Source organism: Prionailurus viverrinus, chromosome C2 (assembly GCF_022837055.1).
Source record: "Prionailurus viverrinus isolate Anna chromosome C2, UM_Priviv_1.0, whole genome shotgun sequence".
NCBI classification, from domain to species: Eukaryota; Metazoa; Chordata; class Mammalia; order Carnivora; family Felidae; genus Prionailurus; species Prionailurus viverrinus.
The window spans coordinates 100735961-101312676 of record NC_062569.1 but is presented as its reverse complement, the minus strand read 5'-3'; the positions used below and the strand labels follow the sequence as shown (position 1 = coordinate 101312676).

The following is a 576716-nucleotide window of genomic DNA, read 5'->3' as shown; positions in this document are numbered from 1 at the left end:
GTATTTATGGTGCCTACTGTGGAGCAGTAGCTATTGGGCCGTTACATACTCCATATAATACCTGAGAAACTCCAGCTTACAATTCTTACCCTCATGATTTCAAGGTACTCAAAGTGAATGTATTCTCTATTTAAATAGTTCAAAAATTCACCATTTAGGGGCATTTATTGTACTCTCTTTAGCAGGCTATGCTATCAGAATGTCTTTAGAGAATAGCTAATGTCAAATCAGATGGTCCTTAGAAGTGAAAGATTCTTCTTTCTCTTTGGGCACTTTTTTTGCAGTTGGGTTTCAAGGCTGGAAGTGAGGACTCTCTCCACTCTGTCATCCACAGACTCTCTTCCTGACTTTGTATGGTGTGTGATGTGGCCCAGCACCTGCCACAGATTAGAGCACTTTCAAAGCGGAACTGCGATGCTCAGTTTGCTTCTATAGATTTCCAAAGACATGGCTGGTGGCCTGGGTTGACTCTGAGTTTCTCTCCCTTGTTCTCTGGAGCTCTGCTCTGACCTTGCCATTTCCCTTCTGGTCCACCTTGCCTCGGGGAAGACAGAACCCCTCCCCCCATGGGAGAAAACAGAGACATTCTACAGCCACAGCCAGAAAGAAAGGACCACCCCAGGGTAGAACCACTGGCAGCCCACCCAGGCTATTCTTGGGTGGATCCAGCCTTCTTGCATATTTCTCTAAAATAAAACATCAAGTTGAAGATACACCAAATACTTTTTCTACAGTTTTTAAAACAAACATAGATTTTGTAGGCCCCCAAAATAAGCCTTTGAGAATAAAGCAGTAAATTTTTCAATAAATATATTAAAAATAGATGGTAAGGAACTCTGTAATCCAGCAAAGACTGGAATGGGAGCATGAATGGGAAATGGGCCAAGATTCCTAGTCACAAATAGGTTCCTCACTTTAACTAGTATGATCACCTCGTGCATTCTGAACCGAGGGGGTCATTAGTTTCCAGGAAGAGAGTCGATAGAACATTCCAGACTTAAATGTGGTTAAAGGACAAGAGAAAGGAATTAAGGCAAAGGAACTAGCAAGTGGAGAGAACCATTACACATTTTCCTTTTTAATTTCAAAGTACTAATTTAGATAGGTGTCTTTTTGTGTCTTATGAATGACACAGGATTCATCTGCATGGTTACCCTCCTCTGACTAAAAACTAAGACTGACATAGTGATAGACTCAGTCCTGATCAGAAGTAGAACCTGGAAATTGTGGCCATCAGTCCTGCTATTTAATGTCGAGGCCTTTAGACTCTAATGGTAGAAAAGGCCTGGAAGAGAAAGAATATGCCAATATCATCTTAAATGACACTAATTTGAGGGCGCCTGGGTGGCTCAGTTGGTTAAGTGTCCAACTTCGGCTCAGGTCATGATCTCGCCGTTCTTGAGTTGGGCTCCATGCTGACAGCTCAGGGCCCGGAGCCAGCTTCAGATTCTGTGTCTCCCTTTCTCTCTGCCCCTCCTCTGCTCATGCTCTGTCTCTCTGTCTCAAAAATAAACATTAAAAAACATTTTTTTAATGACATTAATTTGACACTCCCTAAATGGAAAGGCTCCTATAACACTTCCTTTTTTTGTGTGGGTAGTTAATGATTTTTTAATATATTGTTGGATTTGGTTTGCCAGTATTTTTTTTGAGTGTGTGTGTGTGTGTGTGTGTGTGTATTTATTTATATTGAAATCCAAGTTAGCATATAGTGTAAGAATGGTTTCAGGAGTAGAATTTAGTGATTCACCACTTACATATAACACCCAGTGCTCATCCCAGCAAGTGCCCTTTGACCCTTCTCTTATTTCTCTAACTGATCTACCTTTTATTTTTCTCTCTGAAGACAGACTGAGATGTGGTGGCAAAATTGAAACGAATAGAACTACCACATAAGGATACTTTAAATATTAAAGGATAACTTATGGGAAAGAGCCCATCATAGACTAACCCCTTCTTCTTCCCTTGTTGGCAGAGCAAACACATTACAAGATGTGGGCACAGAAGTGTCATTATAAGCACTCCATTAGGTTCTGCCCCTCGTGGGAGTTAAATTGGTAAGAAAGAAACCAAGGTCACACATCAAATCCCTTTGTGACTCTTTTGCAAACTGAGATTTATTCTCTCTGGTTATCACTTCAGGCTTTAGAACAAAGCACTGGACAAAGAAGTGCTCCTCACAGTCAAGGAAGGTACTACTAAACAACAAATTATGCCTGTAGTTGAAGCTTCTATCAGATTCCTGGCATCAGATTAGGATTTCCTTTGAAGGAAAGATTGTTGTCTTCGATAGAACTCCTTATTAGTCCTCTTTCTTAGAAGGTATAATAATATACTTTCTATGGGAACCAGGTAGTTACTTGGTCAACCAACAATTAAAGAAATACCATTCATATTTGCTTATACAATATGGGTGATTTCAGAAGCTATAAGAACAAAATAGTTTTGCTGTAAATACTTATAAGTACATTTCCCATTAAAAAAAGAGAAATAATGAAATGCTCTGCCATATACACATGGGAAGCCATGTGAATGAGAGTACAGTTTTGGGTTCAGTTGGTCCTGAGTTCAAATTTCTTTACTAGGTTTGTGGACTTGGGAAAACTATTTAACCTTCATGGAATGCAGTTTTCTCCTCTGTAAATGTCAATGGTAATAGCCTACCTTGTAGGGTTGTTAAGAATTACATGAGGGGTGCCTGGGTGGCTCAGTCAGTTAAGCGTCCGACTTAGGCTCAGGTCATGAGCTCATAGTTGGTGAGTTTGAGCCCCACATCAGGCTCACTGCTGTCAGCACAGAGCTCTCTTTGGATCCTCTGTCTCCCTCTCTCTTTCTGCCCTTCCCCTGCTCACTTTGTCTCTTAAAAATGAATAAATATTTTTAAATATGCCTTAAAAAAAAGAATTGCATGAGAAAATGTGTATTATGCACTTAGTTCATATAGTTTCTGACCCTATAGGGAATGGATCAATAAACAGTGGTTAATATAGTGGTAATGACAGTAACTGCCAGAATCAACCAAGCTACCATCACTGGGGGGCTATGTGCCTTGTGCATTTTTGTTTGACCCTTATCTTCAGCCAAATGAACAATGCAAGACAGACTTCCTAAAAAATCTTGGAAGCAATAACCTCTCTGATTCTCACCAACACCATATGTGAAGTCCATGTTCTAGTCAGTCAGAGTCTGTCCAGACAAAACCACCTTAGAACTTTTGAAAGGAGTTCATCGTCACCATATCTGCTATAGTGTCTTATGAGCTTGAGTAGCTTAACTGGGGTGAAGGGGGTACAGAAAGCTTCAAACAAAATCTATTTTCCAGATTTTCAATATTGTAAAAATACTTTGATGAGTAAATAACATTGTAGGTAAATGGATCTTACCATCACCTCAGAGGTGTTTCAGGTCAGTCAGCTACCAGGAAGTGGAAGCCTAGCTTCTTAATGTTTGTTTCTAGTCAGAAAAAGGCTAGGGTTTTCATAATTCTGAAGAGCTCACAGCATGGCCCTGAATATTCAGCCTCCCCTATCATAAATAAAGGCCATTCTCCACTTAGAGACTGGCTAAGAGAGAGGCTCCTGCTATTGGAGCGCTACAGGGACTCACTCGATTGGCCTTTAACTCCACGCAGGCTCCAAGTGCCTCCTTTCTGTCCACTAAAGCAGATTAATTCAAACTCCTCAGGTAAATGTCTCCTCTGATAAGGAACCAAGGTCCAAAGTCCTTGAAGATTTTTCGATTTACCTTCTAGAAGTTTCTAATCCACATAATTAAGAGCCTGTCTCTTCACGCTCTTTTCATAACACTTAAGGCATCAGGACTGTCTCATTAGGTTGATAAGGGATTTCAGTTAAGGAGCCAGACGATGACAGTGAACGAACTAACTTGTGTTTGTGGCCACCCAGGCAGGGTTTGACCAAGGAAGATAACCTCGTTTCACGGATGCAGTACAAACTTTTGTTTGGTGAGGTGAGCATAGTGTAAGGAAGGCTGCCTACCACTCTGGACAGATTTTAGCCCAAATCATGCTCTGGTATGATAAGATTTGTTTTCCATTTGGTTTGCTTCCTTTTACAGGTACTTTAAAAAATGTGTGGGGCGCCTGGGTGGCTTGGTCAGTTAAGCATCCGACTTTGGCTCAGGTCATGATCTCACGGTCCGTGAGTTCGAGCCCCGCGTCAGGCTCTGTGCTGACAGCTCAGAGCCTGGAGCCTGCTTCACATTCTGTGTCTCCCTCTCTCTCTGCCCCTCCCCTGTTCATGCTCTGTCTCTCTGTGTCTCAAAAATAGATAAACGTTAAAAAAAATTTTTTTTAATGTATGATTATTAAAAGGAAGCATAATAATATAGAGGTAAAAATTTTAAAAAATTAAATGTTTTCTGGAAATCCACCAATAACTGCTATTAAGGTATAGCTATTAAGGCTATAAAATGCATCCTCTTAATCTATTTTTAATGTACATATTCATTTTTAAGTGGTGTCGTGTTGAGCAAACTGATTTGTAATACGCTTTCCCCTTAACATATTATAAACATTCTTCATTCTTCATTCCTCTGTAATATGGTTTTAACTTACTGCCCAATAATCCACGTTATGAATGTACCACAATCATTTAACCAAGACTGAATTGTCGCTCTTTGAATAGTTTCCAGATTTTCAGTATTACAGAAATACTTTGATGAATAACATTGCAAATAAACGTTTGCCTTAGTATCATTTCCTAGTACCAACTCCTAGATACAGCCTTTGCTAAGTGAAAGGCTATGTACAGGATTTTGCTCACGTGAAGAAGGGTTCTCTGAGCATTTCTACACAGACTCCTACAGAGCAGACGCAGTGGTTTCTCTCATGGGAGTAGACTTTCTGGGTTTTAGATAAATGATCATATGGCTTGGTTTCCCCGTGGCAGTCCCAGTTAATTCCTGCTGACCCAGGGATGCACCCTACATGTGTCCTTTTTTATTTTCAAAGGTGTCTTGGATTCGGCAATATATAGTCATCCCAGCCATAGGGTAGATGAATGCTCTCCTTTAGGAGATAATGCAAAGCTGTTTTTCAAAGCTATTGCACCAACTCAGACTCTCCCAATAACATGTACAAGATGCTGAGGCTCTATAGCCTCTCTGACACCTGGTACTGGTTATCAATCAATGGGTTCTCCAATGCTATTTTATTATAATCATGATTTACATTTCCTGGTTTCTGCTGATGTTAAATATCATCTCATATTTTTGTTAGTTATATATTTCCTATTTTTAGAAATTTCCGTTGATACCTTTTGGTTATTTTCCATTAGTGTGTTTGGATTAAGTCAGTAAAATCTGAACAAAACCCAGATGCCCATCAAAAGAAGGCGTGAATGAGCTGTGCCATATAAAAAGTAAAATCATTCTGCAGCCAAAAGGAGTGAATCAAAGTAACATGCAGCACTATGGGTATCTTACCAATATATTATTAAATGAAAAAAATTGCCCATAAAAACTAAAAACACGTGCTCACACACGTATGTATGTGCATAACAAAATAAAATTTTAGAAATACAAATGTTACCAAAAAAATCTACATCAAAACCAAGGCATGGGGTGATGAATATGAGATTCAGATGACTTCAGATAGGAGGGAAGCAGAAGGATGAAATGCATAGAACTTACAGTTAGATGTCAGTTATCATCAAGATCTGAGCATTTGGGGGTGCCTGGGTGGTTCAGTCAGTTAAATGTCTGACTTCGGCCCAGGTCATGATCCCGCACTTTGTGGGTTCCAGCCCCACCTCAGGCTCTGTGCTGACAGCTCTGAGCTAGGAGCGTGGAGCCTGCTTCAGATTCTGTGGCTCCCTCTCTCTCTGCCCCTCGCCTGCTTACACTCTGTCTCCCAAAACTAAATATTAAAAAAAAATTTTTTTTAAAGATCTGAGCATTTGTTTTGAGTGGTACATTCTAAGAATTTATCACAAATAAATAAGCTAGTGAGTAAACAAATAAACAAAATAAGGCCATGTGTGTGCAATTAGCCAAGATTGTGATTAATTCATTTGCAATGAGGAGAATGGAGGAAATGCACATTTGGAGGCTATTTATAGATATCTCCAGATCCGGCCTCAAGAAAAATTAAACAATGTATATTCCCACCAAAAATGTACAAGTCCCTGTTTCACTTCATCCTGAATTACTTTGTAAAGGGAAAGTGGTTGAATTGGATCCATGTGGGCCCTAGCATGAAGAATGAGACTGGAACCCCTGTCCCTGATCCATGAATGGCAAGCCATTTGATCAACCCTTACCTTGTTCATCTTTGCTGAAGGCTTCCGATTTTGGTCTTGTGTTGGAAGATGGGACACGAAGGAGAGGCTAGGTAGCACTTGACTGAGGAGTGGAACCATATGGAAGGCCTCTCTTACCATTGTTTTCAAAGGCTCTCAGATGTGTAGAGAACCACATACGCTCCAGCTGTTTCCATTTTTGTTTCAGCCACAACCCGGTTTTCAGTAACGTTTTTTAAAATTTATTTGCCAATACTAGTCTATAAACTGCCTGCTGTCCACCGCTATCATCATTAAAGGTAACAACTAATGTGTGGTTTTTGTTTAAGGTGCTGCGTCAGGTATATAGATAAGAATAGCTCTTCTACAATCAGATATACTTGTATTTATTTATTTATTTATTTATTTATTTTTAATCAGATAAATATGCTTAGGTCTCTGCCCTCTAGTCATAGGAAACTGCATCTCAGCAATATTTAAGAGCTCCTTCCCCTTGCAAAGATGATATGCGAATAGAAATGGATGAGAAGATGATGGTGCCCTAACTAGAAAATTTAGTTCATCACCAAAGTGCATACGGCCCAAGTCCATTTGAACATGGTTACCTCTATTCTCTCTGTGGAAGGCTGGAGCTGGGGACTTTTTTCTTTTCTTTTCTTTTCTTTTCTTTTCTTTTCTTTTCTTTTCTTTTTTCTTTTTTTGTGAGAGAAAGTGTGTGTGTGTGCACGCACGAGCAGGGGAGGGAGAGGGAGAGAGAGAACCTTAAGCAGGCTCTATGCCCAGTGCTGAGCCAGATGCAGACTCTATCTCATGAGATTGTGAGAGCATGACCTGAGCTGAAATCAAGAGTCAGACGTGTAACCGACAGCCACCCAGGCGTCCCTGGGGACCTTTCATCAAGGTCCTCCACACTAGCCTCCACAATGGCTTCCATTAAAGATCTATCCATCCCCAGTGAGCTTCATGGGAGCAGAACTAGCCCCGACCATATTTATTTGAAAGTAAATACACATTTAATAAGACCACCCACTTCCACACATCTTCAAGTCTCGAAAACTCCTGCTCTCTTTCCCACCCATGCTGCTTCCTCTAACCTCTGCAGCTCATACCCCTGTTGGATAATCCCTCAGGGTGTCTCAGTCCCTAACTTTCATAAATAAAGTCCTTTTTTCTTGAGGGGAAATGGAAAAATACTTCTCCATCTTTATAGAGTCTGCTAGAGTAGTGAAAACAAAGTAAGCTAATATCTCTTAAAAACATTCCAGAGGTGTTAAAACATTGTCCTTGTGGTTCTACTTTCCAAATATGTCAAAGAGCCACCCAATTCTCTCCAGCTCCTTTGCTGTCATCTAATTCAAGCCACCATCATCCCTGTGTGTACTCTTACATCAAATATAAACAAATCTCCTTGAACCCATGCCTGCTCACTTCTAAGGGATTCTTTATAGAAGAGCCATTGGGAGATTTTAAACGTACAAATCTGATTGTGCTCCATCCCTAATTGGTATGATATAAAACAATAAGAATAACAATACAATTAAATTAAGATCCTTATCAAGTTCTACAAGGCCTACAAGCCTTCTTGCCTTATTCTCTGCAGCTCTTCTCTAGGTACTAGACACAACCAGTTTTGTTTGTTTGTTTGTCTTTATTTTTTATTTTTAAAAAAATGTTTAATGTTTATTTATTTTTGAGAGAGAGAGGGAGAGAGAGAGAGTGAGCAGGGGAGGGTCAGAGAGAGAGGGAGACACAGAATCCGAAGCAGGCTGAGGGCTCTGAGCTGTCAGCACAGAGCCCGATGCGGGGCTCAAACCCATGAACCGTGAGATCATGACCTAAGCTGAAATCCATATGCCCAACTGACTGAGCACCCAGGCACCCTTTAAACTCTCCCTAGCTCTTCACTACCTCAGGCTTAATCTATTCCTCTGCCCGAAATCTTTTCCTGCCTACCTCTCACTCATGTCTCATGTCTTACCTATATACTATTTCCTCAGAGATGTCTTTCATTGATTCCAGAATCTAAATGAATAACCCTGTTTAAGTTTGTCATTATATCCTTTATTGTCCTTCTCAGCATTATCACAATTCATTATTATCTATGTGCTAGTGTAGTTAGTTATTCAATATCTGTTTCCCCTACTGACCGCATAACACCAGTGATGAACAAATAGTCGACACTCAAGATATTAATGAAAAAAAGACAACGATATGGAATCTTCAATGGCTTAAATTCTATTTAGGAGGATGAACGCTCGTGCACACACATACACACACACGCTAATCTCATGGGTCATTGAACAGCCCCACCCTTTCTTAATTCTCTGCTCAGACACTGGATAAGTAACTACAAGGCTCAGCCATTGCCACAGCATTTCTGTTTCTTTTTTTTTTTAACGTTTGTTTATTATTGAGAGACAGAGACACAGAGCCTGAGCAGGGGAGGGGTAGAGAGAGGGGGAGACACAGAATGTGAAACAGGCTCCAGGCTCTGAGCTGTCAGCACAGAACCCGACGCGGGGCCTGAAATCACAAACTGCAAGATCATGACCTGAGCCGAAGTCGGTTGCCGAACCAACTGAGCCACCCAGGCGCCCCAAGCATTTCTGTTTCTTATTGTTGACTACCATACTTGAAAGCAATTCAATCCATGTGTAAGGATTCCACAACACAGTCTGTCATGAGACAAAGGCCAAAATACCTTGGTTCTATATTTGCTACAAGCTGTGCCTTTTAAAATCCATCCTATATGTGGCATTCTTGATGCCTGGGAGACCTCTGTCAATCTACCAAAAATGTTTACAGGCTGAAACACTAGGAAGCTGTATCAAAAAATAAATATCGAATTATCTCCCAAGCACAAACTGAGAAATATTTGTCCTTGCATTTAATCAACATTAAGAAGAGTCAGCCTCCTGAGGCACACCCCACAACCTTTCCCCTTTCACTGTGTCTCCTCCCCAACACCTCTCCACCCTCCCCCCACTTCTCCCTTGGAGTCATACGCTTTTAGAACTAGAGTGAACATGCAGGATCCTCTTAGTTTTACATAAGGCAGAAAGCAAGGCTCAGCAAGATGAAGTGACTTGCCCAAGGCCACTCAGTCATGATTACACAATAGTTAAGGAATGGAAAACACAGTGTAACAAGGTGAGCTTTTAAAAGCAGAGTCCCAATAACTGACAGGCAAATTTTCAACTTAAAAAAAAAGAAGCAAGTAACATTCAGAGAGAGAGTTCTAAGTTTTCAAAGGACATTTTAAAAGTTATTATTACCATCAAACTAGAGAAAAAAAGGACATAAGACCTAAGAATACTTTTTTAAATTTTTTTTTTACATTTATTCATTTTTGAGACAGAGAGAGACAGAGCACGAACGGGGGAGGGTCAGAGAGAGAGGGAGACACAGAATCTGAAACAGGCTCCAGGCTCTGAGCTGTCAGCACAGAGCCCGACGTGGGGCTCGAACTCACGGACCATGAGATCATGACCTGAGCCAAAGTCAGACGCCCAACTGACTGAGCTAGCCAGGCGCCCCTGACCTAAGAATATTTTAAAATCAAATCATTTGGTACAGGAATATCTTCACATGATCTAGGCTTGTTTGCATTTACTTTTTTTTTAATTTGTTTTATGAATTTTTTAATCAAGTAAGATTATGTAAAAATTATCTGGACCACAACTCTGCAATGGAATTATTAAAACATTAATTTAAAATGTTGACTTTTCTTTAATCTGAACAATTCTAGGATCCGGCATTTTTTATGTTCACAATATAAATGATCAATTACAACACATTTACTGGATTCTTATTCTGCAAAGGACAGTATTCTGAACCCCCTGAGGGCCAGGAGGATGAGCTTGAGTTGGGAGTGGCCTGGAAGAACTCGCACTTAGTTGTGGGGACAGAAAACCCACAGCCAAACACTCACACCCAAATTGACCATGGTATCAACACAGTTTGAAAAAGAACTTGTATAAATATAAGAGCAATACCAAAAGTCTCCAAATTGACTTTTGGGAAAAAGAAGCATTAGAAAGGAAAACTACCCATACTTTGATTCTTCACATTGATGAAGCAGAACGTTTTGGTTGGTCTGTAAAAGTATAGCTCGATTGTTTAGAAATTGTTTTTTTGAAAGCCAGGAGTTACTCTGAAAAAAAAATTTCATACCAGATAGAAAATATTTCTTTTCTTTTTGTCTTCTTTTAATATTTATTTATTTTTGAGACAGAGAGAGAGAGACAGAGTATGATCGAGGGAGGAACAGAGAGAGAGGGAGACATGGAATCTGAAGCAGGCTCCAGGCTCTAAGTTGTCAGCACAGAGCCAGACGTGGGGCTTGAACTCATGAACCACAAGTTCACAAGCTGAGATGAAGTTGTTTACTACTGAGCCACCCAGGAGCCCCAATTAGAAAATATTCCTAAAGGTAGTTGGAAGACAAGAATAAAGAAGTATTTGATGTCTCTAAGTCATTGATTACTGAATTAGTTTCTCCTTCACATCAACTTGTAGAGACTTCAAGCAGTTTCACTGCTGGGAATTTATCCTGTGGATACATTCCCTATGTGAAGATCTTCATTGTGATTTTATATAACTTCTCCAAATTGAAACAACATAAACGTTCATCAGAAGGGATTGATTTAATCTGTGGTGTTCGACCTATGTGGTAGAATACTATACACTTCTGAGAAAGAATAAGGGGGCATCTACAGGTTGCAATAAGGGAGAATGTCTAAGAAATATTACTACATGAAAAGGCAAAGAACAAACTATGTATAAAGAGGATCCTATTTGTGAAGAAACAACATTATATAAATATACTATTCATAAAGCATTTCCAGAAGGATACTCGTGAAACTCATATCTTTAGGAAATAAAAGTATGGGTTGGGGTGAAGAGAACTTGACTTGCTAATTCTATGCTCTTCTGTACCTTTTGATTAATTTTTCTTAAGTTTATTTAATTTGAGAGACAGAGAGAGGGGAGGGGGCAGAGAGAGAGGGAGAGAGAATATCCCAAACAGGTTCTACATTGTCAGCACGGAGCCCTACTCAGAGTTCAATCTCACAAACCATGAGATCATGACCTGAGTTGAAATCAAGAGTATGACACTTAACCAACTGACATGCCCAGGCACCCCTTGATTAATTTGAATCATGGATAGGTATTACTTTTTATTAGATTTTACACTATTATATCACAGTTACTTGCGAAGCTGTCCTAACTGCTTTTCTTGTTGTCCGCCTTTAGTTTCTATAGCCCAGCGACCCTGCCATGGCCAAAACATACGCCTTAGCTTTTCCCATCTCCAATAACAGCAAGCCCTGGCAAATGTGAATTTTCATTTCCCTTACTGAACTCTTTCATCTTGCTTTTTTTGAGAAGTACTTTCCAGTTTCTTCACAAAAATCTATTCACACAGTGCATTTTAAAGTTCCTGCTATAATTAAGTTAAAAATTTTAAATCTTATGGGTTCCTTAGTTTTTCAACGAACTGTTCACTCAACCTATCTTTAGGGAGTTTTGAGCGCATAGCATTTTACAAGTTACAAGTTGATGAAGACAAAGTAACTGACTTTAGGGAGTATAAAATGCAGTGAGAGAGAGAGAAATTAGTTTTACTCTATATAACATAGTTGAAAAAAGCCTCTTACAACACCAAGAGGGTGTGGGGACACAGATGGAAAGTTACTAAATTACACCGGATCCAGGATGATTTCCAGGGAAACTTAACAATTAAGATGAATCTTGAAAAAGAAGAGATAGTTGGCATCACTACACAGCCTTCACTAGAACATTTTCCATGACCTAAAATTAGAGAATTTTAGACCTAGAGGTGAGTTTACAGAATAAGTCTAATCCTCTAGTTTTAAAATAAAGAAACATTACCTTTTAAAATAGCAAGGGCTGTGGGGTTAGATTAAGTGGCCAGCTCAGAATGGATGCTTAACAAACGTTCATTTCCTCCAGGATCAGCTATATCACTTACAAGGCCTCTTGTTTGAAAATTATTAAGAATCTCCAGACAGCTCCAGTGAAATGTTACACTAAGATTGGGCCCTTCTGAGCACTGAGCCCTATGCACTTGCCCATGTATCACTCGGGCTCCCGAGATAGGGCTCCCTGCCTCCACTTACCCACCTTTCCCAGAAGCCCCTCAAGGCAGAATCTGAACAAGAACCCCGCATTCTCAGGTTCTGTTTCATGCCCTGTGCTCTTCAGATTTAGAACAAAAATCCAACAATAATTGGCAATGCCAATGCCATGTATAGAGGCTAATGTTCTAAGCCTTGTCCTTTTTCATTTTTGCATATTATAAAAAGCAAATGAATGTTTAATGCCATTTTGAAAAATGACTAGAACAAGAAAAATCCCTACCGAATATAGGAAAGCATTCTTCTAGCAAGGCTGGTGGTAATACTCAACCTTTTACCTAGATGGACAAAGACTTCTCAAAATTTAAAAATTCATAAATAATTCATTAACCTAAACTTTTTTTAACTAAGGGGCATACAAAGGTCTCATAATTATTTGTATATATTAAGTAACAAAAGTGTGCCTTCATTTATTCACATAACAGATACAAATCAATGTGTCCCAAGAGTCTAGGACATGGCCGGCTCATGGTGGGTGTTCAGTGAAAGATGAGTGACAACAGATTATTGAATAAATGAGTAAAGAACCACAATGGAGTGTTACTGGCCACAAAAAGGGATGAAATATTGATACATGTTGCAACATAGATGAACCTTGAGAACATTACGGGAAGCGAAAGAAGCCAAACACAAAAGAAGGCCACATATTCTATGATTCCATTTATATGCAATGTCCAGAACAGGCAAGCCCGCAGAGACGGAAAGCAGATGAGTAGTTGCCAGGGTCTGGGAAGAGGGAGGAATAAGAAGTTATTGCTAATGGGTACAAGCATTTGGGGTTTTTTGGGGGGTGTGATTAAAAGTTTCTAGAATTAGGGACGCCTGGGTGGCTCAGTCAGTTAAGCGTCTGACTTCGGCTCGGGTCATGATCTCACAGCTCATGGGTTTTAGCCCCGCGTGGGACTCTGTGCTCTGACAGCTCAGAGCCTGGAGCCTGCTTCGGATTCGGTGTCTCCCTTTCTCTCTGCCCCTCTCCCACTCACACTCTGTCTCTCTCTCCTTCCAAATAAATAAATAAATAAATAAACAAATAAATAAATATAAAAAAGGTTCTGAAATGAGAAAGCATTGATGGTTGCACAGCTTGTGAATATACCCAAAACCATTGACTTGTACACTTTAAAGAGTGTGGATATTATAGTACACGACTTATAACTCAATTTTAAAACTTCTTTAAAATAAATAAGCCAAGATTAGATATTTAAATTACTTGCTAAAGATCAAATATCGAGTAAGTGCAATTCTGAGACTACCACAAAGACTTTGGGCTTTAAGGAAGGCTTTCAGTCTACCAAGCTACTACCCCTGCAGAAGTCTGCAGGGCCCCACCAGCTCTCCGTACGGCTGGTAGAGCACTGTGCTTACATACAGGAAACCACCTGGACTAAAGCGTTAACACAGCGGTAACTACACCCTGATTCCGGAGGCTCTGGCCTGTGAAGATTGTAGCATAAAGCAGAGGAAAGAGAGAGCAGTGGCAGAGCACCTTCCTAGAGGTTCCTCATTTTCTGTCTTCCTAGATGCCACTCAAGTAGGCCTTGTGCCTCAGGTCTTGCTTGAGAATCCAGAATAACTAGCCAAATACCCCTATGGTGCCTCTGCTGTGTTCCATGATCCCTTAGAACATTTATTTCCTGTTTTCCAAGCCTGATTTATTTCCAGGCTAGCATAGAGTAAGATGACCCATAACCTCTTGTGAAATGCTCGGTATTTGTCCTTCCGGACAGATGTTAGGTCTATTAATTTGGTTAATAATAAAATAACAACAATAACACCTTCTCCTGGCTTGTGGGTGACATAAAAAGTTTCTTAAAGTCCCTTTTATTTTGTACATATGTTCATTTGTCACAGCAGAATGAGGCAATAATCGTGCATAATGTCTCTCTTGGAAAAAATGGAATAGAGGTGCCTGGACTGGTCAGTCAGTTAAGCATCTGACTCTTGGTTTCTGCTCAGGTCATGATCTCATGGTTTATGAGTTTGACCCCCATATCAAGCTCTGTGCTGCCAATGTACAGCCTGCTTGGGATTCTCTCTCCCTCTCTCTCTGCCCCTCTCCTGCTCATGCTCTTGCTCTCTCTCTCTCTATTAAATAAATAAACTTTCAAAAATAAATTTAAAAAGAGAATGAACATAGGGTTAAAACCTTCATCTTCTGCCTCTGAGTTTATTATCCTTGCTTCTTCCCTGCCAAGGGAATCAAGCAGTCTTTCTTGCACTTAATTTTTATTTTGCCGAGATGATGGGGTGAGGTATAAGGGACGTAGGTGATGGGGACATGTGGTTTTTGTCCTCCGAAGAAACGTTAAAGGCCAAGGTACTGTTCCCAAAGGATAGAATTAATCATAGTTAAAATGGCAACCTGTCACTGGAAAAGGAAAGGAAAAGCAGAAATATAAAATAAAGCAGATATATAACATCAGGTAGCACCAAAGAGATGAAAGATTTCACTCTAAATGTGTGTAGGAGATTTTATGCGAAAAGTTTATACTAATCAGTAGGCACAAAAGAAAAAGCAGACTTGTCCACATTTTCATTATGATTATTTGGCCATTGCTCTAATTTTGAAATCAGGGATTATTCCTTGATGTGTGTGGTACTTGGGAGTGCGGTAATGGGAGAACACAGAGAACAAAAGCTCCGCTTTTTTGCTGTGAAGCCGGGAGAACAGGCATCTCGCCAACACTCATGTGGTTCTTCAACTTTTGGCCTGGATCCGAATGTCTCTCCCTCACCAACCAATAAGGAATGTAATGTAAGATGGTGACTAATGGGTTCTCTGCAACCCTGAGATCGGTTCTGTTCAAGCTCTTGGATGCCTGTTAGCTCCAGTCCTTTGAGTCTCCCCGAAGACTGCCCCCTCCATAGAGTGGGCACCCCCTCCACCACCCACAGCCACACAGGACTCCTGGCATACCTCAGTGACAGTTCCACCCTGACCGCTAGTCATCCTTGGAATTTGAACTATAAGAACCCATCAATTCCTGACTCAGGCACTTGAATCAATTTTCAGTGCATGAAGGATAATTGAATGGGACACCATCCCACCAACCAGCAAGCATGAGGCCTAGAAAAACCTGGGCTTTGAAATCAAACAAACCCAGAACTTTATCTCAACTCTGCCCTGTATTCTTTGTAGAACTTGAAAGTGTTCATCTCACTGAGCCTTTATTTCCTCCTATATTAAAAAAAAAAAAAAAAAAAAAAGGAGATGTCAATATTTTTCTTGCAAGTGTCACTTTAAAAGAAAATGAGGTAAAGAATAAAAAAATTTTAATTTACAAGTATTTCTTAACAAATCTTAGGTTTCTTCCTTCCTGTTTCAAAGCTAATGACTTCAGGCCAAGCAGTATCTTGAGAGGGATCAATCCCAGACCAAAAGCCAGTAGTCATTAGACGACATTTGACTTAATCAGTCCCCTGAAACTGTTTACATGTCCTTTCTTGTCCTCTCTGTATTCCAGTATCTCTAAACCTTTTGTTTATTGCCACACTCCCATAGAGCCTTTTGGACATTTTTTCCTAATCGTCCTCTCCGTCATGAAATTTAATTCCACAGAGATACTATTAGATCTGATTATGTACTGCTGTGTATATATGTGCTTTATACATAAAAAGAGTAAAATTCTTTTACCCCTTCCCGTGCCCAGAACCAATTTCTGCCCCTCTTGGGGATGCGATGGCTGCCATTGAAAATGCGTGATCTATCTGTAAAAGTTTAGAGGAATTTATGAAGAGAGTTTTTTTGAAGCCTGCGGAGGAAGACATTATTGGAATCCACTTCAGAACACTCTTCCTATCATCATCTCATTACTCTCCAAGGTAGAAAAGAGTTAGGCTAGTTTTAACAAATTTTTTATTTCCTATGATTAGCTGCTCAAGGCCCAGGTGAATATGTCAAACATATAGGAAGAAGCTTAGGCACAAAAACTAAGTGACGTGAGTCTCTTACCTTCTGATGTGTTTCTCTCAACTCGGAGGACATCATGACGTGCCATCTGTAGCACGAGGGCACAGATAATGGGTCCCAACTTCCAAAAACCAGTCCCACGTCAACTGTTTAATTGGTTTCTACTTTGCTCTTTGAAGATATCCACATTTTGCTCGATTAAACTTTTATTCTTAAAAAAACCAAAAAACTTTTATTCCTGATTTAAAATGACAGCTTGTCCCACTTTCATCTTAGTGTACACGACTGAAATTTTTATGAGAACATTGCTAAACTGCAGTGTTTGTTTAAATTTTTAAATGACTCCGATGACAACCAGTAAGATTTAATTTGCACTCTGAGCTTCTGAAAAGTCTGGTCATCGTTCTAATTGTTTTCAGGAAATCTCGAAATTTTGTGAGAACAAATTTCGTTTAAAAAATGGTGTTGATATAAATAATATGCCAGTATAAACTTTGAGTCAAATTAAAAGCAAAAATATAAAAAATATAACAACAATAGAGTAATACTTAACTGTCAGGAAGGTTGTAGAACCACAGAAACTCTCATGTACTGTTGGTGGAAATCAAATTGAGAGACAGCCGCTCCAGAAAACAGGTGTTTTCTTAACAAGTTAAATATATACTTGCATGTTACAACTCCACTCCTAGATGTGAGCATTTGCCCAAGAGAAATGAAAATACAAGTCCAGGGGTGCCTGGGTGACTCAATCAGCTAAGGGACCGACTCTTGATTTCTTGATTTCTAATAATTCGTGAGACTGAGCCCTGAGTTGGGCTCTGCACTGGCAGCACGGAGCCTACTTGGAATTCTCTCTCCTTCTCTCTCAATCCCTCCCCACCCCTCAAAATAAATAAACATTAAAAAAATAAGAAAATACAAGTCCACAAATGATTTGAATATAAATGTGTATGGTGGCTTTTTTCATAATAGCCAAGAACCAATTGTGATACATCCACTGAGTGTGATACTACTCAGCAATAAAAAAAAACTAATTACTGATAAGTGCAACAACCTAGATGAATCTCAGAAACAATATGTTCAGTGAAAGAAGCCAGACACAAAAGGGTACATACTGATTCCAAATTTATGGAACGCTGGTGAAGACAAATCTAATCTATAATGACAGAAAGCAGGTCTTGGTGACTAGGGCCAGGAGCCGTGGGAAGGGGTTGGCTGAGAACGACACAAGGGAACTTTTTGGGGTGATGGAAATGTTCTGTATCTTGATTACAGAGATGGTTGCATAAATGTATACATTTGTCACGAGTTCCCAACTTCAAACGTGTGCATAAAAAAGGGAGGCCAAACAGACCAAGAAATAGACTCTTGACTATAGAATAAACTGTTACCAGAGAGGCGGGGGGGGGGGGGGGTGAAATAGGTGAAGGGGATTAAGGAAGGCACTTGTGATGAGCACTGGGTGATATATGGAATTATTGAATCCCTATAGTGTATACCTGAAACTAATATTACGCTGTATTTTAAGTAACTGGAATTTAAATAAAAACTTTTTAAAACAAGTAGGCCAAAATGTTGTTAAAGATGCAGCATTTCCTGAAAGTTACTTGTCATGGAAATGCCATAAATAGTATTTATAGAATTATTATAGGGGCCATCTTGTAGTACAAGCCTCGGTACCATTTTTTACAGCTTAATTGAGATGTAATTCACACACCATGAACTTCTCCTGTTGCAAATGTATAGTTAGATGACTTTTAGTAAGTGGCTACAGTTATACAGACATCCCCACATTCAGTTGAAACCCCCCTCTCATCACCCCAAAAAGTTCCCTGGCACCTCCTTCCCAGTTGGTCCCCATCCCAACCCTCAGCCTCAGGCAACTACCAAACTACTCTCTGTCTCCATGCTTTTGCCTTTTTTAGAAATTTCATATAAACAAAATTTTATATAACACAAAATGCAGCCCGTGACTGGTTTATTTTTCATGTTCTCTTATTAGTTTATTAGTTTTCTCCTCCTTTTTTTTTTTCTTAAGATGATGAAATTCAAGTCCAGTTGGGAATAGGACTCGTCTGAGTTCACACATTGGTAGCAGATCCAGGACAAGAGCCCACATTTGCTACTCCTCAGCCCGGGACTTTTCCACGAGAGCATGCTCTTGTTGGGATGCAGGATGTCAGAATAGAAAACCATGTGGTTCAGGGGATCTACTCTGCTGTCACTTTAGCCGGTGTGGGCTAGGCAACCAACACAACTTTCTGAAGTCAAGTTCTCCCTTAATAAGATGAGGATGATAATACCGAATGCATAGCTCTGTTTGAGGAATAAATGAAGTACACAAAATGCTTAAGACAGGGCTAGACAAACATCAGGAACTTGGTAAATGACAGTTATTGTTGCCTGGAAAATCACTTAAAGGACATTCCATCTTGAGACAGAGGACATAAGGAGGGAAAGCAATACACGTTAGTAATTGAAGACTGGGGTTTAAACATTGACTTACTTAAATTTTAAAAGAAAAACTAATCTCACAGACCAAAGACAGTGCCAGCAAAATTGGGGTAATTTGCTAAATGTAGTTAACTGAAACATTGCTTTATCTCCTTCATAGTAAGAACATTTTATGATTAATCTCTCTCTCTCTCTCTTTTTTTTTTTTTTTTTGGCCTGAGTTTATGCCTAACTCGATAGTTCCCAGTCCTGACTGCACATTAGAGTCACCTGGGGAGTATTAAAAATTACCAGTGCCTGGACCCCAGCCCAGAAATCCTGACTTCATTGCTCTGAGGCACTGTCTGGGCATTGAGGATTATAAAGGTTCCCCTGGCAATGTTAATGTATAGCCAGAGTGGAAAAGTCATGGCCAAGTTAAATTTGATTCATTCCCTGGGCTTTAGGAAACGGGTGCAAAATTGTGGATTAAACTATTTTTAGAGTGTACCACTTCTGACACCTTTGGACGAGGCAAACCACAGAGCGTGCCGGTCCCCACTCAGAGGTTCCATCCACAGATGATCTTTTCTCATTTTCTAAGCAGCATGGGGTAAGTTTGTGTAATCAAGCGTGAAGGCTTTGTATGAATGACATCCTCTACTTCTGTTTGGAAAGAGGAGGCCATCCTCCCCCCTCCACATCCTATACTGCCATCTTCTCTCCTCCTCAGAACTGGGTATTTAAAGACCTATTCACAAGTGACAAGTGCATCTCACATGAGTAACACTATCAAGGAGACAAAATCTGCCTGGACTGCTGCACTAACATAAAAGCTCTGAAAGACCCAGGAGGCTTGAACAAGCCTTCTACCTTCTCTGGTCCTCAAATATTTAATTTCTAAAACTAATGGAATTTATTCGAAGAACCCTAAGGTATTTTCCAGTTACTATGATCTGATGGTTGTAATTCGCATGACTAATATAACAGTGAGCAAATTATTTACTTAGGGTCCAATTTACAATTCAATTACCAACACCAAACAACTTGGAAATGAGGGTGTAGATCTCTGTTGAAGCCGTCGGCATGTACACATAAATGATATATTTGATCTTTGAGCAGTATATTTAAATTGCATCTCCCAAGATAGGCAATGGTTCAGTTTATAATTCTCAGAAGGAATTGACAGCTACAATCAAGGAAAAGCTACATTAATGAATTATCATTCTTTACAGATAAGGTAATAACAGGACCCCGACTGATCTCCTAACTGGTCCCCTTCGGTGTTGCAGAGGTGACAACCGTTACCTGGTAATATGACGAGGACTGTTCTCGTGATGCTTCTGCTTCCTGGGAAAATCACTAACAAACCCACATTAATCAGAAGCGCCAGGAGAAATCTCCTGCTATGGAATTGAAGGAGACTTTGCTTAAAGAAAGGAAAACAACTCTAAATAGTAAAATAAATATTTTCCGCTGCCTTTGGTGACCTTATACTCAACCTCTTCCCTTAAGAGAATGCCGTCTCCAAGCCTGTGGTTTTGTGGCATGTTAGTAATTCCTGAGATCCTACCCGTAGTCTGGCAATGGGCCACTTCCTACCCACACAAACCTTATTTCTTCCTCTTTTCTCCACAGAAACCTATGTACTCACCAGCTCCCTCATTTCTTAAGGTAGATTCTTTCTTTAACGCCAATTTATAACTATATGTCAGGTCTTTGTCCCAGAAATCAGGACTTCTTTCCTCATTTCTAAGGCATGGTCTGGCAGGTCTACCAACCAGATAGCATCTCTGCTTTCCGACGGTACTAATGTTGGAAGACAAGTAAGTCAACAAAATAACTTAGCTGAAGAGTCACTTTTTAAATTAAGTTCATTGGTGGGGCACCTGGGTGGCTCATTCGGTCAAGCGTCCAACTTCGGCTCAGTCATGATCTTGCAGTTCGTGAGTTCGAGCCCCACATCGTGCTCTGTGCTGACAGCTTGGAGCCTGGAGCCTGCTTCAGATTCTGTGTCTCCCTTTCTCTCTGCCCCTCCCCCATTTACTCACGCATGTGCGTGCGCGCGCACGCGCTCTCTCTCTCTCTCTCTCAAAAAAAATAAACATTAAAAAATTAAATTAAGCTCAATGGTTTAGTAACTGTAAAAGGGTTAAGGACAATGGCCCTGATGTAATCCAAGAGAGTATACAAGCCCTAGAGGTCAGATACTGCCTTCAGAATATAATAAGGTATAAAGTTTTAGTTATGCAAGATGATTAAGTTCTAGAGATCTGTTGCACAACATTGTGCTTACGGTTAACAACATTTTATTGCACCCTTAAAAATTTTGTTAAGAAGGCCTTAAGAAAAGAATATAGGGGTTCCTGGGTGGTTCAGTTGGTTAAGCATCCAACTCCTGATTTCAGCTCAGGTTATGATCACACAGTTCGTGAGTTCGAGCCCCACGTCAGGCCCTGTGCTGACCACGAAGAGCTTGCTTGGGATTCTCTCTCACCCGCTCTCTCTCTGACTCTGTCTCTCAAAATAAACTAATAAACTAAAAAATATGTTTAAAGAAGAATATAATAAGGCAGGACTCACTGCATCGTGTCACTGCTGACAATCGCAAGTGAGGCCTCATTGTCACAAGTGCCCTGGAGCTGTCTGACAGAAGCTGGAAGCTAACAAGCCAAACGAAAACTTCCTCACACAGAGGGCATACACACCAACCAGAGGGAACCGGAGCCTGGAAATACGTGTTGCAGGGCCAGACTACCACATGTTCCTGCGCTTTCTAAAACCAGGCCTTCTCTTCACAACTCTCTCAGTCTGCTTGTGCTACAGTAATGCAATACCACAGACGGGGCGGCTCACACAACAGAAATTTATTTCTCACAGCTCCAGAAGCCGGGAAGTCTGATATTGGGGTGCCCACATGGCCAGTTTCTCATGAAAGCCCTCTTTCTGCCTTCCAGACAGCCACCTTCTTGCCGTGTGCTCGATACTGCCTGCCCTCAGTGTGTGTGCATGGGAGGGGTGGTCGATCTTCCTCTTATAAGGCCACCAATCCTATCAGATCAAGACTCCTCCAGTATGGCCTCATTTAACCTTAATTACCTCTAAAAGCCTCGGCACTAAATACAGTCAGATTGGAGGTTAAGTCTTCAACATATGAATCTGGGGGGACACAATTCAGTCCATTGCAATGACCCAGCAACCCACCCAGAAAATCCCCAAACACAGAAGTCACTTTTACTCTTTAAAACAACATTTTACAAGCGTAAAATAGAACACTTGGTACAAAATAAATTTTACTAAGATATCCCATATACAGTATAAAAATAAATGAGAATTGGGGCCCCTGGGTGGGGCAGTTGGTTAAGCGTCCAAGTTCGGCTTGGATCATGATCTCAAAGTTCATGAGTTCGAGCCCCGCATCTGGCTTTCTGCTGTCAGCTCAGAGCCTGCTGCGGATCCTCTTACCTCCCTCTCTCTCTGCCCCTCCCCGCCTGATGTGCTTGCGCACTCTCACTCTCTCTCAAAAATAAATAAACCTTAAAAAAATAACAGTGATAAATGAAAGACTAAATAAATAAACTGGAAGATGGGGTTGGAAAATGTGTTCAATCTGTGTGGGAGTGGATGGCTGCTTCCACATTAAGCCAGTTCTATGAGAAAACACAGAGGAGATTTCGAGGAGCTGTCTTCCTGTGCAAAAGGCTCAAACACATGAGGAAACCCCCAGGGAAAACATCATCTGTGTTATCACACAGGAGAATCTGTAAGAGCAGCTGCACCTCATGGTTACCATGGAACAGAGTGGAACCAAATATGACCCTGGCTACATGAAGAGACTCAACCAGAGGGTGTCTCATCTTGAGTCATCAGGTTATTTCTCAGGGGGATGGAAGCAACTGGTCATGCAAGTTAAAGCCTCTTGAAAGAATGTACACCCTTTAGCATCTTGCTGATAAAATCCAAGTACCTGCCAAACGGGAAGCTTTGCAAACAGGATGTAATCACTGCTCTAGGAAAGTTCCTATTTCCTCATCAAATCAGGAAGAAAATGCATTGGACTGGGGTCAGGAGCACCCTGCTCTCACCCATGTTTTGCTATCAGCTAGCCTTGCTGGAGAAATGACCCAGTGTCCTCATCAGTAGATGGAGGCTGGAGTAGCCCAGTGTCTCCAAGTTCACTGTGTTTTCTGACTTGTAGTTCCCCCCAAATTCTGCTTTGGTTGCTCTGTGGCAAGACCCAGGAATTTTGTTTACTGGCAGCCTGCTGATTGTGATGCAAGAGATTCCAGCCTACACACACAGACACGCACGCCCACATGTGCACACACACACACACACACACACACACAACGCACACACATTAAGAAACACTGATAATTAAAGTCCTTCTACCTTTCAGAGTCTATAATTCCATGTTCGTCAGCTTCATCTGAGAGGTGTGATATCAGGCCTACACTCTTGACTTTCAAAATGTGGCAGAATTATTAAAAACAAATATCTTTTGCTCACTTTAAGCACATTGGACTATGCCATTGTGATAAAGTCCAGGGGGGAGAGAGAAAATAATGATGCCTGAGTAGTGTTTATGTTTGCGACCTTCATCCTAGGTAAGCTAGTGATTTTCCACTTTCAGTTTGTTCAAAACAAAGCCCCAAGTGAGAGGCTTGGAATATTCCTTTAGCACTCTCCACTCTTACTTCTCCCCTGCTACCAACAATGTCCCTGGGAGCTCTCAGAACCTGAATTCCGGTACTCGAAAGAGAAACCAGTGCCTCCTTGCTGTCTTTAATGTCCAATTCCATCTCCAAGGTCACTAATGTGTTTGAGGCCAGATAGATTTTTTTGTAAGCATTGTATCCTTTTTGAGGATATTCCCAGTCATTTAGAACCTCCAGGGCATCTTTCTGTGATCACTATTTGTTTTCAGTTGGTATGAATGGAACTTGAGACAGTTGCAGAAGAGAGGGATACCATACATGGATTGTGTCTTTATGAAAAGTGACAGTGAACATGAAAGCCAGTACTTTGGAAGAACAGTACTCTGGAAGGGAAATGGGGGAGGACAGCACAAACACATGGCATCTGAGTCATCTAACGAAACCCAAATTTATTTGGCAATACAGTGGAAGGGCCAGGGAATTAATTTTTTCATAATCCAAGATTTAATAATGTCTCTGCTTAATGTTGGAAGGGACCAATGAAGGAGGAGGGATAATGACATCATTAGGACATTGTCACTTGGTGTCTTTGATTCTATGAGGCCATGTCCAGGCTTAGGATAAGAGTTCACTTACTGTGAGTCATCCTGGGACAGTTGCTTCCTGCCTGGTTTCACCTGCACTGTTTCAAGCAACCTTCACGGAAGGTTTTTGAGGGAAGGATTCAGACTGGGACTCCCATCAAATACTTGCCTTTGATCCTCTGGAGAGAAAGTCAAAGAATATAGTTCAGAGTCAGACAAATTAGTTTTTTACATTTTCTGTTTACTTTTAAATCTTGTTCCAAAAGCTTAGAGAGAAGAGAACAGTTGGGCAGGCTTCACGGCCATGGCTCAGAGTGAAGTTCTGTGACCCCGAAAAGGAGATTTAGCCGAGAAGATACTACAAAGACTTACAGGATGCTTCTCCAATAGCCTTAGCACGTTGCTTGTGCTGCTGATTTATGTAACTATCAGTCATCGGACTGAGAGAGCTTCTCTAAAGGAGACGCCAAGTATTCCATCCCCTTAAATCTAGCAGAGTGCTTTAGCGTATAATAGTGGTTTGTAGCTGATCTGAGAGAAAGAACTAAGTGCTGACTAGAAACTTTCCATTCAAGTCTTTCAAAAGTGTATAATACTTTCTTTGGTGTTTGAGCAGCCCAGAAGTTTTTGAAAGGGGGAAAATGAAGTGGCATTTTCAATATGTTTGGGTTTCCCCTCCTTTTGGTCTTTAGTTAATCCATAACGAATGTAAAATAATTAAGTGAGAGGGAAAAACTTTATGATGTAAGGCTCAAGCAAACCTATCAGGCTTTGTGCTTTTATGTTTTTCCTTCTACACGAATGTAAACATTTTGATTGAAAGTCTGAAACATAGAATGGTACACACAATTGGAAATTGTACAAAGATGTGGAAAGAACAACTAAAGGAAAGGAAGGTGGAAAAGTGCCAGAAATTGTTAATAACTGCAGAGCAATTGGAAAAACTATAAAGCATATCTGAGGCCTGAGCCTGGTTTAGACTTTCTTTTCTTTGCCATCAGCTTTTGAGCTGAATAAAGAGGTAATATATTCTGAAGCCCACGATTCATGACGTGAGTGTGATATTTTAAGCCAGTTAATTAGGGTGAATGTATAATTAGGGTGAATATATAACTTATCATCTGGGACACCATTGCAAGTAAAAAGGGGCACTAAACCAGGTCTGTCTCTGGTAACCCAACGCACGTGCCTGTTCTTCTCTCCATCCTCTTAAGGGACTTCTTTTTATTCCGTGTATTTTGTTCAAAATGTTCCATATTTTAAACAGAAACAGACTCGTAAACACAGAGAACAAACTGGTGGTTGCCAGAGGGCAGAGAGTGGGGGGATGGGTAAAATAGGTCAGGTAGATTAAGAGGTATCAAATTCTGGTTATAAAACAAAGAAGTCACAGGGATGAAAAGTACATCATAGGAAATGCAGACAATAGTGTGGTAATAACAAAGTATGGTGACGGTGACATGGTGACTACACTTATCATGATGATCACAATGTAATGTATAGAACTGTCAAATCACTGTGTTGTGCACCTGAAACTAATCTAACATTGCGACCTTCATCCTAGGTAAGCTAGTGATTTTCCACTTTCAGTTTGTTCAAAACAAAGCCCCAACAAAGCCTCAACTATACTTGTATAACAAAATTTTTTAAATGTTCCATATTTTTCTCAAAGGGAAATCTTAATTAGATTCCCACCATGAGCCAGCCTAAAGCAAACATAAGTTTGCTGATTGCAGCTCAGTTGTGAGAACATGGCCCAGATCAGTGTTTCCCAAAAGGTGGAAGGCACAGCCACATGAGGATCTGATTTGGAGTCACAAAGGACAAGGAACGCTGCACAAAATAACATCACAGCAAGCAGGAAGCTGGATCTATATGCTATATTATCACCTCTCTAAAAGTTATTAGTCTCCCATTATAACACATCACAGAACTCTAGCTCAGTCAGGTTTTAATGTACTGACATCAATAACATTGCTTTGCTTTTACTGTATTCATTCCAGATGATCAATTTATTGCAAGTGATACTAGTTTTTCATTTATAATAATGCCATTTTCTTTAAAAATAAATTAAGCAGAACAAAGAACCAACTAAATTACAGGTGATATGCTGACACTGACAAAAGGAATCTTGAAAAAAATCTTCAAGACAGAACCACTAGACGAAGTGATGAAAGAATTAGGAGTTCTGACCTAACGTGTTCCTTTCTGATCCATGGAATTGGCCTGTTTTGCCCTTTGAAACCCTAATGCAAAAATTGGTACCTAGCCAAGTCTAACTGCAGTAATTTGTGATGAGTTTATAGCTTAAATAACCAATTCTCCAAGTTAATAGGTTATAGGCTCACCTCAGTGATTCCCAAAATGTAAAGTACTTTCACTTGACAACAGGAGAGATGGCTTTAAATGGAACACTCATTCAGCCTAAGATAATCACCCATAAAGCGAGGGCTTTTTCAATTTCCTTTCTATCTTTCTGATTACATCAAGGAGTAAGTCCAGTGGTGCTGTGTCTTCTACACCTTGATAACACTTCCCAATCTGCTTCTTTTGTTTTTTTAACATTTATTCATAGTTGAGAGAGACAGTGCATGAGCAGGGGAGAAGCGGAGAGAGATGGAGACACAAAATCCTAAGCAGGCTGGACGTGGGGCTGGAACTCACAAATCGCGAGATCATGACCTGAGACGAAGTCGGATGCTCAGCTGACTGAGTCACCCAGACACCCAGTCAATTTTTTTTTTAATAAAGAGAGAGTAGGTTTTGGGCTACAGCTTTCTTAAGAAGCAATATTTAACTAGAGTGGAATAAGTTGTATAATTTTCTGTGTATTTCTTTTTACGCCTTTCTTCTATTTATTTTATAGTAGTGATACAAAATTTGCTTTTATGAATTTAAGTATTAAAATGTGAGTTGACTCAAAGAAAAAAATAATGGTCTGGTAAATATACAGCATGGTAAAAATCATAAAGGGTGCAAATGAATGACTAAGGTTTTGGAAAAGTTGCCTAACAGATAAAGAGCCATGGGCAGGTTAGAGCAGTCCTTAGAATAAGATTAGAAAACAGGTTTTCATATTGTAACCCATGACATTATTGAACATTTATGTCTCATGTTACTTTATGCAAAAGAAGAGCAGCTCATTTAACATTTCTTGCATACAAGATAAGATATATAGGTATATCTTATATAGGTATAAGGGGGTAAGGTGTGGGAGACAAAATCCACCTTTTCTTTCTATGGACCATATGCAAAACAACAAAACCCAAGAGTTGCTTATTGGTTGAGGGTATGGTCTGTTTTTACCACTTATACAGTAATATCAGTATTTACCACATGTTACATATGTATTTAGTAAGTACATACATCTATACATACAAAAATATTTATATTTAAATATATGTATATTTAGAAACTAAGCACGATGCCCAACATATAGAAGGTGCATAGTACAGGCTTCTTATTCCATTGTTATTCCATAGCTGCTACTCTTCATCATTTTTTAGGAATAGAAGTAAATCATTTTGTAGACCATTCAGCCTTTATCTCTTCTCTGAGGCACTATGGCTCCTTATTTTTATCAGTAATGTTTTTCTCATTCCTTTATATAGTAATGTTTATTTCTGAGATTGATTTCTGACGTGAAAGCCTTTGGTAGAAGGTTGTGGTTTCTGTTATATATAAGCTGAATCATAGAAATGGGTTTTGGGAAGCTGGCCTTTCTTGAAAAGAAAGAAAAAATTAACTGCATGTGTGTTTGTGTTTTTAGTCGGTAAAGTATCAGAGAGAAATTTAGTGGTCTTGTAAATGGAGCTATAATGGTGACTCCCTCTTGGAGGCTGTATGCTGAATAAATGATACAATCTGCTTCCTAAACTTAGTTCAAGCACAGGAAACTATGGAGCTACTACTGTTCCGGTCCAAGATCATTGCATTAAAGCAAATATTGCAACAAAGCAAGTCAAATGAATTTTGGGGTTTTCCAGTACATATAAATGTTATGTTTATACTATATTGCAGTAAATTAAGTGTGCAATAGCACTATGTCTAAAAAAATGTAAAAACCTTAATTTAAAAGTATTTTATTGCTAAAAAACGCCATCAACTGAGCTTTCAGTGAGTCGCAATCACTGATCGCAGGTCATCATAACAAATATAATAATGATGAAAAAGTTTGAAATATCCTGAGAATTACCAAAATGTGACACAGAGACACAAAGTGAACACACACCATTGGAAAAAAATGACACCAGTAGACTTGCTGAATCCAGGGTTGCCACAAATGCTCAATTTGTATAAAATGTAATATCTATGGGGGGGGCCTGCGTGGCTCTGTCCGTTGGGCGTCCGACTTCAGCTCAGGTCATGATCTCGCGGTTTGTGAGTTCGGAGCCTCGCGTTGGGCTCTGTGCTGACGACTCAGAGCCTGGAGCCTGCTTCGGATTCTGTGTCTCCCCATCTCTCAGCCCCTCCCCTGCTCATGCTCTGTCTCTCTCTGTCTCTCAATAATAAATAAATGTTTAAAAAAAAATTTTTTTAATGTAATATCTATAAGGCACAACAAAATGAGGTATGCCTGTGTGTTCACCAAATATGATCACACAGGTTGTTGTTGCTGTTGTTACTTAGTTTACCATCTCCCCCGACATGGACTAGTCCTACTGAGCCCGGTTTCCCCCAGCGAGATCTACTCTCAAGTCTCCTACTTAACCCCATTATCCAAGAACTCCAGGAACTGACTTTACCCCAAGTGAACTAGTCCTACTTCCACTCTCCAGGTGAAGGGTCCACGGTTGGACCACGGTTGCCATGTTTTCTTAATATCAGATACTGTCACTGTTGAAGATGGGTCCTACAGGGTCAAACCTCTCGTAGCGGTAATGCTTTGCTACTTAGAGTCTTGTTAGCGTTGTCGTAGGACCCAACAGTGAGGCCTCAAGGCTGCAGCTCTCTCATATCATTTTCCACACGGGTGACACCAGTCCAGACTGGGTGAATCCTGAGGAAATTCTGTCATTCACAACACGCTGTACCATAATCATTCCTATACATCTTGAACTCTGGTCACCAGACTAGGTGTTTCCTTTCTCTGAAGTTAGGTTTATTTCACAGACCTTGTTGCTTTTCCCTTTCAATGTGTCTTCCCAATGGCCACATCCATCCTAGTTCACAATGACAAATCTTCTTAACTTCAAAGATACAGAATTCTGACAAATTTTTTTGTATGAGAATCTAAGCAAAAAAGAGCAAAACGGGGCCGCCTGAGTAGCTCAATCAGTTAAGCATCTGACTCTTGACTTTGGCTCAGGTCGTGACCTCACATTTTGTGAGTTCAAGCCTCGCCTTGGACTCTGTGCTGACAGCATAGAGTCTGCTTATGATTCTCTCTCTCTTTCTCTCACTCTCTCTCTGCGTGTCTCTATGCCCCTCTCCTGCTCGCTCACAATAAATAAATAAAGAAATAAAATAAACAAATAAACATAAATAAATAAAATAAAATAAACAGTAATAATAAATATTTAACAATAAATATCTAAACAAAACAAAAACAAAAAACAGGGTAGATAACCCACCCAAATTCAAGGTCACTTAGTCTCATTCATGTCTAATCACATGATGTGGAAAGCCTGTCTACATCTTTAACACATGACATAGCCCAAGATATCCCAATACACTCTGACTGCTTCCCACCTGGGGGACACTGAGTACAGGAGAGCTTCATTTCAAATTCTAGTTTGTTTACTTGTTTGTTTCTTTTCTGGAGAATTTACATAACAGGGAATTTTGAGAAGCTGCTTGAAATGTCCAAAAAACCAAAGTGGGTGTCCTAGAAATATAATTAGTATATTCTCTATGGGTATACTATACTTCCTTTGAGGAAACAAACCCCTTATTTTCTCAACCCTGATGTTGTTTATCCTTTAGGAGATATCCCCCTATCACATCATGACCCATTCTGGTTTTCTTTTATCTGTGTACCCCAAAGACAAACAAACCCCAATAGGGTTTGTGAATTTAAATCTCAAGATACATCCGTGTTTATCAAATAAATTCTTGGGCTGGAAACCAAGCAAGGTTGGTGAGAGCTGTCAGACCTCATTTACAAACCACACATGGCATGGAATGAAATGTCTCTCAGGCTTTAGTGGTCATAGTGGCATGGTATGAAATGTCTCAGGCTTTGAAGTAAAGCAGTATCCAAGTGGAAGTTTCAACCAAAGGAAACTTGGACTAAGGTCAAACCATCCTTGCCCTAGTGGCTTGAGGTTGTTTCTCTTTGTTTTTCTTGAGCTCTCTAGAGAGAATCTGACAGCATTCTTCTCCCTCTAATTACCACATGTAGCATCAGAGTTGGCAAGGGACTTGGTGGTCAGCTAGTCTGACTCTTATCTGAGTCACAAATTCCTTCACTGCTGTAATGACTGACATAGATGATCAAGAGTACAAATGAATACTCTATGTCTAAATGTTTAAAAGTTTAAAAAAGCTAGAAATGGTTAAATAAATATGTTTTATCAGTCTTAATAAAAAATACCTTCATAACCACCTGAAAAACAAGGTTCAAATATAGGATTCCAAAGCTCGTAGAATTCCACTGTAAAACATAGCAATGCAGGGAAAGCCTAACCCTGGCCCTGAGACCCTTCTCTTTTTGATCCCAGATCCATTTAACACTGTGTTGCATTTTACACTAGCTCACACCTATTAATTCAATCCACATTATCTGTGAGCTGTTGCCCCACGGCCCCTCTCAGACTAGGATAGTAAGTATCTTTGCAAGACAGATCTACACAGGCTATAAACAGAGACTTTGGGCATGGGATTCCCAGGTCTGGATTATTCACTTTGCGGTCAAGAAGGAGAGGGAAGAAGAAGAAGAAATCCAGAAAGGCAGGCCCAGAGGAGCACGACCAGAATGGGGTCTTTAAAGTATGGGACCCGTTGAAGGGCTCTATTTGCTCAAGTACAAGAGCAGTATTGTAGTTTACTAATACCAAGAGTTGTCAGGAGGTTAACTCCCTTTTGAATTAAGATAGCAGCATAACGCTAGAACAAATTGCAGAGTCAGACACAATTCTGCCTTCAAACCTCAGCAGCTATAATGTGCTAGTTGAAAGAGTGCAATTGCAGAACCAGAGTTAGTTCTAAGACAGTGTCTGAAGTTCTCCCTCCCTAGAGAGCTCAAGGAAATTCTCCTTTTAGGTCTTACATGGGTCCTATGCTAGGATTCCCGAAGATTCTGGATTTCTAGTATGACTCTGAGATGAATCAAGTCTGCCTTGAGAAACTCTCTCAAGAGAGGACCCAAAGAAACAGATGTCCTACCACCTTGGTGATTTCACATTCCTTTTCTGGGCCAGATGAGACTCTGTTCTTCTAAAACTCAAGACACTGCGTCAGAAAGCCCAAGAGATTGGCTCTTCCATGGTTCTAAGAGATGAAGGTATAAAGACCTTGTGCCAGTGTGATGGATGTCCATCCATATCATCGGCTAAATGGGCAGAGGACCACAAAGGAACAGCCATGGCCTCAAGGGAGAGCTCAGGGCTGGCTGGTGGGTCCTCATGGAGGGCTTGGCTTAAATACAGATGACTTACTTTAACATAAAATGAATAAATAAGCATGATTCATTTTTAAGGAATTGGTGCATGTGATTACGGAGGCTGGCAAGTTCAAAATCTGCAGGGTGAATTTGCAGGCTGCAGACTTGGGAAGAACTGATGTTACAGCTCTAGTTCAAAGGCAGTCTGCAGGCAGAATTCCTTCTTTTCGGTGGGGCAAGTCTCCTTTTTCTCTCTTACCCACTCACATCATGGAGGGTAAGCTGCTTTACTCAAAGTGTATTCATTTAAATGTGAATCTCATCTTAGAAAACACTCTCACATCAACATCCAGACCAGTGTTTGACCAAATCTCCAGATTCCAAGGCCTAGCCAAGGCCACACAAAATTAACTGTCACAGGCTACGTGACCATGAATCTGTTCTTAGGTACAATGACAGTGATGATACTAAAAATAGGCCCTCGTGTGCCAAGTGCGATTACATTTTTTAAAGTTGTAATTAAACATATCCATCTACTGCTCTATGGAGGAAAACGTCAGCAACCTAAGGGCTGCCCAGTGGGCTGCCTGATGGTCAGAAACGGTAGGTCTCATTTCCATTCCAGACTGCTGGCAGGCAAAAAGTCAGTGCTGAGAAGACATATAACTTACATGGGCTAACAGCTTTACTGGGCATGATCACATTCCACAGAACGAGTTTTGAGTTTCGGTTGCCAGGAAATCCTGTATTTGGCAAATAGGACTGATATGTCAAGCCCCATAAATAAAAGCAGGCCAGGTTACTTATAACCATACTGATTACCTTTACAGTCCATTTTTTGAAGCCAGGGACCTTAGGTTGTAAAGTTGGGTGGTAGTGTCTCATGTGGTATTTTTCTCCACTTCTTTTGCACTTTGCACCGGGGCAGGTGGGCACAGGGAAGGACTCTCCCCCATTTTATATATAAAACTGGTTAAACTTATAGTTTTGATTTACATGGCTTAAATTAAAAGTTTTTAAATATAAAGCTTCTTTATATATATAAAATGAAAGAGATACTTGTTTTCTATCTATAAAAATAAGCTGAACTCACTAAAGGATTTTAAGAATCCAAATAAAATGTCCTATGCTTTACTGACACCAAATTAGAAGTCACGGGGGCTCTGTCATCCGTTCAATATAAACGAACCAAAGAGGAAAAGGGAAAGAAATTTGCAGGATGCTAAGTAGGAATATTAAATATAATAATAATAATAGTATGGATTAAATACCAATTATATACGCCAAACACTGCCAGGCATATTATGTATACATTATTTCTAGTTCTAGATATAAGATGGTGTCATTTCTCCCAATTTTTAAGGTAAGAGAAGACTCAGAAAGTTTAAACGACCTGCCTAGGTTCACTGAATACAACTTGCTGGGCTAGCATTCAAGCAGCCGTTTCCTCTCTGACTCCTCTCGACCTCAGGAGTATCCAGAAAACTCTCAGACTTTCAGTGGTCGTAGAAAATAGCCCTGACTCCCAGAACTGAAAATCCCTTTGTGCGGTCTCCAGACCACCTCAGGTTTCTGGAATTTTCTCCCTCCCTCTTAAAGAGGGAGAATTTATTCCATTGCCGTGAAATTTCAACGAAAAGGACCCAAGAGTCAAGATACACAATCTTTTTCCTATGAGCTCCAGGCAAGATTGGCAAATTGCAGAAGAGAAAGCCTGAGGGATTACGTTGACGAGTTTGAGTTCTCTTCTTGCCCCGTCCCTCCTTGGGCCAAATCAGTGACAGAGAACATTACCAAAGGTCACCAAAACTTTTCTTCCTTCATTTATTCTCTCCTTTATTTATTGATCACATAATACCAGACATAGCACCACACATGAGGACATGAAAGGCCCGGTCTCTGCCCTTGAGGAAGTCACTCCCTGGCCCTGGAGGAAAACAAACATACACATAATTATAATATATCTGCTTAAGTAAAGTGACACATTATGTAATGGATAGTCTGGGAGCAAAGAAAGGGTCTTAAGGCACCAAACATTTGCTTTCCTGGAGGAGACTCAGACATGATGACTGGGTCAGGTGACTGAAGCAGCAGCTTCAGCGGTATTGGCGGCACATGGGATCACCTGTGACACTAGGGTGCTCAACCAGCGGGACTTCCAGAGTCACCTGCAGCCAGGAGACCTCAGGGGCCAGGAGGAAGATGAAATGTTGGATCCTCTCTTTTGCTTCCGACCAGGATTCTTGATTTGACTAGAGCTGCAAGGCCAACCGTGCTACGGCTGCGAGCTGAGATATGGAATAGATGTTCTGCAATTTGAGCCCGTTTGTACCCGGGGCTAGTCTGCCTGAGAAAATGCTTTTATCATGTTCGCAGAGACTTCCCAATAATATGTCGTTTGAATCAACTCCATCCAGAAATTTCGAACACAGCAGCAGCATCACATCACAACGGTTGGAAAAGGTGGTATTGTTGAAGGAGTTGTGGAATCGTGTGTCTGTAGATAACAGGAAGTTAAGGCAAACAGTCGCTGATCTCCAGTCCTCTGTCAGGTAGACACTTGCTCTGCCATTTAGAACTGTGGGTTAGGACTGAGCATAAAGTTCTTTAACTAGCCCTTGGGCCCACACTGACCCGTGTCCACCAGGCTTTCATAAACCTACCAAAGGCCTGTTTACACCTGCATGGAGACAGATACATTCACAGCAAACTTAAATTGGAGACAAATTTTAATAAGTTATAGTTTTCCTTTTTTTTTTCTTTTTTACTTTTTTTTTAGGTTCAATTATTTTTAGAGAGAGAGAGCACAAGCAGGGGAGGGGTAGAGAGACAGGGAGAGAGGGAATCCCAAGCAGGTTCCATGCTGTCAGCCCGATGCAGGGCTCAATCTCACGGACCATGAAATACGACCTGAGCCAAAAGTGGACACTTAACCAGCTAAGACACCAGGTGACCCGAGGAGACAAATTTTCAATCACGATCAGTATGCACTAATATCTTTTGGATCTTTAGAATGACCTGGTCATGACGAAATGGAGAATGTATGCTGGGTTCACTTTACCATTAAGGGATGTAGAAAAAAAAAATGTGTCTTCTTGATTTCTCTGTGATTAGCCTGATGTTCTTCACCAGCCTGATTTCTTCAGGTAGCAGTGTGTGTGTGTGTGTGTGTGTGTAAGGGGTGGAGAGGCATGGTGTGGACATTTAGTCCAACCCAGTAGTCTTACCTGTCTCTTGAGGTAACTTGGTCTTAGCTTGGATTAATGACAAAAATGTTCAGTCTTTCAGAGCCCCATTTCCTCTGCCTATTAAGGGATGGACATGTAGCTCTGGGTCATGGAGATGAGGTATGGTTCTAGGACCTATGCAGTGCTGCCTGGAACTTTGTTGGTCCCTTCTGGGGAGCGGCTGATCCCAGCTGCTCCCTGGGCTGATGATTCTGTTGGCATCTGCTGCCGAAAGCCACAGCTGGTGTACTTCATAATTTATGGTCTATTCTTTCAGCTCATCTGGGCCCAGGAATTTCTCCTGATGACTCCTCAGCGGTACTGTGCATCCCACCTGAGGTCTGACTGCTCTTCCCTAATGGGTCCCAGCTCAGGTGTTTGGGATTGCAACTCACAACTCCAGAACCACTTTGCCCCCACTTGATGACTTTCAGCAAACCTTCCCACCCCTCCTGGGGCAAGTGGGAATTTTTGACTCTGTCTATGCCATGTGGAAGCTAAGCTAAATTCCAGGCCTGTCTAAGCTATACCACTTTTACTTTCATAGGACAACTTTTTTTTTAAATTTTTTTTTTCAACGTTTATTTATTTTTGGGACAGAGAGAGACAGAGCGTGAATGGGGGAGGGGCAGAGAGAGAGGGAGACACAGAATCGGAAACAGGCTCCAGGCTCTGAGCCATCAGCCCAGAGCCTGACGCGGGGCTCGAACTCACGGACCGCAAGATCGTGACCTGGCTGAAGTTGGACGCCTAACCGACTGCGCCACCCAGGCGCCCCCATAGGACAACTTCTTAAGGGTTGAATCGTGTCCCCCAAAACATATTTGAAGTTCTAACCCCCAGTAACTCCCCAGAATGTGATCTGGTCTGGAAATAAGGTCATGGCAGATATCACGTAGTTAAGATGAGGTCACATAGGAATAGGGAGAGCCCTTGATCCGATATGACTCATGTGCTTATAAGAAGAGAAGAGACAGGGGTACAGACACAGCAGGTGAGAATATCATGTGACTACAGAGGTGGAACGACTTCAGCCGCAAGCCCGAACCGTCAAGGGCTGCCCAAAATCACCGTGAGAGAGGAAGGGTTCCCAGCAGGGTTTCAGAGCAAGTGTGGCCCTACCAACACCTTGATTTCAGACTTCTAGCCTCCAGAACCGCGAGACAATCAATTCCTGTTGATTTACGCCATCCAGTTTGCAGCACTGTGTTAGAGCAGCCCCAGGAAATATCACAACCAGCCCAGCAGAGAGGTGGGATCTCTTGGGTCCTATGAGGGGACCTCTTTCCAATATCCCAAACAGAAGCAAGACAGACACTGTGGGTTCTCCTCGGTCTGACATGGCCCTGCCCCACCACCACCCCCACCCGGACCACCTCGCAGCCCTGGAGGTCTGGGCACATTGCTGACTGCCTGTCTCCTGACAATGCAGCAGAACCCAAGTGGTCAAGCTTCCCTAGCTAGCTTCCTTTTCCTATCTGACTCAGACACCTGTTTTCTAAAGCTCTACAATTACATCCCCTCAGCCTTACTTTTTGGTATTTCTAAAAATTTATTTAATTTGTTTCAAAGAAAGTTATGAATTTAATTCTTTTATGATACATTTACCAATTAGTCCCCCCAAAACTTTGCCTTAAAAAAAATGAGTCTGAAGTTTTGTGTTAAGTTTCCCTTAAGTTATTATTTTTGTCAAGTTGGCTAACACGCAATGTATACAGTGTGCTCTTGGTTTCAAGGGATTATTCCCGTGATTCATTGCTTACATACAACACCCAGTGCTCATCCCAACAAGTGCCCTCCTCATTGCCCATCAGCCATTTTCCCCTCTCCCCACCCACCCCCATCAATCCTCAGTTTGTTCTCTGTATTTAAGAGTCTCTTATGGGTTTGCCTCCTTCTCTGTTTGAAACTATTTTCCCCCTTCCTTTTCCCCAAGGTCTTCTGTTAAATTTCTCAAATTCCACATATGAGTGAAAACATATGATATCTGTCTTTCTCTGACTGACTTATTTCACTTAGCATAGTATCCTCCAGTTCTATCCACGTTGTTGCAAAGGGCAGGATTTCATTCTTTCTTATTGCCAAGTAGTATTCTATTGTGTATATAAACCACATCTTCTTTATCCATTCATCAGTTGGATGGACATTTAGGCTCTTTCCATAATTTGGCTACTGTTGAAAGCGCTGCTATAAACATTGGGGTACAAGTGCTCCTTCGAAACAGCACACCCGTATCCCTTGGATAAATTCCTAGCAGTGCTATTGCTGGGTTGTAGGGTAGTTCTATTTGTAATTTTTTGAGGAACCTCCACACTGTTTTCCAGAGCAGCAGCACCAGTTTGCATTCCCACCAACAGTGCAAGAGGGTTCCCATTCCTCATGTCATTGCCAACATCTGTTGTTTCCTGAGTTGTTCATTTTAGCCACTCTGAAAGGTGTGAGGTGGTATCTCAATGTGGTTTTGATTTGTACTTCCCTGATGATGAGTGACGCTGAGTATCTCTTGGTATTTTAAAGAACCCCCGCCAATCAAGACAGAAATTTAAAATACACTTTCCTCCCTCCCATCCCAAATCTGGCTTTTGAGTCTCTTGCTTTGCTGCAGACTCAAATATGCCACTTGGGATGTCAGCAGCTGGCTATGGCTGTCTCATTGTCTTTACAAGTCTAAGGCTCATGCACATGGAAGGATCATCACATGTACCCATGATGCAAAAGCTCAGACACAAATGATACTTGAGAACAGAGCCGTCAGGTGCAGGATCATTGCTCTGTTCACTTCCCCATGTGCAGACAACTTGTAACCATGCTCTTTCCTCTCCATGAGAAGTGAAGAGATCCTAGCCGTATGCTTTCATCCTTCAACCCATTTATTGGTCTGCGCATTTGCCTCTGGCAGCCAGAACCAGAAAGAGTCTGCCAGGCACACTGTCAGCCATGGGGTTCCTCAGGAGTCAGGGTCAGGTTCTTATAAATAGATCTTTTATCTGACCCATTTGATAGCTTCAAATGCCCAGTCTTACTATGTGTTAATGGTCATGGTGGTTTTTCTACTTACTGCATAGCCATGTCCTCTCAGGATCTCTGGAGTGAACATTACTGGTGACCTTCAGCCTTTGCTGTTCTTTCTTCCATTCCAATAGAACTGTGATATTGTTTAGGTGTCCATCCCTTTCTGACATAGCCCATGTCCCTCAGGTGAAAAGGTTATCCCATAACTTCCTCCTTTGATTGGTTCATGAGTGGGCATGTGACCCAAATCTACCTATGGGGCTCAAAGAGCTTCTGCTGGAGACTTCCAGGGAAAAAGCTTCCTTGTCTTTAAGGGCCCTTCAAAAAACCAGTCTCCTTTACACTGAAAGTGGAGGAAAAAGCATGTGACCCTGATTGAAGCTGGCAGCTATCTTGTAATTAGGAGGAAAACTGTCCTTAGGATGAAGCTTGTGTTCAGCACAGCTCAGCAATGAAACACCTCTGGTCCCCCTACTGAAACCCAGTGAATCCTTAATGTCCAGTTACATGAGTCAATGACCTCCCATACTGTTTAAACTAATTTGATGGACATGTTATTGAAAGTATCGTAATATGTATAAACTATACTGGACATTTTAGAGTAGGTACAATGTGGGGGAAAAGCCACAAATCAGTTTAGCTTGTCAGTTGAACATGCATGAATAATTCCGCCTGGGTGTTCTTGAAACCATGCGGATTTGTGCCTTATATCTCTACTTGTAGACGCTTTGCCTTTTTATGCCATCTCTGGATAGCCCCGTCTCACTTAACATTTAACCTATAAATTCAATGAATGGCTGATTCCATAGTGTGCCTCTGAGAAGTGGGCTTTTTTAGCTTTAAGAGTTTCCAGTATTACATAGGTGAGAAAACAGGAATACCAAAAAGAAAAACACTTGCTTAAGCCCACAAATTTCCATAATCTAGGTAATTGTCACAGACACAAATCAGTGTAGAACAATTCAGCAAACGTACAAAAGGCTGAGATTTTCTTTAAAGAGCTGCATCCAGCTTCCTAGCTTTGTGTCAATCAATATTCTTCTGTTTTGGTGATATATGAAGATTCTTACACCATCAAAAGGAGAGATCTGTAGGGAGAGATTAAGGTATTAGTTTCAAAAGAATCTCATGTTTTTGAACTCTTAATAAAGCCAAGGGTACTGGGAAATGTTTGGAGTAAAATAAGACAAATAGACATTTTCCATTGAAAGAACCCACTAAATCACACTTCTTTTTAAATAACCCTTTAAGCACTAAATTATTATTATTAAGGTTTTTCATTTAAATGTTCTCAATTTTTGGCTCACTTGAATCATTAGCCTATAAGGGAGCTGAAGAAAGGAAAGAAAGATTGAAATACAATCAATTAATTTCCCTTTGGTTGTCTTAAGAAGCTTAATTTAGCAAATAATTATCTGGAATAAAACTTGAATTATCTTTAAATTAATCTTTGTCATCCATTTCTAGTATGTTTGTTACAATTAATATTAATATAATATAAAATTAAATATTGGATTGTCTTGTCAAATAGTTTTTCAAATAAAGCCTCAAAAATATAACAGAGTGCAGCCACTCTGGAGAATAGTATAGATGTTCCTCAAGAAACTGAAAATAGAACGACTCTATGGTCCAGCAATTGCATTATTAAGTATTTACCCAAAGGATTAAAAAATACAGATTTGAAAGAATACATGTACCCCAATATTTATAGCAGCATTGTCAACAATAGCCAAACTATGGAGAGAGGCCAAATGTCCATCAATTGATGAATGGATAAAGAAGACATACACACACACACACACACACACACACACACACACACACACACACACAATGGAATATTACTCAGTCTTCAAAAAGAATGAAACCTTGGCATTTGCAATGATGTGGATGGAGCTAGAATGTATTATGCTAAGAGAAGTCAATCAGACAAAGACAAATACCATATGATTTCACTCATATGTGTAATTTAAGAAACAAAACAGGTGAACATATGGGAAGGGAGGGTGAGAGAAGAGAGGGAAACAAACCACAAGAGACTCTTAATGATAGAGAACAAACTTTGGGTTGACAGAGGGAGGTGGGTGGGAGGAGGGCTAGATGGCTGATGGGTACTAAGGAGGGCACTTGTGATGAGCACTGGATGTTGTGTGTAAGTGATGAATCACTGAATTCTACTCCTGAAACCAATATTGCACTGTATGTTAACCAACTGAAATCCAAATTTAAAAAAAGGAGAAAAAAGTATACCAATCAGATAATACTTTTTCAATATGGTATTTGCTGGAATTATCCAGTTATTCAAAAGGATAAACCTGGCACATTGGGGATAAATTTACCAACATGCTCCTTACTCATGTCTAGAAAGTGTAGTTTTCTGAGGTCTATGGATAATATTAAACACTTGTGCCATTTTTCCTTACTTTGCCCAAGCACTGAGGAATCTTGGCAGCCTAAACAAGAATTGGACCCTACATTTTCTCTCAAATAGGTAGAGTCAGAAACCAAGAAAACATGATAACACTAGAACAAGGAGGAAATCCTTAAAGCCTAACAGTGGTGCCATAATTTGGGCCCATTAGCCAAGGAAGGAAGCCAGGAACTCTGCCATCCCACATTCCTTTAGCAATTCTGCCCAGGGAGGTGTGGTCATATGGTGAGGAGGTGAGAGTAGGGGCAGGGCGTGAAGCTCCATGAATCAGAACCCTCTGGGAGAGGCAGCCTATCTCTGGCAGCAAACCAGGGCTACATATCTGTAATTTCTCAGTGTAGGATTGATTCCAGCTAGGACTTGCTGGGTGGCTTGGAATCACATTCATCAGTAATTCCTTCACTTGTAACAAGAACAAGTCCATTCACTGAGAATGACAAGTTGTTCATTATGGCACTTTGGGGTTTCTAGTTAAACCTACAATGTTTGGAATAAGTAATGCTAACACAAACGTTGAAGCATTCACAACCCTAGATAAACAAATCTCTATCTTATTTATGTAAACGAACATAAAGGAACTCAGCCATCTCTACCGTATTAACATGGATGGGAATACAAATCTAATCTAAAGATTTCCAAGAAATAAAACCAGTAAATTTAAAGTACTATAATGATTTGATTAACTTAACTGAATTAATTGGATGCTTTGACCTGTACAATGCCCTCCTTTGCTTTCTTTGTTCTGAAAGCAAATACTGAGGACCTCTGGATAATGATGCTAAGTTAGGCTTATATGATAGAGCAAACCTAATGAAATTAGTGGCTATTATCTTCCCCATGCTTAAAAGAAATTGTGCATAACACACGTTAGGTGCTTAGTCAGTAGTTGTTGAAAACTGAATGAATAATCTATAGCAACAAAACAAAACAAAACAAAACAACAAAACCAGAAATCAGTTCTCCCAGCATATTTTAATTATATTTTATAGAATATTTATATTTAAAGCTGACTGTAAAATTCATTCAGTATATATGTTTGATGGAAGATGAAGGCATCTTTATTTGACTATTAAAACTTAGCCAAGAAGTCATTAAATTGACTATGTACAAATAATGAGCAATATAGTTCATGATTTAAAATACATCACAAACTTTTTTCACGAGCATGTGATTCTATTAAATGAAAATAAATCACTCTCTTTAGAGTGAATTTAAAGTTGACCCAAGGATCTGGATAAAGCTCTAGTGAGATGCTGTGTAAGAAAGCACTTGGTAAAGTGCTATGAAGCTTCTTATAAAGAACAGAGTCATCAGGGGGCGCCTGGGTGGCTCAGTCAGTTAAACATCCGTGACAGCTTAGGTCATGATCTCATGGTTCATGAGTTCAAGCCCCACATCCGGCTCTGTGCTGACAGTTGCTTCGGATTCTGTGTCTCCCTCTCTCCCTGCCCCTCCCCTGCTGTCATACTATCTCTGTCTCAAAAATAAATAAACACTTAAAAAAAAAGACAAAACAGACTCATCAGAATGGAAGATGAACTCAGGCTCTAGTTTAAGTACCAGGTCTGCTCCTTGCTGGCTGTGCACCCTTGGGAAAGTTATTTTAACCTTGTAAACTTTACTTTTCTCGTGTGTAAAATGGAAAAAAAAATAATACTATCTATCTCATGCATTTTTCGTGACTATTAAGTGAGCTAGTACACAAAAGCATTTTAGCCTAGTGGCCCTTTATAACAAGAACTCAATTAACATTGGCCATCATGATCTGCTTTTTCTTCATCATCATCATCATCATCATCATCAGAGGTGGGATTTCCTGACTGCTCATCCTACAAAATGTCAAGATTTTAACCTCCAAGGGTAAAAAAAAAAAAAAAGGAAAGGGAAAACAAAAATAAGCAGAGATTCTACTAAATCACATTCGTATAATTTCATACCTGGTCTCTTCAGGCTTGTCTTCCTCAGATCAGTCCTCCAAGCTATCAAAGTGACCTATTCAGAACAGAAACCTGACCATATCACTCCTCTAATATCTAACACAGTTGTTTGGTACCTAGGAGGCAGTCCAGGGCCTTTGCTGTGGTGTCTGAGGAGGGTCTCTCAGAACTAAGCACCTGTTTGCCCCTTGAGCTCCAGTTCTGATCAGGCAGACCAGATCAGATCTAGCACATCAGGGAGATCTGGCTACCTCCTGGCCAAATCCTACTCGAATTGTGTCTCAGTTAAGAAAACAAACAAAACTGAGCAACTCAACTCAGACTTCGTTACCTCCTGGGAAGCTATGTGCTCACCCACTTGTCAAATTGCTTTATAAGAACACTACACTGTAAGCTCTGTATGGGTAGGGTCCCAGGGCTTACTATTATACTTGGCATTTTCTAAGGGCTCACTAACTATTTCCAAAACAATGGCAGGATGAATAAATGAGTGACTATGCATCAGATAACCAGATGCAAAGTGTATAGATGCATAGAATTTCCGGAGCCAAGTACCCTTGTAGGGCTTGAAGAGGACAAGAACATAACATTCTTTTCCCAATCAAGTTTGAAAATGATGGAAAGGTGGACACGGGAAAGTCTGGCAGGGGATAAAATGTCATCTTCGTTTACTGATAAAGCCGTTAAAGAAGGGTGTGGCTTAGGAACACAACAACAGCAGACTTCTAAAACTCCACTCCATAATTAGACTTACCCACCGGTCACCACACAGCTCCCCATTAGAGGACTTGCCTCTGCACAATGTAGAATATGAAGAGGCAGACCAGAATGTGTAATTCTTAAGGTCAGCTGGCTTCCAACTACTATGCAGAGCCAGGTTATTTCCTGAACGCACCGCTGGGAGAGTTGCTCCTTCTCCTCCGAGTCAGTGAGTCAAGTAGGAGAGAGAGGCCTACAGGGTGACAGCAGCTCACATAACTTGGACTGGGAAACGTGGGACTGGTAAACATAGGGCTCTGCTCTGTTCCTGGACAGCCTCCTGGGCACTGATTGATTTATGTGCTGGCGATATTTTCCCACAAGTGATAGGAAAAGTGCATCACAAAGATACCCCTAAATTCACATCTGTCAGTAGATTATCTGCTGACTTCCCTAATTCCTCTTTTTCAGTTGACCTGTGAACACAGACGGAATGACGTACTTAGATGAACTTCTTATCAAGATTTAAAAATTGTTTTGGCTTCTAAAAGATTATGACTCCTCTCTGACTCAATCATTTGAAATCTAGCAAATAGTCATTGAGACCCCACCAAGTGCCAAGTGCCACGAATATAAAGACGAATGCACCAGGGCGATCCTGTGGAATTTACAATGCAGGCAGCATCTACTGGGTCTCTTCTCTTAGGGAGAAAAAAGGGAGTTCAGTCATTTATGAGCTCAAAATGAACAGAGACAAATATTGGCAGGTTTTTTTTCTAATGTTCAAATGTTTTTCTGAGTGGTCAAATGACTGTTCACCCAGAATTTAAGACATTTCTCTTCTCCTATCACCAGCATTAATTAGAGCCAAGATATTCATGATAAAGATCATGGAAAGCCACTGGAGAGTCATTTATCTTCTCTCACTCTGTCCCTATTGCACCATCTCACCAAGGCCTACAATCGGCAAAGAGAGGAACAGAGTGAAAGCATGTAGATGGTTTGTTCCTATTCATCACAACTGAAAAATAACTCATATGAGTGGGTGGATGCTTCTATCTCCCTAAATGAAGATATCATACTTACTCCTTTCTTATCCTGGATTTCTGTGTCTTTCATTATTCTCTTGTTTAGAGAAAGAAAACACCTTGATGTCTTACATTCCTAAGAATCTCTATTTTATTTAACTAGAGTCTGGAAGACTACCCACATTATTTCACTGGGCCTTAAACTTGCACTTTGGTCTGGTTTTTTTTTTTTTTTTTAAATTTTTTTTTTCAATGTTTTTATTTATTTTTGGGACAGAGAGAGACAGAGCATGAATGGGGGAGGGGCAGAGAGAGAGGGAGACACAGCATCGGAAACAGGCTCCAGGCTCTGAGCCATCAGCCCAGAGCCTGACGCGGGGCTCGAACTCACGGACCGCAAGATCGTGACCTGGCTGAAGTCGGACGCTTAACCGACTGCGCCACCCAGGCGCCCCTGGTCTGGTTTGTTTTTACCTCATTTTGTCTTTCTCATCACCAGACCAACAGAACCATTCAAAAGAAATGGGGATTAGGTATGATTCCAGTTCCTAACAGATTCAGATTCAGAGTCTATTCCCACCTACAACTTTTTCAAACCATCATGGAGCCAAACTGTCATGGAACATTGGTAATTTTGTTCCCCCCAGCGGTAGTAAAGGATGCACAGAAAGCTACTAAAGTTTGGCAGAGGCCTCCACATCCGAGCATTGTTCCTGGTTTCAGAAAAGAAGCTTCTCTTCTTCCTCTGGTTCCTGTATGCCTACTAGATAGCAGGAAGTAATGATTTTCATTTTGGAATAGCTTGGCAGGGTATACTGCGGGAGGACAGCAGGGAAACCAAGTCTGGCATTTCTGTTTGGGAGAGAAAGAAACTGACAAAGTTAAAGCAATCTAAATTCTTTGCTTGAAATGTTGTACTTTTTCTATTAATTTACAAGGTAGCAAATACATTCATAGCAGTGATTTAAAATATACACATATATTTTATACAAATACATACACACTTCTTAGGTAAGTATTAGTCACTTGTTTCTAAATGTCATGAGTAAAGAGAATAGCAAAAAACGTGAACACAGCCCAGAGTCTAAGAATATCATTGTCAGCATGAAGGGCAGTGAGATTTTAGGCAACTCATATACTCCCATGCCTTTCTTCTTGCTTTGTAAATAAAAAAGGAAAAGAAAAGAAAGGCATCATGACACGGCTTTTTGTTATCCCTATATCTGTTCAGAACCTACAGGAGACAGGATACATAAAAGGAAACTGACAACAGTAGAATTACAAATATTTGGGGGACTTCGGCTGAGAACTTTGCATATGCATTTCTAAAATTTCAAATATATTATTTAATACTTCTCCAAGGCAATGTGTATTATATATTGAACAGACTTTAAAGGAGGCTTTTCATGTATTAAAAAAATTCATCAGTGTGCTTTGAGGATAATATTCACTTAATAAAATACACAATGTTTCTTTTGCCCAAAGTATTTTGAAGCCATGAAGGGAAATGAGATCTTCCCAGGAGCTATGATAAGCACATTTCTAGGGTCAGTAGGCTAGAAGGCGCCTTTTTGCAAAAATTTTCTTACAGTCATCAATTTAAATCCATCTGGAGAAGCAGTCAGTAATCCTGTAATAAAACCCTGGTTCTACAACATACTGCTATAATACCTTGTGTGGAATCCATTCTTATAATATATTTACCCTACATTTAATACGTCCTAATACCTTGTATTGGTCAGGGCTAAATTTGAATAAATGCTGATTATTTTATATGAGAATGTGCAGGCAGCATATTTATTTCTGTTCATATATCTAGACAAATATACAGATAATATAGATGCTATGAATATAGATTTAAACATAGATATGAATATAGCTATAGATATATTCCAGGTTAAAAATGTAAATAAGTTCATGGTGGGGATAGATAAATTTATGAAGACGACTTTTACCTGTAGGAAGTTGTCCTACCTCCCAACTTTCATATTAGGTTGGAAGGTCCAGAGTTAATTATTATGGAATCACATAAATGGCATGAGAATAAACAGGCTTTTGGGTAAACAGGCTGTGTCAAAAAGACTTATTCCTTCCAGTGCTGGGACAGGCAGAAGTCCCAGTCCCTCTCTTGCTCTCAGCTTCAAGCCCCACCTGATCGTCCACATCTCCTGACTGGCCCTACCAGAACCATATTCTAGAAGGCCTGGCCCATGCACACCTTCGACGCTGCCAACGATCACAACTCCAACCATGATTCAGCCCTTTATGCCAAAAACACATTAATCCACATTGAATCATCATCGATGCCCTGAACCTAATAGTCTTTTCAGACTTTACTGTTTATGTGAATGATACTCTTTGCTCGTAATGGTATCAGATTTGTGAACCTAAAATGTGTTTTTCATGTTTTGATTAAAGAAAAAAAAAAGCAAGGAACAACAAAAAATCAAATTATACAAAGTTTTCAAAGTATCTATTTTAAGACCACTTCACTCCCACACCCTTCCAAAATTCCCAGTTTCCAGAGGAAAATAGCATTAATTTTAATGTTTTTTTCTTTCTGACACTTAGGCTTTTCTTCTGCTTTTAACAAAAATCAGATAGTATACATATATATAATATACATATATGTATATCTGTTTACAACATGCCCCTTTCACTTAAAGCTTATTCAGATCAGTTTATTCAGAGTTACTTCTTTCTCACATTATTCCGTTGTATAGACATACCATACTTAACCATTACCTGGCTGATGGTTATATTTAAGTACTTTTGCTGTCATTTCTTAATAAGGCATATTTTCAGAAGTGAGATTGCTGAATCATACATCGCCTATCCTATGTGAATAATTTTTAATAAATTCTGCCAAATTATTGGGATCCATTTTGGACTTCTTTTTCTTTATACTAATCTTCTCCTTTATAGGCTCCAACTCAAAATCTATAGAAACATCCTTGGTAATATCATCCTCCCATTTAATCCTGGCCTGACATTCTCCTGGCTACATTTTTTAGGTACTGTTTAGATACTAACATGCTTGGACACTGACTTCACTTCCTCACCGGTTTTTGCTTACCTGGTCTCCCATTCCATGCCTTGCAGCCATATTAATCTTCTCAAAAAGTTGCCTTATGCCTATCACATCTCTATAATCTTCCATGAGTCCCCATTACCTAAAAAAAAAAAAAAAAAAAGAATCTTAACCGTGCATTCAAGATCCTTTGCAATCAGGCTTCAGTCTTTCTCATTTTGTCTTTATCTCTCTTATTTAAAAATTAGAACTGTGGCATCTAGAACTTTGACTTAAAATTTAGTATAGCTGACAGCAAAATGTATGTTCTTACTATCACATCATGCTTCAATTCAATTCAATAAGTATTTATTTGGCATATACTCCATGCCACACACTCTATTAGGTGCTATAGAGGATTAACATTTAAAAACTAATGACGCACGATTGACATTTAATCCTGGTGCTTGCCTCCTTGGCAGCAACTGTGCTCTGCGCTATGTGACCTCACCTCTGGCAACATATAGGAGGTTAAAACAAATGTAGGCACCTATCCTGCCTATCTGTTGCTACCTAACAAGCCATCCCAAAACTCAACGGCTTAAAACAATGACAACACTTATGTGGCTCACACATCGGCAATTTATGTAAAGCTCAGAGGAGATAACTTGTTTCTGCTCTGCTCTGCTCAGCATCAGCTATGGTAGCTTAAAGGCCAGGACTGCGAATCATCTGAAATCTTGTCCACCCACCAGTCTGGAGGTTGGTACTGGCTGTTGGCTGGGTCCTCGGTGGGGACCATAACCTGGGACACTTTCACATAGCAACTCTGTGAGGTCTTTCCCCTTCCTTGGTTTCCAAGCATAAGCACCCCCAAAGGGCCAAGCAGTTGTTTTGCCTGTTAGGACATAGCCTCTGAAAGCACATAATATCACTTCCACTGCAGATACAAGCCCACCTAGATCCAAAGGGAGGAGGTATAGACCCCATCTCATGAAGGACTGTCAATGTCACATTGCAAGAAGGTGTCACGTTGCATGTTTGGTGGTGTCGCCATCCTTAGAATACAATCTGACACACCACCTATAGATGTGCCTGTGACCTGTCATGGGAAAATAATTCAGGAAAACCAAACTCCCTTTCAAGTAAATATAGCTTTCGAACAATTTAGACAATGAATATAGCTGCTGGAGATTAATCTGGAAGAACATAACAAAGAGGAGGAGGGCATGATGAAGCATGTGTTCACTGAAGTTATGGGGCCATAGAAACCGAGAGTAAGAACCCAGGTTCTGTTCATTTGTATACATACATATCCCTACCAGGGCATAGTACCAAACACATAATAGATGCTCAGATATGTCGTAGGCAGAAATACATGAATGACTGGAACGGGAGAACACAAAAGGAGGGGTAAATTTGGAGGGGGAAAGATGAGATTCTATTAGAATTATATTGACTTTGAGGTTCCAGTGATAGCTCCCCACTGAGATGTCTGGCAAGCAGTTAGTGAGTGGGTCTGTGGCCCAGAAGAGAGAACAAGAGTTGGGGAAAGGGTTTAGTAAGGCGTGGACAAGGTGAAGCTTCGACTAGATGAGACTGCCAAGAAGGAGCGTGGAGAAGCAGAGGAAGTAGAGGAAGAGCAATGACTAATGCTAAACAAAATAAGACTGGTTAATACTATCAACTCAGAGTCCGAACACCTGGATTCAATGTCTGTAATACCTGATTCACCACCTAGTAACTGTGTGTTTTCTTAGGTTTAGCTACTTAATCTCTCTTTACATCGATATCCTGTCATAACATTGTTATAATAATAAAACCTACTCCATAGGGCTATGGATTAATGATATAGGGCCCGAAAAGTACTTTGAACAGAGCCTAGCATTCAGGAAGTAATCAATGCATACCAATTCTATAACTACTTTTATTTTTTTTAACATCTAAGGTTTAGGAATGAGCAGAGGATGAGACAGAGACTAGTATTGAGAACAAAGGCCCTATGAAACCTTGTATAATAGTCCTGATAAGTGGCTGCAAGTTGTATGCATTAGTGAATTGACAAACATCAGAGGTGCTGATTTTGTTAATAAAAAAGGGGATGACACGGTGAGTTGTATTTTCTCTCCCAACATTTCATAAAGCTTGTGCTTTTTGGGATGGTATAGTAATGTGCTGTGTCAAAAAAAAAAAAAAAAGTGTGTTCTATAGTGAAATAAGTTTGAGAAATGTTGCAGTAAACAAAATTAAGTAGATGTTTCCTTAAATGCATATGCTAATATGAGCCACAGTGTGCTAAGAAGGGGCTAGGGAGAGTATTATTTCCCAGACTCTTGTAAGTTTTTTTAGGGATCATTCTGCAAAACGTGTGTGTAAAACACAACTTCTCAATGCTAGTCAAGGAAGAATCTCTTGAGAAATTTCTTTAAAAAATATGTATTACTGGATTTATTCCACAGATTGTGATTCAAAAGTCTGGACTGGTAATAAGGAATCTGTATTTTTTAATCTTCCCTGGTGTGGTCTTGTCTCTAGGCAACCAGAAAGTGGAATTTTGCCCCTCCCATAATCCATCTCTTTCCAACCTTTTCTGAGATAATACGGCTCCTACAAAGAATGGTAGGGGAAAAAAAAAAAAAAGGTGTGTGTGGTGGGGGGTTATTCTGCCACCAAGGAGATAGGAAAATAGAACATCAACATTCAAGAATACTTCCGCTGAGTTAGCCTCAAGAAGCATGGATCCCAGGCACTAAAAGAAATCTAGAATTTGCCACAAAAACCTGGCAACTCTCCATGTGATCATTCACACTGGCTCCAGAAACCTGTCTGGACTCCAGAAATAAGGTGCTCTGTCTCTCCCCCACTCATTTTCTTTCTCTTTTTCTCTTTCTCTCTCTCTCTCTCTCTCTCTCTCTCTCTCTCTCTCTCTCTCTCTCAAAATGAATAAACATTAAAAAGAAAAAAACAGAAATAAGGAAATCCAATAATGTATCTGGGTAGGTTAATGAGCACAAAGATTCATCAAACACACATAGCATGATGGTTACCTATGTATCTGTTATACTTTTAAAAGCCTTCAGATAATTGAATGAAAGCTAATGATATGATACCAGAAAAAATATAATTATGGAAAAGTAGTTGTAGGCTCTACATGTAAAGAAATTTGAACTATCATTCCATGAAATTAGTGGTAACCGAACAGATTTCCAAAAATTCCCAACAGAACTTCGAAGCAAATTCAGACTAGAATTTTTTTTTTTTTTTAGCTTGCTTAGAACCCATATTTAACACAATGGGGACAGTTGTATTCTTTGTGTGCTTGTATAACATTTAATCTAAGAACAGGCTCCTTACCTGAGATTTACTTGGAGATCAGACCTGAGAATATACAACCTAAGAGACGTTGTCTTAGAACCATTTGGAAAGAAGACATTTTTTTCCCGTGAATATTCTATCTAGGAAGAATTCAGCAAAGAGTGAATGATTTAACATATTTCCACATTCATATTCTATTTCAAAACTTTTATAGTAAAAATAAGAGAAGATAAAAGGCATGGCATCATTTCCAAGCTTCTCTCTACACATTCAAGCAATTATTCATTTTCTATGTCTGGCAGGATGAGTTTGGGCTGTGGTCAGTCTTGGCCTTTTCTGATACCCCTGGTGTAGAGGGGCGGGAGTGAGGGTAAATTAAGAAAGGCCACCCATGCTACACTTTTACAGGGTGGAAAAAAGACTAAAGAGATACAACCACTAAGTGCAGTACATGATCCTAGATTAGCTCCTATAAAGGATATTGTTGGGGGTGCCTGGGTGGCTCAGTCGGTTAAGCATCTGACTCCAGCTCAGGTCATGATCTCACAGTTCATGAGCTCAAGCCCGGCTTCTCTCTCTCTGCTCCTCATGAGATTCTCTCTCTCTGCGCCCTCACTCACTTGCGCCCCCTCTGTCTCTCAGAAAAAAAAAAAAAGATACTGTTGGGACAATTAATTAAACTTAAAAGAAGTTAGTGAATTCAATGGTAGTGTCAATGATGATTTCCTGATTTTGATCCTTATATTGTGAGTTTCTGGAGAATATCCTTGTTTGATGAGTTACGTCACTAAACTATTCAGTAATGACGGGCACCATATTCAAAACTTACTTCCAAATGGTTCCAGGAAAAATATTTGTTGTGTTATTCTTGCAACTTTTTAAAAAAATTTATTTTATTTTATTACTTTATAAAATTTCATTTAAATCCAAGTTAGTTAACATATAGTGTAAAAATAGTTTCAGGAATAGAATGTAGTGATTCATCGCTTACATATGACACCCAGTGCTCATCCCAACAAGTCCCCTCCTCAATGCGCATCACCCATTTAGCCCATCCCCCCACCCAACACCCCTCCAGCAACCCCTCAGTTTGTTCTCTATATTTAAGAGAATGGTTTGCCTCCCTCTCTCTTTTTATCTTATTTTTCCTTCCTTTCCCTTATATTCATCTGTTTTGTTTCTTAAATTCCACATAAGAGTGAAATCATCTGATATTTATCTTTCTCTGACTGACTTCTTTTAGCATAATACATTCTAGTTCCATCCACATTGTTGCAAATGGCAACACTTTTTGATCACTGAGTAATATTCCATTGTGTGTATGTATATATATGTATATATATACATATATATATATATATATATATGTATATATATATATATATACACCACATCTTCTTTATCTATTGTCAGTTGATGGACATTTGGGCTCTTTGCGTACTTTGGCTATTGTTGATAGTGCTGCTATAAACATTGGGGTGCGTGTGCCCCTTCAAATCAGCACTTTTGTATCCTCTGGATAAATACCTAGTAGTGCAATTGCTGGGTTGTAGGGGAGTTCTATTTTTAATTTTTTGAGGAACTTCCATACTGTTCCAGAGTAGTTGCACCAGTTTGCATTCCCGTTTTGCAGCTTTTCTGAAGGTTGAAGTTATTCTAACTATAACAAAACTAAAATTTGCCCTAGTAAATTAGCATTAATTTTATTGTTTGTGTTAGTTTATTGTTGATTTCCTCAGGTTCTCTGAGTAAGCTGTCATATCATTGGAAAACAGTTTTAGCTCTTTTCCAATTCCTGTGTCTCTTATTGTTCTGCCCTTTTACATTGTATTGGCTAATGCCTCTAGAACAATATGCAACAGTAGTAGAGATGGTAAGCATTCTTGACTCTTTCCTAATCTTAATGGAACTATCTCTAGTATTTCTCATTAAGCACAATGCTGATTTTAGGACCAAGATATTCTTTTTAGGAAATACGCATCGATTCTTATTTTCTTGAGTGTTTTTATCAGGAATCTTTTGTCAAAAGCTTTTTTTTTCCCTATAGGGGATAATCACATAATTATTCCACTTACAACTACTGATGTGGAATTTTATATTACTAGATTTCTTAATTCCCAATCATCCTTGCATTCCTGAAATAAATCCCACTTGATCATGGTATATTTTCTTAATGTGGTATTGGATTTTGTTTTCTAATATTTAATCAGTATTTTTGCATTGATATTGGATGATTGCTTCTGAATATATCTAGATATTTATAATCATGTTTCTCCTTACTGCTTCTAGGAGAGCAATCTCCATGAAAAGGAGCTTGGTGACAACAGAAAGGATGTGGGAGGTGGGGTAATGGAGAGATGGAGAGACTTCAGAGTCACCTGCTTTTGAAGGTTGCTGGTCCCCTCTGCAAACTGACTTGGTGACCTTGGAAAAGTTATTCCTTCTCTTCTTCCTTTTATTTTCTCATCCGTCACATAGGAGAATCCACCATAAGAAGTTAGGTGATGACGAAATGTTGTCTATAAAAACTTCAGTACGATGTCTGGCACAATGGAAGCCCACATAAGCATTGGGATATTTTATTACAAATAAATATTTTTCCTCTGCTGATCCTCACATTATTTTTAAAAAAGTGGTATTGTTGAACAGATGCCATATTTCCTCAGGAGGTACTTAGTGTGTCAGTTTAAATGGTCCCCAGAATTTTGCTAGGATTACTGAGCACAGAGGAGATTAAGCAGACCAGTTTCAGTGAACCAGGTTTGTATTTTGTCTCTGCTTTCACAGTTCCCCCTTTCTGCTCTGGAGGTCTGTATGTGAGTAATTAGCACTTGATGAGTGCCAAGTGGGGACAAGAGGGAGGACAGTGAAAGGAATGGAGAAAGAAGATAAAATTTCTTGAACCCCTACTCCACTGCAAAGGCCATTGTAGGTATATGTGCAGTTAAATAGGTGAGGAAAGCTGAACGGTAGCATCAAGACCTCAAAACCTGAGAGGAACCATCTTGAGAAGCAACTTGGTAGGAGCATTGCTTCTCTAAGAGTTAAGATTAGCCTCTGTTCTTTTCTTCTCATTCACAATTTCTCTGGATAGAGGAGAATGAAGAGACACATTCTCTCTGGGTGGAGCTCTTGGCTACTTTATCTCTTAATCAGTGTCCTGAACAGCAGGAAATCGCTCTGTACGAGGTAGCAGTCCTGCTTCTAAGGCCCCTGGGTGCGAAGGAGGTAAAGAGAGTGCTAATTTATTGAGGTATGTATTCTGTAACTCTTTATTAGTGTTGCATTTATTTTACAACCCTTACTTGGGATGGCAGAAACGAAGACACTCTGAACTACTCTAAGATTGGTAGAGTGCTCCCATAAAATGTCGTGGCTGGGCCAGCGAAAAGAGGCTGGCCTAAAGACATTGGCATTTGTGCTAAACCCAGAAAGTTGAAGCTAAATGGGACAGCAAAATTTGTGGGAAGTAGCGTAGTGCAGGTATTTAAGAAACAGGCTCCTCCTGTTGGGATGAGCACTGGGTGTTGTGTGGAAACCAATATGACAAGAAATTTCATATGACAAAAAAAAAAAAAAAAGAAAGAAATAGGCTCCAGGTGGACACAGACACAGGTCTATATATCTTGTCTCTGTCTCTTTCTTGTTATTAACCTTGAACAAGTTCCTTACATTTTCTGAAATTTATTGTCTGCACGATAAGGAAAAAGTACCTAATATACATGTGTTTGTGGCAAAGATTAAAGGAGATAATGTAGGTAAAACACTTAGCACAGTGCCCAGCTTGTGAATCCTCAAACATAATGGCTATTATTATCATTATTATCTGGTCTTCAACAGTGTTCTTTCATCCATGCCTCTGTCTATAGTCTTTTCCTTAGACTTCAAGCTTCATTTTTGAAAACAACTTACTGAGATGTAATTCCCATACCAGAGTATACATCCATTTGAAGCACAGATACCAATGGTTTTTAATGTATCTGCAGAATTTTCCACAACCCAATTTTAGAACATCTCCATCAACCCCAGAAGGAAACCCCATACCCATTAGCGGTCATGTCCTATCGCTCCTCCACCTCTCCCCCACGCCCAGATCTAGGCAACTGCCAATCTACTTTTTGTCTTTATAGACTTGTTTCTTCAGGACACTTTATATAAATAGAATCATATAAGATGTGATGTGACTTGCTTTTCTCACTTGGCATAATATTTTCAAGGGTTGTCTACATTGGAGCATCCTTTCCTTTTTGCTGCCAAATAATATCCCATTACACAGATATACCACATTTTCTTTATCCATTCACCCATTGAAGGACATAAGGGTTGTTTCCGCTTTTTGGCTCTTAGGAAAAATGAAGATATGAACATTGGTATTCAAGTTATATGTGAATGTACGTTTTCATTTCTTTTGGGTATATACCTATGAGTGGAACCCTGGATCTTGTGGTAAGTCTATGGTTAACCGTTTGAGGAATCACCACATTGTTTTCCAAAGTGGCAATTTCCATTCCCCCAAGCCCTTACAAGTATCCTCTCCAACAACTTGTTATCTGTCTCTTTCATCATAGACTCCCCAGGGGGTATGAAGTGATATCACATTGTGGTATTAATGTGATTTTCCCTGAGGATTAATGATGTTCAGCATCTTTTCACCTGCTTATTGGCATTTGTATATATTCAAATCCTGTGACCGTTTTGAATTTTAAGAGTCATTTCATATTCCAGATACAGGTCCTTTATCAGATGTATGATTTGCAAATATTTTCTCCCATTCTGTGGGCTGTCTTTTCCCTTTCTTGATGGTATTACTTGTGGCACAAATGCTTTTCAAGCTTCTTTTTAATACAACTTATGGAAGACTATATTTCTGCATTTATCTCCTACAAAATGTTCAAGCTGGTGGACTTTCTTTTTTTTTTAAGTTTTTAACAAAATTATTTTTCAAAGTTTATTATTGAGAGACAGAGAGAGACAGACCTTGAGCAGGGGAGGGGCAGAGAGAGGGAGACACAGAATCAGAACCAGGCTCCAGGCTCTGAGTTGTCAGCACAGAACCCCACGCGGGGCTCGAACTCACGAACTGCGGGATCATGACCTGAGCCAAAGTCGGACGCTCAACCAACTGAGCCACCCAGGCACCCCAAAGCTGGTGGACTTTCAGTGGGAGAGTTGACCTTGTCCTTCACTGACAACCATGAGGCACTCAGCCTGTAAAAATCCACTACTCTTACTGCTTCCTGACACACAGTCATTGATCCATGTAGGCATCTATCCTCATCACCTTTCCCCTATTTGGTCTTTTGAAAGGAGGAGCACTTCTAGCCAAGGCCAAACCTCCAACTGGGCTCTTGACCCAATTCTCACCCTTTCTCCTATGACCCCGATCCATCACTTAATTCTTCTCTTCTAGATCTTCACCATTTCCCTCTCTATCTTCCCTCAGCTTCTGAACCAGCTTAGCTTGCTCCCTCCTGTTTTGAGAAAAAGCAAAACCTCTCATGACCTGACCCTTCCAATTTCCAACTCCAACCATGATCTCTACCTCACACTTTATTTGGATGCTCTGCTGACATATTCCAAATCAACATATCCAAAATTGAATTCCCTTCCTTGCTTTCCATCTGTTCCACTTCCTGTATTTCCATTCTTGGATAATGGCACATTATCTATCGGCTACCAAATCACACCAGACTCTCCCCTTACCCACCTGTCAGTACTGGTAACTTATCTTGAGTTATCTTGGGCTGATGAGTTATCTATCTCTATCTCTGTCCTTGTGCCTATGCCTATTTCTGTATCTACAAATATATCACAGTTTGAACCTTATTATCTTAAACAAATGCTCTACTTTATTTTCTTAACATGTCTCCCTGGAAATATTGTATAGACCTCTAACTGTCTTTCTGCTTCTAGTTCTACCACCATTAAAATCCATCCTCCTTAATAGATTAAGAACAATTTAAACAAAACCTGATACTTTTTTTGGCATCTGAATGGTAGATGAGGATTGTTACCTTAAAAGGTAGCATGCGTTACTGGTTATGTGATTTTGATAACTCTCTTCTTCTTCCTGAGCCTTAGGTCTCTCGTCTGTAAAATGGGAATGGTAATACTTAGTCTTAGAGTCATTGCAAAAATTAGATGAGGAATATTTGGCATAGTAGATGCACAACAGATGAGATCCCTCATATGGCCGTGGGACCACATCATCTCCTGGGGCATCCCTGAGTCTGCAGAGAAATCTAGACACATACGAGAGCTGAGAAAGGCCTGACTTAGTCAGGAGCTCTTTGGAAAGCTCTTAAGAACAAAGATACTGGCTTCCTTTTCTATAATATGAGATTTTATAAAAAGTAAAAGAAATAATAAAGACAAAGGATCTAACAGGATGACTGACAGAGCATGGGATGAAAAATATAATATAAAGTAACATCAAACCCCAGGTCGAAACAACAATGTTGAGAAACTGCTTCTTCTGTCCAAGTATTGACCCTTACTTGTTTGCTGGCATCTGTTTTTTTTTTTTTTGTATTTGTTTTTGTTTTTTAATATGTAACAATTCTACCAAAAATGTACTTTTGTTGGTAGTGGTTAGTGGCGATGGTGTTGAAATTTGTCATTCTAAAGGATAGTCAGCAGTGGGATTAATAGGATGATCCAAGATGTCTGTTTTTCAAATTCAACAGCAGTTAGTGTTCCCCGAGTGTTAGCTCTGTTGACCTTCAGTTCTCCAAGGTCACCTTGGCTTCCCAGTCATGGTACTTTTCTTTTCTCAGTTTCTCCTTTGAGATTTAGAAGAAGATCCTGATGGAGGAGGATTATACCCAGAGAGAGGAGCCCAAGCAAGAGGGAACTGGTGACGTGCGAATCGGTAAGAAGTCTCGGTGTGCACTTTATTCTCAGAGATTTTCAGTAAATATTTACCAGTACCTATTCTCTGTCATACCTACTGGGAATGATCTGGCATTTTTTAGTGTAAATGCAGAAGTCCAGCAAGCACCAGAAAAAATAGCCGGAGGCTGGCCATCCTTGCCTAGAGCTTTGATCATGTGCTCGCTTACCTCACTGAAGACATGTTGAGGTTTGTTTAGACCAGAGGTTGAAGACAAGCAGTCCAAAGCGGCTGGTGTGGAGACGTCTTTTTCAGTGACTCATCAGTCATTCAAAAATCAAAGCCCACACAAAAAAGGGTGAAATGGGACCACAGAGAAAGGCACCCCATTTCTAGGCTCTCTTGAAGAGCAGTTGATTTTGTGCCTCCTTCCAGGAGGGCTGAGGCCCCACCCCGCTGTTCTTCCCTCCAGCACTGATATTGCTTGTGTTGAAATCTTTGTGACATGTTTCCATGTTTCCCTGCATCCAAAAACAGAATGAGTGGACTCATAAAATGTATATTTTCCTCATTATTTTTTATTATGCCTCAGATGATCAAGTCACCGGGGGGCAAGGGAGGGGCTGTTCAGGGATGTGCTGGAGACCAGGTTAACTCACTAGTATTTCCCTGACACGAGCTGATTATCTCTGCACTGCAAAGTCCTCTTCTACTGGGGGGGAGGGGGGTGATTTCATGCTAGACTTAACTTTTCATTTATTCATCTGCTAAGTTCTAGACATAGGAGGAGTTAAAATAGAAAGCTCCTGTATTAGTATAGGTTCTCCAGAGAAACACAATCTCTGTATAAGGGGGGATGGGTGCTGAGCTGAGCTGAGAGAGAGAGAGAGAGAGACTGATTGATGGATTGATTGATATTACACAATTGTCTCCTGTGGTTGTGGAGCCTACCAGTCTGAGGGCTGTGGAGCATGACCAGTCTGAGGGCTGGTCATGAGCTGGAAATTCAGGCAGCGTTTCTGTGTTGCAGTCTTCAGGAGATTTCCTTCTTCTTTGGGAAACCTCAGTCTTTCCCTTTAAGTTCTCCACTGTTGGATGAGGCCTGATCATGTTAGGGAGGGCAATTTGCTTTATTCAGTCTACCGACTTAAATGTTAATCATATCTGTGGGAGCCTGGGTGGCTCAGTTGGTTAAGCACCCAATTCTCCATCACAGCTCGGGTCTTAATCTCAGACTTCTGTGTTCAAGCTTCGTGTTGGGCTCCATGCTGGACATGAAGCCTACTTAAAAAAAATTTTTTTTAACGTTAATCATATCTAACGAAAAAAATTTTCATAGCGACATTAGAATGGCACTTGACCAAACAACTGGCCACCATAGCTTAGCTAAGTTGGCACAAAATTAACCATCACTGCCTTCTTACTTTACCAAGGCCAGAGATAAAGTTGGGAAAAGCTTTTTGGAGAGCGTGTTTCCTGAACTGTCCCTGCTTATTAAGAAAGAAGTGAATGAATATGACACATGCGAAAAGCCACAAGTAGTGTATTATGATCAAAACTGCCCCTTCCTGCAGGGAGAAGAGGGAGGAAATGTTAAGCTACTAGGTGGGAAAATAACCTGAACTAACCAAATGGCTTATTTTTTATTTGTTTAAAGCTAAGCTGAAGACTCTGGGTTTATTTTACCCTAAACGCTTGATGGAGTCACTGAAGAATTCTTAAGCATTGAAGTGATAAGATTAGATTTTCAGTATTCAAGACCAATTCATATAGTTATTCAACAAATATTTCATTTTTTGCTTTTTTAAAAAATGTTTATTTTTGAGAGTGGGCGTAAAAGGGGGATAGAGGATCCGAAGCGGACTGACAGCAGCAAGCCAGATGTGGCGCTCCAATTCCCAAACCAAAACTATGGAGCATAACCTGAGCTGAAGTCGGGAGCTCAACTGATTGAGCCACCCAGGAACCCCTCATCAAATATTTGACAGTGTTGATCATGCCTGAAGTACTGTGGGAGGCACTGGGCATATGATGGTGACACACATAGAGGGTCCTTGACTTCAAAGCTTAGATTTTAGTGGGGAGATGAGAACAGAAAAGGAAAATTAAATAATTATGAATTTTAGTTAGTACTATTGAGACAAGAGCCTTGGTTTAGAAGCTTACAGTTCCGATGTCTGTCTACTCCTGTTCCACTAGACCATCACATTCCTGCCCATAAGTGCCAACTTCAAACGCAGAGTAATCACTCAGCAACTGCCATTTAACCCCATCCCTTCTCCCACTCAAACACACAGGGTCTTAGATTTGATACTTCCTGACTCTCTCCCCAGAATGTGGATCTTAGCTGTCCCTTTAGACTCTTCCATCTTCCATTGCCTTGGGCGAGGCTTGCCAGCCACACACCCATTGTCCCTCTAGCTCCAAGTCCAATGAAACTCTATCTCCCCTGGGCCCTGGGCTTGCTCCTGGCCTTCTCTGGGAGTGAAGTTAAGAATACCAGGTGATCAATGAAGGCAAACGGGATGGAGAAAAGAGTACTATTTAAGATATTTAAGAGGTAAAAATGGTATGGTTTGGCAATGGATTGGTAATAGGGGTTGGTGAACACGGGAGACTGAAAAAGTTTTCCAGACTGGCAGGATTGGATAACTGAATTAAGGGGGTGACTTTTATTTAATTATAGACTCTAACAAAGAAGGAGGGTTGAGGGATGCACACGGGATAAGGACAGGATGATTTGGGCATGCTGGGTCTGCTGTGCCCAAGGGACTCCCTGTACAGTATGTGATGACCACCTTCCTTCTTGTGCACCCCTCAACCCTCCTCTTCCTTGTTCTAAGGATTGTGACAGTTAGAATGGAAAACAAGGAGTTGATATTTCCAGCAAGAGCAAAGCATTCAACTATTTACGAAGTCCTAGAGAATTTAACATGAAATGCTAATAGCCCATGAGAGATGAAACTTCCTTTTGAGAACTAATTATCAGTGAGTTATTTATTAGCGGTAATGTTGCTCTCCATCCATATGGCTCCTTCAAAATTGACTGTGTAAGGAATTTTCCACCTGGATAGTCACTTTGATGAACTTCAGGAGCCAGATGGGATGAGAGACAAAACTAGCGTGTGCAATAGGAAAACAATAAACCACATTAGGGCTTGTCTTAATTACATTGCCTATTGATGTTAACAGACGAGAGGAATCGAGAGCGCTTAGGTGATTTCTCCCCACCAGCACTCCTGCTGTTGGAGATCCTCAGACTTTATCTGGGCTTTTGTTGAAGAGGAGAGCAGGGGATAGGAGGAGAAAAATGCCCCCCTTTAAATGTATCCATATTTGCCTTCTTGACTAGCAAATTCATCTCAATGTATGTAACTTTTCTCTTGTACTTTGTTGGGTTGATAAGCCTTTTACAGAGCTAACTTTAATATTAATATTAAAGGTATAGTACATTCATCCACCCATGTTTACATACTGGAGTTTCCTATGTCAGTCTTATAAATACAATACCAGTACGTCAAGAATCAGCCTCTTGAAATGAACAATAAGAGAAGGACCTTTTAAATAGAGTTTCTTTTTGTTCCTGTTTGAGAAACAGTAAATAAATTTCGATCATCTTCTTTTGGCATAATTGTAACTCATAAAAACTTGGTTCTTGACAATAGCCAGAAACTCAAATGAGTCTAAAAGAACTGTGCTAGCTATAACCATCACCGTCTGTATCTCAGAAATAAGAGCTTCAAACAACCATTTATAACTTACTGAATACTGACACTAAATCTCTAATCAGAGCTGGGTTCTATACATAAATGTTTTTATTAGCTGTCTTAACAACTCCCCCAAGAGAAACAATGCAATTATCCCCATAATGTGAAACATTATAAAAAGTAAGTGGCCCCAAGCCCCTGGTGACACAACCAGTTCATTGGAATTTCCAGTCCAACACTCGGCCCAAAAGCTAACAGGTACCTGTTTCGTGCTTATTTTGTATGAGAATCTTAAGATCTGTAACTATGGGATCATCATAACATGAAACAAAGAAAGGCAGTTAGGAGTGGGCAGAAGGAGTCAGTGTTTTAAGTGGGCCCTTAATGATTAGTCAACTGAGCAGCCTTGACTTGGATTGACAGCTTTGTTTAACATATTAGGAAACAGAATCCTATTGCTTTATTGGAGTCTTTAAACCCTGTGGCTGGAGCTCATCTCTCTCTTTCATCCTAGCCCCATATAATCAGTTTCTACTTCCTACACAGCCACCGGCTCTTCCTGTATTTGTCCGGTGAGAAGGAGCCAGTGCAAGTTTAGAGCAAGGAAATGACCTAATTAAAACGGCATTCGACATGAAATCTAAAATTCAAAGACCTATTCTTCCCCTCCCCAAATCTGGCCCCAACCCCCCCCGTCTTATCTCTCATGCCTCCATCCATGTCCCATGGGCTCAGGCAGCCAGTGTTACTCACCACTTCCCTAATCAGCCTTGGCTTTACTGTCTCCTTGCTTTCTTAATGCTCTCTCTTCTGTCTAAAAGGTCCCTTTTTTCCCTAGGAAGTTTACATACAAGTAGCTTTCTTGATAGATTCATTGGGCAGAGATATCCCCTTCTCTGAACTTATTTGCTTTACTTTTTTACAGTATGTTTTATAGTACATTACCACGTTACAGTTATATGCTAGGCAGTAAATTCCTTATATAGAGACACATAACAGATGTCTTGTTTTGTCTCCATCTTCCACTCCTCTGGGCACATTGTGTGGAACAGAGTAGATGCTTAATAAATTTGCCTTTGTGTTTAGCATTCCTCATGTTCTGAATCCTGGCTCCTGCTTTGAGTTGTCAGAAGTCTCTAGAACAGTGAGGTCTGTATATATCTGACACATCAATTCAAACACTTATCCCTGACTAACGTGGCTCCATAGAATTGTATTATAGCATAGCATAGCATCAGGGAGTTTGAAATCAAGGAATGGGATAACTGGAGAGAGATGAAAGTCAGATGAAAGAAAAAATGAAGAGGAGAGACAGAGAAGCTGAGTTTCCTGTGGTATTGAGGAGTGGTGCTCACAGAGTATTGCTTTTTTCTGTGATGAGCAGATAAGCTACAAAGAAAACTCCTTGTTTTAAGTCTGCTATACTGGAAAAGTAAATCAATTCAGGCTCTTCAAGTGATTAGAAAAGAAAAATGGGCCTGATAAACACTGCTGGGATAGGTTGATTAAAGTTTGCGCGCGCGCACACACACACACACACGCACACACAAAGCGTCCTTTTCCTACCTGATTCCAATACAAACTCACAGAAAAGGTTGGGGGCAGGGGAGAAAGATAACATTTGATGCAGAAATTAATCAGATGTTTCAAATGTATTTAGATATTCTCATAATTAGAGAAACAATCTTAATAGTTCAAACATAAAGCTGTACAGGGGGGAAAATGTCCACTTTAACTTTGGTTAATATTATGGTGTTAATTTGAAGAGCTAAGGTATTTTGTATACTTCATATGTTTAAATATACATTTGAGAACACAGAGTAAAATCCAAATATCCAATAAGGTTGTTGAAATAAAAAACACATTAAAGATGTTTAAAAAAAATGGTAGGAAGCAAAATCTTTATTTCCATAGTACAATCATTTAATGACTTTGAGCTTCCTGGCAACCAGGATACAAAGGGAAACATGGGTTTACACAGTTCTCCTTAACAACAATGGCAAATCCACTGTGAAAGTAGACAAAATACCTTTTGTAAGAAATGAAGGAACATCGATTTTTTAAGAAAGAGAAACTTTATTTTAGTACTAAATTCTAAAATGAGTTTATGACGTGGAACTCAACATAGGATAATCCAAACAAAATGGTTGATGTCATTGACAACAGTTCCACAAGAGAAGACAAGTGTGGTTGGAAACGACTCTTTCAGTGAGGACTTTAAGTATGTCAGACATGGAAAGAAAAGAACTGCATGATCTCACTTATATGTGGAATCTAAGGGTCGATTACATAGAAGCAGAGAGCAGAAAGGTGATAACTGGGGGCAGAGAGATGGGGAAAATGGGTGGGGAAAGTGGGGAGATGCTGGTCAAAGAGTATAGAGTTGAAGTTAAAAGTATAAATAAGTCTAGAGATCTAATGTACATGATGACTATAGTTAATAATATTGTATTGAATACTGGAAAATTGATAAGAGGGTAGATTTCAGGTGTCCTTACCACCCACACAAATAAGGTAACTATGTGAGAAGATATGTTAGACTTAGTAAACCTTTTACTATTTGTAAGTCCATGAAATCATCATGTTGCCTTAAATATATACCATTTTTATTTTTTAAAAAAGGAAAAAAAAACCTACACTTTCGTGTGTTCCCTGGGTGCTACCTATCTCCTGTGGAAAGCATGGTGCCTTATCACATTCATTCATTAAAATACGAGTCAGGTATTATCAGTCTCATTTTTCAGAAAAGAAGCTTGTTTCTCAATGAAAGTAAGTAACACATTCAAATGGGGCTGAGTCAGGGTTTAAACCGAGGGCTGTCTGACTCCACGACCAGTGATCTTTCCATTGCACTCTGCAAATAAAAAATTCTCGATTCTTTATACAGGCTTGGGGCACCTAGGTGGCTCAGCCGTTTAAGCTTCTGACTTCGGCTCAGGTCATGATCTTGCAGCTTGGGGGTTGGAGTCCCGTGTAAGTGCTCTGTGTTGACAGTTCAGAGCCTGGAGCCTGCTTTGGATTCTATCTTCTTCTCTCTCTGCCTCTCCCCCACTCATGCTCTGTCTCTCTCACTCTCTCAAAAGTAGGAATAAACGTAAAAAAATTAAAAAAAAACAACTTGATTCTTTATATAGGATTAATATCAAAGAGAACATCAGTACAAGTAGCTGTTCCACAAGTTGGACTGGGGTTGAGAATGGCCCAAGTTACTAGCTACAAAGATGTGTTAGGCTATCACTGCAGAGAGAGGAAGAGATGTTCAGGTTCAGGACATGAGTTAATCAGGTCCAACTGGTGTTTGCTGATGAGAGGGCACAATAGCAAAATTAATTCCAAATGCAATAACTCATAAGTAATTTACAATATCACTTTGTGCAACATTTCTCCGCTTCCTACTTCAGGGGAGGAAACAGCAAAGTAAAATCAGGTATTGCAACCACTCCAGATCCTAGAGAGGGGGACAGGGAAGGAAGTTCGATTGTTTACAACACCAAATCCTACTGGACAATAGAGAAGGGCAGATAGAGTGAGGTGTGGCTCTGGTCTGGGATTACTTAGGGGACTTCATTGTAAAGAACCCAGGAAATGGAAAAAGTAGAAGGAAAGAGCTCATTTTTTTTTATATTTTTAAAAATATCATAATTAAAAGAAATTCTGATAATAAGAATTATTACATAATAGCTGGTGTTACATTTTGAGTGTCTTCTCCACATTTTAAGATGCTTGGGGTCTGCATTTCACATTTAGTTTAAGCTTTGCACCTTTCGGGGGACCGTTTCATCTCAGGCACCCGTGGAATAATGAAAGCTATTGAAAACCACATGAACGCAAGCAGGAGTGAGACGTACCACTGGCTTTAGTCACTTTAAACAGTCACCTGTTGGGATGAGCCCTGGGTGTTGTACAGAAACCAATTTGACAGTAAACTATATTTAATATAAAAAAATAAAAATAGGATAAAAATTTTAAAATAATAAAATAAAATATTAGAAAAAAAAAGCCACAGTGAATAAATACTCTTTGAGCCCCTCCCATGTATGTGTCTTAGAGTATCATTGCCACAAATATGAATCAAATGATCCCTCTAGCCTTGAAGGAGGTTGGCTACAGTAAAAGAGAGATGGCAACAAATAAAACAAGGCAGTGAGAGGGGGCCAATGAGGATCAAGTTTTTTGCTTTGTGATTTACAAATTAATCTTTATAAAGAAATTTCCCCTGATACATCATTCTTACTTAAAGAGGTAGAGCAGAGTATTTAAGAGCATAGTCTAGAACCATCTGGCCCGTGTTAAAATTCTGATTCTACCAGCTTATTAACTGAGTGACCATTAACTCTTCTGTGCCTCATTTTTTTTTTTTTTTCGGTTTTAAAATGGGAGTAATAGCACTTACCTTGGAGGGTTGTTATAGGATTCAACTCATTAATACTCTAATATATTTGGAAGAGTGCTTGGTATAGACAGTAACCGTTGCTCTGAATGAATGTTAGCTACCTTCTCTCAGATATGAATGCTGTCAACTTAATTGTGGTCATTAATTATGGTAGAGTATGTCCACCAACACAGACATTCTGATAATAAGAATTATCACATAATAGCTGGTATTACATTGAGTGTCTTCTCCACATTTTAAGATGCTTGGGGTCTGCATTTCACATTTAGTTTAAGCTTTGCACCTTTCGGGGGACTGCTTCATCTCAGGTGCCCGTGGAATAATGAAAGCTATTGAAAACCACACGAACGCAAGCAGGAGTGAGACGTACCACTGGCTTTAGTCACTTTAAAAAGTCACCTGTTGGGATGAGCCCTGGGTGTTGTACGGAAACCAATTTGACAGTAAATTATATTTAATATAAAAAAATAAAAATAGTGGGGCGCCTGGGTGGCGCAGTCGGTTGAGCGTCCGACTTCAGCCAGGTCACGATCTCACGGCCCGGGAGTTCGAGCCCCGAGTCAGGCTCTGGGTTGATGGCTGGGAGCCTGGAGCCTGTTTCCGATTCTGTGTCTCCCTCTCTCTCTGCCCCTCCCCCATTCATGCTCTGTCTCTCTCTGTCCCAAAAATAAATAAACGTTGAAAAAATAAATAAATAAACAAACAAACAAACAAATAAATAAATAAATAAAAATAGAATAAAAATTTTAAAATAATAAAATAAAATATTAGAAAAAAAAGTCACAGTGAATAAATACTCTTTGAGCCCCTCTCATGTATGTGTTGGTAAACATACTCCTCAGACCCTTTGGGGGAGCACAACCATCTCGAAAATGTCTATCTGGTCAACTGGCATCATTCTGGGCAAGGAAATATGTGCTCTGGCCCAAAGCTACCATGCATACTAAATGCCAGCCATCATTCTAGGGGCATCGGGGATCTATCACTGGAGAGAACAGACAAAAATCCCTGCCTGCCCAGAACTCCTATTCTAGTGAGGAGAGTTAGACAAGAAATACAACTTTTAGGGGCGCCTGGGTGGCGCAGTCAGTTAAGCGTCCGACTTCAGCCAGGTCACGATCTCGCGGCCCGTGAGTTCGAGCCCCGCGTCAGGCTCTGGGCTGATGGCTCAGAGCCTGGAGCCTGTTTCCGATTCTGTGTCTCCCTCTCTCTCTGCCCCTCCCCCATTCATGCTCTGTCTCTCTCTGTCCCAAAAATAAATAAATGTTGAAAAAAAAAATTAAAAAAAAAAAAAAGAAATACAACTTTTAAAGGATATTTTATAATATTATAGAAGGTAAAAAAATTCTGTCAATAAAACACTAAAGAAAGCTTACTGTATGAAGAATGCATTTTTAATTTTAAATACTGAGGGTAGGCCTGAGGAACATGGTGACAATTGATCAGGGTCTTGAAGGAAGTGAGGAAGCAAAACAGCTGGGGAGAGGACAAGTCCAGACAGAGAGGCCAGCTAGCATAAAAGCCCTGAGATGGAAGCATACCTGTCCAGGGATCTAGTCCAGGAATACCGAGGAGGCCACTGTGGCAGGAGCTAAGTAAGTGAAGTGAGAGAAGTAGGAGCTGAGGCTAGAGAAAGGCAGATCATGTATTGTCCTTCCGGGCTATTGTATGGACTTTTGCTTTTGTTCTGATTGAGATGGGGTTCATCGCAGGGTTTTGAGCAGAAGAGGGATATGAGCTTCCTGTTGAAAGGGATTGCTCTGGCTGCTGTGTTGAGAAGAGCCCAGAGGGGGGCAAAAATTGAAACAGGGTTAGGGCAATCAAAGTGAAGACATGATGGTAGGTTAGACCTGGGTGGTAAGAACAGTGGTGGTGCTAAGCAGTTGAATTCTCGGACTTCTTTTGAAGTAGAGCTAAAAGGATTTCCTGATGGATTGGATTGGAAATGCAAGAGAAATAGAAAATCAAAGATGAGACCAAGGTTTTAGGCCTGATAGGAGTGAGACTTGAGTTTGGACAGGTTGGGTGGGGGACAGAGGGAGGACTCTCAAGATGTCAGCGTTGGAAATGTTCAGTGGGAGAAGCCCTATAGGCATCCAAGTGAGCAACTGCCTGAAGCCTGCAGTTCAGGGGAGAACGCCCGGCTGGAGGTGAGATTTGGGAGTCGTTACCACATAGGTGGTATTTAGTGCCATGAAACAGGATGAGATCACCATGGGAGAGAGTGTGGATAGACAAGAGATCCAAAGTCTGAACCCTGGGCACTCCACAGCTCAGCGGCTGGGAGAAAAGAAGGGACGGGCAAAGGTTAGGAATAAAGCCATGAAAACATGGTGGTGTGGAAGTCAAAACCGTTTCCAGGAGGAGAAAGTGATCAACTGTTAATTGCTGCTGACTGTCCAAGTGAGGTAAAGACTGAAACACCTTTTGATTTGAGAGTTTGATCTCGGTAAGAAGAATTTGAGGGACGTGGTCAAAGCAAAAGCCTGACTGGAGTAAATGGAGGACAGCACATGGAGGCAGCTTTTGTTAACAATTCTTTGTTTTGTTTTTGAAGTTTATTTGTTTATTTTGAGAGAGTGCAAGCTGGGTAGGGGCAGAGAGAGGAAGAAAGAATCCCTAGCAGGCTATCAGTACAAAGCCTGATGTGGGGCTTGAACTCATGAACCATGAGACCTGAGTGGAGGTCAGATGTGTGAGCCATTGAACCGCCCAGGTGCCCCTTGTTAAAATTCTTTACAGGCATTTTGCTATAGCAGAGCAGAAGAGGGGCAAGTGGCTGGTGGGGGAAGGGGATTCAAGAGTTTTTTTGTTTTTAAGATGGGAGAAGTAGCATGATTTTATGTAGATGGAGATGATCCAATAAAGGGAGAAAATTAATGAGGTAGGAGAAGAGAGGACTGCAGGAGCACTTAACCTTTGGATTGGCCTCTGTATGTTTCTGTGGGGCAAAGAGCCAGGACCAGGTGGGGGTGGGGTAGTTCTATAAAACACCAAGCAGTTCATAGATGAGTCTCTCCCTGAAATTAGAAATCAGGCTTTTTCTTGCACAAACGAAAAGTGCATTAAATAAGCCATTTGTTGGGTGACTACTAGGGCCACTCATGGTGTCAGGTACTTTGCCTACATTATGCAAAACCTTATTAACCGACTTCCAGCATCAGTATCATTACTACACTGTAGACCAAGAAACTGTTACTAGGAGCTAAAACAACTCCCCCCAAACCATACAGAGCATAAGTTAAATAGCTTGCATTTCATGGTGCTCTCTTCCTTGCTTCTGCGGGTTCCTCGAGGGCCGGCGGCCTTTATCTTTGTAACCCCAGAGAAGGGCTCCCGACTTGGCAGAGGCTCACATTACAGCGTGCCCAGATGGACCGCGGATTGCCCTGGGTCCATTTCGGTGCCTTCGTCCGAGGCACTCGATGGAGGCCATTCACCACCAGCATTGTTCTCATTGGTTGCAGCAACTGAGAAAAAAAAAAAAAAAAGTTGGAAAACAGAAACTTTCAAAAGAAATTACCGAAAGGAAATCAGAATTAGTTCCAATCATCAGCCCTTAGCTGAGGCCATTTCCCAAGGAGCTCGCAAAGCTGCTCTTCTGACGCATCAGGTACCTGCCCGCGGGCGAACTGTCGGGAGCAGGTGAGGTGTGGTCACCTGGAGTTTCCCAGTTGAAACTTCACGTCGGGCGAGGAAATCATCACCCGAGGACGTGTACCCTCCCGCCCTTCTTCCAGCTCGTAAAAAAAAAAAAAAAAGAAAGAAAGAAAGAAAGAAAAGAAAAGAAAGGAAAGAAAAAGCCTGCCACAAACGTCTCTAGCGCGGGACTGTAAAGGCACTAGAGGCGGCTTTGAGAACTGGCGCCGGGAGCCGGGGCGAGCAGCCAGGCTCCTCCAGCAGCCGTGAAAAGCCCGACTGCACACCGCCCGCGAGCTGGGCGGCTCACCGCCTTACCGCCTCGAGTCCCAGGGTGCCCGCCGTGGTGGCTGCGAAGGGGCCGGGGCCCGGGAGCGCGGCGCGCGGAGCCCACCACCGCGGCCCGAGGGGGAGCGCACGGCGTGGCGTGGCTCACCGAGCGCGCCTTCCCGCCCTGGCCGCCGGGACCCCGTCGCGCCGCAGCGCCAGGTGAGGAGGGGGGGGCGGCGGCCGGCGGGCAGGAGGGGGCGGCGCCGGCTCCCGGTGTCCGGGCCGCGCCCCTGGGGGGCGCTGCCTCCCCCGCGCCGAGTTGGTCGCCGCCGGTTGCGCGGCGGAGGGCTGGGGGCGGAGAGGAGGCAGTGGCCGCCGGGGCCGAGGAGGGGCGCGCTGACTGCGCACCGCTAGCCCGGAGTGGCCGGACGGCGGCGGCTGGAGCTGCGGCGGGGCCCGGCCTGGGGGGCCGGGGCCGGAGGGAGGGCGGGGGCCGGGGCCAGGCGAGAGGGCGGCGGGGCCGGTGGAGAGCCGCGGCTCGAGGAAAGATGAGACGGTGAGTGGGAGCCGGGGACGCGGAGTTGCTTTGCTTCTCTTGCAGGCTGTAGGGACAAAAGCCCGGGCTGGGGTTAGCGGAACCCTGGCCGCGCAGTTTGGGGGGCCCTGGACCCCGGTGGATGGCTGGACCCTGCAGGAGAGTGTCGGCGTAGGGGAGACTCTCACTGAGTGATTGCAGGGAACGGGCGGGATTTGGGGGGGGGGGGGGGCACCGGAGGCAACTTTTGCCCAGAACTCTGGAATGACCAAGGGGAGAGGTATGGGGATCTTCGGTGGAGAGCTGCTTTGTCGCGATGGGCGGAGGAAAGAGAAGGTCTGCTGAAGGATGGTGTGGGGCGCGGGATTCAGAAAAAGACTCCCCTCCGCCCCCAAATATCTGACTGGCTGCGCTTCTGATTCCACTGTTTCAAAAGTGGGTCTCGCAAGTTTGAACCGTGCAGAACCTCAGATTCCGATCTCCAAAAGTTTGTGGTCTGGCGGTCTCCGCAGCCCTGGAGACAGCGGCTGGAGGAAGCATTGGGGAATGTCCTGAACCCCTGTTTCACCCGCGTCGGGCAGGGCGGAGGCGCGGCTGAAATGTTTGCTGGTGCATTCAATAACTTAGCTCCAGCAGTCATCACTTTAAAGTGTCCAGGAGCTGGCTAACTCCCGCCACCGCCAGGCAATTAAAAGGCTGACAGGCTGTCCCTTCCAGGGTGGAGGTGTTCTGTTTGAAAGAGCTTCGGAAGTCCAACCTGCTTCCAGAGCCTGCCCATCTACCTTTCTTATGTGGAAGAGGGAACTGTGCCCGCAGCCTTTTAAATTAGTAGACTGGCCTGGGGCTGGAAATACTCTGGGCAGGCCCTGCCCTCATCCCTGGAAGTCTTCCTCCGGCAGCTCTGAAGTAGCTCTCACGAGTTCTAGAATGCACAGCTCATCACTGCCAAGCGCGGCTGGGAGTGGAACTAGAAGAAGCAGCGTACGAATGTGGATTCCTTTTAGGAGAAGTATTTGTCAGCCATATTTCCCTTCATTCTATAAATGTGTAAGTTGCGGACACTTCTTTTCAAGTACTGGAGTGTAACTTCGAGCTTCCTCGTTCGGTCTAATTTAGGTGTTTGACATACGTCCCTGAGATTCTGACTTTGTCTGAATTCAGCTGGGAGCGATCTAAATGAAGTTCAGTTTCAGAGGGTTAAACTTTTGCCCTGAGAGCACTTGAATTCTTGCTTCCCGGTAGGATAGCAACAGAGTAGTTGGATTTGGGATAAATAAACCTTTAGAGTTGCCCAGTATTTTAACAGAATGGCTATATCCCTGGTACCGTTGCCGTCAATTATGTAAATATTTGTTTGATTAAAGAGCTGAGTTCTTTGAAAAGTAACAGTTGTGTCTATTCAAGATTCCCTTTTCATATCCTGGACTTAGTTCTTTAAAAGCGTTTTTTTTTTTTTTCTTTTCACCTTACATTTTTAATGTGGAAATGTAAACATTATATGTACTTTAGAAACTCTGTAAAGTTCTCAAAACGTGTATAACTGGCATTTCCTTTAAAACCAAGGAGAGTTGAGTTTTTGCTCTTAGTTGACTGGTGTAGCCTTCACCTCCTGAGACCCAGAGGTTTGCAAATCTCAGCCTTTCTCACCAATGGGAAAATGAGATGTTTGGTTAAGAGTAGTAATCATTTCAGTTTGCAGCCTTCAGTCTCTTTCATGCAGCTGGCAACTGCTGTTCCTTTGGGCTGAGGACTGAAGGACTGTAGGGAGGGGGTGTCTCTTGGATGCCGGTTTAAAGTGGTGGAGGAAAAAGATACTTGGGGCATTGAGCTAAGAGTTTGCTAAGCCCTATCTTAAAGGATATAGACCAAAGCCAGAACTTATTAGCATCCTTTGCAGAAACACTTTTTATTTACTGGCTTTGCACAAGAGAAGGAAGAAACAGCCAAAGTGCTTAAACCAACCATTGGTTTTCCTTATTCTCGTCAAAGCCCTATCGTGAAGTCTCTAAGCAAGGACTGATTCTAAAGTGTACTCGGGAAGTTACTGTGAAAAACGTGATTCCTTTGGGATACTTTTAAAGAGCAGCTGAGGTTATGACTTTGTGTGCTAATTTTCAACCCTTAGCAGGGAAGCGTGCTATGAACGATTTGTAAAGGCTGTGCTTTGTACTTCTTCCAAGTGGAATACATGTGCTTTATAAACCTGACTGTTAGGTCTTGGTGTACTTTACTTATTAATAGTGTAAATGTCACCCATTTGAAACTAACAACAACAACAAAAATACTTCTAAGTGATGTGCATTATTTTAAAGCCCTGATATCCAGTATAGCAGTGGTCCTCAATTGGAAGTGGGGGTAGCTTTTGCTCCCCAAGGGATATTGGCTAACGTATGGAGACATTTTTGGTTGTCCATCTGGAGGTAGAGAACAGCCCACCCCCTGCCAACTGGGCTGACATCTATGGTGGGTAGAGGCCTCAGCTACTATGTAATATCCTACAGTGCACAGAACAGGCACAAAGAATTCTCTAGCCCCCAAAATCTAGAATACTGCTCCAGAATAATACACTAAAATACCAGAGTATTACCTCGTGGGCATCTGTTAATAAGATTAGGGATCTTAATCTAACTTGGATCCTCAAGAAACCAACTGTGTTCTTGTTAAACACAAGAGACCATGTCATAGAAGCCTTTTTGTCAGCACCAGATTCTTTTGCCATTGGCATTAAGAGTCTTAATATACCAAAGATGTGAAAGAACTTGTGTTCATCGACAACTTTGTTCACTTAAAAATCACAGAATTTGGGAGTATTAGACTACAGGGGAGCCTCAGAGATCACCAAGTTCCACCTTCTTATTTTATAGATGTAAAAACAAAGATGCCTGGAGATTAGTGACTCATAAGATCACACATGAGTTTGTGGCAGACTTAGTCCTGGGTACAACCCAGAATTAGGGAGTTTGGCAATTGATGTTCAAGCAACTGTAATTTTTTTTTATTAGTGGACCTGACCCTTTGTGAGCATTTAGAGGTACCATTCTTCATGAGGAAATAAATAAACCCTTTGGGGAAGAGTAACATTAGCCATGGTGACTGTGGAGCATATGCCTGGGTGTGTCAGCCCTAAGAAGGAGATAATTCCATTGTGTGATCTGTGACACTCTACGTCTGATGCCTACACTACCCTTCCCATGGCAGAGTGGGCAACAGATGGTTCCACAAGGCTAGCAGATGCTGCTTTTGAATCCAGGTACAAAATAGAAACATTTGAGATTTTCCATCCCTCCCTGCCTCATGGCTTAAGAGTAGAGTACATGAATGGATAGGAGGGAAATGAGAGAGGCCTCCTGAGTATGAGGTTTGGAAAGCCACCTGGCATATAAGGAAATGAGCAGTTGTGGGGGCAATTCATAAGCTGATGAATGGCTGTCTACAATAAGTAGGATTGCAAAGAACTTGGGTTAGGAATCTGAAGACCATTCAAGTTTAGCTATCCTTTGGGCGAGTAAGACAAAATAATCCTGAGAATAAAAGGAAATCCTCTTATCTGACTCCTTTGCCTCCAATGCACTCACTTGACTGGATAGTGCGGGGCCTGCAAGTCACATCTAACTCCTATGCCACTGTTACTTTCTTATACCCCAGTCTCTACCATTCCATCCATTTCCGTGATGGGGAAGAATATGACAATAGTGTAAAGCTATTGTTAATTTTCTGGGAGAGTTTAAAAAAGCGTGGTGTTTGTGAATGGCTCTGTTTATAGAAGGTTATCTCCATGAGTTTTGAAAGATCAAAAAATCTGCCCATATTGCCCGATCAATTACAAACATGTACTCGCACATTTACATTTCTATGAGTAGCCATTAAGCCTGTGATTAGGAATTCTAGGTCTGTGTGCTAAGTGTTGCTGCCAGGGTAGTTATAATCAATCCAAGTCTGGGAGGTTCTGGCGTTAGAGGAGACTGTTTTAGTATGCCTTTCTTGGGAGAGGTCAGAACTCTGAACTGTGCTGAGGTAAGTTCTTATCATTTTGATGACTAGCCAATGGGTGCACCTCAAAGCCAAATATGTGGTAGTATATTTAGAAATGATTTGAAAGTGGTGACTTTTTTAAGGGGTCTGCACCCTGCAGGTACTACAATAAAGAAGGGGGCAGCCTTCCCATGATCACCTTCCTTGTAGTTATTGTTGTTACTTTTGTTTCAGATGATGGGAGAGAAGACATGAGTTGGCTTTGTTTTGTTTTGTTTTTTAAATAACTGTTGGCTGGAAATATTTATTGGCATCTGAGTAATGTGACTCTTGTCTTTTGAAAATGAATAAGACCAAAAATGGTAGCTCAAGGTGTCTCATCCCTTCAAGATAAACAGATAAGAACTTGTCTTTGCCACACAGGATTTGAATCCTCTAGGGGTTAATTTCAGTTGTTTTCGTGATATTTAGGGATGTTTCTTACATGCTGAAAAGAAGCTTTGTGCTTTATGTGCTTTAAAGGCAAGATTTTATCTATAGCAGCTAGTGGTCAATAATAGAAACCCAGGTTTAAAACTCATTTTATTGAGGTGTTGGTGGGAAAGTCAGTGTTTGGAGAAGCTTGCTGTACAAAGAAACAGATAAGTAAGACCTAGAATAGCAAGCAAAGTTACATGGAAACGTTTTGGAGAGTTTTTTACAAGAGCTATTTTTTTTTTCTTTAGAGTGTGAAAGTTGATTTATTACACAAACTGCTGCTTTTTTCTTACTTTGCAAATGAAGGGGAAGGAAAAGTTTGTGCATGCCAATATTTAATATCGTTACCTCAAGCAGGGTCAGCCTTTCTGAGACTTGCTGCTAAATCTGGAGTTCAGCAGAAATTAGTGTTGATCAGCTCAGAATATTTGGTTTACACATTGTGTGTGACTTCTCCAGATGGTAGTATGCTTGTGGAATTAACATATGGAATGGCAAAAAGCTAAAGGTTACAAGATTTTTCCTAGGTGTGTTTCTTGACCAGTGTACTGCTAAAACAAGGGCAGGTAAAAAAGCAGAGGAAAGCCTGCTCCTGCATTCTTTTGGCCAGTTCAGACCCAGTGTGAATAGTGCTTCATAGCCAAGAGATACTCAGAGGAGACTGGGAAGGATGTCTGGCTGCCACACTGCTTACGTCATTGCAGAAGGTTTTCGAAAACAGCTTAAGATTTATTAAGGAAATTGCAAGCCATGGGAATGCAGAACACATATTTCTTATACATCATGCTGAATCAAATACCCGTATTACATTGCATTAATGTAACTCTGACCAGGCCTTTGTCCCACTCTGTTATGCTGAAACAATTTACCACGCCCTTGGAATGTCATGGGCAACGGCACCGGTGCAAGCTTTTCCCAATTAGGTAGCTGCTACCTTATCACTAAAACATGTTTCTGTCCTTTGGTCATTTCCATGTCCTGCGTTGTATAACTGGCACTCCTATGTTATTTAACCAGTATCTATCTGTTGCTCCAGAAAGTTGGAGCAGAAAGAACACCCACTTCACCCTTACCATTTTAAATGTGGGAAACCTCAGCTAACACAAGGTGAAGACAGGAGTGACTTGCTCCCGCTTTAACTTCTGTTGGTGATTTTGGCAGAACCAGGACTAGGACGGGTCTCCTGACTCATGTTCCTGGCAGTCTGTCCAGTGTTCTTTCTACTATTTTGGCCATTACAATAAAAATAACACCCTAAGGAAACCATTTCCTTTATTAGGTCTTTTGGCCAGAGCTATAAACAACTGCATTGATTAAATTTAATTTAGTTAGTTGATTATAGATCTCTGCTGGTTCAAGTCCTTTCTCTTATCCTTTTGAGCAATGTATGGTCCAAAGGTAGGCATCAGGAGAGGGGAAAATTAAATGTCTTATAATACCCATTCCCTGTAATCAATCATTAAGTAATGAAGGCATGGTATCATTACTGTTTTGTTTACTTTATGGTATTTTTAAAATCCATCGGCTCAATTTTTGAGTTGAAGGGAAAAACACAACTATGGAAGATGTGGTCCCCTTGTGTTCCATCTCTCCTGAGCCTACATGCTCCGACTATTCTCAGTTCGTAAGTTTTGGGTAAGAGAATGGGAAATGTAGTGTTTTGGGTTTTGGCGAGTGTTACTTCGGAAGATTACAAAATGACTCTTAAGAGAGTGTATTTTTTTTTTTATTATTTAAAAAAAAAAATTTTTTTTTCAACGTTTATTTATTTTTGGGACAGAGAGAGACAGAGCATGAACGGGGGAGGGGCAGAGAGAGAGGGAGACACAGAATCGGAAACAGGCTCCAGGCCCTGAGCCATCAGCCCAGAGCCTGACGCGGGGCTCGAACTCCTGGACCGAGAGATCGTGACCTGGCTGAAGTCGGACGCTTAACCGACTGCACCACCCAGGCGCCCCAAGAGAGTATATTTTGATCAGACACTGGAATGGGGGGACAGGGTGGTGGAAAGATCAGAGTTTGGTCCCATAGACTCTCAGCTTCCAATTCAAGTCCCTAGGGGTGGTTTCAGGGCCAAGAGAGAGCATCTTTATTCCCTTGTGATCCTAGGGTCAATATTGTTCTTGTTGGAAATTGGATACTGGAGTACCCCTCTGCTTCAGGAAGTGGACCTGAAGGAGGGTGTACACACAGTCATGACCTCCAGTGTAGCTATTTTGTGACACCCCCCCCCCCACACCTCTCTGGCTTTATCTTCACTGTAGTGATCATATAATAGGAGGATTCTTCTAGGTCTATAGTCAGAGTCACCTCAACCCAGGGATGAATTATCCCAATGATCAGAAGTAAGAAACATCTGGAAACATTGGATTTATTTGGGAAAATTTCAGGAATCTTCATGTTGACCAGAAACTGCTTTAGGATTCTATAAAGAACCCTAAAAATATGGGTCTATACTTTCCTTTAACGCTCTCACTTTCAAAGAGGAAGTCACCTAATTTAAGAATCTACAAAGCATGTCAGTCTCTCTTAGCATAGATCTATAAAGTGTGAGTATTTAAGTTTTTTGAGGTTCACATTCCTCATTATATAGCAAGGTTGGCAGTTTTTGTGAATACTTTTACATTTTAACTGTCTGAAGAGATGGTTTTTCTTTGGGCACACATAGTGGTAAAATTTAGTTACTGCACCTAGCATTATCATGCAAGCATTCCGAATATAACAAATGGCCTGACACTTGCAATCTGAACAGTGCATTTTTTCTTTCAAATTTCTCCCACATACTTAAAAGACTCAGGTTTTAGGAGCTTAATTCACTATGATAGAGGGTTAACATCATACTTAAAAAAAAATAAGCTAGGAGCCACCGATATGACCCTATCACGTTTTGTAAGTGAGCCACTATAATTTTTAAGTCAGTATATGTTCATGTATTTTTATTCATATTGATTTGAAAAATGTATACATCTCACTTTTTAACTATTGTATTATGAGAAACTTTAAACATACCCAAAAGTTAACAGAATAATACAGTGAAATCTCATGTATCTTTCATATGTAATGCTAATCTTTGTTTCATGTGCAAACCTTACTTCTTCCCCCAAAATATGGATTGTTATAAACCAAATTTTAAACACTGTACTATTTCATTCATAAATAAATATATAACTCTAAAATATGTAACTCTTAAAATATAACTCTAAGAGATTAGGATTTTTTTTTTTTTTAAGTTTATTTTGAGAGGGCAAGGGCGGGGAGGAGCAGAGAGAATCCCAAGCAGGCTCCTCGCTGTCCGAGCAGAGCCTGATGAGGGATTTGAACTCACAAATCCTGAGATCAGGACCTGAGCTGAAATCAAGAGTCAGAAGCTTAACCAACTGAGCCACCCAGGTGCCCCAGAAAAGTTAGGGATTTTTTTTTTTAATGTAACTATATCATCAGCACACCTGAAAAAAATAGCAGTACTTATAATATCATCTGTGTTATTGTCAATGTTCAGAAACTCTCCTTAGTCTCTTTTAATCTAGTACAGTTCCCTCTCTGTCTTGTTCCTTTTTTCCCCTTGCCATATGCTGGTTGAAGACATTGGTTTGTTGTTGTTTTTTTTTTTTCTGTAGCCTTTCTCATATTCTAGATGTAAGTGATAGCATCTCAGTGGTGCTGTTTCGTATATTCCTTCGTGTCTCTTATTTTATATAATTGGAGACAGCATGCTTTGAGACCTTTCCTAGCATGTCACCGTGTTCAACTTAATTTATTATAAATGTATGTAGTATATATATTATATATATACACATGCTTCTTGGATTATTATTGTCTCTCTTTTTAAATATTGCTAAAGCTCCCTTAATAATGGTGTAAACATACATGTGAGTCTAACTGAGAAAAGTCACATCTTGGGATTTAGGTAAAAGTCAGGAATTTTGTTGGTGGGAAGGGAATATGAATGGCCCATAGGTGTTTTGAGATTGTTTCTGCTTTGCCTCCTCCCTCTCGCCTTCCTCACTGGCTGGAGAGAGCTATCACAGGAAATCTATTGCCAAATTCCTTGGGGAGTCTAAAGAATATTTTAAAGTTCATACAAACAAGTCTTATTCAAGGAACTAGCACAAAATTTTTTTAAGGCCCATAACTGATGTTTTACCCTCTTCACTAAGAGTCCTCAAAGATTTTTAGGGACGCCTTGGGTGGCTCAGTTGTTTAAGTGTCCAATTCTCGATTTCGGCTCAGGTCATGATCTCATGGTTAGTGAGTTCAAGCCCCGAGTTGGACTCTACCCTGACAGTGTGGAGCCTGCTTGGGATTCTCCCTCTGCCCCTCCCCTGCTTTCTCTCTCTCTCTCTCTCTCTCTCTCAAAATAAATAAACATTAAAAAAAGAGTCCTCTAAGATTTTTATTCCTATAAACACTCTAGACTTATTTAAAGGTAGCCTCTGATCATAGGAGATAAAGATCCCCATTTGAAGTATGGTTATTGCTGTTGATGGTGATTACTTTTAGGAAACTTTGGATACCATCTGGAGTTCTCTTTTGGACAGAGCTTAGACTTCAGGACAGCAAGGGATGACAGAAGGGAATGGGAGCATGAGGTTCGACTCCTTTATTGTGATAGGAAGAAACTGGAACTCTTTTTAACTTTCTGTCCTCACGTCTTCCATCTGTGTTAAATGTTCTTATTATCCCCAGTGGCTCACCACTGCTGGCTGTGCTCTTTCCTCCCTGCAGCCCCGTTTCAGGCTTTTGTTCTTTCTTTAATGGTTTCCCTGACCTCTTTGTTTAGGTGATTTCAGAATATAATAGAATAAAACTTCAAAAGCAAAAACAAAAGCAAACCTAGAGAGAAACTGTGTGATCAGTGTCCTTTGAGACCTGTCAGCCATTCCAGTGGTCCTCACCTTTCTTCCCAGCCCGGCTGTGGGCCACCCTGACACCTGGCCAATTCTGAGGATGCCGCAAGTTGCTTGGGTTCTGGAGAGCCTGTTCTGGCAGTCACGAAAAGCCTTCATGCGTTTTAGGCTGCCCTGGGCATGTGGGCAGCATGCGTCTGTCTCTGCGTGTCTGTGAGGGTGTGTGTGCGTGTCTGCACACAGTAAGATTTACAGCCGCCTGTGAATAGGTTCAGTCTGCAAGGACAAAACAGCCTCCTTATTCTGCCATTAAAATACATGTATTCCTGTGGAACTGCTTTTTTTGTTTGGGATCTTTCTGAGAGATGAAAATACCCTCCTTGGAGATTATCAACCTATCAAACATGTGTCTAGTGGATAATAATTATTTTGTTCAAAGAGGCAGATCTTTAAATATTAAGTTTATTTATTTCTTTTGAGAGGAGGGGAGAGGGGCAGAGAGGGAGACAGAGAATTCCAAGCAGGCTCTGAGCTGGCAGCACAGAGCCCGATGCCGGGCTCCATCTCACTGAACTCAGGAACTGCAAGATCATGACCTGAGCTGAAATCAAGAGTTGGATGCTAAACCAACTGAGCCACCCCGGTGCCCCCTAGGAAGATCTTTAAATGGCAAACATGGAGCAAGGGAAGAGTGGGAATTCATTTGCAAAAAGAACAAGAAGGGTACTATGCCCCCCTACAGAAGTGTTTTTCTTCTTTGTGCTAGGATATAAAATCTTGAGTGAAGAAGAAGTGTTGAACAAAGTTTAAGAAGTGGGATGAGTGAGTGGGAGATGAGGATAGGTTGAGACCATGACTTGGGGATGCTTGCAGAAACTGTATGGGAGGCGTCTACGAAGGAGACAGGATCTGGGGATATTTGCCAGCAGGAGGTGTTTGCCAGTGGGTGTGGGGCTGAGCAGAGAGGTGAGGCTTCTTTGCACAAGATGGACAAGGACGAGGAGGATTTAGTGATGGAAGGAAATATTTGTGCAAAAGGAGGGTATGTTTGCGGAAGGGAGAGCTGAGAGGATTGAAGATTTAAGTGACGATGATGTTTGGATTAACAGAGGGTAGGGGGAATGGCTGCTTTGGGAGTTCTGAAATGAGAATATTGCTAGAGAAGGAAATGGTTCTTCCTGAAGCTTCTAATTAGCCCCCTCCCCCCCCCCCACCCTTCATCATGTTTTCTTGTTGGGATTAGTGGAAAAAGAGGGAGGTTTTGTATCCATTGTTCTCCATTCTTAAGCTTCCAGTTTGGGGCTGAAATGAATTCCCCAGGTTTCCCTTTTCGTCCTCTAAAAGTTCCCTTCAGGGAAAAAAAAAAAAAAAGCTCCCCCTCAGGCCCCATCTGCTGCCACAGGAATACCCCTCCTCCCCAGAATTCATGTAAAGAATGGCACTACTTCTGAGGGACTGCTCCAAGCTGGTGTCTGAATTCAATTACATGTCATCAGCACGTGCTTTATTTATAACATCACCATATTGTAAACATTAGCACTGAAAGAGACCAGCCTGTGGACCACCAGTGTTCTGGGAGAGCTTTGAAACCAGTGTCAGCCACTGTCTGTGACAACATATGTTCCCAGAGCCAGTGCCTCTGCTTGGAGGGCCCGAGTAGGACACAGTAGAGACTCAAACTTTTTTATTAAGTGGAAATTTTAACGTGTACCCTCCCGATTTTAGGGGGTATTCTTTTTTCTGAATTTGCTTCTGTAATCTACATCCTCACCTTTTCCCAGCCACTCTACAGTTCACCTGTTCTGCTCGGGCAGGACTGCTCTGATTAATCCCCACTGTTCTGGGTGACCCTACGAAGTGTCTGTGCATGGCAACGTCAAATGACAAGTAACGTGTCATATACAGTGGGACTCCTGCAAAATCTTTTGGGTTTCTGGATAACTGCATTTATATGGACCGGACTGTAAATCCCGCTCCCTTAACACAAGCCAATGCAGCAGGGTGCAAGAAACACAACACACGCTTTGCTTTGATTTGCCTTTTTTTTTTTTTTTAACCCTTTGATCACTGGGTGTGTTTCCAACCTCTTGACACCAAGATCCTGTAGCTCTGGCAATCACAATGCTGTCAATTCACTGTAGGCGACACAGTTTGAATGAGATCAGCTCACTGTATTGAGTGTAAATGGCGCTGGAGAATTCTGTTTTAAAACAGATACCACAGCCATGTGTCAGAGAGAAAAGGAGCTACCAAGACACTTAAACCAACATGATCCTTGAGATTAGTTTTGCAAGTCATTTTCTTCTCTAGGGAAAACATACTGTGAGTTGCCGTGGTGTCATCCAGAGATCTCTTCATGTCTTCTGGCATTTTCTAATTGACGATGAGCTGAAGTACATTTCAGGTGATAAAATAACCAGAGCTCTTGGGGGGAGGGGGGATTAAATGTATGGATTGGAAAGTAAACCGAAACATTTCAACACACATTAACTTCTTTCCTGTTTAGACTTCTCGGTGTTGTCTTTTCTCTCAGATGGGCACCAGATGCCTTCTCCCTTCTCCACGCCCATTCTGTGGATCCGCGTGTAATATATGTACTTGTGAAAGCCCTCAGGACTCTTTTGCTTCTACAACAACAATGCAGTGATTTTTATAATTTCCCTGAGACTTCTTTTTTGTTGACATAAAATGTACAAGAAACCCAAAATAAACACGCAGAAGCCAGGCTGGAAACCGGGTCCTCCTCGCCTGCCTCCCCTCTTACACGTGTTAACACAGATCTCTCCCCTCTGCTGCCCTCTCTCTTGCTCACCGCTTTGGCACACCTCTCTCGCGGTGCTTCCTAGTCCTTCCTCGTCCCGACCTCAGCAGCAGTCTCTGATGCATCCGTCTGCAGTGTTCCCATGTCCCACCACTCCTTCCCCTCATCGCCAGGGAATTCATCAAACCCAAACTCTTCCAGTGTGTTCTCCACCTTCCTGCCTCCCCCCTCCTGGCTCCCCCTCCTTCAAAGCACATATTGGCTCAACGGGTCTCCATTCCCCTGTGCTTTCCCCATCTCTAGGCCTCCACTAACGTGATCTCACCTGCAATGAAAAGCATACTCTGGAAGTAGGGAAGGGGAAGCGTATCACAGCCATATTGTCATGCCTGGGGTCAGGAAGGGCACCGGCTTATCCTTTACCTTTTGAGTTGAGTGGGTTGGCGGCATTAAGAGATAACCAAACTGAGACAAGTATACATATTCACTCAACTCTGGCACGTGGACGAAGCTTTGGGAAAACGAGTAAGTTCCATATTTGTGTTTGATGATGTATTTTTATATGCACAGCCTTTCACATATCCTTAATAGACCTAGTGAGGTTGAACAGAAAAACTGGCGTGTCAAACATGAATATCCTTTCAGATATTCTCTGGAATGTGCGTACATCCAAATCATGTTTAACTTTCCCCTACAAGCATGTATGGGGGAGAAATGTTGCATGTTTCTCAATTGTGGCTTCTTATTTGCAAATGTCCTGCTTGTCTCTTCCCTGGAGTCTGTAAAGCTGATCTTCCTTCAGCAAGTGCTGCTTTGCAGTACTTTGGTGTTGCATTTTGTTTGGTCAACCAAACTGTTTCAGTAATTACACTTCTTGATTTTTAAAAAAGCGTGTGTGAGGAGGAGAAGGGTATCAAGTATGCAACCCTGCAAGTTAGGAAGTTTCATATTCTACAGTTTTATTTGCCCAGATAAAGAGGGAAAAGAATTTGTGAATATTTCATTTGGGTGATTAAGTAGCATTCGCAGCTGCAAACAGGCTCAAATAGAGTAATATATTTTATAGTCTAAAATGACATCAGGGGCGCCTGGGTGGCTCAGTCAGTTAAGCGTCCGACTTCAGCTCAGCTCGTGATCTTGCGGTTTGTGGGTTTGAGCCCCACGTCAGGTTCTGTGCTGACAGCTCAGAGCCTGGAGCCTGCTTTAGTTTCTGTGTCTCCCTCTCTTTCTGCCCCTCCCCCACTCACACTCTATGTCTCTTTCTCTCAAAAATAAGTAAACATTAAAAAAAAATTTTTAAAAGCAAATAAGTAAAATCACATCATTATCTTATATGGCTGAGTCAAAAAATAAACTTTTATTCATACCAAAATAGAATTTATTCGTTTTATACATACTGGCCTGACTAATTTTATTAGGAGAAAACAGAAAAACTATACTCTTTTAAAAAATTAAACTTTTGGGGCGCCTGGGTGGCGCAGTCGGTTAAGCGTCCGACTTCAGCCAGGTCACGATCTCGCGGTCCGTGAGTTCGAGCCCCGCGTCGGGCTCTGGGCTGATGGCTCAGAGCCTGGAGCCTGTTTCCGATTCTGTGTCTCCCTCTCTCTCTGCCCCTCCCCCGTTCATGCTCTGTCTCTCTCTGTCCCAAAATAAATAAAAAACGTTGAAAAAAAAAATTAAAAAAAAAAAAAATTAAACTTTTAAGGATCTATTTTGATATTAAGCGTTAAGCCCTTCGGCTCTGTGCTGTTAACAGAGTAAATGTTTAAAATGCAGCGTTTGGGCTCACTGTTTAATTTTTGACTTCTATTTAATCACATGTGCCCTGGCTTGCTTTCCAGATTGCTGTGTCCGCACATTGTGGGAATTCCTCTTCTAACTTAGCTCTGTTTCCTATTTTGTATACATTATCTTTAAACCAAAGTCACCCCACTGACTTTCATTCTTTTCTTGTCTATTCTAACATCTCACTTAGAGATTTCCTTTTGTAGCCTTGTCTAAAATATCCTAAATGGTTGGAGGATTGCTTTCCAGTTTAACCTACTTCTAGGGTAGGCAAATGGCTTGGACCCTTGAGGGCATATCTTACATGGTGGTAGAGATGAGAAAGAATTTTGATCACTATGAGAGAGAAATGCATGGTTATTAAACAGAGTTCATCCCAGAAGAGGTACATGCTAGAAATTTTCAAAAAGGACCATGCCATCAAAAATAGCTCTTTTTCCTTACATGATTTTTGCTATTAATTCTGTCAGAGACAGGGCATTTGCTGCATGTACCAGTGGTCTAATCTCTAATGGCTTGAGATTTTGCTTATGCCCTTAAATCACAGAATTTTAGGGGCATCTGAGTGGCTCAGTCGGTTAAGTGTCCGACTTTAGCTCAGGTCATGATCTCGCAGTTCACAAGTTCAAGCCCTGCATGGGGCTCTGTGCTGACAGCTCAGAGCCTGGAGCCTGCTTCAAGATTCTGTGTGTCTTTCTCTCTGCCCCTCCCCTACTCGTTCTCTCTCTTTCTCTCTCTCTCTCTATCTCTCAAAAATAAATAAAAACATAATTTTTGTTTTTAAAGTCACAGAATCTTAAGTGCAGAAGTGGCCTTATGCTACCTTTGGGTAGTCCTCACCAGATTCCCTTTCCTTCAATGGGACATGAGCTTTTTGTCATTCCTTTCCACCATAATTTCCACAGGCTGCCACTCTCACTGAGCTAATCCCCTCCACGCTCCTTTACCAGTGTGTCAATCAGTTCTTTATTAAGGCATGTGTCTTAAGAGCAATCATTTGTTCATATGAGTGTCTCTCCCCTTGGACTATAAGCCCTGTAAGGCAGGAAGTGGTGTCTGACCACATACTTCCCAGTACTCAGCTTGAGAGCCTAGTTTATGGTAAGAACTTAAGGAAGATTAACACCTTCCTAGTAGCAAACAACTCCCAAATCTCAGTGGCTTAAGACCATCTTGGGTTGGCAGGGGTCCTGTTCCACGGTGTCCTCACTGAGGGGTACAGACTTGGATGCATGCTAGCCGTCTCAGCAGAGGGATGGAAAGAGTGAATCATGCCCCAGCTCTTAATGTTTCAGCTTGGAACTGACGTCTCCCTTTCTCTCCTAGTTCCTTGATCAAAGCCAGAGACACAGCGTATCCCAATGTTACGGGGTGTAGAAGAGCAATACTGCTTTGTTTCTGACAGGAGGAGAACAGGACCGAATCAATATCTGACACACGATGGGCACCTAAGAGCCACCTAAGGAATGAAGTACCTAAAGCCTTCTGTTGGGATTTTAATTTCTTTCTGTACAATAAGCAGAACCACTTCAAGTATGTATCCTGTCAACTACAGTTTTTAGAAGATGAGGATACTAATGTTATTGTCCCAGCTGTGTTCAGCAAACCTGTGGGACTTTTTCAGTAACCACTCTGTCCACTGTACTCATATCAGGAAGACTGTTGTGTTGTTCAGATTAAGAGAGTACGGAATGGGTAAATTTGCACAATTAACATTTTGCCTGAGTCATTTAGAACAGAACCTTTATTTTTACAACAGTTACGATCTCGCTCGACAGCTCGACAAGAACTTAGGAAGAATGAGGACCTAATCAATTTAAACATGAAGTATTTCTGACAACGTTTTAAGTTCTACTTAGCAAATTTCAATTACATAATAATGTTTTCAACTGTAATATAGTCACCATGTTTTGCATTACATCCCCAGACATCCAACTTAAGGCCGAAAGTTTGCACCCTTTTACCAAGTCATTTACAACTTGAATGTTCACACACACATACGTGTGAGGTGGTGGGTGTGTTAACTAACCAGATGGTGAATCCTTTCACAACATATATGTACATCACATCACCACAGTGTGCCTTTTAAATATCTTACAATTTTATTTGTCATTTGCACCTCAAAGATCTGAAATAAAATAAAGTAAAATACATGCAAATTTTAAAAAGAGCAGTATTGCCACAGATTATATATACTCTAGTATTTTACATTAAGTATTTTTTCCCTCCTTAATTGTCAAAACAACTCAGGTTGTATGAAATGTGGAAAGTACAAACTAGTATGAGAGGTGAATTAAAAATCACTAGTAGGTATGCCTGGGTGGCTCGGTCAGTTGAATGGCCCAACTCTTGATTTCGACTCTTGATTGATCGTAGGTTGTGGGATTGACCCACTGTCAGCATGGAGCCTTCTTGAGATCCTCTCTGTCTCTCCCTCTGCCCCTCTCCCCTGCTCATGCACTCCCTCTGTCTCTAAAATAATAATAATAATAATAATAATAATAATAATAATAATAATATCACTGGTAATACCACTACCCAGGTAAAACCACTACTAACTTTTTGGCATGATCTCTTCCATTCTGTTGTTCTTGTTGTTCTTGGCATATAGACAAAGCAAGAGAAGATACTGGCTCATAATGGGGGGTGGCAGTGGAAATGGGAAGAAATGATTAGATTGAGACTGCTGTTTTAGGGACAATGTTGATGAGATTTATTGATGGACAAAAGGAGGAAGGACATGATAGGCCAGGGATAGAATTGATGGAGAAGACACTGATTGGGGATATCAATGATGACTCCCAGAATTTTGGCCCGAGCATTTGTCTGTAATCTGTGTGTATGGGTGGGCGTACCTATAAGAAAACTGAGCTCATTTATATATAGCTTTTAAAATTTACTGAATATTGTATGAATGTACTTTTTATGCTATAAATTACACTTCAGGGCCACCTGGGTGGCTCAGTCAGTTGAGCATCCAACTCTTGATTTTGGCTCAGGTCATGATCTTATGCTTCGTGGGTTCGAGCTCCAAGTTGGGGTCTGTGCTGACAGCACCGAGCCTGCTTGGGATTCTCTCTCTCCCTCTGCCTCTCTCTGCCCCTCTCCCATCCCTTCTCTCTCTGTTTGTCTCTCAAAATAAATAAATGAAATTTAAAAAGTACCTCAAAATAATTACTTTGAATAGTTGTGTAATATTCACTCATACGAAGTATGGTAGCTTATTTAACTTTCTCCCTGTTGTTAGGCATTTAGGGTATTTCCCCCCACCCACCATAATATATTAACACCGCAGTGTCCTCAGGACCCCCTTATTTCCTTGTTTCTTCCATTCAAAACTATTTAACCTGAGAGAATTGGCCAAGGTTTGCTGGATTTTCAGCATGGCAAACCAGCCGGAGATGAAGTAGGTTGAGAACAGAGAGGATCATGACTGCAGGTCATCTTGGTTTCAGTCCTCCAAGGGGGCAGAGTGAGGTATGTCCCAAACTGGACTCGTGTGGCTTTCAAGGTCATAGCTGGTGGTCACAGACAGTTGCTCAGAGGGACATTTGTCCTGGGGGCAGAGATGGTGCTGTCCCTGAAGAATGAAAGACATGATCAAAGCCAGATGGCATGACCACATTCCAACCGGGAGGCAGTTTTAAAGGAGACTCTCAGTTTTGTTTTATTTTGTTTTGAGGTCTACTTCAAAAGATAATCATGCTTTTGGGGCGCCTAGGTAGCTCAGTTGGTTGAGTATCTGACTTCAGCTCAGGTCATGATCTCGCGTTTTGGGTTCAAGCCCCGGGTCAGGCTCTGTGCTGACAGCTCAGAGCCTGGAGCCTGCTTTGGATTCTGTGTCTCCCTCTCTCTTTGCCCCTCCCTCACTCTTTCTGCCTCTCTCTCTCTCTCTCTCTCTCTCTCAAAAATAAGTTAAAACATTAAAAAATTTTTTAAAGATAATCCTGCTTTTAATCCATCAGGGTGGGATTCGGGTTGGAGGAAAGGGAACCCAAGGCAGAGCTTGTTGGGGAAGCTGAACTTTCAAGATGTTGTGTACCTAGCTCATCAATAGGATAAAAGCACCTAGACTGTTTCTTGGCCCCCGGTCTGGATAAGAAGCAATTCCCTACTATACTGCCTGGATCTTTCTGGGAAGTTCGCACAGCTGAGCAACCAAGGCAAAATCCTCAATCTCTGGCTAGGAGGCAGGGGGGAAGTCTGTAACTGAAACTGAAAACTTGTGTTCATTGAGTATCTCACCAACGGGTCGGTGTGAATCAAGAGAGGTTGGAAATGAGATAGGAACACTAGAAATACCCCTCTTTTTTAAACTTGTGGCCTGGGTACAGAAACAAGCACATTATTAAAATTGATTACTAACCATAAGCAACACTGTTCACATAGAGACAAGGGATGTAATAACTAGTGTGTGAGGAGCCTGACACATCGGACAGTGTCAGAAGTGCGTGAATTCAATGAAGATGTGTAAATGGTATTTTTGCTTTGGCGGTAATCTAAAAAATACATATCTTTCTTTATGAGTTACAAATGCCAGCCTTCTATTTGCAGTGATCATTTGTATTTATTTTCATAAACTAAAACTTTATTTTCTTAAGTTGTTACTCACACTAGAGTCCAAAATACTCTTATGGGTACATAGGTTTTTTAAAAAATGGTAAGCATGGAATATAGAATCCTAATCTGAGCCTTGAAGAATGGGGGTGTTCAGATAAGTGCAAAGGACAGAGAAAAGCATTTCCACAAGAGGAGAGAGTGTGAGATCAAGGATGAGCATGATTCATTAGGGTACCAAGAACTTGAAAGGATACTCCCATTTTCACATTTTAAATACTGCCTCCTGACCCTAATATGGCAGTAGTTTCAGGAGCACTCTTACCTCTGTTTCCTTAATTACCTGCCTTTTTCTGATGGGTGCAGGAGCATTATGACATCTTTTTTCAGAAGGTAACTCTCATAGCCCCTTTTAAAGAGTCATCTGCTGTCTTATTTTTTTTTATTTTTTATTTTCCATTTTATTTATTTTAGAGAGAGAGCACATGCAGGGGAGAGGGGCAGAGGAAGAGAGAGAGGGGGTAGGGAGGGAATCAATCTTAAGCAGGCTCCATGCCCGGCACGAAGCCCGACTTGGGGCTCAGTCCCACAACCTTGGGATTATGACCTGAGCCAAAATCAACAGTTGGACGCTCAACCCACTGAGCCACCTAGGTGCCCAAGAGTCATCTTTTGACCCTCATATTACTGATCAGTGTCTAGCATGAAACTTTCTTTGTGTGCCAGAATGTGAATTTTGTCTCTGCAGGGCTTGACTTCTGAACAGTTAATGATTCTAGCAGAGACATCCAAAGGAGGGTCCATTGCGTCACCTCTTTGGGTGTTTGCCTGGTACTCAGGAAGCAGGTGGTCCACCAAGGACTGGAACGCTAGTGGGAAATTGTCTTTTTTATGGACCAGCCTCATCCTGCACCTGTACTTTGTTAAAGATTTGTTCTCGAATGTCATTGATGGCCTCTTGAGTTATTTTTCTTTTGCACAAAAATCATCCCAGATCAATGTTTATTATGCTTCTTCATTTTAGTAATAAACCTAGGTTTATTACTAAACCAGAGTTTGTGTTTGTTAATTACATCAGGCCAGAATGTAAGGCTGTTTTTGTTCAGATGTAGGCTGACAAATACTTGGTCTTTTTCAGTCTTCTTTGTTAAGTAAAACTTTTTTTTCTTTTTCCTTGACAGATTCCAGCAAGATCATGGCAGAGCATAGCCACGTGCAAAAGCAGCTTGATTTACAAAATGGTAGCTTAGAGGCAGGCTTTGTGACAAATTCCCTGGAAGACGATTCCCAAAACGTGATGGAGAGCCTGAGCCCCAAGAAATACTCTTCCAGTCTGAGATTTAAAGCCAATGGAGACTATTCTGGCTCTTATTTAACCCTCTCACAGCCTGTGCCTACTAAGAGAAGCCCTTCCCCTCTGGGAACGAGTGTCAGGAGTAGCCCCTCCCTGGCCAAAATCCAAGGAAGCAAGCAGTTCTCCTGTGATGCAACTGACAAAAGCCTTTCCCTGAAACCACCTACCCCTCTACTCAGCACCTCCCCGTCCCTGAGCGGGTATCCACTTGGGAGAGCGGACTTTGATCATTATACCAGCAGGGACAGTGAAAGGTCCTTGAGGCTCGCAGAGAAGCCTCCCTATTCCAAATATAGCTCAAGGAATAAATCCCATGACAATGTCTACTTTCTCGGGGGGCTAGAAGGCCGAAAGGCGTCCGGTTCACTCCTGGCCATGTGGAATGGAAGTCCCCTGAGCGACACCGGCTTCTCTCCCATCAGCAGATCGGGGGCGGCAAGCATGCCTTCAAGCCCAAAGCAAGCCAGGAAAATGAGCAGCCAGGACAACCTGACACTTCAGCCCAAGTTGACCCGACACAAGGAGCCGGCATCTGAAAGCATGGGTTTAAGAACTAGGAAGTATTCGGGCAGCAGCCTGAGTCACATGGGGGCCTACAGCCGCTCTCTCCCCAGGTTACACAGGGCCACAGACAACCAGCTGACACCCCTCACTTTGCCTCCCAGAAACTCCCTGGGCAATTCCAAACGAGCGAAACTGGGGGAAAAGGATCTACCTCACAGCATCGTAGACAATGACAATTACCTGAATTTCTCTTCTTTGAGCTCAGGGGCTTTACCCTATAAACCCTCGGCTTCTGAGGGCAACCCTTATGTAAGTTCCACCCTCAGCGTCCCTGCCAGTCCTCGAGTGGCTCGGAAGATGCTTCTGGCCTCCACCTCCTCCTGTACCTCCGATGACCTTGACAGGGCTTCCTATCCGGGGCCCGGCCCTGGTCATCTGTTTCCTCCTGGAGAGCCGGACAGAGTCTTTGCCACCAGGAGGAACTTCTCTTGTGGATCTGTCGAGTTCGATGATGCGGATCTGGACAGCCTCAGACAGGCCTCAGGAACCCCCCAGCCTGTCCTTCGGGAAAGGAAAAGCAGCATCAGCTCCATTTCAGGCCGAGAAGACCTGATGGATTATCACCGGCGGCAGAGGGAGGAGAGACTCAGGGAGCAGGAAATGGAGCGACTGGTAATCTTCTTCATCTGGCTTGACCTCACTGTTCCCTTGAGCGGCTTCTTGGAGACACGCTCCAAGGATATGTGTGGGCCTGGAGGATGTCCAAGTGCAGCAGCCGCGGCTGTGCCTTTCTAGAATTCTGCTGTCCTTCCTTCTCTCAGTCACTCTTAGTGGCCACGTGCGGGTATTTGAAGGCCTCCCTGTCCCTAGTGTTGAATTAAGTTGCTCGGCAGAGTCCTCTCAAGCGTAGATTCTTGATCAATGTAACAAGGTAGTTGTGCCTTTTACTGAATTTCTTCTAAGTCTTACAAACATGAACACTGTGAGTAAACCCTGACTTATATCCTTGATGTCATCAAATTCCCATGTGCATGGTCTGATAGAAGTAAGCAGTGAAATCATGACTCACTGGGAATTAGGCAATACATTTTTCTAAATAGCATGTTGTCTGGAAGGTCGAAAGGTTGGCTAAGTGTTGCTCAACCTTTTTTCTGTCCTGGACACACACACACCACCCCCATCCTCCCTTCAGCAGTGCCTCCTAGTACATACACTGACCCCCAACTACACTACGGGAACATTTTTTGAGTCTTTTTCTACTTAAAGTGGATTTATGCTTATTGTGGAAAATATTGAAAAGAGAGAGAAAAGAGAAAACATCCCTTGAGAGTCCCGTTAATGAATGAGGACAAACTAACTGCATTATCATTATTTTTTCCTTTAAGCATAGACCTTTTTGTTTATTTGTTTTTCAGGATGAACAGGGTCAGAGATTATTTTAACTCATTAATGATGAGTTGTTCCTTAATGAGGGATGCAGCAGGACGATAAAGCTGAGTTTACAAAAGTGTCAGAGTATCAAGCTTTAGTTGCTGGAAGAAAGTATGCTGGAATAGGATTTCTGAACCACAGACCAAACTCGAGAATGTCCTACAGGACAACAAAATTGTAACGTTTGGATTGTAGTGGACAGAAGCCATTTCCATCCATACGAAACAAGATTCATTTGGAATTTTAGAAAAAGAATCGTTTGCATCGCTTGTAGTTTTTGGTAGGTTAATATCTATCCTCACAGATATCCTGATCAGTAATTGGGAATGAAAACAAATGTGAGTACCTTTACAGAATTCTAAGTTCCTTGGGTGGGTCTGTGAGATGGCACTCCAATACGACAGTTCCCTTTGTGGTCATAAATAATCTCCAGTGATTCTTCATGGTCACAAAAAGGCATTGTACTTGGGCTTGATTCTTTGACACAAATTCAGAAAAAGTTTTAATTAGCACCTAAGAGACCTTCTTATATAATGGATAGCAAACCTGGCTCAATGTTGTGCTGAACAACTCTTGCTTTTTTTAGTGTGGTATAATTCACACATAATTTTACACTAGTTTCAGAGGTACAACATAGTGATTTTGCAAATCTATATGTTACGCTATGGACACCACAACTGTAACTGCCATCTGTCACCATACAACTTTAATACCATTGACTATATTCCCTACGCTTTACCTTTCATCCCTGAACAACTATTATTAATGAAGTCAGAAAATTAGCTTCTATCTGATGACTTATTAAGGAATCTAGGAGAGCATTTCAGTGTCTTCCCTCACTCCAGCGATCTTCCTGAGATGATCTTAGTCACTCTTCTGTTCCAAGGGCAAGAAACCAACCTCAAAAACCACCTCCAGGGGCGCCTGGGTGGCTCTGTTGGTGAGGCATCCAATGCTTGATTTTGATTAGGTCATGATTACACGGTTGTGAGATTGGGCTCCATGCTGGGCATGGGGTCTGCTGAAGATACTCTCTCGCCCTCTCCCTCGGACGCTTTCTCTGCACGCTCTCTCTCTCAAAAACAAACAAACATCACCTCCAGTGCGTTTCATTTTTAGCACTTTTAAGTGTTGGTGAATTTCTGTTTCCTCTAGTGTTCCCAAATCTGCTAAAGTTCCTGGCAGTCCAGGAAGTAACCTTCCTTACTGCCTGTAAAGCCAGTGCCTCAATAATGGGCTTTCTCATACTCCATGAGATGCGGCTTATTTTTATGATGCTCTGGGCTTGGCCTCTGCTGCTTTCTATTTGTCTGATTACATCCCAGTAAAAGGGAAGATAGATTCTCATTGAGCCTCTGCAAGTAATGTTATTGCAATTAAAAAATAAAGTGACTTAGAAAATACAGTTCTTCGGGAATTCTGAAGCACCAAGGAGAAAAAACTACCATTGAAAACAATGTTCCGCTTAGTTTGCAAAATCAAAGTCAACTAAATTGAGGGTTAGAGATAGATGAAGGTGGATGCTACAGGGTTTTCCCCATCAGACAATAGGACATCACACGTAATGCCAATGATTTTCCACAATGCATATGGCAATTGGATTTCTAGTATCAGTTCGATGAGTTCTATGTAATTAATTCTTACTCCTCTGCATCTTGAGTCATTAATTTGATTTCACAAAGTCATCTATTTATGGACTAAAAGAAGTCCTGAAAATCTGAGTTAACCGCCTAGTGCCGTCTCATGCTTGTCTGTGCAGTGGCAGCTCAGAAACCTCTACCCACAAGTCTGTTCTCTGAAATCTCAAGAGTGAAGAAAGAGTATCTGGTAAAGTCCTATCCCCAAGGCTCTGAGACTCTTTCTTTGTTGAAGGCATGATGCAGTCTATAACTTACAGCCAAGTGTCTAGGCAAACATGAGAGGAAAGTAGAGACCACTCGGTAAGGATAAGAGTAGGTAGCTATGGTTAATCTGTGGTGAAGTTAATGAGTGGTATAAGCAAGGAGAGTTAAAATCCTCTATCGGGTCATAGGACATTGGTCTTATTTAATCAGCGTTTCCCCTGAGGGTAAGAACATATTATAGAGGATGAGGACATTGGCATATATCCAAGACCTTTCTGTAAAGGGCACCATCTCTGGACTTAATATATATTATAATATTTCACCTGTACAACATTAGCCTAGGGAAGGATGAGCTCCTCACTTGATTTGACAAATCTTTCTATGCCATTTTTGATGGTGTTGAGCTATTCATCAATAAAGGGCATAGCAAACCTAATTATTTCCAACATTCTTCTTTTCGTAGGTCAAGGAACAAATCTTGTGCTCGCCAGGGGTCCTCTGGGAAAACTTAGGGATAGTTCATATATAAAAGATATCTTGGAAAACTTGTTTGGTTTTTTTTTTTGCCCCTGAATTTAGGGTCTGATTTTGGGAAGACAAAATTAATCAGAGGTGATTTCGTTACGTGACTAATAAAGGATTGTGGATGCCTAAGAACAATGAATATTTGCAATTTGCCTACCTAATAAAGCAACAATAGATTACTCTGTGATAAAGAGTAAATCTTAAATAATTAGGAAATGAGGAATTTTTTGGCATTTAAATATTCAGGGATATCTCTCAGTTAGCACAAAGCACAAAAAAGTTACTCTTGTGAGATACTGAATCTCTGTTCCCTGGGCAGATCACGTAGAAAAATAACCTTTTGTTACCTTTCATAAGCATGGGCTGATTTCTCCAAGATCAGTCTGTCATTCCAATATAGATAACTGCGTTTTAGTTTTATGTTAATAGGGCATTTGTCATGCAATACATTTTTTAAACAATTACTTTATGAGTAAACCCATCACAGTTGTGCAAGCTTTGCCAAAATTTGACCGTTTTAATTACATTTTTATAGACTTACTATTTGCAAGTATTATCAACCAAGTCAAATAAAGCTCCCTTCGTGCAAACTACAATTTTAAACATTTTTAGCAACTTTTGTTCTCCATGGTCTTCTTTCAATTCTGGAACAACCAGATACTTTAAGACCATAGTACATAACTTACAGATATTGGAAATTATGTTTAAGCTGACACATCACAGAACATAATTACTATTGACATAAAAAGGTGTGCCATAATGATCATTCAGTTTAGTTGAATACAACTTTTATATTTTTCTTAATCTTAAACATAACCTTAGCTTATCTTTTCAGTAAACTAATACTATAAGACATTTTAAAAATTTCAGCTAAACTAGGGGCCCCTGAGTGACTCAGTCAGTTAAGCGTCCAGCTTCGGCTCAGTTCATGATCTCACACTCCGTGAGTTCGAGCCCCACATCAAGCTCTGTGTTGACACCTCAGAGCCTGGAGCATGCTTGGGATTCTGTGTCTCCCTCTCTCTCTGCCCTTCCCTTGCTCACTCTGTCTTTCTCTCTCTCAAAAGTAAATAAACATTAAAATAAAATTAAGAAAAATTTTTTTAGCTAAACTAATCTCTAGGATAAAACAAATCCAAACTTATTTTAAATATGAAATTATGTGTGTGTTATACTATACACTGATAAAACAAGGAAAAGACATAGAGTTGTTTTTTAAACCAGACTGTCAAATCACTTTGACTGGTTTTGATCACGTAAACTTGTTTTCTTGCTTCTGAAATCAGCATTTTTTGATGCAAAAGTTCTTTCTCTTAACCATAAACGTGTTTAAATTTTTAGAATTTCATTTTATTTTCTTCGAATTTTGAAAATGTTAGTTTTATCTAAATGCTAATTAGTCCCTGTATACCAATCAGGACAGAGGTCCTTCATTTTAATTTATTATTACTCTCAGAAGGTCGGAAGATGATTCACATGTACCCAGTGATTTTTTCCCCCCCTCAGGTACAGAGACACAGAGAAAGAACTTAAAGTTTAGTTCCATAGCTTTGGCTACAGGTCAGAAGTAAACACTGGAACATAAAATTTCACTGTTCTAGATCTCAAGAGACTGCTTGCTTTTCCACTGGGCACAAAGTATTGTCCTGATGTGAACTCACAGAGAAACAACCAACAAATTAAAGCAACAACAAACACAAATGCTCAGTCATCTGTCACTGAGCAAGGCTAGATTTCAGTTCTACCTGAGCATCCCAAGTGGCCAAACTGAAAACCAGATCCCCAGGCCTTGCTGCCACCAGTGGAGATAGCTACTGGTTGTGTGCAAACCAAAACCCCGGTCAAACTTGGCCAAGAATCAGAAACAAAAACAAAGCACAGCCAGAAAAGCAAAAACTGCAGGAAAATAGCAAGTCGGTGAAGGTAAAGTTCTCCTGCCATTTGGGATTTACCCCAGGAGCCCAGAGAAGCTCCGTCTGGGCTTCCAGCCCGTCAGATTTATGTTGTGAGCAATGCAATTTAATGGACTCCGTAGGATGAGTGTACTTGAGCATTTCACAGGCACCTCCAAGATGACAAAGCATAATTTTCAAAAAAGAAACAGAACTCTCACACAAATGTAAAATGAATAGATGCCAAAGATTGAGTTAACTCATCAGTGAGGAAACCAAGCAGAGTAAGGCTGGTTCACTGAGCATAACATCTGTAGTACTTTTTAGCTAAGTTGTGATTATACCAGTGTTTCATCTGGATTTTTTTTTTTACTTGCTCAATCTTTATGTGAAAGCTCAAGGTAATTGTATTGAGTATTAAAGATTGAACCCTAATTATGAACCTCCAAGGGCCTATTATGAAGTATAATAATCCACTTTGAGTCTATATTAAATGGCCTTCAACTGCTGTGCTATTTGAGATGCTTAGTTTTTTTTATAATTTTTATTCCTTCTTTCTTGCTCTCAACTGCCAATTCTTGCCTTTGTCATTATGCCAACCTTTTCTTTCTTTTTTTTAATGATTTTAGAAACCAGGTATCAAGGCTTGTTTAAAAATAGTCCAAACTATGAGTTACTAGGTGCAAGTGAGGTCTTGAGAGGGCTCTGTGTGCATGAAGTGAGTGTATTTCAGTTTGCCAATCTTGTGACATCCTTTTGGGCTGATCTGTGGTTGTTTACACTCCTCAGTTCTGAGCTGTTTTCCATGTAGAGGACATTAATGGATAAGATACCTCTAGAGGGCTAGGATGCTGATTCTTTGACAAACTGGATATTCTAGAGGCTAGAGAAATAATTGTACAGTAGACAGGATATTCTTAATTTTTTTAATGTTTATTTTTGAGAGAGAGCAAGTGGAGGAGAGCAGAGAGAGAGAGAGAGAGACAGAATCTTAAGCAGGTTCCAGGCTCTGAGCTGTCAGCACAGAGCCCAACGTGAGGCTTGAACTCACGAACCATGAGATCATGACCTGAACCAAAGTCAGATGCTTAACCGACTGAGCCACCCAGGCGCCCTGACAGGATATTCTTTTACTCATCTCGTTTGCTACCTGCCTCCCTCCCAGTAATGTGGAGGTAGTGATGGCATCTAGTGCATCTTACAGTCCAGGGAAAAGACATTTTAAAAAGAAAAGGGGGAAAATAAAAAACTCTGTAGTAAACCCTGCTGCTGTTAAGAGTTTTCCTTTGGTCACATGGCCAAAAGCATCTGTGCAATAGAACCAATGGATTCCCTCACACTGCATTGTAGCAATCCAACATTTTCTTTCTGGCTGATGGCAGTCATCTGGGGTGCCTTGATAAATAGCATTGTCGCCGTATAAAACTCAGTAGGGCCACGCTTGCTCTTCATTTCTCAGACACATTGTAATGTGATGCAGGTCTCTGAAGCACCACAGAATAAGGTTTCTGAGTTTCTACATGCTCTCCCTTCCTGAAGACAAGGGTGGCCTTCTTTCAAGGAAGATACTAATATTCCCATGGTATTATTATCTGAATAGGTGAAATGTCTGGGAAAGCAATTCTGTACTGTTTGGAAGATATTTAGTTCTAATATGTTCTCTGAAAACACTTTACAACTGAAGAATTGTGGGTTGTACAAGGCTGAGACCACATCAGTCTTACTCTGTGCTATATATCCACCTCCTCGCAAGATGACTAGAGTATGGGAAGCATTGTGTATGTGGGTTTTTTTTAATGTCTATTTACTTTTGAGAGGGAGGGAGAGAGAGTGCAAGTGGGGGAGGGGCAGAGAGAGAGGGAGACAGAAGATCCCAAGCGGGCGCCGCACTGTCAGCACAGAGCCCGACGTGGGGCTTGAACTCATGAACCACCAGATCATGACCTGAGCCGAAGTCGGATGCTTAACCGACAGAGCCACTCAGGCGCCCCTGTATACGTGTTTTTGAAAAGAGTAAATGAATGTTTTTGATACCCATTCACAACATTCATTCTGGATTTCCTTATTTTGTGGCTGAAGGTTTTGCCCCTAGTTCTCAGACATATCAAAGTTAAGTTTATGTACTTAGTTCCAGGTAACTCTGAAGCTCTGTGCAAAAGGACGAAAATACCCTCAGCATAAATGTATTCTTTGTGCTTCCAGAAGCGGGGTGATTCTCTTCCAATATACCATCAAAAATGAAAAGATGAAAATGAGTTGCTTTTCCCTATTTTGAAAATTTCACAACATTCTTGGTAAGAACTGGGGCTCTCCAGGGTCATATAAAAGCCAAGGCTGCAGGCCCCATAGTCTCGCTTGTGTACTCTTGAGCAGACCAGATACCTAATGTTTCTAAGATTAAATATAATCTTACTGGAGTGCATTTTAGGAATTATAGCATTTTATAAAATAAATGTATATGTTCACTAACCTTAAGATGGTAAGGTGCAGATACCATTTTAGAAATGAGACAGTACAGGTTGGTACTATTCACTTTTGTAATTAGGAAAAATTGTGTGGGGACCCAAGAAGTGTGAACCTTGTCGGGTGAAAGTCCCTCCACCTGTAGACGTGCATTGCTCCCTCTTCCTTGCGATTCCTGACTCCAGAAGACAATTTGGGCATTAAGACTTTGATAGCATTTCTTGGGTGGAAGCAGAATGGACAATGTTAAGAGCATGCCTAATGAAACCTAGCCATCGTATTATTTTTTTCCCCCCTAAGACGAATGTGTTTGAAATGTGAAGGCCAGCTTAAGTATTGAGAACTAATTTTTCATCCAGTCTCATGGACTTGGAAGGCATCTCCTCCTGGTGTGGCCCTTCCTCTTGCTACATCCTGGCTATAGTCTTAATTTTACAAAAATGGTTGCACTAGTGGGAAGTGAGCCAGTTAAACTGCAGATGGGTGAGAGGTTGGTTTACTGACCAAGTAAAGTTGGTGGCTCAGACTTTGTAAAGAGATATTTAGAAATCATGACTCACTTTCTATATTCTGCATCGGATTGTCTCTCGTTACATTAATCATTAGTTTAACCTTTGGATATAGCATAAGCCTTAAATTGGCTTGATTCTATGACGGCTTGCTTTTCTTAGCTCTAATGCTTGAAACGGTCTGTCAGTTCTCTGCCATTCTGCGCCTTCTTTCACTTTGATGCCTTACCTGGATGGTCTGTTGGATCTAGCTCAGAGATATAACGGAAACCGTAAATGTGAGCTGTATATGCAATTTTAAATTTTCTTACGCTGAGAAAACTTTTTGAAAAGAGGAAATTAATTATAATATATGGGACAGCACAGGATTAGAATGGTGATGTTATTATCTACTGCTTAAGTAAGCTATCCAGGGGCTCCTGGGTGGCTCAGTCAGTTAAGCACCTGACTTTTGATTTTGGCTTGGGTCATGATCTCACGGTTTGTGAGTTTGAGCCCCACATTCAGCTCTGTGCTGACTGTGCAGAGCCTGCTTGGGATCCTCTGTCTCCCTCTCTCTCTGCCCCTCTCCTGCTTGTTCTCTCTCTCTCAAAAAACAAAACAAACTTAAATAAGCTGTCCCTTCTCTAAGCAGACTTTTTTCATTTCTAATAAAATAAGAGTAAAATTCTATAAGTAGTGAGTAATATGAAGAAGACTACCGTCTATGGTTAGATCACTTTGGGTCATCACAGAATAAACTAAAGACTTTCTGTATTTTTAAGTAGCAAATTGTTGGTATGTATGTAGATGTTCAGTAAATATTGAAGGAATTAGAGGTGCCTGGGTTGTTCAGTCAGTTAAGCATCCGACTCTTGATTTTGGCTCAGGTCATGATCCCAGGTTCACAGGACAGAGCCCCATGTCGGGCTCTGTGCTGACTGTGGAGCCTGCTTGAGATTCTCTCTCTCTCCCTCTGCCCCTCCCCTGCTCATGTGTGCACATGCACGTGCGTGCTCTCTCTCTCTCCCACCCTCTAATATACATACACACACACACACACGCACATATATATGTGCGTGTGTGTGTGTGTGTGTGTGTATATATATATAATCATTCACAAATTATGAGTGCCAGCTGTCCTTGGTTAACTGAGAGTAAAAACAGTTACTACATCTTTTTGTTCTTCTTCAATTGGATCACTAGGTGGGTAGAAGAGGAATTAGAAAGAAAAAAATAGCATTTAGCAATAGTCTAGTGACTCCACATTGGGGAAACACAGAGCCAAGGTCTAGGTATATTTCTTTGTTAATGATAGTTTGTGACTGTTGCTATTAAAAGCAGGGTTCTCTATACTTGAGAGCAAACTCTGGGTTCTTGTTACACCAGCACTACAAGCTATTGCCTCTTGATGGTGCCACACATTTAAAGATTCCTGCTCAGACTTGAGGGATGTGTGCTGTGAATCTTCACATGGGTTAGCATCCTGGGCTAAACGCTAAAATAGACCAGGCACCTTGGACTAAGAACCAGATGCCATGTCTGCTAAGGAACGAGTCTCATCCTTTTTTAGGTGATAAACCCATATAGGAAGGCTTGCTAACTAAATAAGAAGTAAAGCTCATAAATAAAATTCACAGAAAAATGTACAAATGATGAAAATTGAAAATATAGTATATCAATAGCAACAGGGTAATGTGGGAGTACCAGTGATTCTTCACAGAAAAATGATCCCTGTATTGATTGTTAAATTATCGAAATTAAAAGCCACTTTATGGGTCTACCTTTTTAAAAATTTCTCATCCATAGGTTTAGTGACCATGCTGGCTAATTGGAATGTGAATTTTTCTTCCCCAATTCTAGAAACGTTTATGGGAATATTTGCTATGAAGAGTGCTTTTAAAGTTTGTGATTAGTTTTTCCACAAAAATTATAAAACAAGTATTACAATAGAAACACATACATCACTTTTTCATTGGAAGGATTTTATCAACCATTTCAATGTGCAGATTAAAATCTAACAGGCACTTGAAAAAAGTGAATCTCTTTCTTTGAAGTAATTGTAGATTTACGTGCAATTCTGAGAAATAATTCAGAGAGACCCTGTGCACCCTTTACCCAGTTTCCTCTAGTGCTAACATCTTGAGAAACTATAGTTGCAATATCACAGCCAGTATATGGACATTGATACAGAACAGATCTATCACCCCAGTCTCTCCTGCAGGCCTCCTACAGCCTCTCCACTTTCCTCCTACTCTCAGCTCCTCTTTAACCCCTGACATCTGTTCATCTGTTCTCCATAGCTATAATTTTATCATTATAGGACAATTACATGCATGCAATCATATGCTTTGAGTTTAGCTTCTTCCTCTCTGCATAATTCTTTGGAGATTGGGCCAGGTTGTTGCATGACATTCCCTTTTCTTCAGCTCCAAGTCTGGGATGTACGAGGTAAAGGAAATCACTGGGAATTCATTTCTGGGTCCCTAGGTGCCTAGCTGATCAGCTGCCTTTTCCCCATCTTTCAGTCTTCTTACACTTGTCCTATTTAGAACATGGCCAGGGTTCTTACATGTACTTGGTGGGAGGAATAGGGAAAAGTACCTCCTCTCCATCTTCCCAGAGGCAGAAGTCAGGGAGGTTCATGTTTTAAGTTTCAGAACAGCCAAGAACTTTGCTCTGGTGAAGTCTAATTGACCTCAAGGGGGAAATCTTTATGTTGGGAGCATGTTCTGTTGAAGAATTTGGGTTTGGAAAAACTGATGTTTCTCATTCGAAATTCCTAAGACCATATCCCAGCTCTGGGATTGTACTTTGGATTTTGAGAGAAGACAGTTTTAATAAAATACGGAGTCGAATGAAAAGGAACAAGTTTCTCAGACATGGATTCTGCTTTCATTTTGATTACAGAATAAGAGAGGCAGGATTCTGAAAGTCCATCTTTCTCCTTAGATCCTGAAAACCAAGGCCTAAATCATGTCATGCAGAGATTGCAATTTTAAAAGTTGTTCCGGGAAAAAGGAAAATGGAGTTACTTTCTTAACATCTCCAATAGGGAAAGAAGACTTGTCACTGTTTATTTGGCATTTCTTTTTTTTTTTTTTTTAATTTTTTTTTTTTAACGTTTATTTATTTTTGAGACAGAGAGAGACAGAGCATGAACAGGAGAGGGGCAAGAGAGAGAGGGAGACACAGAATCTGAAACAGGCTCCAGGCTCTGAGCTGTCAGCACAGAGCCCGACGCGGGGCTCGAACTCACGGACGGTGAGATCATGACCTGAGCTGAAGTCAGACGCTTAACCGACCAAGCCACCCAGGCGCCCCTGGCATTTCTATATATAAAACTGTCGCATGCTTTTTTGAACTTTAGCACATAGTATTTGCCATTGGCTTTATCTCTCATAAGTAGTTGCATTACAGAACTTTCAGTTGATGTATGATAGTCCACCCTTTCTTTTTTTTACATGTTAGCCCCTCCCACTTTTTACTCTACCAACTTCTTGATGCATAAAAGGAGTCCCTTACTTTGTTTCAGGATAGATTTTCTGTTATGAAGATTCAGTTGTGGTACCTGTCATGCACTGATTTTGATTGAACAAAAGAAAATATTACCTACATTCTAAGAGTACGGCAGCAGATGGCATTTTATAAGTTATGATCCTTCAGGGGAAACAAACAAACAAAACTATCCTCTGGAACTTGGTTAAGCCAAGGTGAAAATGTCAACAAATGACAGTATATTAGACTTTTGTTGCGTTTCCTTTAACGATGTGTTAACACATTTGTTAACAGAAGGGGTTTAGGCACTTTGTAGATTTTCTTCTAGAACACTGTCCACGGAAGAGTGTTACTTCCAAAAATAATCGGCATGCTTTTTAGATACTATGTGGAAATTATGGATTACATTGATCACATGAATTTCCTTTCTTTATGGCCAGTGTTTTTCAGTCTGTAGGAAGAAGTGCATTTTCTTCTTTCAGTGACCTGAATTGAGGCAATAATGTTACAGAGTCACTCATAATTGGCACTTTCCTTGAAGTGATATCTATTAATATTTTAAGAATAGTTCACCTTGGGGCGCCTGGGTGGCGCAGTCGGTTAAGCGTCCGACTTCAGCCAGGTCACGATCTCGCGGTCCGGGAGTTCGAGCCCCGCGTCAGGCTCTGGGCTGATGGCTCGGAGCCTGGAGCCTGTTTCCGATTCTGTGTCTCCCTCTCTCTCTGCCCCTCCCCCATTCATGCTCTGTCTCTCTCTGTCCCAAAAATAAATAAAAACGTTGAAAAAAAATTAAAAAAAAAAAAAGAATAGCTCACCTCAACCCTTATATTATTCACCTCAATTTCTTATAAAAGTAAAACTTCATCATTTGCTTGTCTTCCAGTTGAGTGGAAATGGCAAAATGATGGCAAAAGGCATCAGGAGAAGGACTAAAATACAGAAGATTTGAGTTAGATGCATCTTGTGGTGAGAGATTAACTTGAGTCTGCTGAACAAATTCAAGAAATAACTGGAGGTGGAAAATGCAAATGGCAGAAAGCATTCTTGGTCTAAAAAGCAACAGGATTCATTAGATTAAGTGATAGTATTTTAGGACATTTTTGGTAAATGAAAATCAAAAATAAACATTACTTCAGCATATATATGTATTATATATAATTTATATAATTACATAGCATATTTCACATTACTGAATTATTAGATATATTAATAATTAAATATATCTGGCAAATGTATTAATGATTTTAAATGCTATATGCTAATTATATATACAAATACGTATCTATATATATATCTTAATTACAAGCTCCTAAAATAGAGACATAGATAGGAATAGTAGGGGCAAAAAAAAAAAAAAGAAATAGGAGGGGCAAGTAGGTTTAAGGGCTGACACACCAGTGAGTAATCATAATTAAAAAAAATAATCTGCAGTGTGAGAGATTGACTTATGAAGTGAGATTAAAACAACTGAGTTTCTTTGTCTGAGTCTGAGCAAAGACAGGATATGATAAGGTCCTCAGGTATTTGAATGATGCATGTACTCATAGGGCAGGAACACTAATGATCTCTCAAGTATGAGGTGTAGCCACAGGCAGTGTGAAATATAAATCTGCATTTTATGTCAAGCATGAAGTGTGTGCATTGGAGAGGAACATGGATTTTTTGGAGGGCAGTTCTTTCTAGAAGTTACTCCCCTGGACTTCCTGTGGGAAATCTATGTTGCCCTGTATTGATTGGGATACAGGGACCAAATGGCAGTGAGTGACTGAAAAGATTCCTTCCTCCCTGGGTTACTATGGCAACTGGGCAGCCCTCTGTTGCCCAAAGCTCAGGCATGTGATGCACCACACGGGGAGGGAGTTTTGAGCAGTGGAGGAATTTTTCCCTCCTTCCAGACTGGCAGAAGAACCCCATAGATCTGTGAATTTTTCAGGGAGACATTTGGCCGCATGACATATTTTTCCTGTGTTGCCTTTCACTGAGAACAATTGGATTTGGCTTTTAGACTTGCTTGTTTATTAGTACAGTAATCCCCCCTTATCTGCAATTTTACTTTCCCTGGTTTCAGTTACCCACTATCAACCTCGGTCTAGACGCAGCTGATCCTCCTTCTGACCTACCATCGGAAGGTCAGTAGCAGCCTAACGCTATGTCACAAGACCTACATCACTCACCTCACTTCATCTCATCACGTAGGCACGTTATCATCTCACATCACCATAAGAAGGGTGCGTACGGTACAATAAGATTTGGAGAAAGACCACATCCCTACTTCTATTGCAGTGTATTGTTATATTGTTGTATTTTATTATTACTTCTTATTGTTCATCTCTTACTGTGCCTAATTTATACATTAAACTTTGCCACAGATGAGTATGTATAGAAAAAACCATAGTGTATATAGGGCTCAGTACCATCGGTGGTCTCAGGTACATCCCGCGGGTCTTGGAACATATCCCCCTCACCTAAGGGAGGACTCCTGTATTTATGATGTTACCTGGGAGCCACAAGACAATTATCTATTTCACTGCCATTTTTTTAATGGAAATCCTCTTTAATCATTGATAACAAGCACTGAGCAGTTGCCTTGTGACAGACACTAACTTATTCTTTAGAATAAAACTTTATCCCGCACACACTCCTTTACTGATTTCTCACAAGAACTCTAACATAGGTGCCGATCTTATCATCTGTGTTTTGCAGACCAGATTATAGAAATTCAGAAGGTTGAACTCGTTCAGTGCTTCTGTGTTTTAAGTCTGGTAAGTGCCAGAACTTCAAATCCAAATCTTTGTTCTTCCCATTAAATCAGACTTAGACACAGGTTCTGCTCTGAAGATCCAGTGGTTCTGTGGGAGAGAGAATTCAATTTCCCCACATATCCTTACGATATATGGTTACAGAGAGAAGCACTGAGCTTTCTTCATGGAGTCCTGATATCTTTATTTCAAAGCTTTTCGTCTTTCTGCTCACTTTACTCCTAATTTTCCTGGAGAAGTGGGACATACCCCTTCTCTTACAGAGTATCTATTCTGCATGAAGGCAGGGCACACTATCCTAGATTCCCAAGGGCTGGGAAGGATGGGAAGTGAAGTGTTGAGCTTTGGTAACTTATTTGAGACTGAGAGTGCATTTGGGTTTGAAGGGAGGTAGGGAAGTTGGATAGTAAATCTATGGGGTGCTCCAGTGATGATAATTTATTATTTCTTGGGGCGGGGGGAAGGAGGGGATTTGAGTACATTTGCGGACAGAGGCGAAGGATTCAACAAAGAAGAAATAAGAATGTAGGAGAGGGATAATTGGTAGAACAAAACCATAAAGATGGGAGGAGGGAATGTGGATACAGTGATTCAGGCAGAGGACTTCACCTTGGAGAGACTGAGGGACTCTCCTTAGACACCTGTGCTAACACTTAAATTATATGTAGTGTGTTTCAGAAACTATTATATATGCTATTTTTAAAATCCTCATGACAACCATACAAGGAAGATATTCTAGCAATTCCACGCTTCATACACAAAGAACTAAGACTCACAGAAGCTACATGACTTTCCCAGGGCCACACAAGTAGCTACGGAACCAGCGTTCAAACTGAAGCGGTCTGGCTCCAGAGTTCATGCTGTTAGCCACCGCGGTACATTGAAGAAAGGTGGACCCGATATATAGAAAGAGGTAGAAGAGGAAAGTTTAGGGCATTGAGCAGGATGACCTTGCTCTCCTTAGACAGTGCGTTTGTGTATTTGAGTGTATTGACTGTATTTGAGAAAAGGGTACTGAAAAATCACCGAGTGCCCTGATTATCTACAGATGCCTTACCCTCCCTCAGTATCTGGTTATCCATTATTATGGAGGCAGAATAGGAATACATGATACAAAATCCTGATAGTAGCCTGCACATAACAAATGCTTGATGTTCAAGTAGCAGCCGTCACATCATTCAGTAACTCTTCAGATAACTTTCAGTTGCCTCCAGAACAGATACAGTCATACAAAGCCATTGCTCTTTCATTTGTCAGATGGGCCTCTCTCCAGTGCAGTTCTCCGATGGGGCACACACGTACATGCTTTTTAAATGATGGATGGCAGAAGAAAGCGCTTCCCTGACCACAAGCCTGAAGGTAGACTTCCCAGGCAGACCATAAAATAAAATGTTCTTAGCTAGACATTAAACTGACTTTTATAAAGATAATTTGTAAAACCAAAAAAATGAAAACTCCTCACTTATATATACAATTTCTTTATCAGATCAGTTGTCCTAAACTGATAAAAATACTACTAAGGCAGGGCTTCCGGGGGGCTCAGTCAGTTGAGCGTCCGACTCTTGATTTCAGCTCCGGTCATGATTCCAGGGTCATGGAATCAAACCCAGTGTTGGGCTCCATGCCGAGCATGGAGACTACTTAAGATTCTCTCTCTCTCTCTCTCTCTCTCTCCCCCTCTGCCCCTCTCCCGCACTCGTGCATTCTCTCTCTCTAACAAAAAAAAAATGGTTTTTTAATAATAATAATACCAAGGCAATGTTCTGGAAATGTGAAGGCCAGTTACGGGGTCAAAGGACGCTGTCTCCGCCTAAGACTGCCCTCTCTTCTGACACCAAGCACAAACTGAGAGACTCCCAGAAACCACCGGCGGGTTCATTAACTCACTAGAAGGTCCCACAGAACCCACTGAAAGCTATTAAAGTCAGGATTATCACTTATTACAGGATTATCATTTATTTATTATCTTTATCTACGATAAAGGATCAGCCAGGGAAGAGATGCAGAGTCAGGAGGTTCCAAATGCAAAACTTCTACTGCCCTCTCCCTGTGGAACTGGGAGTATTAGTCTACCTGCATTGGTGCGTGACAGTATGCATGGAGAATTGGCAGCCAGGGAAAGCTTCCTGAGCTTCAGTGCCCAGGATTTTTATTAGGACTTCATCATGTAGGCATGACCGATTGATGGGTTGTCCACTTGGTTAATCTTATCTCCAGGTTGACTGATATCACATGCCTCCCAGCCCCCCCCCCCCAAAAAAATCACATGGTTGTCTTTCTGGAGTGGCCAGCCCTCACCCTGAGAGCGATTATCAGGAGTGTCCAACCTGATGCTAAACAAAGACAATCCTATCAGGTATGACATAGAGTACCTTCCAGAAGCCAACAGCAAAGGCCTGACCCCTCTCTGGGCCAGGCCCATTCTTAATGACACAGAAAATAAAGAAGCTGCCTTTAGTAGGATCCCTGAGGCTCTCATCTCTAACTTTTGGGCCCATTACCTGCTTGAAATTAAGCAAGGCTTATCAGTCATAATGGGCTTCTGTGGAGAAAACGAAAGAAAAAAATCTCTCTCTCAGGCTTAAAACAACATGGATCTGTTTCTCTTTCACTCTCCATGGCCAGCATGGGTTGAATGAGGTCTCTGCTCCACATTTCCTTGCTCAGGGTCCAAGTTCATGGAGCCAGCACCATCTGGAGTGCCACTCTGCCATGGCATAGCAAGACATGTAATGAATCATGCCCTGGCTGTCCAGGCAGAAGTGACACATGTTGCTTCTCACACTTCGTTGGCCAATGCAAGTTTGGTGATCATATGTGGTGTAGGGGTGGGGAATTGAAAAGCCATTTTACCCTGTGTCCAAAAAGATGAGAATTGATCATAATTGCCCCAGGTACTACCCCAAGGGATTTATCTCTAAAAACCAATAGACTCACATAAAAGACTTTTAACCATTGCTTCTGTTTTTTACCTCCTGATTGTCCCGCCTAAGTGAGACATCAGAATGTGTTCATGGAATCCTGGAAATTCTGCTTCCTTGTGGTCAGCTCCATCTCATTCTGCCATCCACTTTTAGGCCAGGGCCACTGACTCTTGCTGGTGTTTCATTTAGGGTTTTTGGTATTTGCTAAGTCCTGATACAAAGAGAAAGTTGACCCAGTTCCCTGCGTGTACCTCGTCCTTCTTCCTCCAAAGAATCCCGTCTCTCTAGCCGCAGAATAGTTGCTAATCCCTGAGCATCCTGTGTTATTCCATCCTCTATGCCTTTGTGCATATGGTTCCTTTATAGAAATGCCCATCCCAAGGTACCTGGGTGGCTCAGTCGGTTGAGCATCTGACTCTTGGTTTCGGCTCAGGTCATGATCTCACGGTTCGTGGGATTGAGCTCCTCGTTGGGCTCTGTGCTGACAGCATGGAGCCTGCTTGGGACTCTCTCTCTTCCTCTCTGCCTGCCCCTCCCCTACTTGTGTGTGTGCTCTCTCTTTATCTCAAAATAAATAAATAAACATTAAAAAAAGAAAGAAAGGGGGGCGCCTGGGTGGCGCAGTCGGTTAAGCGTCCGACTTCAGCCAGGTCACGATCTCGCGGTCCGTGAGTTCGAGCCCCGCGTCGGGCTCTGGGCTGATGGCTCAGAGCCTGGAGCCTGTTTCCGATTCTGTGTCTCCCTCTCTCTCTGCCCCTCCCCCATTCATGCTCTGTCTCTCTCTGTCCCAAAAATAAATAAATGTTGAAAAAAAAAAATTAAAAAAAAAGAAAGAAAGAAATGCCCGGCCCACGCCACTGTCCAACACCTCACACAGACTCATATTTATCCCAAGGACTCAACTCAAATTTGTCTTCCTGGAATTTTTGTCTACTACTTCCTTATATGTGAATCTATTGGTTTTCTGTAAAGCTCCTTTACCACCCTTTTCTTTAATTGACCATTTGTGCCTTTTGCTAAGGATGTAAATGTAGACATGCTGTCTCTTTCCATGTGTGTATCCACATTAATGGCCAGAGAGTAACTTCATAGGTCTTTATTGAATCTCTAGAGCTAACAGGAGAGAGAAGTATGGCCCATACAGAGCAGTTATAGTAGGTCCTCTTAAGAAAAAATACCTTCTTTCAATTAAATTATTTCTAACCACTAAAAATTGACCCTTTCTTTTATATAACAAGTGTTATATAACGGAAGGAGTTTAGTTACCTATAACGGAAGGACATAGTTACCTATAACGGAAGGAGTTTAGTAAAGATTTCAGCTGTGCTTGGGTATCAGCAACTGGTTTTTTGCACAGTTTGTTTGTGCATTACACTTACAGTCCTGTGGCCTAGACTGGCTGCTGTTGGTTACCAGGAGATGGATGGGGTTGGCAGATGGACGAGGTCCCTGATGGAGGGCTGTGAACTGCAGTGAGGCACTGCCAGACACGTTCCTCTGACAAAGAAAGAAAGCTCTGAGGTCAAAACACATTCAGTCTGCCACTTTTTTTTTTTTCTAATTGCCGAGGGAAAGAATTGCATACCGTTTTCTTCAGGTATATATTTTAAGATCCTGTGCCCCCATTCCAAGCATTCTGTAATATATGCAGTATGTGGAGAGGAGGAAAGGAAAATAGTGAGGGAGATCAAAAAAAATGTATTTAAAATAATTTGATTCAAATGACCTACTTTCCAAGCCCATAACACCAATGTTTTGTGCCAATCAGATGCATAGGCCGTGCACAAACGGCTTCTCAGAAGAATACACAGCAGAATGCTGATTGGGAGACGTGGGCAGGAACTGGACATCTTCAAGAGGGTGGCCCTCCCAACTTGGCAGGTGGCCAGGTGAAGCGCCAGATGAAATGTAGTTTTAGGTAGGGGGCCACTCATCTCATTGCCAGTCCCTGGTGGTACTTGACGTTCCAGCATAATTCTTAACAGTGCCCTGTTTGGGTCTCAAAAGTGTCCTGGTCTGGAATGGGCACCCTGGTTTTAGGTCCCCCAGAATGGAGAATATTGGAGTGATGGGTGGGAAGCAGCAAGACTCCAGAGTGAAGAGGGCTCAGGGGAGAATTATTTTATGAGCGTACATTCTGTACAGGGTTTTCCTTAAAAGGCTTCATATAGTGCTTTCCGAAATGCCTCGCAGACTCTCTTCTGACGCACTTCTCGACATCAGTTTATTTTTCTTCGGTGCAGCTTTCATGGGGCCAGTGTGTCTCAGCACAGCCTGGATTTCTTTTAGACTCACGGGCAGCAGGACTGCATGTGTGTGTGACTCAAGCCTGGACAGATTGGCTGTGAACGGGGTGATAAGAATAGAGAGAAGCGCATACCAGTAGACCACACTTCCTGTGCACAAGGCTTTGAATACTGCATTTCACTGTCTGAAATAGCATTCATCTTAAGGCTGGGATCATTTATTCCCCGTGGAATTAAGCAATAGCACTGGCAGCAAAAGCAACTATTTTGGGAAGGAGATGTGGGAGGAATTTTGCCGTGTCTGACAGGCTAGGCAGAAATACCCTTCGTGCTTTTGAAGACCACGCTGTTCGCCGAAGCCCCGGTAAATGGGAATTGACGACTTTCAGATAATCCCACATGTAAGTAATGTCCAGGCTAATGTACACACACTGTGATCTGTAAAGGTCAGTAAAGACTGAGTTTAGATGCTTCAACTTAAGTCCCCCAAATGGCAGAAAGAAGAACTTTTCTTTGGAGATGAGCAGTAGCTTCTAACACAGATGCTGTTGAGAAGGGTTAAACTATAACACCTCGTTCCTGTCCCTCTCTTGACATATGCCCTAGAACGTTGTTTTTTGCAAATTCCCATGTAAACGTTTCTCGATTGTTGAAGGGGTTTCAAATAAGGCAATGAGGGCTGTACCCCCCCCCACTCCCTCCCCATAAAGCTGAGGTGGGTAGGGCTTGGCAGCCGGTGGCAGCTGCAGAGATAAATAAACACCGGGCTCCTGGATGGGCAGGATGCAGGAGCGCGTGGGAAGAGGTTGTGCGACTATGAGTACCTTCCGTGGGACGAGGCCATGAGGACGGAGCTGCAGCTGGAGACCAGAAGTTCAGTCAGTGAAAGGGAGGTGGGGGCTTAGAGGAGCCAGTTTAATAGTCCTTTTGATCCAGCTATTGTATTTGCGGGGGCTGGGGGGGAGCATACTTTTTAGAGGACGGGTAAAAGCCAGATACGACTTAAATTTTTCTGTCTTGTCACTTAATTCATGTATTTTAATGGAAACCAGGGAATTATGTTGGTCTGTTCCAATTTAACTTTTCTATTAGATGGTCCTTCAACTAGTAAAGAGCTGACTGCCAGAATTTTGTCTTTATAAATTAGCTGCCATTAGAAAGTGAAAATAGCAGCCCAGTGTTACTTTAAAATGTTCTATTTTGTTACTGATAACCAGTTTGGAAAATGTTTATCTATGGAAGGCTTCCGAATTCTGTTTTCAATGTGGTACATATAACCACAACAGGGTTTTTTGTTGTTGTTGTTGTTGTTATTTTATCATTTTTCTTTTCACTTTGGCCTTGGAATTATTGTGGAAGGCAAAGTTGTTGAGGTTCCCCACCCTAAAGAGTGCTATCCAGGCTTATGATCAGCATCTCATAAATTATATCCTATGCCTCACAAACATAAAAGTGAATTTGCTTAAAGTCAAAAACATCAATATCTACTTGTTTGCATGGGAAGGGTCAGTAGTGGTATTGTTATAGATATTAATGGCCTGTATATTGATTTTTTCAAGTTTATTTATTTATTTCGAGAAAGAGAGAGTATGTGCAGGGGAGGGACAGAGCGAGAGAGAGAGAGAAAGAGAGAGAGAATCCCAAGCGGGCTGACTTGTCAGTGTGGAGCCTAATGCAGGACTTGAACCCACAAACCATGAGATCATGACCTGAGCCAAAACCAAGAGTCAGACACTTAACCGACTGAGCCAGACACCCCTTATATTGATTTTTGTAAGCAAGTGAACTATCATTTTATTTTTCAGTTAACTGAACCAAAGATGTAATGGTATCAGAATCTGAAATACCTTGATGTCTTTCTATCTGGACTTGACATGAAAAGTTTTTCATTTTTATGCAACATTTCTACTTCTTTATAATTTTATTTTTTCTTGGTTTTTATTTTGTGTTTATTTATTTATTTTGAGAGAGAGAGAGCACAAGTGGGGGAGGAACGGGGCGGGAGGAGAGGGAATCCCAAGCAGACTCTGCACTGACAGAGCCCTATGTGGGGCTTGAACCCATGAACCATGAGATCATGACCTGAGCTGAAATCAAGAGTTAGATGCTTAAGCAACTGAGCCACCCAGGTGTCCCTCTACTTCTTTATAATTTTAATTACTGATGTGAGAAAATGGTGGAAAAGACCTTTATCTTGTGAGAAGACGTAAGAAAAGTATAGAAAAATTTGAAGCATGTCAAGAAAAAAAATATTGAAAAAATTTCAAAAAAAATTATATTTTAAATTAAAAGATCCTCTAAGTAGTATTCGTCTTTTTGTGCATCTATTTGTCTAGGATGTTAGAGAATTAATTTTAAGTGCAAGTGTTAAGTTGGCTAATATGTTAGAGGCAGAGAGATAGAAATGGAAGGAGGGTGGAGATTTTTTAAAAAGGAGATTGAGGGGCACCTGGGTGGCTCGGGTGGGCGGCCGACTCTTAATTTCGGTTCAAGTCATGATCTCGCCATTCCTGAGTTCGAGCCCTGCATCGGGATCCAGGCTAACAGTGCGGAGACTGTGTGGGATTCTCTCTCTCTCTCTCTCTCTCTCTCTCTCTCTCTCTCTCTCTCTCTCCCTCTCTGTCTCCTCTCTTCTCTCGTGCACATGCTCTATGTGAGTAAATAAGTAAATGAGTAAACTTAAAAATGGATTTACCTGTGGGATGAAATTGCCAGTGGTCCCAGCCTCTTCAGTCTTTTTATTTGTGATTGTCTGCATTCTCACACACTCACTGACCTTCCCGTCTTCTGTGTTCTAGGAGAGACAGCGTCTGGAGACGATCCTCAGTCTCTGTGCTGAATACACAAAGCCCGACAGTCGCTTGTCCACTGGCACCACCGTGGCAGATGTGCAGAAAATCAATAAGGAGCTCGAGAAGCTGCAGCTCTCTGATGAGGAGTCTGTGTTTGAAGAAGCCGTGATGAGCCCTGAAACCAGATACAGGTGCCACCAGAAAGGCTCTCTCCAAGAGACGGACTTGGCGGTCTTCGGGGGCGTTGGTCAGAGCAGCGCCAGCTTCCTTTCCCCCAGGAGCATCAGGAATGAGGACCTGCTCAGGGACCTCACGTCTGCCTTCCTGAAACCTTCCAACGAGTCCGCTTATCTTAGTATCCTACCGAAGGTAAAGGCTACAGAGCAAGAAAGACCAGGATTTAGGGCCTGGGGCTCTGCATCTGCATTGGCCTAGAGACTAGAGGTTTTACCGTGCTTGTTTTCCAAAATGTTTTCAGTGAAGCTTCCATTTAAGAGGTAATTAGTTAAACAATGTGCAGCAGATTAGGGTGTTTAGTGTGAAGTAACAAATTTGCACTGTAAAAAATGTAGCCGTACAGAAAAGTAAGAAGAAGGAAGTTTCTCTTTTCTCTGCCCTCTCCCAGTTGTACACCTGAGAGATAAACACAAAGTATCTTACCTGCCTTCTTAATATTTCTGTGCATATACAAAGCCCCATGTTATAGGCACAGATGTACAGATACACACACATAGTGTTCTGGTCTTTCTTTCCTCACTAAATGTCTTACACATCTTTGTGTTTCGGTACACACAGCTCTGCCTCATTCTTTTCAACAGCTGAATAGTATTCTCGTGTTTGGAAATACTAGTTATTTTATTATTTTTTTTTAAGTTTATTTGAGAGAGACAGAGCACGAGTGGGGGAGGGGCAGAGAGAGAGGGAGAGAGAGAATCCCAAGCAGGCTCCATGCTGTCATCATGGAGCCTGATGCAAGGCTCTCACCCACGAAACTGAGAGATCATGACGTGAGCCGAAACCAAGAATCAGACACTTAACCGACTGAGCCACCCAGGCACCCCTGGAAATACTATTTAAATTGTTTTCTACTTTTTTTTATTAATAAAACCTATATGCAGCAAATATTCTAGTATGTGTGTGTATATATATATATATATATATATATATATATACACACACACACACATATATATAGATGTATAGATAGGTAGATAGATAATCTATACAGATATATATATACAGATATATATATATATATCTATATATCTATATATATGTCTATATATATATTTGCACCACTGTGCAAATGTATCTGCAAGATCACTTACTAAAATTGAAATTAATGGATGAAAGAGTTTGCATATTATTCATGTTAGTCAATTATTCCAAATTATCCTCTGAAAAGACTGTATATTTCCAGGCAACACTTTCGCTAACAGTTTATGGGCATCCCTTGCTCTTCATACACTTGCCAAGGCTGTATATTATCAAAATTCTTCAATTGGCCTGATTAACTGGTGTTTAATTTGCTTGTCTTTAATTATGCATGAGGTTGGGCATCTTTTCATATTTTAGTCGTTAAGTTGTATTTTGACCCACTTCTTCACGTTCTTCACTCATTTTTAAAAATTGTCTTGTTTTTACTAAGTAGTGAGAGTTATAAGAAAATTAGTCTCTTATCATGAGTGGTCTTCCCCTTGACTTTACTCCTGATATTTTTTAGATATATAAGAGTTTAAGATTCACAGTTAGTCATAATTATTACTTAGTCTCCTAGCTGTATATTGATTTTAAAATGTCTTCTGAATTTGAGGATTTCTTAAATGGAATTGAAGGAGAATCTTCTGGTGTTACTTTTTTCACATAAGTTAGGAATCTTTTTTCAATGAAATTAAAAATTGTCCTACGTCTTTTCTAGAAAGGTCATAAGAGAGCCGTAATAAGATATAAATTTTATCGGAATAAAATAAACACACAAAAAGTGGTAATAAGGAGGAAAAAACAGAAACCATAATCACAAGAATTTACTTAGTTAAATAGACAGGATTAGGTTATTAAGTAACTCTGATCATTAAGTTCAATTCTGAGATTCATGGCAATTATGGCCAAAGGATCAAAAACAAAAAAGATATATCAGTTAAATTTTTGTTATAAGAGGTACACAAACCGATTAAGAGAAAGACGTCATCATGATCCCTAATTCTGGAGGTAGTTTATCACATGGAGTATAGTTCAGGGGGAATTGGTGTGTTTGTTTTGTCTTTGGCCACAGCAAGAGTTTTTCAGTGTTCCTAGTTAGCAGTCCACATCTACCTTCTGAGTCCCTTCTTCATCTGCATTAGGACTCGGAAATGTGCAATCCTTCTTTCTCCTGATGACCACATTGACCTTCCTCATTCTCAGTGGAGAGCAGTTCTGAATAGGACATCTGTCTCTATTGCCAGAATGTTGTAACTGTTAGAAACTAGGATCTGGGGGGCAAATCAAAAGTCGTTTGTGTTCAGGCAAAGTAAATGGCCCACCGTTTGAGGACTTGAGCTGTTTTCATCAACCACTGGGTTTTCTTTGAAGTCCGTGGCTTCCTTTACATTTAAAATCCTTTCCCATTTCTTCCATCATGGACAGCTGCCAGATTTTTGTTAAAACAGTAAGCTGTGTGTGTCTCTCTCTAAGGACAATCTTTAGGGAGACAGGTTTCCTCCTGAAGAGGGCTGTGACAAGAAAGCTGCTGGTGTGTAAATGGGCGGATCATGGCAGATGTTTTTAATTGCTCAAATATGCTTTTGTGGAAAAGGAGGCCTCTGAAGCTTCCAGCAGCCTCCGTTGTGGCAAGACATATAAGACCGTGCATCCTTTTGAGACAGGAAATATCAAAGGCACCTCTGGTTACAGGCAACAGCTTAGACAGGCAGCAAGCCAGGGGGATGAGTTCCAAGGAGGGAGGTTTGCATTTATTACTTTTTGGAGACAGATATATGTTACTTCAAGACAACAGACAGAAGAATGCTTTCTTAAAAGTCCTGCCCATTTGTTTTGGACGCTTTTCTCTTAGTCATCTGCTCGCTGAATTCCTGGCTTAGCAAAGGACAGTGTTTGTTATTAATCGATCTAAGGATGAGTGGAGAAGAATGTGAAAACACTCTAAGCTGCTTTAAGGAAATGAAGATTTTAATGATATTTAGGAAACCTGAGATTTACCATTCTGAAACTTGTTTTACCTAACACTTAAAGATACCAATGACCTTAGAAATAGGCTAATTTTAACTGGCTTTTGTGAACTTGTCTTCCTCCCCCTGAGGTGAAAGCTGAGAGTAGCTCTCTCTTCTTTCTCCCTTTCTTCCTGTCATGTTGAGATGGGATTGGGGCACGGCACCGTGTACGTCTGTGCATGGCATCATGACCTGACCCACACATATTGTGACATGATTACCACAAGTTTAGCTAACATCCATCACCTCATTTAGTTATTTGAGAAAAAAATGTTATTTTTCCTAGAGAACTTTTTCATTCTTCTCTTTTTAGTAATCATTCTGTCTACAGTGGACAACCCTCACACTTGTAACTTCCTCTGGTTGCAAGAAGTTTCTAGGAAGAGATGGGGGGGAGGGGGGAAGGCAGCTACAAAGTGTCTTGTTCCTACTCTCCCTCCCCTTTCTCTGTGGAGGCCAGGTTACCTCAAAGAAGGGATATTTAGAGATGTTCATACATGTGTAAACAGTATTTTCATCCCATTCTATCACAAACCATTCAGAGTTTTAGAATGCCTTTGGAAGCTATTGCCTTTTTATAAATAACGAAAAGAACAACCGTTTCCTAGAGAGCATTTATTGCTATAAACAGCCTCTCGAGTTGTCTGTTATCAAATATGCCGATGGTGATAAATTTTTTAGAAACTTTCAGTTAGACATTTATAATTGCCACTGTTCTCTTTCTTCACCCACTGCCTGCTTAGAAAGTTTGTAGTTATGCAGATTGTTCAGTTTTTTGTTTTCTCCTAATGCTTTACTTCCACCAAGTGAGAGAGATATTTTTAAACCCTGTTGGCGGTTGAAACCTAATATGAAATGTTGACCCAACAGGATACTGGCCTTCTTGAGGCTTTCCTGCTAGGATTACACGTCAGTGATTTCGGAATGCCATTCACTGTTACAGGCGTCCCTCACGCCCTAAAACGGGCACCTGAGTATTAGGACAATGAGATTCATTGTCTGTGATCAAAAAAGGTCAGCAGTTGTTTTATTAATTGGTAAAATGCTGCATTGAAGATGGCCATTAAAGGGCTAAATGTTAAAGCTTGGAAGGTCCACATACCTCTGCGAATCAACCGGAGATACTGTGGCATTTCAATTGTTTAATCTCTGTGAGGAGCAGTGAAGTAGGGTAAAGAATAAAGAATATGAATAAAGAATATGACATGATGGCTATCTTCCTAAAGTTATTTTTAAGATCATTAAATAAATGAACTTAGCACGGCATACCAAATGTTAATGATCTCTTTGGTTAGTATGAATATTCTTTGTACCGATTTATGAGTAATTTTCAATAATTTACTTATGGAGGCTGCTTTTTTCGCTGTGCAATTGTGAAATTGTTTGATGATTGACTTACTAATGAAAAGAAATTATTTCTTTTTCAAAGAGAGATAGAAATTAAGTAAATAGTGTGCCAATCCCCCAGCACCCCTTGACCTACAGAGAGACTGATCTCTATCAGGTGGTATCTAGGGTGACTAATCGGAAATTCCTGAAAGAAGAGGCTATTTTCAATTCACTCTACTCTCTTCATAAAACAATAGGCAGTCCCATTTTGGCTAAATGTGTATGATCTAAAATATTTCTTTATTTCCTGGGCATTTGTTGTAACTCTGTTACACCTTTGGGGTGTAAGTATGCCCTCTCTTACTTAATTTCTTTCCTGACTTTCACTTTCCTTTCCAAAGGAACACAGGTTTTTCTGTGAAGTGGTTTTATAAATGATAACCAGTGTGCTATTTTGTGTCATAAAAGCCCATCGGCCCAGGGAGTGTCTTAAACATTAGGCGTGAAGAAAGTAGTGTAGGATAAAGACAGTAAGTAGTGTGTGAGCACAAGTGAAACATGACTTTATATTAAGTGTGTAGTTTTTAGTCATGGGAGTCACTAAAGTAACGAGGTCTTGTATTGTCATGGTTTTTCACTTCATGGAACATTTCGGTGAAATGGGCCAAGTGTATCGTGTCCTCACTTTTCCACCATGTGTTGGAAAAGAAACAAATCAGCCTGAATACTCATCTGCAGATAAGCCTAGTAGTGGGACGCAGTAGTGAGGCTGGAGATTGGAGAGACCGTTGTAGGAGATGTGCTCACTTGGAGACGGGAGAGAATATGGGGCTTGGCGTGAGGGTAGCAGCCTGTTCGAGAGATCCCTGAGGAAGATGTCAAAAGTCTTGTCTAGCTCTAGTTCTAGTTCTTTGCCATGCCAAACTTTCTCTATAACCTTAGAGCAGTCACTGTAATTTCTATGGACCACAACCTCCTCATCTGTAAAATCTCTTAGCTATCTCAGCTTTAAAAGGATATGAATTGGTAAATTTAAGTTGGTTTGTATGAGGTAACTTAAGAACCTTACTGCTGGGGATCTGTGAGAAAATGCACGATTCCAATTGAACAATCACAAGGATGCTTTCTTTTAGAATTCCAAGAGGCACAGAGACTGTGAAACACTAGACTTACTACTGATTTACAAATTGGGAAATTCTGGGGTGGAAATGTGAATAGCCCTTTTCTGTGTTGATTAATTGCAGACCCCAGAGGGTATAAACGAAGAACAAAGGATTCAGGAGTTGGCAGCAATGGAAGAGACCCGGATAGCAATTCTCAATAACCTCGAGGAACTTGAACAAAAAATCAAAGATATAAATGACCAGATGGATGAATCTTCCAGAGAGGTATAAACCAGGGTTTGACTTTTTACCCTTCTCTTTTTTCCTCTCTTTCCTTCAGCTTAAAAATATTACTACCTATTAGGGCATAGGCTTTGGAAGCAGAATACATAGAAATCAACATGAGTTAACATTTTTTTTTTCAGTGAGTCCTGTATAGGGTAAAAATACCTTTTTTAAAATATTTCCTTTTTCCTTGCCTTTTTTTTAAGCCAGATGAAACAAACATATGAAGCCATTTTTAACGAACTCTGGGTATAACCAATTTTGTCTTAACTAGTGTATGCTTTCTGACTTTCTACATGCAGATCTCAGCTGAGGTCCCATATATTTAGGTCTCCAAGTTCAAATCCAACAAACACTTTCTGAATATGCTCACTATGCATTGGACATCATGTTGGTACACAGGGGGATTTGCATATGAATCAGTCCTTGACCTCGCTTCTGGGCTTTGTAGACCAGAGAGGAAACAGACACATGGTCTATTACTGTATCTCCATGGAGCAAGAAGGAACAAATGATTCTGCCTAGCATGTTTATACTCACAGATGATGCAGATAGCTATAAGTAGAAGGGTACTGCTCACCTGTCATCTTATACACAGCCCTTGGATGCCCCTCCTGCTGACATTGCTAAGAATGCATTGCTTGCATGCTGACTGGGTGTAATTTTCACCTCCCATGCTCTGTGGACAAAGAAAGACAAGGCTGCTCCCAAGATGGTTCGTGCTTGAGCCTGAATCTGAGCAAATCGGCAAAATATTATTGAGAAGTAAGCAGAAGAGGGGTTATAGTAGAAAAATTAAATGATAGGTAGATTTCTTAGTGAATATATTGTGGGCTCACCAGCTTCCTTACGTAGGAATTTCGAATCTCAACTGGACTCTCAGAACTGTTCTCTAAGGCACCAAAGTCCGGCTGATAACGTAGTACTTTTTGAAATTTGTAGCCGTTAAAAATGCATCTCTAACGTGGGCAGTTGAGAATCTCTCTGAAAGTGAAACACCTCTGAGCTTTGTTTTGTGTCCCCAGTTGGATATGGAATGTGCTCTTTTGGACGGAGAACAGAAATCTGAAACAACTGAACTTATGAAAGAGAAGGAGATTTTGGATCATCTAAACCGGAAAATAGCCGAACTGGAAAAGAACATTGTCGGTGAAAAGACCAAGGTAAAAGAAAAGTATATTTGAATGCAATCTTTATGAGTAATATGGTGGTTCTATTTGTTTGAATTTAAATGTCATATGAATTCCCTTGGTTTTGGATTTGTGTGTCATGCTCCTACAGACAGTAGTACCAGAGGAAAGTCTTAAGATGAGGTAAGTTCTTCCCAAAGAACCGTCAGAGACTGAGCAGCAGGTGCTAAGGGAGTAGAGCCCATGAAACTTTCGAGCTGATAGGAAAGCTTCTCCTACTTGAGATGAGTGACTTAATTGCTTTTTTCCAACAGCCTTGCTGCTCTTCTGATTGTGCTGTGTTTTTTTCAAAAATGGCTTTAGTATACTAAACTTCTTAACCACTGGTATCCTATAGGGGATGACTTAAGCATATTTGAATACGGTTGTCTTTTTTTTTTTTTGTCATTTTTCTGGTTGTTATTTTCTCTGGGAAATAGTTTACTTACTCTCCTACCACATTTGGGGTCAGTGATGGCTAAACTAAGCCTAAAATTAAAAAATGAGGGGCGCCTGGGTGGCGCAGTCAGTTAAGCGTCCGACTTCAGCCAGGTCACGATCTCGCGGTCCGTGGGTTCGAGCCCCGCGTCAGGCTCTGGGCTGATGGCTCGGAGCCTGGAGCCTGTTTCTGATTCTGTGTCTCCCTCTCTCTCTGCCCCTCCCCTGTTCATGCTCTGTCTCTCTCTGTCCCAAAAATAAATAAACGTTGAAAAAAAAATTTAAAAAAAAATGAAGTTCCGATTTAGGAAAGAGAAAGCAAACGAACTTTAACACGTTTTTTTCTTTTTTCCTTGCTCACCATCTTCTTTACTAAGCCGAGAAAAAGACAAAAAATTCCGTTTGAGCAAGTTCTAGTAGGCAAGGATTTCTATGTGGAAGGATTTCTGCTGAATGCGGCTTCCTTTTTTAGGCTCTTCTTTGTTTGAGACCTATAAATAAGGGCATTTGATCTTGGTGCCAGAGAATGAGCTCAAAGTGATATTGTCAGAAATTGATGTCAGACTAAAAGCTGCACATCAATTTCTTGGTTGCCTGCTTGTCAAGATTAACTACACAGCTTTTTCACATTAAGTTTTATGTATGTTCCTTCAAGCTCCAGGCTTTGAAACAGTAAAGAATCCATTTGGGTAGGTGGTATGTATGTCTTTAAAAGCTCAAAACCAAGTCAAAGGATTAATTGTCTAGATCTGCACTTAAGGAGGATGATGCTTTTCAAAGATTCTGCCCTGATACAGCAAGGAGCAGTGGGAAGCAGTAGATGTGTTTGTTTGGGGTGCTTATTAGTATTTTACTATTTATGTCATGCTGGAAAACTCATGGGACATAGGATAGGGTATCATGTTATCTATGAGCCTCTCTGCCTTCCCCATCCATGTAGCATGTGGTTATTTATCTTTGTGCAGCCCACATGTGGCACGGCCCACAAATTCTGTTTGTCTCCATCATTAACATGAGACAGAAAAGTGAAGCAAGTAGGGTCAATGCTTAACCCCACTTCCCAGGGAAAGTTGTGTCATATTCTGTGGCCCTCAGGGCATAGTAGACCTCCAGGAACATGGGCAGAAACAAGAAAGGAGGCCACCTCCATCCTTCCTATTATTGTGTTGGTAAGCCTGACAGACGCTCTGCATAGGAGAGGGGACAGTGGAGGCTTCAAGTGTGGGATTGGCCCTTGCAGCTGTTGGGGGATTCATTAGTCTTAGAAAGTTGGATTATTGTCTGTCATCACACGATGTGAAAAATGGCAGAAACTGGCTTTGGGATTCCAGAGAAGGATGAGGGAAGTGGAAACAGACCGGGTGAGATGATGTTATACATACTTTTGACAACCAAAGTCAAATAGAGACTCGGCACCACTTGGCAGCATTACTGTGTTTTTCAAAGAAACTTAAACCATTTTATGACATGGCTATTTCATTCTTTTACTCTACTCAAACCTCTGGTCCATTTTCCTCCCGCTGAGATGACTTCACCACCTACTTCCCTGAGAAACCAGATGTATCCCATCCCTTCAAGCTAAGGAGGGTTCCCTCTTCCCCTCAAAGATAAGTGCCTTAAAGGTCAGTTCTTGTACCCTATCACTCCATTGTGAGCCCTCTTCCTCACTTCCTGATTTACCATTCCCCCAGATGCAGTTGGCTGAGGCCCCCACTATTCCGTCAGGTTTGTGCCTGTTAAGACTCCTGAAGCCCTAGGTGCCGCCCACCTCACTGCAGGTGTTTTAGTCCTCTTGTGATCAGACTTCCTGAGCAGCATTCAAGACAGGGGACAAACCTGTGTCCTTGCCCTGGCCCCTCCCCACCCCACCCCTTGGCCTCTGGGTGCCCCCTCATCTGGTATTCCTTGTCTTTCTCTTATTCATTGTCTCTGACTTTTCCAACTGAGTTCCCTTTGCTTGTCCCTCTGCCTCTATACAACCAGTTGTTAGAGTGTTTGTCTCTGAGCTGAACCCTCTTCTCTTGTAGCCTCACATTCTTTTATAGCCATGGCTTCCCATCACCTGTATATGCTGGTGACTGTCGAGTGTATGTCTTTAGCCTACAACCCTTTTCTGAACTTCTGACTCCTATCCAGTAGCCTACCCGACATCTACACTCAGAAATTTCACGGCTATTGCCAAGTGAACACTCATAATGAACTCTTGATCCTTCCCCTTGTCTTCCAAATCCCTCCCCGGCCACCCACCCACCCCTTCCTCCCCCCCCCCCCACCGCCCCCCACCCTGGCCTCCCCCAGTCCTCTTCTTCCTCCAGTTTTCCCAGTCTGGGCGATGGCATATAGAGCCACCTCTAGGTCCAAATAGAAACCTGGAGGTAGATCTTGACACTTCTTTTTCTCCATCACCCTCACATTATAGTGATTCCAGAAAGAGTTCCCAATTACTTCAACCTCTCAGCATCTCCTCTAACAGCCTTCTCTTCTAAACCATCAGAATCTCTTCTTTAGTTAACATTCCATTTGCTTTCCTTTAGTTCCTTCTCTTCACAGCAGTGAGAGTGATCTTTAAAAATACAGAAATTGGGTCATGGTGCACCTGGGTGGCTCAGTCAGTTAAGCATCTGACTCTTGATTTTGGCTCAGGTCATGATCCATGGTGAGCGTGGAGCCTGCTTGGGATTCTTTCACTCCCTCTCTGCCCCTCTCTCATTCGCTCTAGATAGATAAATAAATAAATAAGTAAATAAATAAATAAATAACTATTAGATCATATCATTCTGATTTGTGTTCCAGCATATTTTATATAAATCTTAATTCCTGAGCTGGCGTGGGCCTTTCTGTCATTTTCCCCTCCTTCATATGATGTGCACGGTGGCCTTCTTTCTATTTGTTTAGACAGCCATCCTCCCCCACTTCCTGCCAGATCTGTTTCCTTGCAGATCTGTTTCCCATGCCTGGAATTCCCTGCCCCATATTCCATATCTTGTCGGTTCTGTCCTTCAGGGCTTAGGTTCATTGTTAGCTTTTCAGAAAAGCCCTTTCAGGCTGTTCCAGTCCGGAGTGTGTTCTCCCTGTTGTTCTTTTAGTCCTTTTACAAATCACATTTCATAATTCACATTTGCTTTGGGCTTGCGAGGTATTGATCTCCCTCTCTAGCCTGTGAAATAGAGCAAGGCCCCGCTAGCCACTGTTTACCCAGCTTACGGGACATGTTAGAATACCACCCAGCATGCGTTGGGAATAGTGTCCCTGCGTCTCCTGCTAACAGTGAATCCAGGCTGGGCCTTAACAGAAACACAGGGCCAAACACCTGCTCCAGAGCTACGCGCTGCCAAGTTCAGGCCATCTGGGATGGTCTGCTTATGTGCACATGCCAGTGGACTTCTAGTCAGGCTGCCAGTGGAGCCCGAGTGTAAGACAGAAGGAGGAAGTGGCCTTTGCCCTTTTGGATCTCGTTTCCTTTTCTACACACCTGTTGCTGCTGTCAGACATAAACTGTGGAATGAGAAAACCAAAACCTGAAAAGATATCCCTGCCAGGCAAGCTCTGCTTCAGATGTTGATGGCACATCCTGTGAGCCTGGTCCTAGTGTTTTGGAGACAAGGCCTGGGGCCATAGGAAGAAGGCTTAATAACACCTCAGATTTCAAACACTGGTGTGAAATTATCGACATCGTTTCCTTGGCGATCGAGGCCAGTCTTTACTATTGTCTCTTACCTGCTTTGGGGACTGTGATTCTGTTTTACCTATTTGGTATAAATGAATGTACAGGTATCACTCGCTGCGAAAGTTCACGTTATGCCATTTCACGTTTGTGCAAGACCTCCATTAGTGCCTGTTTTCACTAACTCAAAGGAACCGCAAGAGGATTTGCGCTTTTATGAAAAAAGGCAGGAGGTGAAAACAGCCTTCAGGTGTGTACCGCGCTCAGCGTTTACCCGCAGGAAGCAGCAGTCAGAGTGGCGCCCCCAGGCGCCCTCCCCGGGAACTACAGCAGCCTCTTAGCATCAAGCCCCCACCGCCTGACCATTTATGTTGTGTGTCAGTTAAATGAGCAAGATGTGTCCTAAGGTATTAGAAAAACCTAAGAGAGGTTATTTGGGGGGGGGGGGGAGGTGTCTGGGAATGCTTAAAACTTTCCCCCTATAAATTAGTGGTAATTGCTTCTTTGCTTTACACCCTTTACGCTTTATGAAAGGTTTCATAGGAGTGCTCCACTTTCAGGTACAGGGGGAAACCTGTACGTTAGAGATGACTACTATTCATTATATGTTACCATATAAAATATAAACTGTAGACATATTTATATATGCAATATAAAACAGAGACCATGTGTTCAATTATATATTTATTGAACATTTTTGCAGAGGCTCCCTGAGCTCACTTTCCCTCTGCCCTCATGGGTTCCACTGTCAAGACCATCAAGACGTCCATTTCCATGCGGCTCTATACCACCTGCCTGTCATGTCCTCAGACAGTAGCCACATCACACATAGAGTCTCTAGGAACACGGATAAACCCTGCACAAATACAAGTATCGGACTAGAACATAAGTCCAGAGAGGATATTTATTTGAAGAAGTGGTAAGCAAAGAGGCCATAGTGTTTTTCTGGGGTGAGTAAAAGGAGAGAGAATTACTAATCTCTGCCCTAGTGAACCGATTCAGTTTAATGAGCTTGGTGGCAAAGCAGAGAAGCCAGCAGAACCGTGAAGCTCAGTTCTGGCGAAGGCCTGGTTGTGGACTGGTTTCCCTTCTTTCCACTCTTCCCCGCCCCCCGCAACTGTCCCCCTCCGAAGCAAAGCCCAAAGGAAGGGATTGCTGAGCAGGTGTGGACATATGCATTTCTTTATGTAGGTTTCCTTCTGGTTTTGCCTATTTCTGACTACATTAAGAACCCAAAACTAAAAATAGTTTTCCAATTTCCTCTACTTTATTATAAAGGAATTGCAATTTCCTCTAAGATTATTCTCTTTGTCTCCTTTGGCATACAAAACTCCGTAGTTGTACTGAGGTTCAGTAAAATGGTCAAGGAGGGGCTGTGCGTCCTTAGGCTTGTTGAAGAATCTTTCCATTACCCGGATGCTCATCATAAAGCTCAACCATTCTTTATTTTAGGATCTGTCCCCACACAGATAGATTATGGCGTTTTGTTGCTTTCCTGGCCTGTACGTTTTCATAACAAAACAGGCTTAAAAGTGTGAGTTGAAGCTTAAATCACTCTATGCCATACGCCATGTTCCACAATGAAATCTCAAGTTATTTGACTCATTTTTCTACAATAAGCGTATATCATTGTATCTTAAATGGTTAAATTTTATTCCCCATTATTATCTTGCCAAAGTACCTGTTACTTCCTCTCCATCCTTCCTTCAGAGCCAGGGGAAGACAGAGAGCCTGGCCCCGAATTCCTCAGCAAAGTGTTAATGCCTCTTGAGTACAGAGTGTTTGCCAAGTCACAGTCATGTTCAGAAGGGACCCAGCCCTTCCCGTGCCTCTTTCTTACATTTCAAAGTCAGCTCCTTGGCTAGAGGAAGTGGAAGTATATCGTGGGATTTGGGGATTAAATCAACAGGATTCCAGATTAGGGTTATTTTTTCTGGCAGTTGTTTGATTATATAAATCCCTAGTGTTCTAATTCTCCAGTTTTTTTGATACTAAACATCCATCAATTGTGTAATTAAAATGTCAAAACCAGAGGGGGGAAAAATCTTAAGAAAGGAGTATAAGGATGTGTCTCTTTAGAAGCAGGCAGACAATGAGTTCTCAGCTCCCAACGTTTGTTGACATAGGTCCATAATCTTTTCTCTGCAATTCTAAAATCTGAAAAGTTTTGTGGAGGGAAAAAAAAAGTCATTTTGTAAGATCGGCACCAAAAGGTAGTTGGTTGCAAAACCTGACTTTGACTGATATTCACACTTGCGTGAATATTTGTAAGTAGCTGCAGAAATTGAACCATGTTTGATTGCAGGTACTGTCCCCAGATCTTACTGGAAATGCCTTTTAATACCTGTTCCCAGATCTTATTGGAAATGACTTTATATGAACTGTGTTACCTCTGTAAAATTCAGAATATTCATAAATCTGGAACACATCTGGCCTTAAGAATTTCAGATAAGTGATTTTAGACCTAAAACAATTGCCCAATCTATGAACCTATGAGAATGCCTACCTACCAAGCCACAGGGTTTAAGAACTAGAAGGAAAGGTGTTCTCAGGGTATATGGAAAGGACTTTGGATTGACTGCCCTTAGAAATGATGGCTTGGGTACTATGAATTTTAACACATCACTGTAACAACTCCAAATCTGACCCAGTGTTTCATGAAACACACTCAAATACTTTAGTATGTGCTGAGTTCTGTGCTAAACAGTTTGGAAATTACAAAGGTGGGCCTTAAGTCTTAATAAAATCTTTATTAAGCTAATAAGTTGCCAGATTTAACAGCAATTATATATATATATAATATATAATATATAATATATATATCGCCTATATATGTGTGTATATATATCCTATATATATGTATGTGTATATGTATATATATATCATAAATACATGCCATTTTATAGATATTTATATATAAACATAAACAAATATAAATATAAATATAAATATAAATATAAATATAAATATAAATGTATAGGATGCTCAGGTACATTTGAATTTCAGATAAACAGAAAATAATTTTTTGGTGTAATTATGCCCTAGGCAATATTTGAGACATACTTACATTAAAAGATCATTTGTTTTTTATCTGAAATTCAGACTTAACTGAGTGTCCTCTATTTTATCTGGCAGCCCTACAAGCTAATAAAGTAAGCATCTTTTTAGAGTAATCTTGAACCATCTGCTTACCAAGTATTCCTTACATGTGGTAAAATTATTTTTTCTTTGGTATCCAAGAATTTTCTGTGTAATATTGAGATTCAAACAGAGCTAGCAAGTTAAATTTCAGTTCCTTCAAGAATACAACTTAAAAGAGAGAAAACTTGCGTTACTGTCTTCTAACCACATGTCCAGCAAAATAAGTGGTCCTATGATGAGTTTTGGATTATTCGGTTCATTAAGAATTATTGGTAATTCATGTGTACAAGTTCCAACTATCTAGGGTGAACCCATACACATTCCTGATCGTTTGTATGACTAGAAGAGGGCCACTTTGCCTCTGAACTTGAAATGCATCATCCCTCTCTGAATGCACCGTGGTTATTGGAATCTCACAGTTCTTTTGGTTTACTTGAGACATTTAATCTGAATGTAAAAAATCACACAATTGCGGTGTTACTTTTAAGAGGGGCCTTTTACACTATAAAGTAAAGGTGCTAAAGTCAAATGTTTTAAGAACAGTCGTTGGTGCCTTGTGTATTAATGTCCTATGTCTTCATCAGAAAAATCAAATTGTTGGGTCACCTGGGTGGCTCAGTTGGTTAAGCATCTAACTTTGCCTCAAGTCACGATCTCATGGTTCCTGCGTTCAAGCCCCACATTGGGCTCTGTACTGTCAGCACATAGCCTGCTTTGGATCCTCTGTCATCCTCTCTCTGTCCCCCCCTCTCAAAAATAAATAAACATTCAAAAAAAGAAGAAGAAAGAAAAAGCAGATTGTCAATTGCCTGTGCCTCTCACATCGTCTTAGTTGGCTCCTTCAGTGGTTTCCAGCCTGGCTGTGTATCAGAAAACATGGAGGGATTTTTAAAATGCTCATTCCCAGGTTGCCTGGGTGGCTAGGTCAGTTAAGCCTCATACTCTTGACCTTGGCTCAGACTGTGATCTCATGGTTCGTGAGTTTGAGCCCTGCATCAGGCTCTGCTCTGACAGTATGGAGCCTACTTGGGATTCTCCCTCTCTCTGCCCCTCACCCACTTACGCACCCTCTCTAAATACATGCATACATGCGTACATAAATGAAATACACTTTTAAAAAAAATGCCCATTCCCTAGACTTCTGCTCCTGGATGTCTGACTGAGTGGAGACCTGGAAAATAGTATATTGAAAAACCCACCCAGGTTTTTCTAATGTAAAGTTGGGGCTAAGAACCATAAAGCCAACTGGGCTGTATTTTGTGAGGACAGTGATCAGGCTCCCTCTTTTCTCTACTTACAGTCCCCTTAAATATTTACTGAGTGAATGAATAAACAATTCACCATGGAAACAAATGTAAGTCTGATTTTATGTACTGACTTCTGCTTTAATTTGCTGTGAATAATTTACCTTTTAGGGACACCCATCTTAAATATTAAAAAAAGAAAAGGCAGAATCTGGCAGTGAATTTGTGACCCAGTTGGATTTTGCCGGTACAGGAAAACAAGTCAACTCAAGAGCAGTGCTAACATAAGCAGCCATGTCTCCAGTGAGGTCACATTCTGGTTTTGGTCGTGTAAACGCGCCCTTGTACATCGGGTTTTCCTGGAGTGTTCCAGTTCCTTGTAATCTTATTTTTTCAACAAAGTTAAATCTGTTAAATTTACTTAAGATTTATTAAATGGACTCATTAAAATTTAATAAATTTATTAAAAGTTTAAATTTTATTTAATTTAAAATTTGTTACAATTCACTTAAATACATTTATTTCCTGAAAATAAATTCGTGACTCCAAAAAAAATGTTATGCTTCCTGCCAATGTGGTGTTTGCTGTGCCTATAGTAATTAGAATAGGTGAGTTTGCCAGTTTAAATCTGGGGAAAGGAAATAACACCAGTTTTCATACCTTACGTGTCAAAAGCAAGAATCTCTGAACCCTGGAATGCCATCAATTTGCCCATGTATTTGTCTTCGTTGTAAAAGGTGAGATTTTCAGTTCTGATTAACTGGTTGCCTAGAGCCAATTTTCCCTTGGAAACTTCCTGGACAATAAATAGAAGATAGGAATATTAATTTCTTTCTGGCTGGCACGGGAGTGATATCACCTCTGTGGTCCTCTCGGATTTATGGCCAGGCCCCAACTGCCACTAGACCTTTCATCCTTCCTTTGCCCTAGCTTTGGCCCCACTAAGCTTTCGCTCTGAGACCCAAGTAGTGGTCACAGCATTATTGGTAAACCAGAGGAGCTGTGGAAGGTTCTGATGGTGCCCGCTTGCATAATTCTTCTAACTGCCCCTTTGTATGGGATTGCGAAGCATTTTCAGCACCTCAGAAGGAAGGCACTATGCACACAGAACGTACTTTTTATTAGTTATCTGTGCTTATTAGTAGTGATAAAAAATTGAAAAAAATAATTTTAAAACTTGAGAGCATGAGAAGAATACTTTGGGGGAGCCTGGGTGGCTCAGTCGGTTAAGCATCTGACTTTGGCTCAGGTCATGATTTCACGGTTTGTGAGTTCGAGCCCTGCACTGGGGCTCTGTGCTGACAGCCCAGAGCCTGGAGCCTGCTTCAGATTCTGTGTCTCCCCCTCTCTCTCTCCCCCTCCCCACTCACACTCTGCTTCTCGCTCAAAAATAAATAAACATTAAAAAAAATGTTAGGGGCGCCTGTGTGGCTCAGTCGGTTGAGTGTCCGACTTCGGCTCAGGTCATGATCTCACAGTTCGTGAGTTCGAGCCCCGCGTCCGGCTCTGTGCTGATAGCTCGGAGCCTGGAGCCTGATTCTGATTCTGTGTCTCCCTCTCTCTCTGCCCCTAACCCACTCGCATTCTGTCTCTGTCTCTGTCCTTGTCAAAAATAAATAAACATCAAAAAAAAATTTTTTTAAAGAAGAATACTTTGGTTATTTCTTTGGATTTGAGACCTATGCCAGTGCCTTTCTATGTAATCAAATATTGTATCAATGTTTTCTAGCAAATGTAACTTTAAATTTACACTTTTGCACATATTGGATTGGATAGTTTTCTTTTTTCTTTTTCTTTTTTTTTTTTTTTAGCTTTCTTCTTGGATCTAGAATTGCTGCAAAATCCAATGATACAGTATCTAGAAATAGAACCCTTTTTGGATAAAATTATTATTTTTTTTTAATGTTTATGTATTTTTGAGAGAGACAGAGACAGACTGAGCGGGTTAGGGGCAGAGAGAGAGGGAGACACAGAATCCGAAGCAGGCTCCAGGCTGCGAGCCGTCAGCACAGAGCCCGATGCCAGGCTCGAACTCAGGAGCTGTGAGATCATGACCCGAGCTGAAGTCAGAGGCTCAATCGACTGAGCCACTCAGGTGCCCCACTGGATAAAATTCTTTTGCTGTGTAAATAGGGCAATCTTTGATCCATACACAGAAGAAATAATACATTTTCTTATCCAAAAGTCAACAGGTGTTTTGTATTGCTGGTTGTATTAAAGGGGAAAAAAATGATTCATTCTGAAACTAAGGAAAGAATCTAAGTGGCCCTAGTGTTTTGAACTTTACTGTGAATGAACACATGATAATCCTTCATTCTGTGAACCATGCCATTCTCTCCCCAACTTCTGCACTGTCCATGTGCACGGTGGACACAGTTGCCATTAAAGACTGAAGAACTTTCTGGATAGTCTCTGGAAGTTGCAGAAGCATTTTTAGATTGATATAGGAAATAAGATTCTCAGTTTTATGACTTCTGGATTTAATCATTTTGAGAGAAAAAAGAATGTACTTCTAAATCTAAATATACATTTTTTTGTTTATTTTATTTTATTTTTTTATTTTGAGAGAGAGATAGAAAGCAGGCAAGGGAAGGGCAGAGAGAGGGAGACAGAATCCCAAGCAGGCTCCACACTGTCCACACAGAGCCCGATGAGGGGCTCGAACTCGCAAACCGTGAGATCGTGTCCTGAGCCAAAGTCAAGAGTCAGACGCTTAACCTAAGCCCGAGCCACCCAGGCACCCCTCAATATACATTTCTAAAATGCCCTTGACATTTTCAAGTTTTCTGCCAAAAATGGAGACCTAAGGGAACTGGTATGGGTTTTTGTGTCATACAGTTTTAGATTTAAACCATAACCTCTTTTGTAAAGAATTTAAATATATGTTTACCCAGGAAATCGTGGCCATTTGGATGAAGACATTATAGTAACTATAATTTTATAGGACTACTGCAGGAGCTTCATATTTTAAACAAATCCTTCTCTGATAATGCTTAGAAGGCAATGTCACCGCCACCAGTGCACATAGAATGAACTAAGGAGAGTCAGGTGGTGGTCACTGTGTGTACTGAGGGTCAAGCCATGGTAGTGCTTCATGAAGTAGGCTGTGTAGGCTGAGAGAGTTACACCAGGTAAAATTTAGCCTTCAAGGCTTCAGAGCCTCATGAAGAGAACAGGAGTTGGGAAGACAAGCACTACACAGGTTGAAGTATTGTTTCTCGACTCAATAGGTGACACGTCAAGCTGGGCAGTCTCTGAATTACAGGATTTGTCTGATAGACCTGCATCCAGAGTCACTTTGGAGTGTGTGACTGGGAAGGACCGAGTGTTGTCTCCTCCTTTCTCTTCTGTTTTCTGATTCCCGGTGTTCTTTCCTTTTCCCCATAATCCATGTTTCAAGTATTTCTTATGTCAGTCAGTGTAGAGAAGTCTTCATCTCCACAGTAAACGTCACATGTTGTTGGTGTATCTGAACTGCACAGTACGCCTTCCCTTGCTGTTTTGTCAGGCTTGACTTCTCCCTTGCTCTCTCAGCCTTTGAATTCAGTGCTCCTCTTAGAATCAGATTTTCTAATTGCTTAAGCTTTGAAGTTTGTTAAACAGCTAGACCTATTTCAGATGACCGGGGAGACAGCTAGTGCATCTGGCAGACTTCCGACCTGAGAACAAAGTTACAATAATTTCCAAAGCTTGCTTAACAAATGCCTTGAGTAAATTGGAGCATGACAGTACTTGAGGTAAATGCCTGGTTTCCTTTGTCTGGTTCGCTGCCAAGGGACTCTCTGCAAGGCTGTCTTATAAATTTGGTTGGCATTTCTTTTGTTCTTGGTTGACTGTTGACCAACATCGCCGTTGCTTCCTTCGCTCTGTAACATGGTGGAAGGAAGGAGGAATGGAAGGAAAGGCGGGGGTCATTGCCTACACTCAGTAAAGTGGGCCATGTTTTGAGAATGCAGAAATGGGACCCCCTTGTCTTTACTTCCACTTATACCCCCTTATCTTAGTCACTAGCAAGGTACGTTTCAATATTCATAGGGTATCTCATTTGTGCGTATGTGTGTTTGTGTTACCCTTGGGAAATATTCACTAACGCCTGCCTCGGGTATGAAGGTAATTTCTGTTCTTCTATTTTCTGATTTCTGAACTTCAGGAGAAGGTAAAGCTTGATGCTGAAAGGGAAAAACTAGAGAGGCTTCAGGAGCTTTACTCCGAGCAGAAGACCCAGCTGGACAATTGTCCTGAGTCCATGAGGGAACAATTACAACAACAACTGAAGAGGGTCAGTAGCAAACAGGAATGTGCCAGGTTTTTTTGTTTTTGTTTTTTGGTGTCTTTTCGATTAAGTTCCACTTACCTATGACTTCTACTTCACGTAGCGTAAATTTGCATAAGTTCTAGTCATTAGATACTTTTTAAATAGAAATATGCATGCTGATGATATATATATATATTATTTCATGCTAATCAGTTAAACAACTCCTTGTCAGAATCCTTCACTAATTTCTAATGCAGAAACAGTCCTGGAGTCATTCTCCAGAACAAAAGAGAGCTATTCCTGACATATAACTGACACCACGATTGTAGCATTTAAATCGACTGACATCTTTCCCTGCACTCTCTGCTACACCATGAGTACTGTTTGCCCTTGGATGATTTTATACTTTGGTCCAAAAATTATCCTATTTTCTGACTTGTTCCCATCATCACTCGTTGCTGTTGTTGTTTTTTTCTTTCTGCTTCTTAGTGACATTGAATTCATTAGCACAACCACAGCAAACGCCAAGGCCCAACCTGCAGGTCAATGCCCTCAACGTCTTCTCAGGCGAGCTTCGTAATTTTTTAAAGCTCAGTGCCGCACGGGCTTTGTAGTTGGACTTTATTCTCCGATCGTTAAAGTTGGCAGTGCTCACCGCGACCACGCTGGTTATCCGCTGAAATGAGGCTCCTGGGGTAGATAGTTTCACCAACACCAGCAAGACCACTTGATATTTCAGAGTCTCTCATCAACTGAGTTATTTGCTATAAACAGCGACCCAAATAAACTCTGACCTTGGCAGAGCAGTCATGAACGGTCTGAGGTCTCGAAAGGAGTCACGTAATAGTAGTTTGTGTGAAGTGACTAACAATTTATGATTCCATGTGATTAGAAAAGAAGGCACGTTTCATTCTTGGGAGTAGGCAAGTTGAAACATCCGCTAAGAGAGCCACCCTTGAAAATGTTTAAGATTGCTTTTAATACAAAAATATTTGATACCTTAGAGTATCACCAGGTTATGAAAAATTACATCTGAAACTTCAATGTATCACAGAGATTGAAAGCATCTTAATAAAGGCAGACAGGTTTACCTGAAGCATAATGATTTTAATATTTTAACAAATAGTAAATTTCTTACTAATATTGGATGAAAAAAGTCCCAGCAGTGTTTCTTCCTCATTACTCATGTTATTGTATACAGCTGAATTTGCTGGAAGAAGATAAAACTTCCTGTCCCTCAATGTCATAATTCTCTGGAAATTTTGTGATAAAAACGATTGGGGAAAATAATTGTATTTGTAAAATCATTTTCATTTGCAGTTTGTTTGCATTTACGCCAGTTCACCAAAGAGACTGAGAGACGGACTTTTATATTTGTTTCCTGTTTTTCAACTCTCCTTATTACTGAAGATTTTACACAGTGGCCGTAAGACTTTATTTAGAGTCGGCAGCAACTTCTATATTTTGTTCTTCTCTGCCTCTGGTTACCTAGTTATTGCTTTGCCTTCTTTATCAACATGGCTGCACATAACAGTTGGAGGATTTTATTAAGAACCTGGACTCAGACTGATACAAATAATGATGGCTTCATCTAGCCTCTACAGGATAACTTATAAACTTATGTCTGTTCTAAGGATGTTGACTACAAAGGAGGACAGGATGTTCCATCTTTCAAGGCAGAGACCCCTTCTTCTTCCTCTCCAAGCGGAGTGTAAAATTCGTATTGCAAACCCCTGTCCTTGGGAGAGATAACTGGCTTGTAGTAGTAGTAGGTTCTGTTCACCTGTATTAAGAAGTCTACGGATTCTATTTTACAAGGATGATGACCAGAGTAACTTTTCACCAATCCCATGACCTAATCAGTAAAAAGTTCACTTAGTTCATGAGAAGTCCGTTCATGCTAAGAACTTCCTGTGTTACCACAGCTCATTTCCCTTCAGACTTCAAACACATCAGCATACCACCTCATTACAAAGCTTTCCTGAGGCATTTAAACTAGATCCAATAAAGGTGGTTTTATTACAACGAATTTCATTAGGTGGCGAGTCATACAAAATAAAAAAATAAAAAAGAAGAACATCATTTTCGTAAACAGTGTGTTGTCCCAAATACTTAAGCTGAAATTCTGGAATGATTTTTTGCATACAAAACTATGGATTTATGACTGGACTTCTCCATCTTCTTTTTTTTTTTTAATGTTTATTCATTTTTGAGAGTGTGAAGAGAGAGAGAGACAGAGCATGAGTTGGGGAGGGAGAGAGAGGGAAGGAGACACAGAATATGAAGCAGGCTCCAGGCTCTGAGTTGTCAGCACAGAGTCCGATGTGGGGCTTGAACCCACGAAGTGTGAGATCATGACCTGAGCCGAATTCAAACACTTAACCCACTGAGCCACCCAGGCACCCCAGACTTCTTATATCTAATTCCCTGCCTTAGAATCAGAATGCAGTTTCCATGTGAGTAGTTGTATACATACAACTAGACATGGGCTCACCAGTTGAATTGTTCCCTGGGATGCAAGCATTTTGGAAAAGAAAGCAGAAGTTAAAGGTGTCTTTTGTTTGTCAGGATAAGTTCTACTATTAAACGAAGGAGACACCTGACTAGGACAGTTTTCAGATGCTTTTGATGATTTACTCAACTGAATGGTTGATTTCAGTCTTTTGATTAAAAAATATATATATATATATATGTGTGTGTATATATATTCAGTGAAATCTATAATTAGGAGACCATTTTTCTCACTGGCTCTACAACCAGTTTCTCCTTTAACCTTAGACAAGTCATTCAACCTCTATGGGCCTCAGTGTCCTCATATTATGAAATGAGGAGGTTGCTTTAATGATTTCCATTGTCTTCCAAATTCCAAAGATGTGCATTTGTTAAAGTGTTTGACTATTGGGCATAAGATGGAGAAATGTTAACAAATCCTGAGCCCCACTTAAATTTGTTTTCAAAGTTGGCCTTGAGCTGTCATGAGATTGTTACTGTACCACATACCATATCTATTCTCTTCTTCTGTCCCTCTGCTAAGCAAAGAAAACATTAAGGTCTACACATAAACTTCCGCCATATAAATTCTCAAAACAATTATTAGCAAGAAGGAATGGCATTGAATTTTCTTGAGTGCAGCTGTTTTATTTCCTTTCATTCCTGGCCTTTGAGGTTGCCAGCCAGTAGAGATTTGTAATGTTCCTTTTAGAGAGTGAAGTTGAGTTACAATGTTCATTCAAGTAGTCATGGCCTTGACTTTGAGCTTCCTGTATATATTACTCTGTGCTCAGTTAAGCTACTCCTGCCCCCAAATTCCATCCCCTGAATTCTTATTCTTATCCAAAATCTTTGCAAGCTTTTTTCCCCCACCAAGTTGTGTTTCTCTTACAGTGTAAGTTTACATACACACATTCTAATTGTTTAGATAACTTGATAAGATGATTATACCAGCAGATTCTGAGTGCTCAGCCTAGCTTTAATTTTCAACCTTCCTACCCAGTGTGCTGTTATTGTCATGCAACAGTTTAAATATTTACTACAAATTAGTGGCTCTGTGACCTTCATGGGGTTAAGATAACAAATGCTGCATTTTAACCAGATGTGGAATAAGTGACTGACTGGCATAGCGTGTATATTGTGAGACAGATGCCCACTTCAAGTAAAGATTATTTATATACTAAAAAAAAAAAGTTTATGGAATTATTTATCTCAATAATCTTTAGCCCCAAACCAAACTTAATGGAAAGACCTTAAAAACTTGGGCATGTATGACCACATGGGTAAATATATTCACTGATGTATTGCTTCAAGACTACAGTCTGGTATTTTGTTTCAAGACATGATACTTGAGTTCTCTCTTAATTACTTCTATAGTGACTAGATTTGGTCCAAATTCATTAATTCCTTTAGAAGTTATAAGCATAACATGTGTGATAAACTTGAAATGTCAACCAATAACTTCAAACCAAGACTACTTTCTGTTTGGCCAATTAAAATATAAAAAAAGTGCTAAGAAACACTGAATATATTTTTCAAACTGTTTTTCCTGCTCTTAAGTTTTCAGAATCCACTATGTTGACATAATAATCTTGTTGCTATAGTGTTGCTCGTAATTGCATGGTAGCTAATAGTCCTTCTATGAATCATCTCCAGAATAAAATTCATTCCAGAAGGCAGAAACATATTATTCCATTTGATTAAAAGGCTCAATTTATCACTTACATAAAAAAAGGGGGTGGTATGTTTAAAAACTGATATGAATCTCATTTATCATATTTATTTATCCAACTCTTTGTGATGTTTTGGTTGAAAAAAAAAAATGCCCTGGCTGTTTTACCTTTGTAGAGTTGTAAACCATATAGCCTAGCTGCTGTTTCTTTTGGCCATATGTTACTTACAAATTATATGTTTTTAAAAAATATGCTATACATACCGCATTTATGGTTTTGTCAAAGGCTCCAAAATTAAGTTTTTTTCATGTAAATTGAAGAATAATTTATACAACATGAGCCAGACTCTGCACAGATACAGATTCACGTCTGTCTTCAGACATTTCATAGGTTAGGAAATACCTGTCCTAGACCATCTGATTTTTGTGATTTCTGATCTTTCTTAAATGTCTTCAAATTGTTCCCAAATAGTAGTGCTTAACCACTTGAGTGACTCTTTGTGCCTAATGAATGCTGTGGTTCCACTCTTTCCAGTAAAAATCTTTGTAAGCAATTTTATGGGATTCGCAGAAGCCCAGTGTAAAAATACCAACCTCAAACTGTTTTCAATGACTTCTCTTTTAAATAAGATTATTTGAGCATACATGCCTATATATATGAAGATAGGTCATATGGTATTATAAATATGTATACTGCATACGTGCTCAAAAATATATATTTATTCAAAATAGTGTACATAGACTCTACCTAAATATACATTAGAGAACATTTATTGAGAAATTGTAAAAGACAAGAAAAACTAAAAATAAATATGAAGAAGGTCTAATATTTTCTTCTTATACCCCAGGGGATTGTGTCGTGTGCCACTTGGGGCACACATACCCTCTTAGAGACCTCTAATCTGTATGTGTGCCAGAGTTTGAATCTTTTTTTATAGTCAATAACTTTGGGATCTTGAATTTGATCTCTATGCCAAATTCTCATTTCATTTGAAAATTTGTGGAAAATAAGAGTTTTCTCAAGAGATCATGTCACACCTTGGTCAGCAGATAATGTTTAGTAATTTACTGAGTCTTTTTATACTTTAGGATCTATTTTAAAACCACTTAGTTGATTTAAAGCAAGAATTCCAACATCCAGGGGTCCCTGGGTGGCTCAGTCAGTTAAGCATTCGACTCTTGACTTCAGCTAAGGTCATGATCTCACGGTTCATGAGCGCTAGCCAGTGTTGGGCTCTGTGCTGACAGCGCAGATTCTCTCTCTCTCTCTCTCTCTCTCTCTCTCTCTCTCTCTCTGTCCCTCATCTGCTCATGCTCACTCTCTTTCAAAATAAATAAATAAACTTAAAAAAAAGGAATTCCAACATCCACAGAACAGTCTAAAACTGAGTCAAATAAATTCTCCTCTCCCACCCCACCCCCAGTTCCTTTCGATACCACACCAATGGCCTTGGCTCTGGGATTTAACTCCAAAAGAGAGGATTATCATGTTCCCACCCTGGTCAGTTTAGTAATTGAAAAGATATTTTGGACTATTTGCTTTTAATAATTTTTTCTTCACGTTAAGAAGGCTGCAGCCATCCTGGTATGTCTTGTTTTCATTTTGTTTTCTCCCCAGGATGCTGACCTGTTGGATGTAGAGAGCAAACACTTTGAAGACTTGGAGTTCCAGCAGCTTGAACATGAGAGCCGCCTGGATGAGGAAAAGGAGAACCTGACCCAACAGCTCCTGCGCGAAGTAGCTGAATATCAACGGAACATCGTTACCAGAAAGGTACTTTAGCCAGGCGTCATTCAGTGTAAAAAATCCAATTCACCTCTCTCTCTCTGTCTACCAGTCTTTATATCTGAACATCTCTGTGTGTGAAACCACATGTGACGCTGGAAAGAGTATGGAGCCTGCCATCTATATACCATGGGGTGCTCCAAACTAGAGAAACTGACATGTGGTCTAGTTATCATTACTTAATGCTACAGATGCATTTAGAAATAATATCTGGTTGTTTCACATGCATGGAAACCAAGGGAGAGAAAATCAGAAATCTAAATATTTGTCTTAAGTTACTTGCTTTTGCAATCATAGTAACTGGATTTAGAATAACTCTGTGAACAAAGCCTATTTTGGAATTGTCTGTTGCCATTGTTCGTAGTTGTCAAGCTAACTGGTAGCTTACAACCATTAGAAATAACCCCGTGGAATGCCATGCACATTGCTGGCCCGCCCAGTGGCCACACCCAGATGTCCAGCCCAGGATTCACCTCTTTTTCCAAAATTTAGACTCACATCCCAGGGCTCGGTACTAAACCAATAAAATTGAGGGAAAGGAAGATGAAGAAGGTGACATCTTAAGCTCTGAGTTTAAATAAGAAATTCCATTGTTATTTTTTCCATAAGGCGTCTCCCAAGATGATGTCAAAAATTCATTTATAATCTAAAACAAGATTTCCTGTTGACTTCTGGATTCTTCAAATAGATTTTTAAGTCACTTGGACTATATTGACCTCAGGTAAAGAAAAAGCCTTGAGCTTGGGAGGTCAGAGAAACTACCTCACAGTCTCTGGGTAATGATAATCACTGGCTACCACCAACGAAAATGTGGCCGCTACTGATCCAGTTGTAAACACTTTCCTCCCTTTTCCAGAACATACTGGCCAACTTTTGAATTGTCTGACATGCATCTACATATGATCATGTTTTTCCCTGCAGGAAAAGATTTCTGCCTTGAAAAAGCAAGCCAATCACATTGTTCAGCAGGCTCAGAGAGAACAAGATCATTTTGTAAAAGAAAAGAATAATTTAATAATGATGTTGCAAAGAGTAAGTATTTCCTTTTCAGCTCTGGTTGCAAGAAAACTCAGGTGCCAACTTGGGGAAAGTTGCTTCCTTCAGAGCAAGTACCTTTTACTTGTGAATAGTGAATTACAATTTAAAGAAGCTTTGTAATATATATTTGTATTTAATCCTCCACATTAATAAGCTGATGATCTGTGAATAATTAACTATAATTCAGAAAATAGGCAAGGACATTTTCCTCATGCTTTTTCCAGTGTGAAAATTCAAATTATGGAAAATATGTACATTTTCTGATTTTCCTCTTTTAAATCGTATTTTTCATCGAATAGGCAGAACATATTCTGCTTTTTTTTTTCTTTTTTTTTTTTTTTTTTTTTTGGCCGCTACCAAATATTTGGCTCCGCTGCTGTGGTATTTTTAACTCTAGTTATTTGCATGTGGCAAATTGCCACATTGAGCTTAGTTAGGCTTAATTAACTAGGGAGACATCCTACATGGGTGACAAGATCATCCTCTCCAAAGGGACTGTGTGTTTCCATCTGCCCAGCACCTAAAATGGCTGCATTAAAGGGATTCCTTTGCCCAACCTGCAGCCTGATCTTCTGACATAGTCCCTGGCCTAATGTTAGGTCTAAGACGCTGAGAGGTAAAGTTAATGGGGCTAGTCTCAGGACTGAGCCTTGTATCCAGGCCGCTACCTAGGATGTGATCCTGAAAACATGAGATGGACCCAGAATGGGGTACAGGAGAAAGAATGATGGATTAAAGGATGAGGCTGTACCGTGGTCCCACCTAGAAGAAATGTAGCTGCACTATTTTCATCTTAGCTACTCAGCTATTTTTAGGTTGAAAAGAGAGAGAAAAGTGGTCCTTCACATAGAATTATGAGTTCACTCAAGGTGCCTATGTAGCCCACACAGATCCCTGATAGCTCCCCTCCTCCTGCTTCTTCAGCACCTGGAAATCTCTGAATGGATGTATATTTTCCATCCCTGTCTCCTGTTCTGGGGATGAACTCTGGTTCCACTAACCTCCCCATCACCCTTTGCATGTGATAGTCAAAGGCACAGCTTAAATTAGATAGTGTAATATGTAGTATTTAAGTGGTTTCTGAACCTTTAGGAAAAATGGGGGGAAAGTCTCATAAGAGATAGATTTTTTAAATGGGTAATCACAATCATAGAAATGCCACTTTCTCATTAAAATATATAAAGTATAATTCTATTCTAAAAATTGTGGTCTAAAGGTTATGGTTTATGTTTTCCCAAATTGATCTATAGATATATCTCAATCTTTATAAAAAAGCTTTTAATGTTTATTTATTTTGATGGGGAGAAAAAGCATGAGTCAGGGAGGGGCAGAGAGAGAGGGAGACACAGAATCCAAAGCAGGCTCCAGACTCTGAGCTGTCAGCACAGAGCCCGATGCAGAGCTTGAACCTATGAACCATGAGATCATGACCTGAGCTGAAGTCAGATGCTCAACCGAGTCACCCAGGTGTCCCTAGATATATCTCAATCTCAATCAAAATCCCAGCAGACTCTTTTATAGAAATTGACACAGTCGATGCTAAAATTTACAATTGATCTGCATTATTTATGAAGTTTATATTTGTGAATTTGCCGGCTCACTAAGATCTATTTGTAGTCCCCAAATCAATACTTGTCTTATGGTTCATTGATGGACATGTGCAGAATGGTGGCAATTTGTAATCACTCAGCATACACCATCCCAACTGAGGTTGAACGAAGCAACACTCTGCCTTTGTGCTCCAAGTGTCATAGAGTAAAGATATGTGTCCTTTTTGTGGGCTATTTCGTGCTATGTTTTCACATTTTTTGTGCTTTTCATTGATGATTTTGCTGTTTAAATTACCTCCCGAGCATAGTGCTAATGTACTGTCTACTGTTCCTAAGGGCAGGAAGTTTGTGATGTGCCTTATGGAAAAAATACATGTGTTAAAAGAGCTTTATTCAAGCATGAATTATAGTGCTGTTAGATGTGAGTTCAGTGTTTAGTAATCAACAATATATCTTAAATAAGATGCCTTTGAACATGAACACCCAGAAAGCAAAATTATGTATTGATCAGTTGATGAAATGATTTCGACCAGAAGCCCACAGTAACCCAACTCTGTCTTTTCGATAGGAACAACAGTTCAGTATTTACTAATGCAGTGTTCACGGCAATGTTATAGAACATAAGACTTACAAGTAATAAGAATCAACTCTGTATGAAAATGCCAAGGGCATAGAATAACCAGAATAACTTTGAACAAGAACCAAGTTGGAGGATTTATACTATTTGATTTCAAGGTTGCCTCTAAAGCTATAAAGTATTTAAAATGATGTGGTGCTGACACACTGCCAGACATGCAGATCAATGGAACCAAACAGAAAGCCCAGAAATAGACCCACACATATACTGTCTATTGATTTTTGACAGAGGGTTCCAAGACAATTAATCCAGTGGGGAAAAGAAAGTCTTTCCAACAAATAGTGCTGGATCAAGTGGGTAAACATGGGGAAAAAAAGAGCGCTAACATGTCTGTCCTCACACCATGCATATAAATTAACTCAAGGCGGATTGTAGCCCTCAACATAAAAATTAAAGTGATAAAGTTTCTAGAAGAAAATGCAGGACTGCAAGTGCACTTCCCTGGCCTTGGGATAAGCAAAGGTTTTTTAAAGAGAGAATGACAAAGGACTTATACCCAGAAAATAACAAAAACTCCTATAACTCATTAATGGTCAATAAACACTCAATAAATAATTTAAAAAAAAAACAGGCAAAAGAACTGAATACAAACACTTCACGAAAAAAAGATATACGAAGAGACAATAAGTCACATGAAAAAATACTTGCTATCATTAGTCACCAGGGAAATCTAAGATTGACTAAGCTTAATAGATTTTGTGTTCCTTCAGGAAAAAGAAAATCTTTGTAATCTGGAAAAGAAATACTCCAGCCTCACTGGGGGGAAAGGGTTTCCTGTCAGCCCCAGTACTCTAAAAGAGGTAAGCTATGATTTTACATGTCCACTCGTATCACCTTGGAAATCAAGAGATGTGCCTCAGTTTTATGTGATCAGCTAAATAGGAAAACGTTCACTTAGGTGAACTTAGAAAGCGTTCAATGCTTTTATGGTTTCCCTGCCTTTTATTTATGCTTTGAAGATTTCAGGGATTATCTTTGTGTCTAATGCAGATGCACTCGGGGTGTGTGTGTGTGTGTGTGTGTGTGTGTGTGTGTGTGTAGACTGTTTGACAGTGACATTGTGGGTTAATTTGGAGTTTCAAACAAGTTGGGATTCAAACCAATACTAGTCTTAAATTCTCTTCTCTGCAATTTTCTTTTTCGGTTCCTCCTCTTTCTTACTTTATGTCTCTTTCTCCTAAGCCTGATAGCACGTGAAAATGCCTCTGCACATTTGATAAGATGGTCTGGTTTCTTCCTTTCTCTGTCTCTTTTTTCCCCCAATGTTGTTTCTGCTACTTCCCTCCTTAAATTAGAAAATACTATTTACATTAAGCTATATACACTCTTTATTCCAAACATCCACCTTTGAAATATCTTCTTATGGAGCTACACCGCTACAATGGGAGAATATTTTAACTCTAATTTGGTATAACCCTGACTGAAAAAGAAAATAGTCATTATTTCTTTAGCATGGTTGACACACCCTGTTGCATTAATTTCAGGTGCACAACACAGTGATTCAGCAAATTTATATATTATGCTATGTTCACCACAAGTGGAGCTATCATCTGTTCCAATACAAAATAGTTTTATTTATTTTTATTTTTTCCAGAAAGCTAAAGAAAAAGCTTGCTTCTGTGTAATAACAGAATAAACATTTGTATAATAACAAAAAACCCCACTTTATTTATAAGTATCTATTTAAAAGGCAGCAGAGTTAAAACTTCCTACATAGGGAATAGTGTGTGTGTGTGTGTGTGTGTGTGTGTGTGTGTATGTGTGTGTGTGTAGGTATATGAAGTAAATGCTCATCACACAATAAGTATGAATAATGTGTACCTCGGAAGCAATTTGAACTGTTTCCACAAGAGGTTTATTAGCTCATTTAGTTTTGTAGTTCCTCTCTATTATTCAGAACACAGAACTGGCAGATTCAGTGAACAAAGGGTAATAGTGGTTGGAGTATGGTGGAAGGAGAGAATGTCAGTGAGGTGGGTGGGGACCAGGCCTTGTGAGACATGTTAAAGAAATATGGCGTATCATGTATGTCTGGGTTATCACGGAGTGAGTGGTTTTAAGCAGGGAAATGACATTATTCATTGTTAAATGTCACTCTGGGCTGCTCTTCTGGGTTCTAAGGAGTAGGAGGAGAAACAGAGGAACCAAGGAAGGAGGTTATTGCAGTGGTACAGGCTGGAAATGCTGGTGGCTTGCCTTCACACCATGGCAGAGAGAGGGAGAGAATTAGCTAGATGTGGATAAATTTTGGAGCAGAGTTGACAGTTCTTGCTGATAGATTGGATGTGAGGATGAAGTAAATGAAGGGAGGTGTTGGGAATGATGCCATTTTTCCAGTTTGAATAATGAGCCTGATAGTGAGGACCTTTTCCTGAGGTAGTGAAGACAGGAGAAAGCATAGGTTAAGAGGGAAGATGTGCAATTTGATTCTGGACATACTGAGTTTGAGGCACTGTGGCATCCAAATGAATTAGGCTCTTGGATCTTTTTACCTCTTAGTATAATAATAAAATCTTTCCTTTTCTGTTGATGGATTGTTCTTTTTCTCTGCAGACTCCCTGTTGCCAAAAGCCCATTTGGCTTTTTGACTCTTTGTATGTCTCCAACGCTTGTGTTTGTTGAGTAGCTATGTTCCCTTTCATGGACTAAGCTGACTTGGCTCATGGGATGTTTTGAATTTCTTCCTTTCTTCCTCTCTCTCTCTCTCTCTCTCTTTCTCTCATTCACTGCTTCAGTCTCTCTCTCTATTTTTTTACAGAGTGATTAATTTATATACAACTCTTTTAAACAAGTCCCACTTTTGATGAATGGCATACATTTTCGAAGCAATGAATTAGGTCATATGGTTTATGACGTGTGAAGAATAAAATGTTGGTTTTGAAGCACTACACTGTCAACTGAGCAAAAGAATAATTTAAAGTGGTGACTCTTCACCCTCATTCATTATCAAATAGAAAATGAAATTTAACAACCCAGTTGTCAACTTCCTTTCTTCGATTTAATCTTATGAAACTTTACATGGTATATATTGCCATGAAGTGCAAGACTGTCCTCAGCAGAATTTTTAAAACTACAGTTTTATAAAAGAGTCAACTTTAGCTTTCTCAAATTGTTGTAATTATAAATTCTCAGTAAAACCTTGCTTTCCAGCCTGAAAAGTTTGCTTCCCCAGCATAATGATATCTTACCTATCCTGGAGCCACTTTTTCTTTTTAAATTTTTTAAAAATAAGAGAGAGTGGGAGCAGGGGAGGGGCAGAGAGAGAGGGAGACACAGAATCTAAAGCAGGCTCCAGGCTCTGAGCTGCCAGCATAGAGCCCGACGCGAGGTTTGAACCCATGAACCTCTGAGATCATGACCTGAGCTGAAGTCCAGCATTTAACCCACTGAGCCAGCCAGGTGCCCCCCTGGAGCCACTTTTTTAAAGGATTGATGGGCTAATAGAAGAGCCCAAGTGTTAAATTTCACTCAATTTTACTTTTAAAAGAGAAATACTATTCTGTATTCTTTATTCTATTTTTTCCAACTGTTTTGTTGGTGTGGTGAAAATCATGATTGGTTGGTACAATTATTTTGGATGAAAATTTATAAGTGCCTTTTCCTCAAATATAAATGGAGGAGTTTTGATTCTTGCAGGTTTTGATTCACAGACATGTTCTCTAACCTGAAGCTGGAACTGAATCACTGAACTTAAAAGTCAATGAGCAATTCTCTGTCCTGGGATAGAGCTGAGAGTTGGGGAAGCTACCTGGAATTGAAATAGCCTCAAGCTACAACTCCACCTGAGGGTGTGTGTGTGTGTGTGTGTGTGTGTGTGTGTGTGTGTGTGTACACATTTGTCTTGCTAGGGAAGGCTCATGAGAGGATGAGTATCCCTTTTATTCTCATTTAGGTGAGATGCCTGAAAGCTAGATTCCATTACAAATAAATGACTGCTTATAAAATGTCTTCATACAAAACCCAGAAGCCCTCAGCCTACTGTTACTCACACTCTAACTCATCGGGAAACAGAAGAAAAGGGGAAAATCTAAAAATAATGATTTGTGGGAAAAGCTCTTGAAGTATGAGTGATTGCACTGTAAATTTTATATCTCAGATTTTCGTGTATGTGATTATTTTAAATGTTGTATAGTGACGCCCTCATTCAGTCAACAGAATGAATGGCTGATACCTCTGGATATTTTGAAATCGAAGGCACGGGTTATTTATAATATAATCATCCTGATTTCACCTCCCAAAAACGTATTTGTAGTGTTTGGCGTATCAGTTTTCAAGATTAAGCGTCGTAAATCCATTTTAATGGCTGATGATTCCCTTAATGAAACATTTGGTAATACCACAGATATTTGGCTGTGCCGCTCAAAGCTAACTCCATTGTACTGGGAGCATTAATACTCTCGCATGCCTCAGCTTTTGCTTTCTTTGTGTTTAACTTCTGAATTCCTCCTTTTAGGGCTATATCAGTGTAAATGAAATTAATGAGCCATGTGTCAATTCCATGAATCTATCCCCTTCCTCTCAGTTCCCTGCTGATGCTGATGCTGTTGCCACTGGGCCTCCCACAGCTGTGCCGGTGAGCCAGCCACAAAATAAAGAGGTGTGTTGGCATGACATTTCATTCATTCACTGCTTTCCTCATGTCAAAGATTAACCCATGATTACCTGAAAGGGAAGGTGTGTGTGACCAGTATACATCTGGTTGACCAGCGGGCCGGAGTGATGCCGGGTTTGAAAAATGTACCAATTTGGGGTCCTGTTCTGTCGGCCATGATACTAGAAATCATGAGATGGATGGTACAGAGTGGAGTAGTAGGAGAATTAAGTTCAAAACCATAAACTCTAGATCGTAGCACTCTAACCTGACACCCTTTCCATAGAAAACAAAAAGCCTTCCTAAAATTGTTAGTTTGAATCGCTTTTCCAGTTTGATTTTTTTTTTCTGTTGTGTTGTGCAGTATGGATTTTTTTTTTAATATTATGCCTTCTAAAAACATCTGGGGAGGGGCAAATAATAGTAAATTAAAATACCTTCTAACTGATCCAGGTTGCTCGCAGAGTGGGATTTTAACAAGAGACTAAATTGAAAGATACTGCCCGTCATCTGTGACTTCTTGATTAAAACACAAGAGAACAGAATAATGAGATTATCGATTTCATTTCTTTGTCTAATTCTTTCATTTCATATGGACACATATATACTTTTTCTTTCTCCTATAAAGCAAAGATCACCTGTCTGTTCTGGATTTATGTTTCCTTCCACCCTTTCTCCTCATCCTATCACTCAACCTCCATCAGCCCCTTGGCCCGAAGTCCTGGCTCCATCTGTTGATCCTTTCCCTTTAAATGACACACCTCCTCCTCTACCAGCTAAGAAACACAGAAGGCAGCCACAGCAGCAGGAACAACAGGTAACTTGACACTGGTGTTCAGAGTTTGAGAGCTTGACCTTGACAACAAGGTTACTTATGTGGAATCTTTCCATCAGCTTTTCCAAAGGTATCCTTAAAAAGACAAGTACATATTCCTTTGCTGGGTTTTCTTTTGTTTGGTTGGGTTTTGTTTTTTTTTTTTTAAGGCCATTTAGTATTTTTTAAGGGTGTGGGGGATTGTTCTAAACTTCAACAACTTGATTGCCCTCTCCTGACTTTTGATATGTTCAAGCTAGGTATGTTTCATATCCTCAGGCTTCAGTTCCTATTCAACCAAAATACTGCAACTTATCTCAGGTATTTTTCAAAAGGATAATAATTTTTCCATTAAACCCATGGTATAAAAAGTTGCTGGGTCAACACAAAATAGTTTTCTTACACATTACTGAAGTCATAATAATAGACATGCCCTTGCTAATGTGTCAAAATTTGCTGAACATTTTACAAATAAATATCTCATTTCTTGCTTCTACTAATCCTGTGAAATAAGAATTAATTCCTTATTGCCTGAGGTAAATAGCTTGTCTAACGTCACACCACAAAAAAGACATTTGGGTCATAGAAGATTTTTATTAATCACATTTTTAAATAAGGAATTCATTATTATGAATGTCACCCTTCTTCAAGCACATTAGTGCATATTCATGCTTGGGTGCTCAAAAAAAATCTGTTTTGAGGTTCCTTTCAACTACAATCAAATTTCTATATGAGTTTGGCCCAGAAGATGCTAAGGAATCATAGTCACTAGATCCCCAAATTAGAGGGGCTGTGGTTTGCTATGCCCAGCTGTTACTTTTCTTTCTTTTTTTTTTTAATGATTATTTATTTTTGAGAGAGAGAGAGAGACAAAGTGTGAGCAGGGCAGGGGCAGAGAGAGAGGGAGACACAGAGTCTGAAACAGGCTCCAGGCTCTGAGCTGTCAGCACAGAGCCCGACGCGGGGCTCGAACTCACAAACCACGAGATCATGACCTGAGCCGAAGTTGGACGTTTAACTGATTGAGCCACCCAGGCGCCCCCAGCTGTTACTTTTCTTGAAGTTACCTTTACTGCCTTTTACCTTTTGTTAAAGGACTATATCCCCTCACTAGTTTTAGGTTAATAAAAACTAGAATAAAGAGATAATTATGAGGTTAAAATGTAGATATTTTTCATGATTGGCATCTTTGAAGATTAATCATAAATGTGGTAACTCAAATTGCATTCATTTTTATGTGTTTCAAAAGCTTGAGCTTAGTCTAAATATGATCAAACCCTAAGAGCCTTTAATTAAGAATTAATTTTACTGCTAAGTAAGACCTTTAGGGGGAGGCTAAGAAAAATTTGGATACATTTCAAGTTAGCAAAAATTTTGCCTTAGGAATATATACTAAAAAAAATAAAGAAATAGTCAACAGGAGGATTTTTAAATGTGAGGAACTACTACAGGGATTTCTTGACTAAGATCCTTTTTTAAAATAAAAGAGTAACCTAGTAGGATGTCTTATATGGAAACGTTATATGGATTTGGAGTGTTTATATGTAATTAAAATATTCCGACTTTAAAACAACTTCCCTGTTTACTCGCTCTTTCTCTCCATCTTCTTCCTTCTCCCTTTCCTTGTTCTCCTCACGCTGGGATCTGTGCCAGCACACAGAACTGTCCAGACAGACAAGGGGAGAAACTGCTTACTTGCTTTGTCCACTGGCTGTTCCGCCATCCACATGGCGGCCATCATAATAATTTGTAAGTTGTCCTGAGGCCCCAAGGCAGCAGGCACTATCTATGAAAGTGAAAGGTGGATTTTTTTTTTAAGTTTCTAGGTCCAATAATAAATTCTTCCAGTGTCTATGTATCTTACCGAATGTTAGCCCTAGTCTGTTAGTGAACACAAGTATAAGCTGAATTTTTTTTTTAATTCTGTGTTAAAATTCCAAAACTTCTTTGTGAATGCATACTTCTTAATTTCTTCAGTGACCTGTTCCAATTAGTCAAGTTTTGCTATTCTGCTTTACATTTGCATTTAAAGCATTTTAGAAGTCTGGAAGAAAGGAAAAAACAGCATAAAGAAGGCCTCTATCTGAGTGACACTTTGCCTCGAAAGAAAACCACACCTTCCATATCCCCACATTTCAACAGTGCTACTATGGGGAGAAGCACCACCCCAAAGGTAGGACGTGGGGTGAACCATGGGCTTCACATCAGTGAGTCTTCTTGTCCTAGCGTTGACCAACGTGCAAAGGCTCTTAAAGAAAATGCTGAATAATAAACCACTAAGTTTGCTTTTTGGGCAGACATATAACTGTATTGCATTTTCGATCCGATTCAGGGGACACTTGGAATTGTACCCTCCGGGACCTAAGGACCCCGGTCCAGGGTTTTTTTTCCACCACCACACAAGTGGTGGGTAGCGTTCGCTTAGGTGACAGATTCCAATGACTGCCTCCTAGATCTAGAAATTGGAGGATAGACACTCTGGATTCCAGGAATAATAGCAACAAGTATGTATTGAGAGTCATTTCTATATGCCCGATCCTGGAATAAACCCTTTACGTGGATTGCCTCATTTGAATATCCAGCAGCACTATTCAGTAGAGGTACTCCTTTTCCACCTCGTACTTATGGACAGACCGAGGGATGAAGAAGCAGAGTGCCCTCAGCTGCTTAGCAGTGAAGCTGGACTACAAACCCACACTCAGGTGTCACACTTGAGTCCTCACTCATGTTTTGCTGACACATCCGAGGGTCACTGCAGAAAGAGGGGGAGAGGCAGATGAGAAGGAGGTTCCGAGTGGGCCAGGCTTTTGGACCCTTCCCTTACCCTTAATCAGAGTAACTCTGTTTGAATCTATTTTATGAACTGGTGTTCTGAGTGTATTTTTTTTACCCTAAGGATTTTCTATTTTGAAAGAGTGCTAAACCCGCTGGGGTAGTTGATAGGTTTCTCCAGTCGCCACGGGGAGACGGAAATGGGTGCACTTATAACGAGTGTAGATCTTCTCTTCTTTGTGCATGATGTGCATGCATTCTTGTCCCTGCATCTGCCCTCGGCTCCTTATGCATGAAGAACTTTGAGTTGTTCTCTGAGGTGGTTTTGGACAGTGTTTGCTCATCTGTCTTCATTTTTGGAATTGCTGCCACTGGAGAAATTACTGTGGTGTCGAGCCTGCCATGGAGCTCCTTGGAAGGGTCGGTGACTGGCCTTGGCCATTGAGTGTGAATAAATGGGACGCATTCGTTCCTCCTCCCTACTTTCCCTGCCCTCTGCGCTTGCATTGGAGCTGTGGAAACAGGGATGAGGCCATGTCCCAAAGGACCATTTGGCCTGCGGTTCACCTGAAGTATTTCCCCCCGGTTCTCACAGGCCCACCTGCCCCTGGGACAGAGCAACAGCTGTGGCAGCGTGCTGCCTCACTCCCTGGCAACCATGACCAAAGACTCAGAATCTCGGAGGATGCTCAGAGGTAAGCACGTTTTGAATCAGACATCATGGCTCTTGTTATGCATCAGAATTTCTCAGGGAGAGAGAGCAAGAACAGGGTTGGGGATCGATTAGAGAGGAGGTCAGATCCTCAGTTTCATTCTTTTTTAAAAAAAATTTTTTTACATTTATTTACTTTCGATAGAGAGAGACAGAGCACAAGTGGGGGAGAGGCAGAGAGAGGAGACACAGAATCCTAAGCAGGCTCCAGGCTCTGAGCTGTCAGCGCAGAGCCTACCGCGGGGTTCCAACTCAACAAACCATGAGATCATGACCTGATCTGAAGTCGGATGCTTAGCCAACTGAGCCACCCAGGTGCCCCCCTCAGTTTCATTCTTAATGAATCTTCTTGGGGGAAGGATGTATATCTCCTTATTGTTGTACTAAAGTAACTTTTTCTATTATACACGTGGCTGGTACCTTTTAAATATACCCACTGTACTTTATAAATTCAATAGAATTCTTAAAACAGGAAGGCCCCTACAGCATTACTACCCTTCCCATTTGGTAGAAAGAAAAGAGACACCACTAAAATCCAGAGAGATCACCAGGGCACTTAACCAAGCCATTTACCTGGTCTGTGGCTAAGCCACACTGTTGAAACATATGCTCAAGAGTCACTGAGCTGGCACAGTAAATAGAACACTAGTGGCCCTGGACAGAAGTCCCTAAGGCCTTTTAGTGTGGTTTGAGCTTTTATTCTATGTGATTGTTAGGTTTCAGGTAGACTTTGATTCTCAGCATCTTTTACTTCTTTGTGATAATAGATTGCATTTATAATGAGGTTGTCAAATAGTCTTTGTGGGGCTAGGAGAAATTACAGTAATGCAGTTCCAGAGGTGAGCTTGTCCTTGAGAGGATTAGATGTGCGTTAACAGTCATCTAGGTCAGTAGCCTATCTTGACCCTAACTTTTGAGCAGGCATGGTGCCAGAGACCAAGAACACAAATGAATGACACAGTCAGCCCTGACATGCTTGTAGTCCAGTGAGGAAGAAAGACACATAACAGAGGATTTAAATAAAATATGGTAAATGCAGTGATGGGGGAATGCCCAGGATATAAAGGGGGATGCTGACAGAGTGGTGGGCATTCATGCATTCGTGAAACTGGAACGCTTCCCTCCAAGCAGGCCAGGATTCAGTTCTGACTGTTCAGCCCTTCTGCCGGTGGTACCAGGGGATAATCACTGGTTTCCTGCCAAAAAAAAAAAAAAAAAAAAAAGGATATAAAAGAAAAGAAATATATATAAATCGGGGTGCCTGGGTAGCTCAGTCAGTTAAACGTCTTACTCTTGATTTTAGCTCAGGCCATTATTTCACAGTTCATGAGGTCAAGCCCCATGTTGGGCTCTGCACTGAAAGTGTAGAGCCTATTTGGGATTCTCTCTCCCCTTCCCTCTGCCCCTCCCCCGCACCCACTCTCTGTCAAAATAAATAAGCATTAAAAAAAGAAATGTATATATATATATGAATGTCAGTATATATAAAATCTGTGTATGTGTGTAATATATATAGTATATCACTTGGATGAGGTTTTTGAATCATTACTAGAAGTGATTTAAGAGTTAATAGAGTCTGTAGTATTCATAAGAGAGGTTTATAACTCATGAAAGGTTTACAATGTTACCATGTGAGTCAAATGCAATTGATTAAGCTTCTCTTATTTTCTTTACTATAATTTCTTAATAAGCTAAAATATCTCATGATTTATAAATAATAAACATAAATGAGTCTTGATATTCTGGCTGTCATTCCTCACTGTTCACTTGTGGGTCAAGTCTATTTTCTGTGAAAGCATTTTCCTGTGGTATTTATAGACTTTTTAAATGTATTTTTCCCACTGGCTGATGGCATCAAAGTTTGGATTGGCCACAATGCCCTATTTTATGTGAAAAGTCTTTTTCTTAAAGAATAAGAAAAACTAGACCTTTATACTAAATGGAGAGAGTTGTAAACTCAAGAGCTATTAACATTATTATGTAAGAGGATTCTTAAGAGAATGTGGTGAAACCAAAGGATGTTTGATCTTTTGTTTTCTGATCTCACCTTGCCCATCAAATGATGGAAATCCCCATGCTAGGTTCCTAGAGGAAAACTGACCCAATTCCCTGAGGTCACATTAGGACGTACTCTGCAAAATCCATTGACTTTGACCTATCTTTCTGCTCTGGTTCTTCATCAATGCCCTTCACTTTGGAGCATCTGGGAAGATGGCAGCTTCATTCTTTCCTGCTGCAGCTCTAAAGTGGGGTTCTTCTTGAAGAGTTTCATGTGGTGCTGATGAGAGAGCCTCTGAGGAAGTAGAGAACCATCTTGTATGTGTTGATCAAAGCGGACGTGATGTGTCTTATGAAGCCAGAGGAGGAGGGGACAGGGACTGCAGTTCTTAGAGCCACACTGGAGCATAAAATTGACAGGATTTTCCACGAAGCCCATCCAGGTGGCCCACACAGACCAGGAGGGATGAATCATTATTTCATTTAGAATTGCTTTACTGGTACCTTGTTGCCTTCACTAAAATAGCAAACAAGTAAAATTCCATGGTTTTGAACAAATTGTACCTAACACGTTTTCATTACTCAAATTTAATAGATTTTATCATTGGGGGGGGGGACTTACATAATTAACTTAAATGAACTGTGTTTTTTTGCTGCTTATTCATAATGGATCCATCAAGGACAATGGTGTAAGTATAAGCCTTCCTTCGATCAGCACTGTTTTCATAAAACTGACAACGTGAGCCAGGCAAACAAAGATCTTTGAGAACTGAGTTTAGAGCAAAGAGCCCAGGAACTCAACTCTTAAAGTTGTAATGGTTATTGGCTTTTATACAACTTGTGAACTGGTCCTTTGTAAGCTTTAGAATGAATGAAATCTTTGTCCTTTTGTCTTCTGTTAAATGCAGGGAAGTCCAAGAAAGGTAGGACAACCTCCTTGTGTGGTGTTTTTGTTGCCAGCAAATTAGTGAAAGGTCATTGTGGAGTCATCTTTAAGAAATGATCACACTTGAAACTGTAAAATAGTGGATTTTTAGTCTAATGATCGTTCCTTTCACACAGTGGGGGAAAATTGTTACACAGTTGCTAGAAATGCAACATGAGTGCAGCTGCTGGTCACACACAAGCATTGTATTGTGAGACTCAGAATCGAGATAGAGATAAGAGTAGGCACTGGCATGTGTATAGGCTAAGTGTCAAACATGATGTTCCTCCTTTCCAAAGGCCAGGCATAAATAAGACTGGGAGGAGTCTTATTTATACATACATGGGAGGAGGGAAGGATTCAGGATGCTCCTGCTTACTGACTCTGTTTAAGTCTATTTTAGAAGTAAGACCTCATGGTGAGTGAAGACCAGTTTAAATGACTGGTTTGAATAAATATGAGGCTCATTACTGTGGCTACTCATAGAGATGCAGGATGTCAGAGGACGGAATGCTTATAAAGTGTGATGGACGGTGCTTCAAATAACTGAATGGCAATTTTGAAAACCCTAGCTCTTAAAAACTATTCGTTGCTGTCTGCTTGAGAAAAAGAATTGTCTTATCGTTATGATCTTGTTTTTATTCTCCCTGTTTTCTGGTCGGCAAGTATGTGTGAAAGCTGTTAGTTTCCTTTTTTTTTTTTTTCACTAACTGTATGTATGTCTCGTGAGCTTGTTATTTTTTGACTTCTCAAGTCCTTCTCTGTACACTCAGATTTAACCTAGAAATGTGAAAACATCTTGCCTTGTTGATCTGGTGTTGTTATTAACACTGTCAATGACTGCATGTTGGAAGTGTTGTATATTTTTCCTGTCCCCTGTCATCCTTTTTTGATCTTGTCTCTTTCTCCCTTTCTCCATCATTCTCCTTCATCCCTGACTCGTCCTGTACCTTCATCTCCCGGCTGTGGACTATGGTTAGGAAGAATGAATTTCTCAGCAGGTGAGCTATGATAGGCTAACTTGTCAGAAATACTGATTAATTTTATCCTCTTAAACCCAGGTTATAGTTTTAAGTCATCTCATTTTCTATACTAAGCCCAGATAACCATTGAAAATATACAACACACACTGGGAAGATATTGGCAAGACTATATGTCTTACAATGGTTAACTCACAAAGGACTTTCCAGGTCTAACTGGCCAGAATTCATGGATAGGCAATAATAAAAAAAATAATAATAAAGTAAAAAAGTAATAATAAGTAAAAATAAAATAATAATAATAATAATTAATAATAATAATAAATGGGCTTTGCACATCTATTCTACTGGCTCTCTGAGACAGTGAAGACAGTTGAGTTGGTTTGGGTTCTTTGCATGTGCTATGCTTAGCGATGAGCCTCAGATATCATCAGGTCTTACTTTATAAACCTTATAAACATTCCCTCAAATGGCTATTTCTGTCTGGATAGAAAGAATTTAGAGCTTTTACAAGGCCCTTTTTGCTTTTCAGTTGCTGTCCCACTGCTGAAAGTTACTCTTGCTACATAATTTAAAAACAAACAAACAAAAAAAAATGAGTAGTCTCAAATATTGGGAAAGTCTCATTTTTCCCAACGCACTTACTCTACCCCATCCCAGACAGTAGATGCATTCCACTTCCTTATTTAGCCACTATAAAGCTGGAATTTACAGATGAGAAAATGAATTGATTCAGTGGCTCTTTAGTTCATGACATCCCTATACTAAATGAATGAGGATCCTGTGGTGATCAGGACACATGTGTCCCCCTCCCTGTTAAAGCTTGCACCTGTCCTGGGGCTACCTAATGGCAGGAACAGTTCTTCTTGGACATTCTACCAGGGTTTCCTCTGGTCTGCTGCTCTCCTCAAGTGTTTCCTCTATCAGAAGTACCTGTACCTTTAAGCGGACAGGCCAGAGCCCGAATCCCAACACCAGCTGTTTGGAATCACACTGGTATAATCCCAGGATCACAGGGACGAGGTCCATGCCCTTACATGTGATTGCAGAGGTAACTTAATTTTTTGAAATTGTTCAGGAGAGAGCAGTTGAATCCAGGTGACTAACCCACTGCGATTAGTAAAGTGTTGCCGGTTGGGAGAAACGGGCCTCTGCATGAGGTAAAACATTTCCACTCACGCTGGATCCACAGGAAACAAAGCGCCTGCCCTGGGAAACCTATGCTCATTAGCAGAAGGCTCTTTCACTAAAATTGCAGAGAAAATCTAAGTACTCACCCTACCCCCAGAATGGCGGAAAGTTCTCACAGACACAGAGCTGAACCTCCACAGGTATTGAGGTGGTCTGGGGTATTTATGATGTTCACAATCCTTAGCACAGTACACATTGTGACACAGCTGTCCCTTGTGCCCATATCTGAACAATTTGAATCGTTTTAGTGTACTGTCTATCTCACCTGAAGGTTGTAAATTCATGTTCTTATTTTGTGATACTTTTGGGGGAAAAAAATCATGGGAGATCTGACGATCAGGATACACAGTGGCTTTAAGAAGAAATATACTCGCCATCTTTTCTGCTTTTCCAAGAAGGTGTTAGTTGCATTATAGGGATTGGCCTTTCCTCATTATGAAAAACCGAAGGGGAAGAGGAAGTTGTGGCACATGTCATTGCCAAGGAGATAAGTCTCATATGTTTTAAATTACATGGCTGTCTCTTAGGGATTTGTTTTTCATACTAACAGGGAAATGGCTTCCACGTACTCACTGCCAGTGCAGAAGTTTTCTTTGCCAACAAGCCTTTTTTGAAAGCATAAGGAAAGATACATGTGTGACTTTTTCAAATAATTTCTGGTGTTTTTTTTGTCCCCCTCCTTTTCATAATGAATAACTGGAAACAATTTAAAAGGAGCAATTAGTAATTCCAAAAGTTCAAGTATCAAAGGTAAATATTTGAATAATAATTTTTTTTTAAAGGCACAAACTCCACGCTTATAAACGTACTGGCTTCATTTCATGCTTTCTGCATTAATCATTACGAATAATGATATTCTATCTAAAGTCTCATGGTGTGCTTTTTTTGTGTTGCATCTTCCCTTGGCCAAGTGATCTGTCGCTTTTACATATGTATTTGTAATTTATAATTACAGCTTATATTAAGGAAACATTTTCCCAGAAATGCCATAATCTGAACTAACATATTTTCACTTAGATATCTAAAACCACTCCAAACTGTTTGGCATGCAAACTGTCTGTGGAACTAAAATCATTTTACAGAAACTTTTGGTGGATGATGCTTTACTAAAGCCCTCCTGGTTGTGGCTCTGAACAATGGAAATGTTCAACTGATAGCTGAGGAAGCTGTTCGGAATCACTGCCCTTCTTTCACCCTCTGGCTGCTTTTTTGACTATTTCATTACCAATTGAGAGCCTCACTGAAGGTTGGTAGAGTGCAAGGAAAGAGGTGAAATTCAAATGGTCGAGTTGTAAACGCTTAATAGGCCCGGTAGTAAATTTGATGAGGGAGAAAGAGATCGCAAACCACTGCTGGCTAGAGAAATGTCTTTTTCATAAATCGAGGGATTGGTTGATCATTATGATCCCTGGTTCCTACATATATATGGTAAAGAGATAATTGAAAGGAAAAATAATTCAGTTTGCATTGCCCAAAAGCTCCCACCAGAGAGCAAGCCATAGCAATAAGTCAAAGTAAAGCCAATACCTAAGACACCAGCTGACCAAGTACCAGGGTAAAGATGAAGCCTCTTACTGATGGCACTTTTGCTGCTATTGATCTAAGTGCGACGGTTTTGTGTGGTTGGTACCACCAACTAGCTTGGGCTGACAGTTCGGGTGGAAGAAGAAGAGAGCTCTGCCTACGGTCATTAGGAAAAGCACAACCATTAGGAGGGCCGTTCACTGCAAAGTGTTTAAATAATTGGCAGACCAGAGAAATTGAAAAACGAAGAATGAGAAACGTACACGGTTTGGATGTTTACCAGATTAAAAGTGTTTGTGACAATATGAGTGAGACCCAAGACTCTTACATCCTGCGCCTAGATGATCCACCTGCTGTTTCACGACCTTATCGAGTCCTCAGACTGGAATACTGCTGAGCAAGTGACTGCCCTAAGACCCTGCTGTTGCTTGCCACCGGGAGTTCTCTTGCTTCACTTGAGCCCAGCTATTTTTAGAAGATACAGGGCCTTTGACTGTGTTTCCATTTTTTTTGTTTTTCCCTTTTTTGTTTTTGTGTGTGCTGATGTATTCTTCTCAGTTGCGCTGAGATGTGGGAATGGCAAAGGGAAATGTGAAGTGATCCCCTGACCAGGAAGATCGCTTCCAAGACCACTTCTCTGAAACTCTTGCTTGCACTGAGCATGATGCTGTGTCTTTGATCTTCTTGGCTTCGAAACAAATTAGACCAAGACCCAAGTTTCACAGGCAGATGTTTTGGGCTGCTGGTTTGACTCTCAGAAGATCTAAGGCTGAAAAATGAGGCATACTAACATATTTATGGCTCTTCCCTCAGGGTATAATCACCAACAGATGAGTGAAGGACAAAGGCAGAAATCTTCTGAATTTTACAACCGCACAGCATCTGAATCAAATGTCTACTTGAACAGTTTCCACTATCCCGATCACAGCTATAAGGACCAGGCCTTTGATACTTTGAGCCTAGACAGCTCTGATAGCATGGAGACCAGCATCTCTGCCTGCTCACCTGACAATATTTCTAGGTAAGATACATTCACGGTTAAGGTTTCCAGTTTATAAAAGGACCTGCTGGTCTCAAAAAGTAAAGCCATTCGCTTGGGGGCAATGTATATGCACCAGCCCACATTTCTGAGACATACAGAGTCCACGGTGAGGAGGAGGGCTGAGTGTCATGGCAGCCTTTGAAAGTAGTTTCCTTGTATCCTGTGTGACTTAGCCAGTCAGACACCATATAAGCCATTTTTCTCCTTTGCTTTGTGTCTTTACATTTGAGTTCACATGTATTCCGTGCTTCAACATTGATTTGCCTCTGTTGGTTGATTCCGACCTTCATTAGGACTCCTTTTGATTGAATAAAGAAATAATTTCCAACAGTATAGTAAGACTGTTGAAGGATTGCTTACACTTATGTTTCATTAAAAGGAAGGCTTTAGCTCTTCCACGTATTAGAATTTTTGTAAGGGTTTAACTATTCACATTTGTGTTCATACTTTGAGGCAAAGTATGGTCTTAGGGAATTATGGCTAACGGCACATCTAAAATATAGATCTGGTCATGGTACTCTGCCCCTTCAAGAGCTGTGATGATGCCCTACTACCTTTTGAGAAAAGTCATACCCTTGAACCTGCATTCTACATCCAACTCAACTTCCCATTCACCCTCTCCTCCTGATACACCTCACAGAGCTTCTTAATATTCAAATCTCTGAGCCTTTGACCATATTAGTCCTGGGCCTGGAATCAAATAGTTTGTTCATTCATCCATTTACAGGCTCCTTCATTCCACAAATACTTATAGAGTGCTCTAGAGTCAACAGTGGGCTGGACTTGGCTCATACTAGCTGGCAAGTGCCACATGTGCGTCTTTCCCCCTCCGCGTGATCAGTGATGTCATGTTGGTAGTTTGAAATTGCCCGTGGGGGGAGCATGTACTCCACATAAATTGACATTTGCCATGTATCAGGGTTTTATTTCCCTCCAGAGAACGGGTTTGCCAGCACAGCACTGACTACGGTCAAATTAATCCTTCCCTTTTTGTATTCACTCAACCTATATATACTTACTGAGCACCGGTAGTGTCTGTCATTGCAAAACATCTTTATCATCTCCAACCCCCTCTCCTATCTGAGCCTGGAGGAATTTTCCTCATCCTTCAGGCTTAAGCTTAAGTTGGAAACTCATGAAGATTTCTCCCTTTAGGGCCTTTTTCTTCTGTGTTTCTATTGCACTTGATGCTTTTTTCTATTATATCACTGATCACATTGTGGTATGAAATTTTTCCTTTGGTAATTAATTGGTGAATTCCTCAATGTCAAGGAGGATGTCTAATTACCTTTCGGTTTCTCCACCCAGCAGAGATCTTAGCAGATAGCAGGTATTCAGTAAGTGTTGGCTGAGTAAATACCTCAGGATATAGTGAAATGGACATATTTTCAATTTTGGTATTTTTCTGTGTTTGATCTATTTTAATTGGCTGAGAACCATTATGATTTCAACCTAAGAAACAAGCCAATATTCAGTAAATGTTAACTGAGCACTTGTGTGTCCTAAATGTAAATGTCTGGCTGGATAATTAATTGCCATCAACAGACTTCCATATATTGGAATGAAGCCACGGGTGGGAGCAGGAACTTCCTTCCGCTTGTGCTCTATGGCTTTGACCAGACAACTGATTGTCCTACTTGAAACAGATCACACAATGCTCTTGGTGCTGATTTGCTTCTGGTGTGCAAAATGGAGGGGTTGTTTCTTGAATACAAGAGGATGGTGGATTTTAAAACATCTTAATGGAGGGGTGCCTGGGTAGCTCAGTCAGTTAAGCATCCAACTTCAGTTTAGGTCATGATCTCACGGTTCATGAGCTCGAGCCCCACATCAGGCTTTATGCTGATAGATTAGAGCCTGGAGCCTGCTTCGGATTCTGTGTCTCCCTCTCCCTCTGCGCCTCCTCTGCTCATGCTCTGTCTCTCTCAAAGAAAATAATAAATGTTAAAAAAAACCCACATTTTAATGGAAAATTACCATCATGTAAATAAAATTTATTTCATTGCAAAGGTTCAAATAATCTGCTCTCCCTCCACCTAAAATTAAAAAAAAAAAATGACAGAGACAGAGGGAAAGTAATATCAGCAAGGTCTACTCAGCTTTAGGTTGTGTTGTGTTTCATAAATGAAAAGAATATGAGACACCCTTTATTGGGGCGCCTGGGTGGCTCAGTTGGTTAAGCGTCCGACTTCGCTCAGGTCATGATCTTACGGTTCGGGGGTTCGAGCCTCATGTCGGGCTCTGTGCTGACAGCTTGGATCTTGGAGCCTGCTTCGGATTCTGTGTCTCCCTCTTTCTCTGCCCCTCACCCACTCACACTCTGTCTCCTTCTCTCTCTCAAAAATAAATAAACATTAAAAAAATTAAAAAAAAAAAGAATATGAGAGACCCAACTATAGGTGGCCATTATAGCCAGGAAATTTTAGGGGTGGGGGGAAAACGAGAAAAGGACAGATGCTACACTCTGTGGTAAAGAATAGTGTATTTTAATTTCGGCATTAATGGGTAGAGTATTAATATTACTGGATATATCCTGCCAGAGAAGGAAAGGAGTCTCTGGGGGAAAACACTAAAGCAACGATGAGAATCGTATTGCTGCTTGTCACATGGAAATGACCTCAATTGAAGGAGGAGATCATGTAATGATAAAAAATAGGATTTTTTTCTTTTTTGCTGCCATTATGATGTCAGGTCAGAGGGCTGAGTGTTTTACATTATTCAATATTAAAAGATGCAATATCTCACTTTTTAAAAAGTTCAGTATGACTGCTTGGGGGGCAGACATTGAGTATGGGTTAGGGCTTGTCTGGGCCATGCTGGTAGGTTCTGGGAGCTGATGTTTTCAGAACAGAAAGCCTTGAATTTTGAGTAATTATTCATAAATGACAGTCAACTGACCAGCCAGATGTGGTGCTTTTGAATAACAAGACACAAACAAAAGTCGGCAGCCCAACAACCATCATACCATAAGAGCAAGAGGAATAAAAGTGGGCATTAAAAGCAAGAACACAGGGGCGCCTGGGTGGCGCAGTCGGTTAAGCGTCCGACTCCAGCCAGGTCACGATCTCGCGGTCCGTGAGTTCAAGCCCCGCGTCGGGCTCTGGGCTGATGGCTCAGAGCCTGGAGCCTGTTTCCGATTCTGTGTCTCCCTCTCTCTCTGCCCCTTCCCCGTTCATGCTCTGTCTCTTTCTGTCCCAAAAATAAATAAACATTGAAAAAAAAAATTAAAAAAAAAAAAGCAAGAACACAGATGGGTCGCCTGGGTGGCTCAGTCGCTTAAGCATCCAACTTTGGCTCAGATCATGATCTCGTGGTTTGTGAGTTCAAGCCCTGCGTCAGGCTCTGTGCTGACAGCCTGAAGCCTGCTTCAGATTCTGTGTCCCCTTCTCTCTCCGCCCTCCCCAGCTCACACTGTGTCTCTCTTTCTCAAAAATAAATAAACATTAAAAAAAATTTTTTTTTTTTTTTAAAAGCAAGAACACAGAATGCAGGATGCAGCTCCCAGTGTCAGAGCGACTCCCATTCTGTGGCACTTTGTACTTAGTCGTTATTTTGAAAACATCAGACTGTCCTCCCCTCTTCACAAATAATTGTGAAGATTTCATGTCAATATTTCCTTCGTGAACTCTTGATAGTTTGATCTTTTATTTTTCTATTCGTGAGCCATCTTTTGTAAAGAAATACACTCTATGCGGTTTCCTGTCTTGGCGTTTTCTACTCCCCACCTCATCCTCCCCTCCCAAAATTGAAGTGAATATTCATCCCTTCAAATTACCACTCCTCATGTCTCATATTTATTTTTTTATTATTTTTTAAAATATGAAATGTATTGTCAAATTGGTTTCCATACAACACCCAGTGCTCATCCCAACAGATGCCCTCCTCAATGCCCATCACCCACCCTCCCCCCCTCCCACTCACCATCAACCCTCAGTTTATTCTCAGTTTTTGAGAGTCTCTTATGTTTTGGCTCCCTCCCTCTCTAACTTTTTTTTTTCCTTCCCTTCCTCCATGGGTTTCTGTTAAGTTTCTCAGGATCCACATAAGAGTGAAAACATATGGTATCTGTCTTTCTCCGTATAACTTATTTCACTTAGCATAACACTCTCCAGTTCCATCCATGTTGCTACAAAAGGCCAGATGTCATTCTTTCTCATTGCCACATCGTATTCCATTGTGTATGGTAAACAACAGTGGTGCAGCAGTGGGTACAGGAAATTACCCAAAAAGGAACCACTTCGATTCTAAGTACCAAGCATTACACATTAAGTTCTGGACACTTAACACAGTGACAGGCAAAAATTTATTTTTATTTGCTCACCCAGTTGCTTTTTACTAAAATGGCTTCCAAAGGTAGAGAATGAGCATGGTTCCCCTAACTATGCCAAATGAGGAGGACAGCATCACTGTAGAGCATTCCTGGCAGGGGGTTATTCGTGGCCATGATTATCTTCCATTCTTACTTCACGTAGACCTGACTCAGTGGTAATATCAGTCACAGATAACCAATCACCATGGTCAGAAATTACTAATAGTATTTATTCCATATGACTGTCTGATCCTTTGAATGTCAAAAAAAAAAAAAAAAATGAAGCCCAAGTGGAAGATACTTGTAAAAGGTCTAGTGTAAAAAAGAGAGAAACAAACATTTTTCTTCTGTACCACCATATACTTTAAAAAGTTCATGCTACCCTAAGATAAGCTTGTATCCACTATTATAATGGAAAATAATATGATAAACATCAGGCAAATGGGTAATAAGAAACTAATGTTTGGAATGTATATTACGACACCACATCCTTAATGAGAACTTTTTGAGGTTAGGTAGCGAGAGAAAGAAAAGACTAAAACATTTTCTCTTTGTGTGATTGTTTTTAAGTTATGTATGAAAATCCCCTAAAATGATACGTATATTAAAGAGGTAATTCCATGCTGAAATTCGAGTGACATAAACCTGGTCTTGTGGTTTATTATGTCACCAAAAGCCATTTGTAGAATTATAGAACTACTCAGAGTTGTGGGGACACTGGCCTTTCCCTTTTTGTTGAGACATCATTTTTGTGTCTGCCAGAGAGTTACTTGAGTCACAAAATGTTTTTGCTTTTTCAGCATCATTACTTACACCATAAACAAACAAAAAGCTAAGAAAACAGGTCTTGGGTCATAGAAAACAGCAGCTGAGAGTCAATTCTGCATAAAACCTCTACTCTGCTAAAATTACTGACTTGACTTATACCATGAAGATCCCTGCAAACTGCCTGCAATGATATGTTATTATCACAATTGCTATTACTAATTTCCTAAGCCCTGACCTTGTGCTCATACTTGGAGAAAATGTTGAGGAACTTGATCCCTCATTATGGCTTAAATACCAGCCGTGTGCATGGGTGGTGGGGAGCAAGACTGAGTATGGGGTTGAGAGCAATCCACGGCTGAACTTGGCTTTAAGGGATGCTTTCATCCAAATTCCACATGCTTCTAATTTCTTCAGTTTAGGCAAAGGTTGGTATTCTGCTTTCTTCCCCAGTATGTCAACACCCAGTGTATGCATTTTATTCTCGGGAGTTCTTTCAGAAGAGATCCAGACAACCAAAGTGATCGCAGGGGAGGGCAGCCATGTATCAAAGGGACTGGATATGTCAAACCATGTGAACGATGGTCAGGAGGGGTTAGAGGGCTTGTGTTCTTGTAATACTCAAGGAGCTACTGACTAGAGAAAAATTAAACCCCTTATAAGGAGTAATAATTTGCTTAAGCTGAAAAAGTACTTGAGAAGATTCATTGAAAATAAATAATCTGGTTCTTCACTTAGTGGTAGTGTTAGTGCACTGACAGCAGTCCTGGAAAAGTTTTGTGTGTCTTTATGGAGAATTTTGTTTTGCTTCTGTTGGTTTTGTTTCGGTCTGGTTTTGTTTACTTATTTCTCGTATGACATTGTTCTTAGCTTTTCTTTCTTCCTTTTTTTTTTTTTTGTTTTTGCCTTTGCCTATGAGTGACTATTCTGAAAAGCACCAAAAACCCCAAATCTGCTATTTGGATGCTTTTACCCTTGATGGAAGCTTTTTTTTTTTCTTTATGTATATGGTTTTTGCCAAAGTCGGTCAGTTAAAAGAGGTCTTCAGTTGATAAAATAGAACATTACTAAGTGGGAAAGGCAGTCAAAACTAGTCATCTGTATACCATTAATGGCCCAATGACTCATATCACCAGCATCTGTACAGCATTGACATCGAAAGTTATGCCTGCCTTTTAAGGAAGGTCCAAAGTTGAGGCAATGGCAGGACACATTGCTCCTCTTGTAACTTTGAGAGGCTTGAGAAAGCAAAGATGAGTGTTGTGCTATAGGTAATGCAGGATAAAGCTTATCTCCAGTGACTTCAGACTCTCCTCCTATACGGCAGGTGCTATACCAGACGGCATTTCATTTGCTGACATTTGGGTATACCATGGATGCCATGGTATCGACAAGCCTAGACTTCTCCCTACATTCCTGTTGCAGTGGCCTTTGCTTGTCACTCTAGGTGCAATCCTCATGGGACATAAAAGCAAAACTGGTGATGACATGGTAGGACACAGCAGAGAAGTTTTGCTAAATCAAAATGGTTTACACGTCAAGGAAATATTAAACTCAAGAATAGTAAAAGTGGAACCATAGAGAACAAGTAGGTACCCATGGATACAAATTATTTTTTAAACAAAATAAAGTTTTGCTTTAAAAGTATAAAGTAGCTTTAAAAGTATAAAAGGAGAGCTTAAAAAAAAAATAGGTGACTGTAGGTGCCTAAAAGTTATGAAGACAGGAAGTGGTAAATGTTAACATGTACTTTCTGTCAAATGTTTTCAGAAAATTGAGTTTCTTTGGAGCAGAAGTTAAGACATTTATGGAATATTGCCAAATAGGCAGATTTAAATATAATTGGCAGAAAATAATTATAAATATTTATATATATAAATATATAAATTATATATATTTATATTTATAAATATTTGTATATATATATATTTATATATATGCCTGAAAAAATTATAAAATAAGAACGAACAGAAATATTTAAAGACAGGTAACTGTTTTAAAACTTGCCCCCAGGATATGCCCAAATTACAGATACATGAAAAACCATGGGCTGAAAATATTTGTTTCTAACCGAGTTATTTCCAACCAATTCATGTGGATAGGTTTCATGTAGCTCAAGGTCATACTTAGGCCAGTAATTGGAAGCTGTAGAAAGACAGATTTTGATTCAAGTTAAGTATCAACATTCTAAGGATGTTGTCTGGTCGATGAAGAAATGGATACAGTAAGTTTTCTGTATCTAACAATGTTCAGGCACAAGCTGGACGAAAAGTCAGTATGTTGTAGAAAGAACTGTAGGGTAGATGGAGGTTAGACTCTTGGTGAGGGCTTTTTTGGTTTTTTTTTAATTGATGAGTTTTTGAGACCTGAGACGTAGTGAACAAATTATTTATTTCCAAATAAACTGGAGACATAAGACATATATATCCGATGTCACAGAGAACACGATAGAATATAAACATGATTTTGTGCTGTTCTAGGGCCTGATGTTTGTCCGGGGCTTTCTCAGTTGAGCTGACAAAGTGTGCCCCTTTAACATCTGTGAGGTTGACTATTCTTAATAAGGAGGAATACAAATTCTTGCACAAAAATTTAAAGATTTTTTGGGGCGCCTGGGTGGCTCAGTCGGTTAAGCGTCCGACTTCAGCTCAGGTCATGATCTCACAGTCCATGAGTTCGAGCCCCACATCAGGCTCTGTGCTGCCAGCTCAGAGCCTGGAGCCTGCTTTAGATTCTGTGTCTCCTTCTCTCTCTGCCCCCCCCCCCTCAGCTGTGCTCTGTCTCTCTCTGTCTCTCAAAAATAAATAAACATTTAAAAAAAATTTTTTTTCTTTAATTCTTGCTGGTTGAAGAGAATAGAATTTACCCTTTTGTACCTCTCCCAACAGTTCATGGAAATAATGAGGAGAAATTGCCATGTTTTTGTCCTTGTCAGGAGAATACTCCTGGCTAAAAATGGGCCCAAAGTAACCCTGCAAAGTACAGAGATTAGTTAACTTCTAAGGATACAGCATTCCTAAGGCTGTCCCTTTCCTGGATGAATGCATTTTGTAATAGGGCTGGAAGTACTGATTTTTTTTTTTTCTAAAAGATAATTTTGTAGAGCAGTTTTTGGTTCACAGCAAAACTGAGCGGAAGATACAGAGATCCCTGTCCCTGCACGTACATAGCCTCCCCCATTATCAACATTCCCCATCAGAGTGGTACATTTATTACAGTTAATGAACCTATGTTGAGGGGCGCCTGGGTGGTTTTGGTGAGGCATCCAACTTCAGCTCAGGTCAGATCTCACAGTTCGTGGGTTCAAACCCCACGTTGAACTCTGTGCTGACAGCTCAGAGCCTGGAGCCTGCTTCGGATTCTGTGCCTCCCTCTCTCTCTTCCCCTCCCCCACTCATACTCTGTGTCTCTTTCTCTATCAAAAATAAATAAACATTAAAAAATTTTTTTTTCATGAACCTCTGTTGACACATCATTGTCACCCAGGGTCCATAGCTTACAACAGGGTTCACCTTTGATGTTGTGCATTCTGTGGATTTGAACAAATGTATAATGTCACATACATTAATTACAGTGTCATACAGAGGGCTTTCATTGCCCTAAAAATCCTCTGTGCTCTGCATATTCATCCTTCCCTCCCTCCTACCCGCCACTTCAAACCGCTGGCCACCACTAAACTAATCTTTTTACTGTCTCCATGGTTTTGCCTTTTCCAGAACGTCATATAGTTGGAGTCATACAGGGTGTAGCCTTTTCAGATTGGCTTCTTTTGCTTAAATATGCATTTAAGTTTCCTCCATGTCTCTTCATGACTTGATAGCTCATTTCTTTTTAGAGCTGAATAATATTCCATTTTCTGGAAGTGCTACCATTTAGTTATTCATTTACCTACTGAAGGATATCTTGGTCACTTCCAAATTTTGGCAATTATGAATAAAGCTGCTATAGAGCTGCTATTACTGACTTTAAGATAAACTGTATGTATGACGTTGCTGTGGTCATTGATCTGTAGAAAGGAATTTAGCCCTATGCTTGAAACAACCTAGATTTGAGCTGATCAACAATATAATTTGGGGAGATATACTAAAAATTATCCTTTTCATTTTCATATGAATTTAACTTTTTAATATTTATTTATTTTTGAGAAAGAGAGAGAGAGAGAGCGAGCTGAGAGGGGCGGAGAGAGGAGAGGGAGACACAGAATGTGAAGCAGGTTCCAGGCTCTGAGCTGTCAGCAGAGCCCGATGCGGGGCTCGAACCCATGAACCGCGAGATCATGACCTGAGCTGAAGGTGGATGCTCAACCGACCGAACCACCCAGGTGCCCCTTATTTTCATATGAATTCATTTTTATATAAATGCATCTGACATGAATCCCTACTATGTGCCAGTCTCTATGCTATGGAAGATACAGGCACAAAAGCGTCTCTGTCCCCAAGAGAGTCTAGAAAAGAAGACCTATATTCAATGGCTATACAAGGATACATGCATAGGAAATAACACTGGTTCTCTATGGCTGGAATATCAGAGTAAATAAGTTTTGACCTAGGTCATGCCCCTGTTTCCAGAACACTCAAATAAAACATCAGTAAGAGAAAAATAACATTTTTTGGTTTGCGTTAAACATTTCCAAATTCTTCTATTTCTCTTTTAGTTACTTACCCTAACTGTTCTTGCAGCTTTTACTCCTTAAGATTTTTGCCTTCACTTGTTTGCATGATGTCTTTCTCGAGATGCATTGCTTATAAATTCTCCAATTAAAAAAAAAAGATGCATTTCTTTTGAAGCTCTTGAATCTTTTCATAGCGTTTCCTCATCGGTATATGGTGGATGAGTATTGGGTATCACTGACAAAACTAGCCACCCACCACCCTTCTGTTGCACCTACGAGAGAAGTCTTTTTTTAATTGGCATCGTCCTGTAAGAAATAAAATGTCGAGGCACCTGGGTGGCTCAGTCCGTTAAGCGTCTGACTTTGGCTCAGGTCACGATCTCACGGTTTGTGAGTTCCAGCTCCACATCAGGCTCTGTGTTGTCGGCATGGAGCTTGCTTTGGATCCTCTGTCCCCCTCTCTCTGCCCCTCCACCCTCCCTCAAAAATAAACATTAAAAAAAGAAGAAATAAAATGTCACAAGTATGTATTTTTTTAGTAATCTCTACACCCGATGTGGAGCTTGAACCCATGACCCCAAGATCAAGAATCACACACTCTTCTAACTGAGCCAGCCAGGCGCCCTCTAAAATGTCCATGTGTGTAGAGGCACAGCAAAAAAGCAGCTGGGAACACATATTTCCAAACCAAATAAAGTGTCTTCAAACCTTAGGTATCATCTGCATAGAACTCTGTAGATAGTCTTATTGGTCTGGTATATCTGAACATTTAAATTAAAAAGAAGGCCTCCCACAGTCCATTAATTTTTAGACCTTGGAAAAAGTATTTTGAGAACACACTTTGTAAGATTTAGTTTGCGTTTATTTATTTGTGAGTAAAGCACTCTACTTTGGTATTATTTTCCTTGCCTATATTTTGTCTCCTAAACTGAGATAAGCCAATGTCACCTACAGTTTTCAGATCTGAACTGAGTTTCCTTTTCAGGCCAATGACTCTCCTAAGTAACATCCTTTAAATTACATTGGATTGCATCGTTCACCATCCTGGAACCTGTGAGTGGGTGTGCGTGTGCACATCTGCGTGGGTACTTAAAGAGACATCCCTCCCAAACGATATTCTTGAAAGGGTATTTTGTGTTCTGATGTGTTCTATTCAGTGCCAGCACTTCAAATATTGCCAGAATAGAAGAAATGGAGAGACTTTTGAAGCAGGCGCATGCGGAGAAGACTCGGCTGCTTGAATCCAGGGTAGGTACAATATCTTTCCACCAGAGGTCAATGAGCTCATGGTTCGAGCTGTCCTGCACCTGACAGGAAACCGCCCTTGGGCCTTATTAACCAGTATAATCTTGGAGTCGTCACTCAACCTTTTTGGTCTCATTTTTGTTACCTGAAAAGTAAGGGTGTTAGGATTTCTTGGCCTCCTGACCGCACTACAATATTTTGTAATTTAAAATAGGTATAGTGTCAACGTAGACCGAAATGAATGCTTTGTATTGAATTTTCCCGTTGATGGCCACTGTGGTTGCCTGCCAAAGAACAAGGAGGAATGTCATGTCTTTATGTTTTCTCTCTTCCTTGCCAGCTTGTGTGAACTGTGCTATTGTAATATTTAAAATCCCACGTTATTGTGACTGCATTTCAAGCCAGAATCTGAACTTCCTTAGGAATCCCCCCAAATGCCTTCGCATCCTGCCTTAAAGGGCCCCTCCTTTCCTCTTCCGACTTCCCCGTGGGCTTCCTCTGCTACCTCCAGCCAGGAAGCCGCAAAGCAACAAAGAAACCAGAGGGACCAATGGCCTTCAGTTAGAAGATGGCCACTGAAAGGAGGGCTCAAGGTCATGACTAGTGTTGGGTGACCAGTTTGATCCTTTGTTTTAAAAATGCGAGGGTTGTAGTCACCAGCATGAAATGATTGAGTTCCACAGCTGGATGTTCACTTAATATCCAGTTGTTAACTAAATGTCATGTTTGCCTTTCTGCGTGGGATGATTTAAAAAACTATGCGAGGGGTGATTCTAGTCTAGGTGATATATTGTAAGAGCCCAAGCTATAAAGCCAACAATTGTCTAGAGAGAATTTTCTTTTCCATTAGTTGGAATCATCCAAGTATAACCAATATATCTTAAAATTTGTTCGGAATGATGATATTTAGGAACGGGAAATGGAAGCCAAGAAACGAGCTCTGGAAGAAGAAAAACGACGCCGAGAACTCCTGGAAAAACGATTGCAGGAAGAAACTAGCCAGCGGCAGAAGTTAATTGAAAAGGAAGTAAAAATAAGGGAGAAACAAAGGGCACAGGTTGGTCGGTCAGTCTGGATGGATTAGAATAGGTTGCCCCCTGCTGGTCATTGTTTAGAAGACAGTCATGCTGTGTCAGGATGGCTTTCTTGGCACTGTGCTCAGCAGCCCTTCTTGACGTGTAACTGCCGGGACAGAAACAAACAAACAAACAAAATATATGCTTATCTCAAAACTCATTGAGGGGCACCTGGGTGGTGCAGTTGGTTAAGTGTCCCATTTCGGCTCAGGTCATGATCTCATGGTTTGAGAGTTTGAGCCCCACATTGGGCTCGCAGAGCCTGCTTTGTTTGGATCCTCTGTCTCCCTCTCTCTCTTCCCCTCCCCCCCCCTTTCTCTCTCATGCGTGGTGTCTCTCAAAAATAAGTAAACATTTTTAAAAAACTCATTGAGACCTACTACTCAAATGATACTTTGGTCACGCATAGAACAATTCGGCGGGAGAGGCAGTTTTTCTTCTGCCCATTTTTGGGAGTATATTTAAAAGGACCATGTTTTTCCAAGCAGCTTTGAAAAATGCAGCCAGATACTGAAAACAAATACAACACCCAAACTAAAACCTTTGGCTGAGGAAGAGAAAAGCTTCTATGAAGCCATTTTTGGAAGCAAATGCTCCAGAACAAAATAATTTTACCAACCCAATTCCTTGGTAGTTTTTTTTCCTAACCACTGTATTGTCACACATATCCTCTTTGCTACAGCCGTCCACACATGTGTGCAAGGTTACTGAACTCCAGCAAAACTCAGGAAAATCACCCATTTCCTTTCACTTCCTATCCCGCTTATCATAGAGTTTGAATCTTTGCAACTAAAAAGCTGCTTATATAACGTGGGTCGGCTGAGGAACTAAAATAAAATCTTGTGAAGTGCCAATTATTTCAAGTTCAAACCCATTTTACCAAGTTTTACTAGACTTCATAAAAAGTACCGTTCCTCTTATTCTTCATAGTTGCTGGCAGTTTGGTAGCATGGCAGTGAGAGACCCATCTTGGAGACTCTGTGTGCTTTTGAGGTATCAGCAAGTCTCTGACATCTGTCTAAATGTAGTCAAAGTACCACAGACTCAAAGGCAAAATATTGCAGGAAAAATTCAAAGTAAAACTTGTTCATTTTATTTCATTATGCCTATCCTTTGCCAAATTACGGTTCACGGTGAAGATCATCCCTGGCTATTTGGTATTCGAAGCCAATCCAAAAAAGCACAATTCTCTATTTAAATCCTAATTATAAAGTTTTCCTCCAAGTATATATTTAGGTCATTTTCCCCAGGGCAGAGGGATGGGGTTATTAACAGAATACAGTCAAACACCATTTTGGAAATGTGACCCATGGTGATACGTGCTTCCTAGATTAGACGAACTTCTCTACTCCAGCCATAGTAAAATAAAAAACATCCACATACATCTTTTCCATATCTGCTCATTGGATAGCTCATTGAGTACAGCTTTGATTCCACATCTCACCTTATTTTAGCTTCACTTCTCAAAACATACATCTCTGCCTTCAATTTCTACCAGAGGGTGTGTATCAGCCAACATGTATAGCTTTAGGGGATCTCGCAGGGCCGGGGGTGGGGGGGGGTGTACTTACTAAATACTGTTCACCAGTCATGTCATGTCTGAGATTATTTAAGAACTAATGTTAGGTGGTGATAGGGAGAGGCCCAGGGAACTTCGTGCCTCATTTCCCTGTGTTTTGAAGTGCGATATGCCTCTTGTAAAACTAAGGTTAATGACGTTTTTCCATTTTCTCATCTGCCCTTCTCAAGGAATAGAACCTGTCCACCTGCGTTTATCCCTCCCCCTCCCCCGCATATTGTAGCATCCTTCTGAAAACGCTATGCATTTTTTAAACTCCAAAGAATAATGTTTATCTTCAGTTCTCATAATCACATGAACACTTGAATGCTTAGGCTTTCCAGTTCATGTCCACTCAAATAACTGTGACCTTAAACGAAATAAGTACTTAACTATATATGACACGGGGTTGTGCTTTTCCAGGCCCGACCTTTGACACGCTATCTGCCCGTCCGGAAGGAAGACTTTGATTTGCGAAGCCACGTAGAGACTGCCGGCCACAATATCGATACCTGTTATCATGTATCGATCACAGAGAAGACCTGCCGAGGATTCCTTATCAAAATGGGTGGAAAAATTAAAACTTGGAAAAAACGATGGTTTGTGTTTGATCGGAACAAGCGCACATTCTCTTATTATGCAGGTGAGTGATAAAAAACTCTTAAGTGATATATTCAAATAAGGAACTCTCTGCTAAAGAGCAAAGGTAATAAAAGTCAGTATAAATAGGTTGATAGGTAACTAATAGAATTAAGGGTGATATTAGCTTTGTAGGTCTATATTATTTTATATTAGGGTTGTATAGTCCCCATGATATGTATGATTTCCTCCCTAGAAATAAAAATTTGGGGCACCTGAGTGGCTTAGTCAGTTGGGCATCCGTCCAACTTTGGCGTGGGTCATGATTTCAAGGTTCAAGAGTTCGAGCCCTGCATTGGGCTCTGTGCTGATAGCTCAGAGCCTGGAGCCTGCTTTGGATTCTCTCTCTCTGCCTCTCTCTCTCTCTCTCTCTCTCTCTCTCTCAAAAATAAATAAACATTAAAAAAAAATTTTAGGGGCACCTGGGTGGCTCAGTCCGTTGAGCGTCTGACTTTGGCTCAGGTCAGGATCTCGCAGTTTGTGAGTTCGAGCCCTGCGTCGGGTTCTGTGCTGACAGCTCAGAGCCTGGAGCCTGTTTCAGATTCTGTGTCTCCCTCTCTCTGCCCCTTCCCCACTCATGCTCTGTCTCTCTCTGTCTCTCAAAAATGAATGAACATTAAAAATTTTTTTTTTAATTTTTAAAGAAATAATAAAAATTATCTATTATTTTAAAAGTATGAATTAGTCTGTTCGGGTTCTGAAATAACCTGAAGTCTGAACAAATATTAAATGGAATTTATCCTTTTAGACCAAAATATTGACTTTTATGCCACAAAGCCAGAAAAAAGGTTCCTGTTTATTTATTTATGGTCATATGCCCTATTTAAGTCACACACAATTAGGCAGCCTTAGCTGACAGACATCCAGCTACAGTTTGTAAATTAGAATGTTATTTAAGCCGAGAGTAAAGCTCATCAGTGAACAAGTGACCAAGTATTTATTAACTGACTGAAATATTTTTGGATTGCTTAAATGATGGATTGTGAGAAACATACCCACCTGAGTCTTCAAAAAAATACAGGAATATTTATGTAACTGCTGTACTTACTAAAAAGTCTCGGGGCACCTGGATGGCTCAGTCCGTTAAGTGTCCAACTCTTGATTTCAGCTCAGGTCGTGATCTCAAGGTCGTGATCTCAAGGTCGTGAGCTGGAGCCCTGTTCTGCATTGAACGTGGAGCCTGCTTAGGCTGTCTCTCTCTACCCCTCACCCCTCTCTCTCTCTAAAAAAAAAAAAAAGAAAAGAAAAAGAAAAAAGTTTCTTACTTACTCCTGGGTCACATATGAAACACGTCCATTGTCAGCACAGATTTAGCTCTGCTCTCTTAAGCAACTGAAGAGAAGTAATATCATTGCAAGAGTTTATGAAGAGACCCTGTGGTGACTGTATCAGCGTTTATGAGCAATGTCAAATAAAGAATCAATTGTTAAATCAATGTAATAAGAAATAACAGCCTAGTCACTTAATCTACATAGTGTGAGGTCAGGATATGTTTATGAAGAGAAGTATGAGGCACCGAGAGGCATGTGGAAAACAAGGAGACCCTGGCTGGGGGGCCCCAGAGTTGGGGTGAGGAGGACCCAGGAGTGCATGCCGTTCAGTTAGGAGCTCTTTGGTGGGGCTCCAGTATGCAGTTAATGCTGTAGTGGCCCCAAGCGAATGGCCTAAACCCCCTTCCGGGTTCCCTGCTTGCCTCTCTTGGGCCTTCTGATCTTGGGTTCTAAGAAAATCCAGAGACGTTCTCTTCAGTGAGTACAATAGAAAAGATGACAGTTTAATGAGAAATGCCAATTTATGTCTGCAAAATCCATAAACAAAACTTTGCCCTGTGCTAGTCTCCAAAGACAACCTCACCCAGAATTTTCCAAAGATAACATGTTAATTAACTTCAGACAAAACAGTTTCACTCTTCTCTGCTTCTCTTCTCCGAGACCCTTATTTCGTTCTTTCCTCTGTCAGCCAGGTCAGCTGCTCACTGCCTCCTCCTTCTGACCCATGTCAGAACCTGTGCTCCTAATGACCACATAAACGCATTTTTCCAAATGTAAACTTCTTGGTGATCAGTTTTCTCTTTAAAAAATATATTATTTTAAAAATGTTTTTATTAAAATATTTTATAATAGTTTTTATAATATACAACAAAAATATATTTTTATATATATCTATATGTTTTATGTAATATATAATAAAAATAGCTCTGATATATGAATGATTACTCAGAACTGTAACATATAAAACAGGCAAAAATTATGTTTCATTTAGCTTTTTAATATTCCCATATTATATAACTGACCACTGCGTCCTAGTTTGACAGACACTGTCCATTTGGCTCTGTTTACAGCCATCAGTAGCTTGTCTGCTCCCCTGGCCTCCACCCCTGCTCTTTCCCCAAACATCACCAAGTGCAGGAATAGATCAGTCCACAGGAAGCCATGCAGATTGCAGTTCAGGCTGGACTTGGCCCCACAGGCACCACACCCGCCCCTTCAGCTTGTCGTGAGGTAAAGGGCACCGTGCATGTGAAGGAGCTGTAAACGTGAGTGCTGACAGCTAATGTCGTAAGTCTCTGTGCTCATCACAGAGTCTCTGTGCCTCCATGCTTGGCCTCCTACATATTAACTGGGTAACCTTAGAAGAGTCTCTAAAGAAAACTGAGACAGAAAATATATCTGAAAATTGATGGGCTAATGCTACCAAAAGGAATGAATAGCTTTATCGTGTCAAGTTACAATAGCATTATTAATTCTCTTAGTTCACAATGCCCTTGTGAGGCCAGCATTTTTGAGAGTTCTTTCTCAGATATGAACTGCCCTACAAACAAAAGGTTCATTCCCAGTTTTCTGCCTCCTTGAAACACTGATGAAATTTACTTTTAGCTCCAGATTTTATTTTACACCTGCTTTCAGAAAGTAAAGTATTATTGTATTCCCATTAATACTGCAATATCCTTCCCAGTGAAGTGATTGAAACCCACTGAACGTGGCATTAATTAAAACGGTGCCTCCCAAGGAAGAGTAAAACAAACAAACAAAAAACCAGAACACATACAAATATGGCCCATGGTCAAACATGGTCAAATAAGTTTGGGAGATGCTGAGTTAAGTGTAATTTAATAGCTTTATATTTCCCACTGAACCTCTCAGGGCTATTGTTTTTCAGACTAGCTTTCCATTGTTGTTGGAAAAAAGGGACATTCTTGGGTAAAAAAACTTAACAGTAGAACAAAAGTGTAGGGGGCACCTGGGTGGCTCAGTCAGTTAAACATCTGACTCTTGATTTCGGCTCCTGCTCCAGTCATGATCCCACCCCACATGGGACTCCCCACTGACGACACCACACGGAGCCTGCTTGGGATTCTGACTCCCTCTCTCTTTGCCCCTCCCCCACTGGTTCTCCCTCTCTATCTCTCTTTCTCTCAAAATAAAAACAAATAAATTTTAAAAAGGTCTATACAATGAAAATAAGTCTCTTTCACATCACAAAAGTTCTGAACTTTTCCTAGTGTTAAGTCTGAAATATCTTTTCAGATTTTCTTTATTCATTTATATATACATTTTTTCAGATACATGCTTATATATATATGTATATGTTTCAGATAGATGTATATATATGCGTGTATATATACATATACATATATATGTATTCTTTCTTCTTTAATACAGTTAAGACCAGGGGCTCCTGGGTGGCTCAGTTAAGCATCTGACTCTTGATTTCGGCTCAGGTTATGATCTCATGGTTTGTGGGTTCGAGCCCCACATCGTGCTCTGTGCTGACAGCGTGGAGCCTGCTTGGGATCTTCTCTCTCTCTCTCCCTCTTTGTTTCTGTCTCTCAAAATAAATAAATGAACTTCAAAAATACACAGTTGAGACCAAATTCTTCACTCTGTTCATAACTTTTGTCGCATAACAGTATTTCAGGATTTTCTCTGACGAGCACTTGCCGACCCAGCTCAGTCTTTCCAGTGGCTGTGTGGATTCCATTATGTGACCCGACCATAATTGGATCAGTCCCCTGTTAGAGTTCAGACAGATTTTTTGCTGTCTTCTGCTGTAACAAACACAAATCCGTGTGCATGTGCATGAGTAGCTCTTATACAATAAAGTTTTAGAAGTGGACTTGCTGAGTAAGAGGATTTTTTGCATTTTTAATTGGTGTCTTTTCCCAAACCGCCTTCCAAAAGGAGCTTTCTTATTTGCACTTCCACCAACAGGCTCTCTCTTTTTGCAGCCTCATCCACGCTTTGAACACTTTTTAATATGCTCACATGCATTTATGATCTTCTCTGTGTTTAAATTACAAAATATTTCAAGAACTTATTAGATCATAGAGTGATGCTGTTTGGTTTGTGATTTGGTTGCTTTTGTTTTTGTTTTACATTTTTGTTGGGTTTTTATGGCGAATTTGATGAAATCTTGGAAACAGTTTGAAACATGCTGCATTGAAAGATCACTAAATTATTGACATGAAGCTCTACTGGGAACGGGGAAAAAGCATGGTGAACAAGAAATTCATAGAAATATAAGTGGAATATTAATAAATAGAAATATAAGTAGAATATTATTTTAAGTTAGGTAAAAAAAAAAACACCCTTCTTAAAAAAACAAAAACCTTCTTACAAATCTCATTACGACAGCTCTACATATTAACATTTCCATTACAACCACAGTTTTGGAGAACGTGGGGAGATAATCAGTATTGGTGTCAGCAGTGTTTGTATTTTGTATGCTAACTTGACTGTCAGTAGTTCTGGGTTGTCTTTTTGACTGCAGATTTGCTAGAGAGCTTTGGGCAAAATCAATTAGTCCCCGAGGTTTGGGCTGATGGTTCCCTTTTTGTTTGTTTTTTTCAAAATAGAACTGGGCTAATGCCTTCACCTAAATTATCTGAATTGATCTCAGGTAACTTAAATACTAGATAAATATTGTAATAATTATACTGAAATTATAATCTTCCCAGTCTATCGTTGGTGATAAGGTATTTAACTATTATTGCAGACAAGCATGAAGCTAAATTAAAAGGAGTAATATACTTCCAAGCCATTGAAGAAGTGTATTATGATCACCTCAAGAATGCTAATAAGGTAAACACTGATTTTCAGATGTGAATGAATAATTGGGTTGGAAAAATGGTTTTTGAACTGCAAGCAATTTAGATGTGTTGCTCTGACATAACAGATTGATATGAGCAGAATCACTCTAGAAAAGCAAACATAATTAGTATCGCTGATCTTTGGTGGAAGAAAAAATCACGGTGAAATGAGAAAATATTCTGGACATTTTGATTCAGGAGACCTGCTAAGTGACTTGCTGAGGTTCTAAGAAGGGTCTACTACCTAGTTATAAGGAAGGATCTTAGTAGGACTAAGAATAGCAGCGGTTATTTATTGCGTACATTATCTAGGCACTGGGCTGGAGCTTTATCTACAAAGTAGCTGCTAAGAGGATTGATTGGTGAGCTCTCTGTGTGAGAGTTATTGTGCAGTGAGGCCAGAAAGATAGTCAGTCCTAAGAAAGATGCTGGAGGTGGGGGTACAGGTTCTACGAGAGCAAAAGTAATACCAATTTAGATTTCCACAAACTGGAAAACTTTTGAAGAGGAAAAAGCTCCCATAGATGTTTGTGTTATTTAATGTTATGATTTCAGGATGTTTGTTTTACATTCTTTTCCTTTTTTGATTTTTAGAGTCCTAACCCATTACTCACCTTCAGTGTCAAGACGCATGACAGAATCTACTATATGGTCGCGCCATCGCCGGAAGCCATGCGGATCTGGATGGATGTTATAGTTACTGGCGCAGAAGGTTACACCCACTTCTTGTTGTAGCGAACTGGCGCCAACAGTGTACTTCCGGGCAGACTGCAATAGTCTCTTACAAGAGTGAAGCCATATTCAGTCCGGGATGGAGAGACCCGGACCCACAGGCCCATCCCTTTAACTGTGTATACTCAGAACTCCTTTTTACATTAACAGGAAGTCATTTGTAAAAGAGAAAAAGGGGGGTTGAATTCAAAGCTTGACGACAAGTAGCGAAAGGATTGAAGCACCTGTGAGAAAGAAAACACTATTTTGGTAAATAGCATCACTTATAGGAACACTTCTTATAAACTGTTTTTTATCAATTGTTTACTTTGGTGAAATAAACTGAACAGTTTACAAAAATGTATGTACTTGGAAATACGAAATTATTTTAGCACCCAAATTATTGGCATTGACATTATTCCTTAATCAACTGACGTTTTAAAAACCATTTTGCTGAAGGTTATTTTGTAAGTAGAAGCAAATAAGGGGTTGGGGGAGAGTTTTAGGAGTTTTGCCCTAATTATTAAGTACTGCACCTAAACCAAAGACTTGACGTGACTTCTGTTTAATAGTGGTAGTTTCAAGTGATGAACTGTATTTGGTGTTACTCTACATTTTAAAATGGTACTTTGATGCCATCAGTTGCCCAGGAAGTTGACTCTGGAGAGTTACCACTGGCATAAGCGACTGTACATATATAGCAAATCACTTGTTGTAAAAGAAGAAAAAACAAAAAGTTGTGTGTTTTAGACAGAAGCAGTCTTATTAGACAGGCATTCTGTCACTTGGAGCGATTAAAAATAAAGAGACTATTTCATGTTTTGCTAAAGATTTCTCCATTCCCGGTGCTGAGAATAAAGGTAGCCAGTAGCCGATTTCCTTAGGTTGTCTGTTTGCTCTTTATCGTGGAACACACCTCTTTTTGCAGCCTCACGTGACATAACGATGAAACCAGAGCCCTATTTTCACCAAAGAACAGACCAGTGAAAATACTTACTTACAGAAGTAATGTTATAGAACAAGGAAAATGAACTCCAACTTAATGTTCTCTGTAATGTACTATTTTATTATGTATTTCTTTACAATTAGCTTTAGTTTTTTTAGAGTTAAGTTAATTTTTCTTGAATGAAATGACTTCAGGCAAGTCTCTTTTATAACAGTTTTTCAAATGCCACTTATCCTGGTCTGTCATGTTGTGTGTATTTGTAAGTATGAACGTATTCTTTCCTAGAAGTTTGCAAATGAATCGAAGTAGAGAATAATTAATGGCTTTGCTTACTAGTACAAGGTGAAATGACTATATTGGAAGTGTCCATAACATCTTGATCTGGCCTGACTGGGTACAATGTTTAAAAATTTGCATTCTGGTTTGCACACATGTATACACGTTGCCAATAATAAGATTTTGCAACTGGATGACTCATGATTTTATTTGAACAGTGGAGAACAGTGGAGAACAAGGTCACTATTTCAGAAGACAGTTTTATAATCTGTTTTTTTCAGACATCAGCCCTAAACCCTTGTAATGATCTAAGAGAGTGAAATGCAGTTGCTAAAATTTTGTTGGTTAATGTAAGATATAACTTTTCTGTACTGTACTGTACTTTCTCTATAGGATTATGAAGATATTCTAATCAACGTTATATTATGCATGATGTAGTAAACCTTTTAAAATGTGTGTTAAAATATGTTGAGTATGGATTAAAATGTTGACCAGATTTCACAGCTGAAAATAAACTCATCTCTCATCAGGAGGTTAGCTATTGGTGACATAAGAGGAGATGGATTAATCAGCAAAAGTCAATTGTCAATCTCCATAAAGGTGGAGATTTTGTGTGCTAACATTATGATTTGTAGTTTTATAAAACTGAAATGAGATGACTCCTGACAAATGTGACATCTGACCGTCTTTTTGCAAAGATGCAATTATTACTGGGGATTGCAAGGGCTGTGTTTACTTATCTGACAGGGGAAAAAAAATCACGCAGGTGTGAAGTAAAGGATTTTACTTGAAGGCAACCTCACTTGTCTCCCTGGACTAAGGCAACAGATTTCAAAGAGAGAAACGGCCCTGAACAATATATCCTTACACTCCTGATAATGAAGGCAGCATTGACAGTGGGTACGGAAACAATTGGTCTACTTCAAGCCCATCACTGTAGGTAAAAGCATCTTCACTTGACACTAGCCACAGTTTTTCATGATTTGTTATACTGATAAGGGCGAATAGAGAAAACAATCTATGGGTTTCCCTACTCTTTTGAGCAGTGTTTTTCCCACTGTGGAGACAAGTCAGATTGTTTTCATTTTGCTGTACATAAAATGCAAGATCTACAAAAATAAAAGGAGAGAATAGGGACAGGAATGATTGAGAGTATTTGCAATTATCCAAAACCCACAGTGAGAAATGTTTATTGTTAAGATTTAAAGGACGACGAAGTGACACACATTGTCTATCACCTTAGTGATTTAGTTTCTTTGGAATCTACAACAAGCCTAATGGAGAACTGGCAAAATAGCTCAACAACTTTTGGAGTGCATCCTGAAATCGAGCAGCCATCCTTGCTATCTGTTTCTGGCACTACACCACTCAAGAAAGATCTATTTAGTTTTTATTTATCCAACTTTTCCCAATGTTCCAATAAGACAGGTTCTCAAGACTCCAAAGATAGGCTGGATTCACTGTATCCAACATTTGCCTTTAACTCTAGCATCAATCATTGCTCCAAAATATATGACTAACATAGTAAAGTGGCTTTACTTAAGTATTTTATACCAGCCACCTTAACCTTAAGTAGAAAAAAACTAGATAAAATCTTACTTGCTGATGCCTGGAGCCCCCAGAATTCATTTTTTTTTCTTCTGCTTGCTTATAAGAATAGTGCTGTAGGGGTGCCTGGGTGGCTCAGTCGTTAAGCCACTCACTCTTGATCTCAGGGTTTTGAGTTCAAGCCCTGTGTTAGGCTCCAAGCTGAGCACAGAGCCTACTTAAGTAAATAATAAATAAAATAAATAGGGGTGCCTGGGTGGCTCAGTCGGTTAAGCAACAGGCTTCGGCTCAGGTCTTGATCTCACAGTTCGTGGGTTTGAGCCCCACGTCAGGCTCTGTACTGACAGCTTGGAGCCTGGAGCCTGCTTCGGATTCTGTGTCTCCCTCTCTCTGCCCCTCCCCCACTTGTTCTCTCTATCTCTCTCTCTCTCTCTCTCTCTGAAAAATAAAATGTAAAAAAATATATATATATGGTGTATATATTTATGGTGTGTGTGTGTATGTATATATATATATATATATATATATATATATATATATATATATGGTGCTGTAGCAGATTATATGCATCCTTAGGAACTAATACTGTTCTTTACAGAAGAGTCAGACTGGAGCCACTAGATCAAGGGCGCTGAAAATGATGCACATTTTAAATTGTGCACAGATTACTTGACAGAAGAGTTTAGCAATTAACCCTGCTACCAACCATACAGGAGTGCCAGTTTTCCATCATCCTTGCCCATAGTTGCTCTGTTAATTTTTCCCAATCTGACAGGTGAGAAAAATAACATGTCATTTTTTTTTCCATATTTTTCAATTAGTGAAGTTGAACATCTTTATAGATGAAGCGCCTACTCACAGCCGTTGGCTAATTCCATTGAATTATAGGGTTTTTTTTTTTCCTTATTACTAGGAGCAGGCTGAATAGAAGTATTAATGTTCTGTTATCTGTGCCGTAAAATCAGTTTTTCTAGACTCTCATTTGACTCAAGATGCCTTTTACCGTGAAAAAAGTTGAAGTTCACATGCAAACATTTTTATTTATTCCGGGGTTTCATCTCTTGCTTATGAAAGTCCCTTCTATCCCCAAACTACAAAATACTGCCCTAAAGTGTATTTAAATCCTTTGTTTTAATCTTCCGTTGAAAGCATATATCTCCTGGGATTTATTTTTGCACGTAACATGAGGCAGGGGACAGAATAACTAAATAATTCAATTGTCAGGCATATAAAGAGCTAGATAGAGTAAAAGCGAATTGGAAAGCGGCGAAGGAGCGGCGAACGAGTCCACCTCGGGTATTTACACAAGCAGGATTAAGGTCAGATTTTGGAAGCATTTCCGGTACGGTTTAAAACTGTCTTAAAACTGTCGGGGTGGGAAGGCGATTTGTAATGCAAGCAGCCTAGCATCTTAAGCTTCCGCTCCCTAGTGTCCTCGGGATGATGAGATGGTTTCCTATCTAGGAACGTTGGATACGGATCCTCTCCGCGCCTCTATCTAACAGCCAGCTTAACAACCAATTGAGAAAATCACCTACTGAGGCTGCTCAAAACATTCCAAGCCATCACAGGCAAAAACTCCCTGAGGAACCAACCGTCCAATTGCGAGAGGCTCGCCAGAGCGACGACTCTCCGCGCATGTGCGCCCTCAGTTGAAACTCTTTAGCAAGTCCCGGCTTCCGGCCGGCGGCGCATGCGCAGTTCTGGTTACTGTGCGCTCGGAGCTACTCTGTGGGTCAGCACGGTACTCAAGGGCCTCTGGGAAGATGGCGGGGGCGGGCATGGCTACCCTGGGCTCTTGGGTACCTCGTCGGAGGTGGGGCAGAGAGGCCGTCTTCTTAGGCTTCTACCGTGGCCTCAGCGCGTTACTTGCAAGGAAGTCGGAGCGGACGCCACGGTGGGTCCCAGGTCAGTGTCCGAAAGGCGGAAGAAGTACGCGTTCTTTCGAACTTGGAGTTCATTCCGTTCCTGTCTAGTGCGTTTTTGGCGCCTTATTTAAAAATGCTCTTCCCCCGTTCTCAGTACTCTAGTTTTACTCGCTTTCAGCGATTCTGGTGAAAGCTGTAGGAAGAACTCTGCCGGCCCTTGCTGGAGTTTTACGCTCTGCAGCTTAAGGATCGTACTCTGTGCCTGCCTCCCTGTGTTAAGCGCCAACGCTAGGAAAAATTTAAGATGTGCGTTTGGTTATTAGTTGCTTTTTCTTTCGTTTGTCTTCTGGTCTAAGGGTTTTACAGATCTTGACTCCGTTAGGATGCTGGGACCTGACCTTGCTTCCCTTTGGGAAATTTATAGTATGAACTTTGTGTGTGTGTGTGTGTGTGTGTGTGTGTGTGTGTGAAAGTGTAGACGCCGTGAGCAAGCCAAATTTCTGATTTTGCCTTCTCAATGCTCCCGCTCAGTGAAAACCATATTCATTACTCTACAAAGGAAACTAGAATTTGTACCAAAAATGAGAGCATGAGAATATTTTCTTCAACTTGTGTTCGATTCTTCTCCATAGCACCCCACCCCCAGTCTTTCTGAATTGTGTCTTTTTATTCTCTAGTTTTGTTGTTTTTACACCTTTGGCATACAAGCTGTCAGATGCATTCTGCTTGGAATGGGAACTGTCATTGCTGACACCCTTTGCTTTGGTTAAAATTTTTAAATGTATATAATCAGTTTAACTTACACTTAATTATGTACAGTCTAAAGGCTTGTTATATATATAAGTTCCCCTAGTGAAGTATAGTATGTCAATTCATTAAGTAAATTGTAATACTTTTTCATCTGTTTAGCACATCATTTAGGATTTATGCATCAGGCTTTGAGCTAATCCTTATAGTACAAAGATCATTTATGGATATAATGTTAAGAACCCCTCCACTTAAAACTCACCAAAATGAAGTAAATTACTGTTTCAGAGGAGAAATTTCTGTTTGGAGATGTAATATTGAGAAGACAATAGGAAGGATTTGAGTGCTGAACTAAGGAACTAGGAAATTGACATTTTTGCTGATACAACCTACCAACCAACATAACTGGCCCCCACTAGCCCTGGTTTTCACTAAAAAAAAATTTTAATTTGGCATATTTCACTATACAGTGAAACTTTGAAACAACACTTACATGTTATAGGGATAGCTTTAAGGCCTTCAATTCAGTTTTTAAAAAATCAACTTCTCAAACCCAAAATGAAGGAAGCTTTTGTCAACTCACATGGAGGGGGGCAGAGATGTTTTCCTTGGCCACAATAAAGTGGAGGAAGGTTTCATTTCATATAAAAGATGAGATGGGGCGCCTGGGTGGCTCAGTCGGTTAAGCGTCCGACTTCAGCTCAGGTCACGATCTCACAGTCCGTGAGTTCGAGCCCCTCTTCGGGCTCTGGGCTGATGGCTCAGAGCCTGGAGCCTGTTTCCGATTCTGTGTCTCCCTCTCTCTCTGCCCCTCCCCCATTCATGCTCTGTCTCTCTCTGTCTCAAAAATAAATAAATGTTAAAAAAAAAAAAACTTTAAAAAAAGATGAGATTTTCTTGGTTCAGGAAAAGACTATAAGGAAATACACAAACTTAATTTCTTTGGAAGGAGGAGGTGGGATTATAAATGACTTAATTTTTTAAAAATCTCTTTACCTTTTGGGGCGCCTGGGTGGCGCAGTCGGTTAGGCGTCCGACTTCAGCCAGGTCACGATCTCGCGGTCCGTGAGTTCGAGCCCCGCGTCGGGCTCTGGGTTGATGGCTCAGTGCCTGGAGCCTGTTTCCGATTCTGTGTCTCCCTCTCTCTCTGCCCCTCCCCCGTTCATGCTCTGTCTCTCTCTGTCCCAAAAATAAATAAACGTTGAAAAAAAAAATTTAAAAAAAAAAATAAAAATCTCTTTACCTTTTTTAAAGAGCAAGTATAGATTTTATGGTAAGGAAAAAACTTGAAAAACAGTGAAATAGAGTAACCTTATAAGGTTTGCCAGTTGTGCTGTTATACTTAAATTGCACTAAGATCTGTGTGCCATTCACAGAAAGCCAAACCAACAAATAAAACATAGTGATTGCAGAGTCCTATGACAAATCTTTTTCCGAAAATGGTACTATTATAAATTATTCAAGGTTTCTTGTAAAGTAACTGCTCATTGAACCCACCTCAGCTGATACAAAATCATGACAGGCTATTAGCATGGCCCATGATTTTGTGGATGGCGAGGGAGCCAGTATTACCAGCAGGAGCACAGCACCTCTGCCTTCGAAACAGTTTCTCTGCCTTCTCCCCCTCCCTGCCAAAAAGTAGAGGATGTGAAACTCCTCCCAACACTGAAAAAATTAAAAAGAAAAATCTCACAAGAGAAGGCTTAAACTAGTGTAATTAAATCTGAACATTAATTGATACTATTTAGGACAGATGATACAGCAGCATTTTTTACAGGAAAACTTTTTTTTACAAGTCTCTATCTTTTATTGCCTTGAAATTTCCACCTCATTGTGTATTTTGGAAGAATCAAGATTGGACCTTGTTCAAATGATTTTGAATATGAGTTCAAAATATGAACTGATTTTGATATGAGTTCAAAAGATACCATGGATAGGCTTGTGATTTTAATATTTCAAGTCTGTTTCTGTTTTTCCTCTTAAATGGAAGTAGTTTTGACATCAATTTGACAAGTTAAGAAAGTTAAGATTGAAAATATACAGTTGACCCTTGAATAACATGGGTTTAACTACTAAGGCCCACTTATACTTTGGTGTTTTTCAATAAACAGAACACTACTGTAAATACATTTTCTATATGATTTGCTCAACATTTTCTTTTCTCTAGCCTACTTTTTTGTAAGAGTACAATATATAATAATATAAACAACACACAAAATATGTGTTAATCAACTTTATGTTATCGGTAAGGCCTCCAATCAACAGTAGGCTGTTAGTAGTTAAGTTTTTGGGAGGTCAGAAGTTACACACAGATTTTCAAATACACGGGGGCATCAGCGTCTCAACCCCCATGTTGTTCAAGGGTCAATTGTGTATGGTTTTCCAAAAACAGTATTTTTAAACTATAGTTTATGTTTTTGTACTTTGTTTAGCTTGCAGACCAAAGTCATCGGTCTCTTTCCTTAGTCGACCAGACCTTCCAAACCTGGCTTATAAGAAGCTAAAAGGCAAAAGTCCGGGAATTATCTTCATCCCTGGCTATATTTCTAATATGAATGGTACAAAAGCATTGGCGATTGAAGAGTTTTGCAAATCTCTAGGTCACGCCTATATAAGGTAGGAACAACACATTTCTCCGAGAAAAATACTACTACCATTGAGCATGGCAATGGAGATATATTTCTGCTCTAACCAATTGGAGCAAATGCCAGTGTCTTTATGGATTAACTTATTTTAATGGTCTGTAAACTTTCACCTTGTGATTTAGGGCTATTGCAAATGCAGCCCTAAAAAGACCTTCTTTAATGGTCTTTGTGCCACCCTGACAATGCTGGTGGAAAAAGAAACTAGTGGTAACTAAACTCTTCAGATGTAATAATCTAGCAGGACAACAAATCAAAAATAGTAGTTGGCTTTCTTGTAATGTCTTGTAATTATTTTGTGGCTTTCCATTGGGGATTTTATTTGGTCACTCTTTATAACTCTACTTTCAAAATATGTATTTAAAAATAATACATGTATTCGAGAATATTGTATATTTTTCATGTCTCTTATGATCTTTTAAGTTCCCACTTCACATCCTCATATTGAGCCCATTCTTTCCTTTGGTTTCAGGTATAGTTTAGAACTCCATTTCTCTGGCCTGGTATTTTCATTGATGTTCCATGCTTGTATAAATAAATAAATGAATGAATGAAAGTATTCTAAAATTAGTACTGTATAATTCATGTTTGCACTGAAGTTTTCTCTTTCCCCTCACTCCTGTAGTCTGAGTGTATAGAAGCATAGAGAGGATATGTGTTATTTAACCAAAATCTGATTTCATAATTCCTAATATTTCATTCCAGTAATTATTCTAGTAAAATAGTGTGCTTACATCGTTATTAGGTTTGTTTACTTATAACAATCATTTAGTTAGTGTCTACTTTGCCAGAAAAGATAGTATGGTTTAATAGAAAGAATGCTGGCCCGGAATTCAAGAATTATGGGTACTAGAATCCGTTCCAGCAATAACTGTGACAAGATGAGTCAGCTGATAAACACTGGACCTATTTTCTTCATCATAAAAAAGGAGGAGGATGAACTAAAGATAATGTCTGAATCCTTTCTAGGACTAATGGCCTAAAAATCTGTTCATCTACATGGTTAGAATAATAGTTTCACTAACATTCACTCAATATGTCTAGAAAATATAGCTTTCAGAAATTAATATATAAATACAAAAAACCTTTTAGATTTTATTCAACATATTAGCAGAGATTATGTCAATTAAATGGATTTAGTGTTACTCTTTTTTATCATATTGAGTTTCATTTTCCTACTCAGAACTTTTAAAAATCTATTCTGACTTAACTGTTATTCTGAAGACTGGAATATCTTTTCCAAATAGACATTCTAGCACTATTACTGGGTGCTGTAAAATATACAACAAATTCTAAAACATGGCCGTTGTTCTTAAAGATCAGGTTGGGGAAACGACAGAAAACATAAGAAATTAGGCAGAAATACTCAACAGATTATACTGTGTCAAAAGGAACAGCATACTTAATTGCACAAGGTGAGAGAAAACTGGGGATTGAAGTGGATTAAAAAAACACTTCATAAAGGCACACTGATGTTAGGATTGGGGTAAGGAAGAAGATCTGTACAGGAAGGGAAACTACACTGATCAAAACACAATACAGTCAGAAAAATTGCCGTCGTTCTTTTTATCCCCCAGAGAATTTGAATCAAGAAATTGCCCTTTTACCAGTTCTTGGATTTAAGTTGAAACTGAGCACTGTAACCAGTTCCTATCTCCCTATGACACATGACATCTGTGCATTTTCTTTATTTTGAATACATATGGAAAACTTTTTTTTAAGTGTATTAAATAAACATTAATTATAATGTGTACAGACCATTAATTGGTTCTGTGTTAAAACATAGCCTAAGTATATCTTTATAAACCTTTATAAAAGTGTAGCCTTTCACTGCAAAATTTTAATTTGACCAGATTCCTTTTTATTTGCTTTTATCAAACTTCATTGCAACCTAATCACTATTAACTATTGATTGCATTGTAGCTTGTTAATGGAGATTTTATCTTTTATATATACTCCAGTTCCTCAGTGTACCTTTTTTATGTTTTTGGCTGTAAAATCTTAGATCTTGAATGAGGAAATGGTTTTGTATATTATACAAGAAATGGTACATATGACTATGTGAAAACAGTTTTTTGATGTTCTGTCACCATGCCTAACATAAGATTGAGTCAGAGCTCAGGAATATAGCACACGATGCTAGGGCTGGTATTCTCTCATAGTTATTTGCCATAGAATATTTAATTCTAGATTTGGGAATATGTCCTAGAGTGTTGAGGCTGCTAGAACAGCCTGTGGGGGTTTTTTTTGTTGTTTTGCTTTGTTTTGTTTTGTTTTTTTAAGTAGGCTGCACACCCAAAGTGGGACACAAACTCTCACACTGAAGATCAAGTCTCATGCTGTACTGACTCCGCCAGCCGCTCCTTGCCCCACCCATTGCTGTTTTAAAGTCCTAAATAGCTGAATATGTTTGGTTTTTGTTTAGTTTTGTTTTTTTATTTTTGAGAGAGACAGAGTGTGAGTGGGAGAGGTACAGAGATAGGAAGACACAGAATCTGAAGCAGGCTCCAGGCTCTGAGCTGTCAGCACAGAGCCGGGCACGGGGCTCGAACCCGCGAACCTTGACATCATGACCTGAGCCGAAGTCTGACCGCTTAACCGACTGAGCTGCCCAGGTGCCCCAACAGCTGAATATGTTTGAATTGTCTTTGTCCCTTGGTTAGGGTTCAGCAAGAGTGAACTATAGTTTTTACTTGTACCTTTTAGTATCACCAGATGTTTATATGTTCCTTTTTGAAGGGTTTCTACTTGTATTCTGCATCTGCATCATACATTTCGAAGGCAGCTGTGAAAGATGCAGCAAGTAGAGATGCCCGATTGCCCGCCAAGGGAGGAAAAAGGATTAGCTGGTACCTTTCTTCCCTCTTCTCCTGGGTCTGTTTTCTATGTCCTCTGGATTGAAGGGAAATAATGACTGTGATGTGAGCAGTGGCCTTGTTACACAATTTCCCAAGGGTCCAAAATCATTTCACTTTATAACAAAGAAAAATATAATTTCTTTTTCCTCCATGACTCGTAAATCCCTAAGAAAATGTGTGTATGCTGTGTGTCACATATATATTCTTACATGTACACTAAAAACACTAGGATTTATTAGTTTTCATCAGATTTTAAGAATTAGAGAAACCTGAACACTTCAAATTTGAATCAAGTGATTCTTTTTATTTTTACCTTCCACGTTTATTTATTTAGTATGTGTTATCATACTCTGTGTGCGAGGTGTAGGTGTCTCGCCTCTGGGAAGAATGCAGACACAAAACCAAGAATGGTGTTTCCCCACCAGGATCTGACCGTCTCACAGGAATGATGAGGCACATCGCACACATACAAACTGTCTTATAGAGCAGGGTATAAAAATTGATTGTGACTGATAAAAATGAATTCTGTATAAGTTTCATTAGGTATGAATTTTTTCTTCAGCTTGTCTGGGGGAAGTTTTCCAGGAAAAAAAAAAAAAAAAAGATTTGTTTGGACTAAGTTCTGAGAGGATGAGCCGTGAAGGTGAAAGGAGAAGGTCCTCCCAGTGATGGAAATAGTATGAGGCATGAAACAGGAACAGAAAGCAAGAGCCAGTTTAGTAACAGCAAGTTGATCAATTGGGCCAAAGCACTGGTTTCCTCAGATGACATGATAAATGATCAATCTGAGATGACCAGAATATAATGGTCTAAAAAATAGGCTAAAGCCCTGAATGTTTATGTTGTATGTTACAGGGAACCGCTGAAGTTAATTCCATAGCAATAAAATGTTTCAGAAAAAAACCTGCCATGTATAAAGTGGATCCATTTGGAGAAAGAGTGGACAGACACAGGAGGCTACTATGCTAGACCAGGTTTAAGATGACAAAGATGTGGGGCGCCTGGGTGGCTCAGTCAGTTAAGCATCTGATTTCAGCTCAGCTCATGATCTCATGGTTCATGGGTTCGAGCCTCGTGTCAGGCTCCGTGCTGACAGCTCAGAGCCTGGAGCCTGCTTCGGATTCTGTGTCTCCCTCTCTCTCTGCCCCTCCTCGGCCCATGCTCTGTCTCAAAAATAAATAAATGTTAAAAAAAATTTTTTTAAAAAGATGACAAAGATGTGCAGCGTGATACTGGTCTTACCATATTGCAGAGAAAGAGATGAATGGGAAGAAACGAGAGTGAGTGAGGATGGCGCAGGGCAAGCAGTGTTTGGTATCCTGGAAAAAAAATTTGAGTGAAACAGTCTGCTCTCAAGAACTGCCATTCTAGTCACACAAATATTTGACCTGATTACTACATAATATGAAAAGTGTTAAGTGAGTACATACAAAAGAAAGTGACTGAGGGAGTGTATGTCAGAGTTCCTCAGGAGGTGACATGACTGAGGGATGAGTAGGAGTTTGGGTGGGAAGGAAGGCTTTCCAGGCTTTCTAGACAGGATGCAAAGGCCCAGCATTATAAAAGGGTCTGCCCAGGGATCGGAGTAGTTCAGTATGACTGTGGTTTAAGGTAATCTGCAGACGTGATGCGATATTTCCTGGTCTATTGAATTGAGGCCTTGAAAATGCACAGATCGACAGACTTGGAGCCTGGAGAGCTAGGCAGTTGGAAGAAGAAGCAAACTAGGGGGATGAGTTGATGATCGTGAATTTGATTTACCTCTTTCCCTTTTATTAATTTAGTAAATACTAAGCACTTACCATGTGCAAAGTGCTGATGTAGGCATTGGGAAAGCAGTGGTGAACAAAACAGCCTGTGCCCATATGGTGCTTCCATTCTAGTGTGGGAGATGACCATAAACAAATAATCAATTTTTTTATATGTCAAGTAGCAATATTTGCCATGAAGAAAATAAGGCAGGGTAAGGAAATAGGGAATGATGAAAGCAGCACAATTGTGCATTGAGTAGTCAGAGAAGGCATCTCTGAAGATGTAACATTTGAGCCAGAGGCCTGAATGAAGCAAGGGAGCAATCAAAGTGGATATCTGGAGGGATACAGTATGCCCTGTAGAAAGAAAAGTTGATAGCAAAACCTGGGTGGTATATTCCGTTTACTTCAAGAAGGCAAATGCGAATTCAGTTGGGAGGGAGAAAACGGTAAGAAATCTGTAAGAAATGAAATCAGAGAGGTAGTCAGAGGCCTCATTATGTTTTGTTTAAGATGGTAGAAGGCTTTTGAAGGGTTTGTGCAAGACATGATTTTTGTTTTAAAAAGAGCACCGACTGCTACGTGGGGAATAGACTACTGGGGTAGAAAATGGACACAGGAACACTTAGGAGACTATTTCACTACTCCGGCAGAGAAGACGGTGACATGGACAGGCTGCTAGCAGGTGAGAGAGTGAGTGGACATGGGTGATATTTGAAGGTTATGCCAGTTGGATCTGCTAAAATATGTATTGACCTCATTGCTTTATTTTAATACATTTTAAGCATTGTAATAATGATAAATGAGCTGTCTTCTTTAAAAATCAGAGAAATATATAGCTAGATACAGATATCTAGATATAGATATATGTTTCCCCTTTTTCTAGGTTTGATTACTCAGGAGTTGGAAATTCGGATGGTAACTTACAAGAATGCACAGTGGGAAAATGGAGAAAAGATGTTCTTTCTATAATTGATGACTTAGCTGAAGGACCACAGGTGACTATTTGTGTTAAATATAATTATTGACCTCATTTTTTTTTGAGCTGTTTCTTTAGCTATGAAAATTTAATAGTTTAAATGTTTAACAATTAATTTTGGTATTTGATTTAAAATTATTCTATTCACTTTCTCATAAAATGTAAGTGGCATTTTACTTTACCTTGTAATCCTAATTTTAATTCTACTTTGTGCCAAATATTAAAAGTCTGGGAGCTAATAGATATAGAAGAAAAAAGTACATACATAAATTACTGAATCCCCTTACAGAAAAGAAAAAGAAATTCCTCTTTAAAACTGTGTATCTTTTGGGGGCACCTGGGTGGCTCAGTAGTTGAGCGTTTGACTCTTGATTTCGGCTCAGGTCATGATCCCGGGGTCAGGGGATTGAGCCCCACATCGCTTAAGATTCTGTCTCCCTTTCCCCTGCTCACAGGTGCGCGCGTACTCTGTCCCTCCCTCTCTCTCTAAAATGAAATTAAAAAAATAAATATAACTGTGTGTTTTTGTTTTTAGATACTTGTTGGATCTAGCCTCGGTGGATGGCTTATGCTTCATGCTGCAATCGCAAGGCCACAAAAGGTCGTTGCTCTTATTGGTATAGCCACAGCTGTAGATGGCCTAGTGATACAGTTTAATCAGCTCCCTGTTGAGGTGGGTCACAAGCAACCTCAGTGTACGCCTCCTGTCATAGCTCTGCTTCTTCTTTCTTTGGATGTGTGTTCGTGTGTTATCTGTCCTTTGACTTCCTGTGCTGGCTCATCTTTTGCCTTAGCTGCCTTTTTGTATATAATCTCTTTGCCTTATTTAACTGATTGGGCTCTTGTTCAAGGTCTCCTTTTCTTCATTCAGTCCCTTCAAGTCATTCCACCACATATTTCAGCCACATTAATGAAATCACACATTAAATTTCTTTTTTTAGCAACATTTTCGTTATTAATCACATTTACTTACTTGGATCGGACATTGTGATCTCTCTTTGTACCTTTTATTCTTATTTTGTGGCATATGGGAAATAGTACCTATTTTTACGACCACATTAGACGTGGCTCATCAATTATGAAACTTTTTTTCTTCTCCTGAGAGCAGCCTCAGAGCATCTCTCGGCAGAGTTCTCCCGTACATGTTATCATCCATCAGAGTCCGCACACAGGAGATGAGGTGTGTGACTCCTGGCTTAGACATGGAGTTGGCATTCTGTTCTACTAATTCTCACCTTTTAAAAAAATGTGCTTTTCATTATTACCATGCACTTTAGTAAATCATGGTCGAAATGAGGTTTCTGAAGTAAATGAAAATAATTTATTTGTTAATATTATTATTAGACATGTTTAAGCACTTCGGTTATCTGCAGGGATAAAGAAATAATGGGTAATGGCTGTTTATTTTTGTGTGTTTTGTTGTTGTTTTGCAGTCAGTTGAGTTCTCTTTGGGTGTCTTTTTCCTAAGGATCTAAATGTCACCTGTGGGACTATGACCCTAGCAGGATGAGGCACAGAAAATTAAAGAAAGAAAAGCATTCTATTCAAGTGGTTCAAAGAGTGTTTTCACTAGGCCGGCAGCATCAGCGTCACCTGAGAACTTGTTAGAAATGCATGTTCTTGAACTTCACCCAAGACCTACTGAATCAGAAACTAGGAGTGTGGCCCAGCAATCTGTTTTAACCAGCCCCTCCCGTGAAGTTTGAGAACCACTGCTCTGGAGAGTGGAAGAGCAGGTAGAGGAGGAAAGGAAATAAAGAGAAGGAAGAAGGCCTATGTAGTGGTGGATAGTAGAATATTGTTGACTTTTGCCTCAAGTTCTGCATTGATACCAGTGCTGTGTACTATCTGTCCTAAGCTGCTTCTCAGCCCACGTTCCTCCCAGCCCCTTAAGAAATGTTATTATCTGCATGTGCAGTTTCTTCATGTAATTTCCTCTGAGAGCTAAAATTGCAAAGCTGGTCTTCCTTGCACTTACCTCAGATTTCTGAATTTTTTTGCTTTCTTAGTTGTTTCTCATACATAGTGCCTCAATGTCCGATGCTGTTAAATACTCCTACCATTGTATCTCTGCATATAAACCTTAAAGCCCTTACTCCATCCTCTAACTCAATTAAATGGTGCTTCTCCTGGTAGGAAATTATTTCAAGAACATAGCGGATGAGGAAGAAGGTGATTAAACAATTTTGTGTTTTTGTTATGGTAAAAGATAAGGTCTTTGTACATTATTCTTTATGTGTGTATCCACGTCACTCATGGAGCATATGGTCAGTAATCCCCTAAATGACTGAGAAGGTCTATACCTGCAAATCAGGGCATGTCTCTGCTAATCCTAAATCAGACGAGCAAATGCTGGTGAATAGAAGCATGTTAACTTAAAAGCATGTAAGCAAAGAACAGGGACAGTAGGACCACTATCTCTTCTTCACAGAAGGAGCTAGCTGTAACAATGGCAAGGGAGCAGAAGTGGTGATTTTTACTATCATCTTTAGCCCTGGGAATGTTAACACTCAGCATTGCTTACTGCGTAGGAACGGACTCTAATTGTTTGCCTTCTTTGAACACTAGAGGATGGCAGATAGGTGCACAGCTGTTTGGAATACAAGCTTCTCAACCACATCACCTTGATGTGGTTTCTTATTGGCATAGAACTTAATGTATATTGTACATTTTCTTCAGTTAATGATATTTTTGCTATTTCTGAACTTTTTGAGAGTTCAATTACATATAACATTCTATGAAGTTAATTTGTTCTACAAATGGATAGTATTCATTCACTTCAGTGGCAGATAACAGCTGGTTGGGGGGCAGGGATGCTTAAAATACAGCTATTATTAATTGTATCCGTAAATTAGCATGGTTCCCACTTCATCTAATGACCAGTGAAACTAAGTTCTAATTACTGAAATTACAAATTCAGGAGAATGATCCTGAGTATTTGAGGATCACTGAATATCATTTTTGCTTTAAATATCCAGTTCACATGTTCTTTTTTTTAATTTAATTTTTTTCATTTACATCCAAATTACTTAGCATATACATGTTGTTTTAATACAGAGACTGCCTTAATATTCATGTAGATTCACATTTTATAGTTTTTTAGAATTTCCTTAATTTCAAGTCATTTGAAGACATATTTAGGAGTATAGCTTTCAGTTATGCAGCTTTTTCACTGAATCAGTAAATCGTTCTGGAATTTTAAAAAACACATTAAAATGCCTAAATACATATAGATTATATCATATATCTTACTGTTTAAATTTTTATTTTCCTTTTCATATTTGTAATAAATTAACAATTTTAAACATGGAAAAAATCATAATATCTTTATTGAAAATTTAAATACAAAAATTTTCAATATATTTGGCTTTTCTATCCTTATAGTTTTCTTTATTTTTGATAAGATGTCCACCTGTTTTTCTAGTCAGAAATTCCCTTAATATGATATGGTTTCAAGAACCTTAAAAATACTTACATCTTAGGGTGCCTGGGTGGCTCGGTTGAGCGTTTGACATTGGCTCAAGTCACAATTGGGTTCGAGCCCCATGTTGGGCTGTGTGTTGCAGCTCAGAGCCTGAAGACTGCTTCAGATTCTGTGTCTCCCTCTCTGTCTGTCTGCCCTTCCCCTGCTCGTGCTTGCTCGCTCTCTCTCAAAAAAAATAAACATTAAAAAAATTTTTTTTTTAGTTTACGTCTTCATGTACTAGTTCAAGTTCTGATAATCTTTCCAAATAATTTATTTATATACGGATAAATCTTTGTGCTCAAAGATGTTAATGGAAGTATCCAGCAGTGTGGAAATAATCAAGTTAATTAGTTTAGATCTAGCATAATGGAATATTTACTATGCAGCCTTTAAAAACTTTTCATTAAAAAAAAAAAACTTTTCATAGAATTTTTTTAAACCCAGAAATATATGTATGAAATAAGTAAAGCAACATAGAAAACTCTATGTGAATGGGTAATACCTGTTTTACATATTATATATATAAAACCAAATACATAGAGAAAAAATCCTGGAAGGAAATGAGCCAGCATGTTAATGATTATTATATCTATGAGGTGGGATTATGTATGATTGCTTGTTTTTTATAATTTCTGTATTTCCCATGTTTTCTATAATGAGTATATGTTACTCTAATTAGAAAAATTGTTTAAGGGGCATGTGTGTGGCTTAGTTGCTTAACCATCCAGCTCTTGGTTTCAGCTCAGGTCATGATCTCTCATTTCATGATTTTTGAGCCCCACTTTGGGTTCTGCACTGTCAGTGCAGAATCCCCTGCTTGGGATTCTCTCTCTCTCTCTCTCTCTCTCTCTCTCTCTCTCTCTCTCTGCCCCTCCCCTGCTTGTGTTCTCTGTCTCTCAAAATAATAAACATTTTTTAAAAAAGAAAAGAAAATTAATTATTTAACACAAATTATAGTCTAGAAAATCAAAACTCTGCAAGAATCCAAAGATACCCGGTGTTTCATCTTAAGGAAATATGTGTAGAAATGATATCCTTGCTCAGTTTTCAGGAAATATTTGGAAGACTTCATTGTCATCCAGAACAACACGTTTTTTTCTCATTCCCTAGGACTCTGGAAAGGAAACAGTACTTTTTTTTTCTTTTCTTTTTTTTTTTTTTTTTTTCCTTTTTTTACATTTAGCCTGAAATTGCACATGTTTGGTTGTCCCAGAGTAAGTACCGTATTATTTTTCATTTTTAGTTCTGGGCTTGATTCTTTCTTTTCTTCTTTTTCCCCATCCCCATTTTAGTAGCTTCACATACAGATACTTTTAGTTTGTGATTTTGAAATCTAAACAGTTGTTATTCCTAAGATTAGGGTTTATATAATATGAATGATGCCTGAACTGATTCCAGAAATTACTTTTTCTCCCCTTCATTTTCCCTTTCAGTTGGGGTGAAGTAACACCCGATTTAAGATGTTACCTAATAAAGCTAAATCTAATTTGAATCCTAGTTATGACCGTTGTTACCTTTCAGCTTTGAACGTGAGATTTAACTTCTCTAGATTCTAATAGCCTCTTTTGTAAAAATGATATAATAACAGTTGTTATCAGGATCTTAGGAGACAACTATGTGTAAAGTACCTTTCACAGCTCCTTGCACGTAGTGTTTAATTTTTGATAATTATCATTGTTACATTTTTATCTCTTTACCTCCTAGGACTGCTTTTCTTAGACTGTTTAAGACTATTGCATTTGTTAGTGTTGTATAAATACTTTTTTCCCCTCATTTTTCCCAATAGGTGAAAAAGGAAATAGAGGTGAAAGGTGTGTGGAGCATGCCATCAAAATACAGTGAAAAAGGAGTTTATGACATTCAGTACAGTTTCATTAAAGAAGCTGAACACCACTGCTTGTTACATAGCCCTATTCCTGTGAACTGCCCTATAAGATTGCTCCACGGCATGAAAGATGACATCGTACCTTGGCATACATCCATACAGGTTGCCGACCGAGTAGTCAGCAAAGATGTAGATGTCATCCTCCGAAAAAACAGTGATCACAGAATGAAGGAAAAATCGGACATTCAACTTCTTGTTTACACTATTGATGACTTAATTGATAAGCTTTCAACTGTAGTTAACTAGAATCACATTTTTAGTTGGTATGAACTAACGGATCCAGAAAATTGGAAGAAGGATGTAAGACCCTGATACTTGGGTTTTTTCCTCTTACGTCTCTGTTTTGTAAATATCACATGAGTATTTATTTAACGCTGTATGATATAAGTGATACAAATTGTGACGAAAGTATAAGCTGCTGTCTGGAAAATTTTCTTCCTTCCATCCTTGATTTCTTTTAATTGAAGTAGAGTTGACACAGTGTTATAATAGTTTCAGGGATACAACATAGTGGTTGGACAGCTCTATATGTTATGCTATGCTCACCACAGATGTAGCTGCCACCTGTCACCATGCAGCACTGTTAGAGTGCCACCGACTGTTCCCTCTGCTGTGCCTTTCATCCCGTGACCCACTCATTCTGTACCTGGAAACCTGTGTCTCCCAGTCCCCTTCACCTATTTTTGCCCATCCCCCCACCCTCTCCCTTCTGACAACCACCAGTTCTCTCCATTTATGGGTCTGTTTCTGCTTTGTTTGTTGTTTGTTTTGCTTTTTAGGTTCCACATGTAAGTGAAGTAATACTGTGTTGTCTTTCTCTTGTCTGACTTCACGTAACCTAGTACCCTCTAGGTCTGTCCATGTTGCGTGTTGATTTTTTTTTATTACTAAAAGATTTCCTACTTTTTTATTCGAGGTAATTTGTTTGCTAAATGCTTATGTTAACCAGGACAGCTCTTAATTGTGTTCTCTTCTACTTAGAATTGTTAATAAAGCTTGAATTTTTTTGTCCTTTGTCGTCGATCATATATGGAAATCTGTAAAATTGCTTCTGATTTTAAAATGCTATTCACAAAATACAGGACAATGTTTATTGAAGTAAATCTGAAATGATTGGAAAAAATTAGGTATGATAAAGTTCAAAACGTCAGAATATGACTATTAAATTCTACATGTTATATTTGAGTTTAAAATTACGGTTATCCTTTTTTTTGAAGCTTATGTATTTTGAGAGCATGCATGTATGTAAGTGGGGGAAGGGCAGAGAGAGAGGGAGAGAGAGAATCCCAAGCAGGCTCGACACTATCAGCACAGAGTACAACTTGGCTTGATCTCGCAAACTGTGAGATCGTGACCTGAGCCAAAATCAAGAGTTAGATGCTTAACCGACTGAGCCACCCAGGTGCACCAAGGTTCTCCTTTTTCAAAGGCTCAAAACTTCACAATGATACAAAGGAAATCTATCACTTCTAAATTTTGACTCTATCTGTCACTTAAGTGGGATTTGATCTTAGTAATGGAGCATTTGCATATTCTGAAGAGGCAGTTAATCCTTATATATTCTTGCCTACTTGCAGAAACATTTCCTTTTCTAATAAAATGTGCCTTAAGTACAAATGGCCAAGTGATTGCCATCTAAGGGCTTTCTGAAGTGCAGAGACAGTAAGAAAATATGAAATGCAATTTATAAAGGTGTTTTCAAGAACTAAAATGGACTTGTGCAGTAGTGAGCCTTAATATTATTGAGTTGGTGTCTTAGCTTTTAAGTTTGGCTGGATTTCCTTTAGCCTTAGGTTATGTCTGTCAAAGTGAAACTTACTAAGTTGATAACGTGACCCATATAGAGAAAATTGTTGGGATGAAATTCCTGAGCCAAAGAACTAGAGAGGCCTGCTTACAAGGTGAGCCCTTGGCCAGCATCTGAGAACTTGGCTTTTAGGAAGTTTCTGCCATTCCCAGAACTGGTAAGCGTGGCTCACTACACCTAAACTGTCGACATTGTATGAACAGTATGGTTTGTGCTGAAGTCCTTTCCTTTTGGGAGTCTGGAATTGTGGTAGGTGCCAGGCAGAGACTGCCTAAGGGACCAGCTCCCAATACCTGGGCACTGAATGTCGCGAACTACCCAGTGGACAGCACTGCGTGTGCTGTCACAACTCGTGACCGAGGGAACGTCAGCTCATCTGGCAGGACCACTGGGAGAGAATTCTTGGAAGCTTGTGCCTCATTTCCCCAGACTTCACCCCATGTGCCTTTTTCCTTGACAGATTTTGCTTTGTATCCGAAGCATAGCTGTGAGTAGAATTACGTGCTGGGTCCTGTAAATCCTAACAAATCATCAAACCTATGGGTGGCCTTCAGGACCCCTGACACAGACACTAAACAGGTTAATGTCCTCGAGGACTACAATCTAGGAGTTACCTTTCATAGTGAACAGAAATCATTTACCAATCAAATGCACGTGAATCCTGCACGGGCCACGGTGCCTGGTGCTAGAGTGAGTTGACAGCAGGCGGCAGGGTGGCCATTCCGGCGCTTGTTCCGCCCAGATACTGCCTAGGCACAAGGATTCAAAAGACAAGAGAAAAGGGCCCTGCACATGAGAGTTTTCTGAGGCTAAACATCGTAATGTAATAAGCATGCTTGGAGATTTGCAGCACACCTGTAGAGGCAATATGCATAACGGTTAGGGACAGACTATACAGTGTGGGTTTAAATCCTGGCTCACCATTTACAAACACTGAAAGAGCAATTTACTTAACCTGGAAGTTTCCTCAGCTGCAAAACGACATAAAGTTAGGTAATAAAAGCATAAGGATTAAATAATTACATTTAGAACAATGACACATACACATAGGAGTCACCGCCTCTTCACGTTTATTGTGCACTGAACGAACACAGGCCGGTGAGAAACTGGTGGACATAATTCCTACTGGTTAGAAAGGAAAAGAGGCAAGGAAGTGGGCGGGGCTTCCACAACACCTCACTCGCCTGTTAGTTGTGTGCTATCCTTTCAAACCTTCAAAGGTTAGAAAAGGGGAGGAGGAGGACCCTTCACTATCTGAAGAGAGGAAAAGCCAATTTTAAAATTTAACCTAGCTTTGCAGAAGGTAACATCACAAATTCCAAATGATTTTGTATCTAGTACATCGTTAATTAATTAGTGGGCTTTTTTCCCCAAAGTGCTCTCTCTCTTCTTTTCTCTAAAACCACTCCGTGCCATGTATCCAGGGATACAGAAAATGCTTGAACAACCAGCAGCCCCTCAGTCCCTTGTCCCCTGGAACTCCTGCATTATGTTAAAAGTGACATGACCCTTCTTAACAATGTCAGCATGTGCAGTAGAAAGAGATAAGGCAAACGCCATCGGTAAGGAAGGCTGAGGTCACAGAATACGTTTGCTTTTGCTGCATCTGTTGAGCTTAGAGACATCTCCAGACCAAATCTAAACAGTATGCTGTTCCCTGAACAGCCAATAGAAAGTTCTGTGTGGAAGAGAGGAGGAAAAGAGCCTTGGGCATGGCTGAGCTTTAGAAAACATGGAGATGGCAAGGAGAACACGACTCTGCCACCTAACTATTCAGGGCCCAAAGGGAATATGCAAATTTTCATTAAATTTGAAACTGTTTTAAAAAAACAAAACCCAAATAACTAAGGAACTCTTATTTTCTGAAGGAAAGAAGATGGGAGGAATTTAGATACACCTTTTAAAGATCCCTTTTAAATACACATTTAAAAGTAATCTTTAATTTAGAAACATAATCATGTAGTATGGTTGGTTTGATTTAAAAAAACATATGGGGCATCTGTGTGGCTCAGTCAGTTAGGTGACTGACTACAGCTCGGGTCATGATCTCACAGTTTGTGAGTTCAAGCCCCGCGTCGGGTTCTGTGCTGATAGCTTAGAGCCTGGAGCCTGCTTTGGATTCTATGTCTCCCTCTCTCTCTGTCCCTCCCCTGCTCATTCTCTGTCTCTCAAAAATAAATAAACATTTTAAAAAAATTTTTTTATGTGGCACTTTGGTACATCTAGAGAATATACCTAGGAAGAGGCAGGCAGTTTTTCTTTTTTAACCAAATGTGTCTTTTGAGGAAATTATCCTTCCAGACATGTGGGGTCTCCCTTTTCTTGGGCTTTCAGGGGTTTGCTAACAAAATTTCTTCTACTAAAAAAATTAAAAATAACAATACTAATAAAATAAAAGGCTCAAATCAAATGTCAGTTCCCCAGTGAAAGCCTTTCCCAACTTATATCCACCTCAGTTTCTAAGAAGTTAGTTCATTCTGTGCATTCTATTCTCACCTTTTTTTGTTTTACATTCATTTATTTATTTTGAGAGACGCAGAGAGAGAACATGAGCAGGGGAGAGACAGAGAGAGAGGGAGAGAGAGAGAATCCCATTCTCGACGTGAGACTTGAACTCCCTACGCAGGCCTCAAACTCCTGAACCGTGAGATCATGACCTGAGCTGAAATCCAGAGTCAGACGCTTAACCTGAACAGGCGCCCCTCTTCTCACCTTTCTGATAGAACTTAACCGTTTTGAGATTCTCACATATATGCCAGCCTGCCTCTCTCACAGGACCACTGAGGTCAGGAGCTCTGTGCTGATATTGCCTACCCCCAGGCGGCTCTGACTCTGCTGTGTCCCCTCATTTGCTGGCTCCTCCTTCTCACCACCCACTGCTTCAGCGTGAGCATTCCCATGAGTTCTAACCCTGGCCCTCTTCTCCTGCTACTTAGCTTAAGCACCCCTGCTCCTGGTTTTAACCCCACTCGTATGCAGTGATTCAAGTCCATTCCTCCACTCCAGACTTTTGTCTTGAGCCCCAGACCCATAAAATCAACTATCTGATGAGCTGGGATGGATGGTAGCCTCCAGATGCAGTTAGGATGAACCTTGTCATCTTCCCCCTATATGGACCTCCCCACATGCAAGTCCCCTTACAATAACGGCACCACATCACCCGTTATACAGGTCAAATTTGTGAGTCATACTGACCACCCCCTTTTCCTTCATCCAAATCAATCAGATGATTCTCGTTCTCAGTGAAAAAATTCAAACTGTTTTGCATAAGTCCAGTGGCAGGCAAGGCTGGTAAATATTTAACAACTAGCTTTCCAGGCAAAGAAAACAAAACAAGAACACGCTGATTTACAAATTTGCCAACATCCATGCCATAAATACTCCCGTTACGGCCAGTTTGAAGCTACCACTGTGATGTCACTGAATCCACCAAAGCTGGGAAGTGTGGCCAGTTGCAAACCATTACATAGTATATACACCATATAGAGACAATAAACCTAACAATATTCTCAAAAAACACAGGCAATAGTAATACGTAGCAAAATAAAAGCGATCTGTTCTGAGTATTCAATGTTTGTAAATTACTTAAGTGTAAATTTACATAATTCAATTGCTTATAATGGCTGAGTGACAAGTGGCTCTCAACATTCCTGAAAGTGTAACCATGGGCACTTGCAAGCAGACAACTTTATGGTCTAGAGCTTGCCTGACATCCAAGCCTTACTTTTCTTCCTGTGCGTCTCTTCTCTTTAATCCTATGCTTTGTTGACATTAGAACATTTGCGCCTGCCTAAATAAGCTGCCTTTGCCAGCCATGTTCCTGACGCTCACAACCCCTCTTGCTGCAACCCATCCACCTGACAACACCTCTCCCCATTCACCTGGCAAACACCCATTCATCTTTTGAGGCTTAAAGTCATCTCCTTTATAAACCCTTTTCCCAATCCCCTACCCCCTTCCTCTGAGCACCTTGTGCACATTGTTAGCATGACACCTGGCTCGCATTTATTGTTTACCAGTTTAACTTTGCTACTAGACCATGTTGCAATGTCTCATGCATTTTTTTTGGTACTCAGATACATAGGCCCTTTAAAAAAGTCGTTGAAAAAATTAACTATAATACTAGTAGATACTCAGTAAATGTCGAGTTGATCCCGTATCTCCCAGGGACCAAGCATTGTTTTCTCAGACAACTTCCTGTGGATTGCTGGACACTGCTTACCTACTCCTTGTTGTGGCTCCCGCTCTTTGCCACTGTATCCTCTTCAGAACCATGAGCTCAATCATTCACTTAAAGTGTTGCAGTTATTTTGTTACAGTGGAAGGAAATGGGTACAAAAGACCTGCGAAAGAAAGAAGAGAGAAAGAAAGAAGGATAGAAGAGAAAGAAGAAAGAAAGAAAGAAAGAAAGAAAGAGAGAAAGAAGAAAGAAAGAAAGAAAGAAAGAAAGAAAGAAAGAAAGAAAAGAGAAAGAAAGAAGAGAAAAAAGGATAGAAGAGAAAGAAAGAAAAGAGAAAGAAAGAAGAAAGAAGAGAAAAAAGAAAAAGGAAGGTAAGGTAAATGTACACGTACATCTTTCAGAATTGTTTTTAGCTTTATATAACAAGCCAACCTCTTCCTTAGAGCAATTCCAGCCACAGAGAAAGTAACATGTCTTTTGTTTGGACTTCATTGACCTTACTGCTGCCACCCAAGATGCAACCCAGTAACTTCCAAAATTCTGCTGACAATTTCCCTGCTCTAAGCTCTTCCCCTAAGCCCCAAGGCTCCAGAGACAGTTCTGCCGTCTTTAGAGCTTCTTCAACCGATGATTCCATTCAGCATTAGTCAGTCCTTTCTGTGCCTTTTTCTAAATCCACTGCTCTCCTCAAAGCTGATTCTATCCCAGACCTTTATGTTTCAAAATTCTCTCTCCAGGCCTTCAGCTACTGACCACAAAGTCTTTTTCTCAGGCATACTGCCCACATGTCTACAAAGTGATTACATTTTCACTAGTCCAGGCCCCAGTGGGTAGGAGATTCCTCTCCATACATGTATTATTTGAGGTGTCATTCCCTGCCTAGCTTTCAACCAATTTTGCGCAGGGACAAAGATTACCTTCCTGTGCACCAGAATTGCTTTATCTAATGTACCCAAGTCAACTGGTTCCAGGGGCAAGAATTCGATGTGATTCTTCTCCAGCACAATACTTGGCATAGTTAAGCGCTCAAATCATATTTGTTGCATGAACCAAAAGAACAGATGTTTGAGTGTTTTTCTCATGAAAAGGACCCAGAGACTCCCACAACACCAATGAGACTTTACCCCCAAGTCACTTACAGTCTAGGAAGACAGATTGCCAAGTTCTTGAGCAGTTATAAAAATTTCAGGCCAACTTAGATCTGAGTTGATTACTCCTCCGGTCTTGTTTGACCAATCAGTTACCACAGTGGGGCCTGACAGGTCCTTGACTAAAACACACAGATGAAATGGTTACACACTACCAAAACCTTTCACTCCACGAGCTCTTAGTGCATTGACAGTGAGCTTTGTTTCTTTATAGAACATGCTCTTAGTATCTTTCTATTAAAAATAGCATTTAAGGGGCGCCTGGGTGGCGCAGTCGGTTAAGCGTCCGACTTCAGCCAGGTCACGATCTTGCGGTCCGCGAGTTCGAGCCCCGCGTCGGGCTCTGGGCTGATGGCTCAGAGCCTGGAGCCTGTTTCCGATTCTGTGTCTCCCTCTCTCTCTGCCCCTCCCCCGTTCATGCTCTGTCTCTCTCTGTCCCAAAAATAAATAAAACGTTGAAAAAAAAATAGCATTTAAAAGGTTCATTCTTTGGATAAGTCAAACTGAGGCACAACAGTTACGGCCAGGATGGAAGTTTCCAGCTGAAATCTGGCTGGCAGCTGAACAAGTTAATGGATGCAGCTCTCAGCCCCTCCCCTCTTGTCCAGCCAGACAACTGTTACCCCAGGGCAGAGGGAAAGTGGTCTGGCAACTCCTGACAGATGGACAGCTGACAGAATGGACCCTCCCCTAGGCCCCAGGCCTTGTGCAGCTGTGCTCCGGCCTTGTATACAATCGGCTGTCTCCCCCAGAGGAGGGGAAAGAATTGTGCAGCCAGAAAGAAGCTCTCAGCGGGAGGGAGGTGGGCGGGATTGACTGACATACAGGAGGGCTGGCTTTTTGGAGGGCTCTTAGCAACGGCCCAGGTTTGACCCTCCTCAGCTAGAAGAAAATCGAATCAGTGTACCATTCTTCCAGGCGCCATGCAGCATCAGCAACTGAACGTCAAGGCGGCCTTCCTTCCTTCCTGTTAATTACCTGCTCTCTCCCATTTCAGGATCCCCGTCTCTGCAAAGTGCTTCTGGAGAGGGGACGCCACGACCACCACCCAGCCCCCTTGCTGCCTGGGGTTTCAGCCTTGATTGTGAGTCCTTGTACATCACCTCATCTCATCCCATCGATAGGCGGGACCGAGAGGGGCGTTCCAACCCCCCTGGACCAGCAGGGGCTTTCTTCTAGAGTCACTGGCGCGTGGCTGCGCTTTCCCTTCGCGTTGGTAGGTGAAACCCCAGTGGCTTCATTGGCTCCTTGATTTAAACCACGCCCGGCTTTCTGCCCGCTTTGCTGCTGCTGGGCCAGGCCGCCCAGCCACGTCCCAGCCCCCGTTCGCAGGGAGCCGGGCCACTGCTGCTATTGTGTGGATGCCGCGCGTGTCCTCTCTTCTCTTCCAGAGATGGCTAACAGGGGCCCGAGCTATGGCTTAAGCCGAGAGGTGCAGGAGAAGATCGAGCAGAAGTACGATGCGGACCTGGAGAACAAGCTGGTGGACTGGATCATCCTGCAGTGCGCCGAGGACATAGAGCACCCGCCCCCCGGCAGGGCCCATTTTCAGAAATGGTTAATGGACGGGACGGTAAGGCCGGCGGCGATCTTGGTGGCCAGGGCAGTGGGCTGGGAACCCCTCCTGGACTTTCTCTTCTAACAGGAGGCTGCAGGTGGAGCTGCGGCTGCCAAACTCTGTGTCTCGCGGGGTGGGAATGGAAATGCCTTTATTTCTTCGGGGTGGAAGGTCTGCGCTCCCCGCACAATTCCCTTCCTAGCTTAAGGACTCTCCACCCACCTGAGACATGGCAGCTTCCTTGGGAGTTGTTGCCAAATTAAAAGCCCTTTTTGCTTTCTCCAGTGGGAATAATCAGATAAGGATTTCCCTTAGATTTCTCCAGACTTTTGGTCCATCAGCGCGTGGGGGGGGGGGGAATAATTATTCTTCCTCCCCCCCCCCCCCCCCCCCCCCCGGGGAATGGGTTAGTTACAAAGTACAACAAAAGAAAGGGTCAGAGAGACTAACCACCTTCCCATCCTTCCCCAAGCCATGCTGCCTGGGGTGCTGGATGTCTTGAATGCATGGGTTCTCGAGAAACCGAAGGGAATCCTTACTTGGTAACTGCTTTTCTGACCAGATGCTCTCGTGCGTTTGGGGGTTGGAGACTGCTGATTCGAACAAGCCCATCTTTTCCCCGCAGGCTGTGATTTACTGTTACATAACAGCTATCCTACGTTTCTGTTGGGTTGCCCAGGACTTGGGTTACAAGCATCTAGGAGGAGGGTACCCGGTTCAGCTCTTTTATACCTCATTGGCACATATGGGTTGAGTTATTGAAGGCTGATTCTGATCTGCCCTTTGAGAGAAGAAATAGTATTCGATTCTATTATTTGACCTCTCCTCCTTCCATTGAAAGTCTGGAAATCACGGGCTCATCATCACACATTGTTCCCTATTTGTAAACATTCTTTCTCTCCCCCAGAGAAAGGAAGGGAGGAGCCAGCAGGGAAGGGGGTTCCCAGGATGCAGGACCCACTGTAGCCAGGAGCAGCCCTGGGAGTGAGGCCACCTGGGTCTCTGGGGTTTGGTGTGCGAACCTGGCCACCCAGCCCGGAGCCGTGCCTTCCTGGGGCGCAAGACTTGCCTCTGCCCAAACCCGGAAACTGTGCGCTATAGGCCTAGGACTCACTTTGCATTAATGATGGATAAATACAAAGGGAAACATTGATTTTGTCTCCCCTTTCTCTCTTCAGGTCCTGTGCAAGCTGATAAACAGTTTATACCCACCGGGACAGGAGCCCATTCCCAAGATCTCAGAATCAAAGATGGCTTTTAAGCAGATGGAGCAAATCTCCCAGTTCCTAAAAGCTGCAGAAATCTACGGTGTCAGGACCACTGACATTTTTCAGACGGTGGATCTATGGGAAGGTAAACAGCCCTCATGCCTTTGGGGTTATTCCCCCTCCCCCCCCCCACTTTGGCCATCTCTTTGGGAAACCTGTTCACGGTGTTCTTCCTTATGCCTGTGTGTGCCCCTGTGGGGGTGGAGGGTGGGGGTGGAATGGGGGTTATCCGCTGTGACCCCGGGGCACTGTTAGCTTACCGCTTTGTGATATTCTATTGACAAGGCTACCCTCCTCTGAGGGAAGGCGCACCCTGGGGACATGGCGGGGGACCTCAGCAAACCAGCACGTAAACAGAAGCCTCCATGGAGAGAAAGCTAAAATGGTTACATGGATGCCTTTCATTCCTGTTACCCCTCCCACAACGTACTCTTTCTGAACAAATGGTAGCTACTGGAAGAGAAGGGGGGGGGCGGTGAGCGTGCTTCTGACTCACCGGCAACAACAGGGCTCGTAGACAAAGCCGCCTGGTGAGGTCTGTCATTCAGTCTGAGAAATCAAGAGCACCCCAACCTTTTACGAAACTATTATCTGAGGGCTTGGTGACTATCCCTTCCAGATATATATTCTGCTCAGAAAGTGTGAAACGTGATTTTTTTTTTTTCTTTCACATTTGTGAATTGACTTGTGAGGCATAAGTCTTATGAGGCATAAAAGTCAAATCACATTTCTGGACGTATTTGATAGTCCACCATTACTGGGGGAAATGGTGTGAATGGAGACACGGCCCAAGAAGTTGGGACCTGTGGTCATAGTGCTTAGTGTTCCCCTGGGCCCGAATGTGTGTGCCCATCCATGCAACGGTTCCATGCCAGGCTGGCCAGGCACTGGAGCTATGGAACAGTTCAAGCAGGCCTTCCAGGTAGGCTCTGCTCACTCATGCTCAGTCCCTAGCTGTTATCAGTGGTGTGCCCAATAGGATGCCCAGGGCAGTGACCCAAATGGCCCCCCTGATAGTGAGAAGGGGGTAAGTTTCCTGTGATCGGGAGACATGGTATTTCAAGAGGTATTTAGATGATGGATGAAACAGATTTCTAGCAGAGGACCATCCTACTAAACAACTTCTAAAGAAACAATTGCCTCCTTAACCCTTACACCCCCTCTGTGTCAGGCAGAGAGCTGGTATTTCCTGTTTCTCTCACACGTGAGTTGTTAAAATCCCAAGACACCCATCACGTAACCTGTGTTTTGCCATTACTTAGAAAGTCAGATATCCAGACCTTCAGGCCAGGCCATTGGACTTCTTGGCTACTCACTTCCAAATCTCGTGAATGTCACAGTTGAGACTTGGTTTTTGCTCTTTAGACCAAAACGATGATGATTTTCCCAGCTAATAAAGAGAGCCCCTGCCTGTTGATATCTCCCCGTACCGTAGGCGTGGAGCAAGTACTTTACTGTGTAATGCCAATTAATTCTCCTCCAGTTCTATGAGGTGTTATTAATTTTCCCATTTCAAAGAGGATGAAGCTGAAGCTTGTCCATGAGTACTTGTACGCATCGTATGGCCTGTAATTAGCAGAGCCAGGGCTCAAACTCGAACTCTCTGAGGCCAGAAAATAGGGCCTCAACTAGTCTGCCCTGTCATGCTTTGACCAGGAGGCTGTTTCCTGCACCTGCACCATGAGTGTGCTGGTGAGTCATAACAGGAGGATGAAGAAGAGAAGGAGGAGGAGGAGTCAGGACGGTGTGGGACAGAAGGGTGGAGCCCCTGTATTAGGAGTTCATGTGAATAGAAGGGTGAGCCCCCCACCAAGCGCAGGAAGTATGTGGGAAGAGAAGGAAACTGGGAAGTCTGTGGGAGATGTGGACCCCGAGCTTGCTTCTCTGTCTTTACTCGACTGACGATGTTTTACTTGCCTTTCCACTTTTATCAGAGATCACGCAGGTAAACTTTACATCCCGGAGGTGCTGGCAGTGATGAGGAGGGGTGTAGGAAGCCATGGTCCCCGATTAACAGAGCAGGGGGAGGTCTACACCACCTGTCCCAGCCCTGTGTGTTCATACTTCTTAAGGGAGAGGGAGGTCAAGAAGCATGAATGAGACTGTGGTCGCCTAAGGTAGGGTCGTGGACAGGTGGGCTCCAAGCCAGGTTAATACTCCTAGAAAAAGGAAACCAGGCAGACACGGAGCCAGGGCAAAAAGGATGAAGCTTTAAAGGAAAAAAGGAAGGGGATTCACTCCAAGGGTGGCTGACCGAGTATAGGTAACCATGACTGACACTAACAAAGCAGATGCCTGGGAGTGTCCACGGCCTCCCGTGGGCCCCTTCATGGGAGGACTGAGGTTCTGGAAGAGTCATTCTAAGGGAGGGGGCCTCTGGATCACTGACCGAGGCTTAAGCCAGAGCTGGTTACCATACAATGGAGCAAGAGGTAGGAAAGCGGGTTGCTTTGGGCAGAGAAGGGAGGGGCGGGCTTGGCCTTGAGCAAGGCCAGGGTGAGACCCAGGGTACTGAGTGAGAGAGGCTGGGTGCTTCCTGCCAGAGCCAGTTGTCGCTCGTGTCTGGGGATGAGCAAGCCTGAATCAAAGGGATGCTGCAAGGCAGGGTTGGCATGTGTCAGCGTGAGGGTGCCCGTGTCTACTCACACAGCTATCAAGCTGGCCATTTGCTGAGCTTCATGCCGCATCCCCCCTACTGCTCCGACGGTGGTTTTCCGTTTATTCCCATTCCCTCCTGATGCCACACACTGGGGGTGTGGTGGCTGTGGCTGCTGCGGGTCCAGCCCTTCTCGCTTGGGCACTTCTCTTCCTCCTCTGCAGGCACTTTATGCTCAACAGCTCTCTGCCCCCTGCCCCCCATCTCCCCCGCTTGGCATCTTCCCAATAGGGTTCTACTTGCCCACGGCTGCCCAGTGACTCCATGTTGCTCTGAGGTTGCAGACAAATGAAGCTGCAGGAGGCCAGGCTTGCAAGACGCCCTCCCATTTAGGCTTCAGTTAGACAGGCAGGGGCCCCAAATGGACCCATTATCCTGAAACCCCTGTTCGATGCACAGTGAGATGTTTGGAATGGACTTAGGAGCAACCAGAATAAAAGGTCCTGGGCTTTAAAAAGGAACCCCGGGCCTGAACAACGGCCCAGAAAACAACCCAACCAAAGGATATTAGAGACAGAGCTACTGAAGTTCCTCTGGGAGGAAGCTGGGCGTGAGCAATCCCTTTCAGGACTGGGGAGGAAGCCGGGGCCGCTTAGAGCCCTGGGAGAGGACTGAAGAAGTCTTTCTCTTGCATGAGGGCAGGTGGATGCTGGCAGGTTCCTTCTGGATTTGTGGAGGGTGCCGGGAGGGGGTGGGAGTGGGGCTGTCTCAGCTGCCCATGACTCAGGAGAGCATACCGGAGCTTAGACGTCAGTGTATTTTCTGTGGAGAGAAAGTGAGAAGGAGACGAGGGAGGAGCAGGAAAAGGAAGTATGTGTGTTTGTGTGTGAGAGAGACAGAGAATGAGAGAGAACACGGGAGAACTAGGGGGTGTGCTGGTCAGAAAGACTCAAAGAAAACTTACCCTGGAAGGTGGTACAACACAGATTTCTAAGACCGCCTGGTTCACATCTCTGGTCCACCACTTATCAATTAACTTTTCTAAGCTTTGATTTTCTCAGCTATCTCACAGGGTTGACATGGGGATTAAAGGGGATGATGCATTAGAAGTTGCTTAGCAAAGTGTCTGGCAACCGTAGAGCATAATATACGGTGGCAAGGTAAACGTTACTACAGTCATTGCCCTGTCCCTTTTTAGGACAAATTGAAAATGAGGGTGGCGGGAGCAAGGCTGGAAAGGCACATATTTCTGCCTTGGAACAGATGGACTTCGTTAATGGCTTCATACAGAAGCCGGTAGTGTTGCCTGGATGGCATTGGCCCTCTGTCTGTCGTGTGGTGCCTTCACTGCATCGGCCGTCCTCCAGTATGGAGGGGCCGGCTTCACGGGTCACCTTCTGACTTTTTTTCTATCCTGTGGTCATTACCCTCTTGACATCTTTCCCCAGAATATATTGCTTTGCCAATTCCAGACCCAGAAGATCTTGGTACAGTGAAAAGAGCATGAGTTTGGAGTGAGATAGATGGGTTGAAGCTCTTTAGCTACATGCCAACTTTGTGAACTTGTTTCAGTGCTCAGCTACTCAGAGCCTCAGTTTCCTTCTCTGTAAATAAGTCTAGCACCTTCCTCGGAAGGTTCTTGTAAGGATTAAATGTGTAAAATGCCTGTGACCGTGCCTGGCTAATAGACACCCAATAAATGTTGGCTTCCTTCCCCCTATACTATAAGTCCATCAGCAACTACCTTTTGGTTTCTTTGCACAGCCACATGGTGAACAAGCGTTAGACATGTAGAATTCTAGAATGTCAGAGCAGGCAAGACTCAAAGATCAATCCAATCTGATTACTTTTCTCAGGAGTCCTACTGACAAGGATCCTGGCCACATGGTTTTGCCCTGCCTCCCTGTTCCCTTTCCTTGATGACTAGGAGTCGGGGAAGAGTGTGGTTTATATTGGGGGGGGAGTACCTGGCAGTCCAAATATATTCTCTGGGGAGGTGGCTCTATATGTGTCATTCCCTAACAGCAAGAACAAGGAAACATTTCACCCAACTCGAGAGACACTTGGGGGTCTTGTGAGGTACCTGTAGTGACTTGAGTCATCATAACGTGCCTGCTGCTTGCCGTCTCCTTTTCTGTCAAAACAGCCTCCGCTGCTCGTGACTTTGTTTGGCGGGTTTTTCCTTCAGCCGTGGTTCTCAACCTCGAGCCTGGTAGGTTTACGAAAACACAGCCCCAGTGTTTCTGAGGTATTAAATCTGGGGTAGGGCCCAGAAATTTGCATTGCTTACCAATTCATAGGTGATGCTGCTTCTGCTGGTCTGGGAACCTGGCTTTGAGAACCAACAGAGTGTCTGCAGAAAGGCAAGCGACAAAAATTTGTGAAACTCACAGAGCAAGCCCAGCCTACTCTCTGACATTTCTCCTTTGACCGTAGCAATATTTTCTCAATCTTGAGAGAATTGGGGGCTGTGCCTAAGTTATTACTCAAGGAAAACAGAAATGATACCAGAAAGATGAAAATAGCCAGTATTCCAAGAGTAACACAGATGAGTCAAGGCGGAAAACAAAACAAAGTAGCTCTGAAGCAAAAGTTTTGACTGTAAACTGTGAAACACTTGTATTTTTTAAAACCACTTATTTATTTATTTAGAGAGTGAGAGAGAGCACTAGCAGGGGAGGGGCAGAGAAAGAGGGAGACAGCGAATCCCAGGCAGGCTCCCTTTATGGTAATAGCGCTCAAACTTTATGGGTAATAAGAATCCCTGGTTGGGGGGGGCGGGAGAGCCTTATGGTTGCAGAGCCCTCGGCCCCACCCCCCCGGAAGTTATCATTCAGTAGTCTGAAGTACAAGACCACACTTGGGGAAACACCGCTTTGTGCTAATGCAAGAAAGAGGGCACACTCAGTTGTCTGAGCAAAGGTTTGCCAGGTTGAGTACAAGGGAGGCTGCTACACCACCATCTCATTTTTTATAATTGCAAGTCTAAATATCAGCCCCTCCTGTAAGAGGAGGCTAGAAGAGTCCAGCTCACCTGATCAAAGTGCTGAGCTGGTAACGCACATTTGGCCCCTCCGATTCCATGTGTCACTTCCCTTTTTATGGCCAGTGGTCTCACTTTTAGGTCACCACCAAGGACTCAGCATCTAGAAAATTCCCAGTCCTTCCCAGTAGTCACTACTCCTTTTAGGAGAGTCTTCTTCTTTTTTTTTTCTTTTTTCTTTTTTCTTGGAAGAATAGCCTTGAGCAGTGTTTTCAGGCTGCCTTGCCAAAGTATCTAGGGTGTAGCTTTCAGGGAGCAAAGAGATTCCAAGCTGCCGGACTCCAAGCTGGCTCCCAGCTTGGATCAGAGCCCTTCTAATTATTGACTTTACCATTTGACTTTGCGGAAGATGTCTCCGAAGGGAGGAGTTTTTGCTTAAGGAATAGCGTGTAGTACTTACCGTGTGCCAGACCTCGCAATGTTTTTAACAAGTGAAAACCCAAGTAGTGGAACAATGCTTGCCTCTCCATCTGGCTATATCCGAGTCATCTCAGGAGATTGCTCCAGAATCAGAATTTTTAAGATTCGCAGGTATTTCTTTCTTTCTTTTTTTTTTTAACGTTCATTTATGTTTGAGAGAGAAAGAGACAGAGTGTGAGCTGGGGAGGGGCAGAGAGAGAGGGGACACAGAATCTGAAGCAGGCTCCAGGCTCTGAGCTCAAACCCACGAACCATGAGATTACGACCTGAGCAGAAGTCAGATGCTTAACCGACTGAGTCACCCAGGCGCCCCTCGTTCTCAGGTATTTCTGGTAATCAGTCTAGTTTGAGAGCCACCGTGCTTCTCAAACTTGCCTAATGGTGTAAATCACCTGGCGAGCTTATTACAAATATAAACTCCCAGGCCTCTCCCCAGGCCTACTGAATCCATCTCTAAGGGGAATGACCTCAAAATTCATATTTTTAAAGAGATATCCCCCCCACTATCCCATAAATAGTCCAAGAGGCTTGGGAAACCTTGTTCTGAAGTAGGCCGTGTTCTAGGCAGATGGTTATAAGATTCACAGATCTTCCTTAACCTCACTGCTCTTTTGGACATTTAATATGTGACCCCCAGTTATAGAAACCAGCCTCTACAAATGGTCCCTTCCCTCCAGCAGCATGTGATCTGGGCTTCTGAACGGGCAAGAGAGGTGAGGCTAGAAAAAGGCCCTCTCGCCATTTCAGCACTTTCGTGCTGGAGTTCATGAGGGATGTCTGTTAGAAAGCTGAGTAGACATGCCAGAAAAGCAAGATAGACAAGTTAGAGGGGCAGATTCCTGCTCATAGTGTTACTTAGAATCTTGGCCAGGACGAACTTGACCCGCACACTGATGGGGGACTCTAGGCCCCAACTCTTCTTCTTGCTTTAACCTTATTTGAGTTGTGACCTGGAGAAATTATTCCAGACAAAAACGCTCGGAGACTTAGGGCTCTCAGGGTTGGTACTGTTGAACTTATGGGGCGCAAGAACAGTGACCCAGTTTTGTCCCCCTGTGCATTCCCTCTGGCCTGGTCCTCACACAGCCACTGCCACCCCTGCAGGTTATCTCTGATCACCAAGGAATGTGCCACCACAACCAACCTGCAGTGGGGACCCATGGCTGATGGTGGCCTAGTGGACTGTTTGTGGGCTTTGCATTCAGGCACCTGAGCTAGAGCCAGGCTCTGGTTTACTTGCTGAGTGACTCTGGGCTCGTTAATTAACCTCCCTGAATTCATTTTCCCATTCATACACTGGAGGGAATAATATCAATTCCACTGGTTTGATACCATGTATAAAAATATCTGGCTTATAATTTATATCAAATCTCTTGCCTTGGGACCTTTCTTAAGGAAAACTTTTCCAATGTGTTTTTGTCAAATGACGCCTCCTTCCCTAGCTTCTTCTGCCCAATCGTGTAATTGCTTCCTTTCCCACCTTCCAGGATATATCTTTCCTTGCCAACTTTTCCCCCTCCTTCCTGCCTGGTTTCATGCCGTGTATATGACACCAGCTAGCTCCCTGTGAAGGGGGCTGGGTCTATGCTAACACAACCTGCCTCTGCACCCGGGGCTCCAGGGTTGCTGGCTGTCAGGCTGCACGTTCCCCCAGATCCTGGACTTCCTAGACCTGTGCTTTCCAACCACCAGAAACCGATTTCCTGTGTGGCCCTTGTACAGAGTAGGGTTGAATGGTATACTCTAACCTTCCCAACCCTCCCTGTGCTTAATTCTTGCTGTAAATTCTCTTTAATGGCTCAATGCTTAAGAGCAAACCCTCTCTCCGTCTCTTTCCACAGTGATCCCTCAGAATATCATCACTACAGCTCTATTAAAAAAAAAAAAAAAAAAAAAAGGATCGCGTTACACAGTGACAATTACAGAAAAGCTTTTTATCTACGAGAAGTCATTCTAGTAACCACCTCTGGGTTTGCTCTTAAGTCTTATGATTCCTTGTGCCCTCCCCCACCCATCTGCTGCCCAGACACTTCCGTTCTGTTCTGCACGCCCCCAGCACTGTAACTATCAGCTCCCCCCACCTCCTTCCCCCCCCCCCCCGCCCCCAGCACTGTAACTATCAGCTAACCCCTCCAGGCCTCAGGATCCCCGAAACCGCCCTGTGGTTAATGGGGTAGGGAAGAAAAGTGAGGGAAAATGAATCTACTCTTTTTCTTTCTTTCTTTCTCTCTCTTTCTCTCTCTCTCTCTCTCTCCTCTTTGAATAGATGGACATCCTGAACTGGACTTCCTCTGTGGACCTGAATTGTTTATTTCATTAGAGTTCTACTCCAGTCTTGTTTACCATCTGCCTTACTCCTGTAATTCTGTATTCCCCAGTGACCAAGCCACAGCAGCACAGTGGGGGGAGAGAGCACAGATGGTTCGCTCAGTGCAACGAGGGCCTTTTAGTATTTGTCCTTAACTTTTGCAGCTTCACCCCCCCCCACCCGCCCCACTGAACGCTGCCTTCCTTGCTAACCCTGTGCCTTGAGCTCTGCACCCCACATCCCGTGCCGTGCACAGATCTCTGTCTAATCCAGGGCTGACCACGAGGTAGCATCTTTCCCAGCCCCGGGCCTGGCAGTCAGCTGGGAGGGAGGAAAGGAGAGAGGATGAGAGGAACAGGCTGACTTTCAGGGTCACTTGCCTCCTCTGTGGATTCGGGGTCACTGGGCTCCTCAGGGCATGCCCCCCCTTCCCACTGTATGAAGGGGCACACCACACATCTCTCTCTCTCTCTCTGTCTCTCTCTCTCTCTCTCTCACACACACACACACACACACACGGCAGCTATTTATTATTTCCATTTAGCTCCTTCCAAGCTGCACAAAATAAAGGGCCTATCATTTGTGTCACATTGAGTGCTTTCTGTGTTGATTTGCTTGCCTTCATTTGCCGGCCTCCAGCCCAAAGAGCAAAGTGAATACCCTTTGAATCAATTGAATACGTCAAGTGAATACAATTTGACGCACATGGGTGATTTTAGACCCTTTTAACCCAGAGAAAGTAAAAGAGAGGAGCCACCTGGGGTTTGGCACATTGAATCCAGCCAAGCAACTCCTTTACAGTTTCCTTTTCCCCCTACCCCCAGTCCTGAGGAAAATTGTCTTCTGTGGACCAGCTCGCAAGCCTACCCACAGGATTTCCCCTTGCCACAGTCTGTAGAACCCACAGAGGCAAGGGCCTCTGCTCAGGGCAGGGACCTACTTGTATCTGGGCTGACAAGTGTTTGGAATGTTTTATTCATTCGGCAACTATGAATGAGTTAGAAACTGGGTGAGTCACATAGAGACTAGCCAGGTAGTTTTTTGTTCTTTTCTGGGAAGTTTTGCTATGGTTATCTTCGGGGCTTTGAGAAGTATTTGGTATCCCTCCTCTTGAATGGGATCGGCCTACAGCTTCCCATCAGAACTTCCTTCCCAGAGGACCAGCCCCATCCTTCCAGATTCCTTAGCCCTGACACATGCTTGGCTTTAATGTCTTTGTTGGCTTGTAGGGAAGGACATGGCGGCTGTGCAGAGGACTCTGATGGCTCTTGGCAGCGTTGCAGTCACCAAAGATGATGGCTGCTACAGGGGAGAGCCATCCTGGTTTCACAGGTAAATATCCCTTCCTGCCACCACTCCCCACGCTCCACTCGGCAACCGAGGAGGGTGATTTTTACGAGAAAGAGCATCTGGAGTGCCAGAGGCTATTTCAACACAAAGCAGTCAGGGCCCCCACAGCTGATTCCCCAGGAACAAGGGAAGACTGATGCTGTCATTCAGGTCAACAGCCCACCCAGGGCAGAAAGGATTGGGGGTTTCCTGTGGGATACTGGGACCCTCCGGCTCCGGCTGTGCTGTTCTCCAGAGGCTGAGCAGGACTGACTGACTTTTCTCAGAGGTGGCTTGAGGTCTGAACTTGGTTTTGTTATGATCCAAGGAGCCCTAAAGTAAACTTATTTACTTATTTATTCTTGAACTTAATGAAGGGAACATATGTCCTGGTTAATGCCTGTTGTCCCAGTGTATTTCTTTATTTTTTTTAAATGTTTACTTGTTCATTTTGAGAGAGAGAGAGAGAGAGAGCACGTGCATATGAGCAGGGAGGGGCAGAGAGCAAGGAAGAGAGAGAGACTCCCAAGCAGGCTCCACACTATCTGCACAGAGCCTGATGTGGGGCTTGATCCCACAGATTGTGAGATCATGACTGAGCCAAAATCAAGAGTCAGATGTTTAACCAACTGAGCCTCCCAGGCAACCCCCCAGTGTATTTATTAAATAGCTGTCTCTTTCACTTTCAAAAGTGGCATGGTCTGGATAATGTATTATGTGGTCATATCAGTAAAGGATTTATTTTCTTGTTCTTGTTTTCAAGGGTGGGGGAAGCAAGGAAGGTGAAACTCCACCCAATAGCTCAGGGGGCCTTGGAGACAAAAGAGTACTTTGTAGCAGATAATTGACCCTTCATTTCCCTAACCTGGCTTTCTTTTTCTAGACACTTATAAAAAGTTACCCCCTTGTGTCATTTTAAATGAACCTTGTCTGAAAATCTCCTAGATTTTGGCCAGCTGAAACTCTGCTTTTAGTCCCAGCTTTGCTAGTGACATATCGTGGTTTATATGACCCACAAAACCAAAATTAATTACTACCTGGCTCTTTACTGAAGTTTGCTGACCTCTGGGTAAGAGTAAGAAAATTTCCCTCCTTAACTCCTAGGTCCTACAGCTCTAAAACGGGAACATTAATCCTTGGCCCTACACAGGGAAAGGCCGAATGGGATTTATGACATGCTTTGTAAGAAGACCTGACTGTAATTTTCACAAGGGCTTGAGGTAACTTTGAGAGAGAGGGTGACAGGAAAGTTGTCTCAGAGTGAAGTCTTCAGAAAGGAAGCCACTGACTCTTTCGTGGAAATTCTGAAAAATCATCTGGGTTCTAAGGAGTGGAGAGCTCCTGTGTCATGGAAGGGCCTATTTGGAGTAGGGCTAGAGCTCGTGATAGGACCATAGCCCAGGGTAGGAACATAGCCCAGGATAGGAATAATGATCAGAGTAGGACCATAGCTTTAGGCTGGGGCCATAGACCAGGTAGGGACTCATAGATCAAGGTAGGACCATAGCTCATGATAGGATTATAGCTCAGGGTAGGGCCTTGGCTCATGGTAGGGTCATAGCCCATGGTGGCCATTGCTCAAGGTAGGACTGTAGCTCAGGATAGGATCACAGTTCCTATCAGTACTATAGTTCAGTATAGGGCCTGCTATTCTATTTGGTGGCCTTGGGTTCTGTTTGGTGACCCCAATAGAGTCTTTCTAACTACGTGTCTTGGGAAGGGCTTGAAAACTGTCAGAATGACATTATTCCATCTCACTTCCCCTGCCCAGGAAAGCCCAGCAGAATCGGAGAGGATTTTCAGAGGAGCAGCTTCGCCAGGGACAGAACGTCATCGGCCTGCAGATGGGCAGCAACAAGGGAGCCTCCCAGGCAGGCATGACCGGGTACGGGATGCCCAGGCAGATCATGTAAGATGCTGCCTCCTGCCCCCCCGTAGAGAGGACGAATGTTCCACACCACGGTCTCTGTGATAAAGAAATAGTTAGTCACCTTCTGACCTTCTCTTTCTCAAAGCCTCCCAGTTTCTGGTTTTTGCAAGTGCTGCATTTCTGCTGAGAATCCGCGTTGCCTACTGCTGCCACCTTGTGTTCATTTAGAACTATGCAAAGACTCCGCCTCCTCTTCCTGAGCGCCCTCTTTTGCCCAAGAGTCTCCCTTTGTCTGATTATTTATTTATTTATTTATTTGCCAAAAACTCCCCTCCTCAACTTATTAGAACAGACCTAATAAACAAATTAGTCTTGTGTCTTCAAACGTAAACTTCATTCTTCGCCGTAGGGTCTTTGCCACGCGGGGCTGGCCTCCGTCCATTCACGGGGCCAGCAAGACGGGATGAGGCTTAAGCTGAAGGTGTACAACTGTAGGCTCCCTCTGAGGAAGCCCTGATCAGGTTGTGTTCTGTGTCTCAGCCATGGAAGTGGAAGTTTAGACATAGTTTTGCCCACTCTGATAGCCTAAAACCAGGAGTTCCAGAACAAGGTCTTTGAGTCACTTGGGCAAAGTACCTACCTTGTGCTTATGATGCTGGACTCCGGGCGAGGGAAACCCGGAATGAGCAAGCCGAAGCCCCAGTTCTTAAGGGGCTCTCGTATAGAGGCCCAGGAAGTATTTGCTGGATGGATGGTTTTATCAAACAGCGGGTGATGGTTGAAGGAAAGAGTGGTTGTTACTTCTGTACCAATCTTTCCCCTGCAGGCCGGACCCTGGGTCTGATGTCCACGTTGATATGGTTCTTCATAAGCCAAGCATTAGAGGCGATGTAGATTGCTCCCTTACACTCACTTACAGGGTCTAAATCCGTAAAACTGCTGGGAATTGCCGAAGACAGACATCTAGGTAAGATGGGAGAGGTTCCAAAGATTCTCTCATCGGTATGAAAACTAAGAAGGCCAATAAACTTGGAGACCACTGTTTAATCTTATTCTTTCCTACCAGTAGAAACAAGAAAAAAGTGATTCAATTAGTAAGAAAAGAGATGAGGCCTTTTATCCATATAATGAATTGTTAATTAATAAGAAAAGGTAAAATAAATGAAACTATAGATATTGCCACCTCCTAAATGTTTGGGTGTTGGCTTTTCAGACCCTGTTCTCTGCAGTTCCAGGCTTCCAGAGGGATTTCTATGGGATCCCCATTGGGGTGGGCAGCGCTGCTTAGGAGGCAGAATCCCGGGTCCCCATTTGTTCTTCCGAGAGAGCATCATTGATCTTATCTCTTTTCTATATTAGGATTCAGCATAAGATTTTAAGACTTTTAATATTAAAAAAACAAAAAAAAAAGGATAGCCTGAGTCACACAAAGAACATAATGTATCCTTCAGGAGCCCCAGAGACTTTCTAACAGCCACTCGTGAGTTGTCCATTCCTGGAAAGATGTCACATGAACATGGCAGCTGAACCTTTACCTCAGAGTTGTCACAAAAGCAAGAGAGGTGGGTTGATGGAAAAGAGTAAAATAAGACTGGGAGGAATTCCTGGAGAGAATAGAAGGTGGTCAGGTCCCTGTCTGGGATTGGGAGTGGGGGCGCGGGAGGTAGCCTCCATCAGCGGGGGGATAGGTTTGGCATAGCTTTCAGGCTCCGCCCGTTCCGTTCCCCACAGTGCCCTGGCACCACCACTGCTACGCCAGAGACGCGAAGAGGCTGAGAAACAGCAAAATCAGCTTAGGGCTGGAAGGAAGTAACCCACCAAATCTAGGGCGGTGTTTGAGCGCAGCTGGGAGTGAGGAGCAGGTGGTGACACTGATAGCCTCTTCTGCACCAGGGCCTTTCCTCCTCTTAGCACGACCCCAACCAGCCCCTCAGGATCCCACCCGAGTCCCATTGGTTGATGACAGCCTGGGGATGAGGCTGTTAAAAACAAAATTGAGGCCCTAGGGGGAAGGTGTACTCAAGTCATAGGGATTGACTAGGAATTAACACAGAATGCGAGAGCCTAGTTTATAATTCCAAAGACTACCTGCCTGAATATAGTATTTCCATCTCCCAAAAGTGGCCAGAAGTGATCCAGACTGAGGTCTGAGATTTCCGCCTCTTTACCCACTTTGTATTTGCAATCAAGGTAGCAGATAACCTCAGGGCAACATGAGCTCCTGGACCCTATCTGAAAGACTCTTGAGGAACAAAAGTACCATCATCAAAAGACACAGTAGATCACCCTTACTGGATGAAGCAGAATTCGTGGACCAGACAGAAGAATCATTTCAAAGGAGTCTAATAAATTTCCAAAAACTGATAAGGGAAAATACTGGAAACATGAAGTAATAATCCACTATGAAGAAAAATCAACTGGTGATATGGAACATTAAAAAAAAATAAAATAAATGAAATAAAGATTGAGAGTGGGAAGGATAAAATGAACAAGCTAATAAACTGGAATATCAAAACAAACTCTGTAAAAAAAACATAAAGTGTAGGGACGCCTGGGTGGCTCAGTCGGTTAAGCGTCCAACTTCGACTCAGGTCATGATCTCGCGGTCTGTGAGTTCGAGCCCCGCGTCAGGCTCTGGGCTGATGGCTTGGAGCCTGGAGCCTGCTTCCCATTCTGTGTCTCCCTCTCTCTCTGCCCCTCCCCCGTTCATGCTCTGTCTCTCTCTGTCTTAAAAATAAATGTTTAAAAAAAAATTAAAAAGAAAAGACATAAAGTGTAAATATAAAAAAAAAATTAAGTGATAGGAGTGAAAAATCATATCATTGAAACTTCACAAGGAAAGGAAATAAATCAATACAGGGGAGGGAAAATTTGAAGAAATGATTTTGAGAATTTCTCAGAAAAAAAAAAAGCAAAACCAAAAACCTAAGGACTCAGTTTTAAAAGACTTAGAAAGATTCCAAAAAATAAATGATAGAAGTCCTCAGCGGAAAACATTGTAGTGAAAAATGTGCCATTAAAAATAAATACAAAACTCTCAAAGCCTTTAAAGAGTAAAAGCCCATTACATGTAAGGGGGAAGAATCAGATTAACACTGAACTTCTCAACATAAAGTGATATTTTCAAGATGCTAAAGAGAAAAAGAAAACATTACACATGATTTTCTACATAGCAATTAATTTTTTAAGCCCAAAAGTAGAACAGAAATATTTAACAAAAGCCCTCTGAAAACATAATTGGATTAAGTATTCCAGTAAGAAAAATATATTATTACCAGGAAAAGGCTACCTCATATGGAAAATGAGGATATGTAAATTAGAAAATTTTATTCTTGTTTAAATAAACAAGGATGAAACAATAGAGAGAGAAAAATTATATCTATGACAATTTAGGAAAAGAAAAAGAAAAGGAAAATGTCCTCTTTGGAAGAAAAATATAGATATTGATAAATTCAAGAAATTGTTAGGAAAAGAAACACATGGAGTCCAATTCACTTCACGAAGCTAATTTAACATTAATTCCAAAACCAAATAAGAAAATTACAGACTGATTTCACTTGGGAACATAGATGTGAAAACTTCTAAATAAAATAATACCGAACCAATTCCAGCAATGAATTTAAAAAATCTGTTAGGGGGCGCCTGGGTGGCTCATAGGTTAAGCATCCGACTTCAGCTCAGGTCATGACCTCATGGTTTGTGGGTTCAAGCCCCGTGTCAGACTCTGTGCTGACAGCTCAGAGCCTGGAGCCTGCCTCTGATTCTCTGTCTCTGTCTCCCCCTCCCTCACTCACACACACTCTCTCTCTCTGTCTCTCAAAAAAATAAAAAATAAAAATAAATAAATAAAAATCTGTTAGAATAAACCCTTTTGTCTCTTTTTAAAAGAACTCTTTTTCCTTTCTTTTCTTTTCTTTTCTTTCCTTTTCTTTTTTTCTTTTCTTTTCTCTTCTTTTTTTGTTTGTTTTGTTTTTTTGACTGGATGGGCTCTCTGGGAACCTAACCCTAGCTAGCCCTGAGTAGAAACTTGAACCCATGTTCTATTCCTTGCCTTTTCCTCTTCTAAAATCAGAGAGATTACCTACTCCAAGCCCTGATTTTTATTTATAATACTTGAGACCAAAAATGAAATGACTTTTCCTACATTATTTAGATAATTAATTGCTGGAGGAGGATTTAAATCTAGTTTCCTAGGCTTCTGGAATAGCATTCATTAATTTTTATTATTCAACCTTTCTGCTAATTCTAATTCTTCCTAAGGCTTTATTAAGCAATGTCCTAATATGGCATTCCATTCTTATTAATTTAATTATTGATTTATTCAAAAATTGTCCTGGTTCAGCAAAAGCCATCTATAGGCTGAAGGTACAAAAATGACTAGCAAACCATTTCTGCCGTAAACCCGTCAACAAGAATTTATTGAGTCTCTAATATATTTATGGAATTGTATTATAAACTAGGGAGATAATAGGTTATGAACATGGCTTTTAGTTGAATGAATTTGTAGTCTACGTGAACAAACAGAATCTGCTCTGCAGTTCCTTGTGTCTTTTGCTTACTTAAGTTTAAAAGCCACATGAGAGCAATGTTCACTCGGACTCTCGGAAGGAAGAGTTCTCTGGCCTGGGATGGCCAGGGAACGTTTGCCGGAGCAGACAAGTCTCAGGAACTTCTGCTCAGGGCCACCATGGGAACGTATTGGATGCTTTACCACTTACTCCAGCCGGCCTGGACTCAACAGAGTTAAAACAACAAGAAACAGGCTTGGATTTCAAGACAAATCCTTGCTGAGTAGACTTGAGCAAGGGCCATGGGGACGTGGGAAATACCTGTGGCGCCCATATCTGGGAGCCTCATTTCATCTTAGACCTCTAGAAGACAGTTAAAGGTCAGGATCTTAAAAAAAAAAAAAAAAAAAAAAAGACATCAAGGTTGTTTGCTTTCAAGTTACTTTTTAAAAGTTTAGTCAGCTTTCTTAGAGATCAACTTCATGTGGCATGTACAGAACTTTCCCTGCTGAGGGTTGCAGATCCACCATGGGATCAAGACATCCAGTTTTCAGCTTCATATCTGTTTCAATCCAGGAGCCAAGCTCAAGGCTCCTGAGGACCATGGACACAAAAGGATGTGCTCATGGCTAGTGACATCTATAGGCATGCAATCTGTAGGGTTGTGCCAGGTTACAGTGTGAATATATATATGGCCCATTTCTGGATGTGAATATATGGTCCATTTCTGGATGTCTATATGGCCCATTTCTGGATACATGTCCAAGACAGAAAGAGGATTTAAGAAATCTAGGCAGACAGACTAGGCCAGAGTTTTCTACTTTACCTATCACCCCTCCCACCAACAACAGTGATTGAAGCTGGGTCTTATGTCAATGGAAATGCAAAGCTCAACTTTCATAAGGTCTCGTTTTTTATTTCCAGGTATCCTGTCATTTTAGTTACCATTTACAGAAAGCTTTAATGACATAATAGATGGCAGCACTATTGTTGATAATAAATTTAATTACCATGGCCTCAAAACTGCTAAATTCATCAGTCATTAAAGTTAAAATAATTCTGTGGACTCTGAATCTTTCATTGCTATGATACCATGAAGTGCAAAGCAACTTATGGTAGCATCATTGGCAGAAATGAGCGGATAGTTCTTGCAAGTTGTCTAGTTCCCTTGGACATTTTGAAAGATAAATGTCCCCATTAAACAGGACACAATCAGCTTCTTGAATGATGAAGGCCATCCTTCACATGAGCTGGTAATGCCCTCATGTTATGCAGATGATGAGTAAGCTTAAGGTTACTCTCTCCCCTGAGTACTGAGAAGTGTGGCCATTTCTCTATACTCTCATGAGCATTATCACTTAAAAAATATGTTTGTGAATGGGGTGCCTGGGTGGCTCAGTCGGTTAAGCGTCCGACTTCAACTCAGGTCATGATCTCACAGTCCGTGAGTTCGAGTCCTGTGTCGGGCTCTGTGCTGACAGCTTGGAGCCTGGAGCCTGCTTTGAATTCTGTGTGTCCCTCTCTCTCTGCCCCTCCCCTGCTCATGCTCTGTCTCTCTCTGTCTCAAAAATAAATAAAAACATTTAAAAAATTAAAAAAAAATATCTTTGTGAATATTCTGGAAGACACCCTCTGTGTATTAGGTTGTTAGTGGAACTTAGTGGTCTTCCTGAGGAGCTGCAAAGGAGTTTTATGATTGCTGGGTCTTTACCCCATATCCCAACATTTTCCATCCCTGTCAAAGAGTACATTAAATCCACAAGCTGTTCATGTGTGTTACTAACTCTGATGTACACAGGGTTTGGAATACAGAAGTCAACTGGAAAAAAAATTTGCAAAATATAAGACCAGAACAGAAATGATTACTTACAGAATTCAACTTGAATGTCTTAGGCAAAAAACTAAAGTGAAATATGGTTAATTTGTCATTCGGCAAAACGAAAGATCTGATGTGGCTATAAGCCTATTATATATTCACAAAATAAATATGTCAACTTTTATGGCCCTGAGCAGAGAATGTAAAGCTATTTTGAAGGGCAAGGATAAATCTCACTGTGGTTCAATTGGGTTTAGAGCGATTATTGCCCTACTGACCTTTATTTTAATGAAACAGATACTGAAGGGCCTTCTGTTGGGTAAAATTAAACATCCATGCTGGTTCCACATTCTTGGATCAATAATTCCTTGGGAGAACACTGCATCGGTCTTATGATGGAATGAGCCTGGCTTGCAGAGATTGCAAAATGAGAAAGTCTTCCTGAGAAGAAATCCTGTTTCAAAACAACTGAAGGGAAAATATAATGAGCTAAAGGAATTTCACTTGAAAGGTATTTAGTGAGCATCTACTTTGCGTCAGGAACTCTCTATAATCCGTCTCTTTTAATGCATGCAACAATCCTGCAAAGTGAGTATTTACATTATTTTCCAGATAAGAAAGTAAGGAGATCAGAGAAGCTAAAGGACGGCCCAACGTCTCATAGTTAGTCACGAGGAAACTAGAATTTGAACCCTGAACAATGATTCCAGAGTTTTATGAATTCCATCATACAACACTGCCTCCCACATCCTAGACGCACTGCTGGGCTCTGGGAGACACACAGGTGACGACGTGGTTTTCCCTGAGCTCAACTAGCACTTAATCTTTCCCCAGTAGGAACTCACAGTGAAGGGCTCACTTGTCCATAATTCAGGAAAGCACAAATATGTGCAATTTTCTAGACCCAGCTCAAAAGATGTGTTTAATTCCTTCCTGAATTCAGAGTATCCTGGTGTATATACAATAACCAATACTTAAAATAGCTTGTTTTCCATGTGAAAGTTTAACATCTGATTCTTGATCAGAATGATTCCTGCAAAGCTGTACAAATGTTACATAAATTTTTCCTTTTCTTTGGCATCGTTTAACGAGGGCCAGGATTAGGCTAATTGTGAGTGAAGCTCTCCACTTGGGCAGAAAATTTAATTTTGAGAGGCAAACTCATCTGTAATCCAACCACCCCTGTGTGGCAGAAGAAATAAGTATAGATAAACTGGGAATGTTGTATTCCTTAACCCATGGTAATTAGTAGATGTTCTTAATTAATATTTCATGAACACATTAGCCAAGATTCACTGAGCATTTGCTATATGTCAAGGCTCCTGATACCCTCGGGATTTTCGTAAGGAGCAGAGACTCCCTCAGCTGACATGAGTTTGTCACTAGGAGAGTCAGGAAGCTGAACCCTCTACCGGCGCAGACTTGCTCCACGGATCTGGGTTACCATGCAGAGCAATGACTCCTTACAGCCCGATACCAGCCCAGTGGACAGACTCCAGCCTTCGCTGGTTCGGTCAGATGCGAATTTCATCCATGAGGCTGAGGAACCTGTATTGAGAAAGGGGATGTGGAAGCTGTGGATAACCCTTGGCTGGCATTCTCAAGGACCTCTGGTGACATTCACCTTGTGAGGCAAGTGCAAAAATACCACTTAAGATCAAACTCTTTCCGGTCCAGTGGAGCAGACTGATGCACTGCATGACCACTTAGCGGAGACATCCACTCATACGCCCTCTGCGCTTAATGGGAAAGGGAGAGGATGGCGATAATCTCCCTCAAGAAGTCAGAAGCACTTCGCCTGTTGGGGAAAAGGCAATAAAGCTCCACGGGGGCCTCCGCATCCTCCTGCTGGACCCATGAATATTCCCAACCCTGTCTTCCAGTTCTCAAGTGAGATCTGTCCCAGTGTGACAGCCTGGGGACATGCTGACAAATCAACACCTGTCTCAGATACCCTGAGGGTTTAGGTCAGCCTTCATCAAACAGAGACACCAGTGGAAATGAGTAAAAAATAATTTAGCAGCGAATGCAACAGAAAGCACATACGAAGACATGGTGTATGTTGGCTGGAACAAAACCTGAATCTACAGCTGGTTTGTGACTGCAAACAGAAGGGGAGAAAAACCTGCCTCCGCACTGTATCACTTCCCTCAATGAGGGTAGGAAATGTTGGAGAGCCAGACTGCTTTTTTAGGAGGAAAGATTTAATTCAATTTGGAAATCTCAGAAAAGGTATGAAAATTAGAAGGCTGTCTTGGGGGTGGCGGTGTGGCAGAAGGCAGGATTTTTGCATTACCACATTACTGACGTTTTTATTTGGATGTTAGCTGTGCTCCCAAGCATACGATCTTTGACAGAAATGACCAGAATATATACGGAGGTATTCTTTGTTTGCCATTTTTTCAAAAATTTTTCAATGTTTATTTACTTTTTGAGAGAGAGATAAAGAGAGAGAGAGTCCAATTGGGGAGGGGCAGAGAGCGAGGGGGACACAGAATCTGAAGCAGGCTCCAGGCTCTGAGCTGTCATCACAGAGCTCGATGCAGGGCTTGAACTCCTGGACTGCAAGATCATGATCTGAGATCATGACTTGACCGGAAGTCAGATGCTCAACTGACTGAGCCACCCGGGGAACCCCTCTTGTTTGCCATTTGTGAATGACATCAAGGCCATGGAGCCTCTCATTGGGAATGACTTAGGGTAATGAGCAAATCACTGAATGGGATTTATTTCAGATTCCAGAATATGCACATAGCCTCTGGGAAAGATGGTATGACAAGGTGCTGAACTCCACAGCTGCTCAGAGTACCAAAGGGCATAACAAATGACATCGGTGCAGAAGCTAACACCGCAGAACAGTGTAAGAACAGAACCGTGCTAAGAAGAGGGATGCCCAGTTAAGCCAGGGGATACACCTTTAAAATGACTTCGTTGCTCTTATCTGTTTTCTCTCCCTCTTGTTTTTACTCTTCCTTTTTCTCCATGCCTCCCTGTGCCACATTCATTTCGACTTATGTTTTATTTCATCCTTTCTATCATATATTGTTCTCCTTTTTCATCATTCTGTCATTTCCCTGATCCTACCCTTTCAATGTGATGAATCTGATTTTTAAAGTTGGTTTGAAACAAAGCATTCCTTTGTAATCTGGTGACCTCTGCATAGTTTCCAAAGTCAATACTTTTTAGTATAGCAGACTAATTCCTGCATTAAACACTGAGCTGATTCAGCACCTACAGCAAGCCAGATGTGTGGCCAGATCAATACAGTGATAGTTTTCTGTGCAAATGCTTTTTACCAACGTGGGCCAATCTGAGCCCTGTAGGGTGCATCTGGTTAGGGGTGTATTATAGAATAATTTCCAGACTAGTTTATTCAAGTGTTACTCAACCCAACTACATGTTTTTACTGAATTGAGCACTCTTTTTTTTTTTTTAAGTTTATTTATTTTGACAGAGAGAGGAAGAGAGAACCAGCGGGGGAGGGGCAGAAAGACAGGGGAACCGAGGATCCAAAGCAGGTTCCGTGCTGACAGCAGAGAGCCAGACATGGAGCTTGAACTCACAAACCTGTGAGATCATCACCTGAGCCAAAGTCGGACGCTGAGCCACCCAGGCGCCCCTTGAACTCTTTATACCAGGCACTTAAAAAGAGAAAAGAGGTCTTTTTAATGTGGTTATTGAACCAGAAAGAGAAGAGGCATTAACCATCCACCCCTTTATTCTCCCATTACTGATCTAATGCGGGACCATCTCGTCTGAACAGTTGCCCCTTGGTATTGATATGGCTGACAATGGGTGATGTATTAATGGCTCCTCTTGGACCATGACTCAGCCATACTGTACCATCCTTCCTCCTTCTCACCATAGAGGAAAAGGGAGTCAGAAGAGTATGGTGGAGTTTCAGGATAACATCTCGATAATCTGGCTAGAATACTACCTGCAGCTGCCCCAGGCTATGGCCAGGCTCTAGAAGTTTGGCAATGCTGTCCATTAAAAGTAAGTTGATTCTGTTGAGAGTGACAATCCTCCTATAGTCTCTCCCACCTCTCCAGATCTTGGGGAGACATTACGGGCTTAACTGTGTCACCCCAAAAGAGAAGTTGAAGCACTAATTCCCTCTACCTCAGAATGTGACCTCATTTGGAAATAGGCTCATTGAAAATGTAATTGGTTAACATGAGGTCATACCAGAGTGGGGTGGGCCCTTAATCCGATATGGCTGGTGTAAGAAGAGACACAAAGACACATAAAGGGAAAATCCAATGTGACAATAGTGGCAGAGACTAAGTTGCTGCAGCTGAAAGCCAAGGTGCCCATGAGCACTGGCCACCATCAGAAGCTAGGAAGAGGCAATGAAGGATTTGACCTTACATATTTCAGAGTGAGCATGGTTCTGCTGACACCTTGATTTTGGACTTCTAGCCTCCAGAACAGTGGAACAATCAATTTCTGTTGTTTTCAGTCCCCCAGTTTGTGGCACTTTGTCATGGCGGCCCCCGAAAACTAATACACTCTGTATGCCAAGAACACAGCGCCCTGACTGCTGTCTTGGCCGTTTCTCTGGGTGTGTTTTCAGGGAGCAACCTTAAAGGGTGAGGTAATATCTCCATCTTGGACAATGGACAGTTTTGCTTATCGTTTGCTATAAAAATGGTGGGTTCCCCCAGCTCAGTGAAGTAAGTCCACTGCACTCATCTGAACCATGTTGTGTCACCCCTAGGGGACTCTGGGAAAGAGGAACTGATGCCAATATGCTGGTACTCGTGCTGTTTGCAGAGCCATGAACTGTGTATCTGCTGCCACCATCCACGTACTAGTGACAAACTGACTTGTTAGCTAGTAGATAAGGTGAAGCCAATCCCAGACATAGCTGATTTCTGAAGGGGCTATCACCACCACCCTCTGACTCCCAAAGCTCTTGTGTTGCAGGGGCTTCTGTCTTCAGGGAGCTTAGAGACAGGATATACATATGACAGGAGAAGTAACCAACAGACAACACGAGCGATGTCACATAGTAGTGTGTAATGAATTATGAGCACATAATTTAAGTCGTAAGTGCTGGTATATCCAACAAAAACTTTCATTTAGGGAGAAGAAGAGAGCGCGACAGGCTGGGGTGGAGATGCTTGCAGGTGAGCTACAAGTGGAATCTTGAAAGTGGTTAGCATTTCAATGGTAATATGAACCGGAGGCACAAGAGTCAGAGGAGAGGACTGTTGCTATCAACCTCCTCTAAGATTCTATAGCATCTTGTTGATGCCCCTTTGATAGCACTCGTTACATAATATTGTAATCTGCACTCTGCATGTCTTCTCCCTCTACTGAGAGCTTTTTAAGGGCAGGGAAATATATTTTTAAGTTTATGTATTTATTTTGAAAGAGAGAGAGAGAGAGGGACAGAAAGAGAGGGAGAGAGAGGGAGAATCCCAAGCAGGCTCCCCGCTGTCAGCATAGAGCTCCACGCAGGGCTCAGTCTCACGAACCGCAAGATCATGACCTGAACTGAAATCGAGAGTCGGACATTTAACCGACTGAGCCACATAGGCGCCCACTGGGCAGCGATATATTTTATTCATTTAAAAATATTTGGCCTCTGTCACATGGTAAGCATATAATAAATGCCCGGTAAATGATGACAGCCGAATAAATGGATGAATTAAAGACTGAAAATGTATGCTTTGACAGAGTAGATTTAGTGGGTGTGACAGGAGGACCGAGGAGGTACCTGGTACCACATTGAGGAAGACCTTGAATGTCAGCTTGGGGCACTGAAAAGGAGACTGGACTGTCATTGTCAGGATGGAGGTGATATTAAAGAGTTATTTTAGGAAAATTTAGTTAGTAGTGATGTGCACATGAGGGATGAGCCCAGAGGAAAGAAACCAGTTTGGCAGATATTTCGATAGTCTAGATATAGAGGTTCTCTAAGATGAGCCACTATTGCTTCATTTTTTTTTTTAAAGATTCATGTGATGTGACAAAGAGGATTAGGACTGTGGTCTATGTGAATCAGCAGGGAAAGGGAAGCCAGGATCATTGCCATGTCATTTTATTACAGCGCACTAAGGGTGATAAGGTTCAGTGGCTGGCTGGCTTCCAGCCTCCTGTACCACCTTGTGATTCCTCAGGCTTCACTCCCCATCTGCAGAGAGCTTGGTGGTGAGTGGTGATCAGACGGCAACTTTGCACGTGGCCATCCATTCGTCATGATAGACAGAAGTGGGTCCTAAGTAGTAGACGTGAACTTTATCAGTTGCTGGGAAGCTGGCCCCTCCTCTCGGTGGGCAAGGATGGAAATGGCACCTGCTAAGTGCCTTCTATGCCTTCAGAACCTTGCTTGGGTTAGGTGGGTGACTTGCCCCTACCTCTAGACCTTCAGATGCGCCAGGCTTGCCATTCAATGGAAGGTTGAGACCTTAAAATGTTTTTGTGTGGGCACCTGGGTGGCTCAGTCAGTTAAGCATCAGACTCTTGGTTTTGGCTCAGGTCATGATCTTATGATTCATGAGGTGGACTCCTGTGCTGATAGCACCGAGCCCATTTGGGATGCTCTCCCCACCTCTCTCTCTGCCCTCCCCTCCTGCGTGCTTAAATTAAATTAAATAAAGATGTTTTGTGGGGCATCTGGATGGCTCAGTTGGTTACATGTCCGACTTTGGCTCAGATCATGACCTCACGGTTCGTGAGCTCGAGCCCCGCGTCAGGGTCTGTGTTGACAGCTCGAAGCCTGGAGCCTGCTTCAGATTCTGTGTGTGTGTCTCTCTCTGCCCATCCCCCACTCACACTCTGTCTCTCTCTCTCTCTCTCTCTCTCTCTCTCTCTCTCTCAAAAATAAGTAAATATTAAACAATAAATAAAGATGTTTTTGTGTGTTGAATTGATTTGTGGGTCAGTCATGTGCTCCCAGTGACCTCTGCTGAATCCAATGGAGAGGTATTTCTCCTTCAATACAGGTCATTGCATACTTGTCTACTTAGCCAGATGGTGGACAGGACAGGGACTTTTGTTCTTGAGAAAGGAAGAGAAACATCTTCACTGTCTTTCAAACTGTGTATGATAAGAAGCACCAACCTATATCTGGCCATTGTGATCGTCTTTGATCATGTGTTCTGGAATTGAAGGGAGGGGCTCTGTTCCAGAACTTCCATGCCAATAAAGGCAATAAGGAGATGGCTGAATGCTTGGCCACCAAGACTTTATTTTGCATCCCAGCTTTCTTTGCCCTTGTCTTCCAAAACCAATGGTTTATCCAGAGTATTTGACTCCCAGAAATGATAATTCCATAGCCCCATAACATTTTATCAGGAAAAATTTCAAACATACAGTTGAAAAAATTCTATAGTGTAAATACGTATACCCACACCTAGATTCTACCATTAACATTTGTTACATTTGCTTTATCATATATCTATCTAGAATGGATTATTTTTTCACAACCTCTTCTTTTATGCAATGAAAACTGTTTCAGTAATGATCACAAAATAAAATGAATAATAATAATAGCTAGAAAAAAAGAGTGAAAAATTTTACACAACTTTGTACAATTATGCTAGTAAAAAATAAACAAGATAAATATTGCATAAAGATACTATATGAAAAATATTACACTTTACTATTGACATCCTGTATACCTGTTTTAAATTGACAGTGTAGGGGCGCCTGGGTGGCGCAGTCGGTTAAGCGTCTGACTTCAGCCAGGTCACGATCTCGCGGTCTGTGAGTTCGAGCCCCGCGTCAGGCTCTGGGCTGATGGCTCAGAGCCTGGAGCCTGCTTCTGATTCTGTGTCTCCCTCTCTCTCTGCCCCTCCCCCGTTCATGCTCTCTCTCTCTCTCTCTCTGTCCCAAAAATAAATAAAAGTTGAAAAAAAAAATTTTAAATTGACAGTGTAAATTAACTCCAAGTGGTCGCATGGACTATCAAAAATTAAGTAATTGAAGTTCTGTTCTGTTATCCCTAACATGGTGCTATTATTGCCCACATTTTTTTTATTAAAAAAAAATTTTTTTTAACATTTTATTTATTTTTGAGACAGGGAGAGACAGAGCATGAACGGGGGAGGGTCGGAGAGAGAGGGAGACACAGACTGAAACAGGTTCCAGGCTCTGAGCTGTCAGCACAGAGCCCGACGCGGGGCTCGAACTCACGGACTGTGAGATCATGACCTGAGCCGAAGTTGGACGCTTAACCAACTGAGCCACCCAGGCGCCCCTATTGCCCACATTAAATCTTCTGTTTAAATGCAGGAATATGTAGCTCCACAGTTTGTTGGAGACCCAAGATTCTGCAAGTAAGTTTAAATGATTCCAGACTATTAGAAACTTACTCCTTACTCCTGAAATAAGCATGTGTCACAGAGTCCTCCTGGGTTTGAGACCAACTGTACGAATGGGAGTTCTCTCAATTAACTTCTACATGACTTTCATTATTTATTGAAAGATAAGAATAAAAGCGTGCTCATTTGAAGCCTATATATATATATATATATATATATATACACATATACTCTCATTTGTAAATGGTGGCAATTGTTTCAAACTTATACCAATCAAAGCTTTTTTTCAGGGAGAAGTATTTTATTATTTAGACATTGTTTAGAATTTGCTGGTATTTGGTAATAATATAAAAGCAGACTTTAGGGTCGCCTGGGTTACTCAGTTGGTTGAGCATCCAACTTTTGATCTCAGTGCGGGTCATGATCTCATGTTCTGTGGGTTCAAGCCCTGTGTCGGGCTCTGCACTGACAGTGCAAAACCTGTTTGGGATTCTGTCTCTCCCTCTCTCTAATCGTCTGCTATTCATGCTCTCCCTCTCTCTCTATCAAAAGAAATAAATACACTTAAAAAAAATTAAAAATCAGACTGTAGCTGGCTTTCTGTTTGTTTTAAAATTCTGTACATACAGTGCAGACTCCTGTGACTGGCCACCACTTTCCACTCATGGTGATGACAAAGAGAAACATCTGGATGCTAGTGAAAGGTTGTAAAGACAGATTTTATGCAGTACTGTTGCAATAGCGGAAAGAGACTTCAGAACGGAACTTAACTCAATTCCAAATACAACACAGACAGCTGGCCATGTATGGCCACTGAACAGAGTAAGGGGGCCAGTGGGTGGAAAATCACTAAGAGAAGACATCAAGGGTAGGGAGATCCTTGCCTAGAGGCAGGCCAAGGACTTATACACCAAGGGTGGGGGATGAGGAGCTTGATCAGGTATCAAGGGTGACCAGATATCAAGGTGGGGGCCATCCTCACTCAATTGACATCAGGATCCTTGCTACCATCGGGCTAGGCAGGCCAAGGTCAGGGCCCAAGGGTGGGGCCTAATCAAAAAGAGGGCTCAGAGGAGCCTGTCTTAGGGCTGACTCTCAGGGAAAGAATCTTTGTCAGTGGCCACTGCCCAGGACATGCAGCTTACTTATACTGGTGAAATGAATCGTTCTAGAAATAAGGGAAATAAAACAGAAAAGAGAGGCGATTAAAGCAAGCTCTAATTTTAGATTTCCCAGTCTTACCATTACAAAGCATTATTAGTCATGTGAAAAGGGTTATTAATACATTGCAGACCCAGGGAGTGAATTTGTACAACATGACATTGTCTGTCATTCTGTCTTTATCTCTGACTAATCTTTGACCACTTTCAACAGGCGGTTTCTCATGTGTTTTGTTATGAACAGCCCTTGAGTGACAGCAGAGTTTGTGTCTGGAGCAGTGCGTCTCCTCTAAGTGGCCACTGGTCAGCTTTCCATTAATGCCCAGTGCTCATGGGAAAACCTGCCCGTGTCACAGGGACGGACTGTGTAATACGTGAGCCAGCCTAGCCTTTTCCTTCCCTGTATGCTGAGGACAATGTCGCTCATGACTCCCCTCCTCTTCTCGCCCTTGAACCTAATTCAGGTTGGCATACAAGAATGGGGGACAGCAGTGAGAGGATTTTCAACCGAAAACGCCCAGGTTTACTGAGGACTGCCAGCCGGGGGAGAAAAAAGGAAAAATTCCTCTTGAATGGGGATGTTCAGAGCCTGTAGCTGTACAGTCAAGAGCAGAATTGGAAAGTCAGGCTTCTGGAACCATCTTGGATCTGAGCAAGAGAAATAGGAATGGTAAGATTTCAAAGAAGCTGAGCTGAGGGTTATAAATTAGATTTCTTCGTATTCTTTAGAAGATACAAATTAACAATCTTAGTATTCTTTGGAAGATGTAAATTAGAAATTTTTCTTTTCTCTTCTTTTAATTTTTATTTTAGAGAGAGACAGTGTGTGTGTGTGTGCCAGTGGGAGAGAGGGGCAGAGGGAGAGAGCAAAAGAATCGACACCGGGCTCGATCCCACAACCTTGGGATTATGAGCTGAGCCAAAGTCAGATGCTCAACCGACTAAGCCACCCAGGCATCCCCCGCCCCAATTTTGTTCAACCTGATTTAACTTTTCATCTCTGTTATTTATTTTATAGCCAGGAGGCAACATTTTAATGACTTGTAAATATCTTCAGATTGTTGGACTGTGTCCTTGTGAGGCAACCTTGCCTTGAGGCTCAGTTCTGAGGGCCTGACTTGTACAGTTACATTAAGAAATTTGTGGGTTGGGGTGCCCAGCTGACTGCCAGGTCCCTTTAACACTCCCTATATAGCAATGAGGCAGCTTCAGTTTCTGAACTGAACCCGGTAGAGGTAAATTGATTCCTTCCCTCTGAAAGCTAGCTTGAACGCAGCTACCAATTCTTAAGTGAGAATGTAAGGGGATGGAAACTGGCTTTGAGACACCTCTGGATGCTCACACGTAGAAAATCTAACCATGGATAAAGAAAACACTGACGTTTCATCCAAACCTGCCGATGTGAATGTAAGTACGGTGTGGGAAGCCTTCTCTCTTACTTGAATGCCATTTTTGCTGACCTTGTTAGTAAAATGAGACCATGTTACTTTGTAAAAATAAAGAGAGCAAAACATACTTTATCTTCTTATAGTACTTAATGGGTTTTACCAATGCGAGCTCCTTTCAAAGTGCTGTACTTGGCAATTGATTTGCAACTGTTTTTCTAAAACTCCAGGGAAATTGTACTGATCTCTACACAAATTCCATTTTAAAATTTAATCAGTGCTAACTGAGACTGCCTATAATGTGCTCCTGCGCTTAAAGACCCAACCTTGGCCTTGTCAGCTCTACATGTGCCGGCATTTCTGTGTCTCCCTTTTGTACTTCTTTGGTGGAATATTTGAAAGTAGTGGGACATCATAGTCAACTCATACTGCAATAGAACATTTTTCTCTTTAGAAACACCATCTTCATGCCTGCAGGACATCACATCCAATGAGGTCTGGTCTAGTTCAATTTCACCAGGAGGGATATAAGCTACATTTCACTCCAGGGGTTGACAAGGGTGTTTGGTAAAAAGAATGAGGGGGCCATGAATAATTCAGAATGTACTTGGCTACATATTATCCCATTAATTGGTAGGGTTAAAGACTGGAAGGCATGAACTTTGAAGGGAAGAGTGAAGGAGAGTAAGAGAGAATGAGAGCTCTTCAGAAAACTCGAAAAAGAAATGATTTCTTTGGAATTGGTGTTCTAGGTCATTGCCTTTAAAAGAATGTGTGGTTAAAAATTATTTCATCACTGGAGTTTAGTTACCTGACATGTATAAATCTGTCCTTCAAAGAAGCTAAACTCTTGCATACATTATTAAAGAATTCACAGCATCAGATGACAGAGGGTAGCAGAGAAATAAAAAAGAGGAGGGGAACAGTTGAATAATGCATTTTTTCCTCTTGCACATAACACTTTGCACATCACCTAATACGAATAATTTTCCGAGTCCTTTATTTCATTCTTTATTTTTTTAATTTTATTCATTTATTTTGAGAGAAAGAGCGAGCACACTCGATCCAGGGGAGGGGCAGAGAGAGAGGGAGAGAAAGAGAGAATCCTAAGCAAGCTCAATGCTGTCAGCACCCCACTCGGTTTCCATCTCAAGAACTGGGAGATCATGACCTGTTCTGAGATCGTGCCCTGAACCGAAATCAAGAGTCAAATGCTTATCCAACTAAGACACCCAGGAGCCCTATTTCATTCTTTATTTTCAAATAATTCTTTCATTTGCCTTTGAGAGACTGAGTCCCTGGTCCGTTCATTGACTGTGGTAAAAGCGCATGCATGGAAGGAACTGGTTTCTATCGCACAGCCCTGCACGAACCACAGCAACATGATCCTTAACTTTTTCTTTCTAACACCCAGTCAGGAAGCCCCTAAGTAAGAAATCAATTTGTTTCTATCAGGAAGTGACTTATGTTCTTATTTTCCTGCCTCAGCCAGAGGAAATTGATGGTGGGACAAAAGCAATGTAATACAAACATGTGAAACACACATACTCTCACAGCTGAGCTGTGTACACATGAAATGGCCCTCATAGAATCCTAACCTCCTGACCTTTGGGCCCTCTGGTCTACCCACCATGACATTCAGGCCCATTCTCTACAGCATCTACTTAGCACAACTGGAGAGTTGAGAGGATCTGGGAACTGCTTCAATGGAGTTCATGTAATGTCTGATTTTTCTGATCTTAACTGCACTATTTAATGTGAGTCCACTTATTACACTTACATAAATGATTTGACTGATATGTGTGGCCTTTTAGCACAAATATTCTCCTGACTGGGTGGTTCCAAATGTGCTCTAAACTAATCTCTCTCTCTCTCTCTCTCTCTCTCTCTCTCTTTTTTTAAAGATATCCAATATCTCAGTTCAGGTGGTCAGTGCCCAAGGGAAGTTGCCAGGTAGACGAGCACCTCGACCTCAAAAACCCATCGGCAAAGCCAAACCGAAGAAGCAACCCAAGAAGAAAGCTCCCTTCTGGAATGTCCAGAACAAAATCATTATCTTCACAGTATTTCTATTCATCCTAGCAGTCACAGCCTGGACGCTTCTGTGGCTCTACATCAGTGAGTGAAATCTTGTGTTCCTTTGGGGTTAGGGTTTGTCCTGTGGGGCCAGTGTCCGTGGTGCAGACCCAATCTACCCCTGGGTATGTCTGATAGAATTTCCCAAGTTCCCAGGCCCATTGCCACTCCCAAAACTGTTGAGGTTTTAAGGTGGAAGAAAGCAGCATTGTCTCTCCCACTTTTACGTTTGTTACCACTGTTTGCTTCCCACAGGAGAGCAGAGGAGCAGAGGAGCAGAGATGGGGGGTAGGAGGACAAGAGCTGAGAAGGATGCTCGGGAGCTTTGGACTAGTTCAGAAATGGAATGCATGTTTAGCTTTAAGAAATGAATGGAATTCTAAGTTGTTTCATTTCCTCATTCCACCCACTGCTTGTTTCTAGGCAACCTCACATTCCCAGCTCCCAGAGCATCCTTTTCCTCATGCGTGTTTCACTCCACGGTTTTTATGTTTCTGTCGATCATATAGGTTATGTTCTTGTCCAGCTGATTGATCCTCTTGGACAGGAGTTGTAACTAAGCTGTTACTTAAAGAGTACTTATCCCTGCAGTAACTACAGCACATGTTGACTTACGCTAAGCTTCCAACCCCATACATGTTAATATGTTTGATACAAGATATGTGTACCCTCAAGGATATTAAAACTTGAGTTGTGAAGCAAGTTTTACAGGTAAAGCATTAATGAATATTGTATTGAATATAGTTCAGATCACTTACATATATACAAATCAATTACTTATAATTTGCGTGGCACAATGTAAGACATCAAGACATCAATGCAAGACATACCTCCTACCTTCAAAATGCTCATAGATGCAAACAAAACAAAACAAAGCTCACAGATGCATTTTCTTTTTTTTTTTTTTTTTTCAACGTTTTTTATTTATTTTTGGGACAGAGACAGAGCATGAACGGGGGAGGGGCAGAGAGAGAGGGAGACACAGCATCGGAAACAGGCTCCAGGCTCCGAGCCATCAGCCCAGAGCCTGACGCGGGGCTCGAACTCACGGACCGCGAGATCATGACCTGGCTGAAGTCAGACGCTCAACCGACTGCGCCACCCAGGCGCCCCTCACAGATGCATTTTCTACTTTCAGAAAACCCACAGTTCAGTGCTGCAGAGGGGGTGTGAATTGAATTGGTTGTTTTTCGTTTTGTTTTGTTTTATGCTTAAGCAATTACTTTGCAGTCACAGAAAAGAGGCATCTAACCTGCCTGGGAATAGAGTCCAGAGAAGACTTTATGAACTGGTTATTCAAAATTCATTTCTCTCGTATCTTGAGCGTGCCCGCTGTGAGCTGGGTCCTGTGATAGTCGTGGAAACACAGTGGTAGAGAAGAGAGAATCTCTGTCTTCTAGGAGCTTAAAGACTAGTGAAGGAAGTCGAGTCAGTGGGCAATCAAGACAAGCACAAAACACACACAACCCTAACCCACAACGAACCAACTCATTTCCCATCAGTTCTCTGCTGGCCCTCAATCTATACACTCACATTGCCTTAGCATTTTTGTATAAAGTTCTGGAATGTCACTCTGTAGAAGCACTTTGGTGGCTGTGTTAAAAATCAGAGAAGTACATCTCAGGAAGACAGACCAGTCTGAGGAATGAGAAACTGGTATGAACAAATGAAAATTGTTCAACAAACAACAGTGCTGTGACCATGCGGGGTGTTGTATGTTGGGCTGTGCTAAAGAGTTTGGTAAATGTAATCTAGTTCGAGGCTAAATTGATCTTGCTTGTATTGTTGTTCTCCTGATGCTTGAGTCTGGATAACACCATTATAAGAAGAATGTGCGAGCTTCTATATATATAGAAAGCCTGGCTTTCACTCAAATTTTAATGAGTCTGCAGCAACAACAACAAAAATCTACGAAGCACTTCCTTGTTCAAATCAGGCATGAAAACAGTTATTGCTTTCTATGTGAGGCTAGCGAGTCAAGGTGATCCATCCAAGGTCACATACCTTGAAAGAACAAATCTAGGACATCCGCTCAGGCCTTTTGCCCCTGGGCCCCTTCTCCACATCCCCACAGCCTCGCTCCACTGCATGGGGCTAATGTGGCCCTGGATGGCTCCCAGGGAGGTGGCTTCCGATTACTCACAAAGGCGCACCTTCTTCCTAATTCAGTCATCGCTTATGTAACGTTTCCATGTGCTGGGCATTGTTCTAGGAGACAGTATCCTCTCCCTTTCTTCCTCTTCCACCCTTCCTCTCTCTTTTCCTTCCCACAAACATTTATTGAGCTGCAAAGCTACATAAGGGGGGAGGGAGAAAAAGAAGTTACTGTTACTCTTAAAGGACAGAAGTTCTGACACAGTGGGGACGTGTGTCACAGGAGAGAAATGTACCATGGCCATGGGAGCCTGGGGGATGGTGCCCACTAGGAGGAAGACCTTGGTAACAAAAAGAAAAGGCAGAAAGAAGAGCCCCTCACTCCCCCCCACCCCACCCCCGCCATCCCCCAGGCTATTCTCGGTCTCTCTAAAGCAACTCCGATACAACAGTGTTCTTCCCGCATTGTCAATCGTTCTGGGCAGGCTGGATGCCCAAACCCACTGTCCACACTGGGCAATGCATTTGAGCAGGAGTGACCCGATGCTGGGCTGAGAACCCTGCTTTGTGGTTCACAGGAAGGATGAATTCTCATGCATTGCACAGAGCTGAAGACCAGCCCAGCACCCTGTGTAGCAGCTACACAAGTCAGATAGGGATGAGCCCCCGGGGGGTTAATGAAGGTCAGCTGGGGGGCCCTTCCCACTTGTCCCGCTATGCTCACTTTACCTCAGAGCTTGACAGTATCCATTTCTTACCTCCTGACTTTCTACAGACTAAGGATCCATGAAAACTGCACACACTCTTCTTGGCCTGGTAGTGACTCTAGGGCAAGTATAAAGTCAAAGAGGCAGATCTTTAATCTTTGAATCTGTTTCATAAGTATTTGCCAGGAGAGAACAGACTATCCTAGGAGATATGGTGACTTACTGCTGATGGAAGTGACGTTATTAACTACATTTAGAGCTTCACAGGTTGTGAAGCAGTCACGTAAGTAGGCGCCTAATAAAACATTTTAGGGGCCTGATACTGACACAGATCAGACAATGCCTCATTGCCACACAGAGGGGAAAGCCCTCTACTCGCTTTCTCTCCTGTCTTACAGGTAAGACAGAAAGCAAAGATGCTTTTTACTTTGTTGGGATGTTTCGCATTACCAACATTGAGTTTCTTCCTGAATATCGACAGAAGGAGTCCAGGGAATTTCTGTCCATGGCACGGACTGTGCAGCAAGTGGTGAGCTGAGGGGGGGGGTGGGGAGGTTGGTGTGGGAGGCCTGGGGGAGTGGGGCAGGGGATGAGGGGCCAGGGTGGAGGGCTCACAAGTGTCACAGGTGAGCAGGGTGGATGGAAGAAGTCAGAGGCAAACTTGGGATTTAGCTCATCTTGGCTATAATTGCTTATCTGACAGAGTTGCTAATTTATTTGGTAACTTATTTATATTATTTATCGCTGAGCGTAAAAACAAGTGGCTCTCTGAGCTCTAGGGTTTCCCATCTGTAAAATAAAGGAATTACATCAGGTGATCTTTAAAATGCCTCCCAGAACTAAAGTTACGCATGCTGATTAATTTTGTGAGCTGTACACATCTATCTCAACCTCAACGCAGTGGAATCTCTTTACTTAAAAAACAAAAAAGCTTTCTCATTATAGAACTAATACGTATTTAACCACTAACATTTTTTAAATTCAGAAAATTATGAAAAGGAATGTTAAAATTTTCTTTAACATCATCTTCTGAGACAGAACCCCTTTTTATTCTGGGCCACATAGACATAAAGGAGAACATGATATTGGAATATTTGCAGATAGTTTTATAGTAGATTTTTTCCTCTTAACATTAGGTTGCATGTTTCTATGTAAGTAAATATTCTTAAAAAAACACAAGTTTTAATAGCTACCAAGTTAGCCAATCCCCTCTTATTGGATATTTGTCCTCCATTTTTGTTACTCTGGATAATGCCATACAGAACTGCAACATGGATTGTGTCGATCTGTGATTACTTCCTTAGCAGATCTCCTAAAATAAAAAGATCTATTCATGGCTCTTGGTACATATTAAGAACTAGAAAGCTTCTGCCAATTTGTATCTGCACAGTAATGGAGAGGGTGGCCTACACGGTGGGCCCATACTGCCTTGACAGGCACGCTGTGGTGTAGACTGGGGAAGGGTTGTGGGAGAGCAAGCAAAGACAACAGTGGGCACAGTGGCCCTTATCTACTGAAGAAGGCCTTCTATATACAGGGTATGTGGATAAATACTTTACCTTTAAATTGTATCAATTATTCCTCAAATTACCCCAAAGATTCTTGGTAAGCACTCTGATCACTTTACAGAGAAAGAAAGAGAGAGAGAGAGAGAGAGAAGGAAGGAAGGAAGGAAGGAAGGAAAGAAGTGTTGCAGGATTTTTTACCTCAATAACTGGATTCGTTGTCTCACTGCTTCAAAGAATGAAGAGACGGACACAAAGTGAGCAGCAGGCAAAAGTTTATTAGAGTATAAGATTACGAAGAGTAGTATGAAAGCTCTCTCTGCAGAAAGGGGACACTGAAAAGTGAATTGCCTGCCGAGAATAGGCAAGCTGTCCTTGTTTTATAAGGTTCTGGTCCCTCCCTCCCCTCCTTCCCTTCCCCCTTGTTCCTTCTCAAGTTTTACCTTTATTGGCTGGATAACTCTAGGTGCTGGGTTGTCCATTCCTGATTGGTTTGTTTCCATTGTAGGAGGGATGGTCTAAGGCCACATCTTTCCTTGTGGGTCATAGGTTTTATGGTCTACTAATTTTTAGTCAGGTCTTTTGTCAAATTCCTGAGAGAAATGGCGGGGGGGGGGGGGGGGGAGTAGGTGGTCTCTGTTATATTCTTAAGAGGAACCTTATGCCTGAGGGGGTTTGCCGTGGTCAGACACTCCCAGCATTTTTCTAAAATATGTGTTTTTCCCCACCCAGGACCTCAGGTCCTATCCTTTCCCTCTCTGCCTATTTTACCCTATTTTTTACTGCCATAGAAGGAAAGAAGGCAGGCAGGCAGGAGGGAAGGAAAGAAAGAAAGAAAGAAAGAAAGAAAGAAAGAAAGAAAGAAAGAAAGAAAGAAAGAAAAGAGAGAAAGAAAGAAAGAAGAGAAAGAGAAAAACCTGAGTGCTCAGCAGGTTTAGGTAATGTATTCTGTGTTGCATGGTGACTTTAAACTTGGCAATTAGATGGGTGATTTTGCCATTTAGGAAGGAAGGGGAATATAGGAGGAGATTTGGCAGAGACTCAGCTTGGCTTTAGAAAGCTAAGAAAGGGCAAAGAAGGTAAATTGAAATAACTTTCCTTTAGATCCAACGATGGCGCCTTTTAAAAGAGCTGGGTGTTTCCCTAGAGACTGCAGAGTTGGGGGGGGGGGGGGGTGGTGAACCTGGCCGTGGGCGCCACCTGCCCCCTAGTGGCTACTAGAGCAATGTGCCCTTAAGAATATAAATTTTCCATGCTGTGCATTGTTAGAAAAGAGGTTGGATCAAATCCTTTCTAAATGTACTTAAAGGAGTTTGATTTATTAATTATGGAAAAAATTAACCTTTGGAGTAGGCAGAATACAGAAGTTAAGCTTGATCAGGGTGTCTAAAGACAGCAAAGAATGGATATAGGTAACTGATTATTCTTCACAGATAGCAGAATGGCAGCAACCCAAGATTTTAGCCTTCCGTTAGAACCCAGCTCTTTTCCTTGCTGGCTGTCAGGGCTTGGACCTACAGGGTGCTAGGTGCTGTGAGTGAAAGCCAAATTTGACAGACTTCAGACACCTCGGTTTTTCATTTTCAGGTAAACCTGGTTTATACAACATCTGCCTTCTCTAAATTTTACAAGCAGTCTGTTGTTGCAGATGTCAGGTAATGTATGTCCCTTGCTTTGGGATTTCTGTTTACTGCTGTGAAAAGGCGAAAGCTAAGATCTTACCATTCTCAAGTAAGTTCTTGGGGGCGGCTTTGCGTTAATACTCTTTTAGCACAACTGCTGACTCCACTCTGCCCTGCTGTCATGCTGAGTTTTTCTCTTCATCTACCAAAGCCTGCCCTCTCCCCATAGCTGGGATCCTGGGCACCCCGCCTCTCCCCGTCTTAATACCGCTGGGCAAGACGGCCACAAACATGGCTACCATCGGGTGGGGTAAAAATAAAACACAGTCTAGTCTTTCTCAAAATATGTTAAGTAAAAAAACTGGTCATTAGAGATTTTCTAAGGAAAAAGGGATCTCAAACTCAAATAATTTTTATTAAAATTTACTGTATTACTTTTTAATTCTTTTACTAAAACTTCTTTTTTAAATTATGTTTTATGTACTGTATCCCACCTGCCCCCACCTGCAGAGAGGCACAATCCACTTTGACATACCAAAGACACTAAGAAGCTTGGAGTAAAGCTATTTGTTTACTTTCTATTTCCCACATTATTTACTGTAGAACACTTAAGGTTTGTTTTTCATAAAACATGACAATAGTTGTGTACTCAGAAGCTCTTGCTCCAGAGTTTGGCTAAATACCAAGTTGGGCTCGATTCCTGGATTTACTACTTACTAGCTATATGATTTTGAGTTACAGTTGATCTTGATTTCCTTATCTGTAAAACTGGAGTAATAGGACCTTGCTCATAAGGTTCAGTGGGATAAAGCAGAATTTAGCAATGTGTTTGTACATGGTGAAGTATCAAAAACTATAATTGTTTTTATTTGTAATAATAGTGAATACTGGTTGGTATTCATAAAAATAGTATATTCTCCATGGAGATGCAACTATACACGAATGGTTTTAGATGTGAACCCAACACAGGAAGACACACAGTATTATGCTTTCTCTTACCAATCCCCTCAATAGGAATCAATGACTTCTTCAAGAACGAATTTTAGAAGTTGAAGGATATCCTTACTGGCCTCCCCTTCACTCCATCAGTTGGGTGATTTTCTATGAAAGTCCTAAGAGAGATACCTAAATATCCCTTTTTTTTTTTTTTTTTTTTTTACTGTAGCAGCAACAACAAAGGTGGCCTCCTTGTCCACTTTTGGATTGTGTTTGTCATGCCACATGCCAAGGGCCATATCTTCTGTGAGGACTGTGTGGCTGCCATTTTGAAGGACTCCATCCAGACAAGTATCATAAACCGAACCTCTGTGGGGAGCTTGCAGGGCCTGGCTGTAGATATGGACTCTGTGGTACTAAATGGTGATTGTTGGGTAATTCCCCTTTATGCATTCCTTCCTATAGCACTCCTGATGTTTCCATTAACATAGTCAATATTATAATGAAGTATTCTCTTCCACAATCCCAGTAAAACAGGGTTAGCTGAGGACACTGATCCAGGAAGTTACTAAATACAATGATTGGACAATAGAATACTCAAAATTTCAAAATATATATGAAACTGAATTTATTAAAGTGTACCCTTCCCTATATTTAATTCAATTTCATGAATCTTCAAACTAAGCCTCCAAGTCTTGGAGAAAAAAGAATTTTGCTGAGGTTTATCTTGTCTTTTCCCTTGTCCAGACAGAACTGCACCTATGTTATTTATGTAATGCTGCCCAATGTTCCACAATGACTGTTGAATAGCCCTGCCAGAACGTGAATGTCATCATTTGATTGGCCCAGTAAAATACTTTAGTTAATTAATTGTGTGACTCCCAAATTATGCAACTTTCTCTCTTAATTTAAATTCTCTCTCTCTCTCTATATATATATATAACATTATATATAAAATAAAAATATAAATATACCCTTTACTCGGCTTCAACAACTATCAACTCATGGCCATCCCCCTTGCTCTCAAAATACATAAACAACTTCCCCTACCCTCACTGGATTATTTTAAAGCAAATCCCAGATATGATGAGTTGCTTTTAAGGACTGAAAATCATTTATATATATGTGTATCATAAAAAATCATATATATATATATTATGTTTATTTATTTCTGAGACAGAGACAGACAGACAGAAAGCATGAGTGGGGGAGGGGCAGAGAGAGCGGGAGACAGAATCCGAAGCAGACTCCAGGCTCTGAGCTGTCAGCACAGAGCCCCACGCGGGGCTCGAACTCACAACCTGTGAGATCATGACCTGAGCCAAAGTTGGATGCTCAACCGACTGAGCCACCCAGGTGCCCCAGGACTGAAAATCATTTTTACTGAGGATAATTCTAACAAAATGATATACTGGAACTGACAGTTTGTTTTCCGTGTGTTTTTTCAATGCAGCTGGGCTTCGGTCAGATTACTCTTCAACCATAGGAGCTGGTAAATTATGACACATAGCTTCTCCTACACTGCCTCCAAATTAGTATCCTTTTTGGCTATAGTTTTCTTTTTCAAATGGTGGTATTTGTTAGTCTTCTTTCAGTTACCAGTGATAGAAATACACTCAAACTGGCTTAAGCACTGAAGAAACTTCATTGGCTCTTCTAACTGGGACAGGGGTGGAGAATGTGCTGGCTTCAGGCCTGTTTGGGGCCAGGTTCTAAAATAAAATCTCCTCAGGACTCCACATCTCTGCTTTTCCCTGCTGAAGCTTCATCAAATGTATTCTTCTAATGCAGTGTCATAAATGGCATCAATAGATCCAAGCTTATAATATATTAGTAGCAGCAATGGTACAACAACCCCTCTCCCCCCCAACCCCCCCCCCCCATAACTTTCCCAACAGTTTTTGCAGAAGTCCTGGTGCCGAATTTACTGTCTCAGATTGGCTGGCAAACCCATTCATGCACCAGCTTCCTTTACTCTGATTGGCCAGTCTGGGTCATGCGCCCATCTCTGGACATAGAAGTGGGTTTAACCCCAACCAAACCACACAATCAGGGTGTAGACAGTTTCTCAAAGTAAAATCCTGGTGCTATTACCAGAAGAAGGGGGAGCGGACTCTGGGCTGGCAAAAACAGCAGATGTCCTCCAGAGGAACTCTTTGCTCCTTACTCTTTAAAGATGTCTAGAAAAGTCATTTCTAAAACGGAACAAAACAAAGTGCTGTCTCCACAGACAAAGGCTGCTCTCAGTACTTCTATGCAGATCATCTGTCTCTCCGCTACCCTCTGGAGATTTCTGCAACCTCAGGGAGGCTGATGTGCCACTTCAAGCTGGTGGCCGTGGTGGGCTACCTGATTCGTCTCTCGATAGAGTCCGTCCAGATTGAAGCTGACAATTGTGTCACCGACTCCCTGACCATTTACGACTCCCTCATGCCACTCCGGAGCACCGTCTTGTATAGGTACTCAGGTCGGCGAGGGAAAAAACTGTTTTACAGGGTCTACCTTTGGCAGTATCGCGTTTCCCTTAGAAACAAAGGAAAAGAACTTTTGCGTGCGCACATGAGATCAAAGACGGACCCACGCCTTACTTAGCATCCCCTGTATTAGCCAGAGCCTGTCAGACACAATGCTTGCTTTTTACTTGTTAGCCTACCAGAGTGAAAAGCAGTGTAGCAGGAACTTCAGCCACTTCTTGAAATATTTCTGAAATATAATTTTTTTGCTTAATTTTACTTTTATGCAATCGCTCTCATTAGAGTGTGAGAATTAAATACTCTATGAGGATTGCATACCATGAGTAAAACAAAAATTTTCTCCCTTACTAGAAAGAGAACACAACGTTCACTGTGCAAGTGAGGTCAATCAGAGAAAACAATGTCAATATTTCACAATCTCATTACCCAGAACAAATGCCTGTTATGTTTTTGCAAATATTTTCGTTCATATGTAGATATGTAATTGCACACATATGTACATATACATATGCTAATATTTTTTTATTTACTAGCAGACATCTTTTGGAGTGCTTAATATCTTAATAATGATAGTTATACTTTATTCACAATGTGCTGTTTTTACTGTGGTAAAAAAGCACATGAATTTTTTTTTTTTTTCAACGTTTATTTATTTTTGGGACAGAGAGAGACAGAGCATGACCGGGGGAGGGGCAGAGAGAGAGGGAGACACAGAATCGGAAACAGGCTCCAGGATCTGAGCCATCAGCCAGCCCAGAGCCTGACGCGGGGCTTGAACTCACGGACCGTGAGATCATGACCTGGCTGAAGTCGGACGCTTAACCGACTGCGCCACCCAGGCGCCCCCACATGAATTATTTTAATAGTGCTTATGTAGGTATAGAGCAGTGTTTTATGTATATATGTATGTATGTGTATGAGTTTATATTTTGGAATTTATATTTTGCATGTTAAAAATTTAAACAGTGTGAATGGTACACAGTGACAAGTAAGTTTGTCACTGGCTCCCATTCCTCAGTCATTGCTACTGCTTCTTTTCACCCTTGCAGACATACTTTGCTATTATCTCATTTAATCCTTACCGAAAGGCTATGAGGGGTATTCTGTAGTCATTACCACCGTTTCACCATAGGGGACCTGGCATTTATGAAGATTAGTTGCTGGAGAATCTTTCAGCCAGTTAAGTGACGGAGTTGAGTTCTCAGTCCGGTTTTCCTTAGAACAGAGCTCATGACTGCAGCCATTTTAAATGGCTGTTTATGCCTTGTTTGTTCTCAAGGAGGGTCCTGTGACAGCCATCAGGAAAATTCTTTGGTAGTTACTAGACAAAAGTTTCCACACCTTTATCGGCTCCCCTCCATCGTGCCCTGTGGCCACTAATTGACGAAGCTCTGGCTGAGTCTGCCTAACAAGAACTGTGTAGATGGCCCAGGAAACGTGTGGAATTAGTGGTGGAGGGAGGCTCACTCCTCAATAACCTACTATTCACGTACTTTTGTTCTGTTATCCGGTTTCAGAATTTGTGAACCCACAAGAACGATAATGTCCTTTGTTTCCACAAATAATCTCATGCTGGTGGCATTTAAGTCTCCTCAGATACGGAGGCTATCAGGAATCCGGGCATTTTTTGAGGTCATTCCAGAACAAAGTAAGTCTTTGCTAATTGAAAAAAGTCACCTTGAAAAATATCTGGTATGATACTCCAGTCTTATCTCTCCTGAGGTTGTGTTGTAATACTAGTTATATGAGTCAGGGACCCTGACTCAGGGTCCCGTCAGAGGAGAGAGAGATATAGTATTTAAACAGAGAATTTAATGTGAAGAACTGCTAACTCAGGATAAAGGTGTTAGCTAGCTAACTCAAAAGGTGAAAAGAAAACTGTAAGGTATTATGTAGGCAGTACACGCAGGAAGCAACCACCACCCGTAGGTCTGGGGGGACAAGGGAAAGCGGCCAGAATGATAATTTACAGTGTGGAGGAGGGGTCTGTGGCCTGAAATTCAGACTTCTGAGGAATGGACTGCCAGGCTGGTGTTGGGGTCTCTTAAGTTCAGAGGCAGGTATTCGCGGGGTCGAGGAGGGGGTCCAGACCGTCGAGGAGCGGGTACCGGACAGTCGACAGCCGAGGCCGGTATCCTTGAGGGAGGTGCAATGAAGTGGAGGCTGGGAAAACTGCTAACAGGGTTCGACTCAGCTACGGGAACAAAGCAGAGCTGCATGAGGGGGTGGGAAGAGCCATCGTTGCGGGGGCATGACACTCCCAGGAAGAGGAAACGAAACACACGGGAAACCCTATTCTTCCTCCTCCAGGCCTCTAGTCTGCCTGTAGCGCCCCCTATTGACAGAGCCTAGTTGGAAGCCAGGTGGCAAAGGAGAGAAGCCTTTTGCAGAGTCCCCGCTACAGCGTCACGGAACAGAGTAGAGAGGGGTGGGTTCGGAGCTGAGTGATAACAGCTCAGTGCCTTGTGGACGTGTGGACGTGGGGTGGGGGACTGTCTATCGTGCCTCCTTAATAGCAATGCATGGGAATGCCATCCTAGAAGAAGATACGTGTGAAGTAACACCCGGAGATTCAATGATTTTCCTAGGTCAGGTAGTGAGCAAAAAGTAACCCAGCTCCCTTTCATTCTTCTCTTTTTGATGTGGGTTGACGAAGTAAAACAAAACAAGACTAAATAAAAAGAGCCTTCACTGAAACTCTAGTCTTTTTGTAATGTTTGTTGCCTTGTAGCTGGTCAGGTCTTACAGATGGTGTCCTGGTAACTTCTCTATGAACATCGAGGACAAAAAGATCAGAATGACAGATGTGGGTGAGGAGGGCAGTGGATTTGGCTTAAGTTAAATGGTCATGGCTTCATAGGTCCATCTACATTTTAAGGCAGTGGCTTGTTTTGATAGGTTTTCTCCGTCAAATTATTACAAAACTAAATGTAAAACTTCTTTGTTAAACAAAATTGAACTGGCGATTTGAGATGTTGTTGGGTTGAAAATTGTCTCCAGCTCCAAAGATTAAAAATATGATTATCTCAGAAATATTGCAGTGGAATTTGTGAACAAACATTGTGAACAAACTGAGCATGTACTATATGCCAGGGATGATTCCAGGTGTAAGGGAAGAGTAGCAAACAAAATAGACAAAAACCAATACTCTCAAGGACATTACATTTTAGGAGAAGGATGACCATGCAGTATGAATAAACATGCAGATTGTTTTATATAAACAGGACAACATGTTATGTAAACTGGGCATATTTCCTAAACAACAAATATACACTCATTTAAACAAATACACTCAGAAGCTTTAAAAAATATATTTAAAGTATGTTTTTAAGAAGAGTAATAGATCTGTAGTCAAAATACATGATCTGAAAACAAATACAGAATTTGAACAAGAAGTTTAGCTATACCTCTGTATGGTACTATTTCTTTTTTGAAAAATTAGCTTAAATTTAAAAAAGTATCTAAGCTTGTTGATCAAAGAGTGTGCATTTGTAGTTAAAGAAATGAATTCAGCGCATTTCCCATAATCCCACGACTGCAAATCGTTGTCTGTTAATGGATATTTTTTTTCAGAATGTGAAAACACAGTATTGGTCAAAGAAATCACTGGCTTTGAAGGGAAAATTTCAAGTCCATATTACCCAAGCTACTATCCTCCGAAATGCAAGTGTACCTGGAAATTTCAGGTAACCTAGTTTTACCACTATTTGAGAAAAATATTGTTATCTTATGTTTAGTAACAGTTTATTTTTAAATTTAATTCATTAAAAAAGTTTTTTTAATGTTTATTTATTTTTGAGAGACAGAGAGAGAGACAGAGTGCAAGCCAGGGATGGGCAGAAAGGGAGACAGAATCTAAAGCAGCCTCCAGGCTCTGAGCTGTCAGCACAGAGCCTGACGCAGGGCTCAAACTCACCAGCAGTGAAATCATGACCTGAGCCAAAGTTGGACGCCCAACCGACTGAACCACCCAGGCGCCCCATTAACTTTTTACTACAAAAAGAATATTAGTTAATTTTATAACACTTAAACCCTAAGCAAATATGTTACCTAGAACATGAAAGTTCCTTGTAATTTCAACCCTCTGCTTATAAATTAACTGTTTTTTGGGATGGGCTTATTTTTCCAGTTGTTGTTTTGTTTGTTTGTATCAAAAAGACCCCCCGCAAAGACAGGGGCTCCTCCGTGGCTCTGTTGGTTAAGAATTGGACTTCAGCTCAGGTCATGATTTCACAATCTGTGGGTTTGAGCCCCTCGTTGGGCTCTGTGCTGACAGCTCAGACCCTGGAGCCTGCTTTGGATTCTATGTCTCCCAATCTCTCTGCCCCTCCCCCACTCACACTCTGTCTTTATCTCCCTCAAAAATAAACATTAAAAAATTTTTTAAATGCAAAGACATTGTTACAAGATCAAACAATATTTCTTTATTTTTTTTTTCTTTTTACCTTGGTAGAACTCACCACTTTTTACTTCTTTCACTATCAGCATTATAGTAAGAATAATAAATAAATAATAAATTTAATTAGGCAATGTATATTTCAGTTGTATAAGCAAACCAAGATGTCAATGTATATGAAATATATACATCTCTGGTCCTTAACAGAGAGTTCAATCTTTTTTTTTTTTTTTTGTCTTTAAAATTTTAGTCTATAACTGTTTTTCTTTCTTCAACTTTAGTGTCTCATGGAAGGTCATGAAGCCTTTCATGGAAGGCTCTTTCAGCATATATGTATAAAATGATTTTTGTGAGGCACAGCAAGTAGATGTAAGTGGCAAGCAGTTTATGGTTTGCATTCATTCAACATGTTATTATTAACTGCCTACTATGTGTCAGGCAGTATTCTGGACACTGGGATCCATGATATCCGACATGAAGCTTACCATACAGTAGGGCGAGACAGGTGACAAAAATGTGTATAGTATGTTACATAGTGCTATGGAGAACAAAGCAGGCATGGGGCTCCATCTCGTTAACCGTGAGGTCGTGACCTGAGCTGAAACCAAGAACCGGATGCTTAACCAACTGAGCCACCCAGGTGCCCCAAAGAGTTCAGTATTTTTTAAAAAATTTTAATATTTATTTATTTTTGACACAGAGAGAGAGAGACACAGAGCATGAGCAGGGGAGGGGCAGAGAGAGAGGGAGACACAGAATCCAAAGCAGGCTCCAGGCTCTGAGCCGTCAGCACAGAGCCTGATGCGGGGCTCGAACTCCCGAACCAAGAGACCATGACCTGAGCCGAAGTCCGAAGCTCCACCCAGGCGCCCCAGAGTTAAATATTTTTAATAATTTTATTACACCCAAATGTGTACTTAGTCTCAGTGTCCTAATGGCATACATCCTTAACTTATTTATTTTTTTATCATTGTTGCAAACATTTCCAAAATAACTAAAACCCAAAGGTTCTGGACTCGCTCACCACCAGATTCTTAATGCCTCATCAGGGCAGCAGAATCTCAGTACCTCAAGTGACTCTCGCAACTTGGGTAAGGAACAGGAGAGACTGCAAATCTGTCTCTTCCATCTCTCCGAAGAGCAGATGGATCTTTTTTATGACATCCAGAACAGGAAAGGCCCCATTCCCAAAAGCTCTGTCAAATGTTTGAAATTCTTTTCAGGTGAAATAAATGTGATTCCATAATAAGCCATAAGCCCTACAGTGAAGATCCTCAAACATTGTTCTAGTCAGAATGTAAATTGGAATATCAGATTGTTTCCCTAGGGGTTGAGAGTTAGAAATGCTAAATAAAAAGAATTCTTTATAAGGCAAAAAGCATGCCCCTGGGGGAGTGGAGAATGGGAGAGGGAAGACAGGAAATATTAGGGATAGACTTGGTGGGTGACACCATTTCCCAGAGGTCAAGGCTGGTCCTCTTCAGCATGGAGGTTAAATAAAGCTGTTCCTTTCTTGGACCACTTTGAACAGCCACCTAAAATTGTGTGATTGCATATTTCTGCAAATGGAAATCATGTAAAAAAAATAACTGGGGGCTCCCGGGTGGCTCAGTCGATTAAGCATCCCACTTTGGCTCAGGTCATGATCTCAGTTTGTGAGTTCAAGCCCGGCAGCAGGTTCTGTGCTGACAGCTCAGAGCCTGAAGCCTGCTTCAGATTCTGTGTCTCCCTCTCTCTGACCCTCCCTTGTTCATGCTCTGTCTCTCTCTCTCTCAAAAATAAGTAAACATTAAAAAATTAAAAAAAAAAAAAGGCACCTGTCAAATAGCTTTGAATTTATTGCAAACAACTGGGAAGAATGACCTAAGTGACAAAAATACTGACTCAAGTCATGGTAAAACGATAAACCCTTTAATACACAAGAGTTGATTTCTATTATTCTCCATCCTTCTTAGTGCCTGGTCCGACTTCCAGATGTAACTGAAGAGCAATCAATCCCTTTTGCAAACTCACTTTCAGCTGACTTTTTTCTTTTCTTTTCTGAGCCTGAGTGGGGGATGGGCAGAGAGAGACAAACACAGAATCTGAAGCCAGCTCCAAGCTCTGAGCTGTCAACACAGAGCCTGATACGGGGCTTGAACCCACGAACCGTGAGATCATGACCTGAGTCGAAGTCCGAAGCTCCACCAACTGAGCCACCGAGACGCCCCTCGGCTGAGTTTTTAAGGTCTCATTTACCTGAGCAGGATTAAGTCCCGCTCCAACTTAAAGTTCCTCTGATTCTTCTCCCAAGAATAAACAAATATTCATTGAATGTCAGTTTCAGGCATGTAACCATAGGGAACACTTAGTAACAAGGTAAAGTCCTTGTTGTCTCAGAGCTTACAGACTGTGGGGGAAGAAGGTGTGGTGAAATAAGAAATAGCAAAGAGTATTGAGGCTTATCACATGTCACCTGCATTTGTTTAGGGCACACACATTTTTATTTGCTCTTAAAACATACCGCTCATATAGGAAAGAGACTCTGGTCACATTTTATGGATAAGGCAATAGAACTGGGGGCAAGCCATTTGCCAGAGGTTACTCAAATAGAAAGTGACCCAGGCAGCATTAAAAGGAATCATGTGGGGCGCCTGGGTGGCGCAGTCGGTTAAGCGTCCGACTTCAGCCAGGTCACGATCTCGCGCTCCGTGAGTTCGAGCCCCGCGTCGGGCTCTGGGCTGATGGCTCAGAGCCTGGAGCCTGCTTCCAATTCTGTGTCTCCCTCTCTCTCTGCCCCTCCCCCGTTCATGCTCTGTCTCTCTCTGTCCCAAAAATAAATAAACGTTGAAAAAAAAAAAAAGGAATCATGTGCCCCTCCATTAAGTAAATTCAGCACCCCCTCCTTTCCTGGGTTCCTAAAGATGTTCAGCTTCCCTGTTTCATAACAATCACTTAATTGAGTATTTACCTTTGTGTTTTCCTTCTTTTTGTTTTTCAACGAATGCATTTGGCTATGGAATCTTAGAAGAAAAATGTGGAGTGGGGTTTTGAATTGTTATATAACCAATGCCATCAGCCTAGCACCCACCAGTTTAGATGCATCCCACATAAGCAGTATACTGTGGGCCATGTAAATTCACCTCCTCCTATCACCTAGGGAATAGGTGGGATTCCCCAGAGATGAATTCCTCTTCCCTGCTTCTGTGGCAAGCATCTAACCACGGAAGTTCCCAGTGCCAGTGGGAGATGGGTTGAGTTGTATGTATAGAACCACTGGCGAGTGAGAAGTGATAAGGATAAAGCACGTCCTGCATCCTGTCGCTGTCACTGACTAGAGAAATATTTTAACACAGCAGGTCCAAATCAGGAGACTTTCTCCCCTTATTTGGTAAAAGTTCCCAAAGCAAAGACGTGGGTTGGGCAGTGGGAACAGAGAATACAGGACACAGAAGGAAATAGCATACTTAGCAGGTGTTTTTTTTTTTTTAATTTTTTTTTTAACGTTTATTCATTTTTGAGACAGAGAGGGACAGAGCATGAATGGGGGAAGGTCAGAGAGAGAGGGAGACACAGAATCTGAAACAGGCTCCAGGCTCTGAGCTGTCAGCACAGAGTCCGACGCGGGGCTCAAACCCACGGACCGCGAGATCATGACCTGAGCCGAAGTCGGACGCCCAACCGACTGAGCCACCCAGGCGCCCCAGCAGTTTTTAATTTTTGTCCATTTGTTGAGCAAAAGAGCTCACGGTGTTTGTGGAACTGCCCTGCTTTACCCCACTTGTCAAGCTGGATAATATCAGTAATGCCTCTTGGTCAATCTGGGCTCACGTGTAGACTTGTGTGCAATTCTGTGTCAGTGGAACCTGGTGTGCAAGGAGACTTACTTCCTTTCTCCTTGGAGAGGCTTTGGAGATTGGGGAGTGCATATACATCTATTTTACTTTGGAGCAATGGAACACAGTGAAAACTCCCATGTAACATTCTTGTGGAGGGCTACATTGGAATATATTCTTACGCTAGAAAATTACACTGATTACTCTAGGTATTTATTATCTCTTAGTTGACATCTATGTATTTTTAATGTGAAGAAACAGTAAGATGACAAGACTGGGGGGATAAATCGATGTATGTTCTCAGGAGCCCTTGGCGTTCGCTGCACATAAGACCGTCCCGTTCCCCTTGAGCCCTCACTGTCAGTGTTCCAGGTGGCATGATACATTGAGAAAAAGCGGCCTTCAGAGAAATGCAGGGTAACATTGGGAATGTCACTTATTTTTGGTTAGTCTTGACTTCTTCCATAAAATAGGACTCCTACTTCCTTCCTGTGTCGTCGTGTTGTTTAAATGAGAGACATAGGGGCGCCTGGCTGGCTCAGTTGATGGAGCGTGCAATTCTTGGTTTCAAGGTCCTGAGTTGGGGCCCCATGTTGGGTGTAGAGATTACTTAATTTAAATAAATAAATAAGTAAATAAATAGCCTGAATCATTTTCTCTGCAAGATAGGTTGAGGGATGAGGGCTACAGTATTTAAATACATGTTAGAAAGAAGTACATACAACAAAGACATTGTAACATCAAATACATCACAAATACAAATGACAGCACTACAACACTAAATGTCAGAGCAATAAAAATCGGTTAAAATTAATTTCTTAAAAAAAAAAAAAAGGAGGCGTCCCTGGGTGGCTCAGTTGGCTAAGCGTTTCACTTTGGCTGGGGTCATGATCTCGTCTGGGGTCATGAGCCCCATGTAGGGCTCTGTGCTGACAGCTTGGCAGGCCTGGAGCCTGCTTTGGATTCTGTGCCTCCCTCTCTCTCTGCCCGTCCCCTGTTTGCCTTCTGTCTCTCTGTGTCTCAAAAATAAACATTAAGAAAATAGATTTAAAAAACTTAAAAACTAAAATCATGACATAACACAATGTATGTGTACGTCATACAGTGTCATAAAAAGGTCGGATGTGTGTGTGCACGCGCATGCATGCGCACTCACGTGGGTGTGTGCTGTATGGGCAGCCTCTTTCTTGTTTGATCTGGTCTCAGCAGACCTGGGAGTGATTTAGTAACTGCCTTCAGGAATACCCAGGTTTAATATGAAGAGGATGCTGATTCACTTCTCTGTTATCTAAATAATCTGAATAGTGCTTTAAATGAACTATGTCATTGTTACTGAAGGAGGAAACTGTGCATTCATTAACAAGTGGGTGTTTTCAAAGTTAAGCTCATTTACAAGGAGGAAACTGACACCTAGAGATAATCTAATATGTCCCATGTTACCCAGCTCACTCAAAACTGGGGCCTTAGAGCAGCTCCCTAGCACTGGGGCACCCATTTCCCTCTCTATTACGCTCTCCTCATTCTGGTTTGTTGCAGGGTAGGGGAGGTACTGGTCTATCCCACCAAAGGTCATAGTGTTGTAGGGTTTTTTTCCTGTAATACCCGGGATTCATTGTCTCTCCACTTGGAAAATGAAGAGGTGGACACAAAAGGAACAGCAGGCAAAAGTTTATTAGAATGTAAGATTAAAAAGGAAGAATAGTATGTCTCCCCTTTACAGAGAGGGGACATTCGAAAGTGAATGTCCGAGCACTATAGGCAAGGGTTCTTGTTTCATAAGGTTCTGGTCAGCCCTGCCCCTTCCCTTCTCCCTTGTTCCTTCTCAGGTTCTACACTTATTGGCTGGATAACTCTAGGTGCTGGGTTGTCCATTCCTGATTGGCTCATTTCCATTGTATGAGGGGTGGTCTGTGGCCATATTTAGGTCTTCTGTCAAATTCCAGAGGGGAAACCTGAGGACCAGTAGGTGGTCTCTGTTATATTCTTAAGAGGAACCTTATCGCCTGGGTTTGCTGTGGTCAGACACTCCCAGCATTGTTCCAAAATAGGTGTTTTTCCCCACCCAGGGACCTCAGATCCTAATCTTTCCCTCTCTGCCTATGGAATCCTATCTTCTTGTATCATAATAGGGCACAAAGAATAAAATGCCCTAAAAACGGCAAGCTGAGGGAATGAGTTCTGAGTGAAGAAACTTAGCTTGAAACATATCCTTCAGTTGAAACATTTTTCTGACTTAATGTTTGTTTTTCACAGACTTCCTTATCAACACTTGGCGTAGCACTGAAATTCCATAATTATTCAATAACCAAGAAGAGCGTGAAAGGCTGTGACCATGGATGGTGGGAAATTAATGAACAAATGTAAGTGGGTTCCATATGTAAAGAATCTGATGAAAGGCCTCACCTAAAGGTTCAAAGCCTTGGATCCCTTGTCCCCGAAGAGTTTGCACTTAACGATTTGCAGAGAGGGAAATTGAGGGATACAGGAGTTAAATAACTTGCTCAAGGTCACTCAGCTCATATCAAATCCATGTCTTATGGCTCCCAAGTCCTGGCTGGGCCACTGCTCTTTGCTGCTGGGCTATGGGTGTGCACCCTCTATACTTTACAAAAATAGCTTGGCAGATAAAGTCTTTCAAACCATGGAGCCCTGGAGGAAATAGTAAATAGGAGTCCTGGTGATACAAAAATTAAAAACCATTAGCCAATTGTGTGCAGTAGGACAGGTTGGGTCAGTCTGGCTGTATCCTGGCGCATGGGTTGAGGCTGATTAGAGAAATCGAGGTGTCTGAGCTTTCCGAACTGACCCAGGATCTCCCCACTCTCACCCTTAATTTGCGTCTTAGTTATTTTTATTGTTTATTTGCTTCTAAAGTTGTACTAGGTCTTGTATTTAAAAATAGAGAATGTCCTGTCTTTACAGCAGAATAGCTTCTAAGTTTACTTTGAAGGAAGAATTTTTGTGAGGTTAGCCTAAGGGATTTGCCTGCTAATTCTTTGCTCACTGTTAATCCATGAATGAAACTTTCCTTTTCTAAATGATTTTCCTGAACCGCCTTCTTTCATTTCCTTTAGACGCTCGGATTATGTGCTATGCAGTCATAGGTTCTGCCTTCACTGGAATATATCCTATCTGATTTAAGAGTATTCTTGGACCATTATTAGATGTGCCTTGTATTCCTATTGGAAATGATTTTGAATCAGGGTCTGTTGTGCAGGAGACAGAAAACCTGGGTTCAAATTTGAGCTCTGTAATTTAGTACCTATATTAACTAGGACAAATTACTTAACCTCTTTGATTTTCAGTCTGTAAATGAGGTAATAATTCTTACTTGTTAAGGTGGGATTTTTTTGTAAGGATTCAATGAGCTAATGCATACCACACACCAAAAGAAAATATTAGTCATTATTATGATGAGTGAGATTGTTTGGGATAGAGTTGTTGAATCACTATGTTATACACCTGAAACTATTGCAACATCGTGTGTCAAAAAAAATTGCCTTGGAAATTACTTTGGATGGATAAATACTATAGAATGTGCCCCCCCCCCACCAAATTTTATGAATGCTGCATTTTGATACTTAATTAGATAGAGGTTGAAAAAACAACTCTTTACAATTCTTTTATAAAGTTGTATGCGTAAGATAGAGCTATAATTCAGAACTAGATACTATTTTTTTTTCCTTCTAAGTAACAACTGCTACCACCTAGGAAGGGTTGCTGTCAAAGTATGAGCAGGATTTTCTAACAAGGAATCAGAATCAGGAACTCTCTCTGCTTAAATACTTTCCCTGAAGGGCTGGCTCTTCAGTTTGACTGAAGTTTGGCTGGCTGAAATCCTATCAGATTCTTTTGATGTTAGTTGCACCCTTAGGATTTAAAATGCCAGCCCTTCCCATTATCAGTTCTTTTCATCTAAAAAGGAAAGGCTGTAATTGAACTAACTTCTGACACCTTGCTGAAAAGTTGCCTAAAGGCATTGGGTATGTAAAGGGGAAGCAGAAAAAAGTAATGCCGCCACCAGGATGCCCAGTGATTGTGAGTTCAGAGAACATGGGAATAGGGTGTAGCCGCTCAGGGCAGCTACAATGCAACATATGACCCTAAAGGAATGGATGTCCTTTGGATGAAGTTTTGCAGAGCAAAGTTCACGAAAGGAAAGCTGTTGGTGCACTAGAAAGTACCAGGGTTTATGTATTTATTTATTTATTTTCCCAAGCAAAACAAAATCATATGTAATGGTCTTAAATGCAAAAGTAAAAACAAACAAGAAACAAAAGCAAAAAACAAAGCAAAAGAAAATGAACAGAACAGTACAACCCAAAAATGTCAAGACAGTTATGAAGAAAACTTGGGAGGGTTAATCTTTAGATTTAATACTTAAATTAATACTTGTGTCCTAATCCTGCTTCCACTTTCTTGCTATTTCGAACTTTAACACGTTACTTCACTTATTTACTTCTTGGTTTTCTTACCTGTCATGTGCCTGTACCTGTAAACTGACTCATGTTGGGTTTCTCCAATTTCTCACTTTTTTTTGTTGTTGTTGTTAACTTTTGTTCCCTTAGCTACCACTGTGCTCCATTCCGTACTGTTCCTCTCTAAACTCCAGCCAAAACATGTGTTCAAAGAGTCCTTGACTCCTCCTTAACATCCCGGTAAGATTGATCTTCGCGAGAAAGCTCTGGTAAATGCTAATGGAGAGCACCAATAAAATCACTATGAGACACCAATAACAATAATCATGTTTTCAGAACACAGGAATCTGATCCCAAGATGACCAGCTGGAGTAGAATCTGGCCCCAAAAGGTTAATGTGGATGCCAGGTGCCTCTCAGAGCCTGGCTCCCATTTGGCAAAGTGACCACCTACCTATGGCTGTTATCTCTTCCTCTGTTCCAGGAGCTAGTCTACCAGCCCATCAGGGCCTGAAATTTAACTAACTGCAAAAGATTCTTCCTGAAATATAAATGAATACTTTCCTCTTTTGAACCTTAAAGTCATGGGTTACCTCTGTGGTCCTCCCACAGAATGCCAGCGTCTGATCCCTGGAACTTTTGTGGTTCCCACGTGTTTTGGCAGCTAGGAGTGATTGGCATTCACAGATTCCACTCCTCAACCCGTGTGTTTGCTGTTTCCCTTTGCGACCTTGCAGGTTTCACCCTGGAAAGAACTTTGCCTACACAGAGCAAAGATCTAACTTATCATAGGCCCCCAGGGTAATAATATTTCATGTTCTACTAACCACAGTGTTCATATAATTAGAATTCCTAACAGGAGGGACATTTCCTCTTAGGACAAAAGGTAAGAAAAGTCAAGGTAAGGAAATATTGCAGACAGACATTACTACTTTGAAATTTTGCCAACGACAAGCCTCAGAGTGCACCTCAGTTTTCACTTTAGTTGGAAAAAATATTGCATGTGCTTTACTTTAAGTGTTTCTGGGATTCTTTGCATATTTTCAGCCTCAGCTCATGGATTCCACTCTGCTCTATAGGTAGGTTTGTGGGCAAAAGCAGGCACTTCTTACTGTTACGTGGTTATTTATGCAGAAAAAAGAGAAGACCCATACTTCTTCTGTTTATAAGTGTTTGTGAGCAAAACAACAGGTAGCAGTCAATAGTACCACAGCTGTATTTAGCAGAGTAGAAAATCGAGGGGGCAGAAGTTACCCGATCACAGAGACTTAGATAGAATGGACAACTACTGTTAGCTCTGCCATAAGCATCTCTGCCTACAAAGCCCCAAGTACCAAAGTATTAGTGAGTTCGCGGTCAGTGGGAATGCAGCTGGCAGACCCTCTTCCCTGACTCTTGTCTCCTCAGGTACTGTGGCTCCTACATGGATCACCAGACGATTTTCCGAGTGCCCAGCTCGCTAGCTCACATTCAGCTGCACTGCAGTTCAAGGCTTTCCGACAAGCCACTGTTGGTGGAATATGGCAGTTACAACATTAGTCAACGTAAGCCTGGGATTGGCTCTTTAGAAAATCTTAGTACATGGTTAAACAGAGGCTAATACTTTATAACTCTAAAACTTGAGAAATTATGGAATAAAAACTGATTTATTTATGGGGCGCTTGGGTGGGTAAATGTCTGACTTCAGCTCAGGTCATGATCTAATGGGTCGTGGGGCCGAGCCCCACGTCAGGTTCTGCACTGACAGTGTGGAGCCTGCTTGGGATTCTCTCTCTGCCCCTCTCCCACTCACTCTCTCTTTCTCTCAAAATCAATCTATCAAATCAATCAATAAACAAACTTGAAAAATGGATTTATTTCTGCTATTTACTATTATATTTTATAATAATACATAAATAAATATAAATATGTGTTATATAATTCTGTTATAATAAATTCTGTATTTATTATTGCTACAGTTTAAATTATAGAAGAAATAATAGAATTATTTGTTACAATTGAAAAATAGTTTCTTACATAATTTCTGAAACATGAGACAAGCTCATCTCTTTTTTTTTAATGTTTATTTATTTTGAGAGAGAGAGAGAGAGAGAGCACATGCGCACACAAGCAGGGGAGGGGCAGATAGAAAGGAGAGAGAGAATTCCAAGCAGGCTCTGCGTCGTCAACAAAGAGACCCATGTGGGGCTCGAATTCATGAACTGTAAGATCATGACCTGAGCCAAAATCAAGAGCCAGAAACTCAACCGAATGAGCCACCCAGGAGCACCCCCCCTCCTTTTTTCAAATGGGAACAAATCCATTTCTTGATTTATTATTTTTGCTATTCATAAATCTTTGTAAATATGATGTTTTTAAACATTTGGTGGATCACAGGGCAACTGTTGTGACTCACTTTGGCCCATGACCCATATGGACAGCTGATCAGCCCTCAAAATGTTGCCCTTCACACTGAAAACCACTGGAACAGTAACCAGGAAGTGGTCAGTAGGAAAAACAGTGTTTGAGGGAAGTCTTTAGAGCTGGAGAGAGTAGATATTGACTCAGGAAATTCTCCACCCATTTTAAAAGGGGGCAAGTAAGGGCTAACCATTTAGGAGGCCATGAGGATAAGACTGACAGAAAGCTCATTTAGAACCTTTCTTCTTTGCCAATATACCTGCTTCTGGATCTGAAGTATTACATTTCTGAATATCAGAATATTACAATTTTCAGCAAGAATTTAGGTGAATAGTGAGCCATTTTATCTATTTTAATTTTCAATGTTTATTTATTTTTGAGAGAGAGAGAGAGAGAGCATGAGCAGGGGAGAGGCAGAGAAAGAGGGAGACACAGAATCTGAAGCAGGCTCCAGGCTATGAGCTGTCAACATGCAAGGCTCGAACTTGTGAACTGCGAGATCATGACCTGAGCTGAAGTTGGGCGCTTAACCCATTGAGCTACCCAGGTGCCCCATGAGCCATCTTACTTTTAATTGTTTCTTCAAACTATGAATATATATGTTTTGTAGTTTTTTGTAAAAACATTTATTTATTTTTGAGAGACAGAACATGAGTGGGAGAGGGACAGAGAGAGAGGAGACACAGAATCTGAAGCAGGCTCCAGGCTCTGAACTGTCAGCACAGAGCCTGACGCAGGGCTCAAACTCACGGACCTCGAGATCATGACCTGAACTAAAGTCAGACGCTTAACCTACTGAACCACCCAGGTGCCCCAAACCATGAATATTTTCTAGAAACTCTCCATCTTGTGCCAGTGAGATAGTGGTCTACCTGCCCATGCATTTTTCCCCATTCTTTTGCCCAAGGGGAGTGTCTTCGTCAATTTGAGCTATTCTACCACAGACTGGATAGCTTGTAAAAAACAGAAACTTATTTCTTACAGTTCTGGAGGCTGGAAATCTGAGATCAAGATGCCAGCATGGTCAGGTGAAGGCTGTCTTTGGGTCACAGACTTGTATCCTCATGTACGGAAGCAGTGTGGGAGCTCTGTGGGGCCTCTTTTATAAAGGCATTCATCTTATTCATGAAGCCTCTGCCTTCATCACTTAATCGCTTCCCTAAGGCCCTACTTCCTAATATCATCACAATGGACACTGGGTTATCAACATATGAATTTGTGGGGACCACAAACATTCAGACCATAGCAATGAAGAAGGATTTATTGTTCCTAATATATTTAGCTATAAGCCCAGGATTTATCAGGCAGGGAATGGATCTTTGATGAGTAGCCTGGTTGAAGTGGAGTGGGAGGTAGAAGGCAGGAGTCCAGAGTTTTAAGGACAGTCGCTAATCTCTGTAGGTCCATGTGTCTAAGATCAGTGGTTACTAATATATTTGAGGACAGAAGTCGCTTGATAATGGAATTAAAAGCAGACTCCTCAGAGTAATGCATCTGATCGTATGGGACTCAGAGGCACCAGAAAGCCATTTATAATTCCCTGGGGAGTCTAAAGACTGTGCATCAAGCATGCTGGACTCTCTAAAGTATCTTCCAGCTTTCGCTTTCTCCAAGTCAATGACAAAGCCAGTTTGCTGAGTCAATGAAAGAGGTAGTAGAAGTTTGATTGGACACGTGACCTGGATGCAATGCCGACTCAGAGCTTCTGGTGGGTTAGTTTACTTTCTTTGCTCTCCTAAATTCACCTTTTTCGTCTTTCAGTTACCACCTATAGCTTGATCTGATGGAGCAATTGTGTAATTACTATCACTATATTGCCAATTCCTTGATCACCTAACACGTCGTCGTTCTTTTTTAGTGTGGTCTGATGACTTTTAGGGACTCACACCAGATTTTCTGTGTTTTATCATCTCTAGCCTGTCCTGTTGGATCTTTTAGATGCTCCTCTGGTTTGTGTGTCCCTCAGACCCAGCGATGTGATGGAGTAAATGACTGCTTTGATGAAAGTGATGAGCTTTTCTGTGGTGGGTATTCAAAATTTACTATGGCTTTCTTATGAAGAAATAACTTTTTTGGGCCATGGTATCTACTAGCATATATATGGGTCTTTGTAGCTGTTATCTATTGCTGCATAACAAGTGACCCCAAAACTCAGTGGCTTACAACAATCATTTATTCTGGGCCATGCATCCAAGGGTTGTTTAAGATATGACACATCTAGCCTGGGCTCAGCTGGGTGGCTCTGCTTTAAGCAGCAGATCCCCATAAACATGGTTCTTTCCAGGTTGGGGTCAGGTCTACTCCTTATGCTCTTTTCCTCGTTGAACTGTTGGGCTAGCCATGGCAGGGTAGAGGTAAAGGAAGGGCGTGCAAAAATGCGTGGTTCTTCCTAGGTTCTGGGCTTGGAATTGGCACACCATCACTTACGTTATATTCCATTAGTCAAAGTGAGTCATATAGCTAAGGCCATAGTCAAGGGTTAGGGAAGTTTATACTGCACACTCTGGGGGCATGGCAAGGATTGGGAGTGTATAATACTACCACAGGGAGTGAGAATTTGTGGCTAATAATGCAACCAACCACAATCTTAAACTAACTATCCTATTTTAAAGAATAGATCTTTTATCTAGAGAGAAGCTCAGAATCTGCAGAGAGTAAACTCCTTGAGCATGTTCATTTATGGAACATAGTCATTGTGAATGAAAGAATTATTATTATTTCTATAATTACCAGTGTAGTTTGCATCAACATTGCATCTGCAATGACTAAAGGGTGGGGTATTGGATATTCTTATTTTGGATAGAGATTCTCCTTCTGGTTTTTCATTACTATTTGCACGTCATTCTTGAGTCTACCTCCGGTTTCAGGGAATAATATGGGGAGGATAGTTCACTGGACCATATGACACGATTGGCAACACTTTCTCCTAAAGATCTGGAGTTTAATTCCAATTGTGATGCTATTTAATTTCTTCAAATACAATGTGTGAAGCTATTTAATTTCTTTCATATTCTTGGAGAAATGTTATAGTTAATATAACATAACTAACTGAAAACAATTCTAATCATGAAAAATAACCTATGGTTCCACACCTTTATTTTGTTTTTGGCAAAACAGAATAAAAATCTCTTAACTTATGGCTCATTGACCTTTTCAATCTACTGCATTTTCTGTTGTTTAAGAAAATAAATACTGGCCATTATACAGTGACTGAGGTTGCTGGTATTTTTTACACTATTATCATTTCTGCTATGATGCTCCAAACAAAAGTGATTATTGTTACTTTATAAGAAGGACTGTTTCTGGTAATCATTTATCACATGTGATTATCATAATCATCGCAATGATTATTTACCATTGTGCCATTTTGGAAACCATTCTCTAGGAGTCAGCTAGGTACTCCCGGAAGCTCAGTAAGCTATTTCAGGGTAGCAATATCCAACCTTTGCTACCCTCGGCCCCCAACAAGAGATGCCGCTGGAGAAACAGGAGCAGATAACAAAAATGATCACTTTTCACAAAACCAGAAATGTCTAAGGAATCATACCTTCAGAGAGTGCTTGCTAATATAACTGTGCCTGTCACTTGTCCAAAGGCAGTTCATGAAAATATTCCAAAAAACAATTGTGGTAAATTTACAATGCTGTTTCCTAATTCAGGAAATGGATTCCTTGGGGCAAAATCAGTTTTTTTGTTTTTAATTTTAGCGACAGCGAGAGAAAGCATGAGCAGGGGAGGGTTAGAGACAGAGAGAGAGAGAGAGAGAGAGAGAGAGAGAGAGAATCTTAAGCAGGCTCGACGCTCATGACTCCCCAGAGTCATGACCTGAGCCGAAATCAACGATGGAAATCAAAAGTCAGATGCTCAACTGACTGAGCCACCCAGGTGCCCCAGGGCAAAATGATTTTAACAAGAGTTTTCCTTACACACAGTCTTTCAAGATTTCACATTTGTTAATCTAGGTAGCAAACCTTTAATGAGCACCTACTTTGTACTCAGGGACTTGAGGTGCAGAGATGAACACAACAAAAACCCTCAATCTAAGGACTCTCCCATTTTGTTTAGAAAGGTAGAGAAATTCCATTTAGATAACAGCTTATGACTTTTTGTTTTCCTTCAAGGAAAATCTCACGATGCATTTAATTGTAATTAGGTAAACAAATTGCCAGAGTTTAATAGATTTATGCAAAAGCAAAAATCCGATTTGACAATCTCAAAGCACTGGGAATTACAGCAAAGTTTCAACCTCTGCTTTTCTCATGCAGGTGTCAGTTTGACGAAGACACACTTTTTATGTAAGTCATCTTAACCATCTGCCGCGTTGGAGGGACGCTGCTGGGTCTCAGAGGCCGGCTGATGTTTCAGGCTCATGAGCTTTCTGTCTGTTCTCATTCCAGTGACTCTTAAACCTGCTTGCAACACCAGCTCCCTCAGGCAGCATGGCCCTCTGGTCTGTGACGGCTTCAGGGACTGTGAGGATGGCCAGGATGAGCAGAACTGCACTCAAAGTGAGGGAGCGTCCTCTGCACTCTGATGTGTTTCCTGTACATTCTTCTAAGTCAGAACCGAAATACCTCTGCGGGGTTGGGCAATTGACTTGCCCCGGTTTTCCCAGGACTTTCCCTGTTCCCGAGGAATCCTCTTGGCCCCAGGAAAGAGGGGACAGTTGGTCACTCTAACTTGGGTGGAGTATGTGTATTGTGTGTGTATGTGTCCATGTGAATACTGGAAGATTTTTATTGCTTACTTGCTTTTTTTTTTTTTTTAAAACTTTTTTTTTCAACGTTTATTTATTTTTGGGACAGAGAGAGACAGAGCATGAACGGGGGAGGGGCAGAGAGAGAGGGAGACACAGAATCGGAAGCAGGCTCCAGGCTCTGAGCCATCAGCCCAGAGCCCGACGCGGGGCTCGAACTCACGGACCGCAAGATCGTGACCTGGCTGAAGTCGGACGCTTAACCGACTGCGCCACCCAGGCGCCCCTACTTACTTGCTTTTAATGCTGTTCGAGACTAACAGATCCTGAGGATGTGATATGGTGGGACTTGCCAGATACCATGATAGGACATGTCCTATTCTAGCCCCTACAGAAACACATACCACGGGGGATGTGAATAAATGTGCTGTGATTCATAGAACCCGCCCATTTTCCCCCCTACTGGTATAAAAGGATTGAATATGGTATTGATTTTTGTTCCAACTTTTCTTGGAGTACAAGACAAAGTAACTTTTTTTTTCTTAATATTTATGTTTGAGAGAGACAGAGTGCAAGCGGGGGAGGGGCAGAGTGTGAGAGGGAGACACAGAATCTGAAGCAGGCTCCGGGCTCTGAGCTGTCAGCACAGAGCCCGACGCAGGACTTGAACCCATGAAACATGTGATCATGACCTGAGCCGATGTCAGATGATCAACCGATTGAGCCACTCAAGAGCCCCAAGACAAAATAATTACTAGCAAAGAGGCCGTGGCCTAAGGCTACCGATATAGCGAACTTCTTTTCATCTCACCTCTAGTGGAAGAAAGGAGAGACCATCTGATTGCTTCTCAACAGGTGCACCTGCCTTCCTCTACTGAGGTGAGGGGACTGGTCACTGTTAGGGTTGCTGCATCACCCTCAGCCAGGTTTCCCGGAGCAGCAAATACCGATGCTATGTCTACACCACTCTTGCAGGATGGAGTTGAGTGTCATTCAATCAAGTCTGTTTCTGAGCAGGAAAAACTTCTTCCCTCTTCTGTTCATTTTTTAGGCATTCCATGTAACAACAGAACTTTTAAGTGTGGCAATGATATTTGCTTTAGGAAACAAAACGCACAATGTGATGGGACTGTGGACTGCCCAGACGGAAGCGATGAACAAGGCTGCAGTGAGTAGAAATATGTTCCTTCTGACTCCCTGTATTCCTTCCTCAGTTCACCAGTTTTTCATTTGCATTCCCTTCTTAGTGTAAATCGCCCTGGCAAAAGTTGCCCTGGGTTCAGGGAAGAATAGTAAATATTGGTGAACTGCATCTGAAGTGGTTTCTCAAAATTAAAAATTCTGGGGGTGCCTAGGTGGCTTAGTCGGCGAAGCCTCAGACTCTTGATTTTGGCTCAGGTCATGATCTCACGGTTTGTGGGATCGAGCCCCACATCAGGCTCTGCTCAGACAGCACATAGCCTGCTTGGGATTCTCTCTCTCTCTCTCTCTCTCTCTCCCCCCCACTGTCCCTGCCCCACTCGCAAATGCTGTCTCACATACTCTCTAAATAAATAAATAAATAAATAAGCTAAAAAAAGTTCTAGAATGGATTCTATCTGCTTTTTTGATAACAAGCATTAAAGCACCTGATGTTCGTAATGAGAACTTTCAGATTCTAATAATTCTAATTAAGGGAGAAGTTCGTAAATAAAAAAAAAAAAATCCATCAGAAAAGATATAGATATGGGAACACAGCAGATGACTGTTATTTAGGCCTTATGTTATGATCAATGCCAAGGGCTGCTTCTTTCTTTAACTAACACCTGAGAACTGTAATCTGCCACATGTTATTATGTGGTCTCTAATTGTCCAGGTGGCAACTTGTTAACTATGCATTGTTATCAATACTATTTACACTGGAAAATAATTGCTCTGATAACTAGTTTTTCTTAGTACATTTTCATTTGTCTTGGACTTAGAAATTCTCTCTCAAATGCTTCCTCTCAAATCAGCACCACTCCAAAGACGCTCTCAAATTCTATTGCTTTTCAAACTAATCTTTTCCTCTCTAATAAAAGGCTACTGTTCATATCAGGGCATCTGTTGCTAACAAGTCCCCTCCTCCTGTCATGCGCTTTATTATATGGAGACTCTCGGTCCTGGCCTGTTTTCGGAGCGAGTGGTTTATTGGTGCCTTTTCTCTAGATAAACAAGAGGTTTCAAGTTGCTTGCCTGGTATGTCAGTTCCCAATGTAGCTCGAAACCTGGATTAGTTTCCAGTATTTCTTCCAAGTCTGCTTTAAAATCACGTGAGCCTTCTTTCCTAAAGGCTGCAGCAGGAGTCTCTCCACCCACCACCGCATCATTGGGGGAACCGACACCCAGGAAGGGGGTTGGCCTTGGCAGGTCAGCCTCCACTTTGTGGGATCTGCCTACTGCGGAGCCTCGGTCATCTCCAGGGAGTGGCTTCTTTCTGCGGCCCATTGTTTCCATGGAAACAGGTAGGGTATCTCAATTCTTACTCTATGATGGCACCCTCTCTCATCACAGACCACGCATCTGCCCTCAAGTTGTGGAAGGAAGCTGCCCTTGGAGACATTCCATCAGTTCAAATGGTGTGTGTGTGTGTGTGTGTGTGTGTGTGTGTGTAGGAGTGGGGAATGGGCACCGGACTTGTATTTAGAGTGGAACAGTAAAGATTCTGCACTCAATTTCCAATGTGGTGGTTGGCAGGAGGGTTCCCACACCACCAAGCAATTCTCTGACACCAGTTGACTGTCTTACAATTTGACTCAAGTTTGACCCTATCTACGTGTTAGATAGGGTCAGATTAAACCTGGTAGGACCTGGAAGACTGTCCTTCCTTCCCTACTTCAGCCAGTGGTAAGTCCAGGTTGTCACCAATCCTTCTGGCCCACTGGCTATAGATTGGTGACTCCAACCATCCGTTCCTCGGTTTGATTGATTTGCTAGAGCAGTTCATAGAACTCAGAGGAACATTTTACTTTCTAGATCACTGGTTTATTGTAAAAGGGTATAATTCAGGAACAAGCAGATTGGAAGAGAGGCACAGGGCAAGGTTTAGGAAAGGGCAAGGAGCTTTCACGCCCCCTCCAGGTGCACCGCTCTCCCTGAATCTCCACGTGTTCACCAACCCGGAAGCTCTCTGAACCTTGCCCTTTTGGGTGTTTATAGAGGCTTCATTACAAAGGCACGATTGACTAAATCGTTGGCCATTGGTGATGGATTCAACCTCCAGCTCCTCTCCCCTCCTCAGAGGTCAGCAAGTGGGACTGAAAGCTCCAACCTTCAATCACAGTGTTGGTTCTCCTGGCAACCAGCCCCCAGCCTTAAGGTGGGGTCCAAAAGTCACTCATTAACGTAACAGCGTAACAAAAGACAGCTTTGTGACTCTAGTCACTTAGGAAACTCCAAGGGTTTTTAGTTCTGTGCCAAAATGAGATGAAGACCAAATACAGTAAAACCTTGGATGGCGGGTAACTTGCTCTGCAAGTGTTCTGCAAGACAAGAAAACATTTCTAAGAATTTTTTTTTTGATTTACCATTAAAATTTTTTTAATGTTTATTTGTTTTTAGAAAAAATTTTTAATGTTTATTTATATTTGAGAAAGAGAGACAGAGCATGAGTAGTGAAGAGGCAGAGAGAGGGAGACACAGAATCTGAAGCAGGCTCCAGGCTCTGAGCACAGAGCCCGATGCGGGGTTGAACTGACAAACCATGAGCTCATGAGCCGAGCTGAAGTTGGATGCTTAACCGACTGAGTCACCCGGGTTCCCGTAATGTTTATTGATTTTTGAGAGAGAGAGAGAGAGAGAGAGAGCACGAGCTTGAGAACTTGTGCATGAGCAGGGGTGGGGCAGAGAGAGAAGGGGGCAGAGAATCCCAAGCGGGCTCTGCCCTGACAGCCCAATGCAGGGCTGAAACTCATGAACCTCGAGATCATGACCTGAGATGAAGTCGGGCACTTAACCAACTGAGCCACCCAGGTGGCCCTCTAATAAATTGTAACTTGATAAATGAGCAATGTCTCGCAATATGAGTAGTGAGTAGTACGTGATGCCAAACATCACATGATCACAACTGAGCCAATGGTTTTTTTTCTCTCTGCCTCCCTCTTTCTCTGTGGGATTGTGGGTAATCATCTCCCAGGCTCAGATGCTCCATCTCAGGCTGAGGTGTTTGGTAGAAATCAGTGATTTTTCAGAACGTTGGACGGTGCCCACAACTGGCACTGGTGTATTTTTTTGTCACTTCAAAGCACCTATGGACAGTCCTTTGCTTTTCCATACAAGAGGAAGCTTGAGAATGCTTTGCTTCATTCTAGGCCAGGCTGCCTGCAGATATAGACCCTTTCCTCTGCTGCCTTATTGCCAGTTACATTAAATACAGTAGATGACAAGAGTATATTAATATGTACTGTAGTCAGCATATACAATGGCCCCCATGCAGAAAAAGATTCCCTTGAGCCAAGAGACAGCAGTGATTCCATTAGTGATAGTGAAAGTCGTCCTACACAATAACCCTCCTGTCTCTTGTCTCCCTCATACCAGCCATGAAGGTTTTTAAAGGTAAGTGCAGGTGAATTTGTTCAGAATTCGAATTCTGGAAGGGCTGACAAAGAGTGGGGCCCCTTGGGAATCGTCATGCTTGAGCAGTTATAGCAGTGACCTTTAAGGCTTCTGGCAGATGACAAGAAGGAATTTCATTAAATTCCTGCTTATAGCACTTTGATTTCTAAACTATTTTGGAATTCATATCATTTGAATTTGGCAAAAAGATCCCCAGACGGCTGTCTGACTGGCCTTGTCCGTCCCCATCAAATGCCTTTGTCAGCATGAAGAGGGAGAATGTCACAAATTCATTCCAATCACTCACATTCTTGACCTGTGTGCGGTTCATGAGATATCAGGGGCAACAACAGAATTTCCAGCAATTTCTTAGGATGAGTGAGGGGATTGTCTGCAATATAGAGACCATGCACCACCCCTGTGACATCTTCATCTCTTGTTTTACTAGGAGACCAGGGAGGCTGAGAAAAGTTGTGCTTTTCACCATGTCAGTGGACAGGGCCAGGGACTACAGTAGGAACTCAAAGGCAGGCCTCCTTTCCTCAGCCCTCATCTGTCTGCAGATGGCTTCTATCCAAACCATGTATGGCTCTTCAAGCCACTGACTTCGTGCTCCATTCCTTTCCCACCAGGCTGTCAGACCCCACGCCATGGACTGCTCACCTTGGGATGTATGTGCAGGGGAATGCCAAGTTTGTCTCCCCGGTGAAGAGAATCGTGGTCCATGAGTACTATAATAGTCAGACCTTCGACTATGATATTGCCCTGCTACAGCTCAGTACGGCCTGGCCTGAGACCCTGAAACAGCTCATTCAGCCAATATGCATTCCTCCTGCTGGCCAGAAAGTGCGCGGTGGGGAGAAGTGCTGGGTAACTGGCTGGGGCCGAAGGCACGAAGCAGGTGTGTGTATGAATGAATGGTCATACCCTCCCCTTCCAGATAATACTAACTTTTGCTGATGTAGTGCTATGGGGTTCACAGAGAGGTTTGTTTTTTTTTAAAATAAAGTTTATTTATTTATTTTGAGAGAGAGAGAGAAAGAGAACACAAGCAGGTGAGGGACAGAGAGGAGAGACAGAACCCCAATCAGGCTCCTCGCCATGAGTGCAGAGCTCGATGCGAGGCTCGAACCCATGAACCATGAGATCACGACCTGAGCTTAACTGACTGAGCCACCCAGGCGCTCCACAGAGAGGGTTTTTGTATATGGTCTCACTTGAGCCTTCTGATGATTCTGAGAAGTAGAATGGAGGAAGGTGTTACTATTCCTGTTTGGTGATGTTCTTCCCTTATCCCCAAAAGAAGCAAGACCCACCTCATGAGGGGGGCGGTCTATGAACAAGGCAAGATTGGATCGATAATATGGGCCCTTTTCAAACTTTGAGGGGTTTGTTAGGTTTTCCACTACAGAAGAGCAACTCCTCTTTACTTTGAGGTTCCCTTTCATCCAAAGAAGTGATTCCTTTTCTTAAAGAAGAGAAGGACACCCACACCCACACCTCCATCCTATTGTGTCAACTCACGGAGGAGTATCTTGAGGACTATGCAAATATGTCCTTCACAAAGGTAAGCCTTCCAGGTAGATGAGAGTCAGGGCTGAAAACCAGCCTGCCTTCAGCTCCCCAGAAGGCACATTCGGTCCCGAGGGTTACATCAGCCTAGAATCGGTCCACCCAGAGGGTCTGCCTCTTTGCAATTCCTTCACTGGAGCAGGCATCTTTATCATTATGCACAAAGGTCAGGCTGGTAGGAAAGTCCCTGCATCTGTTCTGGCCAAGGCTTTTCATGGTCTAGGCTTCATGGTTGATTCTGAATATGTAGTGAGGGGAAGAAGCCACAGCTTTGTGAGCACCTCCCCAGAGGTTAGTGCTAATGCTTTCCCTTATCTCCCACGCATCTGATTCCTAGGCAGCCATTTCCAAATCTTGGATCTTACCCTTGGCCTTGTCTTGACACTCTCCAAAGATGCACTGTGGGCAGCTTCTCAAGGGCTCAACTGCCTTCATTTAGTTAATGTGGTCACAGTAGCCTGCTGGGATCTCAGGGTCCTAATGAGGGAGGGCAGCTTACTCTGGCTCGAACACCTACAACCTATCAGGACTGTGCTCAGGTCCTCAACCATATCATTCTGTATCGCAGGAGGAAAGAGTCTATTCAACCAGCTTATCATGAGACATTTTCTTTATAAGCGTGAGTGTGCCCATGTTTATTTTTCTGAATCATCTTAGACAGGTTAAAAAGGAAGTGAAAGGGCTATAGCCAAACTGATGTGATTTATGGTTCCCGGGAGTCTCCCATAGAACAGTTTATGTTGCTCCACTTAAGGGGTGGGCCTCTCGCCCGGCGAGTATTGGTAACTGCTGTGACTCAACAGTTCTACCGAAAGCAGGAAGTACGTGGTTCAGGGGCGCAGATGATGGAGTCAGACCTTGGGTCAGAATCCTGGCCTGTTACCTCCTAGTTGTGTGCCATTGGCCCAGTCCCTCTCTTTCTTCCTCAGCAAAAATGGGGAGTATAAAAGAATTTATGTTAAGAATCGCCGTGAGGATAAAAGGAGATAATGTGAGTAAATGGTCTGATAAAACCCTGAATAACTATAATCATCACCATGATTTCCACTTCCAATGTGTTTTCCAGACAATAAAGGCTCCCCTGTTTTGCAGCAAGCGGAGGTGGAGCTCATTGACCAAACGCTCTGTGTTTCCACCTATGGGATCATCACTTCGCGGATGCTCTGTGCAGGCGTCATGTCAGGCAAGAGAGATGCCTGCAGGGTAAGCCATGTTACCTTTCTTGTGCCTAAGAGGTTGCACTTTCCACAAATGCTTTCACGTTTCATTTACGTGACACGGGGAAAGAACTAGGGCAGGTATGTCCCTTAATTCAGATATGTTTTTTTTTTTAATTTTTTTTTTTAACGTTTATTTATTTTTGAGACAGAGAGAGACAGAGCATGAACAGGGGAGGGGCAGAGAGAGAGGGAGACACAGAATCTGAAACAGGCTCCAGGCTCTGAGCTGTCAGCACAGAGCCCGATGGGGGGCTCGAACTCACAGACCGTGAGATCATGATCTGAGCTGAAGTCGGACGCTTAACCGACCGAGCCACCCAGGCGCCCCCCTTAATTCAGATATTAATTATAATCTCGTTGGCTAAGATCAGGGAAAGGTGGTTAAATGATTAGGTCTAGAAAACTCAGGTTTCTAGTTCCTGTGTATTTTCCTGCAACATTTAGAAAATGAGGTTAGGATTTATCACTCTGCCGTGATTTATTTTCTTATAACCGAAAACTAAACAACAAAGCAGTTCTCCCTCTCTCTCCCTCACGCTCCCTCGATGGCTCGCGGTGTTTTAGGGTCCTTAAGGGCCACTTACCTTCTGACATTCCAGGGTTTTATTCAGTTGCTCCATTGATGCATAGGCGGGGGGATGGGAAAGAGGGGCAGGAGAGGTGACAGAGGCCATTTATTTGTCTGCCTCTGGTTAGGTGGCAAAGTAGGAGTTCATCTTCACAGAGACGTTTCTCTGAGTCTCAGATTCCAATCTACACAGATGTGGAGCTATACGATTGCCAGAAAGCATACAGCTGGGTCAGAGGATGAAGAGGGTGGTAGCAGCCGTTCCTACGTCTCTCCACGACCTTAGCCATCAGGCCACAAAAACTCATCTTATTACAATAATGAACTTGCCTCCTGAGCTACTTTTTTTGTGGCAAGCACTGTGCTAGATCCTTTACATAAATCCATTCAAATCATTCTTTCATGCCCATTGTACAGTAGAGGAAGCTGGAGCACAGAGAGGGTGAGAAAATTACCCAAGGTCACACAGCTGGTAAGCAAACGCCTGAGCTGGAATGTGAACCCTTCTCTCTCTAATGCTAAAGCTGCTGTGTTTTGGCTGCTTCCTGATATGACCTATTCCACAGGCCACCAGAGCTTATAGGTTAAATTAGACTGAGTGGAGTTGATATGGTGACAAAATAAACAGCCCACTTTCTCTACTAGTCAGAATTTACCTAATCATGGCTAGAATTAGGGGGTGGAATTCAGGGGTGAAGTTGGAATGCTTTTTGGTCTTTGCTTCTGGCTGAGTTGCAACTTTGCCTGTCCTCCAGATTACACAAATTAAGCCCAGACGTCATAATTTAAAGGATGGATACTGTAGGAATGGTGTTTAAACTTTGAATTATTTTGGTCTTTGCTTTGTGGAGTTGAGATATCAGGAGGGACTCTCAAATGGGGACGATTTGTCTGCGAGGGCTGAGGGCCAGTGTTCCTTAGGGTTTTGCCTCGGGTCGTGGGGCTTAGCTAACCAGACAGGACCTCTTCGTCTTTCATTGTCAGAATCACCAGCTAACCATGGATTTTCAGGGCCCAGAGGCAGAGGTCCACTTCCCAAGATAGCCATGGCTCACGAGGTTGCTGTCAGGGCTAAATGACCCAATGTAGTGCTTGGCACGTTACTCTAAATAAACGTTAGCCATTATTACGTTACTACAATGGCTGCTGCTGCTGCTGCTGCTACTAAAGCTATTTCCACGACTATTGAGGTTTGTTCGTTCTTTGGAGTATGTGAGAATTGTTTCCCCTACAAAAAAAAAATTTTTTTAATTAATTTGGTTTTTCTTGAGAGAGAGAGAACAGGGAAGGGGCAGAGGGAGAGGGAGAGAATCTTAAGCAGACTCCCCGCCCAGCACAGACCTTAACACGGGGCTCCATTTCACGACACCGAGGCGCCCACCCCTGCTCTTAAGAAAATTCTAAAGATATTCTTGGCCTAAAGATTTAAGTTTCTTACAGTAAATGCAGTGTTTTGATTTTAGGGAGAATAATTCCAGAATGACATTAGCAGCTTCACGTTATTTCCTGACTCTTCCCCAAACTAATAAGTAGCCAAGTGAAAACTTTCCAAAATGAGAGTTTTGAATACAGCCCATTAGACGTATCAATGACAAAATCGATGATCATGGGACATATGCGCTTTGTACTTATATTATCTTCTCATGTAGGGAGATTCGGGTGGACCTTTATCTTGTCGAAGAAAAAGTGATGGAAAATGGATTTTGACTGGCATCGTTAGCTGGGGACATGGATGTGGAAGACCAGACTTCCCTGGTGTTTACACAAGAGTGTCAAACTTTGTTTCCTGGATCCATAAATATGTCCCTTCTCTTTCGTAAAAGTACAAGTTGGGGTTTTGACTATAATTTCTGTGACAGATTCTTTTAAAAAGAATGCACTAATTATCAATAAAATGAGACCTAATTTTTTTCTTCTGTAAATTTCAGATTGCATACACTTGGTGTTTATTGAAGACAAAGAAATTAATATGTATTTTATTCCATGAAAAATTGCCTCAAGGATAGAGCTGTATTTATTTATTATTTGACAGAGAGAGAGAGACAGCTAGTAGGGGAGGGGTAGAGAGGGGGGGATCTTAAGCAGGCTCCAAGCCCGACATGGGGCTCCATGCAGGGCTGCACATGGGGCTTGATCTCAAGAACCGGGGATCGACACATGAGCTTAATCGGCTGAGCCGCTGACACGCCCCATAGCTGTATGCATTATTTTTAAATATTTTAATTTATTTTGAGACAGAGAGAAAGCATGAGGAGGGGCAGGGAGAGGAGGTGGGGGAGAGAGAGAGAGAGAGAGAGAGAGAGAGAGAGAATCCCAAGCAGGCTCCATACTGTCAGCACAGAGCCCAATGTGGGGCTCAAACTCAGAAGCCACGAGATCATGACCTGAGCCAAAGTCAGATACTTAACTGACTGAGTCACCCAGGCGCCCCTGGGCTGTATTCATTCTTAAGCATCAAAGGGCCATTGATTCAGGAATGGAAGAAAGGTAAAGTGATAAGAGGGGCACCTGGGTGGCTCAGTCAGTTGAGGCCTCTGACTCTAGATTTCTATAGGTCATGATTTCATGGTCGTGGGATCAAGCCCTGCATCAGGCTCCATGCTGTCAGAGTCTGCTTGGGATTCTCTCTCTCTCTCTCTCTCTCTCTGCCCCTCCCCTGCTGGCTTGCAGGCATGCTCTCTCTCTTTCTCTCTCAAAATAAATAAACAAATTTTAAAAAATAAGATAAGAAATGGGTGAGATGCTCAGGAATTCGTTCTTTAATTTATGTTTCTATTCAAGGTATAGATATTTATAAGGATTTAGGCAAATCTGATTTATTAAAATAAAAAATTCCATTAAAAATGCCTGATTTCAGTGTTCTAATAAAATTAAATGCACAAAAATGTCTTCTTTATAAATGCACATAGACATAAGCTCAGTTATTGACAAAAGAAGTACCTTTATTGTTGCTTTCCAATCTAATTTTATCTAAACACATCATAATGGAGTTTCTTCAGCCCTGACACGTGGTAATATTGTATACAGAGAAACCAACTAACCAACCAACAAAGCTGACAGTAATCTTCGCTAAAATCATGGAATGAAGCATCATGGTAGTTTGAATGAAAATAAATCCATGGGATTTAAGGATTTGTGATAATGCTGGTCAACAGTTGAACGATAAGGGAATTTTTAGATGATTGTTTTGAAAGTTAAAGTTTTCAGAAATATCATCATCTGGCTTCTGATTTTTTTTTTATAAAATTCCAATGACCAGGACTTACTTTCACTTTCAGGGCTTCACAGTACCTAGTATAGTTGTAAACCTGTAGGACACGTTCAGTACGTCATAGTTATTGATTTAGTTGATCTTGGTTTAGAGGGTCTCATACTTGATTTGGAAATAGGCTTTCCATTAACAGAGGCCAGACTGAACAATACCACTGAAAGGTGAAAACAGCAGGAAGGAGAATTGTATCAGTTGTTGTCCCCAGGGACAGTCAAAGGAGTCATAACAATACTACTGTTAAGTAGGGTCCAGAATAATGAAAATAGTTTTCATGGGGCCTCAGGAGATCTTACTGGAGAGAGACAGAGAGAGAGACAGAGAGAGACAGAGAGAGAGAGCAAAAGGGGTCATCCCCCCAGATCAGGTAGAAAACCTGAAATGTGGATTTAATTTCCCTGAAATAGTGAATATATTCCAGTTCACAGAACATATTTTGATTTGCTAAAAGACCATTTTCCTCAGATAAAAGACACAATGTTTTATTTATTTATTTATTTATTTATTTTATTGTTTATTTATTTATTTGGAGAGAGACAGAAAGAGTACAAGTTGGGGAGGGGCAGAGGCAGAGAAAGAATCTTAAGCAGGCTTCACAGTGCAGAGCCTGACGCAAGGCTGATCCCATGACTGTGAGGTCATGACCTGAACTGAAATCAAGAGTCAGACACTCAACCAACTAAGCCACTCAGGTGCCCTGACACAGCATTTTAATAATACCTTCTTTCTTTCTTTCTTTCTTTCTTTCTTTCTTTCTTTCTTTTTCTTTCTTTTTCTTTTTTTCTTTCTTTTTCTTTTTTCTTTCTTTTTCTTTTTCATTCTTTTTCATTCTTCTTTTTTCTTTTTCTTTCTTTTTCTTTCCTTTTCTTTCTTTCTTTCTTTCTTTCTTTCTTTCTTTCTTTCTTTCATGTTTATTTTGTTTTGAGAGATAGAGAGAGCACAAGCAGGGGAGGGGCAGAGAGAGAGGGAGACACAGAATCCGAAGCAGGCTCTAGGCTCTGAGCTGTCACCAGGGCTCGAACTCACGAACCATGAGATCATGACCTGAGCCGAAGTCAGATGCTTAACCGACTGAGCCACCCAAGCGCCCCATGATACCTTTCTGAATAGGTCCCTAAGGATTCAGTAAACAAGCTAGGGCACAGTACAATTCAGAGTGCACCACTTAATTCACAAAGTGGGACTTAGTTCCTAAATCCACTGTGTAGAAGAACGAATCAGGCTGCTACTTCTTAAAACCTAGGTTTATTTTGTCTGGGATTGCTATGACCTAGGCAGAAGGTGAATTGTATTTTTTTTTTTAACATTTTTTTAAGTTTATTTATTTATTTTGAGAGAGAGAAGGAGCACGTGAGCAGGGGAGGGGCAGAGAGAGCGGGTGAGAGAGAATCCCAAGCAGGCTCTGTGCTGTCAGCGCAGAGTCGGATGCGAGGCTTGAACCCACAAACCATGAGGTCATGACCTGAGCCGAAATCAAAAGTTGGATGCTTGACTGACTGAGCCACCCAGGTGCCCCTGTACTTTGTATTTATGGTCAGTTCTAAGGAGATTTGCTATTCAACAGTATACACCTACCTTGAGTCAGTTTGTGGTCTCAGGAGATGGAGGAGGGCCAGCACGATCTATCAGATTCATCACAGGGAGTTTTTCAAACCACATGTCCATGCTACCCCTCTAAGCACTTGCTTGCACAAATGTGAGTGTCCCGTGTTCCTCAGCAGTGCAGGGGTGGGCAGGGAGAAGGTTCAGACACACCAGCTTAACTCCCTTGGCTCTTTCATGCCCAAATGCCTGGATGATGTCACTTCACTCTTGCCAAAGGGTAGAGGCAAATCCAAATTCTGGTTTGGTTGGCAGAGTGGAATGGCCTCTGGAAATCAAGACAGGAGCATTTCTGTGTATCAGACTATCGGGGACTCTTGGCCTCCTTCACGGTGTCTTGAAATCTGCAAAATGCAGCATCACAAACCAAATATTTCTCAGTTGTTTTCTGCTTGATTAGTCTGAGTGGCTGAGCCCTTTGCTGCTGTTCACAGAGTCGTAGTGTCTGTCACCAGACAACATACGGATACGTATTGTTGTGTCTTCAAGTGGCACCGACCTGTTTGAAGGTTACGAGATGCTTTGGCGCTTTGGTGATCTCACTTGGATGATGTGACTTTATTTTTCAGTTCATACTATCATTTGGGAAAATATTTGCTCTCAAAGGACACATGAAGGAAGAAGAACGTGTATGATAAGAAAAGCAAAACTGAAAATGTTATACAGGTCAGTGAGTCTTGGCAACAAGTATGTTTTAAGTTTTTAATTTATTTACGTTTTACTCCTTGAACAAACTGAAGCAATTGAGTGACTAATAATTTGAAATTATATTACAAAGAACTATTCGCTCCAGAAGAGTGTACTTGAAAAAAACACGTTGGCATAACTTTACGAAAGAACAATACCCTTTAAAAATCTACCTGTATAGAAGGGGATTTTGAAGAAATGGGAAAAACAAATCCATGTAGAATTTGGGTTCTCATTCACAAATACCTAACTTCTGTCAAGAATTGTTTGATCTACGGGCGCCTGGGTGGCTCAGTCAGTTGAACACCCGACTTCAGCTCAGGTCGTGATCTCACAGTCCGTGAGTTCCAGCCCCACGTCAGGCTTTGTGCTGACAGCTCAGAGCCTGGAGCCTGCTTCGGATTCTGTGTCTCCCTCTCTCTCTGCCCCTCCCTCACTCACACTGTCTCTCTCTGTCTCTCAAAAATGAATAAATGTTAAAATAAGAAAGGAAGAAAGGAAAAAGGAAGAAAGGAAGGAAGAAAGAAAATGTGACAGGACAGGAACACAAATCAATGTCAAAAGAAAATATATTGAATCAAGAATTATTCCTGGCTGCTAAGGGTTGGAGGTGGGTGCATATTAATTATAAAGATAATTACAGAAAGTAAGGGATATTTACTGAGACCCTGCTATTTGTCCGGCCTAGGAATAAAGGCTTTATTCTAATCACTTCATTTAATCGTCTTTACTCGGTAGAAACCGTTTTATAATGAGGAAAGAAGCTCAAATTAAACAACTTGCCAAAGTACACACAGTAGTGAGAGTGCGAAATCTGTTTGTCTTCAAAGCTTATATTTCCATAGGGACGCCAACTATATGCAAGAGTTAGGTTAGTGGAATTCTAGAAATGCACCCTAGTCTAGATTAGAGAATACAGAAACCCTGCTTTGCAGAACTCAGAAGGCACTAGGAGATCTGACTTAGAGTGTGTTCGTGACGGTAAACAGTAGCTTTTTGATCCTCTGGTGCGTAAAGGAGCTTATAAATATCTATTCATGGAGAAACTGGGCTTGGGAGACAGCTACAACTCGTCTGACCCAGGGAGAGGGTCTTCCAGTGAAACTGATCTTCTGTAAACTGCGGGGCCATGGGGAAGGTTGTCTGGGCCCCCAGGTAAGGATGAGAGCTGGGATTTGAGACGTCTTGCTGATCCTATTTGGGGTCTCAGAGCCTGAGCTTAGCAAACCAGCACTGCTGAGAATATCAAACTAATCAACATTTATAGAGGGCACTGTGCTAAATCCAGAGCTAAGTACTGGGGATACATTGATACCTCAAGGAGCTTAAACAACAGAGGAGGTACACAAGAGAAAAAAATGACTCATGCTTCATGTTAGCCATTCTGGCCGCTTTACTGATTCTCAGACAGGAAAAGTCCAACAGGCTTCAGTTTCAGGTCCCTGTCTTGAATGTCCCTCTTCTTTCAGCATAGCACAGCTACTGTCCTTACCACCTTTAACTCTTTGTTCAAGTTTCACTTTCTAAAAAATGAAGGACTAATTTAGTTACAGGTGTACAACATAATGATTTGATATCTGTGTAAACAATCACAATAAGTCTATAATGTCCATCCTCACACAAAGCTATCGTTCTTTGTCTCCTGATGAGAACTTTTAAGATCTACTCTCTTAGCAACTTTCTTTTTTTTTTAATTTTTATTTCTCTTATTTATTAAAAAAATTTTGTTTAACATTTATTTATTTTTGAGACACACACAGAGAGAGAGCATGAGCAGGGGAGGGGTAGAGGGGGGGGGGGGACACAGAATCTGAAGTAGGCTCCAGACTCTGAGCTGTTAGCACAGAGCCCGATGCGGGGCTGGAACTCACCAACCTTGAGATCATGACCTGAGCCGAAGTCGGAGGCTTAACCGACTGAGCCACCCAGGTGCCCCTCTTAGCAACTTTCATGTACGCAAGACACATGCTACCCTGCAGTCACCATGCTGGACGCTGTACCCCCAGGTCCTACGTATCCCACCTTCTGGCTGGGGCCTGAGTTGATGGCCCTATTTACAATTGCACCTCCTCTTTCCCCTTCACCACTTGACCCTCCAGCTCCCTTAATCTGCCTTATTTTTCTCCATAGCACACATCATTTCTAATATTCTAGAAATGTTGTTTACGTTTGTTTCCCTCATTAAATAGAAGTGATCGCCATGGCAGTGATCTTGTTTTATTTAGCTACTTCTTCAGACATACCTCAAGCATCCAGAAGAATATCTGACATATAGCAAGCACTCAGTGCTGTTTGTTGAATTAAAGTGGACTGAATCTGTGCCCCATTCAGCACGGTATACCACGTACTGGTAACAGAGAAGAGCGTGGAGAACTTCTGGGGGAGCACGCAAGTCAGGGAAGGTTTAGTGCTAAAAGTATGTATTAGCTAGAATTTAGAGATGGATGGGAACTGTCCATGCAGAAAGTGGGTAGGAAAAACACTGCAAGCCAAGGGAACATCATATACAAAGACGTAGGGGTGGCAACAGAATGGGATATGTGAGGGCCAGCCCGGAAGAGGAATGTGACCAGACCAGACTATCGAATGTCTGAGAAGGAAGATGAGATGTCAGTTACCGTAGGAAAAGATAGGGTGCAGGCTCCCTTTCTCTTGGCACCCCAGATTCATTTTCTTCTCTGAGCTTTAGGAGGCTGACCCCTGACTTCTGTCACCAGTTTCTGGCAGGAGTCACGGCAAGGAGAGTGGCAGGTAGGGAGAAAGGTCACAGTATTTATTCCCGTCTGTCTCCTCCTTGCTGGGCTACAGTCCTGGAAGTGGCTGCAACTTTTTTGTGACCATAGAGCCCATCGGGAGCGCCCTCCTTCAAGGCTCCAGTCCCTTTTAGGCCCGTGGGTAATGATGGCTTTCTACTCTCGCTTGTCCTTGGGTGCCCTAGCACCCCTTCTTGGTTCTCTTAACCCTTGACCCTTTGTTGAAAAGCTTTTTCGAAAAATCCCAGCTGTGTGAATGCAGCCTGATTCCTGCAGAATGTGCCAGCTAGAGCGAAGAAAGCAGAAGTCAGTGCAGACCGGCAGCTGAGCAGCTGCAGTCAGCATGACTCCCTCCAGCAGGCAGATGGAGTCCAGACGACCTGGTACCAGGCAACCGACAACTAGAGACCCAATATTGAGGAAGTGTCTGAACAGTCAGCAGGCTTTTGGACACAGGTCGACCTCTTCTGAAGTGAAGCTTATTTACATGCATCCTGTCCACAACTCAAACTGGTCTTAATACGTGTGCTGAGGGCAAGCCCGCTCTGAACAGAAGCTCGAGATGATCAACACACACCTTGCTTAGCAAACAAAATCCCAGGCTCCCCGAACTAGACGTTCTGCGCGAGTGCGTACAGCCTTCCCAGTTGCTTGTTGATTCGATGAATGAACTTGCGCTAGGCAGAGAACGCTGGGGCAAGCCCGGCAGCAGACAGCTCCTGGAGGTGGAATGCTACCTTTCCTCCGTGGCACGGCGGTCCGGACCCATCCGGGCCGCAGCTGCCACCCAACGGGCCCTGGGCTCAGCTTCTGCTTCGGATCTGCGTGAACAGGGAAAGGCAGAGCCGGCAGCGCCCTGAACAAACCAGAAAAACAGCCCTCTTCTGCTCTGCTCGCGAGCCCACGTAGGCGCGGCGGCTCTACCCCGGAGGGGGCCAGGGGCGCCTCCCCTTCGCCAGTGCCGCCCCGCCCCGCCCGCCGCCCGAGGTCTGCCCCGCCGCGCCCTCGGGGGGCGGAGTGTGAGCTCGCCGGGAGGCCGCTCTGGACTCTGCACCCCTACGTGTGTGCGCCCTACTTCCCGCGTGTCAGCCGTCCTCTGCCTGCCCATGGAAGGGGCCGGATCCCCATCGACGGGGGAAGAGCTGGAGCTCTCGGTGCTCGGGGGGCAGCCCGACGAGCAGAAGCCTCTCAACGGAACCGTCCAGGTCATCCCTCTCTCGGCCGAGGAGCCCCGCGCAGCCCAGGTAAGGCCTGCTGGGCTCCCGGGGCGGTGTCGGAGCGCGCTCTGAGCCCGGCTGTGGGCCCGGACCCCGGCTGGCACCCTCCCAGTTGCGCGTTTCCAGCCACCTCTCCCCGCATCGCGGACGCGGAGCGCTGGTGGTGCGCGCTGGGATCTTCTGAATGGAGCGGATTCCGGAGTGCGCTCTAGCCGGAGCCGGCCGGAGTCCCTGCGACCCCTCTGGCCCCTCCGACCGCCATGGAACTTGAGGAATCCTACCCCGGAGGTGTGTGGCTCCTCTCTTCAGAGAGAGAATCCCCAAGGATAGAGGTGGTTTAAAAAGGTTCGGTAACTTTAAATTCAGTGTGTGTGTGTGTGTGTGTGTGTGTGTGTGTGTGTGTGTGTGTGTTGTGTTTTCCAAGTAAGGAGAACTCGAGTGATAGATGGAGTCTTCTCCCTTTCTTTCATCGGCATCTCCTGGCCTTACCTTTACTGCCTTGCCACTTCCACCCACCCTCCACCCTCCCCCTCTGCGCATCATCCCCCAGCCGGCTCACATCCCTCAGACACACACTTTTTCTTTTCCCAGACTTTGATTTCTCCTGAAGACAGGGGACAGGGGAGTGAACTTGCCCTGCTCAGTTGATGGGAAGTGATTTCAAAGTTCTTGTCCCGAAGAACTAGACTAATGGCTCATTTGCTTGGGCCTCCTTTCAATCTCTAAAGGACCTCTTTTCTGCTCCAGCCCTAGCAGTGACAGGAACATGATTCATTCTCATCAAATACTCGTAAAATAGCAGAGGCTTTGAATTCACAGCCATCTGCCGTCTGATGAACCCTAAGACTGGCTTGAGGTTTACAGAGCGCTTGGAACTCCCCATGTATATGGCTCCAACTTGATCTTTTTTAGATCTCACTTCTCCACTCCCACGCCTTGCCTTTGACTACTCTCAGCTGTTGATTTCAGGGATAAGCAAGGAAATCAAACGGTGAAAGCATTGCTTTTGCATGGGTTCCTGGAAACACTGTCCACTCTGCTTTTAGAAGGACCTATCGATACCCCGGAGAGTGATTTGGGGGATTTTATGAATGAGAGATGAACACCACAGAAGAATGAGGGTGAAAGAAAGATGGTATGATATCTGTGCAAGTGGCTGCCACCATGGGCTTCTGCCTCAGACCTCCATGGCAGGGTCTAGGAATGGATTTGGGAATACTTGCCACATGTTAGATAGATCCAGGACTCCCCAGTGACTCCAGGGACTGAATCCAGAGATAGGAGTTTTGGTGACAACTTCACCACTAAAAGGTGTGCCCTGAGGCAAGGTGCAAAGGTCTGTGTTCCCAAGGGTCAAATGGTAATGTAATGTGGTTAACTGGGCTTCTCTGGGAGGCCTGGGAATGCCTTGCTGAAAACAGATGAGTAGAAGCCACACTCATGTAGGGCATTCGTATTCTATAATTGTTTATTTAGTACTTACCCAGGAGAGATTGCTCTTTCATGTTCTAATTACTTCCTCATCAGCCGGGTATACACGGAGAGCCTAGACTTCCTTGTGAATTAGCTTTGTAGGTCACCAAATAGTAAGAGCTATGGTGGTTGACAGAATGGTGTGGAGGTGAAGGGTTACCTGAGCACTCGGAGGGCATTCAAATATTTGAACAGGAAACATCAAAAAATGAGAAAATCCTCCTGTAATGTGTTAATCATTCTCTTTGGTTCTGTAGAATAAGTTAAAGTGTATTTTATTTTATTAAAAGTTTATTTTGAGAGAGAGAGTGAGAGAGAGGGCATGGGGGAGGGGCAGAGAGAGAGAGAGAGGGAGAGAGAGAGAGAGAGAGAGGGAGAAAGAGAATCCCAAGCAGGCTCCATGCAGTCAGCACAGAGCCGACGCGGGGCTCAAACTCACGAACCATGAGAGCGTGACCTGAGCTGAAATTGAGAGTCGGATGCTTAACCTGCTGAGCCACCCAGGCTCCCCCTGAAGTGTATTAAAAAAAATTTTTTTTAACATTTATTTATTTTTGGGACAGAGAGAGACAGAGCATGAACGGGGGAGGGGCAGAGAGAGAGGGAGACACAGAATCGGAAGCAGGCTCCAGGCTCTGAGCCATCAGCTCAGAGCCCGACGCGGGGCTGGAACTCACGGACCGCGAGATCGTGACCTGAGCTGAAGTCGGCCGCTCAACCGACTGAGCCACCCAGGCGCCCCTGAAGTGTATTTTAAATTGAAAAGTCAACTACTGTACAATCCTCTAAAGTGCTTGGGTGTGCCAGGCATCTGAGAATTTTGTGTGTAGGGTCTCCTTCAACTCTATGCTAAGATTTCCAGTTTTGAAATGCAGCTTAAGCCCATGTACTTTTATTTGTTATTTTATTTTATTATTTTTTAAGCCCACGTGTTTTTAGTCACCATATGCTTTGTACGTATCATGTGCCACATACTTCCCATACATAAATGCTTCTAATTACCCCCAACAAACTTAAGAGGAAGGTGTCAGTGTTCTGATTTGACAGATGAAGAAACTGGAAGACTGAGGCTCAGAGAAGTTACCACAATACTCAGGTTCACTCAGTGGTGGCTCTGAGATTTGAACTCAGGCTTTTTAGGTCTCAAACAACGCTGTTTTTATGGGTTTATTTTATTGATAATTAGGGAGATAAAATATATATGTAATTTATACTCACTTATGTATAATTGCCTAAATTATATGTTCCTAATTTCAGTAAGTTTGGGCACTGAAGTGAAATATGAGTATTTGCGTAGCATATCTGGAATGAGGAGGGAGTTGCAGGTGGATGGGTGAAGAGGAGGGGACAGTTTTGGGACAGTTGGGAAGAAGACACCCCGTGTCTAGGGTATCTTCCTATTGGAAGGTCTGATCTGGGAGGGGATACAGAGGCAGTGGAAAGAACTTCTTTCCCCTTCTTGGAGCTTGAGGGAAAGGAATGTAAGCCGCTGAGTTTACTTTGCCTGTTGTCACTGTAAACGTGGTAATATAGTTGGGTCAGAAATGAAAATGAAGTTATGGGTAATAGATGGAGATTGGTTTTCTTTTATGGCTCATCACATGGGCTCTGACCTCGGTTCCCAAATAGAAGTCCTGGAGACATTTTAAGGGACAGCATCATTAATAATGCAATAAGTTGATAGTTTTGAAGTAGGCAAGACTTCTGTGGACCGGCTAGCTAAAAATTAGCCCCATTGCTATGCATTGTTCAGAATTTAGGACAAGAATCAGCTAGATTTTTTATGTGTGGACAAGTGAATTAAATCCCACAATGAGATTACAAAGCACAGATTTTCCTATGCGCTAAGAAAAATTTTCCAGATACGTACATTATCTGCTCCTAATTGCGCCAAAGAGAAGAAAAGCTGTTTGTATCCAAGAGATAGTCTTGCCATCGTGGCAGGGCCTTATGTCATGTGTTTGGATGTGACTATCTGGGGGAATGTTTAGAGGGAAGCTACAAAAATTCTTGAGCCATAAAATGCAGATTATAGAATGTAAGATGCAGTTTGCAAAAGTCTCTGGAAAGCACCCTGCGGAAAAACCTGCCTGTGGCTTCTCCTCCTGGCCTAGAATTTGGGCGTGAGAGAATGAAGATGCCAGGGAAGGAGGCAGTATGTCTTTGTGACCTGGTTTTTAGGGGAGTCTCAGCGCAGGGAGCACTCACCTGCTGTATCGGAGTCTCTTCACCCTCAGGGCACCGTGGAATCTTGGGGGTGGGAGCGGGGGTGAGGGGGAACTTCTAAAGGATACACAAGTCTTGGTTGATGCTAATGTGCAGAGAGCTGAGAAGCACTGTCATTTATTTTTGGGTTGGGAGTAGCTGACCGACTACTTTATAATGGCTTAGAGTCTGTGAAGGTTAATTTTGCAAAGGATGGTATCTCTCCCCGAGGGCTGACGGCAGGACAGTGAACTGGCTGTGTGTTGACAGCTTTGGGCTGGACACGAAGAGGCATTTTGTACAGGTGAGGGCTGTGTAATTCTGAGCTGACTTCCCCTCTGAAGTCAGAGTAGTGGGCCCTTCATACCACCAGGGTCCTAGTTTATTATCTGTAAGGAAAAACATCAGTGAAGGCAACAAGAGGCCAGGGAGATGCATTGACCCTCATTCTGTGGTTCATTTGAGACTTCAGCCCATTTCATTTTGTACTAATCTTAGGGTCCTGGCTGCTTCTTGTAGAAGGACTGAAAATGGCAGGGCATATGGGTGGCTCAGTTGGCTAAGCATCCGACTCTTGGTTTCGGCTCAGGTCACGATCTCTCATTTCATGGGTTCGATCCCCATGGCAGGTCAGGATCTCTCATTTCATGGGTTCGATCCCTATGCAGTGCAGGGCCTGCTTGGTATTCTCTCTTCCCCTCTCTCTTCCCCTCCCCCACTGTCTCTCTTTCTCTCAAAATAAATAAATAAACTTAGAAGAAAAAAAAAGGACTGAAAATGGCATGGGGTCATTTTGTTCTCAGGGGCTCCGTAAGGAAGATAGAGTCCTGTTCCCTGAGAAGTTAAAGTTTCCTTATACTGAGACTTCTTTTCCCCCATGCCTTATTGAGCCCTTGGCTTTGGTGGCTTTGGAGCAGTTTTCAATTTTTGGCTGGCACTGTCCTTGAACTCCAGAAGCACACTTACCTCAAGAGCATTTTCTTCTGTCCAGACGTTCCCTTTATTGGTCCTTCATACCCGACCAGAGGAGCCAATGTAAAGTGCACTCAGGGGCTCCACAACGTGAGCTCTACTCCAGAATTTCTCCAAGTACCTTTTTACAAATTGTAGAAGCCTCTACAACGAAGCCACACACATGTGTTACGTGCCTACTTCCCGACCAAGGCACAGGTGTGAGATGTAAGAACAAGGAAGTTCAAGAACCACCCCTCCTTCTATCTGGTTTCAGTTTACCTTGGAAGATAAGCTGGTATCTTGAACATGAAACCAGACAAAGCAGGGGCAGATGAGCTGCGTGGACAGCTCACTTTCTGGGGGGCTCTCTCCTTGGGCGACGTGGCAGGGAGGCCTCCACAAAAAGAGAGATCTGACTTGGCTCCTGAAGAGTGACGAGGCTTCAGGACAGAAGTCTCAACCCTGATAGAGCAACTGATTCAGTCCGGGAGGCTCAAAATTACAGACGGGGGCCTGCCCCCACCTCGTGGCAATCTGGTCCCCTGTGTCCAGGTACGGCCTCGGGGTGTGTAGTTTAAATTCCTGATGTGCAGCCGGCCAGGCTTGGGAACCTGTCACTGAGAAAGTCTGAACTGTAGTCCTAAAGTGAACGATTTCCTTTTCTGCTGGCCACCAGCACCGTCATGATGGGAGAGACAGTAAACAAGGTGCCTGTTCAGGAGCGAGACTCCAGAAATGCCTGCTGCTGCTTTGTGAGACGAGAACACTGAGCAATGATTGCTGTCATTTGTTGAATTGCTAATCTTTGTTTAGCAGGGGCTTCGTGCGCGCGATCTCTCGTGCACGCGATCTCTCGTGCACGCGATCTCTGGTTTCTACCACAGCCCTGTGCGCTACACTTGTTATTTTTACAGTTGAGGATGTCGGGGCTGGTGAGCTTCAGTAGCTTGCTGAATGAGGGCGTCGCTCTGCTTTTAAGTGTGGGAGGGGAATCCCGATGCAGAAACACACCTTTTCCCCATCGCAGTCCTTGGTCTCTGTGTGGGAATTACCCAATGGCTCAGTGGGAAGCAGAAGAGTCCTGGGACCTTGTAGGGGCAGGTGGTGGCCCTGAGTGGAAGCACCATGGCAGCCAGGCCCACTCGTAACCTGGAGCTCTGCAAGGTGGCACGGGGGGCCGTGGACAAAAGGTGCCAGGTTTGTAGGGACACACAGGGGGCATCAGCCCTGGCTGCTCTCTGTACCTGCCTCTGGGAGATGGGCCAGTGGCCCCCCTGCGGGGCTGTTAGCATGCAATGAATTGGTGTTGGTGATCAATAAGCCATGGCAGTGGCTGCCTCACTGCAGCTTATTTCCTGCTGTGTCTCATGTCCTGCCTTTCATTTCCCTTCGCAGGCCCTAATTACACGTTACAGGTCACAGCAGTAGCCTCTTAGCTTTTGCACACACCATTTTGCTCTGAATCTTAAGTCTACTCTTATGCTCCAAAACCTTCCACAGGTCCCCAGCTCACACCAAATTAAGTCCAAACTGCTCTGACCGCATTCAGAGCCCTCTCAGATTGCCTCCAGCCTTTCACTCTCTCTAATCTTAGCTGTTATTACTTGCCACATTCCTGTTAGCTGAGGCTCTTGGCCAGGTCCGTCATGAACCCACACGAAGGATGCTTGCTCTCTCCTGGCTTTGGAATGCCTTTCTCTGTCCGTCCTTCCGAATCCTGCCTAACCTCCCCACCTCAGGGCCCCCTGGGTGTTTTCTCCCTCACTTCTGTGTGAGGTTCCATTCTGCTTCTTTGTAAACCTGACCTCGTGGAGGGGAGCCCCCTGGAGGGCAGGATCCTGCTGCCTTCATTTCTGTATCACTGGCCCTTGGTAAGCATTCAGAAATGCTTGTTGAGACCAGTGACTGCCTCACAGTGTCCCTCTGCTTTCCAGGCTAACAAGGAGAACCCTTGGAGCTCCTGTAATAAGAAATTGATTGGAAAGTGCAAACTGTGGATGGTCATTGCCTCTGTTTTCCTAGGTCTCATTGTAGTGATCATCATAAGCTTATGTCTTATTGGAGGTAAGAGGACTTAAGTAGGACTAAGTTGATGCATTTTAAGAACTTATGTAATGTTTATGACTTACACTTGTTTCTGATATGAAAGATGTGCTGATTGCTGTTTCTTTATGATATGAATTTAAAACTGGTTTGGGATTTGGTATGAGTGGCAGCTATACATGGTTCTTTGTTTGCTTTATTTCATTTTTTTTGTGGTTTGTTTTATACGCTCTGAAAGAAGGGTGGAGACCAACATTTTACTTTAAACTCTGCCCACCGGATCTTGAAAATTTCTCAAGTGTTAATTTAAACACTAACTTATATTTCATTGTATCTCTGCACCTGCTGTTTGAATATTTTTCCTTATCATTTGTTTGGTAAAATAATTATTGTACTTCATCTGATGTACCTGGGACATTATTATAATGATAAATAATGAATAGCCCATTTGAAAGCGTCTTTAAAACTTCAACAGAACCATGAATGTATAAAATGTCATTAATTTATTTTGGAAATAACTGTTTATTATATTTGTGTTATATGTGTTTACAAAACAAAACTTACATGGTGCTAACTATATCCTTTACATATATTATTTTAGTTATTATTTATTATGAAAATGAAAATAATCCATATTCAGTTACCCATGAAGCCCATCTATATTATTAATATTTCATTATACTTTCTTCTATCCTTTTCTCGCATTTTTAAAATAATTTGAGATAAAGATTTTTTTAATCATCTTGTGGCCTACCTTTAGGATTTTTAATGCCATGTTGAGACCATTTTGCAAATTCATTAGAAATTATTTGTGAGGGGCGCCTGGGTGGCTCAGTCAGTTGAGCATCCGACTTCAGCTTGGGTCATGATCTCATGGTTGGTGACTTTCAGCCCCGCATCAGACTCTCTGCTGTCAGCACAGGGCTCACTTTGGATCTTCTGCCCCTCTCTCTGTCTACTCCTCCCCCACTCGTGCACTCTCTCTCTCTCAAAAATCAGTAAACATTAAAAAGAAAAGAAATTATTTATGAACACTTTTTTAAAATGACTGTGTGTGATGTAGTCTTCCACACCATTTTAAAGTGTTTTTAAATAGTTGCTGATTTTTTATGATTATTGATATTAAGGTTTTCATGATGCACAAGTATAGGACCCTCCCGTGGACAATCATTTCAGTTTTAAAATAGGAAAGAAGAAAATTGTTTTTATTTGTAAGTGGGGATGATTGCAGGGGCAGGGAGTTGGGATACTTCTTCTGGAGTTGGGATACTCTTGTATCCTGCAACTTTGCCGAATTCATGAATCAGTTCTAGCAGTTTTTTGGTGGACTCTTTTAGGTTTTCCACATAGAGTATCATGTCATCTGCGAAGGGTGAAAATTTGACCTCCTCCTGGCTGATTTGGATGCTTTTTATTTCTTTGTGTTGCCTGATTGCTGAGGCTAAGACTTCCAATACTATGTTGAATAACAGTGGCGAGAGTGGACATCCCTGTCTTGTTCCTGACCTTAGGGGGAAAGCTCTCAGTTTTTCCCCATTGAGGATGATACTAGTGTTGGGTCATTCATATACGGCTTTTATGATGTCGAGGTATGCTCCTTCTATCCCTACTTTCTTGAGGGTTTTTATCCAGAAAGGATGCTGTATTTTGTCAAATGCTTTCTCTGCATCTGTTGAGAGGATCACATGATTCTTGTCCTTTCTTTTATTGATGTGATGAATCATGTTAATTATTTTGTGGATATTGAACCAGCCCTGCATCCCAGGTATAAATCCCACTTGGTCGTGGTGAATAATTTTTTTAATGTATTATTGGATCCTGTTGGCTAATATCTTGTTGAGGATTTTTGCATCCATGTTCATCGGGGAAATTGGTCTATAGTTCTCCTTTTTAGTGGGGTCTCTGTCTGGTTTTGGAATCAAGGTAATGCTGGCCTCATAGAAAGAATGTGGAAGTTTTCCTTCCATTTCTATTTTTTGGAACAGTTTCAAGAGAATAGGTGTTAACTCCTCCTTAAATGTTTGGTAGAATTCCCCTGGAAAGCCATCTGGTCCTGGAATCTTGTTTTGGGGGAGATTTTTGGAGTTGGGATACTCTTGAGGGTGATCTGGTCTCCACAAGGATTTGGGTTGAGTTGGGTTCTTCTTAGTAAACCCAGTCTTGGGTGAGAGCAAGATTGAGGATCCCCTGAGTCTCTCCAGAAGGCGTCCTGGGATTTTCTTCAGGAACTCCACTTACCCTTCACCTCATGTTCCTCTTCCTGACCTCCTCCTCTCCTGTCTCAAGGGTTTAAAGTCCCTGAAGGAATAGGAAAGCTGAAAGATACATGCCAACCTCCAGCATGTTTCTCAGGCAGGCACCATGTTTGCTTAGTTACTTATGGCACAGTTGAGGTGGGATGGGTGATCCTTGGAGGCCATGGGCTGGTATTGAGGTAGGTGCTACACCCCTTCCATCATGCTGAGGACAGCAGTTTTGGGGTGGGCCTTCATATGCCCTCTTCCCATTAACTCCCACACGTGGATGTTGAAACTGAGGTTGAGCCATGCAGCCTTGTCCCATCACAATTAGGTGGTGCTATCCTGAATGTTGGCCGATTTGTCTCTTGGCATCTGGGGCCTCTAACAAAGGATGATGATGCTTCAGGTCCACTTGGTTTAATATTCAGGATTCTAAAGCACAAGACCCAAGAGCTGTCTTCCATTCTCGAAAATCATCCAACCTCTTCAACTCAAAAACAGCGATCTGCAGAGGCAGGGATTGCATTTCCCTCCACAGTTTCTCAGGGGACACGTGAGTTCATAGGATAATATTCAGGGAGGAGCTCTATACTACGTGTAGTGCAAGCTTCATTTTCAGTGTGGTTGTAAAATTGTATTTAAAAATGTTAATACTGTAGAGAGATTTGCAAACTTTCACAGTTTTTAAATCAGAGCCCTACTTTTACTTTACTTGGCACCTCAGCCCTCAGGGGTTTGGGCCTTTGGGGAGAGTCATGATAGGTGGCGGTGGGAGTTTGCAATAGGGAAACGGGGCAGGGACAGGGCTCCCTCCATGACGGCCCCGGCCTCACCCAGAGCGAGCTCTGTAGGTACTTCTGGGATGACAGTATTTAGAATTGGTCATTGCCTAATTGCCAAGCCCCAGCAAGGGAATCAAATTCATAGAACTTCTGGGCTCTGTGTGGAAAATACTGCCGCCTGGAAAAGCACAGTGTTAGGAGAGTCAAGGGCTGCACATATGGCTGTCTGGCTTCATTAAGAAGTGAGGTTCCTCAGGGGCCCCTGGGTGGCTCAGTTGAAGGAGAGTCACAGTCTTGGTTTCAGTTCCGGTCACAATCTCGTGGTTCATGATCTCATGGTTCTCGAGATTGAGCCCCGTGTGGGGCTCTGTTGCTGACAGCACTGAGCCTGCTTGGGGATTCTCTCTCCCTCTCTCTCTGCCCCTTCCCCTGCTCTCTCTCTGTCTCTCTCTGTCTCTCTCAAAATAAATAAATACACATTAAAAGCTTTTTTGGAAAAAAAAAAAAAGCGAGGTTCCTCCCAAGCTGCTTTTGCCATTTTTTTTGCCTCCTTCTTCCCTTTCTCCTGCTCCTCAGTGTCCTGTCTCAGGGCTCCGTAGTACACAGACTGAGGCTCAGAGGCAGAGGTGTTAATGACTGTGGAGCCGGAGTGGACACAGAAGTGGACACGAAGCAGGTCCCACGATGGAAGGGGTAACTACCTGAGGAGGGCACAGTGGGGTACCCACGGAGAGGTGTCCACTGTGGAGGTGTACCTTGTCGTAACGTTGTTAAGAATGACCATCAACTATGGTCTGTTTTGTTATTGTTAATTTTCTGCAGGTTGTGCACCCTTTACTGCCTGCCCCTCGGGTGGGCTGTCCAGCCACTTTGCCTTTGCCCTGCCATTGAAGTGGTGGCAAATTCAGGGTCATGGCTCTGCTTATAGCACTGAGCGGGGGCTGCCCACACACCGTGCAGGTGAGGCTAGCATTCTGCCAGGCTTATGGTAAACAGTGAAATCTTTTTAAGTAGCCGCGTTTGGGAGCAGAGCCCAGGGAATTGTGTTGCGTCTGGAGGCTTGGTTTTGTCTTAGCTCTTGAGGGAAGAGATAATGATGGATTCTTTTCTTCTCTCTAAAGAATTGTAAGTTCCTTGATATAAATGGTAAAGGGTCGGGGGAGGCTCCCCCCCCCCCCCCCCCCCCCCCCCCCCGGCTCAAAGTCATCTTCTTTCTGGATAATTTGGAGGATCATTTAAGCACCCTCCAGGGTTCTCTTTGATTTGCCCCAGCCAGGGAGGGGAGAGACCTGAGGAACACCCTACGAGTGACACTCTGGGTTGGGCAAAGTATTTTAAATGTTACAAAAGCCAAACTGTGACAGGTAGGTGGACACTTGGAAATATACTTTAAAGGTGATCAGATTTAACACTGTGGGGACCCTTATGTGATATCCTCCAGCATCACGGATTTCTGCCTGACTTCTTTGTTCTCTTTACATACAGGCTTTTCCGTGAGTAGGAATGCTGTGGTTCCAAGATACTAGCTCAACCCGACCTGAACAAATTATGCATTTTCTCCAAGCTTCGATGTCTTCATTTTAAAATGAAAACATTTGGGGCGCCTGGGTGGCTCAGTCGGTTAAGTGTCTGACTTTGGCTCATGACCTCACAGTTCTTGAGTTCAAGCCCCGCGTCAGGCTCTGTGAGACGGCTCAGAGCCTGGAGCCTGCTTCGGATTCTGTGTCTCCTCCCTCTCTGTCCCCTCTCCTGCTGGCTCTCTCTCTCTCTCTCAAAAATAAATAAACATTAAAAAAAATTTTTTTAATGAAAACATTAGTATTTAACTCATAAGGTTGGTTTGAGAATTACATGAGAATTACATCTACCGAGGCATAGCCGAGTGTCTGTACATGATGCTTAGTATATAGTAGCCATTCTTCCTGTTGTCCAGGCTTGATGTCTTGAAACTGTCTTTGATCCCTTCTTCTCTCCTATATCTAGGTAATTGTCAAAGATGTAAGCAGAGACTTCAGCAGAAGTGGCGTGTGTTGAATGAATTGCTTTGCCTTTGAGTCGGGTATAAGAGCCACATTTTACGCTGTTGCAATGTGTCGGCAGACAGGTTGCACAGGGCAGTGCTCCCCGGTGCAGGCTGACTCATGGGAAAATCCTAGACAGACAGCATTGGCAAGTTATAAACCAGAAAGCCTTTGGGGGCAGGAACTTAGTAGCAAATCTGTAGGCCCAGTCCCGTGAAGTTTCTTTGTGTTTTCACCTCTTTCTCTTTCCCTCAAATCTCATGTTTCTCCACCTTCCCAACACCAACCGCTTCACTTATGCTCTCCATGGGATCCTCTCCAGCTTCTCCTAACCCATGGATCTTTAGATAGCTCCATGTCTGGCTGAGCATCTTCAGGGTTTTCTCAACCTGAGCTTCTTCAAATGTGTTGGCATTGTCTGTCTTTCAAAATTTTCTTCCCTCAGAATCTTGCTGCTTCATTTTAGGATTTTTTTTCTCTTTCTCTTTTTTGACTGGCAGACTTCTAGAAATAGGGGTCTGCATTTGGATCTTGCCTCCTGATTGCTCCTAACCCATTGGTTCCAGGTCGTTCTTCCCAAGGTTACCCGTAATTGCTTGATCATGAAGCCCAGTGGCCTTTCCCTTATCTCTGCCCTATTTGTAGCCTATTTGAGTGCGTTGTGCTCTTGTGGGTCTACAGAACCCCTGGGCCTCGTGTCTCCTGCTGTTTCTGCCTTTGGCCTCCACATGTGGTACTTGAGGCTTGTCTTCAACCTTCTTACTTTTCACACTCTGCATCCTTTCCCTTGAGGAACTCATTTACTCCCAAGGCGGCAGCCACCCCTCTTGGAGCTGACTCCTAGATCTGCATCCACACTCTTTTCCTGAATTTGAGTCATACTCTTGGCTGGAAAGATCTCCGCCTGATTGTCTCCATCATTACACGAAACTACTATTCGTTTGTGTCCCCTTCCCCCATTAGCGCCCTCTATGGTTTCATGAGACCCTGTTTATTCCAGCTCTGCTACCATCCATTTGTGCAACTTCAGGCAAATTCTTCAACCTCCTTAGCCTCAGTTTCCACATTTGTAAGATCTAAATGATTTCTGAATCTGAGTCTATGAGTGGATCCTGATACTACTGCTTACTAGCTCAACCTGACCTGAACAAATTATGGATTTTCTCTAAGCTTCAATGTCTTCCTTTAAAAAATTTTTTTAATACTTACTCATTTTTGAGAGACAGAGCATGAGCGGGGGAGGGGCAGAGAGAGAGGGAGACACAGAATCCCAGGCAGGCTCCAAGCTCTGAGCTGTCAGCACAGAGCCCGACACGGGGCTTGAACTCACGGGCTGTGAGATCATGACCTGAGCCGAAGGCAGATGCTCAACCGACTGAGCCACCCGGGTGCCCCCAGTGTCTTCATTTTAAAATGAAAACATTAGGGGCGCCTGGGTGGCTCAGTCAGTTAAGTGTCCAACTCTTGATTTCAACTCAGGTCATGATCTTGTGGTTCGTGGGATTTAACCTCACATCAGGCTCTGGGGTTGACAGGGCGGAGTCTGCTTGGGATTCTCTCTGCACCTTCCCCATTCGCATGCATGCTTTGTCTCTCTCTCTCAAAATAAATAAAAACTTTAAAAAAATAAATAAAATGAAAACATTAATATTTAACTCATAGGGTCGATTTGAGAATTACATGAGAATTAAAGCTGCAAGTGTGCAGCTGAGTGTAGGTAATGGTTAGTACAGTAGCTATTCTTTCTGTTGTCTGGGCTTGACATCTTGGAACTGTTTTTTGATCTCTTCGTCTCTCCTGTGTCCAGGGAGTAGTCAAATCTTTTTTGTTTTTTTTTTTTAATTTTTTTTTTTTAACGTTTTATTTATTTTTGAGACAGGGAGAGACAGAGCACGAACAGAGGAGGGTCAGAGAGAGGGGAGACACAGAATCCGAAGCAGGCTCCAGGCTCCGAGCAGTCGGCACAGAGCCCGACGCGGGGCTCGAACTCACGGACCGCGAGATCATGACCCGAGCCGAAGTCGGCCCCTTAACCGACTGAGCCACCCAGGCGCCCCAAAGGGAGTAGTCAAATCTTACCCAGTCTCATCCGGTCATTCCTTGGCAGTGCCTTGATAATGCACTGGCAAGTGCCTTTATCAGTGACTGTCCACTTCCTGCAGGCTGCTGCGGTGGGTCCTTTGTATGTGTTGATTCCCATCTTTCCCATTTCCCACAATGGAGCGGTTGATATTTCTGTTGAGAAAACAGCTTCAGAGATTTACGTGACTGACTCGGGTCTCATGACTAATAAATATTGGCCAACACCAAGGTTCAAACTAAGTCTGGCTACCATTAAAGCCGGCTCCGTCTCCTCCATCTCAGGCTTTCTCCTTCCCTCCCTCCTTCCTTCCGAGTTCCACTGCCTGCAGTCAAAATCAGTCTCTCCCAATCTTGTGTTTAGTGGCCTGTCTGCCTCAGCCCTCCCAGTTCCCTTTCTTCCCATCCATCATCAGATGTTCCTCCACTTCTTCCTGGGAGACGTTTAACAACCTCCATCATCTTCTGAAGACATCTGGTGTTTAGGGCCTCCCTCTGAAGCCTCATTTCTTATATTCCAGACAAAGCTGTTTTGTGTGTCTCCAGCATTCTTTGTATGTTTTGTGACTTTTTTTGAAGTTTATTTATTTATTTTGAGAGAGACAGAGACAGTGTGAGTAGGGGAAGGGCAGAGAGAGAGGGAGAGAGAGAGAGAGAGAGAAAATCCCAAGCAGGCTCCGCACCGTCAAGTGCACAGCCTGATGTGGTTCTCGAACTCACGAAACTGACCTGAGCTGAAACTGAGAGTTGGATGCTTAATGGACAGAGCCACCCAGGTGTCCTTACTTTGTGATTTTTTTTTTTAAAACACTTTTTCTCTGTCCAGATGAAGTCTCATTAGTAGCATAAAAACTCTCCTGACTGGATAAGTCCATTGTTAGTATTGTTATTTTAACAGACACAACTATTTTAGCCAGGTGTTGATACAGATTCGTTATTTGGATCATATAAGTGTATGTCATTGGAGCTCCGATTAGAGACCTCTTTTGGTGTCTCTTCTTAAGAGTCTTTGAATTCAGCAGTTGTGTGAATCCTGAATTCATTTTCTGGCTTTCCCTGGTCCTTTCCAGGGCAGTGATATCTGTTATGGAAACGTAACCTGGTGGTTGTGGAGATCAAAGGTACCCATCACAGCATTATTACAGTGGAAAGTGAAAATGCTAAAAATGTGATGTAAGGAAATGGTGAGCCAATTATGAACATTATGCAGCCATTAGAATAGTCTTTGGCAAGAATTCCAGACACCAGGGGAAACGGCTTTTGTTATGTTAACAACAACAACAACTAACAACGGAATCAAGACAAATAAGCAATAGTCTTCTCATGGAGACTTAAAATATGTTATATAAAATATAGGGGGGAAGGCGCCTGGGTGGCTCTCAGTTGGTTGAGCTTCTGACTTCGGCTCAGGTCATGATCTCAAAGCTCTTGGGTTCGTGCCCCATGTCGGGCTCTGCTGAGAGCTCAGAGCCTGGAACCTGCTTCGGATTCTGTGTCTTCCTCTCTCTCTGCCCCTCCTCCTCTCACGCTGTCTCTCTTTCTCACTCAAAAATAAATAAACATTAAAAAAAAATTTTTTTTAATAAAATATGGGGGGAAGAGTTGTTGATTAAGGGGTTATTTGTAATTTTTTCTTGTTTTGCTACAATTTCCTGTACTTGGCAAGTTTGCAGCTATGAAGACGTAACTTTATTGTCAGACAAATGAATGTAATGACTTACAACAAACAAGGGTGCAGAGATAATTCCCTGTATTGGGGGCCCTCAAGATGACGCCTAGATCCAATGATTTGCCGGGAGAACTCATGGGACTCAGCATACAGTCATAGAGATGATTACGACTTATCATGGCAAAATGGTATAAAGCAAAATCCAGAGGAAACTAGGCACAAACCTCAGGACAGACACACTTACATGCTCTAGCAATGAGCTGTAACAACGCATGTGAAGTGTTGTCTACCCGGGAAGCTCATTAGAGGCTCCAGTGCCCAGGGTTTTTATTGGGGTTGTTCCCATAGGCAGCCTTTGCCTGGTAAGTACCAAAATTCTAGATGCCCAGAAGGAAAGGAGGTGTTCAGCATAAGCCACACTGTTTGTACCAACCGTTTGAGGCACGGTGAGCCCCTCTTCAGAGGGAAAGGTGGGAACCCTCCCCACATCCAGGTTCCCAGAGGCCAGTGAGGGGCCAGCGTGAGCAGGCCTTTCTCAGCTGGTCATCTCAGGCCACGTGATCTCTTTTCTGCACGTTCCCTCGTTTCTCGTGCCTCCCGTTTCCTCAACTCCGTCAGGGAGTAAATATCAGGATTCTTACTTCTTCTCACCGGCCCTTCCATCATACACTGATGGCCTTTTCAGAGTCCAGTAAAAGAGGCCACTTCTGTTATGTCTGCACTTTGGGATCTGAGAGGATGGTCTGAGGCAGCGCGGACACACGTTTCTACCGCCCACGCCTTTCTCAGGGCCAGAGGGGTGGTTCCTTCGTGGGCCCGGTGGTGAGGCCCACGCGGAGCCCGGGGAGCAGAGGCAGCACCATGAGTGACAGCTTCTAGCTCCTGGCGCCTGGCTTTGTGTGTTTTTCCTTTGGCTTTAACTGCTTCAAAATCAATTAGCTCACCGTCATTAGAGTGCAGGCAGCCACACGTTTGGCCAGGATGCAAGGCCCTGGGGCTCTGAGTACACTTTGGCCTCCCTTCTACAAACAGAATGCGTCGACCTTTCTCTTGGGTGGGACAGACTGCAGAGTGATGGCTTTGTGCCCACCTTTTGTCGTCCTGGGTGATGTCAAGACCCGGCTCACGTCTAGTCTCCGCGCTGTTCTGGTCCGTGATGTGATGTCCCTTTCTCAGCATGGTCCTTGACAGCCCAGAATGGAGGGGACTCACTGAAGTTCCTTGCTGCCAATCCCTGTCCCCCATCACCCACCGTTTACCCCGCAGACCCCCTTCCAGCACCTGCCTGGACACCCACGTACATAGCTAAGGCTGCAGGTTCAGTTTAACAAAGGAATTCATTTTCTTCCCACTCACCCCCACCGGCTTTGCCCCGTTTGTATTCGATGGAATCTGGGACCTCTTCTGCTGTAAAACACACAAACAAAATTTTTGTCATAATGGAGGCAAGTCCCCTCCATTTGAGATTTTGATATTACCAAGAAGACACAGCACTTCTGCTTGTGCCTGCTTACGGTGTCTGGGCTTTATCCTTGATGAACGCTCCTGGCTTTCTGCAGCGGCCGGTGGAACAATTTATTATGTTAAGCTTGTGTTTACTGTTACTTTTTAATCCCCGCCCTCTTTAGCAACTTACATCGATGAAGATGAAAACGAAATATTTGAATTATCATCAAATAAAACATTCTTGGTCGAGCTAAAGATTCCAGAGGACTGTGTTACCGAGGAGGAGTTGCCTCACCAGCTCAGGAAAAGGGTAATTATATCTTAAGCATTGTTTACAGAGTCCTTAGCATTAGAATGTGGGTTCTTGGAGAAAAGCTGGCAGTGGGCTCTCAAGTAAGTAGCTTCAGGCTTGGATTCTTTGTCTGGGTTTTGGCAGAAACTGATGCTTAGAAATGGGTTTTCTGTAGTGTAAAGCCTGACAGAAGAGCTCTGGTCTCCAGCTAAATGCGTCCTGGAGGACAGTGTTCCGTTTCCTCACTCTGGTCTTACATTTGATTCAACCTGTAGTGTCACTGAGGGTCTGTGATGTGCTAGACAGCTTACCAAGTGTCAGAGCCATAAGGTCTGTGCCCTCAGTGGGGGCTCACAGTCCAAGAAGAGGAAGCAATTCAATAGTTCTAAAACAGGGCGATATGTTCTATTGTGGAGATGCATATAGAATATTTTAAAGGCACAAAGGAGGGGCCTCTAAACTACCTGAGATGAGGATGAAGGCTTGGAAGGCCTCTTGGAGGAGGTGATACTCGGGATGAGTCTTGAAATATGAGGCAGGAGTGTTCTAGATAAAAGAGTGGAGAACACTGCGTGTGGTGGGGATTTGCAGAGGCGAGGTGTGGTTTTCCTATTCTTTGGCAAGGCACCGGAAAAAAAATTTTTTTTTTCCTCTCAAAGTATCCAAAATTTATTTTGTTTTGTATCTATTCACAGATCTTACAAATTGAATTACTATGTACGTATTGATTTTCAGTGTCTTTTGAAACCGTAACAGAAGTAGGATTTTTTTTTAACTTGTTTGATTTTTGTTTTTTTTAAATTTACATCCAAGTTAGGTAGCGTCTAGTGCAACAATGATTTCAGGAGTAGATTCCTTAGTGCCCCTTACCCATTTATCCCGTCCCCCCTCCCACAACCCCTCCAGTAATCCTCAGTTGGTTCTCCATATTTATGATCCATATTTATGAGTCTCTTCTGTTTTGTCCCCCTCCCTGTTTTTATATTTTTTTTGTTTCCCTTCCCTTATGTTCATCTGTTTTGTCTCTGAAAGTCCTCATATGAGTGAAGTCATATGATTTTTGTCTTTCTCTAATTTCACTTAGCATATTACCCTCTAGTTCCAACCACGTTGTTGCAAATGTCAAGATTTCATTCTTTTTGATTGCTGAGTAATACTCCATTGTATGTATGTATGTGTGTATATATATATATATATACACATGCCATATATATATATATATACACACACATACCACATCTTCTTTATCCATTCATCCATCGATGGACATGTGGACTCTTCCCATACTTTGGCTGTTGTTGATAGTGCTGCTATAAACACAGGGGTACATGTGTCCCTTCGAAACAGCACACCTTTATCCCGTGGATAAATGCCTAGTAGTGCAATTGCTGGGTCGTAGGGTAGTTCTATTTTTAGTTTTTTGAGGAACCTCCATACTGTTTTCCAGAGTGGCTGCACCAGCTTGCATTCCCAGGCACTGAAAATTTTTTTTTTCAACGTTTATTTATTTCTGGGACAGAGAGAGACAGAGCATGAACGGGGGAGGAGCAGAGAGAGAGGGAGACACAGAATCGGAAACAGGCTCCAGGCTCTGAGCCATCAGCCCAGAGCCCGACGCGGGACTCGAACTCACGGACCGCGAGATCGTGACCTGGCTGAAGTCGGACGCTTAACCGACTGCGCCAGCCAGGCGCCCCAAGGCACTGAAAATTTTTAACGTTCGCTGACATGGTCAACCTTTCATTTGAGCCCTTGTATGTGGTGATGGAGAAACACTGGAGGATTGGTTGGGTTCACAGCCAGACCCAGGAAAGTATAGGCTAAGAGAGTGTAAGCAAGACCAGCCTGGCACGCATTACGTGCTTATCTGCAGTTGATAGGTTGAATGGTGTGAGTCACTCTCCTTTGGTTTCCCTTTGATTCCTAGGAAGGCTCCCACAGGAGGAGATTCCTTCTCGGTCACCCCGGAGTTCGTTTCTGGGTACTGAGGTGCATGATATTTGATTGCGCCTTTGGTCACAGGAGTTTGTGCTCTGGGATGATTATCTGGGCTTCTCTTCTTCCTTCTTTCCCTTGTTTAAATCTTACCTGCAAGCCCCCTTCCCTCCTTTTCTTCCACCTGATTCCAGAGCAAGTGGCCGAGTGAATAGCCTCCTGCCTTTTTCCTCTTGACTGTTTTTTTCATCAAGGGGTTTTGCATTTGCCGAGCAGAAATGAAATGATTCAGCATCTGCACATGTCACGTGTTACAGACTGAATTCTTGATGTCAAAGGGAAATGGATGTTAATCATTCACCTTAGAGCCATATCTCTGGCACAGAGCCGGACATGAGCAGATTCTGCAGGTATTTTTAGCTCATCACTGTGTAGTGCCAGAAGAACAGGGACTGGTGTGATCCCTGGGGCAAGTTTACAGGCCAGTTTGAGCTGGTTCCTTCTGGGATCAGTGGAAATCATTATACATTCCCTGTATACCCACAGGTGCATATGAGATGCGTATAAACAACTCCGTAAAACATTTAAAAAAGCTTTTTTAATGTTTAATTTTGAGAGAGAGAGAGAAAGAGCATGAGCAAGGGAAGGACAGAGAGAGGGAAACAGAATGTGAAGCCGGCCCCAGGCTCTGACCTGTCAGCACAACAGCAGGGCTCAAACTCAAGAACCAGAAGATCATGACCTGAGCCGAAGTCAGACGCTTAACCTACTGAGCCACCCAGGCACCATCTCTGTAAAACATTTTTTAAAAAAGAGCTATCTGGTTTGCAAGATGATACAAGTTAAGGCACAGTGAAGTGAAAAAGCTACTGCCTTCTGGTGTCCCAACCAAATATGTCCAGGAACAAAAGTGAGCAACTTATAGATATTAGTCTTTTTTTTTTTTTTTTTTTTTTTTTTTTTTTTTTTTTGAGAAAGAGAGAGGGCACACCAGCCGGGGTGGAAGAGGAAGAATCTTAAGCAGGCTCCATGCACCCAGCACCGGGGAGCCTGATGTGGGGTTCATTGTAGGGTTTGACGTGGGGCTCGATCTCACAACCATGAGATGATGACCTGAGCTGAAATCAAGAGTTGGACACTTACCTGACTTAAGTTGGTTAAGGTAAGTTGGACACTTACCTGACCCAGCTGCCCCATGAGATATTAGTCTTACTGTTAGGTCAAGAACTCCTTTCTTTCATTCACTCAGGCCAACTTCTGGAAGTTTCCAGATATGGAAGGTAAATGAGAATGAACAGTGGAACACCGTGTCCTTGCTTTTGCTTTATTGTCTTGCTTCTCTAAACAATTTTCCTAGCCTCTCGCTTATCCTACTGCCAGAGTTTTCTTCTCTTGCAGGTGGGGCCCTGATTCTGCTTAAGCCAGCCTGTTAGGTACATGTCGTGTTAACCCTGGCCTGTGTGCTTGATGCAGGAGTTAACAGTGGCTTCTCCAGTAACACTGGGAAGCTGTCTGCCTCGTCCCGAATTAGCGACTCTGCCCAATTCTGGTAGCTCACTGGGTGCCTCGCTCAGGGTGCACCCAGCCTCATAGGCACAGCGTGGGACACCAGAGCAAGGGGTCCCTCATTTCACTTCTTTGGGCCAAAGTAATGTGGTTAACAGCTTCCGGATATGTGAACATGTCCTAATGACAGCAGGAGACCGTGTCACCGAAAAGAATCAGAATCATAGAGCGGACACTAAAAGGGATCTGATATACCATTTCAGCTCTTAACATAAAATTTTAGCTTAAAATTTTTTTCTGAGAGGGGCCCCTGAGTGGCTCAGTCGGTTAAGTGTCTGATTCTTGGTTTTGGCTCAGGTCATGGTCTCACGGTTGTGAGTTCAAGCCCTGCATGGTGCTATGCACTGGCGGCAAGGAGCCCTACTTGGGATTCTCTCTCTCCCTGCCTCTCTGCTCCTCCCCTCTCTTTCTCAAAAATAAACATTTAAAAGTAAATAAATAAAGGGCGCTTGAGTGGCTCAGTTTGTTGAGCATCCATCTGCAGCTCAGGTCATAATCTTACAGTTGGTGAGTTCGAGCCCCACGTTGGGCTCTGTGCTGACAGCTCAGAACCTGGAGCCTGCTTTGGATTCTGTGTCTCCCTCTCTCTCTGCCCCTCCCCCACTCATTCTCTCTCTCTCTCTCTCTCTCTCTCTCTCTCTCTCTGTCAAAAATGAATAAACATTTTAAAAAATAAACAAAAATAAATTTATTTATTTAAATGACATTTTTTCTGAGAGTCTACTATATGCAAAATAGTACTAGGCCCTAAGGATTAAAAAGGAAGAGGAGAGAAGAAACAGAGAAGGCTGGAAGGACATAATCTCTTCCATAATACGTGTGTGTGTGTTTGTGTGTATGTAAGGAAGTGCGTGGAAAGAACACCATCGCTAGCATTTCCCCCCCTTCTCCTCCTCCTCTTCCCCCTCCTTCTCCTCCTCCTCTTCCTCCTTCCTGTTGTTCTGCGCAACCCTGTGAGAGCCACCTTCTTACTTCTTGCATGGGCCTGTTGGCAGCTTTCTTTTCTCTGAGGCTCAACAACTGTAAGATGACCTAGTCATTTTTTTCTGAAGTTCTTATCACTTTATGCTTCTTTCCTCCTTGGTATTCAGGACACTTTCCTTCTTGCTTCATCCTCACTGGGTAGTGTGGTAACATGTGAGGAGGAGGGATTTAGTGTCTGTAACACCTAGGACTGGATTCTTTGTGAGCAGAGTGGCCTTGGGCAGGTTTCATGACCTTTCCGAAAGCTGTGTCCTTTATTAACGAAAGGGGAAGAGGTAGTAATGCCTCTTATGTCAGGTTCTTGTAAAGAGCACGGCAAAAGTGACAAGATTGGAGGCATACAAACTGTAGGTGCTCTGATCCCCCCCTGCTCCACCTTCAGGAGGTTGAATTGGCACCAGGTGAATTCAGTGGGTACGTTTGTGAAAATGTAAGCGCCTGGAGATTCTGTTGGGAAGTAGGTGGGAGACAAAACCAGCGGAGCTCCCCTCAGGGCACTGCTTTTAGGCTAGGATTCCTATCTCTGAAATGTGAGGAAAAGGCTAATCAAAGGCTTGGAGAAGGTATTTGTAATGTAACACCAGCTAGCGTTTAGACTATAACACCAAACATTCCAGATCCAGAAGTTGCAGATACCGCCAAGGAACAGGCAACCCAAGAGAAAGACAGGAAACCGGTAATAATTCAAAGGTGAGAAATCCCAGAGTTCGTAAACACACACGAAAAGATTCTCAAATCCCACTAGTAAAAATGCATATGGAAAACCATTTTGTACCCCTTAGATTGGCAATAATTAACCACCCCCCCCCCCAAAACCTGGTAACGCTAAGTGCCAGCAAGGCCGCGGGAAATGTAACACACTTGCTGGGATGGAGAGCAGTGTGGCAACATTTAGGTGGGTTGGACACGCATCCGCTCTTGGACCCAGTGATTCCATTGCTCTGCACAGACTCAAGGGAAACTTTTACACGTACAGGAAGAGCGGTGCAGAAATGTTCAAGGGCGATTGCTTGGGCATGGTTTGTGATAAGAGGAGATTCGTGCCAACAGTGCACGTGGCCATCATAGGGGAATGGAAGGGTTGGTGTGACCATTCAGTGACCATTCAGTCAGTGGTGACTCCGCAGGAGTTAGGAGTTAGCGTGAATGACCTCCGTCTCTACGTACCACCATGGGGAGTTATCAAATGTAATTTGGAGTGAAAAAAAGAAGAACGTGTAGACTATGGCACCTTTTATTTGCATAAAAACACAAAGTAATTATGAATTGTTATGTTACGCAAGGAACTATTACATTTGGAAAAACATGGCGTGAAAAGGATACGCGCCGACTTGTGGACAATGATTCGTACTGGGGAAGGGAGGGAGGAAAAATAGTGTGTAGGAGGCGGTTTAGCTTTGTTTTGTTTTTGAAATAAAGGGCTGAACTAAGTACAGGACAATGTGAAGTCACGAAACCTGGGTATTGGGAACACAGCTGCCATTTTTTGTGTGCGATTGCAGTATTTCATGCATAAAACGAGGACTCTGTATCTTTGCAATTAGAGGCCAGCTCCATTTGGTCCCATTACCCAGGGGAAGGTGCTATTCCTGTGGCTTCCATGGCTGTTTCTCCTCACAGTAAAGCTCTGTGGAAAGGAGAGAAAAAGCCTTTGTCCAGTGGTGTGCCAGGCCCCGGGTGGCCTGTTCTGCCACCTTCCGAGCCCCTGCCGTGTTGTCTCCTGCCTGGGGTCTTGGGGTTTGTTGGGCTCTGGCTGCAGACCTCTCCCAGCGTGAAGGCTGTACAGGGGTCAGCACAACACGTAAGAGATGTTGAAAATCCCAGCCTGGTCACTTGCTCCTTTTAAATGAGTGTTAGCTTGAGTTTCAGTTGGGGTAGGCCCACACCTTCCTGTTTCTCGGTCCGGGGCCTCTGGATCAGTGAATTCCTACCTACTGTGGAATCTCTGTCTATGAGGGTTTTGCTTTGTCAGGTGATACAGACGCAGTATGATCCATCTGTAACGCGTGTGGTTGTTTTCCTTGTTCCTGTTTTTTTTAGCTCACAGATGTGTACAGTTCATCCCCGTCTCTGAGTCGTTACTTTACTTCAGTGGAAATTACGGACTTCAGGTAAGAATGTGAAGCATGCCACGTTGCTCTTTCTCTGGAAAGCAACCCCCATCACCATTTGTCTAGAAGGACTCCCTGAGTGTCAAAGCACAAAAGGAACTGATGATGGGATGTGATGGCTTTGGCTTTGGAAGGGTCTTTGGAAACCTACTAGCTCAACTCCCTGATTTTACAAAGGAGCAAAGTGAAGCCCTGATTAATTAATTACAAAGGAGCAAAGTGAAGCCCTGATTAATTAATTACAAAGGAGCAAAGTGAAGCCCTGACAGGGTCACATGGAAGAGAGGAGAAGCCACTCCCAGGTAAACCATTCCTGCAGATGCTCCAATAAGCTAGGGGTAGGAATAGAAATAGATCTCAGATAGTGACGTGATGTAAATGGTATAATCCAGAGACTAGCTTTTGCTTTTGAGGAACACAAGGAATACAGGAGTCCATGCTCCTTATACAATATTAAAAATATAGAGACATCTCATACAGGGAAAGTCTACCGTTTCCTTCCACCCCACCTACTACCCCTGGATATTGCATGTTCTAGTCAATTCCATACACATGGTATGTTCTGCTCCCTTCTACTGAACGGGCTGCCATCAACAGTTTGGTGTGATTTCTTCTATTCATGTACTTACCATATATACTTTATATATTATACATATATGGTAAATACATGCATATATATAGTTTTTCTTTATATATCTCTTAATCCTAAATATTTTTGTCTCTATCTATAGAACCTAGATAAAAGGTGTATGTGTGTAGGGGTGTCACCTGATTATTTTTTTGTATTGTTAGGAGAAGATTTACATGACAAAGCTTTCTTATCCACTATTCTTAAGATATCTCTGGAATGTGACCATCACAGATAGTATTATCTTAAAAAAGAGATAGTATTATATTGGGATTCCTGCTTCTCAAACTATAAATTTCCCAGACCATAATCTTAGTACAGGGGGGGAAGCATTAGTACAGGGGGGAAGCTACCCAGGTGATAGCACAACGGGATAGGGCCAAAAGGGACCTGAAGTCTGAAACTGCATACAGTGGCGGGTTGCCTTGACAACTCCATCCCTCTTTCTTTATGGACCCCCCACTGTGCATATCACCTTATGGTTACATCTTTGACATTGCTCGTTTTAATCACAAATTACTGGTATTAAAATGCCGATAAAAAAGCCCAGCACATTTTCCTCTATATACTAGCCCCGACTTGCAATTTAAAGACAGAGCTGAGAAAGGAAAGACACTCAGCCTGAAGGGTCTTTCTGAGAATCCAGCCCCCATATTATGGGTTTAGAGGAGGTGGGGCTGCATAATGGGCTGGGGTAGACATTGGAGGGAACAAAACAAAAACATTAGAAGGTTGAACCAAATGTGGCTAGAAATCTGAAGATTAAATGTTAGAGAATTTGTTTTTACGAGTTATTTGAAAGAAAAATCTAAGACTTTAGGATTTGGGGTAGAGGAGCACTGTACGGGAAGCACTTTTGTTGCATTTTAAGAGGTCCAGGCAGCGTTTTAACAGTGTTGGGATGAGTAAGAAACAAAAGCCATTGTCCCCCAAAAGGTGCTGCCGCTAGCGGGCAGGAGACAGCCAGAGACCCCTGGCAGCCAGGTTTGTGTCTACAGGGGATAGTGACCTCAGTCCTGCCCCAGCCCAACAGGAACCTGCGAAAATGGCCTTTGGTTCGTCAGTTGCCAGGCTCACTCTAATAGTGGGCAGCTGAGGCGAAGCCCACATGGCTCTGTTTTTCCTGAAAATCCCTCCTTTCCCCTCAAGATCTAGCCTTAATGTAAACTCCCCCAGTGGGTGACCTGATGTGGTGGGACTAGGTTGGGCTAGCCAGGCTGGGTTAGGCAGGGCAACCCTCTCTTTCAAAAACTTCTGGTCTAGTCTTCTGAAAGTCAGCCTGTCATCCTTTCCATAAGCCAGCCTGAGACCTTGCCCACCTGTGGGAGTGCAGGGTGGCTGTACGCCTTGATGTGCAGCTTGATGTGCTATCAATGGTCAACCTTGATGTTGACCATCGATAGCAATAACTGGCAGGTGGAGCACGGGGAACAAGTAATGACACCTGCACACTTGTGTCTCTGGCTGAGAGCCTGAACGTGCATTTTGCAGCCCATCCGTAGCAGCACACGTAAACCGAGAGGTTCTCCACAGTCTTGATGGTATTTTGTTCATCCGAACTGCGGAGTTTGGCACACTGCTTGGCTGTCACGGGTTATAAACCGGCAGCCACATGAATACGAGAATAGTGGCCTATGTGACCTCTGGCCACAAGAGGGGGCTCATTCCCCGTCCTTAGCAGGACCGGCGTTCTGATCCAGGCTCCCGGGAGCGGCAGGCAGGTCAGTCAAAAACTGCCCTAGGGTGAGAGTCTTAGATGTGGCCACCTCTTAATTATTTTATTGCAGGCTCTTAATCGGGGCCTTCTTGAACCAAAGTATGCAGATAACTTTGAAAAACCTGTATGTCGAGGTAGCATTTAACCAGCCAGGGTAAAGCTACTAATTAACCAAAGATAGCCCTATGATTATTTTCATTTTGGGACTGGCAAAATGTTCTAGGAAGATGAAGACCCCTTTTCCTTAGGTCCCTTTCCTGAGAGTTGCAAAGCTGAGAGCCTCGGGAGGTGGAAATTGGACAGAAAACAGGTCTCACTTTGGAGCTGTGATATGCTGCCGCTACACAGGGCAGCTGGTGGGAATTCGGGAATTCTGGAGCCAGCTGGTGGCAGGGAGCTTTGCGTCCTACCTCAGACATTTTGTAGGTTAAGGAATGAACTGGTTAAACCAAACAGCTGTGACAGTCACTTGGGGCAGGGAGAGGGTGGAGCGTGAGGATGTGGAGAAGGGAATACAAGAGGAGAACAGGGCTTCCCTGCCTCAGGGGATAAAAGGTTGGTATTGGGGCAGAGGATGGGCCAGCCCTTGGGTCGTCCTTGACAGTAGCTGGATGGCGACTCTCCCTTCAAGGGCCTCTCCCAGGGGTCTCCTAGAGGATGGGTTTTAGGTGGAAGGAAGAGGTTAGGGTCATCTCAACTTTCTGCGGTGAGATTACAGAAGAGGGTTCTTCTAGGACAGTGTGCCCTTTGCCTTTTTGTACTGGAGGAACATGAGGAACTAGAAAGAGGGTCCTGCTAAAGTCAGCTTCCTGGGTTGCAGTGTGATGCTGTTGATCTGTGTTGCTGTGTCTGTTTGGCGTGCCTTTCAGCAGTGAAAATGCCACCGTAGCCTACCACCTGCAATTTGGGGTTCCTTCGGAAGATGACAGTTTTATGAAGTATATGATGAGTAAAGAGTTGGTGCTGGGCATTTTACTACAGGATCTCCATGATCAGAGAGTGTCCGGTTGTGAGACTTTGGGGCTTGATCCAGCATCCCTCTTGCTCTACGGTAAGTCGAAGAAGTCAGGAAGGCAGAGTTGTGACCTTCAGTAAGTGAACCAGATGGAGGGCAGCTGGTTTGGTTTGATTTCTGCGCAAGTGATGTTCACGCTCCATGGAGGAGGTTACACGGTCCTGCCTCCATGAGCAGACAGAGTAGGTGGGAAAAAATAATTAAATTGTAAAGATGAGGCTAAATGTTTCCCTGTTGTAGCTCACCCACATTTGGAGTCCCATATCCCACTTTGCAACATCATTGGTGAGCTTCATGAAAATGCCACGGTTTCACAAGAGAAGTATTGAATTTGGAACGAATGATACCGCTAAATCATTGAAAGATTATCTCAGTATGAGAAACCAATCTCCTTTTTCTGTTGAAGGCCACTGAGTCTATTACATTAACAGAGGGGCATGAAAGGGCAAATCAGTCTCTTTGGAAAGTTAATCAACTTACTCATCTACTTTTGAAACCAACAGTGGAATGAGAACATTGGTATGTTACTTTTCATCAGCACGGAAAACACCCTGCTTGTCAGAACCTGAGAATTTTTAAGACTTTGCACAAAACCCGGTGAAAAGGAAGGTGGGGAGGAGAAGTAACCACAAGCCTTGGAGACGCGCCTCCATTGCGTCTGCACTGGGAGCTTCGGCCTGACCTCTGGTCTCACTTCCCACCCTGATCCCTCGCTTGGAGGGGCCCGGGCCCTTGTTAGTTAGCCCATAATGCTGACCATCTTGTATATTTCATCATCTGCGATCCGCCGGAAATACTTTCTGCACACCGGTAGTAGTAAATGCCAGTTAAATGAGTGAAAAAGGCAAATTAGGAGATGTAGTTAGCACCAGGCACGGTGCCAGCCAGCCTAGAATCAGAAGAGCAGGACAGATTGGCAAGTACTCCTGTTCCTACATAGTATGAGAAGGGGTTTATTCTACTGGCATTTCTTGATGACGGGAAGTGAAAGTAGGCTAATCCTTGTTTAAGACCGTGTAGAGTTATATAAAGCAGTTCTTAAAGCTTGCTTTTTCCCAAATAAGTAGAATGAATGATATTCAGAGGGCCAAATTTAAGCTCACTGAGAATGAATTGCTTCCTCACAGAGCAGTTTTACTTACCTGAATAAGTAAAGTGTGTCTGTGGGCCAGACAGAGAGCATCCAAGTGTAGGGTGAAGAGGTTATGCACCCAACAGGAATTTTAGAAAGAGAGAGAGAGAGAAGGGAGGAAGGAAAGAAGGGAGGCAAGGAAGGAAGGAAGGGAGGAAACCCTTCAACCCCCTGCTGTATGAAGAGGTGAGAGAAGGGAGGTGCAGCTGCCTGAGATGCATCTGGTGGCCGTTACTGTGTCATGAGTGATCTCGATTTTCCGAGCCCCCTCTGTACGTTGGTGGTTACCAGCTCTTTCCAAAGGTAGGCAGGGAAAGTAGAAGAGGAGGGTGAGAAAAAGTTGAGAGGGTTATAAGAGTGGGAGGGCCACTCAGAGGGCAGTGGCTTGTGAGCCTGGGGAGAGCTTGGGAAGAATTTGAGCTCAGACAGATGGCCTTGGAGACATCCCCGGGGCCAGACAGCGGCAGGATGCAGCCAGGAGTGAGCAGGAGATTGTATCAGTGTTCCTCTCAGACCTTTCTGCTGGGGGTGGGGGGTTTCTATGACCCCGCGTCCACTTTCTAGAGCATGCATGTGCAGTGTTTGAGCCATTTGATACCCTCAGGAGTGTATCAGTCCAACGGGAGACAACACAGTGACCATTTGGGAAGAGTGAGGAAGGAAGAAGAGAGACCCCGAAAAGGCAGGCAGGCTAAGGGAGGGGACGAGCTCAGTCAGGGATAGGTGGGCTGAGCAGAGGCCCCTGGGAGGGACCCAGTGAGACCCCATGTGTTCTTAGGCCAGTTTTCCATGTTCACCGCACTGTGGGTCTGAGGGTTACCCCACCCACCTCCCGTGATCCTCTGGGCAACCAGTTTCCCACAGAGATGCTGTTCCAATTCTGCAAAGAGCAATGATTCTTCTTTTTTTTTTTAAGTTTATTTATTTTGAGAGAGAGAGTGAGAGAGAGAGAATCCCAAGTAGGCTCTGCACAGTGTGGAGCCTGATGGGGGGCTCGAACTCACGGATTGTGAGATCATGACCTGAGCTGAAGCCAGGACTTAACTGACTGGGCCACCCAGCCACTCCAAAGACCAATGATTCTTAAAATTCTTTTCCAGGGACGCCTGGATGGCTCAGTTGGTTAAGTGTCTGACTTCTTGATTTTGGCTCAGGTCATGATCTCACAGTTCGTGAGTTCAAGCCCTGCACTGTCAGTGCAGAGCCTATTTGGAATTCTCTCTCTTTCCCTCTCTCTCTGCCCCTTCCCCAGTCTCTCTCTCTCTCTCTCTCTCTCAAAATATGTAAACTTAAAAAAAATATTTTCCCACATAATAAGAGCTTTTAGGATTGATTCCCTTAGCAACTTTCAAAGGTACCACACAGCAGTGTTAACTCTAGCCCTCATGCAGTACATTCCACCCCCAGAACTTATTTATCTTACAATTGGAAGTTTGTGCCTTTTGACCACCTTCACCCGGCCCTCTCCCTCTGCAACCCATCTGGTCTCTTTTTCTATGAGTTTGTTTTTCCTACATTCCACGTGTAAGTGAGATCGTGCAACATTTTGCCTTTCTCCGTCTGACTTAGGTCACATAGCACCCACCTCCCCCTTCCGCTATTTTTGAGCTCCTTCACTTTATGGGTGTTTGGGGGCCTGGGGATGGGGCGGAGGTCAGTCTGTTTTACAAATGTAAAATGGCAGCACGAGTTATTTTAGACCTCTTGACCTGGGGTAGTTATTTTGTACTGTTTTCGCATATGTGAAGGACTCAGCTAGACTAAATGAAGGCAAAAGCCAGATTTGTGTGAGAGAAAAGAGGAAAACGCTGCAGGCAGTGAGAAGAGTGAATCCTGTTTGCACATTTTGGGGGTAAACTGATGAGCTGGCTGCCGGCGGAGGAGCCAACGTGTGAGTTCCGGTTTTGACAGGACTGCTTGGTATCTAGGAAAATCGCTTAGGTTGTGTATTGATTTTCCTGGAATCTTGGAAAGTTTAGCCAAGAGGCACTAATTCTCAAGTGGGGGCAGTTTTGCCCCTCCACCGCCCCCTCGGGGTAGCTGGTAATGTCTGCCGATGTTTTTAGTTGTCACGACTGGGTGCGTATATGAGATACTAGCATCTAGCATCTAGATACCAGCAGCTGACCATCTTACAAGGCACAGGGCCCCTCTCTACTGTGGTAGAGGTTTTTCCCCTGTAGGGGAAAAAAACAAAAAAACCAAAACCTCAAGGCAACCTGGCTAGACGCATGCGTGACAACATCCCTCATGACCCTATAGCATGAGACCACTCAATCAGGCTGCATGTTTATGTCTGACCATATAGGGAGACAAAGAAATAGAAAATGTATATAAAAAACTACGCTACCTGCCGTTCGGGGCTCAGTGCTTCGGGTACGAACCCAGCTAAGCGGCGCCGGCATGGGTAAAGTTGCTTCCTGGAAAGAAAAGCCTCAGTGTCACGACTCTCTGTGTGAGAATCCTGCTATACTACTACAAAGATTTGTCCAGCCCCAAATGTCAACTGTGAGGACCCTGTGGCAGTGCACGGACCCTCCGTGTGATGGTCCTCAGGTCCTTGCATGGGCATCTCCACCTTGGTCAGGCCAGATCCATGCCATTTCCCTCATCAGACTTGCTCACAGTCTATTGTATACCATTTAACACACTGAAAATTTAGAGGCTAGTAGATATCTATTAGCTAGAGGCTAATAGATTATGAAAACGGACATCATTTAAATGTCCTCAGCACCCAAAAGGCTTCAACAAAATGTTATCATGAATCATACCCAAATGAATGAGCAACGGGTTATCTGCGTTTTGAAAAGCATTCAGGGGCACGTGGGTGGCTCAGTCAGTTGAGGTCGCACTCTTGATTTTGGCTCAGGTCATGATCTCCTGGTTGGTGAGTTCGAGCCCTGCATGGGGCTCATGCTGATGGTGTGGAACCTGCTTGGGATTCTCTCTCTCTCTCTCTCTCTCTCTCTGCCCCTCCCCAGCTTGGGGGCTATCTCTCTCTTTCTCAAAATCAAATAAAAATAAAAATTTAAGAAAAAAAAAAAAACAAAAGAAAAGCATTCAGAGATACATGTGTGTATTGACCAAAGAGAAAACTTCCTCTGTTAGGGGTTTATAGGCATTTCAAGTTTACATAAGAGTTTATTTTCGAACCCAGTGAAATAAAATGAAAGCATAAATCTGTACAATAATCATGATTTAAAAAAATTAATGACTTCCGTTTGTATTTTATTTTCAGAATGAAGCGGTGGATACCAGTCTGTATCTGAATGCAGTGCTCCACTGAGTTTGGGGATGAGAGAATTCATGTCATTTTCCAGAAGGGATCCTGTGAATTAACGTGGAAGGACAGGCAATGGCCTCTCCCCCCCAATTCTGCGTTTATGAGGTCTGGCTCCGTCTCCAGCAAAACAGCACCTGCGAGCTACTGCGGCTGGGTTCAGCCTTGACAGAGGCAGGAAGCCCGCAGTGGGGTTGGGGGTGGGGTGGGGTGGGGGGTAACGGGGTAGGTGGGCGGAGCTTGCCACGTGGGGCTACTGCTATTCTTGGAGCACTAGTTGCCCCCACCCACATGTGGACACTTTCTCTTTAGTGCAAAGGTGACCTTTGAGGTGGGATCTCCTCAGGTGGAAAGAGAACACACAGTAGGTAGGCAGGGGTGACGGACAACTGAGCCCCTCGCTCTCTGAAATCCCCTCCCATTCCCCCACTCCCGATGTGATATTTGATCTACCTCCAAGCAAGACTGTGAGGAAGGCACTGGACAAGACCAGAGCGGCAGAGTTCTGTGTCTATTTTGTGACCTGCAAACCGGCCTTGGCCACATTATCCGCTATCGCTGTGCTATGTATGGCTACGGAAATACCACGCGTGTTTATTTCCCGTCTTCTTATTGCTCCCGTGACTCCTGAACCCCACTTTTGGAAAGTGGGTCCCTATAAGCTTGGGGGTTTGAACACACAGCTATCATTTGGGATAGTTTTGCCAATTTACAGTTTGTCACACTTCCATCGGAGAAACATTAAGGCTGCCTAGCCCTGTACTGTAGATACTACCCCCGGGATTTTTATTGTCCAATGTTACTGGCCTTCCTATAAAACTCCGTGTCTTCAGGCAATGATGGTTTATCTTATTGAAGATGGTTTGAAGCAATTTCCAACTCTCTGTTGGAAAGAAACTGTTGGAGGCTTAATGCCAACTTGTTTGCGGGCTGAGGGGAGCATTAGTGACTGTGTTGATCATCTGTGGGTACAGAATTGCCTAGCACGAGGAAGCACAGTATTTGTTTTGTGGGGAAAATTGATTTGCTGGAAACTTTCCAAGAGAGAGTGTTGTGATCATATAATAAGAGTCTTAGCCCCGGTGTCTCAGTTAAATTGGCCGTGGGTGGACATCAGTATGAGGGGCTATTGTATATGGGGTTGTGTCCAAATGTGCGTGTCAGGCCAGATTTGCCTTGGTCTTTTTGAGATCCAGAACTCTGGAAAATGTGAATTTGCTTTCTTATTTAACTAGAGGGTGCATTTATTGTAAACTTGGTGTGCCATTTTGAGCATAGTTCCTTAAACTAGCAAAATAGGTGAATTTCCCTTCTTCCTCTTTATTTTTTACATGTCAAATGTAAATCTTAGTGTGTTTGTACTCTGTAGAATGTAATGAGTAACTTTAATGGAGAAAGATTTAAAAATATTTACAATAAATTATTTTTGCGTGGTCATTGTCACATTACTATTGCTTCGTAGCTGTTGACTCTCCAGGGCCATGATTTCAGCTGGCATTTTCTTGCAGTTAATGGTGTTGGAACTGATTGTTTTCATTTCCCTGAGGGCAGCTTCCCCTTCTGAGTAAGACTGAGCTGGATGGGCTGGGGTGGGCTGGGTCCTCCGTGCCAGTGAGAGCGGGGAGGGGCCCTCTCTCTACCTTCCAGTTCCTCCCAGGGCTCTCCCAGTAGGACCAGGTGTCTCAAGGGCCTGGGGCCAGAAGGAAGGACCTGTTCCTGTGTGGAGACAGGATGGTGTGGTTTTCCCTTCTCCTGAGAGGCAAGTACCTTTTCTTGGGTTTTGACCCCTTGTGAATCACACAGAAGACTTTCCATAGGTGTGGCTCTTTGGTTCATGTGCTGTGGAAAGAGTTGAACTTTGTGACTAAAGCATGTTGAAGTGTCTGGAAAAAAAATGGCACTCACGTATACACTATTCTGCAATTGGAGATGAGTTTATGGGTCGCCACACATCTTAACGGTGAGCACAATGCCTGGTGCATGATAAGGTTTCAACAACTATCTGTGAAGCAATTGAAAGATTTAAGAAGAGAAACCGGGGCGCCTGGGTGGCTCAGTCGGTTAAGGGGCCGACTTGGGCTCAGGTCATGATCTCTCGGTCCGTGAGTTCGAGCCCCGTGTCGGGCTCTGTGCTGACAGCTCGGAGCCTGGAGCCTCTTTCAGATTCCGTGTCTCCCTTTCTCTGACCCTCCCCCGTTCATGCTCTGTCTCTCTCTGTCTCAAAAATAAATAAACGTTAAAAAAAATTAAAAAAAAAAAAAGAGAAACCGATCTTTTCTGGAAGTCACTTAGGGACAGGAAAGAGACAGCCAGATCAGTGGGATGTGCCCCTTCTCCTATTCCCAAGAAAAATTCTACCCATGTGTCCAATTCTTTTTTGCCTCTCAATTTAACTTAGTTCTGTAGATTTTTTTTTAAAGTACTTTGCAAACAATTACAAGAGAGACCGATTACAAGAAAAGAAGCTGCTGGTCTTGTTAGGCATTGAGACTCTGCACAGACCAAGGGGGAAACAGCAGGAAAAAAAACAGCCCGGTGTGAAAAATAAAGACAAATGGCAGGGTTGTGGGCAGTCAGAGAAACGAGTGGTCAGCGTACACCAGTGGGGTTTGAATAAATAGATTTGCTTTCCTTTACACGTGTTTGTGTCTTCTGAGGATGAGGTTCACGTTTTGTCTTTTCTCTTTTAGATGTGGGCTCTGTGTGGACTCTTGCTCCATCCAGAGTCTGGTCAGTGCTGAGAAAAACGAGAGAAGTCTCTCTGAGCCTTCCCTTCTCTGCTCCCGTTACTGTTTCATTGCTTTAAAATAACTAATTCATGCTGTCACCGCGCTGATGGCAGTGGTGTCCTCAGACATCCTTTCACCTTTCGGTTATCGTTAGAGACCATGTATTCTTAGCCTCAGAAGGTAGTCCCCTCATCGTCTATTTAGGAAACCGAGGTCTGGAGAGAGCGAAGAGTGAGCTTAGAGTTCCACCATTTTGGGGGGCAAAGTCCAGCCCATGGGGCAACTGCACACCATCAGTGGCCTCCGACTTTGGCAGGCACCCCAAGGTCCTGCTCAGTTCAGGCTTGGCTGATGTCTGGGAAGCCACAAAGAGCACAGGCGGTGAGGGGGGAAGGGATGGGTTGACAGGTGTCACCATCAGACTGTAGAAGACTCTCTGGGATGGTAAAGACCACTCAGTGCTTCCCCAAGTGCCTTGCAAAAAGCACCCTCTGTCTAAAAGGGGGAAGAACTTATACTGATCCATTTAACAGATGGCAGAACTGAGGTATGCTCAGATCAAATGACTTTCAAGTTGCTTTCTGAACACAAGAGGCTGGCTTGAAAAAGAACAGAGTCAGAGAAATGTGAGCAGAATCTCCTTCTCTCTGAAGGCTTCTGCGGTAACCTGGGGACTCATCTGTCCTGTTCTACCTATGCCCTTCCATTCCTTCGAGTATTCGAAGCACCCGTCGCCTGCGGTTGTCCTAAAAATGTCAGCGTTTGCATTTATTGTCAACGGTAGATTTTCCTGACCCTGCCCTTTTCTTGTACCTCTCTTCTGTTCTGAATAAGAATTTACTCACGGGTTAAGGGATTATTTATAGATGCTACTCTGAACATAAAACGGAAACCACCAAACCTGCAGTGGCTGTATAAAATGTGCCTCTGTGTACTGGCCATGTACAGGTGTGAGACCGGCGAGGGGGAAGGGAGTTTTCTGATTATATCTGTGCTCCCTCAAGGAGCAGTTTAGATCCTCGACCTCAGTATCTTATCCAGAACACAGGAATTCTTTCCCTGATGGATGACCTCTACAACCTAAATTGTGTAACATACTGTGTGTGTGTGTGTGTGTGTGTGTGTGCATTTTCAGGAAAAAGGGCTTCACAGCTTTCATCAGAAATCCTGAAATCCATGGAAAACAGGATCAGCATTATATACAGACATAGTAGGGATTCCAAAGCCCTTCCAAAGGGCTCTCCTGCTCAAAAATAATTCCCTTTTGTAATCCCTCTAAATGTCACCATAAGAACAAATTTCTTTGGTTAAGCATTTATGCTTAATGTATTGCTGATAAAAGGTGTATACTATTTGGGACAAATAATACTTTCACGGATAAGACTCAAATTTGTATAACTTCCATTGTACTAAAAAGTTATAAACCGGTCAGCTTCAGTAAAGGTCCAAAGTCCAAATGAAAAATTCCAGTATAAAACCCAGCGATTGTGTTTCTCTTTCCCTGGAGGAGAGCTGGGTGACCCTGATCATCAAGCACATCAACACGTGATTTTCCTCAGACATCGTGAAGTTTTTTTGTTTCTCTTTGCTCTTTGAGATAATTTATTCAGGGTCTGTGGTAAATCAACTACATACATTAGATGCAGCCCTCCCGTTGATGGGTGTTAAAGCTGAGCCTTCAAGTTACATGCTCAAGGTCATAGAGGGAGAAGGAGGTAGAACCAGGATTTGAATCATTGATTATCTGACTCTAATGTCCACACTCTTTCCCCTAAGTGAACCCTGGCCAAGGGTCAAAGTTCCATGTGAGAGAACTTTGTTGAAAACAGGAAGTTAGCAGAGGACAAGATGCCCAGATGTGATTGGCTCTTAGCTGAAGCCCACCAACTGGCTGAAGTCTCAGCAAACCTGTGTTGGCACATCCAGCCTCATGGGACCAGATTTATTATCCTCATTGGCATTTAGCACATTTTAAATAGCAGTTATTTAACCTTGGTTAGTTTTGGGGTCAAAACAGTGATTAAACACATAACGTATCCACTACCTTGTCAACAAACTTCTTGCTGTTTTAACATCCCTAAAATTAGGACAATGGCCGTGGCTTAAAACAGGAAGTTGAGAACACAGGTGTGAATATAGAAATAGGCTAATTTGCTAATTATTCTTGGTCTCATATAAATTGTGGTTTAATATTTTCATGCCAGTTTACTGGTATCAGCTCTTATGAGTTACAAAACCCAAACACATTTGTGTTGAGTTTCTCTCCAAATATGATCATTTAAACCTGGGGTCTGCAAACTTTTTTTTTTTTTCCTGAACAGGGCAAAAAAATAAATATTTTTGGCTTTGCAGGACCTCAGTGTGTGTCAACAACGACTCAAGTCTTCTGTGTTTGAGCAGCCATAGACAGTATGAACATGTATAAGCATGGCCGTGTTCCAATAACAATTTACTTATTTAAAAAAAAAAGGCACTAGGTCAGGTTTGGCCTGTGGGCCACAGTGTACTGACCCCTGTTTTAGGGAGTAGACAGAATTCTAGGAACAATGAGAAAAAAATTAGGAAAAATAATCAGAACATACAGAGAAAGGCTCATTGGGGAAGGGGTATGTGTGTGTGGTGGGGGTGTTATTTTTCCCATGTAGACATTTTATTATTATTTTATACATGACATGAATTAATCCACATATACACCATACAGTTAAATAGAGGCTCTTCTATGTAGTATGTTGGAAGAGTGTGGAATCGGGAGCCAGGAAATCAGGCTCTGGATAAAGTTCTGTCAGTAACTTGCAAAGTTGCATTGGCCTACTTATCCTCTCTGAGCAAAAAAGGGATGGTGGCATTAGAGTGTCTCCATAGGTCTTTCTACTCTACCATGCTCTAATGCTATGATTTTCTTATTAAGATATTTCTAGGGAGAAATACAAGGTTTAAAATATGGATTAAAATTATACTAAAAATTATATAAAAACCTGGCCTAGAACTTACTGATTCAACCCATGTAACCGACAAAGCCATGAGGGCCAACAAGTCAAAGGACACTATGCAAAGACCATCGCTGAGTGGTATGGAGTGAGAGGAACGCACCCAGCCTCCCCCTCCTCCCCCTGCCCCCTGAAGGCTCCAGGTGAAGAGTTGGGCCCACGTGTGGAATGAGTAGACCCCCCTGGCATGCTTAGTATGATGGGTAATGCTTCCTTGTGACTTCAGGAGGTAATTATGTAGACATTTTATGAGAAGAACCTGGACACAGGAGCAGACTCTTTGTGATGCTCCCAGCTGTAGAAGACCAAGAAGCCCCTCCCACCACTGAGCAAAGCAGCCAATTCCCAAAGCCATTTGGAATCAAAGATGGCCACTCCCTTCTCAAAGAGTGGTGTTTAGGATAAGTGGTTGGTCTTTGTAGGATGAATATTGAGTAGGATCTAAGGATCCCTGTGGTTTGTAAACCACATTCTGCAGAGATCCCTGTAGAAAGGGGTGGCGTGTGTGTGTGTGTGTGTGTGTGCCCGTGCGTGTGCCCCTTAAGGGCTCTGTGCCCCATGCCTGCTTCAACCAGATCTCTGTACCCCCAGCTTTTATTTACTGGTAATTAGACAAGTTCTGGTCTATTTCATTTTAAACAAGAAACCCGAATCTCAGAAGGTAACATAGGTGGATGTGGCTGACGCAGGGAGTGGAAGGAGATTTTACCAGGAGTGAGAAGTTCATATTCATCTTCTGGGGAGGGCAAATGCCTTGGGGAGGAAGGCACATGGAGAAGTGCATATGACGTCTCGGTTCTTCTCAAGAACTCCCTGGGTCTCTTGGTGTTGGGGGAAATGTTCTCATAGTATGCCCCAGAGATCCCTGATGACCTTCTTCCGAGGACGCTGTGATTGATGAGGGTGTAGGAGAGATCTTCTAAGGAGCTCTGGTCAGCATTATCCTGCTGGTGAAAGAAGAGCCTCATCAACAGTGGGTTTCTTGCCATTCCCTTTATACTCTAGGCTCAACCCAGACCTGACCTTGGGCAAAGTCTGTCTTCCATGACCATCTCCCTCCACCTCTTAGATGTTTTTCCTAAATGGCTGTCCCCACTCCAACCCCTAGCCCAGGCCACCAGAGAGCTCATGCTTTCTGGAGTATTCGGCCTACCCAGGCATGTCTTCTCTGCTCCATGTTCCAGAGTGACCCCTGACCACTCCGTGTAATTCCCAAATCTCAGGCCCTGAAGGCAGCCTATTCATACATAACAGAACAATCTGAGGATACCTTCACTTGGCTGGGTTATGATATTTAACCACTCATTCTAGAGACTTTGGCATTATTAAAAAGGGAAACCACTCAAGAGAGGTTCCTAGTCAGCGGCATCTCAGAAGATAAAAAGCAAAGCAGCAAATCTAAGAGGGAGAGCCTGGATCTGGGACGGAGGCTTGGTTTTGAATCATGTCTTTGCCCCTCTTGTCAGTTGTCTGGCTTTGGGAGAATATCACTCAAACTCTCAGTTTTCTCATTTGTAAAACAGAGGAAATCATAGTGTCAATCTTAGAGGGTTGCTGTAACAGTTACGTGGACACTACAGGCAAAGCCCTCAGCACACTGGTGCCAACAAAGGACTCCGTATATATTAGTTCCTTTCAATAAGACGTATAACAACAGTGGTGGCGGCTGCTGCTGCCCTCGGGCCCCGTACAGGGTCCTGGGCTAGCAAGCATTGGCACCTAAAGTTTTTCTTTCATATTGAGCTTTGAAGGGGTCTTGGAGGCCAACTTCTGCCATCCGGGGTGTCCGCATTTCCGTCATCATCTCAGAAAAAGGTTCAGAGATGTTTGCATTACCTGGATGGGAGCAGATGACATTTCTGTATCTGGAGAAAGAAAATACACTCAATGAATTTCAGGTCATGGGGAGATTTGAGGACAGAGGATGGGGAGTGGCGGGGCAAACACCCGGATATAAGCAGCCAGAGAGCCACATGATAGCCCATCAGGCTATCCTGATCTGCAGCACACCCGTGGGGAGTGACGGCACTATCTAAACAAGATACAGCAGAGCCGTGCTGGGGCTGAGAAGCTGCATGGAGGGAAACACATTCGGTGGGGAATTGGAAAGGAAATCACAATTCCCTCCGTCCCTCATACAAAATTCATCGCAGACCCGCCCTGTACCAGGTACTGTGGAGACAAAGAAAAATCAGAAACATTTCCTGTCCTCAAGGGGCTCACAGGCTAGCGTAGGGGACAGACCAGGGCCTCAGAGGATCCACAATGCAAAGGAGGGCTGTGGTGTCTACGCAGGTGAGGGGATGGCCATCATGCGGGGGCTCGTGCTCAAGAAAAGCTTGACAGAAGGAAACTCTCTCTCTCTTTCTTTCTTTCTTTTTTTTTTCTTTCTTTTTTTTATTTGAAGAGGCAGAGAAAGAGCATGAGTGGGGGAGAGGGCAGAGGGAGACAGAGAATCTTAAGCAGGTTCTATGCCTACATAGGGACCCTACTCAAGGCTTGACTTGGGGCTTGATTTGGGCTTGATTCCACGACCGAGGCATCATGACCTGAGCTGAAATCAAGAGTTGGATGCTCAACGAAGAGAGCCACCCATGTGCCCCTTCAGAAGCAAACTCTTAAATTGAACCTTCCCATTCCTGAATTTGCTAGCAGATACAAACAAAAGCAGGCCAGTTTATCAAAAACCAGTTTATTTAAAACCAACTGGCTCTGGCCCCTCAGTAAAGAGGCAAATGGACTTGCTCCCCCCTTCACAAACACATCAGCTCGATCAGCAAACGTGAGCTTTCCCACGGAAGCTGCATGGTGTCATCCTACACAGAAGGTGGGTAAGCCCTTGCAGGCCACTTGATTTATTATTATGGATTTGCATTTCCTCAGGACTGACATCCCGGATGCTCCTATCTCCATAAATTCCCATGGCCATCTAGGACGTCCCTGATTATCACTACAAAAAAAGTCTCTGTGGGGCGCCTGTGTGGTTCAGTCAGTTGAGCGTCCGACTTCAGCTCAGGTCATGATCTCAGGGTTCATGGGTTCGAGCCCCGCGTCAGGCTCTGTGCTAACAACTCAGAGCCTGGAGCCTGCTTCGGATTCTCTCTCTCTCTCTCTCTCTCTCTATCTCTCTCTCTCTCTCAAAAATAAAAAAGTAAACATAAAAAAAATTTAAAAAAAAAAGAAAGAAAAGCCTGCAAGTTTTGGCATTAGAGGTCTTATTTCTACCGGGTTTGGCTCTGATGGAGATTGGGGTTTCCAGGAACCCATGATTCCCCTGGTGACGCTAGGGATGGGAGGGCCATATTATTCCTTTTTCATACTTTACAAAACTAGTTGATAAGACTCAGAGTGAATGAATTAGGCTCCGCTCTTTCAACCCAGGAAGGCAAAGTCAAAACTCCTTCAGTTTTCTTCTTTAGAAATCCAGTGGCCTGTCCTCATGCCTACGCTTTCTCTCTTTCTCACACGTGATGCTATTCGCTACCCTCTCCTTCTCGAATTCCTTCTTCTTGGCTTCAGTCCTGTTCTGTCTCCAGAGACCGTTGCCTCACCTCCTAAGTGATCTTCCAGCATCTGTTCTTGCCACTCCCTAACACAATTAGTTCTCTGCACAGCCACCCAGGCGATGTCTTTTAAGGCTAACACTATCACACCCACCCTTCTTTAAAATAGTCCTGAGGTTCTCAAGACAAAAGCCCCAGTCCTAAGCTTAACCACAAGGCTGTGCCCCTCCTGAGTGCTCTCTGTGCCCGCACTGGCCTCCTTGCAGTCTCTTGGAAGCATCTGGCACCTCTAGCTCTCCAGTTATTGTTCCCAGTTAACCCCTTCAGCTTCCAGACCTCAGGGAGATATGGAGTTACCAGCTCCTGATTCAATGAGCTCACAGTCTAGTGGAGACAGAGACCAGCAACTGGACAAATGACTCAGACCCATGTGGAAGGTATTACACTGGAAATAATTCCCAGGGAGCTTTGGAAGCATGGAGAAAGGGCAGTTGGAAATGTAAGTCTATCAAAAGTAGGAAAGAGAAAGCAATGACTTACTCTCCTTATCGGAATCCGGCTTTGCTTCAAAACCGTGTGTTTTTTTCCTGAAAAAAGAAAAGGAAAGAAAATTGGTTCAGTGTTCAGCAACTCTCCAAGGAAATTACACTCAACTCTAAAACCTTATCTTTGAGTCTTTCATTTGTTAAAGGTATACCCCCTTCAGCATAGAGGCAAACGAAGATAGATAAAAAAGAAAAAGGAAGGATAAGATCAAGGAGAAATCTACACCTTTGTGTGTGTGTGTCTTTCTCCTCTCTTCTCTTTTTTCTAAGGCTGAGGTGGAATTGGTTTATAAATGGAGAACCATGATGATGTTATAGGTAACTATTTGGAGGATGTTTTCTTCTAACAAAATCTCAATTTCTTTTATATCATGTGAGATAAGGAGCCAAGGTTATTTCCAGTCCCAACCCCAAGCTCAGTCTGTGATCTCCAAGCAAACAAGCAAACAAACAGCTCCCATATGAACACAGAGGTAACTGCTCTGTAGAGATGACGCCCCCACCCTAGAAAAACACAGTATAAATGTAATGGATGCTCCTTATCATCTCCAGAGATGATGACATATACTCCAAGGAGCATGAGTGTGTTCTGCTTTGCTTAGATGGCCTAGTTAACGTCCTTATCAGTCATTTAGGGACCCTAAACTATTTTTAGGGTCTCTTTCACTCTCAAAGCTTTCTCAGTGCAGGGGATGAATTATATGACCACCCTGGCTGTAAGGGACAGAAATGTATGCTTCTGTACATGGGGATTCTGGGGCTAGCAGTGGGATTCAAGGGTCTTTCTCTGCATTGTAGCCAGTTTAATTTTTGCTTCTGAGGCTTTCCTGTTTGAGGAGCGCTTATCAAGACTATTGTTCCTGTTTCTCACCAAACTCAAATTGTCACTTCCCTGACTGACTCTCCGATGACTGTGTCCGGGTAGTGACAGGCTTCCACTGTGGCCACAGACAGTGGGCAGTTACAGGTGATTTAAAGCAAATACCACATTGAAACCACACTTAGGGAAATAACTCATGAAATAATTCTCCACTCACCACGGAAGGCAGAGACAACCTTCAGCAATGTAGCAGTCCCAGCATCTAAAATAACAGATGACATAAATCACAATGTTGGTTTCTGCAGCTTTGTTAGGTGACTCTCTTCCCTTTTGCCATTTCTGTGAAAAACCTTTTTTTCTTACCCCAAGACAGTATTTATTGTAGATGACTTGGACACATTTAGCATGCTAGAATGACTCCTTCCTTCCAGGACATTAACTGACCTTTTGAAATATGAAGATGATGCTTATCAACTCCTAATCAGGGAAGGGACTTTCGGCTGTATTCCCAGCAAAGGGAAAGGGCTTGCTCATGACTGATTTTAATGATTTGCTTGGACTCTTGTGATGAAGGACACGTGAGTTATCTCTAGGAAATCAAGGTATAAGTACATGGACATTTTAGAGATTTCTTTCAGGTATAGGTTATGTAATATTTATATAGAGTTCTACAGCACTCTGAATTTCTCTGATTTATAACATATTATAATTGTTCTTTTGAAAAAAAAAAAAAAAACCTCAAAACAACACAGGCCCAAAATGGTGTCACTTAGACTGAGTTCTCAAACTGGTGCTTAATACATAATTTTTCTTGGGGGGGGGGCACAATTGATTGAGGGGCAGAGAGAGAAAGAATCCCAGGAGGGGAAGAAGGAGAGAGAGAGAGGAGAGTGGGGAGAGAGAGAGGGAGAGAAATTGGGCTCACTCGAAGTGGAGATCGTGTTTTACTCAAAGTGGGTCTTGGGCTCACCGGATGTGGGACTTGAACTCACAGACTGTGAGATCATGACCTGAGCCAAAGTCAGATGCTTAATGACTGAGCCACACAGGTGCCCTTTAATAAATAATTTAATTGCAGTTTCAACCTCCTCCAGAAATGTAGTCTTAACCCGTCAGCCAGGAGTTCTTTAATCTATGCCAATGAGCCTGTCACTTGGGCCCTCTCCATCCCCCCCAAAAAGTGAGATAATCTGCCTGATAAAGACACGTTGTTTTTCCCCTTAGAAAGTGGCCTCGCCTGGAATAATTCTTTTTTTTTTTTTTTTTTTTTTTAGAGGTAGAGAGAAAGAACATGCTTAAGGCAGGGGAGAGGGAGGGATGAAGGGAGAGGGAGAGAGAATCTTAGGCAGGCTCAATGCCCAGGGCAGAGGCCCACATGAGGCTCCATCATGAGCTGATCAAAATCAAAATCAAAAGTTGGATGCTTAACCAGCTGAGCCACTCAGGCACCCCGAGAAATAGTTCTTTTCTTTTGCTAATAACTTTTTAAAAATGTTTTATTATTATATTTATTTTGAGAGAGATAGAGCGTGAGAGGGGAAGGAGTAGAGAGAGAGGGGGAAGAGGATCTGAAGCAGGTTCCATGATGACAGCAGAGAGCCTGACTCGGGGCTTAAACTTGCAAACCAGGAGATCATGACCTGAGATGAAGTCAAAAGCTTAACCAACTGAGCCACCAAGGTACCCCGCTAATAACTTTTTAAAAATTTAGTTTTCTTCACTTTATTATTCTTTTTAAATATTTACTACTAATTTATTTGAGAGAAAGAGAGAGGGAAAGAGAAAATCCTAAGCTGGCTCCACGTGGTCAGCACAGAGCCTGACTCAGGTCTCGATCCCACAAACCGTGAGATCATGACCCGAGTCGAAATCAAGAGTCAGTCACTTAACTGACTGAGCCACCCAGGTGGTCCTAATTCCCATCCTTCTTCTATAAAAACCTTCCATTTTGTGTAATTCCTTGGAGAGCCTCTCAACTTGCTAGATGAAGTGTTGCCTGACTAATGAATTGTTTAATAAAGACGACTAGGTTTTCAAATTTACTTGGTTAAATTTTGTTATTTAACAGTTCATTTGTTGACATCCTACACTAGAACATTAGTGTCATAGAGCTGGGGACCATATTTATTTGCCAGCACATGCCACAGTATGGAGCACACAGTAAATCTATTTTCCATAAGTATTTCATAAAGGAATGAGTAGCCAAGAACAGAGCATCTCTAACTGGCTCAGATCCTCAAATCTACCTCCTTGATTCAAGGCATAGGTAAATCAACAGGACTTGTGATCTATTTTATGGCAGAAAGGCCCAGGATCTTTTGGTGGTCAGATACCCACCCTGAAGTCTAAGTATCATTCTGGGCATCTTTCTGAATTTGAGTCATAGTCAGCTACCTACATAGTTAAATGTGAGGGTCCTTTATAAAGTACTGCATGTACCAGTAACACTGTGTAAAGTGTAACATGTCACTCAGAGATATCATCCCTAGTGATCTTCCCAAGGAGTTCCCTTGGAAAGGGCAGGAGAGGAGAAGCTGTGGGCGTCACCACGGCTGAGTGTTCTGACAACCCCTCGGGTCTATGTACCATCAGAATTTGGGGGCTGAAAGGCGTTGGCTGTAGTGATTCCTCCCCTTTGGGCTACTTTCGGCCATTTGTTTATATCTCCTGTTTCTGTGGCTAAAGAAACGCTAGAAGGAAACCAAGGAATCTCACCAATTGCTAAGAAATCTGGTTCACGGAGCAGATTTGGAAGATGAGAAAAGACACTCAAGTTTGAGTTACTCAGTCAGTGTCTCTGGAAACCTTGAGCCAGTTTCTTCGTCGGTAAAATGAAGATACTTCCCCTGCTTACCTCATGGAATTGTAAGGGTTAAATAAAGTTAAATGCGGGCAAAAGTTATTTTTAAACTGGTTATTTCCCCCACTCAACTTTTCTGTAACATATTCTTGCCCTTCGGCTTGGATGCTTTGGTCTGGGATGGGTTCAGAGAACCTCCCTGAAGGAGGCCAGATGGGTCTCTATGACACCAGGCTATGTGCCAGCAATTCCAGGCTCCTGTCTCTTACACAAAACTTCTCTGGCCCCCTGGTCCACCCAGTCTCTCCCTTGTTGTAATGGCCATGGCCCTTCTGGTCTGTTTAATTCTTTGGACTGTGTGCTTTAACATATGTCCAATGATATCCCCCAAATATGTGACCCTGAGCTTGCACTGAAGAAATGTATGCTGCTGGGGGCGGGGGGAATCTTTGGGCGTCTAACTCCTAACAGAAGCTTTGGCTCAGTGGTAGCTTTTTAACTGATATTCTTTCAAAAGCTTCTCCTGAAACCATAGGAAAAGTGCAGATAACTCTATAGGCCACAAAACAACTGGTTTTGCCACCCTTTGGGATTCTTGGACCCCGAGACACTAGTTTCATATTTGAGTGATTGCCTGACACTCAAAGGGAGTAGTCAGAAGAGTCTTGGTTTAACAGCATCAGGATAATTGCAAGTGTCTCTCTCCACTAACCTTTCAACAATCGTGATGATGTGGGAGATGTGGTCACCTCAGAAATAGAAACTTTGAGCTTCAAATGGAATGGCCAGGATGGAGCTTGAGCACAAAGGGACTTGAGTTAAACGAACAGAGACAGCAGGAAATAGCGATCTTATTTCTAGTTGCTGGGGATCACACTAGGTTCCTAGTACATCTCCTCTCCAAAGATTCAAAGTGTTTTTGTCTTGTCTTCACATTTACTGTTATTACGACTGATGCTGGGTCTAAGTAAGGTGCTCCGTGTGGAGTATGTGAAGTTCAGGACCTGACAGACTTCACTCTTCATGGGCAAAGGCCGGGAGGTTTCTTGGATTTGTTCTCACCTGGATGTTCTCTGTTTGAAGGTATGATTTTCCAGACCAGGGTATCTTATGAGTATTCTGTTGCCCCCTAAAACCCAATCTATCAGGAATGAGCTAAGTACTTCCTTTCCAGGCTTCCCACTTCAATTCACAAGTTTTCCAACCGCCATTTGTGTGTAGCCCCAGAATCGCCTCAGCTGCTGCTTGTTGCCCTCAGATCTGTTCACAGCCCCTCCTCAATGTACATGACAGCCTTTTATTTGATGTTTTCTCCATTGCCATGGCAATAGCCCACCAACAACCTCCATACACAACCAGTCCTAAATCATTTGTTCCCACATGGCCAGGATTCCTTATGGTGACCATGAGAGTATCAGTATATAGAGAAGTCTATCTGCTGGGCACAACATTCAGGACTGTATACAGGGATGGGGAAGGGTACTGGCTTTGTCTCATGTAAATCATCTTTTACAGCACCAAAGCAGAGAACAGGGGACAAGAGGAGAAAAAAGGATTAAATAAAGAAAAATCTATTCATTGTTTGGGTTAGGTTTCTTCTGTATAACCATTTTTTTCCATTTGTGGAGAATTGAGAGTATAGAGAAAAAGAAACTAAAAAATACTACTTATGTTTGTTTATTACTTTCTCTCAACCTCTCTCTCTCCACACACACACACACACACACAAACACACACTTACTACATGTATGTAACACATGCATTGTATATATTTCATTTAATCTCAGACTAAATCCATGAGGTAGATATAATGATTCTATTTTTTTTTAACCAATGAGAAAACTAAGGTTGAAAATGTTAAGCAACTTGTCTGAGGACCACCAGTCAGTAAGACTCTGAGCTCCTCTCATAGAGAACTAGGTTCTCTCACTCTGCTCAGTGAGGGTGGGGGTGGGATTTCCATGGCTTTTGTAACAAATCTGGTCTGGAAAACCATGATGAGGGTGTGCTGATTGGATGGTGAAGTTGAAAATCACATCCCAGTAAATATAAATATAAGACTTTAAAAAATTATATTAAGGGAGACATTTTATTTATTTTTATTTTTTTAAGATTTTTGATTTTAAGACGGGGTGAATGGATGCGCAGAAAGTGAGAGACAAAATCCCAACATAGGGCTCTACCCTGTGAACCATGAGATCATGACCTGAGCCTAAATCAAGACTCCTGGATTCTTAACTGACTGAGCCACCCGTACACCTCTAAGGGAGATATTTTAAATTAGCATGGAAATGAAGATGCTGAGGCAACTGATTAACTACTTGGGAAAAAAATGTGTGTGTGTGTGTGTGTGTGTGTGTGTGTGTATTTGACACCATATAGTGAATGTATGGGGCTGCATGTAAAGCAATAAAACAAACAAAAAATTATACTGTGGATTTGTCTTAAGAAGGGGAAAGAATTTTAAGCATAAATTGGTAGAAAACAAGGAGATTTTTAGATTTAATTCAGTTATGTTTAAGAAATAGTAAGCAAACAGGTGTGCCTGGTGGCTCAGTCAGTTAAACATCTGACTTTGCCTAAGGTCCTGATCTCATGGTTGGTGAGTTTGAGCCCCACATTGGGCTCTGTGATGTCAGCACAGAGCCTGCTTCAGATCCTCTGTCTCCCTCTCTCTTTGCCCCTCCCCCCTATGCTTTCTCTCTCAAATAAACATTTAAAAAAATAGTAAGCAAACATAAAATATCTGCATGGCATGAAATATACAGAAAAAATATTTTTTGTAATAAGAGAAAAGGGCTAATTTCTTCAAAGTACAAATAGCTTGTATTAGCAATAAAACAAAGCAGACCATACCTATCAAAATAACACCAGCATTCTTCACAGAACTAGAATAAATAATCCTAAAATGTGTATGGAACCAGAAAAGACCCCGAATAGCCAAAGCAATATTGAAAAAGAAAACCAAAGAGGGAGGCATCATAATCCCAGACTTCAAGCTCTATTACAAAGCTGTAATCATCAAGACAGTATGGTCCTGGCACAAAAATAGATGTTCAGATCAATAGAACAGAATAAAGAATCCAGAAATGGACCCATAAACGTATGGCCAACTAATCTTTGACAAAGCAGGAAAGAATATCCAATGGAATAAAGACAGTCTCTTCAGCAAGTGGTGTTGGGAAAACTGGACAGTGACATGTAGATAAATGAACCCAGGCCATTTTCTTACACCAGACACAAAAATAAACTCAAAATGGATGAAAGACCTAAATGTAGGACAGGAAGCCATCAAAATCCTCGAGGAGAAAGCGGCAAAAATCTTTTTGATCTTGGCTGCAGCAACTTCTTATTCAACACATCTCCAGAGGCAAGGGAAACAAAAGCAAAAATGAACTACTGGGATCTCATCAAAATAAAAAACTTCTGCACAGAGAAGGAAACAATCAGCAAAACTAAAAGGCAGCCAATGGAATGGGAGAAGATATTTGCAAATGACATATCAGATAAAGGGTTAGTATCCAAAATCTATAAAGAACTTCTCAAACTCAACAATCAAAAAAACAAAGAATCCAGTGAAGAAATGGGCAAAAGACATAAATAGACATTTCTCCAAAGAAGAGATCCAAATGGCCAACCGACACATGAAAAAAATGCTCAACATCACTCATCATCAGGGGAAAACAAATTAAAAACACAATGAGATACCACCTCACACCTGTCAGAATGGCTAACATTAACAACTCAGGCAACGACAGATGTTGGCCAGGATGCAGAGAAAGAGGAACACTTTTGCACTGCTGGTGGGAATGCAAATTGGTGCTGCCACTCTGGAAAAAAGTATGGAGGTTCCTCAAAAACCTAAAAATAGAACTACCCTACAACCCAGCAATTGCACTACTAGGCATTTATCCAAGGGATACAGGTGTGCTGTTTCAAAGGGACACATGCATCCCCATATTATAGCAGCACTATCAATAGCCAAAGTGTGGAAAGAGCCCAAATGTCCATCGATGGATGAATAGATGAAGAAGATGTGGTAGATATATACAATGGAGTATTAATCGGCAATCAAAAAGAATGAAATCTTGCCATTTGCAACTATGTGGATGGAACTGGAGGGTATTATGCTAAGCGAAATTAGTCAGTCAGAGAAAGACATAAATCGTATGACTTCACTCGTATGAGGAATTTAAGAGACAAAACAGATGAACATAAGGGAAGGGAAAGAAAAATAATATAAAAACAGGGAGGGGGACAAAACAGAAGAGACACTCATAAATATGGAGAACAAACTGAGGGTTACTGGAGGGGCTGTGGGAGGGGGGATGGGCTAAATGGGTAAGGGGCAATAAGGAATCTACTCCTGAAATCATTGTTGCACTATATGCTAACTATCTTGGATGTAAATTTAAAAAAAAAAAATAGTGGTGTCTTTGAGCTCCCTGCAGGTGTTGAGAGCTCAGGAGAACATCCCCTCCCAGCCCTCAGAAAGTCGTTCCATTTCTGAAGTCATGGTTGACTGCCCTGACTTCCCTTGATAAAGTCCTTCTGCCTTTCAGCTGTTCTCCACCAGCTGCTCGCACTGATTCTGGGGAGAAGGCCAAACCCATAAGGAATTGAACTTAGTGTCTGACACCTAGAGGCGCTTCATGTTTCTCAGTTCTTTACCCAGTTCCCTCCCCTCACCCAAAAACCTCTTTTTCTCTTTCTGGCTGCGTTCCTCTGCCCCATCTCTCCTGCTTTCCCTTGGGGAGTCTGGACTCACCTGTTTTTCCTCAGCATAGAGTTCCCCATTTTCTCAGGTCTCCTGGTGACTTCCCCTCAGCCAACCTGCAGCTCTAGCGAGGGCAGCTCCCTGACTTACAGGCTGCTGTGGAGCTCGGCCACCAGTGCAGAGAGCTGAGAGCTGAAATGAGAAGTGTTCCTCCCTGCAGCAGGGAGGAGGACCCCAGGAGGAGGAGAGTCTGAGGCGCACACATGAACAACTTCCTAAAATGTCAGAGATGGCAAAGGTGAGCAAATTATGCCACCCTAAGGTACGCCTCTTCGGTGTGTTGATTATTTTTCCCCCCAAAGTTTATTTATTCATTGTGAGAGAATGGGAGAGAGCATGAGCAGGGGAGAGGCAGAGAGAGAATCCCACGGAGGCTCTTGGTCCAGAGCATGGTGGGGGACTCAGACTTACAAACCGAGAGATCATGGCCTGAGCCGAAACCAAGTCCGATGCTTACACCACCCAGGCACCCCTGGCATATTAGCTATTTTAAGCTGGTTATGACATGGGAAACAAAGGCAAAAGGATATGCAGATAAATTTAAGTTTCCTTAGAACCTGCAGCCCATCGACAAACACTTGAGGCAGGCAGAGGATCATATTTCTCCAGGAACTCCTACCGCCTTAATGTTAAGGTTTTGCTAGAGGGAAAAACAACCTTAGCTTGGCTGACAAAGGTGAGGCCTCCAGTATCCCTTGAGTCTTCTTCAGCATACGAAAATCCTTTGGAAACTTCCCCTTGCCTTTACCTTCCCCAGCTCCAAAGTATATAATCAGTCCCTCCTCACAATCCTGGGGCAGATCTTCCTGCCCATGGGTCTTTCCCCCCGCATTTTAACAAAATCACCTTTTTGCACCAAAGACGTCTTAAGAATCCTTTCTTGGCTGTTGGCTCTGGACCCACACCCCCTGCAACTCCAAAATCACATCAGTTATTTTTAAGAAGCTTCAGACACAGGGACACCTGGGTGGCTCAGTCAGTGAAGCACCTGACTCTTGATTTCAGCTCAGGTCATGGTCTTGCAGTTTGTAAGTTCAAGTCCTACATCGGGCTCTGTGCTGACAGCTTGGAGTCTGCTTGGGTTTCCCTCTCTCTCTCTCTCTTCTCTCTGTGTCTTGCTCCCCCCCTCCAAATAAATAAACTTAAAAAGAAACTTCAGACATAAAACAAGCTCTGAAAATCAAGTGGAAATTACCCAACTGCAACAGACATTTACATTTACAAGGGAAATCTCCAGGTGTAAGGGTGTCAGGTGGTGGGGGGGGGGTGGGGGAGGTGGGAGGGGGAGGGGGGGGGAGGCTAAATCTCCAGAAACTGTTACTAAGGCAGAAGGCAATTAAATCTGCATAGCAGCATTACCCTAGTTTACTGTGCATTTTCCTCCTGCTTGGACTCTCTACCCCAACATTTTCTTTTGTTTTTATCTGAAAATGGTATTTAAGGTTATGGCTCCAGTCATTTGGGGAAGTTACTTAGTTTCTCTGGGTCTCTCCCTTGTATATGGGAGATATACATGTTGTTCAATTTTGTTTTTCTCCCGTTAATTTGTCTCATGTCAATTTAATTCTTAGGCCAGTCAGAATCGAGGATAAATTCTTCTGAAGGAATTGGGCTACTGGCCTTCACCAGAAGCCATTGGTCAATGAGAGCACTGAGCCCTGTGGAAGCCCTGTCTGCAGTTACGGTCAGGCCATGGGAATTTTTCACTTCAGATTCCTAAATTTATTAAACCACTTTGTAGTCTTGGAAAAAAAAATCAAAGGGAACTTTGTTTTAAAGCAAGAAAAGTTTAAAACAAACTAAGTCACCCCATGGACCAATAGAAAATATTAACAAAACATATATCTGATAAAAAGAGTTTATCCAGAACATACACAGAACTCTCAAAATTCACTAAGAAAACAAACACCCAGTAACGAAATGGCCAAAATACTTGAACAGACATTTCACCAAAGAAAATACACAGATGGCAAATACATACATGAAAAAATGCTCAATACCATAGTCACTAGGGAACTGTAAATCAAACCACAACGCGGTACTTTTACACACTTATGTTAAAAAACGGAAGTCAATTGGGGCACCTGGGAGGCTCAGTCGGTTAGCAGTCTTGATTTTTGGCTCAGGTCATGATCTCATGGTTTGTGAGTTTGAGCCCCGTGTTGGCCTCTGTGCTAACAGTGCTCCCCACTAACACTGCTTCGGATTCTTTGTCTCCCTCTCCCTCTCTCTGCCCCTCCCCTGCTCTCTCTCTCTCTCAAAATACATAAACTTAAAAAAAAAAAAAAAAGAGGCTCAAACAAGTGAGTCTGAAGATTTAATTGCCTTTATAAGCGATTCATAAATTGGGCAGAATCCCATCCAGAGAGTAGAGAGACGCTCTGAGAAGCTGTGCAAAATGGAAGGTTTTTATAGAAGGAGGGTGGGGCAGGCACGTTATTAGCAAAAGAGAAGAAGGAAGTGTTTCAGGCAAGATCACTATCCCTTAGGGGGAAGACAGGGAGTCTCATTAGGTGGATTATCTCATTTTTTCGGGGATAAAGAGGGCCCGAGTGAGAGATTACTTCACTGATGTTGGTCAGAAAATTCCTGATTTACCAGTTAAGATGTACATTTCTGGAGGAGGTTGAACCTGCAGTTAGGTATTAAGTCTCTGGTGACTTGGTAATTACTCAGGTAATGACATTTTGGGTCTGTGGTTTTCTTGCTAACACCTATTAGAATTTCTACCTTTGAAAAAAACCCAGAAAAATTGATAATACCAAGTGCTGACAAGGGATGCAGGGCTTTGAGAGGTCTCACGTATTGCTGATGGGAATGCCAAATGATTCAACTTTTTTGGAAAACAGCATGGTACTTTCTTATAAACATAAGCATAGCAGCATTATACAGCCTAGCAATCCCACTCATAGGCAGTAACCTAAGTGAAATAAAAAATAAGATTTCTAAGAACGTGTTTGCAAATGTTTATAGCGGCTTTACTCAGAATTGCCCCCTCAAACCCTGGAAATAACCCAAATGATCCTCAAGGGGTGAATGGCGAGACAAACATTGTCACAACCATCCAATACTGCCCAGCAATAAAAAGGAATAGCCTACAAATCTATACAACAACACGAATGAATCTTGAGTGTGTTATGTGAAGTGAGAGAAGCCAGACTTAAAGCCTACCTTTAATGACATTCAGCACAAGGCAAAATGGTAGGGACAGAAAACACTTCAGCAGTGGCCAGGAGCAAGGGGTGGGGGAGGGATTGACCTTCAAGGGGTAGGAGGGAATTTTTCTGTTGTTCTTCTGTGTCTTGTGGTGGTGGCAACAGAGTGCATGCATTTCTCATAATTAAAATAGCTCTATACCAAAAAGGGTGCATTTTACTGTATGTAAGTTATGTCTCAATAGAAAAAATCAAGAGGTTAAAAAAAGAGAGAAATGAACTTGGATATTTGGTATTATGCTTATATTTGATGGTCGGTTCCAGCTTGGGCACTCATTTGTTTCTTCATTTTTTCAACAAGTGTGTGTTAAGCACCTATGCTAGGCGGGTTCAATGTCCAGCAAAGCAGATACAGGCTTGCCCTCGTGGAGCTCCTTGAAATGAAATAAAGCAAAATGCTTTATTGCTCATCCTTGGTAATGCAGAGGTCACACTTGCAATAGTCAGGAGCAGCACAAGGAGGGGACTAGTTGTGTGACACCAGATCCACCGCACATCACCGTGCCCTTGTAGCTGCTCCCCAGGCTTCAGTGGGACTCCGTGGAGCATTTCCAGGATGGCATTACTATCAACTGGAAGAAAGACAATAATCCTTGCCTAGGAGGAGAAAACATTCTGAAGTGAGGAGGGTCTGTAAGCGAAAGGAGAGCAATGCCAATCTAGGGGGGCTTGATGCACAAAGCAAAATACATGATTATTTCCAACATCTTAGTACTATACGGGCAAATACAAATTAAAAAATAAGCCTAGGGGCGCCTGGGTGGCGCAGTCGGTTAAGCGTCCGACTTCAGCCAGGTCACGATCTCGCGGTCAGTTGAGTTCGAGCCCCCTGTCAGGCTCTGGGCTGATGGCTCAGAGCCTGGAGCCTGTCTCTGATTCTGTGTCTCCCTCTCTCTCTGCCCCTCCCCCGTTCATGCTCTGTCTCTCTCTGTCCCAAAAATAAATAAATGTTGAAAAAAAAAAATATGGCCATTCCGGCTTTAAAAAAAAAAAAAAGCCTAATTCTCTCCATTAAAAATGAGGGGGCAGACATTCTCCGCCCCCCCTCCCCCTTTTTAGAGCTTTTACATTAGAAAACTTTTAAGTTCTTAATGTATTTGAAAGGCACATAAATTCTGGAAAGGCTGAGTAAACAGCTAAGGAATGTTTCCATCAGGATCTGCAGGCTATCTCTTTGAAATGTAATCAGCAAGGAATATACACGCAATCTCCCAGTTTCCCCCTGGGGAATAGCCACAGAAATTAAGTGGGCACCTGGCTCCAAATTGCAAGCCTACTTCCAGTTAAAAAGAGGAAGTGTTCTCTTTGAAGGACATTTGGCAAATACATTACCAAAGTAATTTAGGATGGATTATGTGTGGCAAGTGGTACAGTTAATTCTCTTGTTTGAGGACTAGTCATTGTTAGTCTTGAGAAAATGTATACAATGGATTGTATCTGCTTGGTTCCATAAAAGGGCAAGATTCTTCTGTTTTTGCAGTCTCCTTAGTGAATTACCTGTGGTTTGCCTCACATCCCAGTTTAGTGCTTATTCAATAATGAAACTTTCTACTTTTGTAGAAAGATTTTCTGGGACAGCAGGGGATTTTGTTTTTCACTGTATTTCTCTAACAGTACCTCCATTCAAATTATCATTAACCTTCAGGTAATCAACTCTAGGAAAGATGTTAGGTGGCAGATTTTCTTACCTTGGAAATATCTGAAATTCAGGAAATGCTGTCCTCAGTAAATTAAATGAAACGATGAAGAAAGAAAAGTCTTTTATTTATTTATTTATTTTTTTTTTTAATCTTTTTTTTCAACGTTTATTTATTTTTGGGACAGAGAGAGACAGAGCATGAACAGGGGAGGGGCAGAGAGAGAGGGAGACACAGAATCGGAAACAGGCTCCAGGCTCTGAGCCATCAGCCCAGAGCCTGACGCGGGGCTCGAACTCACGGACCGCGAGATAGTGACCTGGCTGAGGTCGGACGCTTAACCCACTGCGCCACCCAGGCGCCCCAAGTCTTTTTTTTTAAAGTTGAAGACAGCGCAGATGTGGGGGGGGGGGCGGTGGGGAACAGAGAGAGGGAGAGAGAGAAGCTGAAGCAAGCTCCATGCTGCCAACGCAGAGCCTGACATGGGGTTCAAACTCACAGAACAGCCAGATCATAACCTGAGTGGAAACCAAGAGTCAGGCGCTTAACAGACTGAGCCACCCAGGTGCCCCTAAGAAAGAAAATTCTTAACAAAGCATATATTAAAAATTAGCAGTGTCCACTGAATACAAGTCAAAGAAATCTAGAGCTGCACTAATCTGTTTCTCCCATTCTCTTCTGTCAAAACCACTTCCTTGTCCAGGCTGGAAAACTACAATAAATTTTAGGACATATCTTCCAAGTTGTCTAAAGCCTTCTTTTTTATGTATAGGAAATCTGGGATAACAGCCAACGGTCTGCCATTCCGTGTATGAAAAAAGTGGTGGGTGTTTGTGAGAGAGAGAGAGAGAGAGAGAGGATATGAAGTAGTCTTGACACATTGTTATAACTTAGAATTAACCTTTCTCTTCCCCATTACCTTCAGGAAACAATGAAAAAAAATTCAATGCAATCTAAAAGTCCCTCTCCTCAATGGTTTCTGTATCTTTCACACTGCCTAGAGGTCAGCAGCAGGGAACCAGAAATTTTCAGCATCACGAAGACAAAATGGCCCAGGACGTTTAGCCAGTGAGTAAGACTATTACTGACTCATCAGTATGAATTAAGATATCCCAGATTTGGGGTAGAGCGGTTTGAGCAAACAGGCTGGACATTGCCCCATGGGTTGCTAGATTCATTCCAATGTAGAACAAAGGCTTCCTTGAGTGCAGTCAACGTCACAGGGATGAGGGCTGGAAATCAATCTGCCATTGCTGGGAATCACTCAACTTTTCAGTTTCACTTTTACTCGGGCCACTAGATGGAGAAGTTGAGCTGAGTGAACGTGTTAGCCACGCTGGCAAAAATTTCCTATGGTTGTGTGAGGTAGCAGGAAAGAGCGGGACATTTATAATACACACATTTATTGCAATGAAAACGACTCTGGACTAAATAATCTACCCCCACTTCACAAATGAAAGTAGAGCAGCCCACATCCCACAAAAAGAAGCCAAAATAACGAAACTTAGAATCAGATCATTCTCTTTATCCTTCTCCGTTCTGACCCCAGTGCCTACTACATGAGAACTACAGGAATTGAGTTGGAAATAAAAGCCTGGGTCTTGTTAAGCAGATGATGGTGAAATCAGAGGAAAGTTGAGTTGAAATCTTCAAATTTACTCTTCTATCCTTTGGCATTACTGTAGACAATTGGTGACCCATGCAAAGACTGTTTTGTTGTGTCTCAAGATCATAGGCTAATATAATAAAAATAGCTATTTGTTGAGAGCTTCCTATGATCCATGCACCGTGTTATATGTTTTTAAATATAGAAGCATCTGGGTGGCTCAGTTGGTTAAACGCCTGGCTCTTGATTTTGGCTCAGGTCATGATCTTGTGGTTGGTGAGATCGAGCTCCACATGGAGCTCTGCACTGACGGTGTTGGAGCCTGTTTAGGATTCCTCTCTCTCTGCCCCTCCTCCTCCTCCTCTCTCTCTCTCAAAATAAATAAATAAAACTTAAATGTTTTTAGATATAACTTCTCATTTGCTCATGCGAGCATTCTATGAGTAAATACTATTTCCTCTATTTTATAGATGAGAACACCCAGGCTCATAGAAGAAAGTTAATGGGGTTTTTGGAGTGGTGGTGGTGATGAAGTTCTGGGGTGATAGGGGTTTGGAGCCGACGACCAAGAAAGAATTCTTGAAGACATCATTGGTGCAAAAAGGTGATTTTATTAAAAGCAAGGGGACAGGACCTGTGGGCAGAAAAAGCTGTACTGGGGTTATGAAGAGTGACTAGTTATATACAGTGGAGTTGGGGAGGTAAAGTCAAGAAGAAATTTCTTAAAGGGATTTCCATATGCTAAAGAAGACTCAGAGATTACTGGAGGCCTAGCCATTGTCAAGCTAAGGTTGTTTTTCTTTATAGCAAAGCACTAACATTAAGACAGTAGGGAGTTCCTGGACTTTAGGCTATTGATAAGATTGCCTTTTTTTTTTAAATTGTACTAAGGTATTTGCAAACTGATGGACACTCATCAGTTTAACCATTTGTTTTCTGAGATTTCCTTTGTTCTTGGGTAGCCAGAAGTGCTGAGGAATATTACATGTATCTCCCCTGGGGGGGGGCGGGGAGTGGGCAGGATGTACTAGCTTGTGTTTTGCCCTCAGCTTGCCTTATGTTCCCTCATCAGTGGGGTCTAGAGCCGATGGCCAAGAAAGAATTCCTGAGATGTCTTTGGTGCAAAAAGGTGATTTTAGTAAAGCGCGGGAAAAGGACTCATAGGCAGAAAGAGCTGCCCCAGTACAGGATGGATAGACTGATATACTTGGGAGTTGGGGGAGATAATGTCAAAAGAAAGCTTTCCCAAAGGGATTTTCATATGCTAAAGAAGACTCACAGGATCCTGGAGGCCTAGCTATTATCAAGTGAAGGTTGTTTTCCCCTCTAGCAAAGCATTAACATTAAGACAGTAGGGAGTTCCTGGAGAAATGTGATACTCTGCCTGCCTCAAGTATTTGTCAACGGGCTGCAGGTTCTAAGGAAATGTAATTATATCTGCCATTTCCTTCTGCCTTTGTTTCCCACATTAAAGTGGCTGGCTCAAGGACACCCCATAATAAACAAGAGAGCTGGAAAGAAGTCCAAAAAAAAGATTGTGGACCTTATCTATTCACTGTCCTATTCAATTAGTACTTGTGAAAAGAGGAACTTGGCTTTGAATTCTGGTCTGTATCATTCCGATGTGTCTGGAAAGACTGAAACATGCCAGGTATTTGGAGTGTGTTGTGCTTCCCAGTTCCTGGGTAGCTTTCAAACGCCTGGCTGGTTCAACTGCCAAGGCAGGTTAGAGACCTTTCAGTGAAGAGTGATTCTTTAAGCTTCTTCAGTCTCAAAGAATTGGATGCGATAGATCTAGCTCTAGCCTACTCCTTTGTAGACTCTTGTGGTTAGAGGAGGGAGCTGGGAGAGATATTTATCTGTAAGGAAAACCCTTATGGATCATTGTATGCTAGGAAAAGACCTGGTTAACTTAGGAATTCTTGTAGAGTCAGGAATCTAACAGCTTAGCTAAGATTTCCCTGGTCTGCTTCCTTCCCAAAGGTCTTAAAGGGAGAGTCAAGGCTGCATGGTGTGATAGTATTGAGAGGTATTCCTTAGGATAATTTTCCAACTGCTTACTTTGTGGTGCAGAGTATGAGCTGATTAGGAGTCCTGGCTAATGTCGGAGAGTTAGTTATGTATTTGAAATTGTGGCTATTTGTCGCTGGTATTCCCCATTAATGTGCATTTGGTTTGAAACAGGAGTTTCAGTACCTCCCTAAGTGAACTTTGGGGCTGGGATATTCTCATATAGCTCCACTGACTTGCCAGGAACCGTAACACAGAGGGTAATTTTTGATGGTAAGAGGACCATTTGGCGACAAAATGGGAATTTGTCCAGCTTACTGAAAGGGCTCTTATAAATCTAATGACAGGTGGATGGTATAGCACTTCCCTGTCACTGTTTGAGCCACAAACAACCCTTGGGAAGAATGTTCATTTGCAAAGTTTCCTGTTTCTCATTAGTAACACTAATATAGAACACAGAAGATTAAAATGAAGTGTCTGGGGGAAAAAATGACAAACTAGGTTTCAGCACTGTGAACGTTAAACACTAAATTAAAAAAATCCAAGAACCAAAGGACCAAGGAAAGCCTTTTATCTAAGAAAGTTAAAAGCAGACGTTCTGGGCTTTGTAAGCAAATAAGTGGGTTTCCTCTGAAGAGTCAAATGGAAGTGAACTTTAAGCACCCTTCTCAGGTCAAAGTCTGTGTATTGCGTTCTTTCAGATGAGGGGACAGTCCTGGGCACACAGACACAAATATCCTGTTGATAGGGAGTGGGTATCTGTCATCCATGGCCCTGGGATTATTTCATATCTCAGTGCCTTGTTCAGGGTTTTTTCCTCTTCTCCAACGGCTCAGATAGCCAAGATAAAGTCTAGGGAATTTAAAAAGTGTCACAAATTATACTGAATGTGCTTGCAGGATTTAAGGCCCAGTGTCATTACATCTGTATGACTGAGTAATTTGCCTGAATTCCCTAAGTTCCATTATTTTCTCTGTAAAATGAGGCAATGATAGAACCCACTTCCTACAGTTTCTGTGAGGATTGCCTGAGAGTCCGGGGCTTACTGAGCTTGCTGTGACAAGCTTCTACTGCTGGAGAGCTCCTTCCCCACCTGGCGTCTTGTTCAGGATGGAGGGCTTTACTCTCTGTTGCCCTGACACTCATGGCCTGTCACCATCTCATTCATTCTGCTGAGGTGGAGTGGCTTATCAGGTTGATGGATCTGGAAGCAGAATCTCGACGTTCTTTGTCCAGCCCCTTCTTTCTGATTTGAGAATGAATTTGACCTTACGAATCTTACATTTTCTATTGTTCTCAGCTAGGCAGTAAGCTTAATGATATCTACCTACAATGGTCAATCCACCAGTTTTGGGGGTCAGAAGGCAACCATGTTCTTCATGTCAGTTCCATCACTAATGAAGGTGTATGCATGTGTGTGTGTGTGTGTGTGTGTGTGTGTGTGTGTGTGTGGTTTAGTCTCTAACGGCCTTAATCTTTTCTTTTAAGTTTCATTTGGTTCAACACTCAGCAGAAGAAGGGCACTCATTAACAGGGTTCCTTCAAACACTATCGGAGCTGCTAGTTAACTATCATTGGGGGGAAAAAAAGCTGTTGAGTTCAGTTTTATAGAGAAATGATAGTAGTTTGATTTGACTTTCCCAACAGAAACAAACCAAACTGTCTTCTCTGCAAGGACGTTTTATGAATGGAGTCTTTACTCTTGGCCTCTGAAAATGTGTCTACCACCAGCTGTAGAAGACAGTATTTAGCATTCAGGTTTCCAACCCCAGGTAGAAGCATGGTCCTGAAGACATAGATGTAAATGCTTATTAATTCTTCAGATATTTATTTAGGATGTACTGTACTGGAGGCACATGTGGTATAAGATCTAATCACGGGCTCATTTTCAAATCTGTGAGATTTTTGGCAAATTACACTCACCCTTTCAGTTTACACATTTGTAAATTGGAAATAATTTACAAATTATTTTTTGTAATGCTTGTTGTGAGGATTACATAAGCATTGGTTAAACACCTAGCATATAGAAAGCATGCAACAGCTCTTAACTGGTTGGGATTATTTTTTAAAAGGATGCCAGGCATCGGGCTCGTTGTTGTAGTGAAACGATGAACAAAATGGACACTGCAAGTTTCATTTAGGACTGAGTTACATTGTGTAAGTCTAAATCAGTTTCCATTCTTTACTATTTTAATTCACTGAGCGCTCCCCAAATAAGTGAAGTACAATGAATGACAGAAATCAATACTTGGTTTAAGATCAACATTTAAACTGCATTTTAATAGCGTTCTGTTTTTCACAAAGTGAATCAAACCATTTTTACTCTAAGAGCATTATGCAAACTATCTAGGTGGCCTAAGCTTATTTTCTGGCTCTAAAACTAAAACTTGTTCTATGATTTTCTGAGATGTTCTAGATACTTAAATTAATAGATATTTTAAATGAAGAAAATTTTCCAAGAAATATGTTTTAGATGGAACGGTTGCAAGGTGCATACATCTTTCCATGTGGCACCAGGATCATCCACACAGGATCCAGCTTGAACTTACTCTCTTCTGATGCAGGGAAATGTGTTTCAAAACACATTCAAAACAGGAGGCATCTTGTGACAACAGCGCCGTTACGTGCGTCAGTTTCCAAAATAGTATTGTCAACCATTCCTAACAGAGGTAGGAAGGGGAAAAAAAAAAAACACATGTAAAAGAACTTTCAGTCTTTCAACATTGACTTACAACCCCAAACAGGATATACTAGAGGGTCAGTTTCATTCCCGCAGGAAATACCTCCTGGTCATTATTGCTAAACGTGAGGAAGGACGTTGGGTGAAATGTGAGTTACTCCTGATTCACAAAGTGGTGGTAGTGTGGTATAAACTGGGAGTCAGAGTCCAGGAAGCCACTGGGACTTGCTGAACTGGACAGGGACAGTTTATGGACTGTCAGGAGCATGATGTGTCATTGTGGGAAACACTGAGTCTTGGCTCTGGCTGTTACCACTCCTTCTCACAGCCCTGGGATCGCCCCCAGTGCCAAGTGTAAAGGGTGACAACTTTCAGATCATGTATATTGGAATAATGCTTAGTAGTTTTACAATCATGTTGTTCATTACACGGCCGATAAAACTATGTAAAATAAGAGAAGTGAGCACACCCATCCCTACTCTTACCTTTCTAACACCTAATTGAAACATTTGGGTTTATCTCTTCTGGATTCTTTTCATGTTAAAAAAGCTGTATGTATGGGTTTGTCTTCCTTTTCATATTTTACATTGTACTGTATACAACCAATCTTTTTAATGGTTATATATTTCCTCTAATGGATGTTCTGTAGCGAAATTAAATACTTTCTTACTATTGGACACTTGGGACTCTTTAATTTTTTGGCATTAGAAATACTGGTGCACTGGACAGTTTGTACATATGTCTACTTCACTACTTTGGATTATTCTCTTTGGATTGGTTCCCAAAAGCAAATTCATGGAGTCAAAGTATATGAACATTTTTATGACTTTTGTTTCAAATTCCTGTTACTCATCTACCAGCAAAATATAAGAAAACAACTATTTTCATTTCTGTTTCATCAACTCTATTTCAAAGGAAACAGATGTTACCATGGAATAAAATTTGTTAATTTGAAAAAGCAAATGTTGATACTTCATTATTTTATTTCGTACTTCTTATTTTCTCTATAGTCTGGGTATTGTCTTTTTCCTGAAGAAAAATTTCCTGAAGGCAAATTTCCTTAAATTTGCCTATTGGAGTCATGGTGTTTTCCTGATAATTTTGCATATACTTTTCCCAGGTAAAGATATTGATCATAATACAAATAATTCTTGCAAATAGTTTTTCATGAATATAATTTATTGTCAAATTGGTTGACATACAACACGCAGTGCTCATCCCAACAAGTGCCGTCCTCAATGCCCATCATCCATTTTCCCCTGTCCCTCACCTCCCACATCCACCCTCAGATTGTTCTCCGTATTTAAGAGTCTCTTGTGGTTTGCCTCCCTCCCTCTCTATTCGTAACTATTTTTTTTCCCCTTCCCTTCCCCCATGGTCTTCCGTTAAGTTTCTCAAGATCCACATATGAGTGAAAACATGGTATGTGTCTTTCTCTGGCTGACTTATTTCACTCAGCATAATACCTTCCAGGTCCACGTTGCTGTGAATGGCATGATTTCATTCTTTCTCATTGCCAAGTAGTATTCCATTGTATATATAAACCACATATTTATTTTTGAGAGAGAGTGAGGGAGCAAACCGCTAGTGGGGGAGGGGTAGAGAGTGCAAGAGAGAGAGAATCCCAAATAGGCTCTAGGCTCAGCTCAGAGCCAGACATGGAGTTTGATCCCACAACTGTGGGATCATGACCTGAGTCAAAATCAAGAGTCAGACACTCAACCAACTGAGTCACCCAGGTGCCCTTAATCTATTTTTAAAACGGTCTTTGTCACAGGAAGTAGCATCTAAGAATTAGAAGTTTTTAAATGAAGATACAAAGATTTATTTGAAGGTCATTTTTTAACCCAGAGATATGCTTTATGTAGATTAGAATCATATAAAGCATGCATACGTGCGCGCACACACACACACAATATGTATATATGTATACATATATATACATATGTGTATACATGTGTATACATATATACATATATATACATATGTATATATACACACATATATATACATATGTATATATACACACATATAATGGGGAAATATATATATATATATACACATACATATATACATATATATACATATGTATATATACACACATATGTGTATATATGTGTGTATATATACATATGTATATATATGTATATATGTATGTGTATATATATATATATATATATGTTTCCCCATTGGTGCTGCATTTTGAACAACCAACAGCCAGACTGGTCTACTCCCTAAACGTCTTGCTGTCTTGTGTCCCTTTTCTAAACATCCTCTTCCCTTCTCAACACAGGCTGTGTTTATGTAAAACAGGAGTTGTTTCTCTTTGGATTCCTTTGAGTTTAAGCTGCCACTCTCCACAGTGTATCTTGTGTTGTTATATAACTGCCTTCTAATCAGTTTTGCTTCCTTAACTAGAACAGAAACTTGAAAATTAAAGTCATCACAAATTACCTGTTTATATCTTCCATCATACATGGCAGCCTGAAAAATGACCTCCTGGATTGGGGGGCAGCCAGTTTTGCATGTACAATTAAGTAGTAGAATATAGAGAGGAGGCCATGAGTCTATAAAGTTTTCAGAAATCTAGATCAAGGAATCTTATTTTAAAGTTAATTTTCCAAGTTAGAATTTGGAAATAGTGTCATTAGAAGAATGAACTGGCTATTGGAAAGTGACCATATTGCAAATAATGGCTAGTGGAAAGTGATATAATTCACACTGTCACAAAAGAGCCACACGAACATGGCTTTAGCCTGTATCTCCAGAGACAGGCATTATCTGGATCACATTGAGGAAACTGAGTCAGCTTACCAGATTTTCATTTAGTTTTATTCTAGATGACCTCATAGACGTCCATTTCCTCCTTGATACTATCCAATAGCCCTGTAGATTCTTGAATCTAGAAATGGAGATAGGAGATAGGAGTCAAATTCTGAGACTATTAATAAGAGTCAGATTTATAAAGCAGGACAGATGTCAAATCTGGTCTACAGAGCAGGGGACTGAGAATTAGAACTTCTGGCATTGGCAGCGCTGTGTGCTCCATCCTGGACGCCAGAACACTTTGTAAGGAGCTGCTGGATTTGGGGCATGGGACTTTTTATTATGTAAAGGTATAGCCACAGTTCTAGGGTGTGGTGGGAGGAGGGGTTAGGGGAGGAGGAAGGGAACTGGCCCAGAAACACCCATAACCAGGATCTAACATCAGGGAGAAAAAGCATTTACTAAATAACACAAGCTGACAATTGTCTCCATAAGACTCACTCGGTGATGTTTTTACCATTTAATAAACTGTCTCTCACTTCCACACTATTTTCTCTATATTAACCGCCTCATGCAATCAGTTTTTTTTTTTTTTAATTATGAAAATGGAGCACTTTGGGGGAATCTGTACAGGGAGATCATTAGCTTCCCTGGCTTCTCACTCAGTTCTTCAATATCTACTATTAAGCTGACTCCTACGAGTGAGGCAGCCTGCCCAGGCTAAGGAGAAAGAAAGGCTAACCAGTGGCCTCCAGGTACCATCTAATTCTGGAAGTCGAGCTATCCAACCAGCCTGATGGCAGGGCCCCAGGCAGTGGATGGATCAGGACTGCAGGGCGGCCCATAGACAGTGAAGCTTCTTGTACTCCTGCTTTTATGTAATTTGGCCTTAATAAAAGTACTTGGGGAATTGTCTGTTGGGGAATTGCCCTAGACAGGCCCCCTGGGAAAAGAACTATTGGGGAAAGAAATAAGGTTCCGCAAGGAAATTGTGCGGCCCTATGTTTAGCCCTTGCCACCCCCTATAAAGACTCCTCTACCTGAAGGAAGGATAGCCCCATATATTTCCCAGCCAAGGAGGGGCAAATGGATTTGAAAGCCCCACACCAGCAACAGAGGAGTGTATCTATGGGCACAAGTTACTCCAACTCCTAGGCCCACTTGGCCCCCAGGAGGCATTCCAGATGATGACTGAACCTAGTCGGTTAAAGTACAGAATGGTCCATTAGTTCCTAGGTGCATTGCCTCTCTGAGAATGTATGAGGTGTGGTTCCTAAGGCCCTCCTGGCCCCCTCCTGGTATCTCACACCAAGGGGAACATTTTTGTTCCTCAAGCCACAAATCGTTCAGGGAAACAACTAAGAGGTCATGTCCCTGTAACTGTTCCACTTCAGGTGTTGAGAGATAGATGACCTTTCATGAAAACAGCAAAGCAAATGCTCTATAGATTATAGATCAATGTAGATACATAATGAAAATAATGTAAGAAATTAATCAATAAGCAAAGGGCAGGAAGGAACGTTACGAGAAAATAACCATGTTATTCCTTAAAGGGTGATTACCCATAGGAACATTTTTAGAATTAGGTAATGCTAGAAAACATAGATGACGCATGCTACAAGGAAATTGCTAACAAATATATAATGCCACGTTTGCCACAATAAAGCAGCCAGTTCAACACAATAAAGCAGCCAGTCCATTTTTATTTTTATTTTATTTTATTTTTTTCACTTTTTCACCGATGTCATTCATCCTTCGGGAGCCCCTGGACCTGCTGGAGTTGGACTCCGGCAATCTAACATTTTGTCTTAAGTGTTCTCCTCATCTTCTTCATTTTTGAAATTGTAATTTCCCTTTGTTATTTCCTAGTCTTCAGCAGTAGCCATGTTTGGGAGAATTAGAGGAGATGACTGTATCCCTGTTGTTTTAGAAATTTAGTACCTGGAGGGCACAAGAAGTTTGGAGTAGTCTACCATGTTAAGAAGGGGTTAGCAGAGAGTAACAGAAATTAATGGGTACAGATTGCTTGTTATGTGCCAAACGCTATGCAGTGTACTTTCCATTTCTTTAATCTGCATGGCAGCACTACACGAGATACGTATGGTTATCATTCCTGTTGTGTAGATGCAGGAAGTGATGCTTAAACAGGTTAAGAAAACTGTCCAAGGTCACGTGGCTAATAAGTGATGGAACCAGGAAGCAAACCAGGAATCTCATGCCAAAGCCTATATTCTCAGCTCCTATGTTATTCGGTCTACAGTTCCAGGCACTGAGCAACAACCAGGAAATGTTTGAGGAAAAGATTCCCCAGAAAGACCCCAAAATATAAAAAAAAAATTTTAATGTTTGTATTTATTTTTTTATTAAAATTTTTTTTAAATTTTACTTTTTATTTTTTTTAATTTACATCCAAATTAGTTAGCATATAGTGCTACAATGATTTCAGGAGTAAATTCCTTAGTGCCCCTTACCCATTTAGCCCATCCCCCCTCTCACAACGCTTCCAGTAACCCTGTTTGTTCTCCATATTTATGAGTCTCTTCTGTTTTGTCCCCCTCCCGTTTTTATATTCTTTTTGTTTCCCTTCCCTTATGTTCATCTGTTTTGTCTCTTAAAGTCCTCATATGAGTGAAGTCATAAGATTTTTGTCTTTCTCTGACTGACTGATTTCACTTAGCATAATACCCTCCAGTTCCATCCACATAGTTGCAAATGGTAAGATTTCATTCTTTTTCTTTTTTTTTCTTTTTTTTTTCTTTTTTTAAATTTTTTATTTATTTTTTTTATTTTTGGGACAGAGAAAGACAGAGCATGAACGGGAGAGGGGCAGAGAGAGAGGGAGACACAGAATCGGAAACAGGCTCCAGGCTCTGAGCCATCAGCCCAGAGCCCGACGCGGGGCTCGAACTCACGGACCGCGAGATCGTGACCTGGCTGAAGTCGGACGCTCAACCGACTGCGCCACCCAGGCGCCCCAAGATTTCATTCTTTTTGATTGCCAAGTTATACTTTATCCATTTTTTCCATTCATCCATCGATGGACATTTGGGCTCTTTCCATACTTTGGCTATTGTTGATAATGCTGCTATAAACATGGGGGTGCATGTGTCCCTTCGAAACAGCACACCGGTATCCCTTGGATAAATGCCTAGTAGTGCAATTGCTGAGTGGTAGGGTAGTTCTATTTTTAGTTTTTTGAGGAACCTCCATACTGTTTTCCAGAGTGGCTGCACCAGCTTTCATCTCCACCAACAATGCCAAAGAGATCCTCTTTCTCTGCATCCTGGCCAACATCTGTTGTTGCCTGAGTTGTTAATGTTAGCCATTCTGACAGGTGTGAGGTGGTTTTGATTTGTATTTCCCTGATGATGAGTGATGTTGAGCATTTTTTCATGTGTCGGTTGGCCATCTGGATGTCTTCTTTGGAGAAGTGTCTGTTCATGTCTTTTGCCCATTTCTTCACTGGATTCTTTGTTTTTTGGGTGTTGAGTTTGATAAGTTCTTTGTAGATTTTGGATACTAACCCTTTATCTGATATGTCATTTGCAAATATCTTCTCCCATTCTTTTGGTTGCCTTTGAGTTTTGCTGATTTTTTCCTTCGCTGTGCAGAAGATTTTTATTTTGATGAGATCCCAGTAGTTCATTTTTGCTTTTGTTTCCCTTGCCTCTGGAGATGTGTTGAATAAGAAGTTGCTGCAGCCAAGATCAAAGAGATTTTTGCCTGCTTTCTCCTCGAGGATTTTGATGGCTTCCTGTCCTACATTTAGGTCTTTCATCCATTTTGAGTTTATTTTTGTGTATGGTGTAAGAAAGTGGTCCAGGTTCATTCTTCTGCATGTTGCTGTCCAGTTTTCTCAGCACCACTTGCTGAAGAGAGTGTCTTTATTCCATTGGATATTCTTTCCTGCTTTGTCAAAGATTAGCTGGCCATACGTTTGTGGGTCTTCTGGGTTCTCTATTTTGTTCCATTGATCTGAATGTCTGTTCTTGTGCCAGGACCATACTGCCTTAATAATTACAGCTTTGTAGTTGAGTTTGAAGTCTGGGATTATGATGCCTCCTGCTTTGGTTTTCTTTTTCAAGATTGTTTTGGCTATTTGGGATCTTTTCTGGTTCCATACAAATTTTAGAATTGTTTGCTTTAACTCTGTGAAGAATGCTGGTGTTACAGTGATAGGGATTGCACTGAGTATGTAGATTGCTTTGGGTAGTATTGACATTTTAACAATATTTGTTCTTCCTATCCAGGAGCATGGAATCTTTTTCTATTTTTTGTGTCTTCTTCAATTTCTTTCATAAGCTTTCTACAGTTTTCAGTGTATAGATTTTTCACCTCTTTGGTTACATTTATTCCTAGGTATTTTATGGTTTTTGGTGCAACTGTAAATGGGATCGATTCCTTGATTTCTCTTTCTGTCACTTCATTGTTGGTGTATAGGAATGCAACCGACTTCTGTGCATTGATTTTATATCCTGCAACTTTGCTGAATTGATGATTCAGTGCTAGCAGTTTTTTGGTGGAACCTTTCGGGTTTTCCATATAAAGTATCATGTCATCTGAGAAGAGTGAAAGTTTGACCTCCTCCTGGCTGATTTGGATGCCTTTTATTTCTCTGTGTTGCCTGATTGCAGAGGCTAAGACTTCCAGTACTATGTTGAATAACAGTGGTGAGAGTGGACATCCCTGTCTTGTTCCTGACCTTAAAGGGAAAGCTCTCAGTTTTTCCCCACTGAGGATGATATTAGCGTTGGGTCATTCGTATATGGTTTTAATGATCTCAAGGTACGCTCCTTCTATCCCTACTTTCTTGAGAGTTTTTATCCAGAAAGGATGCTGTATTTTGTCAAATGCTTTCTCTGCATCTGTTGAGAGGATCATATGGTTCTTGTCCTTTCCTTTATTGATGTGATGAATCATGTTAATTGTTTTGTGGATATTGAACCAGCCCTGCATCCCAGGTACAAATCCCACTTGGTCGTGGTGAATAATTTTTTCAATGGTTTGTTGGATTGGGTGGCTAATATCTTGTTGAGGATTTTTGCATCCATGTTCATCAGGGAAACTGGTCCATAGTTTTCCTTTTTAGTGGGGTCTCTGGTTTTGGAATGAAGGTAATGCCGGCTTCATAGAAATAGTTTGGAAGTCTTCCTTCCATTTCTATTTTTTGGAATAGTTTCAAGAGAATGGGTGTTAACTCTTCCTTAAATGTTTGGTAGAATTCCCCTGGAATGTCATCTGGCCCTGGACTCTTGTTTTTTGGGAGAGTTTTGATTACTACTTCCATTTCCTTACTGGTTATGGGTCTGTTCAAATTTTCTATTTCTTCCTGTTTCAGTTTTGCTAGTGTATATGTTTCTATGAATTTGCCCATTTCTTCCAGATTGCCCATTTTATTGACATATAGTTGCTCATAATATTCTCTTATTATTGTCTTTATTTCTGTTGTGTTGGTTGTGATCTCTCCTCTTTCATTCTTGATTTTATTTTATTTTTTTTAATTTTTTTTCAACGTTTTTTATTTATTTTTGGGACAGAGAGAGACAGAGCATGAATGGGGGAGGGGCAGAGAGAGAGGGAGACACAGAATCGGAAACAGGCTCCAGGCTCCGAGCCATCAGCCCAGAGCCTGACGTGGGGCTCGAACTCACGGACCGCGAGATCGTGACCTGGCTGAAGTCGGACGCTTAACCGACTGCGCCACCCAGGCGCCCCCATTCTTGATTTTATTTATTTGGATCCTTTCCTGTTTCTTTTTGATCAAACTGGCTAGTGGTTTATCAATTTTTTTAATTCTTTTAGAGAACCAGCTTCTGGTTTCATTGATCTGTTCTACTGTTTTTTGTTTGTTTGTTTGTTTGTTTTGGTTTCAATAGCATTAATTTCTGCTCTAGTCTTTATTATTTCCTGTCTTCTGCTGGTTTTGGGTTTTATTTGCTGTTCTTTCCCCAACTTCTTAAGGTGTAAGTTAGGTTGTGTATCTGAGATCTTTCTTCCTTCTTTAGGATGGCCTGGATTGCTATATACTTTCCTCTTATGACTGCCTTTGCTGCATCCCAGAGGTTTTTGGTTTTGGTGTTATCATTTTGATTGACTTCCATATACTTTGTAATTTCCTTTTTAAGTGCTTGGTTAGCCCATTAATTCTGTAGTAGGATGTTCTTCAGTTTCCAAGTATTTGTTACCTTTCCTAATTTTTTCTTGTGGTTGATTTCGAGTTTCATAGCGTTGTGGTCTGAAAATATGCATGGTATGATCTCGATCTTTTTGTACTTACTTAGGGCTGATTTGTGTGACAGTATATGGTCTATTCTGGAGAATGTTCCATTTACACTGGAGAAGACTGTATATTATGCTGCTTTAGGATAGAATGTTCTGAATATATCTGTTAAGTCCATCTGGTCCAATGTGTCATTCAAAGCCATTGTTTCCTTGTTGATTTTTGATTAGATGATATATTTATTTTTGAGACAGAGTGAGACAGAACATTGAACGGGCTAGGGTCAGAGACAGAGGGAGACAAAGAATCTGAAGCAGGCTCCAGGCTCTGAGCTGTCAGCACAGAGCCCCACGCGGGGCTCAAACTCTCAACCACGAGATCATGACCTGAGCCAAAGTCAGATGCTTATCTGACTGACCCACCCAGGTGCCCCAGAAAGACCCCAAAATATTAAGGGACGGAGTGAACTTCCTGCTTTTATGAGGGGATGGACAATGAGTATTTCAGAGAAGTGTTGGCCTCTTGAAGATCAGAGAGACACAAGAGAAACACCTTCAGCCTCCCCCACAGAACCTATAATCACCTTTCATTGAACATACATTTGTGAGTAGAGATTCAGGGGAGAAGGAGCATGCATTCTCAGAGTTACATATGCAGTGCTAATGGGCAAAATGGACTTGATGTAAAACCTATTTCTAATAACCAAATACACAATTTTCTGGCTTGTATATTTTTAGCAGACATCTCTGAGATTCTGGGTATTATAATCAGCATCTCCTGGAGTAATACAAACAGCTAGGCACAAACTAGATTTAAAAATAAATTCTCTACCCTATCTGGAACTCTCAAAGATTCAGTCTACAGGCATGCTGGTGTAGATGTAGTGAGGTACTTCCATTTTATTCCTCTGCCCCAGTTTCATTTCCAGGGCCCTACAGTGTTTCATAACTTGGGATCTTGCTGTAAAGTTGGCCCAGGATTTTGAAGATCCCAAGATCCCCAAATGACCTATCCAAGTTCATAGCAGAGTGTAAAATTAATATTTAGGGGATTTTCTGAAGAACTTAGGTTAGCCTGGGATAGATTAAATTAGTGCATTTATTACTGAGCTCCTGCTTTGTGACAGGCCTTGTGGATAATCGGGCAAACTGTCTTCAGGTTGGGAGCTCCTGGATGCAAAGCCAAGGTAGCAATGAAGGCTTCAGACCAGTCAAAATTTCAGCCCCAGGTGGAAACATGGGAGGAGCTTGTGTACATGACAACCCTTGCCATCCCAGTAGTACGTGGTTGCTAATGTGATTCAAAAGGAACATTCTGGTATCTTCTGAACTTTCTTTCTCTTTGTCATTTTTTTTTTAATTTTTTTTTTCAACGTTTATTTATTTTTGGGACAGAGAGAGACAGAGCATGAACAGGGGAGGGGCAGAGAGAGAGGGAGACACAGAATCGGAAACAGGCTCCAGGCTCTGAGCCGTCAGCCCAGAGCCCGACGCGGGGCTCGAACTCACGGACCGCGAGATCGTGACCTGGCTGAAGTCAGACGCTTAACCCACTACGCCACCCAGGCGCCCCTCTCTTTGTCATTTAATATTTAGCTAAAAATATAAATACAATTTCCACTGTACCTTAGTCTAAGAGACAGTGCTCATATTGAAATCTGTAAAATGATTAGCAGGTAAACTCCTCCCAATTAAGAGTTTAAATTCCAGACACTATTTTCCCCCAAAATAAAGCTTCTAAAAGTACTGTTTTAACTTACCTCACTCTTTGTTTCACATTGAAGATCTTTATATAGTCTGCTTGTAGCTGGTTCAAAAAAGACTGTGTTAGTTCAAGCACTGAAACAAAGGACTATTTCAATTAATCCAACTATCACATTAGACCAGGTTTAATCATTCACACTCAGGGCCTGTGATTTGAAATTGGTGGTAAATTCAGTTGGTGGGAAGAAGGGTCACTTTTTTCAAAAAAGGCTTAAAAGTCTTTTATTATAAACATTATGTAGTGACACCTGGGTGAATCAGTTGGTTAAGTGTCCCACTCTTGATTTTGGCTCAGGTCATGCTCTCACGGTTCATGAGTTCAAGCCCTGCATCTGGCTCTGCGCTGATAGCACAGAGCTTGCTTGAGATTGTCTCTCTCTTTCCCTCTCCCTGCCCCTCCCCTGCTTGCTCTCTCTCTCTTTCTCTGAAAATAGATAAATAAATACATTTAAAAAAAGATTATGTAACAAACAAAGTTTGGAAAGAGAAAAAATTACCTGTTGTTCTATCGTCTCAAACACATTTATGTTAATGTGTGTTGAGAATGAATGCCGGGCCCACTGGTAATTGGAACAGTCACGCAGTGCAACACTACTGTCATTATTACTACTATATAAAATATTTTAATTTGGGGGAAGAGCTAAAATTCTCTCATTAAACTTTTTCCCCATATTATTTTGATTACATGATTATACATGTTTATTCTTATAGTTGAAATATAGAATAATTTCTACCATAACATGGATATTCTCAGTCTGAATTCACCCATTGGATAAATATGGCAATTAAAATTATTTCTCAATGCTCTAGATAGAATTCATACAATAGTTCCCAAATACATCTATGGGTATTTTATAAATGGAAAGTAAGTTCTCAGTTACTCAAAGAAATCTAACTCACATGTTGGTGTTGTTGGAAGAGATGCTTTACGTGAAGGTACATACTTTCTAGTGTTCCATCTGAATTTTTTCACATCAACGAAAGTTTGAACAATCATTACCTTTGTGAAATCTTCAGTGCCTTGCACCTGAAGTTTGACAGAATATAAGGTAATAAATGAGTATATGTCATACAATTAAATGTTTCTCTGGTAAGCTCCTAACTGTCTCAAGACCTCTCTAAATATCTGGGCTGAAAAGTAAACATAAATATGAGACAGCTACCTTAAAATACCTGGATGTGTTGGCTTTTTGAAACTCAATATTCCATATACTTTCACTGATTTTTAAAGTTTTGCTCATTTCTCTTACAAATGAGAAAAATGATTAAGAGTTAATCATTAAGGGTCCTTTAAAACATCACCCAGAGAGATTTTCTATGTGGCGAAAAGAAAGTTTAAAAAATAGTGGATTTCAGGGTGCCTGTGTGGCTTAGTCGTGTCTTACTTAAGTGTCCTAATTGGGCTCAGGTCATGATCTCACAGCTCTGTGCTGCAGCTCAGAGCCTGGAGCCTGCTTCTGATTCTGTGTCTCCCTCTCTCTCTGCCCCTCCCTGCGCACACTTTGTCTCTCTTTCTTTCAAAACTAAATAAACATTAAACAATTTTTTTTTAAATAGTGGATTTCAAGAAATCCTTCAACCTGTGGGTGGTTTTGGTATTTTTTGAATCACATTGGTACTCAAATCTACAGTAAGTGGGGCTTTCTGTCTAGGAGAGTAGACAGACTTGGGTAGGTTTTAGGCTGCCTTGAGAATCTCTTAGTTGGCCATCTAAATTCCCAACCAGCACCCACACCCAAGCTCTGTTATTATGTATTCAAGCATAGAGATAGGGAGCACCACAGTTAAGAGTAATGTCTTACTTCCTCTCATGTGGCTATCACGTTGGTGCTGGTGGCGTCCACTCAGAAAATTTTTTCTTGTGACCCCTTCTCACCTTGGGATTCCTCTTATCCCCACCTCATGTTTTTCTTGTGTCTCAAATCTACCCTGTAAGTACTTCTATCATAGCTGCACATGTTTTCTTAATATATTTATTTTTCTTTTCACTTAGTTGGCAGATTTTTTGAGGGCAAGCTGCAGATCTCATTTGTCTTGATCACTTTAGTGTCTAGCACTGTTTCTGTCATATATTAATTGCTTAAAGATATATGCCTAATTTAATTGACTCTAGGTACCTCTTTCAATTTACTTTCTGTAGCTATATTTTGTATGTCCCCTGATTCCTCCTGACATGTGCCTCTCTTATGCTACCCAACACACACACACACACACACACACACACACACACACAGCTTAAATATGAGGAGTCTTTCACTTCTATATTCACTTGAAAAGGAGCTGAGGAAATACCACTGATACTCAGTTCAGCATGGGCCTGGCAGAACCTTTCTAGAGTACTGTTGATGCAGTCCAGAGAAAGTGGTCCCTCTGCATTGTGTAAATGAACTTAATAGACCCTCTTTTGTTATTTACAACAGCACCAAAATCTAACTATAGCCAAAAGGTACAACTTGGCCAGCCTCATTAACATTGAACAGGGATATCTTGGTGTTTGGGCTACCCATTGCCAAAGGTATTAGCGAACTTGGGGTGTGTGTGCTGTGTATGTGTGCTTCTGGAGTGGTAAGGGAAAGGGAGAGGATGGAAAGGTGGAAAAGCGGCAATTTTTGTAATGTTAACACATTGTTGGACATATGGCATATTGACCCGAAGACATGAATCAACATTTCCTTACCTGATAGCATGTTATAGGAATTAAAGAAGGTGCCTTATAAGCTTTCCGTAACTGACAATCTTCTATAGCTCCATGTATGAGGATGACATAGATTACAGTTTCATCATAGATATCAGTTTTGGTGTTCTTTGGTATGTCTTTTATGCAGACATTACAGAGTTTTAATTGCATCTTGTAGTTCCAATCCTACAAGGAAAACACAGTTTCATAACCTATGGTTTATAAGGTTTAATATAAATTCCTAAATAGTTAATTAATAACAGTACTTTAATAAAACTCCATTCAGAGAGAAGAGTGAGTTTATACAAACACTTCTTACCTTGTAAGATAAACGTTCCCTGATTTTTTTGGCAGTAATAGAAAGACCAAGTTTTAGCCACATTTTATATTCAATGTGAGGACAACATTGCTCAAAAGCTTCATACAAGTGACTTTTGGGAATAAAACATGTCTGAAAAAAGGAGGATACAAATTTAATATTTTATTCTGTACACCTATAGTTTAAGGATATAAGGTTTTCTCATTTACATATAACATTAAAACTAAGAATTTAAATGATGTAACATTCATGTCGCTGCCTGGAAATCTGATAAGATGTGTACAGTAGTAAATATTGGTGTGATCTTGTCATAAATTAAATATTAAAAGGCTACATGCTCCAATGAGATGCTCTTTATTATTGTTATAGATTCTGAAAAAAAAAGAAAATAAAGTATAAAAAATTATTTAAACTTTAACTAAAGATATGAATATTTCTAAAAATACATTATTTTAGAGAAGTAAACTTTTTAACTAACAGTAAAATGCCAATGCTAGCAATGATCAGAATACTGGCTATCAGGAATAAGCTATTAAGAATCTACAAGACACTGTGTATGTTGCTTTTTATTTCTCTTGGGTAAGTATGTACGAGTGGTATTGCTGGGTAATATGGTAATTGTGTGTTTAACTTTATAAGAAAGGGTTGAGACATTTTACAGTCTCATCAGCCATGGGTGGGAATTTTAGTTGCTTTACGTCCTTGCCAATACGTGGTACTCATTATCTTTATTTTTAGCCAAAGTAGTGGGTATGTAGTGATACCTCATCACGACTTTTAATCTGAATTTCTCTGAGAGCTAATGATATCAAGCATCTTCTCTATGTGCTTCTTCTTTTGTGAAATGTTTGTTCAAATCCTTTGTGTAATTAAAAACAATTTTTTTAAGTTTATTTATTTATTTTGAGAGAGACAGAGACAGCTTGAGTAAGGGAAGGGCAGAGAGAAAGACGGAGAGAGAGAATCCAAAGCAGGTTTTGTGCTGCCAGCGCAGAGACTGATGCAGGGCTCGAACTCAAGATCGTGACCTGAGCTGAAACCAAGAGTTGGAGGGCACTTAGCCAACTGAACCACATAGGCACCCCATTTTGCCCAATATTTAATTTGGTGATTTGTCTTCTCATTTTTGAGTTGTAAGAATTCTTTATAAGTTCCATTGTCAAGTAATTTTTCAGATAGATATTGTGAAAAATTCCCCACCGTCTGTGTTCCATATTCTTTATGGTGTCCTTTAAAACAGAAGAAGATTTTAATACTAGTGACATTCCATTTATCAGTATTTCCTTTTATGGTTAGTGTTTTTTGTGTCCTGGCTAAGAAATCTTTGCCTACATCAAGATCTTTGTGTCCCTTTAGAATTTTTATAGCTCTAATTTTTATGTTTAAGTCTACAATCATTCCAAATCAATTTTTGTGCATAGTGTGTGGGGCCAAGGCTCATAGCTTCCATGTGGATATTTGGAATTTTCAGGATCGTTTGTTGAAAATGATATTATTGTTAAAGATCGATTGACTGTGTATATATGAATCTGTTTCTGGATTTTCTTCCTTATTCCACTGATCTATATTGTCTTAATCTTAAGCTAATTCCACATGGTTTTGATTATAAGGATCTATAATAAGGCTTTAAGTTAGATAGTATAGTTTGTCTAACATTATTCTTTTATAAGTTTTAATTCATGTGTATGTAATATACAGTGTTATATTAATTTCAGGTGTGTAATATAGTAACTCAACAATTCCATATATTAGTCAGTGCTCATCAAGATAAGTGTACTCTTGGGGCTCCTGGGTGGCTCGGTTGGTTAAGCATCCAACTTTAGCTCAGGTCATGATCTCATGGTCCATAAGTTTGAGCCCCTCATCGGGCTCTGTGCTAACAGCTTGGAGCCTGGAGCTGCTTCAGATTCTGTGTCTTCCTTTCCCTTTGCTCCTCCCCTGCTTGCTCTCTGTCTCTGTCTCTCTCTCAAAAATAAACACATTTAAAAAAAAGGTAAGTGTACTCTAAATTCTCTTCACCTATTTCACCCATCCCCCCATCTTCCTCCCCTCTGGTGACCACTCGTTTATTCTCTAAAGTTAAGAGTCTGTTTTTCAGTTTCTCTCTCTCTCTCTCTCGTCCCCCCTTTGTTTGTTTGTTTGTTTTTTAAATTCCAATTAAATCGTATGGCATTTGTCTTTCTCTGACTGACTTATTTCATTTAGCATTATGCTCTCTAGATCCAGCCATGTTGATGCAGATGGCAAGATTTCATTCTTTTTTAATGGCTGAATAATATTCCATTGTATAATATTCCATTGTATATACATATATACTAGATCTTGTTTACCCATTCTGTTTATCCATGCATCTATTGATGGATGCTTGGGCTGCTTCCATAAATTGACTATTGCAATTTGAGTATTGACTATATATCCCTTCAAATTAGTGTTTTCAAATTCTTTGGGCAAATACCCAGTGCAATTAGTGTATCTTAGGGTAGTTCTATTCTTAATTTCTTTGAGGAAACTCCATACTGTTTCCACCGTGGCTGCGTTAATTTGCATTCCCACCAATAGTGCACAAAGGGTCCTTTTTCTCCACATCTTTGTGAACACTTTTTTTTCCTTGAGTTTTTGACTTTAGCCTTTCTGACAGGTGTGAGGAGATATCTCATTGTAGTTTTGATTTTCATTTCCCTTATAATGAGTGATGTGTCTGTTGGCCATCTGTATGTCTTCTTAAGAAATGTCTATTTATATGTTTTGCTCATTTTAAAATTGGATTATTATATATTTATATTTTGGATACTAACTCTTTATCAAATATGTCATTTGCAAATATCTTCTCCCATTCAGTAGGTTATCTTTTAGTGTTTTGTTTTGTTTTGTTTTGAGAGAGAGAGGTAGAGAGAAAGGGTACAAGTGAGGGAAGGGCAGAAAGTGAGAGGGAGGGAGAGGGAGAGAGAATTCCATGAGGGGCAGAGAGAGAGAGAGAGAGAGAGAGAGGGAAAGAGAGAGAAAAGTGGGGCTCACCTGAAGTGGGGCTCATGTGGACCCAAAGTGGGGTTTGAGCTCATCCAAAGTGGGACTTGAACTCATGAACTATAAGATCATAACCTCAGCCAAATTTAGATGTTTAACCAACTGAGCCACCCAGAAACCTGGTTATCTTTTAGTTTTGTTGGTTGTTTCCTTCGCTGTGCAGAAGGTTTTTATTGTCATGTAGTCTCAACTAGTTAATTTTTGTTTTTATTTCCCTTGCTTCAGGAGACATAATTAGAAAGATACTGTTACAGCCAATGTCAGAGAAATTACCACCTGTTCTCTGTTCTAAAATTTTATTATTTATTTATTTATTTATTTATTTATTTAAGTCAACTCTATGCCCAACATGGGGTTTAAACTCATGACCGTGAGATCAAGAGTCACATGCTCTACTGACTGAGACAGTCAGGCACCTCTATTCTAGGATTTTTATAGTTTCAGGTCTCACATTTAGGTCCTTAATCCATTTTGAGTTTACTTTTGTGTATGGTGTAAAAAAGTGGTCTACTTTACTTTTTTGCATGTAGCTGTCCTGTGTTCCCAACACCATTTTTTGAAGATACTGTTGTTTCCCTCCCATTTATTATTCTTGTCTCCTTTGTCAAATGACCATATAATTGTGGGTTTATTTCTGGATTTTTTATTCTATCCCATTGATCTATGTGTTTCTTTTTGTGCCAGTACCATACTGTTTTGATTACTACAACTTTGTATTGTAATGTGAAATCTGGAATTGCAATACCTACAGCTTTGTTTTTCAAGATTGCTTTCACTGTTTGGATTCTTTTGTGGTTTCATTCATATTTTAGGATTATTTGTTCTAGCTCCGTGAAAAAATGCTGTTGGTATTTTGATAGGGGTTACATTAAATCTGTAGATTACTTTGGGTAGTACAGACACTGTAACAATATTTGTTGCTCCAAGCCAAGAGCATGGAACATCTTAATTTCTTTCATCAGATTAGGCTGGGGGGAGGGGAGAGGAGTTAAGATGGCAGAAAAGTAGGGGGACCAGGATTTCCCTTGTCCCTCAAACACATCTGAATTGAAGTCACATTACTTGGAACACCCAGAAAATCAATCTGTGGAGTGGCAGAAGGATCTCCACAGGTGGAGGGAGACAGCTTGGTGGGATTGAGGTGCATGTATGTGAATTGGGGAGATAAAATGGCATAGGCACAGAGGGTATGGAACCCCTTCTCTGGAGAGACAAAAGGAGAAAAAGAAAAGAGGGGCTGTGAAATTGCGGTATTGAGTTAGCACAAGAGGAAAACCTCTCCAGACCATGGACTAGCAAATGAGAAATATGGAGAGAACCAGTTTCTATTTTGCAACACGCCTTTTGAAACTTGGAGGTTTCAAAAACGCACAACTTTCTCCAGACCAGGGCTGGCCATTGTGTGCACCTGGCTTGGAGGGGAGCTAGACCCAGGGCAAAGCCCGAACACATGAACTGTGAGATCATGACCTAAGTGGCAGAAGTTGGATGCCTCCCTGACTGGGCCACCCAGATGCTCCCAGATATTGTTTCGTTTTATGGAATCACTTAGCTCTCTAATTCTCCCCGGTGATCTAGTAATTTCTGTTCCCTCCTTTTTTCAGTTTCATCATTTTCAATAATTTTAACTTCTGATTTTTTTTTATGTTTGTTTATTTTTGAGAGAGACAGAGACAGAATGCAAGTGGGTTGGGGCAGAGAGAGAAGGAGGCACAGAATCCAAAGCAGGCTCCAGGCTCTGAGCTGTCAGCACAGAGTCCAACACAGGGGCTCGAACCCACGAGCTGCGAGATCATGACCTGAGCCGAAGTCGGATGCTCAACTGACTGAGTCACCCAGGTGCCCCAATTATTTTATCTTCTATTTCACCTATTCTTTCCTTATTATTTCTATTATTTGTCTTCTAGTTCTTTGACTCTTAAAATGTTTTCTGTAATGTTTTATTTATTCTTGAGAGAGACAAAGACAGAGCATGAGTGAGGGAGGGGCAGAGTGAGAGAGGGACACAGAATCCAAAGCAGGCTCCAGGCTCTGAGCTGTCAGCACAGAGCCCCACTTGGAGCTTGAACTCACAAGCCCCAAGCTGTCTGACACTTAACCAACTGAGCCACCCAGGCACCCTTGACTCTTTTTTACTGCTATCTCCAATTAGGTGTTTTTAGCTCTAAAATTTCCATTTGACTCTTTTCTATATTTCCACAATATCCTGATATTTTCTATCTCGTTTCTCATTAAGGATATATTTTCCTTTAATTTTTTGAACATATTTCAAAGAACATAGTTCTTCAAATCTATTATTAATAATTATTTAGTGCCTAATCCATATTTTGGACAATTTCAATGTTGTTTTCTATCCATTGTGCACTTTTTTCATACTATAGACCACATTATCATGTTTGTTTGTTTAGTAATTCATTATTGTTATTCTGTAACCAGAAACAGAAGGCTATAATATGTTTATGAAAATCTCAGGTATCATATAATTTTACTTGTAAATATTCTAATATCCATCACTGAATAATAGACACATAAAGTTTTCCCTTACCCTCTTCCTTCTCCCATTCCTTTTTATATGTCATTGGTGTGTTGAGAAAAAAAATGGATCATTCATTCTGTGGACCTCCCACATCTTTGGATTTAGCTAGTTATTCCCTTCTGATGTCAATTAACTTGTTTCTCTCCTTCCTGAATTTTCTATAAACTGGTTAGATCTATATGTTTTTACTCTCTCAATTTTTTTTTTAATTAAAGAAAGGGGGCACCTGGGTGACTCAGTTGGTTAACATCCATCTCTTGGTTTTGGTTCAGGTGATGATCTCATGGTTCATGAGTTTGAGCCCTGTGTCAGACTCCGTGCTGACATCATGGAGTCTGTTTGGGATTATCTCTCTCCCTCTCTCTGACTCTCCCTGACTCCCACAGGCATGCTCTCTCTCTCTCTGTCTCAAAAAAAACCAACCCACAAATATATATATATATATATATATACACATATATATACATATATACATATATGTATATATATGTATACACACACACACACATATATCTATATATACAGGCTTTTAGTTTTTTCTCATTCAAGAAGACTTCATGGTGGTGCCAGTACTTCTGCTGCATCATATCATGAGGTACGTGATGCCCAATTGTCCAACTTTTAGTGATGCTACAATTGTTTTTAGGTGGTGCAAGCCAGGTCCTTTCATTATGATGTTTCCCATTAACATTACACTTAGTAGTTTCAGCATCAGTTGATAGTTGTTGCCTATTTACATTATTTCATTTCAGATGGCAAAATGAAATATGCTAGGTCTCTGCTTCTATATTTGTTAGCTGAAATTCTGTATAGAAGAATACTACTTCATTTTTTGTTGTTGTTACCTTGAAAAAGTTCATAGAGGAAAGGCAGGATAAATGTTTAATTCTTTCTATTTTTTAAAAGAGCAATCCATGTTTAGAGTAGTAAGTTGATATTCCAAAAACCTTATTGGAAATTAAATGAATTTTGGTATCATTATCAACTTACGGATTTTTATATATTGTGGGGTTCAATTGTTTGCAGTCATTGTTCTTTTAGAGTTCAAATTAGGCCAGTGAGAGCCCCTGTTGTTTTGAGAATTTTGTCCTCATTGTGTCTAGGGAAACTTCCATCTACTTTGTTCAACTTTTTTATTAATAGCTATTAGTTCTCTGACTTTTTTCCTTACTTAGTCCCCCAAATTATGGTGTTTACAGTTAAAATATCTCCTCTAATTTCCCCACGAGAGACCTCATTTAATCAGTTTTTCTGGTTAAAATCTTTTTTTCAACATGGCAGAGCAATATTTATAAGCCATTTTGCCAGGGCATTATACTGGGTAAGTATAATTTGGTAACAAGGTTTGCTCCCTTACTATTCCTGTATTTTTTAAAATTATCATCAGACAGCAAACATATGCTAGGTACAGAAACAACCTTAAATTTGATACTAGATATTGAATGAGATACAACAGTAAGACACAATGTGATGTTTTCTGACCTCCACTACAGTTTTGCAGGTAGCAGAACATATCATGGGTTTATTCGTTAAGCAGTTTAACTCTCCTATTATTTCCCCACTGATCACAAAGTCTGTGTAAGTTATCTGATCATCATTCTCCTCTGACTCCCAGAGCATTTGGTCAATTCCCAAGCCAGGCTTTGATCTTTGAAGCTGTTCAGAACAAAGAAAGATAAAAAAACATATGCCAATTACCCAAACTGTCTAAATTTTGACTTTTTTCTTTTGGTTTTAACAATTTTAATATGTACATATTATTTTGAGGATATTTATTACTTGTACCTTTTAAATCAAATTTATTAAATTAGCAATAACTTAGAAAGAAAAGAATTCTTAGATACTGCAGTCTTTCTGATTTCTTCTACTACTCAACTAACCTATACCTGCTTTAGGATGGCTAAATACCTGATTCAGATAAACATAAGAAGAAAACAACTTATACGATAATATTCCATCATAAAGATGATCCTTTGGATGGTTTCTTACTATCTATGGGAAAGTATCACTTAAAAGGTGATACATAATGCTAACCATTATGTTTGAATAAGAAAATTGAATGGAAGCTATTGTCCTAAATAAAGGAATAATGCAGTTCCTAACATGGAAAACTATGAATTCTCAATTTTATAGAGTTTTTAACTAATGTTCACAAATGCATTTATGAATAACTCTGACTTACCTTCACCATACCTGATATTATTATATAAATTCCTTTGGGCTCATCACCTTCTTCAAATATATCATTTCCGCAATCAAATGTTACCACTCTGGCTCTTTCCTTAAAAATATCACCAAATATATAAGATATAAATACTATTTTAGCAGTAGTTGGTGATGTTGAAATTCATATTTTAATAAATTTTTTGCATTTTAAAATACCACTCAATAAGATCTGACATGTTGTGTTAGTAAATTTATAAGAGAAGATAGGAATTATGAATATCAAAGAAAGAAAGTGGATATTCATAGATCTATATAACTTCATAAATGGGGTATTTATACATGGATTAGAACAGAAATAATTTAATGTAAGAATAAGAATGTAAGGGAAAGATAAAAAAAATATTTAATCTGGATGGACAATAATGAGAACAGATGCAGGCTAATGTCATATATATGTCTCTTACATAGTTATACTGTAAACAACAGATAAAGTAAATAAAAAAATTCATTCATTCAAAATATATTAAGCAGGTGGATAAATATAATTGGTCCTTTGGCACCAAGTAGATACAAAAAGAGAATGTTATTAGAACAAGTTAGACCTATTTATTTCTGTATTCAACAAACACTCTTTGAGCACTCTCTGTGTAATATGCAGAGTGCTAGGGTTTGGGTATACAAAATATGGATGAGCTAAAGAGTATAGTACAGGGGCGCCTGGGTGGCTCAGTTGGTTAAGCATCCGACTTTGGCTCAGGTCATGATCTCGTGGTTCATGAGTTCGAGCCCTGAGTAGGGCTCTGTGCTGACAGCTCAGAGCCTGGAGCCTGCTTCAGATTCTGTGTCTCCCTCTCTCTTTTCCCCCCTCCCCCTCCCTACTCACACTCTGTCTGTCTCTCTCTCTCTCTAAATAAACATTAAAGGGGCGCCTGGGTGGCGCAGTCGGTTAAGCGTCCGACTTCAGCCAGGTCACGATCTCGCGGTCCGTGAGTTCGAGCCCCGCATCAGGCTCTGGGCTGATGGCTCGGAGCCTGGAGCCTGTTTCCGATTCTGTCTCCCTCTCTCTCTGCCCCTCCCCCGTTCATGCTCTGTCTCTCTCTGTCCCAAAAAAAATAAATAAACGTTGAAAAAAAAATTTTTTTTAAATAAACATTAAAAAAAGAGTATAGTACAGAAGAGAGATGTAAAGGTAATTGTAATGCAATGTACTTAATGCTATAATGAAAGTATATAATGGATACAACGCTGACACCTTTGGTCCTCCAAACTCAGAAAGGATCACAGGTTGATCTTCTATTGGTGGGATATTTGCCTCCAAAGCCTACTTTTCTGAGTATTTTGTAAGGATGTTTCCAGAGAAGCAAGATTTAAAAAAAAAAAAAAAAGTACAAACAAAGGGCATTTCAAGAAAATCAGCACCCCCAGAAGAATGGAATTAGAAAATAGTGTTAAAGGGCTTGGGGCACCATGCAAGGTTCAGTATGAGGTATATGATGAATAGGCAACAGAAGATTAAAATGGAAAGGGAGGCAAGAGACAGACTGTGGATAGACTTCGCATGTCATTTAAAGGGATTTTTGGGATTTTATCCTACAGGCGATCAATGACATTTAAAGACTTTTAAGCTGGAGAGTATCATAGTCTCTTTTTAGAAAATCATTTGTTGGTAGATTAAAAATGGTATTACCAGGAAATAAAAATATTACCTGAATGAAGCTTATATGATCTTTTTCTTTATCTAGCCATGGAATATTGTAGAGTGCTTCTTCAACAGTAAGTGGTTTGATAACAGGTTGAAAATCAAGTATCTCTCTTTTTTTGGCCATTATTAACTAAAACCATAAAATTTAAGAAGAAGGATGAATAAAATTGTGTTCACAGAATGTTTAAAAAATATGACTTTGTACTATTTCCTTTTCTTGCTCTTCTGAGATTTTGTTCTTCTATGGAACCCTTCAACCTCTCCCCACTGATATCCTTTTTCTGGTATCATTATTCTGAAATCATAGATTAAACACTTAAAACTAAACCTTTTTACTGAACTATAGCAGATAAACAAAAAACACACAAATTATAGAGTCTAATGGAGTTTAAATGGGACTTAAACCCTCTCCTTTCTCCTTTCTCCCTTTTTTGTTCAGTCCCTGCGGCTGCTTCCACTTTTCCACTTTCTCTCCAGCTGCTTTTGGGGAGGGCTGCTTTTCCCGTACTCCCTCCCCAACCCCAGTCTCTGTCCTCTCTCTGCAAGCAAAAACAGCTCCCTGCCCTCCGTGGTTTCTCTCTCCCCCAGTTCACCTCTCTGCACTGTGTACCTGCTGAGTTCTGTGGTTCAGGTTGTGCACATTGTTATGTTAATCCTCAAATCAGTTTTCTAGGTGTGCAGGATGGTTTAGTGTTGACCTCAAAAGTGTACAAATTATAAATATCCACAGAAAGAAGATTTACAATATGAAAAGATCTGGGTAACCAGCACCCAGATTAAGAAATAAAACATTTACTGCACCCTAAAATCCTCTCTTATATTCTCTTCCAGTCATTTCTTGTATCCAAAGACAACCACTCTTCTATCACCAGAGTTTAGCTTTGTTTGGTTTTGAGCTTTATCTGCATGAAATCAATGAGTATGTACTTGTTTGTGTCTGGTTTGTCTACTATTGATCTACTATTTATCAACATTTGGGGTGCTCCAGTTCTGGGCTTTTATAATGCTGCTGTATTTGCTTGCTGTACATATGTGCACATTTCTGTGACTATATGGTTCTGTAATCCAATTGCTGTGTCATATATATATGTTCAAATTTAGAAGCTTCTGCCTACCAATTTTCCAAAGTGTTTCGTTACTTTACACTCTCACTCTGATGTTCCAGTTGTTCCACATGATGGCCTACAGTTGGTATTGCCAGTTAAAAACCATCAGGTATTCTGGACATAAGCCCTTTGTTGGATATATTTGTTTTGAAAATATCCCCTACCTTTTTGTGGCTTGTCTTTTAATTCTCTTTTCTTAATAAAGAGAAGTTCTCAATTTTTGTGTTACTGAAATCCAGTTTTCTATCATGTTTAAGAAATCTTTGCCTATGCCAATATCATACAAATTATCTTATATTACCTTCTAGAAGTTTATTGTTTTACCTCTTACAGTTATGTGCAATCCATCTAAAATTGATTTTTTCGTGTGTGGTGTGAGATAAGAGTTCAGGTTCATGAATGAAATAGGTTGAAGAACAGAAAAACACAAGAACTACTGAGCCAAAGTTAAAACTAAAGTGGAGAGATATGTTAATAGATTGTCAATATTACTAAGATGTCAGTTGTCTCTAAATTGACATACAGGCTTCTTGGAATCCCAATGAAAAGTTCATTAGGTTATTTAATGGAAATTGACAAGTTGATTCTAATGTTTATTTGAAAATACAAAATGCCAAAACTAGTCAAAATAATCTTGAAGAAAAGAGCAAAAGCTGGAAAATACATAAAATCAGATATGAAGATTTATTATTAAGTTCCAGTATAAGATGGTGTGATATACATTGAGAAAGATTCAATGACAGATAAATAAAACGATGAAACAAGAATCCAGAAACTCATCAACACATACACAGTCATTTAATTCATGAAATACTCCACTGAAGTTTAATAGGGTATGATAATCATTTCTATAAATGAGGTTGAGTCAATTGATTACCCATATAGGAACAAAATGTTAATTATTTTTTTAAGAGAAAGAGAGGAGTGTGAGTGGGGGAGGGCTAGAGAGAGAGGCAGACACAGAATCAGAAGCAGGCTCCAGGCTCTGAGCTGTCAGCACAGAGCCTGACATGGGGCTTGAACTCATGAACCGTGAGATCATGACCTGCGCTGAAGTTGGACGCTCAACCAACTGAGCCACCCAGGCGCCCTGGAAAAAAATGTTAATTTTAACCTAGCATTGTTATGTAAGGCATTCTAGACACCCTTAACAGTAGAGAATAAACTAAGGGTTGATGGAGGGATGTGGGTGGGGTGATGGGCTAAATGGGTGATAGGTATTAAGGAGGGCACTTGTGTTGAGCACTGGGTGTTATATGTAAGTGATGAATCACTAAATTCTACTCCTGAAACCAATGTTACATGATAGGTTAACGAACTAGAATTTAAATAAAAATATGAGGGGTGTCTGGGTGGCTCAGTGGGTTAAGCATCCAACTTCGGCTCAGCTCATGATCTTACAGTTCGTGGGTTCAAGTCCTGCATCAGGCTCTGTGCTGACAGCTCAGAGGCTGGAGCCTGCTTCAGATTCTGTTTCCATCTCTTTGCTCCTCCCCCACTCATGCTCTCGCTCGCGTGCGCTTTCTCTCTCTCGAAAATAAATACATGTTAAAAAAATTTTTTAAAAAATTTGAAAGAGAGAGAGAGAAAACCCTTAATGTTAAAACCCCCTAATAAACTGGTATGATTTTGGTATGATTTTTTGCTCAATCAATCAATCAATCAATAACATTGGTTTGGGTTATTATTTCTATTTTCTACAGAGTAAACTTTTCCCATAATCAGGTATATCAGTCTTAGTGTTTTTTTTTTTCTTCTTGTTTATTTATTTATTTAGAGAGAGAGAGGGAGAGAGAGAGAGAGCCTGATGCGGGTCTTGGACTAAGGATGATGAGATTATTCCCTGAGCTGAAATCAAGAGTCTGACACTTAACTGACTGAGCTACCCAGGTGACCCCAGTCTTAGTTGTTTTTTTTAGAGAGAGAAAGGGTATGAGAAGCAGAGAGAGATGGGGAGAGAATCCCATGAGGGGCAGAGAGATAGAGAGACAGAGAGAGAGGGAGAGTGAGAGAGAGAGAGAGAGAGAGAGAGAGAGAGAGAGAGAGACAGGGCTCACTCAAAGCGGGGCTCATGCTCACCAGAAGTGGAGTTTGAGCTCACCCAATTTGGAGCTTGAACTCACAAACCATTGAATCATTACCTGAGCTAAAGTCAAATGCTTAACTGACTGAGACACCCAGGTGCCTCATCATTCTGCTCTATTTAAATCCATTTTCTCATAACCTCAATTAGCATTGAACACTGACTCCCCTCCCACCCCATTATTGCTGATTTAATGGGCAAAATGTGGTATGTATTAATAATTCAGTTTCTATTTCCTTAGTTACTAGAGATGTCAAATATCTTTTCAAACACTCATTAACAACTTTTCTTTTTGCCTGTGAAATGCCTGTTTCATATTCTTCTCTCACTTTCTATAGGATTCTTTGTCATTGATTTGTGGGAACTTTTTAGGCATTATTGCTATCACTACTTTGTGTGTAATTAAGAAAAAATTTTTTAATGTTTATTTATTTTTGAGAGAGACAGAGAGAGAGTGCCAGCTGGGGAGGGGCAGAGACAGAGGGAGACACAGAATCTGAAGCAGGCTCCAGGCTCTGAGCCATCAGCCGAGCCCGACGCGGGGCTCGAACTCACAGACCGCGAGATCGTGACCTGAGCTGAAGTCGGACGCTTAACCGACTGAGCCACCCAGGCGCCCCAGAATTGTCTTCTTTTTTTAAAAGGCTGAATAGTATTCCATTCTGAGTATATACCACATTTTGCTTACCCATTCATCCATCAGTGGACACTTCGATTGCTTCTTTTTCTTAGCTAGTGTAAACAATGCTGCTGGAGTGCTATCAACAATAGCCAAATTATGGAGAGAGCCCAAATGTCCATCAATTGATGAATTGGTTGAGAAGATGTGGTATATACATATACAATGGAATACTACTTGGTATGAAAAAGAATGAAATCTTGCCATTTGCAACAACGTGGATGGAACTAGAGGGTATTATGCTAAGTGAAATAAATCAGAGAGATATATGATTTAACTCATATGTGGAATTTGAGAAACTTAACAGATGAACATAGGGCAAGGGAAGGAAAAATAAGATAAAAACAAAGAGGGAGACAAGCCATAAGAGACTCTTAAATACAGAGAACAAACTGAGGGTTGATGGGGAGGATGTGGGTAGGGGGTGGGTTAAGTGGGTGACTGGCATTAAGGAGCACTTTTTTGGGATGAGCACTGGGTGTCATATGTAAGAGATGAATCATTGGGTTCTACTCTTGAAGCCAAGACTACACTGTATGTTAACTAACTTGAGAATAAAAACAAAAACAAAAACAAAGGAATGCCACTGGGATCTCTTTGAGATCCTACTCTCAGTTTTTTAAAGTATATTCTCAGAAGTGGAATTGCTAAAACTTAGGGAAATTCTTCATAAGTGCCATACTGTTTTTCCCAGTGGCTGTACCATTTTACATCCCCACCAATGATGTACAGGGTTTTGGGTTTTGGTTTCTTTGATGATACTCATCCTAATTGGTATGAAGATTTCATTGTAGTTTTGATTTGCATTTCCTTAATAATTAATGGTGTTAAGCATCTTTTCGTGTGTTTATTGGTTATTTGTGTATCTTTTTTGAAAAAAATATCTATCCAAGTCCTTTGCCTATTTTTGAATTGAGCTGCTTGGTTTTTGTTGTTGACTTTCAAGAGTTATCTATATATTCTGTATATTAATTCCTTATCCAATACATGATTTGCAAATATTTTCTCCTATTCTGTTTGTTGCATTTTTATTTTGGTGATAATGCCTTTTGATGCACATGAAGGTCATAATGTACATTTTTTTAAATTTTCTAATTTTCATGAAGTCCACTTTTTCTATTTTTTTCTTTTGTTGCCCGTGCCTTTGGTGTCATTTTAATAACTTATTGTCAAATACAGTATCATGAAATTTTGCCCTCTATTGTCTTCTAAGAGTTTTACAGTGTTAGGTCTTACATTAGGTCATGGGTTCATTTTGAGTTAATTTTTGTAAATGGTGTCAGGTAGGGGTGCAACTTCATTCTTTTGCATGAGGATATCCAGGTTTCCCAGGAACGTCATATAGTTGGATCATGTTTTTTGTCTATTTTGCCAATCTTTGTGTTTTGTTTGGAGAGTCAAATCCATTTATATTTAAAGTAATTACTTATAAGGGAACAGTTACTTCCATTATTTTACTATTTTTCCTACATATAGCTTTTTGTCCTTTATTTCCTACATACTGGCTTCTTTTGCACGTAGGGTTTTTTGTTTTGTTTTGTTTTGTTTGTTTGTTTTTGTTTTGTTTTGTTTTTTGTTTTTTTTTTTTTGGAGTGAAACACTTAAATTCCTTTCTCATTTATTTTTTGGGTATATTCTTTGTTATTTACCTTTTAATTTCCATGATGATTACATTTAACACCCTAGAGTGTAGTACTCTAATTTAAATGTATATCAGCTTAACTTTCATGACATATAAAACTCTGCTCCTTTAATAGTTCCATCCACATTCCTTTCTGTTGTTACAAATTTATATCTTTATACGTTGTGTGTCCAAAATATATATGTTTTTAAATGCGTAGTCTCTTATATGATGTAGGAAACAACATATAGACTTACAAGCCAACATTATCATAATGTTAGCTTTTAGACTAATAATTGTTTCAAATGTTCTAGTCTCTTAATCGTGTAGAAAACCAAAAAAAGTGGAGTTGCAAAAAAAATTATTACAATAATATTATCTTTTATCATTGCCCATGTAGTTATCTTTACTAAGATCTTTATTTCTTCATATGGGTTCCAGTTATTGTTTGCCCTTTCAATCTGTAGGGCTCCTTTTAACATTTCTTTCAGGGAAGATCTAGTCATAATAAACTCCCTCCACTTTTGTTCATCAGGGAATGTCTTAATTTCTCCCTCACTTCTGCAGGACAGTTTTGCTGGATATAGGATTTTTGGTTGATAGTTTTTTTTTTCTTTTAGCACTTTGAATATATCAGCCTGCTTCTTTCTGATCTCTGAAGTTTCTGATGAGAAATATGATAATAATTGTATTGAGGATTGCTCATGTGTGATGAGTTGCTTCTCTGTGGCTGATTTAAAAATTTTCACTTTGTCTTTTGACAGCTTGATTACAATGTATCTAGGTGTGGGTTTTTTTGAGTTCATCCAACTTGGAATGTATTGACATTCTTGAATGTTAATATTTATGTCTTTCGTCTAATTTGGGAAGTTTTCAGCCATTATTTCTTCAAATATTCCCTCTGTCCCTATCTCTCTCCTTGTGAGATTCCCACGGTGCATATGTTGGATCGCACAAGTCCCTTAGATTTTGTTCACTTTTCTTCAATCTTTTTCTTTATGTTCCTCAAATATGATAATTCCCGTTGTTTTGTCTTCAATGTGACTGATTTTTTTTCTACATGTTCAAATATGCCTTTCAGTTCTTGCCACATAAGTGTTATATATTTAATGTTAGGTTCACACTTAAGGATTTAGTTTTTAATTAATACTGTGAATAGAATATTTTTCTATATTTTCTTTAGTTGGGGAAGAATTTTGAATGTTGATAGTATTTCTGAATATTCTATAATTTATCTTATTAAGCCTATATTATTAGGCTTAACATATCTTATTAAGCCTATTAATTCTCTAGGATTTTAAATTAAACCATCAACATATAATAACTGTCTTTTCCTTTTCCCCAAAATTTTATCTCAATTTCCTTTTTTTTTTCTTGACCTGGCTAAGACTTCTTTTTCCTGACTTTAAATGGTATACTTATAAGTGTTTTGACATCTAATACTATGTTTGTTTTAAATTTTTAATAGAAACTCTTTATTGGATTAAAGATGCTATTTATTAGTCTTGTAAGAATTTTTAAAAATATTTTGAACAATGAATTTTGTCAAATGTTTTTTCTTCTTTTTAAATCTTTGAATAAGTTCTATAGCTATTTTATGAGCTAAAACCTTCTTAGTCATAGTATATTACTTACTAATATATATTTAATATATAATATATATTACTTACTAATATATTACTAATAATATATACTTACTAAACTTTTAATATGTTACAAGATTCAATTAGCTACTATTATGTTTAAAAGTTTTGTATATGTATTCACAAGCATAATAGCTTTTGGATTTTTTTTTATACGGTTCCCAATTGGGGAATAAATTTTCTACTTATGGAATTAGTGGGACCCTCTATATTTTTATATGTCATGGTACTAATAAATAACTTAGAGAAAGTAAGTGTAGTTATTTTTCACCCTATAGTTGGTTGTTCTTATAAATCATGGAATTCTATGGGAAAAGCTGTTTCGGTGGCACAGATAATTCCCAGGAAAATATTGATACCCACTCTAGCCTAGTGAGGAGTAGTTTTATCATACCCCTGATTTGGGAGCAAAGCATAGAAAGAGATGGTCCCTCACTTTGGCAAGAAATGGAAAGAAAAGCTGACCACTGGAATTCAAGAAGGAAATGCTTTATGGTATGTGCTTTTCTTTAGACATTTTAATGTGGATATTCATATACCAGAGATGGTCTGTAATGGAAAATCAAAAGTAGGTTTGAAGATCATGGATGACTATATATCAAGAAAGTATATTTGTTTTTAAAATATGCTACCTTACCTTATTAATTTCAGAACCTTCGATTTTATGAATAATCCCTTTTGACCTAAAAACCTTAACAATTTCTCTAGCCAAATTGAGCATGACATTAATCTCCTCCTTTGTTTTCATAGTAATAGCAATTTCTGGGTGATCATACTCTAAGTAGCCTGAAAAATAACACAATATTTTCAGAAAAAATAAGAACATTATTTAAATATTTCATGTGGACAATAAGCTCAATATTTTTGCTCTAAATCCATGGAGTACAACCCTCAACACAGAGAAATATATCTCTCCCTGATGAGTCCTCTGCAATCAATCATAATTCACCAGCAGCAGCATAGTTCTGTTTACCATTTTCTTGTCGGCTTGTACTTAACACCTATGCCCACGAGGAAGGGCAGACAGCCCCAGTCGTAGGATTAGCAATTACACTGATCCACTTGCATGGAACACTGAGAGGCTCTTCTGGTTTCTAGGTCTGAGGTTTATGTACCGCTTTTCCATTCTGTTTGAATTAGCATTTTTGACTACAAACTGTGCACTTAGATATGGCTTCTGATTAAGTCCTCTCATTCATCCTGGGTCATTGCCCACCCAGCATGCCTGTGCGTCTAGATGACTCACCCATCTATGCTCTTCTGCCTGTCTTATCTGGATTCCTAAATGCCCACAGAGTTTCATTCACTTAGATTCTACATTTGGGCTTTTCCTTGGTGATGACTTCTTGTCTGGCTTGATGACTATCTGCCTTGCAAGATCTCTCAAGTCCAGTTCCATTCTCATGCTTTCTGTACCCTTTTATTGCCCACCATCTGGTATCAACCCCCCTCCTTCTCCTCACACATGAACACTATACTATAAGAGTGTGTCTGTCCCACTTCCAGTATTAATCCTCTACTAGGAGCATGATGTGGCATGACTCAGGGAATAAGCTGGTGCCATATTTAGGCATAGGGCCTTCCAGGAGACATATCAGAGATCTGTGAAGCTCGGTTGTGATTTCAACTTATAAAACTAAATCTTCACATGACAACTCTATGGCAAGTGGAGAGAAAAAGTAACTTTTCCCCCTGTATTGCTCAGGGAGGTATATGTACTTTTGGTTTGGAAGAAAATAGAATTTATAAGGTGATAATAGTGTGTATAAACATGCAGTGCTAATGTGTTTCCTTTAAAGAGGAATTAAAAGGTCTTCATTGGGGTATAGGGCAGAAAGAACAAGCGTGGAGAGGTAATATTACACTAAACCCATGCAGCCAAAGATATGATCATGTTGATTGTTAAAGTTACTCACTTTATTATTAGTAATAAATAGGTTGCCTTAACAATCGGTTTAGTTGTCAAAACAACTGCCTTTCAGAAGTAATGATAATAAGAGATGGCTGTGCTTAATCTTTAGAACGAGGGTTACCTACCTAGCTCTTTCAGAGCATGTCCTGTATTCTTCATTATCCTCCTTAATAATATCTACGAAATAAAAGAAGCATTATCCCCATTGGAAAACAAGCTGTTATAAAATGTTTTTACATTTGCAGCTGATGGATTTTTAACCCAATAACTTGAAAGAAAAATATGATGGGGAGCTTTTTAAGGATTAGAACTGAGTTTTGTGCAATAACCTTAATTTGCTCCAGGAAGAGTGGTAGAGAGAGTAAAAAGTGGCATAACAGGTTGATTTTGAGAAGCCTGAAGGCAAGTCATATTTTTTTTCTCTAAAAGTAACTTGCTTTAGGTTACTATTGATTCTGAAAAACACACACATGGTAGATATTTTCCTCTTCAATGTTATTAAAGCCTCTGAATTGGGGATACAGGGGAAGCTTTCAATCTTAAGTGAGGTAAAATGTTTGGCCAAGCTGTGTGAGAGCAGTAGGGACTAAAACCAGACAATATCTTAGAGATTCAGGTCCTTTTATATTTCCTACTGTGTATTCTCAAATTCCAGGGCTAAATATCCTTTTCCAGGTTAGAAAAGGTAACAAAATTCAGGAAAACAGTTTGATTTATTTATTTTTTTATGTTTATTTATTTTGAGAGAGACAGAGACAGCATGAGCAGGGGAGGGTCAGAGAGAGAGGGAGAGAGAGAATCCCAAGCAAGCTCCTCATTGTCAGCTCAGAGCCTGATGTGGGTCTTGAAGCATGAACCATGAGATCATGACCTGAGTAGAAACCAAGAGTCGGATGTTCAACTGACTGAACCACCCAGGCACCGCCAAGAAAACAGTTTTAAAGTTCCAGGTGATAAAGAAAGGAAAGATACTTTTGTGTTCTACTACATATCATCAGTTCAATTTTCCTGACTATCGAGATTTGGGTACATTACACAGAATTTAGATGTTCTAAATTGCCTTGAAAGGTAAATGTTTCACATAGCTGACAAACTTGTGAGAACATAGTGTTAATCTGCCTCAGTCAAAACAGTAAAAAACAAAATCTAGGGGGTGTCTGGCTGGCTCAGTCAGTAGAGCATGCAACTGTTGGAGCCACACATTGGGTGTAAAGCTCACTAAAAAAAAAATAAATAAAAAAGGAAAGAAAAAAGAAAAGGAAAAAGAAAAGAAAGAAAAAAGAAAACTAAAATCTAGAACTTAGGCCCTAGAATTCTCTTTGCTGTTTACTACCTATGTGACTTTGAGCATAATCATTCAACCTCTCTTGGCTACCCACCCCCCCCCCCCCTTAACTGTGTAATGAAAGAATTAGACAAGGTTTCCTTCTAGATGAGTTATTATTACTCTTCCCAGTTTCCAGATCCCCATCCTTTGCTTCTATTACTATTTACCGTGGGGAAATGAGGCATATAGACAGGAGGGGAGCCTTTGGGAACTATGAGGAAGTTCTGGTTGATCAACACTGCCATCACGTCTCATCCTCCAGTGTTTCCTGTTGAGCACAGCTATAGCTGAAAGATCCTGCAACTTGGATCAGGAGGGAACTACCCACTGCACACAGGCTTCACAAGAGCTTCCACAAGAATGAAAAGGTGGGTTGCAAAAGCCTCATGACTTGCTACTGTGGCACAGACATTTCAGTAAGGAGGCATTTGAGTAATACAGGTGTAGACTAGTTTAAGTTTTTACAGAAATCACTCAGGGAATCAGGAGTCAGGGACCACACCTACACATAGAGACAGAGAACATAATGGGTGGGGCAATGGAGGGACTGGAGGAATAAACCCTCTCCTTAGTATTTAAAGTTTTTCTCACCTGTTTAACTTGCTTAGAACTTGAAATTTGATCAATTATAGTCATTATGTCTGCTTCACCTTGGATATAACCTTTTAGTATAGCATATTTAAAGGATAGCTGATGACTCATCTTTTTATCTATTATTTGCAGCAACTTGGGGGTTATGAGCTGAAAAAAGCAGAACTACTATTTAACATAAATTGTATACATTTAGTTAATTATATGTCTATTAGTTTACCTAAAGTAGATAATGCTAAGAAATAACATTCTTTCAATGGTAACTATAGTAACCTGTCGAGGTTCTTAGTTATTTTATTCATGATAACTTTATAACTTCATGACTACAGCTATTTCCTAGTAACTAATAATGTTGGGCACCTATGTGAAGTGATGACTTTACTCTTTACTTATGTCCCTTATAGAGAACTGGATGTTATTTTCAACTGGCTTAACTTCTTGGAAAACAAAGCAATTAATCTTTTGGGCTTAATTCAAAAAATGTCTATAAAGTATTGCTATTTTACCTGCAAAATCTCCTACTAATCTTCTTGCTAGAAGGTTTATTTGGGGGTTAGAACCCACCACAATTATGCTTCTTGTGTGACCCCACCATTAACTTCTCGTTGTTTCTTTGCTGAGGTTTACATTTCCAGATTATCTCTTACCACTGAGCAATCCCCTCACTTCAGTAGAGTTGGCTATTTCTGGTGTCCTGTCTGTGCTCCATAACCTCCATAGTCTGCCTTCCAACCACCTGCCATTAATCCTAGAAGAGCTAGTTTATGTTCATCTTTCAAGATTCAGTTCAAGTATCACAAGTATCACCTAATAAAGGAAGTCTTTTTTTTTTTTTTAAATCTCATTAGCATTGTGTACAGACTCTGTTTTGCACTTGTATATTCTACAATATAACATTGGAACATCTAGATGACATATCATTTCCCTTCTACAATGAGTTCTCTGGGGGTAGAGAGTACAGATAATTTGTCTTTATGTTCCAAGGACTATCGTCTGACGTAAGATAAGAGTTCAGAGTTTCCTGAATATATATACAAACTTTTCTTAAGTTGTTTACCAGTTTTTTCATTTAAAATATTTGATAGACTCTGCGTATCTTCCCATCAGAAAGAATTAAGTAGTCACTGAATACACTTTACTTGCCTTCCTTAGGTCAAATTGCACACTAGCGTTACTTACGGTCTCATTTAGTAGTAAAACTGGAAAAGCTACGAGTTGCATACTTTTAGACCTAGTTATTTCTCTTGGTAGCATAAATATTTTTTAAGCATATGTAAGAAAACTTTAAATGTAAAGATTCTAACCTATTAGTTTTATTTCTAGATGAACTATGTTTTACTTAGCCTTGTATCTCTCACAGTGCTTGTGTGTGTATATACCCTATTTGTGTATGAAGAGAGAGAGAGGTGGTGAGAGAGAGGGAGAGTATATCTGTATCCATATACACACTTCATATGCTTTGTGATGAGTGAGTTTCATGTCATTGAAATAACTGTATAGAAAAAATATCATACTTGTCATAGAAAGGTGTATTAGACAATCAAAGGTCATTTTGATGCTGTGATTTTATATTACTATGAATTTATATAACATGAAATGTGCATTTTTTGGTTTTGTGATGTGTATGAATTTATACTATTTGTTTTGTCACTGTGAATGGTTTGCATGGTTGTTTTGTTGATTTTATACCAGGTATCTATACCAGGTATCTATAAAAATATACATAATTTTGGGGTTAGTTTATATTTACATTAATACGGAATTTGTCGTGTACTCTCTATTCAAGGAAAAGCTGTGATGAACATTTCTATACTTTCATATGCTAAGTAAACTACAAATATAATTTGGATACTCATAAAACACTGTTACAAAATTTAATTTGTGAAAGGGATATAACATTTGAAACATAAACATCATTCCAATAGAAAGTGGAAGCCATAAAACTAGTAAACTTTAGTCCATATGTCATGAAGCAGTCATTAGAATTTGAAAATGAATGATTTTATAGTTCTTTACCTTTAAAATACGTAGTATGCGAAAAAATCGAACAATTTTAAAAAAGATTACAGTTTGAATAAATTCAAAAGTATAAGTAATGTAATTTGTCTCAATAAGAATTACATCTATGATGCCAACTAATGTAATTGTCAACTCAAATAGATTCCAGGTATGTGAAAAATATTCCTTCCTCATTGCAGCCATCTGTTGATTTAAAAAAAACAACACATTATCTTGTTTGTTTTTGCTTTTACTGCAACATTTTCTACAATAACTGAAATATCACTCATTAGGTATTTTTCTCTGATCTACCTTAAGACTACTTGTCTGAAATACTAGTAAATAATCATATTAACTTGAAATTAAAATGGTTGGAATATTGAAGCATCCATTCCAAGGGGGAAAATATTCAAAATTCCCTACTATTTTGTGACAGTTCATTCTTTCATTGCTTCTTTGTTTCAGAAAACCTACTATAGCTAAAAGAATGGGAAGTATTAAAAACGACTGGATTCAAGCCTGGGAAATTGGATTTCCAGTGGAATTTTGAAGGGAGAATAGGCTTACAGAAGATAAGTTTGTTAAGAATATGCTGTTTGAGATGTTTGCACAGTATTTTGTTGGGGAGATCCAGTCATCAGTTGTCTATATGATCTGAGGTTCTTGATAAAATCTGAGCAGGGAACTGAATTGGGAAGTCATTAGACTATAAATGGTAGTTGATGCCAGGGAAATGAATGAGATAGGCATGGTGTGTGAAGCTCTTTATTCTTTACGTCCACATCTCCTATCTCATATTCCATATCCTTCATGCAAATCTAACACCTTTCCAATCTCCACGCTGACCAACCCAACCCTAAGCTCCAGTCACTGGGAGTGATGTTTCTTGTGGGCATCCTAGTGTTGCTTCTGACTTTTCCCTTATTTTTGTTCATCAAGCTATGTACTCACATACTCAACCTCCACTTTTCGATCCATATGACACAATACTATAATCAATTTGTGGGGGTTTATTTCCTCATTTTACAACTACCTTTATATTTGATTTAAAAATCAAATCATGAAATGTTTTTCAAGTTTACAGGGATATGTATCACTCTACCTATCTGTTTATCTATCTAGTATTAAAAAAATAAAATGAACACTACTACCCTTCTAAGTTTAAGAACACTGCCAACACCTTTGAAACTCCCTTCAACACACACCATTTTGAAATTTATTTTTGCAAATACAAAATCAGTTCTTAAAGTATGGATGGTGGCTATTGAGTTGCCTTAAAAATTTACTTACCTTTAACGTTTTATTTATTTTTGAGAGATAGAGCGCGAGCAGGGGAGGGGCAGAGAGAGAGGGAGACACAGAATCTGAAGCAAGCTCCAAGCTCTGAGCTGTCAGCACAGAGCCTGATGCGGGACTCACACCCATGGACGGTGAGATCGTGACCTGAGCTGAAGTCGGATGCTAAACCAACTGAACCACCCAGGCGCCCCAAAAATTTACCTTTAAAAATTAAAGTTTATTTGTTTGAGAAGTGAAAGAGAATTTCACATACTCCTTTAGAAAATTGTGTGTAGCTAATGCTGAAAAATGAAGTTAGGGAATCTCTCTGTGAGACATATAGCATGTTCATGCACATACACACACACATACACACACAATTTTGGATTACCTTAAGTAGGGCCTCCATGATATAAAACGTAAGAAAAAGGTAGTTAGAATATTTTAATTCATGCTCATAGATATCATTTAATTCAGGTATCCAAGAAATTGTAATCGGAAACATATTCATCATTATCACAAGATATCCAACATACTCAAATTCATTAGTAAATACGATTTTATGGCATGACTGAAGAAAGCAATGTCTGCAAAAAAAAAATAAGTTTTATCTGATAAAATAATTATACGGAATTATTTTCATTATATGCTCAGCTATGTTCTAATCATCTATAGCACAGAAGCCAGCTTAGTTCTGGGTAGGAACAGTCACTCCCTAACACTTTCTGGCATCCCACTTCAGATGCTGTCCTTTTAATTTCCTCCTCTGCTAAATGTCTTCAGGCTGATTTCCTTTCTTTTTCCCCCACCTTCGTCAACTCTCATTCACTTTTACTTTTAATAGAAATACTTTTGGTCACAGATGGGAATAATGCAAACTGAAAGTATTTTAAAAAATCATAAAACGGGGCACCTGGGTGGCTCAGTCAGTCAAGCCTCCGACTTCAGATCGGGTCATGATCTCATAGTTTGTGAATTCTAGTCCTGCATTGGGCTCTGTGCTGACAGCTCAGAGCCTGGACCCTGCTCCAGATTCTATGTCTCCCTCTCTCAGTGCCCTCTCCTCCCCCCCCCCCCCTTGCGGCCCCTGTCTCTCTGTCAAAAATAAATAAACATTGGGGTGCCTGGGGGGCTCAGTCAGTTAAGCCCCCGACTTCGGCTCAGGTCATGATCTCATGGTGTGTGGGTTCCAGCCCTGCATAGGGCTCTGTGCTGACAGCTTGGAATCTGGAGCCTGCTTGGATTGTCGCCCTCTGTCTCTGCCCCTCCCCCACTCATGCTCTGTCTCTTTCTCTTAAAAAGAAATAAACATTAAAAATAAACAGACAAATAAATAAACAAACATTAAAAAAAATCATAAAACAAAGTCAATTCCTTCCACCTTCCGGAGATTACTATGATTAATAGTTTGAATACTGTTCTAAATGTAATCATTATCTACAAACACAAAAGAAATTATATTATACGTTTTGTTCTGTAATTTTTTTTCTTTTCTCTTAACAATGTGTCATGAGCATCTTTCTTTGTCAAGGCATAAAATCTGAGGGAAAAAAATCCCAGGAGGTGTGGTAGTGGAATAGTATACATCCACACTTCACCAAAAAATGTAAATTCATGCATATGTTTTGAAAAATAGTTTCTGTACCAAGTATGCCAGGGAGTGGAACTGTGGATACAAGGATTTACTTATGTATTTTTATTTTTTCATTTTTCAAGTAATATAATAATGCATTATATTGTTAAAACTCAAGTGACGTGATTAATCAGCTACTGAATTCAGATTAGGTAAGTAGTGGATCTCCCTACTCTCAGAGGTGGATCTGTATTACTCAGGACCTGAAACTTTTACAATTTGGGACTCTGAAGATGACATTAGGAATAAATTATAATCCTGTCTTCACATTCCCAGGGACCTCTAAAGCCTTTGGCAGTGACTGTGTGAGGGAGGAGCCATGGAGGGAAGCCTTGTTAAAAGGTGCACTATTTACATGATTTGAAGAGAAACCAGAGTATAAGCGAAGCCTTGTCAAATTCTGCCCATCTCAGTTCTATCTCCAGAATGCTATTTTTACCTTTTTTAAACTTTCAGCTGTATCGAGGTATAATTAGATATAAAATTGTAGATATTTAAAGTGTACATCGTGGTGATTTCATGTATACATTGTGAAAAGAGTCCCCACACTAATGAATTAACATATCCATCATGTCCTATGATTACCTTCTGTGGGGGATGAGACCTTTCAGGTTCTACTCCTTTAACAAATTTCAACTATACTATTGAGGGTTTTCAGCTAGAGTCACCGTGTCTTATATCAGATTCTCAGACCCGATTCATCTTCTAGCTGAAAGTTTGTAAACTTTTACCATCCTTTCTTTATTTCTTCAACCCCTCAGCTGGTAACCAGGTAACCACTTTGCTATTCTCTATTTCTATGAGTTGATTTTTTCATTTTTTTCTTTTGTATACTCAACACATTAGTGATATCATGCAGTATTTGTCTTTTTCGGGCTTATTTTCACTTATCATAATGCCCTTGACGTCAATCTGTATTGTTGCAAAAGGAAGGATTTCCTTCTTTCTCATGGCAAATAATATTCTCATATACCTTATTTTCTTCAATCAATCATACACTGATGGACAATTAGGTTATTTTCATATCTTGGCTACTGTGAATAATGTTGCATTGAACATGGGAGTGCAGATCTCTTTGATATCTTGTTTTTATTTCCCTTGGATATGAAAGGAGTTTTCATTGGATTGCTAGATCATATGGTAGTTCTATTTTGATTATTTTGAGGAATCTCCAAGCTGCTTTCCATAGTGGCTGCATCAGTTTACATACTTATCAACAGTGTACAAAGGTTCCTTTTTTTCCACATCTTTGCCAACATGTACTATCTCTTGTCTTTTTGATGATAGGCATTCTAACAGGTGTGAGGTGATATTTCGTTGCATTTTGATTTGCATTCCCCTGAGGAGTAGTGATATTAAGCACATTTTCAGGTATTTTTTTTTTTTACCATTTGTATGTCTTCTTTGGAAAAGTATCTGTTTATTTCCTCTGAGCATTATTTAATAGGGTGTTGTTTTGCTTTTTTATTGTTGTTGTTATTGAATTGTATGAGTTCTTTACACCTATCAGTTACTAACCCCTTATCAGATATATGATTTGCAAATATTTTCTCCCACTCCATAGTTTTTAATTTTGTTTTTTTCTGTGCAGAAGGTTTTTATTTTTTATTTATTTTAATTTTAAGATCACTTGTTTTATTTATTTTTTAATTAAAAAATATTTTTTAATGTTTATTTATTTTTGAAGGAGAGACAGAATATGAGCAGGGGCAAGGGAGTAGAGAGAGAGGGAGACACAGAATCCAAAGTGGATTCCAGGCTCTAAGCTGTCAGCACAGAGCCTGACATGGGGCTCAAATCCACGAGCCATGAGATCATGACCTAAGCCGAAGTAGGATGCTCAACTGACTGAGCTACCCAGGTGTCCCTATTTATTTATTTTTGAGAGAGAGAGAGAGAGAGAGAGAGAGAGCACATGCACACACATGAGTGGGAGAGGGGTAGAGAGAGAGGGAGAGAGAGGGAGAATCTTAAGCAGACGCCACGCCTATCCCCTGACTGTGAGATCATTGTGGCCTGAGCCAAAATCAAGAGTCAGATGCTTACCCAACTGAGCCACCCAGGAGACCATGTGCAGAAAATTTTTAGTTTGATGTAGTACCACTTGTTTACTTTTGGTTTTGTTGATTTTGTTTTTGGTGTCAAATCCAAAAAGTCATTGCCAAGACTGCTATCATGGAGTGTATCTCCCATGTTTTCCTCTGGGAGTTTTATGGTTTCATGTCTTACATTCAAGACTTTAGTCCATTTCAAGATTATTTTTGTGTATGGTGTCAGATAGTGGTCTAGTTTCATTATTTTTCATGTAGCTGTCCAGTTTTCCCAATGTCATTTACTGAAAAGACTGTAATTTCCTCATTGTATATCATTGATACACTCATCCCATCTATACACTTGGGGATTCAGGGAAATAACCACACAGTGGACTTGCTGGATTATAATGAAACAGACTGGGTCAGAGACTCCCATATATTATCTGGCCTAAAAGCTTCCTGTCTAACTTGAGAGCTATAACAACATTTCAAGCCTTTGGTATCAGTACCATTTCTAATGCCATATCCCATGGTCTTTAAAAAAGTCTGGGTATTCTTTTTTTTTTAATTTTTTTAACGTTTATTTATTTTCAAGACAGAGAGAGACAGAGCATGAATGGGGGAGGGTCAGACAGAGAGGGAGACACAGAATCTGAAACAGGCTCCAGGCTCTGAGCTGTCAGCACAGAGCCCGACGCGGGGCTTGAACTCACAGACTGTGAGATCATGACCTGAGCCAAAGTTGAACACTTAACTGACTGAGCCACCCAGGCTCCCCAGGGTATTTTCTTTTTCTCAATGCAAAGTAACTCTGGTAAAGTGACTTAAAGGTCGATCTGAGAAAAGATTGAGGCAATATTTATCCCATGTGTTTGTGGTATTGCTGTAGATCTTTCTCAAGGGCTCTGGTTCTGAGAACTGACTCAGAAGGAAAGGGTGGGGAATCATGATCTTCCTTTGTAGTAGTTGATCTGATCCCTTTGCTCACCAGTTCTCTATCTTTAGAAAAGTCAAGTAAAATGTAGTTAACTATTTGTCTATATTGCCCTTTGACACACATTATTTGCTAACCATTCCCAGGTCAAGGTACTCTGACCGCTACTTCAGGTTTGCTGTCCACAAAAGAAAGTATGCTCAACTTGCTTCTGACACTTAAGTGCTGCCATCTGTCTTCTGCTATTCCCAAATCCTTTCGATACTGGTAAGATGAATTCCATGGCAGCCCCCACTACCGTGCCTTGCAGAAGACATCTATCATTGAGTTTCTCAGTGTTGCCTCGTGAAACTAAATGTCCTCTGGTCCTTTCCAGGGAGCAAAGTCATGTGGTGGGTCCTTCATTCTCATATAATGATCTAGTTAAATATTACAATTTTTATCATCTGCACTTCATTTACTGTAATTTATTGGCCTGGTCAAGCTTCAAAGAACCATCCCAAGAGTATAATAGTACCGGCTCCAAGTGTCCTTGGCAGAATGTTGAACCCTGAATCATCACGGATAAGACCACTATGCCAATAAATTCTCCCCAATCTGGCCTTATGTTGTAACCTTGTGGTCCAATACCCTCAAGACCCATTCTCTTATATGTTCTACTAGTATTTGGTAGTATTAGTCAGGCCCTGTAATTCCTTCAGTAGATGAGTTGTAGGCTCCTAAAGAAGGCACTATATTTTCCCCTCTGACCGTGTTGAGATCTTACCCGGGAAATTACCTTAGAAGCAATGAAAGGTGGTAGAGAATAACCTGGAAACAAAGAAAAGCTTTACCTTGTGATATATTTGTGGGCACTGAAGGTGACAGAAGGCTACTATTCTCTAGCAGGAAAAAAGATGGCTCCTCTGCCAGGTTAGCGTATACACAAGCATGTGGGGGTTCAAGATCCTCAGCTCTATCCATCCAAGTGTTACCACTTTAGATCTCAGTGTCCCGACCTTTTTCTCTCAGAGCCCTCATACTGACACAGAAGCCTTGTCATTGCTCTAGGCATTTCTTTTTCTTCGTGCAGCTCTAGTTGCATCCCCTTAAAACAGATACACTATACCCACTTTTTGTTCGATTCGGAATCATTTAAGTTGAATTTTTAATTTTAAGAATTATGTGTGTTTTTGTATCCAGTTTCTTTCGGTGATTGGACTTGTTCACGTTTGTGATTCCATCACATATTTTTTACATATTTACATTATTGGAATGTTATTCAGCACTTAGTAATAAATGCTCCTATCTGGTAAGTACTTACCCAGTGCTAGTCCCTGGACTAGGTGCTTATAAACACACTATACATTCTTTCCCACAGTCCCAGGAGGAACAGAGGAGAACCCAACTGGCATACTTTGGTACCCATTGTGGGTCAGTTACCTTGTCAGAGGCCTTGCATATCAGCCTCTAGAATATGACACAGATGTTGAGAACTGAAAAGCTCATTCAGATAATAAATGGCAGAGACTGAGATTCTAAACCAAGCCATTGGGACTCCAGAATCTGCACTTCTTTGAGATGAATGATATTTAGAGACAGCCTACAGGGTACACTATCAATTATAGTTTTTAAAATCTCTCTTTCAAGTTTCATCATCAAAAATAATTACTCAGAAAGTTGTAGCTTTAGTCAGTATTGAAGGCTTAAAAAACTATAATATGAAAATATCTTTCTAGTATTTATTGAGCATGGTAGATTAAAGAGAGCCATATAACCTTTGATACTCTTATTGAGAAGAGGGTTCTATATTTCTTCCAGTTACATCTAAGAAAAGAAATAAAAGGCATACAAATTGGAAAAGAGGAAGCAAAATGATCTCTATTCATAGATGACATAGCCTCGTATATAGAAAATCCTAGCAAATTCACAAAAAAGCAGAAGAGCTAATCAATGCATTCAGCAAAGCCTCAGGATGCAAAGTTAATATACAAAAATCATATACTAGGAATGGACAATCCAAAAATGAAATTAACAGTTTCAGGGCACCTGGGTGGCTTAGTCAGTTAAGCATCCAGCTCCTGGCTTTGGCTTAGGTCATAATATTGCAGTTTGTGAGTCTGAGCCCCACATAGGGCTCTGTGCTGACAGTGTGGAATGTGCTTGGTATTCTCTCTCTCTCTCCCTCTCTCTGCTCCTCCCCTGCTCATGCCCTCTTTCTCTCTCTCAAAATAAATAAATAAAGTAAATAAATAACTTAAAATTAAAAAAAAGAGAAAAGTTTCATTTATAATAGCATCAAAAAGAAAAAAAATATGTAGGATTAATTTTAACCAAAGATTTCTTTGCCGAAAACTACAGGATATTCCTGAAAGAAATTAAAGACCTAAATAAATGAAAAGTCACCTCAAGTTCATGATTTGGAAACCTTCATATTGTTAAGATGGCAATACTGCAGATTCAGTGCAAAATCCCTATGAAAGTCTCAATGCCATTCGGTTTTGTTTTTTGAAGAACTAAGCACATCGTAAAATTTATATGGAACTACCTACATCATTACGTCAATCTTGAAAAAGAGAGTAAATTTGATAGATTTATATTTACTGATCTTGAAATTTTATAACAGCTATGGAGCAATTTGGTCGTTCCTCAATAAATTAAACATAAAATTATGATATGCTCCAGCAATTTCATTCCTAGGTGCACACCCAAAAGACGGAAAGCAGGTATTCAAATACTTGTACATAAATGTTCGTAGCAGCACTGTTCACAATAACCAAAAGGTGAAAACAACCCAAATGTTCATCAATGATGAGTAGATAAAGAAAATGATATATCTGTACAATTAAGCCATAGGAAGGAATAAAGTCTTGATACATGCTACAAAGTGGATGAAACTCATGTTACTGATACATTCTACCATGTGGATGAAAACATTGTGCTGAGTGAAAGAAGCCAGAAACAAAAATCTATGTATTGTATGATTATAATTATATGAAACATTCAGAACAGGTAAATTCATAGAGACAAAGCAGACTTGTACTATGCAGGAGCTGGGGAGCAGGGAGATTGAGGAGTAACTAATGAGTGCTGAATTTACACTGGATGCAATAAAAATGTCACGGAATTTGATAGAGATGATGGTTGCCAAACATTGTGAATGTACTAAGTAACACTGAATGATACACTTAAAAATGGTTAATCTTGTTATGTGAAGTTTACTTCCATAATAAAAAAAGTTGTTATACTGTTTCTTTTTTTCTTCAAGTAATTTTTTGTATGTATGTAAGTAATTTACCTATAAACTACCCCCAAATATTTTCCAATTTATTCAGGATATAATTTAAAAAAGTTTGTAAAATATTTTATTTTTAAGTAATCTCCATACCCAATGTGGGTCTTGAACTTACAACCCTGAGATCAAGAGTCACATGCTCTATGGACTGAGTCAGCCAGGTGCTCCCAGGATATAAATTTAAAAAATTAAAAGGGAATTTAAAATCAATATAATAGCTCTTCTAGTAAGATTTAAAATCACTTACCTTGATGGGATCCCTTTTTCCTTTTTAGTATTGTACACCCAATTGAGCAATACTTTTCTAATAAAGGCAAGAAGTTTTTTGCTTTCAGAATAAGTCTTTATTGTCTCAGGACTCATATACCTGGGGGGGGCGGAAACAATCATTAAATATGCTTTAAAATTTGGGGGATAGATATAATGTAGTATTATCAGAAAGTAGCAAGGCAATTTTGTCAATTGATAACTGGGATTAGGGCACTCTCATGAGCATAGGTCCAACTCACAAAGTTGTAGATACAAGTAGATATATAATTATGAATTTAGATTGTGGGGCTCACTCATTAGAGTATAAAAAACCCAGAGAAACATGGTTTATAATGGAGAGGTCAAGGCTCGGGGAAGGAAAGAATAACACGATTTAAATATTTGGAATTCAAATACATCCAGGCTTTCATGTTGGATCCCCCATTACCTAGTGAAGTAATAAACAGATTACCTCACTAACCTGTTTGCTCTATAAAATAGATGTAAAAATATTCATGCCAGTTGGGGATAATTAAATGAGAAAGTAGATATGAAACATCCAGCCTGTCTCACACATCCTCTTATTCCTTTGATTTTACCTTCTGGGCAGGTAGTTGGGAAACTTAGGGGGAATATACACGTGGTGGGTAAAGAGTTATGGGTACTTAGGAAAATCAGTGGTCATAAAACCCCAAAAGACAATTTGGTAGCATGTATCCCATTGTCTCCAGGTTTCTTCTGGCTTTTTATTGAGGCAGCTCAGATCTATATGCTGTGATTTGGTCTTGCTTAGGCAAGTCCCTTGGTTTTCATTATCTTCACATCAGAAAGAGGATAGGGTTTTGTCTTTGGGTCTGAAGCCCCACTTTAAAATATGCCTTAAATAGAAGGGCATTGGTGACTTGCATTCAAAGGTGTACCTTGTCCCTCCTCTTGATTATACTGTTCTTACTCTGAAATTTGAGCAATTTCTCTGCTGCAAGGATACAGACATAATTGAAAAGATAAAGTCACTGAATTCTTTGTGATTCAATAAAATAATGTAGCAATTACATGGAAAATCACCAACATATATAGGACTTGATTTGTTCCTAATCTTAAAAATATTTATTGAATGTATTATGTTTGCTAAAAGCTGGGGAGAAACCATAAACGAATACGGATCTCTGCCCTTAAGGATCCAGCAGATAAGTGGAGTAAAACATGAAAATAACAATTGTAGTGAGGGGCAGTAAGTGTTGCTGGGGAGATGATAAACAGTGGGGCACTTTGGATCCATAAAATAGGGGGCATTTAATACAGTCTTGGGGAATCAGGAAACCTTCCTGAAGGAATTAATGACTCAATTAAGATCTGGTCATTTGATTAGTTCCTACCAATCCTAGAATTCTGTGATACCAGTAATTCTGTGGTATTTTACAGCCCAAACAACTAAGTAATTCAAGCTCCTGAATTCTTATTTTTTACCAACACATTCACTGCTTAGACCTGATTTAGGAAAACAGTTATATCTCTTTGGTTGGATAGTGAGGCAGCTTAAACTTTGAATGGGAACTCTGTAATCTATTATTCAAGTGACGGGGGTAAATTGTTTATAATCTCTTAGTGCCTCTTCGTTTCTCATCTGCAAAATGAAGATAATGGCACTTACCTCACAGGACTCTTAGAACATTAAATTGGTAGTACATGTAACATGTTTAAAACTATGCTTGGCACAGCACTTAATAAATAGAAGCTCTCTATTCAAAGAATTCTTTCTTAGGCAATGACACAGGCAGTTAGCAAAGGACCTGTTTAAATCCCCAACTCTTTATCTCCTTAGACTTGCTTTCTTGCCACAGGACACACCAACACACAGGCTACTGGTAGGAATGACCAGTAAATGCCAAGGCAGCCCAGCAAAGAAGCAAGTACTGAATATAAGTGTAATTAACAGGAAGCTCTCTGGGGATTGGAACACCATTCCACTTATCTTGCTATTCCCCACAGTACTTGGCATACACCTTTGCACATATTAGTATTTCATATTTATCTCCTTCATGTGTGACTAAAAAATTATATATTCTAAAATTTGCCTTTGTTGTCCACTATGAGTCCGTTCAACACTTTGATCCCCTTCTCCCACTGTTGGCCTCCTGGTTTTGGGTCATCATAGGCATATATTGCTTCTGCCTTCCTGGAGGATTTAAAGAGGAAAAATCCAGGCATTGGGTTGAATTGCTCAATGTTGCTTTTTTTTAATATTAACCTTGCCTGAACAATGCAGCAATAATGCTTTTCAGCATGTTATATTCATTCTTTTATAAACTTCCACTGTACATCTGTCTTCTTTAAGTGTTCATCATATTGGATACTCTATATGGAAAATCCAAAAGGTTCCACCAAAAACCTGCTAGAACTGATCCATGATTTCAGCAAAGTTATAGGACATGAAATCAATGCACTGAAATCGGTTGCATTCGTATACACCAATAATTAAGCAACAGAAAGAGATATCAAGGAATCTATCCCATTTCCAATTGCACCAAAACCCATAAAACAGCTAGGAATAAATCTAACCAAAGAAGTGAAACATCTGTACACTGAAAACTATAGAAATCTTATGAAAGAAATTGAAGAAGACACACACACACACAAAATGGAAAAATATTCCATGCTCCTGGATAGGAAGAACAAATATTGTTATAATGTCAATACTACCCAAAGCGATCTACATATTCAATGCAATACCTATCAAAATAACATCAGCATTCTTCACACAGTGAGAACAAACAATCCTAAAATTTGTATGGAACCAGAAAAGACCCCAAATGGCCAAAGCAATATTGAAAAAGAAAACTAAAGTAGGAGGTATCACAATCCCGGACTTTGAGTTGTATTACAAAGGTGTAATCATCAAGACAGTATGGTACTGGCACAAAGACAGACACTCAGATCAATGGAACAGAATAGAGAACCCAGAAATGGACCCACAAATGTATAGCCAACTAATCTTTGACAAAGCAGGGAAGAATATCCAATGGAATAAAGACAGTCTCTTCAGCAAGTGGTGCTGGGAAAACTGGACAGTGACATGCAGAAAAATGAACCTCAACCACTTTCTTACACCATACACAAAAATAAACTCAAAATGGATGAAAGACCTCAAGGTAAGACAGAAAGCCATCAAAATCCTCAAGGAGAAAGCAGGCAAAAACCTCTTTAACCTTGGCTACAGCAACTTCTTACTCAACACGTCTCTGGAGGCAAAGGAATAAAAAAAAGCAAAAATGAACTACTGGGACCTCATCAAAATAAAAAGCATCTGCACAGCGAAGGAAACAATCAGCAACACTAAAGGCAACCGATGGAATGGGAAAAGATATTGGCAAATGACATATCAGATAAAGGGTTAGTATCCAAAATCTATAACAAATTTATCAAACTCAACACCCAAAAAACAAATAATCCAGTGAAGAAATGGGCAAAAGACATGAAGAGACACTTCTCCAAAGAAGACATCCAGATGGCCAACCGACACATGAAAAAATGCTCAACATCACTCATCATCAAGGAAATACAAATCAAAACCACAATGAGATACCACCTCATATCTGTCAGAATGGCTAACATTAACAACTCAGGCAACAACAGATGTTGGCAAGGATGTGGAGAAAGAGGATCTCTTTTGCAATGCTGGTGGGAATGCAAACTGGTGCAGCCACTCTGGAAAACAGTATGGAGGTTCCTCAAAAAATTAAAAATAGAACTACCCTACGACCCAGCAATTGCACCACTAGGTATTTATCCAAAGGATACAGGAGTGCTGTTTCAAAGGGGCACATGCACCCCCATGTTTATAGCAGCACTATGAATGGATAAAGAAGATGTGGTATATATATACAATGGAGTATTAATCGGCAATCAGAAAGAATGAAATCTTGCCATTTGCAACTACATCATGGAACCGGAGGGTATTATGGTAAGTGAAATCAGTCAGTCAGAGAAAGACAAATATCATATGACTTCACTCATATGAGGACTTTAAGATACAAAACAGATGAACATAAGGGAAGGGAAGCAAAAAGAATATAAAATTAAAAAAAAACTGAATAGGTGCCGTCTTAGCTCAGCAGGCCGTGTGTCAGTCTGATAAAAAAAAAAGCTGAATAAAGAATATCACTTTTACAAATAAAAAAATAAAAATAAAGAAGGTAGATATCATGTTAAGGGTTCTTATCATGAAAAAGGAGGGGCGGGGGAGGACATAAGGAAATTTGGGATGTGTTGGATATGCCTATTACCTTGACTGTGGTAATGGCATCATGGGTGTTTGCATATGTGGAAACTCATCAAATTGTAGTCACTAAATATGCGCAGTTCTTTGTATATCAATTATACACCAATAAAGCTGTTTTTAAAAAACTAAAAAAAAAGTGTTCATCATATTGTTTTAAAGTAATCACATTTGCCCAGCCCTCTTCCCCAGTCCCCTAACACCACTGAGGTCCCATAAGCATTTGAACGGCCTCGAGCTGGCGGGGCGGGGAATGGAGGCCCTTGTACTTATACTCATTAATCAAGAAAACAAAATTTTAAGTAAGATATATTTTATCTTCCTACCTTGACAATATAATGTTATCATTATTTGTATGGCTAGGCTTGAAATGGAATCTCTTATACTCTTCAACATCTGTACTTGAACTGCAATGAGACTGCTGCAGTGAGACTCCAGTCCGGCTGCTTCTCTTCCAACACACGGCTTATCCCTCTCTGCCACAGGCCAGTACATGTGAGTGGACACCATGCTGGCACTTCTCTTGGCTCTCAGGGTGTGCACACCAAAGGCCCAGTTTGCTTGTGAGATAATGGCCCAGGGGAAAAGGCTCAAGAGGGCCTTACAAATGAGCTGAGGACCATCTGAGCAGATTATTTGGGTCCTTAGCACTAGGGGTGTGGTCTAGAATAAGAAGGTATGTCCAAGCTTTGGGTGGCCATCATGTACCTGCATGACAGTTTAACTCGTCCCTTTGCCCACTCAAATATCTTGCATCCTTCCAAGGAGATCTGAGGCTATTCTTAATGTGCTGACTTTAAGGAACTTGCTGTGTACTACAGAGGCTTACAGCAAAAGTAACTATTACAAGAACATGCTGAGGATTAAGAGAGAGCATATAAGGGCACCTGGATGGCTCAGTCAGTTGAGCATCCGACTCTTGGTTTCAGCTCAGGTCTTGATCTCAGGGTCGTGAGTTCAAGCCCTGCACTGGGCTCCACAGTAAGGCATGGAGCCTACTTTAAAAACAAAAATTAAAATTAAAAAAAGAGAGAATACTCATTAAAAGATGTGCCTGGAGGAATTAAGGAAGTCTTTGACCTTACTGAGGCATTCAAGAGGTCTACAAGAGTCTTTTACCACAGCTCAGCTTTGGAGGCAAAAGGAGAAAGGGAAGAGAATCTCAGTCAGAAGAAGCGCCTTGTTCAAATTTACAGAAGTGTGAAAAAGTAGAGCAAGCTGGGAAATTAAAAGTGGGTCATTTGGCCTGATTTGGGGGTGTAGAGCAGTCAGTGGCTTTCACACATAATATGGGATGATCCCAAAGTCTCAGAAAGAGCGAGAAAACTCATTTGCCCGATTCCCTAAATGCAGTGGCTGAGGATGGCGGTGTTCTCTTGCCAATATACTTACTCTCCCTTCTTTTCACCGAAGCTTCCCACTGCACCCACCAGCACCTGGGCCGCACTCTGGGACAGAGTCTCATTCGTGTATTGTCTCTGGTAGCTTGCCTAAAAGAAACGTGCAGTCCAATTGTTATGTAGCATGGTTAATGATAACAAATTAGTATTCCCTTTATGGAAAAACAGTCTGTGAGAAAAAAAGTCAAAATCCCTAAATAATCTAGTATCGTTATAAAAAGAATGTTTCTGTAAAGTCCAGATCTTGAGATCAGTGTAGGAGGTCTGTCTGTGCTTTGGGTGGAATCAAACTGGTTCTATGGGAAACTAGGTTCCTGCTAGATGTGAACTAGACTTTCAAGAATAAGTGGAGTTCTGGGGCCCAATAAATGTGTGAGTATATCCCTATCTTAAAAGCTTATAATGCATCTTAGAAATTTAAAGGCTCTGAGAAATCCTGTAGTAGAGGATCCTGGTTTATATCTTTAATTTTTCCAAATATTTTGACAAAAGAACTCTTGTTTTCTCCAATCTATTATAAGTATTAAGTGAATTGCCACTGTGTACAGAAAATATTCATTTGTTTATTCAGTCTGTATACTGAGAGACCACTTTGCTTCAGGCACTACTTTTGATGCTGAAGAAACCATTGTCTGACACTGCCCTGGCCTCAGAGTGCTGACACTGTTAAAAATCTCTGTATGAACCAACTTTCTAAATTGGAATGCATGGTGTAATTAAAGACTTCTGCTTTCATAGAACATGTCCTGTCTGTACAGGATATGGATATTAAAATGCATTTTTGTTCTTGGGGGATGCCAGAAAGGGATAGAACTAATTTAAAGAATGAGGGAACAAAAGGTTGTTTGTCCATGATACAGGAATTCAACAGTCTACTTAAGCTTCATTAAAATATTTATAAAATAATGTGAGATAAACATATTTTCAATATCCTCAAAAGTAAACACCATAGTATGTAGATAACTAAGGAAACTGAAAGTAATATGGAACTCATGAAAGCTTAGCAACACAAATGACAACGCAGTTAAGATACTAGAAATATGTTAATTCTTAAGTGATCATTCAAACCAAAATGTAAGAAGAATTTAGAGAATGGTTGATTCCTTAAAATAACCACCATTTATTGATCTCCCTACCATACTATTACATTAACTGACATGTTTTATGCAGAATTATTTAATTCTTGCGGGAAACTTATGGGGAAGATATTTTAATCTGTATTTCATAGATGAGAAAGCTGAGGCTCAGAGAATTAAGTCATTTTCCCAAGATCACATTAGAAACCCAGTTCTCTCTGAATTTAAAACCTGTCTCCTCTTCCCCCCATTATGGTTGGGGGATGTTGCCTCTTCTATACCACTGTCTCACCATGCTGTGCTTCCTCTTCTAATGTACAATAGTAGAGAAGATACTGTCCCAGTGAACAATACCTGACTGAGGAGCACCTGGGTGGCCCAGTCAGTTAAGTGTCCAGCTCTTGATTTTGGTTCAGGTCATGATATCACAGTTCGTGGGATCGAGACCAATGTCGAGCCCATAGCCTGCTTGGGATTCTCTCCTCTCCCCCTCCCCCGCCCCGGTCTCTCTCTGACCCTCTCTCTCTCTCTCTCAAAATAAATAAATAAAATCTTAAAACAAAACAAAACAAAAAAAACAGTAAATGGCTGAGATTTATTTTTTTTAATGTTTATTTATTTATAATAGAGAGAGAGAGTGCAAGTGGGAGCAGGAGAGAGAGAGAATCCCAAGCAGGCGTTGTGCTGTCAGCACAGTGACTGAGATTTAAATAAAAACTATCAAAGCTTTAAAAACTGTAATAGACCAATTAATATTATGGTTGGAGCAGTGAGCATTAGAATTGACATTGTAGAAACCAAATCAACTAACCAAGGTAAGCGTGAAAATATGTCTAGAACAAAGAAGGGCTAAAAAGATGTGAGGCAAGATAAAGAGCTGGAGAACAGAGCAGAAAGATCCAACTTACTTTAAAAAATAAGGATTTCCTGGGGGACCTGGGTGGCTCAGTAGGCTGAGCGTCTGACTCTTGATTTTGTTTCAGGTTGTGATCCCATGGTTCTTGGAATTGAGACCTGCACTGAGCTCTGCACTGCTAGCATAGAGCCTCTCTCTTCCTCTCTCTCACAGTCTCTGCCCCCCTCACTTGTGCTCCCATGCTCTTTCTCAAAAATAAACAACAACAAAAACAAACAAACAAAAGTATTTCCTGATTCAGACCCAACACGTAGCACAAAAATCAACAAAGATATAATGGTAGAAAACAAACATTTAGGGAAAGACACCAAAAAGATTCATGGTGGATACGTTGCAGAAAATGTAGAATATCATATATGGAAAGAATCTAAGAGTTCCTGTAGTTAGCATTTTCCTATTTTATGAATGGAGAGAATAAAGACTGAAAAAGAATAAATCCTAAGACATACATCATATTATTAATGAAAAGCAAGATCCAAAATGGAATGTCCTGTATTGATTTTGAGAGATCTTGAATACATATTTTCCTGAAATAAATTAAAAATCTGGAAGTGACTCAAAGACACGATGTCATAAAATCTGCTGGTGGAGCAAAGTACCATATGGGCATAAGTTCATCCTTAATGGCACTGCCTCAATTGCTTAATGAAATTTATTCAGGTCCTTGGAAAAGCTGCCTTTGAGATTCAACCTGTCTGCCAGGACTACTGCTGAAGAGAGAACAATTATACCCTACAAACCTTCCATTTCCCAAGTTAGATTGAACATATAGAATGCTTGGAATCCTGTATGGCTAGAATAGATGAGACATGCACGACAGTTCCATATGCAATGAGGAAGGCCCAACATGAACAATAGTAAATAAGCTATTAGCAATTTCCCACAGAGTCTGCTCTGTGGCTGTGTCACAGAATTTCTCTAATTTTTATCCAAGATTTGCTCTGGAAGCTACTACTCTCTATTTGCAGTTATTAGCAGACTTGGTGGTATCTTTCACGAAAACCTGGCATGGAACTGGAGCTGGATGGTGTCATCGAAATGACCGCATAACACATGTGAAGGTTGAATTCAACTGTAATTCCTGCCATTGGGATCTGTGAGATTCCCAAATCCTCTTAATAAAACACCTTTTACTTAGGCCAATTTGGATGGATCCATTTTTCTTTTCTCTCTTTTGGCAATCAAGCAGATTCCTAAGACAATGCCAAACTTCCCTTTGCCTTTATAACAATCTATTCAGTTCAGCAGGTAAGCAAAATCTAGATGTCTTTAGCAAGGGAGAAAGCTTTCAGTATAATTTTAGGCCAAAATATAATTTTATTTTTTTTTATTTTAGAGGGAGATAGAGCACCAGTGGGAGAGAGAGGCAGAGGGGGAGAGAGGCAGAGAGAGAGAGAGAGAGATAATCCCAAGCATGCCCCATGCTGTCAGTGCAGAGCCTGATGCAGGGCTCAATCTCAGGACCCTAGGATCAAGACCAGAGTCAAAATCAAGAGTTGGACGCTCAGCCAACTCAGCCACCCAGAAGCCCCCACAAATATCATTTTAAAAGTGTATAATCAAGTACTAACTATTTGTGCTGACAAGAGACGCCTGTTGGCCAACTCCATTGCTTCAATGTTAAGGGTCTCATCTATTTCCTTGTTACAGGTTAGACATTTCACCTTTTGATGTTCTGTTGTTTCTCCTTGGCTCAACTAAGTAGAAAGAAATAACAAAAAAGTAATACATGAATATTAATATATTGTTTAGCATAACCCTCAAGCAATTCACATAACAATTTGGTTTGAAAATTATAGAAAATCTGCTAGATACAGAAAAAATGTTCAGATGAGTTTCCTCATCATTTCACAGTTATCTGGAAGGTAAAATAATTGCCACTTTTTGGGAAAAGGAGTTATATCATATTTTTACCTTTACATGGCATTATTGAGAGTTTATAAGGCTACCATGTATATAATTCCACTTTAAGACAATGGTTCTGAAAGTGTGGTCCCCCAGCAGCCTCAGAATCACCTGAAAATTGTTAGAAATGCAAATTCACGTCTGGGGGAACAGGGCAGAAATCTGTGATTTTACAAACCCATCCCATGATTCTTGCTGCAGTTAGAGTTTGACAATCACTGCTTTAACCTTATCGATTAAGGTAGAATAGAAAATGAACTTGGCCTTGAGAGATGGGAGTTATGGATAATTTCATTTTACATATGAGAAAAGCTGAAGCTTAGAGAAAATAAAACATTTGCTCAAGAGCACAAAGCTATTTATTAAAGTGACAAAGCTAGGATACGAACCCAGATTTTCTGAGTCCAAGGCCAGTGCTCTATCTGTTATACTGTTATAGTCCCCCTTGTCTGCACTGTAAAGAGGAGAAAGCAGTTGTTTGGTCACCTGCTATCTGAAACAGAAAAGGTGTCAGAGTGGGGGCCTCAACGTTGACTCCGAAGTAGAATCAGCTGGGTAAATGGAATAAAAATACATATTCTTAGGACCCTCTTCAGGCCACTTGCATCAGAATTTCCGGGGGAGGGGCTGGGAAATAAAGCCATATTTTAATAAACTTTCTAGAAGATTCTGATGCAGCCAGGTTAGCAAAAGGCCACAATCAGAAATTGGGAGCTATTATAGAAAATAATTGAATTTGATTTGGTACTTGTCTTATCCAGAAATTCCTGGCAGTATTCCTATAGATGGGGGGCTTGGTTCTGGATCCCCATCTAGAGCATCAAGTACTGGTTAGTGGATATGAAATGGATTTTGAGGAATCCTACTTTATAGAAACCAATTATCTTATGGCTATACTCCTAGAATTTGGCTCCTCATATTGTATGATGCAGAAAAACACTGTAAAAACTGCATCATACAATATGCATTAAAACACTGCATTGAGAACTGGACATGACATAGGAGATAGCAAAACAGCAGTAACATTGAGAAGATTCCAGAACAACTTTTATTATTTCTTCTCATGGCAACCATTACTGATTGGTGAGTTACATATGCTTCAAACACAGATATTCTAAAGCATATCTCAGAAGTAGGAGGTAACATCTCACACCTAAACTTATGACACTGGCTTTGAATTCTGTTTTATATCAAAAAATAATATTAGTCATAAGTTAGGGGCTAGCAAGTGCTTGGCAAATACAGTAGTGTAAATAAATGCTGAACAAAGGCACCTGTCCACCGTCAATCTAGCAAAAAACTAGCCATTTTCTAAGACTCACTCTCCTCTTTTTATGGTAACTTTAAAGGGAGCTCCAATTCAACACTCCTTCTTTTGAATTTTACACCACTTATTTTCTACCTACTCAAAGAGGTTGTCACTTCTATGCTGCCCCACAATGATCACAAAATTCCCTAAGATCCCCTTCTTACTATTATGACAGTGAGCCCCCAGTACAACTTCTGTATTGCAAGTATTAAAAATTGTGAATTAATATTTACAACATTTATACTTACTTAAGATAATTAGTTATATCTGCTTTGAAAGAATCAACAAAAGGTACTATTTGCTTACTGCATATGGGTTTTGAAGGACAATTGCTTTCTCAACCATATTCCAATCTGCATTAGCAAGATCTTTGTCAAATTTGAGTGCAGAAGCTGCAGATTTGGTTAGCTCTTGAAAGTGTTGAAATGTACAATAAAGAGATTTATATTTTGTTGATGTGACGTCATGAAGACCTTTGATACAAAGAACATGTTTTATCAATAATAAAGATGCCACCATTTTGAATATGGATTATAAGTTTCCCTTTGTATTTTTGATTTAAGTTAAAGACTCAGCATATATTGTTTAATAATGGGAACCCTGACAATTTTAAGCTTTTCTACTTTCATACTCCTCAAAAACACTGAGGTACATAATGGTAACAGTAATAGTTAATAATTATCGAGTGTTGATGGTAGGGGCGCCTGGGTGGCGCAGTCGGTTAAGCGTCCGACTTTAGCCAGGTCACGATCTCGCGGTCTGCGAGTTGGAGCCCCGCGTCGGGCTCTGGGCTGATGGCTCAGAGCCTGGAGCCTGTTTCTGATTCTGTGTCTCCCTCTCTCTCTGCCCCTCCCCCGTTCATGCTCTGTCTCTCTCTGTCCCAAAAATAAATAAACGTTGAAAAAAAAATTTTTTTTAAAAATAATTATCGAGTGCTTGGGGCGCCTAGGTGGCACAGTCGGTTAAGCGTCCGACTTCAGCCAGGTCACGATCTCGCGGTCCGTGAGTTCAAGCCCTGCGTCAGGCTCTGGGCTGATGGCTCAGAGCCTGGAGCCTGTTTCCGATTCTGTGTCTCCCTCTCTCACTGCCCCTCCCCCATTCATGCTGTGTCTCTCTCTGTCCCAAAAATAAATTAAAAAAACCAAACAAACCAAAACGTTGAATAATTATCGAGTGCTTAACATATGCTGAAAAACACATCTCAACACCTTGAATGTATTGTCTCTGATTACCTTACCCACCTTTTGAGGTAAGTCCCTTTTCCCAGTTTGATAGATGAGGAGACAGAAGAAAAGAGGTGTGATGATTAATTTTATGTGTCAACTTGACTGGGTTACAAGATAACCAGATATTTGATGTGTCTGTGAAGGTGTTTCTGGATAAGAATAATATTTAACTTGGTAGACTTGAGCAAAGCCGATTGACCTCTTCAATGCAGGCAGGCCTCATCCAAACCATTGGAGGCCTGAACAGAACAAAAGAAAATTCGTTCTCTCTGCCTCATAGTCTTTGAGTTGGGACTCAGTCCTTTCCTGCCTTCACAATTTGGACAGGAACTTACACTATTGGTTTTCCTGGTTCTCAGACCTTTGGACTGTAGATCTTGGGGCTTCTCAGCTTCCATAATCATGTGAGCCAACTTCTTATTGTAAATCTCTTTATAAATATATGATATATACATATAATATCATATACAGAATAGATGACATATACATATATATGTGAGATATAGTAGATACATATCTACACATTCATATATCTGTACTTCTGACATATACATCCTGACATATACATCTCATATATATGTACATATGTACAAATATACAGAATATATGTAAATATACATATATGCAAGAGATACACATGTAGGAGGTATTGATATAGATATATACATATATATACAGAGTATATATACATATACACATCTACCCTACTAAATATAATATTGTATATATTTATATGATAAGTGTTTGATATGTATTTGTCTCCAGACCTCACTAAGGTTTGAAGGACTCTCAATATTAAGCACAAATTCCTTTTTATGAGCCATAGACGTTTCCTTGGAAAGCAATGATGTTCTGTAAGCAAATGTTCACTGCTCTTAGTGCACGTAAACATACTCCACAATAAGAATTTTAAGTTTATTTAGCTACTAAGTAGAACATATGATGCTCTTTGCAAAACTTTCCCTCTTTAATCTTTTCTTCCCAATTTACTATGTTAAGGCTCAGAGAATTTAAAAAAGTAAAGAGAAAAGATTTTGTTACAAATACAAGGAAGGAATGCAGATTGGGTAATGAAATACCATTCATAAAGATGGACTCTCAGATTGATTAAAAAGACCATTAGAGGGGCACCTGGGTGGCTCAGTCGGTTAAGCCTTGGCTTAGGTCATGATCTCACAGTTTCATGAGTTGGAGTCCTGTGTCCGGCTCTGTGCTGATAGCACAGAACCTTCTTGGGATTCTCTCTCTCCCTCTCCGTCTGCCCGTCCCTCATTCATTCTCTCTGTCTCTCTGTCTCTCTGTCTCTCTCCCTCTCCCTCTCTTCCTTCCTCTCTCTCTCTTAAATTAAAAAATGAATTGCCATTAGAGTGAAAACGCTGTATGCAAAGGGAAGGATGATAGAGCAGTTGAGAATATAATGGATTAAAACATCAGGGCCAATTTTTTTTTCTAGGTTTTCAACTGCCACATGAATTTTTAACTCTCTAGATCTCGACTTTTCAATTGTTAAAAAGTAGGGGATGAAAACGGACATATTGCATAATGCAGTTGCTTCCTAAAATTGCTATTTCTGCTTTAATGCTCTTCATCCCACAATCAGTTTTCCACAGAAGTAGAGTTAACCATATAATTACACTTACTTGCTTAAAACCAGCCAAGAAATTCCTTTTGCTGACAGTGTGGAGCCTGCTTGGGATTCGCTCTCCCCCCCTCTCCCTCCCCTCCTTTCTCTCTCCCTCTCTCTCTCTCTCTCTGACTTCCCTTCCCCTACTTGAACTCTCTTTCAAAACAAATAAACATTTTTAAAAATGTTATTAGAAAATGTTTCTCTTCACTCAGAATAGTAATTAGTAGGGCTTACCTAGTTTACTAACTGCCATTGGCAAAATAAATCTATTGACAATCAAGGTAACTAAGCAAACTGACACTCCATGAAATAATACCTAGAGTAGAAAGAAAAATACAAAGTAAGTAATCATGACAATTTCATGCACTATATTCTATATTTGCTAATGTAAGTTAAACCAGGCTGTATTAAGTCAATAAATGCTCATAGTAGAGAAGAATATGAATGTCAGGCATGATGAAAGTACTCTGGGTATTCTCTATCTCCCTGCATAGATTTTATTCATGCTTTTGGAACCAAATCAATACTCAGGACACATGATCTGACAAGTAAACAAATACTTATGGAGACATTGGGAACATAAAAAGCTTGTCCTTAAATTTCACTGCTGCACTTCTTGGGCCTTGGGAATATGCTTGTACTTTATCGGTTCTTATTCACTACACACGCCACCATGGGCATAACCATGAAGTTCTGTGTTCAACACTTCCAGGCACCTCTGTATCAAATAATTCTCCTCATCTGGGGTAAGAGAAGAGCTCGAGGATCTTGCTATGTTTGCTTACCTCATGTTTTGCCTCTCTGCCATCCTTTCATTGTAAGGAGGGAGGGGCAGTTAATATCTCTGGTGCCACTTGATTTTTTTTCTCTGCTTATACTCCCAGTTGGAACAATACTTTTCAATCTAAGACCGCACACTTCTGTTGACTTACATAACTCTAATTTCCAGAACTTATGTCATACCCCCAGCCTTTCCTTTTTTTGTGGCTACAGATGGAGGTTAGAGACAGAGCGTGAAACCACACCAGAGACTCTCCAGGTGGCATATTAGAATCATGGGGAAACTTTAAAATACTGGTGCCCAATATGCTCCCACTGAATATTCTGATTTATACGAGGGTGGAGCCCACACATTAGTAATTAGAAAAACTGAGGTATAATGTATATACATTGAAATGTACTTGTTTACCATTTGATAAATTTTGACATTGTATACACCCACATAACCCTCAATCCTATCAAGATGTAAAATATTCTTATATCCCCCCCTCCCCCAAATATCTCTAGTTCTCCTTGCCAATCAATCCCCTACTCCACAGGAGGTCTGATTTCTATTTCTATAGATAAGAACTACCAATTCTAAAACCTTCATGTAAATTGAACATTATGTTTCTCATTGTAGTTTTAATTTGCACTTCCCTAAAGAAGTGATGTTGAGCGTTTTTAATGTGCTTAGTGGTAGATATATCTTTCTTTGTGAAGTATCTGTTTATCTCTTTTGCCTGTTTTAAAAAATTAGGCTGTTTTTCGTTTATTATAAAATTATAGAAAATTTGAAAACTGTATTCGATCACTTCATATATTTTAACCAGTTTAATAGTTGTTTACTATAGGAAATAAGTCTGATATCCACTATTCATCATGGCCGTGGCCAGAATTCCACATGCACTGATAATTTTCTAAAAGTTCCTGAAGCACTCTAAAGTGCGTCCAAAATTGAGGATCACTAAGTTTGTTAATTTAATAGTAATAAAACTTAACTTCTATATAGTAAGCATAGAGTACGATATATCAGGCTTATTTAATCCTCACAACAGTTCTGTGAAGTGAATACCAATATTGTCCAATTGCACAGATGGGAAACTTAGGCACTGTCACTTAGCCAAGGTCAATAAACTTGTAGACACAAGATTAAGTTATTTTTAACCTTTACTCTAGTGCTGCTTTGTGAGTATTAAAAAGTATTAAAAGGTTAGCTATAGGGTTCAGCCAAATTAAATGAAGTGTTACTTTCTTTTCAACTAGTTACTACTCTAGTGAGGGCATCTCACTAAATGATTTTATTTAAGGTTCTATCTCAAAGCATTATATTTAAGGTTTCAAAGCATTTTATTTAGGCATTTTATTTAAGGTCTCAAAGCATTTTATTTAAGGTTTTATCTCAAAGCATTATAATCATCAACATAGCTCATATTTATTGTACATTTACTATATGCTAAACAATGTATTAAGCATTTTATGTACACTTTCTATTTATCATACTAACCCTTTGAGATAGTGGTGTGCTAGAGCTGGTTTTTCCCAGTTCATGAGAGCTGATCATTAAATTTTCAGGAAGTTATTGAGCTGATTGATGTTCTCTTAGTGAGAGTGATTACACAATGGAAATTGGCAAATACTACAAATTAGGACTCCCTCTGACCCCTAAAAAAGTTATTTGTAAACATTTGCTAAAACAACCATTGGTATTATTATCTTTTAATTTTTTTAATGTTTATTTATTCTTGAGGGGGGTGGGGGCAGTGTGACAGAGGGACATCGAATCCGAAGCAGGCTCCAGGCTCTGAGCTGTCAGCACAGAGCCCGACACGGGGCTTGAACTCACAAAGCTGTGAGATCGTGACCTGAGCCGAAGTTGGACACCCAACTGACTGAGCCACCCACGTGCCTCAACCATTGGTATTAAGTCCCTTTTAGAATGATGAAACGGACATGTGCAATGAGGTAGGAATTAAATAACTTGGTGATGGTGACACAGCAAATAGCAGTCAACTAGAAATTTCAGAACCCAGATCTGTGCGTGATGTCTACCATTGAACTGGTCAATATGTATGGTAAGGAACTAACCTTGATTCTTTAGGCATGTGTATATAGGTTAAAAAGGAGGAGAAGGTCATGGGATAGTAGATAGTTTTGGTTTCAAAAGAAGTGTTTGAATGCTTAATTTTTTAATGTTTGGACTATTATCTAATTAGACACGCAAATATTCCCTGGATGCTCTTTCCTTTATATTTGGAATTTATGTGTAAAAGAAAACAAAAACAAAAAACACCACAATGGAAGTATTAGATGCTTGTGATATCCACACAGGAAATTTCTTACAGAGCTCCTTGTAATGATCTTACCTTGAAATAAGGTAGAGGGAGAGTCAAGCCCATTATGTTCTGTTAGGTAGAGTTTGGGGTAACTGTAAGTGAAAAGGTAACTTCACTTGACAATTAAAATGTTCTGATTCCTAGCATTACTAAATGTGGCTTCACAAAGTTACAGAAAGCAATAGAGCCAATAATAAGCAGGTTTCTGCTTTTCTCAAATGGGTATTAGGAGTAAGTAAAAATAAAAACACTTATTAAGTACATACTCTGTTTCAGGTACTATTTTAAATTATTTATAAGTATTTTTTAGGTTCATTTATTTATTGGAGAGACACCGAGAGAGAGCGTGTGTGCTTGTGCACATGGGGAAGGGGCAGAGAGAGGGGAAGAGAGAATCCCAAGCAAGCTCCATGCTGTGAGTACAGAGCCGTACACAGGGCTTGATCCCATGACCATGAGATCATGACCTGAACCCAAATTAAGTGTTAGATGCTTTATCAACTGAGCCCCCAGGCGTGCCTTAAATTATTTATAAGTTTTAATTCCTTTAACCTTTGTAATAAACCTATTTTAAGAGTGTAATGAAAGGATTTAGGAATTCCTAAGCCAGAATGTTCCCCAGGAAGAGGAATGTTGCCAGGTGTTCTTCCTCTATCCAATCTTGGCATCATGGCTAAATCACTCCCACAGTCCAAGTGGCATGAGCTACCTCACTACTAAAATATATTTTAAGTACACAGCAACAGTATTCATAATATGTTCAAAAAAACCAAATCATTTATCTTTACTTGAGATTTTTCCCTCTCAGTTCCAAGAGAAAGGTCAGAGTAGGCAAGGAGAAGAGCCATGTTTATATTAGGTGTTCCTTTCATTTCACTCCAGATCATTATGAACGCCCAACGCCAGTTGAACCCATGACCAAGTCGAGACAAAAGAGGGCTCATTAATAGAAAAACCACAAGTCTAGAAGACAAAAGAGATTTTTAAAAGTTATTGTTGCCATAGATATTTTCACCACTACCCCCATTTCATTCTATTCTACTCCAATATATTCCCTGTGGAATACCAACTCTCAAACAAATGAGCCATATTTCACACACTGTTAGCATGGCACCAAAAAAAAAAAAAAAAAAAAGGCAGAAGGGCATTTCATGGAGAGATACAAGGCTATGGCATTATTCTCTTCATTTATTTCTGTTAGGTTTGTAGAAGGTTAATTCCACATCACCCTTGAGTGGCGTTTCTTGAGGTAGAAAAGAAAAAGTTAGAGATGCTTTGTTGATATATTTTATTCTAGATCCCAAAGAGAAATAAAAGCAAATCTAATGAGTGAGAAGTGAAGGGAAAAAGTGCCCTCCTTTTTTTTTTCCTTTGTAGATTTTAATCTTGCTGAATCTATCTAATATTGGCCAATTCATTTTTATTTTTTTCTTTTAATCGCACATCTCCTACATTTTACACTAGTTGTATCTCATAATTTCGGACTCATTTCTATTTATTTGGCACTAGCCAACAGATGTCAACTCCCTATTAATTTTCCTAGATGGAAGCAGCATGTTAACAACACTAGTGATGGAGATTGAAGAATCCTGAGACTGCAGTGATGGTGGTTGTTCCTCCTCTGTGTCACCTCCTCTTCCCTTCCAAGGGCAAGGGCAGACTCTTTCCCACCTCTTATCATTGAAAGAGAGCTACAAAAATTATTTAGGCAAAAAGGACATTTACAAAGAAGATACTCTTATGATTGTTAAAAAGCTATTTCTAACTATAATTTAATCACAACAGGAAATTATTTGTTATATAATATTAGGCAAACTAAAGCAACATAGAATTTTTATTTAAGATCAGTGTTGAACTTTATGAAACCTCATCGGAAAGATAACATTGGGTGAAATATACCAAATGTTAATTGCAGTTGTCTCTAGGTAGTGAAATTATGAAAGGTTTTTTTTCCTACTAATTATCAAAAATTTTATAAAGTACTTAGATTGCTTTGAAATTCAGTTAAAACCGGAATTAATACAGTTACAAAAAACACTAAAACACTAATTTGCTAGTGATTCCTTGGCAAGTTTAAAAGGCAATTCTTCATATTCATGCTAAGGAATGAAACATTTCTATTTAAAAAATCTCTTTGGGTTTAGTCAATGCCTTATAAATAGAAAAATTCAAATGAAATTCTTACCTTAAAACAATAAGTGTGAAATAGATATTTAATGAATAATATATATCAGAAAATGATATATATAAATATGTATGTGCAGGAATTAGAAGTCCAGTGAAGGTAAACACCATAAGAAAAGCAACAAATGATAGACAATTCCAGAATCTGCATTTTCAGAAAAAAAATGTAGTTAATTATAGTTAACTAATCTAACACATTTATCACAAGGCTTATCTACGTGAGGCATTGTGCTAGGCCTAGTCAAAAACATAAAGACAGGGCACCTGGGTGGCTCAATCAGTTGAACGTCCAATTTTGGTTCAAGTCATGATCTCATGGCTTGTGAGCTTGAGCCCTCTATTGGGCTCACTGTTGTCAGTGCAGAGCCCGATTCAGATCCTCCCTCCCCTCTGTCTGCGCCCCCTCAAAAATAAATGAAACATTAAAATAATAATAATAATAATAATAATAATAATAGAAGAAGAAGAAGAAGAAAATAAAGGTAATTAACGCATTTACCTACACGCTCAAGGGGCTTATAATTTAACTGGGAAGAGAGGAGCACTCAGACAAGTAAATAAATAATTCTAAAGCAACTTTAATCAGTTTACACGACAGGTAAATTAGTGTCTTTCTTTTGGATTGATTTTGAAAACATGTTTTGGTTGTAGTTGTACTATTTGACAGAATTTATTCGGGCATTATGGTTCATGTAGCTTGAGAATACTGATTGTGAACTCCTTGTATCATTGGAAAGAGCTAAAATCATTTATCTTTAAAAGGAATACTAAACTGCCAGTCTGCTTTACACAATGATAGGATGAAGGCTTGTCCTAAAATCTAGCTAGTCCTTGGGGCGCCTGGGTGGCGCAGTCGGTTAAGCGTCCGACTTCAGCCAGGTCACGATCTCGCGGTCCGTGAGTTCGAGCCCCGCGTCGGGCTCTGGGCTGATGGCTCAGAGCCTGGAGCCTGTTTCCGATTCTGTGACTCCCTCTCTCTCTGCCCCTCCCCCGTTCATGCTCTGTCTCTCTCTGTCCCAAAAATAAATAAACGTTGAAAAAAAAAAAATTTAAAATCTAGCTAGTCCTTAGAAGATGTAAATTAATCCTTTATTCTAATGAGTGCCCTTTGTAGATTTTCCACTGGGGATTTGTGAGCATGTGTACATTCTATGAATTTTATGTATTCAATGTCACAATATTATATTCATAAAAAAATAAATTGAAAAGATTAGAAGGGTACATGAATACCATTTTATGAGATGAAGGTAGCTTGGTTTAACCATATGTTACCCTTTAAAGATAATGATTATTTTTTCTCCAGGACTCCTGATTGGCCAAAAACCAAATTCAGTATAAAAATTAAATCTTTCCCTGTTACATTAAGAAGAATTTTCAGGGGTGCCTGGGTGGCTCAGTCAGTTAAGCGTCTGACTTCAGCTCAGATCATGATCTCATGGTTTGTGAATTCAAGCCCCACACTGGGCTTTGCACTGATGGTGCAAAGCCTGCTTGGGATTTTCTCTCTCTCTCCCCCTCTCTCTCTGCCCCTTCTACTCTCTTTCTCTCTCAAAATAAATAAATAAACTTAAAAAAAAATAAGAATTTTCAGTTTTGAACTATATTTAAGAACCACAAATACCTAGGCATTATTAGAGAAAAATTCAATGTAAAACATCCTATATTAGGAAATGTTCAGTCAAAACATTCAAAATACTTTCTTTATGACTGAATTTAGGCTAATTACTCTAGGCTGTGACCAGCATCCAAATCACCAAGGAGGAAGTCAAATTTTCACTCTTTGCAGATGACATGATACTTTACGTGGAAAACCCAAAAGACTCCATCAAGAAACTGCTAGAACTGATACCTGAATTCAGCAAAGTCACAGGATATAAAATTAACATACAGAAATCGGTTGCATTTCAATACACCAATTAATGAAACAGCAGAAAGAGAAATCAGGGATCAATCCCATTTACAATTGCACCAAAAGCCATAAAATACCTAGGAATAAATCCAACCAAAGAGGTAAAAAATCTATACACTGAAACTATAGAAAGCTTATGAAAGAAATTGAAGAAGACACAAAGAAATGGAAAAATATTCAATGCTCATGGATTGGAAGAACAAATATTGTTAAAATATTGATACTATCCAAAGCAACTTATGTATTCAAAGCAATCCCTATCAGAATAACACCAGCATTCTTCATAGAACTAGAACAAACAATTCTAAAATTTGTATGGAACCAGAAAAGACCCCAGATAGCTCCCTGCATGAGAATGAACCTGGAGTACTTTCTTACACCAGACACAAAAATAAACTCAAAATGGATGAAAGACCTAAACATAGGACAAGAAGCCATCAAAATCTTAGAGGAGAAAGCAGATAAGAACCTTTTTGACCTTAGCTGCAGCAACTTCTTACTTGACATGTCTCTGGAGGCAAGGGAAACAAAAGCAAAAATGAATTATTGGAACCTCATCAAGATAAAAAGCTTTTGCACAGTGAAGGAAACAATCAGCAAAACTAAGAGGCAACCAAGAGAATGAGAGAAGATATTTTCAAATGACATATCAGATAAAGGGTTAGTATCCAAAATCTATAAAGAACTTATCAAACTCAACACCCAAAAAGCCAAATAACCCAGTGAAGAAATAGGCATAAGATATGAATAGACACTTTTCCAAAGAAGACATCCAGATGGCTAACAGACACATGAAAAAATGCTCATCCTTTATCAGCAGACAAATAGAAATCAAAACCACGATGAGATACTACCTCACACCTGTCAGAATGGCTAAAATTAACTCAGGCAGCAACAGATGTTGGCAAGGATGTGGATAAAGAGGACACCTTTATCCACCTATTCTACCACTGTTCATGGAATGCAAACTGGTGTAGCCACCCTGGAAAACAGTATGGAGATTCCTCAAAAATTAAAAGTAGAACTATCCAACAAACTAACAAGTGTACTACTAGGTATTTATCCAAAGGATATAAAAATGCTTATTCAAAGGGGCACATGCACCCCAATGTTTATAGCAGTACTATCAACAATAGTCAAATTGTAGAAAGAGCCCAAATGTCCATCTACTGATGAACGGACAAAGAAATAGTGGTATATATGTACAATGGAATATTACTCAGCCATCAAAAATAATGAAATCTTGCCATTTGCAACAATGTGGATGGAACTAGAGTGTATAATGTTAAGTGAAAGAAGTCAGTCAGAGAAAGACAAATAAAAATATGATTTTATTCATATGGGGAATTTAAGAAACAAAATAGATGAACATAGGGGAAGAAAAGCAAAAATAAGATTAAAACAGAGAGAGAGACAAAGCATTAAAGACTCTTAAGTACAGAGAACAAACTGAGGGTTGCTCTCAAGTGTTGGGTAGGGGAATGGGCTAAATGGGTGATGGATACTAAGAAGGGCACTTGTTGGGATGAGCACTGGGTGTTATATGTAAGTGATGAATCACTAAATTCTACTCCTGAAACCATTATTACACTACATGTTAACTAACTGGGATTTAAATTTTGAAAATTAATTTAAAAAAGGTAAAAAAAAAACAAATAAAAAAATTTTTAAAAAGATTTTACCTGTTACCAAAAGAGATGAGAAGTTATTGGGTGGTTTTAAACAAAAGAAATGATTTGGGTAAGAAGGAAGTGAGGTGGATGAAGATCAGTAAAAGGTCATAAGATTGACACAGTGTAGTGTCAGCATATTCGCAGAACTGTTCAAATCTGGGTCCTAGAGGCTGTAAGCTGAAAACATGGGAGATGATGATCCTCTTGTCTTGGAGAGTCGCAAGGCCCTGCAGCAGATTGTTGTAGAATATAGGAGGATTTGCTATTGTCATCTTAGGTTTTTACTGTCTTGGAGAGTAGGACCTGACACATGTCATATTTTTGACGGTAAGATTCTTAACATTGAGATTATGATGTGCTCATTTATATGACCATGTACGTGGGTGGCTGAAGCAGGGGGGCTGAACAGGCTCATAGGAAGAGAGGAGGTCCAGGAACTGAAAGGTGGAATAGAAGGATCAACCGTGTGGGTGTTAACCGAAATCACTGAGAATGGTGATAGGACAATGGTGCTGGAGAGTCACAGTGAGAGGACAGTCAATATCTTCACGAAATGGAGAGTGTGATTCAGGGATCTAGACATAACTACAGTCAAGAGAGTGGCAGATAGTAAAATCTGATGGCATGAGCTTCAAAACTGGGTTCTTCTCGGGAAGAATGAGAAAGTATGATCTAGAAATGACTTTAAGGTATAGAAAGATCACCAGCCTCAACTCTAGGCTCAGTAGTACCCAGGATGTGGGTGAGAAAAACAACGTCTAAAGAAAGCAACGTAGTAAATGCCTTCAGGGGAGATCCAGCATTTAGTTAGAGCAAAAAGGTGAAGGGAGACTTCAGAATCACTTCCCAAAATCAGATTTAAAACATGTAACATTTTTATTTCTTCCTACAATAATTAATTGTGGCCCAAGTAATTCTGCCTAGGTGTTGGTACAATTGGCTTCCTTTGTAATTGACATGAAATTTTAGTAAAGAGTTCCAAAATTCTATTAAGATTCTATACTTTCAAACTTCTGAGTTTATTCTATCTTCTATAACATTCTGCAAAACTCCAAAAATCATTGATTAGGTTCAGGGCCTCTGTTACTCTATGTTGTCATTGTGCGAGTTAAGTCAAGTTCTCAGCCTGTGTGTTGCATCATTACAGAAAGCACCCTTCTAGCAGGCTGGCACAAATTCCACTCTCCCCTAAGCTGGATGCCCTTGAGCAGGGCACAATTTGTAAATTTGTACATATGGCCATATTTTCTTGTATAACACTGCCAATCCTCTTCAAATGCCCTAGCTTTATCTTTTAATTTGCTTTGCATGCCATCTCTTCTTTGTCCTTCAAATATTGGTCTTCTAGCAGCAGCGCCAGGCTGAGCCATATTGGAGCTTGAAGCAAAAGGAACTATCAGTAGTCTTGTTCTAATATTTCTTTAAAATGTTTACATTTTCACCAGGGGTTTTTTGCATTAATTTCTTTTTTTTTTTCCAAAAATAATGCATTAAAATTTAATTAAAATTTTTAAAAAATGTTTATTTATTTTTGAGAAAGAGAGACAGATTGTGAGCAGGGGAGGGGCAGAGAGAGAGGGGGACACAGAATCTGAAGCAGGCTCCAGGCTCTGAGCTGTCAGCACAGATCAGACGCAGGGCTCGGACCCATAAACTTTGAGATCATGACTTGAGCCGAAGAAAGACGTTTAACTGACTGAGTCACCCAGGTGCCCCCAAAAAGTATTGCATTAAAAGATTATTTACCTTGATTACTGAGTCTTTTGGCACCTTCTTAAATTTTGTGCCTGTGATGAGTGTCTCCCTTGCCTTACCTTAGTCTTTGCCTTGTCTAGTGGGATTATACTGGGAATTACCGAGTAGATGGTCAGAGACTTGAGAGAATTAGGGGGAAAATAGAGCCAACATGAACTCAGGTAAGGTTACAAATTTTGCCTAAAATTAGAGGATTAGAAGACACAAGCAATAGAGTTTCTAGGAAAGGTTTTTATTGAGTAGTTTTTAAGTCAATATCTTACTTTGATAGATATGTAGATATAGCTATTATTACAATATTATAGCGGCCAATGCATGAAAAAATATGAAAATATGCTAGCTACTCACTCTAGAAGAAGTGCTTCAACCCCTGGTTTAAAACTGGTAGAATTTAAAAAAAGTCCCATAATGGCCAGGGTAAATATTCCAGACATTCCAACTAGTTCACCTATTTTAAAAAGAAATAAATATAAAGTATTAATTTAAGATCAACAGTGGTACAAATTTTGCTCAAGATGAAAATATCAGATATCTTGATAGTATAGTAACTTTATAGACAGGCTACCCTACTTGGTTTCAACTGGATTATATTGCAGGTTATTACCACCACCTATTGTCCTTCTTCCTCCTCAGATTCACACCCAACTGTATGGTGGTGTCTAACATTCTTGCACAGTTTTGGCTTCAGATCATTGCCAACGATTTGAAGCTCATAAAACTCTTTTACTGTGTTCTCATGCAGCCAAAGCACCCTCTACAGGAGTTATGTTTTTAGAGGGGCTCTGGAGGGATAAAATGGAAGTGAGCAAATGAGTTCTTTGGACTAGCCCACTTCATATGCTTTCTTTCTTGGGAGACAGTAGGAGATAGAAATGGTTTGACTTTGTGGCAGGACTAAGGGAGTCAAACTGGTAGAAACCCAATAAGGATATACTTCCCCAGTTTAATTTTGTTTGGGTGCATTTACTGTGTGAGAATGAAAAGCATGAAAAACTGGAATATTCTTAAAAGTAGCTGTAGTAGAGTTATATTTCCCCCTTGCAATATGAAAGTAGCATATTATCAATGTAAAAAATCCAAATAATATGGTACAGTATAGAGATTATATATATATGTGTGCGTGTGTGTGTGTGTGTGTATATATATATATATATATATATATATATATATAAATTTTTAAATTTTTATTTTTTTAAAGAGGACCCATAATTCAACGACCCAGGCTTCAGGTCCAGATCATCCCCAACTTATGAAAGTTTGACTTATAATTTTTTGACTTTACAATGGTGTGAAAGCAGTATGCATCCAGTAGAAATGGTACTTCAAATTTTGAATATTGATTTTTTTTTCTCAGTCTAGCAATATGCAGGAACATAACCTCTTGTGATGCTGGGCAGTGTCAGCGAGCCGCAGCTCCCAATCAGCCAGGCGATCGTGAGGGTGAACAACCAATACACTTACAACCATTCTGGTTTTCTCTTTGAGTCAGCACTCAATAAATTACATGAGATCTACTTTATCATAAAATAGACTTTGTGTGAGATGATTTGCCCAACTGTAGACTAATGTAAATGTTCTGAGCAGGTTTAAGGTAGACTGGGCTAAGCTATGATGTTCAGTAGGTTAGATATACTAAATACATTTTTGACTTATGAAATTTTCAACTTACGATGGGTTTATTAACACATAGGCCCACTCTAAGTCAAGCAGGATAGGTATAATTTTAACAAAAAATTTATTGGAATTTCTATAATGGAGAGGACTACATTTTCTCAGAAGAAATAATTTGATAAGCTAGTTGAGAATAGAGAATGAGACCCAAAAAGGAGCTTCAAGTATTAAAGGATACTTGCTGAATTACAATACTGGACACAAGTGGTAAAAATTAAGCAGGAAACATGGAAAAGTGAGATTAAAGGTAGCTATCAGGTTTTATGAAATCATGAATTACATAATGTAACTTCCCTTATGAGCTTCCTTGTCCCCATCTTCAGTAAAATTTACTAAGAACCAAAAACATCTATATATTTAAAAGGAGGTAGCGGAGATCATGAGGAGCTAACCTACAAAATTTTTCAGAAATCATGAGGAGATAGATCTTTGGGTGCTCAGAGGCTAAAGAACTGGGAATTTAAGATAATTGGATCAAGATCTTTGAGAGCAGGGGAGTGAGTTCCCAGTGAACACTCACCATGGCATACATCAAGCATACATGCACACAAAGTCACACAGAAAAAAAAGCTATAATGAGATTGTACAGTAATAGAGTTCTGTAACTAGTTTCTTTTTTCCACTTACTGTTTAGCAGACTCTGTTCTAGTTAATAAATAAAATTTAAAATTAAAATTTGTTTTAATAGTAAAGAGTATTGTGGATATTCCACCTTTATCATATTGTCATTACTTGTCAATTGCCAGATGTATTTGGATCAGTTATTTTCCCTTCCATCTCTTTGGCTTACTTTACATTGCTTTGTTACAACAGTTGTATTTTAATTACTGGTGGCTTGTTAAATATTTAATACCTACCTAGTAGAGAAAGTTCTCCACTTTTTTTTAAGCTATCTTGTCTATTCTCACATTTAGTATTTCCAGATGATATTTCAAATTGTTTTGTAAAATTTCAACCCCCCCCTCAAATTTCTATTATTTAATTTGGACTGTAATACATTTTAATTTTATGAAATTGGTATCATTATCACACTACCGAGTCTTTCCCTTCCAGAGATGGAAAATTACAAGTTTTATATTCTTTAGTTTAGTCCTGGCTAGAAATGGTACCTTAAGCCAGGAACTAACACTTTGGTTAGTCAGTTTTGAATTATAAAAGAAGAGGAAAATGTGGACATAGGCACTTTGAGGAGATCAAGTCCTGGACTAGTCATTGTAATTTATTAGGTAACAGTGACACCTGGAAAATATTTATAGGGAATATCTTGAAGATACTAATAATATGAACATTAAGCCAGGTCGGAGTGAAAGTCCTTTTACATTAGATTTATATTTCCTCTGTACTTTGTTTTCAGGAAATTCTGTCCTAGAAGTTTTCTTTCTAAAATATTTATAGAGACATTTTAACTCTAAAAGTTTATAATTATTTTGGGGGGTATAACCCTTAACCTTGAGGCTATGCTCACTTACTAATTAATGTTAGAGAAAAATTATATTTTCTGGAATATATTTTTGTAGAAATTTAGGTATCCACAATTAAAGTAGTATGTGATGAATGTATCTGTACTGGCTGTTCCCTAGATGTCTATTAATTCTTTAACTTGATTCTATAAACTCACTTGGTTATAATTGGCTTTAATCTCCTGATTAGTTAGGAAGCCTCAAGATCCTATATTCTACCTTTCCTTCCTCAGACATGAAAATAATGACTCTTGTTAGTCTAGTAATTCTAAAAAGATTTTCTCTGTTTCAGTTTATTCCAATTTTATATTTCTCAGTAAACTCTTATAATTTTCCATGTTTAGACTCAAACTTGTTAAGTTTATTCTTTTATATTTTATAACTTTTTGCCAATGTAACGAGTATCAAATTTTCATTATATTTTCTAACTAACTACTGCTGGCTTATAAGAACACAATTTTTTTGTATATTTATCTTATATCAAGCTATTAAAAAGCCTTTTGGGCTTAGTTTACTAATTAATTCTTTTGAGTTTTCTATGTAATTTAAAATGTTGTCACTAATGAAATCATTTTCTCTTTTAAAATTATGGATAAATGTCTTTTTTTTTTCTTATTGCATTAGCTAAAGCTTCCAGAGCTACTTTAAATCATCAATATGAGAATAGGCAACTGTTTTACTCCTAAATGTAAATGAAAGTGCACAGTATAAGTTGGTAACTAGATAACTAGGTATTAGAGTAAAACCTTGGATTGTGAATAACTTGTTCTGTGAGTGTTCCACAAAATGAGCAAACATTTCTAAGAAATTTTAACTTGATAAACAAGTGATGTCTTTCCATACAAGTAGTATGTGACACCAAACACCATGTGATTACAACTGGGCGAATGGTTCTTGAAATTCACTTTGATAAACAAAGTGCTGTGGATTACAAGCACGTTTCTGGAAAGAATTATGTTCACAAACCAAGGTTTTACTATATTTACTGCACATGCTAACTCCAAGTCCTTTGCAGGGCTGTCTTGAAGAGCAGGGTTGAATGAGATTCTGAGGCTGCATCAGAAAACAATAGTATGATGAATGATTAATAACTACCATACTCCTGTGAGGAAGAAATGGTGGCAAAGGGATTAATAATATTGATAGATTTTCTAATATTTAGACTTACTTGATATGAAACTTCTATTTTGATTTCCTTTTTGATCTAAAAGCTGTCCAGAAAAGTATATTTAATTTCAGGCTGTTAGAATGACTATTTTTAAAGACCCTCCTTTTGTAATTAGTAAATTATAATTGCATTGTGATTGAACAATATTTGGGATTTTATTAAAATGCTCTTTGAGTCTAGTTCATTTCTGTAAATGGTCTACAGGTATGTATGTAAAGGATATGTATTTGGTTTGGGGAGATAAGACTGTATATCTTATAAACCAAACACTTAAGTGTTTATTTATATCTTTTTATAGCCATAATTATTTTTTGTTCAATTGGTTATGAAATTATCTGGGAAAGGCATGATAAAGTATCTCATTGAAATTGTGATTTTGTCAAATTCCTTTGTCTTTTATAAGGGCATTTATTTTATATATCTTGACACATTGATTTCTGTTGTATAGATACTAATATTTTTATCTCTTCTGATAGGTTATTTTAAAAAAACATTCCTCCAGATAAATTGAATGGTTTATTTTACCGACTTTGCCTGGTATGTATCTTCCCGTATCTTTGTATTGAGTTTTTTTGTGTCATTTAATTTTAGGCATAGGCCCCAGACTTACAAATAAAAAAGATGAGGTACAGAATTGACAAGCTGAGACTTATGTGATTGACATCATCACCAAAAACAGTAGCCATCCACAATTGGATCAGTTTTGAACTCAGAATTCCAAACAAGAAACTTGCTAGAAAATAAGACCAAAGTTCAAATAGGATGTCAAAAACTGAAAGAAAGGGGAACAAACAGAAAATAGTTAATAGAGCTTACTTGATCTTAATTTTAAGTGATAATCTGGGTCAACTTTTCTTTTTGTTCCTATCTTTAAAACTAGCCATTGGGGTAGATGTATGGCATTTTCTTATTCCTACATTGAAAGAGTTTCTATTCAAACGCTGAGAGCCATACAAGTTGGCAAAATTCAGTCAGTTTCATTAAAGAGCTTCTTTCGATCCCCAGTAAGAAATATACATTTATTCAGTGCCAAACAGTGTAATAAATTTTGGAGATACAGTAATGAATAAGAAGTAGAAAGTCCCCAAACTCTTGGAACTTATATTCTATATCTAACATGATACACACAGGAAATACAGAAAAGGAATGCCTCTGGGTCCCAGCTTAGTGAATCTCCTGTATTGTTGTGGCTTGTCAAAGCAACTGATTGGTTCCTTATTGTTGAGTATTTCATTTGCTTCCAGTTTTTTCCCTGATAAAATGCTGCATCGTATATTGTGTATATTTCTGCACATGGTTTTTTGTACTTCTCTGATTACTTCCTTAGGCTCCAGAAGTGGAATTTGCACTAAAGAATAGTTGCTCCTTTACTGATATTGTCATATTTTGCCAAATTTGTTTCCACAATCGTTATGACGTCCTTCCCAGGAAAACAGGAAGCCTAAGCCCTTGATGGCCTTGGTTGCTGGAATCAGGCATGCCAGTGGGTGAGGAAATCCCCCCACTTTTACAGGGTGAGGAACAGAGGAATAGAATTTGAATCACAGATAAAAGCAGGTTCTGGGGTCAGGAAAGCAGAAGCGTCAACTACAACAGAATAGGTGGAGAGCAAGAACGAAATGAAAACAAAGAATGGCCAACAGAAAAGAGAACAACCACAACAAAAAGCGAGACTAAATTTGAGAATAAGTAAATCTTGAACTGTGTTCTGAGGTGGCAAAATGAAAGAGAAAAAAATCTTTTATGAGTCCCATTTATAAACGTCCACTGTGGGAGAGGACACTGCTCAGAGTGCTGAGACAATTTAGATTCCTTCTTACCTAGTCCTGTGCCCATGTTTCTAGGTCTGCTAAGTGGAAAGATGTAGCATCTGTAGGGATAGTATGAACGTGGAAGGGGAGTTTCAGGAGTGGCCTTCTAGGTCATACCTGTTCAAGGCATGGGGTTACCCATAATGGCAATCTGGGGAGTCTAGTATCTCCTGCAACTGAAACGAAGAATGGAGGTTGACTCTGGTTTCAGAAGGATGCAGGGAATGGGAGTTAGAAGACCCAATTTGAAGGTTGCTTTCTTTTTTGAGGTGCCTGGGTGATTCGGTCAGTTAAGTGTCCGACTTTTGATTTGGGCTCAGGTCATGATCTCATGGTTCAAGAGTTCGAGCCCCATGTCAGGTTCTGTGCTGACAGCTTGGATCCTGCTTGGGATTATTTGTTTCCCTCTCTCTCTGCCCCTCCCCCACTTGCACCCACAGGCATGCAGGTACATGCTCACACTCTCTCTCAAAATAAAATAAATAAACAAAAAAGAAGAAAGTTGCTTTCTTCTTCTCTTTTTAATGTTTATTTCTGAGAGAGAGAAAGAGAGACAGACAGAGTGTGAGTGGGGGAGGGGAAGAGAGCGATGGAGACACAGAATCTGAAGCAGGCTCTAGGCTCTGAGCTGTCAACACAGAGCCTGAAGCATGGCTTGAACTCAGGAACCTACCTGTGAGATCATGACCTGAGCTGAAGTCAGATGACTGACTGAGCCACCCAAGCACCCCAGTTTCTTTTTTAAGAAAGGAAAATAGTTTCTAATCAGGAAAATATTTACTGAATGGAATTATTAGACTGGGAAAAACCTCAAAGCAAATCCAATATTTCTTACAACTTTTTTAAACTCCTAACATGCAAATTGGAAAAGACAGACCTCTAAGTACAGTAACTCTTCTTAATTTTTCTCTTTATGAAATATGCGCTAACTTCAAAAGACAGAGCAACACTGTTTAAATAATTGCATGAGTTTTTAAAGGTAATAATTATTATCTGAGTTATCCAAAAATTATTGATTCGCTATTGTGTCAATTGGTATAAATGAAATATCAGCAAATCTTGTCATACATCTTTTTTCTTAAAGGAAAGTTTTCTTTCAAAGCTGTTAAAAATTCAGAGAAACTCCTAAGGGCTGAGGGGATAAGGTCACTGTTCTCTTCCTCCTTCAGCAGAGTTTTTATTATTGTAGAGTGACTACTTATAGTATTTGCTCCTCTGAAACCTAAACACAAAATTCTATTCCATTAATTATTATCAAAATTATGAAGCAAACTCTGTGAAAGCAGGGACTATTATGTTCATGGTTGAAGCACTAAGGCCTAGAATAGTAACTGTCACATAGTACATATCAATAAATAATTGTTGTATTAATGAATGAATGAATGGGTTAATGAATGAATTTCCATATCAGTACCCCCCTATATTCTTTTGACTTGCCAGTGAATATAAAAAATGTTCTCTCGATTACACTATAGATGTCAACTCTGATAAGGTTCTCTGACATTCTGTGGTCAATATTTACTATCTTAAATGGAGCTTAGTAGAATATTGGACCAAGTTTGGGCCTGGGCATGGATCCTTCCAACCAGCGCATATGATGATACCTCTCTGCATTTTTCGGTTTCCCCCAAGAGTGGTCCTTGAGTTTTTAAGATGTTTCTGAACATAGACCTCTCTGTGTTGCTCACCCTGGTCTTCTTCAGGAAAGCCCTATGTGCAGGAGGTCTTATGGTAAAAACTCTCTGAGTGACATATTGTATCACTTGCTTGTGTGGTCTGGATTTTGGAAGAGGTTGAATGTCTATGGTGGTTAGACTTTCTCACATACCACAGATGGAATATATGAAGCACTTAAAGCAGATGTACCTTCCTGTGCTAAATTGGGTTTCCAGGTTCACCACAGATGTTCCAAGTTGCCATGGCCTGGGTAAGCTAACTGGATATAGAGCAAGGCTAAAGGTGGGTTCTCCTGATGCCCAACTAGAGTAACTGTCCACCATGTGGACGAGCTCCCTTGAGGAAGACATGAGAGGGGTGATGATCCTTAGAATGTGTGTTCTTCAGAAAAACTAATCTTTAATTCTTAGTTTTAGGCATTGACTATAAAGATGTAAGGCAAAGATGGGTCAGAAGAGAGGTAAACAGGAACATTGGCTGCCCAACAGCGAGGTAGTTTCCAGGGACCATGAAAGCCACTACATAGAGCTAAAACTTCCTCTTCCTGAGTGATTAGAAAAGTAATTTGAGATATACTTAATTGCTGGGGAAAGGGGGTAGTAGAAGGATCTGGCTCCAATATAACATATTATTTGTCATCTTAAAGACCCCTTTGATGCACTAGAATGTAGTCTGGAAGCACCCCTTAAATGCTCTTTTTTCAGGACGATAGAAGGGTGAAATGAGATAATGCCACAGAAGGCCTCAGGGCACAAAAGACATCCAGTGAGTGGAATAGTATACGTCAAGAATTTTCTCCAGGAGCCTCTAATCATCACTTTTCCAAAATCGGTGCAAATAGCAGCACACTAAAAAAAGTAAATAACTTCTTAATATTATTTTGAAAATATGTGACTTCATAGACATCCTTAAAGGGTCCTGTGGACACCCTCTCCCGCCGCCCTGCCCAAGGTAGTGACTATCCTCTGAGAACCACTGTTGCAGGAAGAGGGTATGGGGTTTTGATCAGGGAGGGGCATATAAGATGGTTCTGGGATTGCTGGTGACACTATATTTCTTGTCCTGAGTGATAATTACACATCTGTATATTTTATAATCATTCATCATAGTGTGCATGTATCATTCATTATATATATAAAATACACAGACATATGATAAAGTAATCAACGATACTTAGGTTCAGGGTTTTCTGAATGTGGTAAATGAACTCATGAAGGCCTTGCAATCTCTCTGCTTAAAGCCCTGTTCTCAAGCCCTGAAGATGGCCATGTCACTCATACTTGCTCTTTAAGCTGACAGCTTTCCATGTTGCCCCAGTGAAGCCAAGGGCAATGGCTGTATCCCTCTCACCACCAGCAGGTGCACTGCCTAGCTTGTCTTCCGAGTTCATCTTCAACTCATAGAAAACAACATCTCTCATGTTCTTGTTGTTGAGCATTTGGAGTCAGCCTAGGTCTGTAGAATGCTTCCCCTATAAGCGTCCTCATGAAAAGTCTCAACCGAGTCTCACAATAAAACCACAACAAATATTAAATAAGAGATATGTGGTAGTGCTTTGTAAAGGGTAAATCATTATACTAATGCTCATGATTATATTTGTACAAGCATAAATTATGGTAGAAGATTACAATATCCATATCAGCTTTTAGAAAATACAAGATTCTAATTTTAAGAAATTTAGGGAAAAAATAGGTCCTTACCTAATGAATTGTTCCCCTTTTGTAGGTTGCCATTAATATCTTCAATACTATTAAACATAATCAAAGACATTATAGAGGTCATCAGACTTTCTCCATTAATTAAATTGGTGAGGCTTCTAGAAAGACCTATGGAAAAGAAAATATTTTGTTTCACTAAAGAAAATCATCAATATTAAAGATTAAACTTTTATTAGCAAGTAGAAGTATATTCTTATCTATAGATTTATATCACATACTTTTCCCATATACTTAAATAGACTTTAGTCATATTTGAAAACTCCCTTCAAGGAAATTTAATTATATATCAACTTTAAGTTAAGTCTAGACTTCCATAATTAGGAACCAAATTTATTGTGGTTGAGTATGGTTTATTTAACTAAGATAATAAGCTAGAGCTGTTATTGCTTGTTTTAAAGCCCAGATGAAAACATGAAGTTCATTATTTTTTTAATTTGGTGATTTAGTCAATATAAATACACATTATATATTTAAGGCAAGATAAGGAACAATGACAGAGGGATAAAGGAAATTCATAAGCCAAGCTTTATAACATGGTGCCTAAGCAAAGTATTCATGCAGTTGTCAAGATAATCTCACTATGATTAGAAATTCTCTGACTTTTCCATACATTCCTGTCAAAGGTTTTAGAGATTAAGCTCTATGAAATGGAAAGCACCCTCATATTATGTACTCCTATCCTAATTTCCCTCCACTTGTGGTGATACTCCAAGTTTAGCGATCAATGATCATTTTTCTCTATTAAATATGCCTGTAGCGGCAAAACTGTAACTTTGAGCATCTTTAATGACTTTCTAGATGTCTGTAGGAAGGAAATGTTATTTCATGACCCAACCATTCTATGATCACAACCTAACACACTAAGTGTGCTGTTGCAAGACAAGTCAAGTCAAGGCAGTGTGTTCTTGTGGAGGGGAAGTGCACTGATGGTCTAATTCTTCACCTCATTATGCATCCATGCCCTTTCCTGTAAAACTACAGTTTCTCTCCTCTAAGAGATCCAGTCTGTTCTGTTATGAGACTTGATGCAAGCAGAGGCTTGGGAAGGATTTTTTGCTTCCTATCTTGGGTACCTCTGCCACCACCACTATAATGTCCCCTGGCTGTGCTACTGGAGGATTGTGAAAATATGTGGAAGAAAGGTAGATTTCTCCAAGGGTCCATTCTAGATCACTTAGCCCCTGGATGATCTTCCATCTGACTGTAGATTCATTAGTGAGCCCAGGCCGTATCATCACAACTGCCAGACTCACGAAAAATAACAAATAACTGTTGTTTGAAGCCACTGTGTTTTTTCTTACTCAGTTGTTGAAACTCAGAGTTGTTCTTAACTGAGAAAAAACTAACTGGTACTGTTATATAACTATTCCAACTTGGAAAATAGAACTATAACAAATTGTAAATATGTGAAAATACACAACTGACATGGGGGCATAAGAGTCAACAGACCATCGAAAGCTCAAGACGGTGTGAAGGTACTCATGCACTCATAAGCATAGGCAGATTTTGTAGGTGTGTGGGAGTAAAAGAAAACAAATATAAAAATCTTGCTTTGTCAACGCAGGCAAAAATGTTGCCAAGAGAAAAATACTTTATTTTTATTTTTTTAAAAACTACAAAGTGAGGAGAAAAACAATATTCCAAAAGTCACGGCAAGATGGCCAAAACGTATGAGCATAACTTTGGAAGATAACCCAATAATTTACATTCAACAATGATAGGCCAGGCAATCACTGGATTACTAACTAGATTACAAGATTATAAAGTTGAAAGAAGTATGTAATGCTGTCAGGTAGCACAAAACTTCACTAAGTCCTGTGAGTGGAAAAGGGGCGGGCACTGACAGAGTCCCATAGAGGCAGGGCTGGGGGATAGACGCTGGGGCCTCCTCTCCTTTCTGTTTTTCTTTTTTAATTAAACCATTTTGTTTAATGTTTATTTATTCTTGAGAGAGAGACAGAAACAGAGCATGAGTGGGGGAGGGGGAGAAAAAGAGGGAGACACAGAATCCGAGGCAGGCTCCAGGCTCTGAACTGTCAGCACAGAGCCTGGCCAACTTTGAGATTATGACCTGAGCCGAAGTCTGACGCTTAACCGATCAAGCCACCCAGGCACCAAAACTCTTACCTCACAATCTTAATCTCTTTGATTTGAGAATTGGCTTTCCTTTATTCATTTAGGTAGATTGATGTGTTTCCTCTATTCTATTTCTACTTCCCTCCAGTAGCTTCTCCCCCTATAATGGTCATAAAATGAGAAGTGTGTGTGTGTGTGTGTGTGTGTGTGTGTGTGTGTGCGTGCGTGTGTTACATCAACTTGGTACTTTATTTATTTAAAAAATGTTTAATGTTTATTTATTTTTGAGAGAGAGAGACAGAGTGTGAGTGGGGGACGGGCAAAAAGGTAGATAAAGAGTCTGAGATACAGGGTTCCAGGCTCTGAGCTGTCAGCACAGAGCCTGACATGGGGCTGGAACTTGGGAACAGCGAGATCATGACTGAGGCCACAGTCCGAGGATTAACTGACTGAGCCACCCAGGCACCCTGACTTGGTACTTAATTTTAAATATAGATTTATTTCTCCTAAAATACTACACTCTGAAAACACTGTAAGATTAGTGACTTTACTGTTTTTGACTTTCTGCATTTTTTGGTCTTAATGGTGATGACTCCAAATTTTTTTGTTTTTTGTTTTTTTACAGACGGCATTATCCTAATTAAAGTATTTTCAAAGGAAAAACAGTATTTGACAATAGAAATGTCATCACAATGTATATGCAAATTGTTCACCCTCAGAACTTTTGGTTTAAGGTAGAAGCATGTATAAAGTCAAGGATTCCAAATAATCCCCTGTCTTATTCCACAAGGGGATGAAAGATTTTAAAAATATATATACTAGGTAAGCCCATCACTAGCATTTCATTTTGTTCTAAGCATCAGCAACCTGAATCTCTATGCTTAATTCCCAATGCCCATAACCTCATTTCATATAGTGAGAAGCTACAGTGAGCAAAAGATCTTAACACTAGACACATTAAATGCAGAATATGATATTTTAAGTGTAGAAAAAGAGGAAAACATATACTTACCAAGGTCTCTTATAGCAGCTGCAGTCAGCATGGGATCTGAACTCATGAGGATAGTTGCAAATAATAACCATGGAGTGGTTTTCAAAAGTAATTTATTCACAGATGCCAGATACCAAAGAATTAATGTATAATTCATTAAAAAGCCAGGAATTGTAATTAAAATTATCTGCAAAGAAATTTTATGTATAGAAAAATCAGATTGCCTTTTTATCCTATTTTGAAAAGCAGATTATCAGGATTATTAGAGATACAGAATCACACTGAATCCATCAAAGGGAAATTTTAAATTATCTTATTTAACAAATATGTGCTTGCAAGTCTGGAAATAAGAGGCAAATATTGCAATGAGATTCTTAGGACCTATGACACAGCACTTGTAAGAAATAGCATATAATTAAAAGGGAACTTTTAAATTTCTTGATAAGGTCATTGAATATAAATATGTATGTGTAAATGTATATGCATACACACCATATATACTCACACTTATATATACACATTTAACTATGCATAAAACTGAAACCTAGCCTATTAACAGAGAGAAAAAGAACACAAGTTTACAAAGAAGTTACAAAAGAGGAAAAGGAGGAGAAAATAAAATAGAAAGAATGTAGAGAATTGGCAGAGGACTATAGAAAGGATGGGAAGAAAAATTCTATTATTCTAGAACTGGAACATGGCCTTCTGCCTTCCCACCATTGCCTTCTACTTTCTTTTATTCTATCAGTGGCAGCTATGTAGTAAGATTTCATTGCCAGATGGTCTTGGAAAAATGTGACTGTGCCTGAAGCTACCTATAAGAATTCAGAACTGCACCTCTGTGTTCATTGTAACATTATTTACAATAATGTGAACTTACACTATTTACAATACTTATTTGCAATAATAAGACATGGAAGCAACCTAAGTGTCTATCTGTAGATGAGTGGATAAAGAAAATGTATTATATATGCAATGGGATATTACTTAATCATAAAATAGAAGGAAATCTTGCTATTTGGGACAGCATAGATGAAACCTGAAGGCATTATGCTACATGAGATAAGTCAGATAGAAAAAGACAAATGTCATATGACCTAACTTATATGTGGAATCTTAAAACAACAACAACAACAACAACAACAACAACAACAACAAACCCTGAGCTCATTGATACAAAGAACAGATTGTCAATAGGCAGAAGTGAGGACTCAGGAGGTTGGAAAAAGAGATGAAGGGGGTCAAAAGGTACAATCTTCCAATTGTAAAATAAATAAGTCATGGGATTCAATGTACAGCATGGTGACTGTAGTGAATAATACTGTACTGTATATTTAAAAGTTGTTAAGAGAGTAGATCTTAAAATTATGATAAAAATTTTTTAAAATACTGTGGTGATGGATGTTAACTAGATTTATTTTGGTGATCATTTCAAAATTTTTTTTAATGTTTATTTATTTTTGAGAGACAGAGAGAGAGACAGAGCTCAAGAGGGGAAGGACCAGAGAGAGAGGGAGACACAGAATCTGAAGCAGGCTCCAGGCTCTGAGCTGTCAGCACAGAGCCCGATGTGGGGCTTGAACTCAAGAACCGTGAGATCATGACCTAAGCTGAAGTCAGACGCTTAACTGACTGAGCCACCCAGGCACCCCGGTGATCATTTCAAAATACAAGTATCAAATCATTATGTTGTATACCTGAAACCAATATAATGTTGTATGTCAATTATATCTCAACTAAAAAATTTTTAAAAATTATAAAAATTTTGTAACGATGTGGAAAAATGCTCTTACTACCAATATTAAATAAAAAAAGCAATATATATGTATATGTATAGAAAGTGTAGCTTATTTTAATAGTTTTGCTTCTAATGTAATTTAGGTAATGGCCTTATATTTCCAAAGCTGTTTTAATTACTTTGGAAGGAATGTATACCCTGCTTAAGATTTGGAGTATTTTTTCTTCAAGCTTTTTCCTTGATGGGGTTCAAATATCACATGATTAGGATAACATAATGGTTTGTGATTTAAAGTTATAGCTGTTTCTATGAGTATTCTCTGTTTTTGTTCATGTGAGTAAGAGAAGTTTTAGAAGGTGGGTATTTTAAAAAAGACTTTTATCAAAAATAATTAAAAAACTGGACCAAATGTTTTCATAATAGCTCTCTAATAGCATCTCAGAGTTAAAATTATAACTGGCATTAAGCCCTGCAAATCAGATTCTCAGAATTACTTTTTTTTCCTCTGTAATTTTTTTTTCCTGACCCCTCAATATGCTGGCCAGTCACTAAGATATGGTTTATTCACTAAAATATAAAGCTAAATTTACTTCTCCCACACTTCGTACTTTTTCCTTGTCTTCTTTGTTTTATAATTTAGAGCAAAATTTTAAAAATTCGGAGCATAGATAACATATAGTAGTTCATGAGTGAATGATATTATTGGAAAGGATTACTTCTTACCTGCCAAAATAACTTTTGGAGCATGTAAACATCCATGTCGAATGCAACGTTAAAGATAATTATTGGTGTAAATATATTGAAAAATAATTTTGGACTCATCCATTGTATGGCATCTGTGTATCTTTGCACCTAATAATATAAAAATACATCATTTCTCACTTATCCATCCTCCTATTAGCATACAACACATGCTAATGGAGTTAGCATCTCCTATTAGAGAGAGCAATAGAGATTCCTCTCTCTAGCAAAAGAGAAAAAGATATATCACAATGTAATAGGTGCTAAAGTCTTAACTCTACTGCATTTTCATAATTTTCCATCAGATTATTACCAGTAACAGAGGAACGTTAATGCACATCCCCATGCCCATTTTATTTTTTAAATAGCGGCTATAGAAAGTACATTGATATGGGTACAAAAGAATGTGTAGGAGATTTTCAGGCATACAAGAGGAAGACAGGTTTCAGGTAGATGGATTATCATGCACGATGTGTACAAATGAATAAACAATCATATCGCATTTCAGAAACTACAAATAATTAACCATGGCTTATATGGAAAATGTGCATGGAAGAATAGTAGGAATAAAAACTCAGAAGTTATGCTGTTAATGAAATGATTAATTAATGGTGTTTGTCATAAAATATTTAGTTGATAAATCCTCTTATGGGCATCCACTCAACATTTGTTTATTAAGGAAACACTGATTATTTGCTGTGTGAGGTGATATCTTTCCCTTTGGGAGATGATTCTGCCTGGGTCTCTCATGTTTCCCCATATCTTATGAGTGGAGGCATTGATTGCTTTTCTTCCAGACTATCTTTCAAAAATATTTGTATGGCTAACAGCTTTGGAAGAGAGAGCCAAGTGTCTCCTTCTAGAGAAAAGAATTGGTTTACTATATTGTACAGTGCAATAAAGATAGTGTCTCTCTCTAGGGCAAGAGGTAGGATGAGCTTACTGCCCATCACAAAATATCCAAGTTCTTTAAACTAAGGTTTCTTCTCTTACAATGCAATCCATTGTGTATGTGGGTTTCACTGGACCCTCTTGGCTTCTCCCTGCGGCTCCCGGGGCTCATGGAACAGGCCCAAGAAGATGCTGGTAGTCTGGTTTCTGCTATTACTGTCAGTACTAAAGTCCTTTGTCTCGGGCCCAGAAGTCCCTTGTCTTTTGCCACGACCATGAAACTGTGACAGGCTAACTTATTACTTGCAGGCAGAGTAAAATCTTAGGCCCTTCACAGTTCTTGACTTATGTTCTCTTCTTCTAAAAGGTTACTGATAAATATAAAAGTTTATAGAAGTACTTAATATTGCATATAAGTCAAAATCGTACGGTTACATAACATGTTCATAGCAATAATGTGCTCATAACAAATGAAGTAAGGATACTTCTGGCTCTTATATGAATACATGTTTTCCATAATGTTTGTTAATATCACATGTCCTGTTTGTTTGTTCTCATTCATGTTCTGATTGACTAGAGCAGGTGATGGAAAATTATGGCCCTGGGCCAAATCCGACTCAATGCCTGTTTTTGTAAAGTCTTACTGGAGCACAGCCATGCCACTTCTTACATATTGTCTACAGTTGCTTTCGAATTATAATGGCAGAGTTGAGTAATTGTGACAGAGCTCATATGGCCTGTATAATCTAAAATATTTACTAGATGGTCTTCTATAGAAAAAGTTTGCTGCCAACCCCGAGGCTAGAGAACTATTTAATGTGTCAATAATGCATTCTACGTCCCTTATTGTAAGATAGTCTCTCTCCTCTACCTGATTCCAGTTCTCAACTTTTTGTAACACTGCAGCTGCCATGACTATATCTACAGTTTGCCTTCCTCCTTACTTCCAACTCCAGGTAAGTGGTCCAACATCTGTTTCTTGAAATCTTGTAAGCCATACACACTTAAAGACTACCTCTATTGTAATAGGAATCTTGTAAAATATTCCTAACTAAAGCAATAGATTGGTTCAATGTCAGAATTATCTTGCTACAAGAGATCTGTACTAGCAGCTTAATCTCTCTGGACTTCTTCTTCTTCTTCCTCTTCTTCTTCTTTTTAAAATTTTTTTTTAATGTTTTTATTTATTTTTGAGAGAGAGAGAGACAGAGACAGAGACAGGGCATGAGCAGGGGAGGGGCAGAAAGAGAGGGAGACAGAATCGAAAGCAGGCTCCAGGCTCTGAGCTGTCAGCACAGAGCCCAACACAGAGCTCGAACCCACAAGTCACAAGATTTGTAACCTGAGCCAAAGTCGGACACTTAACCAACTGAGCCACCCAGGCACCCCCTCTCTGCTCTTCTATCTTATGTACCAATTCTTGTCTAAACTTTTGAATTCTGCTTAAACTCTCATTAGCTGCTCACACTCTCAGTAGCTGTATGTGTACTCATTCTCTGAGCTGTCCACCCCCTTCCAGACCATGGCTCTGTTTTGACTGTGTTTAGCTGGATCTCAGCTCTTCCATGCCTGGTTCCTTTTTTCACATATCTGATCTGATAGTATCCATATCACAAGCACCTATCAACTGGCAGAACAGTGAATTGGCAAGTATTTTTTACAAATTTCCTTAAAATTCCATCTTTGAATTTGTATGAATCTGAGGCATAACATAAAATATTTACTATACACACCTTGTCAGATGTAAAACTTAATATTTCAAAACTGCATCCAATTAAAAATAATATCACAGGGAGAGGAATTGGAAAGTCTTTTAAGTGCAGGTTCAAAAATGCTGCAGAAAAATACATTTTTACTGAAAGGCAATGAAATATGACACTTACAGAACTTTAATTTGATATACTTTCTTAATGCTGAGGACAATGAAATACTGTTCCACTTTTTACTTATTTAATTCCAGTAATTAAAACCCTCTCTCATACTTAAGCACACTGAATCAGTGTAATTGCTAATCTGCTGGATTCTGTATTTACCTCTTGTATGAAATATCTCATTTCCTTAGAATCTTTAGTAAATATTGCTAGCAATCACTGGCTCTTGGGTTATTACTAAATACTTATAGCAATTTTTTTTACATGTTATAAATCAGATATTAGTTTCTTCAGCAATCCTGCAGCAAGAGGTTAATAAATAATTAAAGTTTAATGAAATCTCCTGGATGATTTTCAAAATAACAATGAGGAACTAGGTATAATAATTTGCCCAATGAGAAAAACTAGCTTCCTATTACTGGTTATCTACTATGCATTAGGCAGCCTATAATGAATTTCCATCAAAGTACAATAAAGAATATCATCGCATTTCCTTCAGCTTAATGTTTTCTTTTTTCCACTGTTTTGTAATATAATTTCTAATCAGTCAAAGAATGCAAAAAAAAAAAAAGAAATCTTTTGATTTCTATAGTATTCTTTTCTTCTCATAAGGGCTAGACATAATTTATCATTTGAACAAAACCTGTGGGACACCCTACCAAGTGCTTAAAAAGTAACTGACACATTCAGAAGACCCAAAAATTCTTTGTTCAAGTGAACAAAGCAGTACACGACTAGCTTTAATATGTGAATAGTTTATGATAAAGCAGATAACAAGAAAAATACACCAACCCTTGAGTTTTTGATTATCTGCTTCAATTCTTTCAATCATTTAAATCTAACCATGACCTACCAAGTAAAAAGACATGAATACTTTGAACCCAAAGAGGATGAAGACAATGAATCAGACTCTGCATGTCTCTTCTCAGGGACAGATTATCATTGGATTCATTTGGTTGGTAATCTTGGGTTAAAAGTATAAATTTAGGAACAAAATTCTAATATTCTATTACTGCTACTGTCCTCAATTCTATATGGCGACATTTACAAGATATATCCATAGAACAAACTCAAAGAAATAGTTACACCTACCTCCAACTGTGCAGATCAAAGACAGTATTAGAATGATTTCAGGGAGATCTTCAGAACTAGTCATAAATGTAATTCTGAGAAAACCCAACCATGTGCTGGAAACCGTTTTGGTAAGAAAAGTGATATTAGACACACTGGAATTCAAATCCATTTTGTTGTTTCTCACAAACCATCTGATTTCAGCTCTTATGACTTGGCAAAGCCTTCACAGGATCATAGGATTGTACAATTGGCCTTCTTGGTTTTTCTTAGGAAAAAAAAAAGAGGAAGAAGAAGAAGAAAGAAGCTCAGATTTCTCCTTAATTATTTCTAGTGATATCTTAGGGTTCACCAAATTTAAGAAAGCTTTCCCTTTCTATGATGCTTTCATTTTAAAGATGATAGAAAAGGTACAACTCCAAGTGATAGAGACTAGCCAGTGTCATCCTGTGTTCACTCCAAATGCAAAGCACTATTCAGCTGTTATTCACCCTGAATCTACCCAACTGACTAAAAGCGGTTTTCATCTAATCAGTCAATGGGACTACCAAATGGTGCAGGTTACTTAGTTCTGGGTATGGACAACTGAGGGGTTTACCCTCAACTTATCTGAGCCTCTGGAAGCATGTCCTGGCAGCTATTCCAAAGTGGGAAGTGGGATGGGGTCAGAATATTCTGATCTCTGGAGAACTTAAGATGGCAGAGAAGTAGGGGGGACCCCAGGCTTTCCTTTTTTCTCAAACACAGCTGTATTGAGATCAGATCACTTTGAAAACCAAGGAAATAGATCTTCAGAGTGACAGAAGGATGTCCACAGTTGAGAGGGAGACAGCTTGGCAGGTGTGAGGTGCATGAAAGTGAATTGGGGAAGAGAAAAACGATGGTGCCTTGGAGGGGATGAAACCCTTTCTATGGAAAGACAAAAGGGAGAGAAAGAGAGAGGGGTTAAGAAAGTGCTGCACTGAGTTCATACAGAATGAAAACCTCTCTGGACCATGGACTGGGGGAGTGAGAAGTACTGACTGTCCCAGTTTTTGTTTTTGTTTGTTTTTTGTGTTTTTTTTGCAAACAATGTTTGGAGCTCAAACTCTAAGATTTTGGAGTTGTGCAACTTTCTCCAGACTGGAGCTGTGGCTCTCACTCCTGGGGAGGAGGGAGCTGGCCCTGGGGTGCATACTGTGGTGCAGTGATCTATGGGTCACACTGGGAATACTTTTGGAAGAGGATTTATTGCCACCTAAGGACAAAAGGCCCTACAGGTGCCAGCAAAAGGCCTTTCATTGCTGGGGGACAGAGGTGCACCCAGAGGGAATGTAGCCTTTGCTGCTTTTAGTGGTGCTACACCATAGATGCCATACACTGCAGGCGTGGGACTGTTTCTCAGGGACAGAGGACTTCACTTAGTGTGGAGAGGCTCTACTCTGGAGGAGAGGAGCAGATCCACGTGGTACCAGGTCCTTTAGGACCTTGGGTTTTGAATCCCAGCCACGCACCAAAGATAAAACTCAGGAGAGCTGTGGTGCAGGGAGAGTTGACTGTCCTCATTATTCTGTGAGAGCTGCCTGAATGGTGGGTGTGTGAGCTTCCTGGTCTGGGGCTGAGAGATTGGGGTGGCACCATTCCTCCCCCAACACCAACACAATGGGACTTCAGAGAGCAACAGCAGTGTCCAGTGGAGGCAGGACCGCTGACACCAAACCCTACCCTACGTTCCTGGCAACTGCTTATTTACTGGGGCAAGACTGACTCTAAGCCAAAGCAGTGGACCTCTCCTCCAGAAGACCAGCACAGCCAACATCCCCAATGCACCAAGTGCACTGGAAATCCAGGGCATCAAAATGACACCTACAGGCTTTTTTTGTTTCTTTCTTCTTCTTTTTTTCTTTTGGAATCAGGCTCATAGTTCCTTTCTGTTTGTTTTGTTTTGTTTTGTTTCATTTACTTTTCTCTTTTTTTGGATCAGGCTTTTTTTTTTCTTTTCTTTTTACTTATTTTTTTATTTTCTTATTTTTTCCCTCCTTTGTTTTTCTTTGGAAACAGCCTTATAGTCTTTTTATTCTCTGTTTGGTTTTTGTTTCCTTTTCTTTACTCTTTTTTTTTTTGGATCAGGTTCCCCTCCCCTCCACTTTTTCCAGGGTTACTTCAACAAACAAATCAAAGCACACCTAATTAAAGGTCCAAACACACAACCATTTCAAGCAAGAAGGACTTCTGCAGAGGACTGACAAGAGGGAAAAAACAGCCAAAATACAATAGCACAATGCACATAGCATACACCAGAAACACTTCTTGAAGTTTCAGGCCTTGGACAGCGTATAAGCCCTTTTTAATATAGCAGTATTCTCAGGTGTAGGACACAATGAGCTTTTAAAACATGGAAAAGACAGAAACTTAGCCAAAATGATAAGACAGAAGAATTCTCCCCAAAAGAAAGGTCAAGAAGTGGGGTGCCTGTGTGACTCAGCCAGTTGGGTATCTGACTCTTGATTTTGGCTCAGGTCATGATCTCATAGTTTATGACTTGGAGCCCTGCATTGGGATCTACCCTGATGACAGCATAGAGCCTGCTTGGGATTATCTGTCTCCCTCTCTGTCTGCTCCTCCCCCACTAGTGTTCACTCTCTCTCTCTGTCTCTGTCTCTCTCTGCAAAAAGTAAAAATAAAAAAGAAAGAAAGGTCAAGAAGAAATCACAGACAGGGACTTGATCAAAACAGATATAAGCAATTTATCTGAAAATGATTTAGAACAACATTCATAAGACTACTAGCTGGACTTGAAAAAAGCATAGAAGACACCAGAGAAACACTTATTGCAGAGATCAAAGACTTACAAACTCATCAAGATGAAATAAAAAATACTATTACTGAGATGCAAAACAAACTGGATACGGGGCAACAAGGATTGAAAAAGCAGAGGAGAGAATAGGTAAAAGAGAAGATAAAATTATGGAAAATATTAAGCTGAAAAAAAAGAGGGAAAGGAAATTATTATATCAGAGAACTAAGTGATTCCATGAAATAAAACAATATCTGTATCATAGGAGTCCCAGAAGAAGAACAAGAAAAAGGAGCAGAAGGTTTATTTGAACCAATTATAGCTGAGAACTTCCCTAATCTGGGGAAGGAAACATACATACAAGTCCAAGAAGCACTCTCCCCAAAACCAACAAAAACAGCTCAATACCATAACATATCATAGTGTAACTTGCAAAATACAAAGATAAAGAGAATTCTGAAAGCTGCTAGGGACAAAAGGTTCTTAACCTTACAAGGGTAGACACATAAGGTTAGCAGCAAACCTGTCCACTGAAATTTGGGAGACCAGAGAGGAGTGGCAGGAAATTTTCAATGTGTTGAATGGGAAAAATATGCAGCCAAAAATTCTTTATCTAGCAATGCAGTCATTCAGAATAGAAGGAGAAATAAAGAGTTTCCCAGACAAACAAAAACTGGAGGAGTTCATGACCACTAAACCACTAAAATAAGAAATTTTCTGGGAGACTCTGAGTGTAAAGGAAAAAAAAAACCCAAAAAACAAAGACCAAGGCAACAAAAACTACAAAGGATCAGACAACATCACCAGAAACATCAACTCTACAGGTAACACAATGGCAATAAATTCATATTGTTCAATAACCACTCTGAATGTAAATGAATTAAATGCTCCAATCAAAAGACATAGGGTATCAGAGTGGATAAAAAAACAAGATCTATTTATGTTCTGTCTACAAGAGACTCATTTTAGACCTAAAGACAACTGTAGGTTGAAAATGAGGGGATGGAGGGCAAACTATCATGCTCTTGGAGGTCAAAAGAAAGCTGGAGTAGCCATATGCATATCAGACAAACGAGATTTTAAAAGAAAGACTTTAATAAGAGATGAGGAAGGGCATTATGTCATAATTAGAGAGCCTATCCATTAAAAAGACCTAACAATTGTAAATATTTATGGCCCTAACTTGAAGAACCCAAATATATGAATCAATTAATTAATAACAAACAAAGAAACTCAGTGATAATAATACCATAATAGTAAGAGACTTTATTTTACTTTTTTATTTTATTTATTTTATTTTATTTTATTTTATTTTATTTTATTTTATTTTATTTTTTTAAATTTTTTTTTTCAACGTTTATTTATTTTTGGGACAGAGAGAGACAGAGCATGAACGGGGGAGGGGCAGAGAGAGAGGGAGACACAGAATTGGAAACAGGCTCCAGGCTCTGAGCCATCAGCCCAGAGCCCCACGCGGGGCTCGAACTCCTGGACCGCGAGATCGTGACCTGGCTGAAGTTGGACGCTTAACCGACTGCGCCACCCAGGCGCCCCTTTATTTTACTTTTTAAAAAAGTTTATTGACTTATTTTGAGAGAGAGAGAGAGAGCACAACCAGGGGCAGGGAGAGAGGGAGACAGAGAGAATCTCAAGCAGGCTCTGCACTGTCAGCTCAGAGCCCTACACTGGGCTCAAAGTCATAAACTGTGAGATCATGACCTGAGCTGAAACCACGAATTGGACACAACTGACTGAGCCACCAGGTGCCTCTGGTAGGAGATTTAAATGCTCCACTTACAGCAATGGAAAGATCATGTAAGCAGAAAGTCAACAAGGAAACAATGGCTTTGAATGACACACTGGACCAGATGGACTTAACATATCTATTCAGAACATTTCATCCTAAAGCAGTGGAATACACATTCTTCTCGAGTACACATGGAACATTCTCCAGAATAGATCACATACCGGTTCACAAATCATCCCCAAACAAGTACAAAAAAATCACGATCATACCATGTATATTTTCAGATCACAATGCTATGAAACTTGAAATGAACCAGAAGAAAAAATGTGGAAAACCCTCCAATACATGGAGATTAAAGAACATCCTACTAAAGAATGAATAGGTTAACCAGGAAACTGTAGAAGAAATTTAAAAATACATGGAAGCAAATGAAAATGAAAACACGACAGTCTGAACCCTTTGGGAGGCAGAAAAAGCAGTCCTGAGAGGAAAATACATTGCAATTCAGGCCTATCTCAAGAGCAAGAAAGATAGAAAGGTCCCAAATACACAACCTAATCTTATACCTAAAGGAGCTAGAAAATGAACAGCAAATAAAGCCCAAAACCAGCAGAAGGGAAATAATAACGATTAGAGCAGAAATAAACGATATAGAATAATAATTAAAAAAACCAGTAGAACAGATCAATGAAACTAAGAACTGTTTCTTGAAAGAATAAACAAAATTGATAACCCCCTAGCCAGACTTCTCAAAAAAAAAAAAAAAGAGAGAGAGAGAGAGAGGACTCAAATAGATAAAATCACGAATGAAAGAGGAGAAATCACAACCAACACCACAGAAATACAATTATAACAGAATATTGTAAAACCTTGGTTTGCGAGCAGAATTCATTCTGGAAATATGTTTGTAATCCAAAGCACTTGTATATCAAAGCGAATTTCCCCATAATAAATTATGGAAACTCAGATTTCATTCCACAATCCAAAAATATTCATATAAAAATGGTTAAATACTGTAATACAAAATAATAAAAAAATAAAAATAGAAAGCAAATAAATTAACCTGCACTTACCTTTGAAAACCTTCGTGGCTGGTGTGAGAGACAAGAGAGAGGAGGGATGGTGTATAGGACGACTTTCACTATCACTAAAGGAATCACTGCTATCTACTGGCTCAATGGAATCTTTTTCTTTTTGTGCAACTTTAACAAGAAACCTATCCAATAACACTTGTTTTTGCCTTCTTTTAACAATTTCGTGGAAATGTGATACTGCATTGTTGTTAAACAGATTCATTGCTCACACTGCTACAGCCTTATTTGGGTGATGCTTTTCTCCAAAATTTTGCACTGTCTCCCATATTTTATACATCTTCCTAATCTCATTTGAAGTGAGGGGATTCCTCTGCCTTTTTCTCCTTCTCCTCTTGTAGGCAAGATGCAGACGTAGACTTCTTATAAAATCTTGCAATTATGGCCACTTGCATACCTCATTCATACTTCTCAACAATTCCCTCCTTAACTTCCACTATAATCATCTCCTTCTTCTTACTGCCTTTCTTGTCAACACTTTTCTGCATGGGGGCCATTGTATATGCTCGTACAAATGTTGACTACAGTACAGTATTAACAAATTCTTGTTATATACTGTATTTAATGTAGTTGTCAATAAGGCAGCAGACAAAAAGGTATACATCTGCGGGCAACCTGACCTAAAATGAGGCAAAGCATTCCTAAGCTTAACTTGTATGGAAAAGCAAAGGACTGTCCATAGGTGCTTTGAAGTAACAAAAAATACACCAGTGCCAGTTGTGGGCACCTTCCAATATTCTGAAAAAACGCTGACTGCTGCCAAACACCACGGCCTGATACCAAGCCTCTGAGCATAGGAGACGATCCACAATCCCGCAGAGAAAGAGAGAAAAGAAACATTGGTTCAGCTGTTATCATGTGATGTTCAGCATCACATACTATTTATATTGTAAGACATTGCTTTTTTAACAAGTTAAAATTTATTAGAAATATTTGCTCATCTTGTGGAACACTCACAGAACAAGTTACTTGCAATCCAAGGTTTTACTGTACTATGAAAAATTATATGCCAACAAACTGGATAATCTGCAAGAAATGGACAAATTCCTAGAAACTCACACACTACCGAAACTGAAACAGGAAAAATAGAAAATTTGAACAGACCCATAACCAACAAAGAAATTGAATCAGTTATCATAAAATCTCCCAACAAATAAGAGCCCTGGGCCAGATGGTTTCCATGGGGGAATTCTACCAGACACTTAAAGAAGAATTAATACCTATTCTTCTCAAACTGTTCCAAAAGGTAGAAATGTAAGGAAAGCTTCCAAACACATTTTATGAAGCCAGAAATACCTAGATTTCAAAACCAGACAGAGACCCCACTAAAAAGAAGAATTACAGGTCAATATCCCTGATGAACCTGGATGCAAAGATTCTCAACAAGATACTAACAAATCAAATTCAATAGTACACTAAAATAATTATTCACCATGATCAAGTGGGATTTATTCCTGGGCTGCAGGGCTTGTTCAGTATATACAAACCAATGAACATGATACACCACATTAATAAAAGAAAGGAGCATTTGACAAAATACAGCATCCTTTCTTTATAAAAACCTTAAAGAAAGTAGGGATAGAAGGAACATACCTCAACATCATAAAGGCCATATATGAAATACCCACAGCTAATCTCATCCTCAATGAGGAAAACCTGAGAGCTTTCCTACTAAAGTCAGGAGCACGACAGGGATGTTCACTCTCACCACTGTTGTTCAACATAGTACTAGAAGTCCTAGCCTCAGTGATCAGACAAAGAGAAATAAAACATCCAAATTAGCAATGGAGAAGTCAAACTTTCACTCTTCACAGATGACATGATACTATACTTGGAAAACCCAAAAGACTCCATCAAAAAATGGCTACAACTGATATGTGAATTTGACAAAATCACAGGATATAAAATCAATGTACAGAAACCAATTGCATTTCTATACACCAACAATGAAGAATCAGAAAGAGAAATCAAGGAATCAATCTCCTTTACAATTACACCAAAAACTGTAAGATATCAAGGAATAAACCTAACCAAAGAGGTAAAATATCTGTACACTGAAAATTATAGAACATGCATGAAAGAAATTGAAGAGGACACACACACAAATGGAAAAACATTCCATGCTCATGGATTGGAAGAACAAATATTGTTAAAATATCGATACTATCCAAAGCAATCTACATATTCAATACAATTCCTATCAAAATAACACCAGCACTCTTTACAGAGCTAGAGAAAACAATTCTAAAATTTGTATGGAAGCAGGAAAGACCCCAAATAGGCAAAGCAATCTTGAAAAAGAAAACCAGAGCTAGAGGCATCACAATTCCAGATTTCAAGCTCTTTTACAAAGCTGTAATCATCAAGACAGTATGATACTGGCACAAAAACAGACACTCAGATCAATGCAACAGAACTGAGAATGCAGAGATATACCCACAATTATATAGCCAACTAATCTTTGACAAAGCAGGATACAGTATCCAATGGAAAAAAGATAGTCTCTTTAGCAAATTGCATTGGGAAAACTGGACAGTGACATGCAGAAGAATGAACTGGGACCACTTTCATACACCATACACAAAAATAAATTCAAAATAGATGAAAGACCTAAATGTGAGACAAAACACAATCAAAATCCTACAGAAGAAAACAGGCAGCAACCTCTTTGACCTTAGCTGCAGCAACTTTTTACTAGACATGACTCTGGAGGCAAAGGAAATAAAAGCAAAAATAAACTATTGGGACCTCATCAAGATAAAAAGCTTCTGCACAGTGAAGGAAACAGTCAGCAAAACTAAAAGGCAACCAGCAGAATGGGAGAAGATATTTTCAAATGACATATCAGATAAAGGGTTAGTACCCAAAATCTATAAAGAACTTATCAAGCTCAACACCCAAAAATACAAATCAAGTGAAATGTGTAGAAGACATGAATAGACATTTTTCAAAAGAAGACATCCAAATGGCTAACATACAGATGAAAACATGTTCAACATCACTCATCATCAGGGAAATACAAATCAAAACCACAAGATACCATCTCACACCAGTCTGAATGGATAAAATTAACAACACAGGAAACAAAGATGTTGGCAAGGATGTGGAGAAAGAGGAACACTTTTGCACTGTTGGTGGTAATGCAAACTGGTGCAGCCACTCTGGAAAACAGTATGAAGTTTCCTCAAAAAGTTAAAAATAGAGCTACCCTACAACCCAGCAATCGCACTACTAGGTATTTATCCAAGGGATACAGGTATGCTATTTCGAAAAGACACATGCACCCCCATGTTTATAGCAGCACTATCAACCATAGCCAAAGTATGGAAAGAGCCCAAATGTCCATTGATGGGTGAATGGATAAAGAAGATGTGGTATATATGTGCAATGGAATATTACTTGGCAATCAAAGGGAATGAAATCTTGCCATTTGCAACTATGTGGATGGAACCAGAGGGTGTTATGCTAAGTGAAATAAGTCAGTCAGAGAAAGACAAATATCATATGACTTCACTCATATGTGGAATTTAAGAAACAAATGAGATGAACATGGGGGAAGGGAAGGAAAACTAAGATAAAAACAGAGAGGGAGGCAAACCATAAGAGACTCTTAAATACCAAGAAGCTGAGGTTTGCTAGATGGGAGGTTGGCAGGGGGATGAGCTAACTGGGAGATGGGCATTGAGGGCACGTGTTGGGATGAGCACTGTGTGTTATATATAAAGGATGTATCACTGGATTCTACTCTTGAACCCAGTACTACACTGTGGGGAATAAGTTTAGGAATTCCCTGGGCCTACACTGATGGGTTAACAAGGCATAAAGAATTACAAAGCCACAGGATGCTCACACCCAAGTTTGGGTAAACAAGATTAGGTAAATAGGTATAGAAAGGGTGGGGCAAAGCCCCCAGTATACCCAATATAGAACAAAGGTATATGAGGTAAACAAGATTAGGTATTCAGGGTGGAAATCGTCCCCCAATTTAGTATTATAGCAGAAAGCTGCTTTCACTGGAAGGAAGGACCAGATTACATAAGCAGGTAAGTAGGGCTATAGGCCGCTGCAGGGTGAAGTTGCCCAGAGAGGAGCTAATTAACAAAAGAAAGGTGCCTGTTGACCTTGAGGTCACATGCTCTATCTGTCTTATCCCCTAGTCTGGCTAAGATAAACAGACATGGCACCTCACATCTGTTAACAACCATCTGCCCTGCACCAGGATTTTGTTTTATATTGACCCAAACCCCTAACACCGAATATCTTCAAACCCCCCTTTTCCTCACATCCATGAGTTAACGTTCACAGATTCATTGTCTCTTTGTGTATGTCCATCACCATGTTTGTAAGCCTTCTGATCCTAATAAAAACGGAGCAAGGACCTTTAACCAGGGCTCTTGGCTTCTTCCGGACATTAGCAATCTCTCGCATTTTATTCCTGTGTCCCGCTTTCTTGCTAAACAAGAAAGAACTCTAGATCCAGAGTCTCCACTACACTGTATGTTAACTAACTTGAGTTTAAATAAATAACATTTAGGGGTGCCTGGGTAGCCCAGTCGGTTAAGAGTCCAATTTCGGCTCAGGTCATTATCTCACGGTTCCTGGGCTAGAGCCTCGCATCAGGCTCTGTGCTGACAGCTCAGAGCCTGGAGCTTGCTTCAGATTCTGTGTCTCCCTCTCTCTCTGCCCCTCCCCCACTCACAATCTGTCTCCCTCAGTCTCAAAAATAAATAAACATTAAAAAAATAACTTTTAAAAATAGAATATTCTGATCTCTTTTGTTGTTCTAGCAAGACAGAAATTAATAGACCATATAATATTCCATTATAGCCTTCTTTTATCTCATTTGGGAGTGATAAGCCAGGGTTCTCTTGCTTTTATATATTTATATAGCAACAAGTACATAAGAAAAATGTTGAAACCAAAAGGATTTAAAACAGGGAAGTTGTTACATGTTCTATCTCATTGTTACTTCATGGAAGAGGACCCATAAGGGCCATGATGTGTCTTGAAATGTGTGTTGTTTTGAAGAAATAGATAATAGCTACAGGTCTGCTAATCTCATCTGCTTCCCATGCTAAGGAAAGTTTTAGGTGGGCATCTTAAAGTTCATGCAGGGAATTCTTCCAATTCTATCTTGTAATAGAATTGCCCTTTTCTTATTTTTATGTTATGTTCATTATACGCCCTTTTCTGATTTTTATTATATCCCCTTTTATGATTCTAAAAACAATATTTGGGGGGGGAACTAAATAAATGAATACATGCTTATCATGAATGCTTTTGAAATAAATATGGAAACAAACATTTCAGAAATCAGCAAAAAATCAACCACAGTCATGCGATCTAGTGATTCTTGTATGTTTTATTTACACAGTTGGGTTCATTCTTATTTATTACGCTGTTTTCCACTTGGTATTGTATCACTAGCATCAAAGAGCCTTGTAAACATCATTCTCAAAGGTTATATTGTATTAGCACCAATGTAAAAGTGCTGGCTGTAGTCAGACTGCCCGCAAGCAAAGGCCTGATGGGCTGCAGCTGGCAGGGTGAAAGACGCGGCAGCTTACTTCAACGCTGTTGGCCTCAGTTTTCCAATCCGTATAGGTCCCTAGTCTGTGTAACTACTCTCCGTATTTATTATTTTTATGTGACATCACCTGCAGAGTTATAATGATACCGGGGCTTGGATACTCTCCTCAGAGATTTCTATTTAAGTCAGTCTAAATTGCAGCCTGGGTTCTTCCATTTTAATGTGTGGTGAAGGTTAGCAACCACTGTGATTCACCCAATTCAAAGGCAACATTTCTCAACTTTTTTTCTCAAACCCAGTTTCTTTTTAATATTCTTTCATTTAAAGTTCTTTTTCCTTTTCATTTTTTATTATCAAAGTGTGTGCATATTATATATATATATATATATATATATATATATATATATAAATATAAATTTACATCAAGTTAGTTAGCATATAGTGCAATAATGATTTCAGGTGCAGAATCCAGTGATTCATCCCCTATGTATAACACACAGTGTTCATCCCAACAAGTATCTTCCTTCATGCCCCTTGCCCATTTAGCCATCCCCCCCACCCAGAACCTCTCCAGCAACTCTCAGTTTGTTCTCTATATTTAAAAGTCTCTTATGTTTTGTCCCCTTCCTTTTTTTATATTATTTTTGCTTCTCTTCTTTTATGTCCATTTGTTTTGTATCTTAAATTTTACATGAGTGAAGTCATATGATATTTGTCTTTCTCTGACTAATTTTTCTTAGAATAACAGCCTCCAGTTCCATCCATGTTGTTGCAAATGGCAAGATTTATTCTTTTTGATTGCCAAGTGGCACTCCATTGTGTATATACCACATCTTCTTTATCTATTCATCTGTCGATGGACATTTGGGCTCTGTCTGTAATTTGGCTATTGTTGATAGTGCTGCTATAAACATTGGTGTATGTGTCTCTTTGAATCAGCATTTTGGTATCCTTTGGATAAATATCTGGTAGTATAATTGCTGGGTCATAGGGTAGTTCTACTTTTAACCTTTTGAGGAATCTCCATACTGTTTTCCAGAGTAGCTGCACTAGTTTGCATTCTCACCAGCAGTGCAAGACTATTCCCCTTTCTCTGCATCCTCACCAACATCTGTTTTTGCCTGAGTTGTTAATGTTAGCCATTCTGACTTGGGTGAGGTGGTTTCTCATGGTTTTGATTTGTATTTCCCTGATGATGAGTGATGTTGAGCATTTTTTCACGAGTCTGTTAGCCATCTGGATATCTTCTTTGGAAAAGTGTCTATTCATGTCTTTTGCCCATTGCTTCTCTGGATTATTTGTTTTTTGAGTGTTGAGTTTGATAAGGTCTTTATAGATTTTGGATACTAACCCTTTATCTGATATGTTATTTGCAAATATCTTCTCCCATTCTGATGGTTGCCTTTAGTTTGGCTGACTGTTTCCTTCACTGTGCAGAAGCTTTTTATCTTGATGAGGTCCCAATAGTTCATTTTTGCTTTTATTTCCCTTGCCTTTGGAGACATGTTGAGTAAGAAGTTGCTGTGGCCAAGGTTGAAGAGGTTTTTCCCTGCTTTCTCCTCTAGGATTTTGATGGCTTCCTGACTCACATGTAGGTCTTTCATCCATTTTCAATTTATTTTTGTGTATGGTGTAAGAAAGTGGTCCAAGTTCATTCTTCTGCATGTCCAGTTTTCCCAGCACCACTTGCTGAAGAGACTGTCTTTATTCCATTGGATATTCTTTCCTGCTTTGTCAAAGATTGGTTGGCCATACGTTTGTGGGTCCATTTCTGGGTTCTCTATTCTGTTCCATTGGTCTGAGTGTCTGTTTTTGTGTCGGTACCATACTGTCTTCATGATTACAGCTTTGTAATATAGCTTGAAGTCCGGGATTGTGATGCCTTTAGCTTTGGTTTTCTGTTTCAGGATTGCTTTGGCTATTTGAGGTCTTTTCTGGTTCCATTCTTTTTGAGAATTTTTGCATCCACGTTTATCAGGAAAACTGGTCTGTAGTTCTCCTTTTTAGTGGGGTCTTTGTCTGGTTTTGGAATCAAGGTAATGCTAACCTTGTAGAATGAGTTTAGATGTTTTCCTTCCACTTCTATTTTTTGGAACAGCTTCAAAAGAATAGGTGTTAAGTCTTCTTTAAATGTTTCATAGAATTCCCCTGGAAAGTCATCTGGCCCTAGACTTTTGTTTCTTGGGAGACTTTTGATTACTGATCCAATTTCTTTACTGGTTATGGGCCTGTTCAAATTTTCTGTTTCAGTTTTGGTAGTTTATATGTTTCTAGGAATTTGTCCATTTCCTCCAGATTGCCCTTTTTATTAGCATATAATTGCTCATAATATTCTCTTATTATTGTTTGTATTTCTTCAGGGTTGATTGTGATCTCTGCTTTTTCGTTCTTGATTCTAATTATTTGGGTCCTTTTCCTTTTTCTTTTTGATCAGACCGGCTAGGGGATTATCAATTTTATTAATTCTTTCAAAGAACCAGCTCTTAGTTTCATTGATCTGTTTTACTGTTTTTTTCATTTCAATAGCATTGATTTCTGCTCTAATCTTTATTATTTCCTGTCTTCTGTTGGTTTTGCATTTTATTTTCCTTTCTTTTTCAGCCTGTAAGGTTTAAGATTAGGTTGTGTATCTGAGACCTCTCTTCCTTCTGTAGGAAGGCTTGGATTGTTATATACTTCCCTCTTATGACCCCCTTTTCCCAGAGTTTTTGGGCTGTGGTGTTATCATTTTCATTGGCTTCCACGTACTTCTTAATTTCCTCTTTAACTTCTTGGTTAACCCATTGATTCTTTAGTAGCATGTTCTTTAGTTTCCAAGTATTTGTTGTCTTTCCAATTTTTTTCCTTATGATTGATTTAGAATTTCATAGTGTTGTGGTATGAAAATATGCATGGTATGATCTTGATTTTTTTGTACTTGTTGAGGGCTGATTTGTGACCCAGTATGTGAGCTATTCTAGAGAAAATTCCATGTGCACTGGAGAAGAATGTATATTCCACTGCTTTAGGATGAAATGTTCTGAATATATCTGTTAATTCCATCTGGTCCAGTGAGTCATTCAAAGCCATTGTTTCCTTGTTGATTTTCTGTTTAGATCGTCTGTCCATTGATATAAGTGGGGTGTTGAAATCACCTACTATTATGATATTATTATTAATGAGTTTATGTTTGTGATTATTGATTTATATACTTGGGTTCCCCATGTTGGGGGCATAAGTGTTTAAAATTGTTAGATCTTTGTGGATAGGCTCCTTAATTATGCTATAATGCCCTTCATTATCTCTTGTTATAGTCCTTATTTTAAAATATAGATTGTCTGATATAGTATGGCTACTCAGGCTTTCTTTTGGCAACCATTAACATGACAGATGGTTCTCCATCCCCTAACTTTCAATCTGAAGGTGTCTTTCAGTCTAAAATGGGTCTCCTGTAAATAGCATATAGATGGATCTTGTTTTCTTATCCACTCTGTTACTCTGTGTCTTTTGATTGGAGAATTTAGTCCATTGATATTTAGACAGAGTACTGAAAGATATGAACTTATTACCATTATGTTTCTGTATCCAAAAATAAGAAAAAAAATGAATAGTTGGACCAGCGAACAGAATGAGTTCCAGATGAAATTACATCCAGTTTCCCCTAGAAGTCAAACTATGAAGCACTTTATAATCCATACACTAACCAGGGGGAGAGACTTGTGGTCACCCTCTGGGGCTGGGTCGGCTCAGTTGGATGGGGCTTGGTGTAACAGCTCCATTCTTCACTAGGTGGTGCTGCTTAGCTTATTGGGGTGGATCAGTATGGCATGTGTACATGTATATGTGTATGTGCAGGACAGGTGAAAATGGCATCACCCAGCTGCCCAGTCTGCAGCATCAGAACTCTGTGCTTTTGCCAACCAGCAATCAAGCATCTCTCCTTTGTCCCCAGCTTCTGTCCAGTCCCTGCTTCTACACTGTTCATGACCAAGACATCAGCCTTCCAAGTGGCACCTCCCTCCCAAATTTTATCTCACTTTATGTTATATCTCACATATGACAGCCTGGTGGCTTGAACCCACTCTGACCTCCAGGGGAGGGTCTCACCGAGCAATGGCTGGATGCTGGCCTGCCCCCCAAATGCTCATGCAACTTCACTGCTGCAGAGATTCAGAGACTGTGGCCGGGTTCCAGCCTGCCCCAGAAAAAATTTTCATGATTGTATAGCAGTAACAGTTCTAGGACTATGGTAAATCATAACACACATCTGGTGCCAGGCTTCACTGCACTCTAGTGTCCTTGTTCCAACACTGCAAATGTGGCTGTAATCCAGGTTCTGCTGGGATCTTCTTTGCCTGTGGGGAGGCTGCATGGCTTCTACCAAATGTCCTCCTGGCAGGGGAACTCTCTCTCCCTGTGTGGCTCTTGGACCCCTTGGACCTTGCTGTCTGCTTTTGGGGATTCACCTTTCCCATCACAGCACCACTACATATTGAACTACAGAGTTTCTGACTCTGTGCTCCCCTGTTTCTAGCGTCCTAATGGTATTGAAACCCTCTCCCTTCTCCTTTCTTCCTTTCTTGTTCAGTTTCTTGTGGGTGTTTCCACCCTTTGTCTTTCTCTGCAGATGCTTTTGGGATAGTGCTTTTCCTGTATTCTCCCCGCTGTATCTGTCTTCTCTCTGCAAAAAAAAAAAAACACAACTCCATACCCTCCATGGCTTCTCTCTCCTACAGTTCACCTCTCTGCACCACGTACCAGCCAAGTTCTGTGACTCAAGTTATGCAGATTGTTGTGTTAGTCCTCAGATCAATTTTCTAGGTGTGAAAAATGGCTTGGTGCTGATCTAGCTGAATTTCAGGGATGAAAAAAGCAGAGAATTTCCATGCTATCCCACCATCTAGGCCTCCTCTCTCTTCTCTTTTTAATATTCTTGAGTCGGGTTTTGTGAGAAAGAATATCAATGCCCTTCAGGCAAAGACCACCAGAAACACATGTGGGATTGACAAATTGGGTTCATTATTGACAAATTGGGATAACATTCCGCCTGGGGAAATGTGGGGTGTTTCAATAAAAGGATGTTAAAATTACTGTGGATCTAGGCTGTGGTTGAGTAATTCTGGAGGCAAGTGAGAGTTTACTATGGATTGGGTGTTATATAGATTTGGGGTTGATTGGGTCAGAAAGCAAGGATAATTCCGTGACTGGGTATCTTAACAAATCTCTATGGGGAGGGCAGAATAGCATGAGGATAAAGCTGTCACAAGAAGCAGCACTCATTTTAGCCAAGGGAGGGGATGTTTGGTATTCTATGGGTTGCCCAGTGACTTTTTGTTTCACTTTATTATGGTTTCGAATGACCTCATATCATGTTAATGTTCTGTGAGATTGTTTATGTCCAACAGGCAAATAATATGGACTGGGTAAAAGCAACAGGGCAGCTTGTAGTAACACTGAGTGACACTTAGTTTTGAAATCAGACTAGTTCCCTGATGTCAGGGACTTCTTTTTTGTTTATTTGTCTATTTTTTGCTTTTCTTCAAAGAATTTCTAAATTCCCTAACATTACATTAACATGTCAAGAGCTGAAGTTTAGACCAGGGGATATTGATAACCATATAGTGCTAGAGCAGAGCAAGGTTAGCCGTTCCTCTAAGACAAAGATTCTTAACCTTGGCTCCACATTGGAATCACTTAGAGAGTTTTATAAATACAGATGCAGGGGTCCCCGGCTGGCTCAGTTGGTAAGGCATGAGACTTTCGATCTCAGGGTTATAAATTTGAGTCCCACATTGGGAGTAGAGATTACTTAAGAATAAATTCTCTAAAAAAAAAAATACAGATGCATGGGTGGCACCCCCAGAGGTTAATCTAATCGGTATGAGGTCTTGCCTAGGTATTAGCAACTTTAAAATCTTTCCAGTGATTCTGACGAGTGGCTATTATTCAGAAGCACTGTCCTAGGAGAAGTCCGTGCCATTAGGGAACAACACTGTGATAGATGGATCATATTTGCTCTTAGTTAACATCAAACTGTTTAGGAAATGTTATCAATGTCACCCACTAACTTGCCCCCTGTTACTCCAGAACCAAACATCTTGGAGCAAACAAACTTCACCAAAAAAGGAAAAGTATTTTTCGCAACATAAACATTCTTACATGCGTGCAGAATTTAAAACAGTTAAGAAGTCTATTTTTCAAACTAAAAGTAGGGATACATGTTCCCATTAGCATTTTTCTCATTTTTAAAATTGTTTCTTTGAAAACTTTAGTAAGCGCTTACACATTTAACCTTAATCAATTCCTTTCAGGAAAGAATAAAATTACTCCAAATCTTAATTATCCTTGAAATTCAGGGATCGAGTTCAACATAATTTCACTATCTGGCTGTAAATATGTGGCGAATACTCAGTTGGGCTTTTTCAACCTATACTCCAAATTTTCCTGACAAACCTCTCACCGAAGGGGAGATCTCATTTTATGTTAACATGTAAATGTTAATATGCCTGTAGTTTTTAATATTTTAAAAGACACCGGTAAAGAAGTAGCAGTGAGACTAGACAGATTTTGCATGTAATTAAAACTCTTCTTCAGCTTAATGAAACCGACTTTTGACAGCTTTGGAGAAGTTTATGAGTCCGTGTCTCATCACGGAAGAAATACTGGTTTGTCTTGAAATTACCAGCTAGGTCTCCTACATTAATTTTTCAACGGATTCGACAAAAACCTTTGTGTGTGGAGGTCATTAACGAAGGCTCTCTCAAAACTGGCCTGTAGCTTTGTCCTCAACAGTCAGCCTTAAGAAATTCCCTTTGTCTTGGAAAAGTGTAAGTCAGACTCCACCCCCTCCCCCCCCCCCCCAAATGGGAAGTCATTCTTCCTTCTTAGTCGCCCTTTCCAGGACTCTGTTGACAAGAGCATCCTGAAGAGGGCGCTGTGGCATCCCAGTTATCTTCACACCTGCCAAGCTCCGGCCCCATGGTTCACGACAGAGGCGATGCACCGCTGGGGTTGGCTCCAGTAAACTGTCCTGCCACACCACACAGCAGCCCTCTTACTCACGGACTCTGGGGGGGGGGGGGGGGGGTGGCGTTCTGTCGCCCTCCTAATGCCTCCCCACTCCCAGGGAGTCCTTCCTCCCTCTCAGCTCAGCTCCACGCACCCGAGGAGAGCGACCGCGGACGGCATCAGGGTGCTTTCCGCTCAGTGCCCCAGCAAGGCAAAGGGAACGAGCACAAGCCAGGTAAATAGTCTGGAGGGATGATACGGGAGGAGTGATGGGCAATGGAGGATGATATGGGCAGGGGCCAAGGGGCAACCATTCCAACTGAGAAGCTTGTTGGCCTTGATTTCGCTGCCGCGGGAAAACGGGAAAGGTGGAAACTTGAGGAGGGAATGGCTGGCTGAAACCGGTAGCTGGAATACCGCGGGAGCATTGGGTCCTCCCCTAAGGTAAGGCTGAGGCGGGAAACGCCAGAGGGAAAGGGCAGCTTCCTGAAAGGGAAATTAGGGGAAGCTCACCGTGCAGAGCCTCAGGAAGAGTAACCCGGAGGGATAAATGAGAAGTGGATATAAGCTATATTCCGTTCACTCCAGAACAGCCAAAATCAACCGCAACCTTGATGGCAGTTAACTTGTACCAAGCCCCACCCCTGGTCTGCACCCATTGGCTTCAAGGTCATAGCTCCTGACCTGATTGGCTGATGACCCGCACTAGCTGATGCTCCTCGGCACCATTTCCCCTGCACTACCAAGGCGAACTTTGAAGTTTTAAGGCCAAGTTTATTTTAAAATAATAATAAATAGATAAATAAAAATGAAAAGGAACCCCAAGGATTTTATTGCTATATTAATGTAATGTTTTGGAACAATGGATTTCTGGCAAAGAGCCGATGGACACTGCTTTCCTAGAATTCTGGAAGAAGTGGGTTTCTTGGATAAAACAGGGTGGTAGAGATTTTGAAGTAAGAGGAGGCAGATTGCTAGATTAGAGAGGGAGATACAGAATCTGAAGCAGGCTCCAGGCTCTGAACTGTCAGCATAAAGACCGATGTGTGTGTGTTGGAGGGGGGGGTGGGGGGGGGTGGAGAGGCTCGAACTCACAAGCTCTGAGATCATGACCTGGGCCAAAGTCAGGTGTACTTAACCGACCGAACTACCCAGGTGCCGGCATTCCTACACTGTGAAGTCCCACTACCCCCCTCTCCTTAGTTCAAGATGACAGGATATCTCATTTTGCCTGTCTTTGAATGTCTATGTCTGCATGGATTCCTTATACATATGAAATTAGGTTTGATTTTCTCCTTAATCTGTCTCAGATTAAAAGTCAATTAAGATTGATTTTTTTCCAGCTAGAAGGGCCTTGGAGGGCAGAGAGAATTCTTCTTCCTTGACAGTATTAAAACCTGTTTACTTCTAATTCTTGATGAATTGTTTGTTTAACACATGTCCCTTCAGAGTTATTTTGGTGCATTAGTAAACGCTACAAGAGTGGCCTAGCCTGTGTACTATAATCATTCAGTAGAAGCAAAGTCATGATCACTTTTGACTGAGATAGTCAGTGAAGGTTCTCCAAAGGAGACAGAATTTGAGCCTTATTAAGACAGGCAGGAACTGGTTGAATGGATGAGTTTAGTGAAGAAATGTGGGTCTCTGGCAAAATAAAAATCACCTTACCTGCATTATTTGTATATACATGGGAGCCTTCAAGAATACAGAGATAAGTGATCTAGACAGTTATCGATAGTGTAGAATGTGATGTGGGGCCACTAATGAGTGGTCAAGAAAGAATTCTTGACACTTTTTGGTGCAAAAGCTGCTTTTATGATAGCCTGGGGACAGGACCCGTAGGCAGAAAGAGCTGCACTGAGGTTGGAGGAGTGACTGATTATGTACTTTTCTAGTTAGTGGGGGTTAGAGATGGCACAATTCTCTAAGGAATTTGTGCACGTTAAAAGCAAGGTCTCCAGGAGCTTGGAGGGCTAGCTATAGTTAAGATAAGGTTGCTTTTATTGTTGTCTAGTAAAACATTAGTCATGAGACTCATCAAATGTGTATTAGTGGGTCATATGTTTGAAAGTTGATTGCTAATATATATCTTGGGGGGCAGTGTTTATGGTTCTTAGAGGGAAGTAACACTAACAAGAGCAAAGCTGTAGCTTTATAGAAGTCCTTGAGAGACCTGTAGGAGTATTGTAATCTGTATGCCTCAGGCTCGGGACTCCTGCCTGGAGACCTGGAGCTGCAGCAAAGCCCAACCTTTGTTCTTTTTCTCCTGTCAGTATGTATAACATAAAAGCAGTTATGTTAATCATTGTTGAAGGAGGTCATTGAGAGGATATGGCCACTGGTTAACCCTTAAGCTGGACCCAGGCTCCTCACTCCCTCCCCTGTCCTTGGAATATACATTCTGCCCGCTGTTCCCACAGTTGGAGCCATTTGTAAGGATGCAGCCTGAAGAGAGTAATGTGTGTTAAGACTACCTGAACAGTATGTGTGACAGAACCCAGGTGAGCCCTCTGTGTAAACTTTTAGGACTCTGGCAGGTGGGTACAGAGATCTGTGTATCTTGCAACTGCCTAAGAAAGCCTTGTAAGTAAGTTGTCTGCTTATTAAACCTGCTGCCTACGAATCTGGACTGGCTGCCTCTATTTTCAATCTCTCCTTGCTCTCCAAATACAGGGGCCCATTTCAGAGTTCACTCTGGAAGCTCCCCAGTTTGCAGACCAGCAATTATTCATGCAAGGAAATAATGAACTTTTTTTTGTTTTGTTTTGTTGTTTAGAATTAGAGGTTGGCACAAACAAGGTAATGTCTTAGCAGATTTTGATAGATAAACTAAGGTTACATATACATGGACTTTTGTGAAATACTATGATGTGTTTGGGACACTCGCCATAGTTTACTGTAGTGGGCAGTGGAATAATATCATTGGTCTTGATAGACAGGTAGAAGATTGTCTTTTTCTTGAGGAAGCTAAATAGTAAATACAATGGGGATAAGGATAGACCAGGAAGCTGAGGAATGTAGTTAAAAAAAGAAATCTCAAGAGATCAATGATTCTGGATTCCACGGATGTTCAATGGATGGCCATTAGAATGTATTAAAAAGTGAAATGGAAGAAAATCTTTAAAATATTTTTTTTGGTTAAGCTTTAGCAGGTACACATACACACACATGAACATATATTAGTTTCACAACTTTTAATTTTCACATATATATCAACCTGTGAAACTACAGCCCATAGAAAGATGCAGAGTATTTTCAACAACCTAGAATATTTCCTGTACTTCTTCCCAGTCAGTATCCCTTTCCCAGAATTACCTTTATTGGATTTGTATTACCCTTTAATATTTTGCCTATTCTTACATTTTCTATAAACATAATATGTATTCTTTTGCCCCTGATTGCCTCCATTCATTATTATTTTGTGAGATTCATCCATGACATAGGTTTCTTCTTTCTGTTTTATTGCTGCATAGTATCTAATCTTATGAAGAGTACTATAATTTACTTATCTTTTTAGAATTGATACTATTTGAATTGTTTTGAGTTTTGGCTGCCACAAATAAGGCTTCTATCACATTTTTGCATGTCTTTTGGTGGGCATATTAATTTATTTCTCTTGTGTGTATATACCTAGGTATATACACCTTGGGTGTATATATCTAATATATATTAACTCCTAAGTATATACACCCAAGTCAAAGGGCATGAAAGATACAACTGTGGCAGATAACTGCCAAGATGATGGTGCCAATTTAAACTCTCACCACTCTTTTTTTTTTAATGTTTATTTATTTATTTATTTATTTATTTATTTATTTAAAGAGTGAGAGAGAGAGAGAGAGAGAGAGAGAGAGAGAGACTGAGCAGGAGAGGGATGGATGGGAGCACAGAGGATCTGAAGTGGGCTCTGCACTGACAGAAATGAGCCTGATGCTGGGCTTGAATTTACGAACCAAACTGTGACATCATGACCCAAGCTGAAGTCAAGACGCTCAACCAACTGAACCACCCAAGCCCCTAAACTCTCACCAGTCTTGCCAACACTTGGGATTGACAATCTTCTAAAAAAAATGTTAGTTATTCTTTTGGATGTTTGGTATTATTGTATTTGTATATTTCATTTCCATTTAACTGATGAATGACAACGTTGAGCACTTATCTTTTTTTTTTTTTAATTTTTTTTTTCAACGTTTATTTATTTTTGGGACAGAGAGAGACAGAGCATGAACGGGGGAGGGGCAGAGAGAAAGGGAGACACAGAATCGGAAACAAGCTCCAGGCTCCGAGCCATCAGCCCAGAGCCCGACGCAGGGCTCCAACTCCCGGACCGCGAGATCGTGACCTGGCTGAAGTTGGACGCTTAACCGACTGCGCCACCTAGGCGCCCCGAGCACTTATCTTTTCATGTGTTTTTTGACCACTTGAATGTTCTTGTTTATGAAGTGCCTGTTTAAGTCTCTTGCCTATTGTTAAAAGGTGAATTATGTGGGACTTCCATATCCCAAAGATAGAGTCTGTGTACTTTTTCCTATCCCTCCCAGTAAGTACAGCTAAAAGCCCTGGACATTATATATAAAACAAACATGAGAAAGAATCTTAAAGATGAACGGAAGGAAGCCCAGATAGGGACCTTGAGATTTCAATAGCTGCACTGAGATGAGTTCCTTGGGTTTTCTTTTTGCCTCATTTTATCTCGGACTGGGTACTACAGAAGCTGGAAAAATGGAAATGCCAGTAAGTACAGATTTTTAAAAGACTTCAAAAAAAAAAAAAAAAAAAAGCCTGTTCTTTCTAGCCATGTGGCCAGGAACAGATAATCTAACAAGACAGAAAATGTTTACCAATAACTGCTTTACTCCAGCCAAACTCCACAGGGAAACTTGAGCCATCCCCTCCCTCACACACAAACAAATACACACACCAGCAAGAGCTGAGTGGAAAGCCTAGACTTGACCCATGCCAGACCTCACATGGTGCCAGAAACCTGCCCCCACTCCCATCCCTACAGAAGAGGGTAGCATCAGAAAAGGTCTAGTGGGAGTTAGGAATTGTATACCCACCTTGCAGTAAAGAGGTGCCTCGGGCCCCCATGACTCCATGGAGACCATATTGGAGCCTGGACTTCCACTCGTAACCAGTCAAATCAGGTACCCCTTGTCCTCCTTACTGGGGTGATGTCAGAGGAGGACAAATAGAAAGTTTGGACATTCATCACCATTCAGCTATAAAAAGGTTACTTCTCATGGTATAAGTGGAGGAACATCAAGAAGAAGGGTGCCATTACTACTTCTTAGCAATAAAGAGACAATTTTCCCTAGCTCTGTGTTAATGAAGACTGAGTATAGAACTTGAGCTTCCATTCTACCCTGCCAGTAACAAGATAGTATCCTCACTTTTGCTAGAGCAGTGTTAGCGAAGGCCTGCTAAAACATGGGATTTAAATATGGTCCAGTCTTATAATATTCACAATGTTCAGTTGTCAGTTAAAAATTATCCATTGTGACAAATCAAAACCACACTGAGCAACCACCTCATGCTGGTCAGAGTGGTTAAAATGAACAAATCAGGAGACTATAGATGCTGGCGAGGATGTGGAGAAACAAGAACCCTCTTGCACTGTTGGTGGGAATGCAAACTGGTGCAGCTGCCCTGGAAAACAGTGTGAAGGTTTTCCTCAAAAAATTAAAGGTGAAGGTGCCTCAAAAAATTAAAAATAGAAGGTACCTCAAAAATTAAAGGTGCCTCAAAAAATTAAAAATAGAACTACCCTATGACCCAGCAATAGCACTGCTAGGAATTTACCCAAGGGATACAGGAGTGCTGATGCACAGGGGCACATGTACCCCAATGTTTGTAGCAGCACTCTTAACAATAGCCAAATTATGGAAAGAGCTTAAATGTCTATCAACTGACAAATGGATAAAGAAGATGTCATTTATGTACACAATGGAATACTACTTGGCAACAAGAAAGAATGAAATCTGGCCATTTGCAGCAACGTGGAGGGTATTATGCTAAGTGAAATAAGTCAGTCAGAGAAAGATACCATCTGTTTTCACTCATATGTGGATCCTGAGAAACTTAACAGAAGACCATGGGGAGGGGAAGGGGAAAAAAAGTTACGGAGAGGAAGGGAGGCAAACTATAAAAGACTCTTAGATACTGAGAACAAACTGAGGGTTGATGGGGGTGGGGAAGAGGGGAAAGGAGGTGATGGGCAATGAGGAGGGGACCTGTTGGGATGAGCACTGGGTGTTGTATGGAAACCAATTTGACAATAAATTATATTTTTAAAAAAATCCATTGTGCTCCAAGACTCAAGATGGATTCAAACTTAGACAATAAACAGTTGCCAAATCCAACACGACACAAATTTTAGTATTACCCGAATAGAATTTAACATAACCATTATAAAAATACTTCAGTGAGTGGTTATAAGTACAATTAAGACTAATGAAAAAAATATGAACTCTGGGCAAAGAAATAAAAAGTTGCAGAAAAACAAAAAGGTGATATAAAGAAAAATTAAATGGGAATTTCAAAAATAAGATATAGCAAATGAAAAAAATTAAAAAGCAACAAATGGGCTCAATAGCAGAATGGAGAAGACAAGGGAAAGAGTCATTGAACTTGAGGAGAGAACAATAGAAATGACCAATTCTGAAAAACACAGAAAAAAATTCACTGAAAAAAAAAAAATGAACACACCTTCAGGAACATGTCAGACTAAAACAAAAGATCTAACTAACATTTGGGTCTCTAGAATTCCAGAAGGAGAGGATAAAGAGGGTGGTACAGAAAAAATATTCAAAGAAATAATGATTGAAAGTTTCCCAAATTTGGAAAAAGACAGACCTACAGGATCAAGAAGAAGAGTTAACTCCAAACAGGATAAATCCAAATAAATCCATGCCAAGACACAAGTTAAACTTCAGAAAGCTAAAGATGAAGAAAAAAGTCTTGAAAGCTGTTGTAGAGAAGTGATGTATTACTTATGGGGGGAGGGGGGGAGACTAGTCAAATAATAGCAGAATTTTTATTATAAACCTTGGAGGCCAGAAAGAAGTTGCATATCATTTTCAAGTGCTAAAAAATAATGAACTTATGACTCCTATAGCTATCTCCAGGGGAAAATATTCTCCACAAATGAAAGAGAAATCAAGACTAGCAGATGAAGGAAAACCGACAATTTGTCACCCTAAACGACCCCTAAACAAATGACTACAGGGAGTTCTCTAAGCAGAAAAAATATAATAAAATAAGAAATCTTGGAACATCAGCAAGTAAGAAAGAATATGTAAGCAAACTTATGGGTAAATACAAAAGACTTTCTTTCTCCTTTAGAGTTTTATGAATTACATTTGATGATTGAAGCAAAACTGTGACACTGTCAAATGTGGATCTCAATGTATGTAGAGGCAATGGGAAAAAAAAAACACATCGTTAATAGAGGAGGATAAAGGAGTGCAAAGAGAGGTAAGCTTTCTACACCTCACTAGAATTGGTAAAGTGTTGACACCTGTAAACAGTGATAAACTGTACACACACACGTGCACACACACACACATAAACCCAAATACATCTCATGCATTACATTATACATATATATGCATACATATATATAATGTAATATTTAGAATAACTATTAATAAAGCTATAAAGAAGGTATACTCAAAACACCATAGATAAGATGAAATTATAAAAAGTGTTCAAGTATCCTACAAAAAGGCAGAAAAGCAAAATAGAGGGGGAAACAGAACAAACAGAATATTAAAAAATAAAATGGCAAACTTAAGTCTTAAAAAATATAAAAATGATATGTAAATGATCTATAGATACCAAAGGATTGAGCTTGGTAGAACGGGTTAAAAAAAAAAAAATGACCCAGCTATATGCTACCTACAAGAGACTCACTTCAATTATAGAAATATAGGTAGGTTGGAATAAACTTAGGGAAAAAGATATACTCTGCAAAGTAATTAAGAGGAAGCAGGATCAGCTGTATTAAATATGCTTCAGAACAACAACAAAATAACTTACCAGAGACAGAAAGAAAAAACACATGAAGGTGAATTGGTCAATATACTAAGAAGATATAACATTCCTAAATGTGTATTCACAAAACAACAGTACTGCAAAATATGTTGAGTAAAACTGATAGAATTGAAAGGAGAAATAGACACATCCACAATTATAGTTGAGGACTTCAACTCCCTCTGTCTCAAAAATTGATAGGACAGCAAAAACAAATAAACAAAAAAAGCCTAAGTGAACAACGAAACAGAAAATCAGCAAGTACATAGAAGAATTCAACAACACTATCCAACAACAAGATCCAATTAATATGTATAGGACATGCCACCTCATAACAGCAAAATACAAAAAAAAATATGGTTTTTTTTTTCAAGTGTCTATGGAACATATACCAAGATCAACCATATCCTGGCATAAAACAAACCTCATAAAAAGAGGATATATTCCCTGATCACATAGAATGAGACACAAATCAATAATAGAAAAATAACAGAAAACATTAAGAAACACAGAAAACATTAAGAAAAAAAACACTTTAATTATCCTTGAGTCGAAAAGGAAATCAAGGGAAATCAAAAATTACATTGAACCAAATGAAGCCATCAATGATAGAATTACAGGAGGGAAAAAAAATTCTTACTTTCAAATGTTCATTATTAAAGTATGCTGGGAGGTGGTAGTGAGTGAGCACTACTTTTCCACAATCCTAGCAGGAGAAAGACATTCTGGGGAATCTTGTATGAGTTTGTGAACATAAAATGCCAAGGGACAAGTAAGTGGCTGGGTTGGAATTTAAAGGAGGAAAACACAAACCCAAAGCATCAGGCAGGGAGGGCTTTCCCTGTGTTTACTTATTTACTTATTTATTTGTTTAAAAAATGTTTATTTATTTATTTTGAGAGAGTGAGAGAAAGCTCAAGCAGGGGAGGGACAGAGAGGGAGACAGAGAACCCCAAGCAGGCTCTGTGCTGCCAGCGTGGAGCCCGATGTGGGGCTCAAACCCATGAACCATGAGATCGTGACCTGAGCCCAAACCAAGACTCTGATGCTTAACTGACTGAGCCACCCAGGTGCCCCTTTCCCTCTATTTAAAATACTATGTAGAGGAGGAGTTTATAGAAAGATGAAAGTGATCTGTGTCTGTTTTTTTTTTTAATTTTAATACAGTGTGTATAATTTGAAACTATTTGATGATTTTACTTAAAACTTTTTTTTTTTTAATTTCCTATTCCAATTTGAGGAGGTGATCGTGGGGATGTAGATGCCAAGAGGAATGATTTTTAGAAACCTACCATACCTCTGTGGAGAGAGGTCTTTTCACTTGACCTCACTCCTTGTGGAGAAACTAGTTTGAATTTTATTTTGTACATAAATAACAGGACATGAAAGACTGGGAAAAGTTAGTAGCAGGCCCCAAAGAAGGACTCACGAAACTTTCTTGCAAGTTAGCAGGTAGGTTTTCAGAACCTGTGCATGAATCCTGCGACAGCTGCAGAATAGCAGGCACATACGGTGACAAAAATTATATAGACCTGAGATTCTAACAGATTTGGAGCCTAGGCAGAGAAGGAAGTCGAAAATGCCACAAGATTAGGAAAGTCTTAACGGACTTTCTGAGCAAGTGGTTAATGAGTAACAGATTTTGGCGGATATATCAGAAGATATTGCCATTTTCACGTGAAAGTTGTTAGAGAATAAAACACTCCACATGTTAGTGATGGTTTTATCATCAAATTTCATGGGCTTTCCACTCTACCTCATTCTCCAGCCCCTCTTGCTTTCCATCTGGGCACAAGGATCAGGTAACTCTTCACCTTTTCTCGCAATTGTTTTGTGGCTGGAAATGAATGGTAAATAAATACCAGGATGGAGTCTTTTCACTTTTATAAAGTTAGGGGAGCAGAGCATTATGTTTGGGTCTGCGTGTTAACCATGTAGCTATCCAGGTGGTTGGCAACTAGCAGTTTTAAGATGAGCATATTGAAACAGTGACTTAGTAAGCAGAGAATAAAAGAAAGGTATTAAGGAAGACTTGCTTCTGAAGTAAGCCCGAGTAGTTCAGATTAGAGGCCAAAAACCTTATGGAAGCAAATGGGCTCTCTATAAGTTAGTTAGTTAGTCCGTCAGTTAGTTAGTTAGCTAGTTATGCAGTATTTCCTGCAGTCCATTTGCCTTTTAAGTCTGAATTTGACTTGTTTTGAGGCTCTCCTTGGTCACTAAAAGGTTTATCATTTTTATATTGTCAAATTTGTTCATTGTTTCCTTCATGGGTTTGCTTATCATTACAAACTGAAGTACTCCTGAGATGTTAGGGATTTACTAAATATTCAGGTACTAATATTTTCTAGTCATTAAAATTATTTGGTTAAAGATATTTAACTCAATTCCATCTTAAATCTCTTGGGTTCATGATAAGGGCAATAACTAATGTTCTGTAGGAATTCTGTTGAGAAAATAAATCATGATTACTTCCAGTTAGGGAGTTTTTTTCCTCAAGAAGTATCATTTGAATTCAATTAGATAATCCAATCAAAAGTTGAATGAGGAGTGACATATGCTGAGATCAAAATAATGTGACAGAAGAGGAAACCAGTATGTTCCATGTTACTTCTTAACTTAATCATCTAAACTACAAAATGGAGAACACTGGTTCTGAAATCAGATAACTCAAAATCCAGTAGGGCAGACAGCCTGTGGGCAAATAATGATAAAGAGATGTGGCAAGCACAATTAGAGAAATTGCTACAGTAATAGTGATAGCTTATTTGTTGCCTTTAGACTTTCATTAGGTATTATAGGTGTCCCCTGCTTTCTGAAGGTTCATATCACATCACTTTGCTTTTCTGAAGGATCTGCATTAGTACCTGTTGTCGCTAGCTAAAAAAAAAAATTTGAAGAGGACTTTGCTTTTACAAAAAAGCCCTCCTGTGCTAATGTAGGTTCTTCATAAAAGCAAAATGGTGGAACTGCGACTTTCAGAAAGCAGGGAACCACTCTTCACTTTAAGCCATTTCGGTTTATGAAAGGTTTTATAGGAACACACTAGTTTCAGATAGTGAGGGAAACCTGTTAGGGGGTCTTTGGGGACGGGGACTACATCACCCATGATACCTGAAATATCTTGGTGGTTTAGAACTGTCGTTATATTTACATATTCTTTTCGGATACTCACAATACGCTGTAAATCAGGTATCTTAAGCTCATTTTTCAGATGAAAAAACTGAGGCTCGACAAAGTAAATGATTGCTCTAAAAACTTACTTCTTGAAATTAGCACAGGTAAGACATCATTACAGCTCTCTTGTTCACAAATGAAATACTCTTTATAAAACAAACATGTTCTATGTATTTAAATATTCTCCAATGCTGAGTATAGTTGCAGACCAATGAATTTTTGAAAAATATTTGCAAAAAAATTTGTTTATAATTTGAATATAAAAGCCAAGAGAAGTGAACGAAAACCAGATATAGTCTGAGGTAAGTGGAGTAAGGTACATGAGGTTTTTTTTTAACCTTTGCATTTAAGTAAGGCAGACATACAGGAATGTGTATAAACATAAGTATGCAGTTTGATTAATTTTTTTAATGATTAGACCAACATATCTAGCAAAGATCAAGAACAGAACATTAACAGCATCCCAAAGCTTTATTCATGCCCCCTTCCTTTCTTTCCTACAAATGCCACTATCCAAATTTCTTACACCATAGATTCATTTTATCTGTTGTTGATATATACTACATATATTGATTATATATATTGATTATGTATGTTAATATATATGTTATAAATATATATGTTATCTATATTATATATATAGAAACATAATCATTTAGCATTTATTCATTTCTGTTTAATTTCTTTGGCTCAACAATACATTGGTGAGTTTTATCCGTATTGTTGAGAGTAGATGTAATTTATTAAATCTCATTGCAGTTTATTAAATCCCATTGTGTAAACACCATAACTTATTTATCAATTCTACTGTTGATTTGCATTTGGGTAATTTCTGTTTTGACTTTTACAAATCATGCCTCTATGAACATTTATGTACGTGTGTTTTGAAGAATATAAGTAGGCATTTCTATTAGATATATACCTAGGAGTAGATTTTCTGATCACAGGATATGCCTATGTTCCACATTTTTTTTAATTAAAATATAGTTGATACACAATGCTACATTAATTTCAGGAGTACAACATGGTGATGTGATCAGTCTAGATATTATGCTGTGCTCACCACAAGTGTAGCTACTATTTGTCCATACAACGATGTTACAGTACCATCGACCATGAAACCAAAAGGTTTTCCAGTTTCCACTCCCATCAAAGTATGAATTGGGTTTTTTACATATTTTCACTAAACTTGGTATTGTCTGTCTTTCAAGCTAGTCATTCTGGTCATGTATAGTCCAGGTTTTAATTTGCATTTCTTTGATGACTAAAGAAGTTGAGCGTCTTGTCTATTGGCCACTTAAACATTCTCTTTTATGACGTGCATAGTCATATATTTTGCTCCATTTTCTATAGAGTTGCCTGTCTTTGTCTCATAGCTCTGTAGAATACAAATCCTTACTCATATATATATACATATAGCAAGTATCTTCTCTTTATGGGTTGCCTTTTTACTGCTGAATATGTATCTTTTGATAGACTGCAGTTAATTAATATTAAAATAGATCAATCACTCACTTCTAATTTTTTATAATTTCATATTTCTAAAAAAGGAATAAAGCATCATATAACGGTTGATGTATGCCCTACTTAAGAAATCGGCTACTCCAGCCAAGTAGATGTCCTATAATACTTTATTTGTAAAGCAATGTTTTATTTTCACATTTACATTTTTAATGCATTTGAAATGGATTTTTGTTTCTACTTTTAGATGGGAGTCAATGCATTTGAAATAGATTTCTGTCTTTAGTCTTAGATGAGAGCCAATATATAATTTTTCTATATGGATATCTAATTTACACATCATCATTTATTGGGAAGATAATCTTTTTCCCAAGTCTATGCACTGTCTGTTCCATTTGTGATATATATCCGCACATATATGTGTGGGACTGTTTCTGACTCTACTTCATTGTGTTTCATCCATTTCCTTATCCTTGAATAAAAGTAACATTGTATTACTTTAGCTTTACATTCAGATAGTAGGTCTTGTTTATGCCCTTGGCTTTTTTAGACTCAGCTTGTCAAATGCAGAATTAAAAAAAAAAACAAACTGCTTGGGGGCATCTGGGTGGCTCAGTCAGTTAAGTGTCCAACTTCAGCTCAGGACATATCTCGCAGTTTTTGGGTTCAAGCCCCACGTGCTCAGAGCCTTTGCTGACAGCTCTGAGCCTGGAGCCTGTTTCAGATTCTATGTCTCCCTCTCTCTGTCCCTCCCCTGCTCACACTTGTCTCTCTCTCTCTCTCTTTCTCAAAAATAACTAAACATTAAAAAATCTTTTTTAAAAACTGCTTTAAATTTTATTAGATTTGCATTGAGTCTAAAAATTAGCTTGAAAAGAATTAACGTCATTATGTTTTTTTCCTTATTTACAGTATGATGTATCTTTCCATTTATTTAAGTCTTCTTTATTTTTTTTAGATATTATTTTGCAGATTTCAGTAAAGAGGCCTTATATATCATCCAATAGGTTTTTATTACTATATATTTCTTTCTTTTTTACTTGGTAAGCTATTTTATATGGTAATTTTTAATTTTTTTCCATTTACTTATTGAAGATATATAGAAATATAATTGATTCCTTAAAAAGACTTTATTTTTTAGAACAGTTTTAGGCTTACAGAAAAACTGAGAAAATAGTACAATGTTCCCATATATCCCTTACCCAGCTTTCCCTACTATTAATATCTTATGTCAGTATGGTACATTTGTTTTAATTAACAAATTACATTTTATGTATTTTTCATAACTAAAGTCCACAGTTTATTTGCATTTCTTGATTTTTAACTTTTTTTTTTTTTTTTTTTTTTAAGGATCCCACCCCGGTTATCCCATTACATTTCTTTGTGTTGTCTCCTTAAGCTTCTCTTAACTGACCGTTAACTCAGAATTTCCATATTTTTTATGACATTGACTGTTTTGAGGGGACTGGTCAAGTATGTTGTAGAATTACCCTCTATCAGAATTTGTCTGATATTTTTCTCATGACTAGAGTGCCTTACAGGTTTAGGGGAGGAAGGCCACAGAGGTAAAATGCTATTTTAATTATGTCATATCAAGTGTACATACTATGAACTCTTATGTCTACATAGGATACATTTGTAATACAGTTAGATTTTCAGGTTTCAGACTGCACTCCTTGGCAACCTCTGTCTCCTAAATAATTTTTTTTCTTAAATGTTTATTTATTTTGAGAGAGAGCGCATGTGCAAGTAAGAGAGGGGCAGAGAGAGAATCCCAAGCAGGCTCTGCACTGTCCTGTCAGCGCAGAGCCCAAGGGGCTTGATCTCACAAACCATGAGATATTGACCTGAGCCAATATCAAGGGTTGGATGATTAACCAACAGAGCGAGCTACCCAGGTGCCCCAATAATTTCTTAAATTGTGTACTTGAAGATTCACTTTATGTGCTATAAATCTCTATACATTTTGATAAATGTGTAAGGTCACTTAGCAACCATTACAGTATCATACAGAATAGTTTCATTGCCCTAAAAATCCCCTGTGTCTCACCTGTTCAACTCTCCTGGCTACTCCTGAACCCCTGGACACCACTGATATTTCTACTGTCTCTATGGTTTTACCTTTTCCAAAATGGTATATACTTGGAATCACACAGTGTGTAGCCTTCCTAGTTTGGATTCTTTCACTTAGCAATATGTATTCCATATTTATCCATGATTTGTATGTGTATGCATGATTTGATAGTTCGTTTCTTTTTATCGCTGGATCATATTCTGTTGTATAGATACTACAGTTTACTCATTTACCTATTGAAGTCATATTGGTGCTTTCAGTTTTTGGTGATGATGAATATGCTGCTCTAAACATTTACCTGTAGATTTTTATGTAGATATAAGTTTTCAAATAAGCTGGGTGAATACCTAAGAGCACAAGCGCTGGATCCCATGGTAAGAATATGTGTAGGTTTGTTAAGAAACTGCCAACTCGCTTTCAAAGTGGCTCTATCATTTTGCATTCCAATCAACAATGAATGAGAATTCCTGCTGCTCCATACCCTCACCGACGTTTAGTATTGTATATACATATTTTAAATATTAGCCATTCTCATAGGTGTGTCGTGGAAGCTCATTATTATTTTAATTGGCAATTTTCTAACAACAAGAGATTTTGTGCATCCTTTCATGTGCTTATTTGCCAATTATATATCTTTTTTTGGTGAGGTGTCCATTTGGATTTTTTGCCTATTTTTACATTGTATTGTTTGTTTTCATATATTTTTTTTTTTTTGTATATTTGGATACAAGTCTGCTATGGCCTGAATCTTTATGACCCCTCAAAATTCATATGTTAAAATTTTAACACTCAACGGTTATGGTATGAGTAGGTGGGGCCTTTGGGAAGTGATTAGCTCATGAGTGTGGAGCCCTCATAAATGGGATTAGATTATAAAAATCCACAGAATTTCCTAGTTCCTTCCACCATGTGAGGACACAACAAGAATTCTATGACCCAGAAGAGAGCCCTTTCTCAACCATGCTGCCCCCTTGATCTTGGATTTCCAACCTCCAGAACTGTGAGAAACAAATTTCTGTTGTTTATAAACTACCCAATCTGTAGTATTTAATTTTAACAGCCTGAGTGAACTATGACAAAGTATGTGTTTTACAAATACTTTCTTGCAGTCTGTGGCTTGTTGTCATATTGTCTTTACTTTGTCTTTCACAAAGCAAAGGTCTTTAATTATAATAAAGTATAACATCAATTTTTTTTTCATTCATGAATCATACTTCTGGTATTATCTCTAATAACTTATCACCAAACACAGGGTCACCTAGATTTTCTCCTGTGTTTTCTTCCAAGTTTTATAGTTTTGTATTTTTCATTTAGGTCTATAATCCATATTGAGTTAATTTTTGTTAGTTAGGTGTCTATCTTCATTTTTTTTAGCATATGCCTGTTGTAGTGGGTTGAATAGTGCTCCCACCCCCATTCTTGTCTATCTGGAACATAGAATATGATCTTATTTGGAAATAAGGTCTTTGCAGATACAATTAAGGTGATTTCAGGAAGAAATCACGTTGGGTTAGGGTGAACCCTGAATCCCAAACACCTTGATTTAGGACTTCAGATCTCTAGATCTGTGAAAAATAAATTTCTATTGTTTCAAGTCATGAAGTTTGTGGTACTTTGTTATGGCAGCCCTAGGAAACTAATCAGACACCCAACTGTCCCAGCAGCATCATTTGTCAAAAAGGCCATCCTTGGGGTACCTGGGTGGCTCAGTAGGTTGAGTGTCCGACTTCAGCTCAGGTCATGATCTCGAGGTTCATGAGTTTGAGTCCTGTGTCAGGCTCTGTGCTGACAGCTCAGAGCCTGGAGCCTGCTTCAGATTTTGTGTCTCCCTCTCTCTCTCTGCCCCTCCCCCACTTGCACAAGCTCTCTTTCAAAAATAAACATTAAAAATGTTTAATTAAAAAAGTAATAAAAAAATAAAATAAGAAAAGGGCTATCCTTTCTCTGTTGAATTTCTTTGCACCTTTGCCAAAGATCAGTTGACTCTGTGTGTGAGTCCATATCTGGACTCTCTATTCTGTTCCATTGATCTATTTTTTTTTTTTTTGCCAATTCCACAGAGTATTGATTACTCTAGTTATAGTAAGTTTTTAGGTTGAATAGTGTTAGCCCTCAAACTTTGTTGTCCTTCCATATTATGTTGGCTATTCTGGGTCTTCTACTTCTCTTTATAAACTTTAGAATCAGTTTGTCAATGTCTGTAAATAACTTGTTAAGATTTTAATTGGGATTGCATTGAATCTACAGATCAGGTTGGGACGAACTGATATCTTGACAATATTGAGTCTGCCTATTCACGAACATGGAATATTTCTCATTTATTTAGTTCTTCCCTGATTTGCTCATCGGAGTTTTATAATTTCCCTCATATAGATCTTGTACTTATTTTGTTAGATTTATAGCTAAGTATTTCATTTGGGAGCTGCTTATGTAAATGGTATTATGTTTTTAATTTCAAGTTCCACTTGCTCATTGTTGATATACAGGAAAGCAATTGACTTTTGTATATTAATTGTGTGATCCTACAACTTTGCTATAATTGCTTATTAGTTCCAGGAGTTTCTTTGTTGATTCTTTTTGCTTCTCTACATAGATGATCATGTCATTTATGAACAAAAACAGTTTTATGTATTCCTTCCCAATCTGCATACCTTTTATTTATTTTTCTTGCCTTATTGCATTAGGAAGAGCTTTCAGTATGTGTTGGAAACGAGTGGTGAGAGGGGGCATCCCTGCCTTGTACCTGATCTTAAGGGGAAAGCTTTGAGTTTTACACTATTAAAGTGTGATACTAGCTGTAGGGTTTTTGTAGATGTTCTTTTTTTTTTTTTTTTTTTTTGAAGATGTTCTTTCTCAGGTGAAGGAAGTTACCCTCTATTCCTAGTTTACTGTGAGGTTTTATTAATGAATTGGTGATGGATTTTATCAAATACTTTTTCTAAATCTGTTGATAGGACCTTGTGACTTTTCTATTTTAGTCTGTTGAGGTAATAAATTACATTAGTTGATTTTCAAGTGTTGAACCAGCTTTGTATACATGGGATAAATCTCACTTGATCATGGAGTTTATTTTTTTAATACTTTTTTAGATTCAACTTGTTTAGAATTTTTGCATATATGTTTATAAGAGATATTGGTCTGTAGTTTTATTTTCTTGTAATGTCTTTGGCATTTTCTCTTTATTCTTTTTAGCATTTCCGTATCTATTCTTACATTATCCATATGTTTTTGCACGTGTCAAACTTTTCCATGAGTCTTTACTATATTAATCATAGTTGACTTTAATTCTCTGTCTGATAATTACAAAATCTGTACTGTATTTGAGTCTGGCTTGGATACTTGCTTTGTCTTTTCTGACTACTTTTATTCTGGGCTTTTAGCATGCCTTACAACTTTTTTTTTTTTTTTTTTTTTAATCCAGACATGACATGTCAGATAAGAACTAAGGTAAATAGAGCTTTAACTTGGGTTTTATGTTACTCTGACAGGGAGTTGGGTTGTATTTACTGTTTACTATAGGTTAAGGTATCAAGGGTTTCAAATTCTTGTAGTTTCTTTGTTTTTGTCTCTCCTATTGATGATTGAAGTCTGAGCGTTACAACCATTTCAACTGTAATCCACTGTCATTATATTGGAACCCTACTGCTGTGGTGGGGAAAACTTAAGGAAGTAAGTATTTTAAAATCTTATGTTTAAATTTCACTCTTGGTAGGCCTATGACCCTTGGCTGTGACTTCACAAGTTTTTGTACCTTTTCCCCCTGCCTTCCCCACCTTAGATAAGATAGGAAAGCTAAAGGGAACCAGATCTGGGTCATTGTCCTTCCACCCATGTGAGATAAGTTCTGATAAAGTCTTTTCCCCTGGAGAAGGGGAAATTTTTATGGAAAATGCACTGGGCTTATTTCAACATGATTACTTTCTCCTTCCTTTGCCAAAGATATGAGGTGAGTTTTCCTGGCTCTTCACTGCGAGAAACTGGCTAGGTTCATGCTGGTGGAAACTATGAATTTTAGGTCCTCCTTAATACTGGAGCCTTGAGGAGTTTGTCACCCTCAAGCTAGTTCACCCTCAACCTCCAGAGATTCATCAAAATTACCATTACTTGTGTTGGTAATTTATGTTTCAAGTTTTGCCGTCAATAAATATTTGTCAATAGGTAGTATATGTCAGAAACACTTTTAGAAACTACCTATCAATGGTGAAGAAGATAAGAAAGCTCATTTTCTAGTGGGGAAAGACACAAATAAAAAGATCATTATAAAACAGAGAGATAAGGGAATGCTATGATAGGGATAGTATCCAAGATAGTATGAAAGTACATTTCTCTTAATTTATACTGGGCTTTATTTTCAGATTCTCCACATAGAATAAAATACAAAAATAATGAGACAGCTGTATTTGGAGAAAATGTGACGATTTTCTGCAATTTGACAACTCCAGCAGATGTTGTGCAAATTACCTGGCAGAAGATCCAAGGTTCTTCACGACAAAATATTGGCACATATAGCAATATATATGGAGAAAAGATTCTTCCACCATACAGAGATCGGCTGCACTGTGAGGTCATCGAACCCAATTCCTCATTCATAACTATCCGTGAAGTAACATTTGAAGATGAAGCCTGCTACAAATGTCTATTTAATGTGTTCCCGCAAGGCAGCCATAGTGGACAAATTTGCCTTAACATTATAGGTATGTAAATGTTTTATGTAGAGTCAAAATCAAGGGGATGTGAGCTTTGAAGTTTAAGGTCCAGAGAAAGACTATTAGAGAAGGAAAGACTATTATAGAGGCCATCCAGAACCCGTCTTTTGTTTTACAGAAGAAAAAAAGTGGAAGCCAATGATGGCTACATGACTTTCTGATTTCCACATGGTTCCTGACCAGGCATAACATTTAGGTCTTCTGACCTCTCATCTAAATTTTACACTGCATTGATTTTAATCCAGTAGATAAAAGTCATAAATGACATCAGAATTTTCACTGGGAAAGAGAGGAAAAGAAAAAGAGAGAGTAGAGAGAAAAAAAAAAAGAGGAAAGAAGACTTAGAGAATAAAAATTTACTAACAAATTAACAAAATGTCGAAGGAATAGTGATAGTGATATAGTGTCCCCCCATTATTTTGCTATAACTTTAAAGTGTTGGAGATTTATAGAATGTAATTTTAAGGTTGAATGAAAGTGAAGATACCAACTGTTCCTCTTAAACTGGAATAGTGGGTATAAGAGACGAAATTGTGAAGTTTTGCAAAATGTGAGGAGAGGTATCTGAGAGGGACATGTTTACAACATTTCACTGTCATATACAAATTTGGGGAAGTCCATCTTTAACACTTCAGAAATCTGGTGTGACATATTTTTATATTTAATTTTGTGTCTCCTTTTTTGTCTCAGCTGTATCTGAAATAAAAACTGAGCTCCAGTCCAACTTTGACTCTGAAGATTTTCTTAGTTTTATTTACTCAGCTGTGGGAAAACCTGTTCCCCAAATATCTCTTTTCCCATCAAAAGTCTTGATTAATCCACCAGAGGAATACCTTGCTCAGAACCCAAATGGCACAGTGACTATCACGAAAATGTACAACGTCTCCTTGGAGACTGTGAGATCCCTAAGTCTCCAACACCTGATTGTGCACATGGATCATCCTCTAAGGAATGAAGAGAAGATTGTTCCTCTGTCAGTCAAACAAGAATGTAAGTAGAAATAATAATCAACAAGGGGAAATGTTTTAAAAATTCATACCAGAAGTGTTTGTGTACTCATCTATTTTTAGAAATGTTAAGTCTTCGTGGTACTCCTGCATGGTTAAAAGAATCAGGCAATGCAACTATTCTCTACCCCAGTTCTGTCTCCAATGGTAACTGTTCTTAAAGGGCAAAGTTTTCATTGATCTCCCTTAACTGCTTTCCACTGAATTTCTGCCACAGGCAGTGAAGACTAGGTTTTCTCATACCTCCTTCAACCATTCCTCCTCCCAATATGGTTCCTTTCTTCCCAATATAGTTCTCTTACTGCTTACCTCTGCAGCCGTCAGCAGCATGGTAAAACCTATTTTTTGTTTCATCCACCATAGAAAGTCTCTCTCAGCTGCCCATTTCTCCTTGCCTGTCTTCCACCCAAGCTCTGTCAATTGTACCCTCTGTTTCAAAGCCGTAGTTAAACAAGGTATGATTTTTCTTAAAACTTTAAATAATAATTTCAATATATTTATGTTCTGCATTTATATAATATAATTGCCTACAAAATTTAAATAATTGTTTTTATATTTCGCTTGCATAATCTTTCAACATGAAACCATTTTGTCTCTATACATTAAGTGTAAATCTGATATATTTAGGTTTTCATTTACCGCCTTATTATTTGTTTTCTATTTTCTGACCTGTTTTATAATCCTTTCTCTCCCTGAATTCTTTTGGATTATTTATTTTTGTTTCATTTACCTCTTCTATTAGTTTGTTAACTATACATTCCTGCACCCTTCTTTAAGGGTTGTCTTGGAGACTGCAACATACATCTCTTGACTTATTAAAGTCTAATATAATTTACTATTTTTACTACTTTTCAGATAATGCAATGGGCTTATATGAATGCCCACTCCTTGTGCTATTGGTTTGTACATTTTATTTATTTATTTATTTATTTATTTGAGTATAGTTGACAAACAATGCTATATTAGTTTCGGGCGCATATTTTGTACATTTTAATTCTTTATATATGTTTAAATGCCAAAATATGTTATTGTTTTTGTTCCTGTTATTTATAATAATATTCTTTATATTTATCCTTTCCATTGTTTTTTATTTCTTTGTCCATGTTCACACTTTTCCTTCTGCCTAAAGAATTCTTTTTTGTTTTTTTCATAGTGAAAAATTATAGATGGCCAATTATTTTAATATTTTTGGTCATAAAATGTTTTAACTTTTGAAGAACATTTTTACAGGATTTCTGATTCCAGTTTGATAGTTATTTTGTATTTTTCATCACCTTGACAATGGTATTTTTTTTTTAATTTTTTTTTTCAACGTTTTTTATTTATTTTTGGGACAAAGAGAGACAGAGCATGAACGGGGGAGGGGCAGAGAGAGAGGGAGACACAGAATCGGAAACAGGCTCCAGGCTCTGAGCCATCAGCCCAGAACCTGACGCGGGGCTCGAACTCACGGACCGCGAGATCGTGACCTGGCTGAAGTCGGACGCTTAACCGACTGCGCCACCCAGGCGCCCCTGACAATGGTATTTTATTGGCGTCAGACTTTCATTACTTTTGTTGAAAAGATATATATCAATTTTATTGCTGGTCCTTTGAAATGTATCTCCCTTTCATCCTGGCGGCTTTTAAGATTTTCTCCTTGTATTTGTTTTATGTCAGTTTTATTATTAGTGCTTTGGTGTCACATCCTTTGTATTTGTCTTGCTTGTGTTTTCCTAAGGTTCTTGAGTGTTTAGTTAATGTCCTTCATCACTTTTGGAAAAAATGTAAACTCAGGAAGTGGAGAGGATAAAATTTCTCCATAATTTGTCACATTCATTCAAGAACAAAAAGCATCACTCGCCATCAATGATATTGGTTCATAAAGTTTGAATGAGTGAAGGACACATCACATTTTTTGGAAGTTTAACAATTTGGGGTACATAACCAGCTACTGGACTGTTGGAATAAGTAGCCTACTACATAGTCCAGATGGGCTAAACATAACCTCATTTGAACCTAGGATGTCTCATTAATATTTGAATTAAACAATCTGTGGACTAACCTAAATAAAGTACAAGGTAATAACCAGCACAAAATGAAACTACTACAAAACATAACACACTCAGGCCAACATAAATTATCCTTCCATCATTTTCATGCCTCACTCCCCCAGGTTAACACAACCTGGTTAAAGCAAAGTCACCTCAGTGCTGTGGAATTAGAACAGTGGGAAATTTCCCTAGGGATTCTGATAGTCATGCTAACAGGCCACAGGGTCTTTCCTATGGTCTTACAATGCTGTTTCATGTGATTGATAGTTTGCTTGTTACACAACTTTAGTTTAACAACCCTTTTGCCCTCAGAATTTGCAAAGTAGTCCTCCATTGTCTTTGATCGTCCATTGTGATTGATGAAAAGTCAAATGTCAATCAGAAAATTGTAATAGTAAATATCACCATATCTTCTCTTTGGTAACGGTAACCTTCTCATTATCCTTAGAGCTCTGAAACTTTCTACTACTATTTTTAGAGTATTTTATTTATTGTTCTTTAATGTAATTGGCATTTGGTGAGTTCATTCAATTTGGAGACTCAAATCTTTAAACTCTGAATATTCTCTCCTTTCTTTGAAAAATTTCCACCTGTTCACATAATTTATTCTCTTTTTATAAACCTCAATTAATTGGGCATGAAAACATTTACATTGAATCTTATTTTCATCTTTTAAAAAATATGTCTTTTCTTCCCTTCATAGTATCTGGGAGACTTAAAAAAAAATCTTTAAACTTTTTCATTCAAGTTTTTCTTTTTTTGACAATCAGGCTTATAATTTTGAATTGCTTTTATAATTTAAGATTAATTTTATAAATTAAAGTTGATTTAATTTTTTCATACCCTTCTCTTCCTGCTTTAAGAAAGTAATATCTTGTCAAATATTGTAATTATCTTCTGTTTCTTTAATTATCTCCTCCACTGCCCACCCTTGGGACACTACCACCATTTTAATTTTATTTATGCTTCCTTTACTCAATCTTTCTCACTTTGATTACAGGTTTTATTCAAACTCTGATGAGCCCTGACTGCAGCTTTACAGATTTTTTGTGTGTTTTTTTACATCTTGTAAAGAGACAGACTTTTGTTTGTAGAAAGGAGGCAGCAGAAGACTCTAAAAGCCAGAATGGAGGGGCCTATACTCAAGGTGTCTGACCCCCTACCCTAAGTATTCCTAGTATATATTCACTATATTCAATGAATTACTTAACTATTCCTTCTTCCTCTTACCCTTGTCCTCCTCCTCCTCCTCCTCCTGCTGCTGCTTCTTCTTCTTCTTCTTCTTCTTCTTCTTCTTCTTCTTCCTGAAGGGTAAGAGCACCTGGCTGTCCAGAACTGAACTTTCGGATATGGAAATGGGTGCTTTTGAGTGTAAGTTTCATTCTGTGATTAATCCCTCCTTCTTTTGTCATCTGAGTTCTAATGCTGTCCAGTTTCTGTGGGGCTCTCTCTGCAGGTGTAGTCTGTTCTGTGCATACATGAGCCTGCAGCTTCTCTCACCCTGCACCTTCAGAGGCCATTCCTCTGTCCACTTCACATCTGTTGTAAATTTGTTTAAATCTCTTGCCAATGAAGATCATTCTTCTGTCTGCTGTTTTTCGCTGAATCAGTTTATTTTTGTTACTATAATTTTAATGGAGTCTTAGGAAGGGTAGAGGTAAATATTTTTGTTACATGTGTTTCTTGAAACTGAAGTTAATCAGGTCCTCTTTCTGTAAAAATTCCTTAAATCATGAGATTGGAACATGCCCATTGAATAGCATATGTATATATCTCTCATCAATCTATTGGCTGGATTATTATGGTTAATTTCACTTCTCACTAAAATGCAAATGTCTGTAAAGAAGTAACTTGTCAATTCAGAAGATAATTCTTCCTTGCTTAGCTTTGCAACAAATAGTAGGGATATAAATTCCTGATTTTTTTTTTTTTTTTGAGAGAGAGAAAGCATGTCAGCAGGAGAGGGGCAGAGGGAAAGAGGGAGAGAATCTCAAGCAAGCTCTGCACTGAGCATGATGTGGGGGCTCGATCCCACGATCCTGGGATCATGACCTGAGCCGAAATCAAGAGTCGGACCTGCAACTGACTAAGCCACCCAGGTGCCCCCTATAAATTTCTGGTTTTACTGAAATCTCATAGAAAGCCTTTTTTCCCCCATGCTTTATTATTGCTGACTTTAGTGCTGTGTTCACATTTTAGTGCCAATTTCAGGGCTGTATTCACATTTTATGCCCATTCAGCCTTCTTTGCCCAGTTTGAATGAGCTATGTAGTATCTCATTGAAAAAGAATATAGTTAAAACTAGAACCTGAGACCAAGTGACATCTGAACAGTCAAAAATAAATAGCACAGTTTCTCACATGGATTTTCCTAACAGTATCAACGAAGAAGTAATCGCTAACAAAAATTTCTCAAAAAAAGGACTCAAAAACTCTACCACAAGCAGACCTAAGAATGCAAAATGCACAATAATTCATGCCATTTACTGTAAGCACAATTTCCTCACAAGGTCCATCCACAAAGTGTATTGGTTCATTTTTATATTATATCTAAGAACTAGCATTGATAATCATGATGATCTTCGGTTAAATTTAAGTTGTAATGAAAAATGTAATTATATTCAGAAGATAGAATATACATATCTATTCACAGATAGAAGTGGATTTGTAAGGGGCGCCTGGGTGGCTCAGTCAGTTAAGCATCCGACTTCGGCTCAGGTCATGATCTCGCGGTCCATGAGTTTGAGCCCTGTGTCCGGCTCTGTGCTGAACGCTCAGAGCCTGGAGCTTTTTTCGGATTCTGTGTCTCCCTCTCTCTCTGACCCTCCCCCATTCATGCTCTGTTTCTCTCTGTCTCAAAAATAAATAAACGTTAAAAAAAAAAAAAGAAGAAGTGGATTTGTAATACAATTTAGGAATACTATGGCCAAAATAGTTACTATAAAGAGTGTTGATAGGGCGCCTGGGTGGCTCAGTTGGTTAGGTATCAGACTCTTGATTTTGGCTCAGGTCATGGTCTCATGGTTTGTGAGACTGGATTCTCTCATTCCCTCTCTATCTGCCCCTCCCCTACTTGTGCTCTTTTTCTCTAAAAATGCATTTAAAAAAACTTAAAAAAAAGAACTTATCCAACTCAACACTCAAAAAACAGCTAATCCAGTTAAGAAATGGTCAGAAGACTTGCATGAACAGACGTTTCTCCAAAGAAGGGATACAAATGCCTAACAGACACATAAAAAAATGCTCAACATCACTCATCATCAGGTAAATACAAATCAAAACCACAATGAGATACCACCTCACACCTGTCAGAATGGCTAACATTAACAACTCAGGAATCAACAGATGTTGGCAAAGATGCAGAGAAAGGGAAACCCTCTTACACTGTTGGTAGGACTGCAAACTGGTGCAGCTACTCTGGAAAACAGTGGGGAAGTTCCTCAGAAAATTAAAAATAGATCTACCCTGTGAACCAGCAATTGCACTGCTAGGTCTTTAGCCAAAGGAAACCAAAATGCTGATTTGAAGGGGCACATGCCCCATTGTTTACAGCAGCGCTATCAACAATAGCCAAATTATGGAAAGAGTCCAAGTATCCATCAACAGATGAATGGATAAAGAAGATGTGATAAATATAAACACAAAGGAATATTACTCAGCCATCAAAAAGAATGAAATCTTGCCATCTGTATCAATGCGGATGGAACTAGAGTGTGTTATGCTAAATGAAAAAAGTCGATCAGAGAAAGACAAATACCATATGATTTCACACGTATGTGGTATTTAAGAAACAAAACAGATTAACATAGGGGAAGGAAAGGAAAAATAAAATAAGATAAAAACAGAGAGGGTGGCAAACCACAAGAGAGTGTTAAAAAGAGAGCAAGCTGAAGGTTCCTAGAGGGGCAGTTAGTGGGGTGATGAGCTAAATGGCTGATGGGCATTAAGGAGGGCACTTGTGATGAGCACTGGGTGCTATATATAAGTGATGAATCACCAAATTCTATTCCTGAAACCAATACTATACTATATGTTAGCTAACTTGAATTTAAATAAAATCTTGGAAGAAAATTTTTAAAAAGTGTTGATACTCAAAGTTTTACAATATTCTTTTTCAGAAGATTGCAGACTCTGGAATCAGACAATACTGAACTTGCTTCCCAATTTTGCCACTTAATCACTATGTATTTTTGGCCAATTTTCTTAACATCTCAGAGCCTCTATTTTGCCATCTGTATCTAATAATGTACTCCCCTGGTTAATGTAAATAATCCTTATAAGATGCTTATCACATTGCTTAACACATTAATCTTAAGTACTAATTATCATTATAAATTTATTTTCTGGGGCTTTTGCAGATACATTTTAATAATTGAATAATATTTCATTGTGACTACATTATGTTTTTCTTAAACATTTTCTTGTGATTGTTCTTTTGGTGGTTATATCTTTTTTTCTTATTCTTGAGTGTGGTAAAATGGTATTAAATATTATCTGTCTTCAATTTGAAAATGCGTTAGTATATTCTTTTACAAAATTGAATATGGTAAATAATATTAAAGTATCAATTTGATTATCAACAAAGCAATGGTAAATCAAAAGAGCATTGAAGATTTAAAGTACCGTGTATAGAAATGACATATAGTCACAAAGAATATGTTTCTGCTTGTGTCTTTCAGGTACTTCTGGTTCTCCTTATATTTTGTTGTATGCATTTGGTTCATTCATAATTTTTCTATGTATTGTATTTATCATTTTCCATCTTGTTCAGAGAAAGAAAAAGTAAGTTATATACTCCCTGTCTATGATAGGGAAGGTGGGTAAAATAGGTCTAGTTTTAAATCTAAAAAAAATTTTTTTTCATGGAAAAACTCATCATGGAAAGAATGATGATGGAAAACTCTTTTCCCTATATTTAATAATTCTTGCAGTCAAGGGTTTATTCTTATTAAAATGATACCCTACTTGGGATTGTTACAAAGGTAGGCTGTTAGTAATTTATGCCGTGGTAAATTGAGTTTAAGATTCTTTCTTGAGGACAGATTTTGACAGGACAGAGCATATGGACTTCAGGTGACTGGTGGGAGGGGATCCACTGAGTGGTGAAAAAGGCTGAATGTGAACAGTTTTTAGGATTCAAGAATGAACGAAAGGAGGTTTTTAAAAGAGGTGATTGCCATAGTCAAAATGGGAATCAACAGTAGTCTGGACTAGGGTGTAGCCTTGGGAGTTGAGGGAATTAGGGATAGGTTTAGGATGACAAGATTTGCTGCTGGAGAAGATGTGGATAAAGGGTAAAAGGGGGAAATTATCTTGATGATTCTGAATGTTTTGCCATGGAGTGAAGAAGCCTTTACAAATGGGGAATTATTAGAGGAAGAACAAATTTGGAGGGAGGATCAAGAGTTCTATTTTGAACATATTTGTTTTCACATGTTTATTTGACAACCAAGAGAATGTCAATTATCTCTATATATGAATCTGGAATTTACAGAGCAGATAAGGATCAGAGGTACAAATTTGGGAGAGTAGAAGGTATGCTCTTTAACGGGACAGATCCTAAGTTATGACTCCACTACAATAGAGTGGAAATAACCTGCAAGTTCTGTTAATGGAGTATATTTATGCTGAACTCAGCATTGAAAAGATATTTTGATCAATCTCTAAAGAGATCTGAATCTTCCTTTTTTTTTTTTTTTTTTTTTAATTCATAGTGTACTCTCACAATATACTGCCATTAGGGGGAGTGTTTGGACTGTATTCTTCTAATGAATATATCAATGTCATCATACCTGTAGGTCAGAGAATGTGCCTGAAACCACACCCCAGCTGAGACATCCTGAGGGGGAGTCCTTAGTAACCCGATGTTTTCCTGCTCACAGGTAATTAAATTGGCAGGTGTGTTATTTTTGCTGTCACTGTGTATACTTCACATTTAAGACTTAACCTTCCATATTAAATCATCCATTTGGTAGCAACAATTATCATTTAAAAAATAAATGGAAACAAAGATTTGTTTATATAATCCAGTTGCATGAACTAGTGGGTTCAAGTGAAATTGTATTAATGTTAATGACTTTGAATGTTCCTATTCATCTCCTGATTCAGGATCCCTCCAATCAACACCAATTGAATGGTTTCTTTGATTTGTGTGATTGTGTGTGTGTGTGTGTGTGTGTGTGTGTGTGTGTTTTCTGATTATTAGTAAGTATGAGAATGTCTTCATGTATTTGTTAGACATTCAGGTTTCCCCTTCTGTGAGGTTCTTGTCTACATCTTCATGTAATTCCTGGTTGTTTGTCTATATTTGCAGAAATTCTTTATATTTTAGATTCTTTGCATACTAGACATTGATTACTTCTCCCTATTTGGCACCACTGTATCTCAGTTACATCATTAAAAGAACAGAAATATTTAATGCTTTAATGTTGTTAAATTCATCAATTTTCACCTAACAGTTTGAGTTTGGGGAATTATTTAAGAAGTCATTATCCACCTAAATTCACAAAAATATGATCATATTTATTGGCTTCATATTTTTCTATTTTATGTTTAGATTTTTATTTATCTACTTATTTTTTTAAATGTTTATTTATTTTAAGAGAAAGAGCATGCACACACACAAGCTGGGGAGGGGCAGAGAGAGAGGGAGACAGAGGATCTGAAGCAAGACTCTGCACTGTTATCAGAGTTCAAACTCACAAACTATGAGATCGTGACCTGAGCCACCCAGGCACCCAGAATTTCCTTCTTTTTATTTAATTTTATTTTTTTAATTTTATTTTTTTTAATTTACATCCAAATTAGTTAGCATATAGTGCAACAATGATTTAAGGAGTAGATTCCTTAGTGTCCCTTACCCATTTAGCTCATCCCCCCTCCCACAACCCCTCCAGTAACCCTCAGTTTGTTCTCCATATTTATGTGTCTCTTCTGTTTTGTCCCTCCCTGTTTTTATATTATTTTTGTTTCCCTTCCCTTATGTTCATCTGTTTTGTTTCTTAAAGTCCTCATATGAGTGAAGTCGTGTGATTTTTGTCTTTCTCTGACTGACTAATTTCACTTAGCATAATACCCTCCAGTTCCATCCATGTAGTTGCAAATGGCAAGATTTCATTCTTTTTGATTGCCGAGTAATACTCCATCGTGTATATATATCACATCTTCTTTATCCACAGAATTTCCTTTTTTTTAAGTTGAGTAGTATTCTGTTGTTTGTGTGTACCATATTTTCTTTATCCATTCATCTGTTGATCAACATTTAGGTTGTTTCTGCATCTTGGCTGTTGTGCACAGTGCCACAAGGAACATGGAAGTACTAATATCTCTTTGAGATTCTGATTTCACTTCTTTTCCATAAATACCCAAAAGTGGGATTGCATCATATGTACTTTTATTTTTATTTTTTGAGAGGTGGGGAGGGGTTGAGGAAGAGGGGGAGAGAGAAAAAATCTTTTTCCCTCTCTGGGTGTGGAGCCCAACATGGGGCTCGATCTTACAACCATGAGATCATGACCTGAGCTGAAATCAAGAGTTGGTTGCTTAACCGACTGAGCCACTCAAGTGCCCCTATTTTTAATTTTTAAAGAAATCTCCATACTGTTTTCCACATTGGCTGTACCATTTTGCAACTCCACCAATAGCAAGCAAGGGTTTCAATTTCTACACGTCCTCATCAACCTATGCTGTCTTTTGTTTCTTGTTTTATTAGTTTTGTTTTTTTTTTGTTTCTTTCTAGTTATTAGCAAGTTGTTTTAATTGAAGTAAGTTAACATACAATATATATTAGTTTCAAGTGTACAACATAGTGATTTGATAATTATATATGTTACATATGCTCACCACAATAAATGTAGTTACTATCCGGCATGATACAAAGTTATTACCATATTATTTACCCTATTCCCTATGCTGTACTTTTCATCCCTGTGACTTAATTATTTTATAACTGGAAGTTTGTACTTCGTAATTCCCTTCATCTATTTTGTCCATTTCCCCACCTTCTTCCCCTCCGGTAACCATTAGTTTGTTCTCAGTATTTATGAGTCTTTCTGCTTTTTGTTGGTTCATTGGTTTGTTGGTTTGTTGATTTGTTTTGGTTTTTAGATTCCACATATAACGGCAATCATATGGTATTTGTCTTTCTCTGTCTGACTTATTTCACGTGGCATAATACCCTCTAGGTCTATTCATGTTGTTGTGAATGGCAAGATTTCATTCTTTCCTGTGGCTGAAAAATATATATATCTCACATCTTCTTTATCCATTCATTTAGTGATGGATACTTAAGTTGATTCCATATCTTGGTTATTGTAAATAGTGAGCAATAAACACAGGGGTGCATATATCTTTTTGAATTAGTGTTTCCATTTTCTTTGGGTAAATACCCAGAAGTGGAATTACTTAATCATACAGTATTTCTAATTTTTAATTTTTTGAGGAACCTCCATACTGTTTTCCACAGTGGCTGCATCAGTTTACATTCCTACCAACAGTGCACATGGTTTCTCTTTTCTCCATATCCTCTCTGACACTCGTTTTATTTTTTGATACTAGCCATTCTGACAGGTGGAAGATGACATGTTAACAATATTAATTCACAAATATCCTAAATTTGGTCAGTAAATCTCCCTCATCGATAACCCAGGTGCTTTCCAAGAGGCTGCTTCTGTGCTGGGTCTCAGACGGAGTGATATACTGTGCTGGCCCTTTGAGAGTCTCAATTTCTTATGGCTCGCTGGCTCTCCCCAAATTAAGCCCCTCTGGTTTTCAAAAGCTCCTGGAGTTAAGCCCTGATGACTTTCAAGGCCAGATGTTGTGGGGCTTTATGTTCCCTTTCCTGTTCAAGTTCCCAGAGCCAGTGGTGCCTGATGTGGGTCTTGGTCCCCTTGCTCCTCAGGGAGGACCTCCGCACCTGTGATATCCCTTCTGCCTGTAGGTCACCATGTTGGAGGTTTGGTTCCTGGCTGCATCCCTGCCCTTCCTACCCTTCTCACTGGGACTTCTATTTATGTCTTCAGCTGTGAAAAATCCGTTCACCAGGCCCAAGTTTTTTTTCAGAGAGAGCTGTATTACATGTACTTGTTGCCTTGGTGAGCTCATGGGAGGAGGTGAACTCAAAATCCTTCTATGCTGCCATTTTCCCCACTTTCTTGTCTCATTATCTTGATAACAGCCATCCTGGCATGTGTCAAATAATATCTCACTGAGGTACTGATTTGCATTTCCCTGACAATTAACAACATCGAGCACTTCTTCACATGCCTGTTGGCCATTTATATCTTCTTTGAGAAATATCTGTGCAGATTTCAAATCCTTAGTCTATTTTTTTTTCAGCTGGGTTATTGGGGTTTTTTTGCTATTGAGTTGCAGTTCTTTATGTGCTTTGGAGATTAACCTCTTATCAGTCACATGGTTTGAAACTATTTTTTTTCCAGAGGTCAGGTTGTCTTTTATCACTAGCACTGATTAATTTAAAAACACACCTGGAAGCATGCCCTAAATAAAATGAAAACTCATTTTAGCAACTCATTAGGCCAGATGATGTGACTGAAATTGAGAAATGGATACATTCCTAGAAACACAATAACCACCATGATGAAATCTTGAAGAAGTAGAAAAGTGTGAACAGACCTATATCTAGTACGGAGAGTAAATCAGAAATCAAAAACTTTCAACAGAGAAAAGGCCAGGACTGTTTGGCTTCACTAGTGAATTCAACCAACACTTAAACAAGAGTTGGGGCGCCTGGGTGGCTCAGTCAGTTATGCATCCGACTTCGACTCAGGTCATGATCTCACTGTTCCCGCTTCAGGCTCTGTGCTAACTCCTCAGAGCCTGCAGCCTGTTTCAGATTCTGTGTCTCCCTCTCTCTCTTGGCCCCTCCCCTGCTCGTGCTCTGTCTCTCTCTCTCTCAAAAATAAAGACAATATTAAAAAAAATTTTTAAACAAGAGTTAATGTCAATGCTTCTCAAACTCCTTTAAACAATTGAAGGGGAGGGAACACTTCCCAACTCATTTGTTGAAGCCAAGGGTACCTTGATACCAAAGCCAAAGACATCACAAGAAAACAAAAACAAAAACAAAACTCCCAGCCAATATTCCTACAAATATAGATGCAAAAATCTTTAACAAAATACTAGCAAACTGAATCCAGCAGCATATTAAAAGGCACACACACCATGACCAAGTGGGATTTATCTCTGGGATGCAAGGATAATTCAACATCTGCAAATTAATTAATGTGATACACCATATGAACGCAATAAGGATAAAAGTCACATGATCATCTCAATACATGTAGAAAAAGCATTTGAAAAACTTCAAGATACTTTCACGATGAAAATTTTGAACAAAGTAGGAATAGAAGGAAAGTATCTCAACATAATAAATGTCATATTTGAAAAAACCATAGCTAACAACACCCTCAACAATGAAACACTGAAAGCTTGACCTCTATGATCAGGAACAAAGCATGAGTGCACACTCTTAACACTTGTACCTAACATAGTACTGGAAGTCTTAGCCAGAGGAATTAATCAGGAAGAAAAAAACAAAAAGCTTAGAAATCAGTAAGGAAGAGGTAAAACTGTCCTTGTTTGCAGATGCCATGATCTTATATATACAAAATCCCACAGACGCCGTAAAAAACTTAGAATAAATAAATGAATTCAGGAAAGTTACAATTTGAAAAGCCAACATACAAAAATCAGTTGTGTTTCTACACTAACAATGAACTGTCTAAAAAGGAAATTAGGGAAAGCAATTCCATTTACAGTAACACCAAAAGAAATAAAATACTTAGGAATAAAACTAACAAAGGAGGTAAAAGACTTGTATACTGATAACTATAAAACATTAATGAGGGGTGTCTGGCTGGCTCACTCAGAAGACCATGTGACTCTTGATCTCATCATGAGTTCGAGACCCACGTTGGGTGTAGAGATTACTAAAAATAAATTAATTTAAAAAATATTAACAAAATTAGACAAATGGGACAATATCCCAAATTCATGTACTGGAAGCCTTAATATTGTTAAAGTGTCAGTTATTAAATTTTTGTGACCAATTTGGCACTTTCAGAATTTTGTCCATTTTGTGTTTTCGAATTGATATGAATGTTCATAATATTGTCTTATTTTTTTCTATTTGTTATATCAATGCTAGTTCTCATTTTTCATTCTATATTGTTTCTTTTTATTTTTAATTTTCTTAGCAATTTTTGCCACAGATTTGTTCAATTAATTTCTAGACAAAAGCCCCTTTTTTGTTCATTCAATTTTGTTCCTTCTAATTGATTTTTGTCTTTAGTTTTATCAGCAGGCTCCACTGTCAGAGCAGAGCCCAACACAGAACTCAATCCATGACCTTGGGATCATGACCTAAGCTGAAATCAAGAGTCAGATGCTCAAGTGACACTGAGTCACCCAGGCACCCCTGTCCAAGAATTTTAAATGTCATATTTCCCTTTTTTTGCAAAATGTTAATTTTATGTAAGCACATTTCTTCTTTTCCAAAGAACTTTTAAAGCAATAGTTATGCTTCATAATGGCAGGGATTTTTTTCCCCTCATTCACTCTTCTGTGTCCTAAGTTTCTATCTTTTGTGTTTTTAACCTACTTGTATATGTTGCAGTTACTGATATATATAATAGGACATTTTTTCCATTTTATTTTATTTTATTATTTAAAAAAAAAATTTTTTTTTAATGTTTATTTATTTTTGAGACAGAGAGAGGCAGAGCATGAACGGGGGAGGGTCAGAGAGAGGGAGACACAGAATCCGAAACAGGCTCCGGGCTCTGAGCTGTTAGCACAGAGCCCGACGCCGGGCTCGAACTCACGGACTGCGAGATCATGACCTGAGCCAAAGTTGGCCACTTAACCGACTGAGCCACCCAGGCGCCCCTCCATTTTATTTTTAAATTTATATTTTACTGTAGTGATAGTCTTTTTTTCTCCCATACTGTCACTGGGTTAAATATTCTTTTGTTACTTTGAGTTATATTTCATGCTTAGTCTTCTGATGTTCTTTCCTAACTTACTAAGGACAATACTTGTATTTATTTTATAATGTCAATTTCTTAAACATATACAACTTGCCATAATTCTCACCTACCTCCCATGATCTCCTTTCCTCCTTCCATGTAGGTTTGAATTATTCAATTATTTTATATAGGGATACAAGTTGGGGGAATTTGCTTTATGGGGGCAATTCATCAATTTTTATGAATTATTTATCCTTTCTATATATCTTTCTGTTTGTCTGGAAAAATCCAGTCATTATGTTATTATTTACAGTCCTCAGATTTGGAGCCACATGGATGCTTAAGTAAAAGCTTTTTCCCAGCACCTTGTCAAAGGGTGGTCCTAGGAAAACATAAAGGCTTCAGAAGATGAACAGTTCATTGATTCTCTCTCTCTCTCTCTCTCTCTCTCTCTCTCTCTCTCCCCCTAAGAGCCAAGAACTCTGGAATGTGTTAAAATAAGAAGACTCCTCATCATTAACTCAAGTGGAAAAAAATAATCACATCATGAAAGAAGAGATCATTACAGAATTGGTTGCTTGAATATATAATTTGATACTAGATACATTGATTGCTTGAATATATAATTTGATTCTGGATAAAAAATAAATGTACAATTGTTTTTTATTTTTTTTAGTGTTTATTTATTTTTTAGAGATAGAGTGGGGGAAGGGCAGAGGGAGGGAGACACAAAATCTGAAGCAGGCTCCAGGCTCTGAGCTGTCAGCACAGAGCCAGATGCGAGGCTTGAACCCATGAGGCGGAAGACCGTGACCTGAGCTGAAGTCAGATGCTTAACCAACTGAGCCACCCAAGCACCCCATGTACATTTGTTTTTTAGTGTCTATTGGTGAAATTCAGCGACAATAGTTTTTCACGCAGTTAAATTTCAACAGAGCAACTGGCGTTCAGGTCATATGAGGACAGCGAAGTTAATAAACACATAGTAGGGGCAGTTTAATCTGACGGCAGCAAGAAAATAATAAGATAGTTATCAGAAGTGGCTCAAAGGGTCAGCACCAGATTAGCATCTTTCCCCCTTATCTTCTTTGTCTGCAACATACAATTACCCCTTCCTTCTTTCTCATACCCCCCCCCCTTTGCTTTCCCTACTAGAGCAACACTTTTTTGGTTTCCTGAAACCTGTGCTCCCCCGAATTGCAATTCCGAGACCCCAAATAACAAACCTTTGTTCTTTTTTCAGTTTCACCTCCTGTGGATTAACACCTGCTGAGCAATGCAGACAGCCATACCCCTGAGCGAGAGCTCAAACGATTGAGGTCTCCCCACCTCCCCCCATTTCCTTTTTCTCTGGGTCCTTGTAGAGTGGAAATGGAAAGAGTGCATGTTTTTCCCAACACTTTCTCAAAGTGTTTCCAAAACGGCCACCTCTGACAAATGCACCGTGTTTCAGATGGGGAATTTATCCACGAGACTGGAAACCCCAACCGCTGGCTCCCGCGAGTGGGTGTAGCGGTGAGGACTCCAGCGGGGGGGGTGGCGGCGAGGAGAGCCACTTCAGCAGCTCCTGGGGCGGGGACCGGCCGCGCCTTCTAGGCTTCTGGCTCCTTTAGCGAGAACCCTCGGGCTTTCCAGCTGAGGCCGGCCATCCCGCGCTGCAGGGAGCGACCATGGAGAGGCTGGTGAGCCGGGCCGGGCGGGACGCGGGACGGCGGGCGCGGGGTAGGCGATGCGGCGCGCGTGGCCCCGGGCTGGCGGCGGGCAGAGCTGTCTGTGGCTTCGGTGTCTGTCGGCGCTGGCCCCGCGACGCTTCACCTGGGGAGGAGCGGATTTTGCCTCCGGAAGGGAGGTCTTCAGGCCGTTCCTGGCGGCCCGGGTCCCTGTCCCAGTGTCCTGGAAGAAGGATGCTGCCGGGAGACGCTTCTCCCGGGCTCTTTCGGAGGGGAGCTGGGCAGGGAGGCGCGCTGGCGGCCGGCGGGCCCTCTGGGCAGTCCGGCGGCCTGGCTTACTGGCCGGGGCTCGAGGGCGGCAGAGCACGTTCTGTTGTACCCTGTCCCAAGGAGGGGATGGCGGTGCTGTTCTGGCTCCGTCATGGCACCCAAAGCTGGGATGGGGCTGCAGGATTCAGGGTTCGCTCTCTCCGGGGGAGCTCGCTCCCTCCTGGGATACACCGGCCTCTTTTTCCATCCTCCGGTCCCTTTGTCTTGAGAGCCATAAAGGATTTGCCTTGAGAGCCTATAAATCCGGGTTAAACCCCAGGATATCCAAGAGAGACAGACCCTTTGTTTATTCAGGACCTGTTTACTAACTGAATGGGAGCCTTTTTATTTACGCTGCTGTAATGAAAAGAAATAATAACAATGAATAAAACAGTTAAAATCCAAATGCAAGTAATACCTCAAGGTAATTTTTTTCAGATGTAGTTTACTGGCGACACCACACAGCCAGTCATTCGGCATCTTAACAAAGGAGTATGGTGGCCTGCGAGCTAGTGTTTCCTCGCGCTGGACGCTTCTGATCTTCACAGCCTTCAGAGAAGGAATTTTACAAATAAGGAAACAAGCAGAGAGGTTAATTTTTACATGTCCATGTGACTGCATGTGATGGGATCAGGATTTGGACCCAGACACTCAGGGGAAGAGGCTCTGAGCAGTTGGTTGCCAGAGGCACAGGTCTCTGTGAACCTTGGCCTTGTCGGCAAAGAGCTCCTGGATTTCTCCATTTAATATTTGTACTCCCTGTATATGATGTGATTCGTGGATTTTTTTAGTTACCTAACATGTCTTGGTATTTACTGTATCTTAGGCGCTGTATTAAGTATTTTAAATGCTGAGTTGTTACAGCAACCCGATGAAATAATAACGATATTCATTCACCGCTTATCTGTGTCACTCACTATTCTGGGATCCTTACATGTACTACTTTGTTTCGTCTTTTTAATAAAAGAGTTCGGTGCTGTTATTTTGCCCACATCTTGGAGAGGTAGAGTCATTTGTCCTGGCTCACGCATCCTGCGTTTGTGCTAACCCAACTCATCACCCATGATAATTATGTATATATTTAATAGCAAGGCTTTCCTCCGAATTCCCTAGTCTCAATCATTGTGTTTTGCTTCTTAAAAACATTGTCGGCTCCCAGCTTACACACTGCGTTTTGGTGTGCATCTGTTTTCTCTGTTATCCTAAAACACAGATTTTCACTACAAGAACCAATCCATTCTGCATTTCTCATCATCTTTGCTTTTGGATTTCCACATAAGAGAGGGGCATATGGTTTTTTAAAAAAATACCATGGAATTAGAATGCCAAAGAAGACTTTTTGGTTTCAGAAGCCAAGGTGTTGATATAGCAAAAGCCTAAGCATTTGAGTTTTAAAAGCCTAAATATGCTGAAAAACCCACGACATATGTTATTCCAGATGGGAGAAACGCAGGGTGATGGAGGAACCAGCTTTCCCAACCCTAGCGGAAGTAAATGTTTTCTAGGCTACGAGAGCAAAGAGGGTCTGTCTGAAGTTTATATTCAGACACAAATTTGTGCTCTGAAAAGGTAGCCCTGTGCCTGGTGCCCATGAGTGGGGAGTTCAGGGAGGATGATAAATAGAACTTACAGGGAGGTGTTGAAATCCAAGAACAGAAAACACCTGTGCCTTGCTTTCTTGGGGGCAACTGTGGAATGAGACCGGCCTCCCCATCATGATAAGTGAGCAGTAAGACAAGAGATGGATAGGTAGAGAACACGCAGAACGTCCCTTTGCTGAACACAGGGAGAATCCAGGAGCACGCAATCAGGAGAACAAAAGAGAAGAAGAGAAGACACTATAAGCACAAGATTTAATTGTTTAATTGCTATGACCATGATGTCTTGAGGGGAACACGGCCATCTTAGACAATGCCACCGTGGAGAGATGGTTGTAACCGAGGATTAACAGCCCTGCCCCGTGGCTTGGCATTGTGTGAGCCTCTAGGAATGGAGATGCAATGCAATGCCAGAGACTGGAACAGTTGTGAAGTGCTGGGGTGGCGGGGGGCTGAATTGACAGAGATTATGTGACATTGACTGCAATGAAGTCTCTACCTCTAGTTGGAATGGCAACGTGAAATAACAATGAAATTTAGTTAAAAATACAGAGAAACCCACATTTCTTATGTATCTCTATTATAGAAAAACGTAGGGAAAAGTTACATTTCTGGCCTGTACCCCTTACAATGAACACACATGTAGACCAAATGAATGGATCTATGGGGCTACTGTAGAGAGAGGTTAATCTGTCTACATCCCATCCTCTCATCTTATAGTAAAATCATACCCAGAATAACATTTCATTAAATATCACCATGTAAAATGCCAGGGGTTTCTGCCCAGTCACTTTAAGCATTGAAGAAAAAAAAAAAAGGACATTACTGTTTTTTCAAAATGTGCGATTCATGTAAAATTTGCAGAATTCGCAGGGAAAAATACTTCAGCAAACTTCAAAGCAGTCACATCTTTCTGAAAGATGGTTACCCCTGAGTTACATTTTTAATGTTAACAGATGTGGATTATTTGGGATGTAAATGCTCTCTAACGTTTGTAGTCTCTGTGTTTTCTGTATGTATTTATGGCAGTTTTTTTTTTTTTCCCCTGACCATCCTACATCTTTGAGACCTTGCTGTTTACAGTAGTGGCTTTGAGAGCAAGGCCTCCAATTGCTAGGGATTGCCATAATGGATGAGCCACACGGTTGCTTTTCCCTTCCCGTATCCTGAGCACAGTCTTTTATTTCTTCCATTTATAGTCCCTGGTTCTACATCCAAAAAACCAAAGTTCTCTGGTGGTTAAAACTTCAGCTGCAGCATTTCTGGAGGTAGCAATGAGATGGAAGCTTCTTGAGCTTTTTGTCCACATCCAAATGCCCATTTCTCTGCTTTGCTTTCTGTCTTCAGGTGTTCGTTGGGCTCTTCTGTCATCTGTCTGCCTACAGACTGATTTGGTTCTTCACAGCAGTGAGGCTCTGCAGGGCAGCCCAAGGTAAAAAGTTATGCAATTCCCCTGTGTGGAGTCTAGGAAACAAAATTTCTGGGATGGAAACATTTGGCCACTGTTGTTTGGCCTGTGCTAGTTCATTTGTCTGCATGAATTATTTAAATGTGTAATTTGCTTGGAGGAATGGGAGTGGTTCTTTCTGCTTTCCATATTTTTGTTTTCAAAGTGGAAAAAGACATTGGATACTTACAAACTGTTTTCATAGATTATACCAGACGTAAAAAAAAAATCTTCCTAATTTAAGATGTTTTTTACCTATCAAATCGAGTAACTTCTAAATATCATTTAAACATAATTCCCTGTTTGTAAAGATAGGGAAACGCTTGGGGAGTATAAATTAATATACCCTTTTTAGAAGGTATTCTAGCAGTAAGCCTTTTAAATGGGGTTGCCCCTTTTTATAGAAAACTATGGAAAAGAACGAAATATTGAGGTTCCGTAGGTTCACAGTCTGTTATGTAACACATGCTTGTGCTGTCCACTTATCTGCTGAATTTCCTGATTGGGCCAGACCTGTCTGCTCTGTTTCATAGGAAATCACACCTCACTTTGCTGCTGGCCTGTTTTCACCTTCCATGTGATGTGCCTTTACGACAGCCTTTACAGCTGGGGGCAGGGCAGGTTTCACACCATCCACAGCACAGGCCTCACCAACTGACTGGGGGAATCTAAATGGAATTCTATAGAAGCATCAAAGAATCGTAAACGTTCTCACCAAATTATTTCTTCCATAGTCAAAAGAGAAAAATCACCTAAGAAGTTAAAACTCTAACTTTGATTCCTTTTCTACTCTCCATTCTAAAAGCAGCAGTTTCTTCAAATCTCTGCTCTGCAAAATCTCAAGGAACTTTCAGAAAACCCCAATCCCAACGGCAGGTATTGCTTCTAGAACTTTTCACATCTACCAAGAATATGCCTCCCTAAAACTATATATGTATAACATCTATATTAACTCACTGCTTTTATTTTTGGGAGGCGGTGTGGGATTCTGGATATATGTGTGTATTCATTTTTCATTCTCTTGTTTCCTAATGAAATTAGGATTAAATATTTGCCTCTGAAACTGCTTTATCAGTTTCTTTGGATTTCAATACATTATATTCTCCTTGTCACTCATAGTAATTGATTATTCTTCCTATGGTTTCTGGTGTAATTAGAGTTAAAAGAAGCATGTAAATTTCCTGTTTTATTGCATTGTGGACAGTGTTCAGGATCATCAAGTAGCAGCTTTTTTTGTGTCCTTTTTTTTTTTTAAATTTTTAATCTTTATTCATTTTTTTCTCTTTTTTTTTTAATTTTTTATTTTTTTTATGTTTTAATGTTTATTTATTTTTGAGACAGGGAGAGACAGCATGAACAGGGGAGGGTCAGAGAGAGAGGGAGACACAGAATCTGAAACAGGCTCCAGGCTCTGAGCCATCAGCCCAGAGCCCGACGCGGGGCTCGAACTCCTGGACCGCGAGATCGTGACCTGGCTGAAGTCGGACGCTTAACCGACTGCGCCACCCAGGCGCCCCTAATCTTTATTCATTTTTGAGAGAGAAACAGAGTGTGAGCATGGAAGGAGCAGAGACAGAGGAAGACACAGAATCCGAAGCAGGCTCCAGGTCCCGAGCCATCGGCACAGAGCCGGACGCGGGGCTCAAACCCACAAACCGTGAGATCATGACCTGAGCTGAAATCGGATGCTCAACCGACTGACCACCCATGCGCCCCATTTTGCGTCCTTTTTCAAGTTCAACTTTGGGGAATGTTTGTAGAGATTGTATGTTCTCTTTGTTTTTTCTTAAATATTTATTTTTGAGAGAGAGAGAGAGAGAGAGAAACAGAGCGCACACAAGTGGGGGAGGGGCAAAGAGAGAGGGGGACAGAGGATCTTAAGTAGGCTCTGCACTGACCACAGCAAGCCTGATATAGGGCTCAAACTTGTGAACCATGAGATCATGACCTGAGCCGAAGTCGGATGCTCAACTGACTGAGCTACCAGGTGCCCCTATATGTTCTATTTGAATAAAAGTTTATAAATACATACCTATATGCATATACATATATAATTTATATATAATGATTCATATATAAATATTCAGTTTTCAAATCGTCTCTATCCATATATATATACATATATATATATATATAAACTTTATTCAAGAGAGACAGAGAGAGTAAATGGGGGAGGGGCAGAGAGAGAGGGAGAGAGAGAATCCCAAGCAGGCTCCGCACTGCCAGCACAGAGTCCAATGTGGGGCTCGAACTCACGAAACTGTGACATCATGACCTGAGCTGAAACCAAGAGTCTGACGCTTAACCGACTGAGCACCCAGGTGTCCCTTCTCTATCCTTATATTTGACTTTTTTGCTTTATATATATATATTTTTTTTAATTTTTTTTTCAACGTTTATTTATTTTTGGGACAGAGAGAGACAGAGCATGAACGGGGGAAGGGCAGAGAGAGAGGGAGACACAGAATCGGAAACAGGCTCCAGGCTCTGAGCCATCAGCCCAGAGCCCGATGCGGGGCTCGAACTCACGGACCGCAAGATCGTGACCTGGCTGAAGTCGGACGCTAACCGACTGCGCCACCCAGGCGCCCCTATATATATTTTTTAATATATGGAAGTGAAACTCTCCCATTATCTCTGTGGGTTTAAAATTTTTTCTTTGCAGTTCTATTGGCTTTTGTATGTGTCGCTTATGTTGTTAGGCATATAAAGGTTTATAATTAATATATCTTATTTTAGATTGCTCCTTTTGTCATTTTGAAATGTCCCTTACAGTGTTTTTATCTTCTATTCTTTCTTTTCCCCTTTTTTTAAAGTTTTGATGGACTACCGGTGAAACATTCTAGGTCTTTGAATTTTTCTTTAATTTTTCCCGTATCTTTATCCCTTTGTGCTATATTCTGAAAGAATTTCATAATCTGATCTTCCTACTTAACTAATTGACTCTTCAGCAATGTCCATTTTGCTAAGTGAGCCAAGTTAAGATTTTATAGATGTCATTTGCTACACCTCTAATTTCTACTATTTACAATGCTGGCTTCTTTTTACATGTAAGATATGACATTTATTCACGTCAAAGTGTTTCTTGATTTATGATATCTTTATTCGTTTGGTAGGAGTTCTTAGGTTTTGTAGAGTTCATTTTTCTTCTTTCATTGTGTCAGCTTTCTCACACCTGTGCCTGTTTGTTTTTATATTGCAGTTTCCTATGGAATCATCTATCATATCAACATGAGTAGCCAGCATTGTGGGGGAAGAAGTTATTGTCATGCCTTATGCTCTGCATTGCATTAAGTAAAAATGTGGGGGTGTGTAGATTCTTATTTGGCTGCCAAAGCCGTCTGTTACGATGCAGCCTCCTGAAGCACTGTCCTGAATATTTCTCTACCTTACGTTCCCGTATTCAGCACTGCTTTCTGGAGGAAGACGCCACTGTTGCTGCCCCTTCTTTCGCAGGGTGTGTGTGTGTGGAATGTATGGGGCTGCTGTATCTTCACTTAAACTCATCACTCTGCCAATTGTCCATTGGCCCTTTCCCTGCTTCTGCCTCTCTGGGCACGAACACATTCTATTCTATCTGACAGTGTTCAACTTCAACCTCATTCTACCTACTTTCAGTTTCCAAGGATTCTTTACACAATATTTGTTCAGTGGGAGTTTGCTTTCTTGTTTTTCTACTCTGTTACTCTTAAAGATTGAATATACGTATTTGAACGTATATTTCTCTAACAGCCTCAGGCATGTACATAAATGTTTTCTTTGCACTTTTCTCTATTTTTTCTTTTTTTTCACTAGCAAAAGAATTTTACTTACTATTTATTTATTGATTTATTTAATTCAATTTAATTTAAATTCAGGAGAGTTAACATACAGTGTAGTCTTGGCTTCAGGAGTAGAACCCAGTGATTCATCTCTTACATATGACACCCGGTGCTCGCCCCAAAAAGTGCCCTCCTTAATGTCCATCAACCATTTAGCCCATCCCCCCACTGCCCTGCCCTCCAGCAACCCTCAGTTTGTTCTCTGTATTTACGAGTCTCTCACAGTTTGCCTCCCTCTTTGTTTTAATCTTATTTTTCCCTCCCTTCCCCTATGTTCATCTGTTGTGTTTCTCAAATTCCACATGAGTGAAATCATATGATATCTTTCTCTGACTGACTTATTTCACTTAGCATAATACACTCTAGTTCCATCCACATTGTTGCAAATGGCAAGATTTCATTATTTTGATTGCCAAGTAATATTCCATTGCATATATATACAACATCTTCTGTATCTATTCATCAGTCGATGGACATTTTTGCTCTTTCTATAATTTGGTTATTGTAGATAGTGCTGCTATAAACATTGGGGTGCATGTGTCCCTTCGAAATAGCACACCTGTATCCCGTGGATAAATGCCTAGTAGTGCAATTGCTGGATCATAGGGTAGTTCTGTTTTTAACTTTTTGAGGAACCTCCCTACTGTTTTCCAGAGTGGCTGCACCAGTTTGCATTCCCGCCAACAGTGCAAAAGGGTTCTCCTTTCTCCACATCCTCACCAACATCTGTTGTTTGCTGACTGGTTAATGTTAGCCATTCTGAAAGGTATGAAGTGGTATCTCATTGTGGTTTTGATTTGCATTTCCCTGATGTTGAGTGATGTTGAGCATCTTTTCATGTGTCAGCCATCTGGATGCCTTCTTTGGAAAAGTGTCTATTCATGTCTTCTTCTCATTTCTTCACTGGATTATGATTATGATTATGATTATTATCTGTTTGGGGGGGTGTTGAGTTTGGTAAGTTCTTTATAGATTTTGGATATGAATCCTTTATCTGATATGCCACTTAGAAATATCTTCTCCCATTCCATCGGTTGCCTTTTAGTTTTGCTGACAGTTTCCTTCACTGTGCAGAAGATTTTTATCTTGATGAGGTCCCAATAGTTCAGTTTTGCTTTTATTTCCTTTGCCTCCAGAGTCATGTCTAGTAAGAAGTTGCTGTGGCTGAGGTCAAAAAGGTTGCTGCCTGTTTTCTCCTGTAGGATTTTGATGGTTTCCTGTCTCACCTTTAGGTCTTTCATCCATTTTGAATTTATTTTTGTCTATGGTGTAAGAAAATGGTCCAGTTTCATTCTTCGGTATGTCGCTGTCCAGTTTTCCCGGCACATTTGCTGAAGAGATGTCTTTTTGCCATTGGATAATCTTTCCTACTTTGTGAAAAAATAGTTGGCCATATATTTGTGGGTTAATTTTGGGTTCTCTATTCTATTTCATCGATCTATGTGTCTGTTTTTGTGCCTGTACTATACTGTCTTGATGATTACAGCTTTGTAATACAGCTTAAAGTCCGAAATTGTGATGCCTTCACCTCTGGTTTTCTTTTCCAAATTAATTTGAGTTTTAGAGCTCTTTTCTGGTTCCATACAAATTTTAGGATTGTTTCTTCTAGCTCTGTGAGGAGTACTGCTGTTATTTTGATAAGGATTCCATTGAATGTTGTAGATTGCTTTGGGTAGTATCAACATTTTAACAATATTTGTTATTCCAATCCATGAGCATGGAATGTTTTTCCATTTCTTTGTGTCTGCTTCAATTTCCTTCATAGGCTTTCTATAGTTTTCAATTGCTTTCATAAGCTTTCTATAGTTTTCTATAGCATACAGTTCTTTTCCTATTAGGTTAGATTTATTCCTAGGTATCTTATGATTTTTGGTGCAATTGTAAATGGGCTCAATTCCTTGATTTCTCTTTCTGCTTTTTCATTATTGATGTATAGAAATGCAACCAATTTCTGTACATTGACTTTATATCCTACAACTTTGCTGAATTCATGTATCAGTTCTAGCAGTTTTTTTGGTGGAATCTTTTGGGTTTTCCACGTAGAGTATCTTATATGTCATCTATGAAGAGTGAAAGTTTGACTTTTAACTTGTCAGTTTGGATGCCTTTTATTTCTTTGTGTTGTCTGATAGCTGAGGCTAGGACTTCCAGTGCTATGTTGAACAATAGTGGTGACAGTGAACATCTCTGTCATGTTTCTGGTCTTAGGAGGAAATCTCTCAGTGCTTTCCCATTCAGGATGATATTAGTGGTGGGCCTTTCATATATGGCTTTTATGATGTTAAGGTATGATCCTTCTATCCCTACTTTCTTGAGGGTTTTTATCAAGAAACAATGCTGCATTTTGTCAAATGCTTTCTCTGCATCTATTGAAAGGATCTTATCCTCTCTTTTATTAATGTGGTGTATCACATTCATGGATTTGTGAATACTGAACGAGCCTTGCAACCCAGGAATGAATCCCACTTGATCATGGTAAATAATTATTTTAATGTACTGTTGGATTCGATTTACCAGTATCTCTTGAGAAATTTTGCATCCAAGTTCATCGAGGATATTGATCTGTAATTCTTTTTAGTGCTGTCTTTGTCTTGTTTTGGAATCAAGGTTTTGCTGGCTCCAAGAATGAGTTTGGAAGCTTTCTTTCCCTTTGTATTTTTAGAACAGTTTGAGGAGAATAAGTATTAACTCTTCTTTAAATGTCTAATAGAATTCCCCTGGGAAGCTATCTGGCCCAGAACTCTTCTTTGTTGGGAGCTTTTTGATTATAGATTTGATTTCTTTACTGGTTATGGGCCTGTTCAAATTTTCTATTTCTTCCTGTTTCAGTTTTGGTAGCGTGTGTCTAGGAATTTGTCCATTTCTTCCAGACTGTCCAGTTTTATGGCATATGATTTTCATAGTATTATCTTATAATTGTATTTCTGTGGTGTTGGTTGTGGTCGTTCCTCTTTCATTCATGATTTTATCTCTGTGGGTCCTCTCTCTTTTCCTTTTGAGAGGTCTTGCTAGGGGTTTATCAATTTTGTTTATTCTTTCAAAAGACCAGCTCTTAGTTTCATTGATCTGTTCTACTGTATTTTTTTTTTTATGTTTTATTTATTTTTGAGAGCAAGAGAGAGAGAGCACAAGCGGGGAAGGAGCAGAAAGAGAGGAAGACACAGAATCTGAAGCAGGCTCCAGGCACTGAAGTTGTCAGCTCAGAGCCCGATGCAGGGCTGGAACTCACAGACCTCGAGATCATGACCTGAGCCAAAGTCGGACACTTAATCGACTGAGCCACCAGGCACCCATCTACTGGATTTTTTAATTCTTTTTTTTTTTTTTTAATTTTTTTTTTTCAACGTTTATTTATTTTTGGGACAGAGAGAGACAGAGCATGAACGGGGGAGGGGCAGTGAGAGAGGGAGACACAGAATCGGAAACAGGCTCCAGGCTCTGAGCCATCAGCCCAGAGCCCGACGTGGGGCTCGAACTCACGGACCGCGAGATCGTGACCTGGCTGAAGTCGGACGCTTAACCGACTGCGCCACCCAGGCGCCCCTGGATTTTTTAATTCTATATTGTTTATTTCTGCTGTAGGATTTATTATTTCCCTTCTTTTGTTAGCTTTGGGCTTTATTTGGTGCTCCTTTTCTAGCTCCTATAGGTATAAGTTGCAATGTATTTTTGTATACAATGTATTTTCCTGAATTGCAATGTATTTTCCTTTTAGGACTGCCTTTTGTGCATCCCAAAAGGTTTGGACTGTTGTGTTTCATTTTAATTTGCTTCCATGTATTTTTTAACTTTGTCTTTAATTTTCTGGTCATCCCATTCGTTCTTTAGTAGGATGTTCTCTACCCTCCATGTATTGGAGGGCATTCCACCTTTTCTTTTATGGTTGATTTCAAGTTTGATAGTGTGATCTGAAAATATGCATGATATTATCTCAGTCTTTTGGTACCTGATGAGGACTGATTTGTGACCCAATATGTGATCTATTCTGGAGAATGTTCCATGTGCACTCTAGAAGAATGTGTATTCTGCTGCTTTAGGATGAGATGTTCTGAATTTATCTGTTAAGTCCATCTGGCCCAGTGTGTCATTCAGAACCTTTGTTTCCTTGTTGATTTTCTGCTTAAATGATCTGTCCATTGTTGTAAATGGAGTACTAAAGTCTCCTACTATTATGGTATTAGCAGTGAGTTTGCTTAGGTTGTGATTAATTGATTTATATATTTGGGTGCTTTTATGTTGGGTGCTACAATTGTTAGCTCTTCTTGATGGATATACCCCTTAAATATAATATAATGACCTTCTTCATGTCTTGTTACAGTCTTTGTTTTAAAATCTAGTTGGTCTGTTATAAGTGTGGTACTCTGGCTTTCTTTTGATATCCATTAGCATGATAGATGGTTCTCCATCTCTTCACTTTCCTTTTTTTTTTTAATTTTTTTTAATGTTTATTTATTTTGAGAGAGAGAGCAAGCAAGGGAGAGGCAGAGAGAGAGGGAGACAGAGAATTGAAGCAAACTGTGCACTATCAGCACAAAGTCCGATGTGGGGCTCAAACTCACAACTGTGAGATTATGACCTGAGCTAAAGTCAGATGCTCAACTGAGACACCCAGGCGCCCCTCCATTCCCTCACTTTCAATCTGCAGGTATCCTCAGGTCTAAAATGAGTCTGTTGTAGGCAGCATATAGATGTATCTTGTTTTTTTTGTTTGTTTGTTTTGTTTTTTTATCCATTCTGATACTCTGTGTCTTTATAGTAGGACATTTAATTCATTTACATTCGGAGTGCTTATTGAAAGATACGAACTTAGCGCCATTGTGTTACCTGTAGATTTTGTGTTCCTGGTAATGTTCTCTGGTCCTTTGTAGTCTTTGCTGCTTTCTACTCAGAGAGTCCCCCTTAGAATTTTTGCTGGACTGGTTTAGTGGTCACAATTTCCCTTAGTTTTTGTTTGCCTGGGAAACTTTATCTCTCCTTCTATTCTGAATGACAGCCTCATTGGATAAAGGATTCTTGACTGCATATTTTTCTTATTCAGCACATTGAATATTTCCTGCCATTCTCTTCTGGTCTGTCAAGTTTCAATGGACAGGTCTGCCTCTAACTTTATGTGTCTACCCTCGTAGGTTAAGGACCTTTTGTCCCTAGCTGCTTTCAGAATTCTTTCTTTGCCTTTGTATTTTGCAAGTTACTTTATGATATGTCATGATGTTGACCTGTTTTTGTTGATTTTGAAGGGAGTTCTCTGTGTCTCTTGGACTTGGATGCCTGTTTCCTTCCCCAGATTAGGGAAGTTCTCAGCTATAATTTATTTAAATAAGCCTTTGCCCCTTTTCTTGCTCTTCTTCTTCTGGGACTCAATGATATGGATATTATTTCATTTAATAGAATCACTTAGTTCTCTAATTCTCCCCTCATGGTCTAGTAATTTCCTTTCCCTCTTTTTCTGCTTCATTATATTCCATCATTTTATCTTCTATTTCACCTATTCTCTCCTCGGCCTCTTCAGTCCTCACTGTCACTATATCTAGTTTATTTTGTGTCTCATCTATAGCATTCTTTAAAATTCATCTCGGCGAGTTCTCAGGTCTTTGATCTCTACAGCAAGCGTTTCTCTGGTGTTTTCTATGCTTTTTTCAAGCCCAGCTATTAGGCTTATGACTGTTATTATGAATATATTTATATTGTTTATATCTGTTTGGAACAAGTCTCTGGCTGTGATTTCTTCTTGATCTTTCCTTTGGAGAGAATTCTTCCATCTTGTCATTTTGGCTAAGTTTCTGTCTTTTGTGTATTTTAAAAGCATATTATGTGTCCTATACCTGAGAGTAATGCTATATTAAAAAAGGGTCATACACTGTTGAGGGCCTGGCACTCTGGGAAGTGTTTCTGGTGTTTTGTTGAGTGTACTCTCCTCTTGCATTTTGGTTGCTTTATGCCACTGGTCAGTCCTCCGCAAAGCTCCTCCTTGCTTGTAGTGGGGAGTGTTTGGACCTTTAACTAGGTGTGCTTTGATTTGTTTGTTGAAGCAACCCTGGGGGAAGAAAGGAAGGGGAGAGGAGCCGGATCCCATTAAAAGAGAAAAAAGAAAGGGGAGAAAGAAAACCAAATAGAAAATCAAAAACTGTAAGGCTGATTCCAAGGAAAGTGAAAGGAAAAGAAGTTGGGGGGGGGGGGGGGTGAGGAAAGCAGAAGGAAAAAGAAAGGAAAGAAAAAGAAAAGGATTTAAAAAAACAAATAAAAAATATGTAATAAGAAATGACAAAAAACAAATCAGAAAGTCTGAGCCTGATTCCAAAAGAAAAAAAGAAGAGGAATGAAAAAAATGAAAAAAGAAACCCAGAGTTGTCTGTTGGTGTGTGTTTGGGGGGTGGCTGTGCTGGTCTGGAAGCAAGGCCGGCTGTGTTGGGTCAGTCTTGTTTCAGTAAATAAGCAGTTGCTAGGCATGGAGAGGAGGGGTTAGGTGTAAGTGTGTCCGGCCTCCACTGGGGGCAACTGTGCTGCTCTCTGAAGTCCCACCGCATTGTTGTTAGGGAGGAAAAAGGGACGTCCTCCCAATCTACGGGTCTCAGATTGGGATCTCAACTAGGGATCTCAACCCACGCTGTTCAGGCAGTCCTCACAGAATAGCGAGGGCGGTCAGCTTGCCCTGCACCACAGTTCTCCTGTGCCTTCTCCTTGGCACTCAGTTGGGATTCAAAACCCAAAGTCTTAAAGGACTGGCGTGACAGTGATCTGCTCTCCTGCTCCAGAGTAGAGCCTTTCCACCCGGCTGATGAAAGACCTTTGGCTCACACCTGTGGGGTCTTCTGTCCTTGCGGAGGCAATAAACTCTCTTTCTAAAGTAGTCCAGGAAGGGGATTGTTCTCTTCCATTGTGCCCCAAAGATCACTACATCATGCTGTGCCCTCTGGGACCAGCTCCCTCCTCCCCGGGATTGCGTGCCACAGCTCTGCTCCAAAGAAACTCGTGCACTTCCAGAACCTGAGAGTTTCAGCTCCAAAGACTGCACAAACAAACTAGTACACTCAGTACTTTTCGCTCCCTAGTCCATGGTCCAGAGAGGTTTTCCTCTTGTGCTAACTCACTGCTGTGCTTTCACAGCCCCTCTTTGTTTCCCTTTTGTCTCTTCACAGAAGGGGTTCCCACTTCTCCATAACAGCACTATTTTATCTCCCACAACTCACACACACATGCATCTCAATCCTGCCAGGCTGTCTCCTTCCAACCGTGGAGATCCTTCTGTCGCTCCGCAGATCTATTTCCTGGGTGTTCCAAGTATTCTGACCTCAATAAGGCCATGTTTGAAGGACAAGGAAAATCCAGATCCCCCTTCTTCTCCACTATCCCCCTTCCTCCAGCATTTTCCCCTATGTTTTCTATATTTAACTTTGAACATGCATTTTTAAATCAGAAAAGTGTGTACTTGTATGTATTAAATTTTAAAATATAAATGTTCTTTTATGATTCTATGATAAAAGTGGTGACCCAAGATGAAGAAGAGCTGCTGAACACACCTGCTTCCTTAAGATGCTCTCTGCAAAATTCCGAGGAAGTCTTGATTGTGACATGGCAGAAAATCAAGGCTGTAAGCCCAGAAAACATGGTCACCTTCAGCAAGAACCATGGGGTTGTAGTCCAACCTGCCTATAAGGACAAGATAAACATCACCCAGCTGGAACTCAAGAACTCAACCATTACGTTCTGGAATACCACCCTGGAGGATGAAGGGTGTTACAAGTGCCTCTTCAATACTTTTGGTTCCGGGAAGATCTCAGGAAAAGCCTGCCTCACCCTCTCTGGTGAGAATCTCTGATAATACATTGTCTCTGGCTAGAAATGTTGTTTTCAAGAATGTTTGGAACATGGTGGTGGTGCCTAGTTTTTCAGGATCTTAACCTCAGAAAGGTTTATAAGAAGAAACTTAGCCTCTCATGTCTACCATAATGTAGTTATGGTTATTGGAAGAGTTCATGGGGCCACATTGAATCTCTGCCTGGAGTTATCTTTGCTCTGAGGAATTGTGTTGTCAGCAAGGGTAAATTAAGGACGATGGTGAGGATAAGGGGGTTCTCCTAAGTAGTGATATGATTCTGACCTGGCTTTGCCATTAGCAATCATGTGACCCTGGAAGAGTCCCGTCCACTCTCTGAAGCAGAGTTTATTTATCTACACAATAAGTATAAAATAGATTATCTGTAAAGTCCCTAACAGCATAAAAATTTTTGGATCTAAGGAAAGAGCCAGATTGGGATAACCTGAAGCCAGTTATGTGGTACCTCTCATTTTGGTTTAATGTAGTTCTCTCAGGATTGAAAGGGGATGTACCATAAAGGCCTTTCATACCTGAGGCCAACTAGAGATTTAACTGGATAATAAGCATTCTTTTACAACCCAATAGGGTTAGTTTGACAAGATTCCTCTCCTTTTAACTGACACATAACTGAGATCAAGAATTAAGAAGTGGGAATGAGGCATAACTTTGGAGCATAGCACAGTTGGTGGTAGGTTTAGAAGGGAAAAGACAAATTTAGACATAGTTATCAGGAATGTTAAAGTGAGAGTTTGAACACACTAAGAATATTGGACCTGGGGTAAGAGGATGCTCAGTACACAAGAGTGCGAGGGACATATGGCAACACCAAAAAAAAAAAAAAAAAAAATATATATATATATATATATATATATTTCTTTCACTTATTTTTGCCTATAGTGAATCCTCTCTGCAGAATCTTATGTCAGATTTTCTTCTTGATTCTATGTCTTCTGTTCTGTCTCTTTGTATCCTTTTTTCCTGTCCCCCTGCCTCCAATCTTTCTTCCTTCTTTCCTTTCCTTTTTTTCTCTCTCCTTCTTCCCTTCTTCCTTCCTTCCTTCCTTCCTTCCTTCCTTCCCCCTTCCTCATCACTTTTCATCTTTTTCCTTCTTGTGTCATTCTCATTTCTGTTACTTTTTTCTTGTTCCCCTTCTCCCTCCATCCTCCTCCTTCTCCTCCCCCGCCACTTCTTCCTCCTCTTCCTCACCTCCTCCCCCTCCTCCTTCTTCCTCCTTCTTCCCTCTTTCTTCTTCTTCTTCTTCTTCTTCTTCTTCTTCTTCTCCTTCTTCTTCTTCCCCCCATACTTTACCCTTAATATTTTGTAATAGTTTTTGCCTGAAAACCACACTCCCCTGAGTCTTCCGGGTAGTAACCCCATTCTTTTCCATTCTGACCCTTTCCAGCTACACCTTACAGCCTTCATCTAAGTCATCCTTGGATATACCAGAGCACCTTGCCACCCAGTCTCACCATGTCAACCCCACTCATCTTCCCTCACTTTTATCTGTCTTCCCCCAGTGCCCCTTGACATTAGTATCTGGGTACTCTTTGGAAAAAGCCACAGCCCTTTGGCCCCATTTCCTCCAGCCCACTGTCACCCTCCCACCTCTTGAACCTCTAAGGACAGACCAGGCTTTCATTTAGTTACTGCCCTTTAATTATCTTGAGGGCTCTGAAGCAACCACAGGAAAGCAAAACTGCATTTGCTCAGCAGAGATAAACTGCACATTGAAAAATATACGATGGCAATGAATTCATCAGTCAAGGGACTTTTGGAAGGGAACAGGATTACAGCTGGACTAAAATAATATCCTTTTCTCATTAACTACTTGTTTTAACTCCATTCAGGTGATCTCCAAGGTCTTTCCAACTGTCATTCTGTGATTTTATAGTTATGGGCATGTGAATTTCTAATTTACATTTTTTATGGATACTCCAAGCAGGGACTTTCCAAGTCTCCTCCATGCATCTCATTCCCTGGGCCAGCTCCAAGCAGAGAAAGGCCATCCCTAAGCAGCAGTCCCTGTACGGGCTCTCTGTTCTGAAACTGCCCTGGTACTTCTGAGAAGTGCAAGCTACCTGTATGGAAGTGCTGATTGGTGGCTATTGTCAGACTATGAGAGGGATACCCAGAAGAAGGCAGAGGTGCTGCATTGCCCGTGGAAAAAGAGAACAGAATAATTAAGCTCTGGACTGTATGGGAAAGAAGATGCCCTTTATCCATTCAGCTAATTCCCCTGCAGAGAAACGACAGAGAGGATTTTTCTTGTTGCCGGGTTGTACTAGGCCAGTTTCCATCCTGCCGGCCAGAGAATTAGACACAGGAAGAACTGAGATGCCCCAGTTTGGGTTGGATGTGCCATCTTATGTCTTGAGCCCCCAGTGTCTTTCTGTACAGATCTTCCTTCATCCTCTGAGGAGAATGTGGTGCTTAACTGATGGCAGACCATCATTTTTTTTTTTGTCCCAGTACAGCCCACAGTGTTCCTTCACTATAAATTTTTCGAAGACCACGTAAATATCACTTGCTCTGCCAATGCCCGCCCAGCCCCTGTGATCTCCTGGAAGGTCTCTGGGTCAGGGATTGAAAACAGTACTGAGATTCTCTCACACCCCAATGGGACCACGTCTGTCACGAGTGTCCTCCAGGTCAAAGACCCCAAGAGCCAGGTGGGGAAGGAGGTAATCTGCCAGGTGCTACACCTGGGGACTATGACCAGCGTCAGGCAAACTTTGGACAAAGGTAAGAGAAGGTGGGCAAAGATGTGTCACACACCTGGAGGGTAGTGAATGTTTTGCGAGCCTGTTGGTTTCTTAGCAAAGGAGCTAGTAGGAGAGAGAATGGCATAAGTGGGGAAAGATAAACAGGGTTGAGGAAGCCAATAAAGCCAATTTTACTTTGGTAAATGTGGTATGTTGCCCACATACCAAATGCTTTTGCTGAGATCCATCCATTCATTTATTTTTCCACACTGCTGACATTTACTGAGTATCTGTTCTGTGCCAGGCTTTGGGACTGTTGAAATGTGACAGTAAGCAAGGCTCAGTCCCTTTGCTCAGAAAGCTTCTGGTTTACTGGGAATACAGAATGGGCAGTTACAAAACCGTGTGTTAAATGCTTCAATAAGAAAGCTACGGTGCACCCTGAGAGGATTGAGGGCGGGGAGGAGGGACGTCAGCTCAATCTGGAGGGATCAAGGAGATTTCCTGGAAGAAGTGACCTCTCCAATAAAGGCTTTGGTAATCTACGCTGTGGAAAAGGGGCAACGGAGGTTTTAAGAAAGAGGCCTATCGGAAGGTGTTTACCTCACCCCTTTGAAACAAACTGCCTCCTGTTCAAAACCCCTTTTGCTTTCTTGTGTTTTTCTCTAAACTGCTATCTCTGGGTCTCATGGATACAAGAAGTAAAGGTTCTGGGTGGGAGAATAAAGGGAGTGGCCGTTTTAGAGGCAAGACACTTTGCGAATAGTCACGGTTTTCTTTCTCTCTGTGGTTCTGAGGCACCAACTCTGGATGAGGCTGTCTGTAATAAGCCTCCTAAAAAGGTATTGATGGGTTTTGGTTTTGTTTTTTTTTTTTTTCAGGGAGGATTTTAAGCAACAGAGCTTGGAAAAGCTTTTTCCTGTGTATCCCTTATTGGCGTGGTGGCCTCTAAGCAAAATTTCCTATAGTCATTTTTGGGGTCCTTGTAAAAAACAGACAAATCAAAAAGTTGACATTTAGGTAAATTTGGTCAAAAGATATGCAGTGTTAGATCTGGATACTTGTGAAGAGATCCTCATTTTCAGCCAAGGCAAAGGGTCAATTTCCCTGAAAAACAAGAAGCTGAAAAGGAACTGGTCTTCTTTCCCAAGAATGCTAAAATCGACTTATGTCATGTATAATGTGTGAACATCATTTCTGTAATGTTTGTTTGTTCTGCGAACGCTTACTAAAAGTCTCCCGCGCTTCGAGCATGTGTCAAGCACAGAAACTGTTGAACTTAGACACATCTCTGTCTGAAGGTGCCCGATTCAATTATGATGTAACAAATCCCTTTACGGAGGTATGGGGAAGATGCTGGAAACTCCCAAATCAGGAGGCTCTTCCTCCTGTCTTTGTATTGCAGAGTGATGCTGAGGAACTTTGTTGGCCGGTGGAAAGAGCTTTAATAACAAAGATGCAGATTAGAAGACATACAGTAAAAGCATTGAGATGAGTTACTCCTGGGGTCGGAATCATGAGATGCATGATTTTTTTTTTCTTTCTATTACTCTGTATTTTCCAAAGCGCCCTCAATAAATATATGACTTTCACGGACCGTAAGGCAAAGAATATGCACTTTAGAGGCAAACCAAGCTCTGACCAAGCCCTGGTTCTGCTGCTTACTACTCTGATTCTGGGCTTGCTTAACTTCTCTCAGCCTCAGTTTTTTGTTCTATTGTTGTTGTTTGTATATGTGAGATAATAATAATAATACCTAACTCTTGGGCTGTTTTGAGGACTAAATGAAACCACACATTCAAAGGTCTTAAGAGATAGCAACCACATAAACCGTGTGGTTAGATTATTATTAACTAAATGCTATCGAAATAATATAAAGCCATGAATGTAAACTTCAATAGATATATATTTAAGGGTAGCTTTCATTTTAAGCTCAGTTCTAGGAAAAACTAATCACAACTGTTTCTCTATCCTTTTTTGCCTCAACAGCTTCTTATGACTTTGTGTCTCCTTTTTCCCCCTCAACATCTATAGGCTTTTGGTTTTCAGTTCCACTATTGTTAAGTATTGTTTCCCTGGTCATTCTCCTGGTCTTAATCTCAATCTTATTATACTGGAAACGTCGTCGGAACCAAGACCGAGGTGAGTGATCACGAGAAATACACAGAAGGAAACAAATGACTTTTTAATAGCAATTTGGGGGGGTCGCGTGAAGACGTAAAAAAGGGGTGGCAACAATGTGTTTTCGCTGTTTCCAAAATACCTAAATGTTTCTGGTATTTTAGAACACGTCAGCGTCATTTTCTTGCAATTGGACGTTAAAACTGGATGCTTCTGCTTTTTGTTTCCTAAGATCATTTAGTGGCTAATTATTTGTAACTTGAGAGTAAGGGTTGATGAGAGGAAATGTGGAAAATGTTGATCCAACCATTGTTGAATCAGCTGATGGCAATACCAGGGAGAGAAGTCTCAGCGTCCACACTGTGTTCTTCCACTTATTACTGAGAAGGACAATCTCTTTTCTTTTTACAGAGCTCCCCAGGGCCAGCTACTCCATGCAACAGACTCTGACATTATCCAATATACTCACTAATTAAATAGTATTTTCTGTTATACTCTTACTATGTCTCAAACACTATAGGCAACATGTAGGCAATCTTCTAACTACATTATGTCATTCTGTCCTTATAGACTGCACATTTTCTCTCTGTCCCCTACAACATCTATCACAACATCTTATGTATATTATTAGGTGCTCAATAGCTGTTCATTAAAATAGTGAATGAATCAGTGGATGAATGGATGGGTGGATGGCTGGCTGGATGGATGGAAGGATAGATTTTGAAAGTGATGTTTTCAATTCTCCTTTTCTTATTGTAATTTCAGTGCCTCATAAATGCTGAGTCTAAAGCATTGTGAGATATTATAAAATGAGACGCTGTAAAACAAGAGGAGTCAGCTAGAAAGAGAGAATTAAATTTTTTTGTTTTCTGAAGACAGTGCATAATTTATTAAAGTTAATGCAAAGCTGCAGTTTATGGCATGTTGATGGGGATTTCCGAGGGTGAAAGGCTGATATGGGAGTTTTCACCATCTCAGATAACTGTAAGGGAAGGAAGAAAATGTTGGTTTAGAGTGTTATTTTAAATTTCTATTAAAAACTTCACTGAAGCGCTACTTTTCCCCCTTTTTCTTTTATGTCTCATGAGCTATCTCTCATGTGCTAGGTTTTTCAAACACTTAATTTTGCATAAACCTTATATAAACACCAGATTAATGTCATTTTATAAAAAACAACAATTCTTCAGTGCCAATGATCCCTTTGCAAAAGTAGTCAAAAGAATGTGTTCTGTGGGGAGAGGGGATTACATATCAGATAATTTTATTGCATGTAAACATAAGCCCATAGAATTCATTAGTGCTCTGCAGAATGTCGAAGGCAGAAGGCTGTTTGACTCTATCCAAACGTTTCGTTTTTCCAGTTAGGAACTGAAGCCAGAGAGGGAAATTGACTTTTTTCCTAAGGTCACACAGCTAGTTAACAACAGGTTTAGGACGAGAACCGTGGCCTTGGTCTCCTGACCTCTGCCAGAATGTTCTTCCAGCTGTGATACCCTGGACTTCTGACTTGAAAGGCACTATTGGGTTGCATTTATTTTAGTCTTAGCTTGCTGTTACTGCTGTATTCTTTTGGAAAGTACGAAGAAAAAAAGTATGAAGTGTTCAAATTTGTTTTAAAAAGTCCCTGTTGGACAAGAATCTTACAATGCAATCTATTCAAGCCCAAGGTAAATTCCACTAGAATGGGGCATTTGAAGAATAATTGTCCTTTGTTCATTAACTCTTAGGTTTTCTGGGAAAAAGAATTGTTCAAGGCCTTTTCCAATTCCTGAAGCAAAGGGAGTCAGCTTATCTTTGTACCCAGGCTTTTCTCATTTATGAAATAAACACTTGCACCTCTCTAGGATCTTGTAAGCACTAGAATTGCTATTTACTGATGATATCTTCATGACATGTGGCCAACTCAGTTAATTACGCTGAATGTGAAGTGGCATATTTTGGGTGGCTGAATTGTTTTGTGGGTTTCAAAAATGTTAGTAGGTCCCATACACTGAAATAGCTAGTAAAACCAAGTGTTTGTTATTCTGGAGACTTAAACACTCAGGACCAAAACTTAAGTTATACAAAAAGTTCGCAGAAAGGGATGAAAACCATCGGAGATACTGACGTTTAAAATTTCTTTAAGTAACAAATTTTGATTATCAATTTGTGATGAAAGTGAACAGTCCTACTACATTTGCTTCCTACTTTTTCCCTACCCTTGCTTTGGGTTTTCCTTTTCTCTTCTCTTTGCTTTCCATCATCTGAAAACATAAAACTTTTGGATGGGCAGGGGAACATGATGATCAGTCAAAAATGACACCAAATTTCTGGACCTGGTTACTGGAAAAAATGGCAACTGTTCAGAAATAAGGAAGTGAAGAGGGGGAACTAAATATGTGTGTGTGTGTGTGTGTGTGTGTGTGTGTGTGTGTTCATAGTTCACGGAGAAAGAAAGAGGAGAGAAAGGATGAATTAATTCTTGCACTAGTTGAATGTGGGCAAAGAAATCATCTCTGAGAAGCTGCTGGGTGGTAAGACAAATCTAGTTAAGTAAGGGTTTGACTCTTTGTTAGGTCCATAACAAATGCAACAAAATCACTTATTCATTGCTCACAAAAGCACAGCAGACTTACAGTTTCAGGATAGAGGGGTAATCTGTAATGATGATGTTATTTTTGTACAAATTAGGATCTATTTTTCTTGTGATCCTGTTTAACACCAGAGAGAATGTTGTTCTTTTCACCAGGAAAGGTGTCCTCCGGAGGAAGGTATGGTGAGTTAGAGGCAGTTTCTCTTTGTTGCATTCCTGATAGGATCAGATCACAGTTACTTCCCATGAGACTACAACAACCAGATAATAATAGATTGATAGGTTTTCAAAAAAAAAAATCCCTTTTATTTTCTTTCATGAATGTAGTGCTTTATTACTGAAATAGAAAGTGAAAAAAAAATAAAATTTCCTAGGGAAAATTTCCCCTACTCTATAATATTCTATTAAAACCCAATTGAGGTCATAAATTTTTCCCTTCCACATATACTACAATGAAGTTAAATTTGGGATTGAAAATAACCTCTTATTTCTCGTTAGTCAACCCACCAATGATTACGTGCTTCTCAGTAACAAAAACCTCACGTGGGGGCAGATCTGAACAGATAATCATCTCACTTTTTGAAATGTTTGAGTAGCAGTTTTCTTTTGTTTGATTGAGTCAAAGTATAAGTGGAAAACAGTAAAAAATTTACACAACCGTAGGAAATGCCTATTCCAAACTTCACTTTTTCTTCAAATCATCCAACTATTTTGTAACAAAGTGGTTTTTCCTTCACCAACATTACCTGTATAATTACCTTGAATTCTTTCACTTCACTCCATAATAACCTGACCTTTAAATGGGCTGTCTTTTCATTGATAACAATGGAGGTGTTGATAAAACACTGTGCCCTCAGTGGAATCATGTCACTTTCTCTTATTTTAAGCTTAGTACTATGTCAAATACCAGAAGTGCTCAATAATTTTGATGGTGAAATAGTGATTAGTTGTAAGGGCAATACAAAAAATATTTGTTTCCAAAAACAAATGCAAATCTTTGCTTTGCGTAATAATTGTACCTATGTCTCCCTAATGCAGAGTGGTTGTGGGGGCGGGGGTGGTCCTTACCCCTACTCCAGTTTCCTCAGAGCTCCAAGCAGAAGAGATGTGGCACTTTTTATGAGAGAAGTGTTAAGCAACCTTTACTGAACTGCTTAGGTCAATACCGCCGGGAGAAATCTTGCCTTCCAACTGATTTTTCTACAAAAGTTTACACTCCAGTGGGTGCAGATGCCGTCCATCATCTCAAAATGGCAGGGCATGATCTGATTACAGAGTCATTGGCCAACAGAATCTTAAGCCCGGGCATTCTTGCCTGAGCTGCTTTATGTCTTTTACCACAGATAGTGGATACTGGGCAAGTTTAAACTTGGCAAGTTTAAAACATTGCAGTTTCTGGTGAAGAGTTACTTACGATACTTACGATTTACATAGAGAATGAGAGGTGGCACCAAGATAAAATCCTAGGCCTTTTACTTCACTAACTACACGCCTTGAGGGGAGGCCCACATCCTTTCAGTTTATGTGCTAGAAATCTGATGGCCCTTGAAAGGCCCTCCATGTGTCTTTTTTGTGACACATGAATGCTACCCAATGTCTAGCAAGTTAATGTCCACAGGAAGCAAAGCTCAAGGTCTTATAAATAAAATACACATAGATCATATAAAATTCTTTAAAAAAAATTTTTTTTTCTATGTTTATTTATTTTTGAGAAAGAGAGAGAGACAGAGCTTGAGTGGGGGAGGGCAGAGAGAGAGGGAGACCGAGAGTCCGAAGCAGGCCCCAGGCTCTGAGCTGTCAGCACAGAGCCCAACATGGGGCTCGAACTCACGAACTGAGAGATCATGACCTGAGCTGAAGTCAGACGCCTAACTGACTGAGCCACCCAGGTGCCCCAGATCATTTGGAATTCTTTAATGTTTTTTTCACTTGTAGTCTTAAGTGATTCTGCAGAACATTTTTTCCTAGAATTACCTGTCCTTTTATTTTTAAGCAATTACATTTTTTTAATGTTTATTTTTGAGAGAGAGTGGGGGAAGGGCATGGAGAGAGAGATGGACAGAGGATCTGAAGCTGGCTCTATTCTGACAGCAGAGAGACCGATATGAGGCTCAAATGCATGAACTGTAAGATCATGACCTGAACCAAAGTCAGTCACTTAACCGACTGAGCCTCCCAGGAGTCCCTACCTATGTCCTTTTAAAGAGTCACAGTGTCCTTGTGTCACATTGGATCAAGAAATGTCCTTATCTTTGCCAATTAAATATGCACAGGAGTATTCTGTGTTTAGTGACCCTTTTGTTATTTATAGAAATACATACCACTATGTATAGAAATTATACATGTTTGAAGTTAATATCTTGTTCTTTCTTTTATCTAGAGCCCTAGAAGACTCACACAGAACCCTGAATATTATGTCCTGGTCTACTTGAATCTGATTCATGAGAAAGGCAGGAGGAAAAGGGTCATTCTCCAAGAACAAAAGAGGTAGGGGTAAAAGACCTAAGAATTTCAAGATTTCCTTCTGCCATGTAAGCGACCCAGTGCTGGTGAGTGTTCCAAAAGGAAGTCATTTCACCTCTCAAGTCTGTTGTAGGACTTGATTTTGTGAAGTAGGGCAGTGTTGTCCTGTTGAATAGACTCTGGATCAGTAGCCACAACTCAGAGACTGACTCTGGCTCCAGCTGATGGCAGCCCCACGTTCATCACTTTATCTCAATGAGCTTCCACATCTGCATCCAGAAAATTAAGAAGTTGGACCAGATAATTTGCCATTCTGCTCTAAAAACTGATGTAATTCCAGGAAAGAAAATGAATAATGAAATGAAAAAGAGAAAGGAGAATACAGAAAGGTGTTGAGGACCAAAGAACTTTTCTGAGACTACCTTTAACCTTTCTGTTGATGTTCCTTCTCTTCTTCCATATTGTTCTTAGGTCCATGAGTCTGTTTTTTCATGTGTTTATTCACTGCATTGTTAATAACTGGTCTTTCTAAAGTCCTTGGTTTCACTGCTATATTTCATGTTCTTTTGTGACGTTTACCACAATGAATGTGGGACTGAATTTATTGCAAAATAACATCGGCAACCTTAACTTTACTTATCTATTTTTATAGAAGAATAAGTATTGTTAGTCCAACAGCTCGCATATTTAAAAAAGTTTGCATTTCCTGTCCCATTTGACTCATAAGATGTCAGTCCTATTTTAGTCGTTGTGAATTCAAACTTGTGTAATGAAAACATATGATAAGAATAAGCATTTAGGAAGCTTTGTAAATAACAGTCAATTCAAATGCTTTTCTCTCCTGTCTTCTTTTCTCATGAGTTAACTTCTCATAATAGCAGAGAAGGCATGTATGGGTTTATAGATCCCTTTGGTCTAAATGTATTTCCCTTTCCTTTCCTTTCCTTTTTATTTATTTATTTTGAGGGGAGATGGGACAGAGAGAGAGACAGAGAGATAGAGAGAGAGAGAGAAACTCAAGCAGGCTTCATGCCCACCACCCTAGGATCATGACCCAAGCTGAAATCAAGAGTCAGACACTCAACCAACTGAGCCACCCACGTGACCCCTAAATAGATTTTTTGAACTAGTGGAACAATTTTGAACTCTTATTACTCACAAGACCAAATTAGTGACTTTTTCAGTATTGCCTGATTTCTTCTCTCTACTCCGTGACTAAAACTTAACTTGTTTTCACTGTTGAATTGGATATTTGTATATTTAAGCCTTTCATATGTTATTTAATTCTGTATTATTTCATATATTTGTATTAAAATACTGAATGATTAAAAGTAAAAGTGTCAAGGCTAAATATTTGGTTCATGATACTCTTTTGGGGAATGTGGTAGACATTAGTGATAATCTTTATACTTTCCCTCTGTGTGTGAAACCCTCCCCTCCCATCTATCTCTCACCCACTAGAAGATGCCACTAACATTTCTGATTAGTCACAAAGTCACAAATCAGATATCCTTGATCTAGCCAGAGGGAGCTCTATCAGTTTGGTAACTGTGTCCATTTGACGTGATATGGTCAATTTTGGAGCACTTCCTTGCATGTGCTCTTTTGATGTTGCTCTTTGACACCAACCTTTGCAAACTGATTAGCTTACACAGTTTTGAATTGAATAGGAGCCACCACCCTGCCTCTCGTTTTGTTGCGTTACTGTATCTTTGTATCTCAACTGCCAGATCAGGCAGGATAGCTAAAGCAGCAGTTCTCAAAAGTTTAGAACATCCCTAAAAACATTATTGAGGACCCCAAAGAACTTTCTGGTAAAGAGAAGTGTTTGCCAATATTTACCACATTTGAAATTGAAACTTACATATTTGAAAAAAAATATACAAGCATGTATTCTATTAGCCATCAGAATGATGTCAACATTACACATCGTGCAGCTTCTGGAAAATTCCACAGCACATTTGAGAGAATGAAAGTGAAATAGGCAAATGATGTTTTTGTATGATGGTGACAATAGTTTTGACCTCGTGGGCCCCCTGAAATGGTCTCAGGGACAATATTAAAGGCTGATCTTGTAAAGTATATGCAAAGACGGAGACCACCTGATGAGATTTTGTGAGTCTTTCCCAAGGAAACTCCTTGTTAAACAGGTATCTTCACAGTGCCTAAACATTTCATCATTTCATCATAACTTAGTGCAGAGAACCCTAGGACGAATCCTTCTTTGTCACTAATCCAGGAGTACCTCAGAGATATTATGGTTTGGTTTCAGACCTCTGCAAAAAAGCAAATATCATTAAAAAAGGGCTCAGATGAATTTCTTGTTTTCCCAGTACCTATAAAAGTTACGTTGACACTATACTGTAATCTATTAAGTGTGTATTAACGTTATGTCTGAAAAACAATGCGCATATCTCAGTTAAAGAATACTTTATTGCTAAAAAGTGCTAACCATCCTCTGAGCTTTCATCGAGTCATACTCACTGATCACAGATCACCTAACAAATAGAATAATAATGAAAACGTTTGAAATATTGCAAGAATTACCAAAATGTGACACAGACACACGAATGACAAAATGCTTCTGGAAAAAAGACACCCATGGACTTGCGTGAGGAAGGGTTGCCCCAAACTGTCAATTTGTAAAAAACACAGTATCTGTGAAGTGAAATAAAGCAAGGTACCCATGTAATTCAATTAAATTGGCTTATAAAGTGGCTTATCAGTTACCTTGGAGCATATTGAGGGACTTGGACTTAGACTAGTAGGCTGTGATGGAAAAAACCCCGGGAAGGTCATAGCCAATGAAGACAGGAGGAGGAAGGGGTAGCCCAGAGCACGCGGCTGAGAAGGCCGATGCATGTGGAACACCTGTCTTGCCCTCTGATTCCTGCCTGGTCACCCCTGGGAGGAGCTCTCCAACATCCCATACTTATCCTGAAAGTGTCAATTAGGAGTGCTTTTTCTGAATTTGTGAATTGGAAAGAGGCAGCTTGGGCTTTGTATGCTTAAGTAATGCTGGGAAAGTTGTAAGCACTTGAGTCATTTAGAGTAACTCAGTCACATAGTTCTCTTGGTAAAAATTTAGAAAAATTCCAAGGTGGTGATAAACCTGGTCAGAGATAGGGGAAAGCAAAAGAAGCCTTTTGGGTTTAAAATAAAACTAAAACTGAAGATGAGAATTTGGGGGAGGATGTAAAAATGTATTAATCACCAACGAGGTAACATTTATAAATACAGGTTCAAAGAGTACAAAATCCATACAGTAACTAGGGATCATAAAGCTTTGGTTAAAACAGCTTCCTTGAGGGGTGCCTGGGTGGCTCAGTCGGATAAGCGTCCGACTTTGGCTCGGGTCATGATCTCACGGTTTGTGAGTTCGAGCCCTGCATCGGGCTCTGTGCTGACAGCTTGGAACCTGCTTCAGATTCTGCGTCTCCCTCTCTCTCTGCCCTTGCCCCGCTTGTGCTCTCTCAAAACTGAATACGCATTAAAAAAAAATTAAATCAGAAAACCCCTTATGAGTTAAAAAAAAACAAACAACAGTTTCCTTGAACAGACTTTCTTCTTTGGCTATCCTTAACCTACCAAGAAAGAGATTTAACTTTTTAAAAGTAAACATCCCTAAATTAATTCCTCACAACTGTAATATCTCTTGGGTTTGGGTTTTTGTAGTTGCTCCCAAGATATTTCAGATTTGACCACAGCCTCCCCACCACAGTTGCTCAGGCTAATGAACTTGCATGAGGTCACACAGAACTGTGATTCATTTCTAAGAAAGTCTGCTTTTGCACATACGTCACATACACTTGAGACTCCTGTGGTCAAGAAGGAGCTAAAGCCATTGTTCTAGAGGTGAAAAATGAGGCCCCAAGCTTTTCAGTGACTTTCCTCAGGTAACATTGTAAATGTGAGATGGACTGAAACTCAACTGAGAAGGCCAGGCTTCTTGCCCAGTGCCCTCTCTCCCCTCCTCTCACCCCGTGATTCAGCCCACACTCTATCAGCATATTCTGTTTATTCTACCAAGACATTCAAAGTCCAACTCCTACCATCTGGCCCCAAACCACCACTGTCTCCTAGACTGTTGTTGTAGCTTTCTTGTTAGTCTCCTTGCTCTGCTCTCTCCCCTGTTCAGTCTATTCTCAGAACTATTTGAAAATAGGGGTCAACACAAATCATGTCATTCTGCACAAAATGTCCAAATACTTCCGGTGTTATTTAGAGTAGAAGCCAAGGTCTTTACGTGGGCTATAAGGCTGTCCATGATTGGCCCCCCTGATAACTCCTTGAAATCATCTACGCCTCTTTCTCCTGATAATGTCCTGCCAGCTACACTAGCCTCCTTACTATTTCACCACTGTTCAGGCATGCTTCTGCCACAGGACTCTGGCACTTACTCTTTTTTTCTGCCTGGAATGTTCTTCCGAAGATTGCCACAATCTGAAGATTTCCCCAACAAATGCTCTTTATCTCGTTCTCCTTTTTATTTGTCTCCATTGCACACACCACCATCTAGCACACGCTGGGCTTTATTTATTTCATTTATTATCCGTCTTCTCCCATTACATGGTAAGCTTCATGATGGTGAGCGGAGATTTTTATCTGTTTGCTTGCTTGCTTGCTCTTTTCTAGCACCTAGTACAGACAGGTGGTCGACAAATAGTTTTTGGACAAATTAACTTTATGCTAATATATTTTGGGAGGGAGGAGTAGTTCAAACGACTTTGCACTGGAACATCCCTCCTGCCCTATGGGAAAGCATGATTGGCCAAGACAGCAGGAGAAGGCCTTTTAGAAATTGGCGGCCATAAAGCCTGGGGACAAGCATAATGGATTTAGAGACGATAGACGGAGTATATCTGAACGGTGTCTGCTCTGCCTCACTGACAAACCCTGTCATTCCCAAGAGGCTGTCACTAGTTGGTTAAGTGCTGTGGGCCTCTTAATCTTAAATGTCACCACAGAACCATCCTGCCCCACCACCTTTAAACGAATACGATTCTTGTTCTCAGTCTTGGCTACTTCCTGGGCTTTTTGTTGGCCGTGCTGAGCACTGGAGTCTCCTCAGCTGCCACTGCACAAAAGAGGTACCAGGTTCACACTGCATAAGCACACAAACGGGACCGGGAGCAGCAGAAGGAGGTGGCGGTGGTGGAGGAGGGAAGGGGTGTTGGCTTTCTGACTACAGTTTTTCCATCTTGCTCCAGGGTATTAACAGCCAGGACCCTCCATCAGAGATGGCAAAGAGCCCCCCCCCAAACGCTTACAGAGGATGCCCAGATTGACATCCCTGAATTGCCCCCCTAGACTTAATGTTCCTTCACCAGATCTGCTACTGTGTCGTGACAGAAGGACCTTGCCAGCACTTGCAAGGTTCCAGAGAACTCACATAGCTTAAAAGAGATCCTAGAATTGTATTCCCTCTTTCCATTTGTCCCCATGGGTTTCTGAGAAGCCAAGCCGGTTCCACAGCGACCTAGACATGGTAGGAACCGCCTGGGGAGAGAAGATGCTTCTCTCTGCTTCATCTTAAAGCTAGCTTTAATTTACAAAGGCAGAACGTAGTCCCCAAGGGAACTCCATGCCTGTCAAGCTGTGTTTGAATATTTTTGACGTGGCCAGGTTCTAGCGCCAAAGTATCATCAGAAGCCACCAACTTGTATAACAAATAACAACAGTTTGAGACCTAACATCTCAGGAGTTGATTGGCATATGCTTCCGGGTGAGTTGAAACTTCTGCTGTATGCAAAGGGACACAGCATCCTGTGAGTCTCTGTACAAAAGACTGAGTAGGAATCACAAAAAGTCAGTATTAGAAGTGATTTCAGAGATGGGGAAACTGAGGCCTGGAGATTTCAAGTGGCTCACTGAAACTTCTTAAGACTCATTCCTTTATCAGGAGAGAGGAAAGAAAGAGGGAGTAGAAATTCCCAACATAGCTCAGGCAAGAGCCTTCTGCGGCCTGATAGAAGCTGGTTAGGGGCACTGACTCAGCCAAGAAAAAACATTTCCTAAGTTTAAATATAGCTTCAGGAGGTCAGGGCTTTACTGGAACCCAAAATTTTCCTGAACTGCCTCTTTCTGCATGCAGTTCAAAGCTGTTCCTATCACTGGTTTTTGATGTACTTCCAATTTCTCTCACAGTGAACAGGTAAACATCTGGCTTGATAGATATTACACACAGTTCTGATTTTACACCTAAATTCTGGAGAATTCTTTCCCTTGGCTGACACAGTCTGAATTGCTTTCAGCAAACATATTTTTTGCCTTGGATCTTGACAATGGTGGGAGGGTGGCACATTCTTGGGTAGGGAGAGGAAAGTTTATATATATCAGGTTAAAAACAAACAAAGAGGGGAGCCTGAGTGGCTCAGTCGGCTAAGCGTCTGACTTCGGCTCAGGTCACGATCTCACAATTCATGAGTTCGACGAGCCCCGTGTTGGGCTCTGTGCTGACAACTCAGAGCCCAGAGCCTGCTTTGGATTCTGTGTCTCCCTCTCTCTCTGCCCCTCCCTCGCTCATTCTGTGCCTCTCTCTGTCTCTCCAAAATGAATAAACGTTAAAACAAACAAAGAAAACCAAGAGTCACTTATGAAGTGAACACTTACAAGCCAGACTTGAATTTACATTCACTTTCATCAAGTTTCAAAAGGTAAATGTTTCAGAGAGAACATTTCAACAGCGGTGAAAGATGAATAGAAAGAAAACGAATGATTTCACAATCAAGCTCTTGGCTTGGCATTTTGAAGAAAGGGATGGAGGTAATGATGTCATTGGACGAAGTTCGTGATAATAGGTTTTTAGAACAATTAAGTGTAGAATACGTTCTCTCTTTTTTAAGTTTATTTTGAGAAAGAGAGAGAAAGCGCGTGGGCACGAGTGGGGGAGGGGCAGAGAGAGAAAGAGGATCCCAAGGGGGCTCAGCACTGTCTGTGTAAAGCCTACCTCAAGGCTAGATCTCACAACCTTGAGATCATGACCTGAGCTAAAATCAAGAGCCGGACACTTAACTGACTGAGCCACCCAGGCGCTCCAAGTATAGATTACTTTCTGACCATACAATTATTAGGAAGTGGCATTGCATTTCTTTTTATTATTTTACATACTTCCTTCTGCTAGTTGCGTTTCTGGTGATCAGCACGTATCTCAAAGCGGGTAGCATTTATCAAGTACTGTTCCAGCTGCTCGGCTGCACTGGGTCCTGAGAGATAGTTACAGAGGGAGGCACCAATAAAACCCTTTTTCTGGAGGAATTTAACCCTTAATGACAGGAAAATGAACCTATCTGTGTGTATTAAAAGCAACTTGTGAAATATGAAGTAATGTCACGAAGGGGAAATAAAATTTAGAAATGCACTTATTATAATTCAGTTTATATTTTGATTACATTTGTAATGGCAGGATGTCTTGGATATGGACGAGAGGGAACGAGATTGGCCGCATGTTGGTCAGTGTTGAAACTGAGGTTCGTTACATTCTTCTCTCTAGTTTTGTGTATTGTTTGAAAATCTCTTAATCCAAACTTTAAAACAAAGAACTGAGCTCCAATTTTGCGATTAACTGGCTGCTTGAGGGTGGCCTTTCATATAAGTGAGAACATTCTCTCTTTTATGTTCACAATCTAGTCATCTCCTGCCTCCTTTTCATGCGTCTTCCAAATAAAATCTTTCTTCAGTCAATAACCTTGAATTCCATTACTCTAGGCCTTTATCAACGAAAATATAATCCTAATACAGTATTATTACAAAACTTTAAACACATATTTTATTTATCATCCTCAGATAGTCAGAGCTGTTACAGCCAGCTCGGAGCACACTTCCAAACTCAGTGCTCATGAACCAGATCCAGGAATCATGCCTTTCTACTTGCTCATGGGCTCATTTCACAGCGATCTTTAGGAGTAATTGACTAAGGACACATAGTTTGTTTACTAGGCATGTCTTCTCAGACCACATAATCTTAGGCCATTACAATATCACTTACAGCTTCTGCTGTTTTTGAACAAGGCTGCAAGAAGCATTTTCAGGAATTTGTGAGAAATGAGGGCATTGTATGACCTAGTGTTTTGAGTAAAAGCCAGTACTAGAAAAACTGTTACTTTCCCCGAAGGAATTGACCTACCACCTCCTCTCAGATTCTAATTATCTAAATGACTGATTTCCCCTTTTTACCTTGACTATCAAGAAGGCAAAGTCCAATTAAGAAGTCACTTTCCAATTATGAAAATAATAAATATTACATGCCCATGATAGAAAAGTTGTAAAATACCCAAGGAGCAAAAATAAGGAAAAGAGACACATAAAAAAATTAACCCATGATCCCGTCATCCAGAAAAGCCACTGTTAATGTTTTTTGTAAGAGCCAAATATGAGACTCAGTTAATGGAATTAAATTTACCATTGGGGTTGATATGAGTGCTTACCTTTTACTTGGTTCTGATTTTCTCAATTTCCTACCTTTTAAGTATATGCATGTTGAAACTGTTTCAAGCCATTTGGGGGAAGAAGAGGTGCCAACAAAAATTTATCCTTAAACTAATATGGTGGCAATATGAGGCAACTATTGTCAAGTTCGGGTCTCCTGATACAATACCTGCTTACTATGGGATTATGAGGATTATATCAAGTGAGTCACCGGTTACACATTGAAACTTCCAAAGTACTATAAAATAATGATAATAAAACGAGCTAACACTATTTGAGTTCTTTGCTATGTTTCCCGGCACAACAACCCTACAAAATGGTACTGTTTTAGCATTTCAGTCTTTGGTGTTATTAAATAGTTCACGTCACTCTTTTGTAGAGTAATGAGGTATAAACCTTAATCCCTATAACCTCAGAATGTTATCTTCTCTGAAAATAAGTCTGTGCAGATGTAATTTAAAATAATGACATTGAGATGAAATCATCCTGGATTTCCACAGGATGCCCTAAGTCCAATGAAAAGTGTCTTTATAAGACACACCTCAGAGGAAAAGTAATGTGACCATGGAAGAAAAGATTTGAGTGCTGTGACATCAAGCCAAGAAAGGCCTGGAGCCACCAAAAACTAGACAAGGCAAATGACCAATTGCCCATAGAGCCTTCAGAGGGGGTAAGCCATGTGAACAACCTTGATTTTGGACTTCTATCTTCCAGAACTGGTAAAGAATATGTTTCTGTTGTTTAAAGCCATAAAATTTGTGGTAATTTGTTACGATGTCCCTAGGAAGATAATACAGAGATCCAGAAAGCAGAACCAGAATAAGTTGAAAGTTTAAAACAAAACAACAACAAAAAAAGAACTTTCTAATTATTGGAATTGTTCGAGATTGTGAGAGGCTAAGTTGTGAAATCATGGGCCTCTGGAAATTGGAGTAGTGGTTTCGAGGTTGAATGGCCAGGAGGGAAGGGTTTAAGACTCCTTTACACTTTGTTTCCCTCAGATTTACATATTTCTGATTACAGTTTTCTGGAATCACTTCTCAGAAATCCCCAGATTTTATTCACATCATTGGCCAAAATCCCTGGTTGGGTTAAAAATAATACAGTTAGATCCAAACAGGAAGGTTAGTTTCCAGGGCAGGAAGAAGCCAATGTTGACCATGCCTGGCAAATAGATTGGGAATACCTGGCAGAGCTTCATTACTGTGCAACCATGTACCTGAAGTGGCTTCATCTGATGCTTTCCTCATTTGCAGAGGAACAGACTTTCCCATAGGCTCTAGCACAAAATGATGAATGATGCCTGCGGGCAGGTCTCACCCTCTTAGAGTGTGCCTCTCCTGGCATATGCTACAGTATACTTCCAGAATGCTCTTTAATTTGTCATTTCTTTGGCCAAGTCTACTGTCTCCTGGGTTTCCATTTGGAGGATTGCTAGTGGGGCTACAATTAGGTAGCCAACAACAAGATAATTCCACATAAACAAAATATTTCTCCCACAATTCCAAGACTGGGAAAAGTGGTAAAGTGCTGTTCATGTAATCCCAAACCCTGTAATTTGGAACAACCATTTGGAACAGAATATAAGTCTTCACGGTATATTTTCTTTGTCTAAACAAATCCTGCTTCCCCTTCAAGACACAGTTTAAGTGCTCCGCTCCTCTTGAAGAATGTTCTCAGATTTCCCAGACTAAGATCCCAGAGCACTTGTATAGATTTATATTTTAGTTTTTAGTATAGTAATTAATATTTTTTCTTCACTGTCCTGTGGAACAAAATTTACATCTTATTTTTCTCATCTCCAGTGGCCATCAGAACTAGGCACATAGAAGGTGCTCAGTAAAGGTTTGTGAAATACATTAAAGTTGCTTCACATTTGGGATCATGAAATGGACTTAAGTTGTTTCTCTTTGAAACAATGGGGGCAAAAAAGGAAATTGTTAGAACGTATCACATGTGATAAGGCTAAATGCTCATGGGTCTGAATTCTGGGTCAGGGCGTTAGATGTATTTCTTCTTGTGTGTTAATTGAAAATGTGAAAAACTTGAATTAAAGTATGACTGAGTTATTAATACCCACACAACTCAGCAGATATTTTTTAGCATATATTTTGGTAATTTTTTGGTTAAAAATCCAAGTGTGCCTGTCACTTTTTGACCAACACAGCTATCCTTCTCCCTAGGAAATTTCAGATAACTTGTTGAGATCCTCCTGTGACCAGGTGATTATATGGATACGATCAACTTCTGGGGGCTAATGAAGACAGACAAACACATGGCGGCTGAGATCAATGAGACAAAAGTCACTCCTCTTTCTTAGTAGCAGAGCTGGGATACAAACCCAGGTGAGCAGGCTCCAAAGCCCAAACTCATTTTTCTCTGTCTTGCTATAGAAATGACTCCCTGCAGAAGCAGAAGCAGAAGCTTTCCTGAGAGCTGCCAGTCAGAGCCTTGTGAGCAATGATGCTGAATATCCATCCTCAGGGATCAAGAGGAAGTCCTAAACATTTATGTACTCCTCACAGGACCTCACGCCCCACATTTCTCAAGAACACGGTCTTTGTCACCACTACCTAACTTGTCTTTATCCCTGTTTATGGCAGTCACTACAAGAAGCCCAGGAAAGCGCTCATTCCTCCAGGCACTGTGGTCCCCTTTCCTGACTGTCTCCCACCAACCCCTAAGTCCTGAAATCCTTCACCTCTATTCCCTGGAATTCAGGGCCAGTCATCAGCAAACTCCCCTGTGTTCACACCTTTTTCTTTCTATCTTTTTTTTTTACATTGTTTTATTGCTTGGAGTATAATTTATATACAATATTATATTAGTTTCAGGTGCACAACATATTGATTCAACAATTCTATACATTACTCAGTGCTCACCATGGTTAAGTGTGGTTACCATATAATGTTATTACAGTGTTAATGACTATATTCTTTATGGTGTACTTTTCATCCGTGACTTACCTATTTTATAACTGCAGGTTTGTATCTCTTAATTCCCTTTATCTATTTGAACATTTTTTCTAAATGTTTCCGTTCATGTTTTGCGATAACTGAACCCATGCCCCCCTGAGAACAGAGTCCTGCAGCCCCTGCAGGGGTTTGGCTGTACCTAGTTATGGCATGAGGAGGCACTTTTTTGCCCCTCTATGACACTTCTAGGCCATTTTCCTTTCTGACTCCATGAAAAGCCCTTTCTTTGAATCTCAAATCTTCAAATAATTTACTATCCCCTCCTCTTTCTTACAGTCACCCAGCTTCCCAGGTCATCTTTATTTCTTGATGATGTTAGTCCTGACTAACTGCTATCATCTCTGAAACTACTTCTGTCATAATTTTTGGTGATATGTGCATAGATGGTGTTTCAATTCCTTTGCCTCTTCCCCTCCACTAACCTAATCCTAGTCCTCACCCTACCTCACGCACTTACTTCTATGCCCATGTTCTAATTGTTGTTCTCACAGAAACTTCTACTCATTCATGATCTCATTTCACACTTTTCACTGCTGTAAGGCAACCTCCCTATTTTTCCTGTTTATTTCCTCAAGTACTCCAACTCCAGCTAACCTTTATCTGTGGTTTTCTTTAGTCTCTACCTGTTGTTCTGGACCGAAGGCAGTTTTGACCCTCAACCCCAACCCTAGGAGACACATGGAAATGTTTGAAGACATGTATGGTTGTCACAGCTGGATGCTAAATGCTATTAACATTTACCAGATAGAAGCCAGGATTTCTGCCAAATATTCTACAATGCACAAGACAGCCCTCCGCAGCCAAACATTATCCAGTCCCCACTGTCAATAGTGCCAAGGTTGAGAAACTCTGCGTAACGTGACCAGGATCCTCAATATATTGATTCTTCCATGGCTTATGGTTTGAATTGTTTCTTTGTAAAAAGGGCATATTGAAATCCTAACCTCCGGTTCCTCAGAATGTGAACTTGTTTGGAGATAAAGTCATTGCAGGTATAATTAGTTAGGAGGGGGTCATGCCGGAGCAGGATGGGCCTCTAATCTAATGACTGGTATTCTTATAAAGAGAATGCCATGTGTGGATAGATACAGAAACACAGGGAGAATTCCACGTGAGGATGGAATGATACACCTACAAGTCATTGAATGCCAAAGATGGCCAGGAAACCAGCAGAAATTAGGAAGAGTCAAGGAAGGATCCTTCCCTAACGGTGTCAGAGACAGCATGACTCTGCTGACACCTTGATTTTGGACTTTGAGCCTTCAGAACTGTGATACAAATAAGCAGCCCAGTTTGTGATACTTTGTTATGGCAGTCCTAGGAGGCTAATACTTATGCTTTCACTGAACTGTACTCCATTAATATCCTCACTTGCTGCCTTGCCCGGTTGAAGTAATGGTGATCGCTAAAGCAATGGAATATACCATCTTGCACAACTATATTTATTTCAATCAGGAAGTAAAGAGATTGAAATCTGGGTATATGTTCCAGTATTTATCTATCCAAATTGAGTAATAAAATGTTGCAGGCAGGTATGATAAAAAGTTTGGGTAAGGATGAAACTGGAAAGAAGTCGAGGACTTATATGATTCACTAAATTGATATACCAGTGGGTTCTCCATTGACATAGCAGAACTCTTAAAAAGGGCCTTACCCTGTACACCTGAGCTGACTCTTCTTGGGGTATGCTTTGTACTGGTTCACATAATCCAGGTTTAATTCCTTGAGCAAAGACCAAGAACCTCAAATCCACAGCATTGGTGTCAAATCTCTGGCCAAGAACTCCAAGTGTATAATCTCAGCTATTATGCTGGGTCTGAAATAGTGATTTTCTTTTACTTTGTTGATTAAATGATTTTGCAAACCTGAGACTGTACCAAAAAAAAAAAAAAAGCAATAATAATAAACACAGGTATAATGAAAAAATAGATATGGGTTTTTGGTATGAATTTATTTTTATGCAAATATAACAATTTTAAAGATAATTTTACTGCTTTGTATATTTGTTATGTTAAAGACATTTGAGAGAAACTAACATAGTAAACAAATTATTTTAACTGAAATACTTGGGGTGTTTATCCATTTATACACATTTCCAGTCAATTTTCAATCCTTAATGTAATCTTATTTACTAAATTTATGAGTTTGAGGTTTAAAATATTTTTAAATTATTTTTTTGAGGTATAATTGACACACCATGTTGTATTACGTTTCAAGTGTACAACATATTGATTTGGCAAGTCTGTGCATTACTTAGTGCTCGTGATAAGCGTAGTCACCATCTGTCAGTATTATATTACAATAGTACTGACTACATTCCCTATGCTGTACTTTGCCATCTCTGTGACTTATTTATTTTATGACTGAAGTTCGTACCTCCTAATGTCCTCTATCTCTTTCATCCATCTGCCAACCCGCTTTCCCTCTGGCAACCACCAGTTCACTCTCTGTGTTTAAGAGTTGTTTGCTTTTTGTGGTTCATTTGCTTTGGTTTTTAGATTGTACGGATAAGTGACATCATATGGTATTTGTCTTTCTCTGACTTGTTTCACTTAGTGTAATACCCTCTAGGCCTCCATGTTGTTGCAAGTGGCAAAATCTCATTATTTTTTAGTGGCTGAGTAATATTCTACTCTATATAGAATATTATATATATTATATATATACCACAACTTGCTTGTCCATTCATCTATCAAAGGACACTTAGGTTGCTTCTATATCGTGGCTGTTGTAAATTAATGCTGCAATTAACATAGGGGTGCATATATCTTTTCAGATTAGCACTTTTGCCTTTTTTGGGTAAATGCCCAATAATTTTTGAAGAATCTCCAACCCACAATGGCTGTACAAGTTTACATTCCTACCAACAATGCAGAAGATTTTCTTTTTCTCCACATCCTCTCAACACTTGTTGTTTCTTGTCCTTTTGACACTAGTCATTCCGATTGATGTCAGGTAATATCTCACCGTGGTTTTGTCTTCATTTCCTTGATTAGCCTTGTTGAGCACCTTCTTGCATGTCTGTTCGCCATCTGTCTGTCTTTGGAAAAATGTTTGTTCAGGTCTTCTGCCAATTTTTGAATCAAATTTTTTTTTTTTTGGTGTTGAGTTGTTTAGTTTATATATATGTGTGTATATATATATTCACTAGGTTGCCTTTCTGTTGTTGATGGTTTCCTTTGCTATGCAGATGTGTTTTTTTTTTATTTTGTGTAGTCCCAATAATTTAATTTGCTTTGTTTTTCTTGCCAACATATCGATAAATATGTTGCTAAGGCTGACATCTAAGAGATCACTGCCTATGTTTTCTTTTAGGGGTTTTATGGTTTCAGGTCTCACATGTATGTGTTTAATCCATTTTGAATTTAGTTTTGTGTATGGTATAAGAAAGTAGTCCCGTTTTATTCTTTTGCATGTAACTGTCTAGTTTTCCCAACATCATTTGTTAAAAAGACGTCTTTTCCCCATTGTATATTCTTTCCTCCTTTGTCATGGATTAATTGAACATACAAGCATGGGTTTATTTCTGGGTTTTCTATTCTGTTCTATTGATCTATGTGTCTATTTTTATGCTAGTATCATACTGTTTTGATTACTACAGCTTTTTGTATATCTTGAAATCTGGGATTGTTGATAGCTCCAGCTTTGTTCTTCTTTCTCAAGATTACTTTGGTGAGTTTAGCTTTTTTTTTTAAATTTTTAAAAATTTGTATCCAAATTAGTTACCATATAGTGCAACAATGATTTCAGGAGTAGATTCCTTAGTGCCTCTGGTGAGTTTAGCTTTTAAGAAGCTAAAATACTTAAGAGAATTATATGTAAATATGAAAGTTTTATATTTAGCTTTATTAAAGTTGTGTATGTGCTTATGGAGGTTTGTTTATGGGGTTTGTATGTCTGTTTTCTTGCTTGAGATTCTTGAGGAAATACATTATATGAAATATGGCTGCAGCTGGAAAATTCACAAGAATGTAAGTAACCAGGTCTGTGAAATGTGTTTAAATATGTAAGAACATTCAAAGTATCGGATTCACACGTTCATTTATTGAATTATATACATTTAAAGTATAAGATAATTTTATATATAGTATCTAAAGGATTATGCAAATTTTGTTAAAGTATAAGCTAACCTAACAATAAGTACAAACTGCATTTAATTTCAAACTAAAAATTCTTAGTTTACTATATTTCTGCAATTGTGTTTAAAAGCTCAGAAAAAGTAAGTTTTTCAATTTCTAACTGTAGGCGATTGAATGTCAGTGATAACACAGGCTACTGTAAGCATTGTTTTCTGTACACAAAAGCCTCTATGAGATTTAAAAAAAAAAAAAAGCCCAACTGATGTCAGCCTGGGACGGATCTGAGAAATCTTTCTGATGAAAGTGACTTTGAGGCTGGAAATAAGGAATCTGGAAAAGTTAGCCAGGAGAGAGGAATAACAATGTGTAGGGGAACACAGAATTTCAGTCTTACTGGAAATAAAGGATCAAAGAGGAATCCCTAGGGAGGCAGATGTCACAACTCCTTATTTGGAAAACTATCCAAGGGGCAGCTAAAAACAGTTCTGCAAAGTGCTTCCCACTTCTAAAGCACCATCGACATACTTGGTATGGTAATAATGAATCTAACTGCCTATTCCAGAACTCTCTGCTGTGAAGAGGCCGTGGTGGGCAATGCCAATTGGAAAACAAGGCTGTGGTTTGTGCCGCCTTCAGCAGAACCTGGTGCCAGCTCTGTGGCTCCGGAAACAGAGCTCAATTGTATCTTCCACTCCTCTCTCTTTTTAACCTAATAAACTTTTCTGACAGGCAATGGCACCACTCAGGCCTCACTGCCCGGTAGCCATATGATCTCCATCTGCACTGAGGTCAGCACATAGGCGTAAATGGAAGGAAGCAGAAAGTGTATCAGGAGGAAACACATGAATGGAATAAAACGTAAACCAGACTTCTGTCCTGCCGTTGGCCCTCCCAGGCTACCAGAGACTCTTCCTCCTGGCTGACCTCTTCTACAGAGCCTTCTCCTACATTCGCTGGGGATCAACCACAGGTAGCTGACTGCTTCCGCGCATCTGTGCATTCCCAACTCAGGGCCTTCATTCACATTAGCTGTTTCCTCTGCCGGAATATGAACCTTTTCTGTCTTGTCTACTCCTATACTTCCAGTGCCCAGAACAACATCTTCACATAATAGCCTCTCAGAGAACATGTGTGGGTGACTGAATGGAGAATAGGAACTACAAGAACACTCTTTCAATGGCCTCTTTAGCATTTTCTGTTTCTGTTCACCTTCAGAGCAGAAAGGGCACCTCTGGGCCGCACTAGATTTGCTCTCTGTTCTGCTTTAGGCAGACTTTTGGAAAACTAACAGAGCAAAGTCTTAAGGGCACAGATGGACTGTGTGTACTCAGTCTTTTTTCATACTGGCTGTTCTAAGTCCTGCTCAGCCCCTGGGAATAAGAGACCAAATAAAGTGTAACCAAACCCAAGTACATCTGCACTATGTGTATGTAGCAAAGCCAATCACTGAGACGTCAGGTTTGCAGCAAGGAAAGAGTTGATTGGAGAGGAAGGCAAAACAAGGAGAGGAGATGGGAGGACAAGCTTCAAATCTGCCTCCCTGAAGGGGGACAGAACAAGTTTTTTTATAATCATAGGGGTTGAGAATACAAACATATTGATGAAGAGGGCAGGGAAACTTATGACTCTTCGTGAGGAAAGATGGAGAATACACATTTAACAAACACGTAAAACATACATCCTGTGTTAACTTTGGGGTACAGACTTAGCATCAGAATGAGGCAAAATTCAGCCCCTGACATCAGGATGTTGCTTTAGGATGTCCTGAGAGCCAGTATAAACTGGATGGAGTCTAGTCTCATTACCTCAGGTAAGGAAAGCAGGGACTTGCTTGTTCATAGGTTAGAACCCTTATCAGTTGACCTTGAGTCCTGGTTTTTGCAGAGACAGCTAGTGGATTTGTTAGTGGGGTCTGAAAAAACATAATAGCTGATTAGGGAGAAACAGTTCTCTGAGTAACAAGCTTTAAACAAGCTTTCAATGTTACTAACCTTATGGGGCATGGTTTCAAAAAAAGTACAAGGTGCAAGAGTTTTGGGTTGACACTGTCTCTTCTATTTACTTGCTCTGTGACCTCGAGCAATTCATCAGTTTTCTCTGTACATCTGCATAAAATGAGCTAAGACAATACTTGGCTCATATGGTTGTAGTGAGGAACAAAGAAGATAATTTTTGCAAAGATTTAGTAAAGTTCCTCAAGAGGTGTTAACTGCATTGCTAACATATGTATATATTATATATGTATTATAATAAATGTATTGTGATTTTTTTATTACGTTATTATTAGTTATAAAATGAAGGAAAGTATCATTTGGTGGGTTTCAAGCTATTTTAGGTAACTAAAGATTTCTTACAGGCACTTCAGGTTCTGCAAATGTTTAATTCTATTTTTTAATAAACTTTTTACTTTATAGTTTGTTTTTTTTTAATAGACTTTAGTTTGGAGCACCTATGTGTCTCAGTCAATTAAGCATCTGACTCTTGATTTCCGCTCAGGTCGTGATCTCACAATTCATGAGATTGAGCCCTGAGTCTGGTTCTGTGCTGACAATGCAGAGCCTGCTTGGTATTCTCTCTCTGTCTCTACCCCTCCCACACTCATTCAAGCATTATGTCTCTCTCCTTCTCTATCTCTGTCAAAATAAATAAATGGTCTTTTGACTTTGTTCTTCTCCTTCAATATTGTGTTGGCTTTTTTGAGTCTTTCGCCAATTAATATACACTTTAGAATCCATTTATTGATACCCACAAAATAAATTGTTGAAATTTTGATTGGAATTGCATTGCATCTATAGATAGAGTCGAGAATAATTAACATCTTGACAATGAGTTTCCCTATCCATGGTCATGGGATATCTCCCCATTTAGTTCTTTTTTGATTTCTTTCATAAGAGTTTTATAGATTTCCTCATATAGACCTTATATATATTCTGTTATATTTATACCTAAGAATTTTATTTTGGAGGGTAATAACATAAATCTTATTCTGCTTTGAATTGCAAATTTCACTTGCTCATTGCTGGTATATAAAAAAGTGATTGACTTTCATATATTAATCTTGAATACTGTAATCTTGTTATAATCACTTCTTTAGTCAAGTTTTCTTGGCAATTGTATCTGGCTTTCTACATAATTATGTTATCTGTGAGCAAAGACAGTTTTCTTTCTTCCTTCTCAATCTACATACCTTCCGTTTCCTTACTTGTCTTATTGCGTTAGCTAGGACTTCTAGTACAATGTTGAAAAGGAGTGGTGAGAGGGGGACATTCTTGCTGTTTTCCTGATCTTAGCAGAAAAATCCTACCTTTTCACCATTAAGTATCATGTTAGGTAAAATCTATTTTTAAAAGTACTTTTTAAGCTGTTATGAATTTGAATAGAAAATAACAGTCAAGTAAGTTTGCATGCCTAATTTTAAATAAGTGCAGACAATTAAGGTTCCAAGTGGGCTTGGAAAAAAGCCCACTCCTGCATCCCTGATATTCTAATAATACTGTCATTGATTAGGAACACTTGAGGTCTGGAGTGGTTTTCACTTCCTTGGAAGACAATGCTGAACTTTCTCAGGGGTGCCCCTGGTGAAGATGCCAGTAGATTAATGGACAATAGCGGACTTGATCAAATTTTGACCAAACTACAGAAAACTTTGACATGGAAATTCAGACCCAGTTCACTAATAGTTTAAACATTGAGAAAGGATCATCTCCTTAGTGCAGACCCTGTGCTTCTCAATACTGAATTCAGTGGCAGATATAAACCAGGTTAAAGTGGCTCCATAACATCTTCTCTAGAGTCAAGTTAGTGTCATGGGTTTTACATGGCATTCTTTAAAAAAATGTGTTTTATCACATGTTCAGACTTTTTACAAAATTTCGTTATGGATAGAAAAACAGACAAATGAACTGATGAGTAAAACCCTCCCGAATGCTAGCAGAATGGACTCCATAATGTTCCTAGACCTTCTGCATAGGAGGGCTCATTCTCCTTCAACTTCAGCTTCAGCTATAATCTTTCCCTAACTCTAGAGATTGGCAGGGGACAAAGCAATGAGTTGTTTTTTTTTTTAAATTCATCTTATTTTTACTTATTTTCAACTAATTTATTAAGGAAGGATTTATAAGGGAACTTCTGTGTGGCTCAGTCGGTTAAGCATCTGACTTTGGCTCAGGTCATGCCTCATGGTTCGTGAGTTTGAGCCCCGTGTCGGGCTCTGTGCTGAAACTCAGAGCCTGGAGCCTGCCTCAGATTCTGTGTCTCCCTTTTCCTCTGCCCCTCTTCTGCTTGCAGTCTTTTTTTCTCTCTCTCTCTCAAAAATAAAAAAAAAAACATTAATTTTTTTAAATATAAAAAATTTAAAAAGGATTTATAAGGAATCAAAGATGATAAAATAAGCATGTAATGTGACCCCACAAATTTGAAGAAATAGATCATTGGCAATTACGAACATTGTTTAAACTCAAAGGCGGGCAAGCTTAATATTTATTTCTTTTTTTAAATTATTGGAGCTTTGTTTTTTCTTAATTGTCTTTGAAAGTAATAAAATTATATGTGGGAAGCAGATGCCTGCTTATTGTGCCATCAAGTGCTATGTTGACTGCCAAACAAGGACACTTGTCAGACGACTTTGAGTCATTTACTCATTCATTCAATAAACATTTATTGAGCTTCTATTATATGGCAGGTGCTTGTGTTTTACTTAGCATCCTGTGATGGTGTTCTTAATTTGAATTGAGATGATTCCCATAGCTCATGCTGTGTCCCATACTGTCAGTCTTGGGGTTCTTTCAATTCCACCTCTGGGCAACACTCTTGCATCTTCGTCTCTCTCCTAGGTAAATGGATCCCCCTTGTTCTTGCTTATACCTATTTACTCGTTATAATTGCTAACCATCTTCCCCGGATTTTCAGGGGCACATCAGTGTTCAAATTTTTGACTCATAAAATATGCTAATTACAGTTATATGTAAATAACTTCCTTGTTCTTGGCTTTGTTGAGAATATAACATGCATATTTGTCATATAAGGGAAGGCACTCTATAAGTACTTGTTGAGTAAATTGATAAATATGTCTTCATTGGCTGAATTTATTAAAAGAAAAAATGTATCACACTCAGTTTTCAGCTAGATTGGTGTACCTTTTTTAAAAAGAATGTTTATTTGTTCATTTTGATTGATTGATGGGGGGGCACAAGTGGGGGAGGGGCAGAGAGAGAAGGAGAGAGAGAATCCTAAGCAGGGTCCGTGCTGTTAGCACAGAGCCCGATGAGGGGTAGGATCTCATGAACCCAGAGACTATGACCTGAGCTGAAATCAAAAGTCAGATCTTAACTAACTGAGCCACCCAGCTACCCCTAGTTTGGAGTACTTTTAAGGAGAAAATAAGATCCTTATCACCTCAAGCTTGTACTTCTGCCCATCTCTGCCTCAAAAGTCTCTGTTACAACCTTTTATATTGCTGTGTTTGTGCTCATATGTACACTTTACTGACTAGCGTGAGTTGTCCCTCCACTTCACTTCTGCTCCGCTTATGTAAATCTTTCCCACCCTTCAAAAGTGATTCCTCCACAAAATTTATCCAGGTTCAGTCTGTATGCTTCCATTGACCAGTCACTAGACATCTAAAGACCCAGGGATAAAAAGAGAAAAATTCAGATGATTTTTTCTAAGCTTTTGATTCCTATTATTTCCTAACTTCTAAAAAAATAAGAGATGAGAGTACGTAGATTCCTTTTCTCCATATTTTTTTTCAATAATACAAGTACATATCATATCTTAAATATAACAAACTAAATTGTTTACATCAGCAAAGTGTTACATAATAGATTTTCATGTCCCCAGACAATGTAAGTTTAGATTTGTTCAAGTCACAAAAGGCAAAGAGCTTTGTATACTTTTCCTTAAAAAAAAAAAAAATCATTTCTAGCCTCACTCTCCTAAGTTATAGCTTTTGATGCACATTTGAAAATTAATCATGTACTGCCTCATGACATGATCTATATCATATTAATGTCTGTAGAGTTGTTTAATAGTTCATTAATTAAGCAACATGGTAAGGGTGACAAGAACAAAGTAAGCTCCCCAGAAATCTTGGAAGGAGAGGAACTACTTTGGGACTGGTTAAAGTTTTGAGGCACTGGAATTGAGATTCCTGAGTGAAAAGAAAAGAAAAAAAAAAAAAGGAAAGGAATGGAGATAAAGTTTGTTAATGCCTCTAGAGTGGAAACTGCAATCTCAGATGCCTATACAAGTCAGGGGAGGTAAATTAAAATAAATGATTTAATAAGAATAGGGAGTTTTAGGCTCAGTGTCAAATATCAACTCAAGCACTGGGTAGAAATAAAATGGCTAGGAAGCTAGGGACCTGCTCTTGTAACATTGAAATATTAGTAAATGACTCATGAAAATTAATATTTTTAGGTATAAATCTTGCTGGGATTGCTTATATGTCTTCGAATTCCCTTTGACTGAGCCCAGGATAATTTGCTGTTTCTCAGTGGAGTATCCAACTCGACTTGAGGTTCTTGAGACCTCATTCCCCTCCATCCCACTTGGAATTGAGTTTTTAAATTTTTATTTATTTATTTTATTATATAGAGAGAAAGAGCGAGAGTGGAGGAAGAGGGGTAGAAGGAGGGAGAGAGAAAAAAATCTTTTTTTTAAATTAGTTTAATGTGTATTTATTTTTGAGAGAGAGAGCACAAGTGGGGGTGGGGCAGAGAGAGGGAGACATAGAATCCTTAGCAGGCTCCAGGCTCTGAGCTATCAGCACAGAGCCCGATGCAGGGCTCGAACTCATGAACCGTGAGATCATGACCTGAGCCGAAGTTGGGTGCTTAACTGACTGAGCCACCCAGGTGCCTCAAGAGAAAGAAATAATCTTAAGCAGGTCCCATGCTCAGCGTGCAGCCCAAAGTGGGGCTCAATCTCATGACCCTGGGATCAAGAGTCGAATCAAGAGTCAGATGTCCAGCCAACTAAGCCACTTAGATGCCCCTGAAATTGATATTTTTAAGTGAAGAATAAAGAGATTAGAACAAAGTTGGTGCCCTTGGACTTCTAAAAAAGGGTTTTGTATCTCGGGTGCTTTAAAAAATTCCTCATGCTCCTTGTAGGCACTTCTAGGCTAGCCTTTGCCTTTCTCTTCACCTTGGTCCTGGTCTCTTGGCCTTAGAGTTGATTTTCTCCTATGGCTCATCCCTTTGCCCTTTAGGAAAATTTCTATATTTGTGCCACTTGACTCCCAACTTCACTTTCCCCAAGATTCTGGCCTCCAGTTTCCCCTTTGCTCTACAATCTATTCCTCTGTGAAGTTTCATGTTATTATCAAACTCAGTGCAAGTTTTCAGAACCTCAGCCAAGAGCAAAGCCCTCAGGTCCCTATCTGCCAAGGAAAGGAATTTGGACATGAATAATGTCTCAAGAAAATTAAGGTAATTAAGAGGAAATGTTACCCAAGCCGAGGAAGAGCTTCCATTTGAGTGGATAAGTGAACAGAGAGCCTTCTCCCCTTGGCAGAGATGGCAGCCAGCAGGACTGGTTTTTGCTGTTAGGCTTTCCAGGTAGCAGCAAGGTTCCTGCATCCACAGTACAAACAGTCTGGTTGTGTTTGAACTTCTCATTACATATGGTCATAACAAGCGAAGGGAGAGAGGTAGCATATCTCCAGGATGAGAAAGCCCAAATACCTACCACGGTGAATATAAAACACTCCATAGACTCTCAGTGGAGAGGAGGAAGGAAACGGAGGGAGGACAACTCTTGAAATTGTTAGTGTAAGGAAACCACTGTCAAAGATAACTGAGAAAGCATGTATACTCTTTGTTGCCCTTCTCCTGATGCTCTGCCCCCAGGAAGAAGAAGCTACAGATGTTTCCTCAACAAAGCACTCTGAACAGAGCAGAGTAATGCAGCTATTCTGGACTTGGAACCAGAAGACCCAGCTTCACATTCTGACAAAAGCACTGCCATGCCATGTCCCACAAGTCAGTCACCTCTCTAAATCTTGACTTCTCCATTTTTTAAAAAGAGATGATGTAAGAATATTCATCTTATACTGTTGAGAGAAATGTAAGGGGTAATGTATGTAGAAGAACTTTGAAATACTAAAGGATCCCACTACTTAAGGTTGTATTATGACTTGCCATGTTTTAGTACTTAATAGTGTTCATACCAAGTATTTGTGATTTATTTTTTATTATTTTTTTAATGTTTATTTTTGAAAGAGAGAGAGAAAATGCACCCACAAGCAGGGGAGGGGCAGAGAGAGAGAGACACAGAAGCCAAAGCAGCCTCCAGGCTCTGAGTTGTCAGCAAGAGCCCGACGTGGAACTCGAACCCATGAACTGCGAGATCATGGCCTGAGCCGAAGCTGGATTGTCAACCTACTGAGCTACACAGGTGCCCCAAGTGTTTGAGAGTTAAATGATACAGGTTAAAAATAAAATTTGGATTTTTAATCCGAAAAAAAAGTATAAGTATTAAAAGAGACTTCTAGCAGTAGTATAATAGCATGATGGGTTGTGGAGTCAAATTCCTGCAAATTCAAGATTTGCAACAGACTACATAATCATAGGTATCAACTTTTCATGCCACATGTCCTCATCTGTGAATAGTTCTTTGCACTGTTTTCCAGGGTTAAATGAGAAGGCATAGCAGAGCATCGTGTTTGTTTTCTTTCCTTTCCTTTCTTCTACTTTTTGACATGCTTTCTCTGTTTCCCAAGCTCATTAAAACCTGAAAAAGGAAAATTACCTTAGTGGACCCAAGCAAGAGATACTGGCATGGGAATATTATGGAGCCAGGAGGAGAATGAATTTTTCTTGTATGGCAGACAATGTTAAACTCTGCTTCTGCACCCACAGTCTGCGGTATCATTTGTACTCTCACAAATCCACAATGCTTAGTTTTAAGAAGTTTTGGGTGATGCAAGATTGACTTGACAGTATGCAGTTGCCATTATAAAGAGGGATGCAGGGCTACATAGGAAAACAATGTGTCCATGACTCACTGCGATTTTAAAGGTTTGTTTTTTCCTGAGCTGACACTTACAAAGATGTGCCTCATGAGCTCATGCCCTACAATTTGAGGAATGTATTATTAAGTCAACTGGTTGTCTTGTTTATGCCTATTTATGGTTATGGTACCTTATTTATGAGTCTGTATGAATAGTTAAGCTTCCATCAATGATAGTAGTTAGGCTGAGAGACTAAAGCAATGACACATTTGCCCAGCAAATATAAATGGGTACTACAAAATTTTTATACACACGTAGTGGGAGGATGTCTGGAAAGGCAGAATCTGGTACGTTTCTAACTCACACGTGTGTTGAAGGAACAAATTCCTTGAAACCCAGGCCTATTTTGCCATGTAAAAGTTATCATTGGATGTAACTCTCCCAGGAAACAGTAAGTTATTATTATTTTTTCCTTTCAGTGTATACCTTGAGAAACTACTACAGGACAAACAGGTTGGCAAGAAACAATGAATGCAACTGTCTGACTCTGTGGGAGCAGTAAGGTTGAGTTATCCTCTTCTCCCTCAAGAAGTTCTTGGCATCAGGGCTGACAACTGGAAATGAATGGAAACAAAGTGCTTTAAGGGCCCTAGTGATAGCAATAGCCCAGTGTTCTTCAGAGTCATAGATGCTTTGTTTAAAGATTTCCCAGAGGAGCATCAGTGCCAGGAGGAAAACAAGATCAACCCAAAGAATCTTCTGTACATGGCCGGGGTTATTGCATAGCAGCTGGGGCAACATCAATGAGGGGAGAATTTCATTGAAAATAGCCTTCACTAGGGGCACCTGGGCAGCTCAGTCATTTAAGTGTCCAACTTTGACTCAGGTCATGATCTTGCAGTTCATGAGTTCAAACCCGACGTTGGGTTCTGTGCTGACAGCTCAGAGCCTGGAGCCTGTTTCGGGTTTTGTGTCTCCCTCTCTCTGCCCTTTCCCCACTCTCACTCTGTCTCTTTCTCTCTCTTTAAATAAGCACTAAAAAAAAAAAAAAGAAAGAAAGAAAAGAAAAATAAAAAGAAAAGAAAAGGAAAGAAAAGAAAAAGAAAAGAAAAGAAAAGAAAAGAAAAGAAAAGAAAAGAGCCTTCACTTTCGGCCATAAAGCATGACCCAGCAGAGCGAATTTATGGAGGTAGTTTTGACAAACTCCAGTTTCAAGGTGAAGCTCTTCCTTACAGGATATGATGAATATGTGTAAGCCCTCTGGGCAATTAGGATTACCATAAAGAAGATGACTACAAGGGAGGAGAGAAGCTTATTATCACGAAGGGCAGGTCAGTATGAAGCCTTGATCTGGTTTTGATTTGAATAACATAGGACCTTACTTGTTCCCTTCTTTGAAGTGGGTTAAAGGGATTATCCTACTAGGTGTGATTAAGAATATAGTAAGATGAATCTTAAACTATTAGCTCAGATGTGCAAGATACCATATTTCTTTTATTTAAGAAAAATCAACTTATCCTACTTTGTCCCTGGTTTCCAAATCAAAACTTATTTTGTTACACAGAGGAAAAAAGTCTGCTTTGGAGAGAAAATTGAACTTGGGTCACCTTGAACTCTAAGAAAATATGATCATAATTCTACAAAGAAATAAAACACCATACATATGCTAAATTGTAGTCACTCTTGTCACTCAACATATTAGCCCCTAATAATAATATTGAAGAATGCATACAAGGTAGGCTACTGATTTTTAAAAATAATCATACTGCGTGTCTCGGTTAAGCATTGACTTCGGCTCAGGTCATGATCTCGTGGTTCATGAGTTTGAGCCCTGTGTTGGGCTTTGTGCTGACAGCTCAGTGCCTGAAGCCTGCTTCGGATTCTGTGTCTCCCTCTCTCTCTGCACCTCCCTCCCACTCTGTCTCTCTCTCTCTCTCTCTCTCTCAAAAATAAATAAACATTTTAGCCACTCTGACCAGTGTGAGGCTGTATCTCAGTGCAGCTTTTATTTTTATTTCCCTGATGATGAGTGATGTTCAGCAGCATCTTTTCCTGTGTTTCTTGGCCATCTGAATGTCTTCCTTGGAAAAGTGTCTATTCATGTCTTCTGCTCATTTCTTCACTGGATTATTTATTTTACAGATGTTGAGTTTGGTAAATTCTTTATAGATTTTTGATACTAACCCTTTTTCTGATATGTCATTTGCAAATATCTTTTCAAATTCCGTCAGTTGCCTTTTAGTTTTGTTGATTATTTCCTTTGCAGTTTCCTCTGCAAGCTTTTAATCTTGAGGAAGTCCCAAGAGTTCATTTTTGCTTTTAGTTCCCTTTCCTTTGGAGATGTGTTGAGCAAGAAATTGCTGCAGCTGAGGCCAAAGAGATTGTTGCCTGCTTTCTCCTCTAAGGTTTTGATGGCTTCCATTTAGGTCTGTCATCCATTTTGAGTTTATTTTTGTGTATGGTGTAAGAAAGTGGTCTGGTTTCATTCTTCTGCCTGTTGCTGTCCAGTTCTCCCAGCACCATTGGCTAAAGAGACTGTCTTTTCCATTGGATTCTCTTTCCTGCTTTGTCAAAGATTAGTTGACCATATATTTGTGGGTCCAGTTCTGGGTTCTCTATTCTATTCCATTGGTCTATGTGCCTGTATTTGTGCCAGTACCATACTGTCTTCATGCTTACAGCTTTGTAGTAGAGGCTAAAGTCTAGATTGTCATGCCTCCCACTTTGGTTTTCTTCTTCAATATTACTTTGGCTATTTGGGGTCTGTTGTGGTTCCATACAAATTTCCGGATTGTTTATTCTAGCTTTGAGAAGAATGCCAGTGCAATTTTGATTGGGATTGCATTGGATGTGTAGATTGCTTTGGGTAGTATTGACATTTTAACAATATTTATTCTCCCAATCAATGAGCATGGAATGTTTTTTTTTTTCCATTTCTTTGTGTCTTCTTCAATTTCCTTCATAAGCTTTCTATAATTTTCAGCTTATAGATCTTTTACATCTTGGTTAGGTTTATTCCTAGCTATTTTATGGCTCTTGGTGCAATTGTAAATGGGATCAGTTTTTAAATTATGTTTCTGTTGCTTCATTATGGGTGTATAAAAATGCAACCGATTTCTGTACATTGATTTTGTACCTGCGACTTTGCTGAATTCATGTATCAGTTCTAACAGTCTTTGGGTGGAGTCTTGCAGGTTTTCCATGTATAGTATCATGTCATCTGTGAAGAGGGAAAGTTTGACTTCTTCCTTGCTGATTTGGATACGTTTTATTTCATTTTGTTGTCTGATTGCTGAAGCTAGGACTTCCAACACTCTGTTAAACAACAGTGGTGAGAGTGGACATCCCTGTTGTGTTCCTCATTTCAGGGGGAAAGCTGTCAGTTTTTCCCTATTGAGGGTGATATTAGCTATGGGATTTTCATATATGGCTTTTATGATGTTTAAATATGTTCCTTCTTTCCTGACTTTCTTGAGGGCTTTTATTAAGAAAGGATGCTGGTATTTTGTCAATTCTTTTTCTGCATCTATTGACAGGATCATATGGTTCTTATCCTTTGTTTTATTTATGTGATGTATCCCATTGATTGATTTGTGAATATTGAACCAGCTCTGCAGTCCAGGAATGAATCTCACTTGATCATGGTGAATAATTATTTTTCTATACTGTTGAATTTGATTTGCTAGTATCTTGTTGAGAATTTTTGCATCCATGTTCATCAGGGATATTGGCCTGTAATTCTACTTTTTTGTGGGGTCTCTGTCTGGTTTGGGAATCAAGGTAATGCTAGCTTCATAGAATGAGTCTGGAAGTTTGCCTTCCATTTCTACTTTTTTGAAAAGCTTAAGAAGGATAGGTATTAACTCTGCTTTAAATGTCTGGTAAAATTCTCCAGGGAAGCCATCTGGTCTTGGACTCTTATTTGTTGGGAGATTTTTGATAACTGATTCCATTTCTTCATTAATTATGGGTCTGTTCAAATTTTCTATTTCTTCCTGTTTGAGTTTGGTAGTGTATAGGTGTCCAGGAATTTGCCCATTTCTTCTAGGTTGTCCAGTTTGTTGGCATATAATTTTTCATAGTATTCTCTGATACTTATATTTCTGAGGGATTGGTTGTGATAAATCCATTTTCATTCATGATTTTATCTATTTGGGTCCTCTCTCTTTTCCTTTTGAGAAGTCTGGCTAGGGGTTTATCAATTTTGTTTATTTTTTCAGAAAACCAACTCTTCATTTCGTTGATCTGTTCTACTGTTTTTTTCAGATTCTATATTGTTCATTTCTGCTCTGATTTTTATTATCTATCTTCTTCTGCTGCATTTGGGGTTTCTTTGTGTTCTGCTTCTAGTTCCTTTATGTGTGCCGTTAGATTTTGTATTTGGGATTTTTGATGCTGGCGAGGATGCGGAGAGACAGGAATGCTCTTGCACTGTTGGTGGGAATGCAAACTGGTGCAACCACTCTGGAAAACAGTGTGGAGGTTCCTCAAAAAATTACAAATAGAACTACCCTATGACCCAGCAATAGCACTACTAGGAATTTACCCAAGGGATACAAGAGTTCTGATTCATAGGGGCACATGTGCCCCAATGTTTATAGCAGCACTGTCAACAATAGCCAAATTATGGAAGGAGCCTAAATGCCCATCAACTGATGAATGGATATAGAAGATGTGGTTTATATATACAATGGAATACTACTTGGCAATAAGAAAGAATGGAAACATGCCATTTGCAGCAACATGGATGGAAATGGAAGGTATTATGCTGAGTGAAATAAGTCAATCAGACAAGGACAGATATCATATGTTTTCACTCCTATGTGGATTTTGAGAAACTTAACAGAAGACCATGGGGGAAGAAAAGAGGGAAAAATTACTAACAGGGAGGAAGTTACTAACAGGGAGGAAGGGAAAGAAACCATAAGAGACTCTTAAATACAGAGAACAAACTGAAGGTTGGTGGGGGTGGGGGAAAGGGGAAGGTGGATGATGGGCATTGAGGAGGGCACTTGTTGGGATGAGCACTGGGTGTTGTATGTAAGCCAATTTAACAATAAATTATATTAAATAAATAAATAAGCATTAAAAAATAATCATTATCATACTGATTAAGGCCACTGTTTGAGCAACTCAAAATGTAGCTTGAGTTGATTTGGGACTTTCCCCATTTTGAACTGCTGAAGCCCAGTAAATTGTAGATAGTGGTTTTCAATTACTATTTATTGGATGAATGAATAAATACAAAAAGTTTTTAGAACTTTCCACTTTGAGTGAATTTGTTACTCTTGAACTTTGACTTAGTAATTTCCTTTCTTCTTGTCAAGCACCACAGAAGAAATAGTTCTTGTCTTTGAAATTTCTCCAGAAATCTACAAGGCCTGAATTTCTTTAAAGAAACTGTAGTAGAAAAGTAAATGAGTTCTAGGGAATTAGAAATAAGTTCTAACCCATGTTTTGACAGAGCTGTTCAACTTACTAAATTATAAAGTTTGTTAATGCAAGCTAAACTTTTAAATTCTGAAATTAACAATATAATACTGAACTACATTGTTTTGGTTTTATTATGAAAAATAAGAGGAAAACCCAACATGTGCAAATAAGTTTAAAATATATATACTTAAAATCCAGTTTGTTAATTAGAAATGGATCTGTTATTGCTATGCATCTCATTATACTTGTCTTGCATGTGTTACTTTGGAAGGAATAAATGGGATTAAGGTAAGAGTTTCTTTAGAGGAAGAATTTTCGAAAGAGTGGGGAGGGCCCAGGCACAGATGAGAATCAGTCACTGAGCAGCTCTGACCAGCCAGGAATGAAGAAAGAGGAGCTGAGGAGACAGAAATCACGGTGTCATGTATGACAATATTTTTGTGATGGAAAACAAAGAATAAATTTGGGCAAAGCCTGGAGGTAAATGCTCAGAACAATCTCTCCTAAAGGACCAATCAATCAAATCTTAGCAGAAGATTGAGAGGACTCATTCAGGGAGGGAAAACAAACAAATAAAACTTGAGTTTTAGTGATAAAGATAGAAAAATGTCTCATTTTATATGTGCTTTTCTAAACATCTCTGTAATAATAATTTGTTTTGCATAATTATATATGCATTAAGTTTTAATCAATAAATATCAGTAAATAAAGAAGCTTTATTTTGCTTACTTAAGGGAGAATGTCTACTTTTAAATTTTGCTCCTTTACCCTGACTGGTCATCCATACTCACCTGGTATATTAATAGAAAATTTTCATGAGAGAACTCAACAGGTTGAATGTGAATAGCCTTTTCTGTGTCACAATATCTCAAAACTGGACATATAAGTAACAGTCACCTGTTAGAGGCATCTATCTGATGGTAAAGTCAGGTGAGGAAGTCTTTTCAAGAGATTGGTAAAAGGCTGTTGGGAATTCTAGATAGGATTAGTAAATCTGGGTCTTGGTGGAGGCTATTGTAAGCAAATGCAGCAAGTGTGTTTTTACAGGAACCACTCTATAAGTCTTGGTAAAAGGCCACTGGGAATTATAGACAGGATTAGTAAATTTGGGTGTGTGGGGGGGGTGCTATTGTAAGCAAATGCAGCATGTTTTGAAGGAACCACTCGGATTTAGAATTCCATCTACTGCAGCTCACTTCCTCATTACCTCATGGTGACTCGGAGTGAGCATTAATTCTGAAATAATGTAAGACCCGGGAAGGCAATAGTGTTCTCTTACATGATTAATCGTGTCTTTACATCAAAGCGCTTTCATATATTTGATTACATTTATTGTCAATTTATACATTAGGAAACGGAGGGTCACAGATGACACTGAACTGACTCAGTGTCTCAAAACTAGTTAGTAGCAAAGCCGGGACGGTGCCCTTTCCAGTATGTCCTGCCTGAGAGACTATCAAATAGATGAAAAATTAAATTACATTTTCTGTCACATTAGTGTGGGGAGAGACATCCTGACTCACTGGCTGAATTGATAGAAAAGAGAGTGACTTTAATCCAGGGCCAGCACGCTGATGCGGGAGCCCGAACAGAAAAGTCCTTCATCTTGGGCCTTTTCCTATTGCTTTGTCCTTGCTCATTTGTTTGTCATCCTTTTCAAAGATTGACAAAAGGAAAGGAAGTGCTAAAATAGGAAGTATATAAAGGGAACTATTTTCATAACATGTGCTCAAACTGATCGAGCAACATTAGACAATAGATCTGTCACTCACTTCACCTATTTAATGCCTACTCTCATGTCAAATCCACTTGACGCTTAAAGTAATTGAAAACCTGTCATTTATCTCATCTCTATATAGTTTATATGTTAGAAACTATGTTCTCAAATATGAACACAAGCTATATTTTAAATTCTGGGATCCCCAGAGCTTAGAACAGAGCCTGGCACACACTTGATACTTAATAAATGTTTGTTGAATGAATGAATGAATGAGTGAGTGAATTATGCCTTGGTGATGGAAGGCTGAGAGGAATAATGAAAGAAAGGAAGAAAAGTCAACTGTCACAGACATGACCTTCCTTCTATTGTGTGCCTGGATGCTGGCAACAAAATATGACCCAACGTTGGCAACAGTAGAAACTTCATTGGGAAATTTTTTGGTCTTTCAGAAATGGGATGCTTCTTTTCAAGGAAGTCAAAGAACAAAGTATACTGAATATAGTTTCCTTGTGCATTCGAGTGTTATTAACAATGGAACTCATAAAGACATTTCTATTGTATATCAAAAACAAAAACTGTAAGGAAATGATCTACTTCCTACAAATATTTTTCTTGAGTTATTTGAGTGCAGGGTTTCTCAATCTGTAGTGTGCCTGTAAATCACCTGGTGAACTTACCAAAATATGGGGCTTACAGGTTATGATTCAATGAGTCCACAACTGGGAACTGAGATTCTGCTTTCCTAACAGCTCCCAAATAAAGGCAACGCTGCAGATGTGTAGGTCACATGTTGAGTAGCATGTGTTTTGTAACTTTTGGAAGGGATTCCATGTTTTCCTTTATCTTCACTCAAAACCTTACAATGTCAACATTGATATATACTCATAAAAGTCAGTAATATCCTCTAGGTGAATCCTTGGATTGATTCTTTATTCTTCCTGTATCACCGATTATATTTAGGTCACTGTGTCAGGCTGTTGATGTGACATATTGTGATTAGTCAATCTTATTATCATGGTATTTTTCATTATTGAGAAATCCAAATTAATTGCTTTAGGAAACTGCCTACACCACACCTGAGTATGACTGATTGCTTTGCAATAAACATAGCTTCATTAACAGGCTATCCAGTCATCAGAAAAATTTCTCTTTATTTCCAATTTTTACAGTTTCTTTCTTTTTTTTTTTAAACTTTATTTGAGATGGAGAGAGAGAGAATGGAGAGAATGCAAGTGGGGAAGGGACAGAGAGAGAGGGAGAGAGAATCCCAAACAGGTTCCCTGCTGTCAGCACAGAGCCCGAAGTGGGGCTCGAACCCATGAACTGTGAGATCATGTCCTGAGCTGAAACCAAGAGTCGAATGCTTAACTGACTGAGCCGCTCAGGTGCCCCTTCTCAGTTTATTTCTATTACCTGAGGTTATGAGCTGGATCATTCCTCTCTGCAAAGTAAAGCTGAGAAACTATTCTCAATCATGATCCCTTTAAGTTGTGAAGTATTTCAAAAATAATTATGTGGTAGCACTGAATATAATAAAGCAGTGAAACTGGCAAACAATATTTAAAAATTATAGTCCATTCAAGGTTATCTCTCTACCAAGAGTTCTCAGACTTGTGGATTACTAAGAATCATCTGGAAGACTTCTGAAACCACAAATGCTGCGGCTCTCTCTTGGTTTCTGTTTCATTAAGTCTGGATGATGTGCACCTCTAACAAATACCCAGGTAATATTCTATGCCACAGTTTCTCAACCTCACACTATTGACCTTTCAGGATGGATAATTCTTTGTTGTGAGGGCTGTCCTCAGCATCATAGGATGTTTAGCAGAATCTTTGGGCCCTTCCCACTAAACGTCAGTAATGCTCCCACTCCCTGCAGTTGTGATGATCAAAATGTCTTCAGGCATGGAGGGGCACCTGGATGGCTCAGTTGGTTAAGCGACCGACTTAGGCTCAGGTCATGATCTCGTGGTTTGTGGGTTTGAGCCCTGCATCGGGCTCTGTGCTGACAGCCTGGAGCCTGCTTCGGATTCTGTGTTTCCCTCTCTCTCTCTGCCCTTCCCCAACTTGTGCTCTCTCTCTCTCAAAATTAAATAAACATAAAAGAAAAACTTTAAAAAATTTTAAAAATGTTTTCATGTATTGACAAATGTACCCTAAAGATGAATCTACCCTTCTCTGAGAACCACTGTTCTAAGCTATATCATTCTCATCAATTTGTATTTTAATATGCTTTATTAAGTGGAAGACTAAGGATGTGCCAACTCTGGTATAACAGTAGGCCTGTGTGGTAAGTGTGCACAACATTTCCCATGAGTGTTTCCATGGAGGAACTGGTTGAGGTCACTGCTATCCTAATCAACATTGTTCCAACATGTAAACAAAAGAACACAAATGAACATTTGGAACATGATCCATTCTTCTGCCAGGGCAATCTCTAGTATCAAGTAGGGTGTCTAGAAAATACATGTGATTACTGTAAGATCATATTCTGTTTCTCTGTCTTCCTGTCTTTTTTGCTATCTGTTTCTCTTTCACTGAACTGTGCTTTCTCCATGTTTGGACAGTATTTTTTGAATCTTCCTTCATATCTCACATTAAGATGTTATCTTTGTATCTGAGAAGCATTATGCAATCTTTGTGTCTTCATTGATTGTGTAGTTCATTTAATTCACTGAATTACTTCTCAGGAGAAAAATTTTACAAGGACTCATGGATAACCCAATGAATAACGATGTTATTCATATTGATAAATGGTAACTTTTTCCTGTTTCACCCTAGTTCTCATGTTGACCCAGAATTCTTACTGAGAGATTTCTCAAAACCTATTTTTGTTCATTTACTGAAAGACATCCATTGACATTGGATTCAGATTTCCCCTGAAGCAGAAAAAAGAAACATTAATTTAGAAACTGTGATCCAAAGACACAAAACAAGTTCCGGAAGTTTCATACAGTGAAAACTAATAGAAGGCTAAAGAAAAAAAGAGGGTAGATTTTCTTCAGGTAAATCTTCTATTCCCTTCTTCTTGCTCCCATCTCAAACATTCCTACAAGCCCTACCAGGCCCTCTTGTACACAGTTCCAATATCCAATTACTCCTCTCGTCTTCTTTTGCTCTCCCTACCACACCCCTACTAAAGAAAAAAGGTTGAGTAAGGACTAAGATGTTATCTAATATGGGAGAATCACTCCCCTAAAAGAGAAGTTTTAGATTATGAACAGGACAGTGCAGAAGAAAGGTAAGTAAAATTCCTGCAATTTAAGACTAGAGCGAAGAAGAGCTCTAGGAGTGAAGCACGAGACAATACTACTGGTACTCAAGGGAATCAGCTCTGTCAGAGGCAAACATCAGAAGATGCTGTGGGGCTAAAGGAATTGACTTTGAGGGAAGTGGAAGACCTTTCAAAACTAATAATTTCCATTAGAATGATAAGGTATATTGAACACTTACAAGTTCACGATTTACTTGATTCTGTGTAATGTGTATATAAATTGTGGCATTTGAAGTATCATATATTTAGCTATTTGTGTTTAATTTTTTAATGTTTACTTATTTTTGAGAGAGAGACACAGACAGAGTGTGAGCGGGGAGGGGCAGAGAGAGAGGCACAGAATCTGAAGCAGGCTCTAGGCTCTGAGCTGTCAGCACAGAGTCCAATGTGGGACTGGAACCCATGATACGGGAGATCATGACCTGAGCCGAAGTTGAACGCTTAACCGACTGAGCCACCCAGGCACCCCGCTATATTTTTTGTTTTTTGTTTTTTTATGAATTCTGATCAAGTGTTTAAATAGAATTGAAACTTACAAATACCGGAACAAACTCCTTAATACTGGCATTATAATTTTTCTCCAGTATTATGCTTACTTATTCAACATGTCTAAAACTGAAGTGATACTTGTCCCCCAAATACTTCCTCCCTATCAGAATCTTCAATAAAAAGAATTCCTTTTTAAACATTCAAACCCTGGGTGTAATCATTGATGCCTCCTTATTCAGTCCCCCTCTCCAAACTATTAACAAATCTCATAAGTTCTATCTTTTAAATATTTCTAGAATTCCATGGATGAGAGAGTTTGGAGAAATTGAGTCTTCCAAATGAAGCATACAGCATAACATTGGAAAGAAAGAAAAATATGACTTTGGACACATTGGAGAGACTGGGAGAAACTTTGCCAGTGTGACCCATCCCACCGAGACTACACAAGATAGTGCTGAACTATCTAGGGTGACTTCTTCATAAGGGAAAAAGATAGCGGAGTAGGTGCCTGGCTACTCAGTTGTGTGGGACATTGGAGAAACCTACTTTTCTCCAGATGCACCCACAGTACTGAGGCAGGACCTCTGTGACTGGTGGGAGGGAGAAAATTGGGAAAGAAACATAGAAGACTCTCAAAGGGCAATCCAGAGACTTGGTTCCTGCTGACTGCTCTCAAGACTTCTGCAGGAAGTCTGCTCACAAGTCTTTGGGAGAACCTCATCCAAAGATCCTCCCAGCAGATTGCAGTCAACCCAACACTCCAAGTGTCAAATCCATACCTCTCCCCACTCTGTGACCAGCTCCTCCTCTAACTCCCAAGTGTAGTGGTAAGTGAGCTCTACTAAACAGAATATCAAACTAGTCTTTGGGCAAGGGGAACCACAAACTGGAACTGTAGCACCACCTGCTGGAAAACAAAAGAGGCAGGCAGCCTGGTGAGTTGTAACAACCATAGAAGAAATAAAAGGTTAAGATTTCGTCATGAGAAAAATCGAGGAGTGTGGAGCAGGTCACAGAAAACTCCAGATATAACAGGACCAATGCATAGTACATCCCAAATGAAGGCAGCCAGTTAAGATTTGAGAAGGAGTTTGCTACTTCAATTGTGAAAGCAACAATGCAAAATTGCAAAAACACATGAAGAATCAAGAAAACACTTTATTCCCCAAAGATAACAATATTCCTACAATACCTGAACTCAAAAGCATGGAAATTTGTGAGTTAGCTGATAATTAAAAATAGCTTTTCCTCTTTTGAGGAAACTCAACATGCTACAAGGAATACAAAATGACAATTCAACGAAATAAGGAAAACAATACATAAATAAAATGAGAAATTTAACAAAGAAATAGAAATCATGAAGAACCAAACAAAAACTCCGGAGTTAAAAAATTCAGTGAATGAAATGAAAAACACAGTAGCATCCATAGCAGAGTAGACCAAATGGAAGATAGAATCAATGATCTAGAGGATAAGAACTTTGAAATGACCTAATCAAAGAAGAAAAAGAAAAAAGAATGAAAAGGAGCAAAGAAAATCTATGAGGTCTATGAGACTCTATAAAATATTAGAATAATTGGGGCTTCAGAAGGACTCAGAGAGGGAGAAGGAGGCAGAAAGTTTATTTAAAGAAATAAAAGCTCAGAACTTCCCAAACCTGGGGAAAGTCATGAACATCCAAGTTCATGTACTTATTAGATCACCCTATTACCTTAGTGCAAAAAGAGCTTCTCTATGACACATTATAATGAAATTGTCAAAAATCAAAGACAAAGAGAAAATCCTGAAAGCAGCCAGAGGAAAAAAACCTATAAAGGAACTCTCATTAAGCTATAAGCAGATTTCTCAACAGATACTCTCTGCTGGGTGGAGGGAGAAGAATTACATATTCAGAGTGTTGAAATCATAAAATTGCCAATCAAAAATAATTTATCTAGGAAAGTTATCATTCAGATATGAAGGAGAAATAAAGGCTTCCCAGGCAAGCAAATGCTGAGAGAGTTCATTCCACTATACCCGCCTTGTGGGAAATGCTGAAAGAAGACCTTTAAGCTAAAATGAAAAGATGATAACTAAGGATATGAAAACATGTGAAAGTATATGACACACTGGTAAAGATAAATAGATTTAAAAAACTGTAGAATGGTGTGTTAACCACTTTATATAGTATAAAAGTTAAAGGAAAAGTATTAAAATAACTATGGTTTTTGTTAATAATTTGTTAATAAATACACAATATAAATAGAGGTAAATTCTGAGATAAAAAATAGAAACAGGACGGGAGTAAAAGGGTGGCACTCTCACATACCATAAAAGCTAAGTTGCTATAAGCTTAAAAATGGACTGTTTTATCTTTGTTTTATATGAACCTCATGGTAACTACAAAACAAAAATTTAGATTAGAGTAACAAAAAAAAATTTAAAGGATAAACAAAGCATACCACTAGAGAAAATCACCTATTTACAAAGGTAGGCAGAAAGAAAGGAAAAAAGAAACAATGGAACTACCAAACATACCGAAAGCAACAAGATGGCATTAGTAAATCATTACATGTCAATAATTACTCTAAATACAAGTGGATTTAATTCACTAATCAAAAGGCACAGAGCATCTAAATGGATTAAAGACACAATACCCAATGATATGTTGTCTACAAGAACTCATTTTAGATTTAAGGATACACAAAGGGCCAAAGTGAAGAAACAAAAAAAGGTGTTTCGGACAAGTGGAAAGAAAAAGAAAGTAAGGGTAGCTATAATTATATCAAACAAAATAGCCTTTAAGCCAAAAACAGTAATAAGAGATGAATAAGGCCGTTTTGTAATCATAAAGGGGTCAATTCATCAAGAAGACATAATAAACATAAATATAGACACACTGGAGTTCCTAAATGTATTAAGCACATAATAACAGATCTGAAGGGAGAAAGAGACAAGAATCCAATAATAGTAGGGGACTTCAAAACCTCTTTCAGCAATGGGTAGATCATCTAGAGTGAAAATCTGGACTTGGGGCACCTGGGTGGCTCAGTCAGTTAAGCATCCGACTTTGGCTCAGGTCATGATGTCGCAGCTCATGGGTTTGAGCCCTTCATCGGGCTCTGTGCTGACAGCTCAGAGCCTGGAGTCTGCTTAGGATTCTGTGTCTCCCTTCCTCTCTGCCCCTTTCCTGCTTGCACTCTATCTCTCTCTCTCTCAAAAACAAAGAAACATTAAAAAAATAAAAAATATGGACTTGAAACATACATTACACCAAATGAACTCAACAGATATTTATGAACATTTTATTTAATAGCAGAAGAATACACATTATTCTGAAGTGCACACAGAACATCTTCCAGGATGAATCATATGATATGCCACAAAATAACTTAGCAAATCTAATAAGACTGAAATAATGCCAAATATATTCTTGAAACATATAAAACTTGAAACACAATACACAAACCTATGGGATGCTGCAAAAGCAATTCTGAGAGGAAGATTTCTAGCAATAAATGCATACATTAAAAAAATAGAATGATCTCAAATAAACAACCTAACTTTACACTTTAAGAAACTAGACAATTAACCAAAAAATGAAATAACAAAGATCAGAGTGGAAATAAATGAAAAATAAAGACTGCAGTACACAATAGAAATGATTAATAAAAAAAGAGATGGTTTTTTGAAATGGTAAACATAATTGAAAAAGTCTTAATGTTATAATTAATAATAAATTAAAATTAATTAACTAGTTAAAAGTGCTCACCTAGACAAAGAGAGAGAGAGAGTGAAGACTCAAATAAACAATACCAGAAATGAAAGAAAAGACATTACAACTGATACTAGAGAATACATAGGTTCATAAGAAACTACTGTGGACAATTATATGTCAGCAAATTGGACAACCTAGAAGAAATGGATAAAGTCCTAAAAACATAAAATCTACCAAGATGAATAATGAAGAAATGGAAAATCTGGACAGACGGATAATGACTAAGGAGATTGAAGCAGTCATTAAAACCCTCCCAATACAGAAAAGCTTAGAACCAGATGGCTTCTCTGGTAAATTCTACCAAACATGTAAAGAAGAATTAATGCCAATCCTTCCAAAAAACGTGAGTTGTCAGACTCACTTTACAGGGTCCGTATTATCCTGATATCAAAACCAAATAAAGACATAACAGAAAAAGGAAACTATAGCACAATATTCCTGATTAATATAGATGCAAAAATTCTCAACAAATTGTTAGTGAACCAAGTTCAACAACACGTTTAAAGAATCATACACCATGACCAAATAGGATTTATCCCTGGAATGCAAGGATGATTCAACATATGTAAATCAATAAATGTGACACATCACATTAATAGAATGAAAGATAAAACTCTTATAATCATCTCAATAGATGCAGGAAAAGCATTTGACAAAATACAGCATTGTTTCATAGTGAAAACCCATAAGAAATTGGGTACAGAAGGAATATACTTTAAATAGTCAATGCCATATACCACAAACCTATAGCTAACATCATACACAACGGGGAAATCAAAAAATCTTCCACTAAGATCAATAACAGGAAAAGGGTGCCTACTCTCATTTTATTCAACATAGTACTGGAAGTCCTAGTCAGAGCAACTAAGGAAGACAAATAAATAAAAGCTATCCAAATCAGAAAGAAAGAAATAAAACTGTTATTTGCAGATGATAAAATCTTATATATAGAAAATTTTGAGGACAACGAAAATACTCCTGGAACTAATCAATGAATTCAGTAAAGTTGCAGAATATAAAAACAACATACAGAAATTGGTTGTGTTTCTATACACTAACAACACAAATGTGAAGAAAAAAGCAATCCCATATTCACAATAGCATCAAAAACAATAAAATACTTAGAAATAAATTTTAGCAAAGGAAATGAAAGATCTGTACAATGAACACTATAAGACTTTGATGAAAGAAATTGAAGAAGACATAAACAAATGGAAGTATAGCCTGTGCTCATGAGTCATAAGAATTATTGTTGAGATGTCCATACTACCCAAAGCCATCTACAGATTAGATGTAATCCCTATCAAAATTCCACTGAAATGTTTGACAGAAATAGAAAAGCAATTCTAATATTTGTATGGAACCACAACAGACTCCAAATAGTCAAAGCAAACCTGAGAAAGAAGAACAAATAGGAAGCATCATACTTTTTGACTTCAAACTATACTACAAAGCCACAGTAATTAAAATAGTATGATACTGGCATTAAAAACAACCACATATACATATGGAAAGAATAATGAACCCAGAAATAAACCCCCGCATCTATGGTCAACTAATATGTGACAAGGAAGCCAAGAACATTCAAGGAGAAATGTTAGTCTCTTCAACAAATGGTGTAGGGAAAATTGGAAAACCACATACAGAAAAATAAAATTGGACTTTTATCTTACACAACTCACAAAAATTAACTTGAAACAGATTAAAGGCTTAAACATAAGATCTGATACAATAAAACTCCCCAAAATAAAACATAAAAATATGGAAGAAGATCCTTGACATGTGTCTTGGCAATTACTTTTTTGGGTATAACACCAAAAGCAAAGATCAACAAGTAGGACTACATCAAGCCAAAAAGCTTCTGTACAGCAAAAGAAACAATCGACAAAAAGAAAAGGCAATCTAAGGAATGGGTAAAAATATTTGCAAACCACATATTGCATAAGGGTTGAATAGCCAAAATAAATAAATAACTCATACAACCTAATAACAAGCAAACAAAAACAATCCATCTAAAAAATGGGATGAGGAACATGAAAGAAATAGAGAATCGATTCTGGATGTCCAACAATAGACTAAAAGGAATTTTTTAAATAGTAAGTTTACAGAAATCATCACAGGAGGGAATTGTAAAGAGTATATATATAGAGAAGATAATTCCCACACGTGAAGGGTAACACTGAAAGATACCACTGAATGGCAAGGACAATAAATGAAATGAAAACCCACATATATCCATGGAGGTTCAGAAGACCAGAGAGAGGGGGAAAAAACAAAACCAAATTACCTACCAATGAACAAGAATCAGAGGGCATGCATCAGATTTCTTATGGATCTTCAGGATTCTTGAATTATAAGGCAGTGCTGGAGTTCAGATCATAAGCAGTTACATCTGAGGGAAATAAGAAAAAAAGTAAATTAAATACAGAAATAAGCCATACGAGACTTCCATGGAGTCAATGACAGTAATTCCTATTTTTTTTAATATTAGGCTAAAATATGAATAACACACTTATTTTAAATTCTTTTTCTTAGATTTTCAGATGCTCCTGAGCTGGTCTCCGATGCCCCTAACAAACCCTCCAGTATAAAAAACAAGTTAAGGTTACCTTTTTCACTAAACCCTCATAATTAAATTTTTTTTAATGTTTATTTATTTTTGAGAAAGAGAGAGACAAAGTGCAAGTGGCGGAGGGGCAGAGAGAGAGGGAGACACAGAATCCAAAGCAGGCTCCAGGCTCCGAGCTGTCAGCACAGAGCCTAATGTGAGGCTTGAATTCACGAACCACGAGATCATGGCCAGAGCCAAAGGTGGACGCTTAACCAACTGAACCACCAAGGTGCCCCCCAATTTTTGTTTCTTAAATGTTCATATGTTTGAAACAGAATAGGTGTATTTCCCTACTGTCACTTTTTCATCCTTCTCCTCCTTTATATTTTCTCTTTTTTCCATTTCTTCTGCTACTTTGCAAAAGTCAGTCAGAGTCTCTTTATAATGCTTACCCATATTAATGCATTGTCTGCTGGGAAAGAAAAAGTAGTAAGGAAATGATACAGAAGTACCTGTTTCATGGTCACTGTGCCTCTTAACCCAGGCTGGTCTCAGCTCTCTTGTCCATAGCACGAAAGTCATGGACTATTTAAGTCCAATTGGTCTTCCAGCTTTAATGTACCTTCTCTGAGTACAATCCCTGAAAGGTCAAGGCCCAGGATTTCTGCCACAGCAATTTGCTCCCCCTGGAAAACATCAGATTCTGAGAATAGTAGATATGCCCGTTCTCCATGGTTGCCATGTAGAAACACAGTAAGGGGACATTTGTAACAAGCTTAATCCTAAGAAATCACTTCTTAAATGGCTCTGAAATGCTTTTGATGTTTTGCAATGCAATCAATCTCAATAAGGTTGCAGAATTCCCCTCCCTCATATTTATATTATAAATTTATCATTTTTATTTAAGAGTCTACTCTTTTGCCAGGACATTCATCTACTGACCTGGTCAAATTGCAAAAAAGGATCGCATTCACTCCCAGCACATAGGGAAAACCTAAAAATAAAACCTCTAATTTACAGGGAGCCACATATTTCTATCGCTCTCTGGACTTAGCCACGTTCTAACACTTACTCTTGTGTGTCATAATTATCTTTGTCCAGGTCTCTCTTCTAGAGTTGTCAGATAAAAATAGAACTCTCAGTTAAATTTGAATTTTTTTTTTTTTTTTTCAACGTTTTTTATTCATTTTTGGGACAGAGAGAGACAGAGCATGAACGGGGGAGGGGCAGAGAGAGAGGGAGACACAGAATCGGAAACAGGCTCCAGGCTCTGAGCCATCAGCCCAGAGCCTGACGCGGGGCTCGAACTCCCGGACCGCGAGATCGTGACCTGGCTGAAGTCCCACGATTAACCGACTGAGCCACCCAGGCGACCCTGAAACCCTCGACTTCTGACACAATGTTAAGACTATGAGTAGCTCCAACATAGTGAGTGACTGCGCCACCCAGGCGCCCCAAATTTGAATTTTAGATCATCAACAAAGGTTTTTAGTCTGTTCCAAATACTCCATGAACATGAACATTCATACTAAACATTTAGTTGCTTATCTGAAATTCAAATTTAACTGGATGTCCTGCATTTTTATTTACTAAATCTGGCATCCCTACTCTCTTTCCACATAGACTACAAGATCCTTAAGGGAAGGGCCTCTATTTTCACTTCTGTGTCCACCCTCCATGCACAATATCTTCACAGAGTAGATACTCAATTTTTGCTGAATTAACAAGTAAAAATATAAATGAAACAACTACAAAATAGGTAGTGTTAGCAAATTTTATTTGTACCTTAGTTGCTCATAAGTTGAATGAATCATTCAACTAGGCTAAGCACAGTGTATGATTAGAGCAGAGCAGGTCATAGTATGACTGCATACAAATTTTGAGTATTTAAACAAATCTGAGAGGAATTACTGTGATGTCTCGTTCAAACCCTTTCTGAACCCCTCGACTTCTCTTCTTTTACATTTTTTTAAATGCTTTTATTTATCTTTGAGACAGAGAGAGACAGAACATGAGCAGGGGAGGGGCAGAGAGAGAGGGAGACACAGAATCTGAAGCAGGCTCCAGGCTCTGAGCTGGCAGCACAGAGCCCAACCCGGGGCTCGAACTCATGGACCAAGAGATCATGACCTGAGCCGAAGTCCCACGATTAACCGACTGAGCCACCCAGGCGACCCTGAAACCCTCGACTTCTGACACAATGTTAAGACTATGAGTAGCTCCAACATAGTGAGTATACCATTTCTAAGAGAGGGAAAATACTAAGTTAGATGGTCATGGAAACTCAACTGAACTGAGAAGAATTTTTACTTCCTTTAGTAATATTTTCCCTTGACACCTGGGACTAGTAATCAAGGACATAAATAAGTTAATATACTAGTAATCAAACCATTTTCCACAGGAAATTATAAATTAAAAAGAAAAAATTTCCAGTCAGTATCAAAGGAACGTTTTGGAGACATTATTCCATGAACAACATGTAAATCATATTTTTACATAAAAACAAAACAAAATAAATCTAAAATTGCTTCTGTCTATCACTTGATTTTGTTCATTTTCATTTTTCTTATTTCTCCCCTTTTCTCTGACTCTCATTCTAAAGTTGAGGAAATTTGGCTTCTAATTTTTAACAAATTCCTCCTGACTATCTGCTGCAGACTGGTATTCTAAGGACTAGTTTCTGTAAAAAGTGGTACACTCAATTTGTCACCAAAGACTTATGTCCATCTGCCGCTTTGCAGAATATGCTCTTGTGCCAGTCCCTTCTGAGTTTCTGTTTACTCCACTGCAAGATGGAGACCAGGATTCCTGTCTCACATGGTAACCATGTTGTAACAATCCAATGAGAACATACGCGTTAAAGCACCTCCGCTAGACAGTACAGATATATTGGTTTCCATGTATTATGAGTGTGGTCTGAGTGGGGGGAAGACAAAAGATAGACACCTGGACAGGAAAGAGAAAATTACTTGGACTCAACTTGGAAGCTGCCACGAGAGCACCTCTCTCGTAAATAGCCTGACGTTCCATGAAAAAGAATAACTGACCCACTCGATTATATTTAATCCATATCTACAACCACTTTTTGAGAATCTTCTGTGGTAGAAACTAGAAATACCGAGATAAAAGAGATATGGGTCCAGCCCAAAAGGAGCCCTGTGTGAATTTCCTTGGAACTTCGGTCATTCACTTGATTCATTCCTGCAACAAATGTTTGCTGGGTTTGTTGAGTTGACAGAGCCTGTGCTAAGTACTATCACTACAACAACAGGGCACTTTTCATCTTTGACAATCTTGTGGTGTATACCAAAACAAAATTCTCTCTCAGCCTCTTTATCTATTATGAAAAATAAATACTGATGGCCTAGACTCCACCAACTACTTGTCTCCAATTGTTTTCCATTAGTCTTATAGATCAACTACATATATAAAAAGATTATTAAACACACACACACACACACGCACATGCACATGCACATCTTGAGATATTGTGTTTTCAGTTCTAGACCACCATAATAAAGGAAATATTGCAATAAGTGTCTGAAATAAATTTTTTGGTTTCCCACCCAGTCCATATAAAAGTTATGTTTACACTATACTGTAGTGTATCAAATATGAGATAATGTTATGTTTAAAAACACAATGTACATACCTTGGTTAAAAAATATTTTCCTGCCGGGGGACCTGGGTGGCTTAGTTGGTTAAGCATCCAACTCTTGGCTTCAGCTCAGATCATGATCTCCTGATTTCATGAGTTTGAGCCCTGAGTAGGTCTCTGCGCTGTCCGCACAGAGCCTGCTTGGGATTCTCTGTCTCCCTTCCTCTTTGCCCCTCTCCTGCTCACACTCTCTCTGTCTCTTTCAAACTAACAACTAACTAACTAACTATTTATTGCTTAGAAATCCTTGGGGCGCCTGGGTGGCTCATTTGGTTGAGTGCCCAACTTGCTCAGGTCATGATCTCACCTGACTTCACCTCAGGTCATAATCTCATGGTTAATGAGTTTGAACCCCACATCAGGCTTGCTGTTGTCAGCTCAGAGCCCGCTTTGGATCCTCTGTCTGTCTCTCTCTCTGCCCCTCCCCTATTTGCGCTCTCTCTCAAAAATACACTTTAAAAAAAAAAAAAGAAGAAGAAATGCTGCCCATTATCTGAGCTTTCAGCAAGTCATACTCTTTTTGCTGGTGGAGGGTCTTGCCTTAAAGTTGATGGCTGCTGGCTGATCACAGTGACAGTTGCTGAAGGTTGGGGCGGTAGTGGCAACATTTTAAAATAAGACAGCAATGAAATTTGCCATTTTGATTGACTCTTTCTTTCATGAATGATTTCTCTGGAGCATATGATACTGTTTGACAGCACTAAATCCTATGTCGTCATTTCAATAATCATCACAGCATCTTCACCAGGAGTAGTTTCCATCTCAAGAAACCATTTTCTTTGCTTATTTGAAATAAATAACTCCTCTCTCATTAAAGTTTTATGTGATTGCAGCAATGCAGTCCTATCTTCAGGTTCCACTTCTCATTCCAGTTCTCCTGCTATTTCCACCACATCTGCAGTTACTGCCTCCACTCAAGTCTTGGACTCCTCAAAGTCATCCATGAGGATTGGAATGAACTTCCTTCAAACTCCTGTTAATGTTTTAGGCACTTCCAGCTAAATACTTTAATTTGCATGGAATGAACTAGATTTCAGTATTTAGAGTTTTTTCTTTTTATGTAAAATTTGTATGCAATTAAATGTACAAAGCTCACAGGTAAATTTGCTGAGTTTTGAAAAATGCATGCATCTGGCTAACTCAAATGCCTATCACAATATGAGCATTACTATCACCTCAGAAAATCCCTTCATGCCCTCTCCAAGTCCTAGATACAACTGCTGTTTTGATTTTTCCACCATAGATATTATTAAATAATATATACCTGGGTTTAAAAAAGGATTTTCTATCTAAATGGAGTAATAGAAATTAATTGTTTTTGATGTGTTGATTTATTTGATTGAGCTATTCTTTACCTTACCTTATATTTCATATTTTTTATTTAGTCTACTTCAGTTGTTTTTTTTTCCCCATTTTCCTGCCTTTTTTCTCCCCCTTTTCCCTCGACTTATTTGAATGTTTGGTATTCTCATTCTATTCTATAAAGATTGATTTTTTTTGTCCCATGTAATTAATACATATTTTTCTAACAATCTAGGCTTAATGAGTGCCTATATTGTTCAACTGGACAAGAAAATTGGTACATTTAAGAGTTTCTCTGCTCACTTTCAAAGCCTCTCCATATCCTTATTCCATGTTTTATTACATGACAGTTTCTGTTTAACACATCAATACATGTTTACAATAAGCTTTAGTAATTTCTTTGGTTATCATTGCTCCTTGAATTCCATGGATTCAATGGTTCATTGAATTCAATGATGTTTTTCTCACTAATTTACATCCTCAAGAAATATATCATTTTTTTTGAGAGAGAGAGAAAGAGAGCAAGTGGGGGAGAGGGGCAGAGGAAAAGAGGGAGGGAGAGAGAGAGAGAGAGAGAGAGAGAGAATCTTAAGCAGACTTCACACTCAGAATGACCCTGGGGTCATGTCCCAAGCCAAAATCAAGAGATCAAGAGTTGGACACTCAACTGACAGAGCCACCCAGGTCCCTCATCCTCAAGAAATTCTTGTGGTAAGAGTTTTGTTGGTAAATATTTTCAGTTCTTCCATGTATAAAATATTTTTATTTTATCTACAAAATTTGGCTAAGATTGGAATTCTAGGCTCAAAATTACTTTCTTTTGAAACTTTGAAGATAATAGTTCATGATCTTATCACTCCCACTGTTATTTATCAGAAGACTGATGTCAATTAATTTTTATTCATTTGTAGATAATTGTTTTTTTTGTCTTGTGGAAGCTTTAAGGGTTTTCTACCTAATCTTTAGTGTTCTGAAACTTACACTATAGGTGGTCTAGTCTTCTTTTTTTGGCTTTCAGTAAGATTTTTGATCTTGGGACTCATGTGTTTCTCAGTTTAGATTAAATATTCTCTGTCATTTGTTTAAATATCATCTCTCCTCCATTTGGTCTATTCTTACTCTTGGGGACTACTATGAAGTGGTTATTTAAAATCTGGATGTATTCATCAGCTGTGTGTGCTTTACTTTACAGACTATCTCTTGAAGCTTTCATTTCAACATCCAAATATTTAATTTTTGTGCTCTGTAATTGGTTATTTTTATGACTGTGATAGCTTTTTTTTCATCACTCCTGAGCTTTATTATTTTTTTTGAAAGATTTATTTAGCTCGTTCTATTAACTGTTTCTCCATTGTTGGTTCTTCCATTCATTGAGCTTGATTTCTCTCTGATGTATTGGTTTTCTCAAATATCTCATTATTCTGGGTTGTTTGTTCTTCTTTGTAGCAGAGGTTTTATTTTTGATTATCTGGTTATAAGTGTTTCTGCAGCCTGCCAGAACACTGTCACACTGAAAGTTTGGGGAAGGTCTACCATGCTGACAGGATGTTGATATTTTGGACTCTTCCCATGAATCACAAATGTTATTAATGGTATCTAGAATAGTGAATCCTTTCCAGAAGGTTTTCAATTTACTTTCCCCAGATCCATCAGAAGAATCACTTATGGCAGCAACAGCCTTATGAAATGTATTTCTTAAATAGTAAGACTTGAAAGTCAAAATGACTCCTTGATCCATGGGCCACAGAATGGATGTGGTGTTAGCAGGAAACCTGGAGAACACACTAAAAGCCACTTAATCATACACTTTCAAATGGTGAATTTTATGTTATGTGAATTATATCCCAACAAAGTGACCAAAATGAATAAAATCTTTAAGATGCTAAGGGCAGAATCTAGGTCATGGGTATCTAGGTGCTAACTTTAAAATCGTTTTAATGTTTCTATATATTTGAAAATGCAAAGTGTTGTGAAAAAAATTATGGGCCTGACTTTCCTGATATTATTCCCCATTTCACGCTCTGGATTTTAATAGACCTTTCTTGCTTAACAAAACTTTGAATCTGATCACACCATGACTTACTCAACTCACTTTATTAAGTACTTGACAGGCAGGCATGAAGAGGCACACAAACATGGCATGCAAACTGCTTTTAAGAAGCACATAGCAAGTTAAGATGGTCCACAGTGGAGCACAGAGTCTGAAGATTCAGAGTTTGATAGTTCCTGGTCGTGCTCTGGTGAGGAAACAGGGAGAATCCCCAGGAGCAAGCAGTGTGGTCTGAGAAGTCTGTGTGCCACATGGGGAGAAGCAATTCTCCTGGTGGAAGAGCATTTGGTAGAGGCCATATTGCTTCCCCATGGGCAAGGATCCCAGAGGACCCCAGAGGGCAGTCCATGGGCAAAGGTCCCAGAGGACCCCAGAGGGCAGCCACGTTTCCTGGTATTGGGACGAAGACACCCTAGTGAAGTGAAACCTGGTGCCACCTGTGTGTTGTGATTTGCCATAATCTCTGAACCTCTGCTCTATGCTATTGCACGAACATTTTCTGGGAAAGCTGGCACCTAGCCACTGCTCAGTGAGACCCTCCCCCAGAGAGTTGGAGCAGGTCCTAGCTGTAGGGGTCTCTGAAGTGTGGGGTTTTGAAACACAACCCCTCTGACATAAAACTCTGGAGGAAGGCACCACCTGGAAAGTGGGCAGCTTGGAGAAGGACAAAGTAGAGGTGGGGAGTTGACAGAGGCCTGAGACAAAGGAGGGGTGCTTGATTGTAGGTCGGTGAGAGTGCAAAGCTCCTGCACCAGGGACTAGGGAGCTGGGTGAAACCATTTCACCTCTACCAAACACGTGCATGTGCCCACACCCACATTTCCATGCCAGGAAGCTAAGCAGCGCCGCCTAGTGGAGAATGGAGCCATTACACCAAGCTTCCCCCAACTGCACCCTCTAGTCACATCACTCACAGAAGACCAACACAAATCCCTCCACCTGCTTAGTATGATTCAAAGTTTAGGTTCTAGGGGAAACTAGATGTAACTTCATTCAGGTTTCATTCTGTTTCTGGTTTGTTTATTTGTTCATTTCCTTTGCTTCTGTTTTTGCTTAAATTGTCCTCTTTTTTCTTTCTTTTCTTTCTCTTCCTTGGATACACAAAGAGCAAATTCTTTTTTCTTTTTTAATTTTTTTGTAAGATTGTTTATTCTTTTTTATTTTCCTTATTTTATTCTATTTTATTATTTTATTATTTTAATTTTTAAATATTTTCTTAACTTTTTTTTCTTTCCTTTCCATTTTTTTTTCTCTATTCTATCAAGCTTCTTTCAGTAAGCAGACTTAAACACACCTGGGATCTAGCTTCCTTTATTTGATTTTTTGTTTTGTTTCTGATTTTTTAATTTTAACTTTTTGCTTATTAATTCTTTTCCTTCCTCCAAAATGACAAGACAGAAGAATTCACCCTAAAATAAAGAACAGGAAGAAGTGATGGCCAGGGACTTAATAAACACAGATATCAGTAAGATGTCTGAACTAGAATTTAAAAGCACAATTATAAAAATACTAGCCAGGATTGAAAAACTATAGAAGACACCAGAGAATCCTTTTCTGTGGAGATAAAAGAACTAAAGTTTAATCAAGCCAAAGTTAAAAATTCTATAACTGAGATGCAATCTCAAATGCATGCCATGATGGCAATGATGGACAAAACAAAGCAGTGAGTCAGCGACATAGAAGATAAAATTATGGAGAATAATGAAGCAAAAAAAAGAGAAACAAAGGCAAAAGGTCATGACACAAGACTTAGAGAACTCAGTGACTTATTAAAAAGGAATAACATCTGAATCATAGGAGTCCCAGAAGATGAAGAGAGAGAAAAGGGGACAGAAGGTTTATGTGGGCAAATTGTAACAGAAAACTTTCCTAATCTGGGGTAGGATACTAATATCAAAATCCAAGAAGCACAGAGATCTCCCATTAGATTCAATAAAAACCGACCATCACCAAGGCATATCATAGTCAAATTCACAAAATACACAGACAAGGAAAGAATTATGAAAGCAGCAAGGGAAGAAAGGTCCTTAGCCTATAAGGGAAGACAGATCGAGTTCACAGCAGACCTATCCACAAAAACTTGGCAGGCCAGAAAGGAGCGGCAGGATAGTCAACAGAATCAGAAAAATATGTAGCCAAGAATTCTTTATCCAGCAATGCTGTCATTCAAAATAGAAGGAGAGATAAAGAGTTTCCCAGACAAACAAAAACAAAAGGAGTTTCTGACCATAATTCAGCCTTGCAAGAAATTTTAAGGAGAAGTGGAGAAAAGACAAAACGAGAAGACCAAAGACAACAAAGATAAGAAAGGAACAGTGAACATCACCAGAAACACCAATTCTACAGACAACACAATAGCACTAAATTTATATCTTTCAATAATCATTCTAAATGTAAATGGACTAAATGCCCCAATCAAAAGACATAGGGTATCAGAATGGATAAGAAAACAAGACCCATCTATATGCTACCTACAAGAGACTCATTTTAGACCCTAACGACACCTATAGGTGTGCAGGATGGCTTAGTGTTGATCTGGCTGCATTTCATGGACACAGACGCAAAAAAAAACTTCCATGCTGTTCTGCCATCTTGGCTCTTTTTCCTAAAGACACCTACAGATTAAAAATAAGGAGATGGAGAACCATCTATCATGCTAATGGACATCAAAAGGAAGCTGGAACAGCCATATTCATATCAGACAAATCAGATTTTAAAACAGACTATAACAAGGTATGAAGAAGGGCATTATATCATAATTAAGGAGTCTATCCACCAAGAAAATCTAACAATTATAAATATTTATGCCCCTGATGTGGCAGCACCCAAATATACAAATCGATTAATCACAAACATAAAGAAACTCATCGATAATAATACCATAATATTAGGGGACTTCAACACCCACTTACAGCAATAAACAGATCATCTAAGCAGAAAATGAACAAGGAAACAATGGCTTTGAATGACACACTGGACTGGATAGACTTAACAGATATATTCAGAACATTTCATCCTAAAGCAGCAGAATATACATTCTTCTAGAGTGCATATGGAACGTTCTCCAGAATAGATCATATACTTGGTCACAAATCAGACCTCAACAAGTACAGAAAAGATCAATATCATGTCATGCATATTTTCAGACCATAACACTATGAAACTTGAAATCAACCACAAGAAAACAATTGGAAAAGCCATGAATATTCAGAGATTAAAGAACATCCTATTAGGGATGCCTGGGTGGCTCAGTCAATTAAGTGTCCAACTCTTGATTTCGACTTAGGTCGTGACCTCATGGTTTATGAGTTTAAGCCCCACATCAGGCTCTGCACTGATAGCCCAAAAACTGCTTGAGATTTTCTCTCTCCCTCTCTCCACCCCTCCACTGTGTTCCCTCTCTCTCCCAGAAAATAAATAACTAAAAAATAAAAAAGAACATCCTACTAACAAATGAATGAGTTTACCAAGAAATTAAAGAGGAATTTAAAAAGTACATGGAAGTCAATGAAAATGAAAGCACAACAGTCCAAAATCTCTGGGATGCAACAGAGCTGGTCTTCAGAGGGAAGTATATAGCAATCCAGGCCTTCCTAAAGAAGGAAGAAAGGTCTCAAATACACAACCTAACCTTACATCTAAAGGAGCTGGAAAAGGAACAGCAAATAAAGCCCAAAACCAGCAGAAGAAGGGAAATAATAAAGATTAGAACAGAAATCAATGATAAAACAAACAAACAAACAAACAAACAAACAAACGGTAGAACAGATCACAGATCAAGGAAGCCAGGAGTTGATTCTTTGAAACAATTAGCAAAATTGATAAACCCCTAGCCAGATTGATCAAAAAGAATAAATAAAATCACGAATGAAAGAGGAGAGATTACAACCAACACTGAAGAAATACAAATAATAATAAGAGAATATTATGAGCCAACAAATATTATACGCCAACAAATTGAGCAATATGGAAGAAATGAACAAATTGCTATAAACATAAACTACCAAAACTGAAACAGGAAGAAATAGAAATTTTGAGCACACCCATAGCCAGTGAAGAAATTGAATCAGTAGAGGTGCGTGGGTGGCTCAATTGGCTAAGCGTCCTACTTTGGCTCAGGTCATGATCTCATAGCTCGTGAGTTTGAGCCCCGTGTCAGGTTCTGTGCTGATAGCTCGGAGCCTGGAGCCTGCTTCAGATTCTGTGTCTCCCTCTTTCTCTGTTCCTACCCCGCTCACACTCTGTCTCTCTCCTCTCTTTCAAGAATAAATTAACATTAAAAAAACATTAAACATTAAAAAAAAAGAAGAGGAAGAAATTGAATCAGTAATCAAAAGTCTCCCAAGAAACAAGAGTCCAGGGCCAGATGGTTTTCTGGGAGAATTCTATGAAACATTTAAAGAAGACTTAACACTTATTATTTTGAAGCTGTTCCAAAAAAAACAGAAGTGAAAGGAAAACTTCTAAACTTATTCTATAAAGTTAGCATTGCCTTGATTCCAAAACCAAACAAAGATCCCAATAAAAAGGAGAACTACAGACCAATTTTTCTGATGGACATAGATGCAAAAATTCTCAACAAGATACTAGCAAACTGGATCCAACAATACACTAAAAGAGTCATTCACCATGATAAAGTGGGATTTATTCCCGGGATGCAGAGCTGGTTCAATATTCACAAATCAATCAATGTGATACATCACATTAATAAAAGAAAGGATAAGAACCACATGATCCTCTGAATAGATGTTGAAAAAGTATTTGACAAAATACAGCATCCTTTCTTGATAAAAACCCTCAAGAAAATAGAGATAGAACATACCTCAAGATCATAAAGGCCATATGTGAAAGACCCACAGCTATTATCATCCTCAATGGGGAAAAACTGAGAGCTTTCCCTTTATAATCAGGAACACTACAGGGATATCCACTGTCACCACTGTCATTCAACATAGGACTGTAAGTCCTAGCCCTCAGCAATCAGACAACAAAAAGAAATAAAAAGGCATCTAAATAAGTAAGGAAGAAGTCAAATTTTCAGTCTTTGCAGATGGCATGATACTCTAAGTGCAAAACCCAAAGACCCCACCAAAAAACTGCTAGAACTAATACATGAATTAAGCAAAGTTGCAGGATATAAAATTAACATACAGAAATCAGATGCGTTTCTATACACCAATAATGAGGCAGCAGAAAGAGAAATCAAGGAATTGATTCCATTTACAATTACACCAAAACCCATAAAATACCTAAGAATAAACTTAACCAAGGAGGTAAAATATCTATACACTGAAAACTATAGAAAAGTTATGAAAGAAACTGAAGGAGAAAGAAATAGAAAAACATTCCATGCTCATGGTTTGGAAGAAGAAATACTGTTAAAATGTCAATACTACTCAAAGCAATCTACATATTCAATGAAATCCCGATCAAAATAACACCAGCATTCTTTACAGAGCTAGAACAAACAATTCTAAAATTTTTATGGAACAACAAAAGACCCCGAATAGCCAAAGTAATGTTGAAAAGAAAAACAAAGCTGGAGGCATCACAATTCTGGACTTCAAATTGTACTACAAAGCTGTAATCATCAAGACAGCATGGTATTGGCACATTTAAAATAGACACTCAGATCAATGGAACAGAATAGAGAACCCAGAAGTGGACCCACAAATGTATGTCCAACTAATCTTTGACTAAGCAGGAAAGAATATCCAATGGAATAAAGAAAGTTTCTTCAGAAAATGGTGTTGGGAAAGTTGGACAACAACATGTAGAAGAATGAAACAGGATCACTTTCTTACACCATACACAAAAAATAAACTGAAAATGGCTGAAAGACATAAATGTACGATAGGAAACAGTCAAAATACTAGAGAAGAAAGCAGGCAACAACCTCTTCAACCTCGGCCACAGCAACTTCTTACTTCACATGGGAGGCAAGGGAAATAAAAACAAAAATGAACTATTGGAACCTCATCAAGATAAAAAGCTTTTGCACAGTGAAGGAAACAATCAGAAAAACTAATAGGCAACTGAGAGAATGAGAAGTGACATATAAGGTAAAGCGTTAATATCCAAAATCTATAAAGAACTTATCAAATTTAACACCTTGAAAACAAATAATCCAGTGAAGAAATGAGCAGAAGACATGAGTAGATACTTCTCCAAAGAAGACACCCAGATGGCTAACAGATACATGAAAAGATGCTCAACATCACTCATCATCAGGGAAATACAAATTAAAACGGAATGAGATACCATCTCACACCTGTCAGAATGGCTAAAATTAACTCAGACAACAACAGATGTTGATGAGGATGTAGGTAAAGGGGAATCCTGTGGCACTGCTGGTGGGAATGCAAACTGGTGCAGCCTCTCCGGAAAATAGTATGGACGTTCCTCAAAATTAAAAATAGAACTACCCTAAGACCCAGCAATTGCACCACTAGATATTTATCCAAAGGATACCAAAACCCTGATTCAAAGGGGCACATGCACTCCAATATTTATAGCAACACTATTGACAATAGTCAAATTATGGAAAGAGACCAAATGTCCGTTGACTGACGAATGGATAAAGATGTGGTATATATGTACAATAGAATATTCCTCGGTGATTAAAAAGAAGGAAATTTTGTTACTTGCAACATGAGTGGAAACAGAATGTATTATGCTAAGTGAAATAAGTCAGTGAGTGAAAGACAAATATTATATGATTTCACTCATATGTGCAATTTAAGAAATAAAACAGATGAATATAGGGGAAGGGAAGCAAAAATAAGATAAAAACAGAGAGGGAGGCAAACCATAAAAGACTCTTAAATACAGAGAACAAACTGAGGTTTGCTGGAGGGGAAGTGAGTGGGGGGATGGGCTAAATGGGTGATGGGCATTAAGGAGGGCACTTGGGATGAGCACTGGGTGTTGCATGTAAGTGATGGATCATTAAAATCTACTCCTAAAATCATTATTACATTTTATGTTAACTTACTTGATTTAAATTAAGGGGAAAAAAGAAAGAAACACCTAGCACCAGTAGCTTGGGAGAACAGACACCTAACTATAATAATGTACCTTCTACTGCCCAGAAGAGGAGACTGCAGGAAATGGGAATCCAGCGAAGGGCTCTGAACCAGAAGGAGGCAAAACACAGTGAAGGAGGAATGAAAGTAGCTTCAAGGGTTATCATCCAGCCTTGACACTTGAGCCCAACATGTGCCTCAGTCTAGGATTTTAAAATTGTTTCCTATGAAAATAGACCCTATTCTCCAAATATGATTGCTTTAGGACCCAGAGAAAAGGGAGCCTCTCCAAATGAAAAGTGGGAGCCATGAGAGAAGGTATTCCTATGCCCATAAATTTTGTTCTCTCATAGAATAAAAACTCATAAGGGCAAGAGTATCCTGTGTCTCCACCATGGTGTAAGTGTCTCAAGGGATGCAGACAACTTCACATGGTTAAGATACATTAATGTGAAATTCATGTATTTTGGAGCTTAGATATGATCCACTTCCTGAGTTCCTATGAAGACATGACTAACCTCTGGAAGCTTACAACACCCAGAGTGGCATTCTTCCTGTGTGTTTAATCTATCAGATATAATTGGAATGTTAATTATTTCCTCAAACATTTTCACTTCCATCTATGATGGCAGGTTCCTCTACATTTAGTGTTGAATGGATTCTGTTAATAGAAGTTCCTAGAAAAGAGGGAGACATTAGAAAGAAGAAAATACTTGTACTTGAAGCGAGTGATTGCATAAGGTTTTGAAAATCTCCACTGGAAAGATATTTAATGGGTAGTGTCAGAACATGGGGCTACCCAAAGATTACCCTCTTCCTTTCTCCATTGATTTGGGCAGTTAGACAATTAGAGTCATAGCTAGACTGATAAATATTAAAATATAATAAATTAGAACCAAAAGTCGGATTGGAGTATATAGCTTAAATATGCAGCCACAATGAGTTTCTTAGTATGTCACTACAGACTTAAACTGATCCTCTCACATGGTTAATCTTTCCCATGGAGTCCAGGCCTGCTCCACCAGCAGGCAGATCCAAAATTCAATTTCATCTCACGAATTCACTAGGTTGATACATCACTCCTTTTCTTGTAGGAAGGTATGTAGAGAATTTGAAATGTTTTGTACAGAACATTCCCTGTTGATTAGAGTGGAGTAAAAATTCTCCATTTTCGTAAATATAAGAATCAGAGATAGTGTTCCCCCACTGGATATCCGTCTACCCAAAATGAATTCTTATAATAGTGTGCATTTTATGACATTTTGTCATTTACAATTGACTTTCTCATGACTATCTCATTTGGCTCTTATAGGATTCTTCTGGGAATTGGTGGGCTCAAAACAGGAATTCTGTAAGTAACTATGAGTCCTGCAATTCTAAGAACTACACATAGATTCCCATGATACTACTGTTCTAAGATTTGGGGTTATAACCAATGTCACATTTATTATAATATTTCAGGACCATTTAACTTCAATTTAGGACAATATGGTCCAAAAATGAAAGAGGCATTAAAAGGAGAGGATGAGGGGTGTCTGGGTACCTCAGTCAGTTGAGCATCTGATTCTTGGTTTCCCTCAGGTCATGATCCCAGGGTCATGGGATCAAGCCTCAAGTTGGGCTCTGTGTTGAGTGTGGAGCTTGCTCAAGATTCTCTCTCTTCCTTTCCCTTGGCCCCTCTCCTCCACTTGCTCTCTCTCTCTCTCTAAAATTAAATACGTATATTTGGAAAATAGTTAAGTGGAATTATGTAGGCACAAATAACCAAATGAATTATCATCCTTGATATTCTTCTTTTCCATTAGCACTGATAATCACTCCACAGAGCCTGGGAATCCTCTCTCTTTCTTCCTGATCCCTCTAACCAAGTTTTGACAAGTCTTCCTCCATTCTCTCCCTCACTTATTACCTCCCCTTCCATGCCTACCACCATGTTTTCAGTCTCAGCCTTCACCCCCTACTCTGCAACAGCCTACCCACTGATTTCCCTGGCTCCAGAACCCTGCCTCATCTTGCCCATATTCTACTCAATAGAAACAATGACCTTCCAAATACATAAGTCTGTTTACCACCTCTCCTCACTCTTAGTGAGAGATGCTGTTAATGGGGTAAATCTACACACAGTTCAACTCCCCTTTTCCTTCGCAATCCCAGCTCAAGCGGTGATTGAGTTCTCTCAACTGCCTTGAACCTAGTAAGAGCCATCGTGTTTATTCATGTCACCAGCTATAGGGAATTCAATTGAATGACTTCCGGGAAAGTTTCACAATTTTAATAAAGGGCATCTATGCAGTAAATCCTCCCAACACCAGCCAGTGCTAGCTCAGAGAGAGAGCTGAGAATATTATTCTCTTGCTCTGAAATGCTCTAACAGAAATAGTATGATTATACTCTTCTTTAATACTGTGATTCCTTTGCAAGTGCCCTTTCCTTCTTTTATGATCTCTCACTGATTCCAATCATTACCTTTCTGACACACACTGCCCTCCGTGGTTGAATTATTTGGCTCAACAGATGTGCCATTTATCCATATAGCTGTTAAGAACAGCCGTAATGGTCATGGGTACTTAAAATTTTTCCTTCAGCTTAATTGAGGTATAATTGACCTATAGCATTGTATAAGGTAAATGTGTACAACGTAATGATTTGATATATGCATATATTGCAAAATGATTACCACAATAAGGTTAGTTAATATGTTTACCCCTTCACATAGTTACAATTTTTGTGTGTGCATGAGAACTTTTAAGATATACTCTCCTACAAGTTTCAAATCTACAGTATTGTTAACTATAGTCACCATGCTATATTATTCCACATTATTCCTCTGGAACTTATTCATCTTGTAACCGGAAGTTTGTACCCTTTGACTACCTTCATCCATTTCCCTACCCTCCTCAAACCCCTGACTCCTGGCAACCATCAATCTGATCTTTATTTCTATGAGTTTGATTTTTTTAGATTCCACATATGTGTGAGATCATACAGTATTTGTCTTTCTTCGTCAGACTTATTTCACTCAACATAATGCCTTCAACATAATGCTTTCAAGTTTCATCCATGTTGTTATGAATGGCAGGATTTACTTCTTTTTGGCTAAATAATATTTCATTGTGTGTATCTACCACATCTTCTTTATCCATTTATTTATTAGTGGACACTTAGGTTGTTTCCATATCCGGGATATTGCAAATAATGCTGCAGTGAACAAGGAAGGCAGTGAAGATATCTCTTTAAGATAGTGATTTCAGTTCCTTTGGATATATACTCAGGAGTAGAATTTCTGGATCATACGGTAGCTCTACTTTTAATTTTTTGAGGAACCTCATGCTATTTTCCAAAATGACTGCACCAATTTACATTCCCACCAACAGTGCACGAGGGTTGCCTTTTCTTCACATTCTTACCAGCACTTGTTATGTCTTCTCTTTTGGTAATAGCAATTCTGATAGATGTGAGGGGATATCTCATTGTGGTTTTGTTTTTCATTTCCCTGATGATTAGTGATGCTGCGCACTTTTTGTGTACTGCTGGTCATTCATATATTTTCTTTGTAAAACGTCTTTTCAGGTTTTTTGTCGTTTTAAAAATATCTGATTTTTTTTTTTTGCTATTGAGTTGTATGAGTTGCTTATATATTTTAGATATTGAACTCCCTGGTTATGTGGGACCAGAGGTTACACTTAACAGTCGGACAGTACTGCCGGCCTGGCTCCCTGCTTAAGCACACCTGTAGGATGAGCTCTACAGCTGCTCAGATTCCTTGGTCAGCCTTTCGGGTCAAGTGGGCCTAGAGGCTATACTCAGCAATCGGGCAGGGCTGCAAATTTGCTCCCCTGACTGGTTGGGACTATAGAATGGGCTCATTGCTTGCATGGTTTGTTGACTGGAGACCAGAATTATGCAGAACTGCCCACCAAGCTCCCTGAGCAGATGTGGCCACTGGCTTGACTCTGGGCAGAGCTGCTGGCTGGGAACTCTTCCCAGGGCACTGCTTCGAGGAAGAATGTGATTCTCCAAGATCTGAGTGCTGTTGCTGTAAACCTTGCCCCACATTCTCTCTCTCTATCTAATCCTCAGTGATCAAGTCTTGAAGATTCCCCCAGTGATCCCCATGAGGCGAGATCTGAGTGGGTCTCCCAAGAAGTGTCCCACAACTCTGAGGGAGCTATATGTCCACCTCGGGATCTCTTTTATCCACTGGGTAAAATGTAGGCCCAAAGGGGCCCTCTTGGTGCAGCACAGAGCTGGTCTGGAGGAGGGGAGATGTGGTCAGTGTATAGCCAATCCTCTTGCCCTTCTAATGCAGTCCTTCAGGGTCTCTGTGGTGGGGGGAAGATGCTTCAGCCTCACCCTGGGTTCTGGGATTTCCTCAATGGAAATGTCTTGGAAATTGAATTTTTGGACTATGGATAGTTGTTAGTCTTCTTGTGAGAGAGACTGAAGTCTGTAATGATTTATGTCACTGTTATGCCCAGAATTCGTGATCCCCAAAGACCACCAGGGAGCCGAGTCCGATGCAAAAACAAAGAGCCTTTATTCCAGCTAGCTTGAGCTCAATCCCCTACCTGCACCGATGCAGTGGTGAGATACTGGAGAGAGAGCATGGGTTTCAAAAGCACAAAGGTTTTATAGGGATCATGGCCTTAGCCGATTGGCTGGGGAAGGGTCATGGCCTCAGCCAATTGGCTGGGGAAGGATAGACCAATGGCTGCCCAGATCAGCAATTATCAGTGTCACCTGGAACTTGTTAAAAATGCAAATGTTGGGCCTGGTGGTCACAGATCCACTGAATCAGAAACTCTGGGGGTGGGGCTCAGCAATCTGTGTTTGAACAAGTCTTCCAGGAGATTCTGATGCACCTGAAGTTTAAGAACCACTGTGCCTGAGGATCTCTAACATGTTTGACCTCGGTGTATACAGAACGTTTCTCACTGGTCACCTATTAACCATTGGCTGTCAGCCTTGCTGTGCTATATAAATACCTAGCACCAAACACCATCCCCAGAGACTCTGATTTAATTGGTTTGGAGAGGGGTAAAATGCTCCCAGGTCATTCTAAGCCTGGACAGGGTTGAGGGCTCCTGCCTCTGGCCCCTACCTGAGAGAAGCCCTCCCTCTTCTACTCACACTTTCCACGCCTCTCACACTCCCCTTCCTCCCACCTTAGACTTTGGAAGAATGCATCAATCGGTAGCCTGCTTTCTTAGAAAACATAAGTTACTCAAGGGGAGGAGGTGTGGTCTGAGCTTTGAGCAGGAACTTCTTTCTGCGGCCATGTCGGGGACATAGTCACTAGTCGGCGGCCTAGGTCTGCTCTTTCAGTCACCAACTTCTTGACCTCCATTCCTAATGTCATATTTGAAAGGTAAAGAAACATAGGACTAGTTCTGATGCTTGGAGATGGAATTATATTTATAGTTAGGCAAAATTTGGTTACATAAATTGAACTTATGATCTACTCACGAGTATCTTCAGGAATACGTACTGTCAAAGTTATATTGTGTCTTATTCATTTATATCACCTTTCTTGGGAACATATAAATTTAAATCCAGGCCTGGTATGCATGGAAAACTTCCGTGAGATGGGAAAGGTATAAGGTACTGCTTTACATTCTTTCTATCCATCATTTGCATCTCCAGATCCAGAAATAGATCCACTTGAGTCCTCATTTTACTTCCTGTCATACTCAATCATTTGAGTAACAATCCAGCTCTTAAAATCTTTTTTTCAGCAGCTTTTGTGAAACAAGGGTTTCAGACGCCATGACAGGTTTGTAATGGAACCACTGCTCTAAGAGCGAAAAGAAGTGTGGTAGAGCCATGCAATGTTAATTTTCTTTGTTCATTTCTGTACATTGGTAGAAGAAAAACATGTACCAGAAAAAATATATTCAACTGAACCATATTGATGGATAATTTGCTCTTCCGAGCCTGAATTATATTTTCTGAGGGTACTTCTGGGTTACAGGATAAGCAAACCCATTATAGTACAGTCTCAATCCCAGTTAAAACCATTTGTAGCCCACTATGGGACTACCAGTAAAGGTAGAATGCAATCCACTAGCCAACTATGCACAGACTTTTGCCTTCAAGCAATCTTACCCAACCGGTTTCAAAGGATTTGTTCCTTGTAGACAAAGGTATAGTTTCTTTACCTTTACCTTTCATTTCTTTACCTTTACCTTTCATGTCTTTACCTTTTTTCATTAGTCAGCAGTTACTAAGAGAATGTGCCATCTGTAAGCCCAAAAATGCATGACCTGAGTCCCTCCATGCCTTTTCATTTTGCCCAGGTAGCTTCAAGGTAGGGATATGACTAAAAAACAGTGGCCTGCTCTCCCAATTCCCTTCTGAGCCAGCAACTGGGGTTTTTGATGAGCAGCTACATGACTCACTTTAATTTTTCCTCTAAATTTCCTCAGGGGATTCTAAATCTGAGTTCCACATACAGGGGTATTCCTTTTGTTCAGTCACCTAGGCCTCATTCGCCTGACCATATAGCAGGGCCACTGGCTGTAGCTACAGAGATTCTAAGCATCCAAACCACTACCAGAGGGTAGGAGCTTTACTCCCCTTTCAGTGTTAGACAACCCTCAGCTCTCTGCCCATTGTACAGATTTGTGTTGCCTTCTTCCTTTAAGACTAACCCTCTTTAGCATGCTGCTGGTTTCCATACAGCAACATGACCCTCAGTCCAAGAACTCCAATCAGTGAACAGTGAACAAAGCCAGCAACCCCAGGCCTTTCTTCAGCTGGGATAAAAATCATAAGGTTCAGACAGCAATAGGGCTAGGGGGTCCTCAGAGACCTCTATCAAATTCCCTACAGGCAATAAATCAGCTTGCTCCTATATGTGTGGGACACCCCTGGACATCTCCCTTTGGCATGCTCTTGAGTATATCACTTCCGCTTTAGGAGAGTCTTCTGTTCTTGTTCTTTTTGTGCATGTGTGTGATTTTTTTTTAATTTAATCAACATACAGTGTATACAGTGTGTTCTTGGTTTTGGGGGTAGATTCCATGATTCATTGCTTATATACAACACCCAGGGCTCATCCCAACAAGTGCCCTCCTGGACAGTCTCTTTGGCATTACCAAAGACATGGTTCACATTACTGGCCCCAAATCAGTTGGTGACTTTCTATGGTGAGGGTAGTTTTGACCAAGGCCAAGAAACAAGCTAGCAATTGTTTTTCACATGTGCAGTTTTTGAGAACAAAACTTGAGAGGTGTCCATTGAGTAATGTATTGCATTTCTGCCAAAAGCTCCAATCCTGTGTATGTTGTGGTTGTACTTATTTCTAATGTCATCTGAGGAGTTGTTCAAAGGACAGCCTGTGCCACTGTCCTTTGTACATTTTTTAACACTTGTTTCTGCTCAAAAACTCATTGAAATTCAAATTTCTTTGGAGGAATTAAGTCCAGCAAGATTTCTAGGTGAGGAGTATGACTTATTCCCAAACCTGAGTAGCCAGTCCTCCTGGTCTCTGATATACTTGTTTATTGGCAGGATCTCCAAGAGATAATTGACTTCTCACAGTTTGAGGAATGTTTCTAGTTTTTCCAGTGCACATGATCCCCAGATTGGGCTGGGCCTTGAATTTTAGCAGCAGTTATTGGCCCCCATTTTCTTATCATAATATTCCAAAGGCCCTTAGGCCTCCTCCTGAGCATCCTTTCAGGAATGTCTGGAGTGTGGTACTTTCCCTTGTTCTTAATGGTGATCAGGCCTAATCTCATCTCATTAG

The 576716-nt window shown here is 40.3% G+C and overlaps 9 protein-coding genes and 1 long non-coding RNA gene across 34 annotated transcripts in view; 7 read left to right on the top strand and 3 right to left on the bottom strand.

Annotated features, from left to right (window-relative positions):
* Nucleotides 1–179989, top strand: part of PHLDB2 (pleckstrin homology like domain family B member 2) — a 229864-nt gene extending 49875 nt beyond the window's left edge. Inside the window, exons 2-21 of one of the 16 annotated variants that reach the window (XM_047876112.1) lie at nucleotides 56985–57079; nucleotides 89165–90513; nucleotides 112710–113072; nucleotides 118486–118629; nucleotides 119655–119792; nucleotides 132436–132564; nucleotides 138321–138476; nucleotides 139410–139520; nucleotides 142424–142513; nucleotides 146236–146310; nucleotides 149151–149291; nucleotides 150486–150585; nucleotides 154506–154526; nucleotides 156411–156446; nucleotides 158034–158241; nucleotides 169106–169196; nucleotides 170104–170250; nucleotides 172251–172470; nucleotides 177462–177547; nucleotides 178150–179989. In XM_047876112.1, the coding sequence (XP_047732068.1) occupies nucleotides 57016–57079; nucleotides 89165–90513; nucleotides 112710–113072; nucleotides 118486–118629; nucleotides 119655–119792; nucleotides 132436–132564; nucleotides 138321–138476; nucleotides 139410–139520; nucleotides 142424–142513; nucleotides 146236–146310; nucleotides 149151–149291; nucleotides 150486–150585; nucleotides 154506–154526; nucleotides 156411–156446; nucleotides 158034–158241; nucleotides 169106–169196; nucleotides 170104–170250; nucleotides 172251–172470; nucleotides 177462–177547; nucleotides 178150–178290 (3810 nt within the window). In that variant the 5' untranslated portion in view covers nucleotides 56985–57015 and the 3' untranslated portion in view covers nucleotides 178291–179989. Of the gene's footprint in view, nucleotides 1–56984; nucleotides 57080–69006; nucleotides 69269–69379; nucleotides 69606–70476; nucleotides 70632–84831; nucleotides 84960–89164; nucleotides 90514–112709; nucleotides 113073–118485; nucleotides 118630–119654; nucleotides 119793–132435; nucleotides 132565–138320; nucleotides 138477–139409; nucleotides 139521–142423; nucleotides 142514–146235; nucleotides 146311–149150; nucleotides 149292–150485; nucleotides 150586–154505; nucleotides 154527–156410; nucleotides 156447–158033; nucleotides 158242–169105; nucleotides 169197–170103; nucleotides 170251–172250; nucleotides 172471–177461; nucleotides 177548–178149 lie in introns of those variants that run through there. The other 15 variants (XM_047876126.1, XM_047876118.1, XM_047876116.1 and 12 more) reach the window with 15 other exon arrangements.
* Nucleotides 179990–182730: 2741 nt separating this feature from the next.
* On the top strand, nucleotides 182731–198243 carry ABHD10 (abhydrolase domain containing 10, depalmitoylase). The gene is made up of 5 exons (XM_047876237.1): nucleotides 182731–182944; nucleotides 186084–186267; nucleotides 191789–191900; nucleotides 192417–192554; nucleotides 197134–198243. The coding sequence occupies exons 1-5, from the start codon at nucleotides 182803–182805 to the stop codon at nucleotides 197476–197478; spliced, it is 921 nt and encodes a 306-aa protein (XP_047732193.1). The 5' UTR covers nucleotides 182731–182802; the 3' UTR covers nucleotides 197479–198243.
* Nucleotides 198244–205760: 7517 nt separating this feature from the next.
* On the top strand, nucleotides 205761–219085 carry TAGLN3 (transgelin 3). The gene is made up of 4 exons (XM_047875811.1): nucleotides 205761–205940; nucleotides 207104–207278; nucleotides 216790–216892; nucleotides 218661–219085. Exons 1-4 carry the CDS (start codon nucleotides 205761–205763, stop codon nucleotides 218800–218802), a joined length of 600 nt encoding a protein of 199 aa, XP_047731767.1. The 3' UTR covers nucleotides 218803–219085.
* Nucleotides 219086–241214: 22129 nt separating this feature from the next.
* On the top strand, nucleotides 241215–276791 carry TMPRSS7 (transmembrane serine protease 7). The gene is made up of 16 exons (XM_047875448.1): nucleotides 241215–241307; nucleotides 243871–243938; nucleotides 245071–245264; nucleotides 246295–246333; nucleotides 247072–247300; nucleotides 248833–248963; nucleotides 250889–251001; nucleotides 257780–257886; nucleotides 261351–261487; nucleotides 264260–264367; nucleotides 266741–266851; nucleotides 268091–268207; nucleotides 269351–269522; nucleotides 272244–272512; nucleotides 274250–274386; nucleotides 276621–276791. The coding sequence occupies exons 1-16, from the start codon at nucleotides 241215–241217 to the stop codon at nucleotides 276789–276791; spliced, it is 2196 nt and encodes a 731-aa protein (XP_047731404.1).
* A 7503-nt stretch (nucleotides 276792–284294) lies between these two features.
* Nucleotides 284295–317507, top strand: CC2H3orf52 (chromosome C2 C3orf52 homolog). Of its 2 annotated transcripts, none has more exons than XM_047876378.1 (6): nucleotides 284295–284525; nucleotides 291065–291194; nucleotides 301593–301720; nucleotides 308228–308298; nucleotides 311516–311694; nucleotides 316029–317507. In XM_047876378.1, exons 1-6 carry the CDS (start codon nucleotides 284388–284390, stop codon nucleotides 316031–316033), a joined length of 651 nt encoding a protein of 216 aa, XP_047732334.1. In that variant the 5' UTR covers nucleotides 284295–284387; the 3' UTR covers nucleotides 316034–317507. The 2 variants fall into 2 exon arrangements, with proteins under 2 accessions (XP_047732334.1, XP_047732333.1); XM_047876377.1 differs by having other exon boundaries at nucleotides 311513–311694.
* Nucleotides 317508–322362: 4855 nt separating this feature from the next.
* On the bottom strand, nucleotides 322363–334379 carry GCSAM (germinal center associated signaling and motility). Of its 2 annotated transcripts, none has more exons than XM_047873931.1 (5): nucleotides 334223–334379; nucleotides 326872–326916; nucleotides 325830–325876; nucleotides 323623–323651; nucleotides 322363–322733 (listed from the first exon to the last, which is right to left on the bottom strand). In XM_047873931.1, exons 1-5 carry the CDS (start codon nucleotides 334249–334251, stop codon nucleotides 322416–322418), a joined length of 468 nt encoding a protein of 155 aa, XP_047729887.1. In that variant the 5' UTR covers nucleotides 334252–334379; the 3' UTR covers nucleotides 322363–322415. The 2 variants fall into 2 exon arrangements, with proteins under 2 accessions (XP_047729887.1, XP_047729888.1); XM_047873932.1 differs by having other exon boundaries at nucleotides 322363–322730.
* Nucleotides 334380–344960: 10581 nt separating this feature from the next.
* On the bottom strand, nucleotides 344961–452878 carry SLC9C1 (solute carrier family 9 member C1). 5 transcript variants are annotated; one of them, XM_047873933.1, is made up of 29 exons: nucleotides 452793–452878; nucleotides 434170–434416; nucleotides 432940–433040; nucleotides 430298–430426; nucleotides 427858–428023; nucleotides 424752–424877; nucleotides 420174–420335; nucleotides 415613–415712; nucleotides 409929–410072; nucleotides 408532–408706; nucleotides 404883–404964; nucleotides 402102–402268; nucleotides 400153–400278; nucleotides 396582–396679; nucleotides 390912–391031; nucleotides 383182–383377; nucleotides 381531–381716; nucleotides 379515–379664; nucleotides 377722–377773; nucleotides 376322–376470; nucleotides 368557–368682; nucleotides 366867–366965; nucleotides 366167–366340; nucleotides 359125–359256; nucleotides 358806–358991; nucleotides 357029–357155; nucleotides 356125–356171; nucleotides 348194–348281; nucleotides 344961–345359 (listed from the first exon to the last, which is right to left on the bottom strand). In XM_047873933.1, exons 2-28 carry the CDS (start codon nucleotides 434318–434320, stop codon nucleotides 348216–348218), a joined length of 3537 nt encoding a protein of 1178 aa, XP_047729889.1. In that variant the 5' UTR covers nucleotides 434321–434416; nucleotides 452793–452878; the 3' UTR covers nucleotides 344961–345359; nucleotides 348194–348215. The 5 variants fall into 5 exon arrangements, 4 of the variants coding, with proteins under 4 accessions (XP_047729889.1, XP_047729890.1, XP_047729893.1 ...); XR_007155435.1 differs by lacking the exon at nucleotides 356125–356171; XM_047873934.1 differs by lacking the exons at nucleotides 402102–402268; nucleotides 404883–404964.
* Nucleotides 452879–463518: 10640 nt separating this feature from the next.
* Nucleotides 463519–487363, top strand: LOC125175553 (OX-2 membrane glycoprotein-like). The gene is made up of 6 exons (XM_047876218.1): nucleotides 463519–463591; nucleotides 471378–471716; nucleotides 472419–472718; nucleotides 479447–479549; nucleotides 480566–480649; nucleotides 487226–487363. The coding sequence occupies exons 1-6, from the start codon at nucleotides 463525–463527 to the stop codon at nucleotides 487248–487250; spliced, it is 918 nt and encodes a 305-aa protein (XP_047732174.1). The 5' UTR covers nucleotides 463519–463524; the 3' UTR covers nucleotides 487251–487363.
* A 756-nt stretch (nucleotides 487364–488119) lies between these two features.
* CD200 (CD200 molecule) lies at nucleotides 488120–531236 on the top strand. 4 transcript variants are annotated; one of them, XR_007155653.1, is made up of 6 exons: nucleotides 488122–488436; nucleotides 491679–491763; nucleotides 503081–503401; nucleotides 505885–506939; nucleotides 514920–514927; nucleotides 531226–531236. XR_007155653.1 is itself a non-coding variant. In XM_047875371.1 (6 exons), the coding sequence occupies exons 1-6, from the start codon at nucleotides 488425–488427 to the stop codon at nucleotides 513196–513198; spliced, it is 807 nt and encodes a 268-aa protein (XP_047731327.1). In that variant the 5' UTR covers nucleotides 488122–488424; the 3' UTR covers nucleotides 513199–514903. The 4 variants fall into 4 exon arrangements, 3 of the variants coding, with proteins under 3 accessions (XP_047731329.1, XP_047731327.1, XP_047731328.1); XM_047875371.1 differs by lacking the exons at nucleotides 514920–514927; nucleotides 531226–531236 and adding exons at nucleotides 508152–508259; nucleotides 513191–514903 and having other exon boundaries at nucleotides 505885–506157; XM_047875373.1 differs by lacking the exons at nucleotides 491679–491763; nucleotides 514920–514927; nucleotides 531226–531236 and adding exons at nucleotides 508152–508259; nucleotides 513191–514903 and having other exon boundaries at nucleotides 488120–488436; nucleotides 505890–506157.
* A 23199-nt stretch (nucleotides 531237–554435) lies between these two features.
* LOC125175090 (uncharacterized) lies at nucleotides 554436–557707 on the bottom strand. The gene is made up of 3 exons (XR_007155654.1): nucleotides 557642–557707; nucleotides 555444–555617; nucleotides 554436–554772 (listed from the first exon to the last, which is right to left on the bottom strand). It is a non-coding gene; the product is annotated as an uncharacterized LOC125175090 (long non-coding RNA).
* Between the last annotated feature and the right edge of the window lie 19009 nt (nucleotides 557708–576716).

Excerpts from the sequence above, each read along its gene's own strand:
- LOC125175553 (XM_047876218.1), top strand. The coding sequence starts at position 463,525 with ATGAAAAAACTGAGGCTCGACAAAGTAAATGATTGCTCTAAAAACTTA. Across the intron at positions 472,719-479,446 it reads TCTGTCAGTCAAACAAGAAT|GTACTTCTGGTTCTCCTTAT; the intron begins GTAAGTAGAAAT and ends TGTGTCTTTCAG. Across the intron at positions 480,650-487,225 it reads CGATGTTTTCCTGCTCACAG|AGCCAAGAACTCTGGAATGT; the intron begins GTAATTAAATTG and ends TCTCCCCCTAAG.
- CD200 (XM_047875371.1), top strand. Across the intron at positions 503,402-505,884 it reads AGCCTGCCTCACCCTCTCTG|TACAGCCCACAGTGTTCCTT; the intron begins GTGAGAATCTCT and ends TTTTTGTCCCAG. Across the intron at positions 506,158-508,151 it reads CAGGCAAACTTTGGACAAAG|GCTTTTGGTTTTCAGTTCCA; the intron begins GTAAGAGAAGGT and ends CAACATCTATAG.
- CC2H3orf52 (XM_047876377.1), top strand. The coding sequence starts at position 284,388 with ATGGAAGGGGCCGGATCCCCATCGACGGGGGAAGAGCTGGAGCTCTCG. Across the intron at positions 284,526-291,064 it reads AGGAGCCCCGCGCAGCCCAG|GCTAACAAGGAGAACCCTTG; the intron begins GTAAGGCCTGCT and ends TCTGCTTTCCAG. Across the intron at positions 301,721-308,227 it reads CTCACCAGCTCAGGAAAAGG|CTCACAGATGTGTACAGTTC; the intron begins GTAATTATATCT and ends TGTTTTTTTTAG.
- TAGLN3 (XM_047875811.1), top strand. The coding sequence starts at position 205,761 with ATGGCTAACAGGGGCCCGAGCTATGGCTTAAGCCGAGAGGTGCAGGAG. Across the intron at positions 207,279-216,789 it reads GACGGTGGATCTATGGGAAG|GGAAGGACATGGCGGCTGTG; the intron begins GTAAACAGCCCT and ends GTTGGCTTGTAG. Across the intron at positions 216,893-218,660 it reads GAGCCATCCTGGTTTCACAG|GAAAGCCCAGCAGAATCGGA; the intron begins GTAAATATCCCT and ends TCCCCTGCCCAG.
- TMPRSS7 (XM_047875448.1), top strand. The coding sequence starts at position 241,215 with ATGTTTCGCATTACCAACATTGAGTTTCTTCCTGAATATCGACAGAAG. Across the intron at positions 248,964-250,888 it reads TGAGGTCATTCCAGAACAAA|AATGTGAAAACACAGTATTG; the intron begins GTAAGTCTTTGC and ends ATTTTTTTTCAG. Across the intron at positions 261,488-264,259 it reads CAGTTACAACATTAGTCAAC|CCTGTCCTGTTGGATCTTTT; the intron begins GTAAGCCTGGGA and ends TATCATCTCTAG.
- GCSAM (XM_047873931.1), bottom strand. The coding sequence starts at position 334,251 with ATGGGGAACTCTATGCTGAGGAAAAACAG. Across the intron at positions 325,877-326,871 it reads GGTTGTCTCTGCCTTCCGTG|GAAAAAAACACACGGTTTTG; the intron begins GTGAGTGGAGAA and ends TTCTTTTTTCAG. Across the intron at positions 323,652-325,829 it reads GCCGGATTCCGATAAGGAGA|ATACAGAAATGTCATCTGCT; the intron begins GTAAGTCATTGC and ends TTCTTTCTCCAG.
- SLC9C1 (XM_047873933.1), bottom strand. The coding sequence starts at position 434,320 with ATGGATTTGAATTCCAGTGTGTCTAATATCACTTTTCTTACCAAAACG. Across the intron at positions 376,471-377,721 it reads ACATGCTCTGAAAGAGCTAG|GCTACTTAGAGTATGATCAC; the intron begins GTAGGTAACCCT and ends GTTATTTTTCAG. Across the intron at positions 359,257-366,166 it reads CCTGCAAAACTGTAGTGGAG|ACATGTTTTATTCCCAAAAG; the intron begins GTCAGAAAACAT and ends TCCTTTTTTCAG.
- ABHD10 (XM_047876237.1), top strand. The coding sequence starts at position 182,803 with ATGGCGGGGGCGGGCATGGCTACCCTGGGCTCTTGGGTACCTCGTCGG. Across the intron at positions 191,901-192,416 it reads ACTTAGCTGAAGGACCACAG|ATACTTGTTGGATCTAGCCT; the intron begins GTGACTATTTGT and ends TTTTGTTTTTAG. Across the intron at positions 192,555-197,133 it reads TTAATCAGCTCCCTGTTGAG|GTGAAAAAGGAAATAGAGGT; the intron begins GTGGGTCACAAG and ends TTTTCCCAATAG.